The following is a 576,716-nucleotide window of genomic DNA, read 5'->3' on the forward strand; positions in this document are numbered from 1 at the left end:
CTTTCCTGGTTTCTTGGCATCTTTCTTAAACTGCGGGGCAGCACTTGAGATGATGCCTAATTAATGCTGAGTAGAGGAAAACTAGTATTTCATGTGATTTGGAAGCAATATCAGTGCAGCCCAGAGTACCAGCTACCTTTCTTGAGCCACATCACATCATTGACTCATATTTAGCTTGTGATCTACTACAATTCTGAGATCCTTCTTGTTTGTAGTATTGTTGAGCCAAGTATCCCCAATCTTGTAAATTTTTTCCTGTATGCAGAATTTTGCATGTTTCCTTGTAAATGTCACTGTGTTGTTTTCAGCTCACTGCTCCAACCTACCAAGATCACGTTGAATTTTGTTTCTAATTTCTGGGGCAGTAGCTGTCCAACCCAATTTTGTGTCATCTGCACATTTGAGAAGCATTCCCTGAACCTCTCATCCTAATCATTCCTAAAACATGCTGAAGAGCACTGGTCCCAGCACTGTACCCTATAGTACCCCTCTTGTTCCCTTTCTCCAGTTTCAGAAGGTACCACTGATAAGTGCTCTCTGAGTCTGATTCTGTAGCCAACTGTGGATCCACCTGATAGCTGTTCCATCTAACCCACTTTTTGCTAGTGCGACTGGCGCACCAAAGCCGAGATATATTATGTCCACAGCATTCCCACAGTCTACAAGGGAAGTTGCCAGATCAAAAAATGACCTCAGATTAGGCAAGCAGGCTGTTTTGGCTTCTGGGAGTCACTGCACTGCTTTCTTGATGCTTGCAAGGTGGCTGCATGATCATCAGCTCCAACATGTTCAGAGATTGAATGTTTTTTCCTTTTCCTTTCTTGAGAGAGGGATATTAGCCCTTCTCCGGTCATCTGGCACTTCTTCCATCCTCCATGATTTCTCAAAGATAATAGAGTTGTGAGAGTTCCACCATTTCCTTTATTCCTCTAGGATACAGTTCAGCAGGCCCTGCAGCTCTGAACTTGTGCAAAGTAATCAGGTATTCCTTGATCATTTGCCTGTCAAGCAAAATCTGAAATTCTGGCCCTTCAGCTTGTATTTCACCCTTGCCAGGTCATAGAGCCTCTTTGGAGAGACAACTGAGCCAAAGTAGGAATTTAGCACTTCTGCCATTTCTTGGCCATCTGTTATGATTTCGCCTTCCTCACTAAGTCATTGAACTATGATTTCTTTTCTCTATCTTTTACTGTACACATATCTGAAGAAGAATTTTTGTTTTAACATTTGTGATTAAGCATCCCTGCTTATTGGTATGGTTTTATTGTATGGTTCTGTTTCTGATGGCTGACCTTCTGATGGCTGACCTTTTTGCTATGGACAGATAAATAAGCATGATACATTTCTAATATTCTTTTCAAACTTGAAATTCATTAGATTGCACTGTGTGCATTTGCTTCTAACGAGATTAGACTTACAGATTAGCTGGGCTGGCCATGATTGTTAAAAGACCAACAAACCAGAGTGTGTCCCACCTGTTGATCTTTTATTGATCATTATCAGTATGGGGGGAAAAAACCGTTCCTATTCCCATGTCAATCCTAACTTAGCAAACAGAAATATCTACCCTGCAAATAATCTAAAAAGGTCAAATACACCTGAGATTCAAACAACAGCTACTCTTCATTGTTAAAAAGTATCTGTATACAAGAAATAATGACATGATAGCCTGAGATGGTCAACTAGTTCCAAAATCCTTGAGACTGAGTAAATTAACAGAGAATTCCAAGAGAGAAAGATTGCCAGGGAGGGGGAGCATCTAGAGTCATGGCTTTTCTCTAAATAAGACGTTACACTGCTTTGCTTCACAGTGGCTTCTCCTATTTTCATGGAGGGAAAAAGAACATTATTTTTCACTAGGCTATTTTTCTCCCCTGGAGTTTTTTCTCTCTCTGCCTTTCTGTATGTTTCTATAAGTTCCATTGTACAACACAAGGTGGTACAAAGCAGAATTTAGACTTTACACAAGGTGTCAGTAGCAAAGAATGGCATCATCCAAGAAAAGATCGCATTAACTTCACCCTACAAGGAGCTGCAAAAGTGACTGGAAAACACCAGAAATACCTCATGTAGAAAAGCCCCCAAACGCTGCAGTTTAAAGGAGCTGTAAGTTGAGTTTAAGTTGCTGGGCTTGAGTATTGCTTCCTGCATAAGGCAAATGCCAAGAACATGTGTGTGCGTGTGGCATTACCAGCTAAGCCGACTTTGTGTCTAGGCACCCCTGCTTACTGATCCTGCAAGGTGTTCTCCAGTTGTGTACTGGCAACATCGAGTAATGCCACCTGAGCTGCCATTCCTTCGCACACCTTCTCCATTGCGTTATGTCATCAGACAAAGTTTTGCTTGCAGTTAGCCAGTTCAGACAGAAGAAACATTGCCTCATGACTGGACTCAGAACAGCCTCGGCACGATGAAGCTTGGCTGCACTATTCGCAGGCCAGCTTCCCATCAAAGCTAGACAGGGCGATGGCAAAGGCCTGCACAGCACACAGTGGATAGTTGTAGTCCATGGTAAAAGCGTCATCAGCCACACGGCCAAATTGCAACACGATGTAGTCAACTGCAAGAAAAGAGGTAAGGCACCATCAGATGAGCCAAGATCGGGCCCTGCCACAATGCCAAGGGAATAAAACTGGTAATGACAGCTTTTGGTCCTCCACGTTTTTCAGGGAAGGACTGAGCAAACAGTGATGGAGGAAGAGTGCAAACTGGTGATGGTGCCAAAGAGGGACTCTGCACAGGAGCTTCACCATGTGCTTGCCTTAAGGTGCAATCCTATGGCCTCGCAACATTGTCAGGGTGTGGGGATAGGATGATTTGGAGGCCCAGCTCCAAGGTCCTGTGACCTCAGAGCTGGGGCTTTGTGCCCTGGGGCCCCCACCCTCCCTCGCAGTCTGCACAGGAAGAATCTTGCCAGCTGTCTCTCTGAGGTCACAAATCAACCTTGGGGAAGAAGAAAAGCCACATGCTAGAGAGGGAGGGGGGAGCAGGCTGGGGCCAAAGGCTCTGACTGTTTTGAAATCGCACTCCAGCCTCCTTCCCTCCCCTTCCATGCCACTTCCCCTCAACAGCTGACAGTGGCTGTCTAGATAAACTGCAGGGTGTGGGATGCGGCAGGCACAAAAATCAACACCATGTCTCATGCTGGGTATTGGATGCATGTAAGATTCTGATTCTGGAGGCTTGCGTGCATTGAGGGCTGGGCAGAAGGACTGTACCCTGTGTGATTTAGTTTCCTTCAGGAAACACCCTTCCCCCTCCTGCCCAGGTATACTGACAGGGATACAGACTGTGCTACCAACACTAATGCTTATAAGGCACTGCTTATCAGATGACTGCAAGGCAGCCATGGGTCCCGTGTGGATATTTCTTTCTATTACACATTTCTCTAATGCTCTGCAGCCTCCCAAGTTGCCTGTGCTTTCTGGTCTGAAGAAGCCCTGTGGGAGACATGACCCAAGAGGTCTCCCCCTGGGCCTTAATTGAAATGTGGGTGGTCTGAGCTGGCTAGGCACCACTGGAACGAGACATGCACACTGCTCCACACCTCCCCAGTAAGGGAACTACGTGAAACCCAAACACAATCCAGGATTATTCCTCCAAAATAGTCTACTTTTCTCAACATCTTTTTGGAGGCAATTTCTTTATCCAACTGAATGAAAACGGTTGGAAAATATTCACTGCAACACTGGTTTAGAGTAATTGTTCTAACTGTGCTGTCATCCCCAGTGCATTTCTGTCTTCCTTAATTTTAAAAGCATGCTCTTATAAGATCTTTCTCGGATGCACTGCCACTCCAGAACAGAACCCGAATGTTCTTAAGATGTCACCCCCAGAGGTGAGCTTCCAGGCAAAGTCTGGTGGGAGCGGGTTTATTATCCAGAGTGCACCTTTTCTTTCAGTGCCGAGGCGGTGTGGCTCACACACCTCTGAACAAGGCTGTTCCACTCAGGACACTTCTCGTTAAATGCAAAACAAGAGAGCATGACGGGACAGAGAAGATCACAGCCGAGTTCAGGAGTTGACCAGCCACCTGCCAGGCAACAGATAACCGTTCTTTCAACAGAGCTACCAAGTAAGTACATTTCTTTTCCCAGCTGGGTAGGCAGAGCAGGGGGATCAATATGTTCCGCCTCCCCAGGAGACTTGCCCCCTGGCCAGAATTCCTCCCCAAGACATCTGCGGCATTCTAGTGGTCTTTCTGACTCAGTGCTTCAGTCGTGACTCCCTTTGTTACCAGTGAGGGTAACAAGAAATCTGTAAAAATAACTGGGGCCCTGAGCAGGTTCGTTCTGTCCTGTAATCCTACACCCCAGACAGTAACATCCCTGATTGGGCTGGACAGGTGACAAGCGGAGAAGCCGCTCACTCTGCAGAGTGGCTTGGCTGCTTCTCTGTCCTGCTGCTCCGATGCGAATTCCGTAGAGGGCCCACGGCCCCAACAGTCTCATCGCTCTGGAGAGGAAGGGAGTGCCCAAGTTAGACTGTTTTGTCCTCAGTGTGTATCAGAACTGCCAGTTCAAGCAAGAAACAGGACGTGCCCAAAGCACCATCGAGAGGCTTCTGACCAGATCCTCACAGCCCGACAGCACATACAGATTCCTAAAGAGGGTGGGTCCCCCTTGCACAAGTGGCTGCGTTCGATACATCGTTTGAGACGTGCAGGTGACATGACCCATATATAGGCTGGGTGGGAGTGGAGTCCTTTGACATGTGGCCTCCACCTGTCTTGCGGTCCCAACCTGCATTGGCCAGAGCGCCTGCTACTTGCATGGGGTTCCGCTGGTGCTAATGGGAGCATTCCCCCCTCCCCAGTGCAAACAGCTGGTGTAGGTCGTTTGAGCTAGACTGAGACCTCAGTAGAGGGGAGAGGGTTAAAAAGACCCTCCCACCTCTGCCAGGGTCCCAAGCTAGTTCAGACACCTGGCTATTTGCTCTTTAAAATATTTTAAAATGTTTAGTGAATGACATCTCTTCTAGTCTGGCTCTGTGACTTTATTTTAGTTTACTTCTTTGTGGTTAGTAAGAACATCTAATTCTTTCCCATGTTACTTTTTTGGTGGCTAAACAATGCCTAAACAAGCTTCAACTTTGATCTCTGCATTCAAGGAATGAATCAGACAGAACTAGAGATGGTTCATTTAGCTCCTTGTCACCTAAGGATGAGTGATCATGTAGTCCAGCCTTCCCCAGCTTGGTGCCTGCCAGTTGTACTGCTCTAGAGTTCCCAGCCAGTGTGGCCAAGGGTTGGAGAAGGCTGAGAAAAACAATAGCAGGGCTACTAATTTTTGGCGGGTGTTCGCAGTTCTGTAGAGAAATCTGTGAGGAGTAGGAGTGTCTCAGGTCAGCCAGACGTGGTTATGTGGCTGGAAATCTTACTTTGTGCAATCAGGAATTATGCTAACTCAGAATCAGAACCAGTGATGAAACCATCTGAATCCTGATTCCATAATCAAATATAGCTATGGGCATGTGGGTCTCAAAGGACAGCATTCTCACAGCTTGCACCTCACTGGTGCCTCTTAACCAAAGGGATACTCAGAGCACTTCTCTTGAACTGGAGACCACATATAGGCTGGGGGATTAAGTCCCCAGATGGGACCTCAGAATGTATGAGTGCCTCATAAAGTTATGCCCCAAGTGGTGAAGCAGATCCAGGAGGGCTTCCAATCTCAAAAAAACAAGCCACCAAAGTCTAGTTTACCTTTTGGGGAATGCACAGTGCCTAGCAAACAGTCCAAATTTTTATTCTACTCTCATGCTCCCTCTAGTGGAGCATCGATGCATGCCTGTTTGGCGGTCTGTCCTGACCCTGTGGTAGAACTCAGTATGTTCCCTTGCAGCAATGACAATTTTTCAGATTTCACAAAGATTTGTCTAACTGGAAAGTTAAGTGGCCTGGTTATGTGAAAACTGGGTGTGCTACCCAATATGAAACCTCTGCTTCAGAAGCAAGCAGCTCACTTCCCTAGAGTTGTTTTGGCATTTGTAAACACACCCACACCCATCACCAGAAGGCTGGCCCCATTTTTCTTCAGCACTTTGTTGTTGTTGGTCGCAAAGTCGTGTCCAACCCATTGCGACCCCATGGACAACATTCCTCCAGGCCCTCCTGTCCTCCACCATCCCTCTGAGCCCACTCAAGCTCACACCAACTGCCTCAGTGACTCCATCCAGCCACCTCATCCTCTGCCATCCCCTTCTTCTTTTGCCGTCAATTGTTCCCAGCATCAGGCTCTTCTCCAGGGAGTCCTTCCTTCTCATTAGGTGGCCAAAGTATTTGAGCTTCATCTTCAGGATCTGGCCTTCCAAAGAGCAGTCAGGGCTGATCTCCTCTAGGACTGACTGGCTTGATCTCCTTGCATCACATGCACCACTTGGGCAGGCGGGCGGGGGGGGGGGGGGGCTTCTCTGCAATCTCTGCTGTCTTTGTTGAAGCCAGCCTACCTCAGCCATGCACTTGGTGGCCTGATTGCCATTCGAAAGCAATTCCACAGAGGCAACTAAATGTGCTGCTTATGCAAAAGTGCAGCCAATGCAGAGATTTCTGTCACTGTATTTGGAAAACCCTCTTTTTCTTCTGAAAAGCTGTGTTCACGAGGTTGCAGCTCCAAGTGGCTCCCATGCCAGAGGCTGCACATTAGATCAAGTGGTTGCCTGAGCACCCTCTTATATAAGCGGACCTGCACGTATTCAGCCACACAGAAGACCTTTTAGGAGCCGTTGTGTGGATCAGCCCTCATGCAGCAGAGACATTGGAGCAGCTGAACCAACAGCATCTGTTTACCCAGCCTCCTCATGTGTTTGCTGTCCCTGATTCTGGTCAGTTTTCTAATTACAGTCGGTGAGGAACCGACATCCCAAGCAATCTATGTAGCAAAGCAGAGATGCGAAAGATAAATAAGCCCCAGCACAGCCCATATAATAACATTGCCCCTGTACCTATTCTATCAGCACCCTTTCTCTTCAGGATACAGGGGAACCCATCTTACACCTTCAGTCTTTAAAGTGTCAGTTCAGTTTACACCAATCCTCCAAATGTGTATTCCAGGCACCTCAAAAACAAGATTGCAGCTTCTGACACAGGGCCAATAGTGGTGGTGGATGTTCCACCACCGAGGCAGAGAATGGCTAAACTGCACACCTCGTGCATCCCATTTCCAAGCCTGCCTGCTCCTGGTCCTTGGGAAACTATTTAAATATTTTAAGCTATGTGCTTAATTACTTATGCACAACTATTGACACATGTACCTTGGGCCCTTGCTGCCCAGGGATGGAAAGTGGAGCAGATGTACAAGGGAGGAAACGGAACCTCAGCACAGAAACAAAATAGCTATCTGTGAAGCCATTGTTTGTTCCCTCAAAGGTAGATGCCTCTTCTCCTGGGACAAGCTTTGTTCAACGTGGAAGGCCAACCATATATACTACATTACCCAGACTGGCCCTTCTGGTAAATCTGTCAGCTGTGTGGATGGGCAGAAGACCGTTTCCAGTAGCAGTGCAGACATTAAGCAGGTCTGCATCCAGAGTAAGGAAGAAAATTAAATCTGCAGCACAAAAACGGAAGAGTTTCTAAAGGCTGCAATTCATCTGCTTTTTGTGGTCTGAGAGGATGGCTATTGCATACCTGAGGACCGGATGGGAAAAAATAGTATGTTTGGCCCTTCTGAGCCAGCTCATTCATGCATGCAGACAAAGCTGCCATCAGAAGTAACACAATTCAATGGGCACCCAAGAGCGACATAGAAATCCAGCTTCTCATGCAACTTGTTTGGCTTCTGTTTGTCCTCTGAGACTCTCTGTTTGTGAAGGGATGTCCTTTCCCAAGCCTGCACCTATTTGTTCCACCCAGAGTAGCAACAACTCTTGACCAGTCCTGTTTGACCACCTAAATTAGAGCCATTTGTAAGTAGCTCAAGGAAGTCTTCCCTCTCACAAGGTGAAAGGGCCAGTGGGACTTACGGTCATTGCTGTGCACAATCTGAAAGTTCTTGACAGAGGCATGAGTTACTCTGCCATGGAAGTTCAGCACGTATGACTGGGTCTCATCATTCCATACTGGGGCTTTATTATGCAGCTCAATTAAGTTGTCCATGAACTTATTCTGCCACCTAATGAGCAGCCCATCGTTATCCTGGAAAGAAACGAGAAAAGCACTAGAGCAAGTCATTAAAAATGCACCCCACTACCCTTGCTAACATTTCCCTGCCTAGAAGTAGATACCTCAAGGAATCACACATATGCACATAGCTGAAGCTGGTGCAACTCAGGACCATCCCTTCCTGATGTTATTTCCCCATCTACATCAACTGTGGGCAGCATCTTCATTAATACTGTGAGGTATTTGGGGGGCTGTGAAAGGATATGGGCCCCTGGCCCATATCCCCAGAATCTCCATCAATTCCTTTTGCTGCGAAATTTGTTAGGAAGGAATTAAGCCTAGGAGTCTAGGAAGGTGTCTTTTGCAGAGCCACATCTTTGGTCCCTCAGGCCCAGCACTCCATGCTGAGGGGCAGTACTTCCCCTGCAGATTTCAAGGAGATTTCCTTCCTGGTGCCACTTGGAGATGCCAAGAATTGATCATGGGGTGTCTGGATGGGAAGCTAGCACCTTGTAATGGAGACATGGCCCCTCTGGCAATGTACTGCTCTATTCCCTCCTTTCTCCAGGCAACTCCGGAGAAGGTTCTTACTCTGTCTTTAGTAAACCCATAGAGAGATGGCAAAGCAGGTTGCTGAGCCTATTTTCATGAGGCAGCGCCAGAGCCTCACACTGGCCCCGTGGCAGAGATTCTTGTGTCTTGTGTGATGGTCTTGTTGCTGACTTACGTTTCGGGGTCGAATTGGCACCCTCTCGTCGTCAGAGTTCATTCCAGGTATGACCACTGTCATTTTTCGAGGTCCCTTGAATCCTAATACATTTGTTTCCTAAAACAGAAACCCAGAAGCCTCATAACTGAGTTATCATTATGTATTATCCCCCCAAAGACGAGGGGTTCATTTATATTCCCACAACATGAGGGTATCATGCCCTTGTCATTATATACTCAGGGTGGTTTACAGATTCTCTGGATGATTTCATGACCTTCCAATTTCACCTTCTAGGTGATGTCATGACCCTCCAGCAGTAAAGTCTAACCAGCACATTTGATAAATATTTTTAGAGCAGGGAAAATGTTATTTGATTTTGAAAGAAAGTGCGATTTCCTCCGGTGTATTTGTGCTGTTCTGCTGTACCACAGTGCTGCCTAAAGCTTATGTAGCAAAAAGGCAGCAAAGGAACTGCTCCTTGTGCAGAGATCAGATCTCAGTGCTGTGATGAAACCAAAAACAGATACAAGCCTTTTGTAGCAAAGCTCTTCAGCTTAAAGTATTTATTCTGTTAGTCTCAAGCTTGGGCTGTACCTGCACCACAGCTTGCCTTCGAGGTTTCTGTAATGTTAGAAGGGCTCGACTCACCGCTCATATCACTTTTTTGTTGATCTGGAAAGCCTGTTTGCCAGAGATCAGCAAACTTCAGACTGTTTTTTTAAATGAGAGCTTCAAGGTCAACAAGTTGGAGCCAGGTGTAAAATAATGGCTCAGGAGGATGGACATACACCTAGAATCACCCCCTCAGTTCAGCCCAGGATTTATTTCCAGGGTCAGAATTTGGTGCACGGTCCTTTTCCCAAACACCTGAACTCTATTTCAGGTCATCCCTCATTTTTTTTCCAGTCTCCTAATTTATGAGGGGGAGCACTTGTTGCCACTAAAGGATTGGGGACCAGAAACTCCTTTTGATCTCTGTGAATCTTCAAGAGGTTTATAAGGAGAGCCTGGTTATCTTCAGCCTTTAGCAAGAGCATGGAACTTCAGCCCCGGCATCCAAAGCTGGCTCTCGTGGGTTCACCCCTTTCCCCAGACCACCAGTGGGCTCACTCTTTTTTAATCCACTCTGAAAGACTGAAACACTCCTAAGGCTTCATTACTGGCAAGAGGAACTTTAAGCTAACATATGCTGAGTTTGGAGTATTTGGGCCTTTGGCTCTACCCACATCATGGAGATGGAATTTGGCCTTTGGGAGGAAAGAACAGTCTTCCCCAGCCTGGTGCCTTCAGCTCCCATCAGCCCCACCCAGGAGGCTCCTGGCCACCACTTGTGGATATTGGGAGCTGTAATCCAAATAATTTAGAGGGCACCAGATTGGGAATGCCCGGCTTACGGAAGGAAGCAGTCACTGAACTGGACATTGTGTTAAAGAGGTGTTGTCAAAGATGCATGCAATCTCTTTCTGACATCACAAAGAGAGAAGATCCTGATGAGGAGCAAAGTCTGCACAAAGGGATAAAGTGAGGCTTGCAGCAACTTGAAGCATTGCCTTGTCTGTTGATAGAGTATCATGCCCCCATTCCAGATGGCTTGGACTACAACTCCCATTATTTCCAGCCAGCACAAACCCTTAAAATTCCCTTCTTGCAGATACCCACAAGCATGAAAGCCCAACATGTTCCAGCCACTGCAAATGGCTGTGCAGAAGGGCCAAAGGGAAGGAGTGCACCAGCTGGATACTTACATAAATGACAGCTGCAAGCTCCTGGCGCACGTTTGACCAATCGGCATTTGCTCTGTCAGGATTTACGCCATTATCAAACACTGAAAACCGAGTGCCCATCAAATTGGACCTGAAAGAAACAGCAGAAATCAGGCTGGAGAGATGCGAGTTAGGAGAGAGCTCTTTGCCACCCTTCTATCATAATAGCCACCATGCCTTGGACTTATTATTTCTTTCATTATTATACTGCCCAATAACCAGAAAGGCTCTCAGGGTGTTTACAAAGTTAAAACATACAAACAAAAACAATAGCAATAAACGACAGTAATAACAGGAAACCCAAGACAACTAATCAAATTGGCACATAGGTCCAGCAGCAGCATCTAATAAAACCATATTAAAAGTACAATTTTAACTATTAAAATGTTTGGAGAATAAAAGGGTTTTCACCTGACATCAAAAGGAGAAAAGAGTAGGCAAGAGGCATACCCCTCTGGAGAACTTATTCCAATGATGGGGTGCTATAAGCAAGCACGCCCTTCTCCTGGTCATCATCCCCCTTCCTTCCCGGGGTGGAGGTAGCTCCTTGAGAAGGACCCCAAAGGCCTGGGTAGGTACATATCAGATAAGGCATCCCTTCAGATCACCTGCCCCCAAGCCATGCAGGGCTTTAAATGTTAGTACAGGCACTTTGAATTGGGCCCCGACTTCAACTGGCAACCAGGGCAGCTGAAAGAGGGCCAGCATGATATGATCTCACCGGCCACTCCCCATTAACAGCCATGCACTTGCCTTGTTATGAGTGTGTGTGATTTAGTGAGGAAATATGTCAGGGTGCAATGGGACAAGTTCATCGATCAGGGCCTCTTCAGTATTTCCAGATGCTCAGGCCTGTGACACAGAGACCAAGCTTTCTTCTTCCTTGGCTAGAACCAGCTAAGCCACTTTTTCCTCAGGGATAATTCCCTCTCCTATCTGATAACAAGAAGTTGATCTCCATAAAGCCTTCTCCAACCTTGCGTCCTTCAGGTTTCTTGCACGACAAGTTCCACATCCAAATACAAGGTTAGAGACCTTAGAATTTATAGCCTGATACATCTGGAGGACACTTGGTTGTGGAAGTCATGATTCTTGCTTGGGGTGCAAGAAATCCAGGGTTCAGTTCCCAGACAAATCACCCTGCTGGAGGAAATGTGGGCACACATTAAGGGAGGGATTATAATTCAGTGGCAAAGCATGCTTTGCGTTTGAGGGGTCCCTGGTTCATTCGATCCCTGGCATCTCCTGGTAGAGCTGGCAACAGCTGAAATTCTGGAGAGCCACTTCCGGTCAACATAGCAATCCTACACATAACAGGCTCCGAGTCCTTATATAATCCAGTCTGTTATGGGTGGTAGAAGTGCTTTTATCCTTTGCCTTCCATTGTGGTCCCAATCTGGATCAGGGTGGTGGCGGCAGAGTGACTTTTTGTACTACCAAAAAAGAATCTAGTCATTTTGCTGGCTCCTTTGGGGCAAGGCAAATGGAAAGCATACAGAGCAAATCTGGATCAGGGCTGTAGTTGGAGGCAAAAATGTTAAAGCCACATTCCAGGGTCGTTAAGCCAGATTGGCCAACGGTAAATTGCTGCTTTTCCACGCTGGCTGTCTCTTTGCACCCAGCATGGAAGTTAAAGAAGGTGAGGTGATGCTAAGGAAGAGAGGAGCCAGATGGGAAGCCTCAGACCCAGCCAGAAGGTGGGAGGTTCTGGGTGGGTAGTCAATACTCTGAGCTGGATGGGCCAGTAGCTGGATTTCAGTATGAGGCAGCTTCCTCTACTCTGATTCCACCCATCCGAAAGTCTTGATTCTCTATAGGATCAGATGGACCAATCATGTTACAGTGAAAGGGAAAGAAGCACCCAGATCTAATTTCAATTTGTGATTCCAGCTAATGGAATATTTTGTGCAATAGTTTATGTGCATACACTGAATTTTATGGAAGATCCAAAAGTCATTGTCTTCCTCTGGTAAAACTTCTGAGTTTTCCCCTGCATTCTTCTTCTTTTTTTCTTACTGCAGAAAATCCATCGGGGAAAAAGACAGAATAAGCTGCAAAATGCCTCTGATTGGTAGTCCTAAGAACAGGAAGCATTTTCTGTCCCAGCCTTCCCCAACCTGCTATCATCCCACTCGGTGCCAAATTTGTCATATTTTTGGTATCAGGTCAAGAGAGCCCTTTTTGCAGAAGACTTTAAAGACCTCTCTGGTTTTTAGCCAGGTGCCTTTTATTCTTGGCCAGGTCTTCTTAATTATTACTTTTTAAAATATCCTTATGCTATTTTAAATCGTTAACTCTTGTTAGCTGTTTTTAGCTATTGTCTTTTACTTTTATACTTTTTGTAAACCACCCAGAGAGCTTTGGCTATGGGCAATATAAAAATGTGGTGGTGGTGGTGGTGGTGGTGGTGGTGGTGGTGGTGGTGGTGGTGGTGGTGGTGAAGAAGAAGAAGAAGAAGAAGAAGAAGAAGAAGAAGAAGAAGAAGAAGAATCTGTTGTTCTACCATAGTGTCAAACCAGCATGCCCCACATAGTATGATGGTTTTGCTTCCTCAAAGGATCCCACATTTTTTGTCATTGGCAGACCTAACCTCAGCTTTCCAATGAAGTTCTCTCCACCACGGGACAGGTCAGTAGGATCAATAGAAATTAGGTAATTAGAGGTCTTGCTCTTCTTGCGCTTACGACCAGCCAGTAGAAAAACCTGTGAGAGAACATGAGAAGAGCCATCCTGAAGCAGGCCAGTGTCCACCTAGTCTAACGTTCTGTACACACAGCTGCTCACAGGATCCTTTCGGCAATTCAGGTGTTGGAGACTGCAGCAACCCTTTTAACTCGCAGCTGATTGTACGCACACGCACACACACACTCAATATGTAGACTGATTACCATATTCAAAAAATCTCATTGCAGTTTATATTACAAAAATTAAAACACAAATTTAAGATACTCAAATGATCTAACTGTAATGTATACATACATCCACAGGTACCAGACTTGGCCACAACTCCCTTACACATACCCACTTGGGATGATAGGAGTTACACTTAAACACTTCCGGGAAACACTTTCCCCATGTTTAAACACTTTAAACACTTTCCCCATGGGGAAAGTGCCCATAAACTAAACTCTTTAGGTGCTGCTGAAGCATTAATTTCTACAGCTGCATGCCCCAAAGCCCGAGTCTTCTCCCTGATCTTTGCTAACTCAACGTTTTTCATTGAACTCCCAGTTTTACCTGGATGCTCAAGATACCAGAACCACCTGATGCCATGCCTAATCAAAGATGATTATAGTTAGGTATCTTAGGGATTGCAGAGAGATTTTCATGCTTCCTTTAATTGGTTAGATGACCTCTTGAGATATTCAGATAAAATCCTCTCCCAGAAGCACCAGCTTGCATTTCTAAAGAAGCTGCCATTGGTATCAGTGGAGACTTCCAAGGAAACTGAAAGATTTTTTGTTGGGACCATGGTAGAGAGAGAATTAAAATATGGTTCTGATGCTGCTTAGGCTCTCCACCTGCCCCCCCCCCCCCCCCCCCCCCCCGTGCACAGCTATTTACAAAACAAAAACAAAATATGAACTACATTCATGCAATCAATGTCAGGTGCAGGCCTTAAAATTAGGCAGGAAGTCCCACTGAGTTCAATAGGACCTACTCCTAAAATATGTTTATAAGACTGCAGTCTCAGAACCAAACTGTAAGTGATTTAACTACATGTCCTTCTTTCTTTTTTCACAAAAGGCAAGGGCTCCCCTTCAGCTACTCACCTTTTTGTCATTATCAAGGTGAAGGTAGTAGGTAGGGTAGAGGCCCCGATCCATCCCCTTCTTATCTCGAGTCACCCGGCACTTGATGGTCACTCCTTGAGGTGCAGGCCGCAGCACAAAATCCTCCAGGTTGTCCACCTCAATGACTGGGGAAGGAGGCCTTTCTTCCTTCTACACTCCGGCACCGAAAGAGAAGAGAGGTTGGTTTAGTGAGCACGCCGCTCCAGGCATTTCAGCTTGGCCATCCCATGTGGGCCAGTCTGTCATCAGGCTAAGCTGTCCTGGAGAATAAGCCACCAGGGGACTTGTTTCCTTACCAACGAATGTCCCTCCCAACTGAGCAGCAGGCTCACGGCAGCTTGGCATGGCTTCCTTCTCCCTCAGTCTTCCAGCCTGCCAATGTCCAGTGTCCTTTGAAGGGCTTCTGCATCCTTTCCCCTGTGCTGAGAGACTAACCTCCTGGCTACCCTTCCTAGTCTTACTGCCACACCCCTTTCCAGGGGCAGCAGATCTCACTGGCAAGGGAGAAGGCAGTCTGGAGGCCGGAGTGGCACGGACCTTTACACAGTTCTAGGCAGGTGGCTCTGAGCTATGAGTATAGCTATGAGGCTGGGCTTGGACATCATGCCAAGCTACCCCAACAGTCCTCCGACAAGCCACGCGTTTCCAGGGTGGCTCGTGCATGTTTAACAAATCAATGCTGACTTGTCGTGCTGGGTTTGCCTGTCACAATAAGCTTTGCCAGCACCAGCAAGACTCTCAGCCCAACTTGGCTTGTCACACAAATCCAGTGATTGTATTTCATTGGCTTCATGTGTGTGACCTGGATCCCTTGGGTGTTTCATTTATTACATTTCAGTACCACTCAATAGAGAATTTTCTCTTTGCAGTTTACAGAGATAAAACGCTTCAAAAATACAGTACTACGGACAATATAAAAACAATCTAGCCTGACAAGTATAATCAAGTCACATTCAAACGATATTCTGTGGCTCAATTAAGGAACTACCATATGCTGCCAAGTACCTTGGAGTAGAGGAAAATCTTAACCTGGCACTGAAAAAAATAACAATATTCATATTTTATAGTGTGCTTATCATATTCTATGGATTTTGTAAACTACCTGGATAGTCTTTCCTGTTGGGCAATATCGAAATACAATTAATAGTAGTAATACTGGCTCCATAATAGGAGGAACTGTCATCAAGGAAGGCCCTCTTTCTGGTTGCCACCCACCGAGCCTCCTTCATCCCACCTTGCACTGCAGCGGGTTTTATGCTCTCTAAGTTCTGGTTCCATGCAATTCCATGGTGTGCCCCTCTGGAATCTCTGATGTGCAGGGGGCCCTGGAGGAACATGGAGACAAAGTGCCAGGTCACATGGGATAGGAGGCTGGCCTCCATACGAATTCTCAGCTCAGCTCTCTGACCTCCAGGAACAGAGTGCTGAACATCAGGGGAGCTTGTAAAAAAAGCCAGGTGGCTGTAAAGGTAAATATGAACGCTATCTAGGTGTTTGCTTTCATTCTACTGTCTATTCTGAAAGCTGGTCCTATCTAAAGAAAAGTGAGTAGTCTGGGCAAACAGGCCCTGTAAGATTGTTGTGTGTTGTTTCTTTCTGCTTTTTGTTATGGTGCACAGAGGTGGCTGGTGTCATTAACATGCCATCTTCTTCCTAAGGTGCCTGTAATTGTTTGGTGCAGGGATGGGTTTGCTAAAGAAGCAGCTCTTAATTCTTCTGATTTTCTTATATCACGAAACAGACTTTGGAATTCCCCTCTGCCCTTTGAACATTCCCAGCTGGTTACCTTCTTGGACTTCTTTGCTTTTCCTTTCCTGTTGGTGTTCTTCTGAGCTGCTTCTAGGGACTCTTCCTCACTTTCATTTTTAGCGGCCTTGAGGAGAGCTGCAGACACAATAACTCAGTGACAGCCTGACAAGTATAGAAACCTACACCCAGGTTTCCTGACTGGCCTTTATCAAAGCAAAGTAGTACAATCTGAATAGATTCCAATGAACCCCTCCCTTTTGTTCTTATCCACTCTTCTCAGAAAAGCTAGAATTACAAGTATGATCTGGATGAGAGTATTTCATTTTATAGATTTCTAGCCCCCTTTACAGGGGAAAACCCCATATAAAGCTGCATCGATTACAACAAACTTCAACTTACAGATTAATTAATTAAAATAAGAAATTAAAATGATATACTGTATATTAATCAGTAAAATAAAATAAATAAATGTCAGATAACATCTCAGAAGCATAGAACATTAGAATGGAACAGGGTTCCTGACTGGAATAAATGAAACTTTAAGATTCTTCTAACAACCAGAAAAAAAGAACCCATATGCTCTTCCTGGGGCCAGCACAAAACGGCCCCTGCACTCTTATACTGCTCACTGTGTGTGCGCGTGCGTGCGGAGCGGGAGCGAAGCTGGGGGACATGTGCCCATATTCATACGGGGTGTGGTTTTGGTTTGGTGATCTAATGTGGTGATGGGGAGAGAGCCCCCGGATGGCTGCTGGAGAACAAGAAGTGGGCACTGTTCTTGCTTCCATGTAATATGAAACAACCTTTAAAACAAAAAGTTGCCCATTGCTAACAAGGCAAGTCCCAAACTGGAGGATTCAATGGAGAGGGATTTTGGAAAAAGAGGGATTTCAATAGGAAGGGCTTATTATCAGAGAGGAGGTCCTATGAAATATGCGATTCTAATTTTTTAAAAAGACGTTGATGAACATATGCCTGCATCCATAAGGGTTTGAAAATTAATTCCATTTGGTGAACTGATGCAGGGTTGGGGGAGTTTTCCTCAATAGTCAGCAACCCTAATGGACCAGTTGGAAAAAGGGTGCTTACTTAAAGACTGCGAGAATGAAGAATTCTGCCACCAAGTTGTCTGTGTATGTGTTGGGGAAACAAACCATGACGAACAGCCTGATTGTCTGTTGGGAGTACCATGGGTGGTCCAGCAAACAGCTAGCCCATGGTGGCTCATTCACAGAATGGCTTTGTGCAACGTGGAAACCCAACAACAGTGTCACAAGCCACAATGGGAACGGATGCAAAGAGCAGGTGGTTGGTCTCAGCCCTTGAAACAGCTTGCCTTTATTTTCAGGCTGTAAAAGCTGAGAAGGAACAGATGGTGCACTGGCTATATCCATTTCTGACTCAATTGAAATTATGGCATGTTTTTATCTGCAAAATGTAATACAATGGCAAATTACTCTCAGTTCGACCAACTGACTTTAAGGGTTCAACCAACTGACTTACTGGTCTTGCACTAAGTGGGTTCAGGAGAGCACAGGATTGTGTCCATAATCACTTAAAGCACAGCACCACCATAACTATTTGTATAAAATTGAGTTCGCTTCTGATCACCTGCCTTTTCTGAGAGGCTATTTGAGGGAAGTCCTTGGTTGCAGTGTCCTGGACTTTAACCCTGAAGTCCAGCCCTCACTGCACCACTATTTGGCAAGATGCATTTGGTGCTCCCTCCGTGTGTGTTAGTGTGTACATGCACACACAAATATGCAGAATCAGAACTTAGTAAGAAAACACTTTATAGATGCCTAAATACTGGGACATCAGGCATAAAATGAAATGAAAATGTATAAGAAGTATAAGAATCCAGGCCAGTCTTAAAGCTCTGCATACATTACCACTTTTCCATTAACATGATCTCACAAAGCAAGATAGCAAAGCATAATACGCCAAGGCACGGCAGGAACCAGCTCTACCAAGGGTGAGGCAAGAAACTGGAATGCATTGGAGCTAACAGGAAGTTAGCTGAGGTGATGCAGTAAAGCAGGACATGGCAGGTTAAGGCAAGAACCAAATGCAGCAAGGATCAGGCAAGGTGCAGGAGCCAAGCTGCACCACCAGCGGGGGAAGACCTATACGGCTTCCTCTTATGTTGCTCTTCCCTCAGGTCTCCCAGCTGGCACCCAGCTGGAGGTGGAAAGCTCCAGCAAGGCCTGGGACTGAACCTGAACACAGTGAGTGGTTGTTATGGTACTGGCCATCAGACAGAGCTCTTGAACAACTCAGATCCTGACAAGATGACTGCAAAGTTGATATGTGAGTTGTTCCCAGCAAGAACCGGTAAGATGTAGCAGTTAGAGTGTTGGACTGGAACTCGGGAGATTTTTGTTCAGGTCCCCACTCCTCCACGAAGCTCCCTGGATGGCTTTGGGCCACTCGTGGATGCTCTGCCTAATTCACCTCACGGGGTTGTTTTGACAACATACAGAAGAGGAAAGCCTTGTACGTCACGTTGGGTTCCGTGCAAGGAGAAACGAGGGTTATACACGTGATGTAACAATAAATCACAGTCCTGACCACAGAGAGCTGTAAAATTAAAATTAGCCCCTTGAATTCAGTCCAGCTATGAACTGCCAACTAGTGCAGATGTAACTGTCTGCTGAGTCAAACCTTTCAAAAATGAGACAGTTTCTGACATTTCTGGACTGACTACAATGATTGCATGAATCAGGGCTTCCCTATCTAAGGCAGTCATTGTGCCTTCATAACTGAGGATGCTTCACAAGATGTTGTGAAGATCACAAGATGTTACCCCAAGGTTTTTGCATATTTTCTGAGGTGCAATTAAAGGGCTAGCATACTACAAAACTCTACCAAATGGCCATGTATTTTAGTAATTCTGCTATTCTGCAGCACCATCTTGTGGTTATGTAAGGAAATATATAGACAGCCAGAGAAAGAACCCCTGCAGCAGTGGTGCATCTAAGAGTTCATCTTCCTTCTGCAAAGAATGGAGAAGCAGGAGCCTCAGTTAACTCCTTCAGATGATCATGGTCTCAAAGGCTGATATCATGCATACCTTTCTTTTTAGTTTTCTTCTCCTTAAGAACTTGTCCTGAAGCCTGAAACATTGCAGCTGCACTCTTCTTTGGATCAGTTTTGGTTGGCTTGGTGCTAGAGTCAGAGTCTTCTTCTGCCTCACTATTTTTGAGATCTATAGTTTTATGCAGAAGGGAATCAGTTAGGTTGCATTCTTCGAAATATTTAGCAATATCCCAGTGGAAATTTCCAACTTTACCACAAACCTTCTGCAGGCGTTAATTTGCAGAACAGTAGAACGGTTTGGCCAATGCAAGATCAAAACATTGGAAGCAACATTGCAAGATCAAAACATAACGCCACTCTTTAATTCCTGGTAACAGTAAAGTGGGGGAGGGGGATAAACCTTTCCCCAGTCCAGGTTGCATCACCCCCTGGTGGCTTTCCTGAGTGGGTACCGAGGAGCAGAGATCTAATTTAGCCCTGAGTGGTTCAAATCACCATAGAATAATACCAACAGGTAATGGAAGACTGAGGCTGGTGAAGGCTTCACCTTTCTTTTTCACTTTTCTGTCTTTCTTGTCCCCATTCACTTGGAACACAGAGGCTGGATCTTTCTTCAATGTCTTTGTGGTTCTTGCCTTGATGTCAGGCTCAGGTTTTTCTCCTGTCCAAGGAGAAAGAATTTGAGTTTTACTAGGATGGGGTTGTGCTTGGAGGAGAGAGTGAGTGAAAAGAGGGTGAAGAGAAAAACAACAGTCCAAAGGAATGAAGGCAGGGATGGGTCAGATGAGGAAAAGATAAGCGTGATTATTCAGCTTCAAGGAGTGAGAAGTAGAAAAAGAGATTAAAAAATGAACTAGTTGTTAAGGGATTTGCAGGTGACCTCAAGGGTCTAATATTGCCTTTGATATCCACAAAGTCATCTCTTTGTCTTACTAGCATCTCTGCTCAGATTTTTCCTAGTCACCCATGATGGGCTGTTGTATGAAACCTGCTGACAAAAACAGCTGCAGTCTTTTCTCTAAGTGCATGAGTGATGAAACGGAGAAAAATGAAGGCTAGAGGAAGGGGTGGTGTGGTGACTGCAAAGTACACGGCCTGTCCCCTCTGTTCACATCATATGAGAGGAATGGGGCTTACTGCCAGGTTAGCAGGTACAGACAAATGAATATCGCACCTAAAAAAAAAAAGAGTGTCTATTTTCATGTTACTGGTTGATGGTGCAGAAGTTTATTTTTGGCAGCAGTCTATTTCAGTTTCTGCTCTACTTCTAGTATTTTATAAGATTTTCTAGGATTTGGTATTTTATATGCAGGATGTGGCAATTGTGTTTTAAAAATCTATCATTGCAATGTATTTCATTATCAATATGTCAGGAGGACTAATAAAGCATCCAGTTGAACCACTGCCTCTGCTATGAAGGCCAGGCTGTGTCTGTTTCAGCTCCAGGCAGGACTTTGACCTCTTCTTCCTACATACACAAATGTCTATTTCTATGGCAAAGCAGGGCATCCCCTTTTATGATCCCCCAATGAAAAACCACTGGATTGTATCCAGCTGTGTCTTTGTACTAACAGAAAACATTTTCACTCAAGCATGACAGAGCACCTGCCAAAAGCTGCTCCTGAAAGTCAGGGATCCCTTCAGAAGAGTATGGGATGCGACAAAGACAACTCCAGTAGTTAAGAAGGATTGGTAATATTCAAGTGACCCACCCTGGTTGAGCAGAGGGGCCTTTCGGATAGAGCAAAGTCATCAATGGACTGGATGCTACTTGGAAAATCCAAGCAAATTGTTCAGGATCACAGAAGAAATCTATCACTTATAAAAAGATTTTGATTCATAATAATGCTATAATTATTAATTTTGCCTGGTGAACCATAAGGAGATCATTAGCACTTTAGGTCACAAGGCGGTAGGGAACTTTCCTTCCTAGCCGTCCAAGCAATGAAATAACCCATCAAGGCTCTCTGGGCAGGGGAATACAAGGCATATACAAAACTCACCAAGTTTCTGCTTTGAGGACAGGGGTGCAAGGGAGAGGGAAGGCTGTATTGCAGCTGTGCAGAAGGGCAGGACAGAGAACCTACTGTATGTTTTCCCACCCTCCTAGTTTGTGAGCATCTTCACAGAATGAATGTATTTCATGCCTGGATGGGAAATCAGTTCTGTAGAAGTCATAGGCTTTTATTATGCCTCATTCAAGGAATTTTCTGGGTGCTCCAGATGGCATCCTTTCCCTTTCTTAACTCTCACATGTTTTCTTCCAGCTTTTTCCTTGCCACAGAAATCCAGTAAGGCAGACAAAAAGGAATAGCTGCCCAATGCCATCTGACTGGCAGTGCTTGAGGGCCTCTACTGGAACACCCCTACTGCATAAAAATAATGTTCTACCAGCCCAGCTTTTAAAAACATACTGCATTAAGGTAGGCCTGATCCAATGGAAAACAGAAACAGAAATGAGTAATGAAATGAAAAGAGTCCATCACATAATAGTCAGGAGCTGTCAAGTACCTGATCATAATATTCGCCAACAGGCCTTTCCTTCAAGACATAGACATACCACCAATGCCATGATTGCCCCCAATGTTTTCTGGGAACTGTAGTTTTGATGAGGGTGGTGAGAATTTTTAAGAATTCCTAACACTGCTCACCCCTGAATTACAGTTGCTGCTGATCCCTTGGGAGATGAATTGAGTGTAAAATAAATATATCTGTGTTACAGGGTGATCTTTTGACATTCAAGTCACTGTACCTTTACTTCTGGGCTTTCTTTCCTTAATTTCATTGGACGGAATGTCTTTGTGGATCTTCCTTTTTGGCTTTTTTGGTGGATCTTCGCTTTCTACCTCTTCCTCTTCCTCCTCTTCCTCTTCCTCATCATAATCTTCTTCAGAGTCCTCTAGAGGTTTGAGGTTTTAGGACAAAAAGGGGTAGAGAAAGGGAAGGAATAAAAACCGGGGAGGCAAGACACTGCCTCCTGGTGTGTGTGTGTGTGTGTGTGTGTGTGTGCGCGCGTTTTAGAGGTAAGGACTTCCCTGTTGAATAGCCAGTCACTGTTATGAAAACAGCTATTAAGGACTTGTTCACAGTGTTGTGAACTGTGCGCTTACTGCACTTCTTTCATTTGCATGATTTTCCCAAATGAAGTGACTTGCTTGCAGGCTTTGGCAGTTTCATCAAGATGTGGGAGGAAACTGGCAAGGCTCTTTAAAAAGAGCCCATTCAAATGTGTTTATTACACATTTGAAAAAATGCACAGTCTTCAAATTAAGCCTTTGATTGCTATGTCTGTCATAGGGATTATTAACTCTACAGGTAGAGAAAATAAGAGCACACATTAATATGAAATGTTGGCTGCTTGGAACTGGAAGGGATACAAAACTATGCATTAAGGGTACATCATTTACACATCATTTGGGAGCCCATAAGAGCTTCTGGAGGCCAAGAAGAACCAAGACCCTCTGACCATGATGTTCAAATTACAACAGCTGAGCTTTCCTGCCCTGTGGTGCCCCACTGAAATTGCAACTGGTCCTTAGAGGGGGAAAGGAGTCATATGGGGGGCTAGAAAAGGAAGGAGGCTGGGCTTGTGAAGTTGTGCTAATTAGTGGCCCAGACTCCCCCTCCCCTCCCCCTTTGCAGACCCTAAATCTAGACAGCTGGAAATGGTCATCCAGATATATTATAGGCCATGGGCAGTAGTGCCTTCAGAAATCACCACATGATACCATATACTGGAATACTCATAAGCCTTCGGCTTTTGAGATTTATGAGCATCTGTTGCAGGGATGACATGACTGTACCCTAAGAGGCAACCAACTCTGCTAGTTCATAACAGTAGAGTCAGTAGAAGTATGAACTGAGCTACACAACTCAGTTTAAAAGCATAGCAAATAGTAACATATTACTATAAACTAAATTACAGGGAAGAAATGCATTTGCATTTCAGGAAGGTGCAGAGTGCTTCCTTTTCCATTAATGCTGATTTCTACAAGTTTCGTTCGTTTTGATTTCCATTCATTTGCATTGCATTTGTTCATTGTTTCATTCATTTCCTAAGTGAAGTTCTACCTTCAAGATCCTGGGATCTCGGAGCTGCCCGACCCCTTTGCAGCCAGCATGGAAACAACCGTGCCAGCTACCTCCCCTGAAGCTGCAAATGGACATCGGAGGGGGGAAAGGGTGACACTGTGGGGAAAGCAGGGAGGAGTCTAGGGCTGAGGACTTATGTTGATCACTCAGTCCCAGCAGCCTTCTCTTCCCCTCCTGGGCACTTCATCTTGACAGCCTCTTTGGAGGCATAGGATGCATGTAAGTCTCCAGAGTCAGAGGCTGGTGTGCACCAAGGTGGCAAGATTGTGCCCTTGAGGTGCGATCCCACGCGTGCTTAGACAGACCCCCCTCTCACACACACTTACAGTGGGGGCATACTGTCTTTCCATGCATAGCTCTGTGCCCTTAGACACACGTCTTTCTGCTCTGGCAAACATGTGACCCAACGGCCTCCATTCTCAGTCCCATCCCTCTGCTCTTTAAAGAAGACCACAGACAATCGTGGAGACTGGGAGCAGGAACAAGGAGCAGCCCCGAACACTGTTCCTGCTTGAACTGCAGCTTCATGTTATGGTCAGTCCTGGCTGGAGCATGGAGGGAGGGGCTGGTCATGTCCTACCTTGCTTCTTTTTTGTTGTCTTCATCATGTTGACATGGGAAGAGGGGAGTTCCTTCTTCTTTCTGGGATCTTTAACGAATTTGGCACATGAATCCTTCTCACTCTCTTCTTCAGGCTTCCCCTCTTTCTTCTTTCTCACTTTTCTGATAGCAGCTTATGGCAAGAAGTGCCAAAATTAGGTTGGACAAGGAAGGGGGAGAGCTGGGATACACCTATAGCGACAGACAGGCAGACAGTGGGAGGTGCCATGTTCACCATCCTAGCATTAAAATGTGAACCTGCACATTTTAAGAGGCTCAAGGCATGCACGGGGTGGCTTCGGGAGCAGGGTCCAAGAGATGGATCTGTGCCTCTGTGTGGACAGAAGGGGTTGCCTCGTGCTTCTCTTGGTTTGAGAAGGAATATCAGGAAACACTGGCTCTGTGTAACCAGAAGGTGAGCACACAGCAGCCAGTGGCTGTGCAGGGCTTTGTGCAGCAAGTCTGGTCTGCTTGAGGTGTGTCTGCCCTCCTTCACCGGAGTGCTGTAAGAGCAGCAGCTTACAGGCTCTGTGCAAGGGCCAAGCTAGATGTGACAGAAGCATGGCCTAACTTGGCTCATGGGGGCACCAGAGGGGGCATTTGAAGCCCTGGAGTTGAAGTGGGAAGGAGGAGGGTACTGAACCCATCCTCGATCTCCTCCTTGCAACTGCTTCTCTCTAGTTGTTTTCCAGCTGGTGGGATTTACTCAGCAGAAAAACAAAGCATCTGGGAATAAGTGCAACTACCTTGGCAGGGAGCTCCTCTTTCTCACCCATCCAGTTTACACTTTTAATCAGCCCCTTCCCAATGTATAGAAAATCAGTAGTGACTCAGTTCTGGCATGTCGGGCTGCCACATCGAATTTGGCCCAGATTTTCACACACAACGTTTGTGTGTTCTTTTCATTAAATCTGTGTACAAGAGGACTATGAAGCTCACTCATGTGCAAAATCCACAATGGCACGACCACCACATGATGGAAGCGAGGGTTCTTCAAAAAAGGAGGTAAGAAATCAATATGTCGTCAGGAAATGTCAAAAAGTAAGACTGCACACAGTGTACTTAGGGACCAGATCCACTCATTCTGTCATGCCTTCCTATTTATGTACTAAGTTTGTACCCTGCCTTTTGGCCTGGCAGGCCCCATGGCAGCTTGAGTCAAAATATAGTCAGATGAGCTCTGATGCAGTCACTGTCAAAAGCAATTCGAACTTCAGTGATCCAGCAGCTAAACATGCTTGTCTTTCCAAGCTGTCCAGAGAGGAAAGTGATTGGACGGGCTAGAAATGTTCCAAACACCTTGCTGAAGATGCATGTTTGCACCAAAGAAAACTGGGGGCAACAGCCAAAGCAGGGAGGCTACTTGGGGTGACAGCCTCTTTCCTCATCCCACCTATGCAAACTGCAGGCACCCTGAGACTTCTGCTGAGAGCTTTGCCTGGATGCTGGCTCTGGCAGGTGGGGACAAGAGAAAGACCTGCGTGGATCCTGCTCATGGACCAGCATCTGAGGTTATGCTTCCATAATCTGGCTCAGCACTGGACTGCTGCACAGGAAGGAGGATGCAGTCCTACGGGAAGGCACCTGGGAAGGAAGCGGCATGTGTCATCAGTAGACACATGCTTTGCCTGGATCAGCTTTCATCCCTAGCATCAGAGCCAGCACCAAAGCTAGGCATCCCGGCAGGGGTCCACTGACCAGAAGCGCCTGGAGTTGCTCCACCTCTGCACCTCACTGCTGCTGTACCTGCTCCTCGCTGTGATCCAGGCAATGGTGCTGGTGGATGGAAGAGGAGCAGATGCCGCTGCCTGCTCACTCCCTGGCTCTCTGCCTGCCGAGTAAGCAAGTGGGAGCAGGGATGAGAAAGCAGAAGAGGCACAAAGGCAGCTGGGAACAATGACAGTGAGAAGGTGGGCTCAGAAAGGGAGGGGGGCATCGCAAGCTGCCTTATATCAAGGCAGAGCACTGTTCCATCCAGCCTTGTGTTGCCAATGCTGACTGGCAGCCCTGGCTCGCTGGCATTTCAGGATGGGTTCTTTCCTAGCCATGCCAGGAGATGTCAGAGGGCAAGCAGCTGCCCTCTCACACGAAGCTATGTCTCCTCTCTCATCGGGGCTTGCGGAGGCTGCCTGGATGAGGAGCCTGCAAAAACCTGCAGCCAGCAGTGCCTGAAGACCCCTCCCTGGTACGTGCAATCCAGTTTCTCAAGCCAGACGATCTGCACGGGGCCTTGGAGAGTTACTGCCTGCCTGTGCGGATAATGCAGTGGCCACCAGTCCTCTGATGTAATCTGAGCCAGCTTCATATGTATGACCATCCCAGGAGCACTGTGTCCCTTACCTTGCGGGGGCACACTGGGGTCCCCTGCGGGGCCTGAGTCCTCTGGCTTCTTCACTCTGGATTTCTTGGGCTTCGCTTCCACCGTAGCCTCTGGCCGTTTCTTCTTTGGCTTCTGCTCCCACAGGTGTGCCTGCATGAGGGAACATGGGCAGAGAGAAGGGAATGTAGTATCGCTCTCCTGAAACGGTCCCCAGGTGCAGTGACCAGGTATTTCCATATCGGCTAAGGGCAGCCAGCTGTTTGGCTGGCATAGTTGCTCATGGCCACCTATTGGGAACCCTTTGATCACACAATAGATGTAATCCTTGCCCTGAAGGGAACTGGGTGCTCTGTATTAGTAACATTGCAGTTCCTTTTTGTTGGGAAGAGACCCTCATATAGATAGCAAGGGAGAGATCCTGGTGAGAGGTGAAGGTGTTCAAAGGGGTCCGTTCCCTTCCACTGGCCACAGCGCGCTCTGGAGGATGCACCAGGGGTGGGGTGGGGATTACTCTTACATTATCAAAATTGGGAGGGACCTCTGCATTGGAACACATGTTCTGCATGCAGAAGGCCCTCTGTGCAATCGCTGCCATCTCTAATTTAAAGGTCCAGGTAGCAGCTGGTGGGGAAGACTTGTTCTTCAGAACCTGGGCAGCTGCTTCTGACAGAGGCAGAGTTAGGGGGCTGTCCCCTGGGTCTGTAGCCCCAACTCCTTGGGAGACAATCTGTCCCCCCACCCCACTGTCCATGGGCACTGACTGAAATAAAGGTACAGAGGCTCCTGTGTTGTATCTGATCCCCCTGGTTTCGTTGGCTTTTGGCCCACGTGTGCCTCCCCTCCTGCTGCCTCCCTCCTTTGAATCTTTTGGCTGAGTTTTTCCCCCCTGAAGTCAAGTTCTCTCCTCTCCCCCTTTCCTACATCTCTTTATTAACAAATAACGGTGTCTTCAGGGGAGAGGCTCTTTTAAACACACAGGCTTGAGAACATTTGTAAATCAGCACAAGCAAATGTGTGCATTTTGTTTGGTCCCACAGGCCTGAGCTGTGGATCTAGCAGTGCCCCTAGCTTCCAGTTGGAGCTGGACATGTTGGTCTAGATGAGAAAATGGCCTGGCCTGTTTTTAGTTAGTTTCCTAACTTGCTAACAGAATAGGGAGAGCATTAGAGTGCAGGGTTAATAAACAAATACTCCAATCTGCATCCCAATTTACTGAAGTCTCTTACGGTAAAATGTGGATATGGTTAAGAAAAAAGAAGAGGAGGGAAGGGCAGAGCCCATGTATTCTCATTCCTCTTCTTTGCCCTGCCATCAGGGTGCTGCTCAGGGGTCTGGAAGTTGTGCATCAAAGCAACTTGATGGCAAGGTGTTAGGTAGAGTAAGGGTGGGAAAACTCTTAGCATCTGGGTGACCCAAATGACTAACAGCCATTTAGAAGCTTATCAGAAGCCAGGGAAAGCTTAGGCTGGACAAGATCTCCAGCGATTACAAGATCATCGCAAGATGTAGCCCATAATACCTCCCTTTCTGCCACAGGGATAATTTGTTCACCCTCCAATCTTCTTGCCTTGCCTTGCCTGATTTCACTGATTTTCTATAAAAATTCCAGTTCTATAGAAAACATTAATCACAAAGCTAAATAAACAAAATGGCACAACTGTTCAGTTGTTTCTCAGCGCCGAATTTTCAGGTTTTGAGGTTTGTTTTTGCATTTTTGACATCCATTTGTGAGAACTTGCATCCTGGTGTTTGTGTGTGCGCACGCGGGGACACGGATGCACACACCACCCCCCTCTTATGCAACTCATGCTGGGCGCCACCAAAACCAACAGAATGAGATGTTAGACACATCCGAGCAAAGAAAAATAGAAGCACAGAAGCTACTCTTTTGTGTTTGCAAAGTGTGAAGAGATTTACTAACTCAGGCCTTTTCACAACTTGAGCAACATAGGAAGAATAGACGAGGCAGGTCAGGAGGCCCTGGTAGCACCAGGATCGGAACTGGGTGTGTCCCAAAAGAAGGAAACAGACCCATGTTGCCAATCTGCAGCATCAATCCTCTACAGTCAACCCCCTGAATCAGCCCTCTCTGAAATGATGGGATTGGTGGCTTCCGGTTTTTAAAATATTAGGGTATAAACGACAACCATGTTATCACGGGTTTCTTTAAAACCACCCGGGCTAGAAATTTAAAGACAGATGCAATAGAAAATAAAAACGGTGATTGCTTCTCTTTCATGTAAATATCAAATTAAAATGTGGGTGTGCCACCCCAGTGTTGCGGGACATTTATTTCCTGGAAAAAAAAAAAAACACCCAAGGCTGAAGAAAACATGATAAAACCCAATTGTTACTAAGCAGTGATGAATAGGGCAGGATCAACCACACCCACCTTGCATGAGCCTTGGATTATTTTAGGCTGCACCACAAGTAACACCACTAGATGGCTCAGCAATGCTTAAGAAGAAACTAAATTATCCTGTTTACGCAGTGGTATCGTGAATAAACTGAATCAGCTGGAGCTTTATCATAGACAGACTGATGGATCTGCATTGCCTCCTAAACATATTGCATAACATACATACAATTATGTTGGGATGGCTGCGTGGAGAAACTCCTGCAGCAGCTGCTACTCTTTCCAATGGACTCTGTGGTAGTACCATGGAAACCAAGATGACAGGTTTGGACAACCAGAGAAACGATGGTGAAATGTGAACACCATGGAACAGACCATTGTTTCTTATTATGGTTCCTAAAAATCAAGTTCCTAAAAATTATGCTAAAATACTGAAGCAGGTTGGCACAAACAGGCCCTCCTGCACAAGAAACTACCGTGGCTTGTTGTGTCATGTGAACCCATCCATTTTCAAGTCCAAGTGATGAGAATCACAATAAACTTGCATTAGTTTCTTGAATGTAAACACTGAAAAGGACATAGGAATGTTACTAGAGAAAGAAGCTGCACTTCAATGTATTTCACAAGGTAAATATATCTAATATTTACTGACACAAAAGTACTATCTTAAGACTGCTAGGATGCAGCCCTGTGTGACTGCCTGTAACCTTCCAAATGCGGAAAGTTGTGGGCATTCAACTGAATGAAGAAGGACCATGGGGGCGGGGGCTGCCTCCAAGACTCCCATTGCTCTCAAAAACATTTAGATCATGAATTTCAGTCACCTAAATGTTTTGCCCCTTCTCACAAGAAGGAGGTGCTGTGGCACCACTTGAACTTGTCAAAACCTCATCTTTCTCCCCTCCACCTTTCAGAAGGTCCCCAAAACACATATTATGAAGATGGTCTTCCTTCTTTGGGGCCTCAGACAACACTAAAAGAGCTGTGCCAGCTGAGGGTGGAGGAAAGGGCCTTTGAAAGTGGAGCACCTGCTGTGACTGCAGAAGGCTTCTCCAAGGTTTTGGTAGGGATGCTGCTTTTTCTACAGTGTCTGCAGGCCATACAGTTGTGCCCATATTGGATGTGGGAGCTTTAACTTCTTGTTGGTAATTTAAGTCTATTTCTACACCATCAAATATGCCTTGTTGAACTTAATTCACAGTGTTCATTACCTCATTATTAGGGACACTTAAAACCCCCCAACAGTTTAAGATCATTTGGGAGAGAAAATTCCAGTGTGTGCTGTTAGCTTGAGGGACCAGTTAAAGCTTACCAGTTCTTGAAAAAAAAGTCACAGAAATAATCTGAATGACTTACCAGTCAGAAGCCGCATTGACAGCAAACAGGGAAACAAATGACAAGACATTTAATGGTCATCGAGGAAGTACAGTGACCAAACAACAAGCAGGGGAACGGTACTTAGTAGCTCATCCTTGATTTCCATGAGAGACTCTGGGCTTCTCTGTGTGAGACATTTCCCTCTGTGCTTTATCTAGGCTGCTTCTAATATTTCCTTTGTGGAAGGAAAGATGTCCTTTTTTGGACGCGAGATTACTTTGGAGGGCGGGTTCCCTGCTGCCTTGGTAAATGCTCCATTACACAACGCAAGGTTGCACTGTGAGATACATCAGAATTTAGACTTTACATAAGGCTTCCATAAGAAATGATGGTGCCATCCAGGAAAATAATTTATTACTCTCTCCTTAAAAAAACAAGCTGCAGGAATGGCTGGACAACATGCTAGAGGTTCTGGAAGGAGGCTGCCATTGTGTAAAGAACCCAGACAATTCCATGTGCAAGAGATCACACACTAACAATAAATGGCATATGTAACAAAACTCTCAAAGCCTTGTACACACCATTGCTCTTTAAAATCATAACGGGAGGACGTCATTCTTCCTCGGCACAGTGATCTAGAGTCAGTCCTGGTTCACTGACACCAGTTGCCTCACTCTTTTGGTTTGGTTTGTGGTCACTGCATTTCAATGGCATATACACGAAAGAGGGGTAGGAATTGTTGTCTGAGAAAAGTTTGTCCATCTACTTTCTTTTTTTCTTTGAGGTACAATATGCATGTCTTTTCTGGAAAAGAGAGCTATATATGCAACTTCAGAAAAAATAAATGCAAGAGAAGTAATTAAGGCTGGCTGGCTGGCTGGAGCAAGCCGCAAGTTGTGGAGCTTGCTCTGTCTAAACAGGATTGCCCCATAAATAGTTAAAAATGGGGGGGGGGAGTGTTATGGGAGGACAATTTGCAGGAGGGAGGGAGGGGAGAGGAAACTCCTATTATCATCTTTTTAAAGGAATACATGACTGCCCACGTGGTACAGTGATGTGTTCCCTCAGTCCACTTTGGGAGCCAGTCTACTTTTCCTTTCTATGTTGGGGACCATATTTCTCTGCCCAAACTGGCCCACCATATCTCATTATTAAAACAGTTGGGCAACTAAAAGCTTTACTACACAAGGCACTTATTGGGTGCATTTGTGATTTCTTACTTGGGATCATTTACAGGTCATTTAGAGGACAGTAAAGCTTTGCTTCTGTTTAAGAATACTTCCCTGATTTTTTAAAAGAGTGATGAAAATGAGGTATATTTTCCACACAAGGATTTTCTGCATAAGGCTGTAAATATGCTGCACCTACACGTTGGCCACAGAATTGGGACCCAAGCATTGCACAAGGAGTACTTCCTTTCCTGCTTTTTCATGACATAACCTCTAGGTGGCACTAGGGAGAATAGCACAAATACAGAAGAGGAAAGCATGGTTTCATTCACTTCCACAGTTAAATGCTGTGCTGAAAATGCTAATTAGACACAGAGATACAACTGAAGAATCAGGATATCATCAAAAAAGCCATAAATTAGTGGGGAATAACAAGCCCACAACAAATGTCTTCTGTAGAGAAACAACACTGTGGCAAAATAAGAGATTTTCCTGCTTGTATATTATGTGTTATTCTATTAAAGCACAGCATCACCTAAAGGCTGTATGTTAGAGAAGCAGGAAAGGAAAAGCTCTTTGTACAAGACTTGGATCTCTGAGACAAAACCACAAGTAGAAACAGCGATAACAGTTTCATGAAGAAAAGTTTGAGTCCCATGGGCATTTACATTATACAGAACAGCATGAGCATTACATTAAAATGGAAAGGGGAAGACTATATGGAAGGAGGAATGCATTTTGGCAGCAAAATGCGTGTGTCTTGTTTGCCTGTAGTTTATGGGATATGAGATGAGGTTTTAAATTAATAGCAGCTCCAGGGTCATTCTTTTTAAATATGAGAAGACCGAAAGTGTTGAGATGTACAAGCTTTTAGATTAGGGGTAGGAAATTTGGTCCCTGCTAGAAGTGCTGAATTGCAACTTTATTAGAGCTCAGCAGCACGGCAAACAGTAACGGATTATACGAGTTGCAGTTAAAACATCTGGAGGGAATCAACTTGCCTGCCCCTGATTTAGATGACATGAAGGAAGATGGTGGGAGACATAGTTCTCCACCCATCCAACTAATACCATGCCTTTATTGTACAACTGAAATGGCATTAGACCTCAGTTTATGCATGCAAGCACTCATATATCCACCCATGTCTAAACCTCAGCGTCACAAACAATAGACTGCCATTACAGAAGCATTAAAGTTCACTCTCACATCCACTCACGGACATCATAAAGGAGACCCGGATAAATGGGATGTGAACCTACAGAGCACCAATAGGATGTAAATAGATTTAAGGAATGTTGTGAGCCTAGAAGGTACTCAAAAATAGCCTGCAAGATTGAGGTCATTCAGAGCTACTGCGCTGAGGAAGCAGATGGATCAAGATTAGGTGTCTTGCATCTAATCCCATTCTTCAAAAGCTATAGATAATAGCAATCAAATACAGGTCATGTGGCTTGGAAAGAAAAGGTTGAAGAAACCGGCACTAGTGTATACCTTGCAATTTAGGGTTATAACTAACACCTGCAGTTGTCTCAGGATGGGTTACTGGATTAATTAGGTCAGATTAGCATATTCAGTCCTACTGTGAAACCAAGAGATTGAGCATAGTTTATGATCTAATCTGGCACATCGTTTTTATAGTTGAATTAGTGACTAGGTTCAGATAACCCTGTAACTTACACTCAAGGGTTGAATCTAAGGTGAGTGTGGATTGTTGTTGAAATGTGGGTTATGGTACTGTGTGAACGCAGGCACGATGAACCATGGTGAGATTTTGTCCAACTTCTTTACTGAATAGGCTCAGGAACCTCCTCTTTACTATTATGTGGCAGCTCCCTTTTCTCCATGCTATTTTGTTATCACTTGCTCAAAAAAAGAGTCGCATCCATCTGGTTCTGTCCAGCTTGCAGTGGTGCAAAGGCATGGCTACAGGAAATTATTCTGGGCCAGTTCCAAGGCAGGATTAGCAGACAGTGCTAATCAAAGAGCAGCAAGCAGGGAGTGGGTGCATAGACCTCCATCCAGTACTCTAGAACTGCAGGATTTTCAGCCTGAATCTCCAGAGACCCACCAGAGCAAAGCTGCAGGTCATATCCATGCTGCCTTGTTTTACTCACAAAGAAGCCCTCATACCTCAAGCGGACACTTCAACCAGATGAATCTGAACCTTTAGGTGATGCACTCCTGCGCATAGGACATTGCTTGGCATCTCCCCATGAGTGGGGGCTAAGTATGCCCTGAGGGGATGGGGGGCAGCAGTGTCTCCCAAGGGCCTCCATTCCCCATGATCTGCCCCATGTTCCTCAGAACCTGCAGCTGCTCTGAGATGCTCCAGGTGGGGGCAGGCAGGAGCAATCCTCCAGAGGGGACATGGCAAGTTATGGGCAGATCTCCCACATTCTCTCTGGCTACTACTACTACTACTACTACTACTACTATTATTATTATTATTATTATTATTATTATTATTATTATTACATTTCTATGCCGCCCCTTGCCGAAGCCTCGGGGTGGCTTACAACACAATAAAATACATTGAAATACAATAGAACATAATAAATTACCACTAAATACAAAAATACAAAAAATACACTGAGATACAAACATAATAATATAAAATTAAAATTAACAGTATAAAATAAGTAAATAAAGAATATAGGAGGAGAAAAGAGAAGGAAGAAGAAGTTGCCCTGGCCAGATCATATATTTTAACAATTAAAATGATGTTTAAATAAAAAGGTCTTTACCTGGCACCGAAAAACCAGTAACGACGGTGCCAGGCGGACCTCTTTGGGGAGTGAATTCCATAGGTTGGGCGCCACCGCAGAGAAAGCCCTCCTCCGGGTACTTACTCTCCTAATTTCTTTCATGGAGGGTTCCCGGAGAAGGGACTCTCCCGCAGATCTCAAAGGGCGGTCGGGCATATACTAACATTTGACACTGCGCTAGCAGAAGCCCCTTTGACTAGCCAGGCAGGAGACAGACACATTTACAGGAATACTTGCATCTTAGTGTGGAAATCAGGAAAAGGAGTTGGATGGGAAAGCTTTTCCTACCTGCTTGTTAATTCTTTGCTGCTGAGGGCTTGAAGGTTCCTTATCGACGCTAATGAAATGGGGAACAAGAAGGGGACACAAGGCGTGAGGCAGGCATGAAAAAGTTGACGGTATAAACATATTTATGGAAAACTCCCCATCTGCTGTTATTTACATGGGCCCTGCACACAAACAGTCATTGCGCTCAGAAGTTGTTTGTGATCCGTTTTCAAGCCAGCAGGTGGCACACAGCCATGTTGTGGATAGTCGTCATCCATGTTACGAGCACGAGAACATGCAAAGGGCCCTGCTCCATCGAATCCAGCAGTCAAGTTCATACAGTGACCAACCAGCTGGTCACGGAAACCCCACACTTGGGAGATTGAGTGCCACAGCATCCTCCTACCCAACTTCCCCAGCAAGGTTACACTACCTCTGATAACAGAGGTAGCATTTGGTTAGAGCACTAGAACTACTAATAGCCTTTTCCTCCATGAATTTGTCCAATGCTCTTTTAAAGCCGCCCACATGAGTGACCAACTTGTGGATTCCATAGTTAAACCATATGCTATTTTTTGGCTATGATAATCTGTTTCTGAGAACTGGGTACATAAGGCTTATCATACCATCAATACGAATAATCATTCCTTGTCCCACCAGTCATTTATTTGTACCATGTTGGGCATTAAATGATTAGTTTAGATTAAATAGTCAGAGTTGAAGAGCAGGGCAATCCCTCGGACTGTAGCACAGAAGAGGGAATTTCAGCAGGTGCACCGCCATGAAGAAAGACAGCAGTGCTGGAGTCATATCCTCTTAGATTACTTCAACACCCTCTATGTGGGGATATATTGGGGAAACTTTAGCCACATTCCCCCCACCCCCTTGGTGTTTATCTTTTTGGAGCATGTCATTCCAGTTTTGTTTAATCTGTGCTGGTTTCCAGTTCATTTCCAGGCCCAAATCAAGTGCTGCTTGTTGCCTACAAAGCCCTCAATTTTTTGGGACCAGGATATTTCAAGGATTCTCTCCTCTTACATGAACCTGCCTACCCACAGTGTTCCGCATCAGAGGTTTCGCTTCGCATGCCATCACCAGGTGAGGTGAAGTTAGGTAGGATGCAAGACAGGGCTTTGTTGTCTGTGGGGCTTCTTTCCAAGCCCTTTCCAGTTGACTATCTCATTATGGCTTTTGTACTTAAAACCCTTTTATTTTACCAGACTATAACACTTTCAAATTCTTGACTGTGAAATGGACTGCTTTTGGAAGTTGGGTATATGTGGCTGCATGAATGCTTTGCTCTGTTCCCATGTTCTCTGTATTGAGTTTCTATGATGCATTTTGATAAAGTAAGGACACGGTCCTTTTGCCCTGCCTTTGATGCATGGAAGCCTCTAAAGTCAGGGGGCTGCATATATCCTGTGCTCCAAAGAAGTGCAGTGGTGAGTATCTCTGCTGTCTCCAGGCTCTGCGCACTGATGTTTAACTAGATGCCCATTGTCGGCTTTTTAGGCAAAGCACTGGGGAGGGGCTTGGAAGGAAGCATGGAGGCTGGCAGGAAGCCGTGTGGTCCCTCAGCCCCAGACTCTTCCCCTCCCTACCCCTGGCTTGCCCCCTTTCTCCCCTCCAGGATGTGGTTGCCTCTTCAGCCGGTGTGGTTCTCTTCACTCTGGCTGTGAGTGAGACAGGTTGAGGGGCTGGTCCTTGGCCTCCCAGTTCTGAGATCACAGGATCTCAGTGCTGGGATCCCATATGGCACTTCAGCTAGTCATAGGGTTGTACCCTGAGTCTCCTTGGGGATCATTAACTAAATGAACACATGGAAATAAATTAAACATTCGTACTGGAGACTGCTGCACATGAAGGGGAGGTGAGCTGCACCTCCATGAGGAAACCTTCAGGCACAGTGGCCAGAACCCGTTGGATTCAAGGGGCTCCTCCTCCTCCTCCTTTGCGGGGGGGGGGTGTGGATTTTGTCAAGCTTTCCCCCAGCAGTCCATGGTGAAAAAAGGGTGACAGACACATCCCTGACTCTACCAAACAACATGCCCGGTTTTCACCAGAAGTTCTAAGGGCTAACTACCTGGACTGCATGCAGCAGGACTATTCAGTCCAAAGCATAGGATAGCAGCGTGGTTTTTCAGGGAGGAATCAGTAGTATGAAATTCTCTTGATGCATACTGATCAAGCAGAATGAAAGGGGAGGCAGCGCTGTGGTGCAGGCAGGATTCAGTGTGAAGATAACCACAGGCTTATTTTAATATTCCCAATACATCCCAAGCCTAAGAGATGGGCACATTTTCAGACACAGAGGCTTAAAGATTTTCATCAGAAGAGAGACTGATGGGGCCCTTCTGTGGGACTGCTAGGGAGCCATCCAACTCCCAGTGACCCACAGAACCAAAGTGCCTTTTGGTTCCCAGTGAAGGTGCCTAGTTCCTCTTAGTCCAGCAGTCTCCTCCTTCAAGAGTAGCTCCCCTCTTTGTACTTAGCAGCTCTTGCTGAAGGATCCTTAAGAACCCCTGCCATGGTGAGGGGGCAATGCCAGGGCCACAGAGCTGACGCCAGCGGCTGGCATCGTCAGACAGCCACCCTGGCCCTCTCTCTCGAGCCTTGCAGCCTCCTGAGCCAGCTCTTCCGTGCTGCCATTGCCTGTTTACCTGTCCTCTCCTTGCATGCAAGCAGCGACAAGAGATAAGGTTGAACATGATCCCCCGCCTGCCTTAGGCTCTCCCTCTGGCTGGTTGTGGGGTTGGGCCCAGAGAAAGGGGGCATGCAGGTGTAGCAGGGTAAAGTAGGAAATGAAACCACCCAGCGATGGGGCCCATGGAGGGCAACTGGTCCGAAGCTCCCTTGTCCTGGCAAAAAGCCCCCTACAGTTGGCACTGAAGTATCTGATAAAACTCTTGCTTCCAATCCAGGTTACCAGGGGCCACTTGAGTGGTGCAGCCAGGTAATTTTAGGCCCTGAAATTAATGGCTCTTCATTAATTCTGCTGCTCATTAGGTGGCCATGTGACGGGCATGGCCACCAACATTTCTCTTCTCCCCACATTTTGGATATATTTGAGGAGCGAAATATAAAATATCTGTAAAAAAAATAAACATTTTAAGTGCCACTGTTTTTAACTCGCTTAAGTCAGAGCACTATCAAGGCTCCAGAAAGAAAGTGGAGTTTGCATCTGCCACTCTCATGCTCTACATATTTATGCAGGAATTAGCACTAATGTAGATTTAAAGTAAATATAGTCAAATGAACCTCTGTGCAAGTTATGTACATGCCTAGCTGGACACCCTTTAGAAATCAGGAGAAAGGCCCGTGAGGCAAGCAGCCTCAGCCCTGCTGGGCAGCCTGGGGTGCTCGGTGGAGGGGGCACAGGCTGGTGCCGGGCTGCTCTCCCGGTGCCCGGCACCTGCTGCTCTCCACCATGTGCTGAACTGTGGGGCCCTGGACCTTTGACCCAGCGCCAGCCCCGGCTGCACAACTGCCCAGGGACGGTCCGTCATTCGGGAACAGGCTTTGCACTCACCCATCTGATGTCCACACTTCACGGAGGATGTCTGACTGAAGGGGCATTGCAGGCAGCCAGGCTCTCTAATCCAGAGGAAATGAGGGGCTGGTTTACAATTGGAGAAAAAAGTCTCCTTTCTCACAGATACCTGGAAAAAATACTCCTTCCTTCTTTTCTTCCTGGCACCAGTTATATGGAGAAATCCACACAACAAAGATGGTAAGATTCCAGTCCTGAGCACATGAAGTGCCAAACCACAGTGAATCTACACTGTGGGACTGTCAGGTGTTCTTCTTTGGCTTTTTCATCACTTTGTCCTCACAAGATGGTTCTGGAACCTCATTTTGATGATCTTCACTGGGGGCTCAGAACAAGCCCTTGATTCAGGTACAACTGAAAATGGCAACAGCAGCCTAGGAACTCAGCATGATCTTCTTTGGAGTTGGCAGTGCCTCTAAGAAGCAGATGAAGAGAGAGAGGGTGGTAGAAACCTGGGGAGGTGATTACTTTTTTATTTCTTCAAACTAGCTAATAGGATTTCAGGGGCTGATGGACTGTCAGGGAGCTTGCTGGGAGATTCTGAAGAATGGGACATCTGTCAGTATAATTCATTTGAACAGGGCCAAGCGAAGATTATTACAGCTATGCGTCACCGGTACAAATGTGTGACACACAGAGAGCCTGGCTGGGCCATTGCACATGGTGCCCCCATGATGTGCTTAGCTCAGGGGGAGCTTTCTCTCACATCTCTTTGCATCAAGATGCAAATGAGACCAGAGTCTCTTGGGAAGAGGAAAGAAAGCCCAGGAGACATTTCTACAATATCCAACCTCAGGAAAGCAACAGAACTACCCCGTTGGGTAAAAGTCAAATGAGGAAGCATGTAAACACCCTCGGAGGTAATTGTGTACGAATGACAGTATGATTGAGATTCATTTAGCTCCCTTGAGGCTCCTTTTATATCAGTGGCAAAATTCATCCAAATGTTATAGCGCTGACCTGGAATAAATAAAGCCAGTTGACTCATGCTCAGAGATCACAATCCAGCCATTACATGCACAACACCATATGTGGATAGACTTGCCAGCATTCCTGCTATTACACTGGGCCATCAGCAAGCCCGCTTTTTTGGTCAAGTAACCACAAATGGAGTCTAGAAAGCTGATAAAGTCCAGATTCTTTTTAGCTGCACCAGTGAGCAGCAGAATTGGCATTAGCTCTAGGAATAACCTACTTGGCTCCATGCCTGACCTATTCATTCCCCTGTCCAGCCTCCACTTTCTGACTCACTATCCTAACCTCACCCTTGATTTAATAGTTTTGGTCTTGGCTTCATCTTCCCAGCACCATCCAGAGTATTTTTGAAACAGAAATTGGCTAGCATTGGTTTCGGAGAAGGATCATTGGTGCAGTCTCCTCAATTGTCAACCCTGGCCGTGCGGTATTTGTGGGGTGCCCTGCTCATTCTGTCCAACCCCGCCCTCCAAGTCTTGCCCCAAAGTCCTTTCTTCACGGGGCCACTAGGAAGGAGGGCATCTTTCAGGCCGAAATGTGTGCCGTCACCCAGTGTCGTGGCCAGAAATTTGGGATGGTTGTGGACTGAGCAGCAGGGCAAAGCAACTTCTGGACTAAGCAAGTCAAGCAGTAGCCTCTTCTGCACTAGCGACAAGGTCTAGAGGTGAGGTGGCCGGCAATGAGAGGCCTTGCGCTTATGAGCAGAGTGATGTGCATTTTGCAGCTCCAACTGCAGCAGCAGCAGATTATAATTCTATTTGCAGATGATCATGGAAGAGCAGTGTTTCAGTGGTGTTAATGGTCCTCAGGACAGAAGGACCTTTTGTTTATCTCAGCATGGCTAAAGGCAGAATTGTTTGCAGTGTGCTGCAACTGAAAAGGAAAGCTGCCTGCCAGATGCCGGAGTAGCCTTCACCAACTGAAGGAGGTAAAAAGGGCATCTGCATGGTGTAGGGCCTTCTCTGTGGTGGTGCCCAGATTATGGAATGCACTCCCTGGAGCGGTTTGCCCAGTGCTAAGCTTATACTCTTTTTGGTGCCAGGTCAAAATGTTTTTATTTAATTGCTATTTTAAAAATTAGTATTTTTATGTAACAGTTGCTTTTTACTTAATTTATTTCCATTGGTTATATGGTATTTATTGTTATAGATTGTTTTTAGTGTATTTTGATTTTAAGGATTGTAAGCCGTCCTGAGACGCCATGTATAAGGGACAGCATATAAAAGTTTTAAATAAATAAATAAGCTGGCCATGCCGACTGGGCATGCTGGGATCTGCCATGTGACCCATCTGGAGTTCTCTGGCTGGGGAAGGCTGCACTAGAGCCTATTCCAAATCTGCAGGCACCTCAATACTTGTGAGCTTGTGCCTAATTCAGCCAAGTACTTCTATGGACCTGGCTGCACCTGTAGCCATGGTGAGGAGATTAGGGGAGCTATTCTGAGCCCTTGGAGGAGCTGTGCCCAGCCTCTCCAGCGAGAGCTTTCAGCCCTGATCACCTTAGGAAAGAGACAGTCAGATCACCAAGGGCTACAGCTATGCAGCTTTCTTGGCCTATTAACTCCATCCTGACCTGCTTGTCTGGAACAGTGCTAGGCAATGTGGTACAACAGACTATATACAAACTTGAAATCTTTTCCCAGTTTTGAGGATAATGGTTAGAGCTGAAATACTCTAACCGTTAGCTGAAATACTCTAACCATTAGCTGAAATATGTGTTCACAAAAACTAGCATGCATCAAATGTGTCATTCTGGCCTACTGCCCAAGTTCTGAACAGGAAATACAGAATTCAAAACTACTATCATTCACCACATTTGTCATTCTGGCCTACTGCCTAAATTCTGAACAAGAAATAGAGAATTCAAAATTCAATATTCATATTTTGCATGTAAAATATGTATCTCAAGGCTCAAAGGCATTCTACTTGGCCTTTTGTTATTTTGAAGTTGGCAAGGACTGTGTATGAAATCTCATAAACTGTCAAATTACCACTGCACATTATTTATCAAATGCTGTCAAGCTATTTTCAAAACCACTTTGATTCGCTTCAGCTAGTCCAAACTATAACCCCAAAGTGGGGCTTTGCTCGTGTTACCAATCAGCAGGTCCAACCATGAGGCTAGCTCAGCTAGCTAGTTTTGAGTGCCATGAAAGGGCAGTACATTCTTAGCTAATTTATTATTGTTGTAGTTTTTCTCCCAGGGAGAGGCACATATGGGATTTTCTGTTAAGTGGGAGAACAACCGTGTCCAGCCTTGAGTAATATACACCTTGACTGAGAGAGGACTGAGGAGGAACCAACAGCAGCCGATAGCGATTGTGCCTCAGGCAGCCAGATATCTTGGACTGGGTGTGGGACGTGTGTCACTCTGTCAAAGGAAGAACAGAGTGCTGGAAATCGAGCTATAGGAAATGGGGATTTGTTTACTTTTCTTCATTTATGCAAATCCTAGATAACTTAGTCCAGTGCATATGGTGAACATTGCCTTGCCTTTCCCACATGTGAGACAGTCAAGTGCTTGATCCTGAAGTGTTTGTTATATTCCAGTTAGAGAACGTGTTTATATCACAGTTTTAAAGCGATTCACAGAGCAATCTTAGAGAGAAAAAACTCTGCCACTGGCCCCAGTCAGGACTAATATCAGGAATTGTAGGATTTCTTTTGTCTAAACATGGATAGAATGTAATCCTATGTGTGGCTACTCAGAAGTAAAACTCACTTAATTCAGTTGGATTTCTTCCCCAGTAAGCAGGCATGGATTGTGGCTTTAATAGCAATTGCTTTTCTCAGGATAATCCTGGGTATGTAGCTGGTGGAAGTGTAAAAATGATGGCACCATCTTTCGCAACACAGTTCCCAGGTTCTCTGAAGCAAGGCTTGGCAGGAAAACTGGCACTGAACAGAAAGAAGTGGTGCAGAAATACCCCCCCCCCTTTTTTTTTCATTCTTGCAGGGAAGTGTTTTAAAATAGAGCAGAAAAGGAACAGGTAACATGCGGAAAGCTTTCCCCACAGGCTGTTATGCAGGGTGTTTTTCAGTGCTAAAAGAGGATTGTCTTACCCTTTTTATGACACCTGCCCCTTTGCTAATATTTTTAAAGAGAGAGGGATCACAGTTTTTTAGGGCGCTTCATGTGGGGAGGGAGGCCCATTATGGCCCCCTCCCACCCTTACTCAATCAGTGAAGTTTTGAGAAGGTAAAATGCTAGACAAAAACACATTCATTCAAGTGGAATATTAGCTCAGGCTAAAATAAAGGGACATAAGCCATTGGAAGGCACCTGCATAATGCTTCAGTCTCAGAAGTGTGGGTGACTATAGCTCAAAAATGACAAGGAAGGACACAGAGCGATTAAACTCATGCAGCATTAAGCTCCTAAATACTCACTAGTTTAGCAGAGCAAAATTGCGTCAGGGCTTGAATACAAAACTGACAAAAAGCAAAACGACCACCACAACACGGGATCAGCTCTCTAGGCTTCTGTACACAAGGGGTTTAACCCACTACTTTACTGAGGTTGCTTCTTTATTTTTCCTTGCAAGAGGAAAAATGTGTCCTTTACATGCTTTCCCCCACAAGGGACACCAGAAGGCAGCTCTGTGGTATCCCTGCAGTATAGTGGATTTGGGGCAATACACAAGGGTTTGTCCTGCTTTGTCACAATTCAGAATCTAATACTAGACTTGCCTCGATCTAAGGGCTTCTCTGTACAAAATATTTATTGTACATTTGTGATCCCTCACTCATGAAAGTTTGTGCAACCTTTTCATGACATTGTTGTCCTCCAGACCTTTGCCATGTTTTCCAGCCTTTTTCACAGGTTTTTTCAGAAGGAAAATCACTAAAAGCCTTCTGTGTGCAGCGAACCCACCATAGTGGGCTATACCACAGGTGCCACCTTGTGGTAGGTTAATAAAACAAAATAAAAAGCAGAGAAAACTCCCTGAATGCCCCCCCCCCCCGTGTAAATTCCCTTTGTTCCTTCTACAGTGACACTGCAACAGAAGAAGAAACCTCAAGTAAAGCTACTGGGCTAAACCACTCATGTAAAAAGCCCTAACCTGTGAAAATGGCTGGAAAACACAGCAGAGGCTCTGGAGGATGTCGAAGCTGCAAAAGGGCTTTTGCAAGGGTGGCATCACGAATGCACAATAAATGTAGAGAATCCCTCTGATTCACAGGGGGGTTTTTTTGCCTCCACTACCACCTGAATCTTGCTGAAGTATTGTTGCAATGGTGTCTAACTCCACTTAGGCTCAAGAAACATATTTAGGACTTAATAAAAAATGTTGCATATGTAATTTCCCCAAACAAATATTTGTTATATTTTTGAGGCATGCTCTAAAATTAAAATAAGCTGGATCACACTTATTAAAGAAATAGAAAATACAACAGAATATGCATTACAAGTCAGTCCTTTCATGTTACTTTAAGATGTTGAAATGATGGTACATTTATTAAAACCAGCTTGCTTGGCTATTTTAAATGCAAAAAAAAAAAACATTAAAAAAACCCTCCTGTTGATGGAATGGTATCTGGCAAGGGTTTGGGCTATAATTTAGATCATCAAGCCAATTCATAGAATAAGAGAAGTCATCCCAGAGGATAGTCCTTTTATTGCAGTATGGAGTTTATTATGTTTGGAATCACGAAGTACATGATATAGCACAACTATACTAGCAATGTTTAAAAAAAAACCCTCAACATGCTAAAGTGAATAATTGTGCTTGAGTGTAATTAATGAGGGAATGGGAATGGCAACAGATTGTCAGGTGGTGTCACGCAGATGTGCAGGATGCGTTCCAATGGAGCAAAGCTCAGGGAACCAAGATTCAAGGTGGATGCCAGGAAGTACTTCCTGACGGTTAGGAGCCCTAGGGCATGGAATGGGCTTCCACAGGAGTTGGTTGAAGCCCCAACGTTGAGGGAGTTCAAGGATAAGCTGGACATGCACATGGTAGGCATGTCATGAGCGGAGCTGGCTGGAGCTGGAGATCAGACTACATGGCTGGGGAGGCCCCTTTGGACTCACGCTGTTTCTATGTATATTTGTGTAGTATTTCTCTCTCTCTCTCTCTCTCTCTCTCTCTCTCTCTCTCTCTCTCTCTCTCATTCACTCTTGTCAGGAGGAATCAGGTGTGAGAATTTGATTGTGAGTAGGGGGCTTGTCTCTGCCCCATCTTCTGGTCCCTTGGAAAAACAGCCTCCCACACCCAACCTGCTCTTCACTCTGATGGCAGCTTCACTTCTAGGGCAAATTACAGCTACTGTGCATGCACAAATGTGATCTTCTATGCGAGAACTCTGTGCATGTGGAGGGGGTTTTAAAATTCCCTCTCTACACGCTCTGATCCTGCTTATATACCGAATAGATTTCTTTCTTTCTTTCTTTCTTTTTTTAAGTGTGATATGCAGTCTTGTAATGCTCCCATTCCCGTCCCCCACCCATCTGCCCTCTCATCTTACAAGGATTGGGCAGGGTGTGCCACTTCTCTAAGCTTGGATGGCTTTTGAGTTCATATACAGGAATTCTACTATCTCCAAAACATTTATTCCCAATGAGGAACCATTAACAGACCATTCTCAGTCATTAACCAGGAAGGTATTTGGTAAAGCATTCTGGCTCTAACAAAGAAATCTGCATCAGATTGGCCACCCTAGGAACATTCTCCAGTACCTATCTACTGATTATTTCTACAAATAAACCCTTGCAATTCACTTAGTTTACCTGGCAGCCATGTGTACCATGGTAAATTAAGGCTGATAAAAATGGAAGATTATATTTTCTGATTCAGACAGAAACAGATACTGTGTTATTGCGGTTGTTATAACTGGACTGAGAGGAAATTTAACTCATTCTGGATGTCTACACTGTATATTTTGATCTATATTTAAACACTCCCTCCATCTTAGGACAACTGTATTCCATTTATAGACTAAATTAACCTGATCTTTGTACAACCTTCGAATCTTACCAGAATCTTTCAGTGGAGGAAAAAACAGGATTCACTTTGCAAAATCTGGAAGAACTTTAGTAGTCTATTCAAAATCACATCTAAAAAAAAGAATTATTCTGGCCTTATGAAAAAAGCAAATCAGACAAAATTGGCACAACTCTACAAAAACTAGGTGCCGCCGCCAGACAAGACCTTTATCATACATCTCCCTGCCATGTCCACACAATTTTATAAGGGGTGTGAATTGCATCACCATCCACTCGAATTCACCCATATTTTCCTATGGCTGCTTCTGCCATTTTGCTCACTGCAGAAAATCTGTTAAGGCAGAAAAAATGAAGTAACTGCACAAAGCTTTCCAATTGTCTAATTCTAACTGGACAAAGCATTATGGCTCCTCCATCTGAAAACACCCCAAATCACTTTGAAAACACTGGAATGGGACTTAGCTGGTGACTAATTCTAGCTGGACTGTAGACATCAGGTTGTAGAAATATGAGATGTTCAGACTTTGAATACTTTTCTGGTCAACGAGTCCTGGTGGGAAAATAGATCTCATGTATGTGTTGGGGAGGCAATTAATGCACATTCTTGAAAAGTCTCAGGATGTAGTAAATCACACCTATTAGTGATAACCCATGATGTCTGTTATATCTCACATTTTTAATGCAAGATGGAGTCCGTGACTGTTGTCAAAGCAAGGGGATAAGTGTGTGTTAATTAGTGCCTCCGTGATCTTTGCAATTTGCATGCATAATAATAGGATTGGCGGCTCTTTCTCTCTCTGTATAACCAAGGAATGCTATATGCGCACAGGGTTTTTCTTTCTGGGGCAGAGCTACTGGTTGCTTTCAGGAGACACCCTGTCACTTCCAGCGCTCTCTCCTGCAACTGCTGATGTGCAGGCCTTATTAAACCTACCTACCTGGCTGAACCTAAACACAGGGTGAAGTTATTTTTTCCTTCACAGTGTCAACATTTAGGCCTTTCCAGATCATTGCTTTTAACCACAGAATGTACAGCCACTACCCAGCTGTGGCAGGGCTGTAATATACCTTGCCTCAAAATAGCCCGCTTTAATGTCAAGAGTCAAATACATGCCTACATATGTGGTGGAGCAATACAGAATTTCAGCTTTTTGTAGGAGCAGTGATTCGTGATTAAACCAATCTCTGAGAACATCGTATTTCAAACTCACTGACTCTAAATCAGTTCTTGGGAGTTGCTAACCATTTGTATAGTAAGGAGTTCATTACTGATTTACTTGTGAATGCTGCCAGGTTTGCAAGAGTTAGATATTGGAAGGGCTTTAGTTTTTAGGCATTATTGTACAATGAGAAATGGCTTTAAGGAGGAAAAAAAATCTCATGAAAAGGTGACAAGAGGACAAAGTAAATATGTTTCCTTTCATGTGATCTGGTATTATGTTATTGTTTATATAAACAGGATGGAGAATTTGTATATCCTCTCACAATATGAAATATTCTGGGTACTATAAATAATTCTGAAAAGAAAACTGATGTATGATAAGTCTTGGTTAAGTAATTTTGAATGAAAGTAAGACATTTATAATCTTGTGCTTATTGCTTACCTAAGTTATTTTATTATTAAATTTATAATCAATATAACACTGATGAAATATTACATTTGTTGACATAATGCACTTATTTTTGTTCATTCCTCTTATTGTCTAGTATAATCAATTATTATTAAAATAGCATTTGTAACTTGCGGACAAATGGCAATGTCCACTTAAAAACCACATCTTTATACTTGGTCTTTATACTCCCCCCCCCCTTAATCTTTATTCATTACAGTCTGAGCACTATCTTGATGTACCATTAAAAGAGACTGATTTTTTGTAGCACTGGAGGAAAAAATGCAAATACCCTCAGTTCTTCCTTGAAGCTCTGGCTTCCCCATTCTACAGCCTTTTCCTTAACAATCTTTCAAAAGATTTTGGAGCACCTGGAGAACAATTTTATGGCCTCTAGTCAATACCTGATGGGTCATAGGATGCTGCAGATCTCCTGCAAAATAGGAGAGTTCAAATCTTGCAGGAAGAGATCTGTGGTTCTCCACTGCGCCCCACCATCAACCAGTGCATCATCCACATCCAACCTTGTCACATATAAACGGCAGAAAACACACAATTTGCTGTGGAACATGTTTACCACAATTTTGAATATGGAATTTTCAGTTTGCTTGACCAGACATTGCTTTGTGATGTGCAAACCTGAATACTATGGTTTAATCATGTGTTCAACAACCCAACATCAACCTAACAAATAAATTTGGACATCAGGGAGCAACCTTTGATTGGGCCAGTTGGAAATTTCTTATTTAAAAAGATAGTGTCATGTGCACAGTATGTTACCTACCAAATTGTGGGTTAATTAAACCATACTTGCCACCACTATATGCAAACTGGGTCAATGGCTTCCACTCCCAGACATTATCACAACCACAGGATAGAAGAAAATGGGTGAGTTGGGGAAAGGCCAGTGGAGAGGGAGGGGAGAATCCATGGATCTGCCACATAAAAGACCTCTCAGTTCCCACTTCAGCAAAGTGAGAGAGAGCATATGAGGAGAAAAGCTAGAAAACCGCTCTGCCATTTCTCCTGCCCTGCCAGACTCCTACTGGTAAGGTTTAGGGTGGATAGAGAGCTCTTTTAGGAAAGACTTCTATCTGATAAGAATCCATTCCACAGAAGTGTCTTCTTCCTCTCCTGCACATAGGGACTCTGAAATTAAGATTCTTCTATATCGTGTTCCTGCTTTTTATAGTAGTGCAATGACATTGAAAACCTGTGAGGAAGACATTCTTAAAGCAGTCTTATATCAATTGGATATAATGCAGGAGACAACATCCATGAAGACAGTGTAATGAGGAAAAGGGATATTAGGGTTGTGCTTTCAAGAGCTGAGTGGATAAGCTCTTGGTAAGAAGAACTATTTCATAGATTTGCAGTATGAATTCCTTTAATTCATTTTCTATTCCGTGTACAACAGATTCTGGCAGTTTCCAATGTACTGCTGAGGAAATCTAGGAAAAACTCACAGACTTGATTGATACAATCATTTTTCTTTCACTAGTCTAATGCGGTGGAAAGACCTCAAGACAAATTCACATATACACAAACCCCTCACCTGTTACATGTTGTTACACAGGATTGAAAACACAGAACCATTTTTAAATCAATGATTCCAGTCAATGCAGACTTGTTAATGGCATCATGTGACTGGAACTGCAAAGGTCAACTTGATGAGTGAAAGAAACCCACTTCAAATGAAAAAATAATTCCATGGACCAATATTTCTCTTCCTTCTTCCTCAGCATCAGCTGTTAAGACTAACACCAAGAAGTAAGAGTATTGATTCCATTGTGGAATTTATGGAAACTCTGCCCATGATGTTTGGTTCATAACTACCCATTCATACCTGTATATTAGTCCTGGATTTTGCAAGAATATAGGTGCCTCAGGAATCTCCATTTTTACTTGCAACACCAAGTGTAGTCACCTGTCATTTTCACACAAAACTGGCCTAAACTGAAAATGCAGGGCAGCTTTTACCCATCTCCAATGATTCTTTCATGTTCATTTCTGCAATCTGCAGTATGTTCTCCCCCTCCCCCAACCTCATGTGCTATTATAAATCAGAGAAATCAAAGAACACAATTTTAAAGCATACTTACTTCTAGGTAAGCATGCATATTATCATGCTGTACATGTACACTTATAGAGGTAATATATTTATGTTACAGTCACTGCTTGTTAGAAGGGAAATATCGAAAAAAGACAGTCCATGACATACTGCAGGGGAAAAAGTCAGATTTTATTTTTGTTTCATGTTTTAACACAAGTAGGGGTTAAAACAGTTCCCTCAACACCAATAAGTGCTCTAAGTCATTGTCACAGGTGTTTGGAGAATGTTTCGCCATTCAAGGGTTATAGATCATTAGAACACCCTTGAAATAATCTTCCGCAGCACCACACCAGCAGTGTAACATCTTAAGTAGCATCAAGCTAGCCTGTCTACTCAATGTTTCCATTCAATTAAAACCGCTCTCATTTTCTGAAGAAGTTTACTTTCTGCTCAGTGCAGTCATGTCATACTAGAGCTGTATCATTCCTTTGTGCTATGTTTCAATAGGAGGTACTGCTTTAGTTGCCAGGCTGCTCTTTGCCACTTAAAATTCTGGTGGGGCAGGGCGACACAGTTCCTTTACACAGCAAGACCCTAGCTCTGGACGCAAAATAATAGAACTGGTAATAACGACTTAAGAAATTCAGCTTCTGCTGTACATCGCCTACATCCACACATTCATTCTGGCTGGTGTTCAATCAGAAAAGATTGTTTTCAACTCTTTTTGACTTTGTAAAATAGAAATATGTAAAGATGGCTAAAAGTAAGAACCAGGTAGGGTCCCCCCCCCCCCCCCCCCCGCATGACTTCCAGTTTCTGGCTATTCTACAATGTGTTTGCAGCTGGGCATGATTTCAAAGATCAGATTCCAAAGATTGCTTGAAGCATATATAAGGAAAGGAGCTTCACAGAGTGAAGGCAGATGTGGTATTCAAAGAACAGCTGTAACGGGTTCTTCATTGGGAGCGAGTGCCCAGTTTTCTAAAGCACACATGTCATCATTTCTCCTCACTTTATCAAAATGCAAACATTTAATGAGATGCAGCATTGTTCTGGGAATTGGTGTGCATGTCTATGTGCATGTGCTTGCATGCACATGGACAATGCTACTGCCATGAGGCGGTCAGCATGGCCTGTAGCTGACTTCTGCTTGCTTCAAATCAAACAACACTGCAGACTTACAGAATATGCTTTAGAGATTGATCCAGAAGTAAAAATGTATGTGTACTGCATATAGTGAAAGTACTATATCCTCACTGCCTTCCTCCTTTAAAAGGTTATGTGCCTTCACTTTCAAAATGCGCAATTTCACCTTTCCACAGACTGAAGGCTCCAGCTATGCTTTTTTATTTCATTACTGAAAGGAGGAAAGGGGTATCACCTGCAGCTTTAGACATGCTTTGCCTCCAGCAGCATGGAAGAGAGAGCGTTTCAATGCCTGCCTGAGTAGCAATACCTCAGAGCCAATCAGGTGAAAAATAAATAGGCTCAGAAAAACCTGCCATTTTAGGAAAATTTTGAATGAAGAGGTGGGGCTTTGGTGGGATTGTGAATGGACAGCCACCTTTTAACCATCATTTAGGCTTCTGTAGCATGAGCAGCAGGAGCTGAGAACATTTCAGAATAATATCCCACCTCATCTCCCTTAAGCATTGAGCTAGGCTAAAAGCAGCTCCTAAGAAAATATTTGGTAGCATTGCCCTTGCATCACTGGAACAAGTCTCTTCCCTTCCTACAACCAGCACCACAGAGAAGCATGGTGCAGCATCTCCAGCCATGAGGTAGACAGCCTGCCCTATTTTCTTCTTCCATTAATGGTCATAAAATGCCTCAGTCCCTTCTCCCTTTCAAGGCTACATTACACTATTTTTCCCTGACAGGGAGATAAGCATGCGGGCTACAAAAAGTGCATGAAAAGGTAGCACATTAACAGCTACATTTCTGTAGCTGTTGAAAACTACTGTGTCCCATTGAAGAAATGCCCACTGAGTTCCTTTGTGGCCTTAGAAAATTTAAAGTGAGGTAAATCATTAGTAGTACTAAACATCATGTCGGGATGCTGCCACAAATCCAGATATCCTGGCTTACCACTAGATATGGGAGCAACAAAAAGCAACATAACATAACACATACATTTTAAAGACCAGCTTTGAATTTTGCTGTTTGTCTGTTCATATGGGGCAAGTAACAATTGTTCCTGCAACAACACCATGCACATAACTTTCGAAGTGATGTGCTATACTTAGCTCAGAGTGCTATGTGGGTCGGTTGTGTAGCCCTCCTTCTTAATACTAAAGAGTTGACAGTCCTTTAAAACTGAGGAGAGAGAGTACATCAGTATCACAGCTCTTTGTGCAATGGAAGAGCTATATTATAGAGGTTGCCCATGAGTGACTCCATCTATCCCCTGCACCCATTTCTCTTCAGCTCCTGTTGCTGGTGTTGTGAGCACAGGAGAGGATAGGCACCCGTCCTGATTTCAAATGACTGCTTTATGTGTTTGCTCCAACCCTCACATTAAACCTGTATTGGGAAAATGTAAGCATTGTTGTACAAACTGCGTTTTTACATCTTTCAGAGTGCTGTTGCTCACTGAGCATTAATGTCTAGCTATTATATGCTGGTGAAAAATCCTCCAATGAACAACTGTTCTGGGAATGGGCATCACAGTTCTCTTCTACAGAGCAGGCTCTGCCCAAACACAAGAAACTCTCCATGTGAGCATTGCAGCAGATACAGAATCTTCAAGTGGGGAGTGCATCAAGGCTATATATGCAAGGCAAAGCTAAATTCTGAACAGTCTTCAGTTCATAAAATATGAACATTGTCTTGATGAATTAAATGAAAATAAATTTATTCATCCCAGCATTCTGTTTCCCAACAGATGACCAGGTAGATGCTTCAAAGGAGTAACTCAAAAGTAGGGCATGGTGGCAATGTCTTTTCTCTGTCATTTCTCCCAAGGGCCTGGGGACAACGCATCAAAGGTGTTGGACATCAATGGTCCATATAGTTACTCTAGCTAATAGACCTATCTGCCATGATTCCATTTTTAAAACCCTCCTGTCTATTGACATGGTTTTCCCCATTCCAAATATTTGAGATATGGAAATACAGAAAGTAGCCAAGAGAGTAAGTCTGTCCCTTGCAACTCTCCTTGTGTCGTGGGACTTCTCCTAACAGCCTGCCTCTATGCTACACATTCCAATTACCAACCAAGAACAAGGAGAGTGATTGCCATTTCTAGGCATCTGTCTTATTTAATTTTTCTACAGAGGAAAGAATTTCAAATGATTGATCTGTAATACTCCTTTCATTAATTGAAAAGACAGCTTTTCTGCTCTTTCAGGTACTGAGTTCTTAAGGCACCTAGCAGATATTCTAGCTAAAAAATAGACCCTGCATGAAATGCAAAATCTTGGCTCGCTGAGAGGTAATATGAAGCAAAGTACATCAAATAGCATGCTGATCCATTCAATAATGGGATATTGTTGTGGGCCAGTCTTATTCTGGTGAAGGCACCATAGATTTGAATTTCTTATAATCCATGAATAGTAGGAAAGGCACCCCATCCAGGCACAATCTGCAAGAGCTAGGAAGGGAGCAAACTAAGTAAAAAAGGCAGTGTTGCATCAACAAAGTTTTGGCACATTGAGAAGACAGTTCAGCATGTGGTCTGCTGCTGATTCTGCTTCTCTGTTCTCAACTGGCACTCAATCAAGCTTTTTGTCAATTGGATGCAGCACCTCCTGGGTAGTATTTAATAATTAGCACCTACCAGAATGAAGCATTCAGCAGTCAATGACAGAGGAATGTGTGATCCTTTCTTTTTGAGAAATTGAGATTTACCACTTCCATGCTTGAGTTACATGTCAAAGAGGGGTCAAGAGGTTGAGTGTCAATATTTCATTTTACTCTTACAAGAGTATCCTTAAATGAAGTTTAATCCAGGTACCATAACATTGTGTTAGCACAAACACTTTGGGACAATTGTAACACAAGTTCTGATTATCATGAAACAGTTTCAGAGAAGGGACATCTAACTTAAAACAGGTGGGTAATAACCTGTGAACCACCGCAGCCCCTGTGGTCTCTGCCAATGTTGCTGTGCCAGTGAAATTCAGTGACGGAAAGTAAGGTAGTCTGGGGTTGGATTTCAATGGCTAACTGCTATGGAAAGCTGAAACAGACAAATGGAGCCTGAAAACAAGACAAATGTGTCCATTTTACCTTCTATTTGCCCCTGAAACACTGAGGACAAACACAAACACATTGTTTGTTTTTGCCTCTGCACTGCTACATTTGGCGGCACAGTAGGAGTGTGGGCCATGGGGCTGCATGAGAAAATTACCTCCCTCAAAGTTGCCCACCCCTGGAATTGGACATCAAATAGCTATATTCAAGAATAAAATATAAGCCAGTTATTACTGAGGTAGATGTAGTTACCTTGATATTTGAAGAGACATACAGCCAAAAACAGGCTACAGACCTATAAGATTTCAAAACAGGAAGTTGCTTAAACAGCCACCTGTAGAGGTAAATTTCCAAACCACAGCAACCGAACAACACTAAACTGTCAGACACCCTTCTATGGATGTTCTATCATTACTTAACAACTTGATGGAAAATTAAAGTAACTGAGCAATGATATGGGTAGAAAAAGACCAATTAGTTGAGTCATGACAAGGATTGCTTGATGAAAATATGGAATGCTCACCGCATCACAGAAATATAAGATGTCAGATTAATTGAGATAATAGTTATGTTGAGTACTGGCATAGATGAGCAGGCTAAATGGCTTTGTCCCAAACATAATTTTCAGGAGAGCAGAAAATTCAAAATGCATTTTAGAACTAACTGGTTACCTACAAGACTTGGAACGTATTTTGGATACCACATACTCTCTGAAGTACAGCAACAGAACAACATACACTACTGCTCTCCCACGGGGGAGAGACCTTCATACTCCAAAGCTTTGCCTACCTCAGATGAAATTGATTGCAGTTAACACCCAGTGTATAGTCATGATGAAATTGAAACCCTAGCTAGCATTACAACCATTGTCATTGGAAAAATCATACTGAGAGACTTCTGACAATCCCGTGTCTTAACAAGATTAACATAAAATGATATTCATTTACAAGATGCACAATGTGACATTCACATTCTTTCAAACAAATAAGAAGGCTGAATAAATATACAGAAAATATTAGTGCTTCTGCTGAATTCTACTTTCAATTGCTGTCAGGGTTCTAATATTGCAATATGAGGTATGCCATCCTTTTGCCATCTGTGAAAGATGGAACTCAAGGACCCATGTCACCTTCCCTATAGTTTATTTTGGGTGAGTTTAACATTTTATGCTGTTAGTAATTTGAAGAGCAAAATGAAAATAATGACTTACATAGCGTATCTCAATGTCTTGCCATTATGTCAATTAGGCTCATGAAAGTAATATTTAAGTCTCTGAATTGGTATGAAGTACAGCACAGTTGGCTATGTAGCAGAATGAGAATTCTGTCATATGATCAAATTGGTGTTCAGTGCTTGTGTAGCATAATTTTATTAATTTCATACAACCCTGAACAGCTTTCTGGATATAAGAAAAGTGCTCAACTGTTTCTTTGTATAAAAAAATGTACAACAGTCTGAAGACCGGGTTTGAACTTCAATCATCCTGAAAGTGAACAGAATAACTAGTGAGGAACTACAACTCGTCCTTTAAAAGTAGAACCCCATAATCAAAATATCTTTTTACAGCTACTTATTTTTTAGTCAAATAACTGTTTTGGGATATCTCCATGTTATCAGGACAAATGGAGCAATACCGTACCTGAGCTTTGGCTTGAATTCATTATGAATAAACTTTTAGCTCTTCTCTGCTTGTTTTGATCAAACATAGCCAAAAAGAGGAGTAGGAAGGGGACACAAAGAGAAAGAACTTCCTTTCAAGCAAAAAAGCATTTTAACAGGGAAGAAAACCAACAGGATAAGAGCATAGTTATTTGTTAATTCTTCATAGAAAATCAGAGTAAAAAATTAAGATCGTTTAATAATATAGCAGTGATGCCCATCGGAAATACAGGAAAGCAAAATGCCCTAGGCTCTAATGGAACTAAAGCTGTATCTGTACAAATGTATTTGTGTTCTTTCATAGGTCAAGAAACATACCGACCTGAACCCAGAGAAAATTAATCACATACATCTGCCTAAAATCAGTGGGACATGTTTGTTGCAACTTCAATGTGATACAAATAGAACTATCCTGTGCTACACAATATATTTCAGTGATGTTATAGGGTTTGAGATATAAAGTAGATTGGCATAACATCTGCAGTGAAAGTCCAATGTTTTTAAACATCTTTAAAACAAATGTTAAAGGCCCCTTTTCTTTATTAAAGGGGATAAAAACAAGTTGGCCATGAAGGCAGCAGTTTTCTGGCAGGGGGAGATCCATAAAGAATTTGAGTTAGTAATCCTATAATGAACTAGAACACTTAAAACCAAGCTAAAACATAGTTTCTTAAAGTGTTTTTAATGTGGTGGTAAAATTCAAAATTGCATAATTAATAATGTCCTGGTTACTCCCTGTACTATAATTTCAGGAAAGATATCTATAAAGTATTTAGAAAGGACTAAGTGCATAATCCAAGTCCATCACTGACTCTGCTTATCTCAACTTAGCAAGAAAAATATATAAAAGCAATCAGGCTTCTGTACGTGAGGGTACGCATGCCCTCACCCAGAAGATGTTTAGCAGGGTGGTGAGAAGAGGAGGGCATCCACCTCAGCCCTAGTGCTCCTTCCTCCTTCCTGCAATGACTTATCAGTGCTATTAGGTGGCGATAATGCTTTTTGGCCACTGGAGGTGGGGAAGATGCTCATGCACAGACAGAAGCTGCTGCGCACACTTCCGCTGTGTTCAGTCATCACTGAGTCAGGGGTCTTCCCAGCAAGCAAGCAGTTATAAATAGTAATGTGATTTAGATAACTCAGCTCCCCGAGAAACCAGTTTGTGCTACAGAGACCTATCAGAAATACAGGAGTCTTGCTTAGAGTACACAAAACTGCTTTCCACTTAGTTCTAGTAGTGCTAGAATAATGTTTTGAGTTGGTAGCACTTAGGTCTTTTTTGTTTTTTTTAAAGACAGACGACATATACCCATGTGGTGCTACTACAGTACAACCAAATGCAATGCCAAAATTATACAGCTGACAGCTTCTATAATCTAATTCATTTTATAAACTGTGGTCACTGCCTTTGCAGCAGATACAAACTGAAATGAGTTCTATTTGAGCCATCTGGGTAAAAATCTTCTAGGGTCAAGAACCATTATGTATGTTTTTAAACCATTTGCTCCACTTGGAGTGGTCCCTTACTGCCCTCTATTCATGTTTCACTGCTGAGCAGGCTCATAAGCAGTGACAATCAAAGATTTGGGAGTTTCCAGTGAAGCTGCTGGATAGGCTTTTTTGCTTCCACAATAATGCCTAGGGTAACAAGCTTTACAATAAACACTGTTGAAATCTGAGTTCCTCAGAAACCTGTTTGAGTGAAGGCTGAATTCAGAGGGATTGTTTTTCTGCTACACAGTCATACATGTTCCTCTAATTCTTTGTCTTCAGTCACTGTCTTCTTAAGCTCACTTTCAGAAGATGACTTTTCTTCCTTCTCTCCTGTGATTTTATTGGCCTCCTCCTGTAATGTAGTAGCACAAACAGCCTGTGAGGATTCTCACATATTTAAAACTAACAAGGATAATGCAAAGGAAATAGAATAAATTCTATTCTAGAGTTGCTAGAAGTACATGAGACTCAATATGGGAAATGGAAGTTACCTGTGACTATAGGTCACACAAACTTTCTGCATGACTATAGAAAAGTCCTGGAAAGATATGCCTCTGTATGCTCTCCCATTATATACAAGGTGTGTCCAGAAAGTAATGAGAATGAAGTTCCTGTGCTCGAGAAGACATCTGTGAAGGGAGATTCTGGCCAAGGTCACGTGGGGTGGGGTGCCAGGTATACGTTAGAACTCTGATCAGTTGCATTCCATCCCTGCCAGAGTCGAGACATTCTTGGTTGTGACACCCTGTTCAAGTGCCTCATATTAAGAAAAATGGAAGTGAGTTTGGAACAGCAATAAAATTTTGTGTGAAGTTGGATAAAAGTGCATCAGAAACTTTGGAAATGGAACGCTTATGTCCATATATGCCGTCCCGCCCCTTGAGATCGGCAGCAGATGCCCTTCTCCGGGAACCCTCTGTGAATGATATTAGGAGGGTGAGTACCCAGAGGAGGGCTTTCTCTGCGGTGGCGCCCCATCTATGGAATGCGCTCCCCAGAGAGGTCCGCCTGGCGCTGTCGCTATTTGTTTTTTGGCGCCAGGCTAAGACCTTTTTATTTAAAACTTATTTTAATTGTTAATTTATTGTATTTATAGGATTTAAAAATGTTTAAGCTGAGATGTCACCAGGGTTTTTAATTTAATTGTATAATTGTTATATTTATATGTTTTATTTATGTTGTGAGCCACCCCGAGGCTTTGTTGCGATGGGGGCAGCATAGAAGTGTTTTAAATAAATAAATAAATGGTGAGGAAATCTTCTGGAGAAGCTGCGCTATCATCTGCACAAGTGTACCGATGGCACAAGGCCTTCAAGGAAGGACGAGAAGGTGTTGAAGACAAACAATGATCAGAATGCTCCCTTCGTCAAAAAAAGAACAGAATATGGATGCAGTGAGGTCAGTTCACGATGATGCACTGAGTCACAGTGCTTTGACTGTCAGAGAGATTTTGGCTGAAAAACACATCTCAGTGCTTCCCCATCCACCCTACAGCCCTGACTTGGCTCCTTGTGACTTTTTCATACTCCCAAAGATAAAGAATGGTTTGAAAGGGCACCATTTTGGTAGTAAGAAATAACGTCCAAAGAGTCACTATGCAAGCTCTGAATTCCATCCCACTTGAAGACTTCCAGGGATGCTATGAAGAATGGAAAAATTGCTGGGGGTGTTGTGTACACTCACAAGGTACAATACTTTGAAGGAGATGATATTCAATTGTAAAATTTTTCTCATTACTTTCTGGACACACCTCATATAGTTTCATTTTGAGTATATGAGGTATTTTGAAAAGATGGAAGTAACAACTGTACCCACAACATTCATTAATTGCTTTTTACAAAACACTTTATTTCAAGCCATTTCTTAAATAGATAATACGTTTTAGTAACATCATACCATAAACTTAAAAATAGTTAAGGGTGCTTCTAGATGAGGCTGCTATTATGCTACTACACTGCCTAATTTATGTGACTTGGCAAAGTACTCAGATAATCCTCTCATGTTTTCCAACAGCTTCTTCTATCTCTCATCAGAAAAAAGGAGAAAGAGATGAAATATCTAACCAATGTCTTTAGATCAGCAGGGCTAGAACACTGATGTTGAACTTCTAAGTGCAAAGGCAAAATTCCACTCTGGAGAAGCTCTATTTCACTGGTGGGGTAAATGCAAAGGAGTAAGGACAGAGTATCAAAAATACCAGCTTTAGGAGAGGTATTTTGATCTTTTAGAATGGGCAAGGAATCTGCACAAAAACAAGGAAATTACCAATTGCTCTTTGGCTGAAGGAAAGGAATGACACCAACGAATTAGTATGGCTTTCTGGGGAACCTCAGAGGGCTAATTTTGTCTCCTGGGTTTGAGGTCCTGCAACTCTTTACTAGAAGCCCACCATCCGGAAGTGCTTATGCCACAAAATAAGCACATCTAGATTGTGACTGTGATACAGACTGTTATGGGATCTATAACAATATAAGTACACAAATAATTTCCCCTAGCTATTCATGATTATGGGAAACCCCCATCTCTCTGCCTAGCCCAGGTATACAGTTGTTAAAATGCCCTTCAGTACCCATGAAACCAGGGGTAAATCATTCAAATGTGTGTTTGAAATGGGCTTTAATGTGACCTAAACTTGCGTAACAGGTTATGAGTACAGATACATTCTGCTCCAAAATTTATATTTATTATATAGAAGAATTATTTATTATATAGAAGAATTCCCCTCCATACTAAAATCAAAACAAAAGAAAGCATTGTTGGATGATGGAAGCTATGTCTCTGAAGCGGTGAGCTACCTCCTCTCCATATTACTAAAGGGTTAGGCCAGACCAAGGAGAATCTTCAGAAACCACCACTGCTGCCCAAGGAAAGAAACAATAATGCCTTTTTAATTTGTCTAATTTCATACAGACCCCCTCAACTTTGACAATGGTTGTAAGGCCACAGTGGTATAGTGCAAACCTTTGCATCTCTCTCTGCAAATTTCTTGAACATGTTGGCATATATCTTTCGGTCACGCTCATTGTGCTCCTTTGTTTTCTTCTGACATACAGTAATTTGTGACTTGGCTGCCTTGTTTTGTGGATTCACTTCTAGCACTCTCTGAAAGTCGCTTTTTGCCAGTTCAAATTCATTCATGAGTAGCCGCGCTTCACCTCTTCTGTACAAGCCCTTTTCATTGGACTGGTCCAGCGCTAATGCCTGCAAACACACATATCCGCATTTAACTTAATGTGGATGGTTTCACATAGTGTGAGAAAAGTGTGGGAAAACCTGACTCATGAAGGGCATGTGGGTCACAAATGATATTTTCAGGGAAGGAAAACAGATGTTTGGTGTGGAATACCTGTGCTGTGTACCATTTTTTGTTGTAGTTTAAATTAAGAATAAACAAAATAATTAAGAGTTATCAGTTGTGCGGGGATTATTGTGTAGATGACAGAAAATGGAATTAAAAGTAGAACTCAGAAATTCGCAAGAAAGTCTAAGGTTGAACGTTCATTTAAGGAAAATAAAAGAGTCACAGACTTTTACTTTCATGCTTCCTGATTCTCTCAAATGTATACCAAAAGTTTTTAAATGCTCAACAATTAGTTTGTGTGTCACAGCACAGATGCGGTAAACAATCAATCCAATCTCTCCATCAAAATGCAGTCCATATAATATACTCTTATTTAAATTTGCATCTCATTTCAACAATTGGTTGGATCTAAAGATTATGCTTCTGCACATATATCAGTGTTACCCTACTACCACCTGCCATCCTTGAAGTACCATGAAAAGATTTTTTCAGAGGGTGAGAGACTTCTAATGTTGCATGCAATGGGGCAGGAAGAGTATTTTCACACAGGAATACTTGACTGTCTATCCAATATATCAAAATAGCCTATATAGTGTAATTGGCAACTGAATATAATAATGAGAAATTTAATCCCATTGTGATATATCTTTATCAGATGCTGCTAAAAAGCCATGGTTACATAGATTAACAGTGCAAACTTATGCACTGTTTAGAAGTATGCCCCACTGAGTTCAATACAGCTGAAATGACTGTGTTCTGAAATAAGATCTTCAATATTATTGAATCAAACAAAGCATTTAAAATCCAATAGCTTAAATATGTATCTTTTTCAAACACCTGGCACTAGTTTCCAAAAAGCATTTGGCATGAAAACTAGCTGGAAATTTTATGTTGTAGAGGACAAGTCATATATTGCTACAAACAGAACATTCCAGAAAGAGTAATAGGATAAAGTGACTAAATGCAAGCAGACATTATGTTTAAACCTTCCAAACAGAGGCCCAAAAGAAAACTTACAGGCAATCTTTAGATAATGACTCACCAACCTCAGATATTTATAGTTTTATCCATAAGCTCATGTCTTACTTTTTGCATATTTAGCTTACTAATATAAACCCACATCCTCATTTTTAACACTCATTTTAAACCCAGAAATTCTTCCTGGGTTTCATTAAGAAATCTGTATTTTGAACATGATAGAAGCCACATTCTATTCAAATGCAGAATGCAGACCACTATATCATAATAGATCCCTTTATGATTAACTGATGAAAAACAATGGACAATGCATACAAATAAACTCTGCTGTAAGATCATGACATCATGATTTAAAAAATAAAAGAATTATGTAACCAGCATTAAAAATGAAAAGCCTCAATTCATGTCACCCACAGGATTTTATCCTGAAATGTCCTTTTCATATACATTCAAAGACAATGAGTATGAAAAAAAATTGTAAAGAATTTGTTCATATTAACAGAAACAAATGGCATATCTGTAATCATACTGAACAGTTTGCACATGTTTATAAAAAGGAATGCATAATGCTTCCACCCACAGAATATCATATGCAGCAGAATCATGTGCATGTAGCCATAGCCTCTGGTTTGCATGACATGCTAGGCCATGGGGAGGAAGTGACTTAGCAAGTTGTCTGAACTCCCTCAACACACCCTTCCCAAGGAGTAGTTGTATAAGCTACCCTGTGGTGGGGCATACAAACAGTGTGCAGCAAGTTGCACCTGCTTTTTGGGGTTTATTTATGTAGTTAAAACTTTTGTATGCCATCACCACATGCCTCGGCAACTCAGGTTGGCACAGAGGAGGAGGGAGCTTCAGCTGGATGGCTGGTTGAAGGCCCCTCCTTTTCTGTGCTAGCCAGAATGACAGGTAGGGTGCAGCAAAGGAAAATAAAAGTCTGCTTGAGTTCCTTACCCCTTTGCCACATCCCTGCCTACTATTTGGGATGGGCAGGGAAGGGGCGGAAGCATCAGCAGCTGGCTGGAGCGCACTCCTCTTTGCTGTCTGCCCCAAATGGCAGGTGGAACCAGCAGAAAATAGGAGCTGCCTGTGTGCTGCCATTCCATTCCCAGTGCAACGGAGAAGGGTGACGGGGCAAGCCACTTGAAAGTGTACTTCCTGTCGAAGAATAGACTTCCTATCTCATGGCTGGTGCTCACCTGAAGGAGGCCATGCACAGTAAGGGGAAGAGGTTTACCTCTAGTTTCCCTGGAAGGATGTGGGGAAAGTGACCCCTGCCTTTCCACATTTAGAAGCTGTAACCCCTGCTTCTCATGGTGTCTCTTGAGATGCTGACAGGAGGAATGAGAGTGAAGTGGGGGAGAGGCATTGCCTTAGGATGCCGCTGTGCCCAATTGTTAATCTTACAGTCCTGGGGTTCCCTGACAACTTTAAGCTCAGGGTGACTATTATCCAAACCCACCCTTTGCTGCAGAAGGTAAACCGGGCAGAGCTGTCCTCCTTTTGTAATGTTTACATGGACATGTACAGGAGCCAGGATGTTTAATAAAAAAAGAATCCTGAAATTCATTTTCATTCCTCTCAGTGTAAACAGTCAAGGGGCTAAACTGCAATAAAGACATCTAATGGATTTGTTGAACTCGGGTAACTGTCTACCCTTGGTTTCCAAAATGCCACAGAACTGTTTGCTTTCCATGTGTAATTAAAAGCCCTAAAAAGTAAGATTCATTTCTGAATGTGTTAGTAGTTTAAGGCTTTTTGAACCTTTTCTATTTTTTTTATATCTGTTTCTTCTATGTTAAAGAATGGGAGTCAAAACACTGTTAGAAACAGAAGGAAACAGAACAGGATAGGCCCATCACCCACCATCAATGGCCTCCCCAACTCCACACGGTCAGTTTCTTTACCTTATTGCAATACTCAATAACTTTAGTATACTCCCGCAATTTCAAGTAGCACATGGCGAGGTTGAGGAAAGCTGCCAACAACAAGGCTTCTGAAGCTTTAGATTCCCTTTCTGATAAGCCATATTCCATTTCTAACCAGGATACAATCTTCCCATACTGAATCACTGCCTGCAGATACTTGCCTTCCTAAGAACAGGGTAAAGAAGGACAGGCTATAAGTGCTATTTTTCAAAGTGCAACATATTTGCTACTGAAACATGTTAAAATTCAACAGCATGAGAAGAATGAGGAACAGGAGGAGTTTCAAATGGGTCAGACAATATCAATAGGAGCTGCACATGTGGAGGTCAGGACATGAAGAAAGTCAAATACTAGAAAAAAGCAGTGTTAATGCTTTAGTTTACCACATTCTGTCAGGCCACAACCTGCCTGGAAAAAGCCATTCAGAAACCCTCCAAACCAATCACCTCAACTCCATCTCTGATGAGCCAAATTAAACAGAAAGGCAAGGCAGAAAGGGGGAAATTTAGGACATTAAAGAAGCATATGCCTCTGCACAGATCACCTCCTGTAATTAAAACACAGGCCTCTTATGAGAAAGAAAGCTCATTTTTTATGTTACTATCTCTAGATATGCTGACACAGACCTTGAAGTATATAGTCCCTTTCTCTTTGACAATGGCTGCCTGTTCCAGTTTCTCTTTGGTGTCCATCTCCCAGGATTCTTTGGCCTGTAAGTGAAGATCGATAGCAATAAGTAGGTACTACAGGGAGGAACAAACAATCACTGTAGTTCTTCTAGAAATTACACCCCAAAATATAGTAAAATTTATACAATTTCATTTTCAAATTAGACATTATTTCAACATATTCTTTATCATGTCAATGGACAGTGCTTTTTTTACTCTAACAGAGAGATGAGCAGTTAACATGCAACAGGGAACACTTTACTCTAGCAAAATGCCCTGGCTTTGCACAGACTGGAATAGCCCTTTGGTACAGCAAAGTTTTCAGGTGGATTTACACCTGAAAGTTGGACACATTATGCCCACACTGTCTGCTGTGGACACTGCTCTTACCATGGTACTCCACTACATCCCCTATGGGAAGGGTTTGTCTACTCTATTGCCTTGAGGGGGCCTGCCCCACAGCAAGGGGGAGGGGAGATAGATAACCCTCTGCCTCCATTTCCTAATCAACCCTGTTTTAAGATGGGATAGATGGAAAAGCTAAGTGCTGGTTAGGGAAGTCTGCTACTAGTGGTTACTTATTTTATTTAATTTACTTATTTGATTTATAACACTGCATTCAATAGTCCCAACCAGGACTCTCTGGGGGGTGTATATCCATCAATCATGTAATATAAAATTATACAATAAACAGTAATTAAATATATATTTTTAAAAATTTTAAAAACAGAAGCTAATACCAATAAACTTCCACATTAGTATTTTACAAAAAATTAACCTCAGAGTAGTGGTTGACTCAGCAAAAGAGTTTCATTCAAACAATCCACAACATTTAAAATTATTATAATACTATTTAATTATTAAACTATCTAGAAAATAGAGCTGTTTTGCCTGGTATTGAAATGACTGTAAGGAAGGTACCAGGCAAGCTTCTCCAAAGTTCCAAAGATAGGGCACAGCCCTTGAGAAGGCCCTTCTTTTATTTGCCATCCTTTTCGTCTCCTTTGGGTTGAACTGGCTGAAGGTGTTACTTCAGGCTTCAGCCACGTAGATACATTTGAGACTTCTCTACATGAGCCAGTTATTGTGCACTTGTAATCCTTCACTTACAGAAGTTTGCAGGACTTTTCTGGGTATCATCATTCTCCAATGCCTCTCCCAAGTTTTTGTGCCACTTTCGTAGGTTTTTTTTAAGAGTGAGAACTCTAAAAATACACCAGAGGTCTAGTGTATTCTTGCACTTCTGCTCTATAATGGAGTGCACAGGAACATATAAGAAAGGCATTGATGAAATCTCCTGTATTAAAAACCTTGTGTGAAGGATGCTGTGTCCCCCCTGAAGAAAGTAGAAGCAGCAGCCTTGGTAAAACACAAGGTTATATTCCTCATACACAAAAGCCCCAATTTAGTTAAAATTAGTCAATACATATTAAAAACAAAATAACTTTGAAGTGCACACCTTTGGATCCCCTTACTAGGCATGCCAAATTTCAGGTGTCTAGGCATCATGTTGCTAATCGACAGGTAAGTCACAAATAATATTTTATTGCTAGAGATAAAAAGTACACCATTAAGCTACATATGGCTTTAGAAATTAAGTCAGAGTAAAATTTTGTGTAAACAAAGGACTAAGGCTCTGAAATTGTATTCTAGAGCCCTAACCTGTCAAGCTGGTTACAGTTCTGCTTAAAATCTTGCTATAAAAACAGTCCCAGAGAAGTATGAGGAAAAGTGATAAAAGTAAGTCTCTACAAATCCCTGTGGGGTTAGAAAGGCAGAAAACATTCGGTGAAACCTATCACTCAAGCTTTCTTCATGCAAACATTCCCCAATATCAACTAGCAGCACAGTTCCACCTTATGTACATCTTGTTCCTTCACTGTACCCTATGGAGATGGGTACATTCTCCAGCACCCTGAAGAGGGCACAGCCTGTTCAGCAATTCTGCCCTGCCCTTCTTTCAGCACTGTTTGGCAGAACATGAGTTTTTTTGTCTGCAGCCCAGGGCAAAAAACAAAACAAAACAAAACAAAAAACAAAAGGAACAAGTCTAGAACAAGTCTTGGACTGAACCCAAACAATAAAACAAACTCACATACAAGAACACCGAGATCTTAGTTGACGTATCTACTTTACTAAGCTGTGTCATAAAATATTGGAGGGAGGTGGGAAGGCACAGCAAAGGCACATCCTAAATATTTGCAGAAGAGATTCTGTGGCTAAATGCCAAACGTGTGGGAGTCTGTTTACTATTTCAAGAAATTCCATTCTCACCTTTTCAAAGCTTTTCAGTGTAATTTCATATACAAGTTCAGCATTTGGCCCTATGCCAAATATACGCTTCCCTGCTTTACCAAACCCATACCTGAAACAAAACATGGAAACAAAATGCTAGGAGGAATGGCATAGGATGAGGCACATCTGAATATTTATACACATGTGGAGCTAACTAGCTACACATCAAGCCCTAGAAACAAAGCAGGTATCACCTAGGAAACCAGTGGCTAAGTAAGACTTAGTCACTAAGTCTGGTAAAACACAGATTTTGTATTTATCATTATACCCGTTGTATTTTGCTTGAAGGTGATCATTCATTGTGTATCCTACTGAGTTTTAACATTTCCTTTGATGATCATGCATTTAATTTTTATTTGGAATCTCTGATAATTACACTAGATGTATAAATAGAAAATTATGATATTTAAAATCATTCCCTAAATTATTTATCCTCACTCCCCTTCTCCTCTGTGGGGGTGGGGAGGGTCCAAGCTTCTTACTGTGCTCCGATATGCAGGATACAATGTTCTCCTCTTTGCATCTTCTCTAGAGCTTTGTCAATTCCAATTGGTATGTCATGGTCTTCTCCTTCTCCAACAGTGAATGCTACATCTCTGCAATCAAACATTCGGCCATCACAGAATCCTTTTAGGTGGACTATATGGGGGAGAGACAAATTATAGACTACCAGACACTACTTGCTGAAAGCATATGATATATTAAATAACTGCATGACCAAAATGAATTTTTGTTCGCTTTCTTAAACCATAATGATAGCTCCAAAAGCCACATTGGGCACACTTGCATGTCATGACAACCAACCCTGACAATAAGCCACATTAGACTGATTCTTGAGTAAACAGCCTACGATGAGGCTCACAGACATTCATACTCACCCTGGGTTGTTGGCCCTTTACCTCCCGCTTGGTTCTCCTGCAGGTATCCTAGCAGACTCAGAACAGGAAGAACTTATCTTCTCACCATCTGATTTTGGTTTGCTGTTGCTTTATTCCTTTCTTCCTTCTTTTGAGATTACAAAAACTGGCTTGACAGCTGGCCTTCCATGATTCCTATTTTGACAGCTACTGTGAGCCCCTTTAAAGTACTTAAGCAACATCTTGGAGGGGCTGTCAGAACACTCTAAAAGGTGCAAAACTGTGCACAATTTTTAAAAATAAACCATATTGACAGAACTCAGATGGTTTGTAGTTGTGTGAATATGGGAATATGAAGCATTAGCTGGGACAATATCTAGTGGGGGAGCCTATTGCTAAGGTACAACATGAATCAGCTGTGGATATTGCCCAAAAGAGGTTCCATAAGTGCCACCCTTTCACATTTTGAGGAAAATTGAGGTTTGACAGCCTTGCCTGCTCCCTGTAAAAGTTTGGATCCTCTTCAAAAGACAATGCGGGGGGGGGGTGTTAACTAGGACATTTAGAAAAGAAGCATGCACTTTTGCACTTTTAGAGTCTTGGGGGAAAAGTGTGCTTAACCTGAAGGACTATTAGAATGAAAAAACCAAGTACCTTGCTGAAAAGGAGAATAAAATCATACTACTCTCTTTTCATTAGCATATATTACTTGTGCCTTTATTTTCTCTTGAAAGCTTGTATTCTGAGAGCCTCTTTTGGAAAACATCCAGAGTTAGTATCTGTTATACTTTAGCATTGCCCCAGCCAAGGTTCCAAGTTCCCACAGTTGTGCAAGTGCGGCTAAATAAATACTACTACTACAAACCTACTTGCACAATATTTTTTGTGAAAAAAAGCAAAAGAGAAGAAAGGTTCTGCCACTTGGGTACTTTGAAGGGTCTCTCTGTGGCTGTCAAAATGTGGATTGTGAAGGCTGGATATTATGTTGGCTTTTCTGATCTCTAAAAAAAACAAAAACAAACAAACAAAAAAAAAACGAAGGGAAAAAACTGTGATGAGCCAAAGTCAGCTTTCTGCCAAATTGGATAGGACAGCAAGCCAGTGACAACCACCTTTAAGCATCAGTTCAGCACTTGGTGGAAGGAGCTGGCCCTGCCTGGGTTAGATTTGCCTGGGCACACTTGATTTGAGAAGCAAGGGTTTCTGCCAAGTGAGGAAACAACTGATCCGAGGCCCACAATGGAGTTAAGTCACTGGCGTTCAGACAGCATGTGTACAACAACGCCAAGAACAAGTCAGGATGACTTACTGCCCTCAAACGAGTCACTCTGTGGGTATTGGTCTGGTGGCCTGATGAACTTGGACAATGGGGGTCGAGTTCTTGCCTATTTTTTTCTAAGAATTTCCTTACTCACTCAATAACTGGGTGACTTTGGGCCAACCACAGACTCTCAGCCCAACCTACCTGACAGGGTTGTTGTGAGGATAAGATTAAGAGGATGAGAAGGATTATGTAAGCCACCTTGAGTTCCTTGGAAGGGAAAAAGGTAGGATGTAAAATTAATAAATTAATTAAAAGGTTTTCTGAAGTTTCCTCTGGGTAATGCACAGAGACCACAAAGGAAAAGAAACTAGTTAAGTTATGGTCTAAACTGTTTTTTTCTGTTTTCTCAGTCACTATTTGGACATAGCAGCTCTTAGTATTGGGAGGCAGGATACTGAGGCAGGAGTGAATCTATAAATGATCATTCTGCACCAAAGCTAGGATCCAGAGTTTCAACAGTCACTGGCATCATGCCCAAGAACACAATGCTATACAAGGGCACTTCAATGGCACTGGCAGGACTAAGATTTTCTCTGGGCCCCTATGTGGAGTCAATGGGTGCTTAACAAAGGAACTAGAAAAATGATTTGCTCAGACAGAAGAAATCAGCCAACTTTACCTTCCTTGTCATGCAAAGATGACACAATAAATATTGCAAAAAGAGTCGTTGCTTGCACCACAATAATCAGTGTAGAATAATACTATCAATTTGTAAGTCTGTTCCCATTTGTAACCAGGCCAGATTGTGTTGGGAAGGCAAATGGTAAGATTGTATTTCTGAATGGAAGGTTACACAGATTAACAAATTTATGTTGAAATTTTGACTGAATGTCTGCCAGCAACATCACTGCTTGGAGTTGAGAGAAAATGCATGCAGAAACAAGGGCTGCACAGAATAGCAGTCTGTTCCTACCATAGTTAATCATCTCTCTCTGGGAGAAGGGTAAGGTAAAACGTAATAGCTAGGTCTGCTTCTCTTCTAAGCAGCTCTGAGGAAACTGGACATTGTGTCTTGACACAGTACCTTGTAATTTTAACATAAGTTACTGTGAAGTGCCCACATATTGTTAAAACCGTGCCTGCTAGCAACGGCTATGGGTGTTTTCTTTACAGGTAGCATGTGATATTTCATGCTAGAACACTATTTAAAAAAATTATCCACCATGAATACCATCTCAGATATAAAACTGAGTTAAAGGACATACAACAAAGAGTCTTGTGAGACCTTAAAGACTAACACATTGTGTGTAAGGCATATGTTTTAATCATCAAAGTTCATCAGATGCACAAAGTGTTATCTTCAATTGTCAAGGATATAGTCTGAGGGGGGCAACAAGTGGGATCGGGGGAGGAATACAGACCGTGATGTGTAGCTATACTGCCAAATTAATGCATCATATATCTGGTAGGCATATGCCATCCCAAATCTATAAATTTTTAGGGTACTACAGAATTCTGAGGCTTTTGTTCCAACAGATTAACAAGGCCACCTTTCTGGAAATTGTTGAAAGTCCTATTATATACTAAGCAAGATCCAATGGGAATTCTAGTAAACAGCTGCTCCTAGGCTTTGTGTTCTGGTTTCTTAAGGTAAAAAATAGTTTCAACATCATCTTGCTTCTCCTCCCAAAAGCCCAACCTAAAAAACATTGCATTGTGATTCAATAAGAAAATGTTTGTGAAACTGTATAGCTTGCCTAAGGCTATTTAATTGTCTTGCATGAAATACATGGTCACTAAGGCTTTTAGAGTTTGTGACCAAGGGAAAAGGCAAATCCTTCCAACTCACATTCTTCTCTGTTAAGCTACATTAGTTCTCAGCTTCCTTTCTTCAGTCTTACTTTTGTCAGGATTTTGATAGACTGGAAAAGGAGAGAAGAGATACAGGAATACTCAATTCCAGTGGTAAAGGAACATGTCCTCTAGGAAGCCGGAGCCAGAGCCAGAGCCTCAGCCTTCAACTGACCTGCTGGAAAAGACCTGGCACTTGCTACTGTCCACCCTGGCAAAATGAATTTATCTGTGGCTGAAAAAGATCTGAAAACAGCAATACTGCTAGTGTCTATTTGTAGAATGGTGAAATAGTTCAACAACTATTCTCTTGTTCAACAAGAGACTGATGACTCCTGCAGTTTGCATAGCCACTAAAATGATGCGATATGGAAAACACCAATTATAGATAGGAACAAGAGTTCCAATACTACTTCTTCCATACTTGTTCAGTTAATGTATTGTGGTAGTCTAGTCATACTGTATCTGAACTAAGTGGCTGCATGTTCTCCATTTCAAAAACCCCTAATGCTTTCCAAACAGCCGGTGGTTCCAACCAATTGAAACGGTGGTTGGCTCCATTTCTGGACTATGTCCTATACACATTTAATGTCTCAAAATGGACACACCATCTCAACAAAAATGAACTAGTATCCTACTTTCCAGCCAGTATAGATTATATTTTTATTCTTTTCTCCTTTCAAGGAACTCAAGGCGGCATATGTTATTATTTTATACTGGATGGAGATATGTAAGAAAGAACAGGATGCCCCCTGGAGATTGGAGATACACCTCTACTATAATGAAAAGGAAATCATGTCAGCAGGAATACATAATTACATTCATGGAGCTTTTCAATTTGGGTTGAAAACCTGAATGAATCAGTTTTGGAATACCCTAATATGCAGGTGAGCTAGATGGATGACTGACATCATGGCTGCCATCAGACCAAGTAACCTCTTGATCTGCAAAACAGTGGTTTCTGTCTAATGTGTCACTACTCCTGCAAGGTATGACAATCCTGAGGGAGAAATGCCTGACTCTAGTCAGACTCTAGAAGTGCTCCAATAAACTTGACTCTGGTGTCAACTGGGGCTTCTCTGCATTGATGCATAGCCCCAAAGTAGGAGACAGGTAGTAGACATGGCACTTATAGATCCAAAGAATGACCATCTGTATGAGAAACTTAGCTTCTACAACAACTGTACTTTCTCAGTGCCCCCGCCCCCCCGCCCGGACACACACCCTCAGCAAACTTGCAACAATTATAAGAATCATAGTGAAAATGACAGGTGGAAAAGAACAAGATGAAAGTGAAAAATTAAAAAAACTAAATTCAATTTGTCCTCCTTTCATTTTCTGAGGAGGAAGTAAAAGGATGGTGGAAATTTCCTACAGTGGTTGATTTGAACTGCAGAAATAGATGACAACCTGGTAGAGACTGTGATAGTGTGTATGTGGGGGTCTCCTTTAGTTACAGAAGCTTTCCACATGTGCACAGGCCATGTGTGTGATGCACAGACACCATGAAGAGGAACAAATACTCATAGTCACTTCAGTCGTTCTTTATCCATGGGGTAGGGGAGCTGAAGCATGGTGGCATGACTTGCTTTTCTACCATGGGTGGATGGGTGCTAACGTGGATGTCACTGCTAGCCAAGTCCCTGACTGAGGAGTGTGGTGGAGTTTCCACAGATGCAGAAGACACTGATGCCTTTTCATTATTTTTGGTTCCATGACTGATGCCCACAGAAATCAATTGAGAAATCTGGATAATATAGTATAGCTGTAATGGGGTGAAAATGTTTCTTCCAGAGTAAAAGTAGACGCAAAAGGCAGAAATTTTTGTCTTTGGCGTTCCCTGTGAAAAAGTGAAGTCCCTCCTCCAGATAATGATTTACTTCAATATATTCTTATCTGTATTCTGCCAATCCTGTTATGTCCTTAGCAGGCAATTTTGAAAGGTTAAATGCCCTCTCTCTTTTTAATTTTCTATGTTTTTGTATACCCTGGGAGTTTGATATGTATTTAGTAGTGTGATGAGGACAAACCACTATTTGGGGAGATTTTTTTTCCAGGGTGTGGCCCATGGTAGGGGCAGCTGAGAGAATAGTCTCCAGCCCTGGCATGGTTGTTCAGCCCTGTTCTACATAAATTGTGCAAATATAACGTAAGAAAAAACTCCACAATTTGATTATCAACATTGACTTAAGTACGATCTAAAAAGATTGCTTGGACAGAATTACAGTTGGATTACAGAATAAGAAACCCCAGCCAGACTAGGGAACATCACTTCAGCTGCGGAGTTTACTTATTGTTCTTTCAGTGCCTAGAGCAATTTTGTTTTGAAGAGCACAGAACACTGTGTTCTGAATGTGGCTGGCACATGAACTCTGTGCACTGACAGCAATTTGTACTCTGATTAAAACAGCAGAGGGGCTGTAACACAACTTGGAATGCAAATATTCAACTGCAGCCTGCATTTCAGGAAGCAGAGATGTGAATTATGCCCTGTCATTCAAGCTAATCACACTGTCTACAAAAATCCATCCCGTAGACTTTAGTTCTGTTATGTGTATATTTTCTTTCATTCTAATTATAGCACTCATGTCAGGAGTCTTTGTATTAGCTTCCAAGGTAAAACCGGGTTTTAACAGAACTCAGGAGAAACATTATCAGTTAAATCATGGTTACTGGGGTTTTGCCACTTGCCTGGCTTCAACTACTCTTCCAATTTTCTGCCACCTACTCTATTCATGCTAAATCTGTGCATTACAATGCATTGTAACTGACAAGGAATCTGAAATGGGGCATTCAAGAAAGCCTTTAACTCTTGAAATAAGGGACTGTGGTAGAAGGTATATATTCAGAGCATTTCATTCCATGACACCTGCTTTTGATTTCAGGAACCTTATCTCATTTATTGACAACACTCAAACAAACTGGGGGAAAGAAGGTGAGAAATTTGTTTTAAGTGTCATTTAAAATGCCCAGTTTCTCTGCGGCTGCAGCTTTTCTACAGATTTTTCTCCCATGATTCTCACTAAGCAGCAGTTCTGTGGAATTATATCCAACAACTGAAACAACATTTTTGTTAGTATAGAAGTTATTTCTGTGATTAAAATTACAAGATACTGATGATATTGGTAAAATCAATGAAGCGGTATACAACACCTAGGCCTTAGCCTAATTTCATGCTGTCTTTGGGCTAATTTCAAAAGCCTTCTGCAAATGATTAGTTTAGACTTTTGGCAAGAGTGATCAGTCCCTCACCCAGCAGCCCACTGAATAGTGAGGAAGTGGGAATGGCACAAAGAGAGAGAGAGGAGGGAGAGAAGGGATGGCCTTGCCTAACTTTGGCTACAGCACTGTCTACCACCAGCATGCAGTTCCTGACAGATTATCCCTAAGGGAATATGGCACTTGACAGAAAAAAAGATTCCTTATCTATGACCTAATCCAAAAAGTTAAAGCTCTGGTCCTATGCAGACTTACTGTAAGTAAATCTCATCTAACTCAAAGGAATTTGAGTAAACACACAAAGAATCATGCAAAAAGCCTTTCCCCCCATGTCAGTGCATAATTCCCAAATAAGTTGTTACATAATATACAATGCTTTATTAGCTTATAAAGTGTAACTTGTTTAGAAAAAGTGATTGAAAGTTAGGAAGGAAATGTTGATTTATCTGTCTTATGTGCGAGTTGTGGGCTGGTACATAAAAACCAAGGGGAAAAGAGAATCCTTGGAAGCCTCCAGCTTGCTAGAAAGAAATGTCCTCTAGAAGACTTCACCAAGTTCCAATACCATACCTCCAGCTTCCTTTATGGACATATTTTTACAACTGAAAACCCACTGACTTCAGTAACTATTTCCTGTAAACATCTGTCATTTATCCAATGGAAATTATCAGTGATCTAATGAGGCAGACAGTCATATTCTTAAAAGACAGACTGAAAGGCATCATAAAACTGATTCTATGCTACCTGGCTTAAGTCGCCTATAAACATGTCTCCCACTGTACATCTTATATAATCAGTCAAGGAGGAAAACTTATCCAGTACATTCAGATTGCATTCATATCACAAAAAAGACCTTAAAAGGCAGGTTGATGGTTGTGTTGCCCTTTGCAGCAATACTACACTTGTGTTTGGGATAATATATATCACACATTAAGACAGATAAGAAATAATACGATATAATTGCAAGCCATGATGTTCTTTTTTCCTAGTGCTCTACAGACTGCTTCAGAATTTAGGGCTGGTAAACACTGAGGCCAAAACCACAGGGACTGTTACAACAGAACATAGGGGATTTTGACTCAGAACTCAACTGAGGTGACATACCAGCAAACCTCTGTCTTATTAGCCAGTTGCTCTCACTCCATAATATTTTCCATTAAACTCCAGTAGCTCTAATACTTGTACAGTTTGATTTACCAAAAACAACTCCTCAAATGTGTGTATTCAGAACAGAAGGTAAGAATTAAATAGCTGAAAAGACTGTCTTGCTATGAACTCTTAAACAAACCAGCACTCCCTTCAAGTCCAGTGAGAATTGATCCTCTCAAAGATAGTTCTCAGTGTTTCCCTCCACATGTCCAGTGCAAATGAAACATCACATATATCTTGGTAGAGCACACTTTTATCCAGTATTGCAATAATATGGCTTCTGGGAAACTATCAAGTGGGTTAATCTTGACACTCAAGTCCCCTGACAGATAGGGTATTTGAAAATGCTGAAAATATAAGGGTTACTTTGTAAACTATATCAAAACTTTAAGAAAGGCCATGCTCATATCCAGATCAAGCATTTTCTGCACTCAGTGTCCTAGCTATGACGGAAGAAACATGTAATACAGAAGAGAAACAAAACAAAATCTTAGGAAAGAAGAGGCTATTTTAAGCTTCTAGAAACAAAGATGGATACAAAAAGCCAGGTTTTCAATGAACTTGAAATGCTTGGTACAGAGAAAGGGAAAAGGGTGGAAAAGAGAAGAGAAATAGGTTGACTTGGGAAACTTATCTGCAGGAAGGAATCTAAACACATGATAGCATGAGCAAAAACTGATGTTTGTTTAAATCTGGTTCAGTGTGATGATTAAGAGACCAAACTATAAATCAAGGAGTTGTTGGTTTAAGTCTCACCTTCACCATGAAATTTTGAGATGGATTCAGGCAAAATACTCTCCCTCAACCTCAGCATTCCACATCCATATAAGGAAAAGTAACCCTAACTTTTAACTTACAGCATTGTTGTAAGGATTACTACTAAATAATGCATGTGAAGTGATTTGAACATTAGAACATGCCTATTCATTATGAGTATTATCAAAAATAATGATGGGCTAAGTTTTAGAGATGGAATTTGCCAAAGCAACTAATGGCTTTTACTATGGCATTTTAGATTTTTGACGTCATTTGTAACCACAGCAATAGAAATTTGCAAATAGAAAAAAGAACTATTTTGCAATACTGAATTTAGCTCTCCTAATATAACCTTTCCTAATCATCCTTAGAAGGAAAAACCTTGTAAAAACATAGACAAAGTATTATAGTAGCTATCCCTATGTCTTAGACTGGACTTCCTGGTTACTTAATGGATTTTCTCCTGTAACATAGCAGAAGAGAAAGTTGCACATAAAAGATGGAGAAAACAAAGGCAGTCATAGTTATTTGGCCATCTTTATGCCCACCATTCCCTCAATAAGTAGAAGGAAAACCTGAAGTTCATGCTTTTTCAAACTCAAATACTCTTATGTAGGGAAATGTGAATTGTTTGGATTTTTTTAAAAAAAGTCTAAAGTGTAATCCTTCTTCCCAATGTTGCTAGTACTAAACAGAGATGAATGAAGTCCAAGCTATTATTCCCTGCATTTGGCTGATTAAGGGAAGGCCTCCTGTATTTTAATCTTCACATTTCACATAGGGGTTGAGATTAATAAAGAGCAGTTTATAACAACTCCAATAAAGAGCTATCAACTTTGTGGGTAACATATGAGATTACAGATATAGGGTGCCTCTGTAGTCCTAGGGAATGCACACAGAATCAAGATGCAGACTGACAAGCAAAATTATATGCTAGAGTATTTTATAGGGATTTGCAGTTATTTCAAGCATATGCATTTTGCAGATAGTGCCAATGAGTTCAAATCATCACACATACATATGCTGAGAAAATGGATAGCGGAGCAAAATCCCCCTTCCCAGCACAGAGAACATATTTCAAGTTGCAGCAGAGATCCATCTAGTTATGCTGTACCCTCTATTTACTCTAACTCCAAAGCCAGTACTAAATTGAACACAGACATATTGTGCTTTCTTCGCTCTTAACAGTATAAAATAGAGATCCCATATTAAAAGAGAAACCAGGATGTGCCAAGACCTGATAGTGAACACAGAGAGCAAAAATCTTGCAGAATTCAAATGCTCCAAACCTCATTCACCAGTAGTCAGCATTTATACTGCAGTCCCACAACCAAACCAGCACTCACTTTGTACAGCTGCTCCTTCATTGGGGTTGGAGTATCCTTCACCCTTCTGTTTAATTCTGCGGATAATGCCTCCATTCTCAAATAAATCCTCCCCTTTGAAATCAAGCAGCTCGATCTGAATGAATTAATGAATAAATAAATTGACCAAAATTCAAAGGAGTAATAAAATCACCTGGGTAGGAATAATTTAATTGCCCTATTTTGAACAAACAGAATATTGTCAAAAGATACAAGCAGTAGATCTAAGGGCTTATTCACATGATCACTCTTCAAATCAGCTGCTTTTGCTCATCTGCTCATGACAAAAGTGCTGTATGTGTTATTTACTTCAACAGTAGTATCTACTCATAGTTAATAATTTAGACAGATTTGCCATAAGCAAAGAAATAAGTGCCAGCTGCAAGCAGAGTGCGCAGGGAACAAGTCCCTCCCCGCTGTTATAGTCAAAATATGCACTATCTATGAAAAGTATGACAAATGAGAAAGATTAGTAATTTTGTGAAGTCCTATAAAATACAGCATATATGTATAGCATATACATATAGCATATGTAACTTATTATCTGTATCAGATCCAATTTGAGAAACACATGAATTATAGAATATGGAAATATTTCCCCAGATTTAGAATAAAATTAGTATACTCCCTTGCATATTATTAAGATGTCAGTATAGCGCTGTGTCTTTTGGTTTACATATATCTTGATGACTCTGTGGTGAACAATGGTTTCCCTAAGCAGCAGACTTATGAATAAACCACTCTCTCTTGCAAGGTCAGCTTTATTATGAGGCAACATGAGTCACAGGATCAGGTGGCAGTTTCTGGGGACAGTCCTGGGGTATCCGTTCTACACTTCTGCCTCCTGCCTTTTAATGAGCTGCTCATCTGCTTAGCACTTCAAAGAAATCTATCATGGGAATGACCACTCAGTCAGACAACTGCAGCAGTGGCCAGGTGGTTCTATTGAATGCATCTCGGTGTACTACATCCAAATCAAGAGAATCGGCCACCTGCCACAACTACTGCCACCTAGCAATACATCCACAATTTCTGGTCCTTCCCTTCTCTTGCTCACCAAGACCTCTGTGGAGAGGAAGGTACATTTTAGGCCCAGGAACATGAAGAACATGAAGCGTATGGTTTTCTCCCCCCGCCCCCGCCATTTTTTTACAATACATTTCTATGCAAGTTGAGTATATGCCTGTTGTGTGACAGGTTTTTGAAACTCATGTTTTACATACCCCTCTACCTTCCTTGGCATTATTTTGCAATGGTCTTTGAGGGGTTTTTAATATGAAGTATTTACTTCTGTGCTCATCACTCCCTACCACAGGCTCTTTACATAATGGGTGCGTAACACTCAAATTATACTGTGTGATTACAGAGCAGTGTAGTTTCTTACCTTGGGTCCTAGGTTTAGACATTTGCATGGTTTCCATGCATGCATGGTCTCCACGCTTCTCCATCTGTCCTAATGGCAGCTGGCATTGCATCTGCCCCAGCAGCTGAAAATCAATCCCAGTATGCATTGTTCCTCCCTCTCCCTCACTGGTCCAAGAACTCCCCTGGGTGTGGCCTCAGCCAGTTGCTCCTGGGCTTTTTGGGGGGCTGGTCAGGAGAAACAACTGCTTACTCACTAGAGTAGCACTGCTGGTCTAAAGTAACACCAGAGAACACTCCTGTGACTGCCATGCTCTGTGCCAACATGCAAGCACACCCACCATACCCTCCCTCCTTCCTGCCCTTCCTTTGCTATAGCTGTGTCCATGTCAACCAGCGTGCAGGACTTGCACATGCTGGCAAGGGCTGCCTCCCCACTGCAGCCAAGCACATGGAGGGCATCAGCATGGGTACCATGCCAGGGATGGAGGTGGCATGTCTTGCTGGGAAATCTGCCCAAGGGACCACATGTGTACCTGTGACTGGGAAAGTTTACTGGATGGATGTTGGGAATGTGTTTGTCCTGTAGCTATGGCAGGGGGTAGGGGGTGGTGGGGCTTGTTGACAGTTCTGAGGAATGTCAAGGAAAAACAGAGCAGAGGTCCTGAAATAGAGTGGAAGACATGGGCTTTTCAGCATAGGTTTGTGCAAAGCCTGTGTGCTCCTCTTATATAGGGTAACTTTCACAAGTGCTGCTCAAGTAAATTGCAGTGACCTGACATCAGTGCCAAGCATGGCTTCAAGGTTACTACTGCTGGAGGTAATGTGGCATGACGCCTTATTGCCACTGAGATTCCAAAACTTCAGGCAAGCGTCAGGAAGGTAGCACACAGGCAGAAAAGAAATGGAAGATGGAGTGGCCCATCACAGAACAGCTGCAGCTACTTCAGCAGTTACTAAGCTGACCTGGATAGTACAGAATGAAGGCTGAACTCTACTGCAGTTGTGGTTTCTCTTGATGCAAAACTCACTAAAAGAAATATGAAAGCCATGTGGAGATATTGACACTGGGTTCGGATATGCCAACAAGCCATAGTGAGGCATGGAAACCAAGCAACAAACCATTGTTTCCCTCTGTGGTTCCACAGAGAGCACTCATATCATGCTTTACCACTCTTGGTGGGTTCATTCGTAATGACAAGCCATGCCATGGTAGTTGCAACCATGGCTTGTTGTTACATGTGAATCCACGCAATGTCATGAGCCTTCTATTGATAAACAACTCTTCTGGCAAGAAAAGGGAAAATAAGTTCTTATTTCTGATGGCAAAAGAAAACAGTTTCCACTTGCATGTTTGTACTACTGCATCACTTAGCAGTATGCACCAGAATATTATGAAAGAAAAATGCTCCTTGCTCAATCTAAATTCTGTGACGAAACCAAAAGCAGGTGTAGCAGTTTAACAATATTGTGTAGAAAAGCCCATCAACTACATTGGTTCCTAATATTTCTGCTTGAATTTTACAATATTTTTCTTGTCCCTTTTCTGCTCTTCATAGTTGGCACACATCCCTTCATGTCAAGTGCCTTACCACCTAACCCCAGGACCCTTTGCCACTGCTGCTTGTACTAGATAATCTAATTAGATTCCTTCTCCCTCCCCACCCCTTTTTACTGTGTGTCATGCTTTCTGATTCTACCTTTCAGAATATGGACTGTCTTACTACTGATGTTTCTAAGTCACCTGTGTGAACTTTTAGTGATTAAAAATGGGATTAACATGCTTTACATTTACACAGGCAAAGCCTCCACGGGCCCTCCCTCCCTCGCCTCTCCATACTGGTGACAGCTGTGTAGGGAGGGGTGGGCGGGAGCTGATTGTGTGTGTGTGGGGGGGGGGGGTGCAGCAGAGCCCTCTTTTTGCTGGCGGTGGCCAGGACCAGCGGTCAAAGGGCAACAGCCAAAGGTCTGTGCCACTTGGGGCCATTCAGGGCTTGGCTGGGCCAGGGGTTCTGGTCAAAATTTTATTTTACTTTATGTAATTTCTCTTCTTCTTCTTCTTTCCCATTTCTTTGCGACTGTGTTTCTTAGTTTTAATTTGGGATGGATGTACCTAGGGAGTGCGCGGGCGCCACCACTGGAGTGGTGATGGGCAGGGGAAGATATGGCGTCGGGGGTCTAATAGGCCAGCCTAGGAGAAGGAGGGACCGATGTTTGATATCTGTTTCCTCTTCTGGTTATTCCCTCAACTGGAAGGTTCCTGGCAGTAATATCAACTGGTCCTTGGGTCTGACAGTGCTGCTATTGAACGCCAGGTCAATCCAAACAAAACATGACCTAATCGTGGATGAGGGGGCCAACATGGCATGTATTACTGAGAACTGGGTAGGAGAAGGGGGAGGTGTCTCCCTCACTCAACTATGCCCACTCAGATATCTGATGTAACACCGGCCACACCCAGAGGGTTCAACCAATCTGCCCTGGTTTACTGAGCCTCAATCTCCCTCACAGGGCTTACAGTTCCTTCGAGACCAGTTCTAGAGTGTTTGTACCTGGTGTTGGTAAGACAGATTAGGGACTCTGTTGGTATACCGTGCACCTTCCTGCCCAGCAGACTCCCTGCCTGAGCTGATGGAAAATGTCTCGGACCTGGTGTTGAGGACTCAGCTTCAATGCTGAGAAAGTTCTGCCTGGGGCGGTGCAGGACTTCATGACTTCCATGGCAGCTATGGGGGTGTCTCAATATGTCACTGGCCCAAGCCATGAAAGAGGTCACATGCTAGACCTGGTTTTCTCAACAGGGCGGGAAGAGGGTGATCAGGAAGTGAGGAATCTGACCTTAACTCCTTTGTCATGGTCAGACCACTTCCTTGTGAGGTTTGAGCTCGGGGCTGATCTCTCTCTCTCTCTCTCTGGAAGGGTATGCATCCCATTAAGATGGTCCGCCCCTGGAGTCTTATGGATCCAGATGGATTCCTGAGGGCTCTGGGGGATTTTCCAGTGGATAAAGCTGGTGCTCCTGTTGATGCCCTGGTTGATTTGTGGAATGGGGAAATGACCAGGGCAATTGACATGATTGCTCCTAAGTATCCTCTCCCACCTAGCAGAGACCACTCAGCAACATGGTATATGCCTGAGTTGCAGGTGATGAGGCAGGCTGGAAGACAATGAGAGTGCAGGTGTAGGGTCTCAGGACGAATCTGACCAAACACACTTACGTGCTCATTATTGAGCCTATGCTGTGGTGGTGAGGGTGGCGAAGAGGCAATTCTTCACAGTGCAATGAAGGAGAGGAGGGTTATGTAAAGAGACTTGCAATCTTTGCAGGAAAAAGAATGATGTTCATGACATTATTTATGAAAGAGAAACAGTTCCTCTCATCCCACAAAAATATGCACGTATTTGTGAAGTTTTAAATAATCAAAATGAATAGCCTCCAGCACCTGCATTTCATACTGCCAAGCCCACAGTGCCATCCAGCGGAGCTTTTCTGAGTGGTGCATGTCCTGATACACTCTGGACAAGAAAAAGATGAGGTGACACCATTGGCAGCCTGCTCTGACGACTTTGCCCAGCACAAGGAAAAAATCGCTCAGATTTGCCACAAACTGGACTCCACAGTTGATATGACTCCAGAACGGAAAGTATCCAGAGTGCCATCTGGTCCATCATTATTGGATGAGTTTCAGTTGTTGTGGCCTGATGATGTGGACAAGGTGCTTGGGATGGTATGACCTACCATCTGTTTGCTTGACCCTTGCCCTTCTTGGCTACTTATGAAAGCCAGTCATAGAATTGGTTCCTGGATCCAGGAGGTTAACAACTCCTCATTGAGAGAGGGCCAGGGCCCTGTCCCTTTAAAGGAGGCAGTGATCCAACCTGTCCTGAAAAAGGTATCCCTGGACTCAGAGGTGGCTGCCAATTATAGACCGGTGGCCAACATCCCATTTTTGGGCAAGGTGTTGGAGTGAGTGGTGGCAGGACAACTCCAAGCACTCTTGGATGAAATAGATTATCTGGACCTATTTCAGTCTGGCTTCAGACCCGGTTATGGTACTGAATCTGCCTTGGTCACCCTGTATGATGATCTGTACAGGGAGAGGGACAGGGAGAGTGCGTCCATGTTGGTTCTCCTGGACCTCTCAGTGGCTTTCGATACCATTGAACATGGTATCCTTCTGGATAGGCTGGACGGGTCAGGAGTAGGAGGCTCTGCATGCTGGTGGTTCCACTCCTACCTGGCCAGTCGATTCCAGAAGGTGCTGGGGAACTATAGCTCTACACCATGGCAGCTTTGCCATGGGGTACCACAGGGCTCTATTTTGTCCCCCATGCTCTTTAACATCTACTTGAAACTGCTGGGAGAGGTCATCAGTAGCTTTGGGCTGCGGAACCATCAGTACGCTGATGAGACCCAGCTCTACCTCTCATTTACATTTACTCCAGGTGAGGCAGTGACTGTCCTAAACCGGTGCCTGGCCAAGGTAATGGGCTGGATGAGGGCCAATAAACTGAGCCTCAATCCAGATAAGATGGAAGTCCTGTTGGTGGGCAGTTTGGGTTTTCAGGTAAGTGATTTTGATCCTGTCCTGGACGGGGTAGCACTCCCTCTGAAGGACAGGGTCTACAGCTTAGGAGTGCTCCTTGACCCAGAGTTGTCACTGGAGACCCAGGTGGCGGCTGTGGCAAGGAGCGCTTTCCTCCAGCTTTGGCTGGTCCATCAGCTGTGTCCTTACCTGGATGAGCACTGCCTAGCAATGGTGATACATGCCCTGGCAACTTCCCTGTTGGATTATTGTAATGCGCTCTACATGGGGCTGCCCTTGAAAACGGTCCGGATACTTCAATTGGTACAAAATAGAGCTGCCAGGTTGCTGATGGGGACTGGCTGTTATTCTCAATTCATACCGCCAAGCCCACTTATTTTATCTTTTTAATTTATATTTGTAATCACTCTCCAATGGGCCTGCCCCATGTTGTAAAATGTATAAATAGGGTTTCCCCCCTCAGCAAAGTCTCTGCTCCATTAAAACTGAACAGCAAAACTATTGCTATGAGAATAGGGCTAGTTCAAGGGTAGCACAAAGATATTGCAATGTGCCTTTACAATAAAATCACATCTGCAGTATTAACTTCATAGTGCATGCGAAAGAAAGACAGACAGACAAAAAGACTGATTATAAATTAATTGAAACAGCATGGGGTGGTTTTGAATGGGAAATGGTGCAGGGACAAAGGTACTTTTTTTTCCATGATCACCATATGGTTCATCAAAATGCTTCCAAACAGCTTTCTTGCCCATGAGGTCCCCATACCTTGACTGGAGAAATATGGACTAAACACGTTAAGTGTACCTTCTCCATTGCTTCTGTCCCTCTGAATGCTGTTTTTCTTACAGAGACAAAGATAGCTTGGTATTGAGATTTCTTTATATGATGTTGAGGTGCTATTGCACATGATATGTACTTGGCCAATTTGTCTGCACTCTTACCACCTATTCTGATTCTGAAGTGGCAAGAAGAAAGAGGAAAAATTATAAGGTACTTAGTATTTAACTTATTACACGATCAGCTGTATCAACTGTGATAATACAGTTCATCTCTTGGGATGGTGTGAAAGAAGACAACTAAATTTAAGTCCACCCTCAACTGGCTAATTAGCACTATCAAAATTGACATTTCCCTCCTTTAAAAACGCAGATACAGTAATAGTAGCAAAACTGATATTAGCTAAAGAGTGACGATATTTACTTTGCCAGGCCAGCAGTCAAAGTGTACCTCATCTGCATTTTAGCCTTTATAGCATGATTCTCACAACAGTGTAAATATCTATGTAATACAGGGCCTTCCCAAACATTGTATTGTTTAAAGAATAGGGCCTTGATTGTTTCTAGTCTTCTACACTTTTGCTCATACAGTATTGTGTCGCTAATCATGGCTGTTACTGGCAAATTATGCTAACTAGCAGATCAACCTACTCAAACAGCCATAATAATACATGAATTGGGAGTACAATTTAGGCCAGCCCATCAGATGTCTCCTCCTTGCACTGCTACTTTGTCATAGTTTTTACAGATGCTAGGGTCATCTAAGGAATTTTGTCAGTGACAGTTAATGTTGTGTATTTGAACAGAAGATTATGCATTCACATCAAGGCAGGAAGCTCATTATATTTCCTCCTGTGAAAGGAGCATACTTTTATTTGCTACCCTTCTAGTAATTCTGTATTTTTTTTAATTCTTCATTTATCTTTTTTTTTTTGTAACTCACTCATTGGCTAATGTCTAATGCTACTAAACAAAGGTTTGAAAGCTGACAATGGATCACATTTCAATTCTATCTTTAGCAATATATCCTATTCCATATGATTTATCCATTTTGGCTGCAAGTATTGTGATTTCAATGATATATCATATTCTTCAAGAAAGTAAAAGGGAATTGCAAACATCCTGTATCTATGTAGCCACTTGGCATGAATAAATTACCCTTATCCATTAGTCTACAGACCAGTGAAAGGAGGAAGAGCTTCTTATTTCTCATTTTTTTCATTTGCTTCATTTCCAAGTATTCTGCTATGCATGCCTATATGCTTACTTTTTCTCTGACATTGCTCAGGTTGACAGAATGGAGAAAAAGAACATAAGAAGAGTCATGATGGGTGAGGCCAAGGGTCCACCTAGTTCATAATTCTATTCACACACTGGCCAACCCAGAAGCTGGCTGTCGATGCAATTGCTCTCCTGTAGCCATTAGAACTAGTAGCCATCGATAGTCTTATTCTCCATGAATTTGTCCAATCCCCTTTTAAAGCTGACCAAATGTGTGGTCATCACTACATCTTCTGGAAGTGAATTCCTTAATTTAACTATGCACTCTGTGAAGAACTACTTTTTATTAGTCATGAACCTCCCACTAATCAGTTTCAAGGGAGAGATACCAGATTCTAGAATGAGAGAACAAGAAAACTGTTTTCTCATCCAGTTCCTCCATCCCACACATAAATTTCATAGAAGCATGGAATAGTAGAGTTCGAAGGGGCCAGAGGGCCACCAGGTTCAAGCCCTACTTTGTACACATCCATATTTTCCCCCTTGCTCATCCTTTTTGTAAGCTAATCAATCCCTCTGCTGAAACCTCTCCTCTTAGAGGAATTGCTCCAACCGCTTGAACATTTCAGTTGCCCTTTCTAAGGGTAGTAACTTGGCATTTTCTTGTGTTCAACTATCCATGAACACAAGAATCCTTTTTTGGTCAGTCACTGCTAGCTCAGATCCCATTAGCCTATACTTGAAGGTGGGAGACCAACATGCATCACTTTACATTACTTGCACAAAACTGCATTTACCATTTTGATGTCTATTGTCCTAGTTTGAGGAGATATTTTTGAAGCGCCTCACAATCCCTTTTAATTTTAACCACTCCACCCTAAATAGTTTATTGTCATAAGCAAACCTGGCTACTACACTGCTCACTCTTAATTCCAGATTATTTTTGAATAAGTTAAGAACAATACAGACTCTTACACAGGATGCAGTTTCAGGGACATATACTGCCTGATACTGACTTTATTTATCTTTATTTCCAAGGTAATTGCATGAGTGATAAAGAATATATTAATCATACATGTCATTGTTTTATTCAATTCTTGTGGAGTATAAAAACCAAAGAAGATGAACCAAGGTTCTCAGATGATAAGCCTTCAAACTTGGAGGCTCCTGCAAGCATCCAATGAAGAGTGAAAGGAGTAACAGATGTGCTCTTTGCCCTGCACCTCCTCCTGCGCTGAATTTTTGCTAGGTGGCAGTTTTTGGCTGTCTAGTGATGCCACTTCAGAGAGGAAGAGAAAAGAAGCTAGAGCACCATCAGAATGCCTTTATCCTGGTTGTCCCAGTACCCTCCACTCCCGGCATATAAACCACTTTTGACCTCTCTCCAAGGTTGCTTTTCCAGCCTTTGAGAGAACCCAATGAAGCCCTTTCCAAACTGCCTGTGAGGTAGAGGGGGATCATAGCTCTGACTTCCAGTTCTGAGGTCAGAACACTGTCTCCAACTTTGGGGCTGCATATCCAAACCATCTTATGGCTGCCATTCAATGAGTATGGGCCACCAGATGTTTTCCTCTCCTTCTATATCATTTTTCCCACCATCTGCCTAAAATCAGTTTTCAATCATTATGTTCATAATGTAAGCTAAGAGGCCTCATCTAGTCTCTTTTCCAATAAGCTTCTACTGTCAGCCAAGTATGTTTTTATTTGGCTTTTGACTATTATAGCCATTGCAAATATGTTATAATTTGTTCAACTTGCTGCTGTTATTGATTTCACTGGTTTCTTATGGCTTACTGTTACATTGTATTTTACTCTGTGTTTTCTATTTGGTGGAAAGATAGAATACACATTTAACAAATAAAATATATAAAAATATGCTTACCTCAAAAAAGAGTGTTGCATTTGAGGGGATCTTTGGGACACTGCCAGCAGAACCATATGCATATTCTGGTTTACATAGCAAATGGCAGATCTCCCCTTTTTTCATGGTGGCAACTCCAATATCCCATGCTTTGATGACCTGACCTAAAAGAAATTTCAGTTAAACAGATCTGCTCAATAAGCTTACCTAAGCAAGATAGAATGACAGCACTATTTACCTTTTTCAAAACATAAATTAATACCTCACAGTAACTGAGTTATGTGTACTGTAATGCTCAAACAATCAAAAAGTTATGCAAAAACCATCTTTCAAAACTGTATATTTGAACTCCTTCTATAACAGATAATTTTTCAAGTAGACTGTGGATTATACTTGCTGTCCCCATTATATGAAAGGTCTATTCTAATCAGCTCCAGTCAACATATTCAGTGGTTAGGGACTGTGGGAATTGTAGTATAATATATAAGCAGGGCATACAATTGTCTACCCCAATCTACAGAAGGGCTTGATTATGTGTACAAGATGCAGAGAATTTTGGCCTTGCAAGCTCCTGTTGCATGCATGAAGAAAGGAGATGGGTTTTGATCATGCTTGGTACAAACCAACTTTTGCCTAAATACAAATGGGACAACTCAGTGGAAAGCACACATTTCTGCACATTTTCAGGGTTGCATAAAGAAGTGCAAACTCCTCACTGAGCTAGGTCTTGCTGACAACAGAAAGGGACGATTGCACTGGCAGCACTGGAAACCTCCCTGTGTTTTACGCAATCAATCAATTTCTTAATAAATCATATTTGCTTTCAGATAGAAGGCTTCTAGCAGTTCCAATCAAAAGGCATTGTATAACTATTCCATTTTTCCTCCTTAATGGATTTTTGGGAAAGAAAAAGGACAGAAGTGAGGCAGAGATAGAATGTGGAAAGAAGAAAAAAGAATGGGAAATTACTGAAGGGTTGTATGTTGAAGAAAATGCTACCTGAATATCCTGTGAAATAGCATGAATGAGGCAGGGCAAACTGAAGATAAAAGCTTTGTTTGGAATCATCCTTGAATATCAAACAAAACTCCTTCATGGAATTCTAATCTAAACCAAGGTTTAGCATTATGCCAAACCAGGCCAATTTGTGATGTCCATCATTTAAGAACTGCAGCAAGCACATGGACAGGATAAAGCAAAGTTTCCAAAAGGAAGCAGCAAGGAATGAGTACATATTAGTTGTACACATAGCGGTCCAAAAAAGGAGAGTATACTGTTCAAAAGGGGCAGTATATGGAGCTGTAGCAATTCACTTAGAATGAAAATCCATCTATTCCCATGGGCTTGCCAAGTATAACAACACTTTGCAATCAAAAGCACAGACAAATAAAGAAACACCATACTTTTTCCAACCACTATACACTTGTCAAACAGCAAAGACCTGAGTGCAGCTGGCAGGCACTTAGGTTCAGTCTTCACATACCTGTTGAAGCATGGTTCTCCATAGCTGAGACACAGCTACAGAAATGCCTCTTGATGTCACCCTTTACAACTGAGGAGTAGGACACACTATCAGGATGCTACTCTAAGGATGGCATCCTCAGTGATTGGGTAAGCTGAATGCCATCAGTAACAAATATTTTAATTCCTTCCAATTTTCAGAAACTGTCAGTCACTATTCTCATTCTTGTTTGAATTCAAGTAAAGAAGAACAAAAACCCTCTAGATTCTATAAGCCAAAGTAATAATTGGGCAAAGAGTTGTGCAAATTATCAAAGATAGTTTAAAAATGCCATAATAAATCTGTTAGTGAAAACTGTTTGTTACTTTTGGTGCTAGAGACTAAAACAATGAATGTCCAACCTAGTTATCATCAATGAAAATGAATTCAGAATTACTTTTGTCATAGTATCTTTTGGCAATAGTTCTTTTCTCAGAGGGAGTTTAATAGAAATCCTTAAAACAATTGTGCTCCTATTAATATTGACTTCATTCTACTACACTCTGATTAATCAGAAGGAGAAATAGATGGATTTCAATTATATTAAAGCAACTGTGTCCTAAGAACACTGAAAGGAAACTCAAGGTTAGCATCTTACCAGCAATCACAGGCCTGAGTTATCCTATTGTTATAATTCAGTGAGTATTTAACTACATGCCTTTTTGTTTTCTCCATTTCCTTTTGCTAACCAGATTCTGAATGATATGGATTAACCACAGGAGGTCTAAAGGTGCCTTCTCTAGTATCAGAGAAAAGACTCTTGCCTGAGACTTTGAAAAGTTGCTGCCATTCAGATAGGATAAGATTGGGCCAAGTGGGCCAAAGAACTGATTCATATAAAGCAGCTTAATATGTTCATGGAGGTTTCTGACTCTGAGAAGATGGCTTGGCCTATGAATGTTTCTTTCTTTGCAGCTCTGCAATTCTGCTTAGCAGCTCTGAAATTCCAGAAATTTTACCTCACAAGATAACTGAGAGCTCACTCTGTCCAGGTATATAATTGGTCACTGCTCTATAAGCTCCAGTGAAAACAAAATAGCTAATACCAACATACTTTTGCATAGAGACAGAATATATGAAAAACAACCTTAAATAATGCATCTATTCCTTGATAGTATTATTTCAGACTGTAGGCTTGGGGGATGGAAAAGAAAGGAGATACATACATCTATGTTCTCCAGTAACAGAATAGCCTATATAAAATCAGCATGTCAGGACAGAACATTTGAGCTTCCACCTGCATGCACCAACAAATACAGCACATGAGACCACTAATCATGAAAGCTTTGTTCAATGCTGCAGTCAATTCCAGGTTAGCATAACAAAGAGGTATAAACATGGAAGAAGACAACAACCAGACAGTGGATGAAGCCAGACTCTCCCATGTGATCACTACCTTCCTCAGTGTTTACAAATCACACTGAACAAAGCCAAAATGTGTCAGTTTTCATAATCAATAGGAAGTTTAATTTGTGTCTGAAAAAAGGAGGAAGTGAACATGCACATTTAGAATAAGAGAATAGTCACACAACTCCTTTTCAGAGTGCACTGGTTTGTATAGGAACATTAAAGGACATGTTTTCCAGGGACATATCTCGTTTACTTATTTTATTATTAAAATACTAATGTAACAACACATCCCATTTTACCAAAAGTCATGGAAGGAAGATCTACACTAAAAATCTAGACTGGCATAGTATGGCTTTCTTCAAGGAACCATGAGACTTGTAACTTTGTGAAGGTGCTTAAATCCTCCTTTTGAAGATCCCTAGCTTCCTGACAGAAGAATAACTCCCAGGGTGGTTAAAAAGCTTAAGAGTTAAGCCAGTTTCAGTTTGCACTGTTTGAAGATCAGTGTCTTCAACAAGGCTAGCAACATCATGTCAAGCTAGGACTTGGTGTTTCATAACAGAAGTGTGAGACAAGGAAACAAAAAGACTGAGTTGCACAGCAGTGACAGAACCAGACACTTGCCAATTCCCAGCCTTTCCTCTGTTTGCTCTTACACAAGTCTTTTTGAAAACAGGATAATACATACACAAACTGTCATTTAATTGGCAAGAACCCCCTAAGGCTTTCTTTACCTTTCTTCACCTTTTCCACTCTTTACCTTTGCCCAGGCTGAAGATAAATGGCTCATTCCTGTCACGGCTGGAATCAAACTTTTTTCCATTGGCCAGCTTTCCTTTGTAGTGGACATAAACTTTGTCTCCAATCATAGGAGATTCATCCTTATTCCCTGTCCTCTTCACAATCTAAAATGAGGATATGAAAAGTGAAGTTCATAGGAGTTTATGTGCATCACCTGACCAATTCCAAGGGGTCTTTCTCATTATTTAAGTAAATGATTTAGTAAACTCAATCTTTGGATTTAGGTAGAGATTATTACAAGGTTACAAGAGATGAACTGCAATGAAGTAGATCTCAGAAAAATATGCTGCTTCCTTTGGTTCTGAGAGAAGCTTTGACGATCCTTCACTATTTGACCCTCCCCTTTCTTCTACTTCTTATGGAGGACTCTTATATGTTCTTTTCATCTTATTATTCCCTTTTTGCCTGCCACAAGGCTTTGGAATGTGTCAAGCAAGCTACACATCCCAGAAAATCAAATATCAAAGAAAATCACAGTAATTTGAATAATTTGAGGTTTCTTACCTGTAACTATTGTTCTTCATGTAGTCATCTGTGCGTACATACATAAGGGCTCTGTGCCTGCTGTCTGGAAGATTTCTAAGCTAGGGAGGGAGGGGCTCCTGCCAGAACGAGTCTTGCCTGGAAATCCTCCTGACATCAGGCCCCATGCAGCCACACAGCCCATATGTAAGACCACAAAGAAGATCTGATAGGGCACCTCCTATACCTTCCCCAAAGTATTGCAAAATAGTAGCACAGATCACATTACTCAGAATGACTTTGGTTATGTTACACAGACCTTTGCATAGCAGACTGAGAACCCCTGCCTTACTTTAAAGGAAATTGCTATAAATGTAAGGAACTGCTGTTTTATTTATTATTTTATTTATTTAGCAGACTTATATGCCGCCCCATTCGCCAAAGCCTCACCAGGTATGTTTCACCAGGTATGTTTCAAATTTGTAAAGCTGGAGAAGGAACATCTAGATTAATGTCTCCCACAGCCTTACCTTCAGAACGCCTCTATCTTTGTTTGGTGTGATATCCTCGCCTTGTTCAACAAGAGTTGCTGTCTGGACCTCTCCTTCCTTCTTTGTAGCTTCATCAGTTGTCATGGTCTCATTTCACAGGCACAGCTTTTGTAAACAAACCTATAGATATAAACAGTGCATGAAGAATGCTAACTTGTCCTACAGGGTTCAAAACACTCTGAAAGACAGTTTTTTTTATGTAAGTATGATGTCTCAACAGGATTGACTGTACCTGTATGAAAGGGATAATAAAAGCATAGCAGCAATAGGGTACCAATGCAGCCAAGGAGTGTGGCATCTCAAAGATACTGTAAAGGGTTGCATGCTAGCAGTGGGCTGGCCACTTCCTCTTTGTAACCTACTTTTTTCTTTTCTCTCCTCAGGATCCAGGCAGGAATTTACTTTGAAAGCATGGATCTGGCATGTCTGCATGTTCAGAAACTCTGTTCTCCCTGCTGTAGTGGGAAGAGGGCTGGGACACTGACTTGAGATTTGGCCAAGGGCTGCATGCAGTCATTGGCTCATGGGCTCTGCAGTCCAGCTTTACTGTTATTCAAACATAATAATTCAAAACTAAATTAATACACACCAAAGAAGATGAGAGTGCAGTACAGTATCACATATTTCATTAATTTAATTTTGTACATGGAGTCAAGAAAACAGTTAAAACAATGTCAATTATTGCAAAAGGACAGAAAATAGAAGATCTATGAACTTGCTTCTCTTTGTTAAACATTAAACATTTGTATTATTATTAAATGACTTTTACAATGTATCTTCAAATATGGGAAATATACTACCTAACTTAAAGTGAGTTTTTCTTAACCATAAATGAAATGCCACACAGAAAATAAATTACCCATTCATTTTAACAGCAGTAATACTTTGGAACTGGACTTACTGATCAGCAGAAATTCTACCAACCTAGTTTTCTTACTTCTGTCACCCCCACTCCTAATTTTAGTATAAATACCTAAAATGTAGCATTTATATTCTCCAACTCACATGTACAGTAAAAGAGTGCATGCCTCAAGGAACCCTAGACTGGCTGCAGTTCCCTGTGAAAGGAGTGGTGGTGAGGGGCAGGCAAAAGGTAGATTGGGATCTACTGGTACTTCTATAAGTGATTTGCAGAAGATGATTAACAGCTTGTGATCTCCCCAGAGTTTAACAGCAGCAAATAAAATAAAAATCATCTATCATGCCTGAATTTCCGTTAACTCTTTCTCCCTCAGCCTCAGTATTCCTCACTTGTAATATTTGCAGGAATATTTGCTTTGACCAGGTCTTGGTGAAACTCTGCTACCTAGGTTTTGGTGTAGTGCCAGAATCCTTGAAATCTAGAATTGTAATTATAAGGCAGGTGGGGAAATGATGCAATAAGTATAGAAGCTGGATGAATACAGGTATCCTGGATACCTCAGTGGATGTGACAGAAGCTTTAGTGAGCTTACATGGAGAAGTGACACACTTTCAGAAAGACTGTGGAACACTGTCTTTTATGTTTTTAAAAAGTGTTTCCTAGCAATGCATGATCAAGAACTGCATGGCACAGAATCACAAAGTAACAACACTTTACACAGAGCAGGCATTCAAATAATTATTACTCTGAAAATTCCCACAGCCTTTAAAACTAATGTAGCCAGCAAGGGGAAAAACAGTAATTGAAAAAGCAATGTACACAACCATAGAGAAAGGGTATTTAAATGTTTAATGGACACCACACAAAAATTATGTAAGCAAATGTACTTTACAGAGGTCTGTTGGTTAGTTGGCACTGTGGCATTTTTTAAGCAATGGAACTTGAAAAAGAATGAAATAGTTTTTATCTATCTTTTAGTGAGTGAGATGTGTTATAGAATGCTTCCCATTTATATCGGGGATCAGCAACCTATGGTCATTCAGATGGTGTTGGACTATAATTCCCATCAGCCCTAGCCAGAATGACCAATGATTAGGAATGATGTGAGTTGCAATCATATAACGTTTAGAAGTATATGCCTATTTATACACAAGTTGGAAAGAATCAGAAATGTTTTATATCTAAAACCCTTTATTGGGATCTGAAACTGACACAACTTCTGCTTATAACAAACAGCACAAGTCAGCCTGCAGGACCAGAAAAAGACCTATAGGTACTTAGGATTAGAACATGCAGTGCATTGGAAAGCCCTGCGAGTCTTAATAGAAGGGTTTTTTGCACTACTCAACTTAGTCACAGCATCATAGGCTTTTGTAGTGGCTGCATTATGTTTTTGATCTTGTTTCTAATCTTGCTCTGACTTCTGCCTGCTCCTGACTCTGTTCTTGCTTCTGGTATGACCTCCCTTTGCCAGGTACCCCCTGCATTCTACTAAGATCTCCATCCACCTCCATGTTCTCTGGTCCTGGTGTTCCAGTTGTAGAAATGTGCCACCTATATCCCAGACTTAACAGCCTTTAAGAATTAAAAACTTCAGATTAATGTTGCAAAAACATATTTCCCCATGGTAAAACTCAATGCAGCAGGTCTGTTTTAAATCTACTTTCCATAAATGACACTGAAATACATTCACAGACACTACATATATTTGGATTGACACATGGGAAAATGTGTTAAGTGTTAGGCTTGCTGTGTTTAGTGCAACATTTGGAATGACTTCTCTTCCCACGACCTGGCACCTGCAAATTTTAAGGGGAACGGGATAAATTATAGGGACTAGAAGATCCTACATACCAATGCAGCACAGTACCATTCACTGGTACTATCTCAATGCAGAATGGGGATATGTACACAAGAGTCTTAAACAAGGTAAGAATTCTCCTCTTAAAGTATTATCCAAACATGTCCCTCTTTTTTCCTCATTGTTCAATGTCTTATTTCTGATCATTCAGCTATTTATGGCTAGATGTTTCAACATTCACTGAATAAAAACATATTGTCTTTCCTCCAGAACAGGGTTAACAAATGGCCATTTCTGATATTACTGAACTTTGACTATATGAAGACTTTTCCTGCCCTGTTCCTTCATCTGTACCATCTTTTTATAATAAGTGATCTTGAATGTTCCAGGAAATGTAGTATGGGTATGACAGGATGAGATAATCTATGTATTTACTGAATGGAGCTGGTCTTTGACCGTAATAAAGTTTTTATCTATCTATCTATCTATCCAGGATGAGAGAAGGAAAAGTGATTCCTTTATCTTCTTTCTCAGCTTCAGGATTGTTAAAAACAAACAGGAAGAACCTCAGGGTTGCAAGTTAGCAACCCTAGTGGCAGTAACAAGTTGCATGGAACAGATATCATCAGTCCAACTGGCTGACTGGCAAGGCCCGAGTTTTGTCAGGTAGACCTGTTACATCACTAATGTTTAGATTGCACTAATGGCTTTTAGCCTATTGTTCTCTCTACCCTCACCAATTTGTTAAGGAAATTGCTTCCTGTTGGTTAACTACAAACAAAGCTATTAGAATTATCTTCATGTAGCCAGAGAACTCCATATTTATAGAGCTGTTATGTATACAGAAAATAAAGTTGTTATGTACTAATTTGTTTTACTATTCTTCACTGCGACAGATGATCTGAAAACTTTACCAGTGTGTATATTGTAAACCCATCCTGAAAACCTTTGTCAAATCTTTGGCCTAAACATCTGGAGGCTATTCCCCATATAAAACATAGCTATAAACAACATTAAATGAGACTGAAATAAGAGACTCACTTAACTGAACTGTACAAAAAGGAAGTGTGGAAAAATTAAAAGTTGCCCTACTCTAGAAAGCAACATTTGCCAGTGTTTGAACAAAGTACTATGTCTGATCATTAACCAGAAAGAAACACTAATGCTTAGGTACAGCATGTACTGTCTACAGTTCACATTTTAAATCCAGCAAAAGAAAAGTGCATTCACAAATTGCTAAAGAACAGAATTCGACCATTTTTATTTGTGCATGTTTATTGTTTCACAAATACAACATAGCACATTGTCACAAGTAGCTGAAAATATTGTTTCATACTTTTATCCCCCAGATTTTGCAAGACTGCTAATCAATGCACTCTAGCAAACAAAGCAACCATCTGTGCTAATGTGCTCACAATTCACAATACGCATGCACCACTAAACAAAATTTTATAGTTTATTAGATTGTGTTTCTTCCAGAACAAACCTCCCTGAGTGATATGTCTGCAAAAGAAAGCCTCAGATGCAGAATTTCATCTACCCAATATTATTGTATTTACTTCAGTACTATAAACCAAGTATGATTAAAGATCAACACGTAGTGCTTGCCAAATATTAATATGATCCCATAACCCACCTAGAGATTGGCCCCAGTATCAAAAGTCTTCTAGAAATCACTCTGAGTGCTCCTGCAATCTGAAGTATGGGAGGATGTCATAAGATCCTAGCATATTCTTGCTGGGGACAAACCATTATTCAAAGCCCTCCCCAGGGTTGCCCTAGCAAACAGCTTTATTTCAAAGTGCATTTTTATCAATTTTTTAAAGCCGGAGTTTGTCTTCTTAATTCTGTTGTTCTTATGCTGAATATTTTAGGGCTTTATAAAAGTTTCTGCATAAAAGTTTTCAGTTTTTGAAAATCCATTATTCCATAGAATTAATTTATAACACAAGACAAGTCCAACTGGGCATAGACACCTATATTAATCACAATGCAGATCTAAAAATAAAACTTTTTCAGGTGGCTATCATGAAGCATGTGTATTTATGTATATCATCCATACCTCAAAAATGCTACAATTAATGCTAACAATTTTTCTTAAAAACTAAATAACATAGGGAAAATATGCTATTGAGGAGTTGTCATGTTTTGAAATATCTGAATTATTTCAGTTAAATAACTGCTAAATAAAACTTGTAATATGCCTATTTCATTGATCCCCTCTCAAATAGTTCACTTCAACTACCCTGTTATTAGAAAAACCTTTTACAATTTATATAGCACATAAAATTAATTTTGTATACTTTTTAGTTTTATATAATACATGTGTCAAAGAAATAATGTCACAATCAGATCTCTACTGATTTAGGGAAGTGGGTATATTCTGGAAAAAATATGTAATGCCGCTGAAAGTTAGATGTAGCAGTACATTGTATCGGAGTAATGTAGGGCACATTCCCATCAAGGTTGTTTCTGATGACAGAAAACAAGAATCCCTATCATGTTGTAGAAAACTATGATAGAAGTTCTTATTTCAGCTGTTCTGCTTTGCCTTTAGAGATCCACAAGTATTGCATTCTTATTCATGACTACTCAGAAGCAAGTTCCATCAGTTCCAGGGGTCTTACTCAGAGAAGCATGTCCATGGAATTACAGCCTTCATATCCTAAGACTACAAGAGCTCTGATAAACCTGTCACAAAAGCTGCAATGCAATGTTTAAAGCCCTGATCCAAGTCTAGTCTCATGTAACAACTAGTGGGCCTTGATGGTTATGCACATTCCATTTAGATGAACACCATAATGCACATTTGGTTGCAATCTTCACCAACACTTGCCTACAGAAACAAGTCTGCTTCCATACCTGGAGCAGCTATGTGTATTAAATCCAGAGAAATGTGCCATTTTCAATATTTATTTTGTTAATAAAACTGTCACCACTGGAAGTTTCAGAATTAAAATGATTTATCATCATTAATTTGTTGTCTAGCCATTTTCCACTTTCATATATCCCCCATGCAAAAACATTCATACTAAATATATAGGTAATTAGCACAAATCTATTGTACTGCATAAATTGGAAATTTAATCAAAAACTGTTGTCTGGCATTTGTAAATGAAAATATAATAAAATAGTAGGTTGTAATTTATTCAAAAATAACAGATGACTGAAGTTGATATTAAAATATTCTAATATAATTGCTGCAACTTTTGAAAGATTGTTTGAAACTGCATGGGAATTTCTTCATCATACACTTTAAAAAAAGCAAAGTTGAGTACAAAATATTTTTCTCCCAATATGTGATTTTAAACAAAAACTTAAATAGTTGGAAATTTTTGGAAAGTAACACCCAAACATACCTCCTAACATTCTTTTTAGAAGATTTTTTGCTCTGCAATCCAAAGGTATATTTAATTTAATACCAGAGCATTTAATATGAAGTAATTGAAAAAAGAAATATTCTATTAAACTTCAAAACATACAACAAAATGGTTTTGTACAGTTCTAGGAGATACTATTATGAAAAGGAATTGTACTAATTTGTATAATTTTATTACTTGTTTAAGCACAAACTGAAACTACCAAACAATCTAACTGGGAATTATGGAAATAGCCTAGTGCTGAAAGACGTACTCTATGCATGTCTATTTTATCACATGCCCTGTAGGATTATTTTTTTCTTAAAAATCTGCAGCCATGCCATGTCTCAAGTCTACTTTTGGAAGTTACTAATGCAATTCAGCAGGTGGCATAATTGACTGCTGTCTCAGATACACTTCACAGAAAAAACTGGTTTTTTGTTTTTTGTTTTGGCACGCCAGCTATACATACAGGACAATAATGCAAAATTAAGTTTTATGGCCCCTCTAAACACATATGTTCCTACTTGATGTTCAGAAAACACTCAACACTGTAAAGGTATGAAATATTTTTATTTTATTGCTTTGTTTTAAGTAAACAAAGGTAAGTTTTCACTCCCCTTTTGCTGTAACGTGCCTAAATGAGTCAGTGCAACCCACCTACTCCGGAACTCACACACTGTAAGTAATGGAATGGAACACACCGATGTGCAATCCCAGTGCCAAATGATCTTTGATTAAATACACCTGGAAGGGCCAGAGATTGTTGGAGAACATAAATAAACAGCATTATGAAAACAAAGAAACTATCAAACAACACTGGAACTAAGTTGTGCAGAAACACTAATCAGGTTTCAGTTATTAAAAAGAAATCCCATAGTATGGTATGACCAGCTTCCAGAACATTGTTAAATCCATTATTACAAAATGAAAATATGGATCAACTGTGCCCTGCTTAAAGAAGGCTGTCCACCAAAATTCAGTGACTGGATATGGACAGCATTAGTCAGAGAAGCAACTAAAAGTCAAATGGCAGCTCTGAAGCTCAGATGGAAGAAACTGTCCATGGGACAACTATTACCTGGATGTTGTACAAAGCTTGGTTTCATGGAAGAATGGTGAGAAGAAAGCCATAGCTGAAACAAACTCATATCAAAGTCCACTTGGAGTTTGCAAAAAGGCATGTGGGAGACACAGCAAAAACGTGAAAAAAAGTTATCTGATCTGATGAGATCAAAATGGGTTTTCTTTTGCCCTCACTGGAAAATGCTTATGTGGCACAAAGGCAACAATGCTCATTGGCCTGAGAACACCATCCCTTTGATGAGGAATGGTGGTGGAAGCATCACATTGTGGGGATGCTTTTCCTCAGCAGAGCCTGGGAAGGTGGTCAGGATTGAGGACAAGACAGACAGAGCCAAATACAGGGTGAGGAAAACCTGTTTAAGTCTGCAACGGACCTGGGACTAGGGTAAAGGTTCACCTTCAAGCAGGACAATAGCTGTAAACACAAAGCCCAAGTAACACTGGAATGGTTTAAAAACAAACAACAGCAACAACTTTCTTGGAATGACCCAGTTGATGCACAGACCTCAATCTGATTGAGAATCTGTGGCAAAACTTGAAAGTTGCTATTCACCAGTATTTTCAGTCCAACCTGACAGAGCTAGAAAAGTTCTGTCAGGAAGAATGGAAAACTATTGCAGGTTCCAGATGCACAAACCTGAAAGAAACTTACCCAAGACAACTTGCAGTTGTAATTGCCTCCAAAGATACCTCTACCAAGTACTGAGTCAGGGGAGCTTATGTAACTAACCAGTGCCTGTTTGGTTTTTGTTAAGTTTTGTGCCACAAAAAAATATTGTGCTCCTTCACAGTGTTGAATATTTTATGGACATCACATAGTAACAATACCAATTATATACATTTCAATTCCAAGTTGTAACACAATAATATCTTGAAAAGTCAAAGGAAGGGTGTGTGTAAATACTTCTACACACTCTAACATTCATTTGATCTGACATAGGCACTTGGCATTGCATTATATCTTAAACTTATCACATATTGGAACATGCATTACATTAAATAATATTATACTTTACATCGCTGCCACTAAAATGGAGATTTCTGAGCCTGCCTAGCTGTGCTGGTGGGAAAAGAAAAAAATCTTTATTACCACATTAGTTATTTTGATACCTGACTCACTACCAAAAAAGGCACATTATGTTCTTCCTGGAACTTACTCAAAATTAGAAATGCACTCACACATCTCCAGACTTCAGCCCTGGGCATGTATTGCCCCAACTATTTCTTTTCTGGCCTTAAATGTTTAATATTTTAAATTCTTTAACTCAACTGTGGTTAATAACAATTGTAGTTGCAGTTCAACAAAAAGTTAAAATATTATTTATGTTTAAACATATTGTTCAGTCTTTCCTAGATCCAGGTTTATATTGTTTTAGGATCAAAATATACATAAGATGTATCCATATAATTTGCAGACACACTACTTTTCTAGTTCAGGTATTATTCAAAATTTTGGGGAACAGGATTACCCTGAAAACTCTCAATTAAATACAGCTTTTTAAAAGGTCAAGATTTGCATCTGCTTTGCTAAAACCTGGCCACTAAAAAGCACAATGTGAATCAAAGAAAAGTTTATTGTTTGTAAATTAAAAGTGGTGGTGGTGATGGCGAGGCGGGGGTGGGGGGGGACCAACACAGTTCAACAGGAATAAACATACTCAGTGATCCCCAGGAGTCACTGAATGGAGAATGTAAGTTAGAAAAAAACAAAAGAAGGGAGAGCAAAGGGGAAGGAGTAAATTCCTTGATGAGCTCTTCTTATAGCTTTTTAATTGATTTTATTTTTTGCATATGGGACTTGCACAGGTGTGCACTGGTCAGCTTCTGAACATAGAATTGAAATATTAAAACTCAGTTATTGCAGTTTTACCTAAATGAGGGACATCATTGGTTCTCCACATTCATGGGGGTTAGGGGCATAGGGTTAGGGTTTGACAATAATCTGAGTGGGATGGTGTAAATTTGTGATCTGCAACATCAAAGGGTTGGACCCAATGTCTTCTTGGCCCCTTCCAACCCTAATATTCTATGATCTATGTCATTGTAATGTTATTGTAATACCGTGGAAAGATAGTAACTATCTTCTGCAAGGTCAATATGGTAAATCTCATGTTTCTGTTAGGATTTAATTCTCTAGAAGATGGCTTCCCAACCCAGTGGTGGCTCTATTAAGAGGTCTTTCTGGGTGCTGATGTGCCATTGCTATGTTTTCACCTTTCTATTCACCTTAAAAAATTAGGGATTTTAAAAATTCTTTGCAGTTGATGGAAACTGCTTTGTGCCAGGACAAGGAAGTCCTGGTCCATTATGGTAGTATCACTATCAAAATTGTGCATGCACACACTAATGCACACATACAGTTTATTTGCTCACAGGGAAAGATTTTTGTAGTCATTTATGGAGAATATTATTTTCAAAAATAGAGTCAGACTTAGGCCTGAGCTAGCCAATCATGGTAGACTCTCTTTCCCAAAAAGGGGGTTGTTATGGATAAGGTTGAGGCACCCAGTAGACAGATCATATGCAACAATTTTTATTCATTATATTGTTGGTTGATTTGCAGTATGTAGTTTTTGAGCTTGGTCAACCTGACACTACTTGGAGGTTGAACAACAGATGCATGCTGAAGGACAGAGCATCAGCAGCTCCATCATCATTATTTATTTCATTTCTGTACCATCCTGTAAAGGGATAGCCTGTGGATGTACACAGAACATGCCATGCTTTCTCCTGAGTGATAAAATCCTCCTTATTTCTTACATAAAATGCACATATTAGTTTGCACTGTGCTGTTTCTGGGTGGGCCAGCTCTGGTGGATACTTTATGATGGGTCTACAAAGGCATGATTTTTGGATGCTTTCAGGAACGTTCCTGTGTTCCAAGGTTGCTTTTCTGTGTGGCTCTAAAAATATCATTTATTATTTTAATCAAATCATTACTATTACTATGAATATCAATTAGTATGGATTTGGATTCTTCCTTTCTACTCACCACCTTAGAGTCACTTCATTCTCTGTGGAAAGGCAGTTGTTACTGCAACAAGAGAATGTAGGTCAAAAAAATTATGGCTATGTGATTTCTACACCCCCTTTGAATGTTTCATGCCTCAGTTTTCTCTTTTGTGTTATCAGTTGTCAAACGTTGAGCGTTCAGTAAGACTGGCCACTGACCTTCACTGTCACAACACTGTTGGACTAGCTGACATCTGGAATGTTCTGTGGGTGCTCTCTCAAAATGGCTGCAAGGGGGGTAGTTAGAGGACTGCCCATTCACAAAATGGCTTTCCTACTGGGAATGGCCATTTCCAAAGGCAACTGGTTAGGCTAAAAAACAAGCAACATAACCAAGTATCTAAGTACAAGACAGAGAAGAAGTCTGAACTCCAAAACATAAAAATACTTTTCTGAACCTACAATTTTCTCCTCCAACACTTATTTCACAGAAGGAAAACTGCTAAGGCTCAGAGACAATTAACCAGCTGAAGAAACTAATTACAAAGAGAAGCAAATACTACCCTCCAAATACAAAAATCACACTATTTGCTCACAGAGAGCACAACATGTTCACAGCCAGCCAGTGTAGTATAGTGGTTAAGCGTGTGGGACTGGGACTCAGGCAACCTGGGTGACTTTGGGCCAGTCCCACACTCTCAGACCAACCTACCTCACAGGGTTGTTGTTGTGGGGATAAGACCAAAAGCAGGAGGAGAATGATGTAAGCCAATCTAAGTTCATAAGAAAATCAGGTTTTAAATCAAATAAAAAAAACCAAAGTAACCATGATGGTTTTTCACATAGCCAGGGTCTATGCATACCACACTAAAACATGCTAACAAGTAAGTTAACATATAGCATACCTAACCTTCCCCACACAACACAGGCAAAATGTTTACACAGTACAGAAAAATGTATAGAAAAAAACCTTTCTCTGCCATCCCTTTTAGTCCCACTGGTAAGATGGGGCACCACAAGGGAGGCCCTAGCCCTAGAAGGTCAGTAATGAACTAAAAATGACTGTAAATGTACATTGCAATATTTTGTTCACTCAGTTTAGTTATACCTACCTACTCAACAATATTTTAATCCATCAAAAAGGACATTAGCTTTTTAAAAAAATTCAGATGCTATGAAAGATATGCTTATACTATTTTTAAATAGCTGCAAGGGTTTGGATCAACTCAACTCAATTATCTAGTAGTGGAATTTCCCTTCATACAGTTTCTCTTTCACAATATATTACTATTTATTATACAAAAATGTCATTGCAGCATCTTATTGTTTGTACCTGGTATCTTGTAACTGGTAATTATTTGCAGATGTCTTCAGTATCATAGATATAAATCCGACTAAAACAAGAACATGTAAGCTAAGTCACAACTAGTTGTTGGACATATTAGACAGTTGGCCTCCAATCTAATGAAAAATGTAGAGTAGGGTTAGGGAAGTAAGGCTGCAATCCTTTGGACAATTACCTGGGAGTAAGTTGCATTGAATTTAATAGACATGTGTAAGAATGTACTGTAAAGGTACAGATTAACATTGTTGTTTCTTAAAATTTGATTCAAAAGATTCCCATGTCTTAACAGATTTTTGAAACTGACATATGACTCATAAATGAAATTTGTTTCTGACGAATGCAAAGAAACACCTACATTTACCACCATAAGGTTATCAAATCCTGTTAATATCAAGATATTTGCAGCAGTTTCTTCTACAACTCTAACCATAACCCTTAAAATGAGCCACAATGAAAGTTCTAAATAAAGCCATCTGCATTTTAGAAAATGCATAAGGTAAAATGTGAAAGTCTCAGACTCCAATCATAACTTCTCTTAAATTAGCATGGATATAACTTAAATGTAGCCTCAGCACAGAAGTCTTATGATTACATCTGGAACACTAGCAGTTTCTGCCTTTGAATGGTTTATAACCATGAAGCAGTTAGCTTTCTTGATGATGGCCACATCATGAAAGTTAATGGCATGATAAAATTCTAACTATACCAAAGACCAGCATACTTCTGGTTTAGTCTAGTTCATTCCTATGGGAAATAATGGAATTTAAAACAGAACTCTGATGAAAGAAAGGAAGCATCATATTCCTTCCACCTATCTCCACTCTTTTTGAAGGGCCATTCTGCCATAAATGAGAAGATAATTTTTAAAACAGTTTTAAAACTATTCCAGGGATGGGAGCTCAGCGCTGAGTAGAAGCAGAGGAGTATAGTGATCTACGGTCTTAACTAGCCAAGCCAAAACATGTAGTCCAGGGTCCTGCCTCTTCCCCCATGCTTAACATTATCTGCTTTTGCATAATACCCTCCTCATTTCCAAAGCTGGAGTTTGGAAAGAGGAAAGGAATCATTTCTGTTATTACACGGTGCTTTGGGGATTCCCAGCACCACCAGGGCCCATCCTCCCCTTCTAACTTGATACTAGAAGGTGAGCTGTGACATCCAAGCACGGCACAATCATATCATGCAGTCAATCCCATTCCACAGTCCCCAAATGGAGGTATGCATGTATTCTCATATTCAGAAACACTTGTCAGGGAGAGAGGGATTGTGGACTCCACCAAAATGTTTGACTATCTCTTACAAGAGTATTTATCCACTACTGAGAACTACTTTCAACAACTACTTTCAATTTCTCTTTCTGTACTGTTTGAAGGAATGTTGTCCATGGGGTCGCGATGGGTCGGACACGACTTCGCAACTAACAACAACAACTGTTTAAAGAACTAGAAAAATCTTCAGGACCAAATGTCACAGCCTCTATGACACTGCAGAACAGAGAGGTAGTTGGATGTGTATGTGTGTGTACCTCAGACAGCATTGCAATGCCTTTGCCAATTCCGAAGAATGATAATCTGTACACAACCAGAAAATATAAAATTAGTAGTTTATCTGCAAATTAGTAGAGTTTATCTGCTCTTATAGGCTTAACCAACAATGAAACTAGCAGCACCTAACAATCACAAAATATTCTTATCTTTTAGTGAACTGCAGAACAAGACCTTTCATGTAGCCAATAGTTTGAAACTCAGCACTTGGGTATTACAGAATCTTTAGACACAAAACAGCAGAAATAATTCTTAGTCTTGATACCAGATACAGCAGAGAATCTATTGTCATCTTGTTACATTATATTTATATCCCACTTTTTTCCTTTTGTAAGGAATTCAAGGTGGCTTACATAATCCTTCACTGCAATTTCTCTTTATAACAACAACCTTGTGGTGCAGGTTAAGGATTAACACAGAGAGAGAGAGGGAGGGAAGGGGGAGGGGAGGGTATATTTGCATCTAAAGATCCTTTTACTGTGAAGGAAGGACAAGCTATCCCTCATTCAGTTTCTTCCTGGAGCATTCCTCTGATGCTATTTGTAGTTGTGAAGATTTACCAGCATTGAGTAGATCCACTGAAAGAAAGGGCTTCTATCCAATGACTGAAGCAGACAGGCAAAGTCATTCCCAATCAGCAAATCTACTGCAGGTGATTAAGTGTGAAGCCTCTAACGGGAACCACTCCTAAGATGCTGAACAACTGGTTGGAAGGTCCTCCAGCCTGCTAGTTTAAGTAGCATATTGGAGTTTTCAAAATGACAGGCTGAATTCAGACTCTGTAGCTAGTGGACCTACACCTAAGGAAGTGGGTCATGTTTCCTCAGACAGGGCTCACATGGAACAAGGTAGGCAAACAAGTCCTTTATTAAAGAATTTAACATTTCCTGCAATAAAACCCAAAAGAGAAGCAGTATGTTTCAACTTGCCCTTGGACTGCTTTCCTCAGGATGGAAGCACTTGCGGTTTCCAGCTGCCAAGATATTAAGCAAAAACTACTACAGATTGGATTTGTAAAAATAGGGGTCTGATTTGTGACTTTAGAATGGTCACAAATAGCCTTGGAAAACCACAAGGACATGAGCCATAGAAAATACTTTAATACATTCTGTATTAAATATAAATTCAGTTGCACTAGTGTAATTTATTGTCTTAGCAGCAGCAGCAGCAGCATATAAAATATATATTTTTCCAAGTAGTTACTCTAGGGCTAGTAAAAAAGAAAAAAGAAAAAAAACCAGCACACAAAAAGAGGTACAATGAACCTGAACACTTTCAGAAATCAGTCTTAAATCTAAAGATTTTAAACTCTTGCACATCTTCAAAAGATATTATATAACAAATAGTTTTAGCCACAGATGTAATTGAAATGCTAGAAATACAAACGTATTTCTTATTGACGACTTGCATATTTGGGAATGACTGCTGGCACAAGGCAAGACAGGAACCAAAAGAAGATAAATACCTTTCTCTTTAAGCAGTCTTTAGCATCACTCTTGAATGATTTCACAAGAATAACTAGGTATTATTTATTATGAAGTGGCACAGATATGGCAAACCAAAGTTCACCAAAGAACCTTTGTTCTATGACACTAAGTAGTCTTTTACAAATTATATAAACAGAATATATGTTATGTTAACCTTTATTTGATCTAAAACTTCTAGTCAAAACTGCACTATAAGAAATTCCAACTAAATCAACTATATATTGCTTCTTGCTCACCTTCTGCTTGCCAGAAATGTGATGAAGATAATGTGCTTCTTTCCTGTTGTGCAAGTTATACTTTCAAATTATTTACTTTTCATTGCAAAAAATGTTTAAAGTATATGTCCTTTCCTTCTTTTTAAGGCATCATATTTCCTAAGGAAAGAATACGAAAATAATACACTAGCTAATATCAAATCTACTTGACTAATATTAAATGACCAACTACAATCTACTGAACAGAAATCTCAGTTGTAATATGGCTGAATTAACACCTTTGCTGCATGTTCTCTTTCCTCTGAAAAAAATAAAGACTTTTACTAAAATTGAGTGTATGGTCCAAAATGAAACTGTACTTTGAGATGGCTACATCCTTCAAACATTATGTTCAATCATTGGCACTATAACTTTTTAGAACAAGGTTAAGTAACGTAAGACTTTCTTGCCACTATTTTTTCCTGTTTAACCATCAAGCTTAATGAGATTCAGCAACAATTTGGAATTTTAAATTGTCATAGCTCCCCCAAGTGGTGGTACTAATTGTTCAAAAACTTCTGGAAATCAATGCTATATGATGCTTTAAAAAGACAATGCTGATTCCTAAGTTTGAACCAACATTTCTCACCATTAATGAAATATTACAGATTATGAATTAATTCTTCCTATAAGTATTATACTGGCATGGTGGTGATGGAGATTCATAGGGAATAAATTCACTGAGCTGTATTTAGTGCTGCCTGTGTGCCAACAGTCAAAACTGCACTATACTGCCAGCACAACACTACACTGCTAAAACAATCAGAAATGAGCCAAAACATTGTTTCTGGAATGCAACAAGTCAGCGAAGCTCGCAGAAGGCAGCTCCATTGACCTGCCCAGTTGTGCCATTGGTAGATCCTGCTGATACAAACACAATTAGTGGAAGAATAGGGAATATTGTTATGACCCCAAAAATGGATTTGATGATGAACTGAAAACATTCCTGTAGTAATATGCCACACATGAATTACATTTATTATTTTGTAAATTTATAGTTTTATTCTGATTTAATTTTTCTGTTCTATTGCTTATATGTTTTTAACTTTGTAAACCAAGTTATAAAGCCGTCTGGCTGTTCAACAGTATAAAAATGAAATCAATTAATAAACAAACTTGGATATTTTATGGCTACAAGTTTAGGCAAACTTCCTCAGAGAAAATTTTATCGACGTCCAAGTAAATATTTGATTTATATCCCCCCCTCTCTCTTTTAAAGAATTCAAAGTAGCTTGCTTTATTCTCCTCCTGCTGCTTTCAGTCTTATCCCCACAACAACAACCTCATAAAGTAGTTAGGCTGAGAATCTGTGTCTGGCCCAAAGTCACCCAGTTGGCTCCCTGGCTGAGTGGATACTAGAACCTAGATCACCTCTCCCAGACCTGCACTCTTAACTGCTACACCACATTGGTTCTCAAGAAGCAGGACGTAGACTTTTCCCCTCCAATTCATAATAAACTCCATTTTAAACTAACATCAGATTGAAATATTTCAAGTTGAAATCAAATCATTATTATCTCTTCCTCCCACAACCATCAGCACCAAATTGCATTTCTGAGGTTAAACTATGCATATTTGCTCTGTAGAAAGCCCTGCCGTTTTGATGCTTCCTTCCAGGTAAGTGAGAACAGATTTGCAATCACAGCAGGGAAAGAAATAGTAAAAATGGAGAATCTGTTTTCTTCCATTGTGAAGAACACTGAGATGTCTAAGCTATTGGATTAATTTGATGAACTAATCAGTTAATGTAATATACAGTATTCCTGTACTTTCCTCACAATGCAGAAAATATGTGCAACAAAACTTGGATGTGCAAGGTAATTTACTTGCTGAGCAAATCACTGGAACTTTCTACTAACAAGATTGGTAGCTACCTAGTAGAACACTGTATTCCCATCAAATGCTTCTCTTTGGTTGATAGGAATGTATAAATATGCATAATCTGAAAACTAAGCAAATTGTAGAACTAAAGTTAGAGGATATGAAAAGGGAATGAGATCACTAGTGACGCACATTTTCTGATAGTTTTCAAACAGGAAAATAGTTTATATTTTCCTATGTAAATTAGTCTACTTTGCATAATTTGCAAAAGGTAAATAATTAGTATTATCTAAAAAAATTGTAAACCTTGTCTACAGAGGCTCAAGTTCAGCCATCACAGTGTATATGACCGAGACAAATGAAATCATAAGTGGGTTTCTAAACAAATACAAATGAGTTGCTCAATTTCTAATGTAATCAGTTTTCATTGGAAATTTTTTGGGAACCCTAGTACATGATCTAACAATTTTTATTTTACCAGTACTTCGTAAGCAAAAAGTACCCTATGTTAATTTTTGTCCCAATAAAGCACAATAATTTGATCTGAAATATCTGAGGAGACAATGTAATATAAACTTTATATTAGATAGAACTTTTCTTGGACTACTTGTCTAAGTTTAAAGACAATAGTATGTATTCCCTCACATTGCTTAAATTTTAAAACTGAAAAAGTATTGAAAATTGTTGACACACAGATGGATCCAAACTATAGACCTTGGGCAGTCTGAAGGGTCACAGGATAGTTTGGATCCTCATATCTGAGGCTGGAGGTTTCAATTTCTTGCTTTTGGGAAACAGAACTCTGTCCCCTCAACTCCCGTGCTCCCTCATGGCTGAGATGAAAAGAGATACGAGGAGTGACACAAAAATAACCGGATCAATAATTTAAAAAATTATTGATGAATTACAGCATTCTGGACATTGTCACCTTCTATATACTCCCCTTCCTGATCTCTACACCGCTCCATATGTATTTTCCATTGATTGAAACAGTACTGAAAGTCTTCTTGTCACTCATACTAGTTTCTTTTCACACTGAAATGTATTTCTCACATATTCTCTCACATACTTGTTAGGAATAACCACCCGAAAAACACCAATTATAACTATGAAACTGCCACGCTCCTCTAATATTGTATTTGCAATTGATATTAATTCATTGTTACTGTTCAGCTACAACATGGAGAATTTTCCATGCAAAATTAAGTACAAAATTTTTTTGCCCCACATTACTGGAGATTATCTAGGAAGGCTGACTGTGTATGTTTACTTAAAAGCCAGTCCCAATGTTATCAATGAAAATAAAAATAAAATGAATAGTTAGGATCTAAAAAGTCATACGATCTCTACAAAACAGTCAGAGTGAGCAGCACAACGGGCTGCCTGTAGAAGAAAGCAGACATTTCACCATCTACACTTGTCCAAGATTTGTATGGATGGATGGCATATTTTCTCCATACTGTCTTCCATAGGATCCTTGTATATGTTGTGTGTATGTGCACACATATTTTATATATAGTTAATTTTTAGCTACCCTGCTAATTCAGATAGACACATTATAAGCATAAGGTGATTTGTTTAATTTAGGAAGCATTGCTATAAATGAAAACTATATAGTTAAAATGTATAATGTTGGGCAGTAAGTTCTAAATTAATATGTGTCAATGATGTTAATCAAACAATTAGTATGCACTATCCTGTAGGAAGTATTAAATGTGAAATTGGACTGAAATGTCTTTTCTCATTATGATTAAATCAATCTATCCTGGGAAAAACAGATGAAGAGTTTTAACCTGGTGCTTCAATCCTGTGGCCTTTATATTGTTGTAAATTCCATTCCTAATAGTGGTCCAAGTTGTTTACCTCTGTACTTTTTCTCAGAAATTAATAATTGTGTTTCACACTATGGAAAATGGTGAAGTTCTGCACTTAGGAACACCACTTGCTCAAATACAATGCAGCATAGTAGAATGGGAGGATCTCTAGCAGTACTAAGAGTTTATACAAATCAGCCTCTAAGCTTTTGCCTCTTACTGACTCACACAAGACTTATGCAACCCTGTCATTAAAACCACTTTGTTACACAGAATAAGGCTGATATTCATGGGCACTACCATTTGAATTATGACTGTTCTTCTATTAACTTCATTTTCAGGGATTTTTATAGAAACAGCAGAGCTGAAAGAAGAAGTGAAGAAGAGGTGCCACTTAGGAATGTGTGTGCTTTCCTTCACTTCCTTAAGTTGAAAGTTATTTTTTAAACCATTCTATGTATAATAACAGTTTGCCTTCTACTTGTGATATCCAAATTATTAATGAAAGGAAAAAATTCTCATTTTTACAGAAGGGAAATTTGAGATAGAACTGATCGCTTCCAGAGGTATTCAGTGAATCAATGGCAAACAAATATCTCTTTCGCATGTTCACTGTTGTCATTTCATGTAGTCTAGATTAAAATATTGATTCAAATGTATCTACTATCCTATCCAGAAAGCTTTGGACAGGTAACTATATGAGATGCAGACATCCCATTAAACTAAGTGAAGTATTAGTTAAAAAACAATTCTAAAACCTCAAGCTTCTACCAATTTAACCCCTGCCTCCAAATGTCAGCCCAAATGCATTTCTAAAAGGAAGAAACTACAGAGGTATGTGGCAGCAATTGACCCTAACCCTTTCTGTACAATGTCTTTCCATCTGGAGAATTTTCAGCCTTTCCTGGGTGGGGCTGCACTCCCCCTAAAGGACAAGGTTTGCAGCCTTGGAGTGCTGCTTGATCCTGAGTTGTAACTTGTTGCTCAGGTGGACTCAGAGCCAGGAGCGCTTTTTACTAGCTTCCACTGTTCTATCAGCTGCATCCCTACTTGGATGAATGGAGCCTTCCTATGGTTATCCATATTCTGGTAACCTCACACCTGGATTATTGCAATGTGCTCTATGTGGGGCTGCCTTTGAAAACAGTCCAGACATTGCAACTTGGCAGAAGATGTGCCACCCAATTTTGGACAAGGACTGGCACTCATGAATATATCATGCTAGTCTTGCGCAGGCTACACTGGCTGCCAGTTGCTGTCCGGGCACAATTCAAAATGCTTACAATCATATAAAAAACCCTAAATAGCTTGGGGCCAAGTTATCTGAGGGAACACCTATCACCATAATTACCAACCTGATCATTGCAATCATCATCTGAGGCCCTCTTTTGTATTCCTCCCCCTAATGAAGTAAAGGGGGAGATGGCAAGAAAAGGGGCCTTTTCCATAATAAAGGCACCTCAACTGTAGAATTTACTCCTACTCAAAATCGACTTGTGTCTTCTCTTTATCCTTTTAGTTGCCTGGTAAAAAACATTTTTGTTCTGCAACTATTTTGATGGGTGACTTGTTTGGTTTTAATAGAGTTAGTGCTTTTCATTGTCATTTGCTGCTGCTATACCATGATTTTAGTGTGAGACATTTTGCATTGTTAAATTATATTGATTTTATTCTATTTTCCTTAAGGTAGCTTTAACTGGTTCAGTTTATTGAATATTAATTTTATATCCCCCATCTTATTTTACCTTATTTTATTCTTAGCTTCTTATTTGTCTTACTGTTATCTTATTACTGATTTTTAATGTTATTGTTGGTTTTACTCGAATTGATACATTGTTATGCTGTTTTAATTATGGTGTAAACATTGTGAGCTGCCCAGACAGCCTTATGGCTAATGGGGCAGCATACAAATCAAATAAATAAAATAGCACTACATATAAATGGTACTGTTGAAACAGTAGGTCTAAATCAGTCTAAAAGGGCAGAGAAAGTAAGCTCACAAAGCAATCCTAAACAGATTACTCAGAAGTAAGGCCAACTTACTTTAGTCTTCCCCAACTTGGTGCTGTTCAGATGTGCTGGATCCCATAAGAAAGTAACTGCATTTAACATATTGATAAATATTATAAAATACAGGCAGTCCTCGATGTATGAATGTCTGAATCACTTATGAATGAACTGCCTTAAAGCCCATTAATTTTAAAAAATACTGCAGAAAATTGTCATCACCAAAGGGATAGTTAACAAAAAGGGAGAGAGGGAAGTCCTCCAAAGCATAAACACAGAAAGAGGAAGGGGAGAAAGGGAGACCTCCAAAGCATACTTTCCTGCTGCGCCTATCCAGAGAGGAAAATCTCTCTAGCATTCCTTTGCTGCAAAGAAGAGGTGCTGAGTTTGGGTGGATGGATGGCTAGAGATATTTGCAGTAATTCCATTTTCACAGAGGTTCTGCACCCCTAGCCCCAGCAATTGTGGGTGGCTGACTGATTCAACTTACATAACTGATACATGGCCCAACATACATTCAAATTTTACTTAAAGATGAATTTCTGGTTTTATTTATGTATTTATTTGTATCCTGACACTGTAAATATCTCAGGAATAGAACCTGTTCATAACCTGGGGTCTGCCTGTAGTAGTAACAGATAAGTCTATTAACACTACAGCATATGACTGCCTGAACATTGTGACTAGAATTGTTACCTCCTGTTAACAAAATATGTTGCTTTCACTTATTATCCTCAAAAGGCTAAAAAAGCTGTGTTTGTTTTTGCTGCAACAGGAGTCCTATGGTATCCTGAAAACTGACAAATGTATTGTGGCATGAGCCTTCAGAGGGAAAAATGCATGAAGTACAACCGCATTGCATGAAGTAGGCTCTGGTCCACAAAAGAGCCAGTGTGCTGTAGTGGTTAAGAGCATGGAACTGGGACTCAGACGATCTGGGTTCTAGTCCCCACTCAGCCATGGAACCAATTGGGTGACTTTGGGCCAGTCACAGACTCTCAGCCCAACCTACCTCACAGGGGAGGAGGAGAATGATGTAAGCTGCCTTGAGCCCTTTGTAGGAAAAAGGCAGGATATAAATTGGAAAATAAATAAATGAATAAAAGAGCTTATATTTAGGAGCTAAATACAGACTGTTTTAAAGGCGCAATCAGTTGTGATCCCTGTAAGTCCCTCAACTTTGAGTCTTATGAGCATCCTATACAGAAAGGGGCAATGGAAATGATCTTAGCAATACATTTTCCTCTAGATCTGCTTTTTCACCAGTCTAGCTGGAACATGTTGGGAGGGGGAGGGAAGGAAGGAGACTGATGCAGCTATAGGATACCATTCCGGTTTCCTCCTCTCCTCTGAAATATCCCCTTTTCCCTCTCTCCAAAGTTGTTTTCCTGGTAGCTGGCAGGATTCTTTCCACACCAGCTATGAGTAGACAGGAGGGGGCATGGGGTGGAGAATGCGGCCGGGGGGTGGGGGTGGGAACAGGGCTCTAATTTCCAGCTTCAAGGTCACAGCACCATTTCCAACCTTGGATCTTGAAATCTGAACTATCCTATGGCCCCTGTCTAGGGGCCACAGGATTGTTCCCTTAGTTGTTCAGATATTATAAAAAATTAGCATGAAAATTCATGGATCATAGCCTGATTCATTTGATCCTATAAATGGAACTGGAGGCTTTGAGGCTGAAAAAACAGTTACAAGCAAATCTGCAGCAAGTATTCCCATCTCTTAAAGCAACAGTTAAAAACCAGAGTCTTTATAATGTGCATGTAAGCCATAGTATAGTTGTAATTCTTCAAGTTATCACAGAATTCTTACTAACAGTAGTGTTCCATGGCTTACACTGATTCCATTACTGAGATCCAAGTTCTAGTTATATTTATGTTGAGAACATTCATATCTATGTAAATGCAAATGATTTCAATTAAATATATTTGTGCATAACTGAGGAAGATTCTCTGAGAAGAGGGTACCAGACATTGCACAGAGGTGAAGGAAAGAAGCAAAGGAAGAAAATGGTGACTGGGGAGAAATGCTGCAAATAGTTCTAGGCTCAACCAGATAGACTTACAGGAAGAAGGTAAGGCTAGACCATTGCAAGGAGAATGCATGGCTACTTGAAAGAAGACACTTATAAAGGTGACATGACAGAGCTTCCAGGTTCACCTCAGAGAGAAGTTAAAACTCACTATCCAAACAAGATGTCAGTATGTTATGTTACATAACAGCATAACACAGTGTCATATTTCCAATTCAAAATAAGTCTACTTAAGGTTGCTGCCAGTCAGCATAAACTTATGGACCTCCTTTATCCACACCACAAACAAAAATGTAATTGTCTCTGAGTATGTACTACTTAGGAAGAGCATCATTGAGTTGCATTGGTTTCCCCTTCATTCTAGTTGAGATGACAACAGACTAGGGTCCTCCCTACTAGTGCTGCCAAGATGGTTGTGGATAAGACCATCTTGCATGTATCTTAGGTTACTTAAGTACACGGTCAGTTCTATAACCTTTTGTGTCTATGGGGACTCAGATTCTGCCATTACAGGGAATATGACTGAGACAAATTAAATGGGCTGCTAAACAAAAAACAAAACAAATAAGTTGTTCAATGTTTCATGCGATTCCAGAATCAGAAAGCAGCACCTGTTGAAGTTTCACAAAAATGTTTAAAGGGCAATTGCAAGAAAAAGTATTTCCATTCCAAAAAAGGCACTTAAATTGATTTTTGGAATTCTCTCTTGCTGAAAGTTGCAATGTCAATTGTTTAAAAGAGAGGAACACACTTTAGCAGTAGATATAAATAACTCAAAGTATCTATCCTTGCAACATAAATTTCTCCTAATCTTTTAGGGCCAAGAATACCCTTGACTACACAACCATATATAATACTAGTTCTTCTACAGTTCTTTTTATCTTGTAAGGCACCCTCAAAAAAGGGGCACTTCACAACATAAAAATTGCAGGATGGAAGAATGCCTAGTCCTCACAAATTGATTTCCACTCCAAATGTCTTACGACTTATCTGCTTTAACCCTTCCTCTGCTTCTGGACACTTTTTTATAGTCTAGAGATTAGTGAAAAATGCCCTTACATAAAATAGTACTCTCTGAAGATAGTTTACATCCCTGTAAAATCTGTAGCAAAACTCTATTTTGATACATTAAATAGATCTAAAATATATCCTTCTAATCCTGCATTTTGTACTACCTTCCTGAAGGATGCACATTTGATTACTATCAGAGAAAGGTTGCAGAACAAGGTGACGGGCTTTTTCTAACTTAATACAGCTATTATGTTAAAGTTGTACATTTAATTCCATCTTCCAAAAATAAAAAGTTTGTCACAGGACATAAAATGACAGAGCAGACAGAATGAGCTCAATTCAGTAGCATGGTAAGGATTTACAATGCATATTAGAGCAGTCTTGCTTAATTTTGCCCTTTGGAAGGATTTCTGAAAAGATGCTTCAAAGAAGGATTCATCTAGGTGTAGGTTAAAATATTATATATTACATTAAATGTTTCAGTTTTACTTTTGATTATACCTATAATACATGGTTTTATACTCTATCTACCAAATGAAGGGGTGCAGTGGGAAGAGAGAACCTAGCTGGTGAATCTTAATTTAGGCACTGTTTTATTTGTAGCCAATATAATCCACAGGTTTATTTGCACATTTCTGACAAATTTCACTGAGAGTTTTTCCCTTCTAATTACTGAGAGTAGCTTTAGAAGGTTAGTGTGCTGTCCTCCCATCTCCTCTACTACTATGTTTTCTTCTTGCTAGTAATTCCAATGATGCTTGTGCAGGAAAACTTTCCAGTGGATTAAGAGTTTCCTCTTTTTAGGCATTAGGACATTTCTAGGGAAGGTTCCAATGATTGTTTTGGCAGAGTATATAATGTTGGGAAACTGCTGGTTTCTCTCTCTTTCTTTTGGAGATAGGAAACACCTCCATGATATACTTTCTGCAGACCAAGGGACTATGAGGAAGATGTGTTTTGCTTTGCGCTCCTTAGAAGAAAACCTGGGATTTAAATGTAAGAAAAAATGCATTCCCTCCCACTTTTGAGAGAAATTTATATGAACCTGCAAAGTAAAATGAGACCAAATTTAAACATTCCTTTGTAAATGCCCTATAAATGTTAGGAATATATTGTTAACTGTTTGGAGGAATGATAACTGTACTTTGCAAAAATATTTGTCAACTTTTCATTCTCAACCTTCAAAACAAAAAGAGACCAGTGTTTAAACCAAGTTACAACTCAAAAAAGATCAAAGTCAGAAGTATTATATGACAACATACCTACTAAAAAATATGAAACTAGAAAACATGTTGAGACAGCAGTTATGTCTGAGAATTCTTAAATAAATCACTTTAGCAAAGGGTGGTTTTGAATGAAAAATGAAATGCTCTTTCACTTTCTCAAGAAAGCTTTTCCTCAAATCTTTATTTAACCAGGTCTGCTGTTTGGGGTCCACATAAGCCCTCTTCCAAGTCTCTGATAGTATGAAAAAAAAAAGGAAGTAACGTAAGAGTTTCAATTCTCCCCCTCATCTATCTCCACCTCCTCCTTACATAATGAAGATGGAGACATTAAGTGGGCAGGGGGGGGGGGGGGGTTAATAACAACATTACTACTCTTTCTCCGTAATTCTGTGCAATTACAGCTACTGAGCCAGCCACGTTTATAAAACTGTAAACATACACAGAGCGCCCTGGCTGGAAATACAAGGTGTGTCAATATCTTAAAAAGTCGTGATTGCTTGATGGTACTGAGAGAGACCAGGGTCTTCAGTCTCGCCTTCCCCGCCCCAAATTACACATACACAGGATTTGTAATACTTGTTATGCTACGCCGGATGTCTAAATAGCCATGCCACCCCCGCCGTTTTCTTTTACTAAGAATTAGATAGATGCTCCATTCAGAAGTCTCTGAGGACAACGGCTGAACGTGGGGGGGGGGGTGCGTATGTGTGCGTGCGTGTGTCTGTGCGCGCGCGTGTGCGAGCGCGCGTACGCTGGTGGGGGGGGGGATAAGCAAGGGCGGCATTCTGAGGCGAGGGAGCGGCTGTTGTCATGGGGGTGAGAAGCCAGGCACGCAACGGTTGTAAGTCAGTAACTGAGCTTCCCAGAACATTTCCCCTCAGGAAGGAGGACGAGAGGGGCCTCTCCTAAGGGGAGGAGAAGATAAAGGGGCCATGAGGGAGGCTGAAGAAAGCAGAGCAAGGCGCGGTTGGCGGTCCCCGTCTGAGGAAGGAAAAAGCGCGCCTTTCTCCCTCGCGCTCTATCCCTCTGTTTACAAAGCCAGGAAGCACCCAACCCGCAAGCCAATGCCGGGTACCTGCCCTTGCCGCCACGAACGTCCACCTCTGCAGCTGCCGCCGCGTTACCCAACCGGGAATGACACGAGCTACCGGCGTTGGCCGCGAGTCCCCTTGGCGAAGCTCCTCCTCCCGATGCCTACTGGTCCTGGTGCTCGCCTGTCTGTAGCAGCGGTACCCATGGCGCCTTCCGATTGGCCGCTTATCTCCTCCTGTGCGTAAATAACTCCGCCCCTTCCATCAGCAATCAACTGCCCGAGGGTAGTCCGAAGTCTCGAGCTCCCTCCCTGTCTCTCTGCGCGGAAATACAGGGCTGATAGCTGAAGTAACGCAGAGCAAAATTCCACGGGCTGTTTTTCTTCCCAATGCATCCCAGATCTCTTCGGTTCCTCCGGCGCTAGCCCACTCCAAAGACTCAGAGCAATACTCAGGGATGCCCCGGAGCGGATCGCATCTGTGATTCAGTAATCTGCCAACCGCTGTACTCGTAGCAAAGGGACTCTCTCGCCTCACGTAACCTATGTGGGTTTAGAAGAACCCACATTTTCTTTTTTGGAATATATTTTTGTTGATCCTCTCTGACCCCCACCCCCAAATGGGGAGGAGCATGCAGGCTAATTAAGCAAACTCACCTGATCAATCCATTCAAGCGATCTTGGGCTATCATTTTATGAAGGCAGGCAAAAGGCAGAATTACATGCGACAGGCTTGAGTAACAAGCAAACTGCTACCAAAGATGATCGCTGCCTGTGTAATAACCACCTTCAAATGATCAGTTCAAGTAGAACTTTGTCAAGCAAAGTTCGACTATCAAAACCTTCGGAATGGTAGAAGAGGAAGGGGGAGCAATTTTCGACTTTTCCTGCCTCGAATGTATAAATTACGCTGCAAGAATTTGAAACATAATGTTTCCTCTTTTTTCTTTTCTTTTTGGCATTCTTTTGAAGTATCAGCATCGATATGCCATCATATACTAACAGCTTGCTAGTTGCTTTTTTCTCCTGCGTAAATTCTTCTTGGCTGACAATCAGATAAACAGGATCAATTTGACGAACATGGGCAAGTGTAGCAAACGCTGTAGTTGAAAATCCGACCACGAACCGATCGCTGCGGGACTCGGCGCTGGCTAATGTGGCTATTTGATTCCAAAGAGCGTGTGCGCGCGGGTCTCCCTCTACTCTCCATCTTCAGGGTCGCCGCCGCCGCCGCCGCGCACTTGGCACGGACACCCTCTGGTGGGTGGGTTCTTCTAGACCAGTTGCTGCGAGTGGATTACAGAGAGTGAGAGTGTGCGTGTGTTTTTGTTTTTCCGAGAACTTCCTCCCAAATGTTACGAAACCTCGGCCCTTTTCTCCGGGCCAAAATTCTTTAGCAGGGACACCACTTCAAGCGCTCAGTTTCTCCAGCCTGCCTGAATGTTTACGAGCAGCTTCTAAAAACAGGAGAGGTCACCGGGAGCAGCTCGTTTTCTCTCCTGAAAACGAGGCTCCGGTGAGGCCAAGGCGTGGACCACGCGGTGACCTCGCAGGCAGACAGAAGACGAGTGTCCTGCCATGGCAGCGGCGAGTGAGCCGTCGGTGGAAGCTGGGGAGGAGGTACTGATGACCGCCGGGAAAGCTGCTCTTGCAGACCTCCCCTGACCCCCAGTTTGACCCACCTATGTAGGGTACTAAAGATGAAAATATGTCCCCCCACCACAAACTATGCCATTAAGCCCGTGTGTATCTACCTCCCTTGGCCCCTCATCACCCAAACCCCCTGTCCTTAATTCACCCGTGTGTGTGTGTGCGCGCGCGCGCGCGCAAGTGTGTGCGTGTGTGCGTGCGCGCGCGCATGCCTGTGTGGTTAGTTACATTTCCGCATCTGGTATGTCACTTAACAGAAAATAACAAGGGGGTTAAATGCTAACTGAACACTTATTTTCCTTGGTTTTTGTGGGCTTAATATTAGACTGGCAGAATTATCTGAAAGCATAATTCTTTCCTAGTTTGTCTCCTCAGTGCATGTGAGGTATATGTGTGTCAAGGAAACATGCTGGGAAAGATTGTGTGTTCAGAGGTTCAGTTATCCCTAGAAGAATCACCTCTCGCGAATCCAGAGGTATTTGCTTCAAATGAGAAGTTGCATACAACTATCTCTCGTAACTAATGAATATTTGAGGTGATGGGAATAACTTCCTTGACTTTGTTCTGTAAAAAAATCTTTGTGGATTAATTGAAGACTTGACATTCAGTTGATTAAACCTGCATATAATTCTATGTTAGATGCTATATGCATAGGTTACAGTTAACCTTCCCAACCTGATCCTGTCCAGATGTTTTGAACTAGAGTTCCATGCTGCTTAGGGTTGATGGGATCTGCAATTCACTGCAGCTCCCATCATCCCTGACCATTATGCTTGCAAAAGGCAGCTCCTTAGAGGTATTCCCTCCTAAGAAGAAATGGAAAAGTCTGCCTCTTCTTGGGAATGGGCAGTTTAGAAGCCCCCATAAAAAGAATGCTCTGTTTAATAAGGCACCTACCAGCTGCTTTTTTGTCAGATCTTTAATAATCATCCTTACAAAAATGCAGGTGACATTTTTAATCAAACTTTTTTTTACAAATTGCTCCCAATGGTTCAGTACTGTTCAGTTAATAAGTAATTAATGAAAAACTTGTTACTGATTAATCAAACTGCTTAGGCACCTAAGCATGCAGCCTTTTTTCAAATAATATGTTCTATTGACTATTAATGAGCAACTGGAATGGGTCCAGGCTTACTTGTACTTAGAGCAGACTCAGTGATCAATGGAACTTAAGTTAGTTGTGACTTTAAGTATGTGACTCATGCTCCAGGCATGAGTATGTCTGGCCAGAACCCACTGCATTTCTTTTTCCAACTCCCCACACCCCAATATCTCCCCCAAAAATAAAATAAATAAACTCTGTGTGGATCTGCTTAAACAACATTCCAAGCACTCAGTGTGGGTACAGGTGAATTCCACATGCTGTCATGTCCTTGTATCACTAGATTCAGGTAACTATTTTTGCTTGCAACCAGGTGCCTAAATATAAAAGAAAGCAGACTATGTCCAGGACTGTGTGGTTGCCATGTGATGTCACCATTGTGCTACACAAACAAAACATTTGATACATCTTCTAGAATCCCATGTAACTTTGTTTTCTCCTTTCAGAAAACAAATTTCTACCCCTGACACAACAGAGCTAAATTCCGAAAGGATGCTGGCAATGCCCTCTGAACCTTGAAAAGCACAGCTGGTAATGGAGCTGGGGGAGAAGCAGGGTGCTCCTCAGGATGCCTGCAGGGCTGGGCAAGCTTTCAGTTCTATGCATAGCTTTTTGCCCCATAGTGATGACTAACAGAAACAGGACAGATCGACCTTCCCAACATTTCACAGCTCTTACCTACCCTGTTGCTTTGGATAAACCCCTTTTTACTCCACCATTCTGTTTTAAAGTAAAGCCACATTCTGCACTGAAAATGGAGGGATATTGCAGCCATTATCAATGCGCATTAAGTGTATTTGCATAGGCCAGTTTAGTTTACATAATATATTCCAACCTCTTCCAACCTGGTAGCTTCCAGATGCATTAGACTACAGTTCCTAGCATCCCCCAAAGAAAGGAAATAATGGGACAGAAACTACAGGATAATGTACCTCTTCTTTCCCCAACCAACTACTCAGTGCAGTGGTGGAAAGATGCTCCCCACATCTCCCTGAGAGAAGGACAAGGGGAAAAACAACCTCCTCCCACCTGCCCTCCAAGCCTTTTCCTTCCCAAGTCCTGTGCATGGCTTGGGAAGGAAGAGATGTAACAGGCAGGTGGCAAGGAAAGGGGCAGGGGTGCCAAATCATTCTGCCTTCCTTGGGAGGAAGACAAGCACAAAGGTTTGTTCTCAGCTGCCACTGCCTTCGGCAAAAAGACTACAGCAGAAGAGGGTGTACTCCAACCCGATCACCCCACCATGTTTTGCCTTCCCATGCCCCGAATGGGGCTTAAGTGAATGGCATGCAGTGCATCCTGTTGGCTTCACTCCGTGTTCCTGCTGATCCTGGCATTGGAGAACTGATTGCTTGCAAGGGAAGCTGCTGAGAGCCACACAAAGTACTGCTTGGGCACTTTGCCGGCTGTCACCATCTAGGGCATCTTGGCCATGGTGGGAGCTCTTTCTTGCCACTATGGCCAAGGGGCTTCATATCCTTTCAGCTCGACCATGGCCTAGTGGGTCACCTGACTCTGGGTGGTAGACTAGCCCGTGGTGAGTTTCCTAACCCTAATAACAGGACATGGCTACACCAAGTGGCCTGGCAGTAGGGGGGCTTCAGATGGCATGGTAAACCACACTCCTCTGCCCCCTAGTGGCTTTGTGTGTTGTGCGAATGCAGTCCGTGCATCTATACTTGAGAATTTAGGAAGCTGTTTTGTACCAGGTCTCATACTATTGGTTAAAGTAGCCTAGTACTGGTGGGTAAGCCACTGATGGTGGCTTTCCAGGCCCTCTCGCAGAAGGACTTCCCAGCCCCAGCTGAAGATGCTAGGGATTTAACCTATATGCTCTGCACATAGAGGGTATGCCGCAGCACTTATAGCCCTTCTGCAGACCCTTCTTCCTATTTATTGCTTCAACTGAGGGGTGGTATAGAAATGAAATAATAATAATGTTGCAGCAAGAATATTCAGAGACTGAACACTGTTTAAATTCAAAAAGAACCCCTGAAATTCTAAAGATAAATAAGACAAACCATACCAATAAGTGGTGTGTGTATGTGAAGTTAACGAACATTGACAGCATGACACAGCATTTCCAGCACAACTTGAGAAAGCTGCCCTTTTCTGATGTACTCCTAAGGGAGTCCTGTCCAGCAAACATATTGCCAAAGGGTATGAAGGTAGCACTACAATGAAGAGCATCAGGTCTGAATTTGTAGAGGCCTTTGAATCCTGATCCTTCTCACTCCCATGTAACTCCTGTGGGGAGCCTTATGTTCTCCTGTTAACCTTCTGCTGCATGTGTGGACACCTGGACCAGAAACAGATGTCCACGACATCCTCTTCATGTGTTCCATGAGCATGCTCATTGACGGTGACATCAGGGCACCTCTCAAGAAGACCCCCACTCTAACGATGCCCACAAGAACTTTTTTTTTTAGTTTTCCCTGGAAGGAAAAATGCCCTAAGTATGGGGAAGTAGACGTCATCAGGGCTTAGATGCTGGTGGTGAGCAGCCCAGACTGAACCCCTTTCCTTGCCCTACACTCCCTTCCCAAGCCTGACTCAGGCCTTGGGGAGGGGCATGTGGCAGACACCAGCTTGCTCCCCTGTCTCTGCCTGGCGTGGTCCCCATGAGCACCAGATTAAGCAGGGGTGGGGGACTGTAGGCAGGCTTAGCATGTTCAGCTTGGCCTCCTCCCAGGAAGATGCACTGAACCCCCCACCCCCTCTTACTTTCCCAGAGCAAAGGTAAGGAAGTGGATGTCAACTGCCCAAAGTGCTCATTTTGGGCAGCTTCCATCAAGATCTCTTCAGAGCTCCCACAGAGGAGCACTGAGGAGGAGGTGCCTTAAGCCCCCTACTGTGTTTGATCGTTAGTCAGACACCAAATAGATCTTCAGGCAACTTTAAGTTCAGGGTGGCATATAACTAACCTGGCCTTAAAGTATCATCAGAAGGCTCCTGGGCTTTAGGCAAGTTAGTCTCTCTCCCAAACAATAATGGTCTCTCTCCTAGGATGCTTCTGATCAGGAATGAGTTTCAAAATCCTTTGAAAATTATAACAGGCTGACAGAAGAATAGTTTGCTGGATCAGGCCAAAGATTCATCTAGTTTAATATTCTGTTTCCTACAGAGGCCAGCTGTATGCCTCTGGGAAGTCCTCAAGGCTAATCAGACGCATGTTTAATATCATAGCATTCAGAAACTTAGACTACATTGTACAGATCATTTAGTCTTGTGTTTGTCCGCTGTAGCCATTGATAAGAATGTGCATCAGATTTAAATAAGTCTTAAATGCCAAGATGAACTGGATAAATTTGGACAGATTCAAGATTCAACCAAAGTGAATCAAGAGTCCTCTGAATTACTTCAAAGCTACTCTGTAGCTTCACAAACCTGCATGGGCAATTTTAAGGGACACATGGACACAGTGTGTGTGCAAAACTGAATAAAAGTTTACTCCCCTCCCAGCAAAGTGTTCTAAGTACAGAAAGCAGCAAGGTGGGGAAAGGAGAGGAGAGGAGAGGTGCAATTTGGGGACTGCCAGCTCTAACTTCTTATCAAGGTATAAGTTCACATGTAATCTCCTTTTTGCTTCCAGTTGTGGTGCTCATGGGTTGAATGTAGAAGGAACTTATCCGAGGCTGCTCCTGTATTTTCACCCCGTTGTGTGATCCCGTTGTGTCTGTGGCGGCAGCTGCTCTCAGAACTTCCAGGAACAGCTTTCCTTGAGAGTCAGTGCTAAGAGATGCTCTTCCTGCTGCTCTCTGTTCAATGGATGGCCAGTGCTGACCTCAGTTCCTCAGGCAGATACAGGGACATCACTAAGCTGCCACAACCTGAGACCTCACTGCATGTTCTCTTTGGCTGCTCATGTAGGGAAGGCAGAGCACTATTTTTGCTAAAGGAGGTGCCTTCCAGTGACATATTGGGGGTACACATGAGCTCTGGGAAGCCTGGGGACATAGCTGGAGGGGGAGGTGGTGCTGGTCGTGCTGCTGGTGCTGTGCCTCTTCTACCACTTAATGCAAAGCTTTGGGTCAGAGCAGGACATTCCCTCTCCCCCTGTATGGAGGCAGGGCACAGCCAAGCGGCAAACAGCTGCTATGGCCTTGAGTGCAGCCCCCTATCCCTGTTGCTGCCACCATACTGCTGAAATTGATTGGTGGAATGGCAGACAAATCAGTGGTTTTGGCCTAAATGGTGGAAAACTGAAACAAAGGCTGAAATAATGGCAAATGCGGCTAGTTACAAGCCAATTGTGGCCCTTTTCCGTTTCTGAAGACATTTGCCACCCGATTTCAGTGCCAAGCACAATTTTTTCTGCCACTGTGGGTGGTATGGTGGCAAAGGGGCAGCCTCCAGGGGAATCTGGAAAGGGCTTCCCATGATGAGGCAGGATGAATTGTTGTAGCGTCCCTGTTGTACTCCCCTCCCATGCTCGGCGGGCTGCAATTTCCTTCTCCCCCTCCAGGCGGTGCTCTGGAGAGCCCCAAGGATCCTATTCTCCCATTGTGGCAATGAAGAGGCAGAAGGACATACAATGAAGAAAGTCGAATGGGTGGCTGGGGTGAAATATAATAAAGCAAAGGGATGGGGGCACAAGGCTGCATCAGGAAGAAGGGGCATGATCCAGTGGCAGCTGCAGCATGTGTTTTCTTCCATTTCAGCCGGTATGAAAACTTGCATGGGGTTGATCCCAGGGACTGCCTGTAGTTGCCCACCCTTTGTCAAGGAGGAGTGGGTGTCCAAAGGGGTTTACAAGTAAATAGGATTTTATCATTTGCACCGATCACAACTCTTAATTCTCTCTGTGTGTGTGTTTGTGTGTGTGTGACACACACCCAAAGCAAAGAACACAGTAGGATGCACACAATGGGGCAGGAAGGGAATTCAGTGTAAACCCACCCAAAAATTTAAAGTCTCCCCTTGCTCTTCACAATGTATTCAAGCTCTACATTGTCCACTTCTGTTTATTTTTGTGATAAAGTGTCATCCATCCACTCAATCAAGGATGAAGCACTTAAAGTGTTATGACTTTTATCACTCAGTGATGTCCATTTGAGAAAAACCTAAAAATCCATTAGCATAGTTTTTTATTCATATATCCCTATCCTTACAGGGTATTTACTTGGGGGCACCTCTATGCATGCACATTTCACACAATACCATAGGGCAAGGGTGGGGGGAGAATCTTTTTTTTTAGTTCCCTTGCTTTAGTCAGTTTAAAGTCACCTTGGATAAAAACCCCTTGCTGCTACTCAAAATTTGACATATTACATCTCCTCAGTTCCATCTTCAGATTTCATCTAATTCTGTCATCATGTGAAGAAAGCAGATAAGGGGAAATTTTCTCTCTCTTTCATAATACTAGAACTTGGGGTCCTTCAAAGAAACTAAATGATGGGAAATTCAGGATAGGTAAAAGCACTTCTTCACATAGCACAGAAATTGGGATATTTGCTACTACAGGGTACCAATGTGCATGGCTTTCAAAGGGGATGAGGAAGATCAAAGAGCAAACTCTTGGAAGATAAGGTCATCAGTGGTCCTTGGTTACGGTGGCCATAGATTATTTCTGACATCAGGGAAAGCAGCTGCTGAGGACTGCAAGCATGAAGGTGCTGTTCTTGCACTACCTTTGGGCTTCCCAAAGGCACCTGTCTGGCCACTGTGTGAACAGAGTGTTGAACAACATGCGACTTCTGGTCTGATCAAGCATAGCTCTCCCTATGTTCTTATACAAGAAATAATAATGTTATCACCAATTCCCTTTGAAAACAATACAATTTAATGTCTACTTGCATCAGAATCTGGCATTTGGCAGGCAGCACCTCCCTAAAGGAGATGCAATGCTTATAAAGGTCATCCAAGTCTGTCAAAAAGCAAAAACACTACAGCACATTGTTAATTTGCAGTTGATAGTTAACTGGGAATCATAAAGCCTCAGCTTAAGGAAGTTGAATCAGGTGACCCCTGAAGCATCTCAAGCCATGATTAGCCCATTTCACAAATCTGGGCCCAATCCAAATCTTACGGTCTATCCATGAACTACAAATGGTCCACATTTTCTGGTGCTCCCTGAGACTACATTATAAATAAGAGGGTGGGGGAAGCAATTATTTATTTATTATATTTATCTCCCATGTTTTCCCTTGCAAGGAACTCAAGGTGGCTTACAGAATTTTCCTCCTCTTCTCAGTCTTATCCTCACAACAAGAGGTTGTTGTCTGTGACTGGCCCAAAACCACCCATTTGGCTCCATGGCTGAGTGGGGAATAGAACCCCGATCTTCTGAGTCCCAGTCCCACACTCATAACCACAACATCACTCTGACTTTTCCCTTGAACAAGCAGTACTGCATGATAACGCCTTCAGTCCTCTGATATTAATCAGCCAAAAATGGGGTCTCAGTTTGTTTCAACCAAGAAATGTTTGAGTGGGGCTGATCAAGCAACAATAACCTGGTAATCATCAGCACCGTTTCACTGAGCAGTTGGTAGGAGGGCAACATCAGAGTGCAGAGAAACTGAATTTGATTAATAAGACTTCAGATTAGAGATGTTGTGTTAGGGAAATGCGGTGGTCTACAAAGAGCACACAAACCAGAATAGTGATCTGTAGTAAAACAAGATGACAAATTATTGATTCAGTCCATCCCTCACAGAAAACCTTTGTGGCTTTTTATGAGGAAATAACCAGGAAACTGACTTTGTTCCAACAGAACAATGGCCTTTAAAACTCAGATGAATAAAATGCACCTACCCTAACCACTTCAGTCTCCTACCTTTTATCTAACTTACTGCTTTCTCTATATGTTCCAGAGGAGCATCCCAGTTCCCATGGCAATCCATAGTAACAGGAAACAATTACAGGAAACTTAGAAAAGGCCAATCAGTTAGGGAGGGGGTACCAGAGGTCACACATCCGGTACAGCAAGAACGTCCCTGCTGGGGCCTCCTTCCTCTGTCTTCTTTCAACTGTAAATGTATAGAACTCTCTAGCTCCTTTCCCTAGTGAATAATTACTTCAGAGATGCAGGCTTTATATAGTGTCAATTGTCTCACCGAGGAGAAGTCACAGTACTGTGGCATCCCTAATATAGACATTCCAATACTTTACTTTCTTTGAACTGTTGTTATTTCAGTTATTGTGCATCATTTTTATTTAATAGTGTTAACTTGATGGGGAAGGGTGAGTTTAAAGTTTCAGCATATAAGTCCATTGCATATACATAATATATATACATATATATAATTTATATATATTTAAATTGCCCTGTTTGAATATTCTGTTAACGTCTGCCCCCAGGCTCTAAATCATTCCATGAGCAACACCCAGTCTTATTCCTTGGGTCACTCTCCCTGACCTGTCCAGCATTTCCTCCTCCTCCAATTCTTTCCCATATCAGCCACCACTTCTATGAGAGGGAGTGTGTGTGAGAGAGAGAATGGCAGGGAGGTGCATAAATGATCTCAGAAGCCGAGCCACAAAATATAGCAGCCAGAGCAGTACTGCATCTTTTGTGAAGATGCTCTTGCTACCAGCTTTGATGTTGAGGCTTCAGGCTTGAGTGTGAGACTACCCATCTGCTAGCTGTTCTCCCTCCCTCTTTATTTCTCCTTGTGACAGTGGAAACAGATGAGAAATCCTGTACCCAACACTGCAAAACGGTGATTGCATGTGCAAGCTCAGCCATGGAAAGTGGTGGCTAGAGACAAGTAGAATCTTTTGGAAAGATGCTGTAGCTGCATCACTTTGCAAAGAGGCTTCCAAGCTCATGCAGGCACCTGCCAATATCCCATTTTTCTCTGTCGATATCTTGAAGGCAGAGGTGGTCACTGAATTAAGTTAGAGGAGGATATGCAGCTTAGTAGCAGAACACCTACTTTGCCTGCATCAAGTCCCATGTTCAATCTTCAGCTAAGAGATTCCCGGTAGGACAAAGAGACTTCTGCCTGTCAACTATACTGAACAAGGTGGATTGATGGTCCGATGTAGTTTAAGCCAAATTCCTGTTTTCCTAAACTGTTTGTATGTAGGGTTGGTGGAGAAAAAGGAAGAGATAGGAATGGATCTATGTGGGACTGGATGGTGTGAGTTCATTATGTTTTGTTGTGGCTGGAAGGAAATCACCTTAATTTTTAATGCTTTCATGATTCTATAACTGGTCTAAAAGGAATTCTGCACTGTCTATTTTTTCATTGTACATTCCAGTAAAGACTGTGCTTATAGCTCATGCAGCCTACACAAGACCACAACCTGCACCAACTTGCACTCTGCCATTGGGTTTTTTAATCCTTAAATTAGTACCTCTCAAAATGGACACTGATTGCCCCATGATGTTTTGTACCACTAATTGAAGTTGTTTGTAGAAACCTTTCTGAAAGCTTTTCATCTTGTTGGGGTGGAAGTTGAAAAGAGTGAGGTCAGAGAGGAACAAATGCAGAAAGTACAGACAGAGTTAATTACCTTATTAACACTGTTCTTTCACAAAACAGTTATTTGGTGGTTCAAAATGATCGTTGCATTGCTGATCTGATTCCTCTGTCTAGCACACTATGTACCATGGATGCACACACAAGGGGCGGACAACTTGTTTCCCTCTCGATTTTTGGCCTACAACTTCCATCAGACCTAACCAACAGAGCCAGTGATGAAGGATAACGGGAGTTGTAAACCAATAATATCTGAGGGGCTGTAAGTTGCTCACCCTTGGTATATATGTATAAATGAGCTTGACACTTTACATATCTGATGAAGAGAGCTGTAATCCACAAAAGCTTAAGCTAGCATTTCCCAAACTGGTGTTGTCCAGATGTTTTAGATGACAACTCCTAGCATTCCTGACCATTAGCTATGCTGACTAGGGCAATTGAGAGCTGAACTCCAAAGCATCTTGAGGACACTAGGTTGGGGCATGCTGTAATACATTTATTTATTATCAATTCTTATTTATTTATCTTTAAGGTGACACAAGATGCTTTGCTGCTTTTGCTACAATAAACTAATACAGAGACTCTTCTGGAAATTAAAAAAAAAAAACAAAGCACCTACTCATACCCCTAAAATGCACATCCCTGTAATCATACGTGTAAGAAATGCATATCGAATAGTAGTTGTAATGCTGGTACTGTGAAGCACTATTGCCAATCAAGGCTTTCCTTCTCTTCTCCCATACCTCTTTTCAATCCTTTATCTTTCCTCTCTCATTCCAGTCTTGTCTGTCTAGCATAGAGCATACAATATACACCTTCTGGCAGAAGCCATTGCATTTCTTTGTTTTGTATAGTGCCTCACCTATCATTGGCACTAAATAAATGTTTCTTAGTTGGAGTATGTACTGTAAGCAGGATACAATATGCAAAGCTCATGAAGCACGTGACACAGATTCCACAAAGATACAATGCATAAGAAACGAAATGTTACGGGTGGCGGTAGAAGTACCCAGGTGCCTACGAGTTTATGATTAAAGATGATTGGTGGTGGTAACTGCGGAAGAAGATCGGGACTTCAGTATTTATTTTTGAATCCTCTTTGTGTGTCTGTGTGCAAAGCTAGATGCTTTCATTATCCAGACAAAGAGTCAGCAGGCAGAGCACCCACACAAGCATGAAATGAGCTCTCAAAAACGATGTTTGCTTTTCTCTTTAAAAGACCTCCATGTGTTATGAAATTCTGTTTTAAGCTGGCCTTGGCAAACTAGACGGCTTGGCTGTTTTTTAAAAAGACAACCGCATACACATTTCATTCTTCTCACCCAAACACCTATTTTAAGGTGCTGGTCTGAAGTGAAATCAAAGGAACAAAACAAAAACAAACAAACAAGTTAAAATAACAGTGGAACTGACACAAATGGACAAAAGCCAGGAAATTATCCACTGAGATAGGCACACTTTTCTGCACTCCCCCTGTTGTGCTTGACTGTTGCAGCAGTGAATAGGTTATGTAAGATCACCCTGCTCTGACATCTTAATAATGCCTATGCTAAAGCAATTGTTGAGCACTGATCGAAATACATGCCTCGGGATTGTTGTCATCTCCCCACTTCCTGCTGAACAGGGAGCAGATGAAAGCGTGGAGCAACCACTGCTTCCACTCTTGTCTAGGTGTACATTGGGGTAGGCTCTCCTCCCAGCCTCTCTGCCAGAACAGTTTATCCCCTCTCCCCTCCCACCTCTGGTTTTGGGTGTGCCTTAATTCAGAGTGCCTGACAATCTTTCAGCATTCAACTCTCTGTATTCCATGCCGAGTGCTCACATTTTCTGTGAATCTAGAGTCCGCTTGGGGCCTGGCAGGACTTTCTAGCAGATCAAGAGAGCAGCAGCTGCAAGCACAATCCTATACTGACAGAATCCTATATGTTCAGACAGAAATAAGTTCTACAGCTCCCAGCATGTCTTGTTCTAGGATTTATTTCTATTTAGATATGAACAGGATTGCATTGTTAATCACCCTAACAGTGCTGGAGTTAATGATGCTGCAGTCAACATAATGAAAGGGGATTAACATGGCTATGGGGAGACAGAATACCCTTGGTTGGGGTAGGGAGCAATTTGCCATGTTTGCTGTTATGAGGAGAAAATGGAGAAAAGAAACTTGTAAGCCTCCTTGAGTTCCTTGCAAGAGGAGGAAAGGTGGGGTATAAATGTAATGTAATCCTAATAATGGGTACAAGTTTACAGATCGAGATGATCAACCCAGCTGCTTGCATTTTGAGGACTTCCTTTGGGGTGTGGCTATGGGGACCATCACGACGGGTGCTTGCACTACAACCGTAGCCGCCTCCTCACCATTTGTGAGCCATTTCTCCCCTCTACCTTCCCTGTCAGCTCTCAAACAACTACAAGCTGTGTCTGCAACATGTTCAACCATTGAAGTGACCCCTCTGTGGATTCTATTTTATTGCTAGAATCAATGAAAAGGTAAGGAAAAAAATGAGCCCACCTCTAAGAGGGTAAACCAAGCATAGTTTGATGCACAGACAGGTTAGGGAGCTTAGGAAATTAACTGCGGTATCCAGAGATTGACTCCTGAGCAGTGTCCTCTCCAGATTTTGGAGGGCCCTGGGGCAAGGCATCCTCATCAGGCTCCCTTCTCCCATGCATCTACCTTCTTGTTACCGTTGTCACCAGCTGCTATTGCTTCTTATCTTTTTTCTCATTGTGGTCATCACTAACGTGTCTGACAGGAACAGAGCCAGTGAGCATGTGGGGAATGGCATCTATGTATTCTCTTTGCAATCACGACTGTTGTCTGGGTCAGAACAAGTGGCAGAAGAACAAGCAGGTTGTACTGGTCAAGGGGAGGATCAAGGCCAGGGAAGCTTGTCCGTGGGTCTCTACTAGGGCATGGGCTCTTGGCAGGTGCCTAGTCATGCCTTCCCTTTGACGCTGCCCTTGCACAAAGCAAGACTGGGCTCAGCCAGGAAAAGAGATGGGGAGGTATACCAACTGACTGTCATTTTGTCTGCAGATGGCAGAAATGAATGGGTGGTACTTAATGGTCAATGGGAAATCATAATCATCTGGCTTAGGAGGGAGACAAATTAGAGTTGGAAGGTGCAATTGTCAAAAGGAAGACTGAATGAGAAGCAAAGTAACTGGGGTCATCAGTTTGTCCCGGGTCAGCAAATATATCCATCGTCTAAAATGGAGGTTGCACTTATATACACATGGCTATTGAAAGCAAGTATACATATGGTGATTTTAGTCATGAAAGCTTTTCCAGACTTGCCTGTGAAGACCTTTGGTAAAAACTGATGTTATATTATCTACCTTTCAGTATTCAGGTACCAAGGCTGAAATGAGTGCTCATGTTACCATGGTTATTTCATGACTGTGTTGCTCCAGAACACTTAGAGATGATTCAAATGCTTAGGAAAGGCACGTCGTACAGTTCTCCTGGGACTGTACCATCTCGGAATGCTCATGGAGATGGCATGTTTGCAACTGGTGTTGTGCCCCTGCCTTAGAAATCTCCCTAAAATTGCAAAGCCAGTGTCCTCCTCTTTCCCAAGATGTGCTAGCACTGTCTTGCAAGGAAATTTTGACATCGGGATGTACTGAAAATGTTCGGATCTGCTCATAGGGCACACCTGCACTGTGGTTTTGAAAGAGTGAGATAAGCATTGCTGTCTTGTAGTTAATGGGTGTGATGTGATCCCAGCTCATAGCTGTTCATCACCAGTCCTGTGGATGACTCTTCTTGAGTTTTAATTTTTGAATTTTTAAAAGCACACACACACACATTAAGAAATCTCTGTCTAGAGTATCTTAAAACAAACAACCAATGAGCTTCGTTAGGGTTTCTCAAGGCTTGCCACATTTTGCAGCGGTTTAGCACTTCAGGGAAGAGTGCAAGAGAGAAAAGCAGTTTTTCCACCACAAGCTCTCATGGTTGTAAGGACTGTCTTTTCGTTGTTTGGGAAGGAAGGAGCACAAGGAAATTACTGAAGACCCCTACACCCACTAATATTTTTATTAGTGCCATAAAAGAGTGTGCAAACCTTTGAGTTCTACACAACTTTTCATCAGGTTAGTTTAAGAGTTTTGGAGAACTCAAAAGCAAAACAGCCTTTTGTGGCATTGGTTGATCTTGATAAAAGTACTTCCTAACTGTGAGTTTTTGGATTCCCTGCCCCTCACCCCCAATAGACCTTGGTGATGGTGGTTGTTTATAAAGAAGGGAGGAGCCATCAATTAGAGGACCGTGCTTTGTCCATTTTGTTCTGGCTTGGTTGACTTTTGCAACATGATATAAACTTGTTGGTGTTCTTTAAAAGGAAAATGAAACATATTGTTACTTATCCAGGGTGACTTGGACAAATTCAGTCCTCTTGTTGTACATTCTCAAACTTACTTGCTTTCACAGCAACAACCAGCCTACCTTTGTATTCTTGAGGAATAGGGTATTAGAGAGAAATTAAAGTGGCGGACTGATAATTCTAGTAATGGAACACTCACTCTTACAGGGTATGGTGTCAGAGAGAAATTCTGTGCATGTGTAAACATGATGTTCCTTGTTCCCTGAAAATCATGCCCACTGATCTAGAATTCATATGGCGAGGTGGGGATCCAGACCCTTTTTTAGTGAAAGCTGTTGATTCAGTGGATCAGTTCCTATCATCTTCCTTTACTTTTTAGAGCTGTGGATATAGATTCATAATTCTGAAGAAACAAGTTCCCAAACCTGGTTTCATCCCCCTACCTCAGCTTTCCCCAGTCTAGTGTCCACTAGATTTTTTTGAACTACAATCCCCATTGGCCATGCTGGCGGAGACTGGTGGGTGCTGTTGTCCAAAACATTGGGAGAGCACCAGGTCGGGGAAAGTTGTCATACTTCTTACTGAGTTGTAGGTTCCTTTCTGGCTGACATCCCTGCCTCAGTACCTGTACTCCACCGTAAACACCAAAAGGAGGAAGGGGGATGAATATGGATGAAGAGAGACAAGGAACCAGGAGCGAATGTACTCTGCCATGCCAAAGTGCTCTCTAGAAACTTGCTCCAGGCATCCTCAAAAAAGTATAGGGATGCTGAGCTGCATTTCTGGCTAGTGTCCCCACAAGTCTATTATGTATCTCTATAGCTTAGAATGGGACACACCAATTAATCCACTCATAGGTGGAAAAAGCAGGTTTGGACAGGGGAGATGTGAATAATAGCCTGGATGATGCCTTATAAAGCATGTCTCTACTTCACATTCAATGAATGCCAAGCTTGTTATGTGGTCAAAGTTCCCTGCCTTGAAATGAATATATAAAAAGTTTATGGCCCTCTAAAAGTAGAGGTCTGATGATTGTTTGGGGGAAGCCATAACTGACAAACCCATTTCAAAGCTTTAAGTTTGCAAGCCTTTGTAGGGACGATATTCCAAGAGTTTGAGGGGGTATTGTAAAGTTGTTGTTTGAGAGAAACATGCTAATCCTGCCCCTTGCTTCTTCCCAGCAGTAGTCTCCTAGTCTCCAGTCAAGCTGGTTTTGCTGCTTTCTATAGCACTTCAGACTGTACCTGGAAAGAACCAGAAGTAGTTTTCCAGCAACATAAGTGCTACTGTTGGAACAGACTTGTATACATTTTAATGTGAGTATCAGTGCCCATGACATACGGCACAATACTAAGGCTAAGGTTACACTCACAGAGATGTCTGTGCAAAGTGAAGCTTGGGTTCCAGCGTTACCCTGCAACATGTCAACCACATCATTCAAGTGTCTCCATCCGCATCCAACTCTGCCCAGAGAATCGCAGCAGTGTGGTGCAGCTAAGGAAGGCAGGGATACAAGGCTGAAAAAGAGGCGTTAACATATCAGTCAGAATTCCACTCCATCCAAGCTTAGCTGCAATTGTCAGAGTAGCTGGGCTGTGTACAAAGAGAATGGGTTTTTTCAGCAACGATGTATTTCGCCCCTGTTGTAAGGCATGGTTTTAGAGATTTATTTGTTAGAGACCTTCCCCACAACTCCTTATTTGGACCTTGCTTATCTCATTCAAATTTCCAAAGATCTGAAATCTTTATTGTCTTTGAGATCCTTATACCAGGGAATATGGAACTATGGGACAACTTGGTCTTGAATGGGTAAGACCCAATAGCTTTATAAAAGATGCACTCCAGGTAGAGACGGAAACTGCTAAATGTGATTTGTTGATTAGCACCAGCAGCTGCCTGCTTTTGGGGCCTCTCCTTGGGGACAAAACTCAAGACTGTCCTGATGAGTGTGCACGTCAAAGTTTACTGCGACTCCACTGTTATATCGGCCATGCTGATGAAATGGATCTTCCATAGGGTCTCCATGTATTACTCGAAGTTCTGTCAGCATGCGGTCTTTTATTTGAAGGCATCCTCTGTTTGAAGCATTGCCTGGTCCAAGCCGAGTTTAAAGGTAAACAGCCATAAGAAGAGAGAGTAGCAAGGGCCTCTGCATTGCCCATTAACAGCACCTGGACAACAGGTGACAGGCAGACAGTCACCTGAGTCACTAAGGTGAGATGCGTGGCATCTGCATATAAATCACAGCACTTATTTCTAAATTCATACCCATTCACATTTGATGTGCACCATTTCCATGTGACAGGGGTCTCTCCATATGAAAACATAACTAATTATACCCCAGGTCTGCTCAGCTATTATCAGTCCTACCATTCCCAATTTGCCTTATTTCTCTGGTGGTCAGAAGTACCTTTGAGCTAACCTAACCCTAATTTAGAACCCTGACCCTAATCTATGACAAGGGTAGGGAACATCTTTCAGTCTAAGGGCCAAACTCATTTCCAGAGAAACCCTCAGGAACATGTTCAAATGGTGTGTTGGGACAAGGACAAAGGGGATGCAGCTCCAAACTCAATGATGACGATGACACCAGCATACTTAGCTTAAAGCTCATTGATAGTCTCAGGAAAGGAATTTCAGTGGTGGTCAGGAGAAAGAAGATGCATAGAGACCCCATGATGGCCATACATGTGCGCATGATGTCGAGCAAATCCATCACCTTCTTCCCAAACTAACTCCTTCCTGCAAGTTCTAACTGCCCGGTCCAAGGAGTAGTTTGGCTGCGCTCTCTCCTGCTCCCGTCCCTGATTCTACCTTGGAACAGGGGCCTCTCTCTTGACAGACAGTTCCTCAGGCCCAGCTGCCAAGCCCGCCAGCATTCTCTATTACGCACATAAATTAGCATATGCAAATTTTATACAAATCGGCCCCCTCCTTTGACCTATTTTTTGGGTGATCGGATTTTTCTCTTGTTCTGTGTGCCAATGCTTAGGAGGCCATTCAGAGGCAATATGCTTCTGAATACAAGATGCAGGGGACAAGCAAGAAGGGAACGCTCTTGCCCCACTGCCCCATCATGCTTTGCTGGGATGCTTCCCAGAGGCATTTGGCTGGCCACTGATAGAAAGAGAGTGCTGCTAAATGGAGACCAGTGACTTTCCCAAGATCACAGACTGTGTGCAAATCAGAGCAATGGCCCGAAGCCCAAGTATTAGCCCCCTCCCAGTTATTTCCCTTTCCCAAAAGTAGCAGTCCCAGATTAATATTTCCTGCAGTGCCACGGTGTGCCATGCTCTGAACATTTTCTCCTCTCCCCCCACCCCATTGACTTCCCCTGTTTGCAGAGATGGAAGCGAAAACAACTTCAGGCAGCCTCACAAAGGAATGTTGCTCACATGACTTCTTCACACAATGCAATAATTAACTGACGGATTCACTGCCAAAAGGTGTGGTGATGGCCACTAACTTATGTGCCTCTTACAAATGGATTAGGCTTGAACATGGATGAGAAGAGGTAGCGTAACTGCAGTGATATGTGATGCCTCAGGGAATGCTCTGCATTTGAGAGCAAACTGTCAGGCCACCAACCTGCCTACAGTGTGTTTGGGCATCTCCGGGGCTCCAGAAAAGCCCAGAGAGGCTGTTGCTGGCACCACTTTAAAACAACAACACTATTTTAAAGCTCCTTACCGAATGGAGAATTCTATGGTAGGCACCTTCTCTTTTCTCCAAGTGAATCTGGGTCTGTTACCTTAGTGTTCCTTTGCAATGCTATGTCAAGGCCCAGAGAGGTTCTGCCAGAAGCATTGGGAGATAAAGGGGCTCTATCCTCCAGGCCCACGCGGTGATGTGCCCAACATAACACTTTGGCTTGCATTCTGGTGTGGGTGGCAGGGAGGGGGCAGACATGATCGTGTTGACTGCCTCTGTAGCCAGCCACCCAGCATGTCTGAGCACTGGGATGGGGGAAGGTGGCTTGTATAGGCAGTGGTCCTCCTCCCAACCTTACCTAAAGCTGGGACTGCTGCTGAGTGGAGAAGTGCCGACTCCGGTATCTTGAGCAACTTCCCTCTCTTTTCCCTCAAATATTTCTGTAAGAGGCTCAGTGGGCTGCATCACAAAATCAAAAGGGATGCTACCTAGTGAGAAGGGAACCCCAAGCACATTTGAGGACAGTGGCCATGAGCCTTTAAACTAGATTTTTCCCAAAAGCATAGCCATTGATGTTGGAGATTTGGTAAGCTCATGAGAGTGCTTTGTGGGTGTGTGCAGAGGACACCTGGAGTTGCAACTCCAGGGTCCAGCCATGACCCAGAGATGGATGCAGAACCTGAGTGACCAATGGTACTGTTGACAGAGGATTTGCTGGTCCTGCATGCCAGTCGTGAACCAGAGAGCCCCAACACCAAGGTACTGGAGACCCTTAGGCCGAAACCAGAAAAGATATGCTGAAAAAATATCAGCAGGTTCATCCTCAGGGTCTCCACAGTCCACGGAATGGACACACCAAGGCAAGCAGCAGGCATGGCATGAGCTTTTGTAACGACAAAAGAGTGCTTAGCTGCAGGCCACAGGTCTGCCTCTTTAAAGCCTTCCAGTTTTCAAGAAAGGGGTGGAGCAAGGCTGGCTGAGACCTCATCTCAGTCCAGGGCACACTTTTAAGAAGGCCCTGGACTTGTTCCTCCTGATTCCATCCTGCCTCTTGTTCTGGCCCAGACAACATTGGTGGCGAGGATGAGAAACAGTAGGTCCAGTCCATGCTTTCTGAGCAAGAAGTTAGTAGCAGTGGTGAGAAAGAAGACAGGGAACAAGAATGGCAGTGAGAAGGTAGAATCACTGAGTGGGGGCACTTAGGTGGCTTTTCTGGGCCCTCAGAAGCCCAAGTGCCACTGGAACAGAGCCAGAGCAGGTTGGATGTCAAAACAGGATAGTCTATATTATGATCCCAGACCTTGTTGGAACAAGTTTCGCATGAGGGGTTTCCTTTGCTTTGCCAGGCACTGTGAGCCAGAACAAGATACCTTGCCCAGGATACCTGCATCCCCACCAGATGCCAAGCTTGCAAACATCAGGGTATGTTAATTACCTTCATTCCCAGCTTGTGAGCTTCCAGAGGCATTCAGCTGGTTGCTGTAGCAAAAGTATGCTGGAATACATAGACCTTGGTCTGACCCAGCTGGCATCTTCTGAGATTCTGCTGAATGGAACAACGAGACCCTGAATTGCCACATCTAAAAACGACATCTTCGTTTACTGTCTTTATAGAATCATTTCCCTCATAGCTTCCACTCCTTTTATTTGCCCCACAGTTCACCTTCTACATCTTCCTTCTTCCACATGAGCCTGTCCATGCATTGAGAAACACATCTGAGGTTCTTCTGTAGTTGTCATGAGACAAAGATGGGTAAAGAGAGCAGAATGAGCAGTCCTTTTCCGTCATGACACCCTGAATGTTGAACTCTGTAGGTCTCTCAGCAGATGCTTGCTTTGATAAGAGTTATATGTCTGGCTAAGACTTTGCATAGACTTTGAGCTGCTGTTTTATAGAATTAGTGTTTTTCTACTGATCTTGTTTGCATTGTAATATCTTTGTCACTCTTACTGTATTTATCTTTTAATGCATAAACTGCTTTGGACACTTTGATTTAAAAGTAGAATAGCTTTTAATTAATTAATCAATTAATTAACAACAATTCTTCATCTCTAAATTCATTTTCTTTCAGTGAATGGTACATTTGTGCATTCTGTTTGCAGTCATCACAAAAAAGTAAAACAATGACTCCCTTTTCCTCACCCAAATCAGTCACACAAACTCTCCTTCAGTCATGACTAGGCTTGCAAATTAGTTTGTCAGGGAGAGAGGGGATCCATCCTCATACAGAGCCCCATAGCCAGAGAGTCAATGCTGGGAAAGGCATTATGTTTCCCATTACAGAAAAATGGTTACTCATCTCTCCTCCAAAGAGCCTGACTGGACTCTGACAAGACATGCAGCTTAAACAAGGGTGGGAGCTTTCAGTCGCTTTATCTGCATCTGCCCGGATCCATGAACCAATCTGTTTCTGCCCCCAATCCCTCCTTGGCTCATGCACCCTTGCTGAGCTCTAGCACTGTCTGTGGGCAAGGACAGCATGAACTCCATGTACACTATTTGAGTCCCAGCCCAGCACCTTGGCAGAATTCAGAGTCTTTAACACATCTTGAGATTCTTAGCTACTAATTTCAGGGGTAAACCTCCCAGGGCAAACAACCCCAGTGAAAATCAGTGTGCATTTCTGATCTGTGTTTGGTTTTTGGCCCTTAAAATGGAATTTGGATGTGTGCAGAGTGCATGTTCTTCCACACTTATGCACCATGATCCAATTATGTAAATTGATACGCTTCTATATATCTACAGGGCTTCTGAGCATGTGACATTTGCTGAATAGAACCACAGGCATAAACTGGATACACTTTCAGATATGGATTAGAATGTGCATTTGGGGTGGGGGAGTGGTTAAGAGTGCTGGCCTGGAACTAGTTCCCATTCAGTCCTGAAACTTAGTGTGCCAGTCACAAGGTTGTTGCTGTTGTGAGGATAAAATGGAGATGAGGAGAACCTGGGAAGCTGCACTGGGTCCCTTGCAAGAGGAAGGAAGATGGGGTGTAAATATAATAATGTTGTCTGTCCTTGACTTTGATGGAGTTTCTTTAAGTGAGCCTTACTTAAGTCTTGCTGATGTCCAGAGCTGGGTTGGGGCTCATTAACTTACTTGTTTCTGAGCACAATTCAAAATGCCACTTTTTATCTTTAAAGACCTGTATGATCGTATCCAGTGTATTTATTTTAAGGACTAGCCTATCCATGCTTGTTGAGGTGATCCAATGAGACCTTGTTCCTTGTCCCACCTCCATCAGGGATGCGACCAGCAGTGACTCAGGGCAAAGCTTTTCAGTTTTGGTACCCAATCTGCAGAACTCCTTCCTCTGGGAGTTTGCACAGCCACATTGTAAGCTTTTGTAGAGCCATAAAAATTCTTTTAATCTGCCAGGCTTTTTATCATGAGTAATTTTGCACTCCTGGCTCTGTGTTTTTATCTGAACTGCTCTGCTGTTTCTCATGTTTTATTCATATTTGGAGTGTTTTACAGTGATATTTTATTGTTGTTTTTGGATTTGATTCCTTTTTATTCTGTTAACTGCTTTGAAAGTCTGTAGCGCAAAAAGCTGCCTATAAACAAACATCCCTGCACATGTCTGAGGATAAAGCTGCAATCCTGTACCTATTTCCCCTGGAATAAGTCCTACTGAATTCAGTGGGATCTATTTTTGAGTGTAGGATTGCACTGTGAGTGTAAGTGTGTAAGTTTCAGGATGACTCAAATGATCACAGAAGTGTTTTCTCACTGCAGATCACTGGGGGTTGATTTGTATAATTACTCTTGGCAGCACAGCTTGTCCTGCCATGTCAATCCAGCCAGGATAGCTTGTTGCTGTGGTAAACTGAAGCTCAGTCCAGACAAGACGGAGGTCCTGTTGGTCGGTGGATCGAGCTTCGGTGAGGGTGAATTGAACCTAGTCCTGAACGGGGTTGCACTCCCTCTTAGGGACAAGGTCCGCAGCTTGGGAGTGCTCCTCGACCCAGAGCTTTCACTGGAAGTTCAGGTGACAGCGGTGGTGAGGAGCGCTTTCTTTCAGCTTCGGCTGATCCATCAGCTGCGCCCCTACCTGGAGTATGACTGCCTGGCGACAGTGACACACACGTTGGCTTCCCGACTTGACTTCTGTAACACGCTCTACATGGGGCTACCCTTGAAGACGGTCCGGATACTTCAATTGGTTCAGAATAGAGCTGCCAGGCTGTTGACGGGGACTGGGCGTTATGCTCACATGACTCCAGTCCTCCGTCAGCTTCACTGGCTTCCCATTGAAGTCCGGGCCCAATTCAAGGTGTTGGTGATCACATATAACGGCTTGGGTCCTGGCTACCTGAAGAAGCGCTTATGTCCATATATGCCCGCCTGCCCCCTGAGATCAGCGGGAGAGGCCCTTCTCCGGGAACCTTCCATGAAGAAAATTAGAAGGATAGGTACTCGGAGGAGGGCTTTCTCTGCGGTGGCACCCAATCTATGGAATGCGCTCCCCAGAGAGGTCCACCTGGTGCCGTCATTATTTGTTTTTCGGCGCCAGGCAAAGACCTTTTTATTCAAGCGTCATTTTAATTGTTAATGTTATTTTTATTTTAAAGTTTTTTGGCCAGGGCGACTTATTTTATACAGTTACGTGTATTTTATATTGTTATTTATGTATTTTAATTTATTTATTTGTAAGCTGCCCCGAGGCTTCGGCGAATGGGGCGGCCTAGAAATTTTCTAAATAAATAAATAAATAAATAAAATAAAATAAACAAGCCACCCAGAGCTCTACAAAAACCCATGCATTGCCCTTCCTCTCCACCATCACACCTGCTTTTTGTTCACCTACCTTTTGCTCTGCCCCTGCAAAGGTGGGGCTTTTGCTCCCCTGCAGCAGAGGATGCCACTACCTACCTGCTTGTTGACTGCTTGCCGGTTAAGCAAGCTAATGGTAGCAATTATTTTAAGGAGGATGAGAAGCAATAGCAGCTAGGAAGGCAATGTTGGTGGGGAGCCGGATGCAAGGAAAGGGCCCATGGAGAATATCTTGCCAATGTCTTTTAAAAACTTGAGCTACTGGATACAGCTGGAGAGCATGGCCCACACTCAGTGATAATGCTGGCAAAGAGTTCTCCCTTGAAATCTTCTCTATTTCAACACAAGAAATGCCTCAGGTAGTTCATACATGGACATTTAAATTAGAGCATGTCAGCATAAATGAATCAATATATTTTAGGGTCTGCGGTATAAGTGAGTTGGCGTTCTTAATTGCTTCCACAAGAGAAAGTCCACCAAACTGTTTTGAGCTGCAAATGATATAAAAAACATTAAAATCACATTGCTGTTTTTAAACAGGCAGAGAGGATGTCTCTTGCATGGTCTGGAGTAACTCTTGCCTCATTCAAGTGCAGCAATGTTATTTTTTTTTCTCTCCCTGTACATTTTTCTAAAAATATTTGTTCTGAGGCTGGTATCTCAGTGTGCCAGATTTTAACCCAAAAGCGGGGAGGGGTGGTGGCAGGGGGTGGGGGTAGAAGAGAGTATGTTTTAGTTTGCGCAAGAACCCTTTATGTTTTGGAAGTTTACAATGGGGAGTGGCTTATACACACTGAATTGTGTAGTGGAGCTGCCCTCCGCTGCTAAATGGAACCTAGGCCTAAATACGTCAGTGGGTACAGGCAGTTTACTGCTAGCTGGGGCCTCTGAATTACACAATAGCCTGCCTAGCTCTTAGCACATTCTGTACCAGTGGCGAGCATTGGGTGCAGCTGCTCCAGATGACAATTTAAGTGCTACAATAGATAGGCCTAATTTTTTCCCTTGGATACCCATCTCTGCATTAGGGGTCTTCACAGTCTTAACCATAATGCTGGCCCATCTCTAGCACTTAGATTGTACCACTGTCAATAAAACCGGGACAGGATGTACTGACGCAGAGGATTAACGGAACAAACCCGAGCAAATTGCAGCTGCCTGAGCTTTGCATTCTTTCTCCCAGTTCAGGCTGCTCTAAAGGAGTGAGGAGGACTCACAGGCAGCATTTCACCTCCCCAGTGAGTGGGCTGCATTTATAATGAAAGATGTTTTTATCTGTGCAGCATAGCCTTCCAAAAGGAAACTTGAGTGATGAGTGTGTTCCTGCTCCCCGATCCCAAATATTTACCGATGATGACAATGAAAAGAATACTTTATGCTCTGCTGCTCAAACTGAATGTCTATGGGAAGTCTGTGTCATTGTAGGTCTTGTGCTCCTGATGAACAATTCACTTTTTACACTCCTGTAAATGGACTTAGCATTTGCCTCAACAGGATTAAGGGAGAAGCAGCAGTTGTTACAAAACCACAGAACTGATAACATGTCCTCATTTCTGCATCACTGTTCTGGTCATCCTAGTGGTAACATTTCAAATATAAAAATGATAACAAAAACAGGCATATATAAGGGAGGAAATGCAATTAAACTTTGTTATCCAAATGTTGCACGGACTCCTTATCTCAGCCTTGAATGTCTCCTGATAAATTCCACAGTTTTTGTTTGGAGCTATACGTGCTGTTTTCCAGTTCTGAGCCACTCTTTCTTCCCTCCTTCACACACACACACACACACACAGAGTATGGAAAATCCATATTCTACACTGACTGTGAATTTTATATACATCAGTGATGCTTGCATAGTATCAGACGATTTTTGTCTGTTTAGTTTCAATGGAATCTTTGTGTTTTTCACCTTTGCGTTGCTGTGGTTTCTAAGATCACAGAACCACCAATGATTCACGCAAACATTGTTATGCAACTTGGCCTTTCCTTCCTGAAAAATAGTTATTGACCAGCATTTGAACCACTAACACAGCCTTTCCCAAACTTGTGTTCCCTGCTATTGTTTGTCTGCAAAGCCCATTACCCTCAGCCAGCATGGCCAGTGGAAAGGAATGATGGGTGTGGCAGTCCAACAACATCTGGGGACACAAGGTTGGGAAAAGCTATGCCACAAACAGGAGTTTCTGGTAAGAAATGATGCTTGCTCCCATCTGTTGAGGATGCTTTTGTTTGGGTTTTGTCCTTGAAATAGTATACTGTGGCCCTTTGGGATGGTGCCCACTCATCTTTCCTTCTGCAGTGTTTTGAACTGACAGATATTTCTCCACAGGACTATGAATCCACTGTCTGTTTTTGGTTTTGTTGCAAAATTGAGATCCACACAGTACAGTGTGTTTCCTTCCTGCTTTTCTGCTATATATCCTCTAGATGGCGCTGTGGTCTAGTGGAAAAGCACAATTACACAAGTGGAAAAAGCATTTATAATTACACTGGAGTGCGGTAATACCACATTTTTTCCTACTCTATAAACCGGGGAAGTTTGGGGAAGTTTAAATCCTCACACCCATGAGCTTGGGTCCCAATTGCCCCTGCCTCAAACTGCTATTTGCAGAGTTTAAGAAGAGTTTAATGACTTCATGCTTTTGTCCAGTTTTTCAATAAGAAGATAATTTCTTTTTCTTTCCTATTAAGTATTCATATGCTTCCCTCTCAAGTCTGAACTATGTAAGCCCAGCAAGTAATTCCCTTACAGAATCCCCAGTGTTTTCATTGTAGGCCCTAAAAGTAATCTGCTGGTTCAGTCATATCCATCTCAGTGCTGCTTATGATACGACCCATATCAGCCATAACAGCCAGCATAGTGAAGTGCTCAGAATGCTGTCCTGGGACCTGGAGGACCTGGGTTCAAGCTCCCACTTGGGTATAAATCTCACTGGGTGACTTTGGGCCGGCCACTGTATCTCAACCTAACCTACCTTCACAACAAGAGTGTTGTTGTGAAGAGAAAATAGAGAGGAGAAGGAGGCCTGTGTAAGCCAGCCTGGGTTCCTTGCGAGAGTGGGGAAGAAAGGTGGAATATAAATGTCATGTAATGATAATAATGGGAACATAAGGAGAGCTGTGCTGGATCAGACCAAGGGTTCAGCTAGTCCAGCATTGTGCTCACACAGTAGTCAACCAGCTGCCCATGGGAAACTCACAAGAAGGACTTGAAGGCAACCTGAGCCTCCCTCCCATGATCCCCAGCAATGGCGGTACATAGGCAGCATATAGCTAAGCAGCACCTTTCATCTCTAAGTGTGTCCAATTCCCTTTTATAGCTCCCCAAATTGTTGGCCATCATGACATGTTCTGGAAGGGAATTCCACAGTTTAACGATGCTTTGTGTAAGGAAGTACTTGCTTTTATCCATTCTCAATCTCACACCAAGTAGCCATCTGGGATGATCCCCAGCTTCTATATTATGACAGAGGGAGAAAAATGTGCATAACTTCATACGCCTCTGCCATAGCTCCCCTTTTTGCCTTTTTTCTAAGCAAAACAGTCCCAGACATTGAAATAGAAACTGCATAATTGTGGAGGAACTATGCCTCTGAGAACATGAAGCTTACAAGACCACTAGATTTTAAACCCTTCTATTATGGACATTGTAATCCAAAAGATCTAGAGGGCACTGGCTTGTCTACCCTTGGCTAAGCCATAAATAGTTTGCTTGTTTCTTTTTGCATTACCCAATCTGGTGTTCTCCAGATATTTTAGACTCTCAGTCCTGACCATTGGCCATGCTGACAGGGACCAGTTGGACAATCTAGAGATCATCACATCCCTGAAGAAGGCATTTGCCCTCCAGCTGTATGACTCTTACTTCTCATTGTGTTCCGAGTAGGAGGTAGTGTGTTCAGAGGAAAAGGGGCCAGCATCTAGAATCCCCTGATCAAAACAGGAAGTACATGCTGATGTGAACTACTTCAACATTATTTTCCCCCAGCACATTGGCATGAAAGGCAAATCTCCTCCCCAGGCCTAAACTGACTTTAAACTATCATTCTCGGAGCCTTTAGATGGAAGGCTTTGGTGCAGCTGTTCCACCTTTTTCTCCTTAATGGACTTTTTTTGCAGTAAGGAAAAGATGTAATGCAGGAAGCTGCCTTATCTTGAATCAGACCATGGATCATCAAGCCCTGCATTGTCACCACTCTCTGGCAGGGTTTCAGCCATGGGTTTTTCCACCCATGAATTATACCTGAAATCTGCATGCTCTATCACAGAACTGCAGACCTTCTCCATAAAGGTGGGAAAGCACAGGAGAGTAACACATGTGAGGTAATGTTGTCTGGACACCCTTCACACGTCCATGAATGAGGCAGGGTGCTGGTGCCATACAAGCTTTGTCCAGGAGCACCCTCAGGAACCCTGAGAATTGTAGTTCTGTGTGGTGGGAACACAGATTGGTCTGTCCAGGAATCCTCAGCACCCTCACCAACAACAATCCATAGAATTCTTTCCTAGAAGCTATAGGAACTAAACTGGTATAATACCAATGTTTTTGTCTTGCAAAAATACCTGAATACTGATGTTAGGACAAGAGGAACACATTATATATAATAGCTATGCAAATGTTTGTTTCATGCCCAGCACAAAAGCCATTGAGCTAGTCTATGCAGTGGCTTCCCAATGCCTGCATCAGAGCGACTTATCATTTAAAGACTCCTTTTCATTTGGGGATTATTTTATATTCAGTGTTCTGTTTGCACTGACAACAGTTCTGCAAGGTAGCTATGTATCATTTCCAGATTACATGTGGGGTGGGGGGAATTGAAAGTGAAAAACAGCAGTTTTTCCAAGGCACTCCATGTCTGTGTCTTCAGACCCTCAGACCACTGTACCATATTTTACAACACCTTAGTCCTAGAGCAGTCTCTTGGAAGTTGATCCTGTCGGGTCATTCGCCCTCTGCCCTCTTCACTGAGAGCAATCAGAGGCATCCTTCAAGGTGTTTTCCATGCCTGGTATCCTTGCCTTTAATGAGGAAATGAAGCACAAAGCCTTGGTTTGCCAAGGTCCCTTTGAGCCTGGGGCCCACTCTTCCTATGGTTACTGCCCTCAGGGTAGCATGTCTTCCCTCCCCAGCCCAGATACCAACACCAGAAGAATTTCCCCTCTAGTTTATATTGCCCTTCACAAATCTAAATGAACAGAAGGTTTGTACACTGGAGAGAAAAACAGGCTGCTGTTGCTCGGTCTGGTCTTCTGCTCCTTAAATGATATGAATGGCTTTTAAAGGCCGGGTCATCCCTCTCACAGATAGAGGCAAGCCGGCAGACATATATAACTGACAGCAGGATGTAACTGAGCCTGAAGCAGGGAAGTATAAATAAAGTCCAGCTTCTGAGTCCTGGACCAAAGCCACTTGTAACACAAAGTACATTCCGGCCTGAGTGTAACAAACCGTACCCATCTCCTCCCAGGCTGCGACTTGGGGATTGAGAGTGGGGACCTGTGGGGGAAGGCTTCCTGCTGATGAGGTTACAGGATGCCGAGTAAGACAGTGCCTGGCACTGTACCGGTAGAGATGGGAGCAGTGGAATGCAGCAAGCTGGTTTGCTATTGTAAACTCTTACCAAATGTTGGATTCCTTTGTCCAGGACAAATCCCTTTTTTGTAAGATGCTCTGTTCAGTGGATCTCAGACCTTGGAAAAGTGAAAGACCTCACCCTCTCCCTCCCATAGTTTCTTTCTTTTTTGTTAGGGTTTCCCCACCATTAGATACGATGAGTCAGTCACTTTGGGGGCAGATATAGGGTGGTGGGGAGGAAATGCGGCTGAGGTGCTGGGGCACAGAGTTGTATATGCCACACAACCTGCCGGTGCTCCCTAACCTTGTCTGCAGCCTCCAAGTGCAATGGAATGTGCTGTCCCGTTGTCATTGTTCAAGCCAATTACCAGTCCGGCCAGCTTCTCTTCCTGGAATTGTCCTTTGCCTCAGGCAGCAGCATATCTTGGGCCAGCCCTGCATCTTCTTTTGCTGCTATGATCCCCACTCACGCAGCCCAGTCCAGGGATAAGCAACCTGGTGTTTTGGACCTTCAGCTGTTTTGGACCACAGGTCTCGTAATTCCTGACCATGAATCACTCTGGCTGCAGCTGATGGGTGCCCAGTTGCCTACCACTGGCGGCTTGGGGCATGGCTTCTAGATGTCTCCTGGCTCCTAGTGTTGGACCCAAAATGCAGTGACTGATCTGAGCTATTGGTTTGAGCTGCAACTGAGGTTTTCAGTAACAAGATGCTGTTACCTGTATTGCTTTTGGAATCTCATGTTAATGTCACTGCATAAGAGTCGTGTTAGTGCAACACGAAACATCCATCTGCTTCTTCCTTAGGAGATGCAAATATAGGAGCTGGTACCTTGTTTCTGGTGTTAACACATATTGTGGTTAAACTCTGTTCCTATAAACATTTGGAAAGCAATGGAACTCAAAAGTTCTTCAGATTTTCCCAGTTTTGAGGAAGCTACTTATCCTTGAACAATTCTTGTGCAGCTAGGATTACCCTGAGAAGCGCCGTAATGTGGATGGGCCCCAGCTGAACCTCGTTGAATGGGCCTTTCCTCGCTGAATGGGCCTCTCCTCACTGAATGGGCCTCTCTCTCTCTCTCTCTCTCTCTCTCTCTCTCTCTCTCTCTCTCTCACACACACACACACACACACACACACACACACCTCCTTTGCATGGAGCTGATTCAGTGGAAAAATATGTACAATCACCCTTTGCATATGTGGTTGGGTTAAACATTCTCCCAGCCATGAGGAGTCTGCTCATGAATAAGTGTGGCTAGCAGAACATCTAAAGAGTGCCTAATTATATTTGTAATATTAACCACAGACAAAGACTAAATAAGTTCAAATATGGATGACTAGCACTTTCCTTTCAAGAACTGGAGGCAGTATGAATGGACTCCCAGAGTCTCTTGCCTGTAAATGTCCCAATGTAGACCTCAAATGACCTTGATCACATACATCATCATCTGTAAAATGGGTCTTTTGTGCATTTAGGCTGTCTTCTCCCAAAGTGGCACACTGTTTGCTCTTGAATGGGAGGCTGAGAGATGTTGGCAGCTGCTTGGTCTTCCTATAGAATCCTAAACCATCCTGACTGTAATGGATGGCATAGGTAGTGATAAGAGATAGGCAAATGTAGCGCTAATCATGACCGCACAAACTGAATGCACTTCAAGGCATGTTAATCAGCCTTGGTAACACAGAGAGAGGAGGAGAGGTGCATTTCTAAAGGGCTGACCCTTTGAAGTGAGGCTTAGCCAAAAATGATTGGAAATTGTGGAATTAGGTATGAATCCATATAAGCTCTTGAGGGCAAGGACAAACTTGCAGTGTCATAGTCAACACTCAGAAAAAATCATGCGCTGCTTTCACAGAAAACCTCTATTTGGACTTTCCGAGTGGAGTATTTATATGGTTTGTGCACTGGACAACACAACATGCATGGCGACTGCATTTGTACATCCCACTGACCTGGATTCAATGGGCATATAGTGTCTCTCCTAGCATAGTTTTTGCATATTTAGGCAATGCAGTGGAGACAACGTGGTATATAGCCAGAGATTTCAGATAGGCCAAGAACAGAGTGAACCCACTCTTGTTTTTGCAAGGAATAAATGTGCGTGTCTATTTGTGTGCTTGCACACATGAGTGTGCATGTGTGCAATGGAAGGAAAAGCAACAGCAGAAAAAAACTTTATTCAGGGCTCTTAGAAACCAACACCAATTCTCAGTGTCAGTGTGCAATGAACATGCATCTCCCAACTCTCGTAACTGACAGTTATGTAGTCAGGCATGTCCTCTATGTTCATGTTGTTCAACTTGTTTGCTTCATTAGTTTTGCAAGGTGATGGTGACAATTAACAAGCAGAAATAACACCCAGGCAGCAACATGGAGATGCCCTGAGTTAATCTCTTAGGCAACTGGACGTTTGTTTCCTGGAGTGATCCCTGAGCTGCCCCATCTTTATGGGAGAGCTTGCTTCCTCCGGGCATGAAAACCCCAGCTCCTCCCCCCCCCCCCGCCCTGCCACCTACCCTGTGCTCTCACCTCTGTGAAGCTGAGGAAGGGGGTGGGGAGGGGAGGATTTCTGAGCTGCAAACCAGCCCTCAGTGCAAGCTGAGAACACAAACAAGAGTGAGAAGCTGATGTGAGCTGGGCTACGTGCCAACGAGGCAGAGCTGGAACACAATGTACAGAGCGCGAGGCAGCAAAGGGAACAGCCTGACTCAGCAGCCGGGGAAGTGGGTGTGCTGTGTCGCTAGATAAACCACTCCTGCGGGCTTGTGGTCAGCAGCATCAGTTCTCCTGACACACAAGCTCCAGGCTTCTGTGACGGCAGGGCATAAAGAGAGACATTCATGAGTCCAGCTGTCCGTACGTCTCTGCCGTCTGGCCTGCAGTCTCCGAGCGCCATAGTGAGCACACAAGATACATTTCTTTGACTAGGTGTCTGCCTGGAGACCAGCGCTTCGGGCATCTCACTTTACCCATCTCTAAAATGGGGATCAGATGTAGAATGGGCATGCAGGAAAGCAGCAGAAGGCTGCTTAGGCAAGCCTGTTTGAAATTCATGAATGGGACAAATATGAACCAGTGAATACTCTAGCAGTAGGATCAAATCTCCTCATTTCCACTTCTTGGGCATTCAGAAATAACACAGAGTAGTTCATTAAAGGTCACTCTTCCTGATGTGAAGTTATGACTAATCCTTCACTGTTACAGTTAGGGATGGGCTACATTCTTGCAATTTATGTCCTTGAATGTAATCTTTCTTTTCTAAACCAGCCTAAAGCCATCAGAGCCAAATCCGTACCCTATCTACCTCCACCTTGGGTGTTCCAGAGCAAGGGCAGGCAGATCTACAATGTGTGCGTGTGTTTACCAGGCTTCCAAGGTCCTCCAGTTGGAACCAGGTGCAAAATAGTGACATATGGGCTAGAGTCAATACCCTACTGCACCCCATGAGCCATACACTGGGAGATGCTTGCATATACCTGTACAAATCTCCATATGAGTCACCACAGACCAATTCATAATGATACTTACAGGTGAGGTTCACTGAAAAATAAGCAAATAGTAAAAATCACCATGGCAATGAATGGCTCGTTTTTTTTACCAGCAGTTTTGCTTGTATATAATGGTTTGCTTTTTTATCAGTTGTATTGCTGAGAGACCTATCGGATGACATTGGACCTTCTGCCCACAACTGTCCCAAAGCAACCAGAGGGATTGGAACTGCATAGACACACCAGGCAATTAAGAGTGGTGCTGCCCTCAGGCAGATTCACTCAACCTGGTGCCTTCCAGATGTTTAGATTTTGAACCAGCATGGCACACATCTGGAGGGCACCAGATTGGGGAAGGCTACTCCAGGGAAATGTTTCAGGTCAGGATTTCAGTGTTCTTCCTTACTTGTAGGAGAATGTGTGAGTTTCTGTCAGACTGAAGTCACTGGAACAAACTGTTGGCCAATCTCATCTCCTCCCAGATTACTTTTAACTCAGATTTAAAATTGGCTGCTTAGCTACAACATGCCACAGGAGTGCTAAAATTCAGGTGCTCACTCCTTGATTGGGCATGGGTTCAAACACTTAGTAAATATGACCTCTGTACACATTTGTAGCTCCAGGGAGGCTCAATCACTCAAATATTGCCCGCAGACATTCATGAACCAAGCACTTTAAAAAGAGAGAGAGAGAGAGAATTATTTTGGCAAATTGCATACACACAGAACAACTCCTGCAACAGTTCTCGCACACTAAGTATGTCAAGGCTCTTGGACGAGGCTCTCTTCAGCATGCAAGAGCTTATCTGTGTCCTTGGCATACCTCCTAGAAGACAAACTGAGCACACAGGAACAATGGACAGTTGAAATGGTGGCACAGCCAAGGTTCATAAGCATCTCAAACTACGAAAGCCAACATGGGCAACTTTGGGTGTAAGAAATTCTGCCAACAGGGCTGCCAATTTGCACAGCAGCCTAGCAGACACCATGAATTGTTACTGGTACTTCAGTTTAAATTTGGGGTGTTTGCAGGTTTGGAGTGATGAACAAATTTGAACTATGCCTTGCAACGAAATTTTGGTGTTGTAGAAATGTAAAATCTCAGGTGAAAATGACAAAATCTGGAACTGAAATGCCCTTTTTACCCAGTTAGAAAAGCTCAGCAGAAAAGCTGTCCATTTCTCCTAATTTATATCATTTTCTGCCCTTCTGATCATTTGTCTTTTATAACAGCAGTAGTCTTTTTTTTCTGTTGATCACTTGAAAATTGTTAAGGGAACGTAGCTCTCAACAGACCACTTCAGGTTTAATCCTAGACATGTTTAGACCTTTTTCTCTCTAAGCATTCCCTTAAAAAAACTTTTTGGGTTCTACAAATAAAAGCACATACTTTTCTGGTTTATTTTTATTGCAAAAAGAAGGAAACTGTAATGAATATCTTAAATACATATCTCACATTTGAATGAGAATTGATTTTCCTTCTTCAGCTCCCACATTGTCATCAAAACCAGTGAGATATTATGCAAATCATAGGTCCTGGGCCCTAGACCAGGGTCTTGGTAGCCTGTTCAGTTATCCATGGTAGCCTGGAACTGGCTCAGTCTCCATCAACAGAAAAAAAATTTATCATGTGCATGGTCAAGTACACATGAACCTTTCTGCAGACCACCTGAATGAGGTTCACTCTGTAGAACACACTCTGGGAAGCTCTGTTCTACAGGAAATCTGTATTTGCTAGCTAGTGCTGCAACAAAGCTGTACATTTCAGTATGTGGTTAATACATTTTTGTTCATATCAGGTGATTCCAAACAACTTATCAGCAGTGTTCCTATATTGCAAAAGTCTGTTTTCTCTGCTATGTGTGGCTTTAACCATGAAGAATCCTGCTTACAGGTTTTTAAGGGCTTAAACTTCACTTTTTCACCATGAACTTCCATAAACATGGTATGTGAGTACAAAAGGATTCTCCTCAGATAAACATGGTGTTCTCAATGACAAAGGTCACACGGGAACAACGCAGCTCGGGAGTGACATTACCCAGGCCTTAATCACGTAAACGGTAACAGATATGCAGTTGCCCTGAGAAAGGTGAGAGATCTGTGGTACAGTTTATAGTGTATCAGCTGGTGAAGAAATTTCTGAGCAAATGAGAACAAGGAAGCCATGTGCTAGAGGGACAAAAAGTGAAAAAAGAAAGAAGATGGGAGAACTAAACAATGAGGTGATGAAGGACAGGATTTGGAAGGTAGGCTGAGCAAAGAGCACAATGAGACATTATGGGGAGGCAGCAAACGGAAAGGCAAGAGGTGTGGCATGAAGGGCGAGAGCTCGCTGGAGGACGATTCAGCTCACCAGAACAGGTCAGATGAAGAAACAACAAAGGCTTGACAGGAGGGAGGAAAGCAAACGAGCATTCAAGGGTAGGAAAGGAAAGGATTAGGCTTGAGCACTTTTGTCTAATCTGGGGCCCTGAAGGTGTGTTGCACTAAAACTTCCATCATCCCAAGCTAGCCTCGCTGGAGATTATGGGTGTTCCAGTGCAAGACATCTGGAGGGTGCCAGACTGGGGAAGGTTTAGCTAGAGGGTAAGAGTGAATAGATCCAGCTCCATTTTTTTCTTTCTGCCAGCCTCTTGAGAAATTGACATACAGCTGTGGATGTCTTTTCCCCACATGCAGATGCACTGGGGAGATATGCTTTGCTCGTGGGATTTCTGTCTGATGTTAAAGTCATAGGAACCCTGGAGGAAAGGTGGTGGTGGTGGTGGAGGAGGAGGCGGGTTCTAAGTTTCAGTGATGTCTTACAGAGAACCATGTAGAAATAATACAATGGACAAGTCTGTGCAGATGAAAAGGACGCTGAGCATGTGCACATTTTCCTTACCCCAAGCACTCGTTACAAGAGGATTTATTTATAAGATTTATACTCACAGTTCCTCCTGATTCAAGAGCATTTCTATTATTCAGAAGGTCTGGGGAAAAACAAGGAATAGAATGCCCAAGACTTGAGAGCTTCATATGTGCTAAAACAATGCAAAGCGCCATGCCATTTTGTTGCCATCCATAAAAGAATGTGGCTCGCAGAAAAAGCAGATGCAATTAAACCCATTGTACTGCTAGGTAAGTGGAATGGGGAGGATCTCTACTAAAATCACTCTTAGATCAAAAGCAGTATTGGAAAGGGAAGCTACGTAGCTACGTAGCGCCTCTTCCCTGACAACCAGCCTTCCACAACCTGGTGCCCTGCATCTCTTTTGGGTTACATCATCCAAACAAGATGCAGCTGATGGGAGCTGTAGTCCAAACTTGCCACAGAACCACAATGCTGCTGGACCCCCCTGGTTTGGATATGAGGGTTCTGGTTTCCTTTTCATGCATTGCAGGGGCCTGAAATATATGTCAAATATTTGTCAAATATCTGTGAAAGCAGATTCATCCAAAGGCAGCAGGACCCCTTTCCTTTCACATCCACATCCACATCCACAAGATAATATATTTCCTTCCTCTTCCTCAAGGCTAAGCAGTGGTGCTTCATGTTCTAGCACTCTGTCCACAGGAATGTAGCAGGAATAGGGAATGATTCTCTGCTGCAGAGCTTCAGGAATTGCTGGCAGCCTTCTGTCTGTACAAATCACCAGATTTCAAGGTGGGGGAAGTAGCTGCCCATAGGGAACTTCACACTTAGCCATCCTTCTCAAGATGTTGTTCACAAGATCTGTGATCCTTGCAAAGTTTGGGCACAGGATCATTTGGGAGGAATGGGAAGTTTGTTCCTGCTTATGCCCATGGCAAAGTTCTCATTGACTTTGGCAAGCTGGATCAGGCCCCTGCAAGGAACGTCTCAGGCTCTGTTTGTTTATAGTTTATTCCAGGTCACATTAGCCTGCTGTTCTGCAAAACCCTCTAATTATTCCTGATACTCTAGGCTAGCTCTGCTAACAGTTTAGCTTCCGGTCTGCTGTGAAGGTTGAGAAATGTATACAGAAGTTATAAATAGACAGCTGAGTGTTCTCTCATGCCATTCTCTCTCCCACTGATGATATATACCAACACTAAGCATCATTTACCTCCTTCCAAAATGTTTCCATCTACTTACCAAAATGACCAACAAATCCCTGACCTGTATGACCCAGGACCTTTCTCATATCTTTCCAGGATATTTATACCTATTTTCAACCCTGCAACATCCAACTACACTATTTATTAGTGCTATTTATATTTTTTAAATCACATCCTCTATCTAACAGGGGACTGGGGTGATCTGCCATGAAAATAATATGAAAACCTTTCATAAAACAAAGACACACCAGAGCAAAAACCATACCATACTATGAAATTTGAAAGAGGTCTTAAAATGAAAATGGAAGAGCAACATAAAATTTGACAAAGTGTTAAAAGCCAGACAAGAAAGAAAGGGAAGTTCTTTATTGCCCATGTAAAGCAAAACAAAGAAGGAACCGATCTTACCTATTTTGAGAAAATAGTTGGAGTGCTACTGCTGAAAACACCCAGTCTTGAGTACACGTCCAGCTATACTCTCTAGGTGGTACAGCAGTGATGGTTGTTAAGTTACGTATGGGCAGGTTCGCACTGATTCTCCGAGGGTTTGTGTGGAAACAACATTGCCCTTGAAAGAGAGGGTGCTTAGCATCAATTCTAGCTCCTTCCACTCTGAGCATAAAGATCAGTGAGATAGATTGTCTGGTCATTTCTAAATAGTTTTTGCTCTGTTTTGCAGCTCTGGTGTATTATCCTAGGAGGACATAGGGCCAGGTTCAGCAAGTAGAGATGACTGCATGAATCCATCATGTGTCGAATGATAGTCTAAATAGATGAAAGCATCATCAGTTCACATGTTGAATAATGAGTGTGTTTTCACTATGCTCAAGCTGCAGGTGCGAACATAAATCCCCCTTAGCATAGGCAAGATCTGAGCAGAGAGTGAGGGAGCAAGCACACCTCTCTAGACATCCACCCCCTCTCCATTCCTGCAATCCTAAACATGCCTTCTTGAAAGTTAAGTCCATCACAGTCAACATGGGATTGCTTCAGAGGGGTGAAAAAAACGCTTGTGCCAAGATGAAATACTTGAAATACTTTCTCCCCTTTTTATGTTTCCTTTCTGCCTTCTCTCCAGTTTTCTACTTTTGGGTACTGAGGTTTAGACATATTAAGGTGGTCTGATTTCCCAAAGTGCTGCTGGTTTGCTCCATGAATATGGGACCAGCTGCTGGGCAGAGGCCCAGCAATTCATTTCCTAGAGCTGCCTTCCTCAGGCTTGAGCCCTCTGTAACTTTTGGACCACAGCTCCCAGAATTCCTGACCTTGGGGGCGAGGGCTAATGGGGAGTGAATTCCAAAACATCTTTTAAGGGCCCTAGGCTGGGGAAGGCTATTCCAGGATTTAGGGGGCGGAAGCGGCAACACAACATTCCAAAGTCTCCTTCAAAATGAAGTCAGCTTGGCCAGATGGCTCTGCTTATCTTCGTGCACTATCGGCGGATCTACGTCATCCTCTCCGTAACCTTGTTATCCAGGAAGAGCCAACCTGCGGAGTAAAGCCAGGGTCAGAAGGAGGGACCGAAGGGGAAGAAGCAGCCCCCACCGCTGCCAGACAACCGGTTCACTCTCTCTGCTGACATTTCAGTCTCTGTACTGAAAATGTCAGAGGGGGAAAAAAAGAAGAGGGGGAAGTCACGCTCTGCCTCTAAGCCACCTAAAAAACCACATGCGGGCGGCTGTCCAGGTACCTCTCCTGCCAGCCAGACCTCCTCAGGAAACCCCCTCATAAAAGTCGGCCAAGCTGCTCGTATATGATGAGGGGCTGGCAAGTTTGCACAGAGCTGTGCAGGAGTCGCAGCAGAGCGGGGGTTAAAAAGGTGAAGGCCGCAAGCCTGGGAGTGAGGAACAGAGAGACAGGGTGTGTGTGTGTGTGTGTGTGTGTGTGGAGGGAACAGAACATCCTGTACCCTTGAGCATTAAAAAAGCCCTGTAAAGGAGGAGGGGAAGGAAGACGGGAGCTGCCTTTGGGGAGTAGCTGCGCAGAAGGAGTGGGAGAACTTACTGTGTGTGTGTTGTTTCCTTGAGAGCCTGATCGCTGTGGGGCAGCAGGCACATTGCAAACAGCATGTGGATCCAGCCTCCACTGTTGTCCACCCTCAGGTTGCAGCTAGAGAGTGGCCAAGGGTTGTGGGAATGGATGGAGAGCGCAAAGCGCTATTGCTTAGGGCTGTTCCCCAATTTGACGCAATCAGTGTACATTTGACTGAACAATCATTTTGAAAAATGTGGTTTGATAGATGGTGTATCAAGCCCCTCACCCCCCACCCCCAACCTGATGGCCCTCCACATATGTTGGGCTGCAGCTCTCATCATTCCCAGCCAATGTGGTTGGGAAAACCAAATATATGTATATGAAGAGGCATTTCGTCCCTTCTATCTGCAATTTTTGCAATACTTACATAAAAAGTAAGTGTAAAGAAACAAAAGAGAATATGGCTTGCCCAATTAAGCAGGGATGCTGTTTTAGTCACATAAAAAAATCTTTAAGTAAAATCAACTAGCAAATTAATTAATTGAAGGTTATATTCCTACTATTAATAATTTCACATGGTTAAAAATAGTAAGCAAGAGCCCAAGAACTTTGCATCTTATTCTCAGGGGTGCCATCAGAACTAGACATGGGGGCAGAAGTTCAGGAACACCACTCAAGTGACCGATTAGGAGGACCCCTAATACAGCAGGGCTCTCTTTCCAGTGAAATGATTGATCATGCATCTAAAGAGTACCCCCTCCTTAGTAAAAGCATGAAGTCCACAGTCTGAAGTGACCTAACTGCACCATCATTTATACAGCACTCTGTATTCATAAGCACAATTTCACAGGGATGCTATTTCCAGCAGTCACCCAGTGCCAGCTGCGTGAGTCCTTTGAAACCCAGTGGGGAAATCCTTAAAAATGCAATTTAGAGCAGGAAGGGTGTATTCTGCCAAGCACACTTATTAAGCCAAGAGAACACACAAACACAAATCCTTACATGCACGCACACATGTGTGTGCACATATATACACACACAGGACAATGAGAACTTTAGCAATGGCAGGATTAAGAACTGGACATAAATTAAAAGAATATCACAATTCCATTGAACAATTGATATAAAGCAATAACTGATTTACAGATGTTACAAAGAACAATAAAATGCTTGAAAGAGAGTTCTGCAAATGGATGCTGAAAAATTAACATGTGGATTTGGCAAGCTATAATTACACGCAAGCAAAATTTTATGGGCATGGGATATTTTCCCCCCAGTATCATGTTCTGGATCAGGAAGGGTCAAGGATGCATGAGTCATAGAGTTGTATTTGCATCACACTTCTTAGCTCTAATACTATGTCATTTTATTCAGCAGTAAGTTTTAGGGTGAATGAGCAATAACTCCAAAAGGCCACTTCACAGGTTAACATTTTGGTTACGGAAGGCACTTTAGTACTGGAAAACTGTGAGAACAAATGCTGCTTGTCAGTTTTCCTAAACAGTGAGGATGAATTGTCATGTAAGTTATTTTCGTCATGGGAATGGCCTGTCAAGTCACTTCAATGACTAAATATACCGGGTTTCTTCTTCTTTGTAACAAATAGTTGCCTCTGAGGGTGATACACACGCCTTTCTTGCCAATAGTGTCAAGCTACAGTTCTCAGTGAGGTTAGAAGGCTGGCATCTTAAAACCTGTCTTAAGATGTCAGCAAAGAATATCTGTAAATGGTTAAATACCTGTCATTTTTAAGAAAGGTTTTTGGAAAAACTTTGTAAGTTAAAAGCCTAAATGATTATGTCTTGATAATGAAATACTCATTTTAGTCTATGAATGGGAACGACAGCAAAATGTCACAACTTGAAATGTTGCGGTTCAAGATTTCAGCTGTTCCACACCATTTGTCCTCTACCCCATTTTTCTAATGTTTTTTCGCTGTCAGTGTTCTGTAGCCACTGAGCATGTCCATTCTTCACAGGGGTGATTTTGGGAATCCCCTCATCTTTAGGGTTTTTTCTCCTCAACAATTCTTTGTACTTCTGCAAACCTTGGGATTCCCCTGGGTCTGTTGCTACCTCCCTCTTGTACATGGGTGATGCTGATTGGCTACATAAGCATATGTATAATTCTTATGTTATTTTACTATCTTTTGGCTAACATTTGGTTTTGTTGAAAGCCATGCAGCTTTGAAGATAAGCACCAGCATGTTCAATTGTGCTCAGCAGTGAATATCCAGTGTTGCTCCTTTGGAACTGATGCAATATGGGTCCACCTAGGCAAAATAGTGAGAATTCTACAGCCACATTCTGTATTAGTGGGAGCTTTCAAGTGGCTTTCAAGAGTAGCTCCGTGTTTAACGTGTTATAATAATCCAACCAAGAGGTTACCAGAGCGTAGCTCACTGTATGCAAGCAATTCATATGTAGGAAAATCTGGAACTGATGAACTAACTGAAATTGGTAAAAGGTTATCTGAGTCACTAAAGTCGCTTGGGCCTCAACTAGCAATGTCAGATCTAAAAGCACCTTAAGTTGTGTACCTGCTCCTTCAGGAAGAACACAGTCCCACCCAGAACACCAGCTTTCTAAACCTAGGAACCACCTCCAAACTGTGTCCAAATTCTGTGGTAGTTTTGGCCTTCATCCAGTCTATTACTGAGTCTAGACAATAGTTTGGCATCCCTCTTGTTAGGCATTATACCGGAAAATATTAGCAAACAAGAAATGTATTTGATGCTACATTTAATCACAGCGGCGAGGATTGTGCTTGCTCAATACTGGAAGAGTGAGAAATTACCCACTGAGGAACTGATTTTAAAAAAGATTCAGGACTGTGCAGAAATGGACAGATTGACTCTATTACTGAAGGAGAAAGAAGATACTGACTTCTATCAAACTTGGGACCATTTTTATGATTGGCTGGAGAAACGGGACTTGGCTTAGATTTAAAGATGTTTTTAAATTTTTATAAATTGATTTGAATTTGATTATAGAATGTTAAAAAGATACATTATAAGGGGCTGTCCCAGTATGTCCGATGTATTTGATGATTGATGTTTTTAGTTTAAAATTTTTAATAAAAATCTTTATTAAACAAAATAGTTTGGCACCCCGCAACCTCATCTGACACTCATAATGGATGACACCTTGCTCCAAATCCCTGGATGATCTCACTCAACAGCTTCATGCAGGTGTCAGAGTAAGCAAGGAGTAAGTTGGAATCTTACTCAGGTGTCTTATGCTGCATCAGACCCTTGGTCTAGGTAGCCCATTATGGTCAACACTGACCGCCAGGGTTTGAGGCAGGATCTTTTCCCAGCCCTTCCTGGAGATGCTGGGGATTGAACTCAGACCCTTCTGCAAGCAAAGCAGGTGCTGTACCACTGAATCACAACCCACCTCCAATCTTATGGGACTATGTAGCTTGAAGCCATAAAGTCAACCAGACTTCCTCCAGTGCTACTTCTGAAATGGACTCTGCAGGTAGGATTGGAAGTGCTATGTTACCGTGATCCTCAGTTCCAACCCCAACTAACAAGATACCATAGTCAAGAAATTGGAGGAGAATCAAGGGTGTTGTGCTCCTCCTGTGTCTCTTCTCCCTGTCAAATCCTGGCCGAAACCCAGACTGAAACAGATCTATACAAGCTGTTAATAGCACTTTGAATTGGACCACTGACACTTTCTTGAACAAAAACAGATATGGTATTGGGTATGGTTGCTACAATCTTCCTGGTTCAGTGAGGAATATTGTATATTACAGCAGAGGTGGGAAGAAGCTATATTTCTAGATATTCTGGGTGGACTCCCATAAGCCTCTGCCGGCATGGGTCAATGGTCAGGAATTCTGGGTACTGAAGTCCAAAACATCTGGTGTTTTACTTATCCCTGTACTACATCTAAAAGCAGCTAAATGCTTGAGGAATCACTGTGCAGAGATACTCAGGAAAAGTAACCATGGCAGGCCTGGGATTTGACAAGTGACCTTTGGTAGCCATTCTCTCTCTCTCTGGCAGATTAGAAGGATTCAAGCATCTAGAAGTGCTGCTGTGCTTTCTCCAGAAATGCAGAGGGCCCCTGTTCATCTCATGGGTTTTGCTGCCCTCTTCTGGGGCATGCCAGATGTTTTCAAGGCACCCATTAACTTGACTAATTTCTACTCTTTGCTTTGAGAACATCCTGAGCAGTTCCCACTACCTGCAAACGAATATACTCCCTTTAGAAAGCTATCCCCAACATACTTGCTAGAAAGGAAGCTCCAAGATCAAACTCAGTCACTGTAAAACTGAAAACTTCAAGATTACAAGAACAATTTTACAAACCTGTGCAAAATAAATGGTCTTTGCCAAGTGCTGAAAAGAACCAGACAAAACCTTTCTGGAAAGACTGTTTTATAATTTGTGTGCCACTACCAGAAAGCTGTGGTGCAGTTATGTAATTTTAGGTCCTGGGCTTAATAATAGTCTTTTATGCCCCATCTCTAAACAGCCATGTGTTTTACTGCAATTACAAAGCTCACAACAAACGTTTCTCTCCCTCGCTTCTCCCACTAAGTACTTCTACATTCCTGATATGCTAGAGGGGTCAGAGATGGTTTATCCTCCCTGATAAAAAAGAAATACTCTGAACATGTGCAATGTCATATTTAAGCTTACCTTAAATCATCACACTACCGGAATAGAGTTTGAGTCTGCTACCTTAATAATATATTTATGCAGGAAGAAGCCCTGCTTGGTTGTAGAGAAAGGATAAGGATTTATATTTTTAAATAAGGAAATGAGCATTTGTGCATCTTTTCCACATCCTTGGCTGGTGCAGGATTGAGGATCAAGCAACTTCCCTATGATGAAAGGCTACAATAGCTGGGATTGTTTAGCTTAGAAATGAGGCAAGTAAGGAGTGACATGATAGAGATGTACAGAATTATGTACAGTGGAGTATATATAGATATGAATAAATAATTCTCATGCAGCTAAGGGTCCCAGTGTGGGAGTGCACCTTTTATGTTTAATATTAAATTAATTAATTATTAATGGCTTTGATTGATTATATGATTTGATTTATTTGTAAAGGGTTTTTTTTCCTTTTCAGATTCCTTGTTCTTATTGATGTACTTTCGCATTGTATTGTAATTAAGTTAGTTAATACAACGTCTTAAAAAAAAGAACTGTGCACAGTATAGACAAAGTGGCTAGGATGACATCCCATTAACTGAGTCATCCTGTTAAGATGATACATGGGAGGTTTAGGACAGATAAAAGCAAGCACTTCCCCTCAAAGCACAGATTTCAACTATGGGATTCACTACTGCAAGATGTAGTGTTGGCCCCAGGTTTGGCTTGGAGGAGAAGGCCATTAATGGATGCTAGTCCTGATGGCTCTGTGCTGCCTCCAGAATCGGAGGTGGCACGTCTATATACACCAGTTGGTGGGGAACATGGGTGGGAGGTTGGTGTTGCACTAATATGCTGTTTGTGGGCTTCACATGAGCGGCTACCTGGCAACTGTATTAACTGAATGCTGGACCGAATGGAGGGACGGCAGAGGGTGAGGTGGCTAGATGGAGTCACTGAAGCAGTCGGTCTGAGCTTAAGTGGACTCCAGGGGATGGTGGAGGACAGGAAGGCCTGGAAGAATGTTGTCCATGGGGTGGCGATGGGTCAGACACGACTTCACAACTAGCAACAACAACAAGGACCAAATGGAACCTTGGTCTAATCCAGCCGGGTTCATTTATACTTAAGGATGAGAATGGCCAAGGAATTCAGAGGAAGCATCTGGCGGGAGACCATAATCACTGAGACCCACAACTTGCGAGATCTATCATTGCCTCACTCAGCCTGTTCATGAACTGGTCCTGCCCTCCCTCTCCTTGTACTTAGAGGTCAGGTCTGATTCCTCACGGGGGTTTCTAGTCTTGGAGGTATTCCACAGAGGAAGCTGTACCCATCGGATCAACAGCTGGGAATGCTCTGCTAAAGAATCTTGGAACACCTCTGGGTATTTTTCACATTATGCTTACATTCGTACAGAGGAGCCTAAAAGGGACCCTCTCTTTCCCACTTGTATCCCACTTTCTTGTCTTTTTTGGCAAAGGAAGGTCTTCACATTGGAACTCAGGAAGATGCCCAACACTAAGGTCCTATTTGCCTCCCTAGCCCATTCTTGCCAGTTTTGATTGTCAGAGACTTGCCAGAATCCCAGGCAGACAGGAATCTTCCATACCACTTGCTGCCTTGCACTTTTAAGTGGAGATGGTGGGACTGATCCTGTCATTATGCAACACACACCCTCTGTTACTGGGCTAAGATCCATCCTGGTATCTTACTTCTCAAGATAACGCTGAGCCCTAATCTGTCCAGACCTCATGATGATGTGCCACAACTGTCATGATGGGCTCAGGTGACATCACAAACCATGCAGTCAGCAATATAGTGTTTCAGAAAGGTGGCCTGTGGCCAGAGCTCAACCAGATTGCTTGAGAGCTCCCGACAAGGTGATGAAATACAGCGAGTTGATAACTAGGAAAAATGTGGCGAATGGAGTTATAGGAGCTTCAGCCATCTATCTGGTGTCCAAGGCTCTCCTAGCAATGCTCCAAAGTCCCCCCTTCAACCTGGAGTCAAGTGAGTCATGTGGGATACAAGGAGACAGTGGAACATTCTCACTAGTACCGTGTGTTATTGTCATTCCAAAGGGCCATGACAAAGAAACACAGCAATGATGCTCGTGTCCACTCCCTGTTCCTATTTCTGCTTTGTCATCAGCTTATCCACTGAATTGCTGTGTGGTTAATGATGACATCCTCTTGTCTTTCTGTGGTTCTTCCCCACACTGGGTACTTTTTGTCTATGTTCCCGTAAACTCACCCTGGTTAGGTCCTAATTTTGGTTCAGTTTAGCGTGCTATTGCTAAGGCAATTGCTCTCTTCTGTCTGTATGAAGCACTTTTGCCTCCCCTGAACCAAGAATAAGGGGGATGGAATGAAAGGAAAAGGGGAGCTGGAGAGCCCAGAAGAGGTTGGGTTGCTCAAAATACACTTTCTTAGGCTTGAGGGCATCACTGGGTGAAAAACAGCAATGGGATTTTGGCAGGCAACCAGGCCAAGTGGGATTGTTTTAGATGGGAAGAAGAAACACTTTTCTTCCTTCTTTATAGAGGTTTTCTCCTCTGTTCCCCTGCCAAATAACTAATAGTTACTACTACTTAGGATAAAACTTCGGATATACCCTAATCTGACCCACTGCTTGGAGAGTTATGTAATCTTACTGACAAGGACACGTCCCTTCACCTAAGGCTTTGGGAAGAATGAAAGTAAAGGGCTTTGGATTTACTTGCCCCAAACCCAAACACACAGAAATTAACAAAAAACTGTACAAATGGTCAAAACAAAACAACCCGTCAGTGGAATATTCTTGAAGAATGAACTCTTACTTTTATGGGGAATCTGATTTAGTAAAAGGCCTTTAACAGAGAATAGTTGTTGTTTGGTCCAGTCATGCAATAGACTATTTCTGACGTCAGTGGTTTAACGAGCACATCAGAATATTGCCACATGACTGAACTGACTCTGCTGAGAATTCTTAAAATATATCCCAGTTTGAGCTTATTCCAAACAAGGAGCTGGAGCTGTTGACTATGTATAGGAAAGAAAGAGAGGGGAAATCCTGTTCTGGTGTGCTGGCACATGCCAGCTTACCAGATGAGTGAAGGGACACTGTTGAGCTACATAGAATATATCAGGCTTGCCGAAGAGTTGAGGGCGAGAAGGGAATGCTGAAATACTTCAGGCTTGTGATGCTATTAAAATGCTGTAAACAGTCTCCACCCTCGGCACACATTTTAAAGATTGATGCTTGCTTGCACAGCAGTCATGTTAGGATGGACCAGTTCCCAGAGGTGTGGCCATATTTGTCTGTTGTAGCAAAAACAAGAAAGAGTTTTGTGGCAGCACAACTGTATTATGACTTGAATGGATGAGATGTTACCCGAGTTGGCAGATATATGTAGCACACGCAACACTGAAGGCGCACACCTGCACACCTTGGAGGTTTCAACTCAGAACTTCTGCTTGGGGGATCCCCCAGGACCATTTTTCAGGGGACCTGCTATGCTCTAACAACATATCTGTCCTACACTTGCCACTTGCAATGTGGCTACCCTTCTGCATGTCCATTTCCTGCTTCTCTGTGTTGTTGTTTAATTTCTCTGCTACCCAATAGCCAAAACTCTCTGGGTGGTTCACCACAATTAAGCACAGTGTGCTCTGTGCAATTTACATGAGTGGCCCAGTGGTATCAGCATGGGGAAGCCTTGTGGCACAGTCATGCCATCTTTTAGGAGAGTCTAAAATGCCCCTTCACAGGAATTTCTATAGCTTCTATTGGGCTGATGTGGTAGGACAGGAAAGCTTGGTGAAAAGATGTCAGTATGTATAATCCAGGTCCTTTGAACTTACCTAGGTTTGGCAGGTACTTCACTTCTGATTGTTTCCTTCTAGGACATTCCATTGAGTATTATCCAATTCCATCTGTAAGGGCAAAAGTTCCTGGTGAACTCAGGCGACTCCTGCTGTCCCTCACTCCAAGCCTAGATGCCAACTCCAAGAGAACAGTACTTAATACCATCACACAATGTATCCATCTGAAGGAAGAAGAGGTGAGGGTCCTTAGAGTGCAAACTGGAAAATTAGGCCTGATAAAACAGAGCACAGCCTAGGAACTCAGATATGGAAGTTCTCCTCTAGCTTGCCCATGTTCCACTTGAGATCAGAGGGACTTAGTCTCCAGGACCTTGACACCTGTTCTGGAAAAGGGTGTGTATGAGAAGGAGTTCACAAAGAGAAGCCAAACTGGAATGGATTTCAGATGCCACTTGACACTGAAAAAAAACCAGGCAGGTGTTTCAGCAGAAATGGAAAGGTCCATGTGGCACAGGTTTCAAGGCTGGGAATATAAAGCTAAATGGAATATTCTGGGAGAACTGGGCTCACACAGGATTTGGGGATAGGTCAGAGTGAACTTTTTAGGCAGCTTCAATGCTCCATTGTAGCATTCAGTTTGATCCAGGCTTTTCCATATGGTGAGGGCCCATGTTTAAGATTAGTCAAGTAGAAAACATTTGTTTCAAACAGACAGACAGACAGACAGGCCAAGTTAGCCTTGTAAGTGCAAATTCTCCTTCCCCACTGCTGACTGTGGAACATTAAAAAGCAGCCCAGGCTTCTGGCACTCTTTATCCACCTTCCTTAGCCAGCAGTGGAAGTCCCAGCATGTGTGACATTCTGAATTGCGACAGCTGTTGTGGAACTAGGATGCACAATCCTCTATGCTTGCTTTCCACTTATGAGTACAGGGATGACTTGTAGGGGATCTAGACTAGGTTGAGCTCACCAGCTTTTCACACTGGCACCGCCTTGCTATTGTCCTAACAGAGATGGTGCTTCCCGATGCAGCTTTCCCATCTCTCTTTCTCAGCAAGGAACACTTAAGCCTGTCCCTGCTTCACGTTGCCTTCTGTGGTGGCTTTTCACCTTGCTCAGCTTCAAAGACATATTTGCCAATGGATTAGTTAACAAGAGTGTAGCTTGTCAAGATAGCAGCATCCACTTACGAGTTAGAGTAAGAGTTAGAGTCCATGGATGCTTTTTATAATGAAATTCCCTAGCCTTATTTGTGGAATTTTATTGGGTGATGAGTGGATTTCTGGATCATGCCTTTTCCTGTTTTTAAACCTTCCATGTCCACTGCCTTTGTCTTAAGTCACACCCTCCCCCCAACCCAGCCATTAAGGCACAAAAGATAGAATAGCCTCACAAAAGCCTTCAATGGGAGCACTGAGACCTGTCTAGCCAGAATATCCTGAGTGCTAGCAAAGTAAGTTATCCTTCCATTTTCTCCTTATATCTTAAGACTCTGTAGTATGTGTTAGAGTAGAAGGTTAAAGGGGGAAGTATGGCCTTCCAGAAGTTGCTGGACTGCAGTTCCCATCCACCCTATAGCCAATGGTCAGGGATGATGGGGGTTGCCATTCAGTTAAAATCTGGAGGATCACACCTTCCCCTTTCCTGTGTGACAGACCATTGTTGATAAAGGTCTGATCTATGCCTGATATTTGATAAACAGAAATATGCAGTCACTGGAATTTTATTCATTCATTCATTTAGGACATTTTTATATCATTCCTATTTAGTCAATGACTAAAGGATGGTCATCTCAGGATGGTCACCTGTAGCACAAAAATATCCATGGAAAAGCAGGCTGTAACAGGATAGGATAGGATAAGGAAGGGCAGGGCAGGGCAGGGCAGGGCAGGGCAGGGCAGGGCAGGGCAGAGTCACACAATCTGAAATCCCATTTACAATCTAATTGCCATCCAGTGTCCATGGAGGCAACTTGGTGCCCTCCAAATGTTTTGAACAGGTTGCCTTCCCCTGAGCATGACTTGTCAGTTCTGTAGTTCAGTATCATGCACTTGAGGAAAGGGTTGTGCAGGTGTTATGTGAGTATGCAATCCATTCTGTGTTCCAGTTTAGTTCATTTCAGTTTTAGTTCTCCAGATTTGATTACCTCTTCCTTCCTTCCTTCCTTCCTTCCTTCCTTCCTTCCTTCCTTCCTTCCAGGCAAATGCTTGTACTCATGATGATATAAAATTGGTGGCATCATTCCTGGATGATGAAGATAAAGTCACCCAGACTGAGGCACTAAATGCCCTCAAAGCCTTCACTGCCATTTGGAGATTTAAAATCAAAATCCAGGTAACAACTTACAGGAGTTGCATATAAGACCCGGTCCTGACTTGCATTAAGTTCTACCAGTGGCTCTATTACATGAAAAGATTTCATGTAGCATTTATTCAATTGAAGAAAAAAGGGCTTTTAAGAATCTCAACAGTTGCCCCATGCCATCCACAGGTCTTTCTGCCTCATCATACTTTTAATTTTAACATGATCTGATAACTGCAGATGATTGTACACCAGTCTGTTGCTGCCTTTAGGTTGCAATGCTATGCAGGATTAAACAGAAACGAGGTGTGCAACACCAGTCAGTCGTATGTGTTATTTTTAGTAAATTTGTTATTGTACTTTTCCTGTTGTGTTCCTTTTGTAAGTCATACAAGGTATTTATGTTGGTGGGTGCGGCTTAAAAAATAATAAGGATAAGTAAGCCTGGGAGCAACAAGATTCTATGTCCCACCTCCATGTGGTAACTTGAGGTGACCAGGGGAGGTAGGATGGTATAGGGGAAGGACTAAGCTCTTGTTCCCAGCTGTGTGTTCCCATTCCATTTTCCCCCACCAGTGACTTTTAAAATAACATTAAAATCTCCAGAAATTTCTCACAGATCACCTTTGTCATCCCTTCTGCCATTATTTTTCATATTTGCATTGAAAAATGCAATTTATTTTTGGATAACAATCTTTATCTATCTGAAATGGCCATCTTCTTAAATGGTGAAAGAAGACAGTTCATGTCTGACAATCACTTGAATGCAGTGCTTAATTTGCAAATACTGATAAAATGGTAACTGGTAAATTTGTTTTATCTTAGTTCAGACAACATGATAACTGACACCCAACATTTGGGTGTACGTTATTGTTGAACCTTGGGTTGTTGTTGAAACATGAGTTACCGAGGTAAGAAACAATGGGGAACAGACTATGGTTCACAACCCAGCAACAAACCATGGGTTCTCTTCATGTGTTGTTCATGGTTAACAAGCCATGGTTTGCTAGTGAAGCTGAGTTCAGACACACTATAACCTTCATTTCAACCTCAACTCATGGTTCAATGACAACCCACACTCAACTCTTACACAACCCCTGGATAAGTCATATTGTCTGAATTTAGTCACTGAGCATATGGCATAACTCCCCAAGGAACAAAATCCCTTATCTAGAGATATCACCATTAAACCAGTTCGAAAAATCACTTTCCCTTTTATTTTATTAGCTTTTTATTAGATTTATATCCCACTTTTTCATTTTTTTAAGAACTCAAACTGGCTTATACCATCTTCAGTCTCCTGCTCTCAATCTTATCCCCAAAACAACCTTTATGCTATCATTCAGATCTGCAGATGCAATCGGGAAGTGGCTCATCTGGAAGTGGATTGTTCCAGCACCTACAGCACAAAGTCTTTATATCCCCTAAACCAGCATGTTGAATGTGCTGAGAGCTCATTGGTGGAACAAAGCATGTGATGCTTATGCTCTCAGATGCTGCCATGACAGCGGGTAGCCAGGTCTCAGGCTCATTTTATTTTTTGTGCTTTTGTTGTTTTGCATTGTTTTTTACTGGACCAGAGGTCCTCTAGCCAGAGTCAGCAGGACACAGATACTTTAAGGGGCTCTGCCCCTGGGAATTTTTAAATTTTGGAATGGTCGACTCTAATATGAATTACCTACAGACCTGCCAGTAGAACTGGTTCACTCTTCTGTCCATCTCTGCTCTATTGCTTCAAAGCAGAATGCAAGGAAAGGTGCAGGGGCTGATTCCTGGTCTAGTTATCCCCCTAATCTTTTGCTCAGAGTCTTCTCCTAATGGTCAGGATGAGAAAAATCATTGCATTACACAAACAAACATTTGCTTTGTTTCCCTGTGCAGGAATACGTCCCTAAGATTGTTGAGCTGGTGACCAGCAACTGGGATGCCAACATGCAGGTTGCTGGCTTGAGGCTGCTGAACGGGTTGCATATCCCAGATCAAACTCACCCCCTGCTGAAAAGGGTGCTATTGAATTTCATGGACATTCTGTTCATGGCAAACACCTTGGCCAAGGTACAGAATCATCCAGGCAGGCAGTTCCTCCTTATCTGCAGCATTGCCTGGGCAAGCCTGGAGGAGCACAGAAGTGCACCCACCTGCCGCAGGTCCTACAAACAGACACGCATAGCAGATGTTTGTTTTCCCTGCAAAGGTGCATCCCTATTTAGACAGAATGAAACCCGGCAATTCCTGGCCTTTCAGACCTGCGACAAGACGGAGTGCTGCTGTTCCCGGTCCCCCACCACGTTGCATTCTGCCTTGCCAACCCGACTGATGTTCCCCCCTCCCCAGTAGGCAATCAGCCGTTATGGTCATGCAACACACTCAGTTGTCACTGAGTAGAGGTGGTTGCTTCTCCTGGCCCCACCCCTCTGTACGTGCACCTCTGCAACCCTCGGGGCTTCCCTGGGGCTGCTGGGGCCTCCCTTCTGCAGGCTGCTGGTGGTGTTTGGCTACACAGGCAAAGATCCCCACACAGGACCATCTGGAGATGGCCTGGGGTACCAGGCAAGGCCATGCCTTTCTCCTCCAATGCACAAAGGCCAACTGGCAAGTGAGCCCTACTGTGATACGGAACATGGGACAGCATCACCCACCACACCTGTATGCAGCAGACTATTCTGAGGGGTGCAGGACCCACAACTGTGGTCTCCAATCCTTTCTTCCTCCCAGCATTTGCCAGGAGAGGCAACTGCCTCACTCTGCCCAATGGTAGCTCCGGCCTGGCCCCCACAGCCTGACCATCGGAAATGGAGAGACCAATTGGCACCTGCACTTCGGAGCACACCTGTCCCCTGTCCAGGACTCTCCATTGCATTTTTCTGGCCTGGTTTTCCATTTCTCCTGCCAGCATTCCATTCTATGCCTATGGAACATGGACATTCTTCTCAGGGCGCTCTGCAAGCACACACTTGTGTGTTTGGGTAGCAGGCTTCCCCATGTTTCCAGCCCAGTAGAACACTCACTGTTCTGTGGCCACTGAGCACCTCACTTACCCCAGGCTGCTTGATTTTTGGTTTCCCCTTTCAGGTTGTTCCTCCTAACATTCCTCCTCCTTCTCCTCCTCTGCAAACTTTTCCCCACCCTCCACCCTGCTGATACCAACCTATTGATTGTGGGCTGGACCATTTTAGCTTCAGAACCCCCATCTTGCACACTGGACATGGAGGGAACAATTATTCGAATGCATACAGCATCCTTCCATTACATTATCAGGACACCTTTGGACAGCTGCTGCCAGTCCATTGAGAACTTGGGTCAAAAAAGAGAAATCACTACACTCTCCCTGGGGTGCGTATTACCTGAACCTACCATGGAGGACTGACTCTCTGCAAGCTAATGAGGAAAATATCACTTTCTGCTCTGGAGTTGCGCTTCAAAGTCATGCTCAAAGCACCAAGCCCACTGGAGCATATGCAACCTGATGGTTTTCTTCTAGAAGCTGAAAGAACTAGTTCACCTCCCGAAAAGAAATCCTCACACTTCTCACTGTTTCTCATCTGTTTGCTGAAGGTGTCATTTGCCTTTGTGCGAACATACCTTGAGGTTTGGTTTCACAGCCAAGGGTTCTAGTGCAGTCCACCCCAAGCTGGGGCCCTCAGACTGTGTTGGAGGACAACTTCTACCATTCCTAATCAGCAGAGGACATTGACTTCTCTATTCTAGACTCTTCTCTAGAATATAGCTTCTGATGGCAAAGCTGGCTGGGGATAATGGGAGCCACGTCAAACACATGGGAAGGACCCTTGCTGGGGAAGGGTGGCCCAGTGCCTGCCTTTCTGTCCTTGATTGAGACCCATATTCTTCTCTGTTTGTCCAGGTGCAGGTACTCAAGTTCCTCACCACAATTGCCCAGAAGGAGGACCTGCTGTACGACCTCATGAATTGCCGGGTATGAGGCATCCTTACACCAGCGCAGGGGGACAAGGAACCTCAGAGAGATTGCCTTGGAAAGTGTGGCACTATAGTCAGCGTGCTGTAGTGGTTAGAAGGCTGGACCATGGAGACCGGGGTTCAAGTCCCCACTTGACCATGATGCTCAGTGGGTGACTTTGGGCCAGTCACTGACTCTCTGCCTCACAGGCTTGTTGTGAGGATAAAATGGTGAGGAAGAGGATCATGTGAGCTGTCTTGGACTCCTTGGAGGAAAAATCAAGACATATATATCAGAAATGGATGGATGGATATATAGATGGATGGATATATAGATGGATGGATGGATGGATGGATATATAGATGGATGGATATATAGATGGATGGATATTTAGATGGATGGATGGATATATAGATGGATGGATATATAGATGGATGGATGGATGGATGGATGGATGGATGGATGGATGGATGGATATATAGATGGATGGATGGATATATAGATGGATGGATGGATATATAGATGGATGGATGGATGGATGGATGGATGGATGGATATATAGATGGATGGATGGATGTTCAGGAGCTGGCTCGTTGTGAGGATAAAATGGAGAGGAAGAGGATCATGTGAGCTGCCTTGGACTCCTTGGAGGAAAAATCAAGACATACATATCAGAAATAGATGGATGGATGGATGGATGGATGGATGTGCTCTAGCTACAGGGATTGACTAAAACTCAGGTAGGGGCATACATGTTCAGGAGCTGCAGCTCTGAAGGAAATGCTGCCTAAGCTGAATCGGATAAGACATCCCAAGGTGCTGCAAAAGAGCCAGGATCTCTTCCTTGGAGGGCAAACAGATCAGTAAGCCTCTGCACACCAGTTGCCAGGGACATGGGTGGAGGCTGCTGGGGCACGCATGTCTTGCTGGTGGGTGCATGTTATGTAGCTCAGTGCCTTCCTTTGACCTCTTCTTTGGTTCTGGTTGGGAGTAAGTGTTTGGGAGCAATGCGTAAGTGTTTGGGAGTAATGGCTAAGGCAGTCACGAAATGCTTGCCTGCACAATCAGACGCCTGCAGATGGAGAGTGGGTACAGGGAAGGACAAAGAGCCCCTGACTAAAGCCATCCATGGTATTTCTCCCCTAGGCACCCCCTCAGTTCCTGAGCTTCATCCAACCTTCCCTCCCTACGAACCTGCTTTATGAGATGCTAGTCTTTGTGGAGCGGCTCAACGAAGGCCGCCTGTCTCCGCAGTACCAGTCTGCCCAGTGGCAGTACGAGGATCAGTCCATTCACGAAATGCTTTTTGGGAACAACTCGCGCCTGTCCAACTGCTTGCTTGCTCTCATCACCCACCCAGAAGAAGAGATCCAAGTGCAGGCCTGCAAGGTCATACTCAGCCTCCGGCTTGACAAGGATGAGAACAGGGTGATTGGTGGACTCCCCTTCAGAGCCAATCTCAGTGCCTACCCCCTGGAATCAACGAGAATTAGCCAAGTCTCAAACAGCACCCTTAGCAACCACCCATTCATTCCCAACACCCTCTCCACTGACTCCACAGATGTCTCTGACACCAGCCATGACGGCAATGGTCGCAGCTTCCACCCCCTCCAAGGCACCGATGCGACCGGCCCCAGCTTCCGTCCCCTCCAAGGCACCGATGAGACCAGCCAAAGCTTCCACCCCCTTGAGAGAGCTGACCACAGCTTCCACCCCCTTGAGAACATCAGGGCCAACAGTGGCAGCCGTGTCCTGGATGACGCCAGGGGCGGCTTTCTACCTCTTCAAGCTGGTTGCCCAGATGATGGTGACAACAACACTTAAGAGGACAGTTTATAGATGAAAAAGAGACTAATAAATGAGTTGGAGAAGAGAAGACAAAGCACTGGTGTGTCTCCATGTCAGCAACATGTCTGATTTCATCTGACCATGGAAGTGTATGAGTCTTGGCTTCTATATGAGAAGAGCACTTATTTTAAAAAATGTACAGATTTGGTTTCCCAATGCACTCTTTCCATCCAGTTACAATATTGCAACTTAACACACACAGAATATAGCGAAGTTTGGAAAACTACCTGGCCAAAGCCTATTGAAAAAAATTGATAACACATCCAACTGGATGGAATTCACTCTCCCCTCCTGTAGTTTGCTTGTTCTCATCACCATGATAGCCCAAATGTATTGACTTTATTTATTACATTTCCATACCACACATTAGCTGAAGCTCTCTTCTTTTTCCATTGCATCAGTGATGCTATGCATGTTGTTCACTAGGCTTTTGCTAAGAGGATCCTTGCAGCTATTATCATTTGTTCCATCTTGCCCATGCACTCTTTGCTGCATATTCTTAGTTGGCTGGCTGGGGCATGCTGGCAGTTGTAGGACTCCCTCTACCTACATCCCCATCTAAACCTGCTACCCTAAGTATATGTGGACTTGCACACACAATAGTCTCTGAAGGGGTAGCTATGCTGTAATTTCTTTAGCTTTAAGTTAGAAACAAGTACATCAAGGCTAGCAGAATATCTATCTATCTATTTATTTATTTAGAGAACTTCTATGTCGCCGCATTCGCAGAAGCCTCGAGGCGGCTCGCAATCATAAATAAACACAATATAAACAGTATAATTTAAGTTGCCCTGGCCAAAGAATAAAATAAATAAATAGTATTAACAGTTGAAATGACATTTGAATAAAAAGATCTTCGCCTGGCGCCGAAAAACAAATAACGATGGCGCCAGGTGGACCTCTCTGGGGAGCGCATTCCATAGACTGGGCGCCACCTCAGAGAAAGCCCTCCTCCGAGTACCTACCCTCCTAATTTCTTTCACGGAGGGTTCCCGGAGAAGGGCCTCTCCCGCAGATCTCAAGGGGCGGGCGGGCATATATGGACGTAAGCGTTCCTTCAGCGATATGAACACTTACCTGCTGTGGTTTATGAGGATTGTGTGTATGAACATCGCAACTTATATCTGCATGGTTCCCATTAGATTAGCATTCCTTCAGGCACCATGTGGGAGGACAAGGGACAGTCATGTGCAATACCTGGAGATTGTGAGCTGAGTGAGCCCATGTAATCTCTCAAAGAAACTCCCTACAGATGTGTTCTGAGTCCTTCTCAGGCCACGGGTTCTTCAATTCAATGGCTGCTGTGGCAGTTCCTCCTTTTTGCTGTACGGAGGATTCATCCTAGGTCTGCTAGCACTCAGAACTTCTCTCCCCTAAAATTAAGTGGGTTTCAGTGGAATTCTCTGTTGTGTAACTGCATAACTCCAGCTCTTATAGTTGCAGATGTGCTTAACTATGGCTAGGAATTATGGGACTCAAAATTCAACATGTGTGGAGGTTTGGGAGTGCTGCTATAGAGCATCAATGCTAATCAATTAATTTACATTGCATGCATCATTCTGCACACTGACAGGAAAGGTGGAATTGTACAGGAAAAGCTCAGAGTTGCCAACTGAATGAATACAATGACTGGGAAATCAGCTAATTTTGGGATATGATCCAGAGTTTCTTGGACTATAACACCCATCAGCATGGACAATGGACAAGGATGATGGGAGTTGTAATTCAACAATTTCTGGAAATCCCCAAGTTCCAGATCCCTGGGGTAGTCTTTCACACTGGCTCTCAAAGAACTCCTGGAATAAATTTATTGGACCCAAATACTATAGCAACTGGCCATGAGCCAAATTCCTTGCCTTTCCTTACCTTCTTCTCCCTGCATGCAAGATACTCAAGGCAGCTGAATCTCCCTTAAAACTGTGAAAGCTATTATATACTTTTGTCTTCATTGTTATGTTTTTTTATTGTAATGACTGCCCAGAAAGCATTATGCTAGTGGGGCAGCTTTATACAAATTAATTAAATGTTACAGTCCATGTGTGATGAAAAGAAGCAATTATTTTTTCTGTGGGTAAAGGAGGAAGGCCATGTGAACAAGGGGAAGAAGTTCTCTCGGTGTATAATTCTCCTAAGTCCTCCTTATATGTTGAACTATTTTTGGTATGTTCTCAGAATTCGCTGGACCTAGTCAGGAATCACCCTGATCCCTTGCCCTGCCCTGGTGCCATTGAGATATTTTGGACTACAACTCTCAGCATTCCTGGTGGAGCTGCTGAGAGTGGTAGTTCAAAACATCTGGCAAACACCAGATCAGGAGAAACTGTGTCCGAGCTGTGTGTTTCTGATGTCTCTGGGCAGAACATGAAGGGAAATAGCTTGACCTGCTAAACGACCTTATATTTCGTAAGACAGCTGTGCCATTGGTCTGTCTGGCAATGCTGTCCCTAGTTTACCTGAAGATGGTGAAATGCATTACTCCCGAGACTTGTTTGGGATGAACTGAGTTCAACTCTCTGCTTCCCAACCCAAGTCAAGAAGTTCCTGGATGAATCTGTAGTTGTATCTGCCTCCCCCTGCCACCAGCTCTGCTCTTTGGGAGGTCCTGACCTGACCTGCCATGCTGAACTGAACAAGAGAGAAGACCATATCAGATACCATGAAGGGCTCCAACAGTGTGTTCAAATGCTTCAGTGGGCATATGAATGTGGAAGGGCACATGGATTCGTAGCCACACTGAGTGCAGGGAGCAAAGGCAGGCAAAACATGGGAGAAGCCAGGATCTGAGGCTGGGATCGGAGTCAGGGAGAGTGGCATAGTGTGAATCTGAAGTGCGAATGCTCATCATGCAGGTCACGACCTGAAGTAGAGGCCACGATGCAGATGCTTTTGTTGAGATGTACAAACCAGGGGCAGGCAACCTTTCTGAATCCACCCACACTTTTGCTATTTGTTTCTGGGATTTCCTCTCCTCTTTCTTCCTCTTTTGTTCCCCGTCCTAGATTTTCTCCCCACTGTCAGCTGCCCACTTGCGCTCCACATTTCTGTTATCCCCACAAACAAACTAATCTAAGCCGTTTCAGCTTCACCTTCTGTTCGGCTCCAGATATTTCACCAAACGGTGTCTGCATTAATTAAAATTGAAGAGTCTTGATCAGACAAAGTGTGTGCCTAGCCCAGCCATGAAACCAACAAGCAGGACATGAGCGCCATAGGACCCTCCTCCCCATGTTCCTCAGGATTCGAGAACATAGGCATACTGCCTCTGATCCTCAGGTAGCTTATAGTCATGAGCTCCAGTAGCCACTGATAATCTTCCGATTCTCTCATTAAGAAATTGGAAAATTTTCTGCAAAATTCAATTATTTCATTTAATCTGATACCATTACATTTTACTTCACTTTCTGAAGCTTTTTTTTCATATTTTTTGCTGTTCCCTCTCTCTTCTTACAACACACTCCTACACAGAAATGACTCTCTTGGAAGTCAATGGGACCAGTTCTGAGGAAAGTTGTGACAGAAGACATTGGGTAGTATCCAAGACTGTCCTATCCCGAATGCTAAGTACCTTGTTGGTTTACACCAGTGCTGTGACAGCCCTGGGTTATTGCCCCTAGGCTGCACTCCTATACACAATTATCTGGGAGTAAGTCTCACTGACCTTGATTAAGCATACTTCCAAATAGACAGCATAGGATTGCAGCCTTTAACTCACTTTCTCTGCCCTGCTATATTACTTGAACCTTCACTGCCTCTCATTCTGATCATATGATTTCTCTTTGCTCTTCCCTTCACTGCTTTCCTTTTCCCAAATGCTCTTCTGAATGATAGTATCTGCTTTATAATATTTATAGTGACAAGACAAAGAATAGCGTGGCCATTAGAACCTTCAGATACCAAGATCCTACTGAATCACAGAAAACACCATTTACCTTCTGGGAACATTCCTGGTCCTTAGCTGCCTTAGCTGCACAACGAGCCAGATTTACTCCATTGACTCTCTGGAAGCATTTACTGCTGCACTGGGTACTATGCAGACACAGCTTCCCATTATTCTAGAAGGAAAACAGGGTTGCATCACATGCAAGATACCAGATAGAACTTCATGTCCTTTGCCCCTCTTACTTTCAAGCTGATGTACATGATCTTGCTTTTAGATGAGAACAATGCCAGAGGTGATGTTAAGTTTCAGGATACATTTGTCCTTCATGCAAATGTCCCCTATTGCTATCAGAGCTTTTCACCTTCTAGCTTAGTCCACCATTGGAAGATGAGCTAATTCTGTGAGTTAAGTAATGATTATTACATCTGTAGGAAAACTAAAGCTGAAGGTAACTTCTGGTTTTATGCACTTTGATCTGAATGGTCTTACAGGGACATAGTACTAAAGAAGCCCATGTGAATAACTTCAGGAGTGAAGCATACAGTTAACATTTCTCTTCACTCCAGCCTGCTTATTCCATATTTTACAGTGCTTCTATATTCCTGATCCATGAGACAAAAGAGTTTGCCAACTCTGATTTAACACAAGATAAACCATTCCAAGTCTGTGCAAATTCACTTGTTAAGCTTATTCTACTCAACACCACAGAAATAAAATGGAATTTGCTCTCGCTGCTCTGATGTGAAATAAATGTGATTGGGAATGAGCATAATTTTGTTATACAAATGGGCAGTGTATTTTTAATGCAAAAGCTAGTAATGAGGACCTGTAATCTTGTATGAGTCTGGTCAGATAGCTCCCAACCAGAAAATATTTTTGAAAGCAAGAAGAACGTATGCTGCAGTGAGCAATGCCAGTTCAGTGTTCAGGCCCAGGGGCTGATGCCAGTCCTGCCTGGTTGGTCACTCCCCAGCCCCACTGGACTGTGGGAACCTGGATGTGAGCCTAGGGGCCCGAGCACAGGTGTTTGGGCACTCGGTCTCTAAAAGATTCACCATGACTGGGTTAGGGTTAGAAAAACGAGGTGTCCTGGCATGGTTTTGATGGTTGGAATGTGTTTAGTACGGGCAGAAATGATGAGCTGTGCAGAAAAAGCTACTCAAGGAAGGCCTTTTCAAAATCCCCCCCCCTTCAATGGAACTTTACCCCTACATTAGGGTTAGGGGTGTGCACCAGGGTAGGGTCAGGGCAGTGGTGGCAAACCTATGGCACACATTCCACATTGGGCACACAGAGTCCTCGCTAACAGCATGCAAGCCAAGTCACCCCGGCATCGCCCCAGCAGCCGAGCATCAAATAACAGCGCACATAGGGGCCATGCGCATGCTCAGAAAGGAGTAGAGGCGCCAGGTGATGTCATGAGCCATGACTCATTAGCTGCAACTTGTCTGAGCTTTTGTATGGCCAGACAGTGCGCTGCCAAGCAGAGAGAGAGAGAGAGAGAGAGAGAGAGAGAGAGAGAGAGAGAGAGAGAGGGATTTGCTTGGTCTGGCTGTGAGTTGTTTTTTCTAAATCAAAACCTCAGTTTTCAATTTTTATTGCAGTGTTGGCACTTTGTGATAAATATGAGGTTTTGGTTGCAGTTTGGGCACTTGATCTCTAAAAGGTTCACCATCACTGGTCTAATCTAGTGGTAGGCATGTCATGAGCAGAGCCGGCAGGAAGCAGGGGTCAGACTAGATGGCCCAGAAAGCCCCTTTTGACTTGCTGTCTCTATGTGTGACTGTGTCAGGAGAGGGGTGCCAGCTAAAGCTGTCTCTTCCTTGATTTTCCAGGCAGAGCAGCACAAGAAGGACGGTGCATTCACCAGGCCTTTATTGCCTCTTTACACTTTCCCCAGCTCTCTTCCCGAAGCGCCTTGGCCTGACCTGCTCTGGCTCCCTTCCCTCCTGTCGCTATGGCAACGAACGGCTTTGCCCCAGTCAGAACGCTCCCCAGTCTCTGCTCTTCGTTTGCCCTGGCCCGCCTGCCAGCTACCGCCTCGCCCGCTCTCCTCCAACCACTCGTGTGTTTTGGCTTTCTTTCCTCTCTTCCGTCTCTCTCAGTCGCTCACCCTCTCTCTCTCCTCCTCCCTGTCTCCTTTCTCTGCACCCTCCTCCTGCACCACTCCACCCAACCCAGCTGTTCCTGCCTCCGTCAGCAATCCTGTACAGATGAGCACTCACACACGTCTCCTGGCGGTTGTCTCCTCTAGAGTTGCTCTCCCCACAAAGATTCCCAGCCTTGCCCTGTTGTCTTGAGCCCTGCTCTGTGGAAGGCCCCAAGAAAAGGCGTGAGCCCCTCTGCCTCCTCACTCTATGATTCCGTGTTTCTATCGCTCTATGTTTCTAAGTTTCTGTGTTTCTAATGTAAGTTCCCTACAGACCTGCCAGTAGAACTGGTTCAATCTTCTGTCCTTCTCTGCTTTATTGCTTCAGAGCAGAATGCAAGGAAAGGTGCAGGGGCTGATTCCTGGTCTAGTTATCCCCCTAATCTTTTGCTCAGAGTCTTCTCCTGATGGTCAGGATGTGAAAAATCATTGCATTACACAAACAAACTTTTGTCCTATTGAACTTCATGGACATTCTGTTCGTGGCAAACACCTTGGCCAAGGTACAGAATCATCCAGGCAGGCAGTTCCTCCTTATCTGCAGCATTGCCTGGGCAAGCCTGGAGGAGCACAGAAGTGCACCCACCTGCCGCAGGTCCTACAAACAGACACGCATAGCAGATGTTTGTTTTCCCTGCAAAGGTGCATCCCTATTTAGACAGAATGAAACCCGGCAATTCCTGGCCTTTCAGACCTGCGACAAGACGGAGTGCTGCTGTTCCCGGTCCCCCACCACGTTGCATTCTGCCTCGCCAACCTGACTGATGTTCCCCCCTCCCCAGTAGGCAATCAGCCGTTATGGTCATGCAACACACTCAGTTGTCACTGAGTAGAGGTGGTTGCTTCTCCTGGCCCCACCCCTCTGTACGTGCACCTCTGCAACCCTCGGGGCTTCCCTGGGGCTGCTGGGGCCTCCCTTCTGCAGGCTGCTGGTGGTGTTTGGCTACACAGGCAAAGATCCCCACACAGGACCATCTGGAGATGGCCTGGGGTACCAGGCAAGGCCATGCCTTTCTCCTCCAGTGCACAAAGGCCAACTGGCAAGTGAGCCCTACTGTGATATGGAACATTAAAGAGCTTACTCCCTTCTAGGTAAACCTAGAACTGGTGTGTTGCTTTCAAAAAAAAAAAAAAAAAAAAATCCTTGATCCCACAGCTGGGGCACTACACAGGGGTTTATTTGGAAGCATTTGCCATTTGCAAAAATGAACATGAAGAGAGATGCTGGTGACATTTTTGCAAGGATAATATGGATTGTTGCAATAGAAGGGATAACTACTACTGGAAGGAGAAACAAGGAATGTGTATGCCTTTAATACTTTTCCTAAATGATTTTTGGTTATTTCGCTTGATCCTTGCAGATGCCGAAGTCGGTGTTGGTGATAATCCCGCCGATTGTCAATTTGGCCTTGCAAGTTAATCCATTCTCACAGGGACACTTGTAATAAATTCCATAAAGGTGCTGGAAGAGATGGAGAGAGAGTATGAATACACTCCATGATCAGAAGAATTGGTAACTGTGCAGATTTACCTCTATTCTGCCACCCTAACCAGGCTTCAGTATAAGCAGCCTGCACCCCTCTATTTTCTTTTTACTATACTTAATATCAACCACATCATATTTTAACAGATGAAGCCACCTCAGCTCTCTATTCTTCTCTCCATGCTTTCCTTTTGCCAAATGCTCTTCTGAATCACAGTATTTGTAAAAGCAGGGCAAAGCATATGATGAACCATCACAACCATCAGATACCAAGATGCTAGTAAACCATAGAAAACGCCATTGACCTTCCGGGAACACTCCTGGTTCTCAGCCGCTTTGTCTGCGCAACGACCCAGACTTAGTCCATCGACTCGGTGGCAGCACCTGCTTTTGCACTGGATACTCTGCCCACACAGCTCTCCATTTTTCTAGAAGGAAAACAGGATCACATCACATGCAAGCTACCAGATAGAACTCCATATCCTGTGTTCCTCTCTTGTTCAGGCTGAGGTACATGATCTTGTTCTTGTTGTTGTTGTTAGTTGCGAAGTCGTGTCCGACCCATTGCGACCCCATGGACAACACTCCTCCAGGCCCTCCTGTCCTCCACCATCCCCCGGAGTCCACTCAAGCTCACACCAACTGCTTCAGTGACTCCATCCAGCCACCTCATCCTCTGCTGTCCCCTTCTTCTTTTGCCATCTTTTGTTCCCAGCATTAGGCTCTTCTGCAGGGAGTCCTTCCTTCTCATTAGGTGGTCAAAGTATATATGGTAACAATGCCAGAGGTGATGTTCAGTTTTGGGATACACTGACCAGTCATGCAATTGCCCTCTGTTGATATCACCTCCATGCTCAGTGCAGTATTAGAAGAGGAGCTATTTCATCCTCATATTTCTGTGAATCATGTTACAATTATTACATCTATATGAAAAATAAGACAGAAGGTAACTTCTGGCTTTATGCACACTGGGGCTCCCAGTGGTACAGCTCGGTCATGTAAGAACCTAGACTTAATGGTCTTATAGGGTAGCAGTACCAAAAAGCCCATATGAATAATTGTGAAGCATGCAATTAACATTTCACTTTTCCTCCCTCTACCCTGAATGTTCCACATTTTACAGTGCTTTTATATTCCTGATACATGAGAGACAAACAAGTTTGCCTGCTCTGATTTAACACCAAGGAAACCATCCCAAGCCTGCGTAATTTCATGTGTTAAGCTCATTCAGGGGACCACAAATTTGCTCTTGCAGCTCTGATGCAAAACAAATGTACTTGGGAATGAGCGCAATTTTGTTATAGAAAGGGTAATGTATTTTTAACATAAGAATAATAAATGAGGACCTGAAGTGAGCAATGCCCATCTGGACAAAGGACTGTTGCCAGTCCTGTTTGTGGCTGCTTCCACACTGCCTGGTTGGTCACCCCTCAGCCCCACTGGACTGTGGGAACCTGGATGTGAGCCTAGGGGCCCGAGCACAGGTGGCTCCCCTCCGCTTCCCCATCGGCATGAATAAGCTGCCCTTGGCCAACCCCTGCACATGGGACTCAGGTCCCGGCTGCCCTGCAGTACAAGCCATCTTTCCTCAAGCCATCCCTGGCTGCTGTTTCCTCCTGAGCGACCCTCTCATGTGATCCACCCCCAGCAGAGAGCCCTTTGTCTCGGGATGTTCCAGTTTCTCTGCAAAAGGGGGAGCCACTCTGCAGAGGGGTCGCCAGCCCCGTTTCACCCCGTGCAACTCATTTTGCCCAGACCCAGCGTGAACTGAAGGTCCTCTCATAAAAGCCAAGCTGCCTCTTATGCCAACTCCATAGCTGACCTGAAAGTGTAATTTGCCCCAGTATAACTACATATGATATGATACAAATGCAGATTGGCTTACACTGGGAGAAGAAGGGAGTGAAGGATTACAGTTCCCTCCGCTCATTTGCCCTTAAACATGTGTGGAGCAAAGAATGAAAGAGCCGCATGTATCAGGGCGTACAAGCTGCAGGCCCTCAATCATTCATTGACCAGACATATAGAATATCATCTGAGTCCCTTAACGCCGTGTGGTCTTACCCTGCTGTGACCTTCGGCACACGTGGTATGCTGTCCCCAGCTGGAAAACTCTGATTGCCCACAGACCTTGGATTCAGTCACGCAGGCAAAGCTCGTTGCTCCCCTTCCCCCAGCAGGGCAGTTGTATGGCTCTCTTTGCTCGGGTTGTTCACCCTTAGCTCCTAGCCAACCTAGCAGTTTGAAAGCATGTAATGCAAGTAGTTAAATAGGTACCACCTTGGCGGGAAGGTAGCAGCAATCTTTCATGCTGGCCACATGACCACAGGAACATCTTCGGACGGCATTGGCTCACGGCCACAGAAACAGCGATGAGCACTGCCCCCTGAGAGGCATTGGCTAATAATCCTCTGGAACTCCTTCACCTTTGCCTTTTGCCTTCTTAGGAGAATTCCTGCTATGAAATCTCACCCATGCAGTTTGCGCAGGTTTCCTCTGTGCGAGGACAGTGCCCTCTCTATCTGTGCTGTCCCTAGAAAGCTTATGAATACACTACCTGGCTCCCCTTACCAGATTGAAGAAGAGGCCTTCTGTCAAGGCGAGTGTGAGCAGCAGCAAAACCCAAGTTCTTCCCATTGCTTATTAGGAACCACTGGTTGATGTGGAGCTCTTAGCAGGGGAATCCAGAACCTGCTGGTAGTGCTGCAGGCTTATATAACATGGCACAAATATCACATGCATCCTGCCTTCCAATCAAATTCAGGTACATGTCCTTCTATTGGCAATAGACTACCAGGACAGACTTTTAGCACAATGTTAGAAATGATGGAGACTTTGCACACTGATTTGGGAGTGGGTCCCCATCTAACTCAATGGAAAATGTGCAAGAGTGAACAGGTGCAAGATCAGAGCGTAAGGTCCACACCTCATGACAAAATCAGTGGGAAAGGTCAGAAGATTTAGCAAAGTGGACATGGGTTAAGCATAGCATGCAATATTTCTATAGTGGCTTCTCAGCACCATGCAAAGCAACTGGAGACAAACTCACCTGGATAGGAGACTGAGGGCATTCCAAAGTCTTGCTTGTTCTGACACAAAAACCATCAGGGAAGAAGAACTGCTGATGTGAAAATTCCTGATAACCTCAATAACCCTGGGCTTCCTGGGCCCCTGAATTCAGCAGCATTTTAAGCTGCATTTCCTTTGAAGGGAATATAATCCAGAGATTGAAACAGCAGAGATGCACCAAGTGCCGTATACAATGCACTCTCCAGGGACTACGCACACTTCAAGAGCAAGGTACGCATGGCGCGCCCACAACAATGCAGAACATAGATCTACACTCACTTGATCATTGTGAGCGTGGGTTGATATGTGCCTTCTGATTTGGTTGAATCTGGAATTTATAGACATTCCATTTAAGAGCTAACTTCCCCACAGTAATGACCTGAGATGGCAACTTCTTGCAAGCTCGAGAAAATGTCCCTTCAGTTGTCAAAGAACTCTTTGTGTATCCCATTGGGTCATATCTGGCCAGAGATAGGTACCTGTACACAGGTAAGAATGTCCCTTGTCATGAGTCACCTTATTCTGTATGCACATTAGTGCATCTGTCTAGGGAGGATGCTCATTTGCTGTGGCTTGATCTGGCAGAGACATATAAAGTCCTCAGGCATCCCATATATTTCCATAGTATTACTTTCAACCTGCTGTTCTCTTTTGTGTATATTCTCTGTGTGTGTGTGCGGGGTGGGGGGGAGCAAGGGGAGAGGTGCCATGGCTCCCTTTGTATTGTCAGGATCTTGTATTGAGGAGAGCAGAAGCTTATGTACTGCAAGAGAAAGCATTTCAAAGAGAATGAAGGCACTCTCTCCTTAGAACCCACGGAAGGCCTAGGCCACTGTTGGAAAAGATGATTTGGCTCTGTGTGCAAGCAGCAGGAAAGGCTCGTGCTTGCAGAAACTTTCCCCATTGCTACGTTCATGGTGCTTCCCTCTGTATTGTCCAGTAGGGCCATCAAAGTAATGAAAAATAGGCTTCTCACAGTAACAAGTGGGAAAGTTTTGCTCTCCTCAAAACTGTTATTCAGCAGCCGAGATATGACACTACCTTGAGCCAATAACATGTGCAGCCAGTTGGAACTTTCTCAGGGTACAAGTGTCTCTGTCACACAGCAGACAGTTTGGTTTGCAAGGCCAGACTTGGATAGCCTGCAGGATAATTTCTTGCATACTTACAGTCAGGCACAGCCCTCCTATGAGGCAGTGTGATGCCCTGTTCAGGGAACAGACCAGGTGTTGCAATCGATTGCGTGCTCAGAAGGGCCCCTGAAGTCCCTGCTGACCATGACCTTAGCCCTCCTTTTTTGCTGTGGGAAATTTCCCAGTGGCAGAGCTGAAATCAAGCTGGACTCCTTGTGGGAGGAATCCTCCCCATCTCTGGCTCTGAGAGTCTGAGAGATTGGAGAGCCATGTCAGCCACACAAAGCAGCCAAAACATCTCTCGAGGGAGACTGCCTGCCTGAAATCTCATGCAGGGAATGCCCAGAGAAAGCGGGTGGGGGAGGGGGAGGGAGTGGCCTCTCCACAGAGCCCACTTGGTCTGCTGCTCGAGGAGAGTTCCCAAGAGAGAGACTGGGCAAGCAGCTGCTCTGGAGAGGCATCCAGGTCCAGACACCACACGCTGAGGAACCTTTCCACAAAGCATGGGGTTACACGTGAAGACTGTGCAGGCAGTCTCTGGGCCACCTTGCAGTGCAGCCCCCCTGAAAGCACAGCATTTGGGCCTGGGTTTCTCTCCAGAGAGGCCACCTGCCTGATCTCTCATTCTGGGATGGGCAAGGGGCACGGCTGTGGTTCTTATCCCCCCGCCTAGCCAGGTGGACATCTTGCACTGTCCATGCTTCCAGCAATGCAGTCAGTTTCAGATTCATCCCTCTCTATCAAGAGGGCCAAATTTCAGCCTCTGGCCAAATCCAGCCTTCCTGGGTGCCAAGGCCAGCCCTACAAACCCCACAAGGCCAGCCAAACCCTACGACCTCCTTCCCTTGATCCACCTTCCCCAATTGCCAATTATTCCCTGACTTTTGTGCTATTTTCTGCATTCTAAAAGGGGAATTTCTGTCTAAGGTGCCCAGAAGGAAGGATCGGCCCCTAGTCAGTTTAAAAAGGATTTTGAAAGAGCAAGAGGCACAGATTCCATCTTACCTGTCTGAGGTCCCATAAGGCAGGATTACATTTCATTCGTGTCAACCATTACTTTTTGTGGAGCATTAGCATTTTAGCATGTGTGAGCAGGGTTGTGGATCACCAGTGTCCTGATGCTGCATGGAAAATTACTCTGTTGGAAAAGGCATCTATCACCTGGAACCCTATACAGGTAAGCGTTGTTCATGCGGTTTCAATATGAGCATCACTTTTCAACAAGGCCCCAGAAAACTGGCCATGTAAGCTGCCACTGGGATGCAATGAAAACCCACGTTTAATTCTCTCTGTGTTCCAGGAAGTATATGCATACATCCTGGAACATAAGTGGCTCTTATGGCTCCTTTATTTCCCTGGGCTCCAGAGCTGGCTATGCTCAGCTGCTCCTGTGTATATTTTCTTGGGCTGCTTGAGCTCCTGTGTGCCTGCACTGTATACAGATAAGATGTCTCTGGAGCAAGTCAAGAGAGGGAGGGGTTGGCGAGGCTGGCACTGGGACCTGATTTTGCTGGGTTTCTCCTCCAGCAAGGGGGGCATCTACCATCAATTTCCCTTTGGGAAGGATGTCAGGACAGAGGAGAAGGCCAGTGAGGGTCACACAGCTTTTGCCCATCTTCCAACTGCTCTTACTTTTCTCACACCTGGGCCATTTACCACTGCACCTTATAATCATAGAAGAGGATACCTGGTCTGTCTGGTAGCATAATGCTAAGACCATGAAACCTGCACGCATACTAAGAGGCCCAAAGGAATGTGCACCTCAGGATTATTTTGTTGTTTAATCCTCACTGCAAATAATTAAGTGCTGCCGTGTGGTTAAAGTTGGCAGGAACATCTTCAGCCGCTGGGGCAGTCTTCCCTAACCGCTGCATAGATTTGCTGTTGATTCAGTTCAAAGTCAGAGAAGATGGATAGTCCAAGAGACAGCATTTGATAGCATCCCTCTCCTACTCACTTTGGGACTGCCTTCCCCATAGGGGAATGTAGTGTAGAGACCCTCCCTTGAGGTGCACCATGGATGGGAGTGCCAGCCTACTCTCAGACAGGGTGGGAACAATCCATCCAATTTGGAAAGCCATACTTCATTACAGTTTATTTTCACTCCTGTTTAGTGCTAAGCTGTTGGTTTATGTTAGTTTATTTCTACTGTTTCTTTGCTGTTCTATGAACTGATATTTCTGTGATGCATTTATCCATCAGCCTTATGACTGTTTGCAATGGTTTCAGTTGTAAGTTTTGGAATACTGCTATATTTACTGGTTTCACCAGGTATATTCAGTGTTTTTTTTTTTTTGTCATAGAACGCACTGGAACGGAGTTCTGGCACCTTTTTTCAACAGATTTTCCAAGTTTTAAAAGTAACTTTTGAAAATTTGATGTTTGGTCCATGTGGATTTGAATCACCCTGTTGAGCGTAGCAGGTCAGCAGCAAAATCATTAAAATGGTGCATGTGGGCTGCTTGTGTGTCGAATTCGATGCATGCGTACTTTGTCCGCGCTGGTTGTGATGGCGCTGCTCGGCTTGTGGCTGGTCGAGTGGTCGTGTGCTGAGTGCTTACTGAGGGCAGCGACTGTTATGTTTCATTACACAACTGACGTGTGTGGGTGTGAGTACAGTGATTGACTACGTGTGAAAGGTAAATACTTCCATGAGTTCCAGTACCTTTTTTCTTACAAAAAAAGCACTGGATATATTGCAAATTATATTTGCAGCTATTCATCTGGTATTTTGTGAGCTGCTTTGGGCACTGTGGAAAAGCAACATACATATAAATAAATGTTCGTTGTTTTGCTTTGCATATTTGTAATGGCCTATGGCTAAATACAGTAAACTTACTACTACTATAAATAAATGTTGATGATGCTGATGAAAGTTTTGCTATCTCAAACTAAGGGCTATTCCAGCTTGTGTGAAACTAGATGCATTCTTTACAAATATATATATATGTGTGTGTGTGTGTGTGTGTGTGTGTGTGTGTGTGATGAAAATGCCTGGATGCTGCTTGGACCTGTGCTATTTGTATTACGAACACCTGAGGCTACCTATCCTGAGTTAGACCTTTGGTCCATCTGCCCCAGTACAGTTTATTCCTCTGGTTGGCAGCATTGCCTCAAGATTTCAAGCAAGTTTCTTGCCTGGCTCTGCTGACTGAAATGCTCTCCTCAACTGGACACGGCATGGACAACCAACAGGTGAAGCATCTACTCTATCACTAAGCTACCTCTCTCTTCCAAACAAACCTGAATGGTCAGGCTGGCTATTGGATCTAAGTTTCCTTAAAGAGATGCCGAGGCATGTGGTGATGGCATACAAAAGTTTTCAATAAATAAATAAATAAAGTGGAAAAGCCCTAGGAATACTGTTCTATGCAAACTACATACTTAATTCTGCATGTCACCATAAGAACATAAGAAGAGCCATGACGGATCGGAGCAAGACTCTGTTCATATAGTGACCAATCAGCTACCCCCAGGTTCCCACAAGCAGGACTTCCCCACCCATGTTTCCCAGCAATTGCTGTTCAGGGGCCTACCATCTCTGATCTGGTGGCAGCATACAGCTGTCAAGACAAGCATCTGGTGTATAGTCATCAGAACTAGCTGCCTCTAATAGCCACTTTGCTGTAAAAACATACTTTCTGGATGTATAGAAAAAGAAAGTCTATTTGGTATAATAACTGGTGCCACATTAGGAAATGAATAAAATTCTCCTTGAACAACCAATACCCAGGAGGTACGCTGCTAGCTCCATTTTCCAGAAAACGGTGATCTCACTGTTAGTGTTTAACTAGCAAGGTTAATATAATCTTCAATATAAGTTTATTTCTGGGGGGAGGGAGAGGTGGAAAGAGTTATTATTTCTAAATCAGTCCACCTGTTCCTAAGTTTACCCCTTGCCTGCAAATAATCAGGAATCTCAGGGAAGTTGCCAAACAGCTGAGGAATTTCCCAGTTCACTCAGAGATTAATGCAGGGAAAATGCTTTGAACTACATGCTCTTTATCAGCAAACTTTCCACTACCTTCAGGAATGCAGTGAGTTTCCCTCTGCGCAAAGGGCCTGAACACAAATCTATATATCTGTAAGGTTGCGCACGGCCAACGTTTCCCTTTTCTTCATCCCAGCAACAGTAGGGGCAGCAGCAAACTGACTTTCCTCTAACCATCCCATGACCCACCAAGCCTAATCTGGTCATCTGCAGATCTCTCTTTCCTTATGCTGTCTTGGGACTCTGAACATGTATTTATTTATTTAAAATATTTATACCCCACCTATTATGCAAAAGCCTCTCAAAATGACCTCATCATATAGACAATATGACCTCGCCATCAAGTTGGTGATTCCAACCCCCTTTATTCTCCCTCCATCTGCTTTTCATAACATCTTGTCTGATGGAGCAGTCTGGAGCTCTTGAAAGCTTAAACATTTTGGTGAGCTACTGGTTGGCCCTGTAAAGGTGATATATAGATTTTAAGTACATGCACAGAAAGGCATTGTCCTAGAGAAGATGAATTTCAGCTGACAGGTTTGAAGCATTTGGATGATAAGGTGGATGCCTTGCTTTGATGAACTGCCTTCTGTTATGTATCCAATGGTTAAAGCCTTTCTATTTTCTCACCATTTAATTGTTGAATATGTTATCTGGTTTTATATTGCCTTTTAAGACTGTTATTGCTACATGTGGATTAGTTGTTTAATTTATTGGTAATTATTATTCTGTATTGTTTTGTTTATTGTACATGCCTGTTGAATTTTATTGTTGTATGGATGCTTTAAGACAGGTGTGCTTGTTTTAAATTTGTTTTTAAATTGAACGTTATACTGTATACTGTTTTAATAGGATCTTGCAAACCATCCTGAGAGTACTGTGCTAATTGAAAATTATATAAATGCCTAAATAAACAAATCCTTTACTCAGCTTCCTGGAAGTAAACTCTACTGAAATCAGCAGGACCTGCTTTTGCGTAGACATGTATAGGACTGCACTATTTGTGGCTCAAAGGCATACTTACACAGGAGTAGATCTCATGGTGCTATGCAACTTGCTGTCCAGCAGGTGTGTCGAAGACTGAAGCCTATCAGTGTGGCTGGAACAATTCCTGGGTTAAATTTCACCGCAGCCACAAAGCAACAGGAGGCAAGCCCAGAGGCTGCCCCCACCCAGGCCCCATTACACTGTGGAGCTAGCATGACTGGCATGCCATATGGCATCACTGCACAGGCTGCCAAAATGATCATATTGGCAGTGCTTTGAACATGTAAAAGACACTACATAAACGCTAGACTTTAATCACCAAAGTCAACAGAAGAAACGCCCGGAGCATTATTGATCATGCATATATGGGGGTGAACAGTGGTGAGGTGGTGTCAGAGCTCACAGACTCATCTATGCCCCCCCCCCCCCGTGTCTTTGCTGCTGCTGAGCACACCTGCAGCCCTCATGGTAGCTGGGGGAGTGGGAACAGGGCTGCAGGGGTGGATTTTCCCTTCAGCCGTATATCTTTGCAGGCTGTCCCTGTTACCATGCAAAAAATTTTGGAGTGGCTTGGTCTCAGGTGGGAAAATAGGGTCCATTAAAGACCTGCTCCTGGCAGATATTACAACTGCTAGAACTTCTTTATTAATTTTAAGATAAAAGCAATACTAGCACTAAAACTGTTTGCCAACCCGAATAAAAACAAAATACTCTGAGCATGTGCAGATCCATATTTTGAGCTCAGATCAAAGCGCCGTCATGCTATAGGAATCACACGGAGAATCCTCATCTGCCCTCATCATTTGCCATTCTCTGGGTGCTCATTGGGGCGGGGGGGGGGAATGACCCTGGGGCTCCTGGACTGTGGTCCAGGATCCTGCCATAGGTAGGTGTGCACCATTAGCTACCACGATGAGCACCAGTGCTTTGAGCTTCACTATTACATCTCTGGGATCGTGAATCTGCTCCTTGCTATCTTCTGCGGGATCAACCCCCCCCCCGCCCCCGCCACCTTTATTTCAATGCTCCCGCTCCCACCGCGGTTTCACGAGTCCGGGAACTTCTTATTTTCCAAGCCAGACGGAGCTAAAAGCTTCATTCGATGGCAGATAACCAGACCAGCCGTGCACCGTCCGGCCAGGAGAAGTCTTTCTGGCCCGTCCTCTAATGCCCCCAAGCCGCGGAAACGCAGCCTGGCTGCCTTCCCGCAGCGCTTCTCGCCGCCTGCTTTTTTTGCCCGCCGCTCTCCGTGGTGCTGAAGCGGATCGCGGAGGCGCAGACGCGGGCAGCGGCTCTCTTCCTCTAATCGCGCCGGGAGCAGCAGGGGCTTGGCCTTGGGCAGGGGAAGAGGCGGCCGCCGCTTCGGATGCGCCAAGTCTTGGGAGAGGAGGAGGAGCCACGGGCGAGCCCCCTCCCCGCACCGCGGGCTCCGGCAGCCTAGCAATGAGCCTACCGGAGTGCAAAAGAACAGCACAGGGGAGCATCCGGGGAGAGTGGCGCACGAAGCCAGGGCAAGGCCTCCGAAGCGGGCGCTGCTTTCCAGAGCCCCGCTCTAGCAGCCACAACTGGGAAGCGAAGTCTGCGGCCTCATTTCCACGCAGTCGAAGATCCCTGGCCACCTGCTGCTCCCCCTGGTCACACGTCCTGGAGCAGCCTTCTATCTGAAACTTAGGTCCTAGGGACTGCTTTGAGCCACCGTCCTTTCCGCCTCCTTCCTGGAAGAGACAAGCCACTCACAGCATCACCATGGCAAAAATGTTGCCAGCGCAAGAGGCAGCAAAAATCTACCACACCAACTACGTGAGGAATGCCCGGGCCATGGGAGTCCTGTGGGCCCTGTTCACTCTCTGCTTTGCTGTGATCTTGATGGTGACTTTTATTCAGCCCTACTGGATTGGCGACAGTATTGACACACCCCAGGCAGGTTACTTTGGCCTTTACTCTTACTGCATCGGCAATGCCCTTACAGGAGAACTCATTTGCAAGGGCAGCCCCCTGGACTTTGGTACAATCCCCTCAAGTGCCTTCAAAACAGCCATGTTTTTTGTGGGCATCTCTACCTTCCTCATCATCGGCTGCATCCTCTGCTTTAGCCTCTTCTTCTTCTGCAATGCAGCCACTGTCTACAAGGTTTGCGCTTGGATGCAGCTGGCAGCATGTGAGTTGGGCTCAGGGACCTGGGGAGAGGTTGAGGGACCCCCTCTAAGTCTTGAACACCCATGTGCTAATAGCCACAGGCCCAAGGATGTTGTTCTGTCATGTAAAAGCTGCCCATGTAAAGAGAATATAATTCTGATCAGTTGCTATTTCAATCCAAACTGTATTGGCCTCAACAAAGCCAACTTTTGAATCGTTGAGCTTTCTCCATTGAGATGCCCATTAAACAATGCTAGAGCAAAAGTGCTCTAGGCATGTAACAATGTGATGGTGATGATAATTAATTTTATTTCTATACTGCCTAATAGCTGAAACTCTCAGGGCAGTTTATGCCAATGCATTGAATACAGTAAAAATACAATATAAAATACAAATTACAGTAAGACATCATAAAATCATACTACAAAATTTGAAGCTCAGATTTAAAAGCAAATTTAAACAATCAATAGCACGAACTAGGCCATAAGACCTGTTAGCTGATATAATGCTCTGATATATTATTCCAGCTGATTAAATGCACACAGTATCCATAATTGTGGGGTTGCCACTGAGAATGCCCTCCTCCTAGTTGTCACCAAGCGAGCCTCCCTGGGAGGTGGCAGTCAGAGGTATGTTCCAGACCTTGAGCAAAGTGCCTGGGTAGATTGTGGCTGGGGAGGCATTCCATCAACTCTTGCAGACTCAAACTGTGTAAGGTTGCAGCTTATCAAATCTTCTTGACCAGAGTAGGACACATGTGTTTGCAAATGCACATTTGTACAGTACATTTTTACATGCAATTCCTTAGGGTGGTACCCCATGTTGAAAATTCAGCTACAATATCCGTCCCAAAAGATGCTTTGAATTCCTCTAACTTATCAATACACCTGCAAGCAGCTTAAAGATTTTGATGACCATGCTGGGTTACACTGGACTATACAGTAAGATCACCCAGACAGGCTAGGATGGGCTCACGCAACCTGGTATCCTCCAGATGTGCTAGACTACAACTCCCATCATCTCCAACCAGCATGACCAAGGGCCATGAAGAAGGCTTAATGAGAAAAAAAATGGGAGTGGGGTGAAGCTGGGATTTTTTAACTGGAAGGATAATTCAGACCATACAAGCAGATGAGTTTATGACAAGAACAAATATATAGAAAAGACCAAGAACAGTAATCACGAAGAACACCTGCAGGGATAGGCAGAGACACACAATTACATTACCCAGAAGCCACAGAAGTACTTACTGATGCAAATGCACTTTTCAGTCATAAATTTTGTGTGCTTCTCCACCTACTCATCCTCAGGAAGGTAGTGATATATGCAAAGAGAGATCAACCACCACTTGATGAAATACATCTCGATTTCCCATCTTTCTCAAAAGCACATTGAATTAAGGCATGTGCTGGGTAACAACTTTCTACCTTGCCTTGGATATCCTATCTAACCTGGTGTTCAAGTGATTAATAAGGGGTGATCATCAGTAATGGCAGGGTCTGTGGTAAAGTAACAGATGCTGGGCAATTTTTACATGCACAGACAGTTCCAGCAATTCCACAGCAAGAAGATGCTGAACTCCAAGAGAGGGAAACTAAAAACCCTCTGAAATATTCATGCCAATGAGAAAGGTGACAGTCTTGTTACATGATCTACAGAGCTCTGCTTCAGCAGACAGAAATACACTGGGCCAAAGACAGCCGCAACAGAAAATCAAGCTAGCAACCACTCAACCGGATGAGGTCTGGCATTTAAAATAAGCAAGAGGAAGCTGCTGCTGCTGCAGTGTAAGGAAAGCTCTAATTCCTCTTGGGCCCAAAGCATTAACAGCTTAAGGATAAGAAGCTTGAAAATAGCCCCAAATAACTTGCATTGCCTGAAGCCACAAATGAAGCAAGAAGGTAAAGGTATGGATGATGCTCTCTGTTTGTAGGACTGTGTGCTTTGCAACTTTTCATGCAAGTACAGAACAGCCACACAACTGGCAGTCATCCATGGTGTTGTGTGGAGCTGTAACATGCAGTAAGATAGTACAAGCATTTTTTTATTAGCAGAAATGGTGCCAGCATCTACCAGTTCCCCTCACTCCTAGACTTCCCTGTTTCTTCTGGCTTTAGCTGTAATTTTCAAAGCAGCAGCCAGGAAATGAATTTCTCTGGATAGTGTCATGAAGAGCATCTGCCCTTCAAAGTTGCCACTTCATCACTGATATGGAATTCAGCAAGCCTGCAAACCTTGCAGTGTTAATTCACATGTTTTTCCAGCTCATATAAGCATCCTGGAGGAGAAATGTTATCAATGGCTATCAATGTCCAGATGACTATATGCTGCCTCTGGTATCAGAAGCAGTATGCCTATTGACACCAGTTGTTGGAAAATTGGAAGTTGCACTTTGTCCTGCTTGCGGCCTTCCACAGGCAGATGGCTGGCTACTGTGAGAAGAGAATCCTGGACCAGATGGACCCTCGGTCTGAGCTAGTGTGTCCCTTCTTACATACTTATGGTTCAGAATGGGAAATGTTTGGCGAAATGTCTGGAGCCGAACAGCAGAATTTTAAGCAATCAACAAGTTTTGATCTCTTTCTTCTTTGAACAGCAGCCACTCTCCCTGCAGTGCCTTATCACATCAGATACTTTTGAAACTCACATCAATCTGTTTCAAAAGCAGTGTGTCAGATGCCCAAGGCTCCCCTGAGCAAATGGAAGTAAAAGTTAGCTATACAGTTCTTAGCTGTAAGTTCTAAGAGCAAAATCAAGGGGGTGCTATATCACTATAAGCTAAATGGATAGAACTCGCATATGTAAAGGATCTTAACATTCTCTTTTGCTCTTTTTTTTTTTAATCAGAAATTTAAAACACGTTTTCTCTCACTCTCCACTCTCCATTTTCTCTCCTTCCCGAAGATTAGAAGGGACTAGTTGCAGAGCTCTCTGCCTTTGCTGTGCAAGACAGACAGTAATGAAATATGGATTACACTGTAACTGGATCCATACGATTACAGGGGAAGGAAACCACATTGGCTTCTTTTCGTGGTTCCCTGCATGCCAGTCTTCTGTTGCATAATTTTCCCAATTAGCCTCAGGGCTTACTGTGTCATCCACAACTAGGTGAGGTACACAGCAATGGGTGGCTCTGAGATCACCCCAGTAACTCTGCGACAAGCGGTGGGTTCTCAGGCGAAACTGAAGCCGCCCCTGCTGTGTGCCATGCTGAGTCTGAATGGTACAGGAAGCCACAAGCGGTGAGGGTAATTAGGCAAATCTTGCAGCCCATGCCTGGCTTGCAGGGAGCAGAGAAAAGAAGCAACTGATCCTGTGAATGCTGCTCCCTCCCTCACAGTGTTTCTCTTCAGCCAGTTTGCCTCTTTAAAGAAACAAAGGGTTTATCTCATTAAGGTAAAGGGGTTTAGATATGGCTGGGAGGTTACCTTTCCTTACTTACGCTTCTAGACAAGATAAGGGTGTTCCAGATTGCAGGTGAATGGGATCCAAAATAGTTCCTCACATCTAATCAGTAGGACCTAACTATGCAAGCAACAATATCAACAGCTGATCTTCAAGATTTCCTCACTTTAAGCTCTTGTTTCATATATATTTAGAGGGTAATATAGATTAGGGGGTTGCAAAAGGTAAATTGATAGTTTTTGGGTGTGATTGGCAATAAAACTGCAAAGATTGCTGACTTTTTATTATTAAAGGAACAACTGCAGCAGCATCAATAGGAACAAAAAATGGAAAGACTGCCCTGGACTATCACTGTTGTTGGTAACAGAGATCAATTGTGTCTGCAAGAGATCAAAAGAAGGTAGAAAAGGGTCAGCATGAAAATGAGCTGGAGAGGACTGTCATTTGATGCACCCATCTGTACATAGTACATCCAAGCAGCATAACGGTCACCATATTTAGGGCATCTGGTGCTGAAGAAAACATCCATTTTGGAGAGTTTTTTACTTTCCCCACCCGTTTCCAGCAGTGGGACATGCTTGTGGAGCCAGGGAGGTCTAGGCTAAACTAGTAATGCTGCCATTTCATCATTAGTCAGCTCACAGGGAATTGAGCTGCAAATAAGAATTCACTATCACAGCTTCCCACAAGAAATATCCATGCGTAGCAAGCCTGGATCAAAGTTTGGATTTCTGAGATATAAACAGATTCTTCCCACTCTAGATGTTTGTGATCCAACCTCTAGACCCATCAGAAGCTTATCTGAGAGCGTCTCCTGAGTTGCTTTCCTCATAGCCACCACTGCCACCACACTCTGGCTTTGCTAGGAGGGGACTCTGCAGAGGCCATCTTTATACCGGGGATTGGCAAGGGCAAGAAAACAGCCCATGCAAGTAAACATCATCACGCAGGCAGGCCATGGGAAAACAACCAGTCAGAAAGGGGGCATAATGTACTGTGTTCATGACACCATGCCACATGACAGCTCCCATGATGCAACTTAGTATCGTGTCCATGGAAAAAAATTGTATAAAAGGGAACTTGACTGAGCTCACATGGACAAATTCATCATTTTTAAAGTAAATAACAAATTTAGTTAAGTTCAGCCACCACTAACGCTAGCACAGAAGCAGAAATTTGACAACAGAAGCGTTTTAAAGATTCCCTTTAGGACAAAGTTAAATTGGCCAAGCCCTATATAAATGTACCACGTTCCATGATTGGCAGCGCCCCTGAATGTCTTATGGTGAGTCACATTGAGCTCTTTGCTCAGTGAATGCCCAGACAGATGCTCCAGCCTCACCACAGGCTAGGAGACTTGTACATTTCACACTGCTCTACAGTTCTGTTTCAGACAATTTATGAATGCTACAAACGCATGTCGTTTCTATTACCACTGTTAAGTGGCATAGCTTCTCCCCAGTAATCCTGCAGACTGGTGTTAGATGAGGTTAGTGTTAGTCCTGAAAGAGATCCTTTCCTGCAGAACTGCAAAGGCCAGGACTCTCTCAGGAGTGGAAGCTAACAACAGCTTCCCCTAACCTGGTGCCTTCCTGATGTGTTGGACTGCAACTCCCACAATTCTCAGCTGGTTTAGGATGGGAATTGTGGTCCAACACATTGACAAGGCAGGACTATCACATCAGGTTAGCTACACTGTATCTGTGGTATAGAAGTATTCTAATTCAGTTAATAAAGGTGCAATATAGCTAGTGAGACAATTTAAATCTGGGGACTTTCTCCTTAGAAAGTTTGAAATGCCATGTTTTAAAAATATGCATATGGGCATGAGTTACTGTGCTGGGTTGAAGGCTTATTAAGCTAATCTCTATGTCCATGCAGTGCTCTTGGCAACAGGTAGATATTGTTGCAACACACTCCACTCTTACTCCAGAAATTGTCACTAGGATGCTGCTGCAGCGTTGCGGAAGGACTGGACCATGCCACCCAGCTCCTGGTTGCAAATGCATCCCTAGGTACAGTTGAAATCCATCCCACAGACCCTTTTCTAATGCGGAAAACAGCCTCCAAGTTTAACCAGGGCGAGCCATGTTCTCAGCTGTGTAAATAAAACTGTAGGGGATGATACAAGCAGTCCCAAGGGAAACCATTTTGTGGGCAAGACCTTGTTGCATATTCTGAACAGTGCTGAAAGGTGGTGCCAAGGAAACAAAGTAAGAAATGCCATAGATCCACATCTAGCAACAAAGAAGACCCAAACAGTAAGGCTTACTTATTCTCAATGGATGCTACAAGCATGGCCATTTAAGGGATTAGGCGAAATGCATGCATGCATGCTTAGGGAAGCAGTTATTATAATACAAAGCACATGCCATATATATCATAGAGTGGAAGAGCATTCTTCCTAGTCCTAGATACTGAACATGGGGTTGGGTTATGCTTACTCAAACCAGCAGTGAAGAAAAGACCTAGCATTGAAAACTGGCTTTTAGGACTAGGACCTTGGTCCTCAAATCAAGACATCATCGCCTTAGTTCCACAGTCTGCCTGGTGCCTGGGGGTGCTTGGTCCTAGAGAGGCACACTGCCTCACTCTGGAATACCCTGGTGAGGTCCCACAGCTGCTCAGGCTAGTAGTCACATAGAGAGTCCAACTCTGCAATCTTACCTGGGAAAAAATCCTATTGAACTCGATAGGGCTTACTTTTGATAGGGCTGCATTAGCATTGTACTGTAAGTGAACAAGAATTAATTACATTTGCAAACCTTTCACTGAACTGACATCTGCTCTGGGAAAAGCAGCCATGTAGGGGTTAGATGGAGCTTTTTGAAATTGTAATGGAACATCTTCCTCTTCAGGTGCAGGTTTGTCAATAGGTTGCCTGCTCTACCCAGATGGTTGGGACTCTCCTGAGGTGAAACGCATGTGTGGAGAGAAAACTGACAAATACACCCTGGGAGTGTGCACCGTGCGCTGGGCGTACATCCTTTGCATCATTGGGATCCTTGATGCCCTCATCCTTTCCTTCTTGGCATTTGTGCTTGGCAATCGGCAAGACAATCTCCTTCCATCAGACTTCCAAGTGGAAAATAAAGGTATGCTTACTTTTCTCAGGGCAGGCAAATGACAGGTTTCCCCACCAGTCTCAGGTATCCTAGTAATAGGCAGCATACACTAAGAACAGCCAGGACTATGGAATGGTTTTGCAAGCACAGTGCATAGCATTGAAGCTAAAATCAGCATTCATATGCTATACACTCTGGCTGTCCCCTCAGCTTATTAGAATTACAGCTCAAGCAAGATTCCAAACTTCTTTGAAAGCTTTAGAGTCTTATATAAAGTCTTATTTTTATAACCCACATGTCTTCCATGATGAAACTCAAGGCAGACTTGAGACCTGATTTCTGCATCACTATGTGAATATTTTTGTCTTGCAGAAGAAGGGAATGAATGAAGACAAAGACTGAAGCCATCTCAAGAATAACTGCTTCTGAAAGCCTTTGGCTGAACTGGGTGTACATGCTTGAACTTTTCAACTGGACTCAAGAAGGCTGCCCCCCCCCCCTCTCTCTCTCTCTCTCTCTCACACACACACACACACACACACACACACACACGGAAAGGAACAATAGTGTCATTGATTTTGACACTAATTATCAGTCAGCAGACTATGCTGTGACACAAGGGCAAGGAACCACAAAAAGCTCAGACTGCATTGGTAAAACTGACTTCCTTCCATGGGACTTCAGACTGTAAAAACCAGGTTCAGTGAAAGCACTTGCCAGGGCCTACTGCCAACATCTGCTCCATCTTCCTTTTAAATTTTAATATCTCACACAACTCCCCAGATGCTTCATGGCATGGTGAGAAGCTTCCACTCCCAGATAAGCCCATTACGATGGTGCTTGTTGAGAAGGGCTCACCAGAAGGCAGTTTGTTTGGCACCAAGTGAAGCCCTGGTCCTTCAACTTTTTGAAGAACTATCATAAAGCACATTTTCTTTGGAAATCATAGATCAAGTCTGGGGAGCCTGTAGCCCTCCAGATGTCATTGGATCCTAATTCTCATTAGTCCTAGTTACCCTGTTAGACGGGGCTAGTGGTGTGGAGAGGAGGGTCACAGAGTCCCCAGCCTTACCTTAGATATTATATGCAAAAATCGACATTCCAATGAGTTTTTCAAATGATCCATTCAAACAAGACTGGAAAGCAGGCTAACAAGGTACCAAATAGTCCATGGAAAGTTCTCTCCTCCCTCTTTCTGTATTCATATTGGTATTTTTTAACATAAAAAGACCCTGATGAATAGGACTTTTGCATCCTGTACATTAACCCAGAAAGAAGTATTTAGTTCCCAATCATTTTAAAGCATCCCTTGAGGAGCATATTTCTGAAATATACTTCTCTGAGCAAGGGTTTTCTATCCTGAACTACAAGCTATCTTTGAAGTACCTTTTAGGTTAGATTTTCATGCATCATGACCATGGAATATGAGTTTTGTCCTTTTATTGGAGTCATATGTTGTTTCCCACAAAACAGAGATTAAAGAATTTATTGCAAAAATGAGCCACTCAAAAATGCACAGCTATGTTGGTACCCAAGAACAATGGCTCCGTAGCCAAGCCCCCAACCTTAACTACAAAGTTAGCCTTTTTCCTCTCCTGCCTTTACCCAGTTTTCTTGCAATGATCCTGACTGCTAGATCTAACCACTAATTTTTTCCAGTAAAAGACACACCAAGATAGTGCAGAGCTAAACTAAACTGCCAGTTTTATAAAGGATAATTTACATAGATTATGGTAGTAAAATGACTGATTAATGATGCATTCTGATGTATGCTTTTAATGTCAATGTACCAGCCTAACAGTAAAATCACCATTTGCTGAACTTAGTTACGGGCAACATGTAGTGTTTTCGTTTCTTTCTATCTAGTTATGGAATTGCATCACTTAATTACCACTCCCTTCCCACAATTCAAATCATATCAGTAGTGTTTGTATTTAATTCGAGCTTCTTACTGACACACAGTTTGTTCAGGTAAGAGGTTCTACCATACAAAATTCTAGATGAATACAGACAGCATATCAAAAGTACCTGGGGATTATTTAATAATCTGTTTATTGTGCTGCATTTACAAAGAAAAAAAAAGACAATGCACCCAATAGAAAGAATAAAAATGTATTTTTTCCTTCAGGTTTTAGGCCAACAAAACAAGTACAAATAGGTCCGTGAGCACTTTATGGCAATTTGGAAGTTGAGTGAACCCACTGAGAGCCACAAAATATATAGGTAATTCTGACAAACTACCTCTTGTATTACCCCAGATCTTCTCTTTTAGTGCAAAAGAGGTGGCAGTCTTCGATTCTGGAGGAAACCTAGATTAGAACCAAGAGATGCAGTCCCCATACCTGTGAACATTTTGTTGCTTTCGGGTAGTCAGGATGTTGATGCAAACTAGGTTGCATTGACAATGGAAATTCAATTCTCCCTGCCAGCAAGTTTTCACAGTATTCAAAGAGAAAGTATTATTATACATTCGAGTCCCATCTTAAATCTTTTTATAGACAGGCGCGGAAGTGCTTTTGGGAGGTGAAGATGACACTCCAAATAACAGGAATATCATTAAAACTTTTGGAACTTTTTCCTTTACATCTTTAAGGTTGTGCATAGAGAACCTTACTTACGATCTCCTAAATGGACATGCAGCACAGAGTTTGCTAAAGCCCCAAGACAGGCATCACATGACATCATGGCCAACTTGGAAAGCAAAGGGGATATGATGGCTACACTAACATTTTTTAAAGAAACAAAAATTAAACTGCACCAGATTGTTTTCTTTTTTTGGTGAAAGGCAGGAGTGTTTTAAGATTATAATAATAAACAGAGATTTCTCACACAGAGAAAACACCTGAGAAGAGTGTCTCACTCTGGCAGCTTTTGTATTCAATTGTCCCACACAATGCCTACAGGCTTGAGTTGCTTCAGGAGTTTCCAGCCTTGGAAAATTTTGTAACCTCAAAGGCCTATTTGGTCCATGGTCGGGACAGGCTGTTGGAAATCCCAATGCCTGCAAACCTACCATTAGAGGAGGATGTTTCTGGGGAAGACTAACAAGTATTACATATGTGACAAAATAAAGACACTTACAATAGTCAGTCACAACTGACCCCCCCCCCCCCTCCTAGGAGCTGAACACCTTACACTGCATTCTGTTAAGCAACCATGTTTTCAACTATTCTGAAAAACAGAAACGGACACTTCACCTCTAGGGGGAGGAGGGAATTGGACTATTTTCCACTAGATTATTTGTCCTGATGGTAATACATTACGAAAGAACAATTTCTATTCAGAAAGGTAAATCTTGGAGTCCAGCACCTTGGACAAATTTACATGGAAGATACATTCATCAACCTTTGGAAATGTGGTGGTTCAAAGACTGAGCACATGGTATGGCTGGAAAGATGCCCACTAACACCATCTTTCCTTACTGTAAAAGAATGATATAAATTGTATATCTAGGCTGATAACTAACTGACCCCTACTAAAATGACACTGTCACACAAGGCCAACATAATGGCATAAGGCAGACCAACATGATCTGCCACATGATCAGCCTGCCACATGCTTGGTAATCCTGCTCTTTTTGCAGAATGCACAGCTGGCATGCCACATCCTGCCTGGGGAGGCATGTTGGGCAGGTCTGGCACAGAACAGAAGCAACCTGGCTTCCTTTCTGCAGCCAGCAAATGCATAGACTGTACTGTAGGGACTGTTACCTTCACCAATTCCTGCTTGCTTTCATTTCCCTTGTGAAACTTACTCAAGTTCACGTGTTCTGCCTTTTGAGAGCAGCTGATTTCACTGAATTCGGAAAATCACCTGAACACTGAGGGAACAAGTGGTGCTAAAATATATATTTCATATAAGTTGTTTCGAAAGATTCAATGGCTAAAACTAGGAAAAAATATGTCTGAAAAGAAGAACAAAAACGTTACCGAAGCAGCAGAGCAGACACCAAAGGAATGAGTCAAGTAGAGTTGAGTGCTCCACATGGAGCTACCACCTTGGTGCCATCTGCCATTTCTCCTCTTACTGTCAGCAACTGGATGTGCACTAAGAATATGACTCCTGGAGTCAGTGAGCTAAGGAGGGATTCACAGCTCTTCACATCCCCCTTGGGATGACTGCAATATAGTTAAGGGAGTGTGTCCCAATGGAGATTTCCCCATACTTTCAGGGGAAGGTACTTGAGTAAGGAAGTGGGTTGGGGGATAATTTCACATTCCCATAAAAACTCTTTGGCAAACTCCAATCACAGCAAAACATATTGGACGCCCACTGGCTGACAATAGTCCCTACTGAGTCAAGTACACAAACTCACATGAACAGTTAGATTTATCTAAAATCTCAAAAGCCCTCAAGAAGCTTCACTCTGAAATTTAAGAAGGGAAAAACTGACCCAGGGAAGGGGGGAGCTGGGACATCTAGGTATGTGTATATATATTATGTTGTAAACTCAACTACAAGGTCATGGTGTCAGATTTCAGCTTCTAGGAGTTGAGCCAGGGGTGCCTGAGACACTGTGCTGCTGTAGCTCTCTTCTCGGGATTCAGCTCCAACATAGGTAGCAAGAAGTCTGTGAATGCAGCTGCCTCATCTTGGGCCCATTCGTATTTCTCCACCAAAACTTCAAAAAGGCCCCATGGCTTCAGTTTGGTGATGTGCTTCAGATCACCTGTGGACAATGAAAGGAAGATTAACATGATGGCATTAACACAAACAGGGAAGGGATGCAGGGAAGGAATTGCCTCCTTCTGTTTAGCTGACAGGAACAGCTCCGTTACTGGAATGACACCACTGGATTCAATCTGATAATGAGGAATCCTGCCCTCATCCACAATCCCTCACACTGCTCCAATGACAACTCTGTCATTAAAAGACTAAACAAAAAACATGAGTAAAAATTAGGACAGGATCAAAATTGGACTGAAAAAAAAGAGTAAAAACTATTCCAATTGTCCCTATGCTAGGATATCTCTGATTCTTTCCTCTTACCTTTTTTGGTGAAAAACTCCTTAGAGTATTTTCCAGCCACAATGAGCTTGCGAGGTATTTTCCCAAGGAGTTCGATAATCAATGCAATGTGGTCTGTGTTCCCAGGAGAAAATGAACAAAAAGAACAATGAACAAATTAACCCAAACTGCCCTTTTGTGATCTCGGTTCAGACACTCGGGTCTTCTGAAATGCCTTCTCTATCAAACCAATGCCTCAAAAAAGATCTCTCCATTCAGTGCTGCTGGAAGTTCCTAATATCAATTCTCTGGAGCCTGCTAATATGCTATGTTGCTGGGTTTACCTGTGGTCTGAATCCAGGGAACTTCAGAACAGGTTGTTCCTGGCCCCTGGATTTTTTATTCAGTGTTTTGTTCTTTTATGAGAGGTTGTTTAGTCTGCAGATTGCCCTGATTATCTTTTTAACCTATAAAGCCTGGTACAGCTTATGACCACGATACCTGTCAGAGAGCCTCCCGCAGCTGCAACCTACTCCGACACTACACTCAACACCCAGGCGTTCCTTTGAATGCCCACTCCAAGGGAAGTGTGAATGGTGGCACCAATGGGGAGGGCTTTCTCAGCAGTGCCACCCCCCATCTATGGAAGAACCTCCCTCTTGCAGCCCAGCTGGCACAAAATCTGTCATCTTTATGGCACCAGGTTAAGATGGCTCTCTTTTCTGAGGCTTTTAAAGGTTTACTCAGCCACCCAGGGGCTTGAAGGGGATTTACCAGGTGTTTCGCAGAGTCACTCTTTTGTCATTCCTTGTATTGTGTGTTTTTATCATGTTTTTAGCTGTTTTAAACCTTTTAATTTTTCTGATTTTTCTGAAATTTTTATTGTATTTTTATCATTTATTTTTATGAACTGGGTTAAATAGAGCTTTGGCTATGGTGCAGTATAGAAATGAATAATAAATAAATAACAATAATGCTCTGTTTTTAATAAGAAGGAAACACATACAGCATTATTCCCAATGTAAAGAATTACGTCTACCAGAATGCATTCACCCAATGCACTTGTGCAGAAGGTTGCTGTTATATTTTGCCTCTGTAGCAAAGCTTGAGCTTTGACATACTAAAAGGTGTGATTTAGAACCCCATGATTTATCTCTGTACTTCCTACCATGCATAATTAACAGCAAACTATTCAAAGTTATGTGCAAAATATGGCCACAGAGTGCTGCTTAAACCCACGGAAACAAATGAGTTTACGTATATTTATCTTTGCGTTGAAATGTGGGCTGTGGTGTTCCACAAAGATTAATGTTGAACTAGGGGTGGATAAATCTATATTCAGTCCATATCACCTTTGCATGTTTTTACCCATAATTCTGCCCCATATTAATCTGCTTTTAAAAAAACCCACTTCTCAGCACGTGTATTTAAAGCATACATGGATATACTTAAGCGATCCAGAATTCTCTAATACCATTAGCAGAAGTGTGCAATCTGGTCTTTGAAGCCCAATTTTTTTAACCTGCTTCAGTGATCCCCAAATAAACTTAGGAAAACCCAGGAGATAAAATTCAGTTACTTAACTCTGTTTTAACTCCCTCTGCATTCTCATACCCTTTAATTTGTAGTAGTTTAGAAGAATCTGTTGCTAGTTCTCACCTTCATCCCGTGAGTAGTCTTCACCAGAGTGAGGTTCAAACAGATAGTCACCTGTAGCTAGCTCAAAGGCCTGAACAAGAAAACAACAGACAACTTATGGGCATTTCATTTGAGAACAGTCAGAAAATGTTACAACTGCAATCCTAATTGTATATTATCCTGTAAGGTAAGGCTTCCGAAGCTTGGTGTTCTTCTCATGCTGTTTAGGAATGACAGGAGTTGTGGTCCCACACATCTGAAGGTTCTCTCGGTCAAGCAGATCTGACTCAAAGCAGTGTCTATATCCAGAAACCATACTTACCCCAAACACAGAAACTGAATATAGACATGACTGGTTGAACTTCGGACCTGAAAGGTACTTCAGGCATTGAGTCTAAAACAAGTGGGACTTACCACATATTCTTGTCTTTGTTACCATGCTGCCATTTTTAAAAAGCTCATCATTTCCATTAAGTGGAAAGCTTTATTTAAACTATTTTCCCATTTAAAACAAGTTTTAGAGTACAAGTATACCTTTCATTGTACAGAAATGAAATTAAGAATAACAACATCAGATTTCAAGGCAGTGCAGAACAAGTCCATCATACTCAAAAACAGCAAAATAGCCAATAAAATATTAAAACAGACTGAGACTTACTCACTTAAGGGCGCAATTCCCTGGCAGCTAGACAGCTATAGGAACATTTGGAACCCCAGCTCAAAAGTTGGAAAAGCACTCTGAGTTTGGAGCTGGTCCCCCAAATTCAGAGTGCCCTCCCATTGGGAGCAATACTTTCCATGTTACTCCGAAAGCTCACAGGTCTCAGTTGCAACTCTGGAGCTGGGGCTGAGATGCAGTGGAGGGAAGGCAAGGAACAAGGCTCTGCCAGGAACGATGAATCCTGATGGTGACTCAGCCCCTCCTCCTCACAAACAGGGGAAAAGCACTTAGCCAAAGCTGCTCTTGCTGTCCATTGGAAGCTTGTAATCCTCCAGGTTTGGAGAGTTACAGGTAGTCCCACCAGATGACACCCTAAATCAGTTCACTATGATTTAACAAAATATGGTGCAGGTCAGCAATTCCTACAGAATTCTAAAATCAACATCTGAAAGAATATGATTGAACTTACCATGCAGGCTGTGCTCCAAATATCAGCTGGGGTGCTATACCCTGCTCCAATCAGTACTTCCAAGGATCGGTACTGTCTTGTCTGGATGTCCTCAGTGAAGTGTTTATGCTGCAGAAAAAAAGTGATATTGTGTTGCTACCAAAGACAGATATGCACATGAATGCAACTTCCCGAGTCTTAAGAAACATTAAGATTTATGCTCTTAAAGCCTGACAGCTTCAAGAATACACCCTCAAATGGCCCTCATTTGTTTAATTTGGAACCCAATATTATCGTAACAGGGATGTGGTCTGGCAGGTGTCTTTGAAGAGAGAAGTGTTGGCACCACATCAGAGAAAACCCTGTTCTGCATATAAACACAATCTTGTGCCTCAGGGGAAAAACACTGTGTTCAATGGCATTAGCAGACACCCACATTACTATCAAGGAAACTAGGGATGGAGGCCAGGACCTGCAAGAGTAAACAGCTCTCAGTTATTTGCCATCCTTTAATTTCACTTAATCCACCCTCTTCCATAATCATTTCCCCTTCTATTTTATTAGAGTTCTAACTAGGATGCTGTCCATCACCCAACTGACACCAAACATCAATACATTTCAAGTTACAACCCTTCCCCTCACATTCTATTTTTTTCACCAGCAAAGTTTGGAGTTCATTTCTAAAAAATGAATCACATGAGAAGAAACTTGAAGCAACCTTGTCCCTTCACTCTAAAGCAGGATCATTACAAGAAGGCTACAATCTGCATTTACAGTTCAGCTGTAAGGTTATTATTGTCTGATGGTAGTTGAGTGAAGCAGCTTGAGGGTCATAAACACACCCTGACACCTGAATAGCCAGTCTTAGAGACTGAAGCTGCAAAGTACAGCAGCGAAAGAATGAGTCCAGAAGTGGATGAGAATAAACAGTTTACAAAGTGAAGACTAAAAGTGAGCTAGAAAGCTGTTCTTTCTTCCCTGATGACCCCAAGAAAATCAAGCCTTCTATGAAGAAACCTGAGTGGAACTTCTTAGAACAAGCTGAGTTGAAAGCTGGAGATCAGAAAAATGCACAGTTTAGGTGATCACCATTCTAAATTGCTTGAAAATGAAGTTCCAGTGAGCTCTGGACTTCTGTGTCCCTACTCCTAAACACTAATGTTGGAACAGGCTGAAATCATCTATCCTAAAATTAGAACTGTCTGGATAATAACAGAAAATCCATATTTTCTGGGGTCAGATTCTTTCCCAAATGAGTGTCATATTAATTTTAACAATTAAACAAATATGAAGCAGTAGACTTGAGGCACGCTTCTGAAACATTTTTAATATGATGAAGAATCAATGCACCTCTCATGAAAATAGCACATATCCATCAATATGTGTATTTGCGAGAATGCAATACTGCAGACAAAACTCTGTCCCTTCTCCAAATTGATGGAGTTCCATTTCTGAAACTGGACTAAGCTTCAGAAGCACCTGGAAGCAGCAACACAATGCACTGCTTTCTAAGTGCCTCTGAAGCCAGGCGTGAGCATGAGGAGGAGCTCCTGCCATTATTCCATGCTATGTTTAAATGATCAAAGGTATGATTGCTGGCATTCATATGACTCTTGGTAAACTGGCATTTGTAGAACCCTGTTTTCAGGCTTAAAAGAGCATATATTCACTGGTGCTAACTACAAAAATTAGCATCTTTTGTCATGGGATGGAAACTTACCACCCAGCATGCATTTCCTAAATCAGCAATCTTCACTTTGAGCTTTTCAGCATTCACAGGCTCAAGAGGATTAAGGAGGAAATTTCCAGCAGCAGATTTTCCTAGATACAACATAAATAACAGTTAACTTCATATGGGCAATGCCATCCTGTGTCACACAAATTCTGAAAGCACAATTTGTCATAAGAACACTAGACAAACCTTGACTGGTGTTCCAGCAGTAAATTTACAGTAATGAAGTGGCTCAGGTGCCACAATAAACCATGATTCACACATTCCCCTTCCCCTCTGGTGTGGTCATAAGGAGATCAGAAGCTTTGACTTGCATTTTTTATTAGCTGCAGCTTGCTAGTTGTGTCTGAACCTAATAAACTGTGGATAACCACTGCTTGAAGCAAGCTATCTTCAAACCATGGCTTATTAAACTGGCTTGACTCCAAGAGCTGGGTAGCCTTAGGATACAATCTAACAACCTGCCATTTCCCTTATATGGGGAAAATACAACCTGTCTGGTAAGATGTTTGTAAGATTATGCCAATCATGTGTGTGAGCCCAATAAAAAAGCCTACATATTAACATGAGTACTCTGATATACTCTATAGAACAACTTTTCAGAACAGTATGATTTTTTCTTACATTAACCCACATGCAGTACCTTTATTGTTCTCAGAGGGCCCATTATTTTCATTTTCATCTTCTGAAGGTATTTCTGCCCTGATGCTCTCTTGTAAGTTGCTGATCTGTTGCTCACTGAAATACTGTTCCTCACTTGAAGTTCCCTGGCATACCATTGAATCCAGAACCTCCGAAAGCAAGGGAACACAGGAGTCTGATATTGCTTCTTTTATCTTGTTCTCTGAGCCACCATTACTTTGGCTGTAAGCACAGCTCCCATCCTCTTCCTGTTCCTGAGAAGGACCACTGCAATCGTTGGCATTATGAAGGTCATCTTCAAGTCTCACTGACACTTGGCTCATGGAATCAGTGAAATTAGCCATTTGTACCATTCCATTGCAATTGATTTCTGTTATGCATTTCTCAACCCCCTCCATTAAGATAGTTTGCTCTGATACAAGAGAAATGTCATCTAGACAAAAAAGGGACAAGAAGTCAGAAAGTCTGTGGGACAAGAATAATAATTCAATGTGTTTTATTGTGTGGCGATTACATGCAACAGTGTACCAGTAAAAAAATTACTTAATACCTTAAGTGCTCTGAACATCGGCAAACAATTGTCTAAGCTTAGATGTCCATTGTATCTTATTTTATTGATTTATTATATTTATATCCCACCCCTTTCTTTTTAAAGAACTTAAAGTGGCTTACATAATTCTCCTCCCATTCTCAATCCTTTCCTTACAACAGCCCTGTGAAGTAGGCTGGGCTAAGTGTCTGTGAATGGCCCAAGATCACCCAGTTAGTTCCATGGCTGAGTGGGGACTAGAACCCAGATCTCCCAAGTCTCAGTGCTACACTCTTGACCACTACACTAGTTCTCAGATCTTATGGGAAAATGCTGAGCTAGAGATTAGCAAACTCTTATAGTAACTTATTTAATAAATATCCTACCTTTCTAGCCAAAAAAGCTCTTAAGGTGGCTTGTACACAACATACTCATCCAGGTTTAAGGAAGTTTATCAGTGCTGATTTTAACACTTCCTTGGCTTGAAATGGTAGTATTACCAAGTACATCCAATGCATGTATTTTTTTGGAGATCAATACCTGTCTTTTCTGGTAGCCCTTCATTTGGGGGGCTTTCTTTTAAGAGCAGCTCAAGTGGTCTTGGAACCTCTTGTTGCTCTTCAGGCTGTGGTTCTGGAGGGCTCGCTTCCTTCTCCATCTCCTCAATTTCCTGTATTCGTTTCTCCAGTAGCTCTGCTTGCCGTTTCTGTTTCTTTTTCAATTTCTTTTTCTTATTTTTTGACATTTTGTCAGCCTGCAGGATGAATGCAAATAAGCTGACCCTCAGGCATCCATTGCCTCCTGCATTTACAAATAGTCTAGCAGACACTGTTTCAGAATTTATGAAAGAGCGTTTAAATAAGAGGAAGGAAAGACCTCACCAATCATAAAGATCCAGATGCCAAGTACACACTAGGTAACATTACATTGTGCCAAAGCTAATATAAAGCAATGTTTACATAATGTAAAAATGCATTTTCCTGGGCAGTGAGAATATGTGGTTATCTGAGGCAAAATTGTTTTTTCCTCATGATGCTCGTCATGTTGTGCACTACTGCAATAGCATCAGTGCTAATGTCAGTGGACATATATATGATTGTAGTGCAAGCTCTACTGTGTTCAATGTGGCTTACTCCCAAGTAAGTGGATATAGCATTGCAGCCTTATCCAAGTCTTTCAAAGAGGTTTCAAATCCTCTTGTAATTCTGATGATATTCATAGGGTCTATTAACTGTACAATATAGAAGATTGCCAAATGAAGGCTTTCCAGGGAGACATCTGTCCACCAGATACAAACTCATGCCATCTTCTCAGGTGTTTCATGGTAGAAAGACAGTCAATGGTACAAATTGTTACCAGTGTTTATTTACTCCTTTGTGAATTGCCAATCCTCATTAATAACTGATCATATTTATAATTCACAGATTAAAATAAGAACCTTCAGGCACTGCAGACCAGTACATAAGCATCTATTCTGTTCATGTGAATGGTCCAGAGTATCTCCAAGTCTGTGTTGCACATGATGAAATGTAACAAATGAAACTGCAGTGATTGGGAAAAAAAGTCTGACTGCTCTCAGTTTTACTAAGGCAAAGTAATGCTGCCTATTATCAGCATGGGAAAAAATGAGGTACATATAGCAGCATGCTAAAATTTTAACTCTTGGAACAATGGAGGCTACAAATCTTGATATGCTATTATGTCTTTGGGTGGGAACTTTCCTGCATTATTGGAGCTGCTCTGTAACACAAAGATTGTTCTTGTTCAGCTGTTCAGCCATATCCGACTATAAGTGATCCTATGGGCCAAATCTCGCCATACTTTCCAATCCCATGCCACCTCTTTCAGCTGAACTATGCTCTGGGCTGCATCCTCAGCACAAAAGGTTATGAATATTAAATGCAACATTTAACTCATTTCTAAAAGTAAACTCACACTTACTGGTTTGGGCTGTGGTGCAGTACTGACTGTGAAGAAAGAGAGAAACACAATTAGTATGCTGGCCCTCTAGGTTGCAACAATGATACAGAAGTAGTATACTACTCACATTCTTCTACAGGCAGCAGCACACTACTGCTATTATATGCCTGCACTAAGGAAAAGGAAAAAGAAACCTCTCAACAAGACATCACCAGTTTTCAGTCCATTACAAGGTGGTTATTTATATATTTAAATTCTATGCTATCGAATAGCCAAGGCTGTCTGGGCAGTTTGTAGCAAAAGGTTTAGTTATATATCTAAACACTTCCTGGACATTATAGATGGTGTTCAACACAAAATGTTACTTATGTAAGCAGAAAGAATTCAGTGCACATTTTTATACAGAATGACAATTAGGTCATCTATCCTAAGGGTAGGTAGCTGTTTCCAAAACAAGGGGCATAATTATGTGCAGGAAAGGTGAAGTAGCACCAAGACTGCTAGTGCTTCTATTTAAAGAAAATTTGAGGTTAGTATTTCAGGACTGTGAATTGTTATCCTCAGGCAACAATCTCTCAGTGGGCTGGCTGATCAAACTGTGAAGTGTGCAGGTGGCCATTTGGAAGATTCAGCACCCAACTATGGTTTGTCATATCATGTGCACCTGGGCAGTAGGAGTTGTATGAGGGTTAAACAACTTTTGCATAATCCAACAATGAAACATCTGCAGCCTGGGTTTACATGACAAGCCATGGCTGGGTACTGAATATTCAAATCATGCCTAGTATATGCTTGCACAGCCCACAGCCCACTGTAGTTTAAATAAGCCTCTATAACTTAAAATATGCCAGCTATTCAAGGCTGATAGCCACAGTGGGGGTGTCTTGATTGTGCAAACTAGGTTTCTATGTAGGCAAGGGATTTTGGGTGGCACTGGTTATGCCGCTTGTTTGTCCTCATGAGTGGCCACTATTCATTCCTAGTGATTTCTGAACATCTCTGCACATGCCAAAAAAAGAAAAGAAAGAAAGAAAAAAAGACCACACCATTTCTACAGCAATCCCAGGATGAAATACAGACAAGGAAAGAGTGTGTGTAGTCCACTTCAAGACTATTCAATTTCTGATTAATCCACTGAACATGATTAATTGGATTAATCAATGAATCCATTGATCAATGAATCCACTGATCCACTGAATCCAGTTGGCAGCCCACAAAATAATTTTCTCTGGTCCCTTGTAGCTTTCTCACAATTAAGGGAACAAAAAGGTTGTCAATAGCTGAGGAGTCTAATCACATAGGAGGTATCACGTTATACAGCAAAGTATATTTTTGGTCCCTGGATTCCAGTTTCTAAACCAAGCTGCCCTCCAAGAATATAGGCACAATGTGACATTAAAGGTTTGCTTCTGCAGGGTAACTGGTTCTTTTAGCATATACATGTACCACCCTGGTTGGTCACTGGTTTTCATGTAACCATGATACTGCACAGCATTTTTTTTGAATGGGATGTCTCACAAATGCTATTCCAAACGGGGTACAAAAGGCCACTACCACTAAGCAAGGCTCTTTCAAACCTTGGAAGCTAAGTCTTAAATACAAGAACAGTCAGCCCTTTTTCATGGCACATGAGCAGCATAACTCAGGATTCAGTTTAATTATCTACATTCCTACTCTTTATGATTACCAGAAGAGTATAAAAAACCATGACAGCTGAACCATTAAACTGCTAAGGGAATGTGTGTTACATACGTCCTAGACAGGTCTACAGTAGACATGACTTCAGGGATTCACCAGAAAGATATAGTTAGAACAGAGAAACTGTCTTGTAGCCCAAGAGCTACCTTTATTTGAAAACAGGGAGCTCTGTGGTTGGCTGCTTTGAATGGAAATGTCCCATATTGTTGATTAAAGCTAGCTGACCTTCAGCAGCAAATGTCTACAAATTATCTCTTTTGCTGGGCTTCTAATTTTTAGACAAAAATTTGAATGTTTAACTCTTTTTGCTGCTGTGTGTTTTGGGGAACAAATATTTTGCCAGATGTTTGACAGAAACCAAGGGTAACTTCAGATAATGCTTTTCATTCAGTGTGTGAAATGAAAACAGAATTTTGCAAATGGAAGCTTTCATTAGGCTCTTAACCTGAAAAGAGCCAGGTGTGACTTGGCTGAGTCAGATGACTTGAGTTGGCAATTGTGATAGGGGATAGAAAGAAAGAGGGCAGTGAATACCAAAGGTGGATCACTTCATTTCCATCTGTTGCTACAAAGCACTAATGGCTACTAATGAGTGTTGATACTGGCAGTACTCTCTTCATGGCAGTTACTTTAAACTAGATCCAGCAGCCAAGAATCAAATCCTAGAATTGTTTATCCTAGTAAATGCGTCTATCACAGGAATTGCTCTCAGTGGTGATACTGGGCAAACACTCAAGTCTTAACTGAAGTTACTACAATCATATTTGCACGTATGGAGATCTGAGGGAAGAAATAAAATGTGCAGAGAGGCTAGTCTATACATGATGGAATTCAGCATACATGGACTATGATGATGGTAATAGCACTTGTTTGACCTTATATCAGATTTGCCTTACATGATAGCAAATAATACAATAGTAAAATCACTTAATAGGGTATATAACAATCACATGTAGGAAATAATATTTAAACTCTCTGGAGATTTCAAATGATTTATTTATTTGGAAAACTTCTATGCCACCCCATTCGCAAAAGCCTTGGGGCGGCTTCCAATACAAATAAATACTATACAATTACATTAAACATCTGGAGACATCCCGGGAAGCTGACGAAGGACTGGGGTTATATGAGAACAACGCCCAGTCCCTGTCAGCAACCTGGCAGCTCTGTTTTGCACCAATTGAAGTATCCGGACCGTCTTCAAGGGCAGCCCCACGTAGAGCGTGTTACAGAAATGGGAAGTTACCAATGCATGTGTCACTGTCCCCAGGCAATCGTTCTCCAGATAGGGACGCAGCTGATGGATCAGCCAAAGCTGAAAGAAAGCGCTCCTCGCCACCACTGTCACCTGAGCTTCCAGTGAAAGCTCTGGGTCGAGGAGCACTCCCAAGCTGCGGACCTTGTCCCTAAGAGGAAGTGCAACCCCATTCAGGACAAGGTCCAGGTCCTCCACCCCGAAGTCCGAGCAGCCTACCAACAGGACCTCCGTCTTGTCTGGATTGAGCTTCAGTTTATTGGCCCTCATCCAGCCCATTACCTCGGCCAGGCACCGGTTAAGTACAGCCACTGCCTCACCTGAATTGGTAGAAAACGAGAGGTAGAGCTGGGTATCATCTGTGTACTGATGATTCCGCAGCCCACACCTCCTGATGACCTCTCCCAGCGGTTTCATGTAGATGTTGAATAGCAAGGGGGATAAAATGGATCCCTGCGGAACTCCATGGCATAGCTGCCATGGCGCAGAGCCATAGACCCCCAGCACTACCTTCTGGAATTGGCCATTGAGATAGGAGCAGAACCACTGCAAAGCAGTGCCTCCAACTCCCAATCCCGCTAGCCTATCCAGAAGGATACCATGGTTGATGGTATTGAAAGCCTCTGAGAGGTCCAGGAGGACCAACAGGGACGCACTCCCCCTATCTCTCTCCCTGCACAGGCCATTATACAGGGCGACCAAGGCAGATTCAGTACCATACCCAGGTCTGAAGCCAGACTGAAATGGGTCCAGATAATCAGTTTCATCCAAGAGTGCTTGGAGTTGTCCCGCCACCACCCGCTCTAACACCTTGCCCAAGAACAGGATGTTGGCCACCGGTCTGTAATTGGTGGCCATCTCTAGATCCAGGGATGCCTTCTTTAGGAATGGCCGGACTACTGCCTCCTTCAAAGGGGCAGGTATCCGGCCGTCCCTCAGAGAGACGTTGACAACCTCCAGGATCCAGGCCCCTATCCCGTGCTTGGCTTTGTTAAGTAGCCAAGATGGGCAAGGGTCCAATAAGCAGGTGGTGGGACGTACTTGTCCAAGCACCTTGTCCACATCATCAGGCCGCAACAACTGAAACTCATCCATCAATTTTGGACCAGACGGCAACATTGGCCCAGAAGGCTCTGAGTCACTAGTGGAGTCCAGCTCGTGACGAATCTGAGCAATTTTCTCCTTAAAATGCTTGGCAAAGTTGTCACGGTGGGGTAGCACAAGGTCTTTTTTGGGGCCAGCATGTACCAGTCCTTGTACCACCCGAAAGAGCTCTGCCAGACGGCATTGTGCGGAGGCAATGGAAGCAGAGAAGAATTTCTTTTTTGCCGCCCTCACCACCACAGCATAGGCTCGATAATGAGCTCTCACTGTGTACACACACACACACACAATATATAAGGTTCATCCTAGATAGGGAGTAGATAATTTCATGCCTGTGGGCACCAGTGTATCATTTGGACACCTTTCCTAGTGGCTGCTGAGTTGCTCTAACCGTTCCACTTTTTTAACATAAGAAATGTTTTTACCCAGTTAGGATTGCTTCAAAGTAAGGAGAGAGCTTCTATCTACTGCCATTTTCATTTCCACAAATCTCTCTTGAGCCACAGGGATATTCTTAGGAAATGAAGATGGCAGGCAGCTGCAGGCCAATACATTCTTCTGCAGCACACCCAGCCAACTTGGGAGTCAGGGAAGCCAGTGGAGGCTGGCAAGGAGCCAGCTGGAGAGCAGTTTGGAGTGTTGGGGAGGGTTATATGCTTGTACATTTGAATGGATGGGGGCTGCATGTGTAAGAAAGAGAGAGGAAGAAATGGTTTAGAGGGATTTTGGAGAGAACCTGAAAGAGTGGGTGTGTTTTCTCATGTGCTTCAAGAAGGGATGTATGTATGTGTGTTCAGGTGTTTAAGCATGATGAATACATGGATGCTTGCACTTGTGTGAACTAGAGTTGCAATGAACCCTATTAGAATCCATCCCTCCAAGCGTTCACAGGCTTCCTCTTATGCTTTGGCTGGTCTTCCAAAGTGAGCCAAGCCGAGAGGAAGTTTGTGAATGCTCATGGACCACTGGCTGTTCAACTGACAACCTCCTTCTGCCATTAGCTGCAGCAATCCAAAAGGTGCTGCAGCTGGCATGGAAAAGGGATGCTGTTTGTGCATTGGTCACAGGAGACTTCTCTCCCGGCAAGCCCCTTATGATCAGCCTTCTTCAACATCAGTTGCCATGCTCAAATGGTGGCTACTCCTGGCGTGCAAGAGGGGCTCTGCTTGCACAGTGCATGGAACTCAATTCCCAGCAAGTGCTCCACAAATGCTGGGTATGCTTGCAGGAACTTGGGACTCTGGGCTATTGCAAGTCCAGGAAGCAAGCCCAGCCAAGCCCACCTCCCTTCAACTGTGAACAGTCAGCAGAAAGGCTACCAAACACCTTCCCTTTGTTTCCCTCCAACCATGTCTGTGAACAGATGAAGGGAGGGGGGGGTGCATGAGAGTGAGTGAGAAAGAGCAAGCACAAGTAAGCGCATAAATATACAAGCATTAAGGCAAGGTGAGAGTATTTGTGGATTGTGATCCAAAGAAAGAGATGCAGGAAATGAGTAGGCTGCTGGGGAGGGACATCCATCTTCTCTGAAACTGGGTTCTGTTAGCAATGAAAGCTGTGAGATCAAAGGGGTTGTTCACTGTTTGGGGGCTCAGATTCTGCCTTTTGGTCAAATTACTAGACCTTTGTGACTAGCCTAACTTTCCACATTATACATCCTGTAGTATGTTCAGTACAGTTTCTCAACTTGTCAAATGCGCCCATAGGATCAAAAAGGGCTACTTATGTTGTTGTACATGCACTTAATTATAGAGACTTCCTACAACATAGTTCATAGGAAATCTTTCCTGCAAATGCATAAAAGCTATAGCAAGCTGTTTTTCCACCACTTACTTAAACTATATAAGATCAGAAACAATATTTTGGAACTACAAAACACAACAGTTTATACTCTGTTCATAAGCTTCTTGCAGACTCGTACAGCTATCCAACTGTTGTCCAATTAAAGTATTAAAAATGAATGTATTACATATTAACAATGCTTGCAGTACTATAGCTACTTTATGCCTATTAATACCTTATCTACCTCCTTCAGAATGAGCTAATCTGTACATATAAAAAGTACCTGCAGAGCCAGAGGGAGGGGGGGCTCCAGATCTTTGCCACTCTGTTGCTTCTGCAGCCAGTCTGCGGATGTACTGGTCATTCACACACAGCAGAATGTTTTCTGGTTTAATATCAGTATGGATGATTCGACACTTAGCATGCAAATACTCCAGCCCTTGCAAAACCTGTGGAATGAATACAAGACAATGAAAAATTATATTTAGGAGACATAACACATTGATGGAGCAACTTGAAAGTATACCGAAAAGAGCCAGAATCCAGTAGTTAAGTGTATGATATGACCAAAGCCTTGCTGAAATATAGAGAGATTCTGGATTCATTTATAAAGTGATCAATAAGAAACTATAGTAAAATGGGCCTTCTTCTTGAGATCGTCAATCTACTATTACTTGAACAAGAATTTCTGTTCAATTTAGTATTCTTCTTTCTGCTTTGTCTGAGCTCCCCCATCCTCCCCAGATTTAACTGTGTAATGTGGCAGGGGGAGGGAGGAAAAAGAGACATCCATCCATCTTCCACAGTCAGCAGAAAGGCTACCAAACACTTTCCCTTTGTTTCCCTCCAACCACGTCTGTGTCTCATTGCCTCTAAGCCTAAATTAAAAACAGAAACAAAATAACATGTACTCCACAAAACATACATGAACCTGTATCAAAATAAATGCAATAGTCATGGAGCCGAATGAGGCACACATGTACAGCCTTTTTCTATCACAGAATCTTCTTAGAATTTTGCACTCTTGAGGCAAACCTATCTCATCTTTCTTAATGGCTCTGTTTCACTTTTAAAGCAATCAGAACAGTGTCGTTGTCTTTGCTTTTGGATGAAATAACAACTTGGAAACTAAAAGGCAGCAATAAAACTCTTGAATTGCCCACCACTTCACATCAATTGCTTACTATTCTTAAACACTGTGTACAGAGGGCTTAATGTTCCTTCTGAGGATCCTAGAGCAAATGGACAATGGGATTTTCACCAAGGCAAGGTCACAGTGCAATTTAGAACTGTTCTGTCAACAGCAACTGTCAAGATAGAGCACAAAGCATTTCCAGCTGCATGACTGAGCACCACACGTATTCTACCGTATATGCGTCACCAAAGCATAAAGCTGAACTCTAGCCTACTGTAAAGAACCTCTTTACACTTCAAGCAAATTTTAGCAAAATAGTTATAACTTAGGTAGAACATGCCTGGTGAATAATTTTTTTTACACATAGTAGTGGAAGCCCTTGATAATTTGATTTGATGATCCATTTCAGAAGGTGGTGCCCTAAAACTTCAAAAACCATACAAATATCTGTAGTTGAGTCAAGGTTGAATTTGCTGGGATAGCATCTGCCATTAATAAAAATATAGCCACTCTCAAATATTCATGATTACTTACTATATGTTCCTTTGCCCCCTAAACTTTCTGTACGTCATTTTTTACAGTAACTGTAGAAAAGCCATTCTGTGATAGAACCACATTAGGAAATATGGCTTGTGTTACTGTAATCATTAATAGACCTACACACTTTCTCCAGTAAGCTCGATGTACACAGACATATCAGCCCCCCTTTAAAAGCTTCCTCTCCACTTCTAGAAATTCCTCAACCATTCACAGTTAGGAGGGAGGGAGGGAGGGAGAGAATGTGCAGTTAAAGATCAGTGTTATGTATTGGTTTGTTTTAAAGACTGTGACTTTTAACTAGCATCTGTAGGCAGACCAGGATGAGCTTGCTAAATAGCTGCCAACAAGTCTGATAATAAGCCTTAAAGTCCCAATTAGAGCGTCACGTTTTTATTATATGTTGAGAATTGACAGATAATTTGCATTATTTGCTGCCATTACATCAACAGCTCTGCAAGATTTTTCACTGAAATCTATGCCCTTGTGGCCTGTTCTATGAAAAGGATACGGGAACCATTTACTCCTGAGATTTTGAAGTCATCTAATAGCTGAACCACCCTTTCTCTGTTTGGATCGTTTGGGTCAGTGTTGCGGACCTGTAGAGAGAAAAAGCAATAACAGCATCACCAGAAGAAATTATTTAATGAAGATCCAGTCCCCTCTTCAGGTTTCTGAGATGCTCTCCAGATTCTTATTCTACTTACTTCATTTTAGGAAATTGAAGAATCAAACATTTCTGACTGTTTTGGATACATGGGTTCATACGTCCACAGATTCCTGCTTCCTATGTAACCCTGCTTTAAATCCCAACTGAAAAACCTGTTTTAAATTTACTCCCACATTAAAGAAATGCTGTCTCAGAAGTTGTACTTAAGGCTGATCTATCACATGAGCCCATCTTTCCCTCTCAGCTTCTCCATAAAAATCTCCGAAAACATATGGCTGGATACATGAAAGTAAGGGTACCAACTACACTAACATGTTGACAGGATATCCAAGTAATGACAAGAGGACGAATACCTGATTTGAGATTACCTGAACCACTCTCCTAGATTATAATTGCTATGTTCTATCATCTTTTCAAATGTCACAGGAATCAAAGTGAAACGTACCCTTTACAGATTAATGAAAAACAATAAAATGCTTTATTTCTGCATCTACACAGTGTTGTCCTTCTCATCTATCAAGAAAAAACAAACCTGTCAGAATGATGTGATATTAATGTTCTCAAAGCATATACAATTTAAAGTTTTCTGTGGTGGTGCCCCAGCTATGGAACCTGCTCCCCAGAGAGGTGCACCTCACATCAATGTTTGATTCCTTTCAGTACCAAGCCAAAACCATTTTATTCACCCAGTATTTTAATGAATGAATGTATGGAATGGTCTATTTTGTGCATTTTGGTGCATTTTTATGTACTGAAAATTATGTTTTATTTAAATGTTGGGTTTTTTTGTCTTTCAGTAAGAAGTCTAGAGATCCATCTCAGATATAAGATGGGATAAAAATGTTTTAAATAAATAAATGATGCACTTGAAAAATTGTGGATACTCACTGATTTTAGCAGTTTGATTTCATCCAATGCTGTTTCTGTATAATGTTCAGCACTCTTTACAACTTTCATTGCCACAAATCTCTTCCCCCTAAAAGCACACAAGGTTTAGTATAGCACTGTTTTCGGGGATCAGCCAAAAATAAACAGATTAAGACCTGAATGCTCAGAATCATTTCCTCTGAAAAACTGTAAAAATAGTTTGATCTTGAACAATTAGAAAACGTCAGCTAAATAGAAGAAATAATATGCAATGGTGGATCACATCACTGCACAGCTTGAGCATAGCACTGTTACGATTCTATTTATAAAATAGGTTAGATGAATGCTCTAAATTTGAAAACTGGTAGGAACTTGATAAGGAAAAATCTCAAACTGGTTTATAAGAGTGTTGAGCAACTAGCAGAAATTTCATTCAAAAAGCGAAGACTTACTGGATGTCCCAAGACAACCACACCGTGGAAAAGTGTCCCCATCCCAACTTCCGGATCACATGGTATCTTCCATTGAACAGATCTCCTATTTTTACAAGATGATAGCCCCCTAGAGAATGTAAAGACAGTTAAGAGGTCAAGAAAACACAGAGATGTTGTCAGTTTTTAATGGCAAACAAAACACTGTTTGACAGTACATGGCTGCTAAGAAAGGCCTGTCCTTTACTCATTTTGGTAATTAATCCTATGCAAATAAACCCCAACAGCTTACTAAACACTGAATGTAGTCCCAGTACATAGTGGATGAAGCATTTGTTTCTCCACTCTCTGGAGAGCTAATAGCCCTACAATGTGCAATGTACAATATTCCGCTCTCAGACCAACATGACTATCTGCAGGAGGAAATGTCCAACTGGTTGATTTTCCTACTAAAAGTACCCTAAAGGTATAATCATTGGTATGTTTAGACAGAAAAAAGCCCTACTTCTTCCAGCTGACTGGGGATGATGGGAGCTAAGGGATTTTTTAATTGTCTAAACATGCATAGACTTTGCCCTAAATGAAATTACATACCACTCTCCACAAAACTTTCCAACTGCCAGGTTAGCTAAGTAATGCTGGAGACAATGGTTTGGAGAAAGAGACAGACAATGGATCTGCTTATTATTAAATAACCCAAGAATTGGAGGGATGCATGTCACACACAAGCTACTTCCTGTCTGCATTAACAACTCTCAAATGCTGCCCTTGAGGGTTGTTTTTGTGACATACAGACAAAAAAAGTGCAGCTGGGGTTGTTCATGGCTTAATTCATGTGATGCTTATCTTCAGCAATGTGGAATTAAAAACAATGACACAAAGATAAGCATCTCTGTCAGGCATTTTTGCTCAATTTCCACATCCCATGTGTACTGTAATTGCCACCACCAAAATGATCTGCAAGGGGAATATAAACAGTGGGGAAACAATTCACACATCATAACCAACACTTAAAGTCATATGAGAGCTACTTCACGTAAAAAAGAGCCTTCTCACCTAGCATGGACCATATATACCCTCCTATGAGGGCTTCAGCCATTCACATTATAGGTAATGCCAGAATTGGACATGAGAGGCAGTTAAACAAGCATGTGTCTCATACTGCTGTCTCCATTTTGAAAATCTGCCACTATATACAGGTTATTCTGCTCTGTACAATGAGAAGGTAACTAGTATTTACTCTCACTGGAAAATGGTTCAGACCTCCTTGATTCAAGGAAACATCTGTAACATGTTCTTCCTACAAAATGTGCAACTTTAGAGCAACCAACACATAGGGCACAATATGTATATTATTCATACAGGCAGTAGATTACCACTATAGGAGGGGGAGAACCTGTGGTCATCCAAATGATGCCAGACTTCAATGCCCATCAACACTGCCACCAGAGCCATTGGTCAGAGAAGATATGCATTTTACTCAAATAATGTGTAGAGAGTTCCTGCTCCTGCATTAGTAACTATTCCTGCAACAGCTGGCTCCAGATCTCTTGCCAACTGCACAGGGTAAGGAGGGCAGATCAGCAGCTAAAGGAAAGGTAATCAATGAGTGATGTTAGGCAATTTGCCACAATTTAAATAGTAGGGGTTGAAGATAAGGACAAAAGTCAAGTCAGGAAAATGGCTTGCTATTTTACTTCCCCCACCAAAAGGAATCCCATATGCCAACTCTTATGGGGAGTGGTAGGCCTTGTACCTTGTAGCAGCACTTGTAGTCTCCTAAGCCAGGTGAAGGAAGCCTCACTGCCCTACTCAGGTGCACAGGCTGGGGGCTTCCCACCTCTTCCCTAAGCTATATGCCTCTTTGATTACCTCAACTCAAACACCTTTAGAAGTGCCCCAAAACAACTACTTCTATATTAAAAAAGGGGGGGAGAGATCATTTGATTGGCTCCGTGCTCAACCAATGAGAATGAGGCAATCAGTTTTAGGACTATGTGTTGGCAACCCTGTAACACTTGCTGTTCAACAAACTATGGGTCAACCTTTACCCTACAAATGAATTCAACAGATTCCCTGATTTTGTGAAAAAATATCCACCCAAATACACTGTAATTACTTTGAGCACTAATCAGAATTACTTTTCAAAATTCAGTCTTCCTTCTGACAGTTCACCTTCAGATTCAAAAGGACTAAGAGAGCCTGCTTTCTATGCAATACTTCTTCTGACCTCCTTATCGAGACACTGCACCACTATGACTCATAAGAACACCATGTCCTTTTAGGTCATCCAGTTGTTCATGTTACACCTACATAAGCTTCACTGCAGGGCTGCATTGTTAGCAGTTATTTCCATCTAGTTTTCAGAAGGAAAGGAATCTTTCAGAGCAAGTCTGTGAGCTCCAAGACAGCACCAGAGAATCCACAGGTTTCCCAATTCTGCTGTCAGAGACAGAACTCTTAGAACTACAAAAGAATTGGGAGGAATGTAATGAAGTTACAATGAAAGCTATCCTGACACCTCTCCAGTCTTCACCATCCCCCCTTTGAGGCACTTCAAATATACAGGAAAATAAACCTGTCTAGCAGAAATGCAGGGCAGGAGGACAGAGAAGTGGAGATTACCTCTGCCACTTTTTCCATTCCACATTAGATATTCATCAGCCTCCAAGTTCAAGGGTTTACAGCTACCACCATAGGATTGTGCTCTTACACTCCCTCAAAGTATATTTTTGCTTCTAGTCTTTAGCAATTACTGATTCAGATGAGGTGCACTAAGTGACAATACAAAACAAGGAAGCAATATCTTACTTTAAAAATACACATATGCTGAATGCATTTCTATTGAGCCTGTTTAGCTTTTCATTTATTTCTGGATCACTACACTAGATTGGACTATGGAAGAACTAAAAGCCACCCTTGTTTTTGAACACTCATTCATGGTTGCCATGGGTGACAAGCCATTTCAACCAGGCAAATTGGGTTGCAGGAGGAAGCGCTCCAACAGCCTATAGAAACACAGTGGGTTGGCAGGGGAGGCTGAGAGATGCATTCAACTGCTACATCTTCTGTGCGGGACGTGCAGGTGGTTAAGTCTCTTCCTGTGCACTCATGACAGCACCCAGGTGGGCTGGTAGTAAAGGGCTGCTGGGCCTCTTCTGCCAGCATGCTGCATTTCTAGCCTGGAATTCTTTTAATTAACCTTTTTACTCATGACTGAAGTTGGGTTGAAGTGCTCCATCTGTTCTCCACCAGATCCTCATGAATAAAAATCAGCTAATAAATACCTTTTGCAGCAACAGTGCTCTTGGGAGGCTAATTTACTAGGCTGCAATCAAGTACACTGCAGATGGCTTCACTTCACTAGCACAATGGACAGTCTCTCCCAACATTTTCTATCTTTGAGCAAACCAGAGCATGCAAATTGGGACTGGTCTCACCACTGTGGGTTCCCTCCAACTGGACTGAGTTCACTCCTACTTGCCACAAATTCGATCTCTGCGTGGGGCTAATCCAATCCTAATATTTCAAACAGCCTTTTTTATGGGGTGACAAGGCTTTGGGACTCCCACCACACTGCAGGTAGTGTCTCTAGCAGATTTTAATTTAGGGCATTAAATTACTGTATTTTTCGCTCTATAAGACGCACTTTTCCCCCCCTCAAAAGTAAGGGGAAATGTCTGTGCGTCTTAGAGAGCGAATGTGTGTGTGCCCGACGCCCGGGACGCTGCCGGCCACCTGCACCATGTGGCACCACCTGGCCGGCACACGCTCGGCACGCCCTGCTCCACCGCCCCCCCCTCCGGCGCAGGTGAGAGCTGTGCCGCTCACTCACGGGGAGCGGTGCAGAGGAGGAGGAGCCGTGGGCTTTAACCCGCCAGCCGCACGGAGAGACCGACTGCTCACCACCACTGCCCGGTAAGACCTGCTGCTGCCGCGCTGCCCGGAAGACCACCATCGGCATGCTGCCAGCCCAGCTGCACCACACCTGGCCGGCACGCGCTCAGCGTGCCCTGCTCCGCCCCCCTCCTCCGCGCAGGTGAGAGCTGTTCATCACAGGTCGGTGTGTGTTTTCAAATGGCAACCCGTCTTTTAATGCCCATGGGGAAGTGATGGGGAATGTGCCTGTGATTATCAGGAAGCTTTCCATGGATCTCTCCTCTAAAAACTAGGTGCGTCTAATGGTCAGGTGCGTCTTATAGAGCGAAAAATATGGTAAGCACATTTTAATTTAGGGCATTAAATTAGCATACTCCCTTATTTTGGCTTTAGCTTGCCATGTTTGTAGCTATATATTTGAGTGTTATGCCCTGGACCAATTTTCCTCCTTATTTTTTAAAAAAATTCTGATGTTAATTCTGCTATTTTGATATTGCCTTTGCAGTTAAAAGCATGAACACATTTAAAATAAAAATAAATGTTAATACCTAAAATAACACACTTATTTTTCCGTTACTAACACATTTGATTTGTTTTACAAACAAAAACCTAGTCCATTGAATGACTGAGTTTATTATAAAACAACATTAGGTCTATTAATCCATGAAATAATCTGTATAAATGAGATATCATGTCCATGAACAAAGCAAATTCACTATTTGGCCTATACACAAAGGATTTCAAGCATCCTTAGCTACTGGTCTAAAATTAAAGCAAAGAAGTTGCAAAACGATGACCTCCCACCTTTGCAATAATCATTGGGATCTTCTTGCTCATCATCATCTGATCCCAGGATTTCCTCTTCTTGCTCAGGAATATCATTCTCCGAATGGGTGGCAGGGCCTCGATGCTGAGTTTCAGGCCTGAGGGACATGATACATTTATAAGCCATAAGCTTGACTTCATCTGAGCACTCAACAACGGAGGAAGAAAGGCTAACACAAAGATTAAGGTTCCATTTGAGGATGGATAATAACAGGCTTTTAAAAGTTCCTTTTTTCCCTTTTAGGTTACATTCCAAGAAAATTGTTCCTGAAAACTGAGCAAACTTTGGAGGCCACCTCTGCTGCAGCACATGGACTGACACAGGTCAGCACCATGATTAGAAACAAGTGGTGATGGCTCACAGAACTCTTCTAATAAAACCATCTGTTGGTGGGTTTAATGTGGATGAAAAAATCTGGATTTCAGAATTCTTTTCTAGAGATAGCCCTTTAGAGTAGCTTCACGTCCTTTATCATCTTATGGAAGATAACCACATACTTTTCAACCTTGCAAAAAACTCAGTGGACTTCCAGACAGGAGAACCCCATCTTTGAAAGTTCTTCAACATAATAATGTAATAAAGGTGAATGAAAAAACCCACTTTTGACTAGGGAAAAACAATTGTGTACATCATGCTTCGACTGTTATAGCGACTCAATTCATATTGTAAATTTTCTATAATGACCAAAAAAAAAAACAAGCTAATTTTATTAACCGCTTGGAATTACTGAAGGTTTTTTCCTTTTACAATGTAACTACATAATAATTGTCTAAAACAACAAATAGTCATCATTTACACATCTAGAACCTGGTGAAAACATTTTGAAGTGAAATCTCCTCTCAGCATATCATGTAGATTCACTTTAATTTCCTACATATTTCTTTGGCAAAAATTACAAGTCAAATTTGCATAGAAAGCCTAATTCAAACATAACACACATAGGGATAACATAAACCTGACTGTAAAGTGGTGTAGTTTAATATGAGCGTTGACAGCTCCAGGCGATGAAAAAAATAGAATGCTAATCAATAAATTCTGAACTTGGAGAAAAAATGAATATGGACAAAATCAATATGATCCATCTGAAAGCCACACCCATCTCAGCAAAGCTATTTTTGTTAATTACATCATACATGCCAGAACAATCGTTAAGCCATATTATTATTTTTTATTTATTTAGGATTATATAGTACTTTAATTAGGCTACACTTTAAGGAACACAAGAACAATGAATTAGATTTAGTTGGGTCTTGGTGTAATAAGCCAATCAAAGATGCTGTATGAAATGCAACAAATATTCTGTAATTACTCATCTCACGAGAAGCACAATTTTCTTGCACCAAGGAAGTTACTAGAAATCCTTCATAAAGCTTTTGAGAACTGCTGTGAACCTCTAAAGGAAGTCAAAATGCCATATCACACAGACTAAAGACTTTAACATTTTTGCAATTAAGTATTTCAAATCCTTACATTTTTAAAACAAGTGATTTCTCAGTCAGTAAAATACACTAACACTGCAAAGACATGATTGCATTTCAAAGACAATACTGTCACTACTACAGTTTGGAAAGTATGAGTACTTTTACTATTTAATCCTTAAATATACTCAGTCCAATCTCCACAATTGCTTCTGCCCCACCCCTTCTAAAATGTGCTCCAAATCTTTATAGTTGCAGGCCAGAACAGTAAAATATGCATATACTGTACAAATACTTTGGAACCAAAAAGTGGATTCCTATAAAGAAAATCAATGATCTATTCTAGTAAATTGGTTAATCAGAACACAGAAAACCATAGAAGCATCTTCCCATCTATTTCTGCCTTTCAAAAAATTCATAAGCCACCTCACAAGAAGGGACAAAAGGCTGAGATACTTTCCAATGAATAAAACTGCTTCATGGCTAGGAACACATCAAATTTTAAAAGAAGCTGTGAAAGCATCTGTTGTAGTATACAAGAACATTTTGCAGCCATCCACTCTAATAAGCACTGAAAACTTCTGAATATCTACTTGCTTTTGCAGCTTAGCTTCAATGGATTCATTCTCAAGCTAACTGTCTGATAAAGATTATGAGCCAAGAGCTGGGGGAATAACAATTGAGTTAGTATTCTAAGGAAGATTTATGTGCTTTCAAAAGTCCTTGCTGAGGTAATCAACCCTTTTTCTAATATAACTGCAAGGAAAGAAAGGAATGCATACCTGCATGAAGCACGGACTCCCATTGATAAAGGTATCTCTGAAGATGGACTAACAGTTTTCGAAAGAGCCATCAAAAATCAAATGGCTCACTGGTCCAGGTAATGGAGTGCATGAATTGCAAGCAGGGTGCTGGCTGTTCCTAAACACAGCAAAGCTCTTGTGCAGAAGCAAGAGAAAAGGAATCTGCCTCCACCACCTAGCTGCAGATGCACAGCACTGCATTGCAGGTAAATGGCTTGCAGCATCACTGGAGAGGGTTGATCTCAGCTGATTTGCTTCCTGCAAAATTTAGCCACATTCCAGAATGACCAGAGATTTTCTATAGTCCTGTGATGCTTACCACCTTTTAAAGTCTTGCCAGAGGCACACCTCTGCCCTTTAGTTTTTCATTCCCTAAACTAAGAACTCACCGCATTTCCTGTTCAATAAATCACTTCCTTAAACTGGATGGCGGGGTGGGGGAGGGGGAACCACCATCACAGTAACTGCTTTTAATTATAGGAGCTCTACGGCCAGTGTATGAACACGTTTTCAAAATACCAAACTCATTGGTGCCAGAAACTCATTTTAGATGTCCATGACTCTTCTAACTCTTCCTAAAACAATTATATAAAATAGAGAAAGAACATGTTTCATAAAATCTTTATCCCACAAATTTTCACTAAGAGAGAAACAAGCTGGACAAATAAGTGCTCTTATGCTATAATGTTGTACTTCTGTTAAATATTTACCCTTTTGAATCAAATGTAAGAAGCAATGGAGACCTGAAAAGGCACGGAAAAGTATTATAAGAAGCAAGATGAAATTGAAATGTACGCTCTGGATAATTTGTGGTCAGCAGCTCCTCTTGCAAACCAACTCAAGTTCCAACCTGCACATCTTATTCATGAAAGAGGTACTCACTCGCTCTGTGATATCTGAACAGCCCATGGTAGACTGTTGCCTTCTCCTCTGGCAGATTTACTCTGAAGGAGAACTGAACCTCTTGTCTGCAAGTTAACCTGCCCTGTTTCAGTTGGAGCTTACACCTTCACACAGCTACCTGCAATTCCTCCTCTCAAACAGATCTGCTTGCAAGGAAAAATTGCAACCCTCTGCATAACACAAGAGACTTAATCTTTTTTCCCATGGATCTACGTACTATTAAATACCATATGCACACCTACAAGTGATTTCTATGCTGCTCTGGGTTCATACGGAATGCATGCAAGTGAAAGGCAGCATAAATACTCAACCTGGAATAAGGGAGACAAACTGGCAGTAGGGCAACATGAAATCTAACAGAAAGTATCAATGACCTGGGGGCAGATAATGTATGCATTCTGAAAGACAGACCTCACAAGGTTGGATTTTGTTTTGTCTTCCATGTTTGCATTAAAAATATTTGCCAAGAAAAAGAAAAGGCTTACTTTGTGTAAAGACAAGTTAGTAGCAAAGTGCAAGGTGGAAACACACTTTGGTTTGACATATTTGCACAACTGCAGCATTCAGCCACTGAGTACAATTACATCGAGAAGAAGAAAAAGTATTATTTTTAGGACCCCCCTTTTGTATCCCTATGATTGAAAGAGGGCTAGCAGTTTTAGAGAGGCGGGCAAGAATGGAATATATTTAAAATACTTGGGAATCAGCCCTTGCAACAAGCAGTATGCATAATAAGAGATTATACAACATGCTAAATTTTTCTCTACTTCTTTCATTACAGCAGCTTGGACTGTTGAACAAATTGCCCTTTTATGGCACATTTCCAAAATGATGGTCTTCTTTACGGATCTTTGAATGTTACTGGAATGGGATGAGATGCAAACAAGCCTTTGGAGTACTCAGGTCCTATTTCCATGGCAAATATAGTCAGTTTTCTTTAAGTCCAAAATTGTTCTTCATTACCTTGAAGAATGACTTGCCAAACCCAGAAAGTAGACCCAACTGCTATTCTACCTTAGTAATATTGTGCATCTGCTATTTTGTATTTTGATCTAGTTCACATGTAATAACTCACTATGGGTTGTGAGAGTGAAAGTTTTGTCTCCCGATCACTCATTTGCTGCTTTGTTTCTGGATTAGAAACACTCTAGAAACTGGGATGTGTGCCATGATATACAATTGTTGAGGGAGAAACAACTCAAGAGTTTAAGCCAGAATTCCAGATTTGCATATCAGAGAGCACAGTTCAACAACTGGGCATTCCTGATGTGTGCCGCTCCAACAATGCCAGTGGGTTGTCATTACTTTTGAACCTTGTCTCAGCAATGGCCTGCAATGCTATCAATTTGTTGTATTAATACAATTAGGAGTTAGGGCTTGGAAAAAAAAAGATAACTGACAAATTTTGCATAAGCTTTTCCCTGTAAAATTCTATGTCAGAAAGTTCCACTTCAAAAGCTTTTTGTTCTGCAGTTTTAGCATGATGCAAATCCACATTAGCATATGCATTTCATTGCCACCAATCTAATACACACACAAAAGTTTTCCCATTTAGTGTACAGAAGGTGCAGATACATGTCATATAAGCAACAGACCTTAACATAGGCCACCTAGAATTCTGCTTCTAGTTACTCATTTGTAAGTAAAGACATGAAGGCCCAAAAAATGCAGAAAAAGAGAGGAAAATGTAGTTTTTTCCCAGAATTGTTCCCATTTTTGTTTTTCTTTTTTTGCTCAAGTCTTCACATTGTAAGTCCCACTCAAATGAATTGTGCTCACTAGTGCATAACAGCTGGCAGAATTGCACCCTCAGCTGTTTGAACTAGTATGTTAGATTAATCAGCCCACAAGGTATTACATCATGCTGCCGTGCAATAAATGTGCTTACTCCTTTATGCCCTATGTTTGTTAGAGCAGAGACTGCATATCCTATGAAGAAAAATTAGTTAAGCACTTATTCCTAAAATCTGCAAATACATAAAACTCTTGCTGCTTCTCTCACAAACCTAGGAATAAGAATTTCCTGTTTTGTTAAAAGAAAAAAAGAAAACATGCCAGCTAGTCACTAGCTTTGAAACTATAAAAGTATATGAATTTATTAAGAAACAACCTCAGCATTATTTATTTTTTCAGTTGTACTCTGCTTACCTGGAGTTAGTATACCAGATTACTTTGTGCATTACTTCTGCAGGCATTCATTCTCATGATAAATACCAACAGATTATTTTAACAATTACGTTAAAAATCACTACACTTCCATTCTTTTGTAGCCATTAACAGTCTTGCACAAAAAAATCTTTCAAGGGAGAGTTTTAAAAAGCAATCTATTTGTAGTTTCTAATCTTACTGAATGACATTTACATGCTTCACAAAAAAGATCCCCCCACACAATCTTTTAGTATTCAAAGAGTACTGTCTTATGTACTATATTCATGTACTGTCCGATGTATTGTTGAATACAAAGGACATTGGGGTTTAAAGGGTTCTGTCATATGCACATCTGGCTGTGTGAATAAAAAGACAATAGAAAATGGAAGCTAGGAGAGTGCTGATAACGGCAGAAGAAAAGAGCAAAGGACTGACATATATGGATAGAGCTGTATGTGGCTATTACAGAAACAATGTTTGCAGCAGTTATCTTCTGACATGCCTCACAGATGCATTTACTCAAAAGGTAAATAGCACTGGTAACTTTTATAGCCACTGTACTGTAACAAATGCCATGTGCACTGTTTATAGCATTTTTATGTATGCCAAAGCCACAATCTCCTACGTTTCTTAGTAGTCCATTACAGCCACAAACTTCCCGGATCCAGGAAGCAATTTCCATATAGAACTTAATGGCTCATCAAAGAAAGGTCATTGAGGGATAATACTGCACAGCAGCAAGAATCTAGACATCTTCCTCAATTCAGTCAGCAATAACATGTTGAGCCCTGGATCAGTATTTACATCTTCTCAATGTCCTGCCCCATAACCCACCAAAGCGTAGCTCAAGGTTAGATGATGATGACAACTTGGCTTGTGGCCAACTGCTTATACTTTACAGCCCTTCTACCACTGGAAAACTTTGTCAAATGCTCAGGCTCTTCTACAGCTTTGAAGGATCGGGACTTTGGGAAGAACTGTGCGCTTAGAAAGATAATTATACCTCTATATCTATCTTTCTTCTCATAACTATAAAAGGTAGGGCCTAGGTTGAAGACACTGAGGGAAGAACGAAAGTGTATCTTTGCAGTAACAAAAGTACATAGACGCAGTAGGGCACAGGAAAGAGAGTAGTTGCTTGCTTTCCCAATTCTGAAACTGGTGGAGGGTTCTTTCATAGACAAGGGCAGTAATATTCAAAGTAACTTTGCTTAGTACTGCATAGAAGGCAGCAATGGTAAACCATTTCTGCATCTTTTCTACCTTGAAAACCCTATGACTTTGTCTAAATGCAAATTCATATTTAAAACAACAAGAATAAATTTTAAAATCCAGCACCTGGAAAAATCACATGTCTATATTTAAAATTCAGGGAGTGCTGCATTGTCAAAGTTGTGTGCTAGTCATAATAACAAGGTGGAAAATGGAAGGAATCCTTCCTATGGGTGGTTGCTAAAACAGTTTAAGGGTGCAATATTATTGTGATGCCTGTAAGTCCCTGAACTCAGAGAAATGGCAGGGGCATTCTTCACTATCAGTTCTCCTACCTTGCATTTTCTGCTAAACAGGCTCACCTATCTCAGAGAGGCAAAGAAGGATGCTGGAGGGTTGCAGGATACCTCATATCCTGGTATCTCCAGTCCCCTCCCCTACCTGTCTCCCAAAGTGCTGCCCTTCTCCAAAGTTGTTTTCCTGATCTAGGAGGGCGGCTGGTACAGTTCTTTCGATGCTAGCTGCAAGGGGATGGAATTCTGATCCAGGCTGTGAGGTCAAAACACCAATTCTAAGTCTCAGATCTGGGAATCTTAAGTATCCAATGGCCCCTCAGATGTTGCCTATGAGCCATAAGATTGTTGCTTATGTAACTTCTTCTCCTCAGCTTGAGTGGGGTGTTCCCCAATAATTTGACAAGATAACTGTACAAAATAAAGAACACACTCCTATTATTATTTATTTTCTAAATTTTACCTCCAAGCATTCACACCTAAACTACTTACGTATTATTCTAAACTTGTCTACTATTTTTCAAGCATTCTGGATCTAAGATATCTATATGTTTATTATCAACCAAAGGATCATTATTGAGAACAATTACCTGAAAATCCACAGCTAGATAGAAAATACAAACCCAAATGTAAACCTTAAATCTTCTATACAGTGTTCTTCAATGCTGTATCTATATGCATAAAGTTAAACTGTGCATATTTGTTTCAATCACTGTATATTACATCAGTTTAAAAGGCATGCATACAATACAAAACTAATAATTAGTCTATCCAACAAAAGTTATGTATTATTTCAGGTTCCCAGGCAATGAAGATGAAACTTTACAAAAGAGCTGTCTAAAATGCTGCTAAGAGTTTTGTGGCACCTAAAGACTAACAGTTTTAATCTGCCATAAACAGTTTGTGACAACTGTCTAGTTCATCAGATACATGAAGTTGTGACCTTAAACTGGCAGATCAGGATAACTCTGTCATCAGAGGCAGCTGAAATGCAAAAGTACAGACAGTGATCATTACTTTATCCGTTGCCATTCACAAAATATTACTAGATGGTGATATAGATACGATTGCAATGTGTGAGCCAGTAACTTACAGAAGTTAATTAAAAAACACACATATTGTCTTCATTAAAAGCATAAAATAAAATTGAATCTCTTGATGAAATGCACTTCACCAATTTCATAGTGATATCTTGTCTCTGAAATGTCTTTGTTCAAGAATGTTTAACACATCATACTTATGCAGTGGCCAGTGCCCACAAAAGTTTATGCCAGAATAACACCGATAGTCTTTAAGGTGTTATGTATGAAACAGACTAGCATGGCTAGTTCTCTGAAAATTCTATTCTATACAATACATACAGAACCATGTTTGATTGTGCTTATGTTATGTTATTTATTAATAAGAGAATAACTGTCATGTCGGGAAGAGAAATATGATAGATTCTTAACTCTGTCACTTAATGAAGTCTACAAGCTTCCTCAAACCAGTTCAGGTAATTATGGTGGTCTGTCCATAACACCAGTTTATCCTGACATGAAATGAGAGTGGTCATTCATACTTACTTTCTCTGGGCCTTTTCCTTCTTGGCTTTGGTCCTTTTCTTCCGGGCTTGCAGTGCTAGAACTGGAACAAAATAAGGGAGCAGCAGAGAGAAGAGTCAGGAAGCTTTTGTTTTGTTCATTGTTAGCATCTTCAACCCTTCTAGGCTTACTCTGGTTTAAGATTAACCCTATCTTTCCACAGCAGTAGCATTAACCCGTCTTACTCCATTAGAAAGACACACATTCACACAAACCTATTTTACCCTCATTAAATAATGTTACTGGAGGTCGGCTATTATGTCACCCACTTTATCTCATGCACACAACGAGGCGGGGGAGCTATACATTTTCAGGATGCCTGAAAAACAGGCAGTTATGTTCGGTAAGAACTCGAGGAAAAGCCATACAGGATACGAGAAAGACAACAGAAGCGCGATCGTGTGAAATGGGGGCAACGTTGGGGATTTGAAACGCCAACCCCGAAAGGCCCAGGGATGAACCCTGACTGGGAGAGCAGGGGGATCGATAAGAGCGGGAGACGACGACAAGATCGAGGCTGAGCGGGATGGTCAGCGAGGCCGAGCACACTTACCTTTCCGCTCCATGGCGGCCAGAGACGGCTGCCCCCCGGAGCCCCCGCGCGTGCGCTCTAAAGATGCTCCTTGCGCCTGCGCCGGGTGCGGGCGAGCCGGTCGGCGCGTGCGTATGGCCGGTATCTTCGCGCGCCGTTGCGCGCGCCACCAAATCTCCTCCACGCTGCTGCTGTCACTTCCTTCTGAGCTGGGGCTGCTCAGGAAAGCCACTCCTCCTGGATCATCTGAGCGCGTGCGGCACCTCCCCCTGTTCTTCACGAGAGGCAGGTGCTGGAGCCGCGCGTTGGGCCCCTCGCCGGCCTCCCCCTGCCCCATGTGCGGAGCGCATGTGCCTTCGTCTGCGCTCCACTGCTCTCTCTCTCACGGCTTTGCCAGATTTAGTAGCACCGGGAAGTTGGGGCTACGTAAAGCCTCGCGCAAGGCATATATTAACGATGTGGTGTCGCTGGAGGTGGGATTGTGACGTGCCCGCCATCCGTTCTGGCTGTGGACGAGTTGTCAAGCCACACACAACCTGGCATGACAGGAAGGATGCATTTTTGGCACTCTCAAGCGCGAGATTATGTTTTGTTATGTGTCTTTTGCACCAGTAGATGGTGTGGTAGCTCACAGCAGTTAAAATTACCGCAGGATTGGAAATTCTTTTTTCTTTTAAACATACGAATGAAGTTGAGACCATAGCGATAATGGTTTGCATGCACACTTTCCGCTGTGTTTCCGTTCATATTTTTTTTTAAGTTCATTCGATAGTTTTGAGTCCACTTAAATGCTAAGTTTCAGATTGGAATTTTATGAATGGCAACTCCATTTAATGGCTATATAGCGTAAGTTCTTATAGGTTGTTTCAGTGTATTGCAACCTATATGATTTAGGTGTATATGCACAGAACTTGAAAATGAGCAGAACCTCGCATTTGGATGCTACTAGTTCAACCCACCCAAGCAGCGGGATAGACATAGGTGCAAATGAACAAGATACCAATCTCAACGTGCATATGTGCGGCTTATGTTGATCTCAGCCTTACCCCTGTACAAGGAATTGAAACAGTCTAGTTATGCTCATGTACCTGTGCATGCAGACGGTAAAAAGATGTTTTATGGTTGGGGAGGGTGGACAATCCTGTTGTATGGTAGAGTATCAAATCGTTTCGAATACAAAGGTGGTTGTTGTTAGTCGCGAAGTCGTGTCCGACCCATCGTGACCCCATGGACAACATTCCTCCAGGCCTTCCTGTCCTCCACCATCCCCCAGAGTCCACTCAAGCTCACGTCCTTCAGTGACTCCACCTTACCACCTCATTCTCTGTCATCCCCTTCTTTTGCCGTCAATTGTTCCCAGCATTAAACTCTTCTCCAGTGAGTCCATCTTTCTCAAATACAAAGGTAAGCAGCAGCAATTACAGCTAATTTATAGTGGTTCAGCACTAGCAAGAACAATATTTTGGGAAAAAAATCAGTTCACAGACTCCACGCGATTAGATGCATAGATTAGTTCTGCCTAATTATTGATCTGATAAGTTGCGGTGAAAAACAGCATGTTGAAATTATTATTGTTATTTCAATGGATCCACGCGTGGAGACTGCACTTGAAATAACCTGAGAGTGTAAACCCTGGGATTTATTTGCGAGTAGATGCGTGCGGACCCGAGCTGCCTCAGCCGCTACGCCAAGGAGGCAACGCCGCCTTGGCGTCAAGCTCTACCTTCCCTCCTCACTTTCTTCTCGCCTCTTTCCGTTTCTCGCGAGACATTCCTATTGCGGGCTGCGTTCTTCAGAGGGGCGCTAGAGCGAGGTTCCATATTGGGACATTGCCTCCAGCTTTTCCGTACCGCTGCTCTCGCGAGACATCCGCGATCGGCTGGCCGGAAATCTAGGAAGAGGTCGGGAGAAGTCAGACGGTAGCGAGTCCTCGTCATTGCTTAACTATTCGCTTTCCCTCAGTACCAGCTCCGGCTCCCCAGAGGACCCCTCGCCTCACCTGTTGGTCCGCTCCGCGAGGGACTGTGCAGGAGGCCGAGCGAGCGCCTGCAGGGCTCCCGCCGACCCGCAGCGCCCTCAACTCCGCTCGGCCAGGGGCAGCAGGCACTTGGGCCAGGCGCGGTCACTTACTGAAGCGGCCGCTGGGCGCGAGGGACCTCTCCATCCTCCGCCCTCCGGGCAGGAAACCCCCATTCTTTGCAGGGGGAGGAGCCAACGGTTCTGCCTGAGGGTCTCCCCCTCCCGGCTGCGCTGGGTGGGGCGGGCTCAGGGTCGCGATGACCCAGGAGCGGCCCACGTTCTATCGGCAAGAGCTGAACAAGACGGTCTGGGAGGTACCGGAGCGCTACCAGAACCTCTCGCCGGTGGGCTCTGGCGCTTACGGCTCTGTCTGGTGAGTTGCTGCCGCTCGAGGCCGGTGGGGGGCGGGGAGGTTTGGAAAAACTTCGCCGTCCGTTGTGTGTGTGTGTGTGTGCACTCCGCATTCAGTGATTTCCTCTTCTCTCTGGTCCACACTTGTGCAGGGATCTAGGCAGAGCAAGCTTCATGTTCTCCCAAGGCCTGTCACTCCCTGCAGCTGGCGAGCATTCCTAAAACCGGCGTCAGAATGTGTTGCTGTCCCCGTCCTGCCCAAATGAAACCTATTAGATTTTGGCGTTTCAAGCCATCGCGTCTAGGTTGCGGGTGTTGGCGGGAGCGTCGCTTATCCATTGCCTTGAAGCTTGGGCTGTGTAGATTTTACTGATGCACGTTAGGCACGATCGCAGTGTGTACTGAGGTATCTCGATCTTTTCCCCTCCTGTAGTTGTCTTCTGCTGTCTTTCGCTTCTCTCTAATATGTGCACAGCGCTGTACCTTGCTCTGAGCTCCTAACTGGCTAGATCCTGGTAAAAAAGAGTTGCTTGATTTCCCTATTTCAATGTCACTTGAGAACTTCACATCAGACTACTTAAGGAGACTTGATATTGAGGAAACACTCTTGAGTGGTTTGATAAATTTAGGGTCTTGCTAGCCAAAAGTTGTTCCGTCAGAGTAATACAGCATTCTCTTATTGCATCATCTGACTGATACTGATAAAGCAATATTACCATAGCTAGCACAATGGAAAGGATTGACGGTAGCATGAATTATTATACCTTTATCTCATCTTTCCTCAGAGAAATTCAGAATGATATACATAGATTATTTTCCTTCTTTTCATCCTGACAACGACTCGGTTAGGTGGGTTAGCTTGAGAGTGACTGGCCCAGGATTGCTCAATTGAGCATTATTAAACCTGGCACTCCAAGACTAACATGTTACCTATTATTACCACAGTAACCTTGATGGGAATGGGGCAAGATAGTCTTCCTTGAGACTGAGGAAGTTATGTACTACAGAGGTTGAGTGTTCAGCTGCTGAAGAAAGAATAATCGCTTGAGAGGCATAGCATAGATTAGGAGAGGAACTAGTGATGTCACTCATATGTGCTAGATATTACCACATTTTGTCCAGCAAAAGATGCATTACACTTTTGCTTCCTGGAGGGGAAAATAATAGAAGCTTCAAGAACCCCCATTTAAAGGAATGTTACTGTGTCTACAGACTACCCTATGTGCAGAAATGGCACCACTATTTCATTCGTATGATGTAGTAATGATGTGATACAATATGGAAAATAAATAAAGCAATCATTACATAAGGAACAAATCTTCAGCTGAGAGCATACTAGTGTTATTCAGTAAGCACAGTATGTCTGCATCTAAAAGCACTGCTGTCACATACAGGGTGGAGTTGGAAGATATTCTTGTGGGCTGTCAGAATAATCTTGGGGTCCTTCTAGAAGCTATGACTTGTGGAAAGCTGCACCCAACACTGAACCATCCAGGTGACATCACCCTTTGCAAATTATTTCAGTGTATAGGAAATGGAGCATTTTTTAAAAACCCATGTTGCAGGTAAATTGATTCTCAAGTAATTCCCACATTACTTGTGGGGAAAGATCATCAGAAAACAGTTTATTGGAATTTAAAGAGGATTCAGGATAAATATATGTGCATGTTAATGGTGGCATGTAAAATTTGACTAAACTAATTACCATTTGAATTCAGTCTACTATAGCACTTTGTTTTAAATGTTTCACATACAAGTCCCTTTAAAAGTAACCCAACATTGTATGATATTTTCATTACACATTCATGGTGGTCAAATTTATTTGGCAACAAAATATATTCTGTATATGTTTATACATTTGCCCCATCTTTTTGTGTTTTCTTAATGGAGACCATTTAAAGGCTATGCAAGAGCTACATGCACATATTGCCAGTTTTATATTGAAAATAAAGGTTCAGATTTTGTACTTCCATTTATTTTTCTATGGCTGTATAATTCAATGTTTTAAAGTTTATATATTAACACAATTCAGGACACACCCTTATGGGGATATGTATATCCTTTCCAGCATGGAGGTTTACAGTTATTCTGTGCAGAGCAGGAGGAGTGAAGATGTGTATGTTGCCTTTGCAGTATTCCTGTCCTGCAAAACAGCTAGACTTTGTCTAACTGCAGCTTTGGGAGTGCAAGGGGAGGAGGCTGAAATGCCACCAGGTTACCTCATATCGTGGCAACACCAATCTTCTATCCCCGCTCTGCAACTCTTGGAACCCCTTTTCTGAGATAATTTTTGTGCTCCTGGGGAAGTGGTTGGCATGGTTCTTTCTGCATTGGCTGCAGGGCAGAGGAGGGGGATCTGACTGTAGTTGCAGCCCTGACTCCAAGAAGATTCTGTGGTCCTCTAGATGTTGTCTAGGGATCCATAGGATTGTGCTGTTCCTACTTTAAGCAAGACCGTCAGGGTTCTTGTTATGCAGGGTTTTTTTCCTAGAAAAAATATCTAAACTATGTTGTCTCAATTCTGGTTTCTAAATTTTTTAATGCAGTATTTTATTTGTTTCATAGCAAGCCTCCCTGTACCATACAGGACTGTTTCAGGATGAAAGAAGCTTCCCTTTCCCACTTTCTAGAACTTCCTCAAGGTTTTACATTGGCAGCCATCACAAACTTTGATCTCTCTAGTGTTATATAGTACAGGAAGGGAAAGCCTTGGGTTTATTGAACAAAAAAAGTCCTTTTCTCACATCATACTCTTTCTTAAACCTCGCTGTGTGGGTCTTAAACTGGGCTTAAGGCTCCCAATTCAAGCTGTGGGGAACCTTTTTGATCCCCTGATCTAGATTGACCCAAGGATCCATCTAGTGGCTGGATGACAGGAGTAGAACCTCCCAATTAGGACTTCAAGCTGCTTTCCCTCCCTGACCCCCATTTTAGTTTTCTCCATTCTGAGAAAATCTCAGAGTAAAGAACAAGACTCTGCTAAGTTGCGTCTCTGCTTTACATGATGCTCATGGTTGTGAGTAAGAAAGCACACAAACATAGATCCCTGCTTGGTTGGTGCTAACAGTGAGTATTTCCCTTTTGAATGGTGCACAAAGGGGAAGCCCTGCCATTAGCAAGAATGCTTAGTGAAGAGGGGACAAAGTTTGGGAGGGAACCTTCAGGAACCAGATTAAGCCCTTGGGCACAGATATTTCTCGTGGCTACCCTAGGAGCTGGTGATTTGTGGCACTACTTTGTTGGAGGTCCCAGTCGTTTTTTCTAGTACCTAGATTGGTGATGTGAGTTATTGATAGCACTCTTCCTCCCTGTGAGTACCATATACCTATGTGCAGGAAATCATACCAGCTGGATGGATTTCTGTCACCAACTTTTAAAAAATTAAATTGGGTTCTCCTTTTGCAGATATTTCCCTTAAAAATAGGTAATACCAATACTGTTCAGTTATTTATAGTTGACAGAGGAGTAGAACCACAGAGGAGTAGAACAATTGTAGAAAATGTTACAGGATGCACTGCTCATTTAACAGATTTTATATTGCTTTGCGGGAGTAACTGGAAATCAATCCCATGCATATAAGAACAGCCTATGGGTTAAACACACCAGTGTGCTCTTAGGGACAAGTAGGAAAGAGCAGCCACTTCTGCTTTTAATCAGCAACCTATGCTCAGTTTATTATTAGTTTATTGAGGGTGATGTGCAAACCTGGACTGATGAATTATTTAGGAGCTAAACAACTTGGCAGTTAACCCTACAACAAAACATAAAACCAATTGGCACGCGAGGGAGCTGGAGAGATTTCATGGTATGAGATCACCCAGAACATGTGGATAATCTTGGTATCTTTTTAAGGAATCAGATGCTCGATCTCAATGCCCATGATAATTTGCCAGTTCCTGGCACCCAGTTTCAAGCTCTTAATAAATGAAATCCAATATTTTTGTCCTATATTTATTCTTGACCTCAAAATGTGGATATTAATTTTAAATAATAGTATGCTTTATTCAGTGTATCTGGAATGAGATCTGTGATTTGTTATATAAGAACATAAAAGCATAAGAAAAGCCATGCTAGATCAAACCAATGATCAAGTTCAACACCCTGTTCACACAGTGGCAATCCAGTTGTACACAGCATCCCTCAATCAGGATGGGTACAAGACCTGCATCTGCCCAGGTTCCTCAGCAGCTGTTGTATGCAAGAATGCCACCTCTGGTAAAGGAGGTAGCACAAAGCAAGGCTAGTAGCCACTGATCACCTCCTCCTCCATTAATTTGTCTAAGACCCTAACCTATTTAAAGCCAATCAAATTAGTGGCCATCATCATTTCTTGTAGCAGAGAATTCCATAGTTTAATTATATGTTGTGTGACAAACTTTCTTTTATTTGTGCTAAGCTTCCCACCAACCCATATCATGTGATGACTCCAACTTCTATTGCTATGGGAGATGAAGAAAACTCTCTCCCTCCCCACTTTTTCCACACCATACATAATTTTAAACACCTCTATGATATCCCCCCTTTACTCAACTTTTTAAAGTTAAACAGTCCCAGTTGCTGTAAGTGCTTTTACTTTTGTTTAGGGTATCAGTGCTTTGACATATGTTAAGCAAAGTTTATAGTCACACTACTGTCCTAAACATGCCTACTCAGGCATAAACCACATTGACAATATGGCAACCTGTCATGAGAAACTAGCTGTGGTGCATTTTGTGTAGTCCAAGTCTAGACTGCTTCCTGAAGTGTGGCTTAAATTTCAGCAACAAACAACTCTAATAACCCATGGTTTGTGCTAGGGGTTGTTTGATCCAGAATGACTTGTGCTGTCTAAACCCAGGAGAGCAATTTCATGAGTTATGGAGATCAGCTAACTGGCTGCCTGGAAAAGCAGCAAAAACCCCTGCTGCTCTTAGAGATCTCACTTTTGTGTAAGTTTGCACTTACAGCTGTCCAACATGTGTCAAGTCTTGATCACTTTAATTGCATGTTTCAGGTGTCAAGGGAATGGGGAAGAGGAATAGGTAACATATGTGGAATGTGACAAGAGCAGACTAAAAGGTAAAGGTTTCCCCTTGACGTTACATCCAGTCATGCCTGACTCTAGGAGGTGGTGCTCATCTCCGTTTCCTAGCCGAGGGAGCCAACGTTTGTCCGCAGACAGTCTCCGTGGTCATGTGGCCGGCATGACTAAACACCGAGGTGCACGGAATGCTGTTACCTGCCCACCTAAGTGGTACCTTTTTATCTACTTGCATTTGCATGCTTTCGAACCGCAAGGTTGGCAAGAGCTGGGACAGAGCAACGGGAACTCACCCCGTTGTGCAGATTTGAACCCGTGACCTTTCGATCAACCAGCCCAGCAGCACAGTGGTTTAAACCACTGCGCCACCTGCAGTTCCAAGAGCAGACTGCATCTAGGCTAATTTGTGCGCAGTTATTAGGGGCCAGTTGCTGAGTTTTCACTTGAAAAACACTGGTAAAAGTACAAGAAGTGGCAAAAGAAGATTCAGCAAAGGAGCCAGGATACCTTCCACTTAACAATGTAATCGTATTTATTTTATGTGTTGGACTGACACTTCTCAGTATTTTCCACCATTAGAACTCTTCCTCCAATCTCCAAGTAGTCCAGAACAGGGAGATAATGTTCCCCTCAACTTTTTGTGGCTCTTTTTTCTCAGAGCATTCACTGCAGCAATTACTGCAGACACTGGCATAATGGCTGGAGAACCATGGAGATGGATTCACCAATCTCCTGTTGAGCCCACATTGGATTGTTCCATGAATAACCCTCACTGTTTTGCCTATTCACAGGGTTGCTTATTGAGCTATGCAAATAGGACCAATTGGGTGGTTTTTATACAAATCTAATAAGTAACTAAACAATCCATTTTCAGTTGAGAGTGTGTAGCCTTAAATTCAGAATGGAATTTGAGGAATTAGGCAGTTATTTAAAAAGCTCTTACTATAGCTGAAATGGAAACCTTAAAAATCTTATTCTTAGCAAAACCCAAATGTTATCCAACCTTTTTATTGATCTCTCTAATTTCTGAGATCTCACTAGGTGTTACCTAATGCATTTGAAAGTATGTTTGCAAAGTGGTAATAACTAGAACTTTCAAGAATTTAGATTCTGAGGATACTACTTCTTGCACCCAGTATCACATTTTGTGGCTACATGTTCTAATTACACATCTTATTTATTATTTATTAATTTGCAGCATTTTTACCCATTCTTTAGCTAAGAAAGTCTCCTGGAGTAGATTATAAATGTTGGCAATAAATTAGCCCTGCCCTCTGGTTTACAAATTGAAAAGACAACATAAAAGGAAATGAGATTAGAAAGGAGGGATTAGAAAAGACAACAGTCAGGCACTGGATCTTAGTTTCAAAGTTCTTAGAGGGTGTTCTTGCTTACAAAGAAGCAAGTTGCCATTATGCCATTATGTTTACCTGGTGGATTGCATGTTTTCAGTGGCCTTTGGTTCTCATACTGATAAATGAGGCCAGATTCTGCAGTTGCAGTTCCTGTTTGCAAGGTGGGTGAAGCAGGCTTCTTCTAGATGCTCCCATTCTGGTTGATTTATGAATCCAGCTTGGGTTCTGCCTTGCCATGATATTGCTTCTTGGAGACAGGGGGCATAGCCCTTAATTCTCTGACTAATGGATGAGGTCAGAGTCTTGAGTCGCAGACTAACATTTTCTTAATGTAGTGAACTTTGAGAATAGTTTTGGAGCATATAATTATTCACTTCTTAAGCAACCAACATTTATTAAGCATTGTACACTCATTTAAAATAAGTTCCTATCTATTACGTTTATTCCCAGGGAAGTCTATGTGAAATGTTAGTCATAGATAACTTGAGTCCTGTTGAGTATTCAGTGTGATCAAAGTGTGGCTCATTTGCTCAGGATTCAATCTGAAGTAATTAGGAAAGCTTTGGTCATCACTCAGGATAGAGCACATATTTTGCATGTAGAAGGTCTGAGTTCAATCCTTGGCCTTCCCAGACAAGGCAGAAAAAACTCCTGCCTGAAACCTGGAAAGCAACTGCCAGTCCATGTTGACAATAGATTAGCATAATAACTTTTTGAGTTCCTGGACTGAACTGAAGGATTAACTGTTCTAGCGTGCTGAGCTGCAAGTACTATGCTTGAACAAGTCACATACATGTGCTAGCCTCTGGAGTTAAGTGTCTGGCTTGCTTCCTTGTGACTTGTATAAAACACTAGTGGGTTTGCACATGTCTTAACCAATATCAGGGTTTAAGCCTTTCCAGGCCTTTTCCACTGCATTATGCTCTCTGGGATTGCGTTATAGATTGAACAGTGAAGAATAATTGAAACTGTAGAAACAGAATGAAAATGTTTCAGGCTAGTCTGCAAAAGACAGACTTAATGTTCTAGAGTAAATTGCACTAAAAGGCATAATTGAACTAAATATTAGATCAATTCCTTTGTGCCACTTCTGAGTGATCACTCTAAAGGGCATGCTCTATTTTTTGTTCATCAGTCTTGTTCTGCTTACTTTTAAAAGCTTTAAGAGACATCTGGAGCTTTAGTAGCTACAGCCAGCCCATTTTCTGTACCTTTGTTATCCTTTAGGTTTAAAGAAATACATTACCATTATTTGAGAAACCAGGGCTATGAAATTCATATGTAGTTATAGAATTCATAAGTAGTTGTACTTTGTAGAAACAGTTTGGATGTTGTACTGGAGAAATCAACAGCTTAGATTTTTCTTTCAATGTTTTTGTTCTGGAAGACAGGCTATGTACATATAAAATATGCATAAAGAAGGATGGAATAAAATTTAGCCTGAACTTTGCAGAATTTGGGAGAAGGTGGAAAGTAAGTCTCTCCCTTCAGTTTTATGTTAAAACATATGGTTGGAAGGTTTTGTTGGGTAGAACCAAGTTAAATGGTTCTGGGTAGGATTATTTTTGGTAGGATGCTATTCTGAGTAGGATTATTTTTGGTAGAAATCAAACAGAAGGCCAGGTTGTTCCACTAAATGTGCCTATACAACATAGCTCAGGTTAAATTAAAATAGTTTATTGCGTTCACATTTTTATCCAAATGTAAATATTTCTATTCAAACATAGTCAATTATTTTTGACTGGCGTGTTAGGAGTGTGGCAATTATATCTATATTCCCTTCAGAATGGAGGGATTGTGGCTTGCCATTCTTGGTAACTTAGGGCTCAATTCAATACATGTTTAGATAGGAAAAAAGACCTACAGCTCCCAGAATGCTCCAACCATGTCTCATTTTGTTTAAATGTGCATAAAATCACACCCTTAGTAATTATAGCAAAAAATTGGCCTGTGTTTTAACAATTATGCAGTACTTGCAATGAAGTATGAAAGGAAAATGAACATATTGCTCTATATTTTCCATCATGTGTTAGCCTTTTTTCTTATCCTTATTCTAATTTTAAATAATTTAGTTTTCTTTTAGTTATAATGTTTTTGCTAGGCAGAGCTTGATTCAGATGTTTAAAAAATGAAAGCATAAGTGTAATTTGGTTTGCTGCTAATTGTTTCCCCCCGATTCTTGCAACACAGGATTCAGGTGAGGCAGAGTACCAGCATGGGAATGTTTACTGGCCAAAATAAAAATGGATTTCATTTTTTTAAAACAATGCTTTCAAGAAAATATATCAGCTCTAAGTCTCTGAAAAGCAGGTATCTAGATAACTCCTTGTAAGCCATTCAGGCCTAGAGAATCTAAAAGAATTTGGAGTCTTATTTTCACAAATGGCTTCCTGTGAGACATGTGTGGGTACATGGTTTTATCTGAATACAATGTGAGATTGCTTCTGAAATGTTGCAATATATGAACATTGAAGTTGAATACTCAAGGAAGTTACAGGGAGTCATTGTTGTATCTCTTGACATGAGTCAGTAAATGATTGCAAAATTTGTCATTTTTTTTACAATTAAAGCCTAATTTCCAAATCCATCCATGTACTATTAGGACAGTTCTTATGATTCAGTTTACTCTACTTTCTGGAGTGAATTCTGTCACCCTTGTTTTCTAACAGCCTGACATAAACCTTTTTATTGGACACAAATTTAACGTTACAGTTTCCCAATGAAACAAAATATCTGTTAAGTATTTTCACAGAAAAATTATGTTTCAGATTTGATATCTATTAATACTGATTTTAAAACCATTTTTATAGCTCTGCCGTTGATGTTAAAACTGGGCTGCGAGTGGCTGTGAAGAAATTGTCCAGACCATTTCAGTCTATCATTCATGCGAAAAGGACCTACCGTGAACTTCGTCTGCTTAAACATATGAAACATGAAAATGTAAGTTCCAGTAGAAACCTAGAAGTATGCATTTTGTTTTCTAGATTAGGATTGTTAGGAGAGGTTAGGTTAGAATTCACCTAATCTTAGGTTAGGAGTGATCCCTGGCTTGTTAACACTTGATGCATTTAGAGTTGTGAAGGGGCATTCAAGTTTTTATTGACGAGAAGAGGTATTAAAGAGGGAGCAAATTATTCTGAAATTAATCCCCAATGCCTAAATAATAGTTAAATGCTAGGGAAATTCAACATCTGTACCAGCCCCAACAGTACTGTTCGTCACATACCAGTTCCAGCTATAAACTATTTCAGGGGTTTCTGATTATACTGTAGTTATTAAGTCCTGTGCAATTTATATGTTATATCTGATTTCCTTACCAATAAAACTCTCTGGTTTTAAAATGGTTCAAGGTGCAATCCTGTGCATGTTTAGATAGAAAAATATCCTGCAGGTCCCTTATTGAAGAATACTGGGAGGTGAAGGACTTAGTTCTGGTTGTATATGTGTAGGATTGCACCCTTAATGTAGGGTTATGTTCAGTTAGTAGTTTCTAATTGCTGTTTTGGGACATGTCTTAAATGTCTTCTGATTTCTGGATTTTGTCACAGAACCTATTCACTGAAGGCAGACTCAAGTCATGACGAAATAATGGGTTTGTTAATACCACAATTTTCAACTGTTGGAACAGTTGCAAAATACTTCCCAGAGTACTTCTGGAACACTACAACAGGGATGTTGCAAAAACATTTCTTCCTGCTATGTTCCTGTGAAGAAGCTTTCAGTGCTAATATCTTTCAGTGGTTGCTCCTGTCAAAGTAGGAAGGCATACATTAACCAGAATATTTCATTTTTACAGTTGCCCTAATCCCAATACACTCTGTGATGGCCAAATAAATAACTGCAACAAGATAGCTGTTGTTGAGATCTGAACAGGGCTGTGGAATTGGTACATAAAACCTTCAAATCTTTTATTTATGTATCAGTATAGGAAATAAATAAACTAATTATATATTTCCTATATTGATTGAAAGCATTCAACCTATAAGGCATTTAATCACTTTTAGAACCCTGACCTGTTAAAATATATCCTGAAAATATAACCTGAAAAAATAGGTTATTCAAATTATTCTCTGTAAAATAGAAAATTTTAACTTATTATTTATATTACAATTTAAATTTATTAGGAGTAGGGGTTAGAACATTTTTTTCAACTCCAACTCTGTGTCTAGTAACCCAAGAATTGTTTCTAACCCCATAACTCCAACTCCATAGTTCTGGATCTTAAGTAAAAAATTTGTAGAATTGTGTTCTCTGTGCTGAACATATTTCTTCAGGCAAGCTAAGAAATATCAGAGGGGTGAAAAGAACAAAGTTGCTGACTTATGAAACTGTCTCCTAATTTCCCTGTATAAAATAAGGCCAATTGTGCAGATATGACTGTGTGTGTAGACTGTCACCTGTTTGAGTCGTAACACTTGCTATTCTACGTCTTGTTTCTAAATCATATACTCTCTCTCAACATTACCAGGTTGCGTTATTATGCAGATAGTGGTAAAAGTACTGAATTTATTGAAACCTGGCGGTTGTTAACTGATCTCTGGGGTAGAAAAGACCATTGAACAATATTCTTGCTTTTGGCAAGAAGTTCACTTAGTTCAAATATCTTTTCCCATATGATTATGCTAGTTTATTCAGGTCTGATGAAGCCCCTGCTTCATGTCCCACCACAGACACTGGTAGGACTGGTGCTTCTGTGGGCAGGGTTGTAATTCTACCCTGAGAGATTTGGCTGATCTCCTCTCTGCTGCTGTTAGAATACCAGGTAAAAACTGTGTGTGTTCCAGTGTACTTTTGCAGTGGGGATACTAAGGTTATGCTCACCCTCTTCTTATGTTTTATGCTTTTTATAATTTACTGCATTGCAACTTTTTCAATTTTTATCTTCTATTTTATTCTTGTTTTAACTCTTGACTATTGCACGGCCTGAGGGCTTTCAGTGGTGGTGTGAAGGAATGCCTGTATTTGTGATTCTGTAATATGTATGTTGTGTAGCCTCCACAAAGTTACAACATAATCTGCATAGGCCAGAGGTCTTGACTGATTTCTGTCAAAGACTTATATAGGTGTTACTGAATGTCATGCTGAGGAGGGAGGGAGGGACAGTCGCTTAATATCTTAAGATAGGGTCCAGACAGGTAAATTCAATTTTGGTTGGCTGGGGATTCTACCTAGGTAGAAAAAACATTTGGGAGATAAAGTGCAGTCCTAGGCATATTTAGAGAAAACATGCTCATGCACTTCCCAGCAGCACTGACTAGGGAATGCTGGGAATTGTAGGACATTTTCTATCTAAACATGCCTGGGATTCTTCCTTAAGGTATGACTGCTGACAGTGGAGGACTAGTCAGAATTCATGGTGTGTGTGTGGGGGGGGGGGGGGGGGAGAGGGAGAAGATCTTGAATTATGTCAAGAAGCTACCCTCAAATCTTGCAATAGGTTGGGCATATGGAGAATGCAAAGAAACAGCACATTGGAGAGAAGCCCTGCTTGTACCTGTGATCACAAGAACCATGCACAAAGGCCCCTTTAGTTTTTGAGCCTTATGTGAAATTTGCCTATATATTGGGGTAGCCAGACTTGCTCAGTGGAAGACCCGTATCCAGTAAATGTCAGATGTTTGAGAGCTGCAAATAGGTGCCCATGGGTGGCGGCACCACACAGCGAGTGGCAAGTGGTGAGCAGTGAGCCTCCGTATAAACTCAGAGTGCCTTGTGTGACTCCTAAGCCTCAGTTTGGCTACCCACAATACATATCTATCTGCACCCATGCAGATTATCTTTAGATGCAGGTGATAAAGCAGTATATTTATTTTAAAAAGAAAAATGAGATTGTCAAGAATCTAAATTCATTTTTAGAGTACAGGAAGAGGAAATGACCTGTCTTCCAACAAACTGCAAGCCATGTTGTAACCCTTGGAATGATTGTATAGGGTGGATTTGCAAAAGCTAATGTATTGGCTTCATTTGTTTTCCATGTTTTGTGCAAAATGGTTGCTCTGTTGGAACTACAAAATCCATTTACTGAACTATGCTTTTAGGTATAGGTAAGAAAACTGAAGTGGTGTGGAAAGATCAGTTATATATCAAAGCAGAAATTTCATTTGGGCTTCAGGTATATAGGAACTGATACCACAATATGACATTTGTAAAATAAAGATTATTCTTACATTTAAAATAATTCCATATATTAATACATTCACCTTTGGAATAGGTAATATGATTAGCACCAACCAAGAAATCTGAATGATGAATTTAGTGTATTTGTTTATTTGTCAGATGGGGTATTGTGTTCCCCAGATCATATTTTTCTTTGCATTATTTTAAATGTAAGGGAATAGACTGTTCTGAACTGTTAAAATATGCTGGTGAGGTAGAAAATAGCTGTATTAGCATGTTTACGTTAAAAGCAAAATAAAAATCACCTTCTGTTCCTGTCTTCTGTAATTTTACTGTGTTCTATGTAAAGCCCTTAGAAAGAAATAGATGGCTATATTGCCTGTAATTCAAAACCAAACTTTGTAGTTTCTGGTGCCAGATTACCTGCTATATACAAATGTAGAGTGGCATCCTGGCAACCCTTTTTTTGACAGGAAAATCCATTTTACAAGGGGATGATTTGGATCAAAGGAGTGAAAGGGAAATGCTTTTTAACAATTTCTTGTTCCAATCTAAATCATTCTTTCATCTCCCTTCTGCCACCCCATTCCCTTGGCAGGATTTCAGTGGGCATTTACAAAGGTAGAAGGTATTATATTTATTCTAAAGATGATAATGTTGCACATCAGTAGAAATCCCCAGGACAGTTACATGAATAGGATACTTCTTTCAGTGTGTGTGTGTGTGTGTGTGTGTGTGTGTGTGTGTGTGTGTGTGTGTGAGAGAGAGAGAGAGAGAGAGAGAGAGAGAGAGAGAGAGAGAGAGAGAGACAGAGAGACAGACATGGAGACGGAGACAGACAGAATAAAAAGAACACAAATTGAACCTGTCATGTAAAAAGAGAAACAGAGAGGGAGAGTAGAAATATAATCAGGGTAGACTTGAGCTATTGTATGTAACTCACTTGAGCAACCTCATCATTATTTATTTCTGCAATCCCTTCTGTGTAATAAGAAGCCTAGTTATACAGGCTTCAGCATTCTGACTTGAACAAAGGCTTAAATGTGCAGCTATTTTTACTGCAAATCCTGGTACAGCTTCTGAATAGCAAGCAGCAGTTTGAAGATACATGTTATTTTTCTTGCCCAAATATGGGACATTTAATGGATGTATTAAAGAATAAAGGCATTTCTTGATGTGCTTGGTCTGAATTATACTTGCTTGCTTCTGAAACATAGCCAAGTGCAAATGCACTGTGCAAACCTGGCTTTGAGTCTGTGAAAGTACTGTTTGGCATATCATGGAAAGTAATGAAGTCACGTATTTTCAAATGTTAGAAGATTTGTTGTTTTTTGTAGAAATGGTTAATCTTTATGACTAGAGTGGTTTAAAGCCACCATGGTGGCAGTACTATAAATTACATAAATTTAATTTACAAATCATATGTATAAAAGCTCATTTAATCAAGAAAGGCTGAGGATGCCTTATTTTTCCCACTGAATTCAGTTTTTTCCCTGTTTGGGCTGTTGTAAATTTCTAAACTTCAATATAACACCTATACTGCATTTTATGCATGATTAATAATTTAGATACCACACTAAACCATAAGTTAGTGTGTAGAGAACAAATCACAGTAGACTCAGGCTTGCAAAATGCATGCTCCAACATGGTTATGAGGAGGACTTTAGAAGCTATCAGATCTGTTTTGTGGTAGCTTCAATTTTCCATGTCATCTGAACCAAACAGACTGTGCATCACCTTAACCATTGTTGTTTCTAGACCAGGTTATTCTTTTGCAATATAGTCCTGCTTCATTTACAAATTTTTATGGAGGATACCAGATTTGTCTTCCATTTTAGCCCTTCTATGTTTTCATATGGGTTCTTTCATTTTTTCCACTATCACAGAAAATCCATTAAGCAGGGAGAGGCAGAACAGCTTCACAGTGTCTTTTGACTAGTATTGCTGCATGCTGCCCATCAGAAAACTTCCTGTGGTTAATGGCAGGAAGACAACTGCAACCATTTTTTAAAAAAATGCCTTGATTTTACTAATCACACATAAGATTAACTAATTTAACGTTCAGTCAAACACTATGCAGCAGTTAATCTAAAACAGAAGTAGAAACTTCTGATCTCCTCAGGGCTGTACTGGAGGAGGAAAAAGCGAGAGGAACATGCAAGCCTCAGGCTTGGACAGCCTTATCCTTGTGCTCATTCAAGGCTGGGGAACTTCTAATCCTCCAGTGTTACTGTACTGCAGCTTCCAGCATCCCTGACTGATGGCCATGCTGGCTAGCAGTGGGTTGCCCATATGTGGTATACATTTATGTTTGGAGGAAGGCAGATTTATATATATAATGTGCATTTCCTTATGTGTACTTTTTCTCTCCCAACACAGGTTATTGGTCTTCTAGATGTGTTTACACCTGCAAAATCGTTAGAAGAATTCAATGATGTGTATGTAACACTTCTAAACTGAATTGCAAATACTTGGGCAATTGCCAAAGTAATCCAAAAGTTGTGGCTTTGATATTGTAACATTTGTTACTCAGTGCACATTCCTTTATATGATGATGATGATGATACAGATGGAATAAACTGAAAATCTTCAGTTTAAAGAGAGCTTTAAATTACCGTTGGCCAATAAGATTGTGTATATGAAGGAACAAGTATGTTAAGTGTTATTGCACAAAGCAATTATTTTTGTTGCACAACCTTTTGCTCATCAGTACAGGAAGGTAGCTAAGGACTGTTGCCCATACTGTAGTTTATCTATGCAGGAATGGGGGAAAGTAATACAAGTGGTCATATATAAAAATTATGTGAATACCTATTTTGCCACAGCTACATGCTAAGAAACTACATGATAAGCTATGTAAGATGCAGCTCTGTGATAAGAAGAAGCAGTTGAATGCTGGTACCCAGCTGTTGTCCCTGGTCTTAATAGTATTTTGAGACAGCTTTACAGAACAAATCTATCTGATAGAAGATTCTAAATAGCTTTTGAGGATATTTATATGCAGTAATAATTTGAAAATTCTGAAATGCAACTATCAGCTCTTCTGATCAGGAATCCTTAGTAAGGTTCTCCTCTGCATGCCATCACAACATTGTTTCATCCTTTTGCACTTTGCTGGACTTTGTGCCTGTTAGTGTACAGCTTATCCCAGGGCACACAGCAAAGCTTAAGTTTCCAAGTTTAGATGGTTACAGTTTTGACAAAAATGTGCACTGTCCAAAGTTGTTAAAATAATTCTTGCTTCTGCTACTGGAATGATGGTGGACTTCCTCTAGAAATTTCCTTGTTTGAATCACTTCTGTATCCATTTCTGATGCTGCAGTTGAGTTTGAGTGGTACTACGCACAGGACTGCAGTGCTTATTGTAACATACAGTATTCCATGATTAAGTGCATTGAATTACCTGTGTAAACTTAAAGCTGTCAAATACTTTTAGTTGCAGTTGACTATCTTTACTTTATGAGAAACTTCTGCAGGTTCAGTGAGTTCAAAGCAGAAATGCTAACACATTGTTTTGAAAAGAGTTCATATGTTGCAGCAAAATACACACACATACACACACGAAATCCAGACTGAGCAAGGTTCTTGAATAGACTGGAAGGGCCTATGAGCAAAGAGGGGAATAATCCTAAAATTCTATCAATCACATGAATGTCTTCAGTTACTTGGAATTACTGTGGACTGGTTTCTTCAATCATTAAATTGTAGCAAAGGAGACTCGTGGATACTTGCTGTTGTATTATGATACCTTAAATAGTTGTGTTTAAAACCAGTTGGACTTCTTTGGGATAGTTTCAAAGAACATGTTGAGACAGGCTTCCTATCTTAAGACTAGGTGGAAGAATTTTGTTAACAGATATGTAAGAACACCTTATACTGCATATATCCTATTTACTCCTTATCTACTTTCTTTCTTTTGTGGAGAAGTGGAAAGACTGAATCAATGCAGAGATCAGTATAATTGATTTTATAATTGTTGAAGTGGGGTTGCTAATTGGATGACTTTGGGCCACTCACAAACTCTCAGCCCAATCTACCTCACAGGACTGTTGTTGTGAGGATAAGATTGAGAGGAGGAGGAGAATTATGTAAGCTGCCTTGAGTTCCTTGAAAGAAAAAAAGGTGGGATATAAATATAATAATTTTTAAAGCTCTCAGGGATTCATAACTAGAAAGATGTAGGGTTCTTACTGTGTTTTCCTTAAGAGCTGGTCTGTGCATGACCTTGGCATATGGGTAGGGTGGAGTGCATGTGAATTTCTATGCAAATAGACTCCAGTGCAAGTTCCCATACCATAGCAGTGTTCTCCTCTGTGAAAAAGTGACAGATGAAATTGGTATAGTTTCTTAAATAGAGTGGATCAGATGCAGGTTAAAAGTATGTGGGATAAGTTAGTCATTACTCATTCAACTATCGTAGTCTGCAGTCCTGTACACATTTACCTTGGAGTAATACCTATTAAAGTTACTGAAGTTTACAACTGAGAAAAAGTGTACAATTGCATTGTATTGTACATCTGAATCCAACCCAGTATGCCACTCATTAGGTGCTAATAGTTTTAGTGGTTCTGATAATTGTTCTTTATCTCCCTGGAATGTTTTTATTTAACTATCTCATGTAAAGGTAACACTTTTGCTTAACTTTTGTTTTCTAGCTACCTTGTAACCCATCTAATGGGAGCAGATCTCAACAATATTGTGAAATGTCAGAAGCTCACAGATGACCATGTACAATTTCTTATCTATCAAATTCTTCGTGGTTTGAAGGTATTCACATCAGTCCTGTTGCTTTAGTAGCACATCTATATCTTGAGAACTTATATTCTTATGATTGCACCAACACATGCTTGCTGTTCTGAATTGGTTAGATGGATCCCTAGTACATTGGACATAAATGACAAATCACCCTTTAGAGAACTGAGAGTGAAATGAAAAGGCCAGCACTTTCCTTTTCCCTTGAATCAGATTAGACTTATCTGTTCTACTCTTTTATTTATTTATTGAGCAAAACTAATGTTCTCTGTATGGGGGAGATTTGTGTATTTTGTGTTGCTTTGTTATGAGATGTGTAAAGCATATGTGTTGATTAGATGGGGACGAACTGCAAAAATCTTCATGAAGAGGAAGGAAGGGGACATTACAAGGCAAGATCATGCTGCTGATTGCACTGCAGAAGCAGCTAATCTTTGTATTCATTTCTGTGCCTTTCTGCAGACTTCTATATAGGAAAATGGAGAATGCTTCATGAGATATATAGAGATAGCTGGGGAGGCTGCTTCTGCAGTGGCCGTCTGCACCATGATTTCTTGCCCCTTTTCTCCATTTCTAGCCTGAAATATGTTTTATGATTGGTTAGAATCACCCATGTGACCTGTCCAGAAAGCATTGCCCTCACTCTAACTTAGTTATATTTGCCTTCAGTGATACCATCTCACGCACAAATGATCCCTCTCAGTCACAGGTTAGTCTAGCAAAAAGCATTGGGGGTGGGGGTGGGGGTGGGGGTGGGGGGGATGGTGCCGCAGAAGACCAGAGAAGCAGCGGCCAAAAAACAGCCAAAAAATATTTGTGGGGAACCATACTGGCTTCTTGAAAATTTCAAGTAGTCCTGCTAGAAATCAGGTTCAAAATTATTTTTTAAAGCAAAGGTATCTCTAGAAGATCTAGATGTAGTTTTAAATGCCATCATGTAACTTGCAATGAGTTTATAATCAGATGCCTAGGCACTTCACTGGTAGACAGTTTGACAGTGTACACTCAAAATGCAAAAGCACTTTTCAAGATAACAAAGAGGGACCGAATCTAATAATTTTAAAATATGCCTCTTGCTTTTCATGCATATATTATATATTCCACATTTCAATTAGAAATTGCTTTTTTACCTGTAAAGCGGGAAACTGAAAGCAAGCCTGTAGTTCCCTCAAACATCATTACAATATCTGAGAATACTAAATTATCAAAATGGAGCAAAAAAGATGTAGATTTTCTTAATAAAGAAATAGTAAATAGTGCACTGAACCTAATTGTCACAATATTTTTTATCCTGCAGTATATCCATTCTGCTGACATTATACACAGAGTGAGTATTCTTATTACAGTGAAAGAAGTATCTCTGGAACATTGGATTTTTATAGAGTAAACATTGGATTGTTATAGAGTAAACATTGGATTGTTATAGAGTAAAAAAGCTGCAGAAATTTTATGGAATAAAATTGCTACAAAATGCAGTTAATGCTGAAGGAAAGAATACAGGCTTGGGTTCATTGTCTTTTTCAAACATGTATCCTCCTCACATGGCATATTTTGGTGGGATAATTTTTGATGCTTGTTGCTTATACGTAGACTTGGCATGGGTTGCTGAAGAACTCAGCAACATTATAATCAGATTGTATATAGCAACTGGGGATTGATTTTAGAAGCTGAGGGATAGATCAGATGTTGTTAGTGCTAAATTTCAGAATACAGACAACTTGGTTACTTTTGTAATGTTGACATTGGCACCTCTCTCTCTCTTTCTCTCTCTCAGGATTTAAAACCTAGTAACCTAGCTGTAAATGAGGACTGTGAGCTGAAGGTAAATTGGGATTAGTATTCACACATGGTTTATAGGTTAATCTAGTGGTCATTCCTATTCATGTAGGTTAAGACATTAAATATATCGCCAGAAAAATGCAGGCAATTATATAAGCAAGTTTGTTTGTTTTGTCTTGGTCAGATATTTTCTGATTGGATTGGTTTCTGTTTAACTGTTGTCACAAAAGGTATTTGGTAAAGTTCCAATTTATTCTTTTCCAGTTTCCCTTTATGTGAAAATCTTGACTGTGATGTTAGTGGGTAAAATCTAGTTAGCTCATTCTGCTGATAGAACTGCTGTCAACACGGAGGGAGGTGATTTCCTCTCACCCTGCAACCCACCCTTACTATCTGCTCCTCAGGGAATGGGGATCTTCTGGAACAGATTCTGGGAGGTTGTAGAGCCCTGCAGGGAGGAGTAAAGAAGTTAGTCTCAGTAGCTCAAGTGGAAGCACGTCGATTTCCCCACTGATCTTGGTTGTAATTGGAAACTGCAGTTAGAAAATGACAGATGTTTCACAAATCTTTGGTAAATTTAGACTTGCAAAACCTATGTTTTATCAAATCAGTTTCTGGAAGAATTCAATAATCTTTCTTCTTGTTCAGTCTCAGATCTTCCACAGTTGTATTTCATCAGATATGTGAAGCCCAGCGTTGCTCTCCTTCTTTGTTGATGAACTGATTGTATCAGTTTATGGCTGTTCTTATTCTGCAGATTCTGGATTTTGGGTTGGCGCGCCACACAGATGATGAGATGACAGGTTACGTAGCAACCAGGTGGTACAGAGCTCCTGAGATCATGCTGAACTGGATGCATTACAATCAAACAGGTGCAGCATCTCATTAGTCTAGTAAGGATTAACAAACAGCACTTAACCATAGAATAGAATATGCAACAAGGGATTTGTCCAACCCTGCCCTAATACATGTTATAGTCAGTAGTGTCTCTATTTGTTAAACTAATCTGAAGTTCTTTTTTTGCTAAAGTACAAATACCTGATTTTTCATGTTCCCATACTAAATGTTACCCATTGTATCGAGTAGTTTTTAACAGTTAGAATAAAGCTGTCTAACTAAAAGGAGTTATTGGCTTCTGACTTACTCTCCTTTTTCCTCAGTTGATATTTGGTCAGTGGGATGCATTATGGCTGAACTATTGACTGGAAGAACACTTTTCCCTGGTACGGACCGTATCCTTTGACAACATTTAAAAATAAACTGAAACATTCATTTCACTTCTTGGAAATAAAAGGCAATTACAGTTCTTCATATCCTATGAGATTTGTTTTCCGGTGCCAGCAAACCAGGTGACCTATCAAACTTTTTTCAGTTTTGCAAGTGTGGCTATATGAGGACACAAACTGCATAATTTTGGGAGCCCCAAAGTAATAGAGGTCTAATAAATAATAACAAGGGGATAATAACACATAAATGGTAGACCTATTAATCAGTTTTAATTTAATTCTTAAACATGACTTTTCCTCCTTTCTGAATATATATCTACAGATACTGAATGCCAGTTGCCATTGGTCCGTTAGGAATATTGAAAATGCTTTGCATGATATGAAGTCATTATTTTAGTCTGCTCACATAATTGGGAGAGGAATTTAGTATCAAATCCAAGAATTCCTTCAAGGATTAAAACTTTTGAAGATACTACTGCAACCCTTTGATCAGGATTTCTTAGCATAGAGATTGCTATGATATACTGTTGTGTTGTGTTCATGCACATACTATCTGTTGGAAAGGAGCTGTTTAAGTCTTATATTGAACATTGCACTTGGATTATAATCCTGAAACAATAAAATACACATACAGATTTCTATTGAGATAAAAATGTACTTTTGTGTTAAGACTTCCATTTTCAAAATATTACATATCTCTTGAAAATGAAAGCCATGTCTTCTGGAGCTGCTTTTACAACCTTACATACTTGAGGTTAGTTCTTGTGTAAACCTCCTCCACTCCATTAATTTTGGCATTCAGTCTCTAACTTACTCTTATCCTATGATTGATTATACCTTTAATTTTTGAAAGAACAAAGTGCGCAGAAGGCATTATGCTATTTTTATGTGAATGATTTTATTATGTTCTTCAAAAACTTTCCAGAGTAATTAAGGCAAGTTTTGTTAAAACAATAATATAATAAATGTATGGCCTACATCCTTGATTTTGTCTTACTTTATTGTCCTATCTCTTGCCTTCATTCCCTCCTGTTAACTTTATCTTCTCCTTTTTCAATATCCTTGCAGTTGTCTTTCTTCTTTTCAATTTGAGGTATGTGAACAAACACTTCTCTTGCTATATAAAGCAAAATAGTCACACCACAAATATGAACTGGATGTTACCATCATTTTTACTATGACCTATTTTTCAATTACATGTATCAACTTCTCTTTTGTATGTTTTTGGTAAGAGTGAGTTTGCTTTCTGCAAATATTCTAGGCTTCATGTGTGATGGTCATTTAAGGCAAAAGCAGGGAATTACATCAGTTCTTTAGGCTGCATGCTCTTTATTGGAATCATGAGAAATTGCAGTCAAATGGTAGTATCCAGTGTTAGTTCTATTTATAGTAAACCCATTGAAATGAATGGGACTTAAGTTAGACTAACATTGGATACAACCCAAAGAATGATAAAGCACATCCTAGAGGAATACTATGAATACACAGAGATGTAAACCATCAGTACCAGGAACTGGGAAAGCAAATCTCAAAGCTCAGCTCTTGGAATCCAATTTGCAGAGGTAGTTGATCCACTGTGGTTTTACATTCATGTAAAAAGCTAACTTCTGTAGCTGGATAATGTTTCAGAAACTTAGGACATTTTGGTGGACAAAGTATGGATAAGACAGAAGATAGAAACTAATGGGTAAACTTCAACTTTCTCTTCTTTCACCCTGACCCAAATTTGTGTTAACTGTTCTTTTTAAACTGTCAGTTAGTGGCTATGGAATAGGGACATGGGTTAACTTTGGACAAGGTTAATACCTCAAGAAACTGGTGTAACTAATTGAACCGTGGTGTATAATTACTGTCACAAACTTATTCTATGCTAGTGAAGAATGCTCACTGCTGGTTGTGGCGGCAGTCTTGACTCTATTCTGCATGTTAATATTGAATGTGATTCTCTTAAGTCCTTGGATGTGATTCTCTTCTGACATCTGCATGCTTTTTGCTTTGCTTTGCTTTGCTTTGCTTTGCTTTGCTTTGCTTTGCACACACTTTCCCTTCAACTTTCTTTTGTTCTGTGTTTGCAAAAAACTTGTTTGTGCCTGTTCACAGAATATCTAACTGTTCCTTATTGATCCAGTTAGAAGTCTGTTAGTATTAACAGGTGTAATGTTAATGAGAGCTGGGGTGGTGTAGTGGTAAGGAGCACAGGACAGAACTCTAATGAATGAAAATAAATAACGTTAGGCGCATCAACTTAACTATAACTATCAACTTAGTTATAGCTTATGTACAGATTTACTTAATTGTGTTGGTCAGCTGCTGACATATGGAGAGTTCTATTATACGGGCAGTTATGGACGAGTTACATTCCTGAGAAAAATGGAAATTTAGCTTTAAGATGAATTTTTATGTAAGTTGGATCATGTATTGTCTGCCTGCCACATTTGCTGGGGTTAGGGGTGCAGGACTCCTGTGAAAGTATTAAAACCACGATTATTTCCACTGTGAACTCTTTTGGCTGTTGGCAGAGCAGTGGAGGAGCAGAGGCTGGGAGAGCGTGCAGGGGTGGCCAGAGAACTGGCAAAGGCAAGGTAGGAGCTGGACAGAGAAGTGGAGGTGGGGGGGAACAGGAGCAGCGGAGAGGAAGGGAGGTGGGGCCAGTGAGGCACAGGAGGAAGCAATGGGGTAGGGCCTGCAGCCTCTGAGGCTTATAAAGCCACACAGTCACTGCAAGCTCTTTTGGCTCTTTGCAGAGCAGCAGAGGCTAATCCCACCCAAACTCACCAGTGCATCCTCCTTGCAAGCAAGGAAATGCTGGAGAGATTTCCCTCTTCAGATAGGTGATGTAGGAAGACCTGCTTTGGAGACCTTCCTCTCTCCCCTTTCACTTCTTTCCTCTATGTGGTTGTACTTTGGAGACCCTGCCTTGCTCCTCTTTTGCTTCCTCTCTGTGGTGATGATGATTTCCTGCAGTGATTTTTAAAAAGTTAATAGGCTTTATGGCAGTTTATAAGTACGGGTTGTTCTTAGCTTGGATTTTTGTTACCTGGGGACTGCCTGTATAGCATATTTTACTTTTTTTTCCTTTAGAAAATGGCTTCTAGAGCTAGTAGAGTGAAGTGACTAGTGTTCCTACATCCATCTACACAGAAAACACAAATCTGAAAATGAAATCTGGCTTTCAACAGTGGATATTTTGTCACTACTTTCAAATATGGCTCAACTTTCAAATAGTGTCAGCTAGAAAAAGACTGTTGTAGCATTACCTCTAGCCAAAACAAGATGAAATTTTCTGAACAGTGTGACTTTTCTAACTTTTTTTGAATAAATTATTATTCACATTTAGTGAGATACAAATTCATAGTTTCAGTTATGTGAATATTTTAACTGACTGCAAATACAAATGTATTTCTTATGGCTTAAGACTGCAACAGTTGCATTGGAATTGACACCTTTATTTTAAGGATGAGCCTGCATAGACGACAGATCTTTGTAGAAGATATTAGTTTGAATTGAGTCTGAGGTTCAGTGGTTTTATCAGTTTACTAAGAGATGTGGAGGGGCTAGTATGTTTAGGATGGAAATAATGATAGGTATAGAACTTGGAACCCACTTTTCACCAAGGCAATTTCAAGGTAGTTTCAAATTTAAGAGATTAGGTTTTAATCTTCAAAAGCTAGAATAATCCCACTTTGAAATAACTTTAGAGTCTCCTGTTCGCTCATGAGCTTTCTTATGTACTACACTATGGGAGGAATAGCTCATGCTCTCAACCCAGAGGCCACAGTGGAAAGCTCTAGGAAGGCTCCCAATTAATTTGTGGCTCAGCTGAGATTTGGATTTTCTGGATCACACTTTTACCCTCTATGCTATACCAACTCTGTTGTCTACAAATCTACATGGTAAGGCACAAGAAGCAGGTTCCACAATTTTAAATGTACTGTAAGTACAAATCAAGTACATATAATGGTTTAAATTTTGTGTAATTGCCCTCCAAATATTATGGGAAGGCCCCAGATGACCTCCACAGAGTGTGTCTAATGTAATTTTAATATAGGTCACTAAATTTTTTTATTGGGTGGATTGAAAATAAATATTCTGTTATTGCATTGCTTGCCCAAGCTATAATTTCTGGCAGCAACTGAAGAAGAAGAAATAGGTTGTAACCTAGAAAGCTTAATGCTGTGTCAAAATTAGTTTCAAAGGTGCTTCACAATTTAGGCACTAATAGTTACGCAACAGTAATTCTTATTGTCAGTAGCACCTGTGCATGGCAGTCTGTACCATACTGCTTCTGTTACTAAATCTTGACCTTACTAATGAATGGGAGTATGTTGATTTAACCACTACAGAACCCTAATTATGCAGATCACATACCATTGCATTCTGATTGCAAAATGTACTCAATGGTCCAAATTGCGATGGTGGCTTGGAATGGGGGTGGGTGAGTGAACTAGATTAGCAAGGCTGGCATTAGTTAGTACTAGAATCTGGGTTATAGAGCTGAGTGGAACAAAACCAAAAATAAAAGTGTGTTGACTGTAGAGCTGCCACCTTTGCTGCTCTTTGAATTCTTTAGGCAGAAGCTTAACTTCATTTTTCTCACTTGAGGATATTGATGACAAAGCCACAATTCATGATATTCTGAAGAAGCAGCTGGATTCTATAGAGCAGTCAGTCTGCTCAGAAGTATATTTTGCTTCTTCTCTTCCATAATCAGAGAAACTGCAATGGGTGGAAGAGGAGCTACAGTCTTGGGTCAGTTTGCCCTTATGATATTCAACGGTTCATGTGAGCATTTATCTCCAGAGGTTAGTCCCTGCAGTAATGTGTACATTTTTCCATTTGTTGAACAAATTTGGGTATAGGATTTTCAGGAGGTATATATGGGATACATGTTCTATACATAAGAGATTTGCTATCTTGCTTAAAATGCTTTGGTTAACATTTTCCCCTTTAATTTTATTGGGCTGCTGCTGTTTTTCTTTCTTTTCTATTCTTTTTTGTCATTTTATTTGTCCCAGCATTTTCCTTTATGGTCCATCGTTAGATATTGATCAGTTGAAGCTCATTTTGAGACTCGTTGGAACCCCAGGGGCTGAGCTTTTGAAGAAAATCTCTTCAGAGTCTGTGAGTTTGAAACTTGATTGTAATGCCTGGCCTCTTAAGATTTTATGTTTTAGCTTTTTTGCTTTGCTACCTTAGAAACTGCCTCTCTCTCTTTTCTGGTTAGTTTCTCTTCTTTCTTTGACTTATTTCCTTAGGTACAGTGAAGTTTTCCTTCTCTTCCTCTACACTGTTCTCCATGTAAATGGCTCCTCCTATTTCTTGTTGTTTTCTCTCTGTAGGCTATACTAAACTTAGTTAAACATTGAGCCTTCTTTATTACATGCTGTTACTATGTACTGTAATATATATGCTATTAAGAATCCCATGTGTCCACTATCCTGATAAGATAGTGCATTCTCTAGACCTGGGTTGTTAGAACTTTTACTACATGTTCTTCCAGATCTAGCAATTCAAGGAATTAACAGGGAAAAATATTCTGTTTAGGAACTCTGAATCATTATCAGAGAAACATAGTAAATTCCAGTAATTACTAGTGGCTCCATTTTTACTTTGGAGCATTAAACCCACCTTGTGCTATAAAGGCCAAGTCATAAAGGTATGACCTTGAAAACAACAATGCAGCTATTTTTCCCATCATTAGGGGAAATTACATTGGGATAGTGAGAGCTTAAATATTTTATCTTTCTGCATGGATGGATTTTTGTATAAGTGCTTTGGATAGGAATTCATATAGAATAGATCCACAACAAAATGGCTGGCTTGCATTGAATATGCTATAGAGACTAAAAGATGTTCAGAAGTAAGAGGGGAAGTGAGCTTCAGAAATTGACATATTGCGTTTAGTGCCAAAGTCTATTTTTTATCACTACATGGAATGCTGAGTGCAAAACCTGCATTTCTTGTGCCCTATTGCTTGAAACCTTCCCCTGAACTAGTTCACATTTCTGGTACTGGAACCAGATTGGTAAAGTAGTGGTGTAAAAAGTGGTGTGTTGGGAAGTTAAAGTAAGGAAGGAGATGGATTCTACTCATATTACCTTCTCATCATGCTCCATTTTGACCACACACACGCACCTTCATAGCCAAACTAGCTAGTGCATATAAACAAAACAAATGTAATCGCATCTAGTTTGTTCCTTAGTATTTTTTCTGAAATTAATATGATGAAAGTTGAAAACTACCAAGATGACTCTTGGATAATCAGGTGAAAAAGGACAGTGACATCAACATGAATAAAACTCTGGGTTCAGTGGAATGCTGAGCTTAGATGGAGGAAGCAGGTGAGAAGGACAATCTTGCTCAGTCTTATAGATGTACTAGAGATAAAATGAAAACAAAAACATGACAATCTCAGGATATGCAATCTGGGAGTAGTAGAACCTACTTCTTAAGGGTGAAGGAGAAAACTGACACCTGAGGATGAGCCTGCATTCACAATTGGGTGACATTTATTTTATTTACTACTATAATGTCTTCAGTGTATATCTTGATTTATTAAGAAACAGATAAATACCAATTCCAAAAGGCATGTGCTTGGAAGGACTATTTTCCATTTATGTTTGTGTCTGTCGTATAAAGAACCTAAAACACTTGCCTATCCTTGATATCCCTTTAAATCAGGTTCCTCTTCTCAGGTAATGGGGTTTCTGATGGCTCTATTTGATCATAACTTTTTGCCTTGCGATAACAATTCTTACATGTGTGTATTGAACCTTGTTGTGTTAGTAGCCAGTTTCAGCCAGATCTCAACTGAAAGTAGAACACCGAATAGTGAAGAAAGTAGAATTAAATGACAGTGCACAGTGAGATACAGCAGCATCTTCATATAAAAATAGCAATGGTGACAAAGATTTTGCTTATATCAGATGGCAGTTTTGAATACTTCTGATGTAAAATAGTGGTCATATGTGATCTTGACATGATATATAAAGCAAAAAGCATTTGAACTAATAGTAAAAAGTTTTAAAAAAATGAAGTAAATGGATGATTACCAGGAGGTAAGTTAATGTATGAAACAATAGTACTGAAGAAGAAAGTTCAAAGATATGCAGTGATTTAAAATGGTTTCTTCTCAGTTTATGTATCTTTCAGAGACTGGGCAGATAGCTTTTATATTTCCATGCCTGCTGTATTCCACCCTGACTCCTTGTGTGGGGTGAGCCTGCTCCTCGTACCTGTTCTGTGGTCTTAGAGGGACAATAAGTAGTATTTCCAGCCCTGACTAGAGCAAAAGATACATTGCTTTCTTTCCCCCACTCCTTTTTGCTAGGTGGGGGTTATAGCCATGAGACACTAGGTCAGCTTTTAGTCTTGACAGACCCACTACTCTTGCCTTACTCTGCTAGTATGCAGTTTAGGATAATGCCTTACCTTGGGTTATGAGTTTTCCCAGGATCAACTGAATAGCTGTCCAGAAAAGGTTCCAGCCAGTAATGCCTCCAGCCAGTAATGCTTTTATTTCCATACTCTTTACATGAATGTGAGCATATAAGGGCCTGGAAGTCCACCTCCAATTGTTTTGACACTTTAGAATCTAAGGAAAGGGCAAGTCTTCACCACACTGTGACAAGATACCTAACCTAAGAATATTGTTGGCTCATTGCTTCCCTTGTGATCTGTGGTTTGATACAAGAATCCTAGAGGACAGCTATAGAGGGCATCGATTAATCTGAGACACAGAACCATCACAATATGGTTTTTAAGTCAATACAGAGTAGGTTTCTGCTTAGAAAGAGCAAGGATTTATTATGTGTCTGCCAAAAGAATCATAAAATGGTAGAGTTGGAAGGGGACAGAAGGCCATTGGGTCCAGCCACCTGCTCAGTGCAGGACACCAAGTTAAACCATCCCTATAAGATGACTGTCCAGGTGCATCCTAAATGCCTCTAGTATAGGAGAACCCACCACCACCCTAGGTTATTGGTTCCATTGGCATACTACTCTAACAGTCCAGAAAATTTTCCTGATATCTAGCTGGAATCTGGCTTTCTGTAACTTGAGCCCATTATTCTGTGTCCTGCACTCCAAGATGATCAAGAAGAGATCCTATCCTTCCTCTTTGTGACAGCCTTTCAAGTACTTGTAGAGTGTTGTCAAATCTCCCCTCAGTCTTCTCTTCTTGAGGCTAAATATGCCCAGTTCTTTCAATCTCTCCTCATAGGGCTCTGCTTCCAGTTCCTGGATCGTCCTTGTTGTCCTCCTCTGAACCCTTTACAGCTCGTTTGTATCTTTCTTAAACTGGCTTGCCCACAACAGAACATAGTATTTTAAATAGAAAAAGAAAAGGGCTAGGGTATTTTGTTTGTTTTAAGGAAAACAGGTTGTGATAGCCTATTATGATAGAAAAGTTGATTTCCTTAAAAGGAGCTTAGTTTGGTTCTGAGCACACAGCTGTCCTCTTCCCTGTCCTGAAAGAAAAAAATCTTACATTCAAGTGCTGTATCAATAAATTTGCTAAATAGAACTAAACTGTATGCCATGCACTGTATTTGTGTGCATATCCTTGCTTTGCTTTAGTTGCCATTCAGTATGCTTTCTTTTGTTCACTGACAAGCTAAAGTTTTTGTGCGGTGCCAATAGATTACTAATGTGGCATGTTGGTCTCCTGCCATTCACAGCTACTAAAGGAAGAGTCTTTTAGATGGTGCATTACCTTTTGCAGCAAAAGAGAGACAGGAGAGCAGAAAGGAGGATATAATATCTCTACAGCAGTCATCAGTTGACTAACTGCTTCACTGAAAAGAACTCTTGATTTTAAGTTTAAATGAGCCAATGCCCAGTTTAAGGCAGCTCTTGAGTATTAGTGGTGAGCTGGCATCTGGCTTTTCTGCAGGATTTTTAACTGTGATTTCTAATTTCAAGATGCTTTACTTTCTAGTTCACACTGCTTGCTTAAAGATTATGTGACACACAGAGTGGTTAATTCCTGTCTAGATGCCTCGAATGCAATTGTCTTGAATGTATGTTCATTGTTGTTGAAATATTAACAAAGCCCTTGACTAGGCACCTAAGATATTAACCAGCTTCAGCAGATCATGCGTCTGACGGGAACACCCCCTGCATATCTTATTAACAGGATGCCCAGCCACGAGGTGAGATCTGTCAGGGTGTGAATAGTGGTCTGCAATTCAAAACATGACTTTAATTATTATGGGGTTTTACCCCACATTTCAGGGCATAGTCCTGCCAAGGTAACTTAACAAAATTAAAACCACATGGAATAAATGGATTATAATACTCCACCTAAAAATAGCAGTGGTTTGAAACCCCCAACAAGCCACATTTCAGTGAAAGGCAAACTTAAACAAAATGTCTTCAGAATACAAGTGAGGCCATATAACATCTCTAAAAAGTTTGTGGGGCCACAACCAAAAGCCTTTTCTCTCTGGTATCCACCAACCTGATAGACTTTACCTTTAGCTATGGATGCATATGGTCATAATTTGGTCCCAAAGGGTTTAGGCTTTAATGATTAAAATCAGCACTTTAATTTGAGCCCAGACATGAATAAGCAATGAGTACATTTGGTATAGTATCAGTGCAATTTATTTAAAACTTTTCTATACCCTCCCATCACAGACATCTCTGGACGGTTTACAACAATAAGCTCAGAACACCTGACTTTCATGAGTATTCTAGCAGCTGCACATTTATACCAGTCTAATTTTGTAATCAGTCTTCAAAGACAACTCTGTGTAGAAGGAATTATAGCAGTATAATCTGAACACACCTGGAACATGTGTGACAGAGACAAAGTTTTCTTTCTTCAGATAAGGCAGAAGCCTGAGGGGTAAAAGACATGCTTTTACTAAGGATCACTGTTTTCTTGGTGCAATTACACAGCCTTAGCTTGTTCTGCAAGCACTATTTTCATGGCATTTTATTACTTACTGCAAAAAAAGATTGAAAAATAACCAGACCTGAATGGTTGCAATCCCCCTTTAAGCATGTTCCGTAGGTAACATATCTATTAGGTTAGTGTTGAAGTACATAAAGGCCTCTGGGTGCCACTGCTGTCCTATAGAAACTTATTTTGGATTGCAGTTCACTTCACCATATAACGGGGAATGCTCTTCCAAGCGTATACAACTCAAAAGGCTCAGATTCTAGCACTTGTTATTAGTAGCCGAAGGGGTCAGTATGTGAATGGGAAGGACTAAGATAAATGTTTATTAAGGAACTAAGATGAGCAAAAAAAATAGGCAGGTGCTTATGGTGATTAGGAGGTACAAGTTAATAGCATGTTTTATTTATCTTCAGGCAAGAAACTACATACAGTCCTTGTCTTACATGCCGAAGATGAATTTTGAAAATGTATTTATTGGTGCCAATCCACTGGGTAAGCCTTGTATCAGTTTGATTACACTGGGGGATATAAAATGCACACACTAAAATGGTGAACGCTTTGGGGTGTAGTTTAGTAGGTTAGTAATTTAAAGTAGAGCTCTTGACACAGAAGGTGATGCCAGTAAGTCAGTTTCTTTGAAATAGTTAAAACATCCAGAGTACCAAAATATATCTTTCAGATTATTTTGAATTTCTGGATTGACTTCCTTATTAAAACAGAACTCTGAAATTCTGATAACTCATTTTTACATTTTGTTTTCTTGAACTAGCTTTCAGTTGAGTTAATTTACTCTTAATCTTTTAAGAGTTACTTTTGCATCTTTTAACAAGCCTTGTTTCATGGGGAAAATTTGGCTAAAAGAAGCAAAGCAAATTGTTTATTCAATAGTGCTTGTAGAAAGAGCAGTTCAAAGCTACAGACATTTGCAGGCCTTTCCTAGAAGCTAGAATGGAGTCTTATGGACACATTTTAAACTAATATTGTTCCTTCCCAATTACAGCTCAGAAGCTCAGATACAGTCACTGGATAAATGTAATGTCCCCTAGACTGCTTGTACTAGATTTGATGCCCTAGACCTTTAGGTAGGGCTATTAAGAACAGCTGTATATTAACACCCCACCCCCACCCCCTGCTTTTTCCCCTCTGGCTCTCCTGAAGCTGTAGACTTGCTGGAAAAGATGCTAGTGCTGGACACAGACAAACGAATCACTGCTGCAGAAGCTTTGGCACACGCCTATTTTGCTCAGTATCATGATCCAGATGATGAGCCAGTGGCTGATCCCTATGATCAGTCCTTTGAAAGCAGAGAACTTGATATTGAAGAATGGAAAAGTAAGTTTTTGGGAGATTGATTTTGGTGGGTGCCATTCGCCAACATTATTCTTATGGCTCATGAGAGTACAAAAATAGACGGGTGATAATATCAAATGCAATTCTGTGGCAGCATCCCTTCTGAATAGCGGGAGCATGTTGGGTGGCAGGGTGGGGGAGCACAATAGCACTGCTCCAACGGTGCATTAGCAAAAGAATAGCTCGCTTTGAACTCTTAGCCCTGTACTTTGAGATTTTGCATATTTCCATGTGCTGCATTGGAAAAGCACTACGAATGGACAGCCATTTTCACATTCCTTACCTTTAAAAAAGGCAGAGCTGGGAGCTTGCTCCAGAAACTAAGGTTGGCATAATGTTGTGGGGTAGTTCATATTTGGCCGATGTCACAGTCTCATTGGAGTGAGGACAGAAATTGTGTTTGTATTTGCTTTGAAGAAATGAATACTTTCCCTGCTTTCCTGAGCCCCACAGCGGTTGCTGAAATGGGGAGGTGTAGCTTATGATGGGTGAGATTTTTCTCAGTTTCTCTTCAGTTTCTGTTCAGCCTTGTATCAGGTTGCTACTCACACAGGCAATGTTATCTGAATTAAATGTATTCATTCACCCTCATTGCAGCCGATTATAGACCGTGGATACCGCATCAGGTATTCTACTGCCTTGCTAGAATTTTAGGGAAAAAGTCATCAGCATGCTAAGAAAGTACCCTACTGATTCCCACATGCCCTTCTCAGTGAGTTGCCTAAATGTTAAACAATGTGGAGGAAGAGAATAATTTTGTTTAACCCCACAGGATAAATAATAGGGTGGAACCAAAATCCCTCTTGTCCTCTCCTCCATGTTCACACACATACCCACAAATACAGCCTTCTGGTGCTGACCTATCAGGTAGCGCTGTTGGTTTAACTCCCAACTTTGACAGGAAGTTTAGAAGGATACCATGGTTTGATAGTATTGAAAGCTCTGAAGAGGTCCAGAGTGGGTCCATCCTGCTATTCATCTCAATGAAAGAGAGCAGGGCACCATTCCAAAACCAGGTAGATCAGTCGGAGCCTAGCTAGATCAATATGAACCCAGGCATCTGCCTGATGATATGAGGGCAAAACTATTTAAGAGGCTTGAGGTGGGGTTGCCAGGTCTGATCCCAGTATGCTTACCAGTTGGCTTTTAGCTGGGAGAGGATGGACCAGAGCTTGCCCCCTCTACAGTTTTGCCCTTCAGGATGAATGCCTGAATGGGGTACTTGGAAACATTGTGTAGACCCAAGAGAACCTGCAACTGACCATCTTCCACATGCTTTGCCACCATGTTCTGAACACTAAATTGGAACCTGACCGAAATGGATCTAAAGTGTAAATCTGGAAGCACTATTCTAATTAACAGATGTAGATAACTGGGGACAGAAATAAATGTGTTGTGGGGGAGAGATGAAATACTTACCCACTAAAACTCTCTGTCTCTTTCTTCCTCCATTAGGCCTGACCTATGATGAAGTAGTTAGCTTTGTTCCACCACCACTCGACCAAGAGGAGATGGAATCCTGAGAATCTGTTTTTCTTTGTCCCATATCACTGTGAGGGGAAGGCCTTTTCATAGGGATTCTCCATGAATCATTCAAGTGCCTCTTGCCGTGAAGATTCTCCTTGGTGGAGGGGTTTGTGTGTGTTTTGTGTGTATTGAATGAGGGGGGTGAATTTGGAGGAAAGTATTTATACAGTAACTGTATAAATAATGTTGCATGTTCTCTTGTATTTTTGTATACAACCTGGGACATGCTTCTGCAGACCTGTTTGATTGCTTTTTAGCCTTTACAGTTTATAACCAGCTTTCACTGCTCTGGGTCAAGGCAGACATTATGCAGGGAAGCTGAGATTTCAAATTCTCAGTAGCAATTCTTGCCATTAAATGGCTCTCCTACTAAGAAAATACTTAAGATAATGGAAGCTGAATTATTACTTGAACTGTGCCCTCTGATTTCCAGGATGAGAGGGTAAGGGATGTCTTTCCATTCCATACCATGCAGGTTTACATCCAAAGCCTCTTCCCAGTCTTCTGTGCAGCAGGAAAGATGGGCCTATGAATGGCTGGCTTATCTTTTGGGAGGTTTTTTTCTGAACAGTATAACAAAATTAAAAGTTTGTGCCTTAAATGACAGAGGGAAAATACAAGTCTGGGCTTACTGTTCTCAGCAGGGTAGGGAGCTTCTGAGTTTGCTGCTTTCCAGGTTGGAGGTTCGAAGGTAGCCATGTATGACTGTCTGCTATGGCCAGGATACAAATCTTCCAGAAAATACGGAGTATCCCTCATGAATCGAATTTGATCATTTCTCTCTCCCTGCCCAATACTGAGATGTTTCAGCAGTAGCTCTTTCATGCTGCCTGTTCAGTTTGTGAATCTTCTTAAGATGGAGTGTGGGGTTTTGCATGTTGTAACTGTATGTGCATGTAGGGTTTGTTGTGTTATCTTGGAGGAGGCACTGGTCTGGTAAATCAGCCAAAATTACTGTATTTAGCTCCATAGTCAGAGCCATAAAGAGTTGCAACATCCATCTATTTTTGTTCAACTATTGTTGACATTCTGGGCACTTTTTACATGAAAGGGGTTAATAAACATGCACCTTTTCTGGATCTTCCTTTGGTGGCTTAAAAATGAATTCATTTTATCGGTTTGTGTGTCCCTAAACACAGTCTGTTTATTGTATTCATATATTATAGAAATCAAGTAACACTGAAATTGCTCTGTTTAGGAACTGGGCGGTGGGGCGGGGGCATCAGTTCAAGTATTCTGTGTTCATCAGGTATACTGGGTATCTGAGATCCTATTTTTAAAGTATTTTCTGAAATTTATATAATGCAGGTATCATGCATGGATTGTATGCCTGTCTAAAAGAGTGAAGCGTTGCAGTATTTTTGTTTTTCCAATGGAGCTGGGATTTTTGTGTATTTATCCCTTTTGTACAGAGAAACCATAAAAAAATTAAAATGGCATGTGGATATGAAGCCATCAGATACTTCCTTTCTAGTGATCTCCCTTCAGGTCATATCCTCTGTAGAGATGTTTGGGCTTGAGGTCCAGAGAGCAGTGCTCTTTTATGCTACTTGTTCAGAGGCCTTCTTAAGACCAAACAAAGTTAGCTCCCTCTGCTGGACCTGCAGTCTGGGTCTGGGTATTCATATGGAAATGTAGATATATTCTGTAAAACATACAGGAAAATTATTTTTATCTGTCATTTTATGTGTAGATGCTACCATGTGACTTTCATGCAGAAATACTACAAGAAGAACTTTAAAACATGTAGGTATATTTGTCAATGGGAATATCTCAAAGCCAAGATTCTGTGTGGGAGCCCCTGTGGAGTGCACTCCTTGTCGCTAATGTGGTGCTGTTCTACTGCTTGAACTCTGGACTGAAAGTACACACTTTAAAAAGAGATTCTGCAATTTTGTTTGTATCCAGGAACTTTGCTCTAACTGGTTATGCCATATAGGATATCACACAATGCCACTGGTTTTAAAATAAACTTATTTTTCAGACGTAATGGACTGTTGGTGGTTATAAATCAATGTCTCCTTGTAATTAAATTGACCCTTTCATTTTCTTGATGTTGTACAGTTCATTCATAGCACTCCATGTACTAAACAAAAGCATTTTCATAACAGGCAACTGCATTTTAGTGAATTGTGCTGCCTTTAAAATACTTGTCTCTGTCTCCCCCAACCATCCATCCATTATTGTGAATAAAAACTCCAACTAAGCCTGTTCAAGTTGTAACCAGATAATAACAATGATTTCTTTATCACTTTACTACGGGATGTTACTGTACAACCTGAAGCCCTAAGCCATCCTGTGAGTGGGGGTGAGATACATTTTCAGGAACCTCTGTATCCACCTGAGCTTTGTTGACTGTGAAAATGAACTTCATAAACAAGCCTTAAGAAAATGGGATGGGTTTGAACATGTCCTCAACTGCTATACTACAAGAAGTTGTATGACAACACTATAGGTCATTCTTAATCCTTACTAGCATGTATTAATTGTGCACAGATGTAATTCAAACAAAGCCCTACATTTCTCTATCATTAATGATAGTTTATTTAGGTTGAGTTTTCTTGAGTCTACAGGCACGTGGATTGTAAGCAAATATAAAATTATTTTAGATTTACCGTACAAAAATGTAAAGAGCAAGCTAATCTGAAAGCTTCACACTTAAACTTTAATTGATATAAAAAGATTGCCTGTAGTGTTTGAACTGATGAACTCTTCTCCAAAAAAGTGGGTGTGGGGGAGCATCTGTTTGGAAAAAGGTATGAGTAGAGGGAAAGAGAGAGATGAAATAGCACCTGTCTGGATTTTGCTTGCTAATCTGCATGAAACCTAGACAGCTGCAATATTCAGAATTAGACTAAGACAAAAAAAATTGTAATTCTGGGGTGGGGTGAATAACAGTGGAAAAGGGAAGAGGCAGAGTTTGGAAGCTGGGAGTTGACAAAAATGTTCAGAGTTCTGAAGGAATTCCTTTCTAAAATGGCTCTGTTGTGCTTATGTTCTGAAGAAACTACTATTTTATCTGTAGGAGATCAGCAGAGGAAGGGTTACTTTCATACAGAAGTTTGCAAATCACCTGGGAGACTTCTACAAGAAGTCTATCAGTGGATTCTTCTTCAAAATCAGTTTACCTGAGACTTCATTTTTATGTGGAAAGAATAATAAAAACTTAAGATATTTTATTAAGCATATCTTGACTGCAAGTACCGAGCTTGCAGTATTGGCATCCTACCTTTCTTTAGGAAACATAAAGCAACTTCGGTTTTCTACTGGTCTCCCATAAAGGTACACACCAAATTTACACTTGTTTAAGCTTGGAAAGAATCCATCTATGATGAACCTTTAAACCATTATGTTAAAAGGTATTTTAATAATTTCACAAATCTAAGGAGCTGGAGTTTAATTTCCATAGTGCTAATTTAAGAACATCTTGAGCACTTGGGGATTTTATACTTTTTCTTAAAGATATTTGAAGACCTAATCACCCCCACACTGCCAAATATTTGATGGTGTAAATTTACCTTTCATCGTATGCCTTGTTTGAAATATCCAAAGCATATCCCCCCACACAATTGTATAAACAGTCTCTGCCAGGAAAAAAAATACTGAAAAAATAGGCAATGTTACCCCACTTTTACAGAAGGTTGTTGTATAAAGCATAGGAAATTATCTTGCGAGAAAAGAAATAAAGCCACAATCTCTGATAGTGCATGTATGAATATTTTATGAAAGCTGCATAACTTGATAAAATAAGCCACCTTTAAATGTTTTGCAGCAATTGTTCAGTGCTGGATTTGTTTGAATCCCTAAATATTTTCCTTTCCTTGCTGGAGACTTTAGACTATCATAAAAACTATGTGGAGTGTGGCTATTGGCTATGTAAAATATCTGTGGGCTTTTCTTAATTTCCATAATCACTGAAGTTCAATGATAAGTATGAAAGTAGCACTTCTACTTTACAATAATCATAGGGACTGTAACACCAGTGTATACATTTATTTTATTTATTTATTTAGACAGCTTATATGCCACCCCCTTCGCATAACTCTCGGGGCGGCTTACAATCATTAAAATCCTGCATATAAATACCAAAAAAATACATAGAATAAATACATAAAATAGTGGAAACAGCCTGGTCAGTTTAAAATCACTAAATAAACCTTAACAATTAAAATAGCATTTAAATAAAAAGGTCTTGGCCTGGTGCTGAAAAACAAATAACGGCACCAGGCGGACCTCTCTGGGGAGTGCATTCCATAGATTGGGTGCCACCGCAGAGAAAGCCCTCCGAGTACTCACCCTCCTAATATCCTTCATGGAGGGTTCCCAGAGAAGGGCCTCTGAACCGCTGATCTCAAGGGGCGGGAGGGCATATATGGACGCAGGCGCTCCTTCAGGTAACCAGGACCTAAGCCGTTCAGGGCTTTGTAGGTGATAACCAGCACCTTGAATTGGGCCCGGACTTCAATGGGAAACCAGTGAAGCTGACGAAGGACTGGGGCTATATGAGAACAACGCAAAGTCCCCGTCAGCAGCCTGGCAGCTCTGTTTTGCACCAATTGAAGTATCCGAACCGTCTTCAAGGGCAGCCCCACGTAGAGCGTGTTACAGAAGTCTAATCGGGAAGTGACCAATGCGTGTGTCACTGTTGCCAGGCAGTCGTTCTCCAGGTAGGGATGCAGCTGATGGATCAGCCAAAGCTGAAGGAACACGCTCCTCGCCACCACTGTCACTTGAGCTTCCAACGATAGCTCTGGGTCAAGGAGCACTCCCAAGCTGTGGACCCTGTCCTTAAGAGGGAGTGCAACCCCATTCAGGACAAGGTCCAGGTCCCCCATCTCAAAGCCCGAGCTGCCTACCAACAGGACCTCCATCTTGTCTGGATTGAGCTTCAGTTTATTGGCCCTCATCCAGCCCATTACCTCGGCCAGGCACCAGTTCAGTACAGCCACTGCCTCACCTGGATTGGTTGAGAAAGAAAGGTAGAGCTGGGAATCAGCGTATTGATGATTCCGCAGCCCACACCTCCTGATGACCTCTCCCAGCAGTTTCATGTAGATGTTAAATAGCAAGGGGGATAAAATGGATCCCTGTGGAACTCCATGACATAGCTGCCATGGCGCAGAGCCATAGTCCCCCAGTACCACCTTCTGGAGTCGGCCATTGAGATAGGAGTGGAACCACTGCAGAGCAGTGCCCCCAACCCCTAATCCTGCTAGTCTATCCAGAAGGATACCATGGTCGATGGTATCGAAAGCGGCTGAGAGATCCAGGAGAACCAACAGGGACCATGGTCGATGGTATCGAAAGCGGCTGAGAGATCCAGGAGAACCAACAGGGACGCACTCCCCCTGTCTTTCTCCCTGCACAGGCCATTGTACAGGGCGACCAAGGCAGGTTCAGTACCATACCCGGGTCTGAAGCCAGACTGAAATGGGTCCAGATAATCAGTTTCATCCAAGAGTGCTTGGAGTTGTCCCGCCACCACCCGCTCCAACACCTTGCCCAGAAATGGGATGTTGGCCGCTGGTCTATAATTGGTGGCCATCTCTGGATCCAGGGAAGCCTTCTTTAGGACAGGCCAGACTACCGCCTCCTTTAAAGGGGCAGGTACCTGGCCATCCCTCAGAGAGGCATTGACAACATCCAGGATCCAGGTCCCTATCCCGTCCTTGGCTTTCTTGAGTAGCCAAGATGGGCAAGGGTCCAGTAAGCAGGTGGTGGAACGTACTTGTCCAAGCACCTTGTCCACATCATCAGGCCACAATAACTGAAATTCATCCATCAATTGTGGACCAGACGGCAACATTGGCTCCTACCCTGAAGGCTCGAGTCACTAGTGGAGTCCAGCTCGTGACGAATCTGAGCGATTTTCTCCTTAAAGTGCTGGGCAAAGTTGTCACAGCGGGCCATTGAGGGTGGTACCAGATCTTTCTTAGGGCCTGGGTGAACCAGCCCTTGTACCACCCGAAAAAGCTCTGCCGGACAGCATTGTGAGGAGGCAATGGACGCGGAGAAAAAGTTCTTTTTTGCCGCCCTCACTGCCACAGCATAGGCCAGATAATGGGCTCTTGTGTTCGGTCAGATTCATCCCGTGATTTCCTCTACCTATACTCTAGCCATCTCACAACCCGCTTCATCGCCTGTAAGTCAGGTGTGTACCAAGGGGATGAACAGGCTCTGCCCGGCGAGAGGACGCTTAGGAGCAATCGTGTCAATAACCCTGGTCATTTCTCCATTCCACAGTTCGACCAGAGCTTCGACAGGAGCACCAGCCTTGTCAACTGGAAATTCCCCCAGGGCCTTCAGGAAACCATCCGGATCCATCCAGCTCCGGGGGCGGACCAGCACAATTGGGTCCGCACCCTTACAGAGGGAAAGGCCGCCATCGAGCTCAAACCTCATGAGGAAGTGATCTGACCATGACAGGGGAGTCAGATATAAATTCCTCACCCTCAGATCACCGTCTTCCTGCCCCGTCAAGAAAACCAGGTCCAGAGTGTGTCCACGTTCATGGGTCGGGCCAGTGACATGCTGAGACAGCCCCATGGCTGTCATGGAGGCCATGAAGTCCTGAGCCGCCCCGGTCAAAACCGTCTCGACATGGAGATTGAAGTCTCCCAGGACCAACATCCTGGGGGTCCTCAACACCAGGTCTGAGACGATCTCCATCAGCTCAGGCAGGGAGTCTGTTGGGCACAAGGGTGCACGGTACACCAACAGAATCCCCAATCTGTCTCAATCGTCCAACACCAAGTAGAGGCACTCTAGACCCGGCCTCGAGAGAACAGGAAGCCCCATGAGGGAGATGGAAGCTTGGTAAACATGCACACAAATCCTGAAAAAAATTATTAGATCAGATTTTTAAAGAATACCTAACACATGCCCAGAAAGAGCCCAATATTTAAGGGCAGAATGAGATTTTCTGTCATCTTGGCGTAATATATACATGTTCTCTGCAACAGAACTCTTCACTCTAACAGTCTTCTAAAACATGTTTATGTTAAGTTATGCTAAGTTTAGCATGAGATGTGCCCTCTGCAAAGAACTAGATGTCTTCCTCGGAGATGAAAACAAGCAATCCCTAACACACTTGTGTCTGCAAGCCTATTAGCTGCAGGCACACATTTTTCACTTCTAACCTCTGACCATCAGAGAACATGTTAATTGATCCACCTAATTGCAAACTCCTGCAATCAGCATGTGCTGATGTAATCAAGAGAATGGCAATGACCTGTGGCAATTCAAGTAATTACCCAGTAATGGAAGACAACCTGGAGACAACAGGTCAATCAGGTGGTTGCCTGCTCTGAGACTGGCTATCATTCATTCAACTGAAATGTGTGGTTTGCCTTAGCCCTTGTCCTGCAAGGGAATTCCTTCTGTTAAAACTGGAGCTGCAATCCTCAATCTACCCACCCGAAGGCTGTTCAAGTAGAGCTGTGGGCTTGCTTCAGGATTGCTGGAATAGAAGGTGGCACTAGTGTGTTTGATTTGTCTAGGGCAGGGGTTCCCAACCTGGGGTGTCTGCACTCCCAAGGGATGCAAGATAGCATTTTGGGGGGCGACAAAGAGGAAGGCTGAAGTTTTCTGCCAAAATTATCCCAAGAATAAAATTATTTAATAATATTTTTTTGCATTTGCATTTCTCTTTTGTCAGTCAAAACATAATCTAGGAATCACCTGAATCCACAGGCAGACTTGCTGCTCACAATCATCAAGAAAGTTCCATGTTTTGACAATCAAAAATGGGATGCTGGAACAAAGAAGACATTGAATTTTATGTTCACAATTGGGAATGATTTTACTGTTTACAATTTTTTCTAATTGCTCAATTGATATTTGAATTTTATGCACTGAGTTGAACAAACTGAACTCAAAAATACTTTCACTTGCAGGACTATGTGTCGTTCAGTCTGTTGTTCAAAAATTAGAACTGTGACTTCATCTTCAAATGTGATTACTTTAGTAGGGGGTACAAACATAAACATTCTCTAGGGGTGCAGGGCATAGAAAAGGTTGGGAACCACTGGTCAAGAGTAACTGTTCAAAAGACATGTCTTTTGGACTACCAATGCCCTGAAGAATCTACCAGCAAGGCCAAAGATCAGAATTGCCAGGAGCTGAAGTGGAACACATCTGAAAGCTTACTTTCTGCTCTCATCTATAATAGGCTGTTAGCTATATCTAGTTATTAGATAGCTATACCTAGCTTAATTTGTGCTATAGGCTGATGATTTACTACCTGGGAACTAAACAGCTGTATTGCTTAACTTGGTTTTTGGTTTTTCTCATTGTTTGCACTTTCTCGTTCTGTCTAAAGATGAGTTCTATAACTTGAAAGAGGCAAACTCATCAGTACTAAGAATGTAAGAGCTTAGCTGAATTACAGCAAAGATTCACATCATCCAGCATTCCATGTCGCACAGCAATATCTCTCGGCATCCCACACGACAGGGCATAGACCTGTTGCATTGTTGCTCTCTAACAAAGGGAGAAGACCCCCAATGTAATGGATTATATGTAATGGTGGTGTGATGCTGGCACAAAGTTTCCACTGCTTACAGAAATGGTCTTCTTGTGCATTGTCAAATACAATAGTTCAATTCTGCTTGTACAAGCCCTTTCACATTTTACAAGCCATGCTACAAATTGTTGCACAGGCCATCACAGCAGTTACTGCACAAGTTCCTGAAGTGGTTTTCCAAGCTATTGCCCAAGAGATTGTACAAACATTCCTCAAGTCCTTGTATAACCCATCATGACATCATTAGATTAGGTGTTTCTAGCATTAGTTCTTTGCAATTTTGCAACTAGCAAATCACTGGATGAAACTCATTATTACCACCAAATCTACAACCTCCCATATATGCCTATGGTTCTAAATGGTCCATTGAAACGACTCTAAAAAGAATTTATGTGGTTATTTATGGAATCTTTTAATCATTACAACTATCCTCCTTAATGTCCCCCCCAAAATTATTGTTTTCTTCTGAAAGATCCCTCTCAGCAAAGCCAGACCAGCTGTAATCTAATGAACACAACGCATGGTCCAGTCCAAAGGAAGCATTTGAAGCCCCATTGATCTTAACCTGAGAAATCTAAGCAAATACTTAATGGATATCCTCTGTATGTCTACGCAGAAGTAAGTCCTGTTCTTTTTCAATGGGCCTTTCTCTCAGGTCTATTTGTATAGGATTGCAACCTGAAAGTAATTATTTGCCCAAAATCCCAGGAGTATTTGGTTCAGACACACTAACATGTCATCCGCCATACACTGTTCTTTTTCTGTTTAAAAACAACTGAAATAGAGTTCTGTGTAACCTGAAAATTCCCATGAATGCATATGTAAAGTATTCTAATATAAAAGTGGTATATTTTAAATAAAAGTTAACCTTATCTGTGATATGAAGGTGGTAGTGCAATTGATAAAAATATCTACTCCCTTGAGTTTTTTCCCACTGTTTCATCCATCTTGTTTTCTTTCCACAAAGAAATTCATTCAGAAGGTAAAGTTAGAACAGCAGCAAGATCTCTCTTGACTGCTGGTGACAGGAGCCCTCTGCACAAAAGCTTCAAAGATAATGTATGTGGAATGCTTTGAACTTTACAAAAGTAGTATATAATTGCTAAATATGTTTCCTTACATAGAGCATCAACTGAAATAGCCAGGGTAGATCTAAAAAGCCCCATAGGAAAGTAACAGATACCTGGTGGATACCCTGAATGTCCCTTTCTTACTGTTGGATCTATATTATACTTAAAGCCAATACTTTCCACACCGGTCTGTGCAATACAATCGTCCTAAATGTCCCTCCCATTCCCTTACCTATTGAAGGGAGATGTGGCATCAACAAATGCAATTGTGATGTTCTGAGGCAGGTGTGGGAAATCCCAGTGTGACACCTGTGGTCACATTGGGGAGTCTGAGAAATTGTCCTGGGCACAACCATAAATGTCTGTCATGGGAAGTCACAAGGGCCAAATAACCTGCCCAGAAGCATTATTAATAGTCCATACCATGGCAGGAGCCAGAGCCTCCCACTTTGTTCTGAAGCAATCTCAGCAGTCAATAAGAAAATATTTTTTAAAAAAATTGGGAGGACCCAGGTGTCTCAATGGGCCCCATCAAGATATGGTCTGATTTAGTTTTTATTCCGGCTGCAAAAAGCATATTCAGTGTGAGTTACCCAATACAAAAATCTATAATCAATATACAGAAATGTATAAATATATTGGAAAACCCCCAAACATACCACAATCAGCATAATACAAATAAACATTTAGCTGTGTTAAGAGTTGCCCAAGGAAGAAATGGAGCCTATGCTGCATGCCTTCTCTTCCTGTGGCAAGCTTGGAACTGGTGATTCAAAGGGAGCTGGCTGCAGCAGGAAATTTGAATCAGCCAGGAAATACTTGCTTCTGTTACAGGTGGCTACCTTTGACACGGAAAAGGTGGGGCCATTGCAACTACCTGGCAAAGGAGTGTCTAATATGAAACCTGATGCTTTCTTCCTGGCTGATGTGTGGGCAGAGGGAGGAGGGACCTGTGTCATTGAGCATAACGTAGCTGAGAAGTAAATCCATCGCTAATGACTTTCCTAAAGGAGACTGAGGCGAAAATACGTATCTGACTTGGCCTTGAACTTCTCCAGAACTGCATGCACTGGAGAGTTCAGCTCCAGACATGCAGGAGATGAGCCTCAACAGGAGAAAGGGTTTCTGCAGGCATGAAGTCAACAAAACAGTATGGGAGCTTCCTAAGCAGTATACTTCAATTACCCCCATAGGATCTGGGGCCTACGGCTCTGTAAGGTGAGTTGTTTTATAAATCTCAGGGCTCTTGACCAATTGAACTAGAGTTGGTGGGATCTGGGATACTCAGTCTTTGGGAGGAGTCATAGGAAACTGTTTAATTTTTGGAAAGAGATTTGCATTTTGGAAAAAGTTTTGCTTCCTTGCAGCCACGATCTGTGACGCCATTCTAGGAATCAAGTGATTCATTTTCATAAGCTAGCCATGTGGGGACGCCTCCCTTTTTTCCACTGGTCCATTTTCTGTGAGATCCTTTGTGCCTGATTTCAGCTCTTCGGTGCTTTGGGTTATAAATAGAGTATCTGGTATCTGAAGACTAACAAATGGACTTTGGCATAAGCTTTTGTGGACACTGGCCACTTCATCAGACAGTGATCACAAAAGTTTATGTCAAAATAAATATGTTTGCCTTCCAAGTACCACAAGACAGTTTGCTGGGGGTTTTTTCTGCTGCAAACGAACATGGAGATCTCTCCAGAACTGATTTATAAACAAACTGGGTAAACCAGGACAACTTCTGCTTATTTGTTTCCAAATAGGTAGAAGACAATTCAAATATTGCTGGTAATGACAGATATTTAGACAGGCAGCATCTTCTCCAAGAGGGATGAGCAATTCTGTTCTCAATGCCATGGATTAAGAATCAACTCTCACAGGATGCTGGCATTTCGAGATGATTCCACTCACTAGATCCTCAAGCGGAACATAAGTAACAGCTTGTAGCCAATGAAGATCTGCATAAAGGCAGCCGCTTCCCCCTTTACATTTTTTGAAGGTGGGCCCATAAGATGCTTGAATGCTCTTTAAAAATGTACGTCACCAAAAGTTTACTTTAGTCTTGTAAATAAGCTCACAGAATTTAACAGCCTATAGTTCATTTTACTATTTCTATCATTTATCATGTTTTAATTAATTTCTATTCCATCCAAAAGCCCAGACTCTCTAAGTAGTTTACAGCAATTCATAGAAGACAATAAAATATAATAAAATGCAGATGCAGCAAAACTGTCATAAACATTCCACTACAGAACTTTGAAAACTGCATTTTAAACAATCTAAACAACTAAAAAACTAGACATGTTAAAGTAGCTGAAATAAGACTCTTGCTTCATTTGCCCCAAAAGCCATTAAGTGCCTTGGCATACAGAGCATTAACCAGGCACTGAAAGATAGCAGAGTCGGTGCCAAGCTGGCTTCTGAGGGAATAGATTGTTCCAGAATCAGAGGGACACTACTGAGAAGGCCCTTTTCCTTGTTGCCACCAACAGGAGGTGGCACTCAGAGGAAGGCCTCAGATGCTGAGCATAGTGTCCTCTTAGATTTAGGTCAGGAGAACTCCAACAAATATCGTGGTCCCAACCAGCGTGAGGATTCATCAAGTTAAAACAAGGACCTTGATTCAGACTTGGAAACGTGCAGGCAGCCAAGGCAAGAGGGCTAGAACTGGTGTTATAGGTTCTGATAGTCTTGTTCCAGTTATTAGTTTGGCTGCCACATTTTGCATCCTCTGAAACGTCTTCAAGGGCAGCCCCACATAGAGTGCATTGCAGTAATCTAACCTGGAGATTACCTGATGCAGATTACTGAAATCAGACCACGCTTGTCCAGATAGGGGTGTAGCTGATAGAAGACTCTCTATGTCATTGCACCCACCAGAGTCTCAAGGTCCAAGATGGCTCCAGGAAGCCTCCAGAGCTATGAACCTGCTCTTTCAGGGGGAATGCAAGCCCATCTAAAACAGACTAAATGTACTCCATCCAGTCAGAAGAAACTCCCACTGAATTAGGTTTCAGTTTATTCAGCTGTTGTTGTAACCAGGTTCTATCCACCACTTCACTTTCTGGAGATGAAAAGGAGAAATAGAGCTGTGTGTCATCAGTGTACTAAAGGCAGTACACTCCAAAACTCTGGTTGACTCCACTCAACAGTTTCACATAGATGTTACATAGTATGGGAGACAAAACTGACCCTGGGAAACTCCCTGGGAAACTCCAATACTCCAGTCAGTATTCCTCAAGCACCTGCTTCTGGAGTTGGTCTTCCAAACAGGTGTGGAAACACTGCAATGCAGTGCTCCTGCTCCTGCTCCCAGCTCAGCCAGCCACCCCAGAAGTATACTATGGTAAATGGTATCAAAAGCTGCTGAGAGGTGTAGAGGTATCAATGGGATCATATTCCCCATCTCTTTCCTGAGATAAGTCCTCACAGAATGTGACTAAAGCTGTTTTCATGCCAACATCTCTCCTAAACCCTGGCTGAAGTGAATACAAGAGTGCCTGGAACTTGTTGGTCACTACACACTCAAGGACCTTTCCCAGGAAAGGACCCTTTGCTGCCAATGTAATGTCATTAAGATCTTCCAGGTCCTGACAGGGATTTTTCAGGAGCAGCTCCACCACTGCTTCTTTTGGGTGGCATGGGACCACTCCCTCTTGCAAGGAGGCATTCATCATGTCCCTGGCTCAGCTGGCTGTTCTGCCTTGCTAGTTTTTATAAGCCAACAGCAGCATGGATCCAGTACAGCAACAGTTGGGCAAACCTGCCCAAGCACCTTGTCAACATCCTTGGCCTGCACCACTAAAACTCATGCAAAACATCTTGATCAGACTGTCCTCTGGGTACATCATGTACTCTTATAACAGTGGGATCTAAGTCCTGGTGGATGCAAGAAGTTAGTAGCCTGTGATAGTTGTGGAGGAAAGGGCTTTGCTGCTTCTTTGGTTAGCATTAAAACCAAGCAGGCCACTGAAGGATGGACCCTCCCTTCTCCATCAGCCTGCTCACTTTTTGACTGTGATTTCAACACTCTTCCTAAAATTGTTGGTTGTCTGTGACTACCAGGCAAGTGGTTAGATAAAAGCCTGGTCTAGTTTGCATTTAGGGAGCTAGAATTCTCTGTGGCTTCCTGACACATATACTTCCCATGACTAAAAGAGATTGCCATTTGGCCCATATTCCATGAAATAATGAGGAAAGCCATCATGCCTTTTCAAGTGAGCTTTCTTTTCTGTTGCTAAAGAATTGTCGAACCTGAGCAAGGCAGCAGAGTTTGCAGTACGGTGGGATTGTGTCCCTGAGCAGTGGCCTGTTGTTGCTCTTGAATAATGAAAGAGAGTTACAAAGCTGTCTGTTTCTTCCAGCGACAGCTCAGATTTATATTGTTATGGACTCATTGGATTAATGGGGAAATGGGGGGGGGGGATTTTAGTGGGGAAAGATGTTTAGAATTTCTACACAAAGATGTTTAGAATTTTACAACAGCCTTGCTGTGTCAGATCAGTGGCCCATTTATCCCAGTGGGCTGCCTCTGGCATTCTTGAGGGACTTGTCTGCATGCTTTAGGGCAGGAGTGAACAGAAATTAGATCTCCACATTTTTGGACTTCAACTCCCAGCATTCCTGACCATTGTCCATGCTGACAGGAGCTTCTGAAAGTCTGGAGCATTTGGAGAGCTACTTTCTTTTCTCTCCTGTTGTAGGATTTCTGTAGCAGCTGATGACAACTGAACACTCAACTTTACCATCTCTGTTCATCTCTGGTCAGTGGATTTGGAGTGTGGTGGAGTTGGCAACAATGCAGCAATGCCTGTCTATCATTATTTATATGCCCCTCCTCCAGGTGTGAGGTGTGGAGCACTTGCCTCCCTCCAGCCAAAAAATGCTGTATGGCGGGTGGATAAGATTCACACATATGGTCTTTGGCAAGCCAGGGTTAAGCTGGATCCAGCTTCTTAAAGGAAGGTGACAGCTGCTGCGAAAGCAAGGCACAGGGATCTGGTAAGGCACAGGAACTATCAGCCCTTCTTCTGCTCAAGTATTAAAGGTGCAGAAGTCTTCTGTTCTCTTTGGCATGTGGCCACGATAGTTGGGTCAGCAAGAGATGCTGCACCAGCAATTGTGGCTGCCATTGAAGCAGCCATCCACTCAGGGGCCAGCATTGATCAGTAAAAGTCGTCCAGAAGAGCACAACTTCTTGCTGCTTGGCTGCTTCCAAACCTCACAGATCCCAGTGAAGATTGTGACAGGCTGAACAATTCAGGGGATGCTGCTATCCCGTGGATATACAGCAGATTGAGTTTGTTCTTGCTGGGTTGTGCTGGCTTCTGCATCAGCTATAACCAAGGGTGGATTCAGACATCCAGCCTTTTGCATGCTGATAGCAATTGACACATGGCAGCCTGGTTATTTAAGACAATGGTCAAGTATTGGCATGCTCTGAGCAATGTGGAATGTTCTGCAGTACAGTCCAAACCTGCAGGGCTTCCTTGAGCTGAGTACTCAGGAAAGCACAGAATGCAGCAACGCAACTTGCTTAGGGGCAATCCTCTGTGTGGATAGTCATCAAGAGTAAAAGGAAAAGAGTGATTACAATTAGATCCTTCACTGAGCTTGAAGTTATAAACATGGGGATTTCTGAGAGTGGAATGGATGAGTCCCAGATAACCCTGCCAGGGATCAATTCTTCCTCTGTCGGAATGAAGTTATAGAGAGCTGCTCTTTCTAAGCACTGTGTAAGCATCCTTTCCTAACAAGTTATATGGACACATTTCTATAATATTGTAAGCCTGAAAGGCAGGTTCAAAATCTGTTGAATAAATAAATCCAGCCATGGTTCTGGGTGGGAGGCCATTTAGGACACGTAGATTCTAACAGAACCACTTCTTTCAGCAATTGAGCATTATGTACTAAATGTTTTGTTGAGAGTCAGTAATGAAAGCTAACAGCATTACAGCACCATTTGGCTATGGGATGGTATAAAAATGTAATAAATAAATAAATGAGATCAGGACCGTGTGAATCAGACCAGGTGCACATCTTGGCCAGCATCTTGTTTCTCTCAGTGGACAACTGGATGTCTTTAGGAAGCCCACAAGAAGGACATGAAGGCATAGCACTCTCTCCCCCATGTTCCCCAGTGACTGCTATTGAGGGCCTTTTCAAGTGTGGCACATGAAGAAGCACAATTGGCTCCTCACATTTATGGTAGTTGAAATACTCTGGAATAGCTGCTACATTTCTTTTGGCATACTCCTTTTGATGATTTTAATGGCTGTTCCATGTGCTACATTTTTGTTTAAACCTCATTTTATTTATTCAGTTAGTTCAATGTCTATCTTGCCTTTCTTTTGACCCAGATCAAAGGTGGCTAGCAACAGAACCTATAAGAAAGAGACTATAACAAAAGAAACAGAACATCTGAAACAGAGCTAACACTTCAAACAAATCCAAAACACAGACAGTTGTGTGCATAAAATGCGTGTATAAAATGTGCCACTTTCAGAGAGGTGACTGTGTTGCTCTGCTGTAGTGAAAAGGAAAAGACTCTCATAGCACCGTATAGGCTAGATTTATGGTAGCCTGAGCTTTTCATGAATTCAAGGGCACTTCATCCAGTGCATAAAGGTTTATCCTCAAATGGTGTTCAGGACAGAAGTAACAGGTGACATAACACATTATTCTGAGCTTCCTTGTAGTGGGAAGAGAACCACTGCCTATTAAAACCTAAGCAAATACAATCACATGTGCAGACAAGTTTTGCAGTAGCAATTTTCCTGCATCCTCCCTTTGAAGACATCTGGGGACAATGGGGTCTTTCAGATTGGTCACAGAGTATCCTGAGAGGAAGAAACATTCTTCTGGATTCTGAATGTTGCCATTTTTGATACTAGATTGATCTTGCTTAAGACTTTTGCAAAGAACCACTTTTGCAAAGAACCAGATGTCTTCAGATGTGTTGGACACCATCTTACAGCATCTCCAGTTATAGTCAACAACACATCTGGAGGTCTCCAGGTTTGGGAAGGCTGACACCGAGTCTTCCCTGTGTGTCCTATGATTTGCCATGTAACATGTGAAGAGCACCGAAATTTCTATATAGCTTCTAGTCTGTATGGAAATTAATGGGAACAGTGTCCAAATGTTGCAGTCATGGAAATGAGGCTGCACTCCTAAATACTACATTCCTAAAGCAGGGCTGGGCAACTTGTGACCCCCCCAGAGATTTTGGCCCAAGGTTGTGATCCTTCCAAACTTCCATCAACCTTCACTGTTGGCCATATGGAAGTTGTGGCCACAATATTGGGAGGACCAGAAGTTGCTTTTCCTTGTTCTAAAGAGAACATGTCATTGAGCACAGATGCACTTCCAAGTAAAATGTGCTCAGGAGTTCACTGCTCATCAACTTCCAACTTCTGCATGGTTCCCCCCACCCCTCTTTTTTGCCACAGCTCAGCAATAGATAAAAAAACAGGCGAGAAGGTGGCTATCAAGAAGCTCTGCCGCCCTTTTCAGTCTGAGATCTTTGCCAAGAGAGCATATCGAGAACTCACACTGCTGAAGCACATGCAGCATGAGAATGTGAGTAACAACTCCTTTTGTTTGTCTGTACACAGACAGTTGTCTGTTTTTTTACCTCTTCATCTAGATGGGACAAAGAGCTGAAGTTTAGTCTTGAAATTTGCATTTTCATCCAGGTTTAGCAGTCAAAGCAAAACCGATCTTGAGTACTTAATCTCTGAATGTGCATGTCCAAAAAATTTTCTCTGTTCTAGTAGCAATTTATATCACGTGACTGAACCATCCCAGCAGGTATTCATAGATCTCATTAAATCATCAAGATCTCATTGAAAACTGGGAAGGATCACCATATGGAGTTCAATCAATGCGCCAACTCACCAGCCATTAGTACTTGCAAAGATGGAACATGACTAACTAGGCATGTACTAATACTAATACTAGATCCGGCACAGATCTTTCTATACCTGACCCTACAATATTATTTATTTATTTGAAGTATATCCCACTTTTTTCCTTACAAACTCAAAGCAGCTTACATCATCCTGCTCCTGTTCTCAGTCTTATCCCCTTAACAACAACTGTATGAGGTAAGTGGGGCTGAGAGGCTGTTACTGACTCAAAGTGACTCATTGTCTCCTTGGCCAAGCAGGGACTAGAACCCAGGCTGCCTGAGTCCCAGGCCAATGCGCTTAACCACTACACCACACTGGCTCAATATCCTTTTGACTAGAGGGAGCCATCCCCACCCACATGCTGCAGATGAAGACAACTACATTTTTTATTTTTTCCAATTTTAACACCAAGGATCACTGCCCATCCTTTTTCTGCATTCTGTTAATATCTTGAACTGCTGAAAGTCTACTAATTTATGTATTTGTTGGATTTGTATCCCACTGCATTAGCCAACAAGGCTCCCTGAGTGCTTTGTCTAAGAGAGTCCATACTCCAGGAGCTGCTTCTTTTGCTTCTCCCCACAGACCTGATGGACTTGTTTTTTTCTTACACAACATGGTAAAAAGGAGGAGCATAGCAAATCCCAGTGGTCAGTGGTCTGCTCCCGATCTGCAGGGTTGGAGCACTGCGACATCCCACTTCTGGGATGCGCATGGATCAGAGATGGAAATTTGCTTCCTTTCTGATTCCAGCCCTCCAATGGAGATAATCCATTCTTTGTGCGTTCAGCTATGCAGCGGCATTCTAATATTGTAATAACTCCTGCTTTCTTGGCTGAAGGAAAATTTCAGTTGTGTGGTTGCATATGCTCTGATAATTTTTGCAAATTTAGCAAAGCTGTTTTACCAGAACCAAAGAGGAAACTTTCTCTCATATTCCTGAACTTAGTCCCTTGATTGTTATGAGCTCAGGACAGAGCTCAAAGTCTGGCTTTTCTTTTCCCACATCCTGTTGCTTGGAAAGACATTAAGGAGCCATTAAAACATGGCTTAACCCATTGTGCTTTTGATGGGAATAGGAAGCATCCAGACAATGGACTAAACTTGGTGCTTGAGCAGTCCTCATGGTTCTGGCTCAGTCCATTTTGTTCTTCCCTAGACTTTACTGATTAAAGAAGGCATGGGAAGAGCAAAGTCAGTTTGGGACTTGGCCAATAGCTGGACCCTTACAAGAAGGTTTGTGATGGCAAGATGGGGCAGTGCTTCTTCCTGGAGTTCATTATTATCCTCCACTCTGGATTCACATCTTTTCTAGGTCATTGGATTACTTGATGTATTCACTTCAGCTACAACCTTTGATGGATTCCAGGACTTGTAAGTTTGCATTTAATTCTTTGCAAGTATTTTAGAGCTGTACTGTAGGTTTTGTTTCTTAAGAAGTTGCCATGTGGCAGTCGCACCAACTTGATCTGTTACTCAAGTTCTAGTAAAATCAGCTGAATTCATTCTAAAGTGAGTGGGTGTCTGTCATTGCTGTACAGATGCTGGGGGCCTGCAACTGTGCCTTGCAAAAGAGAACTTGGTTGGTAGAATTTATTTATTTATTTGAAACATTTATATCCTGTCCAACACTTGTCCAGCTCTCAGCAAAATTTAGCATCATTATAATCTGGAGTTCAATTTGGTCTTTAGAGATACAAGTCTTCTCAGTGGTGGTCCACACCCGCTGAAATTTCTCCTGAGAGAGCTATGCTTGGTTTCTGGCTGTTTTTGAGATGCTTTTAAAAAACATATCTGTTCTCCTTGACTTTTAACTGAAAACCTTTACGCTTTATGCTGCTGATAGATGTTTTGAAATGGTATATTAGTGAACCTTTTTTATATTAAGTGGCTAATATTTAAAAGGGTTGTATGAAAGTATCTATATTCTACTTGCTATTCAACATCTACATGAAACCGCTGGGAGAGGTCATCAGGAGGTGTGGGCTGAGGAATCATCAGTACGCTGATGATACCCAGCTCTACCTCTCGTTTTCCACCAGTCCAGGTGAGGCAGTGGCTGTGCTGAACCGGTGTCTGGCTGAGGTAATGGGCTGGATGAGGGCCAATAAACTGAAGCTCAATCCAGACAAGACGGAGGTCCTGTTGGTGGGTGGTTCAGGCCTCGGGATGGGGGACTTGGGCCTTGTCCTAAATGGGGTTGCACTCCCTCTGAGGGACAGGGTTCACAGCTTAGGAGTGCTCCTCCACCCTGAGCTGTCTTTAGAAGCTTAGGTGATGGCGGTGGTAAGGAGCGCTTTCCTTCAGCTTCGGCTGATCCAATGGACAGGCAGGGCACATTTCCCAGCTATAAGAATACATATCATCATCGATCATAGATGCAAGGGCTTTCCTGCATGAGACATACAACCCAGTGCTTGACTAAGGCTGTTGCTTCTGCTTTCTCCAGTGGAGGATTAGAGCATCTTTCACACAAGAACCCCCTTATCCTACCTTTTCCTCTCTTCCTTTCTGTGCACTCCTATATGTGCTAGGCTTCTGCAATGAACAATCACCACATCTAGAGATGTGTGAGGAATCTGCAGTGGGGTCAAAAGCTGATGGACGTTCACGATTGGCCTCCCACCCTATTTCCAGCTCATTAACCCTGTGCTGGCTCCAGCTTGCTGTGGTGCAGATGAAGTCGGCCCACGGACTTCCATCACTAAGGCAGACCAAAGTTCATCCCTTTCAACGCCACATAACTGTATGACTTACTTTATTTGCACGGCTTATACAGGCTGCAGGATTCTTTTTTCTGGACACATCATTTTATTAGTTTGTTCTTGTTTTTACTGTGTAAAGTATACATAGCCCTAGTATTCAGCCCGGCATAAGAAATAAGTACAAATCAAATGTGTCTTAGTTTCCAGCTGCCTTATTTCTTAGTTCCTTGTGCAGAATGGTAAACAGTATAATGAATCACTGAAACACAGAGGTCGTATTTAGAGGAAATGGACCATAAAAGCCAATACTCTGATTCCCAAACAAATCAAACTGGAGAATGCATTCATTAATTAGATTTTAGACCTGTTTTAGGGTGGTTGTTGAGTTGTATGAATCCAATCAGTAACCCAGTTCAGACACCACCACAGCCCTCTATGAATGATTGGAGAGTAGGTTTCTCCCACCTGTTCTACCTGGCACCTGTCTCCAGAGCAGAGGAGAAGCAGCAGTGGTCTGTCACAGTTCTGCTGATCTGGACCAGATGGTGATGTGGTCCATCACTCATACCAGTGAACCCGCAGAAGATGGGTGGTGAGCTTGAGAAGACCTTTCTTCTCCATCTGTCTCAGGTGAGGGAGGAGAGTCACCCCTTGTAGACTTGGACTCAGGGGGCCCTCTTTGCAGACCCTACTGATCCATCACTGCCTGGCTTTCTTGAAGAAGAGGAAGAGGGTGAAGACCCTGAAGGAGAGGATGAACCAGAGGAAGAGCAGCCCGAACAACCAGCTGGCAACCATAGAGCTCACCCATCTGAGGGAAGAGATACTGGAGGAAGAGCTGCCACCATCCGACGCGCAAAGGGCAACATGCCTCTGAAACAAGCATAAACCAAGCAGGTGCAGTTTACAAGGTCACTGCCAGTGAAGCATCAGGGAAGAACTCTTAAGTGAACATCTTGTCTTTATCTGGTTCATCCAGAGCCCAGTTAACTGCATCTGCTTTTCAGGTGAATTGCTGCATGAAGTCATAGCAGCCTAAGTCCTATCTAAGGAACACACTGGTGCCACGGAGAAGTGCATGAATGCCATTCAAATGTTGGCAGTAGCCTTGCACACATCTGGGCAAGGCCAGCAAGCACAGGTCCCATAGCGGCTGCATCCCTAGGGTGCACTGCAAGCAGTTTTCCATCCCTCTTCCCCTCTGTGATGGCACCGTTGTATGTATGGCACCTCAACTGCCTCAGTCCCTTGGCCTGCCTCCACCTCCATATGCACCTTGTCAACTGGCATTCCCTGAGTGGCCTACAGCAGATCTTTTGGTCATACCACCCCCTGACCTAGAGATGATGGATCAACCAGTTGCACCACTGCTTGAGTGGGAGGAAAAGCAGAACAACCAGTTCAAAGACAAATTCGGAGCAGTGAGTGCTAACCATCTTCTTCCATGCGGGCAAGCAAACATGGAAGGGAAACAGCACTGGGAAAACCTGGAGGTGCTCTGCAGCTTTTGCTCCTGTGTGTTAACCTACCCTCTATCTACTCTTTCCCCTTGCTATATGCTTTGCTGCTCTCTTCCTGTCCTGTCCATCTTGTAGTAAAATTTTAAAAAATTGTAATGAGAAGAGTAACCTGGTGTGCTTTCTAGGACACTTGGAGCCCACAATTTGCAGTGATATTGTGTGGTCAGACTAGGAATTTCATTAGAGAGAAGGGGTTAGTCAGAATGCTTTCATTTCCTTTATAGAACCACAGATGCCTGTAATGACAGGGGACATGTTATTGCCTACTTAAAGCATAGGATCACAATTAAAGCATAGAATCTATCCCACTAGGCAAAAAGGTGTGTTCCCACCATGGGTGTTAGCAGTGGGATGCTGTTTATTGCATTTTTTTTGGAGGGGGGGGGCATTGAATATTGTTCACCACATACTCAAAAGTATTTTTCTGTTTCTTCTGACTTTATTTCTCTCTTTTCTCACCATTTCCTCGCTTTGTTGTCCAATTTATTAGCACGTTCCTAATTTGTCTACCTCAGAGGTGTTCCCTGTACTCTGCAGGTAACACCAGCAAAACAAAGGACCTGGTGCATGAACCAAGATCTGCTTCCTGCCCTTTGTAGGCTGTGCAGGTTGGAAAGAGCTTTTTTTCCAATTGCAACAAATGCCCTTGGCTAAAGCTTTTGGAACTCAAGTGTTTTCTTCTGCCCATCCCCATGGCTTAATGTATATTTTAAAGCCTGCTAAGATGTTTCTGTAGCAATACCTTCATCAGTAACAACTGCTTCCTCTCTCTCCTGACAGTAACTAGGCTTTCACCCCAGCCTGCATCCTTTGCACAATTCTGACTCCATCCCAACTTCAGCTTCTGTCTCCACTGCTAAAACATCGCTATGCTTGACTGCTGGCATTCCTCTGTACTTTGAAAAGGGCTGGGAAATGAGTCACATAGCTACCTACATCTTATTCCAAAACTCAGGGAATTGTCTTACTACCTTTTAGCTACCTTGTGATGCCATACATGCGAACAGACCTACAAAAGATCATGGGACATCAGTTCAGTGAGGAAAAGGTCCAGTACCTAATCTACCAGGTGCTGAAAGGCCTGAAGGTAAGCTTTGCTGGCTGCAGATACTCAGAGTGGGCCTCTCCCTCACCATCATGGTAGCTAAGCGCTGCTGCCTTTCCTTTTCTTTCTCGTCGTTGTCAGTGCTCGCTTGAGAACCACTGGGAAGGTAGGCAGTGGCAGCTACTGCTCCTCATTCTGGAATGAGAGATAAGTGAGCAAGCAGGTTGTAATGGGGAAGAGGAGGACCAAGTCCAGGGAGCTGTTAGCAGGGGGCTCTGCTGGGCTGTGGGCCCTCAAGTGCCCAATCACTTCTTCCCTCAGGCCGCAGGCCTTGTTCCTGTGTGCAAAGTAAATTTGCCTATCATTGAAAAACCTATAGTAGGGATTTGCAGAACTGATTTTTCCCCCAGGTCTTTCTGTAGTAGCAGGATGTTTCTGGGTGCAGGCAACATAACCACACAAGGGGTGAGCATGGGTGGTCACTGAACTGTGTGTTGTTGAAATGTGGGCTGTCATGAATCCAGACAAGTTAATAAGCCATAGCAAACAGCCCACAATTCATGACCCAGTGAGAACTCATGAGTTGTCTTTATGGTTTGTTGATGATGAACCTTATTAGTGCAGCTGGATTCAGACCACCCACTTTTCCACAACTGATACTTGGCCCTTGCTTGTGCATTATTTTGCCTGAGCCCAATCAATGACGAATGTTGCTTGCAAGGTTCCGTCTTTATAAAAATAGCAGCGTTTTTGCTTGCCTGTTGTTTTTCAGACTCCCATGTTCCTTCAATTCAGCCTCCCCCAGCCTAGTGCCTTCTGATGTTTTGGGCTACAGTTCCCAGTATTAGCCAGATCAGCTGGAGCAAACAGGAGGTGAAGTCTAAAATGTCTGGAAGGCAACTTTAGCCCACAGCTTAGCAACTGAAATAAGTTGTGTGTGTGTTTTCGGATGAGATGGTTTGTTTCCACTCTGTAACTCTCTTGAGTACAAAAGTGTGTTCACTGTGTAACTCTCTTGGGTCAAAAAGAGGCTTTCTGAAAGTTCAGCATCTCTCTGATCAGTTCTGTAGCTCACCTTTTCTTTTCAGTAGAAATTACACAAAGTCTTTCACTTTTCACACTGTAGGCCATTCAATCCCCATACAAATTGTAAAGGAATAGCAAGGTACTCCACAGAAACACCCTGACCACCTATGAGTTGAAATTGTGCACACATATTCAAACTGAATTTCTTTTTCTGTTGTAGTATATTCATTCTGCTGGAATCATTCACAGGGTAAGTGCCACTTCATTCTGCTTTTTTCCGCCACAATCTTATGCATGCTTAGACAGGAAAAAAAAAGACCTGCAAGGCTCAGCATGTATCCTTAATATTTCTTATCTAGATGCACACAACCTGTTCATGCATGCTCCCCCTTCCCAAACTAGTGCCTTCCAAATGTATTGGATTATAATTCCCCAGGTTCTTCTGGCAGTGATATGATCCTCCAGTTTTGTTTCTGTTTCTTCAGAGCACTTTCCTGTTTTTTTTTCAGGGGAGGGAAAATGGAGTGTTATTTCTGAATGTGAAAGTAATTTCTTTTCCTACTTGTGTAATTACAATATCCTGCTATGGCACTGTGCCATCTACAGGCTATGCAGGTGATAGCCTTGAGAAAGCAGGGAAGGAAAGCTTTGCGTAGAGCTCAAACAAGAATTCTGTGACAAAACTGATAGTAGATACAGCAATTAACAGTCTGATGTGGAAAAGTTCAGAAGTATGGGAGTTCAAGTCTCTGGAAACACCACTTTGTTTCAGAAGCCTTTCTCCCCTAGCACTGAATTATGGGATCATTCTTTAGCGGGGATAGGCACCCTTCAGATGGTTCTAACTACAACTCCCATCACCCCCAGCCACAGTCGGGTTTGCCTGGATGATGGGACTTGCATTGTGGAGGGCACTGGGTCATCTACCCCTCTTTTTTAGTTACTGAACCTTAGCACAAAAACTTATCCTCAGACATGACGGGTTAGGGAGATTAACCCCCGTAGTAACTAAGGAAAGAACTACACAAAATGAAATAAATACTGTGTTTCCCTCACAACATTAATGCAGAGATTAAGGGAAAACATTTAATAAATCCTGGCAGGGCAGGAATCATTAGTCCTTCCTTTGCCCATTGATTCGTCCCTACAAATTATGTCAACCAGCTAGCCAACAATCGGCCGGCATAGGGCATCCCACAGGGCTTCCTTTCCAGGTGTTTGGCAAGATAACTTGCAGCTCTGCTCACTAAAGGGAGGAGAGCATTAGTGTCACCCAAGACTATTTGCTGCCTGAAGTGGCATGCAAACGGGATCCCATCCTGTGCTGTGTCTTGGACAAGTAAGACCGCACCATTCCTGCCTTCGTATCTCTTCCCCGCTTCCCTCTTTATGGTGCCACCCAGAGCAGGTGGCTTCAGCATGTGGTGTGGCCGGGCCAGCCATGAGACAAGCACTCTGCCCTCCCTCGGGCCTGCTTCACAGGGCCAGCACCTCATCCGTTCCCGAGTTGAGCACAAAGCTGTGATACTGCCTGGCTTGTCTCTGAGGCAGCTGAAGAATCATTTTGAAACTGCCTGAGGAAAACATATCACATGTCACCCAGGAAGACATCACTGCGTGAGCCTCTTGCACACCCCGAGGGCCAGCTTTTGGCTTTGAAATATGCTATAAAGGGAACATTCCACAACTGAGAGAAAAAGCAATCAAAAAAGCAGGCAGGGAGCGAGTTTGTTCTGTCACTTTCAATCCAGTAAAAGACCCGACTGGCTGTAAGTACAAAATATAAATATTCTAAATCAGCAACTGACTCCTGTGTGCCTGATCCAGGGAGCACTTAAATGAGGACATTTATAGGAAAGAGTGGACGGAAAAGGTTTAGATCCTGAAGAAGAGTGATGGCTAATTTGGGGGTATTAATGGAGTCATCTGTTTTTTCCAGAGCATTTGTTACATCCTATTTTAGAAACATAGAAACAGAGTGAGTCAGAGGGGCCTCCCGGGCTATCTAGTCTGACCCCTGGCTCCAGCCAGCTCCGCTCATGACATGCCCACGACATTTTGCTATGGATGGGGTGGTAGCTGTCTGGGGAGGGGGGTTTCTTCCCCCTGCCATTGACATTAGTGAGAGGGCACTGAAGCGGACCATTCTGGGGCCTCTTGGAGGAATCCATGTCTGCTGCTGGGACACTTGGTATTTCTGCCTCACCACTGACAAGGCCACACCGATAGAACATCTGCATCGGGGATGTTGAACCGCTTTCAGCCTGAGAGCTGAATTCTGTTTCAGAGAACTTCTTGGGGGAAGTCTTGGGGGTGGGGCCAAAGGGAAAGGGGGCGGGTCAAAATGACCCCCATACTAGCTTAGCTTAAGGTTCTTACTGCCAGCCACCGAGCCTTAGCAGAAGCATTTCAACCTTGCAGAATGGGCAAAAAACTGCACCAAAGCTGGGAAACAGCCAAGTTATCAGTGGCTGGGTGAAAGTGGGAGAGGAAGAGGAACCCAGAAGACAGGATTGGGGCCCTCTGTTGTAGTGGAGGCTAGGCTGCCATGTCAGCGGGACAATGTATCCACGCTGGGTCCCAACTATCAAGCTATGCATAGTGCTGAACCCTATACCCTAATAGGTTCAGCACCATAGATACACTAGATCCTGTCAAGTTCAGACTGAAACTTAGGGTGGAGACACTGCCCCTTTGCCATTGAAGCCACCAGCTCTTGCTGCCAAGCGGGCTGAATTTGGCCCTGGCCCTGAGGTCTTGCACCCCTGAGCTATGCCAACAGAACTCTTAGTATTTACATATTGATTTGTTTCATTTCTGTTTTCCCTTTTCTCCAAGAAGACCAAGGTAGTGCACGTGATTCCCCCCACCCCTTCATTTGTTATCCTCACAATAACCCTGTGCAGTAGGTTAGGCTGAGAGTCCATGACTGGGGCAAAGTCACCCAGTGAGCTTCATGGCCAAGTAGGGACTAGAACTCCTGGGTCCCAGTCCAGCACTCTTACTATTACACCACGATCGCTTGCCAAACATACCAAGGGATTTCTGGCAGCATGAATGTTGTCCCACTGGCAGGCTTCCTTCTCCATTGTTGAAGTCACATCCTAGGGTACTTATCCTTCTACTACCAATAGGATTGTCCCCCTAAATTGTTATTTTTTTACCATCTCTCCCCATTGTGTGTCCTGAAATATGACCTACTGATTTTAATTATGTCCAGCTAAGTGGACATGGGGTCCACTTAGGGTTGTGACATAAGTACAGCTAGCCCAACTGAGACAAAAAATGCGATAGAAAGGGTTGAGTTGTAGATGTATTTATGTTATTTTCTTCCTGATCTTGTAGGATCTGAAGCCTGGCAATTTAGCAGTGAATGAAGATTGTGAACTAAAGGTATAAATGCTTTTATTAGTAAGAAACATGTAGTAACAGATTGAACTGCTACTCTGACTGTGCCATTTTGAACCAGCACTGCTGTACCCAAATCCTATCTGTTTACTTGAAAATAAATCTTACTGATTTCAGTGGGTTGCATCTAAACTTACTCAGACTTTGGGTAAAGAATGAGGTTTAATCTGGACATAACTAAGAAAAGTATCATTGATTTCAGTGAGTCTTCTCTAAGTCTGATTAAATCTGAGTTCCACCTCATGGGATGTATTGAGAAGGATACATAAAATTGCTTCCTAATCATTTGCCAAGCCATCAACATTTGTTACTGAATTTGAAAATGAGGTTCAGAAAACAAATTTAGATAAACAGTAAGGGATTTTCTACCCATTATCAGTTTCAGAGTCGTATTATGGCATTCTAAATTAGGACTTTTTGTTGGGAGAAAGACCCATGTGAATAAATGATAATTTATTATCATTCAAGAAGCACTAGATTGGTACGTACTCAGGCAGGTGGCATTCCAGTTGTGAACGCTTTCCTGAGCAAGCTGATAGTTGCTTCTTCACCATCCTCATCCTCATGTTTTTGATTGGCAAAAAAGGACTGTTTCATTCTACCCAGCTTTTCAAGGTGCTTGATGTTTTATCTTGCTCTCTGACTTTAATTATAATTGCAAATAATTGTATAGTATTTATGGTTGCTCTCTTTTGTTTATTGTTATTAATGGTATTTGTATTGTATACGAGTGCCTTTGAGGCAGCAGCTGTGATCCATCAAGGCAAAATATAAAACAAATGGAAGATAACAGGAACTGGCTATGGTTTCTCCCCTTCACTTGTATCAGCTAAGTTGAAAAATTATTTGGAATATGGCAACTGGAAAAGCAGCCTTTGAGTTTTGCCTAAACAAGACTGCTATTGCGCTGATACAATGGAAGTGGATTGACACTGTTTCTGTAAACGTCTCTTTGTTGTGGTTTCATTGCATCAACGTTAAAAGCCAGTTCAAAAACACTTTCAGTCCTTGATGTGTTATTTATAGAGAAGCAATTTCCTATCAGCAACGTTTCATCATGTCTCGTCTGCTGTGTTAGGTGATGTGACAGAGAGTTCAGGTGATACAGAATATTCCTGGGAATAGAACAGCTCTTCACTTTTGCAGGGAGAAGGGCATGTGCTGTGGATCCCTCCTCACTGTTGGTCACCTTTTTCATTCTGTAGATCTTGGACTTTGGCTTGGCAAGGCATGCAGACACCGAGATGACAGGCTATGTGGTGACTCGCTGGTACAGGGCACCCGAAGTGATACTGAACTGGATGCATTACAACCAGACGGGTGTGTGAAATAATTTCCTGGTCCAGTTGTGTGGGGAATTCTTCCCATTAGGAGGGGATTACTGGCCACAAGCACATGTTTCTACAGTTCTTGTCTTTCTGCAGTAAAAAGTAATCCTGGGTTAAATAAGTGCAATTTATTTGTCTTTCACTGCCTTTGATTCAGACAGACACCTGTTCAAAACAGGGAAGCATTTGATAGTGCAGCCTTTCACTGCTTTGGGTCCCCCAAATGTGTCAGGAGGATGCTGGGAGTTATGGTCCACCTTATCTGGAGAACCAGGTTGGGGAAGGCTGTAGTATTACATCCTTGTGTGCACTCATTCAGAAGTGAGACCCACTTTGTTCAGTGGTGCTTATACTCACATGATTGTGCATTAGGGATGAATGAGCACACCAGTCTGAGCCTGTTTCCCACAGCTGCTGCCATCACTCTTGTGAGAAGGATCTGTTGCATTAAAAAGGTGCTATTTGATGTTTCTCTCACACTATTATCTCTGTTAAGAGAGAGGAAATCAACATATTCAGCAAGCCAACCTTCCTGACTTGATGCCCTGCAGAGCTTGCTGGATTACAACCCCCATCAGCCCCTGCCAGTGCCTTGAAGTGATGGGAGTTCTAATTCAAAACATCTGGAGGGCACTAGGGTGGGGAAGGCTGGTTTAAGCAACCAAGATATAGATGCAAATATGAATTAAAGCTTCCTTAGTCCACCACCTCTCTTCCCATTCCAGTGACTTCCAGAGTAATAAAAGGAAAAGGGAAAACATAATTCTAAAGATAATGAAATAACTCTTTAACTTGCACACCAGATAGAGGTGAGCAAGATAGGGCAAGTGCTCTCTGTCAGCTTCCAGAATACATTCTTTCTCATGTATCTCTCTCATCTCTCCATCAGTGGACATCTGGTCTGTTGGCTGTATCATGGCAGAAATGTTGACCGGGAAGACTCTGTTTAAAGGTAAAGACTGTATCCTTCTCAAAGGGCTTGCCTCTAGGACAAAAAAATAGTTGCATTAGTGAAGAGAGTGCTTGAAACTGATGCTTTTCATGTTTAAACTAAAAATATAAAGAACGTGGAGGGTGGAAATACTTGTGGGAAGAGGTATAAGCAGCTCTTCCATGTGACCCAAATCCCTTAGGAACTGCCTGTAAACACACGTGTGTGTGTCTCACTTCTAGTCATGTTTGCCTCCTTTTAGCTGACACTAAGCCCCTTTTTCATACCTTAGCTATTTCTCTCACCGCACTGTCCCATCTCCCACAATTTGAAGCCAGATATACTTCATGGATGGTCCCTCAGGCATGCTAGAATCAGTGTTTACTTTTTGTTGGCGAACATCTGGTGTGTATACATACACATAGACAGTCTAGCTAGGAAGAATTGTAGGTGATAACAAAAACCAGCATTATTGTGGCTACATGTTACCTGCTGTCAGAATATATATGGGGATTTTGCTTGGCTACAGGGTGAATCGTGAGCATTTCTATACTGTTTTTCTTGAAGTGTTTTCTCATGGATTGTTCTCATCCCATACACTGGGATGTTGAATCTTTCCTGTCCCCCAAGGCAGACCAAAAAGATATGAAACAGAAAAACCTATAAATCAACACATAGAAATTTTACAGTCACTAACACTGGTTTCAAAGTTTGGCCCCATGTTGATAACCTTTAACTCAGTGTGCCAGATCTAGATCAACTGACTCAGATCTTACGAGTGACAGGCAACCCGGGAGAAGAGTTTGTGCAGAAGCTGGAAGACAAAGCGGTAAGAGAAATGCAAGACATGGATAGAAATGGACTTTTAAAAGCTTTTTTTTTTACAACTATTATTTATTTATTTAAAAATTTCTACATCATCTATTATTTTCACAGAAAGTCTCAAGACAGTTTACAATCATAAAATATTTAATGTTTCTCCCACTTTCTAATAAATTATATTGATTTTTTTGTGCTACATTTCCATTCCATCATTTTTCTAATGTAAAGTGACATGCCCCTTAGGACAGCAAGAATCCCCCTGAAACCAATGAGGATCTTGTTGTAAAGGGGATGTAAATCTTACCACCCTCTTTTTGCAAGCAAAGATCATTTATGTCTTGCCTTTGCACAGTAGTGAAACCAAACTGAAGGGGTGTGTAAGATTATCTGGAACTTCTCTGTGCCAATGTTCAGGTTGGTACCTGCTACATTCTAGCAGCAGGTACTTCCCAGTACTTTTCCAGATGAGGCTGCACACTTTGGACCGCTGTAAGTATGCACACATGTGAGCATGAACACACACAAAATTGGCTTGCAAGTATAAACAGTCCCTCCAAGGTGCCCCTTGGGCATTTTGGAAAGGCTAGCAGTGGCTGTCAAAAGGGGATGGCAAAAGCCCGCTTTCAAGCCAGACTTTGCGATTGCCCGTCAAAACAGCCCCCAAGAGAGAACAAGCTATAATGAGCTTGTGATCATTGTGGGGAGGGCATTAAATTGCCACTTGGGCACTTGTGGTTCAGCTAACATTGGCAGGTGCCTGTGCAAGCTGGACAAAAGGAGCAAGGGTTATTTTGCTACTCTTCCCCAGGGGCTTGGTAGCCAATTCCTGGTACCCAGGATGGGGCTGGTAGCCCAAGTTAGGATGACATGACAGCCTGTTGTGAATACTGCAAGCAGTTCAACAATCAATGGATTGTTAAAATGGCTTGTTGCCCTCAAAGAAGTCATACTGCAGGAATTGATCCTGGCTTGCATGGCACAGCACTCCATTGTGACTTGTCACCAATGGTAGGTTGTTGTGTCTTATGAACCTAGTCAGTGTGGGCTGGTCATGGAGCAACCCACATTATGCCTGAGAGTGATTGGTGAGTATGAACTTCATGGCAGAACCCATCTTGTCTCCTTTCCACACCAGTTACTACCCATCTGCATCCACTGACAAAGTTTTTTTTCCCCTGTAACCTCCAAAAAGTGCAATCAAGATCCTATTTTTTCCCTGGCCCCTGAAAATTGTATAACTGTGTTCATCTTTAAAAACAAAACAAAGCAGTTTTTGGGCTTCTTTGAACACTCTTTTGGCTGTCCAGTATGCATAGATTTTCTGGCCAATTTCCTTGTACATTTCAGCTGGAAGGATGAAGGGGAACATATATGGTGAGACTGCATATAAACTGACTTGTTTACAGCTGCCAGGAAGCAACTGTCAAGTAGTCAATTGAAAAGCACTGGCAAAGTGGGAAAGAAGGTACACCGAAAGGCAGGGAGATATTAGTAGTCCTCTGGATTTTAAGTGTTGAACTGACACATTTCAGTGACCTCCACTTTTCCAATAGTTTCCTGAGTTTCCAGTTACTCCAGAAATCAGGGGAATATTAATCCCCCCCATTTTTTATAGTTCCTTTTCAGAGCACTTATCACTTCAGTTTAAAAAAATCAAATCAAAAGCTTTCCCTCTGAATTGCCTCTTGGGTATTTGTGGAGGGGACGACCCTGATCCGAGTCCATGATGCATTGGGGTCCCATTCTTGCCAAGCAGCTCACTAACTGATCCTCACAAGCCACCCTGGCATTGCTGTCTTGGGTTCACCCATCATGGATGTGACAACCCCAAGACTAAACCTTGGATTGTTGTTACCAATAGATAAGCTTCCCTGTGGGAAGCAGGCTAGATTTGGATGACATAACAGTCCATCATGTCTAATTACCTTTGAGGGGTTGTCATGTTGTGTGAACCCAGTCATAGGATGAGAAGAGGGTAAAGAGGGGAAGTCTGACCTGCCAGTTCCCCACCCTCCACCAGAACACACATAGGCAAGGAGGAAGGCTGTATGCCACTAGTTTGCTGCATAATCCAGCAAACTGCACCCTCCCTGATTAGCAGCACAGGAATGTTCTTCCCCATGTTGTAGACAGGCTTGCAAAGGGACTTAACAGGAGTGCCAGTGCAAAGGCTGAAGTACATCGGGATATGTTTTAACTGGCTGTTCAAAGATGGGATCAGAAGGTCAAAAGACTAAGGATGTAGTATAGCTTTTTGAAGCCTCGGTGAAATGTAAATATTGAAACAGTGATTGGCATCTGGGGATTTGATGGCTGCATGATTTGGGGTGCTTCCAGATGGGGGGCACTTAGCTGTACCAGTCAGAAAGATTTCTGCAGCTGCTCTTGCTTTCCCTCCTTCACTTTTTTTGTGGTAAGAAAAATGATGATAGATATGGTAGGAAAACATGCAAGTTAGAAAAGGAAGATAAGATCATTTGAAAACCCCCACCTCACCCCATCCCCCAAAAATCTGTGAATGAAGCAGGGAAATTGTCCAATGAAAGACTCACCTGAAAGCACCCATTCTATAGTATTTTAGACATGTGACAATTCAGCATTTAAATTTAACTAACAGCACAATCCTATATTACTTCTGCTTACTTAGAAGTCCCGTTCACGCAATCGCTGTGGTAAACCATGGCGTGGGTTGCGGCATGTGCTTGCAACCATTTTGAAAATTTAGTTCCTAGTAGGGGTTGCCCTGGTTTCTTATGTCATCTAAACGTGGGCAACAGGGATTGCTCAAAAGTGAAACAACACTCAAATAAGCAATGGTCTGTGTCTGAACTGTGTTTTTTGCCCTCCTTTCTCACCGAGCTCCTCCAACTTGCCTAAAATTGGTTGAGGGCCTCAGGTTACCTCCCTCTGAAATATAACAAGAGGCAGGTATAAATAGCATGGTGGTGAATTTCTAATACTCAAAGGAGGTTAATATGAGAGGTAAAATGTTGGTTGCATGTGTGAGATTTTGGTTGATCAACAGTGTACACACTGCTTAATATCATCCCTCACCTTTTTCCAGCTGCAGAATCTCTTCATGCCTGTATGAAAGTCTTGTTTCTTTTAGGCTAAAAGCTACATACAATCACTCCCCAAGATTCCCAAAATGGATTTGTCTCTGCTTTTCCGCAAAGCCAGTCCTCTGGGTAAGTTTTATTTCACTTTACTCCTTTGTAAGACATCTTCCCCCCACCCTGCAGGAGTCATGCAGGTCACCTTGCATGATAGGTTAAGAAGTTTAAACCCTTTTAAAAGTTTGGTGTAACACTTCAAAAATAAGAGCTCTTTCTATGGAGCAGAATATCTGACATTTTCTATACGGCTTTGTGTTAGGCGCTGGGATACTTTCATCTGTGAGAGCTGGCTACTGAAATATCTGAGCATTACAAGGCCAATATGTGACATGCTTTTGTCCAATTTCTCCCCCACACCACATAGGCTGCCTAAGAGAATAAGCACAACATCTGTAGCATGTAAAAAGGACAAGGACTGAGAAGGAAACTGTCTTGACAGATTGGTTAATTTCTAGGTTTCCTGTCTTCCTGTTTTTCAAGCCTAGTGTAATTTAGCTTGCTTAATTTGCCAGGAGAAATTTTAAAGCATGAAATAACTACTTGCTCTTATAATCTGAATCTGTTGAATATTTAAGTTAAATCTCTCACAAAGAAATTAACTAGGAGCTGCTTTAAAAAGGAATTGATGTATTTCTGACACTCCCAAAATTTGCATACGATCACACTGAGAAACTTAGCAAATGAACAACAGGTCACTGTTTTGGGGTGATTTCACATGAGGTATTTATTGTGTAAGCACCCTGGTTTGCCACCCATGTTGTCCATACAATGTTGTCAACAGTTTGTAAGCAGCCCACTTTTGTCTGGTGCTCATCCTGTCCTTTTTCTTAATAGAAACATCGAGGGGTTTTTTTAAGGCATCCTACAAAAAGTGCCCTTATGTTACACAGAAGTCCTGTAGTAGTACTGCTGCTTCTTGAGATGTGGTACTACTGTGAGATGGTCTCCTACGTTTCTTGAGGTGCATTTCACAACATCTCTTCCTCTTACTCTGCATCTGAGCACAAGCCACTGCATTTCCGGCATCAGTGGAGCCACAGTCAGTTTTACTTTTGCTGAGGCAACATCTGATGAAGGATTTGTGCAGATTGGCTATAATGGAAGAAGCGTTTCTTGAAAAAAGCAGGAAAGACTAGATTTGTTTATTCTCTCTCTCTCTCTCTCTCTCTCTCTCTCTCTCTCTCTCTCTCTCTCTCTCTCTCTGTGTGTGTGTGTGTGTGTGTGTGTGTGCGCGCGCGCGCGTGCATATGCATGTGTGCACCCAGGGAGGTGCGGGAATATAGGACAAGCTGAGGAATAATGATGGTAACATCGAGTCCTTTGAATATTATGCAAAGGAAATGGCTGTCTGTGGCAGAACCACACAGCACTCAAGGACTGCTCCAAATTCTTCAAGTCCATCAGCAATAATTTTAGCTGTGGTGGCAGCAGTTGCAGTCAACTGACAAGTATTGCTTTTCTTTGTGGGAGGAAGACTAGACTTTCCAACTTATCCAGAAGTGCTTCCTCCCATCTCCGTTCAAGGCATAAATAATAGGGAACGTTAGCTTAGATTCTCCTGAGCTATACTTACAGTCCTTACAGACCTGGGGACTAGAATGATCACTGTTCCTTATGGGTGATATTTTGGGCAGGGTGTGTGGCTTGCAGTCAAAGGGTGAGCATTGCTCCCCCTTTAGGGAGGAAGTTTGGACATCTCAACTTGCACAAGAGCTGTGTATACCTCCCCCCCCCCGCCACATGTATATTGTTTTGTAAACATAGTCACATGCGACTTTTGATGTTTGCTTACATCTGCTACACACATCGCTACATGTAGGCTGTAGACCATGCCATGTGTTGCATTAAGAAGTCGTTTGAAAACACCACCCTGCCTCTCCATGGACGTTCTTGGTGAAGGAAGGGACGGGGTGCACCACATGTGGTGGAGTGGGCAGCTGACATCTGGCAACATTCTGGCATGCTCCCGACCATCAATCGGGGAAACATGGTAGCAATGCGCAGCAAGGGGGAGGAACAACGCAAGGATTGTGCTGTAGTCAACCTGTCACAATTCCGTGTTTGGATCAGTTACTCCTTCTCAGCCTAAGGAGGAGAGGAGGAAGATTATGCAAGCCACGTTGTATTCCTTGCAGGAAAAAAGGCAAGCTATAAATGTAATGATAAACTATTGCAATGAATGACCTCATCTGGAAGCACCTATAATCAATAGCAATTCTAGTGGTGGCAATTTTTGAGCTATCACTTTCAGAAATTGCAGCTGATTATTTGCAATCTGCTGGTTCACAAATTTCATTTCTCAGTCTGAGTATCTGCGATTCCTTAGAATTGTTCACACAGGGAAAAATGTGAACTACCGTAAGTTGGTTTTACTTCTGCTTTACTTCATTTTAGAACAAATTTTTGAATTTGATGTAATGGTTATATTAGAGTGAACTTCCTCCAACCTGGTGCTTCCAAATATGTTAAATACCCCAGTTAGCAGGACTGCATGCCATTACAAAGAAAAGGGGCATTTTGAAACATTAAAAAGTATTGGGATCACATTCCACCTTTTCATATATTTGCTCTGAAGGGCTGATAAGCAACCCTGCTCATCCTTAGCAGGCCTATGGATGAAGTGCAAGTCTTATCATTCTGGGGATTTTTTTGGTGGGGGAGTTGAGCCCAAAATCCTTAATAATGTTCTAAATGTAAAAATGATCAAGAGGGAAAAATCAATATCGTTTCATCTCTGAAGCTAAGAATGTCTGAGACTGTACAACAGCTGGATTGAATTTTTATTGAAGGATAATGTGTTGAGCTCCTTTCATGGTAATGGGATACAAATATAATAAAGAAAACCATTTGGGATTTATTAGATGAGGTGCCGCAGCTGGACATGGGAAGGTGCCTCATTTATTTAGATAGTTTCATTATTAAGCCATTATTCTTCCAGAGTCACCCTTGCGGCAAGTGTTTCTGCCTTGTTTAACTAGTGATGCTCACTTCCTTTCTTGCAGCAGTGGACTTGCTTGACAAAATGTTGCAGCTGGATGTGGGAAAGCGTCTTACAGCCACCCAAGCTCTGGCCCATGCATACTTTGACCCTTTCAGAGATGTTGAGGAAGAGACAGAGGCACAGCAGTCCTATGATGATTCCATTGAGGGTGAAAAACTTTCCATCAATGAATGGAGAAGTAAGTTGGCTATGCCTAAAGATTTGCCTCCTACAACCGTTGGATAATGAGCTCAACCAGGAAAGCAGAAAGCATCTCAGGGTATAGAAGCATCTTCCCATCAGATACAAGCCAGAGTTGCAATCATAAGTGCAAGGCAGATGAGGTCCAAAATGCATGATAAGGAAAGACAAGGAAGTATTCCAAGCAATTACAATTGTCTCAACAAAGATTCTTTAGCTTGAACACTGCCTTAAATACAAGGGAGGGGTTTGCTAAAGCTTCCCCTTCTGCCACTTTCTAACAGGGAAATCTGACCTGTAAACAATCACGTTGTCTCAGGGGACTTCATATTCTGGCTGACCCTGAACTCTGGTGCTCAGTAGTCTTCTTCCTATATTGTTCACACACTCCCTGGCTGTAAGGCAGAGCCCTCCTTCAAGGCTGCCTCTTGCAGCTGTGACTGTGGGGTGTCATCCCCCAGTTGGGCTGCAATCAGATGGGAAACTAGACCAAGGTGGCTCCTGGGTCCCAAGCTTCCCACAATTGGACTCCAAGGTTCCCAGTTATCCTGCTCGAACTCTAGATCAGATACTGGCTGTAAAGCCATAAAGCCCACAGTGGAGAGAAGACAATTTTCTACCTGACTTTAGGCTCCTACAGGTGGATGAGCTACATGGCCTGGCCACACCCACTTGGCATGATCTGTAGACCAGCTATGGGCAATCTGCATCCCCCCACTTCCCCCAATGTGCAGACGGTGAGCTTTCTGCTGGCTGTCGGGGACCAGATTCCCCTTTCACTGTTGCTGTGAACTACAGAGGAACAGTAATCTTGACTAGTAGCACTGACGGTAAGAGAGGGGCCTTAACCTCATCTCCCCCCAGTGATCCTGATGCAGAGATCACCATTCCCTCACTGCTAAGAGGAGCAGGGAAACAGCAGTTTTGATCAAGCTTGCCAAGGAAGGGTGAAGTCCAAGCCTCTCTTCATTCAGTGATTCCCATTCTGATGTATTAGGAGGCCCAGTCAATACCAGTCCCAGCCAGTCAGGCAGCCCCCGAATGAAAAAAGTTTGTCCACCCCTGCTATAGACAGAGGAGTACATGTGAACTGGTTGGCTGGATACTTCTCAGGATCACAAAGAAGAGTAGAACAGTAAGAGCAAGTGTGTGGATTTAGCCGGTCTGGCAGGTAAACAGAAGTTTCAAGTTTAAAGTCATTTAGTTTCAGGCCTTTTCTTTGCACCTTTCTAATAAATTTAGCCAATCGGCTTTAGTCTATGCCCATGTTTGTTAGCTGTGTGAACCAGTGGGTGAACCCCCTCCCACATATCTAGATGGGCATGCTAACATGGGGCTCAGCAAACCTGAAATGCAAGGTGTTTAACTGAAACAAATGCTGACTTAAATTGTTGCACAACGGTAGACCAAACATCTTTCCTCCAATCCCTTATGCTACCACCGGCTCCCAAGTTTCAGAATACAACTTCCCCCTGCTTCTACTGCCTTTCTCAAAGCACTCATTATCCATTCTTATTCTCCCTCCTCCATCATCTCTAGCTGTGTCGGAGATGAAAATTGCCCTGATTCATAGAGTTTATAGGATTTCAGATGGCATCATCTTCCATTTTTAACCCTCCTGTATTTTCCAGCCATGTCTTCCATATTTTTTTCTTACCAGAAAACAAGAAACAATTAAGGAGGGAAAGGCAGGATAACTGCTCAATGCCTTTGGATTGACAGCACAGAGAGTTGTCTGGAAGGACCCCATATTCTTGGCACCAACTGCACTTTCTTTCTTTTTTTCAATCTGTTAATAAACATTTCAGATTTATTAGAACATTGGAAGGCATCCTGTTAGCTTGCAGCTCAGTGTGTTTGGTGTGCTAAATAGGCTTGACTCTCTTAGGGAAGGTACCTAAATGGTGTAGGTTGACGGCCCCACCCTACTGCCCTGACACCCCACCCCCATGCAGGGCTGCTGATCTGGGTCATTCTGTGCCAGCTGCAAGGAAGCGTGGTCTTCAGCATCCAAGCACCAAGGCCGGAAGGTCTCAGTGCTGCAGCTCTTGAAGATCCTGTGGACCACTAGGTGAAATTCCAAGGCCCAAGGGTTGCACCTTAGTGACTTTACAATAAGAATGCCAACTTTCTCAAATATTTGCAGTCCTAAATCAAATGTTTCCCTTGTATTTAAAGAAGCAGAATATTTAATTCCGTATTCCCAAAATGCTGACATCCCTCAGGATATTTCAGATTGTCCCACAACAGGGACTTGCATCAGTCTGAGTTTTCATTGTAGTCATATCCCCATTCAGAAGATCTGTGTAGTCTGAACATGCATGCACTCATATCTTTTTCTTCTCTTTCAAGGGCATGTTTACAATGAAATACTGTCCTTCAGCCCAATTGCACGAAAAGACTCCAAGAGGAGAAGTGGTATGACATTGTAAGCGCTGGCATGCCTGACACTGGGCTGTCTTTCCCATGATACAACGTAGATCAGCATTTTGACCCCAACCAAGAGTAAATATTCATCAGCAGGAAAAAGTCTGCATATGTAGAACATAAGGACTAAATGTATAATGGGAGTGCAGTCTTAATCTGAAGGCAAGAATTGCACAAGCAACATCTTTCTCTGCCAAAAATGAAGATGCTTCTTATTAAAAGTACTTTGTGATATATTGTAACCTCCACATTTTTTTATATTTTTGTAATTTTGTGTTTTGTAACTGGTTTGCTGATTGGTTGAAAAAGCTACAGTGTTACCAGAATTCTTTTTGTTATAGTTCGTGGAGTCCTTTCTCTGCCTGAATTAGGAACTTTGCATCCTCAAGTGAATAAGGCTGGCCGCATTTAAAGGAATAAAATAAACACTGGTGTAAGAAAGTACAATTAGAAAACCACAAGGATTATGGACAAAGTCTTACAGACTTGAAAGTAAATTAGTGCCCCTCTATTCTTATTTGTCTGACATTAGGCCTTACTCTGAAAGGGAAATGCCTACATGATTAAAGCAATGATAAACATATGAACTGGTTTTTCAGACAATTCAAGACATCTTTGAGTTAAGGTCACTCAAAATTATTCTATGTACAACCACTGGATGATTAAGGAGGAAAAATAGACCACAGAGCTGATTTTCCCTCTCCACCCATGCCGGATGCAACCCACCAAATTAGCAGAATTGCCATCACTAGGTGCAGGGGGTTCTGACTGCTGAACCCAGTGAGACTGGGCAGTTTATGAACCACTCTGAAACCCTAGAACAAGCCATTGGTTTCAGGGTGACTTATAAACCACTTTGGCCACCCACCATTGTCAGGTTCAGACATCACAAACTACATCCAGTGAGGGTAATCATGCTAATTAGGTAGCTTGCAACTGTCACGCTTAAGGAGAGAAAATAAATTACCATGGCTTATTTTTCCTCTGCGAGTCTGTGAACTTGGCCATTCAATCACTGAGCTACTTAGCACTTCACATTAAGCCACAGTGACTTAGTAGCATGTGCAAGCAGCTATTTTGCATGTTCAAACCATAGCAATGGCTTGCCATGTTGTGCAAATCTGGTGACGGTGGACTATTGGTGTGGTTAATAATTTACCCACAATCCACAGGTTGTGTATTTAGTTATTTGCAACATTGGCAACCCAAGCATACTGCATTGCTGGTGTGGGTAACCAATTGCAACTTGAATATGCAGAAGTCCACTGGCATGTACCACAAGCCACCATAACTTAAACAAGCCACGGTGGGCTGCAGCATGTGAATGGGGTTACATGGTTTAAGCAGGTTCGGCCCAAGAAATTTTGCTACCTGAGGCAAAGCAGTGCATGATCACTGCTCCCCACTCCTAATCAAAGTATCCAAAGCCACCTAGTTCTTTTGGCACATGAAGCAGAACATTCCATAGCCATTCTCCCACCTCTGACAACAGATGTACAACGACAAACTAATTTGCTGCTGTTTGATGCCCAAAATCTACTGCTTGACCTGACTAAAGATAGGCAGCCCTTTCTGCCTAAAGATAGGGCTGGTCCTAGAATCAAGGGGAAAAGTGAACCTCCAAAGTCTGTTGTCAATAATGTTAACACTGCAAGTTTGAGTAGCACTTAAATATTAACAAACATCTCAACAGACTGCAACTGCAACATATAAAGTGTGGTGCAAATGGATGTAGATACTGGTGTGGGAGGCAAAGATGATAAAATAGAAACATTAAGAGCAATCTGTATATACACTGCCAAGCTCCTCTTTGCACTGAAGCAAGAGCCCCTGAAACATGAGAATCAAATATCAATGCCCACGGGCAAAAAAAAATGCCTTAGCATGTGGACTAGAATTACGAGGACAAACTGAGAAAGAGCTGATGGAATAGCAGTCTTTTACAGGTACTCACAGGAAAAACTTGGCAATTACACAAACTATTTAAAATGATAGTAGGGGAGCATGTGATGGAATGAGGTATAATCCATAAAGTATGTCCCATTTTAAAGACACTTTTAACACCTATTCCTGTGTCACAATTTGTCCCTTCCCTTGACTCCTTTTAAGCCTGTGAAATACTTGCATTTCATTTTCCATGTTACAATCACATCGATGCTTTTAAAGGAAAAGAAAATAAACAACTGCCTGCAGCCACCATAACACCCATTAATAACTTGCAGAACAGAACGGGCTGCCTTACAGCTCCCCCCACCGCCCCATCCCACAAGGAGTGCCTTGACAGAGTCATCGAGCTGCAGCAACCGTGTGGATTGCCTTACATCTCCGCTACCCCAGCGATGGCCCCTGGACTCAAGCATTGAATTGCAACCATCTTCAGGCTCCTAAACTGGCCAAGTGACCCTTGGAATATCACAACAAACTATGTGTTGGCAGGGTCCCCCAGCCCCATTTGTGCCAGATAGGCTTCTGTCAGCAGGGAAACATTAGGAATGGACATGCTGCGCTGCTCCAGCGGCCTTGTGCTAAAGCACACTCTGACAACAGAGGCCCAGATATTAAGACCTAGCAGTTAATGTATTAAATCCAATCTCATTTGCTGTTCACAAAACACCAGTCATAAATAATTGACATGTGTGACCTGCAGAAGCTTTCTAAAAAGTCAGACTGTAGCAGAGTAAGGAAATGTCTCAATGGCAAACAATGATGTTTATTTTGAAAAGTCACCAGTTTCTTTGCAGACCTCTTGTGAAACTATGTACTCTACATGGCTACTTGTTCCACTATTGCTGCCTTTAGGTCCCTAAACATTATTAAATATGTGCCTTCCTTTCCCATAGTTCAATGCACTTTTATTTCTTATATTTGTTTCATAGGAATTAGCAGGTACAAATGTTGACTTTCCTCTCGTTTACACAGAAATACTGTGCAATTCATGCAAATTCTCATTTACATTTCACAAGCACAGGCCTGCTCTCAGTACATATTAAATGCAATGACAATAATGAGATAAATTCCTGGAAAAAATGGGATAGTCACTTTGCTCATGGCAGGCTCAGACAAATATTTAGAAGCTTGTTTTTAAAAACTGTCTTGGGGCACACTCATTCTGAATCTGCACTTTCTAATATGAGTGGGTTCATCATGCACCCAGATTATGGGTATGCTTGTAAGTAGCCAAACTTGTATGAAGGGCTAGCATGTCCAAGATTAAAGTACATGACAAACTGTATTCAACAAAACATTCCTGTTCAGATATAACGGTCTTGGTCTAGTACCTGATTTTGATGGGCTGTATAAATAAAAATGTTTTTTTCTTGGTGCCTGGTGATCTTCTTTGGGGAACAAACTGAAAACTGCTGTGATACTGCCAAAAGAACCTTCTCCCTGGTTGCTCCTTGTCTCACCTTACCCAAAGGGCTTTGGCAGATGATCTTAAAGTATAGGCAGGCATTTATTGCTCGAGTGATTTTAAAGGTGAGTGCCAGCACCTTGAAAATGAGCTCAGAACTCAACATAATGACACTTAATTCTTAATTTGTTGGACAGAGAACAAATCTTTTGCCTGAACATGACCTCCTTATCCCTTCCTTCACAAGCCTGTCTTTGAAGATACCTGGGTTGTTAAAACTAGTACCTCAACCACCTAGCCACACCATTGGGAATTTCTGCGAATTTTAAATTGCTTCTACATGCTTTTGTCTTGAGGCTGTCTACTCACCCTCTTTTGTGCTTCCTACAATTAACTTCCCCCCACAGCTATTATCTTGGCAGTGACTAGTGCTGCACTCTTCTATTAAAAGGAAGCATTACTTGATCTGGCTAGTGTTAACAAACTGCCAAGAAAAAAATCGTATTACAGCTGCCCTTGGGAAAGTGTCTTCATTTTGGAATTCTTGATAGTCACAAGAATAGCAAATTCTTCTATTAGTATATAAGATGTGGACTGCTCTATTCGCATAACACTGCTGCACTGATAGATTTCTAGCTTCTTTTTCAGAAGACACTTTGATAGAAGTCTGTTCTGCATAGAGGATTAACAGATGCAACATGGAGAACTAACTGGATTTAATTTGGAAACAATATACTGAGTATACATGTGCTGGCCATGTTTGTGTACTCTGAAGTGCTTGCCTTTAAAAGGGTCATGATAACTCAGTCTCAACTTCCCCATACTTCCTCAGTGTCCAAACCTGTATAATACAAGATGTTAGTACTGTTCCAACAATAACTTTTCTACATAAACCTGATACTTTGCAAGAAGATGAGCAGATGAATTTTAAGAATATTCTGAAACAGTTAGTGTGTTAAGTCTCTTTATTATATGATCCTACCAGCTTGTTAGGAGTACCAAGAAATTTTGGTTACCCTATCTCTAAATACCCCAAAATATACAATGGTAAGTTATAACATTTTTTACTGTGGTCAGAGTCTGTATCAACACCCAGGATGGCTGGTACAATTGTTAGAGAGATAGATTGTTAGAGAAGTAGAGCCTATTAAATGCACCAAAGTGCCCTTTAGTACCACTACCTATTTCTCTCATAATCTCTGGAAGGAAGCTAACCCTCTCTGTTGGTGCAGGGTGACTTTCAAACACATTGCCCATAGCTATTTCTGAAAAACTGCCAACACAGTAAGTGGTATGCCTATTGTCACTTCCACAAACCCCAAAATTACCCATTTTAATCTGATCCTATTCATAGCATGAAAGTGCCACATATCAGATCACTCTCACGCAAAGGAAATATCCCTTTCATATGCCTCTCAGGTAGTAAATAGTATTACTAAGTCTTCCCTCTTATCACCTCTTCTGAAATAAAGGGCCAACTACAACAGGGCAATTCTGCTTTCTTCAGAATCTACTCACTCTTTGTAATTAGGTTATTTGAAGGAATACAGAAGATTTCATAGTCATAACATACTTAGTTGGAGTTATCACATATGGGACAAACATATATATAGTCACACAAAGCTGTTCTTAGTACAGTGCTTTGGTACAAATGAAAAATGAGAAACTACCTGGAAAAGATATAATATGGCATGACTTTGCATCAAACACAGCTCATACTGGCCCAACTTTTTGTGTGTAACTTACCTAACCCATATTGGTAAGACTGTGGCAGCACACCATCTGTGTGAATTATTTGTCTACAGCAAGTATAACCATTGCCAAAGGAAGATAAAGCTTTCTTCTACATGCAATATGTGAAGTCAGCCCTCCTTTTCAGCAGCTGTGATAGAAAACCTTCATACTGTACCACCTGCACAGGAATACTTATGGGTGCTTGTTCCATCACAGGTCTTCCTCTGAACTGGCTCCATCAAGACACAGGTATGCCAACTCCTCTACTATTTATAAGGAGGCAGCCTGGGTTAGGGCTGCTTTACATTACATAGCAATGACTCTCCTGTCTGTGCTAACACCACATTTTGTGTATCACCAGGGGATACACAAAATACTTGCCCTTTGCTGGCCATAACTACCTAATGAATATGCCATAAGCAAATTACACATGTGTTCAGGCAGAACATGTGACAATCTTCATGAGATTCACATACATTTGCTGTACAGTAAAGACTTAGTGTAGGACTCTGATCATGGAAACAAGTTCTGTGGTTGCTACAAGATGATCCCCAAGAACCCAATGGTTTAAGACAACAAATCTTTCCCTACCTCCCCAGCATTCAGATAAGCTCCCCTGGGAACCAGCTCAGGGTTCCCCCACACCTAATGCAACACAGTGCATCCGAGGGAATCAGTCCCAAAGGTCTGCCCGCTACAGTGCGGTGCTCATTAACTTATTTCGGCGGCAGCGTCCCCCCCACGCCAACCGCTGCCCCCGGGCCTCCAAGATTCGTGTCCAGGGAGGAAAGGCAAGGGGGGGCGGTCCCTGTCCGGGGGGGAAGAGAGAGAGCGGAGCGCGGTAGCAGCCCCCTCCCTCGCCGCCTCTTTCCCTCCCCCCCCCTTCCCTCTCTCTCGCTCTCTCTCCATCGTTTGGCCGGGCTGCGCTCCTGCCGCCGCCGCCTCCATCTTGCCTCCCTTCGCTCCCTCCCCCACCCCGCAACAGGAGCCGGAGCCGCGGCGGAGGCGCTGAAGCGAGCGGCAACGGGGCCGAGGAGGCTGGGAGCCGTGGGCATGAGGGGGCGGCGCTGAGAAGACACGGGCTGAGCCGACATCTTGCACCCCTCCCCCCTCGCCGACGCTGCGAGCCCGTCTGCCCCGCGGAAGACCCGGTGCCGTCGCCAAGGAAGACGAGAAAGCGGCCCAGGCAAGTAGAGCCGGGACTCCCCCACGCACCGGCAACCTCGTTCCTTTCCCCCTTCCCTCAGTCCTGCTCCCAGGGTCGCGGGAAGGTGACCGAGCTGAGCGGGAAGGGGGTGGCAGGGCTACAGAGGCCTAGCGCCCTCCGAGCTGCGGGGAGGGGCTCCCTCCAAGGCGCCTTATACCGGGGTTGAGAAGGGAAATAGTGAGTGAGAACACGGGGGGGACAGGGAAACCGATCCCCGCCATCTTGTTCGCCCTCAAAACCGGGACACCATTCACCACGCCCACCTTCCCCTTCCCCATTGGTGTAGTCGAGGATACGTCGCGCCCGCCCGCGCGCTGGTTGCGGCTATTGACGGAGGGGGAGGACGATGGACAGCGGTGGCGCCCAATGAGAGCTTGGCTACGACTGTTTCCTTTACCTGCCCTGTAATTAGTCGAGGGATTTCCCCCTCAGAGGGGCTTGTAGATGTTGGCAAATTGATACTCAGCCCCTCTTCCCCACCCAGTCTTCCCTTTGCTTTGGATGGAGCCGGGGTCGCTCACATCTGGTAGTTCAAGGGTGTTGCACGCTCTATCACGTGAAAAGGCCTGAGTTGTGGCACAGACCAGTCCAATCCCCTGGGGAAAGGTTTCTCTTGTGAGGCCTGATAGGTTTCTGCTTCTCCGTCTGTACTGCAGGCTTGATACCTACTAGTGCATGTGCATTCGGGCCTCCCTGGAAAAGCCTTTAGTAGCACCCCAAAGGCCTCGCTGTTCTCAGAGTACAGTTTTTAGAGATACTTTAGTATTGGCAGGTTTATAGCTAGAATAAGATGTTGTCCATAAAGTGGCACACAAACACACACTGATGTCAGCTTGGTGGCAGGGAATCATCTCTCTGTTGAGTCTGTAGCTGAGTTCTCTGTTGTGACTTCTGTGGCACCCTTTATGGTAGATTCTTGAGTGGCATCTGCTGTAAGTGCATTCGAGATACAAACATGCACACAGAACTAAGAGAGTCTAGTATGGTCTAAATGTTGCTTTATTGTATTGACTCCATAAAGTCCATAGAATGGGAGCGAATAAGTTATTCCATGGGCAAGTCCAGAGGCACAGTAACTCATGCATTGGGGGTCACTTTCTTCTCAGGACATGGTTTGGTCATAATTTTCATTGCTTGCGAACTGCTGCTAGAGTTGGATATATAGAAAAGAAGTGGTTGGAGCTGAATACACAAAGAACACCCCACATGTGTCTATACTTACAGCATTTGATTTTTTTTAAAAATATGTTGCTTTAGAACTGTTCATTTTGCATTCATTCAATAGACATTACAAATTCACAGACTGGCCTATATGGCTGGTTAGTTCCAGTTGGTATATACAACTCACTGCTACTTCCTTGTCTCTTCTGGCCCCCTTAGGGCTGCCAGATCACAATGCTACTGTAAGGGTAGAAGCCCCACCTGGCAGAATTTCCCTGTGAGGGTCTCTTAAGTATCCTCTCTGAGCAGACTTTGCTTCAGTTCTCCATCTTATCATTTGTGCTTTTATTCAAATCTCATTCTCCTCCTTCCTTAAATCCCTCTTTCTATTGTCTGTCTTGTTCTTTGGATTTTTTTTACCTTCCAATCAACCTGTATGGAGCTTTGATTTCAGCCAAACTGACAACTTTGCATTCCTTCACAGAATTGGACAGCAAAGTGTTTAGCTCTCTGGCATCTAAACATTCTGACCTGATTCAAATTATCAGAACAAACTACCAAGTGATTTGTTGGGAGCTGCTTTGCATACCAAGTGTGAACTGCACAATTGCCACCTGGCTGTGGCCTATCATGTAACCCAAACCCAGGAGGCACGGCTAGTTGAATGGTTAACAACTCTTGAATCACCCATGTACTGTTGCAGGGTTATTTGAGGGTTGTTTAACCTTTCCAACAAGCCATACTTGGCTGATGTAATAAGCCACGGCCTGGAGGTGATTATGCAAATTTTGTCTGGCACATGTTGTGGCTTGTTTTGATCATGAAAACTGGCCCTTTGAGTCTCATACCGGTTCAGCCAGTGTCAAAGGCTTCTGTGCCAGAATCATAATCTGGATTACTCTGTGAGAAACTTTTGGATCTCATTATGTAGCATGTGGCACAGAGCATAGGCATAATTTTGTATATAAGGTGCATACTTTGTTTTTAATTCAATAGATGCATGATAGAAATATTGTTTAGAGGCATATGGAAAGAATGGGATAAAAGGTGTTATAATAAGAGAAAACAGTCTAGACAAAAGCTTCAACAGGGAGTTGTCATATATTGTTCTTTGGTAACATGCTGAGTTGGTGGAAACAGGGTGACAGAGCTGAAGCAGTTTGACCTGATGATAATTTGCAAATGTTGGAAGTAGTCAAGGGCCAAAATCTTGGAAGGGAGGACAGGGAAGGCCATTTAAGGAAGGTAGAAAGTTTGGTAGTACTGTGTGTACACACTGAAGGAAAGCTACTGTAGTATCGGAGCAGAAGGTATACTCAATCCTCAAATATTCTTTGCAATAATATAACAATGAAAGAAGCATGGTCTTATGTCACAGGAGTGGGAGGCCAGAAGCAAGGAATTAAATTGTGTTTGTGATCTGTGAGTAATCTGTATAGTTAACATTTTCTAATAGGTGCTGAATTAGCATGCTGTTAGGATGCTTTGAGTATGAAAAAGCAAGGAAATGCAACTGAGAGCAATGCCTATCTTATGTAGCCAGCTGGCAGCGTTCATGATTATTACAAAAGAAAACCAAAAAAGTGTGGAGGGGCTAATAGGCAAACCAGGGATTGCTAGCTTTTGTATTCTTTGGGAAGAGGCAATTTTCTTTCAGAACTGGAATTGTATTTTGCACGAAAGTATTCCTTTGCTAGTAGTTAAGCACTATGGTAAGGTGAGAAATCATTAAAGCATTCCTGGAGCATTACTTACAGAATCCAACTGGAAATGTATCATTAATGTGTGAAATAGTTTTTATTCATGGTCTCTGTGCATCAGATCTTTGAAAATGATTTTTTCTTTCACAAGTGGAATTTGGTTGTTATGTCCCCTTAAGTTGTCACTATCTTATTGAGACCCTGTGAATGAAAGCCCTCAAATGTTCTATCCGTGACAGCCCTGCTCAACACATGTAAATTCAAGGCTGTGGCTACTTCTATGGATCTCATACTAGGTCTTCCTTTTCTTCTGGCTTCAACTTTCCCTAGCGTGCTTGTCTTCTCCACTGAGTCTTGTTCTTTTCTTTTTAATGTTTAAATTATACTTATAATACTGCCTTGTTTTCCTTTCAATGAACCAAGGAAGCTTACATAACTCTCCTCCTCTCAATCTTATCCCCACAACAAGAACCTTGTGAGGTAGGTTGGGCTAAGAGTCTTGACTGGCCCAGAGTCACCCAGTTAGATCCAGGGCTCACTGGGGACTGGAAGCCAGATCTTTTGAGTTCCAATCCTGCAGTCTTAATCACTGTGCCCAAAGTATGACAGCCTCTATTTTGTAATTTTCATATCTATGGAAAGTTCTGACTTGATTTAATCTAGGACCCACTTATTCATATTTCTGACAGTCCAGAGTATTCACAAAGCTCTCTTCCAGCCCCAACTTTTGAACGCATTATTTTTCTTCCTGTCAGCTTTCTTCACTGTTCAAATTTGGCAGGGTTCCTAGAGGCCTGATAAAACAATTTTATGGACCTTGTTTGAGCTACACATTACTTGTTAGCTATCCTGCCACCCTTCATTAAAAGGGCATCACTTCTAAAGTTCACAAAAGTTTTAAACAAGTCCTATTTTATCAATGTATTTTTCAAATCTTTTATATTCAGCCAGTGCATATTCAAGAGCTAGTATAGTGTAGTGGTTAGAGCAGCCTTTCTTACCCAGGGTTCTCTGAACCCTAGGATTCTGCAAAAGTTTGCCAGGGATTCTGCGAGAGGTCATGGGTGTGTGTTTGTATAAAATAAACATTGTGTTTTCACATTCACATGCGTGTGTGTTGTAATATAAAATCATACAAGACTTATTGCTTGAGGAGCCATTCTGATTGCCCTAGTTGCTAGGAGGAGGGAGGGGGCCCAGAGAGTCCTTGGGAAGGGATCAGGGTGGGAAGCATCTGCTTGAGTTGGTGCCTGACATGAAACAACCAGCAGTGGTTCTTATTTCACCTCCTTTCATCACACCCTCCCATGCTTTACAGACAGGTGTTGGCCACTCAGGGGAAGGTGTGAGAAACAGGCCCCAGCTGGTGAACAGTGCAGGGGGAAGAGGTGATCTATCTCTGAGGTGTGGTGCTGGGACAAAGCAAAGGAGGAGGTTGCTCACTTCCCATGTGGCTGGTGAACTCTTTCTACAGGCAGTCCAGGCTGGGCTAGAGGAATCTTTCCCCTCTTAATCTGCAAAACAGTTCTTATGGGAAAGGTGGTAGGTGGTAAGGCACATTAATAAATAAATAATAAGAATAATAATATCTATAACATTAAATTTGGTGATACTTCTGAGTACATGTGAACAGGTGAACTGAGAGGTTCATAGACTTGGGAAGATGTTGCAAAATCCCCCTTCCCTTACTTGATGCCCAAAGTTTGACTCAGATTTAAGTATATGTGTAGCAAAAAACAAGCACAGGTTTCGCATTAAAGAAACACATCATTCTTCATTTTAGTTTCCAAAATAACACTGTTTTGGCAGTATTTTTGTTCATGTTGATTTGATTTATCTTATGGTTTTCAATAACCATCCTGTTCAACATTGCTAATAAATTTGTAAATATTGTAAATCGCACTGATTAAAATCAATTTAAATTAAATCCAGGGCCTACCTTTATGACAATTTTTATGCAGGGGTTCCCTGAGAGATGAAAAATATTTCAAGGGTTCCTTCAAGGTAAAAAAAAAAGTTGATAAAGTCTGGGTTAGAGTGGGATCTGGGAGATAAAGATCACAGCCATATCTCAGCCATAAAACTCAATGGGTAACTTTGAGTCACTCCCTCTCAGCCTAACCTACTTCACAGGATTGTTGTGAGCATAAGACTGAAAGGCAGAAGTTTATATAAACTACCTTGAAGGAAAAAAGGAAGGAAATAAAGAAAATAAATAAAGAATATTTGTATTTTCTCAATTTTATATTTTCCCTTCATTGTTGTTAGAATTGTACATGCTTCTTGTCCTGTGCCTTTAAAAGTAGCCTGACTTGCAGAACATAAGCCAGTGAGGCTTTTCCAATCACTTTATTTCCCTGCCAGGCAAAGCTTTACCTTCTAAATTCTGTATACCAATCTGCTATATGCTACAGCAGTAAACCTGGTGAAAAAAAGTAAACTCTCTTACTTTGGTGAACTCATAATTCATTTTCCTATATTAATGTTGTAAGTTCAGAGTTAGGGCTCCCTTGGCCATTGAGAGAGGTCAGAAACAGAGCAGGTAAATCTCATTCAGTTCAATAGTGCTTACTCTAGTTAAGTGGGTATAGAATTACAGGCTTGGGGCCCAGTCCGATGACCTCAACGCTCCAGACACATTAGCCTCTGAATACAAAAAAGTGTGTGTGGGGTGGTACTGGTTTTGCCAACCCATGGCTCATACCCTGCATTTCATCTAGCTAGTTCTCTAGATGAGGTGGAGGGGGAATGAAGGAGGCTGGGCGCTGTTCGGGTATGGTGTAAGCTGTTGATCCTAGCCCCCGCACCCTGCCCAAACATGCCCCTTTAGCTCTCTCCAAGGCTGATTTCCAACCTCAGAGAGGCAGTTGGTATTGTACCCTACAAACATTCCCTAATTCTGTAGTTTGCAAAATTGTTTATCTCCTCTCCCAAACATGGGAAATTTCCAAAGGCATCTCTGCAGGGTTTTGTTTCCTTTAGATAAAAGAGTACTAAAGAACACAGCCCATGTGTCATTGTAAAATATGTTCATTTAGAAATATACTGGTGGAACATTAGACTCCCAAGGGCGAGACGCTGTACTTAAGATACGCCAACTGGGAACTATAGGATATGCCATGAAGCTTTGCTGTGTTGGTATGAACTCAAATGAGCTTCTGCCAGTGGAAGTACATGGTCTCAATTACACATTCACATATTTATACTGCTGAAGTGGCCAAATTAGGACAAAGATGAGGAATAGAAATAGACAAAATCCTATAATGGTGTTTCCAGCTAAATGTGGAAGTTAGTCCTTTAGCATCATTCAAGGGCTCTAGCATGGAATCAACCCTGAAGGGGAATGTGTTTATGACCAAGATTATCTTTTCCTTTGTACTTCTCTCACCTTCATTTCTCCCTTTCCTCTATCATCCTTTTCTGTATCTCCTTGCCTCTCAAGAAAGTCCTTTCAGAATTAGCTTTTGGAAAGAAAACTTCCACAGGATATTTCCCATATTCTTATCCACTCACAAAGACAACTCTCACAGTCCTTGACAGGACTGTATTTAAATAAAATTTACACACCCTGTGTAAAAGAAATATTTGCACCTGCAGTTTAACCTTACCTTTGGATAAACAGGAAATTGAGTTTCTTAAAACACACACATGCTTAAAAAGAAAAGATGAGGAATATGCTTCAGTCAGTACACTAAGCAAGCCATGCTGCAGTGCAGTGACCAGCCTGGAGTTCCAGCCATGGGCCATCCTCACAGTCGCTGCTGTTGAAGGTGGTGCAGTGCAATCCCCCACCAGCTAGCGAGATTCCGTCATCACAGCTGGGCATCCAACAGCTGCGCTCTGAAAGGCAGAAAGGATGTGCAAAGTAGCCAGTCCCAATGCTGCTGATAGCAACTCAACAGTTGTTGGGCAGATTTGGACAGTGACAAATGCAGACTGGAGCAGCTGCAGCGGCTGTGACTGCTCCTGCCATAGAAGTCCATGGTAAAAGCATGCAAACCACAAGCAAGTGTGGTTTATGGGTTCAAACGGGAAAACAAGCCACAGTGAAGCATGGAAACCTTACAACGAGCTAATATTTCTCCATGTAGTTCCACGGAGACCAAACTTGCTATGCTTCATCATGGGTGCTGAGTTCAGACATAATGACAAACTACGGCACTGTGGTTTTCCCTGTGGCTTGGCATTACATGGGAACCTGCTCAGGGACTCACTCATTCACTATGTGATCTCCATCTTGAGACTTAGTGTAAGTGCAGTTCTCCTACTCCCAGCTTTTTTTACTATTTAGTTTGATAAAGAATTCTGAAGAATATGAAAGTGTACATTCAGTTTTGTAGCATTTTCTTACCCAACTCTGTAGATTTTTTTTTCCTAATGGACAAAGTCCTTTGGTTTTTAAATGCACCATTATCTCTTTACAATACCAAAAGTCTAGCAAAATAGACAACCCTGATTTTAGGTTATCATTTTGATCATTTTGTTAAAGATTAAAAGCATGGAATCTTCAGAAATAAATTGAAATGTTCCCACTTTGTTGAGCATGCACTCTTAAGGACTAACACAGCCAATATATACACTACAGCATTGTGCCAAGGGGACGGAACCAATTTGCAACATAGGCTATTATTTATTTCAGGGCTATGTGAAAATACTTCTCCAGCCCTGATTTTTATAAATTTACTTAAAAGATTTGTAGGCCACCTTTCAGGTTACCTATCAGGGTAGTGTAAGAAAATAACACAGCAATATTAAATTACATTATCATTAAAACAAAGTAGAACACAAACATAGAAGAAACTCAGCAAAGTGGATAGACCCAATCTTCAAGTTCACATTCCATGCTGGAAGGGATGGGTAAATAGAATTGTCCTTGCTTGAGAAAACAAAACAATTGAAGGCTTTCCAGCAAGGAGGTGCTGCAACTTAATAGGCCCTATTTCCACTTAGCACTCAACAGACTATAGCAACCACATTTGGTATGTTAAGTTGGATGTAGGGCTGATCACTAGGAAACACATCTACCTAAGCACACAACTCTTTGGGCATGCTAAAATTAGTACATTAACAACTTTTTTTAACTGCCAGATCTAAATAATGTATGAAAAGCGTGTCTAATTATGTTGCCATGCTATAAAATATTTACACATGGCAATAACAATAGTTTCCAAGTAAAAGCTTTGAATGTGTTTAAATATAACCATTAGGTCACATTAAGGGAGCAATCGTAGGCACCTCTGGGAGGCTGCTTGGGGCCTGTAAGGGGATGCAGCAAATATTCCTCTCTGCCTGCGAGGGTCTTTCCTGGATGGTGGCAGCAAGCAAATCTTTTTTTCCTTGCGTGTCTCCAAGAACTGTGGTCTGCACAGGGAGTTACAGGGGCAAAAATGGTCCCTGGGGCTCTTGAAGTTGCCACCCCTGGTGGTAGATGGTAAAAAGGAATGTGTCAAGGGAGGTCCTTAGATATTCTGTATGAAAAGCCCCCCTATTCCCTCGGTAGGCCCTTCATGCCTGTGTACTTATTTTCTCTCCCATAAAGACCAATGGGAAACATTTACATAACAGAAACTAGCTTAGCAAAGAGGGAAAAGGAATAAAGCTGCTTTCCCACTTCTGTCCTGACCAACAAAAACTTGATAGGGTTTAGGATGTGATCATTCCTCTGCATGGACTCTCTCCCCAGGAGATTGCTTTTGAAGGCTGCTATCAGGTGGCCCAGTGGTTTAAACTGCTGTGCTGGTTGATCGAAAGGTCGCCGGTTCGAATCTGCACAACGGGCTGAGCTCCCGTACTCTGTCCCAGCTCCTGCCAACCTTGCAGTTCGAAAGCATGCAAATGCAAGTAGATAAAAAGGTACCACTTTGGTGGAAAGGTAACAGTGTTCTGTGCACTTCAGTGTTTAGTCATGCCGTGCTGGCTCCCTTGGCCAGGAAACGGAGATGAGCGCCGTCCCCTAGAGTCAGGCATGACTGGACTTTAATGTCAAGGGGAAACCTTAACGTTTTACCTTTTTATCCTGTATCTATTTACCTGGTAGTAAACTGAGTTTCATTTACATCTGAGTAGATATGTATAGGATACTGTAACACTTATAGGTTCTATGGGGCTATTTGTTTACTTAATGATCTATTAATGAACATTGCAAACACATTTTCACAGAATGAATCTCTTCTTATTCACAATTATATAACAGATAACGTGAGCAAGTCTAACAATAAAATGTGACAACTTGTGCACCCAAGTCTTTGGCAATAGCACTAATACAGAAATTGCTTGTAGAATTGCAAAGTTCAAGTGTCCTTTTAAATTCAAATTTGGACAAGAAAATCCAAGATATCCTCCTCAACTGGTCTGAATATTGATAACATAGAAGAATCAGCTCCACATGCAGAATCTTCAAAAACATAGACCAAGTAGGCAAGGGCCTTAGCAGTCCTTAAGTGGCAACAGCAGCTCCTGCCCCTTCAGCTTTCCCACTCTTCGATTCAAATCTTATTCGCTGCCCTGCTCCTAATCCCACCTCTTGGGACTGAACCAATATTTCATAGGGGTTACAGTAGCATAGCAAATGTGTATTAATTTTTCCCTGCTTGGTTCAAATACATATAGCTCTTGGGAAAATGTCTGAAATATTGCAGCATCATGTAAAGTGAGCAAATGGAAGTTGAATGTGTTAAATTGTATCTCAGTTGTTTTAGGATAGCAGGAAATTTTATAATTCTTTTTTCAGGATAACCTATCACTGTTTACTGCAAATTTTAACTTCTAGCTGTTGAAAGGCCACAGGATTAAGGGTAATTATTCAAATTTGATACCACCAATGCCTGCAAAATGCTTAATGCTGAAGTGCTTGGAAAGAACCAGGTGGCTATAGGCACTTTCAAGCGATGTCTTTCCAGGTACTTTCTGTACAGAACATTTTGCAGTTTTAGTCAGGGTACACCGTTACTTTTTAAAGATACACAACGCTGCAAATTTTATAGGTACTCTGATAGTCTAGTTCTGTCCATGTTTGCCTGGAAGGCAGTCTTATGGAGTTCAGAAGAATTTATTTCCAGGTAAGAGGACCTACAGTTCCAGAATTACAATTATTAATAATAATTTTATTGCTAAAAACCTCATTAAGATGTGGGTGATTAGATTTTATATAACCATTTGGATAGTTGGATAACAGATGTTGTTAAAATGTTTAAATTGTTTAGAAGACAGCATAATAGTTTTATTATTCATAATAATGTTATTATGTTTAGGTGCTAGATGCTTCATAGAGCAGGGAGAAAAACAAATTTCTAGGTGTCAGCATCAGTATTTTGGTAGCTGGGCAATTAGGTTCTCCCCCCCCCCCCCATTTTACTATTTTGCAGCAGTCTTTAAGCAATTTAATGCAAAGTTGCCTTACTGACTTAAATTACATTACTCCAGAGCAAGTAGTTTGAGAATGGTATGTGCTCTTTAGAGCAAGCTAAAGGTTCATACTATAACCACAACTGAATTGTAGCTACCACCATTAGAATGTGTGCTTAATTTAACAGAGCATGTATTAGCCCTTCCTTTCCTGCATTTAGCCTTTAAAAAAGCCTTTGTTGGCACTAATGGAAGCTTTTTAACAGGCACAATGCTTTTAGGTGGCAGAGAAGATTAGAGAAAATGCCTTATCTCCAGTCATTGATCATCAGAGACAAAATCTCTGGGCCTGGAGAAAGAAGATGGAAGGGGCTGAATCGGGAACCACTGGGAACATTCCCAACACCCAGGCGACATCCAGCTGGCAAGCTAGAAGTTCCCCATTAGGTGCACCATTAGGAGCTGCATATCAGGTGAAAATCCCTATTTGTAGGAATGAGGTGACTGCTAAATTTCTCTCTGTTAAACAGAGTTAAATAGAAAGCTTTTGCAAGGGAAAAAGTTTGCAACACCTGTTTGGCACTTGCATTTTACAGAGTCTAGTTATCTGAATATTTTTTAACTTAGTGCAATTTTGAATCCACGTGGTTCGTTTGCTGTGGATGGTGCTATTTGCATGCAATACATACTATGGGTTAGCATTGTGTAGATGAACTGCAGGGAGCCTAAGATTTCTCCCTACCCCCAGTAACTGCAGGAAGAAAGTTTTTGCTTCCACTGTAGGGTAATTGCAATTTATCAAGACATACAAAACTGGACGAGCTGATTTAGTGTGGTGCAAATAAGCCACAATGAGCCTCTGGTCTGTGTGTTTCCTTCTCTGTGGCTAAGAGACAGAATTCAATTTTTGCTTCCACCATTAGTTAACCACAGCTAGTTATTGCTAACTATGAGTAATTTAAGCAAGCCAGCTTCAGGAATCATGGTTAAACTTAACCATAGTTAGTATTAATGAGTTTGTTATTCCAAACAGCATGGCACACTGCAGTTAATGAAGTGAACAGTTCCTGGCAAGTGTCCCAGAGATGAGAGGATGGCTTGGAAAACTCTTTTCAAAGTCAAAGACAGTGTAATGCACTGATCTTGGAGGGGAGTGTAGGATATTGAACCCTCATACCTTGCAATCAGTGAGGAAAACCATAGCTTATATTGATGTCCATATGGGGCCACTGTTGTTAATCTATGATTAGTTGAAATAAACCAACTTTTAACTATGGTTTCAGAAACTGCCTTGTTTCTAAAAGAATAACTGGTAAAAATGTACCACAGTTTAGGGTTTAGATATAACAATAACTTTAGTTAATCTCAAATGAAAGTGAAAGCTTCTCATGTCCAGTTTGCTAGAGGAGACTGGGAAGAGAGGAAGACCATACAAACTTGAGGCTTGCATTGGTTCATCCTCTTAACACTAAAGCCTGATTTAGTATTATATGCAAACACAGCCATAAAGTCAGTCCTGGAATAGGACTACTTTATATTCAGAGCTAATTAATTGCTATTTTAGGTCTGACTGGCTATTTTTCTTCAATGAAAAGGTGTTTGCAGAATTAAACTGATCTGAGATTTGCAAATGGGCCAAACCTCATGTTTTGCAATGTACTCCATATTTGCAAGAGATGAGAAGCACTGCATTATACCTCAGTGACATATGGATCTTATGTATTATTTATTTGAGCCATTTGTAAGTTGTATTTTCTGCCAAAACAACCCTCAGAAGTTGTGCTAGTAAGCTGCTACTTTGAAACTTCACACCCAGCCTGCAACCAAAGATAACCATTGGGCCATTTTTATCTTTTTAGTCAACACTCAAGAGACAGTGCGATGTTTAGTTCCAGCTTCAGTTAACCTTATCGCATTAGTTTGTGTTTTTCCTACTAGGTCTTTTTTTCAGGACTTTTCAAACAACTGTCTTCCTCCTGTCCATTTCTTCCTTTTAAAAAACTTGCTTGGGTTGTTACTCCTCTAGTCATTCTGTTTCTAGCTTTCCTATAAGCGGATCATGCAATTTTTGTTTCTTTTTTCTGTAATCACCACATGTTTTTAAACATTTGAGAAGAACAGGAGCAAAAACAATTTCTGAGTTCAAATTCAGGATTTCTTAATGTTATGGGCTATCCAGAGATTAATTGTTTTTAGGATGCAACCCTGTACCTTCTTACTTGGGAGTAACCCCCCACATGCAATACATGAGTTTTTTCCAACATGTATTGGATACATGTATTGGATTATGTTGTTAGTTGGTTAATTATCTGTGTTTTAACTGAGTTACCAATTTAGTTTAGATATATTTCAATATTAATAAATTAATATCGCCAAAACTTCAGGATAGGTATCTTCTTGGGCATCAGAGGAAGTAGGAACTGCTGCATTTTAAAATGCTATCTACAACTCACTGAGAGAAACCAACTTTATTTTTTTTTAATTCCCACAAGCAAATATGCCTCCAAAGGAACAAAACATTGCTTTTGACTCTAAGCAATATCAGTTAAATTCAGTTCAGTCAGTCAGTCAGTCAATCAATTCAATTAATCTGCGCTGCTTGTATTTGTAGATGCTGCTGTTTAAACCACTTTTCTGTTGGACTATTCTATAGGTTTTCTGAGTTGCTGCTATGAGGAAGCCTCGAAGGAGGTCCCGGCAGACCCTTGAGGGGAGACGTTCTCCTTCGCCATACAGCCTGAAATGCTCACCCACACGGGAGACACTGACATATGCCCAGGCTCAGCGAATAGTGGAAGTTGATATTGAAGGTCGTCTTCATCGCATCAGCATTTATGATCCTCTGAAGATCATCACAGAGGATGAATTGACTGCCCAGGACATCACAGAATGCAACAGCAACAAAGAAAACAGTGAACTGCCACTGTTTCCGTCAAAATCCAAGAAGACTCAGTGCAAAGGCAAAAAAAGGGAGGCATGCACAAAACATGCTGCTGGGACATCTTTCCATCTACCACAGCCCAGCTTCCGCATGATTGACTCCTTCAGCCAGCCAGATGCTCCTTCCTTGCCTCCAGCGTACTATCAGTATGTTGAGAAACCACCTGAGGATGTTGATGCTGACGTGGAGTATGATATGGATGAGGAGGATTTGGCCTGGCTGGACATGATCAATGAGAAGCGGAAGAATGATGGCTATGGGTCCATTTCTGCCGAGACTTTTGAACTGCTGGTGGATCGGTTGGAGAAGGAGTCCTACTTGGAGAGCCGTAACAATGGGACCCAGCAAACTTTGATAGATGAGGATGCCGTTTGCTGTGTTTGTATGGATGACGAATGCCATAACAGCAATGTTATTTTGTTTTGTGATATTTGCAACTTGGCTGTGCACCAGGAGTGCTACGGTGTGCCCTACATCCCTGAGGGACAGTGGCTTTGTCGCTGCTGCCTGCAATCCCCTTCCCGCCCAGTCGATTGTGTTTTGTGCCCAAACAAAGGTGGAGCCTTCAAACAGACCAGTGATGGTCACTGGGCCCATGTTGTTTGTGCCATCTGGATCCCGGAAGTCTGTTTTGCAAACACTGTGTTTCTGGAACCGATTGAGGGAATAGAAAATATCCCACCAGCTCGGTGGAAATTAACTTGTTACATTTGCAAGCAAAAGGGCATGGGAGCAGCCATTCAGTGTCACAAGGTGAACTGCTACACTGCTTTCCATGTGACCTGTGCCCAGAGAGCTGGCTTCTTCATGAAGATTGAGCCCATGCGGGAGACCAGCCTCAATGGCACCACCTTTACTGTGCGCAAAACTGCTTACTGCGAGGCACATTCCCCTCCTGGCAGCGTGAAGAAAGGATGTATAGCTACTGTTCATGAAGGGGAGGAGGACATTGCAAAGAATGAGAAGGTGGACGAGGACACTCCTCAGAACAAGAACAAAGTGAAATTGAAGCAGAAGGGAAAGAAGGATGCCTGTGCTTCTACACCTCTACTGATGGTCACACAGATTCCTTCTTATCGGTAAGTGGTGCAAATGGTCATAACTCTTCTGCTAAACCAGTTCAAAATTTCTCTTCAGTTTTTTGTTTACATGGCATTTTTTTCTGCTACATGGTCACCACAGCAAATGTTGAACACATTGCCAGAACATCGAATGAGTGTATTTATATAGTATATTCTTCTTTGATGGATACAGTTGTAGCTACTCTCTCCTGACAGGCAAGTAACATTTGCTGTACTTAAAGAATTCAAATATATAAATGAATGAAACAAGTAGCTTTATGCACAAGAATCTGTCGCATGCAAGCCTTTTGAATCAAGTTAGAAAATAGAGAGAAATCATTTTAGATGGCAAGCTTCTTTGGAAACAAGGATACCTCGCAAGTTATGGGCTGAGTATAGGTTCATCCCAGTTACGTCAGTGGGATTTAGATAGCCTCGTTATGTTTAGGACTGCAGTCTTAAACTACAGCTCAGTTCATTGCCTCATGCTCATATTAACAATAAACTGAAATGGTGGCATAAAAGTTACTGAAATACAAAGTTGCTTGTGTTAAACTCCTGGAGTAATTTGGCCCATTTGAGCTCAGCTGCTGGCTGGATGTTGCCCCTTTTATAGTTGCTGCTATTTGGAGCTGTAGAGCTGTTTGTAATGGAATCAGTTTCACGACCGAAAAGCCTGTGATGAACTTGCAATACCTGTACAGTTCTCACTAGTATCCACATTACATTACAAAATTAGGCATTCCATTGATGCTCTTGTTTTCCCTAGGCTAAATAAAATCTGCAGTGGACTCTCCTTCCAGAGAAAGAATCAGTTTATGCAGAGGCTGCACAACTACTGGCTCTTAAAGCGTCAGTCAAGAAATGGTGTCCCACTAATACGGCGGCTGCACTCTCACTTACAGTCCCAAAGAAATGCCGAACAGGTATGGCATTTTGCTGCATCCTGAAATAGTGTGTGAGAGAACTTGTGCCAGCTAAAGGATTGCTAATTTGGGTGGGTAGATACTTTTTAGAAATTGCAGTGAAAAATGGAGATGGGACTTCTACAACCTCTATTAGTGGAGTCTCCCATTGTACATAGCTCTAGTAAAAATCATGTATTTTATTTTGTTATGAAATATGGAGATAAACAAAGCCAGTGTAGACTTCTGCCTCTGTCATAGGGCAGCGTTTGTTTTCTTTGAATTTTATTTTCATTTTGACTATGAATCATTGGATTCTGTCCATTTGGTTTTTCTTTCCTGTGTAGCACTTTACAGTTGTTGTTACTTTAGAAAAAATAAAATACATTATCTCCACTTGCAGAAAGAGCAGGATGAAAAGACCACTGCAGTGAAAGAAGAACTGAAGTACTGGCAAAAACTGAGGCATGACTTAGAAAGGGCACGGTTGCTCATTGAATTAATTCGTAAGCGAGAGAAACTCAAACGTGAGCAGGTCGGTAGAGGCATGTCTTGGTGGTCTATTAACAGTATTTCTTGAGCCCAGATGTGATATTTCAGTTTGCTACGGGATGGTTTCATGCAGACATTCAGCTGTTTACATGGCAAATGAGAGGCAGACACGATTTAATGCCACTGAGTAGCACTGCTAAAGGTGGCCAGAAAGCAGTGAGTTACTGCCACATTGCTCCAAAAAACTGTATAATCTTAAGCATGTTTATTTAGAATCAAGCCTATTTGTATTCAGTGGGCTTTTATCACAGGATTTGTGCACAGGATTTCAGACAACAAATTCTGAAATGGGTCAAATACAAAATTGTATTAGATGAACTCTGTTTTAAATAATCACACAGACACATTGCCACAACAACAACAAAACCCCACATATCTGACTTAGGTCAGAATCAGTTCAGGGTGGTATACAATCAATAAGATGCAGGGCAGATAAGAGCAATTCTTCACACAGCACACCATTAAACTGTGGGATTCACTTCTACCACTTGTAATGAGGACCACTGATTGGGATGATTTTAAAAGGACAAATCGAAGGCTAAGAGTCCAGATGGCCATGTGCTACCTGTATTATCAGAGGCCCTGTGCCTATGTATGCCACTTCCTGGGGAATAGGGACGTTGCACACTTGCTCTGCTTGTAGACTGCCCATGAGCAGCTGTGTGGACAGAATGCTGGACCAGATGAATGCTGGACTAGATGATCCAGCATAGCCCTTCTTGTGTTCTTACGAGAGATGGGTGATTGTAGCCAGATTGTCTCTTCCCAGGAGGAGGCATAGTAAATGCCTAACAGTTGGTGAAACCCGCTATATGGTATGACCACTTCTTTGACATGTAGGGTGAATAGTGCATCTCTCAGCTTGCCAAACAGTGAACCCGATCCTATTCAGGAGAAGTGCATTCTTGAAGAGAATAGGTTGAGCACTTTTCCCAGTCTTGTTTTCTGGACTTTTCTTATGACTACCTTGCTTTTAATGAAAATATTATATTAAATATAAAGCATGCCTTTTGTAAACAGCCTTCTTATTGTATATTATTCTGTATTAATGCCATATGGTCAAATATGTTTAAAATAAAGTTTGTGTGTGTCTGTGTGAAAACAATAGTAGGTCCTGAGAAACTAACAGCACAGAAAAGTGCCAGAAATGCCACATGGAAAATATTGATTGCAGAACTTACTAATAAAATATTTGTTACTGCTAGGGGTTATTAATTATCATAGCTATACACATCAATGTGCTGGCAGCCTGTCCTCTTTTCAGGGCTGATCCAAGATTCTCTGTTACTTGAGGCAGAACTGCAAATGGTACCTGCCCTCACCTCTCCATGTCAAGGTTCAAAGGGCCCAAGGCTGGCCCATTTATTTTGACACCCAAGGCAGAAAATGCCACAAGCATGTCTTCAGCTGCCTGACACTAAAGCTGCACTGAAAGTAATTTGCTGCCCTTTTGTGACACCCAAATTCAAGTGCCTGAAGTGGCTGCCTCACTCTGCCTAATGGCAATGTCTGTTGTGGTATTAATTATTATTATTGCCACTGCTACATTACATTTATAGTCTGCCTTTGTTTCTCTTGCAAGGAGATCAAGGTGCATTACAAAGTTCTAATCATCTTGCCCTCTCCTAGCTCACAACTCTGCAAGGAAGGTCGGGCTGAGAGTGACAGATCCAAAGTCACCCTGTGAGGTTCCTGGCTCTGTGGGAACTAGAATCTTGGTCTCTTGAGTACCAGTACAACACTTTAACTGCTAAGCCAGGATGGTTTTTCTGCATATCCAGTTATTTTTAAACACTTAGCTGCTTGGATTCAACAAAGCTGACCTTTGTAACCTCTGGAACTCGCATGGGTTGCTTACAGGAAATGCCATTTTATACTTGTTTATACCTTAAGTGACTTTTGACTTGTCCAAACAATATAAAGTAAGCTGCATATGACTGTTTCTACCCCTCACCCTCCATGCACACAACTGGGTGCAGACATGGGAGGCTGTCTTAGTGTTTGTAACATCTTTCATAAAGGGCAAGAAAATGCCGTCTTGAAATATCTACGCCTGTGAGGGATATAGGGAACTTTGCAAAGCTGTGAACCTGCCAGAGAGCTTTGGCTATTGGGTAGTATAGATATGTAATAAGCAAATAAATAAGCTTCATGCATTGTTGTCTGATGGAAAAAGCAATTGTCCAGATTTCCTTTGGAACTAGCTTGCACACCATATTTACAGGGTCCTAAGAATGATGAGTGGACCAGTTGGTAAAAATTGTTTTATCAATCTGTATTGGATGAGCTCCACTGGAAGAATGGTGAGGAGATTGTTAAGTTGAACAGGTAGTGCAGTAAATTTTCCCTAAGTCTAAAAGCCAGGATAGTTTTTTGAAGCCATGCCAAGCTCTTATGGTCTTCCAGTTGTTAGGAAGAGCACCATAGGTAATTGCCTTTGGCGCTGCTTTTGCCAAATATATTCCTTAGGTAATAGCTGCTTTTGTGCTGAGAACCAAACCTGTTTACTTTCCTGAAGCAACTTTGTCCCTCCCCAAGAAGGGGTGTTAGAGCTTGTGTGTACTGACAGTTACTGGAACAAGGGGAGAGAGGAACTTTATACAATCCCTGACAAGAGTTCACAGCTTGAGGGGAGGAACTGATATATCATTTGTCCAGGTGACTTTGGAGGCCCATGGAGCATCCCCTGGCCTATTCAGAGAACCAATATGGTCACAGATAAAGGGAATGCAAACTTTTCTTTGCTTGTATATTTTCTGCATCCATGTTTCCTCATTATATTCTGTACACTGTATATCATCTTTAACGCAGTTTTGTTTTTGAGTATCCTCAGATCTGAAAGTGAAGTGCCTAGGCAGGCCCAGGCCTGGGGATTTTCTTTGTCTTTGATATTTCTGGGTGGTATTGTTTTTCTGATTGTCAGGTAAAGGTTCAGCAAGCTGCTATGGAGTTACAGCTCACGCCTTTCAATGTGCTGCTGCGCACAACACTGGATTTACTGCAGGAAAAGGATCCAGCCCAGATCTTTGCAGAGCCTGTAAATTTGAGTGAGGCAAGTACCTGGAAGTATTGTTTGAGATGTATGCCTACATAATGCTATCGCTGGCAAAAGTAAGGCCCTACTAGACTGCTCGTGTCCCATTTGTTCTGTTGTTGCATAAACTAAGGAATTTCTCAAAGGTGCCTAGGCAAAGACTTCCCTAATGAGGGCACTGTTTTGAGGACAGTAACTACTGCATGTCAGCAAGCTGATTTTATTTGCCAGAGCAGAATGGGTTATGACTGAACTGGCTGGTATTACTGAGCATTTGTGTTCTTCCTCAGTGCCAGTGAGAGGACACTTAGAGTTCTTGTGATGGGTATGCCCTGGTTGGCTAGTAAATGATTTTTGTAATTGTACAGGTTTTATATGTTTAGGTTCCAGATTACCTGGAATTCATTTCCAAGCCAATGGATTTTTCTACTATGAGGCAGAAGCTGGAATCCCACCAGTACCGAACACTGGATGAGTTTGAGGAGGATTTTAACCTTATTCTTACCAACTGCATGAGGTATAATTCTAAAGACACCATTTTCCATCGGGCAGCTGTCCGGCTCAGAGACCTTGGAGGGGCAATATTGCGCCATGCACGGCGGCAAGCTGAGAATATTGGTTTTGATCCCCAAGTAGGGATTCATTTGCCTGAATCACCAAAGACAGAAGACTTTTATCGTTTTTCTTGGGAGGATGGTGAGTTTTCGTTGGGATTTTTTTTAATAATAGCATGACACTTAAGATAAAAACTCCATTAAGTGTAATAAATGAGAGTCATTCAAGAAACCAGTTTGGTGACTTCCCTCACAGCAATATTTATTTTGCTACTCCTAATCCAGACCTTAATTTCCAGCTGATCCTATGGAATATGTTTTCTCATTCTCCCTCTCTCTCTCTCTTTCATTGACCCAGTTCCCATGCAATTCAAGAGTCATTTAACTCCAAAATTGCCAAAATCTAACAGAACTGATCCATTGCTTCTGGTTTGTTTAACCCCTAAACAAACCAATATGTCCAGGTATAGACCTTCAAATGGGACAATCATAGATCGTTAACTGAAAATGGAAGAGATGTACATATGGAGGCAGTGCATTCACTCCTGCTTATCCGTGATAACTCATGGGTTAAATAATCCATTAGTTACTGCTACATGCACACTTGCCCATTGGCTCTGTGACGCATATCATATACCTTTGTGGAATCTCAAACATTCGTACTTGCTGTTTATGGTATAAAGTTCAGAAGTAGCTTTTGTAAGAACTGTGCATAGGTGTGATGTTGACAGCCTGAATTGCTGAGGAGTTGAGATAACTTTTTAGTTGGCGGAAAATGTCTGTCACTGGCTGCTCAAACCACTCCTTTTTGCATTGCAGTTGATAATATTCTCCTTCCCGAGAACCGGGCTCACCTCTCCTTGGAGGTACAACTGAAAGAGCTACTGGAAAAGCTAGATATGGTGAGCACCATGAGGTCGAGTGGTGCCCGAACCCGCCGCATCCGCCTCCTGAGACGTGAAATCAATTCTATCCGGCAAAAGCTGGCCCAGCAACAGAACAAAACCATGCCAAATGGAGATCCAGCTCCATGGGAAGAGGGACTGGAAAAAATGCTAGAAGGAGAACGGGATGAAAATGGTGAGAAAGGTGAGCAGTTTCACCAGATCTCCAAGGGAAAAAGTGGAAAAGGAGATCTCCTGTAACTATTTGGGTCAATGACACCTATGACCCGAATCTTTGCATGTAGATGCTATAGCACTCTGTTAGGAAGAAGTTGCTAGGAAATCAATGCTGCTTTTAACAGCACAATGAGAAATAAAGCAAAGAGTATCAGAAACATTCTTGATATTCTTAGCCCTTTACCAAAAGTTACATTTTTGCAACAGGAGCTGGAAAATTTGGGAGAAAGCAGTAGATGATCATCAGGTTTGGCAGTCGTGAATCTTAAAGCTGCTGCTCAGAAAGCTTTCATGGTGATATCTCAGGGGCATCACTAGAGTATGCTGGGCTAGAACTTTCCCTTCAAATATGTTTGAAGATCTTATTCTAGTTTCTAGAGGTCTACACCATGACACCTAGATTGGAAGCACTAATTGGAAATCCCATCAGAAAAAAATAAAATCTGAAAAGGCTGTCACTCTCATGTTCCTCAAATATTGGTCTGCTGTTGGGTACATACTTGCAACAATGGGCTGTGAATGTTATTAGCGTGAGGTTCTGAAGGAACTGTAACTGGTCACTCTGAAGGTTACTGATACTGAATAGATAAAGGCAAGGAAAGGGTTGAGCTGGGTTGTGATCAGCTGTAAATCGAAGATAGCACACAGAGAGGTTCTTAGCTTTTTTTCAGCAGGTCTGTTTCCTTATAGTTTTTTCTAAATAAAATAACAGCATCTGGCAGTATCTGAGTAGTTTTTTGATTGTGTCCTAAAAACAATATGAGAAAACAGAGTCCTTGGGTTTTGGCACCCTATTAAGATGTGAAGTGCAGTACATAGAGGGGAAAAACGGAAACAATCAGAGTCCGCCCTCTAATAATAGGTTGGGCCAGTCCATGCTTTACCTAGAATGTCATTCTTATAACAGTAACAGTTATTGAACATAATTTGCCTTCTCTTCCTGCTGAAAAACTCACAGAAATAAGCTAGGTAAATACTATGTAAAAAAGCACAAATCAAGTGGTCCAGCTGCCTATCATATTGTCAGAGGCACTGTCCACAGGCCTGACAATGCTGTTGACTGCTGCACTGTCCAAAACATGCTGTCTTTTTACAGGCAGTTTTGTTCTAGACTTTAGTGTCTTCATAAAGCTTGTACCTGTAGCCACAGATCAGTGGCCTTCTTGGATTGTGCAAACACAGTGTCACAGCACTCTGTGACAAATGCAAAGTTGGAATAATAGTGGCCCCTTGGGTTAGATGGCTGGTGGCACAAAAGTGCCTTTTTTAAGTTGGTCATTATATTTTTAAAAAGCATTTCCCTGTGTTGTAAAAGTAAGGAAATCCTTTCAGAATATTTTCAGTCATAAACATTGTTTTCTGACATGAAGAAAATGCTTGCTTGCAGATTCTCAAGAATTGAAATGGGACTACGAAAGCAATCTGACATAATTAGGGTAGGCCATATAAAATCTTTCTATAACCATGAAAAAAAGATGCTTTGATAATGAAAACACCAGCAAGCAGTAAATTAATCAAAACTGAAGTTTTAAAAAAACTGGTATTATGTATCTTAAACTGGCATTAATGTAAAGTATTAAGAAGTATTAGGTAACATCAGATATGCAACATCTGTAGGTCCCTCTGAAAGATAAAATTGTTAAAAATAACAGCAAGCTGGGTGTATAAAGCTAAATTCTTAATATATGTGGTTGGAAGCAAGATCTACCTCTATCAAGCCAATGCATTTTTAACTGAGATGCAAGTAATTTATGAGAGAAAATTGTTTACACAAACATAGTTTGAGATCTACACAAACAACATTCTAATAGGATAGAAATGACAATTTAAAATATGAAGCTTTGCATAATCACTTCCAGTTCAAATGAATATGTGACTTAATAAATTTACGATGCTCATAAAATAGTCCCCTCTCTCAAAAGGCCATTTGTGTGCTGGTCATTTATAGGGATGTATACTTCCCAGTACAAACAGAAAAGGAATAAAACCAAATTAACAAGTGGTATGTGAATCACAGAACACCATCATTACTTCCCCCAAATACATTAGTTATATGAGTGAGTGCAATATGAATTTGACAGTGAAGGTTCAGTCACATTCATTTTACTAGGTAAACCCTCAAGTCTATTTTGCATGTGAATATACTGCTCTCAAAAATAAGTCTTCATATTTTCAGGAGTAATTTTGTTAGGGAAGTTAAAGAAATGCCAGGTGCATTTTAAAAGATGTTATCAACCACTCCTAGAGGGAAAGGATCTAAAGACCAATTCACGTGACATTTTTGTCTGTGGTGATGTTGCAAGCTTATATTGGCAGTTTGTGTTGTGATCAGTAGATGCAGCAAAGCATCATTGTGCACATGATATCTTACATCTGCCTACAGCTGATCTAAGTGAGCTTGGTTTCAGTGTGTCCTAGTATTCCACCTCCACATTATTCCAGTGAATGAAGCGAAAGCCCTTGTGTTCATCAAAGCTCATTGCAAATTGCATCACTTTCACATCCATTGTCTGATTCTTAAGAAAAATCTCCAGCAGACCAGGCAGTGTAGCACACTGCTCTGTCCATCCCAGGGAGGATACAGTTCCTGAGAGGGGAGGATCAAGGAGTCCAGCCCTATCTAGGGAAGCCGGAGCAATTACCCTATTTCCCAACCATGTATTCAGGTGGTCACGACTGCTTAACCAGCTCCTCTACTGGTTGCTTCCTTCCATCATTCCTTCCTACCTTTCTTCCTTTCCAGTAACTTCTGTTTTACCACAGCATTTTCCCAGCTCAGAACAGCAATAACAGGCACCGCTGCCAAACTATTATAATAAGTTCTATCCTGACTTCATTCTCCTTTCAGTGCCACAGTGACAGCAGAGCAGCAGATGCTTTCTGGAGCAGCAAGTTCTTTCCACAGTGGGTGGCAGTAATCCCATTTATACCCCACATTTTTTTCCTACCAGAAACCCAAGGTGGCTTACATAATTGTCTTGCTCTTCTTTTCATCCTCACAACAACCCTGTGAGGTGGCTTCAGCTGAGAATCAGTGACTGGTCCAAGGTCACCCAGTGAGCATCATGGCCAAGCAGGTACTAGGGCCTAGGTCTCCTGAGTCTGTCTAACAGTTGCTCTGTTGAGTATGAGAAAAGCCATGCTGGCTCCAACCAAAGGTCCATCTAGTCCAGCACTCCGTACATACAGTGGCAAAACAGCCTCCCACTGTATGCAAGTATCAGGCTGGGTAAGAGGAAGAAAAGGGAAAGAGCTTGCTTAAGCGGCTATGTGTGAGAAAAGTGATAAGTTGGAACAACAAGTAATGGTCCTTCAACCTGCTGCTTCTGAGAATCATCCTGTGAACTGATGGGAGATGTTGAAAGTTAAAAAAGAGATGCTTGAGGTCCTTTCATTTGTCTTTGTCTCTGATAGTTTGGTGCATAGATTGCTAAATTTATATTTAATTCCCCTTCCCCAGTGGCACTGGCATCTTAAAAAACAACTCTTTAAAAATGCAGATTGAGATTCGTAACATTTTTTTTGCACATCTCATCATTTCAGGCTTCTAGAGCTCTCTAAAATGAGGCAATACATATCAAATTCAGTTGTTAATATATTGTTGTTCAGTTGTCTTATAGCAGTGCGAAGTGCAAGCCAGCTGCTCAGTGACTGCTATAAGGGCCAGTTTAAAATGAGGTCATTTTTCACCAGTTGAGAGACCTCTTGACTTTGCTAAATGTCTTTCAACAGTCCTAATTGACTACAGGTACTTGAAGGAGTCATTAGGGAGCACTTTAAAAAGCCACGTGGTATGTACAGGTGTTTAAACTATTCTGAACAATTATCCAACATAAGAATATCATTATCTCCATGTGATGTTTCAGAACTTGCTTCAAAGTGAGGAAATGACCCCACTGGGTTGTTTTAGCCAACCCATAATTTCTGGTTTAAAATATACCCCACTCTTGTTTCATATCTGTACTAAATAGGGCAATATGACTTGGTGTACTTTGCATTTGGACACTGCTCTCTTATGACTTTGTTAAAAGATTCCTGAATGATGACATTCCTTCTTCAGGAATTATGATCAACTATATGCTGCCATGTTTCCCTGCAATGCTATTTAGGTGGTTTAGGGAATAACTTGTTTTTTGGGGGACTGCCCAAACACTGCACAGATAGAAATAATGGAGGACAATAAGTAGTAGAATCTTAAAAGAGGGAAAATGTAAATTAATTCCTGATCTCATTCCATCAGAAACTGGAATGAAATGCTCAGACAAGTTATTGTTAGTGAGGAAGGAACTTGTTAGTGTGAAGAAACTTGAATTTGGGTTTGTTTTTGGAAGAACATTCTTGGGGTCTTTGGTGACCTTAGCACAAGGTTTGGCAGATTCTTTAAAAACAAAAGAACACATAAACATCTGTTTCTAATTGAGCTGCAGCATGACCTTGGCCTTTTAATGCATTTTTTTTTACATTTGAAATTCTTTGTTTACTCTTTGGTCCTCCCTTGAATCTCCTGCCCCTTTAATGCCATACAGAGATATAGCAGGGTTAAAGTACCTGAAAGGTATGAAGGTCAAAAAAAGTGAACTAAGAACTATGGAGAAATAAGTCTTATGCACCCTAGTCTTCAGCATGTTTACTTGGAAGAAGATCCCACTGAACTGAGTGGAAAGTATGCTGAAGTAAATATGCACAGGTCTGCCTATCTCAAGTAACATAATTGGTTAAATTACTGGTATGTTTGCTTGTTCCTCAGCAGAGTGACACAGTTATGATCCCACATACCCCATACACATTCTGACTGGGTTTGCATGATCCACAGTGGCGGCTTCTTCCTGCCCTACATGTGTTGGTTGTGCACCAACTCATTACTATCATTACCTGCTCCAGGCACGGGTTGACATATCGTCCAAACCCAGCAAGGCTGAGCTAACCTAGAGCCCTAGAGCAAGCTGTGGGTGCCAGGTTACTTTGGCAACCACTCTTGCTGCTCATCTAACTGAGTTCAGATGGTATGGCAACCTGCACCCAATGCAGGAAATTATAGAAATGAGGCAATGCACAACAGACATGTGTGGAATGGGTGAAAGGAGCCTTTTGGCCTCTTTTCCTTCCCTGATCTTGTGGACCTAGCCTCTGAATGCCTTCCTTAAGGGTATGCAAGAAAAAGTAGTTAGTTCACTGACTTTTGTCCATAGAAAAGCACAGAAAGCTGTGATCCTTACTTTGGGGCAATACATTCTAAAATGTTCAAGCAGATTCTTTTTCTCTTTAGCAGATGACACCAAGCCCCCACTTCCCCCCACCCTGGAGCCCACAGGACCTGCACCCTCCCTATCGGAGCTGGACTCTCTGCAGGACCCTCCAACTCTCAAACCCATTAGCGAAAGCAAGTCCTTGAACAGACTACATAAACGGCTGAAGTCCGAGGGTGAGCGCTTTGATAAGAAGACGCTGCAGAGGGAGAGCCACGCCTTCCAGCGCTTGCTCAGCGACAGCGGCCTGAACGGATTGGCCCTTCAGGTCACGGGCACATCTGCCAGCCCCCCGTTTAGTGGAGTGGGCAGGCGGACATCTGTCCTTTTTAAAAAAGCCAAGAACGGGGTGAAACTGCAAAGAGGTCTGGACTGCCCCCTTGAGAATGGAGAGGACCACAGCCAGAGTGGGCAGCTCTCCCCCTCCAGCATAGAGGGTGAGCGGCCATCCCGGAAACGGCCACAGAGTGGGAGCTGCAGCGAGAGCGATGGCGAGAAATCCCCCAGGCAGGCAGGAGTGACAGGTGACTCCCCGAGCTTTCATTCCTCTGCTGTCTTGGAAGGTCAGAGATTCCCAGGGTAGGGGTGTCTTCCAGTTGTACTGCTTGCCTGTTGTTAGGAAGCCTCCACATCTCCACAGCATCAAACATTGCCCTGTGCTGCTGTGGGAAGGGCGTTCTCAGAAAATGCAACACCAGCACCTAGTGCCTGTGTTCAGAAGGATGAGGGGAAACTGAGGGCTCAGAAGATGATCTTGTCGGTTACAAAAAGTCAGATTTATTGGCCTTTAAATCTGTAACTAATGTGGGACATTTCTTCCTTGCAGCTGTTAGGCTTTTTAAGAAGGGGTGTAATATTTGATTGTTTAAGGTGCAGTGGGGAGAATATTTTCTTTTTCTTTACCCAGCAAAATGATGCATTGCTTCTTCAGTCTTCAGCTGAATCCTATACAAAATACCTTTCACATTTTTGTTGCCATGACTAAAGGTGTGTGTGTGTGTGTGTGTGTGTGTGTGTGTGTGAGAGAGAGAGAGAGAGAGAGAGAGAGAGAGAGAGAGAGAGAGAGAGAGAGAATGAGAGAGAGATTAAGATTTTATTCACAGCTCTTTTACATAGAACCAACCCTGGCACTACTGAGGGTTTTTTCTTTGTTCGTGCTTGTTTTTAGTGAAGTGATACAGTTTTTTGCTTGATTTCATATGTTTATGCACCAGGATATAACAAACCAGTATGCAGGGAGATAATATTGGTTTCATAGGGGTGTGGAGGATCTGGAAAAAAGCATAAAGTGCTCGGAGGACTTAATCTATTTGCAAGGTTTTGGGTTCCAAACAGAAGCAACATATTGACCTCAGTGTGTTCCTGAACTCCGGGCCATTGCACACACGATTGTAGATTATTACTGTATGCTTAGTGACTCTCAGATGAATAGGTGACTGAACTGTACTGAAAAACATAGTATTTAAAGTGATGATGAAAGATTTGCCAATGGTGTTCAAGCTGTGTTGGCTTATTCACACACACAAGTCACCATTTGATGCTGCAGCCATCAAGTGATAAACACAAACCTATGATTCAGCCCAAATGCACCATTTAAGGAGGCATGGCAAAAAGCAAGCTGGAGGCAGTAAAGGAAACATGTTGCTTTTTGCTTTTGTCCTCATTCCTGCATCCTTCTTTCAAAATAAGTTACTAGACCATTTGTTTTCTCAGTCCTTAAAAGAGATTCTAATTGGCATTTGGTAGCTTTTGAATCACATTTTAAAACAATCTGGCATGATTCTGTTTCATGATTAATTCTGGAAAATGGGCCAAATGGATAACCCTTTCTTATATTCATGCTCAAAGAAGCACTTTGCAGAGTGACCCTATCAATACCAAAGAAACACAGAAGATCAAGGGACTATGTGAATGGAATAAATGTCCAATAGCATGCAGTACCATCTTGAATAACTCTTGGGGGTACCTTTGTAGTACATTTTAAGGAGCAGGGATTGGGCTTAACCTGGTAGTTGAAGGCTCCCATAACCTTAGGTGTATATGTTGGTTTGCACAGCTCTGTTTTATGGTTAGTGTGGGGGATGGGGTGTGTGCTTTATACCAGTGCATACTCATATCTTTAATCTATCCCAAAGATGGATACTGGGTCTCAGCATTTTAAAACTAAATGCATGAATTGCAGAAGAGAACCATTAAAGCAATGAGACACAAATCCCAGTGAAAACCACCACACAGACATTAGCACTTCTGGAAGATCCAATGGTAAAATTCCATAACTATATGGATCACCACCAATAACAAGTTTTCTTGTTCTTCATGTTGTATAAACCTTGCAGAAAGGAGAGAACTTCTTAATTTGTTATTCAGATTGTGATGGGATATAAGAAAAAGGTTGACTCTTTGATATACAGAGCCTCAATTTTCTAGGGTGTTATAGGTCAAATGTACCTCCTTCTAAATCCTATAGAGAACAATATAAATTGTAGCATTTGAGTGTAATGTGTCTGTAGTGACCAAGCAGTACAATAGCATTAAGGCCTGGGTTTGACCTGACAATACCTGGTTTCCTATTGAGGGAAATGCTTTCAAGGTTGCCTGTGGAGGTCAGTTGTCCGACTAGTTGCCCGACTAGTTCCCCTCTCCACCATGTTCTGTGGAGTGCAGCAGGTTGGTGTCAATGTCACATCATTTGTGCGATGTCTGTTGCACTGGTCATAAGCACCTTGTGAGGCTGATGGTGTATCCTAGGTTGGTTAGTGATGCTTGTACAATGTTATTTGACAACTCCGTGGCTCACTGGTCTGTGCTATGGAATGGGTAAAAAGAAGAATGTGGAACTGACACAGAGAAAATTGATTTCCAAAGGTTTACAATATTCTACTAAAAGGATTAGATTCCGCCCCCCCAGCTCCCATCTCCCTTTGTTTTTTTATCAATTTGCTTTGATTATTTTACAATGAACTTGAGGAACTTTTCTGCTCTTCTTATAATGATGACATAGTAAATACTTCCCAAGAAATAGAATGAAAGTTTAATTGGCAGAATCAGTTGAAATTAGATCAAAGAGAGTAAATCACTACATGATAGCGCAAGATGTAACCTGCTGGATTAGACCAAAGGCCTATCTAGGCCACTGTTCTGTACACACAGTGGTTAACAGGATGCCTACAGGAAGCCTACACCCAGAAAGGAGTGAAACAGCATGCTTCTGCTTATATTACCCACCATCTAGTATTGGGTGGAGTACTGCTTCAGATTCTGGAGTTAGAATATAGCCATTCGGAGCCCTTAATAAGCCTTATCTCCCATTAATTTATCTGATTCCCTTGTACTGTTGTCCAAGTTATGTCCATCCCTGCATCTTGTCTACTAAATTCCATAGTTCAACTGTGCATTCTGTGAATAAATACTCACTCCCCTTTGTCTGCGCTGAATCTCCATTCAGCCTCATCAGATGTTCTCATTGGAGGATCCAAGTATTATGAGAGAGTGAGAAAAGCTACTTCCTCTCCAATTGTTCCTAAAAACATAAGAAAAGCTGTGCAAGTTGAGACCAAGGTCCATCTAGTCCAGCATTCTGTTCACATAGTGGCCAACCAGCTACCCACAGGAGACACATTAACAGGACATGATCACAACAGCACTTTCCTGCCCCTGGTCCTCAGGAAGTGGTGTTACAAGGCATGCTGCCTCTGATCCTGGAGACAGGATAAAGTATTCTGGAGATAGCATATCCATGGCATGTGGAATTGCATAAATATCTTTCATATCCTACCTTATTCACCCATGTTCTAAGTCAGAACACAGGGACCTCCCTTTATAGGGAAGTTGCTCCAGGCTCCTGATACTTTAGTTGTCCTTTTTTGCACCTTCTCTAGCTCTGCAGTACTTATAGAAACTTCTAGACCAGAAGTATGCAGAATATTCCAAATGTGGTCATACCACACACATACTCTCTCCCTCTCTCTCTCCAATTTGGGCAGTTTTATTTTGTTGCCTTTTCTAATTGTCTAATTATACAAAAATGTTTTTTTTCCACTGCTGTTGCATATTATCTGGTGCAGCCCCAAGTTTCCTTTCTTGGTCATTCATTACCAGCTCAGAACCCATCAGTTTATATGTGATATTTGTTTTTTTAAAATCCTAGTGTGTATAACTGAACACTTATTTAGACTGAATTGGAGCCACTTATTCAAACTTAGACTAGACCTATTGAAATTGACAGGACCTAAAGTTGTCATGATTAACTTGATATTGTTGATTTCACCAGATCTATTAAGTATGATTAAGTCTGGATCCAACCAATTTCTTGTCCATTCCTCCATTTTGGAGAGATCCTTTTGGAGTTCTTCACAACCCTTTTGTGTTTCTAACCACTCTGGTGTTGTCAGCTAAGATCAACACCTCACCACTAGCTCCAGGTCAGTTATAAACAAGTTAACAATCCCAATGCAAATCCTTCAGGGAGCTCATTTCTTTTATTCCGCCATTGTGAAATGGCCTGATCAGTCCTATTGTTTCCTTCCTTAACTGGGAAAAGGACTGTTCTCATAACCAATTCATTGAAACAGCAAAAAAGCAAAGATGTGCCTGCATCTGTTTCATGTCTTAACATTTGTGTTTTCATCTTACTATTCTGTGATAGTCTGATATTATTTCCAGGCAGTCCCCAAGTTATGAACATCTGAGTTATGAACAAGCTGTACTTATGAACTGCCATAAAGCCCATTCATTTTTTTAAAAAATGACTGCAGAAAATTGTCATCATCATAAAGAGGGGGGGAGTGAGGGAGGGCCTTTAAAGCATCATCATAGAGAGAGAAAACGTGAAAGGGTAGAGGGGTATGCCTTCAAAGCAGGCCTTCCCGCCCTGCCCTTCCCGCCGTCTGGCGTTTCCTTGCTGCACTGAGGAGGCCCTGGTGTGTTTGCTTGGGAGGGTAGAAATAGTTGCAGTCTTTCTACTTTAACTGGGGTCCTGTGCCCCTAACCTCCACAAATGTGGAGGACTGACTATAAGTCAAATTTGTATGCAAGTCGGATCATGTAAAGACAAATTTTCATTTTCTAAGGAGTGGAACTCATTTGTATCCTGGGGGCTGCCTATATATGTATATGTACTTTCCCCTCTTGGAACTGAAGGGTTCTCCTTGATTTATTTATTTGAAGCCAAGTATCATGAAATATATGTTTAATTGCTGAAAACCTATAGTTGACAGAAATTAAGAGGAAAGCAGGAAAAAGGTGATACCACTGCTATATGGGTGCATAAAGAAACAGAGAAGTAGACCCGTTCTCTGTGAGTGAGCAAACTTATGGGGATTAGGGAAGGGCAGAAACAAACATGCATACATCCCTAAAAAGAAAGTAATGAGGTATCTAGAGAATTGCTGCACAAGTGGATACGAGCATGACTAACATATAAAATGAACATTAAAAACTGTGGGGGAGATAGTGATTAGTTCAGGAATAACTAGACAGTGGATAAGATGAGGGACATAAAAATGTTAAGTTGACCATAAGGGCACTGCTTGAAAAATTGGTATTCATTCATATCCTAATAATCGGGAGCGGTCTGAGTTCTAGTCCCTACTCAGCCATGTTGCTCACGCGGTGACTTTGTGCCAGTCACAAACTCTCAGCCTCACAGCACTGTTGTTGTGAGGATAAAAATGGAATGGAGGAGAACTATGTTAGCTGCCTTGGATTCCTCAGAAGAGGAAAAAGGGTGGGCTATAAAAGGATTGTAATAATAATAGTAGTAATCAGGAACATGACTGAAGACATAAACTATGCTTCTTATTCAAAATGACCTAATTTCCACAATCATAGGGTGGTAGTTCATTAACCACCTCCCACATCCCAGTCTCATGCCAAGGAGGGATTAGCATAACTATCCTTGGCAGCATGGCCCCAGACCTGGTGAGGGTGGGCTGCTGCCACGGTTAACATGTTAATCTAATCACAAACTACTGAGACAAACCCACAAGCTCAGTCTTCTTTCTTATCCATAATCCTGATCAGACAGCTACTGATAGGCAAATTCAATTCCAGGCCAGATCTGAATTTTATTCGCTGTTAACAGGTTGCTTGTGATGGCCTGTTGCATTACAGATCACTGTAAACCATATTATGTTAGCCTTGCAAGTCACATGCTTTGATTTGCCTCCTCCTCTTTTTGTTTATCTCCAGCATAACAGCTAATTTTGGAAAAATTTGGTGAAGTTGACTATAAAAAGTGCTTACTCTAGAATTAAGAGTATGATTTTGAAGACTAATAGACACACATGCAGTTCATGTCTGGCATAGGTAGCTTATCCCATGCTGTTTCCTAGTTGTTCTCAGTGCAACTGAAAGTGCTTGTTGAATCAGCCATGTCATCTACCTGCCACGTGCACTTTTTTAAGGCCCACAGTGTCTGCTTTTTTGAGTTATCAACTTTGTCCCACTTCCATACTTATGGTATAATGCACAGAGGGGAATCTAACAGCATAAAGAGCTGGGAATGTTCTTGAATTTGTTTTTATATTTAGAAAATGATGTTGCTGTCTTTAGAGAGTAACTGACCCTGTTCACATGATCATCACAGCTCACCATGGGTTGTTTAAGCCATGGTAGGCTGCAGTGGACAAGGAACGGGATTTGCATATCCAATGTCTGGCTCTGGCTTGTTGTGTCATATGAACCAGGGGGGCACTTAACAACAGATGACACAAGCATTGTTTAATTCTCATAAAAATCATAGTCCCTGGGTTTGCATGCTATGATAAGATGCAGCTGTGTGTTGAATATTCAAAACAGCCACATGCTGGAGCCCACCAAGGAACACAACTGGCTTTATACATTTGTTTTGATTGAGTTCCATTAAAGATTGCCATTTAGAGTATCAATTTAGAAGTAACTGGGGTGTTTCTGTGATTAGTTTTTGATCTGATCTTCAAAACACATATCCATAATGCTTTTTCAGTTTAATACAAAGGCAGTAAGTTGTTTTGAAAGGAGGAGAAAAATAGATTTTGCGTACTAAGAATAACTAAATGTTTTAACTGTGTAACGTTTCGAAGAGGAATCTAGGATTCTGATCATGAGACTGTCCCTTAGTGATGATTCTCCATGAATGTTCAATATGTATACAGTATGTTCAGAGGAACACTGTCATAAGTGATAAATGTTACATTTGAAACAGTACTGAGAGTCAAAACTTCATACATTTGTTCAGAGACCTGCTGTGCATAAATTAATATGTGGGGGGTTTGCATATATTTTACTTCCCTCTCTCAACATTATTTCATTCAGTAAATGTGTTAACTGTGTAGAGCTATGAAAAGCTTTACAAATTAAATGCAATTGTATCCTCAGTGAGACTGGGGGACTCACTGGTACAGACCAGACAGACTTAAGAGACAATAAAGGCAATTAAGAGAGTTAAAAGGTTTCAGTAGGGAATATCAGTTGTCACAGAACCATGGGTTCTTATGTTGTTTGAACCCAATCACGTGACCAAACCATGGCTGATTAACCAGTAACAACCCATAAAGAGAACCATGGTTGTTGCATTGCAAACTATGGTTGGTATTAGTTAACCAATCATGGCATGTTAGCATGGCTGGGTTCAGGCGGCACAGTAACTGACCTTTCAGCAACAACCCATGGTTCAATAACATACTCATCCTTCAAGTATGGGTTATTATGAGACATACTCAGGTGTGGGTTATTATGTTGTCTGAGTCCAGCCATAGTAAGCTGTGCTATGCATGCAGATAGGCTAACTTGGTGCTATGCATGCAGATAGCTTGGTGCTATCGTGGCACTGGAAGTCCCTACAACTTCCTAGAATCTTCCTAGAGGTGCCAGAACAGCTGGATTCCAGTGGAGAAGCTCATATCCTGAGTCAGATATGGTTTTCAGAATGTGGGGTGGAGGTTTACAGTTATCCAGCAGGAAAATGCACCTTGCTAAACATTTTCCAAAGCTGCACTCAGTTCTGAAATATTTTGCTAAGCAAAACATTATTTGCCTAGAGTGAGTTTGGGGCTTTTTAAAAAGCGGGTTCTGCAATATTTGACCAGTGGGCTTGAAGGAATTACCAGGTACTGGAGGGAAAAGAAATGAATAAGGAATATTTCTTTCTTAATGAGTAGTAGCTGCTAAGGCCTATTGTATGGAAATGGTGGTATCAGAGGAAGAGAGCATCTGTTGAACTAGTTCTTTGAACATAGCAGTTGCAAGATAAATCGTGACCATGTCTGTGCTCAGACAGTGGAGAAGAGAATTTCATACATTCTCTTAAATGTGGTCTTTTAACAAAACAAAGCAAAGCAAAACAAAAAGCAAAACATTAAGAAAACAGCATGGTTAGTTACATTGTAGAAATGTGGTCTACTGTCTGTTATCTTTTGTAAGATATCTAAAGCTTTTGTTTAAGAGCAATGTGTACAGCTAGACTCATTCTTACGTGCATTCTTCTCAGCAGCAGTGACCAATGGCTACAGGAAGCATATGGAAAGCGGTTCTGACTCAGAGTGCAGTACTGGCCTTGGTAGTGGTCTCACATTTGACATCTGCAGGTAAACTCCCTTTTGGAAGACCTTGCCCAGAATACCCACTTCCCCCTGCTACTTTCTAGTCTTTTCTTTCAGTGTGTACTTTGAGATGTCACTTGCATCAATCACAGTGGCCATAAATAGAGTAGGGTTGCAGCTGTCACAAGCCAGCTTTCTCCCCTTTACACTTGCAAACAGAAATCATTCTTTGGCAAAAGTTCTTTATTCTCCAATGCACATCCATTAAGCACAACCAACAAAGAATAAGGCTCTGAGCATGCACAGAGCAGTTCATTGAACCCAATTAACAGCATTCTACTACTTCTTAACTACTTCCCAGCATTCCCTTGAGGACCCCTGGGCCCTTCCCTCGCTGGCGTACTTTTGGAAATGGGTAAGCTTCTTCTCTCTCTAGTTGGTCGGCCCATCTCTCCCGACATTGCATCTTGAGGTCAGGAGTCATACCAGGCATGCTTTGCTGGCTGCAGGAGTTCTTCTCCCTTGCCTTCTCCCTGCAGTTGTAAATCCTGCCTATTCCCAGCATCTGCCTGAACACTTGGGGCGGGTGCCCTTGAAATAAGCCCTTCCACTTGTTTCATTGCAACATCTGAGAATTCTGGTTCCCAGAACCCCTTGTCTCCTGAGGAATCTGTATCAGCCTAACCTTGGAGCACGTGCCAAGAATTGCTATCCCTTTCATTCCTGACAGCAGTGGCTGGGGTTGCTGCCGCCTCTGCTGCCTCCTCCTCCTCCGCCTCCTCCTCCTCCATCAGTGTCAAGGTTTACAAGTTTGAGAATTATTTATCCCACCTATGTATTCTGGACAGTATGCATTATTCTAGATAGTATATTGGTGCTGATTATATTCTAACCGTGTGTCATATTTTTTCTGTATCTTCCATAATTTTGTATTTTGTTATTAGTACTACTTCGGGTAAACTACTTGCTGTTTCCAACACAGATCCATGGGTGGCTATAGAAGTCTTCCACAACCTCTGGTGGCCTCCAGATGTTGTGGACTTCAACTATCATTGGACCTGGAATGCTGGGAGTTGTAGTCCAAAACATTGGAAGGTGCCAATTTGGGAAAGTCTATGCAAAGGGGTAAAGTGTAGATCCGAATTCCACATTAAAAAAGCCCCAATTCCTAGCCCTTAGTTATAACAAGGCCCTACCATTAGGCAGTACAAGTGAGTATCACTGCCCTGTCCCTTCTAGCTGAACATTGGGCCCATGGAGAGCCAGCATTACTGCTGCACTGGCTCACTGGTGCCCCATCTTGCACATCATAGTGGTAAATTGTGGGTTAAATGATATTTATGTGCACAGATATGTACTGCCTGCAAGCTGCTCTCCTTTTCTGTAAACAACCTCCAGTCAACGCAATTGGAATTTTTGAGTGTCATGTGTGAACCTGAATTGCTAAACAATCCAGTGTTCACACATCACCCTCAAAACAAACGAGTGGTTAACTAGTTGTTTGTTGCTGCATTAACCAGTGGATTGTTTGCTCCTCAAAAACTCTTTTCAGTTTACACATAATGCTGACAACCTCTGATTATCTCACTGAATGTATGTTGTTTATGGAAAATGGAAGTGGCTCATACATGGCACACATACTTGTAGCTCATGAGTTAATTAAAAATCATCATCGTCCCATCTATTCCCAGTGACTGAGGCTGAAGGCAGGCTTCAACATTAAAATTCATACAATTAAAGCATTAAAATGCACAAGTTAAAATGTAATTAAGTCAATTAGATATTAAAATAGAATGGATACCCAGATTAAAAACAGTAACCAACAATATAAAGAATAAGACTAATTCAGCACAAATATACAGGCCATTCCCAAATGCCTGCTTGAACAAAATACTTCTTGCTTGCTTTTGGATACCTAGCAGGGAAGATGCCAACCAAGCTTCCCTAGAAAGGGAATTCCAGACCTTTGGGGCAGCCACTGAGAAGGTCCTCTCCTGTATTCCTGCCAAGCGTACCTTGCGAGGATGGTGTGACCAAGAGAAGGGACTCTACAGAAGATTTAGAGCTGAGGCAGGCTTATTATACGGGAGAATACAGTCTTTCAGATAGCCTGGATGCAAGCTGTCGGGGGCTTTATCGGTCATCACCAGCACTTTGAAGTGTGACCAGAAACTGACTGGGAGCCAGTGAAGCTGTTTCAAGAGAGGAGTTGTGCGCTCTCTGTAGCCAGTCCCAGTCAGCAATCTGGCAGCAGCTCTCTGAAGCAGCTGAAGTGTCCAAGCACTCTTCAGAGGAAACCCCACATTAGAGCACATTACAGTAATCCAGACAGGATGTGGCTAAGGCTTGTGTCTTCACGGCCAAATCAGACAGCTTAGGAAATGGGTGCAGCTGGAACAAATGCACTCCTGGCCACAACCGAGACCTGGGCATCAGTCCTGCTACAAAACTGTGTCTTAAGGGGGAGTGCAGCCCCATCCAGCACAGGCTAAATCCCTATTCACTGGTCCGCCTTCCAGCTGACCAGGAGCACCTCTTCCTTTCTGGACTAAACTTCAATTGCTTTGCCCTTGTCCATTCCACTGCTGCTGACAAACACTGATTTAGGACTGATACAGCTTCCTTGGGATGAGATGGAAAGGAGAAACAGAGTTGGGTGTCATCAGCATACTGGTGACACCGAAGCATAGTATGTGTGAACCGTTTCCCCCAAAATGCACTTGAGTTAACTTGATTTCCAACTCCTCCTCTGTATCTGATCCAAGTCCTAAAAATACCAAGGCAGCCTCATAAGGCTACCCATGACATACAGCAATTATTTCACAAGAGGTCATGCATGTTTTCCTTTGTGTGGCTTTAATTACTGGTCTGTCTACCCACATCTTGCAAAGCCTGGTGGTTTGCCAAAAGGAAACAGCTGAAGTCATTTATCAGGCCCAAAGGACTTACTGTCACAGTGGTGCAGTAACCAACCCAAAATGCCTCCCTTGTGTTTTTGCTTTATATCCTCCTTCACTTCATGGCACAACTTGAAGTAAACTCAAACTAAGCATTGTTTTGTCACTTACTCTTTATGTATATTTTTTCACAGTGGTTTGGCTCCACACAAACGTAGCCGAGGGAAACCTGCCCTGGCTCGGGTTCCTTTCCTGGATGGTGTGAATGGAGACTTGGAATATAGCAGCTCAGGTGAGAGGACAGGGCGCAGGATCCTGAAGCACAGTGCACAGCTGAAGTATGGACTACCAAGTCATGGAGTTGGTCCTTGTTGGTTGTGTCAAGGGAGGCTAAGGCTACAATCCTATATCCACTTTCTGGAAGGAAATGATTTTGAACTCGAGGGATCTTATTTCTGAAAAAAATATATATAGCAGCACTGTGGGACTGAAGTCCTTTGCACATTTCTGTAAGGGTGTCTGAACAGTGCAACTTGGTTTTGAGCAATCATGCATAAGATCATTTGGTAAATATATAATTTGTTGATATCAATCTATGGCTTGTCGCTTTTATGGCTTAGTGAATGGTGGAGTCTGTTCCATCATACAGCTGTTGGCAAGATAGGTTTTGGCAAATTATATATTATTATTTTGATTATTATTACTACATATTGATAATTTCATTTTAATAAATGAATTTCTTTTTTCTCTAGATATAGAGAAAAGCTTAAACATTGGTTGTCGGTATCTAGAGAAATTTCAGAGTGGGGCTACTCAGGGCTCTTAACCTGGAGCTTCAGTACCTTGAATATTTGCATATTCTTATAAATACTGTATTTTGCACATTTAGTCAGTACCAGTGAAAAACTCCTGCCGTCCGACCTGGGAAAGCATCTGTGCCAGTGCCTTTCCCTGGAATTGCTCCTCCCCTCCTCCGTCTCTTGCCTGCCTCCTCTCTCTTGCCCTTCCTGCTTACTGCATCACCATCGTGGCCACCCACTCTGCAGGCTGAACAAGCTCCCTGAAGAGCCATATTGGCTAGAAAAGGGGCTGGCACAGCTCTTCAGAGAGGCAGCCACGGTTAAATGCCTGGCTCTGAAAGGTCTTGGTAGAGTGAGGCATTGTGGGGTGGGTTGTCCCTGGAGATCACCTGTCTTTTGGACCTGCACACTCACTCTGAGAGAATCCACAGAGTGGGCAACAGGATTGGAGTGGGTATGTATTCAAAATTAAATTGCAGAATTTATGCTGGATACAAAATGCCTTTCTCTACTGCAGAGCTGGGATTTTCTCCTGCATGTCTTTCTGTCTTTGTGGCAGCCATTGTGATCAATAGCGCTGAAATACAGACTTTACTTATATGTAAAGATCAATACAGGCTTTACTTATATGTTTCTACCATGGATCTTGGTTTAGGGAGGAAACCTGTACTAAAGATCTGCTGGCTGAAGACCCATAGGATTCAGCAGAAACCCTGCTATGACAGTGGAATGTCAGATTTGCTGCCATCATAACACCTCCAGTCTATGGACATATGCCTGTTGAAAGCAAACCTTCCCACCAGCTCCAGACTAGGCACAATGAATATTACTCAGCTCCTTCAATGGGAGGGTGAAGAAAATAGCTGCCCTCTCAGTGACAATAGCTGCCCTGCCCAGAGCACCATGGCAGAGCTTAAAACACGGTGAACTCAGCACTCAGTCACAGCAAATTGCTGCATAGTACCCAGGCTCCCCACAGGGAGACCATAGCCCTGATGAATGACATGACATGGGGCTCTATCTTCCCAGGCCCATGTTGGGGGCACTTAGAGCTGCAAGGGGGAACTTTGGAGGGAGGAGCTTTAGAAAGGGCATTTTGCACAAAACAGCCTGGCTCCGGAACGCACCAGGGAGCTTAACGCCATTGCTTAAGCTTTTCTGCCTTGCACCCTAACAGGTGCTTGCCTTCGGGACAGCAGCAACTTTCAGTTGGAAGTGTCACCCAGCTGGAGTGTGAAGACAGAGCGCTGTTTTGCTTACTGCAGCTTTTTTAACTGGCATGTCTGGCCTATTATTTTAGCTACAATTCATATGCTATGTCAGATACAGGATACGTTTTCTCAGTTTCATAGTCATAACACTAACCTTCACCCATAGATCTGCAGCTACTTTCAAGGACAGAAATCCATGCGGTTGACAGGGGAAAATCTAATTCAGTTCTTACTGTGACTTCTTAGGTAGAAACTTGCTGATGCAGTTTGAGGAGCACACTGAACTAGAACCTCTGGAGCTTGTGTGGGCAAAGTGCCGTGGCTACCCTTCTTACCCAGCACTGGTATGTATGCCTGTTTCATAACTGGCTTTCCTTCCATGGTGGACATCTTAATACCTTAGTGTCTGGTGCTAAGTGCACAATGAAGCTCATTGGAGAAAGAAGAGGTTTGCTGGAAGAATCGTGCAAAACACTGATGTTTTCATTCAGAGTATTGCTTAGGGTGCTTCCAGGCAGGGCTTTTATTGTGCCATCGCTCTGTCTCATTCATGGAATTTCATTTGGTTTCTAGATGTCATCATCTTCCACTTAAACCTGCTGTGTTTTCCCACCTTCCCTCTTTTTTATTGCCACAGAGAATGTATTCATGGGAAAAAGAATAGCTGCACAATGCCTTCCAGTTGGGTGAGGAGCCCTCCATCTGCAAGCACTTTTATTATCTGGAATGACAATGTGTTTGTTGTGGTTACAGAATAGGAATAGGAAACATACACATTTTGTAATAAATGTGTGACTTAAAAATTGCAAGATTCTGAATTGTCAGGGCTGATCACTGAAAGCAAGGGATATGAATGCAAAGGTTAACTGTTGGTTCTTCCATATAAACCGCTCCTATTACTAATAATCAAAAGACATTATGCAGCTATTGCTCCTTAATGGATGTTTTTGTGGAAAGAGAAAGTCGCAGTAGGAGGATAACATAGAAAGTTTACAAGCTGAAGATGACATTTGGACCTTCTGGAAATACGGTGAATGAGGTTGAGAGATTGCTTGATAAAAGGCTTGTTTGGAAGCATCCTTTGTGTGAACTAATTAATGTCTTTATTTTCCTCTTTTGATATAAAAGCGGCAGACCTGGCCATTAGGATGCCTATGCAGGTACCCTCAGTCATATTTTAAAGCATTTTCTGAATAAAACTTGCATTAATCATTAAATATGCCAATAAAATATTACATTGAACTTGTGATGTATCATGATGATATGTAGTGACTTGCAGAAGTATTCACCACTGCTCACTTTTATAATTATTTATTTATTCATATTTATATCCCGTCCTATGCAAATGTCTCAGGACTGTGCAATACTTGATTGTACTACAACCTGGAACTGAAATAGATTTCATTGACATGGATGTATGCGAGGTATTCTGCAAGCGAAAGTGCAAACTCTTTTTGTCTGGGTTCACACAGCATGCTAAGGTATTGGGGGATGGCTTAGCATGTTATGTGAACTATTTCCTTGGGGTAGGTTATAAACCACCTCAAGTGCCCACGGCTTCTCCGTGGGTTTAGAAAGCCCTCTGTGGCTTAGAGTGTTGTCCAACCCTGGAGAACACATTAGGCCATGATCAAGCCCAAAATTAGAAGGGTCTCATGGGCAGAAAAAGTTGCATTCTAACCAAGCAACCCTAGCTGGTGACAACCAGCAGAGTGCCCACTTCCATGCATCCTGCTGATGCTGGCAGGAGAACAGGAGTGCTCACAGGCAGTTCCATTTTGCCTCTGGCATTGGCAGGAACAGTGGAAGAGCCTGCTGTTTGGTCTTCCTTCCTCACAAGCAAATGAGGCCAAGTGACTGGGTCCTATCTACTGCAGCAGTGGGGAACCAACTGTTCTACTCATCTTTTTTCCGAGGAAGGCAGGCGGAGTGCCTCCGCAGCCCCTGACTTATTTCCCCGCTTCCGTGCTGGGAAAAGAGAGGAGCAGGGAGGAAGGCAGTCACAGCTGGCTCTGCCAGGGGAGGCATCAGCTCCCTAGCACTCTCCTGCTCCCTGGTGGCACTTGTGCTCCCTAGAACATTGTCTCTGCTGGGCGAGGAATGGACAGAACTGGCATTTGCCTTCGAAGGCAGGTCCCTTGCTGCCTGCTGCATGTGCCGCCTCCTTGGGAAGGAGAAAGCAGGCAAGCTGGGTGTAGAGAAACCGGAGATGTGGAAGCACTTCCTGTCTGACTGTCACTCTGGCCAGCTCCATCCTACTTCCCTCCCATCTCCCTTGCCTGTCCTTTCCTAGGAAGAGATGCACAGGACAGGTGGCAGTACTGTTGCTGGAGCCTGTCCTGTACCAAAGTCCAGGTTGGGACACTGGGTCACCCTTCCTTCAGTTCTTACCCCCCCCCCTCCAGTTTCCCTGCCAGCATTGCCAGGACCACGGGGTGGGATGGGGTGGGGGTAACAGCAGCTAGAATTGTCTGCTTTTGACTGCTCTTGTCCTGTTCCCCTCAGTGGCCTAGTGCAGTGTTTCTGACTGGGAACAAGGGAAAGTGGGGTAGTGGTAGTTGAGGACCCTCGCCATGCTTGATTGTTAAACTCTACGCCCACCCCTCACACCCCTGGTGCTAGTTTAAGCCCAGGTTAGCTACATGGCCATCCTGGCTTAACATTTCATCCTAACCTGCCCATTGTGGCACTTTTTAAGTAAGTAAAAAAGCATTTTGGCACTTGTTGATTGCTAAAGTACTTGGTGGAAACTTGACTAGAGAGCATGAAACAAACATCTTCTGGACAAAAGTCTTCCTATTGCTGTCATTGCTGCTACTGCAGTGTAAGGAGAGCTGTGGGAACTACATCTCTTCCATTTTAAACACTGTTATGTGTATGACTTCTCAAACTCTGCAAGCTTTTCCTGTCCCTGCCTCCTCTAGTAAGAAATAGCTTGGATTAAGTATACTGCATTGAATTGTACAGTACTATATAGAACCATGTACTACACAAAAGATCTGAATGGATGACAGCACAGGGTTAAACTGCATTTATGCTTAAACTTGATGGAAGCTAGACTGAAGAGAAGGAAGAGAGACAACACAAACACACTGAACATCAAACCGGTGTTTTAAAAGTAATTGAGATTTATAAATACCTCCTACCAACAATTTCAATAACAGCCTTCCTTGGGGCATTGAAAATGGGTAACATATCTATACCAAAATGCTCATTAAAGACCCTGCATCAGACCAGGGGGAAGTTCTGATCAGAAAGCCAAACAACTCTGTCCTAGACCCTGTGCTGTTCAACATGCTTATAAATAATTTGGACAAAGCCCGGTTGGGGATGCTTATCGAATTTTCAGATGGCACAAAGCTGGAAGGGGTAGCAAGCATCACAGGAAACACAGTCAGAATTCAAAATGATCTTGAGAGCCTGCTATGTAGAGTCAAAATCAGAAGATTTAATTCAACAAAGATAAACCTAAGTCTTGTGTTTAAGTACAGAGAATCAAAGGCACATGTATATTATGGGGAAAATAACATATGAATAAAAGTAAAATCCAACCAAGGCAGCTTACAAGAAAGATTAAAAAATACATGAATAAAAACATTAAACACAATATGAACAATAACTTGTAAGGATCCTTTGAACAGGGCACAGTGGATGATGGAAATCCTTGGGAGAGAAGAAAGGGACAGCCCAGCTAGAGCAGGGGTTTGAGGTGATGGTTGCTTCCCTGCCTTATGGGATACTTTCCACTTTCCCATTTCATGCTGATAAGGAAGGTTTCTGGTTCTTTATGTTAGCCATCTTCAAGTGCTTTGGTGGAAATGAATAAACAAACAAATGAGAATATGTAGTAATCAACTGTTATCCATCATCATGTTTAGAGGTATAATCATGGAAGAAAAAACAGAAATCAAATGTAAAATAACTAGAGACATGCTATCTCAGCACTAAAAGAACTGCTTTCCTATTAAGCAAAAGTAACCAGAAGCAAGTATTTTGATGTAGTTTAGTCCTGTGCACGACTATGTAAAAGTAGCCCCAACCGAGTTCAGGGATACCTACCTGCAGGTAAATCTGTGTAGGGTTGCTAAATCTAAAAGCTAAAACAAAATCTAAGTAGAAAAAAACATTCAGAAATTAAAGTTCGAAGTAGCTAACTGTAAGATCTGAATGCAACATGAGATGTGAAACTCACAAAGTATGACAAGCATAAAAATATTAATATCTCATTGTAAGCAGTCCATTTGTTCTTTACAGTAGTCATGCTGAAGAGTTAAGGAGCCCATATAGCCACTAACATAAGGGGAAAGAATTGTGTGAACACATATTTATGCAGCAGAAAACACAAGTAAAAATCCCCAACTATGGAAAGAAAAGAAGGGGGTTAGCAAATCCTGCCCCCCCCACACACATATAGATACCCAAATATTGTAATTTCTAGACTCTAATTATGATCCAGCTATGGCTGTGATAAAGGCCTTGAATCCAAAGGTCTGTAGCTGAATACAACTAGTGCAAGATCTATCAAACTCAATGGTGGATCAGCAAGGATGGATTAGTGTCATTTGAATAACAATGTTCTGAAACACTTTGAAGGCCCAGTCCTATACAAGTTTAGACTGAAGAAAGACCTATAACTCCACTTAGGCCTCAGCAAGCCTTTTTCGGTCTAAACATGCGTTGGACCACACCCTGTGTTGACAACAGTGACACACAGGTCTTTCTCATTTATGCCCACAAGTGGGAATCTGTCAGTACTGAGCCATAAAGAAAAGTTTACCATGTGTTTTCTAGGCTGTAACTTGTTGATAACTTTAGCAAAGGGGTAGAGTGCAGTGTGAGGAGAAGTTCTACAGTGAATCTCTCTCGCTTGCTGTTAAAGGGTTTTCATCTTCCTCATGTGTTACTTTAAATTAGTACCCTGGACAAACAGAAATGCAGAGTACACATGAGCTGTGATGTCTTTATAGTTGTTCAAAGCTTTTTCTGAAGCATTTTGCTGCAAAGGCTTCCATTCATCTTATCACTGCTGGGCTCTGCCCTACTGTACATATTAGATAATTAGTCATATTGTGCTACCCCTACTAACTCTTTCTTCTTCACGGTTCCCTTGACTACACACTAGATCTGGTCTAAATGCTCAGATGGTTGTGAAACTTGTTTGGTTAATTGCATTTTAACTCAATTCCCATCCTACCATCATGCATTAGATGCCTTCCCACCTTCTCTCCAGTGTCCTCAGGCACTACCAAAGGACTGTATCTTTGGACTGAATTTCCGAGGTCTGCAATGAGCCTCTGGAGTTTTACCTATCCATTTTGTGTTTTCAGATAATTGATCCTGAAATGCCACGGGAGGGCCTCCTGCACAATGGAGTCCCAATCCCTGTCCCTCCGCTGGAGGTTTTGAAGTTAGGGGAGCAGAAACAAGCAGAGACTGGAGAAAAGCTTTTCCTTGTCCTTTTCTTTGACAACAAGAGGACGTGGTAAGTAAATACCAAGGGCTAAAGAAAGTAACCTTTTTGTATCAGGGTGTTACTCGAATGCATTTACAGCTAAATATTTAAGCACTCAGGAGATTTCAGGAGAATACCAGAGTATGTGACTACATGATAGGCTTACAGTTCTTCTTTCTTCCAATGAATGATGAAAAGGCCTTCTGTTTGTTTCAGAACCAAGCAAAGCCAATACACAACTTCCCTCTGCTGGAGAGGGTGCATCTTGCAATACTATTCATCAAACGTACTGATGTTTCTTGGAGAGTTTTCTGCCCAGTCAAAATGAATAACAACAACTATTTCTATAAATTTGGAAACTGGGCAGATCCATGCAGTTTGAGAGAGAACTACCACTCAAGGCCACCAGAAATATATTTTCTTGCATTCTTTATACTCTTCATAAATAACTTTTGTCTGTATATGTGCCTTTGAACTGCAGGCAGTGGCTTCCACGGGAAAAAGTTCTTCCCCTTGGAGTAGATGACACAGTGGATAAATTAAAGATGATGGAGGGACGGAAAACCAGCATTCGCAAGTCTGTCCAGGTTGCGTATGACCGGGCCATGATCCATATGAGTCGCGTTCGGGGAGACCATCCTTTTGTCACACCAAATTACCTGTAGAGACTGAAGCTGGAGTCTACTCTGCCCTTTCTGCTATTCCTGGAGAGAATGTCTTCATCTAAAGGCACAAAAGGTCTTGGGGTGCACTAATTAGTGGGAGAGTTGCCCTTTGCACAGAAGCAGGTGAAGGTGGTTGTGCTCGTAGCAGAGAAGCACTGTTTCTTTCCGTTGGGAACGCTCCTGTAAAATACCTGATATGTGCCAAAATGCCTGTCTGGGTTCCTTCTGAATATGTCCACTGAAGATCCAGCAGAAGTAGTAATGAAATGCTTTGACTGATAAGATGATGCCAGGAGCCACTGCACTGCAATGCTGTGGCCTTGGCAGAAGCTTAGGCCTCAGAAACAGAGCTGCTTGCTGATTGGACTGGAAACCTCGCAAGTCGGTCATATTTTCAGTATTCAACTAGTCCTGAAGAATTCTCTGGAGCCTGCCTCAGTCTCCTCCTGATGACTCTTGTGTGCCAAATTTACAGTAGTATTCACCATCGCTTTTCATGTTATTTTTAAAAACACTCATTTGCCCCTACTACCTTTATAAGATTTACAGCCTAGTTTAGAAATTTCATACCTAGGTTTATATAAGTTTTAATGTTAGATCGTACTGGCAAAAAAGATCGAGATGATATTTTGGTGAGTCTTCCCCTTTCCCCTCATGCACACTTACATGCTCAAAGCTTTAAATATGAAGAAGAAATTACTTGTGGAACATTTTGTGTGATTACATTTATGATGTTGTTTTTGCATTTCAGTGTCAAGTTAATACATTGTTGAAACAGAAACAAAACAGTATTCTTAAAATTCGTTAGAAACCACCTAACCCGCTGGGCATTAGATACTGGGGTTTATTAGGGCATGGGGAAAGCACCACCTTTTGTGGTTTGGAGAACATTTGGCCCATTACCCCAGTTCAGGGGGAGTGTGTAACTGAATTATGGCTGAGTAGCTGCTGCCTCGTTTGACTGCTGGAAGCTGAAGCAGCCTATAGAGGGGATACCCTGTGTGTAGAAACCTGCTTCCATGTGCACTCCGCCTCCACCTAGAGGGGGGCTATTGTGCGGCTCAGTGCAGGTGGCGCACTGTGCTCTCCAGCTTTATCTGCTTGCTTAGAGTGCCATATCTCCGTTGAAATATGTGGCTTTGGATCAGGGCATCCATGTGAAACCACAGTTCCTCTTTCTCCTGGAAAATTGCTCTGTTTTGTTTGGGGTTGAGTCAAAATGTTGTCTTGTCTTCATGCTCCCCACACCACGTTGCACTTTCATTCTTTGCTTTCCCAGAAATATTTTGCCATTTGTGTTTGTGTTCCGTAAGCTTCTGTTATTGGGATCTGTTAAAAATAGAGCACAACTCCTTAGGGAATCCAATTTTTTAAAACTTGCATGTATTGGGAAAGCAGGGAGAGCTGAAGTTTGCAAGTTGATAAATCAAAATTCAGATCAGAAATATTTTATCTACATTTTGATGTCTTTTCTTTTTAAGTGTTATAAACCAAAGGAGCAGAGCAAGATTGTAGTTTGAAAAGATTGCCCTTTTTCTCTTTTAAACTCATTTTTATTATTTTATTTTTTCATACTAAAGAGATTGTGGAACAAAATGTTAATGGGGAAAAATCACTGCCATTTCTATGTGGTTTACTGTTTTGAAAAGTACCACATCTTATATATTGGGACATAAAACCACACTTTATGGGAAATATCTGTAACATATAAAGATGATGAAGAGGAATCTTTTTTTAAATAGTCAATAATGCCTGAAGAGTGTGGCTATGGAAGGAACATGTGTACATAGTTGTAAAATAGTATTCTAAATTATTCAGGCCAATTGTTACCATTCTTAAGTCCTCAGTTGTGTTGCTGGGTCTTTTGTATGCACACAGTGTAATTAATTTAAAGCAACATACACTTTTCCCAGAGTGTAGCTCAGCTGTGGACTTGTGACCTATGTATAACTGTTTTAAGATCTTGCATTTTACTTTTTTCATTTTTTAAAAATTACATTTTAACGATTTGAATGGGCTAATATTCTGCTGTTGCTATGGGACCTAAACGTGACCTGTCAGTCTGCTGTAAAGCACAGATGGCTCTATTTATTGTAGAAAGTGAGTATATTTGCTTTCTAGAACTGTTTATATCAGATGGTATAAGAGGTAATAAAAATCTATGCTTGTAAAGAAAAAAAATGCTAATTTTACCTACTATAATCTGACTGTCTGAAACTATATTTTCTCTCTGAGAAATAAATGTTCTAATGTAAAATGTTGATTGAATTTCCTTAATCTGAGGAGAGCTTCTGGTTGACCCTTGGACTCTGAAATGTAACCATTTGCCAACTTTCGTAAGTCCCAAAGTATTTCACCTTGGAATTTCTTTTTCCTCATTATATTTGAATTTCATCTGTGGCAGAATGTTGAGAAATTGAAAGTTATAGGTAGCTGGGCATCTCGAAACTATATGGGGAGATGGGGAGTTTAAATCTGTGAAGGCATTTTATGCCAAGGAAAATGGATGTAATAGGAGCATTTGGCCTGTGATGTTATGCACATGGGATCCCCCCCCCTTCCCAAATTGACACCAATTAATGTTTGAAAGGATGGACTTTCAGACTACTCTGAAAGTTCAAGCTTATGGATAAGTACCCTTCATTTCAAATGTAATGCTACTCACAACATGTCTTTCTTCAGCTATAGTATATCCACAATTCCTTGAAATTTGGCTATTTCTTATTTTACTTTACAGTATTTATATATCATTTCCTATTTAAAAATCCCAGAACTATTTACAATAATTCACAAACCAGTACTTCATTATAAAAGCACAGCATCATTTAGGCAAGTTAATGGTTGGGTGAAATGAGGATAAACAAGTACACTTTTAGTAATTGTTGAAAGCACATTGGCATGAAGGGGTTAAGCCAGCTTAGGTCAGAGAAGACACACATGGCCCTATCAAAGACCTTCCAGCCATTCTTCCCCACCACTGTGAGAAGGCAGCTGGGTGCGCATAAGCCCATTGTAGAAGCTGTCTGCCTCTGTCCCTGACCCACATCTTAGCAGGACAGGCAGAAGACTAACACTGTGGTTCCAGCTTAGATCCTGGCAGCTATTACTAAGGTAGGATAAAGAACCTGACAGAGATGTGAAGGCCCAGAAAGCCCCCAAAATAGGGGAAACATTTCTAAAGCCTTTTTTAATATTTTCCTGAAAAATGGGGGAAATAGGTTATGGAATATTTTCTTTGGGAATGATGAATATTTTCGTTCAGACAAGATAGGCATATATTTACTCTCCAAAAACGTTTTCTGAAGACGTATGTAATGCTTATGGAAGGCTATGTACATTCTTAGATCCTTGCCATTCTTATGCATGGAGGATAAATAAATCCTAGCTTGCAAGCTGAGACTTTAAAAGTCTGCCTCTAGGGGGCACTGCCATGGCCACAAGAGAAGGAAAAAGGTTTCTGTTTCTTCTTACTTGTGGGCTTCCTCTTGTAGGAATAGTTGGTGAATCTTTTACTGCCTTCTCAACTAAGTATAAAAAGTTTGGTAGAAGTGAGCTGAAAAAGAAGAATATTCAGAAAATTGAATAATATTTGAGCTATATTTGTTTATTTTCATAAACCTGACATAAACCATAATTTAATTTCTTCCGATGCTTTGTTGCATCCCTCCACCATAAATTAGCAAGCAAGTCACTAAATAATGTTCTCCTCTTCTCAGCACTTTTTTGGAGAAATGTTTGCAAATTTCTGAACTTGCAATCATGTTTGTAATCATGTATTTAAAACACACACACACATGCTTTGATTTTTTAAAAATACATGTTCATGGTTCAGTTAATGTGAGGGATGGTATGAGTCCTTTCGAAAAAAGATAGAGAAACACACTTCTCCTGTTAAAAATATGCACTCTTCCTTTTCAAACAAATCCAAACAGAAGTCAAAAAGGAAAGTGAGTCAAAACAAGCTTCAGAGGATTTAGGTGAGCTTGAAAATAGCTGCTTCTGCCTTCCTTCCCAATTAGTGCATCCTGAAGTTTAAGTGCAAAGCAAAGTACATCTGACAAGCCCAGTGTCTTCCAAACCCTGGTGTCAAGTAGTTTACTGGTACAGAGTGATTAAAGGACTGTTGAGCCTGTCTTTCAGAACACTATGGTTGTTGCTTGTTTTAATTTTCTGCTACCAAGTAATATGGAAACTCCTGAGAAAAGCCTGGGTCTAGGACAGCTAGTAACCCGGTAAAGATCAATCAAAACCATTAGTTTCTTTTGATGATCCTGGTTTAAATAATTTAATTCTCTCTTAAGTTCTACAAGGGGTTAATGCATAGGTTCAGCCATGGAGTCACAGAAGAAGCTGCTGAAGGTGGGGTCAGAGGGGTGGATGCCAGCAATCTTCCCCTCATTCAACTGGAGTTTCAGGATGACCCTGCAGGCCTGGATCTGCACGCCTTCCTCAGGATGAATGATGAGGGAGAGAAGACTGTCAGCTAGGCGGGAATCCTCTCCAAAGACGACTTCATGGAGAGAAGACTCATTGTACTGCCAATGCACTGACTGGTAGTGGGGTGTCAGGCGACCCTCACAAAGCCGTTCCATGAACAGCAGCAGCTCAAAGAGGAGGTTCCCAGGTTGGGAAGGCTGGAAGAGGTTGAGGAATTCAGGGTGTACCTTCAAAGACAAACAGGGAAGTTTGAGTCTTGAAAAAGAAGATGGTACATTTGGCTTAGACATGAGTGCCCCACCCTTGTGACTGATTGACTTCGGACGACACATTTTTTTGCAGCGGGAAGGAGCTATGCTTGCGTCTGTTCATTGACTGCAGTGGACTGTGAAGTCTAGTCTTGCCCTCTGCTCATGTCTCTTGCTCCTCTCATAGGTTTCCCAATGCTCAGGGGAGGCTGATGACTCTTTGTCAGGGGACTCCTCATCCACTGCAGCTTTTCATGGTGGTGAGCCTATTTTGGGGATAGAGATTAGCACCACGGATAGCTCCTACAGAACTCAAAGCTGCAGTAGAAGAGGAACCTTGCTGACGTATGAGTCACCAGCTTCTACGGATGGAGAAATGTCTTACCTGGCAGTTCATGATGCCAAATAACAGGTCTTCCTTCTGGGCCAGCATGCTGAGATATTTTAGAACCTGTACCTGGACAAAAACCAAATACAGTCTATCAGCACTGCAGGTAGGGTATCTCTGTGTGTGTGTTGGCCTCCACACGGTGCTTTAATAAAAGGTAGGCATCTGAGCCTGGGGAAGGACTTGAACTTTAGTACCTGGGCCAAGGTGTTTCCCATCTGCAGGATTTCCATTAAAGGAGGCACACATTTTTTCAGCAATGCGTGTGTGTGATCTGGCAGTGGCAGCCCATTCAGTAACCTGAGTCCGGCAATGTGCACATCGTTGTCCCATATGTTGCTAATTATTTCAAGAACTTTAGGGATAAACTCCTGCAAAAAAGCAAAACAGCTTTTTATAGCTGTAAACCAAAGGCTGGAATATTATGGATTTCCTATGAACAACAATGGACTGAATGGTAGTTCGACTTGTGTACTTTTTGGCTTCATAACCTTCCAGCTTCCAGGTTCTATGAACCTTGATTTTCCTCCTGCTGCTTATTTTTAAATGGTTTACAAGGCAAAATTATCATATCAGTTTAGAATGGTAAATGATTTCTTATTTTTTCATACAAACCATGAATTCTGACATATACCCAGAAGGCACATTTGAAGCTCCATCCTATGCTTCTTTAGACAGCAAAGCTTGTTGGGAGGTGTAGTTTCTTTTTCTGCCAAAACTTGCATAGGCTTGTACCTTTAATGAATCTTGAATTCTGGACATGCTAGGAAAAAATATACTAAACAAAAGTTGTTCCACACATGTTAAATCTCAAATCTTAAAAAATTTAGAGCAAACCAAAAACAGAAAGCCCAAGTTGTCTTGCAGTGATTGTACTACACAATATTTATTTCATTTTTATACTGCCCAATGACCATGGCTCTCCAGGTAGTTAACATAAGTTAAAATTAAACAGAAGTTTAAAACACACAAATTTAAAATAAAAAAGTTAATTGCAATTGCTTTTGTTCAGCACAGAAGCATAGTAGCTTCTACACGTTAATTATAATTTGTTATAATTATATCATTAAAATTATACTGTGGATAATGATCTACAGGCTGTAGAGTGTGAAACCATAGTGTAGCCCAGTGACCCCACTAGAGTTTCAAAGATAATATGCCTTCTCCATGACCCCTGGCCAATTACTTTTTGAAGCCTGCGCTCCTTTGGTGAGAAGGTAGCTTTTATCCAAGTGTCTGTCGTCAGTCTTGTAAGAAATCACTGGGTTCTGCTTCTTGTCTCCATCAAAGAAAGCCCTCTGAATCCCGCTGCTATGTCCTTACATGGGAGCGTTTGTGTTCTGAGTTCTGGCAACTCTCACAAACTGAACCCTCCCACACGTACAAAGAAAGTGGAGCATTTGCTTGTAAGTCCTGAAGGGTCATCACTGATCACACCCCCTGGGCAGAGCTTTCATAGCACTCCCCATCTGAGTCTCACAGCTTTTCCATGGAGCCAATTCATAGGTCCCACTGCAAGCCATCAAAGTATGAAACAAGAACATGTAGGTCATTTTGAACTTGCTGCATGGAGCTTGACAAAGAAGCTCAACATCTAGTTCAGATGAGGGAAACCTCCAGTGTGTGGACCTCATCTGGCCAATGGAGGTTCCCCATCCAGTCTGCAAAGCCTTCCTGGCTTCCTCAGCCCCACCCTCAGAAGAAATCTCCAACATTATATCCAAGTACAGAATGCAAATAACAGCATGGGATGTGGGTAGATAGGAGATCCCCACCTGAAAGCATCCAGGAAGGCTCTGTGGGCTGGACAGTTAACTTCCACAGGCCAGGTTAGGGCCCTGTGATGAACGTTCCCCTCCTCTGTCCTAGACATTGTGCTTTTGAGTCAGGATGCATACCCTGGACAAAGCTTTCCACTCTGGTCAAAGCTGCTGAAATTGAGTCATCAGCTAGAGAAGCACTCCAATGTGAAAAATGAAGCCACATGAAACTTGGCAAATATAATTATAGGATTTATTTGGGCCTGAGACCAGAGCTGAATAGAATCTCTCACCTGAATTTTAATTCTAAACTTCCAGATGCCAGTGAAGGCCTTGAGGGCATGTAGTGTCTGAATCTTAATGCCCATGTCTGGATCATCCAGGAATGAAGCCACCAGTTTGATGTCCTCGTAGGTACATGCAGATGCCTGGAAATACAGAGCACATGACATTAGGGTATGAAAATGGTGTAGCAATAAATGTTAAAGCACGGGCACTCGTCCTGACAGTCCACTTTGCTGCACCCACAGGGGAAGGCCAACAGTGCTGACAGCTGCATTTATCCATATCATCAAGTCAGTTTTAGTCTGTCTTCATCAGGAGCTAAGCTTTTGTGAATTTAATGTGTGTTAATTGCCCATTCAAGAGCAAGCCACCAAGACTACTTTGCATTCCAACAGGGTTAACATACGACAACAAATTGTTGCTTGGAAAATCCATGGTGTCCTCCCACACAATCTGTGAATTATGGTTTAGCACAGAGGGAACAAGGATGAGATCATTCCTGCAAATAAAGCGTCTCAAGGCTTTCTCCCTGTGAGTCCTGGCCCTTTACACCACTGCATGTTTATTAGGGTCGGTGGTGGCGGGGGACTATGAACCATGAGGCAGCAAAAAATAAAAATTATAAATTATAAAAATAATTTACTTTTGAATAACTCTTTGTGATCTTTCAGATCTACATTCAGCCCATTGTTTTCACTGTACAGGGTTTTAAATTCTGTTTTTAAGAGTACTTATTCCCCACCTTCCTTGCTTCCAACTCAACACATCCAAGGGACCTCAGATAAGAAAATGGAAAAGATGATTGCAGACATAAAGTGCAAGCAAAGAAGTTGCAGATAAAGTTCCCCCTGCTCCACCTGTCCACACACCCAGAAGGGGAAGAATTCTAGCAAGAAGAAGAGAGATAGCAACATTTTAAGAATCATGGCAACAGCTAGCCAGCACACACTCATGCGCAGGGCTGGCCTTTGAAGATGGTCTGGGCCAGGGGTCGGCAACCTTTAACACTCAAAGAGCCATTTGGACCCGTTTCCCACACAAAAGAAAACACTGGGAGCCGCAAAACCCTTTTGACATCTAAAGTGAAGATAACACTGCATATATCGTTTTTTACCTTAATGCTATGTATATCTTCATTATGATTTAGCTGCTGCTCTTGTTCAGTCAATAAACACTGTTATTTTTAATCTTACATTATAAACTAGTAGGACTCCTTTCATATATTTTGAATAGGAGAACAGCTTCCTAAACAGCAAACCCCTTAAGTTCATCAGCAGTAAAAGCGAATGAATCTACCCATGTATCATTAAACATTTGGTTTTCTTCAGAAACTTTTCTTTGATTTATCCATGATTGGCCTACTGGGGGAAGTCACGGATATAGGTGTGTTTAATGACTGATTAGCAGATAAACAGTCAAGTGATGTGAACTGTGACAGGTCCCAAGCTCAGCTTTTATCATTCAGAGGAAGGAGATTACATTTGGACAAAGAGAATCTTTTCAGCAGCGTTTCGTGTAACATGAGAGCCTGCAGGAAGCATGTTCCACTCTTTCCCTGCACAATAGCAGAGGAATGTAGCAATTTACTTAACCAGCTAGCTCTGGAGTTCCTGAGTGGATGCCTCATCATCACCTATTGGTATTTCGTAACTAGGCGCCATGGCAGATTGGCGGCTGTGCCGGCGCGTATTTTGAGCGACGGAGCCGCAGCAGAGGGATGCAAGAGCCACGTGTGGCTCCGGAGCCGCAGGTTGCCGACCCCTGGTCTGGACTCTCCAGTTAATTCAAAACAGAGGAGTGTGGTTGCTAACAAGGACTGGCCCTAGAGAACATATCGCGCTGGTCCTCCGCAGAGGTTGCCTGGGCTCAATTCAAAGTGCTCATGCTAACATATAAAGCCTTAAACAGCTTGGGAGTGGGATACTTAAAGGAACGCCTGTCTCCATACATCTATCCCTACCAGGCCACTCACGTCCTTGCTCTGCCCTTGTGCATTCTTCTAGTTCCTGATCTCAGCCTGTACCATGGCTATCACTCAGACTTTCCATTAAACCTGCCTTTGGACTCTGTCTTAAGTTCTGTTGCCCTGGCCCTGGGGCCTCTGTTGCTCATCTTGTCTCTGGCTGCCCACAACCTCACAGTGGACCTGGACAACATGGAGCTAATTATGCAGGCAGACAAGGACGTGGAGCTTGATTTAAAGCCCCAGATGGGCAAAATGGTAGAGTTGCTGGACTTTCCTCCTCCGGTCTACCCCTCCTACCTCAGGATTGTGGAGCCTGGCTTGGGGACAGGAATAACCTGGAGGGAGAGTGATGAGCAGCAGGCCAAGAGTCTCGTCTACCCTTTGCATGCTCCTCCTGTAGCTTAAATTGTATTCCACATGCCCATTCGGCACAGTTGGGACTAGACCCATATTGAAAGGTCAGGTTGTTCCTGCAAAGTGAGATGGAAATACCTAACCAAATGTGGATTTTGGGACTTTCAGAAAGTATACAGTAATGTAGGCAGGCACCTTGCTGGAGTTAAGCAAGTCTGGGCCTGGTCAATGGCAGTCTGGAAACTGCTTAGGAAAGAACCGTATTTGGGCCACATGTTGCTGCATGGATGGAAGGTAATATAATGAAATTACACTCCACCTCCTTTTGATTAAGGTGATCTGGGTTCTAGTCCCCAGTCAGCCATGGAGTCATCTGGGAGACTTTGGGCCAGTTGCAGACTCTCAGCCCAACTAACCTCACAGGGCTGTTGTGGGGATAAAATTGAGAGCAGCAGGAGAAGAATGATGTAAACTGCTTTGAATGCTTTAAAAAGAAAAAAAATGCGGGCTATAAATCTAATAAATAAATAATTCTCCTAGGGGTCGATCTTCTACCAGTATACTGTATGTCTTGCAATTCTGGACTCTCACCTCTGCATCCAGTAGATAAACACACCGCGTGATGCTGTGGAGTACCATATTCTTGCAGTAGTCATCTAATCTTGGACTTAGGGTGGCCAGGAGTCCCTTGAGTTCTCCAGAGTCCATTACAGGTTTATTATGCTGGGACTGGGAAAGTCCTAAAAAAATAACAGGAAAGAAAGGAGGGCAGCTCCAAGACTAGCAGGAAGGCAGAAGTGGTCATGCCTTAAAACTATGGTGAATCGAGTATGTGCCAAACGGAATCAAAATGCCAAGAGGCCATCTTCTGCTGGTGTGTCTTCAAACAGCATATTTTTGATGCATCTCCAATTTCTACAAAGTCTTCATTGTTCACATTCAGTGTCTTAGAAGGTGGTCTCTGCCAGATACTTGGAGGTATCTGAAACTGAAGCAAACTGCTTCATCCCAAAGAGATGGATAAGAACATGCACAGCTGTGGCATTAGAAGACAATGCAGACCCTGAAGGAAACCGCTCAGCTAGCCAAGGAACATAGCAGAGACTGGATGCATTCTATGGGTCAGTGATGCCAAGGAAGCACAAGGATATCCTTTCGTGGCAAACTTTCAGGATGAGGACAGAGAAAACCCCTCACCCAAACTGGGTGAAGGAACAGTGTAGCCCTTCATGACTGAGCTTTATCAATGCATCCAAGCCCGAGTTATGGCAGATTAATGCCAGGTGGCACCATGAAATAAGGCAAACGACCTGCAATTTGACAAAGGCACACACTATTCCCACATATCTATTTAGAGAAGACTTTTGGACACTGGGTGACTTCCAGATACTTTGGACCAGAACCCTCAGGATTCCTGCTTTTTAGCCAGGACTCTGACTAGGGCTGGTGGGAGTTGTGATCCAAACACTTGGAAAGCATCAGCTTGGGAAAGACTGGCTAGAAGCATATCTAAAAGGACACTCCCTTCCCTTGTCTTGATTGCTGGGGGTTCACCAGGGCCACATGGAAACTGAAATGTGGTCTGAATATCTTGACGCATAGTGACGGACACTTCTAAAATGCAATAAAAAGCTATGGGGATGCTTCAGCATCTCCCTGAATCCCATCTACTCACTGGTTACTAAGGGGACGGGCTCTGGGTTGTAAGGCGGGCACTTGATCCCTGCCATGATGGTTTTGGCCACCAGGAAGATGGCTCCAGCTCCTGTAGCTGCACACACTACGTTTTTAGTTGTTACCAGCTCTGAATACTTCATTTCCTCGCCTTGGACTTCCAGAAACCCAGTGTGCATATTGGGTGCTGACTTGGCACAAGCCTTCCAGTGGAAGCTCTAAACTGCTCACCACACGGTTTGTGATGTCACCAAGTTCCATCAGTACATCTATGACTCATTATCGCAGTAGCTGCAGAAGACAAGACAAAGGCAAGTCAGCACCCTTAGGCTTACTGCTGGGATCAACACAACAAATCAATCTGTTGTTTTCATGTGTAAAATAGAGACAGAGCTTTCTGATGTAAGGACAAGGGTTGTGAAAGCACACCAGGGGACACACAAATGCAATGGCAGGCTACCTTAGTACTATTTCCCCTGCTAAGTTTAGTCCCTAACATCTTTGCAACAGGGTTAGAATAATATACATATTATCATGCATGGCATAATAATACATATATTCCACTGATTCGCAGTTGGTGTGAATAGTTAGCTTTTTTCTTTTTTAAAATAAAAACATGTTTCCACATGACAATCTAAAGTGAGCAGGAAAGTGAAAACGGGGCTTGAATTGCTTATCACTGAAAGATACAGAACAAAGTACCTCAAAGGCAAGATGGTCCACAGCAGAGAAATGAGAAGCCTCACCTAGTTCTGACCTCAGGATCCTGCAAGGACAAGGCATGTGCTTAACTCCGAGCCCAGCACTGTTCTGAGGGTAAACCTTTATTGTTCCTTGCTACCAATGTGGGATGTGGTGGCACAGTGAGTTAAACTGCTGAGCTGCTAGGCTGGTTGACTGAAAGGTTGACAGTTTGAATCTGCACATGGGGTAAGCTCCTGTGCAAGGCAACCTTGCAGTTCGAAAGCATACAAATGCAAGTAGATAAAAAAGGTACCACTTCGGTAACAGCGTTCCGTGCACTTCGGTGTTTAGTCATGCCGGCCGCATGATATGTATTTTGTATTTTATTTGATGTTGTAAGCCGCCCCGAGGCCTCGGCAAGGGGTGGCATAGAAATGTTTTAATAAATAAAAAAATAAAATGACCACGGAGACTGTCTGCGGACAAACGCTGGCTCCCTCGGCTAGGAAACGGAGAGGAGCACCGCCCCCTAGAGTCAGGCATGACTGGACTTTAATGTCATGGGAAAACCTTTACCTTTACCTTACCAATGAATGGGAAAAATAATGGGCTTTGTCTCCCTGTGGGGACTGGAAATTCTTGGGATAAGGTGTTTGAAACCCCTTAGACCACAGATGTTTGGTGGATGAGCTCAGAGGGAAGAAATAGCTTGCACTGGGCTCATTTCCCACCTTTGTTTTGCTCAGGAAATGGTTGGCTTTCCTTGTGGTTTAGTACTAATTGCATCTCTGATATGGGCCATCAACATAAGCAGACTGCCTTGTCTATCCAGCATTTATTTACCACCATGAAAACTTACTGGATGTGGCTACAAGCCTCATAACTCCCTTCACTTGGGAAACTCCTGTGGTTGCAGTCCATTAGAAGGAAAACAACCACTACAAAAATATACTGTGACAAATTATAGGGCTATTCTTTGCCTAATTTGTAGGTGCAAAATGGGAAAAATAATGTGCAACATCATGATAAGCATGATTTTCTGCATTGTACTTGCTGTTAAGATGCATGCTCTGATTTACATGGATTTATTATGCATATGTTGCATACAAGTAACTAAGCACACATATGAGGGGTTTGTTGGCTTTGAATTCTGGGCATGTAGGAAAACATCTTATCCTTAATGTTGAGGGAGTCAGAACCCAAAGGCAAGGTTCTTGGAAAGCTAAAGGAGAGTTAAAATGAATAAGAATCACACATCCAGGGAATTTAGAATCATATCTCCAACAGACATTAAGAAGGTTAAAAGACAAGCAGTTAAAAATCAGCAGCCAGGCAAGGCACAGCAGGATACACAGAAAACCATGTGCACTTCATGTGTCCTCAAAGTGTGGGCCTTTAAAGAGCAATGAGTGACAACATCAGCGAAAACTAGCCTTTGAAGGTGAAGGCAGATGCAGGCGCCAAAGGAGTGCATGCGGCTGCCCTTGCACATGTACAGCTGATCAGGGAGAAAAGCGGTCAGACGTTTGCCTCATGGCAAGGTCCACAATTTGCACATGTTAACATGGAGGGGTAAAGGATACGGGACACAAATTCAACTTAAGTCTTACTTAAAGCCATGGAAATAACCAGGACTTAAGTTAGGCACTTCCATGGGTTCAGCACTTGTTTGATTTTACACAAAGGGGTGTTTTCAGTAGTCACATATGCAGTTTCCTGAGGTTTGTGTCAGACCTGTGTTGTTCTAATGCAGGTTGTTTTGCCTTTCTCTATGGTTACAAGGCAGCCGTTTTTTCCTCCCTTCCAGATGCAGGCTTCCTTTTCCTAAAACAGCAGAATTTTGGGTATCTTTGTATGCGTATGGAAGATCCACTACATGAAGCCTTGAAGTCAGTAGATACTTCAAGTGGGTGGGTTGTCATGACATGTGAATGCACTGAATGGACTTAACCCAGATTGACCATTGTGTGAACAGAAGGACTCCTCCTTACAAGAGGAACTTCAGTTCTTCCCAACATTTTGCTATTTCTTGTAATGAAACTGTTATTTTTCTGTTTTGATCTCACGGTCCAAATGCTCTGGAGTCTTGTATTACACCTTTCCTCCTGTCTGTTCACAGGGCAGATCAAACTTTGTCCATCTTCCTAGCTTTCTTCATGATCAGTAGTTCATTGATCATGAAGAAAGTGTTTGGGACCTGATTTTGCTTTTAGTGACGCAACTTAGCTGAATTAGGTTGGCCATTTGTTCTGCATTGCAGAGTGTAGTCCTATGTTGGGAAGATCTTTATTTGAAGGGCTGTCACATTCAGTTGTGTTTTAAAGATAAAGAAGCCAATGCAGGGAGAGCAGCAGGCCCTTCCAGTGGCCTGTCAAGAGGTAGCAACTGGTAGTCTGGCAAAACGTATTGTGTTGTTAATGAATTTGAAGTAATTCTTCCTAAAGGTGCACGCATAGATATAAATTGGCATATACAAATGTCATCCAAATCAGTGCTATCTTTTGTCTTCTTTTTTGGTGGTATGTTTTGCACTAGTGGCTGTGTGCATGCATGACAAGTGGATGCATATTTTGAAAAGCTACAGAATCTAGGGAGCAGCAAGTTGTGGGTAGACCCCCATGATCATCCTTTGTCGCACAAATTAATGGCCTTACACCTTTCCAGGGATGCAGAGCAAAGAGAGAATATCTAGGTGAAAGTAGAGCTCAGTTACATCTTAACAATAGCTTCAAAAACCAAACAAAAAGAAAACCTCACCACCATCTACTCCGCTGGATTCCCAGACCAGCCATTCGGAAATTCGGCCAAATTTCTAAGGAAGCTGGGGTGGTGGTAAGAATGCTCTCCTGTTTGCCAAAACAGTGTGTGAGCGGATGCGTGGTTAGTAGCCACAAGAGGGCACTCTCGCGCAAAGTTACGCTTTACAATAGGCTAATGGAGGAGCCCGTTCGGTATAGCGGGCTGTTTAGGGTTTTACGAACACTTCCTTGAATTGTTTCTGAAAGAATATAAGAAATAATGCAGACATCGCAACATTGGGATAACATGCCCCTAGCAGTGCTTTTTTGCAGGCCATCTGGCTTTCTGGCATAGCAGGTGGAAGGTGCAAAACACTCATATAGCCTTGGCTGAAGCTATGTCTTCTGTAAAATTATGTTTTAAAATTAAATACCTCCACATGGCTTTTATTTGTGAGTAGATCTCCACTTGGTGGCTGGTGCAATGTGCATATGTTTCTATTCATACAGCATTCATCACACTTGCATACATTCTACTACAGAGAAAGCCACCACACTCATATAAAGCCATAGGCATTTGTGAACCAGATGCTCAAGTGCACCCCCTTTCCGCTACACAATTGTAAAAACAGCATTAGCTCAAGCGCACCATTGCAGTTTCATGGGCATATGTGATTTTGGGCTGCACTGATGACAATTACACCTGGCACAAAGGTTGCAAGGAAGGCTCGGCTGTGCTTTCAAAGTGTACAATAACAAATCACACATGCATGCAGGATGGGCAGTGGCAAAACACACCCACTGCATATTTGAAGAATGTTTTAAAAATGCATTAAAATTGTCTTAGTACTGAGCCACAATAAAGCTTGTGACGCAGACAAGCTCTAGAGCAGAAGTGACATGGAAAATATGTTGTATTCATATAGGGAAATGTAAAATACTGCTGCTGAATCCAACCCCCAGGCAACGCCCCATCATTTAACATGCAGGAAAAGCAGCCGGTATTTCCCCACCGCTGACTTCTGAGACGCATCATGTGTGCTGGCATCTGGAGCGCTCTGCTGTGCTGTGAGAGGGCCTGAGGTGCGCCATGCTAAGGGAAGCCAGCGTGACCGGAGAATCAATCATACAGGTGCAATCTGATGCTATGAACTTACAGTGGGCCTTGCTAGCCATCTAGTTCAGGAAGCACAGGGTGCATCTAGGGAAGCGGATTGCGTATTGTTAGACTGCAGCTCCCATCAGCCTCAACTGTTAGCCGTGCTGGCTGGGGTGGATCAGTGCTGTAGTCCAAACGCACCTCTGAGTGGCTCCAGGTTTCCAGCCCCCAGTCTAATCTAACTCCCTGCTCCATGTAACAGTTCCAGAGCTAGCTAGACTCAAGCATGGCTATGCTGCTGTGGACACTGAGTAGCCCTTAGAACAAGCTCTGGCTTCTTTGAAATATCCTCCTTTTTTGTTATCTGCTACTGCAACCACTTCTCGGCCCCTCTCATTAGAGTGCAACAACAAGCAATCCTCTCTTAAGTCCTCGCAGCTGTCAGCCTGATACTCAGAAAGGTATACACCTGAATTGCGGGCGATGAAGCAGGTTGGGAGACGGCTAGAGCGTAGGTGGAGGAGAACACGGAATGAATCTGACCGAACACACTTGAGAGCCCATTATTGGGCCTATGCTCTGGCGGTGAGGGCAGCGAAAAAGAGTTTCTTTTCCGTTTCCATTGCCTCCTCAAAATGCCGTCCAGCGGAGCTTTTTCGAGTGGTGCAAGGCCTGGTTTGTCCAGGTCCTAAGAAAGATCTGGTTCCACCCTCGAAGGCCCGCTGTGACGACTTTGCCAAGCATTTCAGGGAGAAAATCGCTCAGATTCGTCACGAGCTAGACTCTAATAGTGACTCAGAGGTTTCTGGGGAGACACCAATGCTGCCATCTGGTCCAAAATTAATGGATGAATTTCAGTTATTGTGGCCTGATGATGTGGACAAGGTGCTTGGACGAGTACGTCCCACCTCTTGCCTATTGGACCCTTGCCCGTCTTGGTTAATAAATAATTCCAAGCATGGGATTGGGATCTGGATCTTGGAAGTGGTTAACGCCTCTCTGAGGGAGAGTCGGGTACCTGCCCCTTTAAAGGAGGCGGTAGTCCGACTGGTCCTGAAGAAAGCATCACTGGATCCAGAGATGGCCACTAATTATAGACCAGTGGCCAACATCCCGTTTCTGGGCAAGGTGTTGGAGTGGGTGGTGGCGGGACAACTCCAAGCTCTCTTGGATGAAACTGATTACCTGGACCCATTTCAGTCCGGCTTCAGACCCGGGTATGGTACTGAATCTGCCTTGGTTGCCCTGTACGATGACCTGTGTAGGGAGAGAGACGGGGGAGTGCGTCCCTGTTGGTTCTCCTGGACCTCTCAGCGGCTTTCAATACCATCGACCATGGTATCTTTCTGGATAGGCTAGCGGGATTGGGGGTTGGGGGCACTGCTCTGCAGTGGTTCCACTCCTATCTCAATGACCGATTCCAGAAGGTGGTGCTGGGGGACTATGGCTCTGCGCCATGGCAGCTATGCCATGGAGTACCGCAGGGGTCCATTTTGTCCCCTTTGCTGTTTAACATCTACATGAACCCGCTGGGAGAGGTCATCAGGAGGTGTGGGCTGTGGAATCATCAGTACGCTGATGATACCCAGCTCTACTTCTCATTTTCCTCCAATCCAGGTGAGGCAGTGGCTGTGCTGAACCGGTGCCTGGCCGAGGTAATGGGCTGGATGAGGGCCAATAAACTGAAGCTCAATCCAGACAAGACGGAGGTCCTGTTGGTTGGTGGATCGGGCTTCGGAGAGGGAGAATTGAACCTAGTCCTGAATGGGGTTGCACTCCCTCTTAGGGACAAGTCCGCAGCTTGGGAGTGCTCCTCGACCCAGAGCTTTCATTGGAAGCTCAGGTGACAGCAGTGGCAAGGAGTGTTTTCCTTCAGCTTCGGCTGATCCATCAGCTGCGCCCCTACCTGGAGTACAACTGCCTGGTGACAGTGACACATGCGTTGGTGACTTCCCTCCTTGACTTTTGTAATGCGCTCTACGTGGGGCTACCCTTGAAGACGGTCCGGATACTTCAATTGGTTCAAAATAGAGCTGCCAGGCTGCTGACGGGGACTGGGCGTTATGTTCACATGACTCCAGTTCCCATTGAAGTCCGGGCCCAATTCAAGGTGTTGGTGATGACCTATAAAGCCCTAAACGGCTTGGGTCCTGGCTACCTGAAGGAGCGCTTACATCCATATACGCCCGCCCGCCCCCTGAGATCTGTGGGAGAGGCCCTTCTCCGGGAACCCTCCGTGAAGGAAATTAGGAGGGTAGTTACTCGGAGGAGGGCTTTCTCTGCGATGGCGCCCAATCTATGGAATGCACTCCCCAGAGAGGTCCGCCTGGCGCCGTCGTTATTTGTTTTTTGGTGCCAGGCAAAGACCTTTTTATTCAAATGTCATTTTAATTGCTAATAGTATTTGCTTATTTTATTCTTTGGCCAGGGCGACTTATTTTATATTGTTAATTCATTTTATATTTTTAGTGTGTTATATTTTAATTGATGTTTTGTGAGCCTCCCTGAGGCTTCGGAGAATGGGGCGGCATAGAAATTTTCTAAATAAATAAATAAATAAAATAAAATAAAATAAAATAAAATAAAATAAAATAAAATAATTTCTGGTAATCTGCCTTCCTTGATGGCCCTTCTGCTGCTGCATCTCTAGATCCACAACTCAAGTTGTGGATCAAAAGTACCTTGTGATTAGCTTCCTCTTCTTCCTACGGACTTGACCCTTTCGGATGGGACCACTTCTCATTTAAAGCATCTGCAGGTGGTTTTGGCTCAGCATGCAGATTTGCCCACTGCAGGAATCGATTTGCAGGAATCGATTCATCTTTCACTGATGGGGAAACTCATTGTAGAAAGGATCTATTGCGCCTTCATTTTGCTTTTGGAAGGGAGGGGAAATGATGCAGTGTGGCGGGAAGCTCCTCTGCGTGTGGAGTGCCAGTTGATTAATGCCAGCCCTGGAGTGCCAGTTGTCTTCCAGCACAGAAAAGCATTTCCCCAAGCACAGTCCTGTCAGTTCAAAAGCACCTTATTTCTGGAATAATAATAAAAACAGATCTAAACATACCAGAACTGCAAAGAGAAGCCATTTGCTCTCCCTGCCAGAGCTGAGCTGAGCTGAGCTGCTGCAGGACACTGAATGTGATCAGACATCATAGACCAGCAGGCATGAAGTGGGCGATAGGACACTTTACAACATGTCTGCTTGCATACACGTTGAAATGTTAACTGCTCGGCTCTAATGGGAGGATGTTATTTGTCTGACTGTGGGTTTTGGTTGCCAACGGTTTCATTCTCATGCACTTCGAATGGTCTGGGCAATAGCTCTGTCTGCATGGGCACTTGGGAGAAGCCAAAATAATCCTATACCAACTTGACCTAAATTCAGCACCCAGAAAAGTGGGATTCTACAAAAATGTATATATTATGCATGTTTGTCTATATTTCCTGTTTTTTATTTTTGCTGCTAATAATCACGGTGGGCAGAGGGGTAGATTCAAAGCAATTGATTGAATCCTCACTCTCTCTCCAATGGAAATCTTCTTTTAGACCCTTCTGTGGCTTCTAATATTTTATCAGACATTGACTAATACATGCAAGTTCTTTCTTTGCATCCTAAGGGCTAGAAACATTCTTTTCTCCCCTCTGCCCCCTTTAGTTTTGTTTTGTATTTTAAAAAACAAAGAAATGAAACTTAAGATTTGGGGCATAATGAATTCCAGAATGAAGATCAATTCCTGTGGGATAACCAATTCTCTTGCAGTGCTGAGCTCTGTGTGTCCCTTTTTCATTGCTCAGGAGGTTGTCGTCAGTTTCTGCATTATGTGCTATGATCCTGGAATACACACAGCCATGAGGGTACCTGAAAGTTCAACAGCCAAACAAAAGCAGTGCTACCTATAATCAGTTAATTTGATGAGGAGCCCTGGAAAAGCACTTAGAGAAAGCATTGCTTGGCATCCTGATCACCTGGAGACTATGCTGTCTCCTCAATGCTTTTGTAAGCAATAGCAACAGTGAAATCCATAGGGAGGACACAGCAAAAGGAACAGCCCTCAAACTGAATGTTGTACCAGGCCTGTGTAAGAGTTTTGGGGGTGAGAATCTTTATAGGTTTTGCTCATCTTAGACATTAGAGGGTTCTTAATTATGGGAGCTGCAATATATTTAAATACTTTGTAGAAGCATCATGGAAAATATTCAGAATACATGGTGAAAGAGGTATATAACACATGTACATAACAAATGTAAACCACAGGGTGCGGTGTGGGGGGAGAGAGAGAGTGAGAGAGAGAGAGATTGATTACTGGTCCATCTAGGAGACTGTAGGGAAGCTAAAGCTGGGACTTACTGGACTTTATTTACCTGTGATCCCCAGACCAGTTGTCTGCTTTTGATTTTTTTTAACGATGAAGTAAACTGGTGGAAGCTAAAGCACCACCCTCAAAACTGAGAAACCTCATTTGAATTCTTCTGCTTTTATCTCTCCTTTGCTCTTTGGGCAGCTGGCTCTGTCTGTGACAGCACCATTGGCATTCCTCTTTGAGATGATACAGGTGCCCCCTCGCCCCCCCCCCCCACACTAGATTCATGGCATCCACTGACACTGTTGAGAATTTGCTTGGCCACTCTGGGCCCCTTGACATCCAGCCTCACTGTGTTCCCACCTGGACAGCTAAATTGGTAAGCTTCATGATGCATGTCGGTAAGATATCTTTGGAGGAAAGCAACCATTAATTTCTGGTCTCATTCAAAACTTTCATTTTGCTTTAATTACATCTTACAACTTGTTCTGTGCTGTCAAGAGTCTCATAATACACTTATCAGACTTCCTCTGTCATTTTCTCCAGACTTCCTGTCAGAGGCAAATGATGCTATAAATGCAAGATACAAACTGACCAATACCCAGAAGGTGGTGAAAGTTGGTGAAGAAACAATTTTGAGTTTTTCTTATGTGTTGCTTCAGTCCTTGGACTGTTTTTTCTTGCAATTCAAGCAGAACTAATGGCTGCCTCACACAAGATGAATTTCATTTTCATGGCATGTGCATTGTGGTCTGACAAGCACACACAAGAAGCGTAGCAAATATAAGACCATTGCACCAACCTTCCATGCAAGCAATGTGATGCTCTAAGTGTTGCAGTAAAGAATATTACCCAATACAGAGCAAAAAATGCCTGACATTCGAGCTGGATTCTGAAAAGAAAAAGGCACCTAAGATCATATTCCAAATATACATTGGCTACTAAAGGACACCAAAGAATTTCAGAAGAGGATCAGTCTCTGCTTTATAGACTACTGTAAAGCCTTTGACTGCATGGTTCATAAGAAGCTGTGGATGGTTCCAGAAGAAAAGGGTGTGTCTCAGTAGTTGATTGTCCTGATGCATAACACAAAGCTACCATTAGGAGAGAATATGAAGAACAGAATGGTTTCCTATAGGCAAAACCATCAGAGAGAGGTGTATTTTATCTCTCTAGCTGTTCAATCTGTATGCAGAGGATATAAGGAAAACTGAATTGTGATCAGAGGAAGGAAGAGGGAAAATTAGAAGGCAGATCAATAATGTAAGATATGATCAAACTTAGGATCAAATTTCTTAATTTCATTTATATCTTGTTTTTCAAACAACACCAATAACACAATTGTGAAAGATTTTGCATATGTTGGTTCAATCAGCCAAGGGAGACTGCAGCCAACAAATTTGAAGAAGATTGAGACTTGGAAGGGCAACAAGGAAGGAGCTAGATGCAATTGTCAAATGTTAAGACATTTCACTGGAGACCAAGGCCAATAACATCCATGCTATTGTATTCCCAGTAGCAATGCATGGGTGTGAAAGCTGGACAGTGAAGCAAGCAGGCAGGAGGAAAATTAGGTGTTCAAAACATAGTGCTGGAGGAGAGCTTTGTGAATATCTAGACAAACAGAAAGATGAACAAGTGTATTCTAGCTTAAATCAAACCAGAACATTCCTTGGAAGCAACAATGATGCAACTGAAGCTTTTGGACTTCAAGCACATCATGTGAAGGCAGGACTCCGTGGAGAAGACAAGAGTGTTAGGGAAAGTTGAAGGCAGAAGAGGAAGATCCACTATAAGATGGCTCAATTCCACAAAGGAAGCCACAGACTTGAGTTGACAAGAGAAGGGCAAGGCTGTGAAGGATAGGACATTTGGAAGGCATTCATTCATAAGATTGTCAGAGCTGGAGATGACTTGATGGCATGTAGCAACACTAAAATCCACTACTCAATCCACTACATTATGATGTATCTGTTTCTCCATATGGAATCCTTGAGACTTCCTGCTATAATTTCATACAGCGATATGAAGATGGGAATGCTGATTGTACCTGATGGTACCCATGCAAGTTGCGGGGAGTTTCTTATGAAGAAGCAGAAGTGATATTTGTGTAGGAATTTATTTTGGCTGAAATAGTTCTGAACTCCCTTCAGGTGCTAATGTCAAATATGGTTGGATTAAGTTGGCAAATGAAATGAGGTGTCTTTTACGCAGCACTTAGAGTCGATATAAATACCTCTAGTATCTCTGTCCCATTGTAAAGCAACAAATAGAAAACATTAATTAATATACTGCCCAACTGGTTGATGCCTTCGGGGTAGTTTCTAATCATTAAAAGCACAGCACAGCATCAAAACAATGGACCGTATCCAACTGTGATGTTCCACCTGTATAAATAACATTCCCTTAACAGAAACTTGACTCTGAGTTAACTGCAAGAGGGGAATCCAACTCAAGTTAAGTATGGGCAAGTGCCATTGCACAATGGACAGTTTCCAGAGCTCCACTAGGGCTGGCTGAAATTGCCGAATGACACTGTTGGATACTGCCCAATCTATTCAATTAAATTAGAAAGATATTAAAATGTTAAAAAGTCATCTTAATAACCAGAATATCAGATTAAAAATAAAATGCCTGCCAGAAAGTTCTAAATGGCATCGAAACAAATGCATAGAATAGAAAAGTGTGTATCTTGTTTAATTTGAAGCAGAAAATAGATGGTTTGGAATCCATGCACTTTGTGAAACTGATTCTGAAACTCTGAGGTCAGAAAGGACTGCTGAGCTAATGCCACTCTGCTCTTCGCCACTCAGAGCACCCAGTGGTTTTCAAGCCCATCTTTTTAAGCCACTTCCCCCTAGAGAAGCTTTTCTAGAACCACAGGACTGACTCATGTCAATGATAATGATATACTCAGAAGTGGCTATATAGCCTGAGAGCCAATTACAAAAATGCATATAAAACTAGGACCTTACAGCAGTGAATCTAATTGTCCATAGACTCGTATATGTGTGCCTAATTAACATTACATAAATAAATCAACAGTGTATAATTATACAGTGAATCAGCTTTTATTTTAGCAGGCACCACAGCTATCTATACTGTTGTGCCTTCTGTTATGTAGGGAAGCCTCAGTTCTCCGAATTTATGGAGAGGAAAACAGAATCACAACCACCCTGTGCCTGCTGATCCCCACTTCCTGCCCCTCTGTCCATTTGACATCTTGTTTCATCTGAAAGAGCCAAGACATTCGCAGACTAGGCTCCGTAGGAGCGGCTGGGGACATTTTAATAAGCAAGACTAGTGAACAGAACAAATGAACACGTTCCTCTTGTGACAATCATTATGGTGTTTTCCAGCCTCTTCAATTTGAAGATGTCTATCTGCCTCTCTCCCACACATGCGCCCAGACCTTGCTTCAGATCACATGTATTGATTTTGTAGGAGAACCTATTATAGATTTCTGGACAATTTTTTGGTTCTACACAATGAGTGACTATTAATAGAGACAATTAAATGGGCCTATGTGCCAGATGCACATGCCTAATGTCTGTTTAGCTTTAAAATTAAAAGTGATAACCTAGCCTATGTTGACATAATATTGCTGTAGTTATAAGTTCTTCAGGAGAAGTCCTTTTCTTGGTCCCACTTCCATGAGAAGCACATTTGGTGGGGATGCAAGAAAGGACTTTTCAGTGGCTATTCCCACAGTCTGGAACTCTCTGCCAAAGGAGGCTAGGTTGGTGCCTTTTCATTGTCCTTCTACCGGTAGGCAATTCATTTTTATTTGGTCAGATCCTTGACATATAAGGTGGCATCTTTCCAAAGGGTGTTTCAAGAGGTAGGGTGTTATTTATATTTTTATTGTTGTGTCTTTGTATTTTAATTGATTTGTTTTATGTTATATTTTATCAATATTTTATTTTCAATCTACATGTTATTCACCTCAAGCAGCATTTTGGGGTAGGTAAAAAGGCAGGGTAAATAATTAAATGAAAATTTTAGGACATGTCCTTTAATACTTCTGCAGTTTTATCTTGAAAATTTATCAAAGTGCTGACCTTTTCATCTTTCTAGTAATTACCTCCTTCTCCTACAAACTGATCTAAAAGAGACAGCACCTGTCCTTTCCAGGGCCAGGTTCAAGCCAAAGCATCTCTGCATAACATATGCATCTTAAAAATGCAAATAGCAGCCTTGTGCCAGGACAAACAGGCTGATATTTCTTGGGATTGCAGTTGCTGAATAGTGGGAACTTTTGCTTCTTGGTATAGTCTTAATAAAAAGCATAGTTTAGGGACCCTTTACACTAGAGGATTGATATTAGAAAGTACATACACATTTAATGGAGGGTGGCCTTGGGTCCTACATCTTAGAGGCCCATTCTCTGTTAGAAATTGTAGTCCAAATCCTGTTACCGTCAGAAGAGATGGGGGTAGCAAGATCCTTAAAGTTACCCATCCACTGTTTGCGGCACCTGCACAGCCAACTTAGCGGGTCATCTGATACCCAGCTTCTCCACCATGGTAAATTGTACTCCTAATTACCTTATAGTAATTATTTCTGAAACTGCAGTTTTACTTTCAAGTTAGCACACACACTCTATGCAAATAGGTGCCATTTTTTTTCTTTGCTCTTGGGTGATGCATAAACAGCCACCCTAATTTAAACGTCATCTCTAGTTTGGCTGTCGACTGTGGCATTTTGTGAAAATCCTCCCCCCCACCCCCCAAGAATAGGAAGCAAAATTAAAAGAAGATGATGGAGAAGAGATCCTCATGTGCAGCTTTTAGGGACCCAGCAGGCGGCAGTACTGGAAAACTCCAAGCGAGGGAGCCCTGCTTAAGGCCTTTTGGCTGCTTTTCTAAAGGCTCAAGCAGCCCGGGAAGCTGCGAAGATCAAATGAGGAAAGTGGTGAGAGAAAAGGCATCCCCTCCACAAGCCCTTTACAGCAGGGGAAACACTGTGAGGCATGTCTCCAAATTTCTCATTCTCCCTGCGAAAGAGGCAGAAAAGCAACAGCCTCTTCCGCAGGGAAATGAAGGAGCTGCAAGAGAGCAGGGATGGCTTAGCCACAGCTCTAAAATAAAAGGCTCTTGCTCTTTCGCGCACACAGCTGGTGTGTGTCAGTGTATGCCAGCTCGCAAAAAGGAGCCCATCCTCTGCTGACTGACTCCACAGATGAGAGAGAACCTTGCCCCTGGCTTCCACCCGGCCACGTATCCAGGCAAAGAGGAGAAGCGCAGCGGATCCTTCTCCGTCTCCACATCCGCAGATCACTCATTGCTATTCCTGTGGCACCAGGCCCATAGGAATGCTTGCCTTCCTTTGTCACACAGCAGTGATTTAATAGCCATGCATTATTCCAGCTTTTCTTACCTGAAGGCCCCTGTTGAACATCAGTCTTGTGGAATTCCACAATACGGTCCCCACCAGCCATGGTCCACTGGGACAGATTGACCTCAGGATCATCTGCCTGTAATGCAATAAGAGAGCAAATTGTGGAGCGAGCTTTTTACATACGGATGGATAGCAGGTGTCAAAACCTAATGGTGCTTGCTGCTGAGCAATGGATTAATTCCCTCTTCCTAAGGACGTGCCACTATGATGGCTAGCTGCTATCTCAGGCCCTCTCCATCACCAGATGACCTCTCTGTGCAGTTGCCAGGCCGAACTGCTGGAGCAGTTCCCAAGTCGAGGAAGCCTGCCTTTAAAACCCTGTGGGTCCAGTGGTGTGTGTGTCTGTTGTTTTCATCACATTATTAGAAGCAGAATAGAAATTTCCAAGGGACAGAGTTAGGAGAAGGGTTTTCCCGGGGAAAGTGGTCAGCTTTTCCAGTAATTGGGCTTCAGTGAGCAGGAACATTTGTGTCAAGATTAATGCCGGTTCAAAGAGACTGAGAGCAAGGGAGTACAAGCGAGCAATACACAGTCCTGTGTTCGGCGTTTCAGCAAAAGAATGGTCTCCAGGGGTCCAGTCTGCTGTCTCTCTGCTGATCCACAGCTTGTTTGTGCAGGATACCACAGAGGAATCGATCTTGCTAGGTCAATGATTTTACTATCGATAGGGGTCAGCAGGGGAATCTTTAACACATGTGGTTTGCCTTATTGTGGTTCACCCATATCGTGTGGCAAATCTATATATTCCTTCAGAGTTCAGTATTGAACTTGCATTCTCTCCTCTGGATAGGAACAAATGGCTGTTTTCTCCTTTTGCTTTCTGTTTTAAATATGCAGTATTTGCCACGCTTACAATTTGGTTGCTCAAGTTGATGTTTGCTGGGAAATGGACAAGAACAGTGGCTTTCTGTGATGTGGCTGCAAAAAAGGAATTGCTATTTTGGGCTGTACTAATAGAAGTATCACTTCCAAATCATATGAAGTACTAGCTCTCCTTTACTCAGCACTGGTTAGGCCTCATCTGGGGTATTAAATTCCTCAAGAAAGATGCAGACAAGTTGGAAAGGGTTCAGAGGGTGCCAAGTATGATCTGAGGAGTGGAAACAAAAGCTTTATGAGGAAAGATGGAAAGAATTAGGCATGTTTAGTCACCAGAAGAGCAGACTGAGATAGGATAGCCTTCTTCGAGTACTTGAAAGGTTGTCACAGAGGAAGGCCAGGCACTTGGGAGGCAGCAGCGGATGTGGAAACCCTGCTCTTTTGAAGTTTGAGGTATGAACTCTGAACAGTGAGATAAGCACAGAATGGAGAGGAATGCAAGTTTGAATGGACTGTTGGAGCTGGAGAAGATGGAATAGAGAGAAAGGGGAGAAACGTTTGGAGAAAAAGAGGAGGCAGCAGCAACAGAGCAGTGGCATAGTGAGGAATTTTAAGTGAGGTGCTCATAATGATGGACTCCAGAGCAACACCTTGTTCCAAAATTCTAGCAACTGTGTTGATCCACATCAATAAATCCATTTTAGAAGTTCACATCTCCCATAGAGCAGGTCTTTTGCAGAGCAAAAGAGTTTTAATTGACCGTTCAGTATCAAGCCACCCAGAAATTTTGTGCAGTCCAGCAGGGAACAATACATTCCAGCTGGAAAATTCATTTTGCCCAGCTATGGCAGCTCAGCTCTGAGAGAGCAGGAAGTCTGACACAAGTGGCAAAAGACATCAGCATCCCTACTAAAAAGTGCTGGTACCCTGTTCTTGTGAGCCCCGGCTCCACTACACCGTAGTAACAGAGTGAAGGAGGGCAGCTGCGGAGGAGCTTGAAGCAAGGTAGAGGATTAGCAAAGAAGAGAAAGTGGTAGATAGAGCTGCCCTCTGTCCCAGAGGCTGTGTGAACCTTCACAAAGGGAACTGGGGACTGGCAGCAACAGACTGGAAGACCTGCGCGAAGCAACTGCTGCCAGTCTAACCACAGTGCACTGTGCTTTATAACAGTGGTTTATAGATCCAGGGGTTTAGATTTGATTCACATAGTCCTTATTGTTATTTCATTAATACTGTAAAGAGATTGCTAAACATTTAATTGCTTGCCCCTGGAGTGATTGCATTCTGCTCCTCCTCGTTCTGATTTCAGAAACCGGAGACACTACAGATGTCTAAATGAGAATCTGGAGCTGGTGATGAGCTAACCGAGTAGGAACAAATGGAAGGTTCACCTCGGCAAGGCAAGCACTGTGGACCGAGGCCCCGCTCAGATGCTCTGATCCGGGGGATACACAATTGGTGAGAGGAGGAAGCACACTAGCGCTGCCCCTCCATTGTCAACTCCATCGCCTTGAACTCACAGAGGACAACTTTCTGCAAAGGAGAGCCTCCTGCATCTTCAGATGCTCCCTGTGTGGCTGAAAGCCCTGGACTGGCAGCTTCCTGAACCATCTGGGGAAACCCCAAAGATGCAAGAGGCTCTCCTCTTCAGAAAGTTGCCCTCCCAGGGTTCAGGGCAACAGTAGTGGTGACAATGCGATCCCTCTCCTTGCATGTTCAGCACGCTTAGAAGCAGAATGCCTGAACAGGGCTTACGAGTGTCCGTATCTCTGTGTGTGCAACCTGTGTTGGGCAGCAAAGCACGTTATCTGTCATGATGATCTGCAGGAGAGCTGCCTTTGAAAAGGGTCCAGAAACTTCAACTGCTTCAGAATATGGCTACTGTTTCCATTTCAACTGGAGCAGTTTAAGTAGGGCTTACAATTCCAATTTTACAATTCACTAGCTTTCAAATAGTTTCTGGGCCCATCATAAAGTACTGGTATTGATCCTGAAAATCCTAAGCCCTTTATAGTCTTTCTTCTATGGAGGTTCTGCTCTGTGGTCCCACTTCATTTGAAGCACAGGGGGTGGTGATCCAGGATCAGACCCTGTGCTGACAGTAATGGGTCAGATACCAATACAGGATGAAAGTTTGCTGTAGCCTTTATTAAACATGATATGATCTGGAATTGTCACCAATTATTTATTTGTTGCTCATTCTCCAGCTGGAGAGAACAATGAAAGCTGATGGACAAAAAGACCCAATCGCTTCACTTTGCAGCTGGGGAACTGGCCTCATTGTACGTGTCACACCGTAAGGCTCATGCCTCGAGCCTTATATAGGCTCATCCATCAAATCATGACTCGTAATGTGATACAACAAAAATCTTGTCCATATTGAAATATGGGGAAATCTCATCCTGCCAGTTCCTGGGATGGCCAAGATTGCCCGGCCTTTGTGACACAAGGCCCTTGGACTCGTTGAGAGCCAGTGCCACCGCTTGGACTCACTGTGATCTTCGCTCCTCTGCTGATGGTGCCCCCACTGATGGACAAGTGGGGCCTTGTCCGTAGTAGCTTCAAAATTATGGAACTCTGTTCTAACAATGTCTTCTTCCCTGATGACCTTTTGATGACCCTTTCCTAGAGCAGCTTTGGGATATTCTGAATGCTCTTCTAGGACAACTGCATGCTGATTATTTTTGGATCTAATATCCTACACATTCCTGCATCCTATAGACTTAGCTCTGAGTGAAAGTGAAGAGACATTAGAATACAGTTATAACTGTAGACACCTGAGTGGATGTTGGAGAGGAAAATGCAGCTATTGATTGTCACTCAAAGTAATGCTGATGTTTCTCTCTTTGCTGTGCTTGGTTGGGAATCCAGGTTATGCCGCCTGGTGGATTTCCTGGTGGATGTCACTACTACAGTTTGTCCCAGCCTTTTTCAACCAGTACTCACCAAATATTGTTGGACTATGGTTCCCATCAATCTTAGTCAGCATGGCCAATCCCCAGGGATGGTGGAAATTGTAGTCAGGCTCAGAGGAGGGCAACACGGGTGATCCAGGGACTGGAAACAATACCCTATAAGAAGAGATTGAGAGAATGGGGCATGTTTAGCCTTGGGAAGACTAAGGGGAGATATGATAGTACTTTTCTAGTACTTGAAAAGCTGTCACATAGAGGAAGGCCAGAATCTCTTCTTGATCATCTCCGAGTACAGGACATGGAATAATCCTGGCTTAAGTTACAGGAAGCCAGATATCAGCTAGACATCAGGAAGAACTTACTTTGATTTGAATTTGAATTTGAACCAATTTTGAATTTGAACCAATTACACCTAGGGAGGTCAAGCGCCCTCCCAACTAGAGGCAGAGAGATCATTTAAATTGGAGTCCTGCATTAAGCCAGAGGTTGGACCTTATGTCCTTCTTGGCTTTTTCCAACTCTACTCTTTTATGATTGTGATCATTGTCCAACAACATCTGGGGCCCCAAGGCTGGAAAAGGTTGCTTTATCCAATTTCAGGTTGGAGGGCAGCAGCAGTAGCAGGAATTTTGGAAAAATCAATGAAAGGATGGGAATCTTTTACATGAAATGAAAGCATTCACTCACAAATTGCAATGCCCACCCAGCCACGCAGGGTTCCAGCTCAATCCCACCTGAGATGCTTTATCTTTAAAATGGGTGCTACAAAGCAATGTGTATCATGCTTATTATCTATCTTCCAGTACCACCAGCCCCGTGGCAGTGCCTACTAGCAAAACAAACCATTAGTGAGCTCCTAGATGAAGCATCCTTTCCAAACTCCTTGCAAGGCCTTCAGTAGCGCTCCACTGTTGGCTGGGACTAACGTCTCCTTTGTGGAATTAGGCTGCATTGCCTTGTTCACAAATGCCAACTCACAGGGGAAGAGCCAAAATGCAACTGTGTGAAACACATGCACTGAAAAAGGATGACCCCCAACATGTGCTGGGATTTTAAAGCACGAGGCTTGCGCTCAGACAATAAAAGCCCAAAATACAGATAGAGAAAGGGAAGGACAACCCCTGGAGAGCCTACCCAATTCCCCCTTTGGATCTCTTGGTTTGATGGTGGTGTGGTCCGGGGGAATTTGAAGGTCCTAAAACTGAGTTCTGCTATGATCATTACCTGGGTGACTGACTCTGGCAGAACAATGTAAGTACATTTGTAACTTTGCAAGATTTAGAATGATTGTCTAGGTCATGCTTCGGTGCACTGTTGCACTGGAATTTAAGTACCATGGTTGCTGAAGTAAAATTAGCATAGGAGACTCCATGGCAACAATGTAGGCTTCTCCCACATAACTTTAGTCCTTTGCCACCCACCAAAACCTGTCTCCACTGTTAGTAAATGCTGCAATACAACTAACAGTAAACCAGTTTTTCAAAGTACAGAATGCAGTATCTTTGTCTCAGAGCATTATTTGTACATGCTTGGGCTTGGAGACCCTGTGATAGAACGCTGATCATCCGTGCCCTCTCCAAACCTTACCGGGAAAAGTTGCTGGGAGAGGTAGATTAGAAATAATTTGGCTAAGACCCAAGTGAATCTTTTCAGCTTCTTATTGTACACTGTTCAGAGAGTCTAGGGCTGGTTGGATGGTATATGAAAGCTTTTAATAAACAAAATAGGCACAGCAGAAAATATCCCTCTTGAGTCTATGGGAGCAATTCTAGGCATGTCTGGACAGAAAAAGGCCCTACACTTTCCAGCCTGTCTGAACTGTTCCCCTAGAGTTTCAGGGCTTTTTCCTGCCTTCATGTGCACAGGATTAGGATTAGACCCTAAACCTGTTGTAATGTTGCCACTTCTGACAATGGAGACATTTCTTACAATTCTCCCCAGAACAAAAAGCCTTCTTAAGGAACACCCTGATGCTGGGATGCGTACTAACTCTCCCTCCGCTATGGCTTGCTGTAGAATGAGATGTGTTTGTTTGGAGTGGAGCGATTCCCATCGGTGGTGGCAAGTGTGTAGGGTCAGGCCGGCTCCCCATCTGAGAATTTCCCTGTGGGACACACTTCTCTGCTGCCTCGCACAGAGGGAGCCCTCGTCCCCCCTGCTGTCTGTGCCTCTGCAATCGTTTCGGCAGGCCCAGAGTAAATAGTTATTTTATAATCTTATGTTTCTATCAGTCAACTAATGGGCTCACTCAAACACCAGTGCTGCAGGAGTTCTGTGCCATTAAGCTGTATAATGCCATATTTCTCAGCTGACAGTGCTGTGCTCTCATCAGCATTGCTTACAGTGGCAGAATTGTAATCAAGGCAGGTAGGGAGAAGGAAAGGCAGACGTCTTTGCCGAGCAGCGGGATGTGAAGGGCAGGCGGGAGGCATTCAGAACGCAGCCTGGGGCACTGCTGGACCAGCAGCTTCCATCCCAGGAGCATCATGGAGGGGAGAGTCAAGCTGGCCAGCCGCTTGAGCTCCCAGATGCTCAGGCCCCACGGCATCCCATCGTGGCCTTCATTTCTTGCAAAAAAGGAACATCTTCTGCCCCAACTGCTTCATCATTATGAGATTGAACGTGCCAGGGTGGACTTGCCCTGGAAAGCGTCTTATAAAATTGAACAAACAGCAAAAAGAGAATGGTGATCCACCCCCTTGGTTGGTGGTTTCTTCCCTCCATGCAACATGATGGCTGCACAGGAATGAGCATAGTGTTTTCATGCCCTGGGGAGAAATGTCCTTCTTCACATGCACAGTGGGTGCTGGGTCTCCCCATCCAAGTGGCTTACCTGCCCTTCCACCTGCTCCTGTACTGCAGCCTTCCCCAAGCAGGGGTCCTCCAGATGTGTTGCACTACAACTTCTTGGAGATGATGGGAGCTCCATTTCAACACATCTGGAGGACCCCAGTTTGGGCAAGGCTCCTGTAGCTTCTCAAGACATAACAAAGCCCTCCTAAACCTAGATGTAGACAACTTTCTCCTCCCTTCACCTGCACCATCACCACTGGAAGGTAAAGGGGTGAGTAGTGTTCCAAGGAAGCTTCCTTTCCTTTAGGGCACACCTTCCAAATTTGTTGGCCTATTACTTGGATGGGAGTTGTACACTGAGACATCTGGAAGGTGCCAGGTTGGGTAAGGATGCCCTGAAGGACTGGAGACTTCCTTGTTTTAGATAAGAGTGATGAAAGTTTCTTGCTGGACCATGGAAGCAGAATGAGAGTGCTGCTGGAAAGAGTATATACAGGAGAGAGGAATGACACCATTTTCCAGTGCAGCAGGAGAACTCTCACTGAGGGATATCATGCCTAAGTGGAGAATTTCAGCTGTTCTACTTGATTATCATATGAAAGTTATGCAATCAGCATCCATTACTGCACACACACACACACACACACACGAAGAGGAGCTGCAGAGCAACTGCTAACAGAACCAAGCAAATCAGTTCAAAGCAAAACGGAGGAGCCCCAAGCAACCTGATCACTACCAGCAGACTTATTTTGGGCTGACAGTGCTTTTGAGGCACCAGCCAATACTGATTCCAGTTTGTGAGCCATTTAGGAGAGCAGAAACACATGGAGCAGTGATAAGAATAAGGGCGTCTCTGTAGAAAGGCCACTCTGCTTCCCTGGCCATTGCTTGGCAGCAGGTTCTGGGGCTAAGTCCCGGTAAGTTCAAACAAACACGGCAATTGGGTCGTGTGCACCATCTGTCTGCAGAGTACATTGTGGTTCTCCTTTTATGTTCAGTTACTCTGCTTAGAGACTGACTGCCTGATAAACGTCTCCATTCAGATCCAAGCCAAACAGGCTGTGTTCCTGGTAGGGTGGACTCTGACAGCCTTTCAAATAGTTGACCATCCCCTGTAAAACAGGCCACCCTTCCTCCCACACAGTTCTAACCATAAGCCTTTCCTGGACCAGTTGCATATTCTATGTGAATGTCAACATGGTAGGGAATGTGGAAGGAGATCTTATAAAATGAGCATGCATTCTAACCAAACTAGGTTTTACATTTGTTCATTAGGCTTTTTTGTTAAATTGAGAATGTCCTTAGAATGTAGCTGCCCAGGAGCTTCCCACGTTAAACAGTCATTCTATTAGCAAAAAGCCAGACGTGTGGGAGGAGAATGAAGAATCTCATGACAAAAGCAAAACTCCATGCTCTGCTGGTGCTGGTGCTGTTCTCGCCCTTCTTGTATAGATGTCTGGGGAGAAGCTAGACACAGTGTTAAGTGTGCATTTGCGCGGAATGGGCACTGGGTTTTGTTTGCTTGCTTTTATAGCAACCAGGATCCACTGGGGAGCTGTGGATGGCAGCAGGCACAGAGGAATAACTAGCCAGGCTTGCTGAGCCTGGTATGCTTCAGATGTGTTAGACCACAGCTTCCATCATGCCCAGTGGGCATGGGTGCTCTTTCTAGCTGTCAGGACCCTTGGAGAAAGCACAGTGGTGCCCTTGGCACCCGCCTCGATGCTGCTGTCGCCCTTGCTCGCTTGGCAGGAGGGCTGTTTTTAATCTGGGCTTTGACTAGGCAGCTGCCTTCAGAACAGAGGACTGTCCTCTGTGAGGGAGGACACATAGCCACCCCAGTATGTGTAGTGCACAAGACACCCATCAGGGCCCTTTCAAACCTGCCTTGCAGATGTGCTTTGAGGGTCTTAGGGTTTTGATTCTACCTCCTCTAATTAGGGGATTGGTTAAGAATCAGCCGTACGAACGAGATCCTGGCCCGGCCCTGTTGCTGGTGCTTGAAGCCTGCAGCATCATTGTCACAGACTTGTCCTGTGCCATGTTCTTTTTTCAGAGCTACAATGACCCTCTGGTAGTTCCAGAATGAGATGCTGCTTTAAGCACATGAGCCCCTGAACATGATTTGGAGGAGAGAAGCCATTGGCAACTGTGAAAAGCAGTTGAGAGTGAATCAAACAGCAATTTTCATGTCTGCTGCTCAATGGTGCAAGGTGGTGGGACACATCCTTAGAAGTAGGATCCAATTATCCCCGAGGAAGGGGAGGAGGATGGAGGCTGCTTCTGATGAGAAAGGCCATGCTATTTGCTGGCGCTCAACATCCCTTCCTTGCTGTGCTCACTGCTTCCCAGCTCATCCGTCATACAGCAACGACAGTCAGCGTGTGACTAATTTACTCGTAGCTCACTTTAATAAATCATCGGGAAAGCACTGGCTCAGCCACCAATGAAAAATTACTTAATTTTAATTAAGACTGCACAATTAATTTGCAGGATTTCTGCCAGGAGCTGGGGGTCACTCCATTCTAAAGCCAGTGCAATTGGCTTGTGGTGCAGATGGTAATAGAAATCCTGGCAGTTTGGCTGGAATGCGTGTGGGATGAGGGGTGAGGGATAGGCCAGGAAGCGTGCATCACTCACAGGCAACCTGCCCAGCTGAAGGAAACTGCACGACCTACAGGCTGCAGGCAGAAACTATGCAATGTGCAAATACATAGGTAGAGGCTACATGCAACACACATGGGATGGTATCCAAAGAACCACTTTAGGCATACCTAACGGTTCTGGAGGATTTAGTCATTCTTCTCAAAAGCTGAATTTCCCACTGGAAATTGCACTTGAGAGGCCCCACCATTTCAAAAGCAATTTGAGATACCCCATGAGAAGTTCCATTCAGGGAATACAAGGAGAAACCCTCAGGGCAGAGGCTCTGACTATGGCTCATAGTGATGGTGAGAGTGCATGCACAGACTGAGCTTAAGAACGCATGAAGAGCCTTGCTGGATCTCACCAATGGTCCATTTGGTCCAGCATCCTGCTTCCCATGGCAGCCAGCAGATGAGGTGCCCATGGTAAGCCCACAGATAGGACAGGACGACCATAGTAGGTGCAGGGATTCCATAACACCTATTTAGCAGGGGTTATTGCCTCTGAATTTGGAACCTGCTATCATTCTTCAGTCCTTTGTGAATTAGTCTAATTCTTCTTTAAAGCCCCCTAAGTTCATGGTCATCTCATATCTTACGTTGGCAAATTCCATTGTTTAACTGTGAGGTGTGTAAAGAACTATTTACTTTTGTCTGTGCTGAATTTCCCTCCAGTCAGCCTTATGGCGTGATCCCACATTCTAGTATTCAGAGAGAAAGAGAGAGAGAAAGGCCTCTCTCTAGTCACTTCCTTCACACCATGCATGCTCTGCAAATCCTTCTCCCTCCATTCGGGTTGCTTTTTCCCCCGAAACCAAGTTCTTTCCATGTGGTTCTGCCTCCAAATCCTATAATCCTTGGCCCTTGATCATGCTGCCTGGGGCTTATGGGAGGAGTAGTCCAGAATACCCGTGGAATACCATAAAGCATACTCCTCTTGTAACATGAAAAGCTGTACATGCAGCAGCCTTCTCTCATTGTGGAGGTGCTCCAGGACTGGTTGTTGAGAAAAGGGTTGGCAACAGGATTTGGAATCAGAGGGCCATTCTTGCTGGAGTTGCCACTGAAACCCCTTCTCATGCTGGCATGCAAGGAGGGCAGTCTGAGCTCCATTTGTAAAACCTGAACTTTTTCTGTTGAATGAATAGAGGGAGGAAACCCACTGCCTCTGATAAGTGTAAGCCCTCCCAAGCCCACTCTAGTGTCAATTCCACTTCTTTCATTGCAATAACTTAGTATCAAGGATTACTTCAGATTAACAGCTGCAGGATCATTTCAGAGATGCCTCCTTGGTGTGATTGGCAGCCTGTCCTGTTTGTTACCCCCATGAAGTCAACCTTGTGTTCTCCCTTTCCCTTTGCTGATGGCCACTCATATTTATGGACAGCTCATCAGCCTGGACCACATTTGAAATCAGTGGTGGACTGATAAATTTTGAAGTGTGTGCGTTCATCATGACAGTCCTCACTGCCCTACTGCCAAGGAAAGTCAAAACTACAGAGCAGAGTATTGATATATGTGTGAGTGAGCAAGCCAGGGACATGTCTTATGTAGGTCTTTATAACCCATTCAAATCCAAGCCATCCCAACAATATCACTACAGGTATAGCTCATGCCAATAGATTGTTTGTGGGAATGCATTTTCTCCCAAGTACTGTGAGGACAGAACAGGGAAACCTGAAGAGAGGAGGAAAGATTAAACTTTCAGCACTGATTTATTGATTTGTACATGCTAGGAGAGTTGTGTGCTCTCAGAGGTGGTACGACTACCTTTCAAATTACTACTCCCTTCTTGCAGTCTAAAGTGGTACAGTCCAGACTGTCACTACCATTTTAAGGGCTTCTCTAGATGAAGTGTTTATGGTATACTTGTGCTCTCCCACTCACAGAAGTCTGTGGCTCTGTTACATTGTGTTGTCATCTTCCAGAATCTCTCCCATGTTTTCCACATATTTCATAATTTTTTTAAGAGGAAAGACAATCTGGTATTTCCTATCAGGTAGAAAGTGCTACAAAATGGCTATATATTTCTCACAATTGTGCCGTACCGTATTGTAACCTTGTGATTGTTTAGTAGAACATATAGGATTGTGGGGAGGGGGGACCCCAAGGGGGAAAAACCCCACATGTGAAGGGAACACACTCTTCCTCTCACAGCAAAGACAAGGGAAGATGAAGCTTTAGTAAGGTGGTGGGTTAAATGTCTCATGCAGAGAAGCCTTGAGTAATGCTGGCTTGTTCTGCAGTCCATACTGACCTGGGTTTCTGAAAACCCGTATGAGAGGAAAAACTCTGTTTGCCCTATAGCCAGGAGCTAGAGGTGTTCTCTCTCCACATGTGTATAGTTGCCATAGAGAAAGTTTTAAGGCACATCATATGATTGGCAGATTACCCTCCGCCTCCAATAGATACCTGAATGAGTCTTTTGCTGCTCTAGCAAGTTCCAAGCACAACTTCTTAATACTCAGTGACAGTGCAAGCAGGACACACTGAGGCTTTACCTAAAATGTGCTACCTTGTCTATTGTTTCCAGACACACCAATTTGCTCCTGTGGTGAGCTCTGACAATGTGATTACTCTCCTGGGTTCCAAGACTACCTTAAGGCACAGCTGAAAGCAGATCACACATCAAGGCTGCAATTGCGACGGCCACTGTCATATAAAATGATGAGATAAATACACGGAGAGAGAGGCCTATCGGGAGCCACAAGCTGACAATCAAAAGTGCGACTCTCTTCTGAGACAGTATGCTTCTGGCTGCCAGATGGCATGGCTTAGCAACAGGGGGTGGGCACTGCCACTGGACTGCATTTTCTCTGGGCTTCTGCTGGCCACCACTGATGGCCTGTCTTGGGGCTGGTTCCTTTTTAACTGCTTCATCAGTGATCCGGATTCAGGGCTACCTAGTGAGCTGGCCAAATTTGCTGATGCCCGTAACTATTCAGGGTGGGTGCAACAAACGAAAAATATATTGCCGAGCTCCCCTCGAACTGGGAGGGATGGGTATTGCGATGGTAAATGTAGTTTAAAGTAAGCAAGCAAAATGCACAGCTGGGGCAAAACATCCAGACTTCACAGATGTGCTAATAGGGTCTGAGTGAGAGGTCATTGGCAGGGAAAAGGATCTTGGAATGGTGGTGAATAGCTCACCAAAAATATTGTCCAGAGACAGGGGACTATAGAAACAGAAAGTCTATGTTGGCGATCATCCAGCAAGGAATGAAAAATGAAGCTGTGAATCTTGTAGTGCCGTTACGCAAGGCCATGCACAGCTGCACTTGGAATGCAGTGCACAGTTCCGGTTACACCTCGAAAAGGATATTGTGGAGCAGGAAGAGTGCGGAAGAGAGCAATAAAATGGTTGTGGGCCTGAAGCGACTCTCCATTGAGGAAAGGTTACAATGACTGGGGCTTTTAGAGCTTAGAACAAAAGCAAGCAAGAGGTTAAGTTATAGATGGACATAAAATTATGCATAGTGTGGAAAAAATGGAAAGGCAGGCATTTTTATTCTCTCTCATATCACTTAATACTGGGGTCATCCAGCGAAGCTGAACAGTGGGGATTCAGGCAAGAGGAAAGACATTCTTTCTTCGCAGAGCACATAGTCAGACTATGAAATTTGATGCCGCAGTGGCTATTGACCCAAGGAGCTTTAAAAGGCAATTAGATAAATTCATGCAGCATGAGGTTATTAACAGCTTCCAGTCATGATAGCTATATATTACTTCATTATCACAGAAGTACCTCCCAATATGGGTTCCTTGGGGACTGAAGTGGGAGGCTGTTATCGAAGTTGCATCCTGGTTGTGGGGTACCCATAAGCCTCCAGCTGGTCTCTGTGGGAACAAATCCTGGACTAGATGGGCCTTTGATCTGGTTCAGCACTGCTCTTGAGGTCTTATGACAGCTTGCAGAGACAGATGGCTACTGTATGAACTATGGTATGACCAGTCTAGTATGTTTCAGCTCAGAAACTACTAATATATCATCAGTTCTACTGACATGAATGAGACCATCAAGAAGTAAATGGATTTAGGATTGCAGAGTGTGGTCAATGTAGGAAAGGGGAAGGATGTAGCAAAGGAAGGGGAAACTCTTTCAAACATGTGATTGCCTTTTTCTTTAGTGTTACCAGGAGTTTGATGGATGATGCTACACTGTGAAATGGCCTGTAATTACTCAGTGGGACAGTGCAGATTCATCAAGCGGTAATCAATATTCACAGCATCCAATCAGATGAAAGTCTTGGGTCCTGCTCTCCTGGCATACAGACACTCTCACTTGATGGATAGACACTGTTTATCTGACAAGACACAGTAATGCAATCCACACCCACACACCCTTCCAACTATGTGCACATACAGATATGCTAATCGAGCCACTAGAAACACAGGAGCTTGTCAGACTACCTGGCCCAGTATTCTTGGCATGGAGTGGCAGCCCCTCTCCAGGGTTCGGGCTTGGGTTTTCCCAGTCCCACCTGAGAAACTGGGGCCTGAACCTGGGCTATTCTGCTCGCAAGTCATGTCCCCCATCACCGATCTAGAGTTGTCCTTTTATCAATATCCACAAAGTTGCAACTGCATAGAAGAGAATGTGCATGGATACATAAAAGTGAAGGCACCATCACTTCCACATACCATGAGAGTTAAGGCTTTTTAACATAAACATTCCTATACTTTTGATGGGAACGTAATATTGAACCCAGCAGCTACTGGATATTGGCCCTGATACTGCTAGTAACAGGCAACACAATTCTTCTCTGACGTGGCCTGGCCATTTGGCTCCCATTTATTTCTTTATTTATGGACCTTAGATGCGGAGTACTCCTTTTCAGTGTCATTCTAGTGCTAGCCCTTCACTGCAGCTCTTCAAACAGACCACACTTCCAAACATGAAGAATCGCACCCTTTGCATCTGAAGGAAGCATGCCCACCATTCCAGTCCCAGGCAGGAGGAAAGAGTTTCCCTAGCTATTTAGGAAGGAATGATCCTTGCCAATTTCATTGTGTATTTCTTGTCAGTGAAAGAAGGAAAACAATGCTGCTTGAATGATGGTGCGGCAAAGGGATGGTTCTAAGAATGCTCCTGCTGAGAAGCAAACCTTACCTTCTTTTTGAGTAAACACGGCCAGGATCAGATTGTGAGTTCAGTTTCAGAAAAGGTCCCTGCATTTGCAGTGGCTCACTGGGGCAATTCCTCCCCCTCCCTATGCTGCCCCCAAGGGTAATTCTAGCAAGTTGTTGATGAGTTTTGCTGGTTGCTTCTGTCCCTTTCACTTAATTGTGAGACTCAGAGATTGCAGCTGCAAGTGCCTTTGAGAGGCCAACACACTTCAGCCACTAAGGTGTATTCACTGAACACTCGTATTGCCTTTTTGCCTGTTCAAACAATGGGCCTTCTTCCTCTGTTCTCCCCGCCCCCTTTTTTACATTGTATGCCCTTGGAATAGGGGTCCGCCATCCCTGTTCTTCATAAAGCACCACCTGTATGGTTGCTCTAGTCATCATGATTGCTACGATCATTGTTATTATTGAAAAAGCAGGGAAGCAGAAATCACATTGCAAAGCAACATGCAGAAGAGAGAAGTTCACAGCACCTGTCCTGCACTGGGTGGGCGTCTGTTCCCCTCCAGTCCTCCCCTGACCCCAAGGATGCTTTTACTTAACAACCTAGTTTCCAGAATTTTTTAAGCATCCATTGATGAGGTTTCTCCTCTTCAGTTTTGCTCCATTGAAGGTAATGAAAGGGATCTCTTAGCAGAACTTTTTGGAATTTCTAATGGGGAAAAGCTCACTTCAAGCTCAGGAACCTCTTCCTCCTGTGAGGCACCAAGCACCCCAGTACATAGAGAATGGGAAGAAAGAGCTCCTTGCCTTCGTGAGTGCAAGGATCTTGCAAGCATGACTTTCACGTGTTCCACCAGGGCCAAAGCCCCTGATGAAATCAGACTAAATGGGAGCATTGATTTAATGCTAAGGAGGTGTTGTCAAGTAATTAAGACTCTACATTTACAGCAGCAGTATTGAGAAAAGGATGAGAAGTTCCTGAACGTGAATACACTTCTTTTGTCATTGTGCAAATTGGGATGGATTTCTAGATTTTTTTAAATCAGCCATTTTGCTCTGTTTGCAAATTGGAATTAACTAAACTGGCATATGCTAAGCCAGAGCAGAAAACAAAGGCATTTTCATACAACAGAAGAAAGGCGGTTGTTTGTAGCCTATTCTCTGTTATTGAACTTCCCATGGAATACAGTAATAACTGAAAATTTATAACACTTACCATACAGGCACACATCTGAAGTTATGTGTGCAGTGGGCAGCAGTAATTCACAGAGAGTTGTGATGGCAAGTTTGCATATTAATGCAACTGGGATTTCTATGTTATTTGCACATGTTTTTGTTTGCTCTATATGTGCCGTTATGCAGGTAATTACAGTTACTGCTCTGGGGCTCTTCCATCCTTCTGAATGCCTGTTACAGAAGCTGGGTAGAATCCAGAGCCTTTGTTCTGCTCTCACAAGGATACTGCTGATAAAATGGGACCTCTGCATCTTCTCCTTCCCTCTACCAGGCCCCCTAAATCTCCTCCAGAGGGGTCCTAAGCCTCCCAGGACAGAGCCGGTGGGTGCCCGGGTCACTGCAGCCAGCAGGAGAGGATTCGATAGTTCCATCCTGCCAGTGGTATCCTTGTCTTGGCAGAATGAGGATTCTCAATCCAAACTTCTGGGAAGGGCAGGGCCATTTGGAGATAATTATGCAGATTATAAATGACCACCTCGGCGGGCCGTGCAGATTGATAGATTGCTTCCCAGGTGGTGCTGCCTAGGAGTTGGCAAGCAGCTTCACCTGGAGATTCATTTAGGGGAGCTGTTTCAACCGTGCTGGGGAAAGGCTTTGTTAAGTGACTGGCACTGAGTCTGGGCCCGCCGACTTGCTTAATATTGTCTTCTCTATGTAGAGAAGGTATGATACAGGGAAGAAAAATGTGAAAGAAATTAAAGGGAAAACCCCAGAGAAAAGAATGTGAGCTTATTATTCATGCACTGACATTAAGGATGGTGCCTGCCCAAATGAAGTGCACCAGAGTGCCAAGCTGTCTAAACTAATGTGGCCAATTATGCATAGTCCAAAAAGAGAACAATAGGAGCATAGATTTACATAACATTTGCATATGCTAATTTAGACATAGAGATGAAACTCGAGAAAGAATGACTGTAAGTGAAACAAAGCTAGAATGGATTTCATCTTAGCAGAGAAGGCTGTGGGCAGTGCCCTGCTCTGGCTGCTGCCCAGGAACTTCTGACCCGGCCTTCTCCAGGGCCCCAGGGCCCTCCTTTCTTAAGGCTCATCTTTCAGTCTGGAATGGATGGCTCCTCAAACAGGATGGCTCCTCCTTCAAACAAATAACAGCCTTCTCTAGAGTAGGACCTGTGGACACCCTAATCTGAACACAGTGCACTCTTGGTCTGGGAACTTCTCTCCTCTGATACAGGATGGCTATGGGAAGGGAAAGGCATTCTGCACAGGCTGCAAAATGTATCTCATTACTCACCTTATTCCAAGCTTAAGCTCCAGGCTCTGACTCAAATCCAGCATGGCACCTGGCCTGTTCTAAACTATTCACATTTTATTTTAGGATCCCGAAGTGTGGCATCCTACGGATGTTTACTGGAAAGGCCCACTGGGTTCTGGAGGGTCTACTTCCTAATGCAGGTGTGGTGAAGCTCAGAACTGGGAGCCAAATACAGCCTTCTCACTGCAGCCTCCAATGAGCCCTTTTCTTCTCCTGGCCCACCCATTGACCCCACCGCCAGTGATTTGATTGTCACTTGACTTTTCTGCACCCCCTCCCCCCAAAAAGGTTGAAATGCCTCTCACTGGTGGGGAACTTTAAGCTGCCCCTTGATATTTTGGTCCCACCCAGAACTGGCCTAAAATGTGTTGTGACTGAGTTGAAGCACAAAGTGTCCTCCGGCTGTGCAGATACACTTAGTTCTATGGACGGAAGTCGATCTTGCTTCCACACTCGCTGACTCTACTGCACCTGAGGGCAGCAAGAGCGTTTATGGGCACAGGGCGAGTTCTGTGGCACATATGCAGCTCTGCCCCCCCTCCCACAAGAGGCCACTTTCTCCTGCTCTCCTGGAAGCAGCGGCTTCACTCTGTCTAACGACAAGGCCGGCCCTGGCTGCCCCTTTGCCTTTGGCCCTGCCTGCAAATGTAAGACAGCCCCCGAGAACTTCTGCAGAACTGAATTCAGACTTCAAGCTGAAGGTGGTTCCCCGGCTCCAGTGCGTGTGCTTTGGGCTGCTTAACTCAATGCTAGCATTGGATACCTGTTCAAAGCAAGACTACCTTTCGTTGTGCCATATAGTAATGATACTAGTCTTTGACAGTAGATATTCCCCTTATGCACCCGCTGTGGTACTTGTCATAAAAGCCATATGAAAACAAAAGAGGGTTTAGCTGATTAATACACTGCCTTTTAACTAATCAATTAAATTTAAATGAATTTTCCTGTCACCAGAACCTTTTGGGATAGTGAAAGAAAGGCTACGATAATGTAACCATTTCATGAAGAGAAGCTACAACTCATGGTTAGAAGGATAGTCCCTCTTATTAGAATGCCTTTTTAATTTCCTGTGGCAGTGAGACAATACCACTGCCAAACCAACAGGGTCCCAGCATAGCAACTAGTCTCTCCTTAAACTTGCAGCTTCGCTGATTAAAATTTGCTGTCACCAATGAGTCAATAAAAATTTTGGCTCCTCAATATGTCACAAAGCAGAAGAGAAGATATTCTCAGGTGCCTGAAAGCACTCTTTATTATGCCTGACACATTTCAAAAGGGACTTTGGAGCATTTTAAAACAGAGGAAGCTTTGGAACGATTCTTTGTGGCATATTTCAAGGGTTAAGTGGAGCCTGAGGCAGGAATAACTTTTCCAAAATGCATTGGGTACAATGAAGAGTTTTGGGGATGGGGCACCTGAGAATATTTTCTCTTTTGTTCTTGGACAGATAAGTGCCTTCCCCACATGGCATTTCCTTGATCCTTAACATAGCAATCAAATCAAATCAAATCAAATCAAATCAAATCAAATCAATTCAAATCTTACAGCCAGGTTTCTTCTACATGGCCACCTTTTCCATGGAGGACATTGCATGAGACCACCACCCCTGCCACATCACAACTATCCCAAGGCATTTGTTTGGCAGAGGCCCAGGTACACAACTGGGAGTTAAATCTTTCTTTAATACTAGCAGAGGGACAGTATCCTCCCCATGAGGGCAGCAGGCTAGCAGGCCACATGGTATACACAATTCAGCCCTCTAAGAGAAGGGACTTTCTGGGCAACTCGGGTGCAATGGCCAGAGTTGCTAACTGCTGCTACTCCCAGTATCTGCCACTGGGAGCAGCTGCCTCACTTTGCCTAATGTAGGACTGGTCCTGTCCCACAGGTACCCTTTCCCCTTTGATACACCTGCCCATTTTCTGATGTTTACACACAATGAAGTGCACGCTTTGCCACACAATCGATGACAGCAAATGCACCTCAACTGCTTTTAGTGGGTGGCGGAAGGGTTTGGAGGCTGGCTCAGCATGCTGGAGAGGGGGCATCAGGAGCAGCGTAGGGTTGAGGGAGGAAATCGTGATGTTCCGCACTGGCTCTCAAGCCTATCAGCAGCACCAGCTGGAGTTCTGCTCAGGTGTTAGCCCAGGCAGGTGGAAGATGATTCTCATTTTACAGAATCATCAATCTTCTTTTGGCAGCCTTGCTAAGGAATTGGACTCAGGTGAGGAATGACCTCAGTGCTCCTCTTTACTGGCAGAAGGGTGTCTGTCCCCAAAACTTCTGCTCCCTCCACACAAAAAGACATGCCAGAAGGAGAGGGCGACTTGTGGTCTGCCAAGATATCCTTTGCACAAAGCTGGGTTATTGGAATGATGCTAACAGTGATGACTAGTTCCCAATTCTTCTAATTTGGAAGAGTTTGAAGGGAAATTCAGTCAGTAAACTGAGTCAGAAGCTATCATTTGTATGCCTCTACATCAGAAACTGCTCTGAATTACCCAATATCCTATATCTCTGTGAGTGGGAGTCTTTCCCCTTCAAGACAATCATTCTCTTCCATAAAGACCATAATATTTGTGCATTGTGCATTCATCTGTAATGACAGTTAAGCACAAAACCAACAAAATAGAAATGCACTAGGGGCCACACAAAATGAGAAAAGTGATTGTCAGAGGGACCAAAGGTACCAACAGTGTGGTTGCTTGTAACCCTCCAGACTGGGAGAATTACAGGTATCCAATAGAAGGTGGAAGAAGCATGGAAATGAGAATTGTCTGGCTGATCCTCCTGCTCCCCAGCACTTAGATTACTAATGTTGGCCATCTCAGTGCTCTGAGGTGACTTGCAAGGAGAGGAGACACCACTCGAATTCCTCACAGTATGCAAAAGAATCCAGCCGGTTCCATTCATCCAAGGGATCCCCATTTATACCTTCAGTCAGTCACTGGGGTAAAAGTGGAGATTCCTCTCCTAGGAGTAGCACCAGGCATCCCAGACGAGAGAGAGAGGGGGGTCAGAACACTGAAAGGAACATCTTCAGGCTGGATTTGGCCTACAGGCAGAGACTCTGCATCCCAACTATAATGACTCTTCCGATGATCTCTAACCTTTTACTCGGGGGTGCCAGTTTGGTAGTGTGGAGGTTAGAGTGTTGAACAAACCCAAGTCCAGACTCCTGTTCAGTGCACACCTCACTAAATGGCCCCGGACTGTGCTCAGTCTCTCAGCCTTATCTATCTAGCAGGGTGTTGTGAGGACAAATGGTAAGAGAGGAACTGCAGATGAGCTACCAGGAGCTCCTTGGAGGAATGTTGGGCAACTCATGCAATCAGTCAATAAAGGGCTTCCATCCTTCAGCTCAGCAGAATGATAACTGCGACTGCTACAGAACAGCATGGCAGTTCTGCTGAATCAGCTGCCCCCATGCTGAGTGTGGTAATGCGCTCTGTACACATAGGAGCTGTTGCACCTGTGAAGGAGCTTTCATTACAGCCCTGAGTGAACAAGAGTAACTAGTAGCCTTGTTCTCAAATTTTACTGAAAATGCAGGTGCTTGTTTGTAGTATGAAGGCAAAGGGAATTCTCAAGCACAGAAAACAGAACGGTGCAAGTAAGGTTTTGCTTTTGATTCATAGTTACTTTTACTCATTTCTCTTCCTGAGGATCTCATTTGTTTCTGGACCCAGGCAAGGAGGTCTCGATGAGCCTCCTTCCCAGTGAGTCCCCCTCCTCTCCGCCGCTGTCACCAGCTGCTCTTCCTCCCTGTTCCCACTTGCTTGCTCTTCAGGCAGAGAGCCGGCATGCAAGCTAGCAGTGGGAGCAGCGAGGAGCCACTCCAGGGAGTTTGTCAGCAGGTGCCTGCTGGGGTGTGGGCCTTGGTGGGTGCCCAACCCTGCTTACCCTGGACACAGGGTACAAATTCATTTATAAGTGTTCCAGTAATCCACCCTGTCCCTCCCAGGTAACAGACACTGTACACAAAAACTAGCAGTTCAGGGAGAAGGGAGACTGGGAAAACTGCTCTCCAGTGTTGGATGGAGATGCAGTCAACCCTGAGATCCTCCAGTGGCTGTGAACGCACAATGTAATAGACTCATTTCATGAAATAGTGGCCTGCTACTTCCTATTACAGCTGTGTGGGCTAGTTTTAAGGAATGAAGCAGAAGCCAAAATGAGAGGCAAGCTATTGGAAGAGTGTCCTCGTTATTTGTTCCCTCATTCCATGGCATAAAGCAGAGGACTTCCTTTTGATGGTGAGGTCAGTTTGCAGCAGCTGGCACAGAGTTGGCATTGCAAGACCTTCAAGAGAAATTTTGGGCTACTTCTTGCCTGCTGCCACCATACTGCTGTTTGTCTGCTTCTGGTCCATCTCCCCTTCAGTTTGCTTTCCAAGAAGTGATGCAGCTTGGGAGGGACCTTGGGGCCCAAGTCCAGTGAACCCCACACAGTCCCCCCTACTCCCAGATCCAAGGAGTAGTCAGGATGGAAGCTGTGGTGAGTCAGCGAGGCCATGGTGAACCCAGAATCAGCCCCTGAGCTGCTGGGGCCCATTGGGCATAGCACTGGTTGCTATAGCTTCCTTCCTTCCTCTATTTCCTAGATGGGGGCCAGCCAAGGATGCATGTGGTCACTGATGTTCTTTTTATTAATTATGCTTTTATGGGGGGGGAGGTTCTCTAACAAAATACTACCTCTTCCCAAATGAATCTCCTTAGCACATCTGGGCAGTAAAAGCAAACTCCATATTATTCTTGTAATAGGGGGGTTATGATTTGAGTGAATTTTACATGAGCAATTGCACTTCTTTTATTTCAGGGCAGATCATTTCATTTAAAAAACCCTGCTTAGGCCAGTATATCAGTACTGTAGAAGTTATGTTAAACCATGGGATGGTGACAATTGGGTGAGAAAAGGTATAGTACTTGTTTGCTTCACAACTGAAGCAAGATCAGTGGGCATCTAAAGTTGGGGGTGGGAGCATAACAGCCTTAAGTCCTAAAATTATCAAATTGTACGCTGTTTTCTGCTGAAGCTGACCTCACTGGCTACAGGCCAAAATGATGATGGGCTTTATTCATCCTGCACCAGTTTCTTCTCTGACTATGGAAGGCCTACAGCTTGAAGCCACAACTTGCCTCCAACAATGGTAACAAAAACACAGAAGGGATTATGCAGAGAGAAAATGCCCTTCAAGGTTAGTTTGCTTCTCATTTCTGTTCGCTGAGATGAGAAACCTGGGGAAAGTTTGAGAAATCTAAAATAAGTTTCCAGGGCATTACAGTCCCTTATTACGGCTGTTTGTTTCTGAGACCAGAGGGATTATCTGAGTCAGTGAACTGAGAAATTCTATCATTCTTGCAAAAATGGGCTGAAACAGAGGCTGTCTGAGGCACAAGGGAGCAATTAGAGTGACCTTGAAGGCCCAGAAGCACAGCTTGGCAGCAGGAGGGACACCTCAATTAGGGTCTCTGTGTGTGGCTGGAGGATGGGGTGCAAAGGCACAAGATGACCAGAAAAAGCTTCTGGCTTAAGGGCCAGAGTTAGAAAGCTAAAGCTCCATGGAATCTCCCCCATTCCTCTGCAAAACAAATGAAAGGCTGTAAACTGGAATCTTGTCTTGCTATGGATCTCCATCATATTTGTTGATTTTTGTGTGTGTGCTGCTCATGGGAAGACAAATGACAGCATTTTGGGAAAGATAGATCATGGTTCTAATACCACAGATGTTAAGGAACACACTGATCTCCACCCTTCACTCCAAGCTACATGCCTTTTCAGTCTAATTTTTAAGGATTTGTTTCATTACTTTTTAACATTGCTTGGACTACTGAATGTTCCTGCTGAGTGTCACTATAGGTTGGGTTGAGAGTCTGTGACTGGCCCAAAGTCACCCAGTTGGTTCCATGACTGAGCAGGGACTAGAACCCCCTCAGGAACACTGCCTGAGGCCCAGTCCCATGCTCTGTAGTAAACTGGTTCTCTTCATATCTTCCATCTAGCTCATCCTTCCTCAACCAAGAACTGGTCTGATATTTTGGACTTCAACTCCTAGCAGCCTCAGTCAGCACAATCCATTAATCAATAGACAGGAATGCTGAGAGCCATGCTGCAAAAATGTTTGGAGAGCTACCAGGTTAGGTAAGATGTTCTAGCTCTTCAGCAAGAACAAAAGGGGCAAACACACTGCCAAAGCAACCTGTTCCTTGTGCAACGATTGTGTACATGGTCAGTTCATGATCCTTTCCCCTTTTTGACTTGATGGAAATGTTGGCCATCAGGGGAGGAGTTTGGGGCAGAAGTCTAGGTCCTCACTTGGCAGAATGAGTATGGGACAGAGAGGGGATGACTCAAAATGAAGCATGATTGAAGCAAATGAGCCCTCTGTCTAAAGAGGGGTGGTGATGGGTTTAAGACCACTAAGTTCCAAGTCTAAAATTACCTAACCACATAACTGTCTCTGAAGGAGGTTGGAACACGGACAGTACTGGTCAATGATATCAGCCCATCTAACTTCTCAGTGGGTGTAGCGAAGCTCTTTAGAGGTAGCAGTTTCAATTGCTAGACCCCTGATTTTATTGGCAGCCTCTCCAATATTTCACAGACAAAACGACAGATATTGTTTTAATATCCCAATGTTGTAGCAAATAAGACTACCCCAGCTCTCCCTTCCCCTGTATTTCAGGGACTCCAAATCATTTTGGACCTGTGGGGGCACTTGGAAATTTGAGAGATTGCTGTGGTCAACACCACAAAATGACTCCTGTGAAGGATTGCAGTCTAAGATTGCCATCAAATACATGGTTAGCTGAAGCAGTGGAAATCACTTCTAAATAGGCACCTGCATAGGTGTTTCTCTCATCCTGTCCACACACACACCCTTCTCCAGCCACAAAAGAAAGGAACATTTTTTCTCCTTCACCCCCAGGGTCAGCCACTCTGTTCCCCACCATAGTGAGACAAAGAGGTGAGAAGGAAAGGTAAAGGAAGATGAGGGGTATGGGAGGAAGAGGGAAATGTTGAGAGAAAGAGCAAGATTAGAAGCTAGGAAGGGTGAAAAACAGCAAGGCAAGGAGCTGGGAGAGAAACAATGAGGTCAGGAGGCTGTGACTGGGGAGCAGCGAGGGATTGGGGCGGGGGCAGAGAGACAGAGAATGAAGAGGAAGGGTCTGTGTGGGTGGAAGAAAATTGGGAAAGGCCAGGAAGCAACCCTTCTCTTTCTGCCCATCAAATAGGAGCAACAAGAACTTGGTTACTTGACCCTTTTTCGAGCTTTTTACTGAAAACAATATTTTGAAAGAGGCACGGAGTGAAGTTTTGTGGGCACTGTGCTGGGGATCCCTGCACTGTTCCACAGCTGCTATGCATTGCGCCGTGGACCATCGTTCACATTACCTCGCATGCATGTGTGCTGGAGAAAAGAGGCATCCATTCCTTGTGAGAAGATTCAACTTCTAGAGACCAGGTGGAGTGACCAAACAGGAACAAGGGTTTCCTCAGGAGAGGACCTGAAGACTGGGGTGTCCCCCATGGTAACTTTGCAGTGGTAAGTTTGACTCCTTCTCCCAGAGCTTGAAGGAGGATTCATCAGTGACCCTGGAACTCCTTTTGTGCACGAGAAAGATGGCGAGGCTCCCTGGGCTGGCTTCTTGCTGTTACTTGAGAATCAGGTCATGTTGCTTAGATCTGGCTGCACTCCAGGAGGCAATAAGTACAAGAGAAGGGAGAGCAAGTGGCTGAGGGGCCTGTTAATTTAAAGGGTACAAAGTGGATAACTAGCTTTGACAAGGTGAGATCTGTTCACCTTGTCCGTACCGTTGCCAGCTGAGGAGTAATATGAATTCTGGGTACATGGCCGGCCAGGCAGAAGGGAGGCAGGGGGGATGCTTTTTTTCTGTGAATGGCACACGACAGTCCAATGCCAAGCGCACGCATTAGGACAGAGGCAGGCCACATGCAGTCCACATGCTGATTGTCCCCAGGGTCTTTTCTTCAGCACCCACTAACCACCCCACCCCCAATCCCTGGTGAATTTGCCTCTGTGACAGTGGCACAAAAGCAGTGCATTTGCTCAAAAGCAAGGGTTGGATCTACAACCTGCCTCATGCACAGAGAAGGCCTCTACGTATGGAAGGCCTCCCTGGCCAGTTTTTGGGGCTCACCTTTTGCCATGTGCTCACAGTATTTAGTAGGGGCTCCTGATTCTCATTTCCAGGGGGCTGAGGGTGCCATGGGAAGTAGGGGGTGGGCATGTCCATTTCTGCAAGCACAGCAGATCCAGCATCAATCTGGATCCAATCTAAGTTATGCCTTATGGGCCAGGTACCATGTGTGAAAGGATAGTCATGTGTCAGAATCCTGGAATCTCAATTTAGGAAGAGGGAATAAAACTCGGGTTCATGGGAAAGACCAAGCGTCCAGACCATCTGAGGCTTTATTGTTTTACCCCCAAAGTTCCCGCGGTACACTCACGGTAATGCAGGCTGCATTACTGGGCAGGCAGAGATGAACTCTTCTGCAAAGCTTCAATATCATTACAGGGCATTTATAGGTACACAGGTACAGGGCAATTGATGACAGAATGCAGATTACAATAAGATTCTGAGGCCACCATATACAGAACAGATAAAGAAATGTCAGTCAATCACACTGTAACAATGAGATTGCAATATTTATAATTGTCTGTATTGACACTTTAGTTGAGTAACTTGATCCCATCTCCAGGTCTGCTCAGACATGCAAATTCAAGCTACTAGAAACTATTCATGATAAGCTCAGACCCTTATCTCTACTCTAAACATTCTGCATGATCAGGGCACATGAAGCCCTCTGGGCTATCAAAAGATTATTGTAAACTGAATTCCAACAATGACTATTTACAATGTATATTTGGGCTAAAATGGCCTGTTCTACTGTAGCCTACAGCTAACGGTGAGAGAAAGGAGTAGGGGAATGCCATTTTAAACAGTGACAGCTTGGTTTTGAGAAGAAAGACAGGATTTGATCCCAGAATGCAAAGGCACACAGGAGTAATGCTTTGCAGACAGAATTTATCCAAATTTTCCCAACACATGCTCCTGGAAACTTCCCAGGAGCACAAGTTGGCTTGAGAACAAGGGGTGTGTTCCTCATGTGCCTGGAACCATCACTGCTTTCTTGTACTGCTGCCTTGCTGAGGAATTACAGCTGCAAGTTCAAGGATGGAGCCAGGTAGCAGGGATGGTTGCCCTGGAAGTTGCCCATCCCTCCAATAGGCAGTAACCACCAGCTTCTGTCATGCATCTGGTTTACTCCATCTATAAAGCTTTTCTGGGTGGAAAATGATCTAACTTCCAAGTGGGCTTGCTAACAAGAATCCCTTTCTTGTAATTCTTTCCCTACAATGACAAATGGGAAGCCTTTATTAGCTGTGCCAGAGAGTGGAGGAAGATCATCCCACTTTCCCACAACCCTTCTCATTCTGTTAAAAATTTCTTCAAAAAGAAAATCAGAGAAGAAAATTTCAGAGAAATTCTCCTGGGTTGAGTCCAAAGTTAGGTTTCCTCTGCTGACCTTGCCTGGGAGGTAGCTGGCCATCCTACTTTTCTTTGCATGCTCTTTCTGGTGGCCTGCAAGTCTCCTTACCTTCTTGCACTTCTTTTATAGCCCATGGGAACCCATTCTGAGGTAATTCTTCTCATAGGCTTTTTCCGGTCAGGTTGTGATGGCAGCTGTTTCTGTTTATTTTTGTGTTGTTTGTTGTTTTGTTTGGTTTGTTTTATTTTTTCTGTTTTGCTTGTTTTGGTTTTGTTTAGTGTGTTTTGTTGTTTTCTTGATTGTGCTGAGAACTTTTCTGCCTCCCCACTGCTCCCCACAGGTAAACTTAGAAATGTCACAACATAGGTTAAAAAGCATCTTGAAAGGGAAGTCTCTTTTATGGGAAAGAAAGCTTTCAGACAAATGGAAAACTTTGCCACAATGCTAGGTCCACCTCTTCTTTGAAGCTAGGCACCACACTAACACCCTCACATCTACATTAATGAGAGATGCAAAATAAGGGCCAGTCCAATGGCATTTGCAGTGGCAGCTCCCCCCGCCCCATCCCACAAAGAAAGAACAATGCTGTGTTTCATACCCTCCACTGAAGAGACCACGACTCTTACCTGTGAGAAAGTGATGAGAATTTCCCTTCCTTCTCCTCTTGTTCCCCTAATTTCTCTCCCCACAAATAGAGAACTTCAAGAGGCTATCTGTGCACAGCTCTGTTTATTTGTATATTTTCCAAATGGTTGCAGCTTCTACTAAAATGCTAGCTATCCAAAGGTTCATTGCTTTGATTGATAAAATCACCAGTCCATGATATTTCCATACAATGTCTCCCATCTTGTTATTGATTTAGGGTAGAAAACCTATTCCGGCATATGTAGCATGCATAGATTTATTGCTTAGTGACTTGCAGGACACAGAAAACAGTGATGCAAGGAGTACCCTATTTCCCTGCTCCCATCTCAGAATGGTCTGCTTTATTCTATGAGATATGTTTGGTTAATAATTATCCTGTCGAAAAGGTGCAAAATGCAATGCTGACATGGGATCTACAGCAAATTAAGATAGTGGAGAGCTGGATAACTAAGATTCAAAGACATAAGAAGTTACCCAAAAGTGGATAGACAGCACATAGAAGAGGACAGATGAATGGCTTGTGCCCTGCTCAGCTCCTTACAATGCAAGCGCGCACACAGAGTTCATTACAATGGAGGAGTCAATTAATCAGGTCAAGAGAGAAGCTTAGATTTTCCCAGCAAGGCAGGATTTTCCAGAGATAAGTCAGGGACCTAGCCAAGGTCAAGCACAGATAGTAGACTACTCTGATCAGTATCCAAATGCAGCATCAGATAGAAATCCAAGTTCAGTAACACAGCATGAGTAAAGGCCAAGCTTTAAGAAGCCAATATAAAAAATTAAATGCTGATTTCAGCAAAGTCCAACCAGCAAATGCAGGTTTATATTCCCAGCGCCTGTGAGCCCCACCCGTAGCTCTTCTGTTGTATATTACACTCTTCACTCCAGATATTGTCTTTCTTGCGGTTCGCTACGTCATCATAATGGAGTCTTACTGATCTGCATCTTAAGGTGACAGTGCTTGCTGAGATTGGGTGCATACCCAGTTTCTGAACGGGAACTCCTCTTTTCTTTCAGGGGAAGATCTTGGTCCTTTCCCTGGAGCCCCAAGCATCTCATGTGTCCTGACAGAGGTGGATCCATGGCTTCAACTATCCCAGGCACCTCTAAGTCCTTAGAAGAGGGCGAGAAGGGTCATGACAGCAGTCTATAGAGTAGAAATAGGGGAGCAGGTGGCTGAAGCACGGCTTGAGGAATCAGATTAGATCCTTCGCACACCTCCAAGAGTGTCCTCACTCTGCACAGGAACCCCACAAGGCTGGAAATATCCAAAAACTTGTTTTAGCATATCTGCACCACCTCTTGTGGGTTCAAGAGATGACCTTGTCAAAGCATGCAGCCCTGGATAGATATAGAGGGTGCTCCAGACAGAGAGCTGTTATTGGCACCGTTCATAAATTTTTTTGGGAAGAAGAAGTGATGAAAAAGGGGTGAGGGCCAAACATTTAAGAATTTGGCTGTGTTCAAACAACATGACAACTAACCCTGCATGTTTACCATGTTTAGCTTTTTTTTTTTTTTAAACATGATCCACCTGAAAGATGCTCAGGTGATTTCTATGCTATTGTGGTTTCCATGTACCCCATCAGCCACTGTGCCTGTAATTCAGTCCCAGTGTGCATCACCCCCACCTGTTGCATGCCTCTTCCTCATTGGTCCACACATAGAGGCAGATGGCTGGAGCAGCTCTTGCAGCTGCCACTCTTTCCAGGGGTCTCTGTGGTAGTTACACTCCAGAACTGTGGAGACCATGATCCACGGTGGTATGGGAAAACCATCGAACAAACTGTTGTTTCTTACCAAAGTTTCTAAATTAGCATGGTGAAATTCCACAACTGGGTTCAGATAACATGATAGACCAACAAAAACACCATAGCTTGTGTTGTCTGAACTCAGCCACTGTCATTTGGAGCCCCTGCAAAATTCCATCAATCAGTCAACACAATAAAAAGCCTCACCTGGAAGCACTTAAAAAATCTTATGGCTGATCTGGGTTGATTATGAGCATTCCATACAAACACCTATTTTATTCCAATGCTTTCTGCATTACTTGTACCCCTTCCCAGGAATTAATGTTGCAGCCAAATACAGAAGTGTATTTAGGGAGAAGCTACTTTTTCTCTGAAGGCTTGCACATTTGTGCATGCTTCATGCACAGTGCGATGTTAGTCTATATATTTCTTATTTAGTTGGCTGAAGCCAACAATAATTCTACAGATGGCCTGAAAGCAGCTCCTTAATAAAAGGACAGAGAGCAGCTGTCATTCTGCTGTACCGGCACCTGTCAGATACAATGATTATCTATCATTAGGAGCGGCTGAAATAAAAGGACTGTGATAGAACGTGATAAAATGGGAAATGTCTTGGTTCTGCCTGGAATTTATATGGTTTAAAGAGGGCATTAGCATGAGACATCATTCTGTTCTAGTGGCATTACCTCTTAATACATCCCTAATACTCATTATAGCATATAGCTCCCACTTCATTCCACGCAGCCAGCCAGAAATGTCCTCCAATCAGTCAGCTGTCACTATTCATAGATCAAGATTCATGATCATAACAGATTCGGCACTGCCCAGTGTGGCAGGCTGCCTCAGAGCAGGGCTGCCCTCCGTCATGTGCAGCGACCTCTAGCATGGCATGAAGAAACTGCAGCAAATGACTTCAGGAGGAGAGGTGGTGGGTGGTGGGAGGCAGCTATACCTGTGCTGTCCACTTGTAAAACTGCTTCTCTGTCATGCTTCCCTGCAAGGAGTCCTGCATTCAGTCTAGTGAAGGTGCTAAGATTTCCCTACCAGTGAAGATCTCCACAGTCCTTCCAGCATGGCCCTTTCCAAAAGCCCTGTGACACCTGTTTTTGCACCCTGGGCATGCATCAACTTTAGGGAGAGCTCTGTAACGGGGGAATGTGCCAGTAAGAGCTGGCTGCAAAACTAGGAAGGGCTCAAGGCTGAACACAGATGATCACCACCCCACAAAGCTTCCCTGGATTTCAAGGAGGAGGGCTTTAGGCATGGACCGCTTATTACAGAAGCCAAGAGGCCAGGATTCCTCCTTCTGAAAACTCCCCTTCCTCCTTCTTGTACAAGTCTCTAAACAGACAACGTGATGTGAAAGCTGCTTTCAAGTTCCCCTACGCCACCCCCACCAATACACTGGTGCCTAGGAACAGCTAGTGCTGTGAAGTTAAATTTTAGTACATGCACAATCAAAAGAAAGAGCTTTAAGTTGTTCACAATTTTCTAGTGACAGTCTGCACACCAGTTCCATTTTACATGTGTCTGTTGTGAATCCTGAGGAATGCTGCCCATGGCTAATTATGCTACTGTGTGTGCTGTGATAATTCTATTAGACCTGCTTGTCTTTAAAGAAAAAACAAAACTAAATCTAGAAGTGAGTGCCTGAGTTACATCGAATGCAAATATTAAAATACATTTATTTGAACACTTATGTCCTCTGCCTTCCTGTGCTAAAATCAAGCTCCCGAGGGTGACAAATAAGAATATTACATTATCAGGCTGATGTTATACCAGCAGAAAATTGATTCATGTTTTATGGGTCATTCATATTTGCATGTGTCCCCCAGAGAACATAATAGATTATGAATGAAAATACACTGAAACATACATGGAATGCATTAAAATAGAACCTTCAGTGTAAACTTTGTAGTTGTTATGTGGCATCAACCCATCATCAACTTACGATGGCCCCATGAACGAAATCCCTTCAGAATGCCCTATCCATGCCAGCCTTGCTCATCTCCTGCAAATTCAAGGCTGTGGCTTCTTTTATGAAGTCGGTCCATCTCATATTTGGTCTCCCTCTTCCTGTTCTGCCTTCAATTTTCCCCATCGCAACGCCTTCCCCACAGAGTCCATGATGTGCCCAAAGAATGTCAGCCCCAGTTTTTGTTATTTTCACTTCTAGGGGAAGTTCTTCCTTGATCCGGCCTAGGGCCCACTTGTTTGTCTTTCTGTCAATCCAGGGTATTTGCAAAGCAATCCTTCAGTACCTCCGAATGCCTGAATTTTCTTCCTATTCAGCTTTCAGATCCACACATAGTGATTGGGAATACAATAGTGTAGATGATCTTGACCTTGGTTTCCAGCCAAACTTCCTTAAGCCTAATGGTCTTTTCTAGTTTCTTCATTGCTCCCCTTCCAAGTCTCAGTCTTTCAAATTTCAAATTTATTGGCTGCAGTATCCATTTGAATTGAGGACTGAGTCACGGTGTGCAAAATCTTTCTCAATTTCAATTTCTTCATTGCTGACAGTAAAGATCTGTAATTCTTGATTTTTATTTTCTTAATGTTCAGGCACAGTCTTGCTTTTATACCTCCTTCTTTCACTTTTTTTCAAGAGTTGTTTCAATGCATTGCCACTTTCTGTCAGTAATGTGGTATTATCTACATATCTTAAATTATTGCCATGTCTTCTGCCAATTCTCACTCCTTTTGCTGATGCTAATCCAGCTTTCCTTATGATATGTTCTGTGTATAGAATGAGCAACTAGGGTGATAAAATACACCTTTGTCTGATAGTTTTGCCCATAGGAGACCATTCCATTTCCCCATATTCTGTCCTCACAGTAGCTTCTTGTCCACAACAGATTATGCATCAGGACAGGAAAGTGCTGTGATACTTTCATTTCTCTTAAGACCATCCATAGCTTCTGATGATCTGCACAGTCAAAGGCTTTTGTTGTAGCCTACAACACATAGACTGATCCGCTTGTGAAATTATTTGGGGTGCTCCAGTAGCCAATGTAAATTTGCGATAAGATCTCTAGTAACCCTTCCTTTTCAGAATCCAGTTTGAATGTCAGGCATTTCACACTCCATTTAGTGTAGTATACTTTGTTCAACAACTAGAGCATCACTTTGCTTGCAAGGGAAATTAGTGTAATGGTTCTGTGGTTGCTACACTCTTTTCATATTGAATGTTTCCCATCTGGGGGCCATTGTTTTGTTTTCCATTTTTGTTGGCATGTTCTTGTTAGGACTGAGACTGATTCATTCTCTGCAGTTTGAAATAGTTCTGTTGTGGTCCTAGCTCTGCCCAGTGCTTTATTCCAATCAAGTGCTTTCAGAACAGCTTTCACTCCACTTTCTAATCTTCCTCAGAAGATTCCTCTTTGAAGGAGTCTGTCATCCTTTCATCTGTTCTGTATAATTCTTCCATATATTTTCCACCTTCTCTTTATTTTATGTTTAAACTTTCAGTAAATTTGCTGCTCAAACATGGTAAAGTAAGAATTGGCTCTGAAACTTTTCTTTTAGGACAAAGGAGCAAAAAGTTTCAGCCATGAGCTATCACCCAAAAATGTGACCAAACAAGGGCTTGGTTTTGCATAAAGTGGATACATGCCCTTCTTTTATACTTATAGCCACAAATCCAGAAAGATGTGTGGTAATCTAAATAGAAGTGAAATGTATTTCCCCATAGTGGAGAAGACAGCACACCAGGTCCATTGCTGTCCAAGGGTTAATTTTGATTGGCAACTTCTAGGCCCTTGTTGTTCTTTCTTCTTGGGGTTCTTTATCCTTAAACCAGACATAGATCAGATAGCCTCTCAGGTACAAGACAATTACAAATAGAGGATTTCCTCTGTAAAGTAGGATACAAGGCCATCCTAGCTTAGTTGCAAATAATCAGCCACTGCTCAGAAAAATGACATTGCATGGATTCCTGGAGATAAAACTGCAGCAAGTAACAAAGTTTTCTGTGCTTGGAACCATTCAGGCCTCAAAGGGCTGTATAGCCAAACTGTTAAAACAATTTGTATTATGTTCCATCAGTGGCAATGATTCTCTCTCTCTCTCTCTCTCTCTCTCTCTCTCTCTCTCTCTCTCTCTCTCTCTTTCTTTCTTTTGAATCCAGAGACAATAAGTGCGCTTGTGGGTAAGAATGAATGAGCCTTATTAGCAGACTATAGAAAAGCTTGGAAAGTCTGTAAAAATCTATAAACATTTATAGAAATAAATATTAGCAGACTTTACAGTATAAAGGCAAGACAAGTAGAGAGTAAAATTTTATTTATTTATTTATTTATTTATTAAAACATTTCTCTGCCGCCCCTTGCCGAAGCCTCGGGGTGGCTTACAACACAATAAAATACAATAAAATACAAAAATAACAATATAAAATTGACAATATAAAATAAATAACAATGTAAAAGAAGTCACCCTGGCCAGATAAATAAGCAAATATTGTTAACAATTAAAATGACGTTTAAATAAAAAGGTCTTCACCTGGCGCCAAAAAACAAATAACGACAATGCTTATACCCCATCCTTGGGGTCTCCTCAGAAAATGATAGCTGAGAGCACCTTCTGCAGCTAGGTCTGTATCTAGGTTCTGCTCTTGGAAAGATTGCCAAAACTTATATAGAGTTTTGGTGTTTACCATATTACATCTGCTCCCATTAAACTAAAGTATTACGTTTTGCACATATCTAACTGGGAAAGAATCCAAAAGGATAACTGCAAACGTGTCTTGGATGTTCCCATATCAAGTAGTTGGTCTTGGTCAGGCCCATCTGGTAGTGAAGAGGACTTTCAAGCTGACCAAGGTGTAGCACAGAGCCATCTGGCTTCCAGGCTGTATCTAGTTCAGACTCACCCAAGCAATGGGAACCATTATCTAAGCAATTGAAGTATGGCCAGCAGGTAGTTGAGTGACCTTCCCAGTCTTTAGTTGACATTTAGTTTACATTTAAGACGATTCAAAACCCAAAACTAATTAACAAGCTTCTGGAAACTCTCAGCCTCATTAGTACTAATCACCAGGCAGTGCAAAACAGCAATGGATGGAATCCCAGGCCCCAGTGGAGAAGAAATGGAGGCTCAGAATGGCAATCTCGAGAAGGCCCAGACATGAGAACTGAATGGTCACACACCACTGTCTCCTTGTGAGCACAGTGTCTTCTGGCTTTTCCCACTGCATATTACTATGTATTTATTAAATGTATATTCATTCTGCCTTTCCATTAAAATGCTTGAGGCAGCACACAAGATAAATAAAACAATGACTGAATGCAATAAGTTGAATACAATAAAACAGTGGATAAACACAGATTGTAATCAAAAAGTCAGAGATTAAAATACAACACACACACACAATTCATAATGTAAAGACAACAGCGAGATAAAGAAGTCAAGAGGCTGACAGGCTACATCCACTGCCACCCCCCTGGGGGGGTACAGGTGGGGGAAGGAATGATATTTGTCCAGCGTGTTTATGGTTTGATTATAAAACCTGCATGGCACCACATTAAACCGAAAAGTTCTGCTCTCTTTTGTAGTGTAGTCTTTCTACAGCCTCTCTCTAGTTTTGTCTTAGGCCTACAACTCCTAGCACGCTCCAGCCAGCACGGCATCTAGATGGGATTATGGCAGTGCATTCTACATGGGGCTACCTTCAAAGAATCTTTGGAAATTAGCATTGATCCAAAGTGTGGCAGCAAAAAATGCCATTGGGAACTCATTTATGGGATCATATTTCACGCTTGTCCTGCAAGGGCTGCACTGTTTACCAATTTGTTTGTGAGCACAATTCAAAGGCTTAGTGAGGGCTTCTAAATCCCCTCAGTGACGTTGATTCAGGACACAAGTCCTCCATCCAGTGGGCTGATTCCCTAAGATCTGATGGAGGGACCCATTTGTGTCCCATCTACAGTGGAGACTTGGCTTCTCTGGGTCTGGACCAAAATTGTGGAATTCTTTGTCTCTCTTCATGGTGCTTTGTTGTTTGGCCCAAACTTTTTGTTCAGGCAAGATTTTGTTTTACTGGGTAGTTCTGTTTTTATGCCTCCATTCTATTTGCCGTACTGTGTTTATAGTCTTGCATTGAGGAGCAGAGTCTACCGCAGCTGTTTTTCATTGTTGTTAGCTGCTTGTGTGGTGTGTAAGCATCAAGAGGGGGATATACATATTTAATATAACTAAGTCGTTCTTCCTACAAGAAACAGTGAAGCAGTTCTGCAGTGGTGGCAGCAGAAAAATGCAGCCAAGAGTGTCATTGAAGGGGCAATAGAAATTGCAGCGGGCTTGAGCTTTGCTGGGCATGATAGAAAACTGAAGGAGATGGCAGCATGATGCAATGGGGCCATTGCACTTGTGCAAGTGATGCGGCAGCAGGGTAAGTGGCCCCCAGTGCAATGTCAGGACCATAAAAGTGGGGTGACAGGCTTTCAGGGAAATCCATCACACTAGCATTATGCTATTAGCATTGCAGTAGGGGGCACTTACACTAGCATGAGATCAGGTGGGTAAGTGGGGTGGCCCCATCGGGCAAAACCCTGCCTATTTCACATTAACCCTACTCTTCTGGACAGAGAGGGAGGCGAACCCCTCAGCTACGCCTGGCTCCACCTATGCACAGCAAATCCTACATATTAATGACTAATTAATATGTCATGCAGGCACCCTGGGCTCCTGGGCAACTTCTGTCTCTAAGTAGGAGCTCACAGAGATGCCTTTGAAAGCCGCAGTTGGTAGAGTAGACCCTTTTTGCAGAGAAGCAGGATACAGTCATATTTTGCAGTCTTTCTTCAAGGGCTATGTCTTTTTTGAGAAAGGGAGAGAGAGAGAGACAGACGGACTGTCCATGAATACAAAGCATGTTTGATGAATGCACAAACTATGTATTGATGCAGAAAGTCTCAATGAATTGCAAAAAGGTTTCCACTCCTTTCAGAGCAAGCTCACTCAGTCGTTGGCATGCTCTTCCAATCATTTTTCCAAACTCTTGTTCAGAAGTTTGAAGGCTGCATAAAGGAGGAAGAGTTAAATGGCAGCAGTCAGGAAGGGTGACAAGAAAGGCTGCTAAAGAAAGAGTACAATCTCCTTAGACATTCTCTTAGGCCGTTCCTATTAATTTCAAGAGGCATGTGCAGAACTTCTCAGTTCCTTACAGAGCCATATCAAGCTTTTCTTTAAAGGGCGGGGGGGGGGGGTCTGTTTCATCTCCTGAATCTTCATTTGGCTTCATTACATCATTAGGCAGAGCACTACATGAATTTTTTGCTTTCCTGCTTTTCTGTACTTTCTACTGCATAACCTCTAGGTGGCACTGTGGTATTCTAGAATAGCACAGCTACACTGGTGGGGAGGCGTGGGGCTTTCTTTTGCAACAATTACTTGATATTACTTGCTCCAGCCGCCTTGCAGAATTGTTAAAAAAAAAAAAAAAACAGAAGTGAAACAGGGGGAGTAACATTGTCTAAAGCACCCAATAAAAAAACAAGGAATAATGAGTGTACAATGAAAGCATAATCTAGAAAAGCTTTCAACATCCTGTAAGACAAGGACTTTTCCTTCTCTAAAGAGCTCAGAAACCAGGAAGGGATCCCACTGAACACAGCAGTGCTTACCTCTGAGTGTATGACCTGGCTGTACAGCTGATATCCTTTTACTGATGCTTATTTTTTCCTTTATTTGACATTTCACAAGGCCAAAATAGGAGCACACTGAAATTGTACAAAAGCTGTTTTTTTCTTTGTTGTTTTAGCAGCTGAAATCCTTTTACCTATGCTTAATTTTTCCTTTATTTGACATCTCACATGGTCGGAATAGGAGCACACTAAAATTGTACAAAAGGTGCTTTTTTCTTTGTTGTTTTAGCAGCTGAAGTCCTTTTACTGATGCTTAATTTTTCCTTTATTTGACATTTCACACGACTGAAACTGGAGCACACTGAAATTGTACAAAAGCTGCCTTTTCCTTGTTGTTTCAGGAGACAGGGGAGTGAAACTGATAGACACTTGTCAATTTCAACTGCCTCCTTCTCCATTGTCTTTGAAGAAACAGCCTTAGGAAGCAATAAATCTAAAGAGCCACTTCAGATGCTGAGATAAGTGAGCAGGTTGAAAATGTAGCCCGATTCAGCAGTTGGTTAGCCTGCTAGGATCAGGACCAGGGGAAAAAAAGGTAGGAGTTTGAAACTGACCAGAAAAATCAAGCAGGCCACTTTCCTACCTGGGTTATGAAAATAAGCAGAAAACTCAAGAGCGCTTGAAATGGACAAGAAAAAGCCATCCCTGGAGATTCCTAGTTAGATTGTGGAAAAGATCAAAATACATCAAGATTTACAGGACATTTTAACCATGTTTACCAGGTAATAAAGGTACAGACCACTTAGCCGGGCTGCAGGTTCACTCTCACTTGTTTAAATTTCACACAGCCATACAGCAGGTGCAGAAAAGCAGAGAGAGCAATACTGCGCATCTGACTATGCCATGCTCACTGTCTGGGTAGAACACGGGGAGATGAACCACCAACAAATACTAGCCCTGCTGAAATGTGGAGGGTCAATGTGGACTCCACATTCAGGTGACATCAGAAAGGGCTGCTTGCCAGTCCTGCCAGGCCGTCTCCTGGTAGCACCAGAGTGTTGTATGAGATGAGTGGCAGTGAAAATCTTGTTCTCTCTTGAAATTCCTTTTGGGGTGTCTTGAAGGTTGTTTCACAGCTTAAGGGTTTAAATTTGCCTGTTTACTTTGTAACTGATCAGAAAAGAAATGAAATTGTCATGCTAATATATTTTAATTGACCCATTAGAATTGCTAAATAAAATAAATTTTCACAGGCAGATGCGTCCAGCGAAGCGTGAACTTTCATTTCTCATTCTTGGTTAGCACAAAGCAAATTATTATTTCTTGTGCCTTCCAATAAGATCTAAATTACAATTCATTGTCTGACATCCAGTCCTCCCCCACCCACACACATATACACACATGCGTATTTTTCTTATCTAAGTTGCATGCACATGGGTGGGCTGGTGGATTCAGAGCAGCCTTTATTGCAGGGGTGGAAAAGCTGTAGCCCTCCAGATGTTTTTGGATAACTCCCTTTATTCTTGATGATTGGCCATGCGGCTGGGGAATGGGGTCAAAGAACATCTGGAAGGGCATGGCTTCTTGTTGAGCTTTCTTTTGGAGGACCAAGCACTAGAAACTTAACATAAATGCATAGGAAGACCCCTGCTTGTTCATCTAACCCACTCTCTGGGTTCCCATGTGGTCAATCAGATATCTGTATGGGTCATGACCCATAGGGCAAACCCTCCTGTACTTGTAAGTGAAAGGTCAGAGGTCACTCCGCAAGATGAAGACTGGTTTCTGGGATTACTCTATAAAGGAGTGGGCAAGGACACTGCTCTCCTTGGAGCAGGCATGGAGAACTTCAGTGCGTGGGCTAGTTCTGCTTTGGTGGCTCTCAGAGGCTGCATTCCGGTAGTGGGTGGAGCTGAAGGCAAAAGGGACAGGAAGTAAATGGCAAAACATGAGCATATTTTAGCTTAAAGCTCTTACTGTCGGTGACTAAGCCTTCAACCTCCTATGAGGAGGGAAAAAACATCCAAAAGACAGGAAATAACTGAACAATTCACAGTTGCGGGGGAAAGGATGGGACCAGGCAAGGAAAAGGAGGCAGCCATCTGGGTAATCCCAGAGGGTCAGATTAGAGGGTCTCCAAACCTGCTTTGGAGGAAAGGTAGGAAATAAATATGGCTAAAACAACCAGAAAAAATAATAAGAACAGCAGACCCCAGAAGGATCCCAGAAGCCACTTGCCACCAGCTCCATGGCCTGAGGAGTTGAGTGCTGCCCTACTCTTAAGGCTCAGTTTCAAAACACGGGGCAATGCCGAGAGTCCCGGCCTACCAGACCTTGGATTAATTTCAAAGCATGAGCATAAGTATATGTCTAAGTATACCTGTGCATGCTCACAGCCATGCCAAGCTATAATTGCAGTGCATATAGAGCATGGCTTTTGTCAGGGTTGCCAGTAACTTTACTGGAAGGACAAATGTTCACCTCCTAGAATTCGATAGAGTGAGGACGTCATGATGCTCTCAACATTTGAACAGGTGGCCTATGGTTGCTACTCTTGAATGGATGCACACATCCATGGATATGTGGTCAGCCTTTGTTGAAGCTTATGTATAGTGGATATATTCTAATCTATGCAGATGTATATTTGTTTGTTGTGACTTGCTGTCAAGTCATCTCCAACTTATGGCAACCCTATGTAAGAATGCCCTCCAGAAAGCCCTCTCCTTGACAGCCCTGCTCAGCTCTTGTAAACATAGATTTGCTTAGTTTCCTCTCTTATGGTTTTATTTATATGATGTAAATAAATGGTTTGAGGCTGTAGAAGGAAGGGTTGAACCTCCTGTCTTCATGCATGGTGATTTATTTATCTAGCCATCTATATAATCTGCCTGTTTGCTGCCTGTCTTATTGGGATAGCCCTGGACAAAAAGGGAAGGTTCTGTCTGCAGCTGCAATCCTGGGGAGAATCCTGCTATGGATGTTGTCGCTCTTTGAGCCAATGGGAGCTTTTTCTCTTTGTAATGCTAGGCTAAACATGGGGAGTTTGGATTTTTGTTAGGCTTGTAGCTGGGAAGAGAAGGTAGAATTTCCCCATCATATAGAGTGATACAGTAGTGGCACTGGAGGGGACCAATATGGCCATTGGGTTCAAACCCTGCTCCATGCAAGATTCCCGGTTAAAACATCCCTAAGGGATGGCCTTCCAGCTGCCTCTTGAGTGCCAGCAGTGTGGCATTGCTCATGGCCTCCCTGGGTAATTGGTTCCATTGCTGTGTTGCTCTAACAGCCAGGGAAGGTTTTCCTGACATTCAGCCAGAATGTCGCTTCCTGTAACTTGAGCTTGGGAAAATGAAGAAGAGATCTTGACCCTCTTGTGTGGGACTCGCTTTCAAGAACTTGAAAAGTTCTGAGATCAGCCCCCAGTCATCTCTTCTCCAGGCTAAGCATGCTCAGTTCTTCTAGAGGCTCCTCAAAGGGCTTTATTTCCAGTCCCCTAATCATCTTTGATGTCTTTATCCGAACCTTTTCCAGTTTACCGAGCCGTTTTTAAACTGTGATGCTCAGAACTGGACACAGTACTCCAGATGAGGCATAACCCATGCTGAGTAGAGGGGAACTAGCACTTCCTGTGCTGTGGTCTCATGAATCATCTCTATCTCCCCACACCTACTATGATTTTTTAGAAAACCAAGATATGGTTGCTAACCACAGTATTAAAACAATGCCCTGTTTGTGCCGATCTGCTGTTTTGTGGTGGAACCTAGGGTTGTGCAGCTCTCATTAAATCTGTTCTGTTTGTGTTTTTTAGATTGTCAGGGGCCTTTCATTCTATCATGCACTCACTGATGGAAACTAATATTTTGTATGCAAATATAATACATTTGCAAATGCAATTAGCATTAATTTGTGCTTGCGAATGAACAAAATTGTGCAATCCCCTCCAAAAGTAAAGGAAAATGTGTGCAAGTCTGTGTGACTCAAAAAAAAAAAAAAAAAAGTTCAGAATCTACAATGTGGACCGAAACTCAAAATCGTGTGAATCAGTTGCAGTTTTTTTTTTGATCCCTACTGGAACCTTGAATGAATGTTGGTCAGCCTTTCTTGGAGCTGCCTCTGGTTTTGCTTCCATGCTGAACCCTTGTTTTGCTTTCCTGGTTTTCTGTCAACTCTGCCAGGAACTGGAGAGATGCCTTCGCTGTTGCATAGAGAGTATCAGTTTTCAAGGACTTTATTTATAATACTTTAATGCTGACCTTTAATCTGAAAGGCTCCCAAGGTGGATCGCATAGACAAGGAATAAGGCAGTCTGGGCTGGCAGGCTCACCATTGAAAAGGCATGGCACAAATGTAAAATGGATTGGGACCAAGATCGGGAGCAGGCTAAGTGGGCGCTCATCATAGAGATGGCTCCTCATTGCTGCTGCCAAAGTGCCTCCCCAGCTTGACCACCTCACCTGCCAACTTGCCAGTAGATGCCACGGGCAGGAGCAGAGTGGGGCCAGCCGTGGGGGTGAGAGGAGGAAGCAGGCAGCACTGTGACGGGGATAAGGATGGCCCCTCATGTCCCACCCTGCTCTTGGCAGCAGCTGGCCCCATGTGACCCACTGACACCAGGCCAAGCCGGGGGGGGGGGCGGCGGGGAGCACATTTACTTCATTTTGACTTGGTAACCCCCCCACCCCACCCCTGAGCCAAAACTCTTTGGGCAGTTTACCTTAAATCCTGCAACCCTTACATCATCATCATCATCAGCAGCAGCAGCAGCAGCATCTATTAGTATTACTATTATTATGTTATAGCTATATCCCCCCTTTTTCCCCTTGCAAGGAACCCAAGACAGCTTACTAGGTTCTCCTCTCCATTTCATCCTTGCAACAACAACCCTGTGAGGCTGGAAGGCTGTGACTGGCCCAAAGTGGGCTTCATGGCTGAGTGGGTCTCGAACCCCCATTTCCTGATGCCCTGGCCAGTGCTCTTAACTGCCGTCCCACACCAGCTCTCATAATGGTGCCATCTTAGAAATGCCATAGTGCTTGTAATAAACCATGTACTTACATATAACATATAAACCGGCAACATGCACGTGACACTAGCAATCAGCCTCATATGCTGCCAGATGCCTGAGAGAAGGGGAAGATCTAAACTTGGCGTTGAAAATGCCGGAGCCAGGCAGGCCTCACGAGGGATATGATTCCATACCTGGGAGGCCACCACCGAGAAGGCTGTTTCTGCTGTTGCCGCCTTCCAAGGCTCTGACACCCAGAGGAGGGCTTTAGGTGCTGAACATGCAGGTTGCGAGTAGGTTCCTTGTGGGAGCTGAGTGGGTCTGACCAGACCAGTGGAGACCAAAGAGGAAGATCATGGTGGTGGCAATACGGATGAGCGTTTGGAAGGCACTAGAACCTTAACCGTAAAGGTCAGCAGATCATGTGCATGGCGGAAGGGCTGCTGCTTCCTCTCCCCCCAATGCCCTTGGCACTGACAGGTGGTACCAGGGAAAAGGGCGATCCCAGGTGGAGCTCAAGTCAGGCACAAGGCTAGGATGCCTGGCTGTTGGTTTTGCTCTGTCTGGAGCAGTCAAGGAGAAAAAAAACTTGCACAACAGTGTTATTCTTGTAGAAGTGCACGTTGTTGAAATATATTCGTTCACTGACCCCATGACTGACCCCATGCACACGATTTTCTAGTGTTTACGGCAATATGACATCTGTGAGAAATCTTTTCATGGTGCATCAAACTTGGATAGGCAATACGAGGTACGATAAGAGTGGCTTAGGTTATAGGGCTACTGTAAAGGTGACTGAACTGTGAAAGGTTCTGCACTTCTTAAATACAGTAAGTAAATTCTAAATTATTTCAAATGTATGCTATTCTCTTTAATATTCCTTACAGATGCCCCCGCGCTAATCACTCTGGAGGTGAACAGGGCAACCAACAAACAAGCAAGCTGCATATTCGAGGGAACCCCGCAGCAGGCAGAAGTACATTGCCTCAAAACAAAAGCGAACTCTGACTTCCCAGGGAGTGCAAACTTTCCCAGAAAAGGAGGCAAAGAGGACTGCATGGGTGCTGCTCTCATCCTGATGAGGAATTGGGCTGTATGAGCGCAGACTCAGTTTGCTGCACTCCGTTATCCCTGCTCTGCACCAAGGACGAGACATCTGCTGCAGCCCCGCCCCACCAACCAGAACTAGTGGCTGCCATCAGCTCTGGCCCCTCCAAGCATCAGAGGAGGAAGAGGAGGAGAGAGATGGCGCTCTTAAGCTGCTCAGGCTGTGTCAGTGGATGGGAGTCCTGGCCATGCCTGGCCAGTGGGCTAGCAAGCAGAAACACGTCTCTTCTAGCAAGTAGAGCAGTAGGAGCGTATGGGGCAGCTTGGCTTTAGTAACACGTTTTGGCTATTTCCCAGCAGGCAGAGCAGAGCAAATCTTGGAAGGCAGTGGGGGAGGCTGTTCCCTGGGTCTGGAGACCCACCGCAACATCCCATGTGGGCCCTGCCTGTAGCATTTATCGGCAAAGCTTCCTTCAGTCATCGACCTGACTGGGTGGTCTTGCACTGGTCAATCTCTCTCAGCCCATCCTACCTCATGAGGTTCTTCTGAAGATAAAATGGGGACAAGACTTTGAAGCGTGTGCACTGGTCCTTGGAGGAAGGATGGGATAAAATTGTCATATGTCATTTACAAACAAAAGCACCCCCTTCCTTTAGATGAAATCTGTTTGCAGAAACATGTCTAAGCCTTTGAGCGTGCAAAAATAACTTACACTGCAGGGAAGAGAAATAAACCATCTAGACCATGTGATTACTTGCTCTTAGATTTGGAATACATCTTTAGTTGTGGTTTCCTTACTGCTCATCATTCCTTGAGGCAGCCCATAAGCTCCCCACCCACTCCAAATGCAAGCAGCACAAGGGGGAATCTCCTTGTTACGTCTGAGCAGAGATCGGAGACAACATGGGGATTCTTCTCCCCAGGACTGGAGCTTGGGGAGGGCTGGCAAAGTGGTCCAGAGACCAGACTGGGCAACCACAGGCCAGGTCGGGCTAAATCAGGCGTGCAGGCCAGAGGTTGCCATCTGCTGTCATGGGGTTTACCAGCCACATCTGCTGAACACCCGGTGTAAAGGCCTTGCCCAGGAAGCATGGCTCCCTTCCATGTGATGGACTGCTGCTGTGGCATTGCTCGCGTCCAACTGCACTGCGTGTGGCATTGTTGTCCTGTCAATCCTGCCACCAAGAAGCCGACAGCTGAGCGACTGGGCAGGCTGACATGGGGAGGCATTAAGTACGTTGCCAGCAAATAGCTGGCATTGGCAAGGAGTGACAGATCCACATTCCCCATCAGCCTGTGCCCAGAAGACCGGCTATGCCAAAGCACAGTAGCAGCAGTGCCAACAAGACCAGAGGTAGGACAAGCAAACTGGAACTTTTCCAACAATCAGGGGCAACAGAGACTGTGTGTTGCAGAGCTGAAGTCTCCAGATGCTAAGGAAGCATCTTCAGCATCTTAGTAAGGAATTAACTGCTTCAGCACTGCAAGAGATGAGGGATCCCACCACAGAGTGACAGAAAAAGTGAAAAAGGCAAGCCCAAAAGAAATGCTTCATGTATAAAGTCATGTATTGACTTCTCCCCACCCACCAAAAATCAAACTTCTAACCATCGTTGACTGTCCAGCAATGGAACGGAAACAGCTTGCAGGACACATTTCTGCAAGCTCCCCAGACCTGCTTTGGATGTTTTGAGGGGCTTTCCAGAGAGGATCTGAACCTGTGTGAGGGGCCTACAGGTAGAAGTGCAAGGAGAAGTCCCACCTGTGTGATCTTGGGTTTAACCTCTTTCCCTTTCACATGGACAGACTTGCCTTTATTTGGCCGAGCGCCTCTCCTGAGATCCTGTCTATACTCGAGCAAGGGCTGCCTACCCCAACCTAGTTGCTTCCAGATATGCCAGACATGTCTAGCACACCTGGAGAACACTGGGTTAGGGAAGGCGGCCCTACAGACAGGTTTGCAAAAGAGCTATTCTATTTGACGTAGATCCTCTGAGAATGAATGTTCATGTCAAACTCGAAGCATGCTGCTGGATTCTTTCATGAAAATCATTTTTTTGGGGACATAGGGTTGTGCCTGTTGTTGGTCAACTTAAGTGATAGTTTGTTTCAAGAACTGCAGACATTGACAATGGTTTCACCTTCCTGGTTTCACTGTGCAATTTATACATTCACTTTATTGGATCCTTCACCTGTCGCTCCCTCTGCAGAGTATGTTTTGGATTTAAATTCTGTCCCCTTTTGTCACTAACCCACAGAAAAAAGTCATGCTAGAACTACAGTTACACAAATTTGAATTTTTCAAAACCTGACATCAAGGCTGGTTGGGTGACAGGCTCCCTGGCTTGGCAGATGATCACAGAATTTTTATCCATCCACTTACTGTGCATTTATCTGGAAGGAAATAAAGTACAACTTTATTCTGAGATGCTGGATAATTGATTGAATGTCAGCAGTTGGTCTCACATTTTGAGTTTTGCCCCAGAAGAGCCCTGTGACTGCTAGATATCTTTTCTGCAGAAAATGGAAACTTCTGTTCTTAACCATCATATATTTTATGGCTATGTAAAGGCTTCTTGGCTAGGATCTCATGTGTCCAGAGTGCAAGCAGCATCTCTGTGCAGCTTAAATGGATTCTTTAAGAGGGCCTTACAAAGAACGTCTTCAAATCCTGCTACAATAATGAGAGAGACTGCTCTATGTGGAACTCCAATCAATGCTAATTAGGCTGAGACATGAATTAGTGCCTTGGAGACTTGGTCTCTCTGCATACTCTGATTGCATGGAGGTGAGAGAAGTAGAATAGGCAAGCATTTTAACTATTGCTGGCTTGATGCATACATATGCACTTCCTTGGATGTTTGCCCAGATTAAGAAAAAAGTGTGGTTGTTTTCACTTGTATCACTGATAGAGGAAGGCTGCTTGTAACCTTGTTATTGAGCTGCTTTCTCCAATCCATGAGATGTTAAAGTTTTCTGGTATTTATGCAAGACCTTTCTTTGAACAAAGTATCATCTACTATAACTTGAGGGAGCAGTGAGCATTGTATTTTGCACAGCAGGTAAGGAGAGGAAGATCTTGAGCCTGGAGCATAGAGAATAAGACACAGAACTCCAACTGAGCTTTGCCACATCATCATGGGTGACCAGTGCGCAGATTGCAGGATACCTCCATAAATGTTAGATGTTTCAAAGAGTTTGCAGGAGGGTTGATGACTTGGGTAGTCCCCTTCAGTTTAACTGCTCTCTGAAGTATTAAATGCATTGATGTGTGCGTGCAGGTCTGTATTTGGAAACTAGAAGTGAAACAACTAGTGCTGAGTAACAATAGGACAATACCTTTATTAAGTCTCAGTTGTGTTGTTTTATTTAGTTAGCAAAGATGTATTGTCCTACTGTTGGTTTTGGACATGTTTCATTTACTTAGACCACCACGGCTGCTGGAAACATGTTTCAGTTATTGCAGAGCTGAAAACAAGGCTTTTGATTTTGAATGTAGAGTACGTGGCTGTCAAGGACGGCCAGCGTCTACTTTGGCACGCATTGACTGAGGGAGAAGTTCATTCATAAACTCCAGAACAACCAGTATTGAATAATCAAAGTTGCTGTTCTGCACCATGGCAAGCCATATTGACACACTGACAATACTAGTGTTAGAAATTAGATTGGAATGAACCTTGACAATCTGTCTTTGTAAACAGTGAATGTGAGGATGTCTCCATGAAGTCATATAAATATAAGTGAATACCAAAGGTAATACTAAGTTTATAAATATTGTCTTTACTGGCTGAACATCACACTATCTATTCCAGTACAAGCTGAAATTAATCCCATTCATGTCATTTGCACCAGAACCTTTGTCCAATCTCTACAAGTGGTCCACATTTGTATATTTTGTGCTATATATTAATGTTGTGCATATTTGGCATTATAAACAGCCAAACCTACTCCTCAGAATCCCTGGATTGACTGCAAAATCCCTGCATATAGACAGAGAGCACAAATCCATCTTCACAGAGACAAACAAGCAAGAAGAGAAATGTTTAAGCAGTGTTACAGCCTGATGGATCCTGGTGCAAAGGAAAGTTTCTATTATGACTTTTTTCCTAATAAGCTAATCATGGATTCTTTACAAAGACTGTAAACAACATTATGCTTCTATTTTTTTGCCTGGCAAATAAAGAATCCTTTGTCTGCTTTCTAGGGTACTCAGAGGTGGAAGGCGGAATACTTTGCAAGCAGGAGCAAAGAGGAAGTGCTGGAATAGCCATCCCAACCTAGGTGTTTCTAGATGCTGAAATCCAAAATAATTGTAGGGAGCTTCATTGGGGGAGGCTACACTAGGGAAGGAAATCACCAGAAGCATGCCATGTGTGAATCCTTCTGATTCTGAGCACTCCATCCCCAAGTGCATCTGGGAAGTGGGTTACCTCCCTCCATCCTCCAAATTTTGCGAATGCCTGTGTGACAGAGCATCCAAGCATTCTCATCCTTTGTAGACATAAAAGGAGACATTCCCCCTTCAGCATCCCTCTACATCAGCCTTCCCCATCTGGTGACCTTGGAGGCGTTCGGACCACAGCTCTCAGAATTCCCATCCAGCAGGTCTATTGACTGGGAATGCTGGGTGTTGCAGTGCAAATGTGTCTGGAAGGAACAAGGCTGGGGAAGGCTGCTCTACATAGAGTGGCTTCCTGAAGGGAAGGGCTTCTTGGATCTCCTGTGATTCAGAATCCTGGGAAATCAGTGTTCTCAATCCTGTGGAAAGCCTCCATAGGGACAGAAGGTTCGCCTCTTCAGAAAGTCATCCTCGGAGTCCAAGGCCATGAATGCAATGATGGTGACGAGCACTTCGCTAGCACTCGCCCCCTCCTCTCCTATTTACTGTACCCAAACTGAGAACACAGGATCAGGGCTACAGTAATTACCAGGGGCGGGTGGTGGTGGTCCCGTGCTTAGCATCCAAACAAGAGCAGTCTGTTGCCTGTGTTTTATATCCAAATCCCTCCTTAGATGCTTCTAATCAATCCCTATAGGAATGCGTCTAGAGTATAACATTGCTGCATTCCATGTCATGTTTGTGTCTGTGTTCAAGAACAAATGGTTGCACGTTTCCTATACATATGGGAGTCCTCTTCCAGAAACCACATTCTCTACTTGTATAGTTGTTCTTGATAAATATGGAAAATTCACAACTACACCCATACATCTCCCACTATATGGATGTTATGTGTGGTTGTTATCACTGAGCATACATAAAACATGCTACTGTAAAAATAGGAAGGGGCAGGGCCCTCCTTTTTAACTAATAAAGTTAGAATTTTATTTCCTTACATTTTTTGACATCACAAATTTTGGAAATTTATTACAGTGAAAAAGGCCCTTGAAATAAAAGAGTCCAACTCACAATGAAACAAAAACGAGATGCTGGGATGAGATCGGACTCCAAGACCTTTTACATTTAGGGGCTAACCTTTCTAGAGCATTAATTCTCAAATCATTGGTCAGTGGATCATGGGAGGCTTTTAATGTTTTGTTTCTTTTATCATGCTCCCAGTGATGGGGACAACACAACACAAGAAGTTAAAGAAGTTTCATTCCTTGGTCAGGGGAAGAAGCTGAAATTAACAGGGCAGATTGTAGACAAAAACAAAAAACCATCAAAAGTGTCTCCTTGAATGCATAGCGGAGCATCATTATTATCATCCTGGATTCCGCTCTTCTTGATACCTGCAAGCCAGGAAGGAATAGGACCAATCCCCAGGCTGGTTGCTGCTTGTCAAAATGGCAGGTTAGGGTAGAATGGGATTGGTGTAGATGGCACAGTCCAGACTAGCAATTAGCACCCAAGATTCTGTTTTAATCAGTACCTTCTGTTTGTGGTTTCTTCTCTTCTACTTCCAGGTCAGCACTACAGCTCTAAATCATAATGTGGGAGAAACTGCTACCTCAGTGTAGCTTTAGTTCCTACATAACAAAGCTTGAAGGGATAACCATTTCAGTTCAAGGTGCAATTTCAAAGATGCATCCATCTCACAGGTTTTCCACTGTGCCCTGCAAAAACAACCACTTCAGAAATTTACAAGGCAGTCTAAGCTGACAGGTTTGGACCGAGGGGCAAATTGGATGGGCATTTATGTTACTAAAGCCAGATGTGAAGACTCAGTCCCAAGAAGAGCTTCTTGAGTTAGAATACACTGATGATGGCATGTAACTAATCGTATTAAATCAATTCTGCTCAGATTCTGAGCTTGCCCCTGATTACTGGTGAATGAGGATTATTCCATCAAATTGGGCAGGTGCTCTGAATAAATTGACATAAATAAGAAGTTGTAAACACAAATGGAAGAGAAGCTAGTTAAATACAGGTTTTGTCCAAGTTATTCATCCTGCCATATCACAAGGATCTTTTACTGGAGGGAGTTCCAAGCCTTTGATGCAGTTTTTCTTTGTATACAGAGCAGACGACGGGCCTGGAGAGGCAGCAATGATGTGTTCCTTTATTATCTTCTCGCCTCCTTTGGACTGGGGGGGAGGAGATGAGTGAAAGGAAGAGGCACAGGAAAAAGAACATTTTCTTAACAGCAACTGGAGAACATCCCAGACTCTTAGCAACTGCCTCAGTCTGTCACAACCATATGTCTCGGGGAGGCAGTCATCCCGCAAATCTAAGAGGCCTGTCGAAATCTTGGGTACCGAGTGGCAAATCTTCCACTGTCATGGGGTGGTGGGGGAATCTACAGAGAACTCTATTTCAGATTAAAAACCTACAAAGTAAGCCAGAAATAGATATATTTGCTTTGGGGAGAAAAAGGAAAGGAAACCTCACTCGTATAAGCCCAATATGCTGTTCCAGTGATCTTTGCGCCTCATGTACGGGCAGTAAGAGGGGCTGCAGAGAGGTCGGGCCCTGATTCATGGGGGCAACTGTGTACTGAAAAAGTAGCTTGCCCCTTTCCCCCATGATGAGGTGACCCCCGAACTGTGGCATCCATGCACAGGAAGTCCAGAAGCTGCTCTTCCAGGCAGGTGCACGACTGCTGTCAGGAGACCTGGGGGAAGAAACCATAAAGAGAATCGATGAGACTAAGCACAGGAAAGGGGTCAGACTACCTCCATAGGGTTTGCACTGGCTGGCAGCAGCTTGGCAGGGTTTCAGGCAAGGGTCTGACAGAACAGGACACTTATGTAGGCATCTCCTGAACAGAGCAGTGAGGTAAAGAAGAGGGACTCTCAGTGAAGTACCTGAGAACCTGCCCCATCTCCTGTTCCCCCATTACAAAAGGATCTGCATGGCAAGAACTGCAACACTGAGAAGGAACTATGGCACCCACAGAAAAATCTGGGGCCTTAAGAATGCTTTTCAAATGGAAAGGGATTTTTTTTAATCACACTAACTTATGAAGGCACCGGGTTGGATCCAGACTTGGTTATACTTAGAGAACACACTGAAATCCATGGGAGATCAGTTAGTCAGGACTAACATAAGCCTCACCGATTTCAGTGGAATGTTGTTAAACTTGACCAGGACGGGATTCAACTCTGCTGATTTTCAACACTTCCAGAGAAGCAGTCCATACCCTGAGCCCAGGGTAGCAGTTTCTCTGAGCTCATGCATTGGTTTGGTAGGGGAGGAATCATCCTGCCAATAAGGGAGGCGCAGAAGAGGAGCTGCTGTTGTCTAAAGGAATGACAATGGCACTAAATCTCCACTGCAAGCAGCAGCTCTTCAGTGGATCCTGCTTGGCTCCCGCTACTGTCGTTCTCTGCTGTTTCGGAAAGTGCTCTTAGGAACCACAGGAAGCTGACCATTATGCGGAACAAGTCCGCCCGAAGGCTGGCCCTTCCCACCATGCCTCCACACACACACACACACAGCATCTCTCCATGTCCATGGTGGATGTTTTGCAAACCATTCAGCCTCACAAGGGCCTAACACAGATATCACTTCTGAGAGGTAGCTGGCAGCTATGTCTGCCTTTCATGTTTACTCTGGAGGAGACCTCCCCATCTAAATTCAGGGCCTTGTATGGAGAGTGCGGAACCATCCAGCCCCTGATAGCAGCTCAGTTCAGAGCATGCCTAAGGCATCTGGAATTTCCAGTGCAACCTCTGGATCTTTCATGCTTTATGGGTCACTATTCTGAAATAGAAATTGCTGGCATGGGGAGGAAAGGACTGATTCACATGAGCTTCTTGGAGCTCTCTCTGGTCTTCGAAGGGGAAGAATGATACCCCCTAGTGCACAGTTGTTGTTGTTGTTGTTGTTATTATTATTATTATTATAACATTTCTATGCCAGGGTGATTTACAGGGAGAGGATATCAAAATCCACAATGTAAATGTAATTCTGAATGTAAATCCCACATGTCACATGTCCAGTGATGTCTCATCCCCCCCTCCACTCTCGCCCAGTTCACCACTGATGCACCAAGTCTGGTAGGGCATCTTCAGATGTAAGGCATGTGAGTATAGCTGTGTGACACCAATTTAAAGAATCATCCCCTTTATACACCTCTGGGATTTAGTTTCTTAACATCCCTGTGTATACAGCAGAGGTGGGCACTCCAGATGTTCTTGAATTACAGTCCCGGACATGCTTCACCTGTGCTGACTAGGGCTGAAGTGACTTGCAGTCTAACAACAGCTGGAGGGCTAGATGTTCCTCAGACCTGATACACAGGATGAAAGGTGGGGGATGCAAGAATGTTCACTCCTTCGACCTGCCTGTAATCTATTTGCAGTTATCCTATTAAGTCCTACCAATATGCTCAATGCTGGCAGGTGATGGATCGTAACAGCTTTAAGTACATTCGTTCCGGATCTTATTTCCTAATCTCCCTCTCAGCATTTTCCTTTGGGTTAGAAGAATCTGGGAGCTTTGGAAGGGGAGGGAGTGTACTCCCTCCACATAGGGTGAATAAAGGAAAAAAGAATCCACTTATTCAAAAATTTTGCAGAGTTCAGTACAAAACTGATTAATGTTTTTGGTATAGGAATTAGCACTTCTATATATACTGTCACAACAGAAACCTCAATTCCCCTTTGTTGGATGCTTCCAGTTTGACTTGAAAATGTTGACATCCTTCCCTGTTTAATGCTACTGAATTTTTCAAGTAATCATGTGCTAGTTTTTAGAGCATTTTGACTAATGCAAGTGATGGAGTCCAAGCTCTGTACAACTCTTATAGTAGGGGTTATGGGAATTCACTGCTGGCACCTCAAAACTGTGGCAAGAGGCCATAGCCAAGTGGGTCAGAGTTAATAGTGGAAGTCTTTCTTTGCAGGGCTCTGTCTCCTTTGTACATAAATGATTCAGCAGCAAAAATGTGCAAACTCCACATTGTCAACCAGTTTGTATGAATATTTAATAATGCAAAATAGAGCTGGGGCAATCGGACAGGATTTGCCAAATCTGCGATCATGTTTGATAAATATGGATGAGTCTCTTCTCTCCCTCTCTCCACCATTTCCTGTCCCCAAAGCCCGAGGTGGATTTATCCTCCCTTAACAGTCGAACAATTACATGCAAAGGAGTCTCAATACATAGAAGAGACAGTGATGCCGGGAAGAAAAGATTTAGATTTTTTAGGCACTGGAGAACTTTTCTGGGGCTGACCAAGCCTGTGCAAAAGATGCAGGCTCCACCGGAACTGCAATGGAACCAGACTGCTAATATTTTCACATCAAAACATTTACAGAGCAGCTTTCAAGCTGATTTCTGGGAGAAAGCTGATAGCAGCTGGGGAGCATCCAGTCCGAGATGTGACTCTACTCTTAAGGATGGCAGTGTCCATGTTGCAAGTGATGAAAACGGGGACAGGGGAGTTCCTGGCAATGAGCAAACAGATATCAAATGACAGCCATTTGATGAGACCAGAGAGTTATAGAATAAATTTCCCATGAAAAGGACAGTTGGAAAAGGACAAAATGTATAGATATTTTGCACTGGTGTTTTCATGAGACTGCACTACAAGCTACCAGAACAAGACGGGGAATTGTATTGCTTGCTGCTAAAAGAGAACACAGAAATAGTAGACATTTCAGAAACCAGGAGGGGCAAAGCAAATCAGTGAGACAAAGTTATCCTTGGTTATGGAAAGGTGAGGGAGGGCTGCCTTGGGAATGATGTCGTTCTATATGATAAACAAACCATTCATCCCAAAAGCACAGAAATCATAATGGATGGGAATGGGTGGTTTGCATTTAATGTTATACATGGGTGGATGGAAATATTGCTTTGCATCCAGTGTTACATTAGAGGGGAAAAGAACAAGAAGTGGAATTATTGCAGTTGTGCAACCACCAGTGAAATACTTGGCTGGTGCAAGCAACACCTACCCTAATGAACTTGCACTAAGCCTTGTGTAGTAACTAGTGTGAATATATGCCAAAGGGATGTGAAACAACGGTGTGGTGCTGTATGCTTGCTTTTAATTACTTGTATGATGCCCTGTCCCACAGCTAGTGGAATGGCTTGTGCAGAAGGCCTTTAAAAACAGAAAAAGAAACAACCAAAGAAGGGGGAGTGGAAGCAGGAATCAATGGGAGAAATAGCAGTTGAGCACATTTTGGCTTAGCTTCAATAGGTTATTGGTTATTCCAAAGGCTGACTGGAGATGGGGCTTCAAGGTAATAAGGAACATGCTCTTAGGGAGCTCCTCTTTAAAAAACTGAAAACATATAACTAAAGCCTAGCCTGCTTAATGGAAATTTAGAAGGCAGCCTGTAGGACACAATTTCAAAGAGAGATCCCAGTAGGGGAGAGCTGAGGATTCCAGGCCTGTCACCCTGATATCTGTCCCGAGCATTTTGAGAAAAGCATAATCAAAACTAGAATTCCTGCACAGAAGGACAAGCCTTGCTGAGGGAGCAGCATGGAAGTGTAAAGGAAAGCTGTGCCTTAGCAGTCTTCTTGAGTGTTGCGAAAGTATCAATTAGCACAGACAACGGTCCTGAAAACGTATGAGTGGACTTCCAAAAAGACTTTGACAACGTCCCTGGCTGCTGTCTGCTGCCCAAGGGTCTTGAGTAAACTCGGCAATCATGGAACAAGACAAGCAATCCTCTAATGGATTAATAGCTAGTTAATGAGCAGGAGGCAGATGGTAGGAGTGAACAAACGAACCAGCAAAGAGACCTAGGAGCTGAAAACAAATGCAAGAAGCTGTAGCTAAGGATTATCTGGAAAAGAAGTGCAACCCTGTATGAAAATAATAAACATAGATCAGTAGTGCAACCACATTTGGCCTATAGGACACATTCTAGGTCATCCCATTTGGAAAAGGATATTGTCTTGCTGGGAAAGGTGAATCAACAGGTAATTAACATTATGAATTGATTTGCATACTTTTCCTTTATTTATTTCTAGATGTTAATTTTTAAAAGAACAAGGGGGGTGACAAATCTGTTTGCATTGCATTTTCATGTGAACTTATTGAAATTGTACTTCCAAATCTACACAATAACCAAAACACAGTTATTACATTTAGAGTCACACATTTCTGAATGTGATGATGTAGTCTGCAAATTTTAAAAATGTATACAAAACTGTGTACAATGGCGGGGGGGGGGGGGAATATGCACACAAATGTATTTATTAGGGAAACATGACCCTCAAATGCATCAAATTATGGAAGGCCATTTGCAAATATGTTTGTTTGGGAAATGGTAAACAAAACACTTTATCCTAGTATATACAAAGTGCGTATTAGGAGAAAGGTACACTATGTGATTTTTCATGCAAGCTTTTAAAAAATCTGAGAGCTGATCCAGGAATGGGATGGAGCAAACTTTAATGCTGGGAAAATAAGAAACTGAGCAGAATCAGAACTGGCAGGATTGCCCATCCCTAAGAGCAAGGGAAGACTTGAGACTTATAATAGCATGCATGAGGTGGACAGACAGACAGACAACAGAAAGTGTTTCCACACTCCACGCTTGACTTATGGGTGGCCACTGGCTGAGATGGCTGTAAAAGGAAATCAGAAAAGTCTGCACAAGAGAAGTCCATTGGTCATGTCAGATCAGTGCAATTTCTAGGTTTCGAGGCATCTAGCAACAGGGATTTCAATTTGCTGAGTGCCAGTCCTCATATAGTCAACATGGTGCCATCAATGTACAAGAAAGGACTCCTGGAGACTTGGAGGGAACTACCTGAATCTTTGAATACCAGTTGGTGGCAGTGTTTGCATGTGTGTGAGGAAAGAAAGGGTAGCACTGTTGCCCTTCATGACTCATTTAGGGGTTTCCCGAAAGCATTTGACCAGCCTGTTGCAGACAGAATGCTTGCCTAAATGGACCCCTAGTCTTCCTCAGTAAATCCTTTCTGTCAGCCCCTAACTGAAGTCTCCTGGAGCAGTACAGAAGGACGTGTTCAGCTGCCATATCTGCCAGGATTCAATGTCACACGGCAAGGCCAAGAGACAATCATAGCCTGTGTGCCACCCAACCTTAAAAGGGTTTCCCAATGTCCCTCCCAGCCACAAGTTCCCCAACAGGCAGGAACTCTACTGGTTCACTGCCCTCAATTACTGGATCACCTGGCTGGCAAAAACCGCGCTCATTTAAAACCCACGTGTGCTTAAAATTGCTAGAAATCTATGAAGCCTAAGTGGACATTTCGTGGAAGTTCAAACTTCTAGGTCAGCAGCTAAATCTTAATGAAAGCACCCCTCAAACAAGATTGCCAGGCCTAGAGCATCTAACTTCCCGGGGCAGAACATCATGTTTGCCAGGACATCATGTTTGTCGCACAGCTGCCAGTGAAAAAAGCAGCCTTGCTTGGATTCTCTCTGCCAGAACACTTAGGGTTCATGTCAAGTATTTCCCCATCCCTGCCAGGGTATCAAACGGCATGATATGCAGGAGGGGAATGCAGAACAACTCAGATTGTGATGTCACCACGGCCCCATTCCCCTCCTCCATATCATGGTATTTGGTATGCTGGCAGGGGTGGAGAAATACTCAACAAGAGCCTTTCTTCTGCAGGCAGAAAGAATGGCATTTTGCACCTGCCAAAGCTCTTCCCCCTTTGCAACTCTTAGGCATGGCATGGCATGCCTGACACAGGGCTGCTGCTGAGAACAGTACCCCTCTCTTGATGTTATTTTCCCCAGTGTCATCTCTACTGGCAGCCCTGTGCCAAGCATGATGCTGTTCTGGCCTAAGAACTGCACAGAAGGAACTTCAGCAGGTGCAAAAGGCCAGAGAGGGGGAAACATCTGCACATGTGGAATTTTCTTCAGTACATCTCTGACTGGCGCAGGAGCCTGTCTTGGAAGCTGGTCTAGGCAGCCCGACAAATGCCCAGAGCACCACATGTGCAGGAGGCAAACCGGCTTGGCCTGACAGTGGCCATCTGTGCTCTTCTTTGGGGAGCATCACTCACTCTCCTCTAATTCTTCGAGTCTCTGGCATTCATAGAATATATCCCAGTGCCCTTCCGAAGCTCCAGCCAGCAACCTCCAGCTTCCCATTCATTGTTATTCACTTGCTGCGCCGACTGCAGCACGGACTCCCAGGCCTCACACACCGAGTAGCCTGGCAGCTGCTCCTGGATCAGAGTGATCACTGGCGGGGGGGGGGGGGGGGCGAGTTGCTACAGGAGCTGTTCGGCTTGGACGCCTCCTGAATAAGAAGCGAACCGGCATCTCCTCCCCCTCCTTCTTTTGGTCTTTGGTGTGCTCCGGAGTCCTCCGTTCCCTTCCCACCTCGGCTGGACCACAGCCAAGAAGACTTGTTATAAACCCAGCAGGGAGGAGCCGAGGGAGCGAAGAGGCCCTGGCTGCAGGGCCTCACATGCCAGAGGTCACTTGCAAGCCAGAACTGGAGACATCACCGTTTTTTAACAGGCCAAAGCAATTCCTTGGATCCAGGCTCTGAATGGTGGAAAACAAAAGTCCAGCTCTGCCTGCTGCACAGTGTCAGCAAATGCAGAACTGAGCTACAGCACTAAGCCCGTCTTCCCAAACAACACTCAAAAGGCGGGAGATGAATTGGAACCTGCACTCCTTACATCTTACTAACAGGGCATCCTCAGATGTCCCGTGAGCCCACATGACAGCTACTTAAAAGTTTCCTCTCTCATGGGGAGCATAGAAATGAGGTTATCCATATACTCTGTAGTCAAAGCCACAGCATGATCATCTCTCCCCTTTCCCAGATTTCTGAGCATTTGAGGAAGGGATGTAACTCTGTGTGCCTCCATGTTATTTCCCCCCATTCAACTCTAATTGCCGGCAATGCTTCCAGTTGGACAAAACAAGAGCCATCTCCTGTGAAATGCCCCACAGAGAAACGGCTTGCTCAAAACTAGCTGTGATCTTGAGTAAGAAGCTGGAGAAGGTTTATCTTCAGGCAAGGTACCTTTTCCTCCCAAAGGGCTGCATTTTCTCAGGGGAAATCTGTCAGGGCTCACATGCCAGATATGGGAAGGCCTAAGCCACTCCATGATGTCTGTTTCTTTCTCACACACACTTCCCTTCAACCCAGCCATACAGTCCATCGCTTCCTCTGTTCTTTACTCTGGTGCCTTCCTCCTTTCTACCCTCAACAGCTAGGCTTAAAAAACACCCTTTCCAAATCTTTATATTGATCTAATGTGACATACTGAAAATGGGCCACATCTGCCTTGCCAAATTTTTGCTTTGAGACTAACGTACCCCTGAAGGTGGCTGTAAAGGTAACATGTACTCCTTATCTTGTGCAATTTTATTTTATGCTATAGCTTGAAATTTTGTTCTCTGAACCAACCTTCAGGTATCAGGTGGTATAGAAATGTATCCAATCAATTAAATAAAAATAACAATAGCTTAACCTGGGGCAGTTGTTGCCTTTACAGTCCGCCCCTTCCTGCAACAGCAGCACATGAGAAGGAGGCTGAGGGAGGGAGCAGTGGAGCAGCCCCTTCGAGCACAGATGCTGTCTTCAGCTCAAAGCTTGCCAAGCAGAATGGAGGGAAAATAACTGGCATTTTCCTCCAGGATAAAGAAAGCACCAGAACCTGTCCCAGATGCCACCATCACTGTTTGCACTGAACAAGACAGGCATCTGCAACAACACACAATTATTTGTGCCAGAGCTGCACCACACTCCACCCTGAACTGCCCCCTGCAGAGCCAAGGACACTTAGCCACGCTCTTCTGTTGCAAGGATTGCTTTCAGAAGCAGGCCTTGCAAGCTCTTTCTTCCCAGGTCTTATTATTCCCCCTCTGTGCCACGAAGCTTGTGTAAAGCCCACCCAAATCCACCTCTACCTGTCTGGGTAGCTCAGAGATGTGCTTGCGGTGAACTTCGAGACATAAATTGCCTACTGTGGGTCCCTGCAAGTGAGTTATATTAATAGCTTGCAAAACCTTATGCCTGGCCCATGCGCAAACTCTATTAGCTAGGCTGATTCCCCTCAGGCGGCAGCAGGCAATGCTTTCCTGTGCTTGCAGGATAAACTGGAAGAAATAACTGCATCGCAATTTCGACTAAAGTTCATCACAGGTTTGAGTCTCCTTTATTTCCCAGTAATTCCCCCTGCTCTTTCAACTTTGATGGAGCATGAAGTGACCCTTAAGTGCTTTGGATGCTGGATACACTCTGAGCTTTTCAAAAACATCAGCCTCCAATCCTACCTTTGTGCACATTGTTCTCAACACAAGCACCCTGGACATTAAAATATTGGGCCTGGGAGGTGAGGGAGAAACCAGAGCCCACCTAGGGTTGGGGTTCGCTGTTGCTGACCACTCGCTGTGCCTTCTAATTTGGCGTAGGACATGGAACCTAAGTCTACAATCACATACATCGGGGGTGCACAGACAGACTTTTAGGAGCTGCTTCATGTTTTGCTAGGAGCCTGTGATCCATCAGTCAGATCCATGGTTCAGGCAAGGGGACTTGCACCAAGAATTTGGGAACAAGTTGCCTCTGAACACATGCTCAGTACAGGCATTTGTGATCAGCACCACAGCCAACCTGGCAAGCACTTCCATACAAAATCCCCTCTGGATTTCAGACAAGGTTCTTTCTTCGTGAACTAATTTAAGGGAGATGGGGGGAGAGTTTTTTAGCTTGTGGCATTGTTAGACAATTGGGAGTTGGAAATCTTTGCTCATGAATTGCACGTTGCTCAGGGATCTGCAGAGAGCCTATCTTCCTCCTGGTTACTCTTGCTATGCACGTGTACCTAGGAAGGAATCCTATTGAACTGAATGGGACTTACTTCTGAGCAGAGCCATAAAGGACTGCAGGGTAAAACTCCCTTGTTGGAGTTCGCAGATATCTGCTTCCATCCATGTACAGGCTGTCCTTTCCTGCCCAATAAATTGTTTATATGAAGGCCACAGAGACAAGATTCCTGGGAAGGCATAAGCTGTAGTACCTCCCTCCTTTTTAAAAGGTATTTATTTATTTAAAGATTTATAACCTGACCCAAGCAGAGCCAACAAAACATCTTCCCAGCAGATGGTGCACAGAACTGGTATGTGTTGAAAACATAATCGCTGCACACAGAAGCACATGCTGCTCTGACTTCAAGAAAGGATACCTGGGAATACCATGCCCATCACAGAATTAGAGAGTCGGCAGCTTCAGACAAATGGCTCTTCCTGCTGACACGAAGCCATTTATAAACACAGCCTTGCTGGGGAACTACCACAGGTGATGTGTGAAAGGTTTCACAGTATGGGAACATCCTATGGAAATTCCTCATGCGACATCAGAAATAAGCTACAAGTAGCGGCACATCTTCCCTTTGTCTGCTCTTCAGAATAGCGGGGAGAAAGGCGTGGGAAAGGATGCAACTGCGGGATTACCTTTCAGACGTGATGAGGTAGCAGTGACCACTGCAATACCCCTCTCGCTTTGCCAGTTGTTGCAGGAAATGACTGGCTTCTTTTGATGAAAAGCTAACTAAACTGAAGGGCATCGGTAGCTGAGGCTGCAATTCTCTGTACACTTTCTTAGGAGAAAGTCTCTCTGAAATCTGTGGAAACAGTGTCTGAGGAAACAAGACTCCAAACAGTACTACCCAGATACCATTCCTGCTGGCTACACACACACCCGCATGGCACATGCACACTGAATCTCTCAAACTGGTTTGCTAGGCATATTCTCAAATGCATTTTGCAGAGTTTGGCTAGGAAAGGAGATATTATAGTGGGCGAGGGTGGCCTTCCAGGTCTTTTGGCTCACAAGTCCCAGCATCCTTCATCCCAGCTAGGTCTTATAGGAGTTGTGGGCCAACACATTCAGAAAGCCACAAGTTGCCCACTCCTGCAAAAGAACAACAGTAAGAAAGGTATTTCAGTGAAGATGGACCATATTGCAATAGGAAGGTTGTTGTTTTGCATCACTCAGTCCGAAGCCCAGTCTGATAAGCATCTGGGTTAGGGAAGGTTTCTCCATGAAACACTGGAAGGCCCCAGCCAGTGAGAACCCACAGCTCAGTGGCACTGCACATCCTTGACCTGCAGAAGGCCCCAGGATGGGTCAAATGCCTGTCACCTGCAATTCAAGGGGATCTTAAATACCAGGCCTAAGGCCACCTCCCTCGGAGGCTTGAACAGCTGCTTCCAATCCAAGCAAAGCAGCCTTCCCCCACCTAGTGCCTTCCCTATATGCTGGACTGCAACTCCCATCATTCCCAGTGAATAAGCAGAGCTCTAGTCTTGCACATCTGGAGGGTACCCAGGCAGGGGAAAGTTGGCACAGGCATGACAGGGCTACACAAACCGATGCCCTCACTTGCTTTAAGGCAGCTTCACACGTTCTGAGACTTCGGAACAACATGGGGCTAGATGAACATGTGCGCTGGCTCAAGTGGATCTCAAGTGGATCTCACATAGTTTTACTCAGGCTAACAGCACAGTGGAGGTGTTAGAGGAAGTCCTGGCTGCTATTTCCCCAGTGTTAACAACAGGCTGGCTGTTTATCTGAGGGCCAAGGAAAACTAATTCTACAGCAAGCTGAAGCCTGGGACAGATGTGATTGGAGTAGCCCTTTCCCAGACTCCATTCCCTCTCCCCTCCGCCCAGTTCCTCTTCAAGCTGTCGATGAGCAAAATTCCCAGCATCCCACAACTGCCATCCCATGCCCCTCTCCTCCAAGCATCGTTCACTCCAGTGTCATCTAACAGGTGCAGGAACTGGAACAAAGGTTGTACAGAACAGGTACAGTCCTCTCTTCCAGTCACTGCTCGCCACTTCCCCTCACCTCTGAGCTCAGCAGGCGTTTGCCACATTTGCAACCCTTGCAATGTTTGGAGGCGTAAGATTCTCAGAAAGCTGGACTCGGTCGAGGTTCTGCATTAACAATACATTTGGAGAACTATCTTATGCGGAAAAGAAAAAGAGTTGTAGGACAGAAAAAAAAGTCCTACAACTCCCAACCTTCACTAGGCAGCATGGTAAGCTGGACACTGTAGGATACTTTTCTGTCTAGGCATGCAGAGGATTGTCCTCTTCAGTGCTAAGTTTCATCAGGTGTTTACACGGAATACAAACAGATATTGCATATCGACTTTCCTCGCAGCTGGTGCATCCAAAATTGCTTTAGGGAAAAGACTCGCTATGGCACCGATGGTAAAGTGGGTGATGACCCCAGAAAATCTTTCCTTATTCCCCCAAAAGGAACACCATTTGCCATCCCCCACTGGCCACATTACAGCCTACAGCTCTCCTCCTCCCCTCAACTCAGCACGCTTGTTCCCAAGGAGCAAGTTGTCACTTGGCCCCCTTCCACCTCAGCTTGACTGGCTGAAAGAACCAGGACAGTTTACTTACCGTGACCGTCTTTATTCGTCCCAGTTGCCTAGTGCAGCTCCAGCCTGAACGATTTATTAACAACGTGCAGAGTTCCCCATCATCACAGGGCTCCATCCCGCACCACTGCTTGTTGACAATGATCTGGGCTGCCAGACGCAGCCGTGGACATGAAGGAGGAAGGGAATCGTTGGGGGAGAGAAGCAAAACACACAAAGAGGGGGAGACAAAAATTAGGTGCATATGTAACGAAGAATACTCAAATAAAGCACCAGACACAAAGGAGCCTTCCCAGGCAGGTGCCCTCCAGATGCATTTGACTACAGATTCCATCATTCCCAGCCATGGCTGGGAAGATGGGAGTTGCAGCTGAATACTTCTGTAGGCCTGGCACAAGATCTTTCCAGGTGTTCATTTTATAGAGCAATAGAAGTAAATGGAGCCACAGCTCCATCCCTCCCTTCACTGCTGTTAGAAACCATGATACTAGGCTAAACTTAGTACAGGATGAAGATTGCAATCATATGCATAGTTACATGGAGTAAACCCCATGGAAGAGAGTGGGTTTCTCATATTTACTTCTGAGTAAATATGCACTGGATTGCACTGTAAAAGTATTTCTTTCATCACTGAGAAAATCTGTTCGAAAAGGAAGGGTAAGTGCACCAAGATGCAACGGAAGCAGGGGCCGAGGGGAAGAGTGGAAGTAAAAGCAGAAAGAAGGAAATGAAAAGTGCGTGCATCAAACCTATTCGGCTTTATGCTGTAGTTGCAACACCTCCAAATATCAGATTGCAGCCACCTGCAGGCCCAGAATAGCCTCACGCCACAGATACCAAACATCCACCCACAGCAGAGGACGCATACCCCCCCAACCCACGTAGCAACACAGGTAGCATGTCACTGTTGCGCCAGCTCTGCATAGCAGAGAGCAACACAAGATAACACATGCTGGCACGTCGATGCCCCAGGGAAGCTTCTCACAAGCCTGAAGGCCTCAGAGAACATTCAGTGCATTTTGCATTCAGTTTTTTTTTCTTTCTCTGTGTTTTCCCCCCTTTAAATTCAATGACTCCCCAAATGAGATTGAGCGAAGTAGCTCTGGCTCCACAAAAGTCATGCAGCCAAGAAGCTGAGGGTCAGGTTAGCACAGTGTTCAAATGCCACAGCCTGAGATTGTTTCCCAGCAGTTTTCTTTCTTCATCTAGGAGAGGTGACAGGTATTGCTGGCAATATTTGCCAGGTTTCTCTTAGTGGTGGCAAAGTGGTTCTAACCACTCTGGCTAAGACAAGTGAGGAGCAGACCAGCTCAATAGCTCCTGATTTGCTCTCTTTTGCTTCTGTTTGCTGCAAAATGTTTTGCAACTAGAATTCAGTCACAATAAAACTTCCGTATGTCTTGACTAGGCCCAAGGGCAGGGTGCCAAATCCTTGGAATAAGGACAGTGGCTATATGCTTCACTGCTTGTGTACTGGTCAAGCAGCCCTATTTTTTGCAAACTCTTTGGTTTCCCTTCCCTCATATGGTTCTGCTCTTTCTGTTAAGCTCTGACCTGTTCATTCCTAGACTGCGGAAAACATTAAAAGCTGCTTGGTGAGCTGCCTGCTTTCCTCGGATCATAGATAGCCCAGGAGAAACTCAACTGGTTTGTTGGCCTGACTTGCAAAATACAAATTCTAAAGCTATGTGAGTAACATGTAGCTTCAGAGGGGGGAAATCAGCAATCTCTGCCATTGCGGAGGCTGTGATGTGCATTGGTAGGAACCCCAGGAAACCTCAGCACTCTGCTGAACTTTGAGGCTATTTTGTTCCTTGCTGGGTCCGATCTTTGGCACAAGAGAGAAGGAAACTTGGTCTCTTACCATCTACACAGGCAGGCTTTGCTTTAGTTGTCCCCGCGACTTGGCCCCTTCTACAGGCACACCGTGCCGTCTGCCTGGCAATCATCCTCTTGGGATGGCTCATATCTCTGTCCAGTGCTGTGATTTCACAGGTACCCACTTCCAGTTCTTTTCCTGCAGTAAGACATTGGGACACATGACAGGCTGAATCTCAGCAGAACAGGACGAGTTTGTGGCCTGTTCACCAATACAAGGAGCTAGAAGAGAGGCCTCTTACATTAAAAATGCTGCCTCAGGTGGTGGTGGCCCAGAGGTCCTGCACTAGTAGGGAGAGATGCCCCTGCAGAACCACCAAATATGTTGCCTGCTTTCTGATTTGGTTTCTGGGAGACCAGGACATAGGCAAGCAAGCTCACAAAAGGCATCCTGAAAAACCAAACAAGCTTCACTCATGCATCTTTCATTAAATGATGGCAAAGTAAAATGCATGGGCATGGCACTATAACTTCATTTATTCAATTTATATGCCACCTCACTAGCCATAAGCTCTCTGGATAGCTTACAGAATAAAGCCAACCACTCCCCATAAAATAGTTGGGTGTGCTCCCTATGATAATTTTTGTACTAACAACAACAACAAATAAACCCAACTCTAGAGACCAGCTGGGAGGATAAAAAGGAAGCTGGGTCTATCTATCTATCTATCTATCTATCTATCTATCTATTTATTTATTTATAAAATTTGTATGCCGTCCAATTACTAATGTCTCTGGACGGCTAGCAGCATAAATAAATTGATGACCATTCTGGCTGCAAATTAATAAAATACAATAATTAAATTCAATACTAAAACATATTAAAATATTGATTGAATAAAAAGGTCTTAACCTGGTGCTGAAAAACATATAATGACGGCGCCAGGCAGACCTCTCTGGGGAGCGCATTCCATAGTCGGGGCGCCACCGCAGAGAAGGCCCTCCTCCAGGTACTCTGTCTCCTAACATCTTTCACAGAGGGTTCCCGGAGGAGGGCCTCTGCTGCCGATCTCAGGGGGCAGGAGGGCAAATAGGTCTGGCTGGCTGGCTACCCACCCCTCTGTTGATAGAAGGTTTCAGTATAGTATAATAAGATAGCTAAGTGTGGCAATGTCCAAAGCCATCCGACCCCATTGTCAACCACACACTTAAGCTTTGTGATACGTCACTAACTGGACCCCTTTCTTCTCTACCGCTAGTCCCACGGGGACAGATTGTTGAGGAGCTACTAGTTCCAAACTACTGCATCATATACAACTTCAGGGCTGCACTGGGGGCTGCCCCTCTGCCCCCCACTGCCACACCACCCATTTGCCAACAAAATTCCGGAGGAGCAAAATCACGTTCCTGGAAGGCTTCTGGGAGCCTGCTGAACAAAGGACACTGTCCTGGCATGCCTTGTTTTATTTATTTTTTAAATGACACTCTTTTAGTCATTGCCATGGAACATTTGGTAGCTGGGTGTGTGCCTGCAAAAAAGGCCAGGGGGTCCACATGCAGCCCACATGCTGCCCACCCCAAAATACAATAAGTGCGACATGGCAAACATCTACCTTGTTAATGCCATGCTGATCCAAGGCCCTGCTCGGGGAAGGGCTGGATTCTTTCTGTAAACGTTGTAAAGCACTGGGGTTCTCAGACTAGAGCCTGCAGCCATTCATTTGATGGCCCCACCCCCAGCCACCATAAGCACCCCTCAGTATGACTACCTCACACATGGTGCTTGCAGGTGGAGGTCTCCCAGCACTACCCATCAAAAGTACTTCAACTTGCCCCCTTAACAGGTTCCCTGTGGTAAGAAAGAAGAGAAAATAAGCCCTGGGAAAGGAGCGGAGGCCCTGGATGGAAGGAGGCATCAGCTGGAAGATGCTCCCCCTGCCCAGATACAGTTCTGTGAATGTGGCAGAACGGCTGCATGCTAAAAGGGTTGTCTAGAAGCACCTGCCGATTCACCACTTGTGCAACAGACTTGGAAGACCCTTTCCATGAAACTTGCTTGTCCTCGCCGCTTATCCACCTGGGCCTGTCGAGTGGAGGGCGAACGGGTGTGCACGGATTCTTTGGCTTCCCTCTCCCGCTGCACTCTCGGTCCTGCCATCAGCTGTTATCCAGAGAAAAGCACAGGGAGCTCCCAAGGAAGACTGGATTGATTCCCAGCTGGACAAGGACCGTCCATCCAGCTGGGCTGCTAATCTGCCTCTGCTTATTTCTTCTTTTCCCTGAATTTGCTTTAATTCTTTGCTTTGTCTGGCTGTCCTACTGTGGCATATAAAATATTCTGGATACAGATCCCCCCTTTAAAATAATAATAATATGGTCCCTTTAAATACGTTTATCCATTTCCCTGCTTCCTCTATTAGATGGGTAACAACAGTTTCTCATTTCCTCACATCTTCTCCAATGGCATTCATGTGATGAAACCATACAAAATCACTGGGATTTATACAGACACATGCGGCAGCCTTTTCATATTTATTTGGTCTGTAATATATACATTCAATCTCCAGTGCTCTCTCTCTGCAGGAGAAAGTTATTTGTTATCTGAATAAGTAGATGTGAGAAGCTAAGACGTTTCTATTAGAACTGCATTTGCTGGGTATGATTTACCTCGCTGCCTGCTCTTTTGTAACTTTTCATGCTTGTGGAGACTGGGGACCTGATCCTTTGTGATTGTTCAGTGCCACAGATGCCATGTGCGCATACACTCATCATAACTTAGCTTGACAAATTTGCATGCTGGCATTGGTGTTCTCTAGCATCACTAGAGATGTGTGAATGTTGTTCAACCCATTCCAGCTGGGTTTCATGCATTGCTAATGTCTTTCATTCCATCAGCCACTTATTAATGGAATCTTTTTTTAAACCAGAATTTTATTCTGCTTGCACATTTGTGCTAGTGCTCATTGTTCTAATGTAAAAGAGCATAAAATCCTCTCCCATCCCAAAGTGAAAAGCAGTTTGCAAGTCCACAGAACCTCTACAACTCAGAAAAAGCTGGTCCACTGCAGAATCTGCAGCTCAGATCCAAAGAAACTGGAACTCATCTGAATCCCTGTTGAATTTTTCAGACATCCCTTTCAATTTACTCATGTGGGGAGGTTTCTGTGACCCAACATGGCCAAGAGAAACGACCAGCCACAGGCGATTTGCTCCCTGAGGCAAAGAATAAGATGACCCTTCTCTGTTCCACACACAGGAAGCGTGGCCACATGACAACTGAACCTTGCCTCAACATGCCCAGTGGGCCAGCAGACTTGCGTGAGACAGCAGGCTAGCCTAGGGGACTCAGACTCAGCAGACGACGTGGCACTCGCGGCTCTGCTGCAAGCCCCTGCTGCCCGAGGCGGCCCGGTCACCTGCAGGGAGGCCGTTTCACACAGCGGCTGCACGCGGGCCACGAGCACTGAGATCATCCCTGCTGCGGCCATGGCCTGGTCATTGCAGCAAACCCGGGCACAGGCCCCAGCATGGTTAGAGTGGCTCACGACTCTCACACTCAGCAAGGTGAGTGCAGGAGACCCTGGCATAGCCACAGCAACCAGGACTGCCCGTGAATGACAAAGTTGTTGCTCTCAGAAGCAGCAGATGCGATGGGCAAGCAAGAGTGTCTGGATGGGGCTGCTTTTACATGTGACTGCTCTCTGTGGGTCAGAGTTGTGGGCCATAATGTAACTCAGCCTTCCTCAACCTAATGCCCCCCAACCGAATGTCCTTTCCTGAATCTGTAGTGTGTTGGATTACAATGACCATTGACCATGCTGGCTTGGGCTGATTAAAGCTGAAGTCCGAAACATCTGGAAGGCACAAGGTTGGTGCCTCGGTACTGAACTGTTCCTATCCCCAGGGCCTTACAGTTTTTCTCATGATGTGTCCTGGAGCAGTCTGGAAACGGCTGGTGTAGTCTGCATCATGTCGTCCCCAGTAAATGGTTGCTTTCTTAATGATGGTAGTTCTCCAGAAGAGGTTGAGGGAAAATGCCACACAGAACAAGGACGGACTAGTTTACGGTTTAGATACCATCATCACTGGACTTGCTTCAGTGGCTAACTTGCCAGCGTTCCTACAATGTCCATGTGGACATTGCAAGGAACAGTGCTGCACTCAAGAATGGTGCTTGAAGTGGTAAGCAGGACCATTGTCCTGGGAGCAAATTTACATGTGATTCAGCATCCCAAGGTCTAGACGTGACCTGCAGACAGGTAGCTGAACCTTGCCTGTTCAAGCAGCTCATTTGTCCCTGCTGTGTATTACAACCAGGCTAAAGATCAGTGCAGAAACCAGCCAGAGATGGGGAAAAATCAAAATGAAAAACTGAAACATCAGTCTGAGATATATTGATTTGAAAGAAAAGTGGGAAACACTTCAGCTACTTTAACTGTCTGAACAAAGAGGTGATTAAAACACATTAAGGGATAGCTGCCATGTTCTGTGATCTCAAAAATATGCCCTTAAGTATAGAAAGGCAATTATATTCTATGTCACTGATTGCAGGAGTAGAAACAGATGATACCATTTATTTCAGGCTTAGTCTTTCTGGAATAAAAATGGTTGGTCTTCCAACACCTTGTTTGGTGTTTTCCTAGTTTTCTGATTTTCCTAGTTTCCTAGTTACACTAAGTGCTGAATGAATGCACTTAACATGATAGTTTCTCCCACCCGCTTCTGTCCCAAATCTCAGTAGAAACCAATACTAGGTGATTATCTGTACCTACCAGGACTCATCCATTGCATTCCACTCTACATTATTCCTTGTCTTCAGATGCAATCAGGGGACCCAAAGGCTCTCAAAATGATCAAGAGCAACATTCTGTCCAAAGGCAAGGCAAGGTTTGAGGCATCATCCATCAGCCATGCTACACACAAGCCCACCAAAAGATGGGCAGAAGACAGATCAGGATATCGTGGGATGATTTGTAGTGAATTGGCAAAGGTTTATGGCTTCCAGTTGTTTAACAATAGCAACAAAGTAAAAGATGCCACACTCCTATTAGAATTTCTGATCTGTTCTATCTCAGGCGGAGTCATGTGCCTATATGAAGTCATCCTGATGGATACTTCATGGAGTGGTGTAGGTCTCCCCAGGCCTCCATGTTCAGGCAGGTCCACCTCCCGAGTCCCTGGCTCTGGCTGATGGACACCTCAGGGAGTGTTCTTGTAACAAAACAGAAAAACAGATCCCACAAAACTGACATTTGCTCACAAAATGCTTCATGGAAGCACAACTTGGATAGCGCCAACCATAATTTGGTATTAATTTGGGATAGGGGTTCAGGGCCAGAAGGTGCCTGGATCCCATGTCATACTAGCTACGAGTCATTAACAGCCACAATCCTAGACATGTCTACTCAAATCTCTCACTGAGTTCAATGAGGCTCATTCCCAGGTAAGTAAACATGGAATTGCATTCTGTGTGGACCCTGGGGGAATTGTCTCTCAGTGTCAGTCTTGCGTTTGCAGTATGGAGGTAACAACACTGGCCTACTTTATAAAGGAAAGGAAGGCGGGAAATTAGGGGGCAAGCACTCCTTTAGCTCCATCCTCTTTCTGCTTTGTAATAGCCTTCTCTCGTGTGTGTTTTATTAAGTGCCATCTCTGTCTGTTGACATTCTCTACCTATTAGCAAAATCAACAGTTAGCACTTTTATATCTTTTTGCAGCTGCAGAATTTGCCATTTATATGGACTGCATTCCCTCTCCACCCTGCTGTCTAGGCATTTTGGACTACAACTCCCAGCATTCCTGATCACTGATTCTGTTGGCTGGAGCTGATGGGAACTGAAGTCTAAAACATTTGGAGGGCACCAAGTTAGGAAAAGCTGATATCGTCTTAATTAGCCCTCACACACCTTCTCTGAAGCAGGCATAAGGCATAACTTCCTTGGGAAAGAATGGCAAGCCAAAATATGCAAATTTAGCCTTGAGTTTACTGATTTATTGGAATCACCCCTATACAGACAGATGATCATACAGAAGGTCCAGCAGCACACGGGGGCACCCTTTCTGGATTCGCTCAAAGAACGAGGCTTTCAGCAGAAGCTTTATTTCATTTATTTTCATATTGAATTAACACAAAGCCCCTCTATAGTCTGTCATGTGTGACAATTCCACACTGGAATGTTCTGCTTTGGGTACACTGCTTTGCAAATGTCATTCTCACTGGATAGTAAATGAATCTGAAGTCAAGGTGCATCTTACTATGAAGGGCTACTGAAGCAGAGCTAAGCTTTTCTATAGCACATCTGACAAATGTCAGTCTCCAACTCTAGGGTTCTTTGGAAGTGGAGGTGCTCCAGATTTTAAGCCTCTTCAAAACTCCCCCACAGCATATTTTATTCAAGGCTGGAATGTATTGTATGGAAATGAACAGTCATTGCCTCGTTGATCAGAGAGAAAGGGAGGCACAAAAAGGATCAGATCGAGTTTCTACTGCACCAAAAAGTTATTTTTCAGGAGCAGGCATATTTTGAAGCTGAACAGAATTCCTGCAGAAGAGTTGCAGCGATAGCCTGCTGGAGTGTTGAGGCAGATGGTCCAGGGGCATCTTAATGGCTAAACCAGTTTGTATTTGATCAAATCTAAAAGGCTAAACAAAAAGAACTAGTTAGTCATGAAGATGCCGCACATTCTGTCTTTTTACAACACCATATTGCCCTGAGATCTGCGTTACTCAAAAGACTGTCTATAAGCAGGTGTTTTCCTTGCCCTAAAGGTGCAGCAATGGACTGTGAACAATTCCTGCCTCATCTGCTCCTGAACTGCTCAGTGAGCTCTTCTGGACAGCACACAACTGTCATCCCAACCCGCAACACACCTGGAATTCTCACTGCAAATGTGGCAGTTTCTTGACGCTTTCATGCTGGACGCAGCACTGAACCCATTACTCCTGGCTGCCAGGCTACAGCTGCATCCTCTGAATTATTGCATAAATGTTTAGCCACAGTTGCTAATTGTGACATTATTTATGGATCCTCATGGATCTGCAAGTGCCCCTCACATCCTCGTTTGCAAGAGGCCCTGCCTGGGGAGCTCTGCGTGGAACATTTACGCTGACGGTGCTTTTTATGCTTCTGGGTGAGTAACCATCAGCACAAGATTTCATCTGCAGTTGCTGGGTTTGCAGAGGGGTTGCACTGTGTGAGCTGGGGGTGGGGGGAGGAAGCAGGGTGCAACCCAGGGTGACACATCAGTTATTTAACAAGGCTTGTTCCTGCTACCTTAATAGATGGGATTTTCCTGGTTATTATGAAAACAGAATAAAGACAGATGGACAGACATGAGGGTCCTCTGACAGACTGATGTCTGCCACTCCAAAAACTAGGACTCCTGGAAGCCAGCATCTGAAAGTGAGACTTTGAGTCAATGGAACTGAACCAAAGTAAAACCGGCAGACCACACTTATTCATCATGGGGCCAGAAATGTGCGGCAAGGGGTCTTTTGCCTAGAAGTGCACAATCCTTTTTACTCCATTGTGAGGCGGGGCAGCCGAAACAGTTGTCCTGAATCTCATACTGAATTTTATAACCTGACTGTCCGCAGGCCTTTACACTTCTGTAAAGAAAATCAAACCAATTGGGTTGGGAACTCCAAGAGGTGAGATACATTCTTGTTTTTATAACCTAGCCCCACAGGCCTAACTGGTAGGAGGCAATGCTTTCTTTAGGAAAGAAAGCACTCTTTTGAGGTATCAGAACCACCAGTGAGCTTTCGGTCTTCCAGGTAGCCCCAGACTTATCCCAGAGCCTACCCCGCGTCGTCTATTCTAGCCTTCCCTACAGGTGTTTTGTACTTACAACTTCCCATGTTCTTACCACTGGCTGGCACTGGCAAGAGCTGAACTCCAAAACACCCGGAGAACACCAATTTGGGCTCCCTGGGAACTCAGGCAGAAGCATTTTCCATGGCCTACTTCTTGAGCCTATCCCATGGTTTGACCCTATGAGCAGATATAGATGGTGTGAGGTCAACATCTTATTCACCAGCATTTGTCCCGAGATCACTGATTCTTACACTGTGGCTTTACATTGCACATAGACGTGTCTCTCTCTCTTTTGGCGAAGGCATAAGACAGGATACAGGCTAAGCTTGCGGATGTGTGGAGTAGCGGGTGGGGATCCAGCGAGAGAAATGGAGTCTTGAAAATGGGCAACTCCCCAAGACAAAACTAGTGTTGGAAAGCCCTCCACATTACAATATGGAGAAGGGGGGCTTACCTGGTCCTAATCTCCATATTGCATGGAGAAGCATGTCCACCTCCCATTGCATGATGGCCTGGGCAAATTTGTAAGATGTCGTCCAGTGGAACAGCTGGGCTCAGACACAGTCAATTCTCCAACTCAAGACATAAACATGGACACACCACTTTTCATTCACACCCAGCGCTATTTAAAATAAAAAGGTCCCCATTCAACCACTGGTGACCCCCCCGAGAGGATTAATCTTTCCTTCTTTGTGTGGAGACTCCTCCAGTAAAATTCACCTTGCAGGCACTAAGACTGCATTCCCCACCTTTCTGGTGGGCTGCCATTCCCATTGCCTCCTTCCAGAGTGGCCAGTAACTGAAAATGATGGAAACTGTGCTCTCAAACATCTGGAATGCCCCTGTTTGAGAGAGGACTTCATTGGAGAAGAGGGCAATTTGGCTCTGTAAAATCACACCACCTGTTAGAAACAGTTTCTGAAGGAATTCTACTTGTCTTCTACAGCAATATATAAATGTGATTGTCTAGCAGGGAATGAATAACACAGAAGCCAAGTTCTGCCTACTTCAAAGAAGATGCGAAGGAAAAGGGCTTTGGTGCAGGGAGAAGATAAATTCACAGGACAACTCTACACCTGCCTCTTCAGATATAAGTCTCACGGAGTTCAACACGACTCTCTCCAAGCACTTTCTCCAACCAGATGATTTGCAAATGTTTTGGACTACAGTTTCCATCTTTCCCAGCCAGCATGGCCACTGGCCCTCCTTTCAGGTGCCTTGTGTTCTCTCCTTTTTGCGAAAATTTCCCTTCTTTGTTCTTTTGTGTTGGATTGTTGAAGGTAGGTGGTTCTTCCTGGCAGGAACATTCATCCTCCAACCTGGTCATGGGTCATCAGAAGCTTTCTCAGATATAGAAAATGTTTTGTTTGTTTGTTAATGACAAAATATATGTTTCCTAAACCTCCTGCCAGGTGGGCTGTCACATGCAGGCTGAAGCTCACATAATTCTGTACTGAATTAGAGCTTTAAAATGTCCCATCTTCCTCTTTGGTAAATCCTGCTACCTGTGCGAAAAACCTGTAGGGAATGAAATGGTGTCCTATGCCTTTGAAATTTAAATCCTGAAAATGACCCTGAGAAGCCAGTGAAAGAAGGTCTGGGATTGGCTGAAAGTGATGTCACCAGTCACCCCCCCACACACACTTTTCCTGTATTTCATAAAAGGGGAAATTGGCTCCCTTTCAATCAAAAGATGCAAAAACAAACTTTGACTGGACCAGAATGTCACTAACCAAACGTATCCATGCTGTTTGCTAGGGCAGAAGCCATCTTTCCTCAGCCTAGTCTTTATTCTGTTTTAACTTGGTGCTGGTGGTAGCGACGGTGGCAGCAGGTTGGAAGACTCTAAGCCCTCTGCAAAAGCCCTGCTATTGCTATGCCAAAGTGTTACTTGCATTAACATGCTTTGGTTTTCTGTGTCTCTACATCCCTTAGTCAAAATATGTAGTTTTGCTTAATGTATCCAGGCATTTTGCCAGAGAGATTCTAAATACACCCTTATCACTGGTGCTTTTATACATCATATACATCAGGGGAGTAGGATAGCCTTGGACCACAAGGTGCAAAGAGTGAGAAAGAGACCCCTGAATTTATCTCTCTTTGAACCCAGGATCTGGGACCAAAGGCAGGGGTTGGGGGCTCAGGTCAGGGCTTCATGAAAAGGTCAATTTGAATGTGTTGGCTCACAGTGCATCGCCTTGGAGGTGAGTTTGTTAACAGGCCAGTTTCTGCAAGAGCACAAAGCAGATGCATGAATCTACTTACCTTCCTTGGGAGGATGAGAGTACAGCAGCCAGAAGAAGAGGAGGCAACAAAGTATAGCGCTTATTCCTGTGGACAGCTCTCTCCATCCGGCCAGCATCCTTATAGAGGTTTTTCCCAGAAGGACCACCCGCTGGGGCCACAGAGGGTGGGAGCCCCCACACCAAAATGTCCAGACTTTCTCTAGATCCGGCTACCAGGGGGGCGTCTGCCCGGCACAGGGGGGTTCCAGCTGTGGCACAGCTGCATTCCTGGGCAGAGGAGCAGAGCTGTAGGCGGCAGCATTAGGCCTTTCGGGTGGGGAGGGGTGTGCTGCTGCCACTTCACCGAGGCCCCAGTCTGGTCCTTCTCCAATCGCACCCCTCAGTGTCCAGGGTTCCCAGGAAGTCTTCTGTCTCACAGCATCCAGGCTTGGGAGAGGCGCCGTCCTCCTTACATGCTGCTGCTATCCCAAACTCCACCGCTCTCCCGAGAAGAGCAATGGGGAAGAGGGTGTCGCGCCACGACCCGATTTCCACCAGTTAATCGCTCGAAAAGTATCCCCGGGGTTGCAGCTCGGATGGGGGGTGGACTCCGCCCCTTCCTTTCGGTGCCAGGACAAGTCCCGTCCGTGCGCGATTCGGCGCTTGACTTCGTCCCGGCCTTGCCGCGCTCCCGGCGATTTAGCAGGCGGAGGTGCCGCTGCGGCGGTTACACTTCCTCCTCGCGCTTTGATGCAGTTTGCCAGGCAAAATCCTCGCCGCGACGATCCGTCCTCCAACAGCCCACCCAACTGCACGGCTCCTCGCCGCTGCCGCTGCCCAGTGCCCGGGCCTGCCCAGGGCGCCAGCAGAAGGATTCATCCTGGGCTGCACGAAGCGTTGGAGGATGGAGGCGAGAGGGGGCGAGGCGGGGAGGGCGACGGGGCTGCACGGAGCGCTCCCGGGCGCCGGGTGCGTCGCGTCTCCTCCGTGTGTGTGTGTGCGTGCGTGTGTGCGCGCGCGCCCGCCCACCCGCCCGCCCGCCGATGTGCGGGGAGGGACTGTGACTACCTGTGGCAGGCGCTTGCCAAGGCTCCGACAGGCTTCCAGCCGCCACACAGCAGCAGGATCCGCCCGGGGTGCGGGGGAGGAATCTTCGATCCAATTGCTCAGGAGCCAATGCGGGACTTGTGTTTATCAAAATATCTGCGCGTGAATGTAAAATCTGGAGAGCGCGAGACCCCACGCCTGCTCTGGCTCACACACGCCCTTTCCACGAGCCGCACAGAGCTCCCCGCCGGGACTTCCCGGCCCTCCGCAGCGGGAGAAGGTCGCACGTTCCCTGCATCGGAGGGGGGCCGGCCCCAGAGAGAGCCCCAAGGCCGCCGCCGCCGCTACTGCAGCCGCCGCCGCCGCCGCGTCCTCCTCGCGCGTGGTCTCCGGGCTGCGGAAGAAGCAGGAAAGGAGGACGGAGCGACCGAAGAGGAAGCGCCGCTGGACTCCCCGGCCAAGGCACCGTGGAGGGCGCCTCTCCAGCGCGGTGCCTCCCCGACCCGCGGCCGTGGCAGCTTGTCCCCGAGCGGGCGTGCAGCGCACGCGTCCTTCCCCTGGTCGCGCAGAGGAAAGAACCGGGGAAAGTTTCTCTCTTCCTTTTCCGCGATCGGCTCCCTTCCACCGCTGGGCGCCCCAAAGCAGCAGCGCCTGCCCGCCGCCCGCCCAGACGGAGACCACCCGCTCGGAATTCTCCTTGGCGGAGTGTCTCCCTCCGCTTAACCCCTTCCGCGCTGCACGGCCAGGAGCTGCTGCCTGCCCACCTCCTGATCAGCTCAGAGCTGCCTGCCTCTCTGCCTGCTGCCGCATTCCCTCGCGTGGCCGATTCGCTCTCGCTTGCTCTCTCTCTCTCTCCTGCCGGGCGCGGGATGCGCGCTCTTCTCTCCTCCTCCTCCTCCTCCTCCGCCCCCCTTAGCAAAGGTGAGAGCCGCAGGGCATGGGTGGGCCCATCAGGCGATGCCGCATTCCGGGCTTCTTCGCCCAGCCAGTCCCGGCCACGGAGAAGCTGGACGGAGCGAGCAAGCAACTCGCTTCGCGGTGCTGGCTGAGGTCAGGCGCCGCTTTTCCCGGCTGATTGGCTTGCTCGCGTGCGGCTCAGCCAGGCGAAAGTGCTGCGGAGATGCCCCGCAGCACAGCCACGGGAAGACCCCGCCTCGTGTTGTGGGGCAGCGGTGGCGAGCGGCCTCCGACGCGAAGAAGCCTGGCACGGAGGCAAGAAGCGGGGTCTGAGCGAGCGGTCGTGGGCTGCTGGTGCTGCCGCGCCGGGTGGAAATCCGTCTGGAGCGCCTGCTCCGAGGGCGCCGCTGTGGAGCTGGGAGGTGGAGCTGGCGAGGTCCGATCCATGGATTCTGTCCCCTCCCCCTGAGGAGCATGGCTTGGCAGCCTTTGGAGACGATCCAGCTCACTTCCCAGAATGCTGTCGGGATGCCGTCCACCCCTCCCCTCCTCCAGATCTGCCAGACTGCGACTCCCATCATCCCCAGGCAGCATACCCAAGTGCCACTCTGGGTGGACAGGGTGGGAGTGGTCTTCTGAAGGGCACCTGGTTGGTGAAGGCTGCTGGAGCCGAATGCATTCTTGAGGCATCCTGTGAGAACTGGTGGAGCCCTCGCTGTTGGCAGCAAGCGGAACAGTCAGGGCTTTCTAGCGGTCCCAGTTGCAGGCAGAGCCACCCTGCTCCGATCTGCTGTTCCACTCATTCCCTGGCCAGCTCTGCGGCAGGGCCCTGCTTCCCCTTTGGGCTTGCTTCCGTCGTTTGGACTGAGCCTGATGCGGATGGATACTGTCCGCGTGACCCATTTTGCCAGGGCTGTAGAGCATTCTGACTAGCCAATGTTGGAAAAGGAACGCCAGAGTCAATGGACCTGTGGCCTGATCCAACAAGGTAGTTTTGGAGTGACTGAGAGCGCACACACTTTCGTGATCTGCGGGTCCTGATCATCTAGGCTCATGTCTTGAAGAGAAGGGCCAATTGTTGTCCATGAGGAATCATGGGTTCAGCCTGTTCAAGGTGGGGCATCATTCTTCCCACAAGAACTAGCTCCCAGCTTGGGGTTCCTCCTGCATACGTCACCAGAGTGGCCTTGGTGGCACCAAGTGCTCTTTACCAGCTTTTACTGGTTTGCCAATTACAGTTATTCCTGGGCATGGATAATGCAGACATGGTGAACCATGATCTGGTGACCTGCTTGGAATAGGGCACTGCTTTATATATGGAGATGCCCCTGAATACAACTTGGAAGCTTCAGCTAGTGCAAAATAATCTATTGGATGAAGGAGGTTACATTTTTAAAGATATCTTGACAAAAATTACTTGACTGTACACATACAACGCTGAAGATGCATATTACAAATTGGCGTCTCTCTGCGATGTGGGCACATAACTTGGTTTTAGTTCCCTTCCCATAATTGGCATGGCACAGGCTGCCTACCCCCTGCTTTAGCCACTGCATCACACACTGGCTAGGCTTTCTTTCTCACTTAGATGATGTTCTCAGGATGCTGATTTCCTTTGGCCAGCAGCACTCATTTTTGTGCAGTTTAATGGTGGTGGCATCATGGAAGAAGACACACCACCCAGTCCATTACTTCCAGTCATCACTGCCAAAGAACACTGCCCATGGGGGCTCCACATCCCCCTACATACATGCCCACACCTCCACCAGCTCTTTCCAATTCAGTGCTGTTCTTGGGTGGAAAGGCTCTCTTCCAGAGTAGAATTAGTTCCCTTCATTCAAATGCAGGAAAAGGGGCCCCTCCCTCCCCATTGGTGGCTTCTGCTGTAATGAAAAGCCTGGGCGTTCTCTCTCAGCCCTCTCCTTTGATTTGGGGGAAATCAATACAAGTGTTCCACCACAGCAGTGCCTGTGACTGGTTTGTTAACTATGAGGGACACTGAATGAATAGCACTTGGGTGGGTAATTTACCATCAGATCTGTGGGGATAAAGGGAAACCAATATAAATAGCCAGTAATAAAACTGTTTACTGACACTGGGCGTTCTTTAAATGAGATTTGTATGCAGGGGAGTACACCTCGGATAAGCTCTCCAGCTTACAATTATTGAGTGTCTTGTCCAGTGGAGCCGGGGCTATTATTAGCACTAGAAAGCCGTGAGACTCTGTCTTCATAAAGCACCTGATCATATTAATAAGGAAGGCAACCATATCAGAGCTGAAAAGGAGCTGGAGCACAAGTCAGCATTATTAGTCCTGCTTAAAGAGTAATGGGTGAACGCTGTCAGGGCAGGCATTCTTTCGGAGGGGCGATGCACCAAGATCCATTTGCCTGCGATCGATTTTTCATCAGGAGCTAAGGAAGCCAGAACTTGGTGGGACCGGGCCCAAAATGCAGGCACTGTGCGCATGTTGCAGGGGGACATGTTGTTTGAGCCACGTAGTACACAGATACATATACCAAGAACAGTCTAAATAAATAAACAAACCTTTGTGCTTATTATGTATTTATTTATTTAAAGCATTTTTACCCTGTCCTTTGCAGGGGTCTCAGGACAGTAATACAAAGAAACAAAAAGGCAGCATACAGTAAGACATACACCTGAAAAAAACCAATATTAAAATCTTAATCAAAGCTTAGAATGCTGGGGAAATAAAACGGTTCTGACCTGGTGCCAAAATGAATGTAGCATCAGTGCCAGGCACACCTCTCTGAGGAACAGGTTCCAAAGCTGGGGTCCCACCACAGAAAAGGCCCTTCTCCAGGTAGCCACTCTTCTGATCGCCTTCAAAGAGGGCTCCTAAAGAACAACCTCCAACCCAGGTCTTAGGGGGCAGGCTGGCGTATAAGGAAGGATACACTCCTTCCGATAGCTAGCCCTAAGCCTAAATGCTTGGTGTCGATGCGTTGTTGCGCCCTTTTGGAAAATGCCCTTTCTTCTTTTATTTGGTGCCATGCTGGGTGCAAAGTATTCCTTTTCATGCTCAAACAAGATGCTCAGCCAAAGAAATGTAGCATTCATGCACTGGCACCTGTTTCCATCCCAGACAAGCCAGCTGGTCCACAATAAGGCAAGGTTCATACAAGATTGGTGGTAGAGCCTCAAGTTGTTTTGGGGCACAGCTCCCACAACCCCCGATTGTTGACCAGGCTGGCTAGGGTTGATGGGAGTTGTCCAAACATTTGGAGGGCATTACGTTGTCTACCCCGTACAAATGGGTTGGCCAACATTCAACATTATGTGGTTCATCATAAAAATTCGATCCTGTACCACTAAAACTATGTGGAGAACCTGTTAATGCCAGAAAAGTTGGCAAAGGCGTCTCAGACTGACAAAACTATATTATCCGATAGGATGCTGTGTAAATAAAAGAAAGGCCCCCACCACCAAGCTGTTCCTCGTCCTTTTCTGAAGTTATTTTGCTTCTGATGGAAGTTGTCAAATCCTGACCTTTCAGCTTAAGGATAGAAAAGAGACTGCTGTCTGTCCACCCCCAGGGAGGATTCGGGTAGCGAGGTGTCTGATAAAGTGCTTACCAGGCTAGTGAAAGTTACTAATGAGATCCTAATTAAAGTCAATTGGGAGACATTAAAAGTGGGAAAAATTAGGGCAGCAGCGGCACCAAGGAAAATAAACCATTTTCAAGGAACTAGTGGAGGAGAGATCAAAGAAAGGAAGAGAAATGATAACTCTTAATAGCCTTTTGAGCTGCTTTTCTCAAAGGGATCTTGTTTCCAGCCACTCTACCCCTCCTCCCAGGAACAACGAGGTAGCCTAAACTTGGGCTTCTCTAGTACAGAAAGATTTAACTTCATAGACCAGTTACTAAAGGCATCTCCAGCGACATGGCAAAACCTAAGGAAACTTGAAGGAAAACTCTTTCCTGAACCTTGACCTTAATACAGAAAGCTTTTCTGATTTATAGTTCAGTAGAAAACCACAAAGAACTCAGATAATGGGGTGCTAGGTTTCAGACCAACGTTTGTGGAGGAGACAGAACATGTCTGAACTTCACAGGGCTCAGTCTTCACATAGAAACGAAAAGCAGACTCTCATCTTCGTCAAGCAGCAGCAGAAGGACCAGCTCCTTAGCCAGAAATGTGAGCAAGCTTAAGGACATACCAAAAACAACCATGATAGATTGCTAAAGAACTGCCAGAACCTCAGACAGGTAATCTAATATATATAAAGTTGGTCACTTTGTATTAAATATGAATCAAATGAAAATTAAATTTCTAAATATAAAAAATGTGTCTCACGTTTGACTGAGGCCAGCTCCTTTGTGTCAATTGTGTCAGAACAGGAGAAAGCAGGAGCTGAGTTACTGCTTACTGAGCAAGGGGGTGTTGGGATGCTACCTTCTGACCTCCCCCCCGTTTCTCAACAGTTAAAGAGACCAGAACTGTATGGCTTTGTTGTAGTGAAAGCTGAGTCTCCAGGGAAGGGTCCTGAGATGGGGGCAAAGGAGGCTGCTCTGTACTGTGCACAGCACTGGTCCACCTGGCTCACTTCTGCATGCTGGTCCACCTGGCTCACTTCTGCATGCTGGTCCACCTGGCTCACTTCTGCACACTGTCTGGAGCAGCTGTTCAGAACTTCAGGGAGGAGCCTCTCCTGGTCCTCCTAAAAGATGCTGGGGACTCAGCCTGGGGTCTCCTCCTCCACTGAGCTCCCACCTTCTCCCAAGCACCACCACTGGGGCAGGGAGGTACCTTCCCTGCATTGACGGCCTTGAGAAGCTGTGGAAGAGAAAGTCAGAAAAGAAAATACATGATATGAAGTAGAAACTTTGAGAGGGATGGATGGAGAGGCTGCATAAGAATAGCCAGCTTAGCAATGCTTCCCATTGGGCACCTGTACTCCTTTCCTCTGCTATTGCCTTTTCAGCAGTGCGTACTAAACCATGTGGCTTATCATATGCATCCGTGGAGGTGGACTGGTGTCACAGGAATGGGTCCACGTTACTCCCCTTACAATAAGGCACACATTTTCTGATGGCTTGTTCAGAAACAAACGCCACCCTTCCACTCCATGCCTCTGCTTCTGACATTTCTGTGGATTTTAAATTTCAATCCCATACTTCACTTTGTGAATCATTTTGCATTTTGACTCCAGACTGCTGGTGCTTCTTTTCAGGCTCCCTTTCCCAAAACAGGTGTGAACTCATACAGAAGGGATATCACTGTTTTTCCTCTGAGTGAGTTCAATCAAATGCATGGGAAGCTGCCTGAAGAGGAAGAACAGGTAGGCCAAAGAGTGCTCAGGGAAGGACTGTATGGACTGAGAAACACCGGCCCCGAAAGGGCAGCCCTACAACAAGCTTCCCTGTATCCTCCATTGTGTGTTCCCAACCTCCAACACATCATTAGCTGCTGCTGATAGAGATGACGAAGAAAGAATTAGAATAACATCAGGATGCTGGGGAAGTGGGGTGCTATGGGCTGGGGAAACTTAGTGCAGGGCTGTCATGCTTAACAGCAGCCCCTGTGCTGCATTCAGGCACAGTGAGTTAACTGCACTGTTCCCTTAGCTGTGCGGCACAGCCTCGTTCTCCCTCAGGCTTTCCACGGAATGCATGGGGAACACGTGGCCCTCCAGATGTTCTTGGCCTGCAGTTCCCATCACCAGTCACCATTGGCTATGGTGTCTTGGGCTGATGGGAACTGCAGTCCAGCAACAGCCGGAGGGCCACATGCTTCCCATCTCTGCCCTGTCTTAAACTAAAAGGCCTGCTGGAGACCTGTGTCTATAACTCAGGTGGGCATTGGATATGTAGATCAACACATTAATCAGTGCAGCAGTAAGTTCAATGGACAACATAGCCCTGTGCTTCTTCTTAAATTTCCACACTTAAGATCATACTTTTAAAGGGTTGATCTTATAGATCCAGAGTGCTGAATCACTCAGTCTGAGGGCTGCATTCCAATTTGGAGAAACTCTTGGGTTGCGTTTTAATGGTGGGCAGAAACAAGGGCCAGCATACCAAAATATCAGCATTAAAGCTCTTACCACCAGCAACTCCGCCTCAATGAAGGCATTTCCATCTTGAAGGGAAAACTGTGCAAAAGCAGGGAATCCACCAAACAAGCAGTGGTTGGGGAAAGTGGGTGCGACCTGAAGAAGAGTTGTGACCATTGGGGAAACCCTACAGGACAAGATTCAGAGCCCAGGTCCCCAAGGATTGAGGTTCTGCACCCCCATCCTACACAACAGCAGCTGAGCCAAATCCCTCCCATGAAGACAGAGAAAGAAACCCTGCAGATTTTAAATAGACATTTGCAGTTAAATGGGAGGATGGTCTAATAAGGAAGCATGAATGCTGAGCAAAGCTGAATTATACTAGTCTGCAGTGCAGACGTGTCCACTGGAATCCCAGAGTAGTAGCAGCTGCTTAATGGAACAAGCAAACAAATGTCCTGGGCAGCCTTCAGAACTATAACCAGGCCAGGATTTGGGCTGGGCGATGAGGGGGCAGTGTCTCCCTAGAAGGGCTTTTTCTTTTTCCTTTTTTCCAACTATCACTTGTGCCTTCCCCTCTTTGCTTACAGAGAGGGGGTGACTGTCCTCCTCACCCCTGGATCCAGAGCTGTGCGTAAGGTTGTTGTTGTTGTTTAAAAAATTAGCCTCTATTACTTTATTGTGCAAAGCATGCTTGGGTGTGAAGTGGTGACCTTTGTAATCAATTGCAGGTCTCCAACCTCTCTTAAAAGGGAAATTTTACTCCACTGGGATGTTAAATAACTCTGTGTTGCCATCTAAGGAAGTAAAAATGTTAAAAAGAGATAAATTATACAAACTACCAGGATCCATCTGGGGATGATTTTATGTTACTTTCTCAGCTAATGAGTGTTTTAATGTAGCGGTTCCTAACCTTCTCATAAAGAGCACCTCTCATACAGTGGAGTGTACTTGCTTGAAGAAGAGGCAGACTTCAGAAGCAAAAGATCAACGGGGCTTGTATGGGTGCCAAGCTCTGCAGAGGTGGCAAGCAATCCCCAATAGCTGTGGGGAGGACAGACTCCTGCAAGGCCCTTATCACTGGGCAGACACTCAGGGCCCTTTCGGGGCGATCCAAAGGGCTTATCCACTTGATCCTGAAGTCCCACCACAAGCACCTTTGTCCTTTGTACAGTCCCCCTGCAGGTTACTCATAGGATTTTGTCCAAACCCCACAGGACGCAGAAATAGGAACTGGCTTGCTCTGAAGCTCTGTCAATTTAAATTTCCTACTAACAATATTTAGAAGTCAGTTTGCCAGGGCCTTTCCTTTGTTCTTGCATTCTATCTTTTGTCCTTGCTCCATGCTCCCTGCCCTCCACCCCAGTCTGCTCTTTCTTCACAGGAGCACTGTGCAAGCTGAAAAAGAGGTGAGCCCCACCTTTATGTACGTACACACACACACACACACACACACACAAGCACTGAGACAGGTTTAAATAACAATTCCTAACCCCCCCCCCCAAATGTTTCAGTGAGGCTTGCTGGGTCTAGTAAATATTTTAAAAGCTTGCTGAGAAGCCATGTTGAAATGGATACGGATAATCCACAAGGTCCAGAAATTCAAGGAACTGAGCTGCTGCCTTGTTCAAATAAGCAACTTGACCCCAAGTGACTGGTAGTTATCTAATATGGTGAGACCTCCTGAGGAATTCTTCGAAAATGGTTTTGCCACAAGCCCCTTTGCCCTGCTTGATGCGACACCATCTTCTCCAACTGGAACCCCACTTGGCCAGAGCACTTCTGGAAGACTTGGCAAGTGGGGCCTGGAGCTAAATGTTGCAATACAGAGGGATTCTGTTTAGGATTCCAGCCAGCCATGCTCTGTGCAGAAACCTTTGTTCCGTCTACTCCCCCAACCCCATCAGGCAGCCAGCTTCCTGTGGCCACTGAACATGTTCAGTTCTCCTTGGACTGTCTTGGGGCTCATCCCCTCTGGTGTTTCAGGTCAATCCGCAGGCTGCAATGGTGAAGAAGAGGAGCAATTCCTGGGACATCCTGTCAGTGTACTCCTGATGGGATGTGGGTGCCAGAAGGTGCCCAACCAGGCTTACCCTGGACTCTGGCCTTCTATGTGCTGATTAGGAACATCAAGGGCTGAGGATGCAGGTGATCGACTTCACCCTCCCAAGCATTCTGTCCACACACTGAAGCTGCACAAATTGAAAGGTATCTAAAGCATGACAAACAGCTTCCAAAGGCACATGCATTGGCTCAGCCATCTGGGTAGAGCCAAAGTCCAAATGGATGCAAGCAACATTATTGACAAAGCCTCTTTCAAATCTGACACAGCAAAGAGGCCACCGAGGCCTCTTCCATTCCTCCCCAAGGGCCAAGATGTAAGAAGCCCTTCACCACTGTCAACAGCTCTGCAGTTTATGATTTGCATCTGGAAAAGTGGGAACTGCAACTCAAGGTTGCAGTGCAGAATATTCAGAGGACAATGATATGTGCAGCATGTGGATGGTCCCAAGTTCAGTCCCCAGCATCTCCAGCATTTCCAGCATCTTAGGGTGGGTAAAACTCCTGCTGAAACCCTGGAGAGCTGTAGCCAGTTCATGTTGACAATCGTGGGACCAATGCTCTGACTCAGCCTAAGGCAACTTCCTACGTTACTGTCCTAAAATTATAGCTGTAAGGCTCTTCCCTGACTTCTGCAGCAGATCCTGGAGCAAATCTAAAACCTCCTCTCAATTGCAATGTAACAACTCCGCTAGGCTAACAATGAGAGATTCAGTATGATTTACCCTGCTCGGCCCACACAGCTTAAATGAAACATTTCTCATCACATCTAGAAATAGAAAACCTGCTGAGGTTTGTTTGTTTGCTTTTGCTTCTGCTTTTGTTAGGGCTATGATTTTATACCATTATACTGTCTGTCACATTATGGGCATATGTCTGCCCTCCGTGCTTCCGTGACCACTCTGCGGAACAGAATTGTGGGTTCAGGCCGGGAGAGCAGGGGTGCCACGCACCTGCACTGAAATGTGAGTGCATGCACACATACCTATTCTCACATAACACACCAATTCATGTAATGCTCTGGCCACTCTCTAACACACTCACAGCATCCTGAAAATGCGACACTCACCAAACACCAAGAGGGGTTCAAAAATTCCACTAGCAGCACTGACTGCTTTTTCAAAGGCTGAGTTTGTGTGAGGGGATTTTTCTGAGTGGGGAGGGGGTCACAGCTCTTGCAAAGGGAAAGATTAGATTTCTTTTCCCCAGTGGTGCCCCCAAATGCTCAGCAACAAAGTGCTCAGGCTTTTAAAAACACACAATTCCATGTAGTGGCCTTTAAAAGACCTCATTGCATGGGGGTGATTTGAGGTGGCCACTGCTCTGGGAGAAGTATCGTGTACAGAGCACAGTCTCCCAGCATTTGGAAGAAAGAGGTGTTCAGACAAGTGGAATGAGGGTCAAGCTTCCACTCGTGATTGCTAACAAAGTAGGCATCTCTCTCCTTTGTCAGCCTGTATTACAGCCTGAAATGCAGCTTTCTTCAGTTGCTGTTGTGAAGTTGATAAAACTGTGAGCTGGGAACTGGAAAGTCCCTGACTCATTACTTGAACCACACATTCTTGAGTGACAGGTCCGTGCTTTTAAACAAGCCTATCCCTAAAGAAACTTAAAGCACTTGTAGCAAATACACACACATGCACACAAATGTACACACATAACATCAAGTGCAGGAAACCATCATCAGAAAATACCAACTTTTTTTTTTAAACTGACCTCCCTCAAGCTGACTGCAGCTCATAAATCCCTTGAAACCAAAGCGGAGACACAGAAAAAAGGCAGGCGCAGAGAAAAGACAACAGCCATAAGAGAAGCTTTTTAGCCTTAGGATTTAGTGAAATGCTAGGAGGCTTTAGGGAAGCTGAGGTGCTGTGGACTCAGCAGCTCATCTGCAATAGGAAAGTAATCATTCTGGCCTAATTTACAACATGGCCTTACTTGCATGGGAAGCACTTCACACACCTGAAAAAGCACCGTATACATTGCTGTCAGGGTTTGTGGCTGTCAAGGAATCAAGACAGACCTGTGCATGCTCCTGATGCAATGCACATTTGCACAATATCCCTGCTTGCATCTTTGACTCCATGGAAAAGTAACATGAATGAAATACTTGTGCGCTAGCATCTCTAAATGTAACTCGGCTCCCTAACCCATGAGAAAGCCAGTGTGCGATAGGTTATGAAAATGCGTCAGGCCTCATATTGGACTTCGCTTGGTGGCTGCCTCAGCTCTTCATTTGCAAAATGGTGATGTTGCGAAGTACCTGATGGAATCGTTGTGAAGATGAATGAGAAACTGTTAGCAGAACACAAGGGATTGCATTACAAATGATTAAGCAGCAACTACCGGTAAGGTCATGTGCACTAGCTCCCTCTGCTGTGGATAACTGGAACTGCTTAGCTGAGCAATCTAGGAAAGGCTGTTTCTACCCCATTGCCAACCTTAGCAGCCTTTTTTTTATTCTTTCATTTATATCCCAGCTTCTTGCCTCTTTACAAGGAACCCAAGGCAATTTACACAGTTATCCTCCCCTCCATTTTATCCTCACAACAATCCTGCTAGGTAGGTTAGGCTGAGAGTCTGTGACTGGCCCAAAGTCAGTCCATGAGCTTTGTTGTTGAGTGAGGACCTCAACACTTTACAAACTTTACAAAACACTTCAAAAGTATACAGGGTGGGTGGAGTGTTTACCTTATCTCCCAGCGAAAAACCCAAAGCAAAGCAAAACAAAAAGCCTCTCACATTTTGTGCTGAATGGTAAAATGGAAACTCTGCTAGGGTCCTCTGCACTAAGAGGACCTGGGAGACCTGACTTTCGCTGAAAGACCCCCTCCGTGGCCACTTCCCTCCAGGAGTCTACCTCCTCACTGCCGTGGAGTGGAGAAGTGGAAAAAATGGATCTGCACATCATCATCATCATCATCATCGAATCAGAGTTGGAAGGACCCTAGAAGGCCAGCAAATCCAGCTCCCTGCTCCCTGCACGTTAAAGTACCCTTGATGGGAGGCTGTCCAACTGCCTTTTGAATGACTCTAGTGTGGGAGAGCCCACCGCCTCCCTAGGTAATTCGTTCCATTGCCATACTGCTCTGACAGTCAGGAAACATCTTCTGATGTCTAGCCGTAATCTGGCTTCCTGTAGTAGTAGTAATAATAATAATAATAATAATAATAATAATAATAATAATAATAATAATACAGACAAGGTTAGCTAAAAGCTGAAGTTTAAAGGATTCCAGTCAAGCTGTGATTTTCCAAAACAGAAAAGGGGTTGCTTAGGGAAGAGGGTTTGCGCAAGGTCCAGCAGAATTTTGTGCTGACAGTAGCACTGATTCTACATGAGATGCCAGAACCTTGGCTACAGTAAAAGGCCTGCATTGTCAGAGTGGGGATGGGGCAGGCCATTTAGCCCTTCCACCAGCTCCTCTGTTTCATAACTCCATTATCTGGATGATCTCTGGTACAGCCAGTCCTGTTTCAGACTGAGGGTGTCAGAACTGGAAGCTGCAGGATAGCCAATTAGCCTATTACAGCCAAAACAAAGAGGAGCTTTATGGAACTTTAAAACATAAAATGTGACATGAAGTTTTGTCATGTGTGTGATCGTGTGTGAGAGAGAGAGTGGAAGGGAAGAAGTTGCAAGTAACTGGCTATGAAATGCAAAAGACAGCAATAGCTTTGCCATATTTCTATGCAGAGTCACATGAACAAAGCTGCCCCCTCAGGGGCTTTGTATTGTCTGAACTGAAGGAGGCTCCCTTCATTTTCAGCAGACAAGAGCAACATAAAGAAGCAAAAAGCTGCGTGAAGAAGAGAGAGAAGAATGCTGGGCCAGATGTGTTGAAAGCACCTTTTGATATCTAGCTGTCTGCTCCTATATCTGCACTGGGTCATGGCTCATTTAATCTTAGGAACATTGTAGCACCCTTGCGTGAGAATTTAAGTGCAGGAAGGTTGAGTTGTCTCCACACATCTACAAGTCCTCTGCATTCATTTTCTACAGGCAGATGTACTGATAATGCTGGAGAAACCCAAAGACATTTTCTTCCTTTCAGATCTTGCTAATACATTAATTGCTTTCTTAAGGCTGGCACTTTCCCAGTACAATTAAGATTCTAATAGATCAACAATTACAGTCATGCACTACGGGGAAGGATTAAATTGATCCCTGTTAACCTCAAGGCACCAAACTGCATCAAGTTCTAACATTTCTGCTGCTTCGCTGTTAACAGCATGAAAAAGACTCTGATTGAAAATGCCTTTGTAGTGGGCAGCGACTGAGGATGGAGCTCGGCTATTTCAGTTATTCCCATCCATCCTGCAGAGTGCTGAATGTCTCTGATTCTCAGAGTTAAGAACTGTGGAATTTCATCAGTACTCTCTAGGTTCACGCTTTGCAGATAGACATGAGTGAGACCGACTTGATTTGAACTTCCTTAGCTGAGGACTCGGATGCAGGACTGCATTAGCTATTATTCTAGCTAATCTGCAGAGCAGACTTCAGACATGACTATATCTACATTTCTACACTCAGAGCAGGATGGCTGCACTATGTTTCTATTCTGCTCTTGGCTAAAATGAATTTAAAATGAATTTATCATGGCATACATTTTTCCCCAGAGAGGTCCGCCTGGTGCCATCCTTATTTGTTTTTCAGCGCCAGGCCAAGACCTTTTTATTTAAATGCTATTTTAACTGTTAATGGTTTATTTGTTGGTTTAAATTGACCAGGCTGGATCTACTATTTTATTTTATTTTATTTTTTTATTTTATTTTATTTTATTTTATTTTTTGTATTTTATTTATTTGATGAATTTTTTGTATTTTATATGGGATTTTAATGATTGTAAGCTGCCCCGAGGCTCATGTGATGGGACGGCATATAAGTTGTTTAAATAAATAAATAAATGGACTAGAGTCCATTTGAGCAGATGTCTATGATGAAATCAACTTGGATTGACAAAAGTTTATGCCATTTTGCACCTGTCATTTATTCATTATTTATTCTAGTTATGTATCAGTTTCTTTTCAGAACCAACCCCTCACAAAGCAACGCATAGATACAACAGACAGAGTATGTAAGCATATAGTTGACACAGCTAATTAGATGTGTGAAAAAATTCTTTTCACACTGCACAGTTCCTTTAACAAAATGCATTAGTGAAATATGTTTTTAGATATTTTGGACTGACAGAACTGAAAAGGCATGATGAATATTAGCTGGAAGAGAGTGCTAAAATTGCGGGCCACACTGAGATGGTCCTCGCTTGAATATTCAACTATCTAGCCACTTTCACTGACAGACCCTTTAGCAGAACTTCTAGAGTAGATCGTAGATTGTAGCCAGGGTGCCATGGCTACAGGTGGTCCTCAAAGTAACCCAGCCCCAAACTGTTTAGGACCTTGAAAGCTCATACCAACACTTCGAAATGATCTAGGAAGTGCAACTGGCACAAAGTTAATGTTATACATTCAGACTTTCTGGTACCAATTAGCATCTGAGCAGTCCTACTGTGCACTAATGGAAATTTCTCAGCCATTTTCAGAGGTCACCCCATGAAAAGCACACTGCAGTGGTCCATCTTGGAGATAACTGGAGGCCAGGTCCTGCTACTCCAGATAAGGTCATAGCTGGTGCTATAGGTCTGATTTAGCAGAAACTAACACCATTAAGAGTGTCTTCCCCATAGGCCTCCAAAATCCTGCAGCCAGCACTGGCTACCACCTGTGCTTATCCAGAAAATGACCAGCCCAAGATCACCTGCAATCCATGCACCTGGTCTTTTCAGGACAATGGAACCCATCCAGAACTGGATTAACACCTCTGTCCACATCAACAGATCTCCCAACTTACCAGACCTCTTTCTTACTAGTTTTGGCTTGTCCTCCTTCATCCATCCCAAACCTGTATCCAAGCCTCTGCGCAAGAGGTTCCACAGACTCTCTGGGAGCTGTAGATCAAAAGGAGAGATGAATTTACATGTCAGCAGTGTCAGTCTTTTTCATGAGGTGCAGTGTCAGACCTCTCAAAAGCCAGGCAAAACCATTGCCTCCATCAGTAGAGTGGGGTGGGCAGATGGTCCCACTTCTCCACTCCTGCAGAAAAGGGAAAATAGCCTAGCTGCTGTGGCATAATTTAGGAGCAATTGGCATTTGGCCAATCACATGCTTCTGATTTTCTCCTCCAGCCTTCAGCACATACCAGCATCTTTCAGTAGCTGGATGCACTTTATTGTGTTAGGCTGTTCAAAATTAAAAAGAAGAAGGGAGTTGTTGCTATCAAAATGCATTTTTTCTTTTAATCTTTTCATTTGAAACACAGCAACAGTGGCAATCACAGAAAAAAGAAAGCCGAACAAGGAAGGGATCATATTATAAAACATATCAATATACAGTAATTAGTAACATCAGTCTTAATGGGGAAGGAGAACAAACACTAAGAGGAGAAGCAATTATTAAATACTTTCATTTCAGATATTAACATTGATCTATGTTTCTAAAGGGTGTCTATATGACTTTGATGGTTGTAGGACATATGATCAAATGTAGCAAGACCAGTAAGAAATTCAGTCTGTTAAATGATAGATGGTGGGAGTTTTTCCCTTTCAAGCTTGGAGTATAAGTCTCTTTGCAACACTTTTGCTGTCCATCTGTTAATCTCTGCATCATGGGGAAGCTGTTTAAAAGTGCATGGGCATCTGTTATTCTCACAGATTTTTCAAGAAGAAAATTAATGAGCAATAGCTGCGACAGGACCTTCCCACATCATATGCCTCAATGAGGCATTGTCCTCATTAAATTGTCAGTGTCTAGCAATACCAAACTTGTATTTGTATTATGACACAAATTGTATTACACTGGATTACAGATTGGTTAATAGATCCTAATTCCTCCACTTCATTTCTTGAGAAAGATATGATGAGCACCATTACACACAGCTATATGGGCCAATAGTACTAATAGAACAGAGCAGGCTAAAAACCATTTTTAATATGTAATTGCTTATGAATAAGGGATTGCTATACAAGGTAATTAAGTTGAAATTTATTTCCATTGAAGTTTGTGTTAGAAGATTTAGAAATGAATATAAATAATGGTTGTGAAATCTGGAAATATAATAATTTGAAGATGTTATATACCAGAATAGCATCATGCCTACTCTGAGATGGAGACGCATGGACAAGGAACTCCTCCATGAATTTAAGATTGCCAAGTCAGATCCTTATTATGGGAACACCTTAAAGATAATCAAGAGAGTTAGCAGAATTTGAGAAATTTATAATAAAAATGAAGGAACATCAATTGTGAGAGACAGTTTGGTGTGGGGATTCAAATATTGGACTGGGGACCTGGGAAGTCCGGGGTTGATTCCTGCTTGGCCATGAAGCTCCCAGGGTGACTTTGACCAACCCATCTTACAGGGTTGTTGTTGTGAGGATAAGATTGAGAGCAGTAGGAGGAGGAGGATGTAAGCTGCTTTGAGTTTATTAAAAATGAAAAAGGTGGGATATAAATCTTATAAATAAATAAACAAATGATTAATAGGAAAAAGTGAGATATAAACGCAGTGTAATAGCATAAAACATATAGTTCGATATGATGCTGAGCCTGAATAAGTTGACTATTTTAAAATCAAATTAGCCCGATATATAAGGGGGCAGGGGAATATCCCTATGGAAATCTGTGAAATAGGGCTCATAAATTTTCTTCATGGAAGCAAGAAAGTGGTTAAAAAGCAATGGCAAGATAGTATATACCAGCGGTAATAAGCTAAGCAATAATTATTCATCCACTTGTTTGGAATGTCAGGAAAAGATAGGATATTTCTACAATAAATCATGGATATACCCAGCAAAGAAATATTGAGAAAATATGGTTTTGGGTGCAACCCTATGCAAGTTTAGGCAGAAAAAAATCCTACAATTCCCAGAGTGCCCCAGCTGAGGCATGGTAGATATTGATAGACTTTTTCGCATCTGAACATGCAAAGAATTAAATAATAAGAAAAATTTTAGGATAGGAAAACCTGTTTGAATTGTTGTTAAAGATACAGAGGTTTTTGTTTATCAAGAACATAAAGGATGAGCTTCCTATATGGGCACAACAGCAAGAGTTATTTTTGCCCCCCAAATGGATATCATTAATCATACCTACAAGTGAATTGACCAAAAAAAAAGGTAGAAATTTGTTCTTATGGCTCACTTTATATGAGAACAAAAGAAAAACACACACATACAAAACCACACAAAAACTAACAAGAATCTGTGATCATGCCCTTCAGCTTTACCAACTGCCTTCACTATTGAGCAAAATAATATATCTGGTTTTTCATCTATCACCTTGAAAAACAGGCCTAATCATTCCCAACAGCAGCATAATTTAATGTTCTTTTGATAACTGTCAATCTGTTATATGACCTTTGATGTCTGTTTTGCAGCCCTGTCAAGTTTATGTCTGCTTCAGGTCCACTTATCGACTGACCCTTCTTAAGCCACTGGCCTCAGCTAAATTGAGGTCACTATAGTAGCTTAATTATCCAGAAGATTCTCAATGTACAGAGTGTTCACAATTCTCTCCTTCTCCAACTTGATGCCCTCAAGAAGTCTCGGACCAAAATTCCCAGGCTGACCCAGAATGACCATGGTGTTTCATGGTGATGGGAGTTGTGATCCTAGATATCTAGAAGGGAGCAGATTGGAACACGGTCCTAAATAGTTCACCCTACATGACAGAAGGTTTTTAGCCCTGGCTGCAGCTCCTTTCACCCTCAGAGGTAGAATACTAGACCAGATGGAATCCTGGTCTGCTTTGGAAAGGTAGTCTTAGGTTCTTAAATGAAAAAATGCGAATAGCCTGCATAGCATGGAGAAAATTAGATCTCAGCTTTCCAAAGGGCGTCGATTTTTCAGGAGACCATTGTGTGGACAAAGGCCGTAGAGCAAGGTAGGCATTAAGGCACCCCTGACATCTTTCTTGGTATGTTACCCTCCCCACTAGTTTAATTGATACGTTTTCTTTTGTGCAGCTGGGATCGCTGTGAAATAGGTTTTGGCTGGCACTGAAAGCTCTGTTTCCAATGAGTTGCTCCATATCATGGACTCGGGCCTTGTATTCAATCTTCTGGGCAGCTCCCTTGTCCTCTCATAGCAGCTGTTTTGCTGTGCTGTCCAGCAGACTTTCTCAGATTGCCAGATGTGGCCACAGCACTGGCCCTGTAGGCACAGAAAAGAAGAAAGCAAAGCACTGCAGAAAGGAAAGCAAAAATGACCAGAGGAACCTGGGGCTTGAGCTGCGACAGAGCCGTGGCACAGTTTGTGAATTTCGCCCATTAACGTCCCAAAGCTTTTTCCATGTGACTGCACGGGAAATCACTGATACCATGGAGGGCCCTCGCTGAGGGTGATTGAGCTGACTCTGCTGGCAAGTGATGGAAACAAAAGGAAAGGGCAGTTGGAAAGAACCAGGCGCCTCACCTGGAAAGCATGTAGTGGCTCTGGATGCCTTGAAGTGAACCTGTATCCTCTTCAGCACCTTTTGAAAGACACAAATGAGTTGCTGGAGGTTATGAACTCTCTGTAATCCCAGGAATTGTGAGAGGGGATAATGCTGTTTTCTTGGCAGCCCTCTGGGCTAAGTAAGTATTCAACAGTGAAATGAAAGGATGAGAAAATGCTCAGATGCCAGCACATACCATTTAAATCAAACTCCTACAGCCTGGCACTTTCTAGGACAATGTGTGACAATGCAGCCTGCACCATCCCCAGCCAGCATGCTGGGAGTGATGGGAGTTGTAGTCAGACATTTCCGGCGGGCACCTTAATCCTGACTTTACTCAGTTCATTGAAAGGCACTGGAATAACAATCTTTAGCTCATTTACTACGAACTGTGGGTAATTACAGACGATCACTTTGTCCAGGGAAAACGCACTGGTGCTGGTAGTGGATATGGTGGCCACGTGGGGCATGATTCTCAGTCGCATCCACCTAGGCAGTGGAGACAGTTTTGTCATCCAAACAAAAAGCATATAACATACATAACGATACAACCATAACAATACAACAGGTATTTTCTTGTATTGCAATTGTAATTGATATATTCTGTTTTTTGTTTGATATAAAATCCATATCAATTGTAAGCATGCATTGTCCTGAAGTTAGTTTATATACTAGTCCTTGATTTTTTTCCAATCCTCCCACACACCCCAAACAGTACTAATTTCCATCTCCTCAGTCTGATTATGGTAAATTTACACATTAGCATCACCTTCTATACTCTGCTAAGACTTTTTTAATTGGTGTCTTCTTATTATGCTTCCTAGTTTTAGCTATTAGCATTTCAGCAGTTAATAATAAAGTGTCAACCAATTTGTTGCATTTCTACTTGCACAATTTCTTAGGTCATTAAATAACATCACCTGTAGACTAAATCTAAGTATTTGTATTTGCACTTAAATCTAAGTACCTGTATTTTCTTGGCTTTTAAGGCATTCTACCAAAAGCTTTGTATATCTTTCTGTGACTATTGTTTGCATATATACCTGAAAAATGAATATGGACGATTTCAACTATATATTTCCTTATTTTTGTTAATGCAGAGCACCATTAAAGTAGAATAAACATTTTATATATAGCAGAGCACATCACACAAAATGTCTCCACAGTTCCATACATATCTTCTTGGAGACTATTACCATTAAAACAGGATAAATTTTTGAAATACCTCCTTTTTGCTGAAAACGAGCCATTTTTTATTATCCTCATTACCACCCTGTTTTGTGCTTTTGTTTTGCGATCAGATTCTTTACCTGCAAATAGTGAAGCAACCAGGCTGCTGTTATTAACTGAATAGGCACAGCAGGAAGGTTTGAAGCAATGAGCTTCAGTCTTGCGCCTCTCCTACAAACATCCAAGTCTCTTCCGATGTCTTGGCTTCCACATGCATTCTCTCCACTGTCTCATGTACTGTGCGAGTCCACAAACATTTTTCTCTCTGACGCAGTCAGCAAATGGCATGACCCCACCCCTCTGTCACCCGAAGTCAAGGTGCATCGTACAGAAGGCCAGCCAAGTTATTTTGACACCTGGAGTAAGAATGTTCACAAGTAACTCCCTTCCTTCCTGGCAGTATAACATTATCAAAATAGCTAAGAATTTGTTGCCCTTTCATGCCTCCCAAAATCAGCTGCCCGAGGCAACGTCCTCATTCTGCCTCACAGCAGGGCTGGCCTGATTTTAACCAGCATTACTCCACTGTCTGAAACATCAGTGCAGCTCCTGGTCCTTCACAGCCTGGATGTAATGCCAGGCACACAAATCTTGGCTCATGGAGCTGATGATCAGTTATCTCTGCAGGTACTTCGCAACCATACTCATAACACAAGTATAGATGCTGTCCATAGGGACAGACTTGATCTATTTCTGTGCTTTAAAGTATAGTGTACTGCCCCTGTTATGTTTTCCAGTTTTGTTAATCTTGTTTCTGAGATACCTCCCCGAGCTTTCTGGTGGTTTGAGAGAGGGTTCCTTGCCAGAATTGCAACCTTTGTACTCCAAATGTATGAACAGAAACACATTCTTCTCCAAACATCCTGCCCTCTAGTGAATATGGAATATTTCAGAGGTGTGCCTTGACAGCCCTCAGAAGGTAGAGACCATTTATTTATTTATTTCCATTTCTACACTGTCCCATAACCCAAAGGTTCTCTAGGCTTACAAATGCTAAAACAGATTTTTAAAAAATCCTTAAAATTCTCCATCATGAAAAGGGATCCTGCCAACCAGCTTTTTGTGTTGCTGCAAAGAGGCAGCTGCTTAACTGTGATACTCAACGCATGCCATAAAAATCCTTTGCAGCTTTATTAATGACAGTCTGCACAGGAGGAAGATCTCCCAAGAAGTAGGAAATACATTTCAGAAAGTACCTGCCCCAGACATGGCTGCACATTGCAACATTTAGGGTCTGCCCTCAAGAAATACGGACATTTATGAACACCTACTCAACTTTTCTCAAAACAGCTCCAGTTCTGCCAAGGGCCTTTCAAAAATACTCGAAAGCAAAGATAGTACTAACCGCTCCTTTATTAGGCAGACTAGAAGAGCCCAGAACGGTTGGCTGCTGAGCACAGGACGCTACTTATCTTTCCGCAAACCGTGGCTCCCTCTAGTCCAGTATTGCTGACATTCTCCAGGGCTTCAGGCAGGTTAATTTTTTAGCCTCTACTGAGGGTTGAACCTAGCAGATGGAATAATGGGTGCAAATTTCAAGAAACCAGATTCCAGCTGAATGCCAGAAAAAAATTCTTGACTGTAAGAGAAATATGACAGTGGAAAAACTGCTGGGGAGGTGATGCTCTCTGCCCTGGAAGTGTTCAAGACACAGCTGGACCGCTGTCAGCTGTTAGGGATGCTTTACCTTGGAGCCCTGCATTGAGCAAGGGCCTGATCCGACGGCCCTAGTGGCCCCTTCCAATTCTACCATTCTCTGATTCTGTGACAAAGCGCTGCCCTACCACTGCTGGCAAGTGACGGAAGCAAAGAGAAAGGGGATCTCCGAATTGCAGTGCCAGAGATATTCTTACCAGAGTTTGGACACCTGCTCAGCTGGGGAAAGGGAGCAGAGGTGCATGCGTGAGACTGACAAACAGAAGTTTGCAATTTTGGAGAGACAGACAAAATGGTTTGTGAGCAGAGAGTTAATCAGTTAACTTCGTGGTCACAAGCTCACTCTTTCCATGGACCAGATGTTGGTAGCAAACTTACTGCCTTTAAGATTCTCTTTACCTTCACTTATGCTGTGCTTGCTTATAAAGCAAACTGCAAAAAGTCACAAATCACCTGTGCTCACTTCCAGAGAAATCAAACCCAAATATTGCTTCCCTGGGACATCTCAGCACTCAAGGAAATGGAAAGTATGTAGCAATATAGTTCATGGCTTGCTGTTTGAGTTTAGGTCAGCCTTTCCCTAGCCAGGCTGGCTGGAAGTTGCTGAGAATAGTAGTCCAAAACAACTGGAACACACTAGGTTGGTGAAGGCTGAGCTTAAGCAATGAGTGCTTAATCTGTCAGTTCCTCTAAAGCTACTGCCTGTAATTCACAGGAAATAGCTCCAATATCTCCAAAATTAATGAAAAATCACCAGCAAACAACTGGGACCAGCTGTTACCACCGATCAGATCATCTCTGATCCCCAGCTGCTCTCAATCCCTGGCCAAGTATCCTAGTCTGGATTCTTGTACGGGGCTTCTCTGTAGTCCTCGCATTTTCTTAGTGGAGCACTGCTTAGGTTGAGAGACTTTGTCTGCAACGGGCCTTCAAACCAGCTTTAGCATGACCAGGAATGTGCGTCATCCTTTGGACTCCTCTCCCCTCTCACCCAAAAAATGCACGGCCTGAAAACTGGGTAAATGATTTATTAAGGATCCTTACAAGAATGGAGGAAGTGATTCAGTTTTAAAGCACAAAATTGCAGGTGGGCTTATGGTTGCAGTTCATCAGCAAATGGAAAAGAAACAGAAAGCACAGAACTGCTATGTGCTGCCCCGCATTAAGGTACCAACTGATTCTGTGGAAACAAGCAAACCCCATGGGGCGATTTCCTCTGGTGCCTGTGTCAGGCCCTCCTTTGCCTTCAGGAAGACCTGCTACCAAGCAAACGGCCTTGAACTCCCTCTCTCTGGAGACTGTACCTGTTCTGTTCTCCCCACTTCTGGGGTGGAGATTGCAGAAGGCCTCGGAAGAGGTGGAAGAGTCTCACTGACTCTTCTCATTATCTGCCATTCCCAACTGGGAAAGGCATTCTCTCCATTATCCCCCATTCTTTGGGCTTCAGGATGATTGACCAGTTAATGGGTTTGAGAGCTCTCTTATTCTGTGTGTGTGAGGCAGCGGTACTTAAGCCTGAGATGATCTCAGCCAAAGCATTTGCACTTCAGTGCCAGCATCTGTGGCATTTAGCAGAGGTAGGCAATTGACTGTAAAATGGGCGTTTCTTCCTCTTGGACCTTGGTAAGATGGAATCAATACGGCCTGGCTGAGTGGGCCACTCCAAGTTGAACATAACAGTCCTCAGAAATCTTTCACCTTAATTCCAGAGTATGGTATGGGATATATCATCCTCCAGAATGGTGGGGTTTTGTTTTGTTTTTGTTTTTTTGGTTACATGCTATGAGCTACTGATATTATTATCCATATTGTCTTATCATCCAGCATCCAGCTATACTACAAGATAATTACAGGAAGTTTTGTTTTGTTTTAAAGTGCATAAATAAAAGCAGATGTCTTCCTGGAAAGAATGCACTTTCTGTCCCTTGAAGTACATCTGTAAATCAAGCCAGAAGATAAAGGACAGTACACACAGGAAGGCATATACCAAATGCAGAGTACTTTGGAAAATTGGATGGCCAGTTGTGATTAGAACCCCTTCTCTGCCTTCAGGTTTATAATTCAACCTGGCACGCTGGAGGCACAAAGGAGAACAAAGGAACAGAACGCTCAGCAGCTGTGTGGTCCCTGCAGCCCTCATCCTCCGCACACAGAACAAGGGTGCGGGTTGCTTTGATCCCCAGGCAAGAAAAGCCCAGCCAGTGGAGCTGGAGGCTCTGGGACAGATCTGAGAGCTGCACCTTGCTCCAGCATTCTAGCAGACGAAACAAATTAAGTGACTATAGTTAAGGTGGGTGGACATTTATTAACCAATGACCTTAAAAGCAGAGTGCTTCATATCTTGAGAAGCACACAAGAAGGAGAAAATGGATATAAAAATAGATAGGAACCACAGATTTTCCAAAGAAACTTGGGAGAAAATAGAAAGTCTTGTTCTGTTCTGCTTAGGGTTTAGTTTTGCTTTGTTTTCCACCCTGATATTGGAGTAGCAGTCAGATGCACAAATTGTGAGGAGCAGACCAGTTCTCAGAAAAAGAGGTTGGATTACATCCTGGATTGCTTTTCATCAAATCCTTGCTCTTCTTTGTCATCAGCATCTTGTTGGCAAATCTATACACTCAAATTGACTTGCAAGAGTCAATTTACATTTTAAAAATAATATAATAATGTATTATATTATCTAAAACATTTTAAGAATAATATAATAATTGCAAAGGCAACAAAATACAACCCTAAGCGTATTGGATCCAGGTATAGTTATTCTTAGCATAGACACAATGAAGCAATGGAACCTGAGTTAGTTTTGACTTGAACCTCATTGTTTTCACTGGGTCTAAATATTACTGAATCTGGATCTAACATAATACTGCATTCCTAAAGCAGTATCATATGGCAACAAACCATGGTGAACAATAGTACTACACTTAAATGTTAGGCTGATACTTAAAAAAGCTAAACTATATCAGACAAAAGCTTCCTGGACAAGCCAGAAGACTGTTGGTTCTTGCTTCTTTTGGCCAAACACTTAAAATGCATCATGTTGAAGATCAGTGGACCTCACTGGTGAAGGTATCTCGCAAGTTGGTGCCATTACTAAAAAGGCTCTGCTCCCAGTGGGTTCCTGTCAAACATCATTTTGTTAGTGACACTTTGAGCAAGGTTTCCATTGTGGAACCGGACATGCAGGAGGGCAGATAAGAAATCTGGTGATCCTGAAAGTCTCAGACTACTTACTTCTTTAAAGCACTTCTTTAAAAGTGCTTTCTCCCAAACAAGCCTGCCCAGCTTTTAAGGTCTTCAGAAGTGCCCTGCCTACTTCAGAGCCTCATTTGGTGAAGAATTGAAAAAAAGCCTTTTTGGTGGGGCTGGTGACATGCTCCGGAATCTCCTGCAGAGGGAGACCAGGTTAGCTCCCCTTCTGTTGTCCTTCTAAAGGTAAAGGTAAAGGGTTCCCCATGGCATTAAAGTCCAGTCATGCCTGACTTTTGGGGGTGGTGCTCATCTCCATTTCCTAGCCGAGGGAGCCAGCGTTTGTCTGCAGACAGTCTCCGTGGTCATGTGGCTGGCATGACTAAACACCGAAGTGCACGGAACGCTGTTACCTTCCCAGAGAAGTAGTACCTTTTTATTTACTTGTATTTTTATGCTTGCGAACTGCAAGCTTGGCAGGAGCTGGGACGGAGTACGTGAGCTCACCACACCTGCGAATTCGAACTGTTGACCTTTCGATCAACCAGCCCAGAGGCTCAGCAGTTTAGCCCACTGCACCACCGCATCCCTTATCCTACCAGCAAAGACATTTTTGTATATTCAGGTCTTTGCTATGTAAGCTGGCCTGACCCTGAAGGGGTTTCACTGTTAGGTGCTGTCCATTTTATTTTCATGTCTCTAATTGTGCTTTTAATTAATTTGCTTTGCTTTATGTTTTAATTTTGATTTCATTTTAATTGGCATTTGATTTTTGTTAGCCAACTTGAGCACCATTTTTGGCAGAAAAGGAGATATGCACCCAAGAAATAAATACAAGAATAAATTTAAGGGTCAAAGTCAGCTCCTTACATTGAACCTGGAAACAGGCAGCCCATGCTGATTAAACAAGTTCTAAGTAAAACGCCCCAAATTGCCTAGCACCAACCAGTCAATAAAATAGCAATTATGGTGCTTTGCATTACCTGAAATTTTGCAATGACAGTGATATCTGGTACTACCTGAAGTTTCTGGATCCTTTTAAGGGCAGCCCCACACACAGCATGTTGCAACAGTCATCTCACCTGAACAGGTTGGCACTGTGCAGAGGTACATCTTGTGGACCGGACATGTTGGGTAGCACCATAAAGATGGAGAGATGAAGGCCCATCTCCCACTGGGGAAAGCCACCAGGGAATCTGCCATGCCATTCCATCTCTCATGCTCTGCCAGCATGGGGAGGTTTACTTTCCCCCAGATTCAAGAATCTCAGTATTGCATCCTGAATGTGTTAAATAGCAAACCCAGGATATTGCTATGCATTTCACACTTCTCCAGGTGGTGCAAGCCATCTACTCTGGCCATATGTAGATAACCAGTAATGTTAATTCCCTAAACAACAAAGGATGCATATGCCCGCCCTGGCAGCACAGCTTTGCCAGCAATCATAGCAATATAAATATACCCAAACTGATATAATAGCAATTAAGAAGTCAAGTATTGCCAACCATACATTTTTTAAAACACATCATTTTACGGCTCCTAATTTATCTCTCAGTTTATGTCACAACCATCTTTCCCTGAAACAGTAAAGTGCTGCAAATTTGCAAGTGATGCTATAACCCTTGAGAAAAATAATTCTGAAGGCTTTTGAATACGTCCATATGGATATAGCCATGGAATAATGCAATGGTTGCACTAATCACAATGCAAACATCATCTCGCGAATTACTGTCAGCTTTGCAACTCCATCTGACATGTGAAGACTGTGGCTGGATCTTCAGCAGGGAGAGGAGAACAGAGGGAAGGCTTTTGTTCGGCTCCTTTGCTCCAGGCACTTTTTCTAAAACGGGATGTGGAGCACAGGCAGGAAGAGGGCATGAGGGCCAGTTTCTCCACTGGCCATTGCATGATGCTGGTAGAAGCAGCGCTCTTCCCTTTAAATCCAAAGGTTGCATCGTGTGCCTTTGTTAGACTAAAGGAGTGGCCCTCTGCCTTCCCTGCCTCCTCCTCCGAGCTTCCCTAGCATTCCAAAGGGGGAACTGCAGTCTGATGCTCTGTCAGCAATTTTGAAATGCTAATGGGATATGCTGTTTGCCAAGCAGAGCATTAGGAAATGTCTCCATAGGGGATATTATTTTCTGGCCCGTTTCATTCAGACACAGACACTGTTGTGCATTTTGTGATGGGAAACTTCAGCCCTGTCATACTAAGGAACAAGCTCTGGCTGAGCCCCTGTGGATTAACAGGTAGATCTCTGACCAACAATGTCAGTGCACAGCAACTTACACTAATGCATTGTCTTGCCCTCAGTTGTAATTAGGGCCAACACAAATCCAGACGGCTTTTGTCTCTGCCCAAAATCAACTGCGGGATGGCTGCTGCCACAATCACATTTACCCCAGACGGCCGTGACCAGCCACCCACCCACAGTCGATCCTTGGCAGGGGCTATGGCTCAGCGGCAGAGTGCCTGCTTGGAGTGCAAAAGGCCCCAGGTTCAATTCCTGACATCTCCAGCTGCGGCAGGAAAAATCCCTGCCTGAAATCGGGGAGGGCTGCTGACAGTCAGTGTCAATAATACAGGGCGAGATTGACCAATGGCCTGACTTAGTGTGAGATAAATTCCTATGTTCCCACGTGCTGGTATGAGCGAGGCATCAGTCTGGTTCGCATGATCCCTTCAGCCTTCCATGGCTTATGGTGGTTTGCGGCACACACCAGCAGTCACTGTGAATATACATGCCACAGTGTGTGGTCACTGCATTTTCATTTACTTATTATATGTACATTTATTATTTTATTTATTTATTAAACTTGTATGCCACACTAATAGTCCCATGTAACTATAGGTGTACAAATCAAATATATATAATATTAACATACCATCTTTATATCCCACCTTTCTCCCATGGTGGAACTCTAGTTGGCGACATGCAGTTCCCAGGTGGTCTCCCCTCCAGGCTCAGGCCAGCCCCACACCTGCTTGGCTTCAACAGGCTGAATGCCTTATGTGCAGTCCACCATTCCCAACCCCCAAATCTCCCATGGGCTGTTAGTAATCTGTTAGCCACAGCAACAAGCTGCCCTCACCTGGTTTGGATGCCATGAGCAACTGCTGCGATTGCTCGCCACAGCTTGAATTTTCACAGGGCCTCCAGCATGTGCCATAGCCCACCACTGCTTAAGCCACAATGGGCTGCAAAGATCATGTGAACCAGTGCTCCTCCAAAAGGGCATATATGCCCAGGCAGACCCTACACCAGCCATCAATCTTGTTTGCCATTTTAGTCAGAATGCCATGTTAGGTTTATTCTCATATGAGCCAGATATTTTTATATTTTTTGGATCTCCCTCTGCTTTCCCTAAGTAAACTTTTCCCTATTTAAGTACGGTATATTACATTTTGCCGTGAAGATACAGTAACACCCATCTAAACCCATACAAGCATCCTCTTTGGTTTCAAACCTTTTCATCGCTTAATCTGAAATATGGAATGGGCTGGGAGATAGGAAATGCCCTGCACGGAATTTGAAAGGGGATAACTAGATCTCACCAGCCCCAGGTGCTGTTATTTGTCGTTAGACATTGGGAATTGAATCTGTGCTAAAAGGGTGTCTCTTGCAGAATTAAATGTCCGCATGAAACCTTGTTAGTCTGTTCTGATGTTTTGAAAGTTACCTCAGGATGCCTCAGTCCATGCAGCTTTTGGACAATATCCAGTGTTCTGTGAGCAGACTTCCACTGACCCTCCAAAGCAGATTCGAGTGTGTGGGGAGGGAAAGCGGCAGGGGAGAGAGGATGTCTGCTCTGTGGTGGATGGACACCACCCAATATAATCTGTTGTACCAGGCAGACTAAGTGTTCTTCTGAGCGAAAGGCAGGGGTTAGGCCCCTGAGTTTCCCTAGTTAGCCAGTCTGGAACAGCTAAGTCTGGCCGCACACAACAAAAGGGAGCTGGGACAAAGGCTTTTTGAAATGGCCCAAGGACTCAGGGAGAGTGGAAGAGGTGGGCATAAGCAAAGGATAAAAGCTAGAATGCTGGAAGCACCGTGGGGAGAAAAGGTAGGTAAAGAGGTTTAGGAGAAAGCAAACTTCAAAGGATTAAGACCAGAAGGTACAAAAAGGATAGTAAGGCTAGAAAGGCTGCTGCTGGCTTACTAGGACAATAAACTGAAGCAGATGAGCGGGTGCTTGGAGCAGCAGGAGGCAACAGTGAAGAGACAGATACAAAAGGAAGCGAACATTAAAAGTCTTGTTAGCAGCTTTCCCCAGCAAACTCAGTAATGAAACTTCCCGACCCTCCAGCAACATACTGATGGCTTGCTTTGCAGTGTAGGCGATCATAGCGACCCTGCCCACATTCACTCATCTCACCCCATTGGCTTTCAGTCTGGTCCTGTCTGCTGTATCCACTTACCTTGCTCAGTGACCCCCCCCCCCGTCTTAGTTCTGCAACTACCTCTAGTACCCACAGATACTTCTCCTTGTCTTGTAGCTATTTTTGGCACTGCTCCAGCCTAGCTATATTGCCTTATCTCGTGAACATTTGCATAGTAACCAAAACGTGGTTCTGATGGCGCAACAATAGACTCTAATAATCCTATGAAGTAACAAGAATCAATAACGTTTGTTACATCTATGTTGTCAAGTTGTTCTTTTCAGAAGCAAGCAGCAGGAAATGAAATGTTCCCCTTGATGGAGGGAAGGCTCCCTTGCGGCATTTCTATACCAAAGAGTAGAACTAAGATCATATCTTTTTGTAGAAACCCAATGTCTGCTAACTTTATTTTATCCATCTCAAAACAGAAAAATAATTAGAAATTACAGATTTACAATGCTGCGGTGTAACATTGCTGCCACAAACAAATAGTTGTAATTTTAAAAGAATCTTATTGTATAGTAATAGCAGCTCATAAAACGCTATATGCGATTATCAGTGGTGGTGCTGGATGCTTAACAAAAGCAAAGTGCTTTTGTTCAGACTGCTTTGAAACAGAGAAGATTACCATTCCTTGGGTTTCTCCCAGTTTTTGATTACACTGAGCTGCTATTTAGGAAACATCCACCAGCCATTCCAGGTCATTTCCAGCAATTTGGCTGTCAAGGTACAGCAAGGACAGACTGGCAAGTCTAACTTGTGCAAGTTGTTGGTGAGATTTGATCCCCTTGTTTGGAGAAAACGGAAGCCCTAACTTAGGGGTAAAAAGAACTGTGCCTTGTAGTACATACATGACTAATCTGTTATGGAATAAGCTTTTTAATCTAAAGCCCACTTTATCAGATGCTAATATTGCATCCTTAACCATGCCTATTCTCCATGATGGGGTGATCCAGACATTTCCAGATCAAATCATATGCATTTTTAATCAGAAGTAGGTCCTATTGAGTTGAATGGAGCTAGCTTCCAGGTAAGTTGGTAAAGACTCACAACCTTAAAACTGGAGAAAAGCAGGGAATAAAAATAAACTAGTGTTCAGGAAGGCATTTATACATAAGGGATTTATTGCATGCTCAGTATTCCCTATTCATGAATAGGGGTGTACCAAAACAGGGAAACTCAGCTTGTTTGCACTCACTGGATTTCCTGCCCTGCTTCGGACCCTGTGGTTGGAAGTGGGCCACAATAAGTGGGTTTGGTTTTGCTTTTTTTTTTTTTAACCTTTTTTTTTGCTTTCCCCCCTTTTTCGCCTTTTGCAGACTTCCATCTGTATGGCAGATCATGATTTATGTGCATTTGCAAACCATCAGTAGAATTGTCATAAACCTACACCAGGAAAGCATATGATTTTAACATGAATAGTGTTATTTTTCAAGAGCTGAGGATGGTTGTTAGGACAGGACATTTTGGAGGGCTGCCATAATTTGGAGATGACTTGATGGCACATAACAACAGCATAGTGGTATTTGCATATTTTTCATGTGTTGTTGGCACAAAACCCAGTCATTTTTCATGGATTTTATGACAACCAAAACTCTGATTTGATGAGATTTATGCCTATATGGTTAAGCCATGGTTTTTGGGTTCCAGTTTTGCACAATAGGACATTGAAAAAAATACATGAGCTTAATTTTGGTTCTGCAAATCTCAGCAAAGCATATGTTTTTGGATGCCATTTTGAGTAAAAATGGTTGGTGTTGTGCAAAATGCCCTCCCCACACACAAATGGAGCTCAGATCTATTTCCACAAATAATGCTAGATGGCTTCCCTGGTGTCCGTATGCAAAATTTCTGCTGGTAGATTTAAAAAATAGTGCAAATTGTGGTTGGCTTAGAGCCAGAAGTCTGTTAGCTGATTTGCAGCACTGAGTCAGTACCAGCACATAGGTGGCACACTGGAAAAACTGATGAATTTCCACCTCCAAACAAATTCCTCACACAATCTCTGTTCACAATTATTTATGGATTCTTTAGATGATGATGTAGCATGCCAGTTTTGCTTCAGTTTTTAAACAGAACTTTTCTAATTGTTTTTTGAGCTGGGAAAATGCAGCACTATTTATGGAAGCAAAAGAGAATGATTTTTCTGTTTGTGGAATTGCACTATTTCACTGCACCACAGTGCCATCTAGAGGTTATGTATCAGAAAAGGACATGCTTTTTGTGTACTGCTTGCGGGCCAGTTCTGCAATGAAACTGAACGTAGATATTGTAGATTAACAGCCTCATATTTAAAAGCTGTAAGTGATGGTGAGAAAGGGAAAGTCAAGTGGAGACAGATCTTTTGGTATTAAGAGTCACTTTTTTAAAAAGTCCACCTTGAAAGATGAACTTTGCAGTTGAAAAGTGCTGATCCAGGCAGGCCTCTGTTTTCCATTAATGGATGAAGGCAATGATTGACTGGCTGACTGTCTTGCACTCCCACCTACCTGGAGCAGCTGTTTGACTTCTGTGCTTATCCTGTCTATGAGTGGCTTCGTTTATGTAAAAGTTTGTATTCATCTCTTATTCTTTGGCTAGATCTCCTCACTGTTCTTTTGGATGAGCTAACACCTTCCTGTTCCAGCAAGTTTGCTTTCTGTGTAAATGCATACACAGAACAATGGTTTCACTCCCCCCACCCCCACCCCCCCAGTCCCGCATCTCTCTCAGGTGCTTGTTTAATGATAGGTGAATCTGGGAGGATGGGCTTCTACTTTAGAGTTGACCTTTTCCATTGCTGTAAGAGATGCTTGGACAAGAGTGGCAACGCTGGAGGCATTCACATCTCTCAACTCACTGAAGCATCAGTTATTGTCAGGAATAAATCAACACTGCAAAGACCTGTTCAGCATGAAGAGCAGTTTCCACAGACTCACCTAATGTCATTCTCCCATAGCTAGCTGCCTTCACTGCCTAAGGGCATTTTCAGGGCATTTATTTATCTATTTATTGGAACAGCACAGTAAATGCACCCTTGTCACTTAGTAGCTTGCTGTCTTTCAGCCCTCTCTCTCCCAACCCTCAACCAGCTCTTGTATCTATTATGGGGAAACTACATTTTTCTAGGTCTCAACCATAATATATTGCCAATGGGAAATTGCTATTCTCCCTCCTGAATGTATCAATTACAGTATAATGAATGATACATGAAATGTACAGGTGTTATGGGTGGGAGTGATACCTTTCCTCCTGATGGACCCCTTTTTTACAAGGAAACCTCCCCCCCCCAAAAAAAAGATCAGAGAGAGAGAGAGAGAGAGAGAGAGAGAGAGAGAGAGAGAGAGAGAATTGCACCAGAGAAAGAATTCCAAATATAATTTTAAAAGTCAGTCTAATGTAGCTAGTTAGATGTTACCTGCTGACTTGAGCAGAGTCTTGGGTTCTCAAGCATATGCAATGTTCATTGCTCAGAAAATGATCAGAGAAAGAGAGAGATGGTGCATGCATATGTCTTGGCCTCCCATTATATGGCTTAGGGAAAGTTCCCAGGGACTGAAAGAACAATTAGTTTCATGGGAATCCAACTTTAGTAAAAGCAGAGACTGCTAGTTGGAAGCAGTCATACACACCCTTTCTGATGTCAGAAGTCCAATCAGTACAACCTGTGTCTACACCACCGTCTTAATTACTTTAAATATGCATCTTAAAAGGCACTGCTGGTTTGAAGCAATAAATCTTTTTCTGAGGAATGTAGAATTTTGAATGCATATTGACAACAAGAATTTGAGCTAAGCCTTTTGGGTGGGATAAAAAGGTATTTAATAAATAAATAAATAAATAAATAAATAAATATCCCGGGGTTATGATGCCGATTATCAGATGCCCCTGGGGGCACTGTTCAGCTGTATCAGAATATAGGGGCTTGGCACATCCATATAACTATACTTATGGTGTACTTTATACCATACCCAGATCATAGGGATGCATTTAATGAGACCCTTGTGCATAAAGACCATCAGCCACTTTCACACGTTGAATACATTTGAGCCCAGTGGGTACTTTAAAACAATATTTTGCCCTTGTTTTCACTGCTGTTACAGTGTCCCATGTTTTCTTTTTGGAATCTCATCACACATTCTCAGTCCCATTGTAAATGGATGGAGAAAAATATTTTTAGTGTTGACTTTTATTCTAAGCAGTGAGGGGGCATTCCTGCCTGATTTCGCTTTCCTCTCTGCCATTTGCTAAGGCACCTGGGGGACAGGGGAGTCCTCTAGGGACTGAGATTTCATCCTCAGGGCAGGGTAGGCAGAATGCAACAACTCACCTCTGCTGACCGTCAGAAACTACTGCAAGAGGGGAGAAAGAGCTGCTGAAAACCCTGAGTGCTTCCCATATTCTAAATGTCCCCAAATTGTTGTAACTTGACTCCAAGGGCTGTATGGTTGTGACTGTGAATTAGAGAACCTCCTGCCTGCCTACCAGGCGGGTCCACAGCAGTCCTGAAGCTGTCACATGCAAAGCCCTTTGGCACCACCCTTTGGCTGCTGCAGTAGCCAAGTCTTCGCTCCCTGAAGTGGCCACTGCTGGAGATGGCCTTACCTCTGGAGCACATTGCTGCCGCCTCTCCAGCCAGAGGCAGGTGGCCACTTCACAGGGCAGGGCAGGGCAGGGCAGGGCAGGGCATGCTTGTTTTAAATAACTTTTTTTTTAATCAAGAGGAGCAGAGAGCCTGGTGGGTGCCCTGGAGGAGTCCATGGGCTCTACATTGGAGACCCCAAGACTAGAGGCAACCAGGCTAGGGAAGATTCCCTCAGAGCTTGGCTATGTGGAGGGAAGGGAAGAGAATCCAGGTACTGTCCAACCTTCTTCCCTGCTGCATTTCTCATCCTTGTCCTAACTTTCCTTCTAATGCCTCTCTCTATTTGAGTACGAATGCTCCTTTGCTGTACAGCCGGAGCATGGGGCATTTGTGGGTACCTATGAAAACAAAATAAAGGGCACCCTAACAGGACTCACCTTTCCATCTGTAACCAAACCCTGCAATTTTACCATGTTCACATTTGTTTCCACTGTTTTAATTCTTTGCATGCTGTCATCTCCAGCACTGCAGCATCATTTTTTTTCACTGATTTAAAAATAAGGAAGGGGATCATATCCATTTTGAACTTCCCTGATTTCCTTAGTAAACACTGGATGACAACACTCCCTCCAGAGAATGTGAGGTGGGTGAAACCACATGGCTGTCCCACTGAGGGAAGGAGCCGGTGTTTTTTTGCCCTGGGGAAGGCACCTTCTCTGGGCCCCTCCCTTAGTGCATTTCCTTCCTCACTGCCATTGTGACTAGGTGCTCTTGCTCCTCTTCCTCTTCCTCATTATAGCCACCATGTGCTGGCAGGCAGGGTGGCAAGGAGCAACTGGAGAGGGCCACCTGTAGCTCCTCCTTCTCATTACCACCACTGCCTGGGTCAGACCAAGCGTGACCAAGCGGGGTGCAAGGGGGAAGAGGAGGGGCAGTTCCAGGAGGCTCTTGTCAGGGTGCCATCTGCTGGAGTGTGTGTTCAATCAGGCTGAAGACCTCCCCAGCAAGGCATCCTCACCCCTTCCATCCACATCCCATCTTGTGCAGATGGAGATAGCTGTGCCTGAAAGACCTGGGTTGTGAGGAAAGATCATTCAAAGAAAAAGTAATGGCTGAAGCTCTTTTTGCATACTTGCATGGACAAGTAAATAATGAAGCAGATGTAGTGACATATTGCCAAGAACAAGCTTTCAGTGAGCCCAAAGCAATCCAAGAGAGGGTTGGGAAAGTAAGGGAGCTTGGCTCAGAAAGATCTCATTGACTTGTTGCTTAGTAAGCAGGATACCTGACTCATTGCAAACTAGCCTCTTGCCTTCTTTTTGAAACCTGGCCAGAGATAACATGCCCGTAATATGGAGGTCTTTTAATTCTATCCTCCAGAGCACATTATAGATAATGATCCATTTAGAGCAAAGAGGTCAACCTCATTACCTCCTGTTAACAGATCAGGTCCTATCTGGGACATAGACAAAGTAAGTCTTTAGCACCTATTAACCCTGTGGCACAACTTTTCCAAGTTTCTCCTAACATTATCAGATATTAGATGTAAGATTCAACATACATTCAAAGCATAAGAACAACAGAAGAGACCCAGTGGATGAGGCCAAAGCCTTATCTTGTCCTGCATTCTGTATTCACACTGGCCAATCAGATGCCCCCTGGAAGTTGATGACCAGGATGCTTCTCCTCACTATGTTACCCAGCATGCTGCCTCCAGTGATGCTGTTCTTACATGCTGCCTAGTCATCCTCAATTTATGGCAACCCTGTGGAGGATGCCCTCCAGAGAGTCCCATCCTTGACAGCCCTGCTCAGCTTTTATCAACTCAAAGCTGTGGCTTCCTATATTGACTCAATCCACCTCTTCTTCTGCCTTGGACTTTCCCGAGCATTACTGTCTTCTCCAGTTAATCTTGCCTTCTCATAGCGTACTTGAAACTAAACACCTTCAGTTGTCTCATTTTTGCTTCTAGGACAAATTCTGGCTTGATTTGATCTAGGACCTACTTATTTGTCTTTCTGTCAGTCCAGAAAGCTCTCCTCCAGTACCAGGTTCCAAATACATCCATTTTTTCCCTGTCATCTTCCTCCGTTTTCCAGCTTTCACAACTATACAGAGCAACTGGAAATACTGTAGTGGGGATTATCTTGGCATTGGAGTTCCCAGTGAAACATCCTTACACTTGATGATCTTTTCTAGTTCCTTCATTGTTCCTTTGAAGTCTTCCTTCTAAATTTTTGACTGCAGCCTGCCTTTGAATAAATGATTGGGCCAAGAGATGCATAATCTTTCAGAATTTCAATTTCTTGAGATTGGCAATAAGGTCCCATAACCCTTCTGTTGTAATGATTTTTGTTTCCTTAATGTTCAGCTACAGTCCCTCACCCGCACTTTCTTCTTTCACTTTTATCAGGCGTCATTTCCGTGCATTGCTACTTTCTGCCATTAATATGACATCATCTCTATATCTTAAATTATTGATCTGTCTTCTGCCAATTTTCACTCCTGCTTCTCTAATCCTAATCCATCTTTCCTTATGATATAGTCTGCAGACAGATTGAACAGATAGGGAGATAAAATGCACCCTTGTCTAATGTCTTTGCCTATAGGAATCCATTCTATTTCTCTGCAGGGTCATTGACTCTGCAAGTCAAAGGCTTTGCTATCGTCTATAAAGGATAGACTGATCTTCTTCTGAAATTCATTAATGTGCTCCAGTAGCAAATGTATATTTACAATAAGATATCGAATGCCTCCTCCCTTCTGGAATTCAGCTTGAAAGTCAGGCATTCCTTGCTCCATATAGGGTACCGTACTTCGTTGCAACACTTTGAACATCACTTTTCCTGCATGGGGGACCAGTGCAATTTCCTATAGTTGCTGCAGTCTTTTGCCTCTTTTTCCATTGAATGCTTCCATTCTGTGGGCCACTGCGTCATTTTCCATATTTGTTGTCTTATTCTCATTATGGTTTGGACTGATTCAGTGTCTTCAAGTTGAAATAGTTCTATTGATGTTCCCAGTGCTTTGTGGCTTTCAAGTGTTTTCACAGCAGCTTTCACGTCCCTTTCTAATATTTCAGGTTCTTCCTGATAAGATTCCTATCCAAAGGGTTATATCATTGTTTTATCTTTTCTGTAGGGTTCTGTTTACAGTCTTCCTCTCTTTAATTTGTACTGATTGGATGATTTATTCTGCTGTTGCTCTTTCACTATTTCTTAATTTAGGTTTGAATTTCCCTTGAATTTCTTGGATCTTCTGGAAGAAGTCTCTTGGTTTTCCTTTTTTGTTGTTCTCTTCCATTTCCTTGCACTGGCCATTTGTCCTTGTCCTTGCTCTCCACCAGTAGCTGGATGAGTGCCTCTCATCTTCTGGCACTTAGCTCTTGTTTCATTTTCGATGGTTTCATCATAGGTACCAAATATTCATTAGTAGTTTGCCACTGGGTTCTTCTGTGCAGTATTAACAAGAGTTAACTTGAGCATGACTGATGTGGTCTGGGAAAGATCCCCTGCCAGTGTCACCTTCAACTATTGCTGCTTCCCAGCAGCTGCTCTTCAGGAGTTTCCTTGCCTTCATCATCATCATTAAAGATATCACTTCTCTTCTGCTGATGCAACTGTTACCTCAGAAGAGTGTGGATGCATTTTAGTCTGGTGTCTCTGCCTTGACCGTTCCACCTTGCTGCTAGCAGATCAGTCTAGTGAGAGAGTCTGACTTCACGGCAGCTTTTGCTGTCAGCTTCTCTGACACTGTCCAACACTTCACCACATTAAGATGCACATTCAAGAGGAGCCTGCCTCCAATACGAGAGGCATATATAGTCATCATGACTTGTAGCCACTGCTAAGCTCTTCATCTAAAAATTTGTTCAATCCTGCTTAACAACAAACCTGATCAGGGAGGGCAATTGTTTTGACCACTTGTGGCTTTTCTTTGCTATGTATCCATGGTATGGACTTGCTGGGGAAACAAAACTAAAAGATCACCAGGATGCTTCACTGAGGAGAAAGTCTGTATATGCGATTGTCACACGCAGAAAATGGACAGTCAGGCTCCTCATCCGTTGCAGCTATCCGTGGTGCTGTAAGGTAGTGAACCTATTTGGGCAGGCTGCCTGGCGGGCAGAATTCAGCACCATGGATAGCTCCTAGCAGGTTTAAACGCGAGTTGCAAGGGAGGATTATCTCCAAAAAACAGCAGTAGCTAGTTTCCCCTGGGCACCCCTTGGTTGTTGTTTGAAGGGGAAGTCCGTACCCTGTTGCTTGACCCCAGCAGTTCTTGATTAACCAACCAATGGATTGTTGCGGCTTGTGAACTGGGTCACAGATCTGAACTTGCCCTGCCTCTCTCTACTGGGGAAGGGGAATGAATACGAGTCATCCTTGCCCACCAACTATGTCTTCTTGGAATTCATTAGCTCCCAAGGTGACACATCTTTTGCCAGGTTTTAGGATGCCGTGTTTCAGAGTAACCCACACTGAGCATTCTAGAATCAAGAAACATCCAAGATCATTCTAGAATCCCTAAGGATTTAGAGAGGATCCTTAGGGACCATCTAACACCCTCAACTATAACCCTTACTTTTATTTAACCATTTTGTGCACTATAGGATAAGCTTGGTCTAACACTTATATTTTTAATGCATGCCTACTGAGTGTGCAGATTTATTTAATCCTTGAACTATCTTTGTAGCCCCAGCTGTGTTTAAGCATCACAACATGTAGGTGCAGAAGGCTGCTATTATGCATATGAAAATCAAATCTATCATCTCAGCTCTTTTATACCTTAACTACCAATAGTACTATTAAGGAGTCTGATTGGCTTGTTCTTTGCAAATGAGCAGTCAAGGACTTGACAAATAATGTCAATATGCCTTAATTACTGTGAATGGTGCTCTGAGTGAGCAATTCATTTGTAAAGGTGGAGCACAAGACTAGTACCATGTAGACTAGTGGTGTGCCATGTGTGGGTGAAACAGCAGTTTAGAGTTTGATGGCAGGAACCTGAAAGTTCCCAGCTGGAATTAACTGAAATGGAGTATTGCCTAGATAGTGGGAATTCCTGTATGCTTCCTGTGGAAGCTCCCTTCTAAAGAAATAGCAATTTGCCTCCACTGTGCTTTTCTTTCTATTCCTATATAAAGCAAATAGTACAAAGACGCCAGATGTCTCCAGTGTTCTTTCACCCGAAGGAAACTAAGTGATATCTACCTGCAAAGAGGGGAGCACAGAACAGTATCATTAACTGTAAATTAGAAGAATAAATATTCTGAAATACCTCTGATGAAAATGACCAGAACAGGATCCAGCTGAGAAGTAATGTTCAAAATTTATTGATTGATTGATTGATGAGTGATAGATGCAAAACCAGTAAAACCACAAATGAGATGCACCCTTATTTATCAGGATACCAGAAAGGCAAAGAGATTAGCTCTCTTGCTCTCCAGCCAGAGGGTAAGAAATCTAGGCTGGTCATTCTCAGAAACTCCCCACCTCCACCATGGACCAATTAAAAGTTGCTGCCAGGCTCAGTGGGGAGCTACAGAATACACTGTTTGTGCTCAGCAGGAGTGGGGATATTTCTACAAATCAAAACACTTGCATAACTTATGTTTTACTAAATGTTCACTTATCTTTCAACCTTTCTACAGATGTCTACAATGGAGCTTGTAGAGCACCACTCAAGAACCTCGGATCCTTGTCTGCAATGAGGATGGAGGTGCTCTCTGTGTTCAAAGTTCCCTTTCATGCATTCAGGAGCAGGTCCCAAGCAGAGTGTTTCCTCTCCAAGGCAGCCACGCTAACTCTTAGGGAGTGTCAGAATTAGTTAAGCTTTCTTCATAGTGTAGGAAAACAAACAAGCCTGTTTCCATGACAACTCAGGCAAGGATTGCTTCAAATGACAACAAAACAAGATAAAAGTGCTACCAGAGGAGAATGGAAATATCTGAGAAAGGAAGTGTGAGGGGGAGTGAAGTAACACACACACAAACTCAGATGGGGGTCCTCCTAGCTGGCACAGGGGATGAGCGGGGGATACTGCCAGCTAAGAGTGACTGCTCTTTATGGCACTTTCAGTTCTGGGTCACAAAGGCCTGCAATTCACTCATCTCCTTGTACTGTGAGTTGAAGATTAAAAACTACAGCTCCTATTTCGGCAACATTTCTCCTGAGAAACTGCTTGAAGCCAGGTTGGCACCTGAATGAGATATGAGCCCTTTTGTAAATCTGGCCCACTACATGTAATGTTCACAGGTGTATTTCTTCCTGTGGTGGATCTTGGACTCAAGCTGCTTATTGACCCGCATTTCCCAAGCTGGTACCCTCTAGACGTGTTGGACTCCATCCCCCATAATTCTCAGCCAATATGGCTATTGATCAAATGGGATTATCGGAGTCGCAGTCCAACAATCTTCATTGGGAATGTTGGTGGAGGAAGGAGGAGGAGATGCTTTAATCTCAATGCCCCCAAAAATTCTGATGCAGCCAAGGTAACTCATTGCATGCTACTAATAATGGGAGAAGCAGCAGTCATAATCGGTATCTTGGGTCAGGGTGATTTAACATCATCCTTCCCCTGCATCCTTCCCCTGCAAAAGCCAAGATCATAGTTTTTGTACTGCTTTTTGGCTGTATCAGGACTGTTGCGGGAAAGAGCACCCCCCCTCCCGTGTGTGTGTGTGTGTGAGAGAGAGAGAGAGAGAGAGAGAGAGAGAGAGGGAGAGAGGGAGAGAGAGAGAGAGAGATTGAAAATTAATGGAAGTGAGATGGGTGACTGTTTTAATCACTTTCTCAATGATCACCAACATGGCCAATTTGCATCCTTCACAACAGTTGCATACTGGGTCAATGTTTTCACTGAATGTGATATTGTGACCCCAAGATCCCTTTCTAGTCAGACTGCAACTCAGATTTCATCAGCATAACTGTAAATTTAGGATGGTTTGCTCCAATGTGTACAACTTTGCACTTCCTTATAGTGAAATACATCTGTCATTTTAATGTCTATTGCCCCATTTGAAAGTAATCCACTTGGAACTTCTTTTATTTTAAGTAGCCTAATTAAGCTGGTGCTATCAGCCAATGTGGCCACCTCGCTGCTCACCAATATCTCTTGATCATTATGAGCAAGAGCTTTTTAACATGAGCCATTTGTTATGTATTCATCATTCCCTATGCACAATTGTTTACAGGTTCTTTAGATGATACCACAACCCTCCAGTTTCACTTCTTTCTGTAAACAGCACTTTCCACAAGAATTTTTTAGAGTCTGCAAAATGAGGAATTATTTCCAATGGAGAAAGAAAATGTTATTTCCTCTTGTGCATTTTCACGATTCTGTTATGTCACAGTGCTCCTTAGAGGTTATGCAATAGAAGAGGAAAGGATATGTGCCCCATATAACGCTCAGGTGTCTATTCTACAATGACACCGAAAGCTCCACGTTAAAAAGCATCAATCTCAATGGAGATGCTTGGGGGCTTCCATGGATTGCGTCCTCCATTACAAAACCTGGCCCACTTATTCCTAGTCTGCCTTCTGTTCTTTTAACCAGTTACCAATTCATAAGAGGACTTCTCTTATCCCATGGATAGTAACTTTGCTCAGGAGCTGAAAGGTTTATTAGAACTTAGAAGCCTTTTTGGTAGTCCAAAGAAAGCATGTCTATCAGATCACCCCTATCCACTTGCTTGCTGATACTCTTGAAAAACCCTAGAAGATTAATGAGGCAGCACTGACCTTTGAACAAGTCTTCTGATCACAGACGACATCAGGATCCAGTGGATACTCCCTGATGGCAGGAAGGACAAGGAGGTGAATTTCACAAATTCCTCCTTCTTCCTGCAGCTCATGAATCTCATGCTGCTTTGAAAACTCTGGGGAACCTTTTAAGCAATTGTTCAGGAAACCAAGGGGCTTGCAGTAGGAAGGAGAAATTGCCACGAATGGTTCTCTTCCCCCTTCTTCCAGTACATGCAGAACTCTGGCAAGCACTGCTCTGGATCCAACCCACAAGCGACCATAGCCCTGATTGTGTGCTTTGCATTCACAGAGAAAGGGAACGGCATTGCAGGGCCCATCCCTGATGTCCCATATGCCACTAGCCCTGCCTGCAAGGTGCTGAAAAGATCTGTTTCCAGGCACACAGGACCAATATGTTGTAATGTATAAATTTGCATATGCTTATTTACATGTGCTCTAAAGTCTTTCTGTGTACGCTGCTGAAGCTCCCTTTCTCTCAAGGACAACCTTATTGGTAAAAGGGGGTGTATGGACAGTGGAAAGGAGGGCATTTGATTTTGGGGGGAACTCTTGTAGAAGACTCAGAGGGGGCCCAATGCTTTTATTTTAACAGGGTGGCAGGGCAAATGGAGTCCCAGTGATTCAGAGCTAACACCATTTGTGCCCGAACTCCTCAGGGTAGATGCAGTGTCTGCAAAGATGCATCTCAGCACAGACCCTTTTGCAGGCATCCTACTGAGCATACCTATACTGGGGGGTCAGGGGCAGCAAGGTATGTGTGGAGGGGCCAACAGCATGTCCCAGCTCCCCTCCACATATTCAGCATCTGTGCTTGGAAGCTCCAAATGTAGCTGATGTGAAGCTGCAGTACCTGTGTTCAACACTTGCTTAGTGACTGATTAAGGGTTTTGTTGTTGAGTTGCAAAGGAAAAGGTGTGTGAAAGAGAGTTTGGTTAAGGGGAGCACTGGCAATCTTCTGCAAGAGAAAATAGCAGGCTGAGAGAAGCATACTTTCCCTTAGGGCACACGCACATCTTGTTTCTTCTGCTCTTGTCTCTGGCCAAGCATATTATGCACAGTGGCTGGGTTCAGTTGATCTGTGTGATTACCTTTGCAGCACATGGCTTCCTATGTCATCTAAACCCAGCAAGGTATGCAGTAGGTGGTGGCTTTGAAATCACTCCAAACCCCTACAATAAACTGTGGCTTCTGTGGAGAGGGTTCAAAGCTACCCTCTCCACAGTCCTCACCAGATTCCGATGACACAGGAAGCCACAAATCTTGTGGGTAAGGTGATTGTGTGGTACATAACCAGTGATCATCCAAACCTGGCTACCCTCTCTCATGCACACACAGGGAGGGTTCACAGAATCACAGAGAGAAAATAAGAAATGGAGGCTTGTTTTCCTTCCCTGTGCCTCCTGATCACAAGCTGCCTGGTTAGTGTAATTAAGCACGGTTTCAGGGTGGTTTTTAAGCCATTCCAGTCACACACCCTTGTTGGTTCTGGATGCCACAGCCCATACCCAGCAAAGTAATAGTGCTATTTAGGCAGGTTGTGACTGGCATGCTCCTGGGATGGGTGTGAATAAGCCACCATGGCTTATTTTCCCTCAATGATCATGTGAACCTGATCACACAGAGTAGTTGCATTGTTTAGACTCTACTGAAAGAATGACAAGAAGTTACTGAGGTTCAACAGGTAGTGCAGTGAGCATTCCAAGTGTCCAAAAGCAAAAATACTTTCTTGAAGTCATGCCAAGGCCTTTAGTGCGTTAGGAAGAGCATTACAGATTGGTGCTCTGAAATTGCACTCTCTAGTAATGCTGACGATAAAACATGTCTCTGCAATGGGAACAACACAGTTTACCTTACTGAAACAGCTTCCTTCCCGGGAATAGGGAGGGAACCTGGGTGCAGAGGGACTCTGCAACAGTGGGAAAGGGGAAACATATAAAACCCATGGCAAGAGGCATTGTCTTTTGTTTTTAGCCTGGAAGAATTGACACATCACTTGCCCATGAACTTCTGGAGGCACAAGGAGAAACCCTTGACCTATTTGGGAAAACTGTGGGCCACAAGAAGGGAAGTGTAAGCTTTCTTTTGCTTGTCTATTAATAATCTGCTTCTATATGTCATCAATGCATTCAATAAACTGTGAATCAGCTTTAACACAGGTGGATGTGTGTCTACCTAACGATCTTTGAACCTAAAGTATGGTGCCTTGGTTGGCCCAGGCCCATGTGGTCAGAACAGAGGTGTAGTGGTAAATTATGTCACAGCCTCAGGAAAATTCAAAGTTCAAGCAGCGATTTGTATTAAGAAGCAAACTCTAGGCATTTTCCTCTCCACTAGAAGCAGGTCTTTTGTAAAACAATTGGGTCTTGTTCGCCCTTTCAAACCAAGGCACCCCAAAATACATGACATTATCACAGGGAGCAATCTAGGAAAAATCATTCCCAGCCCGCTCAGCAATTGCCGTTAGGGTTGCAACTAAGCTCAGAGGGAACAGGGATGCCTGAGGTGTGGGGGAGTTCCTGCTAATCCAAAAGCGATGCTGAAGCATAAATTTGGCAGGCAGGTTTCATGGACTTGGGAAAGAACATGAGGCGGGATATACTAATACAGGCTAATGCTAATAGGGTAGACTAATAACATCTTAGAAAATGTTAACACAGGATTGGAAATCTACCCCTCCTCTCATTAACAAGAAGCAGCCTCCAGTCTGTGGGTTCTCTGCTGTGGCCGCACAGTCCAGCTCTGTGCTGTTACACTAATTTGTGCTGAACAGACACTTAATCCACAGTGTTGCTATGAGCCTAACACAGCCTGACTCTGATGCAGTGACTGTAAAACACATGTTGGCAGAGCTCCCAGGCTGGAGTGCTATTCCCCGCTTGACGGGGTCGGACTCTGTGCAGAGGGGCGGACCAGGGGATTAATAGGTGTGAACAGTTCTTTTCTCAGCTTGTCTCTTTCAAGAATAATTGACTTGACTTAGCTCCTCACACATGAAAAACCCCCTCCCTGCTTCGTAGCATCTCCGGCACCACTTAACACAGTTGGGCAAGCAACCTGACCTTCCTGCCCAGGAGGCCTGGGCGGCTTGTTTTTGCCCTGAAGAAACTGCATAATGGAAAGATCTAGCCAGCCCCAGTGTTCCCATGGTTACCTCACTGGCCTTGCACACACAACCCTTCATTAACTTTTTAAAGAACCCTCCAATCTGGATAAAGTCCAGAGGGACTGCAGCATCCAGAGTGGTAGGACAGATGCTTTGCACACACAAGGTTTCGGGTTCAGTCCTTGCAGTCTCCACGTACAGCTGGAAAATGTCTCTGCAACCCTGAAGAGCCACTGTCAATCAATGCCCACAATACTGGACTAGGTGACCAGTGCTCTTGATTCAGGACTGCTCCACACGAGGCATTTAACCCCATGCTTTACCAAGGCATCTTCTTCCATTTCCTTTATGGAAAGACTGCCCTTTCACATGCACTTTTTCCTGGCGGTTTCTGTCCACTTTCCTTAACATCCTTTCATGAGGAGGCACTGTGGTAGAGAGTAGAATTTTGGTAGCAAATGATCCAGGAAAATAGTGCATTAACCTTGCTCTTAAAAACACCACAGCAATAAATGACCGAGAAGCTCTGGGAGGCTGTTGTGCAAAGGACCTGCAGACGTCTGTGAATGGATGATGAGCAAACAATGAATGCCTTGTGTAGACATGCCAAAGTGTCAGGCAGTTTCCCCCATTGCTAATATTACCTAACATGGGTATGGAATATGGGAGTGGTGTTTTTTTTAACTATTAGTATTATGTGGATGGAATTGTTAACTTGCACACTGTTTTACAATCTTGATCTTGTTCAGCTTCACAACAACCCTGTAGGGTAGATTGTGATCATTCCCATTTTACACAAAGGCAAATCAGGGCACCAGATGGTGATAAAAGAAGAAGATAAAATGGGAAAATAGTGGAGGTCAGTTTTGAAATCTGGGGTCTCAGGTTTCAGTGGAACTGTCTATCCAGGTCACCGCACAGGAAAACCCTTGTGTCATCATTAAAAGCCCAAAAAGGCTTGGGGTTTGCAGTTTAGCCTGGGAGCAACAGAGGGCACACACACAGGGAACAGACTTACTCATCGAAGCATTATGGATTGTAAAACTAATCCTCAGTTGTTAGCCACCCTGGTCTCCTTGCCAGGAAGGATGGGATATAAATTAATAAAATAAAACACTGAGCTTCCCGATACGAGCTTTTCTACACAAGGCATTTGGTCTGCATTCCTTTTTCCCTAGTCATGGTTGTTTACAGGTTCTTTCGACAGTGTCATGACCCATCAGTTTTGCTTCTGCTTGTAAAGCGAACTTGCTGCCAGTTCTTTTAGACAGGAAAAATGTGCATTTACTTCTGAATATGAAAGAATGCACCTTTTATTCTTGCATACTTGTGCTATCCACAGTGCCACCTAGAGGATGTGTGGCACAAAAGCAGGAACGGAAATGCTCCTCATGAAGTGTTTGGATTTCAGTTCTGTGACAAAACTCCTATTGGTTGTGCCCTCAGTGATCAGACGCTTCCAGTGGGACAGTGACCAATCATCCAATGCAGGGTAGGAGGAAGAGCAGAGGCGATCTTTTCCTCCCCTTCCAATCGTCTATTAAGTACACTTCTAGGAGTGGTGCTGGTGGGGAGGCAGCTGAACGAGGCTCAAGGAAACTTGTGCTCCGCCTTCTGCTCTCTTCCCTCCCTGCCCACCAGAATGCCCGTTGCCCACCTTCTTGGAGGTCACTCTTCTGCCTCCAGAGGACGGCCGGTGCAGTCCCTTCTGCATCGGTCATGAGGAGGCAGGAGTGGAGGTCAGTTCTCTGACTCCCCTTTCCTCAACCTTGGAACGGGGGATTTTGCCCAGGGACCATAGGATTGCTTTCACAGTGAATTAACAGCCTCGTTCTAAAAAGCCCCAGAAGGCTTTAAAACACTGTAAGCAAGTAATACATTGTCAGAAAGACAGGGAGTGAAAGTGATGCTCCTATGACCATCCACACACCATTTTTAAATGCTTTCCTTAACATGCTGGAACAAATGGCACATGAAGCAGCTTATGGCAGTGGTTGGACATGCTGAAGCCTCGTGGCCAGTATCCAAGGAGTGTGAGGGTGGGCCCGTATGACTGGAGCTCATCGAATATACTCACACCCCGCTCCCCTCACACACACAGCATGCTATTTTGGAGTGAGATCAGGGCATCTCAGCCAACTCAGTCACATCACAATGACCTTCATGAGGGTCCAAGGCATTTACATCCCTTGATGAAAACACCAGGTAGACACCAGCATCCTGGGCAAGTGCAGGAATGGGAAAGGATGACATTTGGAAATCCACCCATCAGGATCTGACCTTTAATACAGAGCAATGCTGACATTTTTGTCATGTCAGAAGATATCAAGCCTGCTTGACTAAGTGCAGACAGGAAAGACACAGGCTGAAATGGCAAAAAATGATGCTGTACGAATGGAGAATGAAACATTGGACACCGGCACCCTCCAGAGTGGAATTCACTTGGCAACTGAAAAGATAAGCGCTGACTTACACAGCAGGCATTTTCAGTGCAATAACGACATCTGTTGTCATGTAACTGGGCCCCGATTCTGACAGCCCAACCTTTTTAAAACAAGCCTGGAAACTAGTTTGACACATAATGAACAGGGTTAGCCTGGGTTACTTTGTACTTATCTCTTTACGATTCAGTCTGGACAACATTCTGTTGGCTGTCTAGTTTCACCCCGGAGTGCTTGTTTCTCTTGTGACAACGCCTGGGTAGATATCCAGGGTTGCTAAGGCTGATAGCAGTTTCTCTCAGGGTTCCCTTCCTATGCATCATGTGGAATCCCAACACTAAAATACTTCTGTACAGGAACCAGCATTCCACTGGCATGCAGATTGTGATGTGTTAGAATTGCACATGTGTCGTTGGCTTTTAAAGTTCTATGTATTAATTATGTCAAGCTATTTCAAAAAGAGGATGAACAACACTAGAAAATGGCATGGGAAACATTTAGGAAAGGGAGGCAGGGAAAGAAAAGGGGAACAATGAGAGTTCTGGCATAAGAACACAGAAACCACAGCCTCTGAACCCTCAGCTCACATTGTAAGGATTACTTGTGTTCATTGGATGATTTAGCCCAAAGAGGGTGCACTTCCTGTCATGTTTGACAGTTGCCAAAAGCACTCCCTCCCATGATTTTAGGGAATCACAGCTAAGGAACCCATGCAAACTCTTCTGAATGAGCGCAATCAGTAATCTGATTGGCTGGCATCACTCATGTAACCAGTCTAGGAAGCATCGTTCTTACTCTCAGTGATCCTACATGGGAACATCTGGTTGGCTGCATAGCACCATAACAGTTTCTATGTGATACTTGACTGTGTGGAATTATAAAAATACAGGATTGAGAGGAAATTTCTTCTGTTGTTTATCACCTTTAATTGAAGATAAGAGTATATTTAAATGGCACAAGTCTCTTCTCCCTGTCCTGGGTGTTAGCCATGCCTTCCAACATCAGTCTGCTCTGAAAAAGAAAAAAAAAAAAGGAGTTGGGGAGCCAACTCCCTTTCTGGGACTCTTACTGCTCTTGCTACTTTCTTTAAGGGTTGAGCAGCATCTACGCCTGGTTCTGACAAGCACTTTTAGTCTGGCTCAGTAGTGAGACAGAGCAGCAGAACCCTGAGCAATTGGGAACCAAGTCCCATCACAGGACACAGATGTAATCTCTCTTTGAATGAGCTGGCCGGCCATATAGGTTGTCCTAGGAGACAATCCCGTGCATGCTTAGATGGAAAAAGGGTCCTACAACTCCAGCCTATCCATTTCTCCTATGTTCAAAACTCATTCCTGAGTGTATGGGGGATGTTGGGCTAGTCACCCTTAGATGAACTCAGCAGAGGATGCTTCCAGATGAGCAATTTATTGTGTGATTGCCCTGCCACTCATGGAATTTTATTTGGGGACGGGAGAGGCAAACGGTGCTGCATAGAATTTGTAACCCTTCCGGTTTTTCTTGTTGCTTCTTACATTTCTTCTTTTTCTTTTTCAAACTACTTGCTGTGGAGGAAAGACAGACTATCTGCATAATGCCTTTAATTGGTAGTGCTTGGAGCACTCCATCTGGAAGCCTCCAGACTTGCTGCACACATAAAGGAACAGCAGGGGATGCCACCCTGTACACTGCCATGAGCTTCTTGGGAAAGGGTAACCAATGGAACCTGTAATAAGAAGTTGCAAATGGAGTGGGGAAGTCAGACAAATCTGGATTTCAGTGAATTTGACCTGTGGATTTTGCCAGGTCAGATTTTTCCAAATTACAGATTCCTCAGACTTGTGTGAGCACCTTACCCTGCTTCAAGGGTGGGCCAGCCCTGGTGGAACAAAAGTTGATTCAAGAACAGATTGAACAAGATCCCTGGTGTGTAGTTTGGTTCAAGGTGCCAGCCAACCAGCCAGCCACACGCTCTTCCTTTCCCACTCCCAGTTTTCCATATCCTCTTCAACAGTCAGTCAGCATTCCATAGCCACTGAGCATGCTATGTCTCTGCATGGATCTTCTGAAGGCTTTCTGTTCCCTTAGAGCTTGGGGCATACATGCAAATCTTGGGCTTCCTCCAATGCTACTAGTACCTCCATTTTCTGAATGGATGGTTATGTTTTGGCTACATAAAAACATAAGACACTGAAAGAATGGGTTTGTTGTTAGCATATACAATTTTTAAAAATTCCTGTTTCTTAAACCCAGGACTAACCTGTCTTCTAAAGTCTGCCTTCTCTCGGACAGAGACCAGACTATTACTTGGCAGCAAATAAGAGACTTTTTTCCTGCACAAAGTTGATTACAGAGATTTAAAATAAGGTTAAGAGCATGGCTACATAACAACTTCCATTAGAGTGGAATGATGTCTCTACTTGGAATAAATTATCTATATTTATCTGAGGCAGAATAAATATCTGCTTCCTTTGCTGCCTTATTTTTTCATTGCAGTAAATGGCTTTTTACTAAAACATAGCATTTTATCATGTTTTATACCTTGCCTTACATGGGTTTTTTTCTATGGCAATGAATGGCTGGACAAATTTAAGGAGATTGCAATACGATCTCCATTGTTGGCTATGATGTATATGTTGACAATCCTTGAAGAAGCAATGAGGAGGGGCTAATTCATTTAGCGGGATAATCTTCTGACTCTGTAGCCAACTAGAGTTTTTCTTTGCCTTGGCAGTAAGCAGGATGATGGCCAATTCATAACATTGGCATACTGAGTTTTTTGTGTTGAAAGGATTCGTGAAGAATTTGGCACACATGAAGTGTCAGTGTGATCCTTCATATCCAGGCCTGATTTACATAGGAATCTGAAGGCCTGGCTACACGTTACATGCCTCAATTACATTTTTTAAAAAGAAGCTGCTTTGGGAGAAGATAAATCAGATAGAAGTGGGAAATGGAGGCATAAATTTTTTATCCACCTTCCATTCTGAATTGTTCGCCTGTGTGTTTGAGCAGATCCCTTTCTGACATACTAGTTTTCTATGCATACTTTTCCATGCAGGAGAATTCTATCGTGTGAACCTACCTGCAGTCAGAAGCGGCACAGTCTTGACTCAGGTTTACCAACTTCTTTGCAATTTGTGAGAAGTAGGCCTGTGAATATATTTGAAGAGAGCAGCCAGCAGAATTGCTAGTGGTTACAGTTACCTGGAGCATTTCCACAAAGTGCAACATTGGTCAGAGGCTCCTGTGTGACCCAGGGCCTATTAACATGCAAATGAATATATTATGCAACTAAGTAAGTGCAATACGATTTGCATCTTCCCAAGTTTCTTCTTCAGGTAAAATCTGAATATCCTGTAAGGTGGAAATTGTTCTGCTGTTTGCAATACTTCTTTTTTGTGGTGGTGGTAGAAATAATGTGAGATTGCTTGCTGCAGGCAAATGTAAATTAAATTTTGAGCTAAGCATACATGTCTGTACTGAAGCAGTTTCTACATGCTTAGAGCCGTTCGATGTGCATACATCAAGCAGTTCACATGAATTAGCCCCAGACTAGCTTGCATTACATAGGAGATGTTGAGGAAGCCCTTCGGGAAATGTCCTTCTCATTCCTGCATATACCAGATGAGGATAGGAGATAAATTTGGTCCTAGACAATAGAGAGGTGTGCACCTGTCGCGCCTATGCTCTTCTCAAACCTGCTACATTCCCATCTCCTCTTTATCCTGGAATTGCCAATATGACAACCAATGTTATTTGCTTTGACGGCTCCTCCTACTAACACTTAACACCCTTCTTTGCTCTGTAGTAACTCTGCTTAAATTGCCACATTACCTTAGCTTCGATTTTCATTCTCTCCAATACAATTAAGACTGCATTGTGTTCTGTGTCTAAAGTATCCCATTCACTCCTTCACATCCTTCCAGCATTTTAAGCAGGCCCTGCATGCTTCATCCCTTCTTTACCTATTGCACTTAGCACAGGACTTGGGAGTTGACTCATTGGCCCTGAAGAAACCCTTGGAGGCTCCCCAGGTCAGGATCCCTACACCTCTGCATTAAAGGTAGACCAGTCCCCTGTTGACCATGCCCACTTATCTGTTGCCCATGCCCGTACTGACCTGATGGGCACTAGATGCACCCTCTACGAAGGAATGCCCCATGTGCCTACCTTGTGGTGCACAGGGACCTGTCCCATACGCACCAAACCCATGCTGACAGATGTGGTTGGTGATGGGGAGTATGGGTGCCAGGCAAGATCCTGCTCACTCTCGCAAGGAAAGTTCTGAACCCCTGTTCACAATTCAGTGAGCAAGCTTTCAGATTACACAGTCTACATTTCTAGGCTGTGGAACATTGAAAAGATGTTTCTGAAGGGATGTGTGGAACACTGCGCTGATCCCCACAAGAAAAGACATATTTGTAGCAGGCAGGCAGGCAGGCAGGCAGGCAGGCAGGCAGGCAGGAAAGGCAGTAAGGTATTTTATACATTAACTGGTGTAAGAGCAACTCAGGGGTAAGGAGTAACTGGTGAGCCTTGCTTTTACAGACATGGCCATCACTGCAGCTTGCAGGAGGGGGGCAATTACTGGGAGGCAACACAATTCGAGAACAAAGACAAAGGCATAAGGATGCAGCAGATATCAAAGGAAAGAGATGTGCTGAAACTGTGCCAGCAGGGTCAAGCTCATCCTCAGGAGCTGCCCCCTGCAGTGAGCAAGCTGTTTTGCAGGTGAAAATGGAGCCAGGTGCTGTAAGCACGGTAAAGCAACTAAGCCTGAAGGATGCAGCCAGGTATAAACAAAGGCAGCACAATGGAGGCTCCCAAACAGAGATAGTTGCAAACAGGACTGCAGAAACCCGTCATTTCAGAGAGGAGTCTGATTTCTTCTGTGGGGGTATTAATTAGATAATTCCAGAGCGAAGCAGACCATTAGCAATCAATTACAACAAAGCACTGGCAATAAATGCAGATAATTAGGCTCCCAAAAAGTAATTACGTTTGTTCCACTCCAGTGAACTTTTTATTTTAATAGTAATTAACTTAGGGTGGGGGAGAGAAAGTTTGAGTGACCTGCTGTGCCCAGCCCAGTCTGCATGAAAAATGGAAGAGTGTCCAATTCCAGCTGTGAGCTCCTCTCAATAGATTCAAAACTACATTTTGGGCACTAGAAACAACAATAATTAATGGGAATAAATCAGAAGAACTTACCGTGGCATAACAGTGACCTCATTGTTTCAAATGTTCGATCACGTTCATTTGCCTTGGTTAGGTGAATCATACTTTCTCCCAGCTCTGGCCATGAAGAACAATTATGGAAAGCGGATAAGACCAATGAGATCCATGGCCATATGAACCATTTCAAGCTGCAATGGCTACCATTAAGAAGCAAGCTCTCAATGGATTGACACTGGTGACACTGTTGAATGCCACTGTAGCTAACAGAGCAATCAGTGCCCCCAAAACTTCCTTTAATGAAAACAGGTTTATGGTGTATTAATTTCTCTGGCCTGCCTGAGCAGCCACTTGACCTTCTGGTGTTGAATGTTACTGAAATGAGTCTTGAGTCCAGGGTTGGTTGACAAGACCAAGCAGACTGGCTCAAGCAAGTATGAGATTGTGCTCTTTGAAAGCCCCAGGTAGTAGGAACCATATATCCACATAGCCACCCCAATGGTATGACCTATGCTGGCCTATACGAAGACAAAAGCTGGGAAGAGAAAACAGACTTCCTTTGGATCCCTAAAAGAAATCTTGTTATCCAAATCATTCTGGCAAACCATTGGAGAGGAAAGGGAGCTGACAATCTATTCTCCTTCCCCCATTCTCTACTCACAAGGCCACAGAATTTTCACTTCCATTACATTAATGAAACCCCATTCTAGTTCCATGTTTGAGGTAATGATCCCAGATTTCACCCAAGCATTCATTCTAAAAGACAGTGGATCTATCCACTTGACCAGCACTGATTGGAAATTTCCAGTTCAAGAATAGATCTGGGACTTAAATGAAACTTCTCAAAAGAAATCATTGGAATTAAAAGCCACTTTACAGTAGAATCCAGTACAACATGAGATAGAAGCAGGAAAGAGAGGAATATTTCTAAAAACGCCTGTTGGTTACTCGCAACCCACCAATAATTAAAGTTCACAAACACAGGGTGGTTTTTCTTTTTTAATTAGTCATGTTAAACTAATGACCACCAGGTCGCTGTCTCAGAGGAAACAACAAAAGGCACACACACAAAAGAAAATCAAGTCAGAATGCCTGAGAAAACAATTCCAGGTTAGGAAAGCAACTCGAGAGACACTGCTTGGCATTTGAATGGCGGCAAGGCCCTCGCCTTCTCATGCCTCCCATGTCCCCTGGTGTCATCACGGAAAGAAAAGCCAGTGAATTGCTTTCCATCTTAAGCCCCAAGAGAGAGAACAAAACAGGGTGGGTTTGAAGCCTGATGACATGAGCAGAAGTCAACCCAGCACCAAGCTGAGGAGCTCAGTCCAGGGGAACAAATCTGACCTGACAGGTCACGGCTTGGCACTAATGAGACTGCGCCTGCTGGCTGGAATAAACTGTTAAATTAAAAACACATTCTCCTTTGTTCACTGAAAATCACCTTGAAGAATAGTGGGGAAAAGAGGGAGGGGCATGGGCAGAAGGTGCTGTCTCCTATCTTGCCACAACAGTTCAGCTCCTTGAAAAGAGAAGCCCATTTGTGGCCTCCCCACTGTCTGAATGGAAGATTGCAGATTTCAGTTAGGGCTGGGAGGAGGAATGTCAGGAAAGAGAGGTCAGGATCCATTTGCTGTCTGAAGTCCAGCAACCTACAGGAGTGGTCTCAACCATAGCTGCACTTTTTGAAGAGGACAAGCAAGGGCACTGAGAGGGTTTCGGCAAGGGCACGCTCTAGCACTGACGGGGAGGTCAGACAACCTTCAGGTCAAGTCCCGGCAAGTCCAAGGTGCCTGTTGCAGTAGCAAATGCCCACTTCCTCAATCTTTCCCACTTCTTCAGCACCAGAGGCCACGCAACGCTGTTTCGCTTTGGAGTCAAGTTTTTCCTGATAGAAATGAAATGTGCACGCCTGGAGCTGGGGCTGAGTGGGCAGCTGGAGGGCAGGGAAACGTGCTAGTGCAGGTATTCTGACAGCTCCAAAACCCTGACAACCAGGGGATTGGGAGGCCCACTGTTATTTGTAACCTAGGCCACCTGTACAAGCTTGGGGCGCATATTATAAATATAAAATCATATCTGCTACAAACAGAAGACTTATATTGTACATCTTTTACCCATATACACAAGAACACAATATACACATAATGCCTTGGAGGAGTGCCATTGTCGCAGAAAGGAAATTTTTAGAAGCACAGCTCCCCCACCCTCCATTTCAATGCACACAGCAGGTCAATCGATCAGTCAGTCAGTCAGTCAGTCAGTCAGTCAGTCAATCACAGGAGGAGTTCTGTCTTGTTCAATTGCGTCATTCCAAACTGTGCGCGGACAAGACAGCCTTCTGAACACATGTACACCAACCTACGCAGAGAGACATGCTGCACGAGAGGTGTGTGTGCACATGCATGTGTGTAAGTGGAGAGTATGTGTCCCGTCTGAACCTCTGAAATGCTGCACTTCTTCAGACGCATGGAGTGAAGCTAAGCCCTGAGAGCTTCTTTTGTCCAACAGCACTGCCATTCCCTGGGCAGGACTCTTTGTAAGGCATCTTCATTGGGGAAGTTTGATTGAACAGCATCTGAAGAAAAACAAACAACACGGGCCCAGCTGGGGAGTGCGCGAGTGTGTCCGTGCTTAGACGGGTTAACAAGAGGCTGCAAGGCATAGATGACCCAGGCTGGAGCTTGGAGGGCATTCAGAGACTCAGTTTATTCTTATAGCTCCCACCCGGGCTCAGGCCACCATCACAGCATGGGATACTAATGGTTTGAGTGGCACATCCACACACGGAGTGGCAGGCAGGCACACGCAAAAATTAAGACAGAAGTCCAACGTGAGCTTTTTACATCAAGGAGTGGCTCCTGGTCAGGGTGTCCAAGGACTTGGGTGATGAAATGCCACAGTGATTGGGGTTGGGCCAGCATGATGGGTAGCCGAGGCAGAACCGTGGTACTTATCGGCGGTAGTGATTGGGGGCATCTGCAAACATGTACTTGAGTCTGTAGGCTTCGGCAAGGAGGAGTCCAATCTCTTCGTTGCCCCAGTGTATCGTGGGCAGGTTTTGTAGCAACATTAGAAGGCCCTGAAATGAAAAAAGGAACTTGGTACAGAAATGGAAGCAAGATGTGCTCTCATCCATGCTGTGTTATTTCAAGAAGGTATGAATCATCACTAACAGATAACTGATACCTACCTTTTCAGGGGAAAGGGACCCTGATAACAGGGTAATGTATTTCACAACTGGGATCAAAACCCTGAACACAGAATATGCAACTCCTCTCCTAACAGTGAAATACTAAGGTTAGCAGATCCCAGAGGCAGGTAAACGGATCCTCAGCACTTATGCATGATAACTGTCTAGCTCCCTGGGTCATTTCATGTCATGTCAGAGATATCAGTTTGCGGCCTCTTATCTTACTGTAGATGAGCCTTTCCCAACCTGAGGCCCTCTAGATGTATTGGACTGTAACACCCAGCATTCCTGAAACAGCATGTACAAAGCATAAAGCAGGTTTTAACAAACTTTTTTCAGCCAGGCAGCCATACTAGGGGACTGGGAGATAGAGTATAATACATTTGGAAGGTATAGGGGAAAGCTGCCGTATATAAATAAATGCCTCAAGTGGGATAATCGTGCTTCGTCCTTTCTTCCATGTTGCTGCCTTCTGAAGATTTACCTGGAAGTCCTCTTCATCCAAGATCTCTTTCCGCCACTTAATCAAGAATGCAGCACAGACATATAAATGGAAGTGAGAGAATCCCTCTGGCTCAGACTGAAAAACAAAATCCACAACACTTAGGGTTAGAAATAATGAATTAGCATGCCTTATCTCTTCCACATTTTTACGGGGTTGTGCGTAGGTGTGACTGAGCTCTTTTACATCTACACATGAGCATGCTGGCACATAAAAGAGAGCATGTGAAATCCCAACAGCAGAGCAGTTGTCTGGTCAGCGCCAGTAATGCACAGACAATAAGCATTCGTATCAGGGCAGGCTTCCTGGAAGGCTTCCAACAGCAGGTTTAAGTGCACACACCCACCTACCTGGTATGTGTCCCAAAGGCGAATGGTGCAGCGAAGAGGAAGCTCTCTCATCAGTAAATTGTTCATCCAGCGAAAGGCAAACTGCAGGTATTCCACTTCATACTTCCTAAAGTGATTGTGTACCTGCTCTGAAACAGCACATTCCATTTACACAGCTGAACACAATGCCCCCGCTGTCAGTCCTCATAAGCGTATCTCTGAAGCAGCACCGCCATCCACTCATATTCTAGTCATCTGCAGCTTCGTTCAGTCTGAGCCCCTCCCACAAAAGTAACCCCTGTCAAATACCTCCCACGGGCACAGTTGAGATACCTCCTGCAGGCAGTTTAAACCCTTCAGCCTTTTCCTGCTGAATCATATGCCCGCTTGCATGCCTGTCAGCTAACGGCTTTTCACCACTCCTTTCCCTAGCAGTATCCCATCTCCGACATTCTTTAATGTCATCTACACGACAGATTCAGCATCCTGGTCTGCCTACCAGTAAGCGCAGCTACCTGGCCAAAGAAGTTTCTAGAACCCTGCTTTTTGCCTCACCTTAGCTCTGTACAGTCCAGTTCCATCATCTTTCCCTCAATGTGTATCCCCAGCTGTGGATGTGAACAAGATGTGGCACATTCAAATTCTCCTTCTGTCACTTGAAGCTTACCTACCATCAATACGACTGACGAGCTCCTCCAGTGCTTTCACTTTCTTTTGGATTCCTGGCTGTGCAAATGTGTAGTTGTCCTACAGCACAAATACATTGAGAGTTTTAAGGAGAAGCAGGTCCAGCAAACATATCCACATTTGCTTTCAGTTAGCTCAGAATTGTCCTTTCTGGAAACGACTCCCCAGGGTTTCAAGCAGATCTTCTCACAAACTGCCAGAGATGGAACCAGGGATCTTATACGTACAACATATTCTGTCCCAAAGCTATGGCCCTGGGTTGGCGTAAGGTGGTGGTGGGCACTGGATGGATGAGATCATTTGTGGAGCTTTCACTAGCAGTGGCTAGCAGAGAAGGAAGGCAAGAGTTTGAGGTAGCACTCCCTAAAATAATGTAAGTTCAAATCCAAATGCAGAGTCAAGTAGTCTAGCGCATTCCCATCAAAGGTTTATAATTCCAGATGTTCAGAGAAGTGTGTTTCTCATTCCCAAGAGGTCCCTCAACATCCAACCGTCAGGCACTGAGAAAAATATTTACTGGAAGGATGACTCTTTGCTTCTCCTATTTTAACATGGACCCTGTATGTTCCATCCAGCAGTGGCCACATTCAGAAACCAATACACTGAGAAAAATGACCTGCCTCATATGACAAGGCACAGTTCATAATGGAACAGCTGCAGGCACCACTGTGCCCCTTGGAGGTTGACATGCTGGGTGAACCCAGCAAGCATGGGTTATGTGAGGTTTAAGCAACTGGCAATTAGCTATGTTCTGTTCTAAAGTTATGCAAGGGTTAACCCTCATGAAAAACATACTTGCCAGGTTCACACAACACAGCAACCACTGAGCAAGGGTTGGATATGCAAACTGGCACCAGCATGCATCTTGCACATGCCCCAGGCTCACTTGTATCATGTGAACCATATAAATATGTAGTATATTGGATGAATATAGCTTTTGCAGAGCACAAACAAATACTGAATATAAAACTGGATGCACAATTCAGTTTCCTGAAAATCCCAGCTATTGTGTTTGTTTTAAATAAAGTTTCTAGCCCTCATGGCTCTGAAGGCATGTTTATGTGGGCCAGAGAAGGCCAGCAGCCAGAGAAGACCATAGGAAAAACCATTAACTTTTCCAGGAAATGCAAGGTAGGGTTTTAGTATCCTGTATAACTCTTTCTTGTCATGGCTTTCCTCCCCAGGAGCAAGCGTCTTTTAATTTCTTGGCTGCAGTCCCCATCTGCGGTGATCTTGGAGCCCAGGAAAATAAAATCTGTCACTACCTTCATTCAAATCTAGATAGCATACTAAAAAGCAGAGACATCACCCTGCCAACAAAAGTGCGTATAGTCAAGGCTATGGTTTTCCCAGTTGCAATGTATGGCTGTGAAAGCTGGACCATAAGGAAGGCTGAGCGCCGAAGGATTTGAATTGTGGTGCTGGCGGAGACTCCTGCGAGTCCCTTGGACAGCAAGGCGATCAAACTGGTCAGTCCTAGAGGAGATCAACCCTGACTGCTCTTTAGAAGGCCAGATCCTGAAGATGAAACTCAAATACTTTGGCCACCTAATGAGAAGGAAGGACTCCCTGGAGAAGAGCCTAATGCTGGGAACAATAGATGGCAAAAGGAGGAGGGGGATGGCAGAGAATGAGGTGGTTAGATGGAGTCACTGAAGCAGTTGGTGTGAGCTTGAGTGGACTCCAGGGGATGGTGGAAGACAGGAAGGCCTGGCGGAATGTGGTCCATGGGGTCGCGATGGGTCAGACACGACTTCGTGACTAACAACAACAACAACAACATAACTCTTTCTCTTTCCCAACAACTAATTAAACCAGAACAAATGACAGAAATGTGGAGAACAAGAAAACTTATGCAGATGTCCTGAATTGGCAGAATTCATTTATGTGGGAGAACTGGGGAGGGGGGGAGGTTGGTGAAGAAGTCAGATTGCCCGGAGGTAGCATTTTAAGTGTGTGTGGGTGTGCTTTTTAAGTAGGGAATATGCACAGTATTATATATCAGAGCATTCAAGGGAAATGGCCAAATTGGGTGAGGAAGCAAAGTGAGCACAGCACCTTTTGAAAAGATCCTTTAGATGCCCCTGAAATTCTAACAAAAGGAAATATAATTGGGAAGGGAAGGGCTTAAGTTATCTAAGGAGAGGGGAGACAAGGACGTAGCTCCTACCTGTATCCCATCCAGCAGTTTGCTCATGCACCAAAAGCTGTCTGCTTCAATGCTCCTCAGCACATCCTGAGACAGGTTTGTTACATCAAAGTTCTCCACGTCCTCTTCTGAAAAACAAAGGGCAACAGATATCCAAGAGAGTGAAAGAATTAGGGATATGCCCCTTTCATCTGCCTTCACAAATTATTAAGTGTCTTTCTCAAGCATACAGAACATTCAGGTTAGATAGCTCTTCTCCATCTGCCTTTCTGGGAATCTGTTCTTCTCTCTTGGCAGTGCATGGTAGTTGCTGCAAGCATTCATCATGGTTATCTGTAAGTCCACACACACTTAGGAAAAATAATTCATTTCCACTCCGGAAACCTAATCCAGTGGCTGGGAAATCACAAGTTTCATGGCTTGTTTCCTTATACTAGGACATTTCTGGCCCTTACGATGACAAAGATAGGCTTTAAAGTGCCAGGTCAAGCCTCAGATGCCAGAGAAGATGATGAGTGGGATTGCTATTGTTCAGGGCTGGAGTGCTATATGGAACCATGGCTTGTATTCTTTGAGCAGATAAAATTCTAGGCATTTTGCCATTTTTCTTTTTTCTTGTTATGTTCTGACTGAATTGTTTCTTCTTCGCTTCTCTCCTCTACCCCTCACTCCCTTGCCCCCTCTCTCCGTCTCTGTTTAGGCAATATTATGGTTAATTAATGGTTTTTCTGGTCCTAATAATCAGAAATACCATTAATTAATGCTATTTTTGGTATTACTAAGTGATAATATTGATGAGTAAGAGGCTGAATGAGTTGTGATGCTGTATTTCTGGGGACCAATTTTTATTTATGTTACTTAAGATTTGTTTTATTGATTTTGCCTGTTCCCCCTTTCAGACAGGTTTCATTTACTAACTTTTCCTTTTACATTGTAAGGTTTTAGATTTTCTTTTCATTTTAAGGCTGCAGGGCACAGTGATGACATTACAAAACATATTATTTCTATAATCTATACTTTCAGTAATTTTGAAACAGGTATTTTTCTAGAAAGAACAAGATTTGTATGAGTACAATGGCAAATAACATATTCCTAATAATTCCATGTTTAAAGTCATTTCCTGGAATGTCAAAGAGCTGCAGAATCCAATTAAACAGAAGGATGTACTTTCTCAGTTAAAGTAATTTGGGACTTATGTGGCTTTCCTGCAGCAACTGCACCTGATGACTGCAGACACATATCAGTTGATGAGTGACTAGATAGGAGAGGTTTTTGCAGCAGATACTTCAACCAGATTTAGGGAGGTAGCAATCTTAGTTCATAAAATATTTTTGTTTTCCGTTCAAGAAACCCTTATTAATCCTGAAGTTGGGTTTTGATTCTGGCTGGAAAAAACAATGAGCTAATAATGTTTCAGATTAATGTATATGGGACTAATAATGACTCTTTGGCCATGCTTCGTAAGTGTTTCATCAACTCTTTGATACTGAGTATCATTATGATATAGGGTGTTAATATCTTGTATTTCTTCTTGGATAGGACTACACCCGCCCTTAAAAAGAATTGTGAAATTCAGGCAATATGACAGAATTTGGCCTAACCAACACATGGAGAATATTGTATCTATACATTTATATTGTCTGTGCACCATAATTGCTTTTGTTTGGATTATTTTTTTTGGTTTCCACATCCTTGTTATGTCAAATCAGAGACTGAAACATTGATAACATCAAACCATGTTCCAGTCTGTTTGGAGTTGTGACTTAGAAACAGCTACAGGCATACTAACCTTTAGCACTTTATGGAAGGGGGGCAGGGTTAATCGTCTTTTAAAAGTAAGATTCCTGATGAGTTACAGGAATATTTTGAAAATAATCATAGTATAACCAACTCATGTTCTACTGAATGGGAAGCTTGCAAAGCTTTAATTTGGGGTCAGATTATTGCCTATATTTCTCATAAAAGGAATTTTAAAAGAAGTGACAAATAGATCTAAATTACAGGTTGGAAACGCCTCTAAGTTAGTTCGCCATCTTCAAATCCACAACTTTATCAGAAGGTGCTAAATATGAGTTGGATTTTTTTTCTCAGCAGCAAGAATTTGTACTAAGTTGTTTAAGACAGACATATTAGGAGAATGGTGAATGGCCCAGTAAAACACTGGGAAATTGCCTTAGACAACAAAAAATCAAACCATCTCCATTATTAAAGATGCCAGTGGCATGATACTTATCTATTCTAAAGATATAAATCTTCATTTTTAAAAATGTTATTCAGAGTTGTACAATAGTGACTGTGAAATAAATCATATCAATTTTTTTCTTTAGCATAATTTCCCTGCCCAGGTATGCCTCAAACACAGTTTTCAGTGGTACATTTGCTGATTGCTGAAATTACCAAAGCAATAACTATTAAGAAAACAGGGAAAGCACCTGCTCTAGATGGATTGCCAATTAAGTGGTATAAATCATTTTCAAGTTTTCTAGTTCCTCAACTTCATCACTTATAGAACTCTATTTGTAAATCTTCTACTACATCAATACTCAACGACGCTAGTATCACAGTAATTCCTAAATCAGATAAAGACCATATCCTATGTGCTAATTATCAACCTATGTCATTGATTTTAATATTGATATTAAAATATTAAATTCAATTTTAACTGACCAACTACAAGAAGTTATTACAAGGTTAGTATAACTAGACCGAGTTGGGTTCATTAAAACAGGGAAAGGGCTGATAATCTTAGACTGGTTGTTGGTAAGACTGCATTAATTAAGAAGAGAACTGATAAAGTTTATATTATCTCTTTGGATACATATAAGGCTCCTGATAAAAAATTATTGGAAATTTATCTTTGCCACAGTGAGAAATTTTGTTTTTTCTCCAGTATTTCAGAAATGGTTTGTTGTTTTTAAATAAAAATCTTTGAGACAGAGTTGGGACCAACTGAATCTTGTCTGCATACTGTTTTCTTGAAAGAGGTACTAGATAGGGTTGTCCTCTTTTCCCATTGATATTTCATCTATGTTTGGAAACCCTGGTGTTATTTCACCAGACAAAACACTAATGCATTAGAAAATAAACTTATTCTTTAAGCTGATGACCTTTTATTGTTTTGGAACTTTACTTATCAGTTCCAGATGATAATCTTGACACAGATGATTAATGATTTTGGACACTTGTCTGGTTATTCTATTAAATGGTCAGACTGAACTTATGTCTATGAGAGATAATACACCCCGTACTGTGTTACTAATTGGCAATTCAGTCTCTTTGTTGAATTTATCACTTATCTGGGAGTCCTTGTCCCAAGAAACATATCACAAATGATGAAGTTAAATTTTAGTAAGTGGATTAATGAGATCTCAAGAGACAGTGACAGATGGGCATCTATAAAGTTAAGTTTATGTGGTAGGGTAAATACATTTAAAATTTACGTAGTATCTCCAATTGTCTGTTTTACACGCCATCCCTTTATTTATACCTGACAAGTATTTCCTGAAATTCAGTGCATTGTTTCATATATTTTATGGGGCGCTGCTCCACCACTAATATTCTTGAAAAGGATGCAACTTCTGATCAAAGAGGATGGATTTGGCCTCACTAATCTTTCTTTGGGCTTATTTGATGAACTGTACTTTTTTCACTTAAATTAGATTTTCTCCTTTGTCTTTTTTGAAATTGTCATTTCTGGAACATCTCCCTAGGTAGATGAATTGAGTGCTTGTCATACCCAAGTAGATTAAGTGTTCTCTCCAGCTGAGGCAACAAGAGGTGTGGCATTTACTCTGATGGCAATTACAAACATTTGTTTGCAAAATTAACTTTATGAGGAAATCTGAATTTAAAAATAGACAAGAAAATGTTTGGTGGATCTGGATGAACAGGATGATTTTTACATTGGTTCAGCTTGTCAGCACTAATGATACTTTTTTGCTCTTCTCTGATTCACAGACTAAATATAAATTGTCAGCTATGGCTGCACGGAACCATTTATACCATTTATACAAATATACAATTGAACCATTTGTTAGAATCTAGTTTTGGTCCTGCTGCATTTACAGCTTCAGAACTGCCTTTGTTATTGGAATTATTAACTGAGGCTGAAAAATTACATCAGCCTACAATTTATGTTTATAAATATTTAATATCAGTGAATAAATATGATCCATGGGGTCTCAAGCAAGACTGGGATAATGAATTGGAACACCCTGTATTGCCTAACAAATGGAATGCATCATTATTATGTATTTCACAAGGGATTATGGATCTCAGGCTATGGTTAATTCAACAGAAATTGATGTTTTGAGTATATTGGCTGCTACAATTTCTCTTTAATAAAGGTTTAATTAAATTGGCCAGTTGTTGGAGGTGTAATGCTGTTAGTGCTTTTCTTTTGCATATGTTTTCACAATGTCCAATCAGCTTCCTTGTGGGGGAGGTAACATAGCTTCCATACAGCCTGAAGTGCTTGATTCTGCCTAATCCTGGAAGCTAGGCAGGGCTGAAATTTGGATGGGTAACTTTATTTTCTTAATCCCCCAGAGAGCTCTGGCTATGAGCAGTATAGAAATGTAATGACTAATAATACTAATAATCCAGAAAAATTTTGGAATTGAAAGTTCTTTAATACTGAAGGATTCACATGTTCTTTTGGATTCTCTCCGATTCCAGCTCTTGGAATCTAAGGCAAGGTCAACATAAATGGATTTTCCTTGCCCTCTTGACAGTTAAAAGGCTAATATTACAGCACTTGTAGGATAAAGTAATAAGAGGGGAGGATTTAATGAAACTTTTGATTTTTGAATAGATGGATAAACATATGGATATTTGGGGTTCCTTTGTTGAAGGAATTTCACAATAATTTTTAATGACAGCATGTTCTGTTATATACTAACATATAAGGATATACAATATAAACAAAACCAATGCTATATAATCTTTTTCTTTTCTTAAATATTGTTCAAATATTGCTTTTTTGGTCTTTTCTTTTCCTTTCCTTTTTTAAGGGAGCAGTTGTATTGCACCATAAAAATAAATAGTAATTTAAAAAGACCTAGTCCTACCCCTTATATACCAGAGGCTGAATACATTATGTAAAAAAGCATATATAGGCAAATTTGCATGATTATATAAGCAGCAGAATGAAGCTCTTATTATTATGGGATACTGAACAGAGGAGGTATATTTAGCAGAGAATACACACAGGCCTCTTTCTCTGGCCAAGGTTGCAAAGGCACACGATATGGACTCCACATGTATTTTGTACTGCTCCTGAAGGAATTTAGCCTGGATCCTGAGCATAAAAACAAGTACAGGCCATCAATAAAATTCTCCTTCAGGGCATGATGTTCAAGCAATTGGTGTTCAAGCAATTGTCTGCCATCAGTGGCTCCACTCACTGATGGCGGCTGGAAGACAGCTCATCAAATAAGCTGGGGAACAGGCCCTTTAGCTTCAAGAATAAAACCCTACATTGCTCTTGCAGGCAGGGGAGAAAAGCACATGGAAGGTGAACAGAAGCAGAACATGGAAGGAAAAAGGAAAAAGACACATCATAGCAGAAGACAGGAGACTGCTAGAGGAAACAGAGGCCAAGTCCAGTGGCTCTCCCCAGGCATTTGGAAGAAGCAAAGCAGTCTTTTACCTGCAGGGGAAAGGCAATGAAAGCATAAGATGTGTTTTCATTCTGCACTCTGTTTTGGTGCATTTTCCTGGCAGGCACCCAGCCTTTTTGTAACTATCCCTCTTTTTCTCTCCTGATTTTGTGTTAATGCAAAAGCACCTCTGTAGAAATGGCCATCACTGCCTATACATGGTTGACCCTCACAACTCTGCAGTGCAGTTAAAAGGTTCTGGGTTGTCTTTTGTTTAGGGCATGTCTCTCTGTGAAGTACTCCCAAAGGAAGCCTTTGTAACACACCCTGTAACAGCACTACAGAATTAATAGTGCTGAAACCCCATGGACCATGGTAACAAAAAATCTGAAATTCTACTCCATCCCTGCTAAATACATAGGGTGTCTGCTTCCCCTTCTGCCCAGTGAAACCTATCATGAAATGTGATAAAATGTTCAGGTCATACAACCAGATGTTTTTAAACAGCATAAATTCCAAGCCACTCCTCTTATGATTTACATAAGAAACTTAAGATCTCGTCACTCAAGAGCAGGGGTCGGCAACCTTTAACACTCAACGAGTCATTTGGACCCGTTTCCCGCACAAAAGAAAACACCGGAAGTCGCAAAACCCTTTTGACATCTAAAATGAAGATAACACTGCATATATCATTTTTTACCTTAATGCTATGTATAGCTTCATTATGATTTAGCTGCAGCTCTTGTTCAGTCACTAAAAACTGTTATTTTTAATCTTACATTATAAACTAGTAGGACTCCTTTCATATATTTTGAATAGGAGAACAGCTTCCTGAAGAGTCAGTCAGTGCTAAAGGGCTGCATGCATTAAACAGCAAACCCTGTAAGTTCGTCAGCAGTAAAAGCAAATGAACCTACCCATGTATCACTAAACGTTTGGTTTTCTTCAGAAACTTTTCTTTGATTTATCCATGGGTGGCCTACAGGGGCAGGGGAGGGGGGGAGCTCAGTAAATCGGCTCATGTAGATCAGATCCGCTCTGTGTGAGGAGATATAGGTGTGTTTAGTGACTGATTAGCAGATAAACAGTCAAGTGCTGTGAATTGTGACGGGTCCCAAGTGCAGCTTTTAACATTCAGATGAAGGAGATTACATTGGGACAAAGAAAATCCTTTCAGCAGTGTTTCGGTAACATGAGAGTCTGCAGGAAGCTTGTTTAGCAGAGGAATGTAGCGATTTACTTAACTAGCTAGCGCTGCCTTCCTGAGTGGGCTGCCTTCCTGAGTGGAGCTTCGAGCAGATCAGCGCCTGTGCCGGCGCGTGTTTTGAGCAACGGAGCTGGAGCAGAGGGGTTCAAGAGCCACGTGCGGCTCCGAAGCCGCAGGTTGCCGACCCTTGCTCAAGAGCATAGGAAAAAGGGAAAGTGCCTCATGCTGAATCAGACCATGGGTCCATCTAGCCCAGTATTCTCCACAGTGAATGGCAGTGGCTTTCCCTGCTGGGTTTCTGGAAGGCTTCTTTCCCAGCCCTGGAGATGCTGAAGTGGGGACTGAACCTGAGCCCTCTGCATGCAAAGGATGCATTCTAGCACTGAGCTATGGCCCCTCTGTGCAAGCCTCCCTTGGCTTCTCTGGTGTTGGGATGCAACAGAGAAGTTCATTAAAAGCAGCAAAGGAATACACATCTGACCACTCTTCTGCCTCTCTCAGTGGTGGCTACCTGGTTAATGAATATAAGAGAGTATCCCTACTAAGAAATGTTTTGACTGGCAGCATTGAATGGCTATGTTTCCCTCATGCTTCATTTACACAGCCAAGGGAAAACCATTCACATTTCCCAGAGTATTAAGAGATACTGCCGAGCAAATAGACTTGTTTTTGGGTTCAAGAGATTGAGAGCTCTGAGCCCAGGAAGAATTTCTGCTTTGCAATACAGACAGGCAGGCACCAAACTCTGCAATCTGAATTCAGGGAAGGACTGGCCAAAATCTACTTTGAACTCTACTTCCTTCCATCCAAATCTGCTGCCCCTTGGGAGCCTGTTAGTCTCAAACAGTTTTAACCTTCCTTTCAAAACCAAAATCCTCAAAGGAGGATTTACATTCATTGATCCCTTTAAATAAGACACCCTACTCTGTATTCTTGGTTATCCTCCAACCTAAAGACTGCTGCATTTTAATCTGGAATGTCTGCTTGGATGAAAGGTTTTAAGAATGCATGTTTCAGTGGCTAAAATACAGAGTTGCAATATGTTATCAAATGCGTGTGAATGCATCAGATTCAAAAGCTCATAATCTGTGTATAAAGCTCAAAGTGTAAATTAGGGGAGTGCTCCATGACAGTGTCTTCCAATGTTTTAGTTTTACTTAAAAGCAGCCATGAAGAATCTTTGGATTTGATGGCAGCAGTGAGGCTAGAGGAAGGCTTTTCCCTCAGTAAGGCTTTCCTAGTATAGATCAGCCCCAGCCACTGTTTACCTTTTTTTTTTTGCGGTGGGTGGGGGGGATATAGATGCTTCTATTAGCTCCACCTCCTGCAGGCCTTAAAGCAGCTTGGTAGGGGAGGCTGGTAGCAGGAAAACAGCGCCAGAAGAAAGGGACAAACACCTTTTCCTCCAGCTGCCCTTCTCTATCAAATTTGGAAACCTCATGTTGTTTTTAGGAAAAAGTAAAAACTGTGGAAAATGCCATCATGGATCTCCTACATTACACATTGTTCGGCCTAAGCAAGAAGGCTAAACAAAGCACTTTGGGTCAGTTTGAACCACATTTGGCAGCACTCCTGCAACACAGGAAATGTGAGTTGACTGCTACCTGGATACATAGTGAAGTAACTGCACCATTTCTTCTCCACAATGGGTCAATTTCAGTCTATTTCACTCATTATCCCATCTGGGTTCTAGGAACAGACGTTCAACAGCCTCACTTAGAGTTGATTTACCATTTCCTTCTTTAAAATTTGAGTACCAAAAATTACTCCAATTTAAATCAGCAAAATATTCATACAAGAGAATCAACCATGACTTGATGACTGTGTTTCCACATGCAGAGTTTAGACCAACAATAAACACAGTAATCAGGGAATTATATTTGATCTAGCAGTAAAGCCTTGAGTGGTTGCTGCAAACCTCAGACTGCCACAAACCTAAACTAAAACAAGTATGGAATGGCTGCTGTGTGAGTATATGATTGAAAACAAAGCAAAATTAAGCAAAACAAAACGAAGCACTAATATATTGCCCTGTATTGATATGGGCCCAAGTGCAGACTTGGCTAATGACAAAGTCTGTGTATAAGCAAAAAGAACAGGTTTCAAGGGAAGTGTAGACTCTGTTTTAGGTCTTTAAGTGCACTTTAGGTCTTTAAGTGCACTTTAAGTTTCCAGCTATGTGTCAGGTGCCAGCCTCAGTGCAATTTAAAGTTCAGCATTTTATTTGGTTTTAAGGATGAGTAAGTCTAGAGAAGTGCACATTCAGCCAAGATCATAGAAATTCAGACCACTGGATTTCTACATCCTCTTCTGAATCCCTGCTCACTGTTTACTCTACTAATAATACTCTTTATTCCGATGGACTTACCAGACCTAGATTCCCACTCACTAGAGCTAGCTGCAGCTCAACTGTTGAGCAACACACAACCCTTGCTTCACACGAGCCCCCACTCCCCTTTAATTCACTACACCAGCAATTAGGAAGAGCTAGTCAGTAATATAAAAACAAGACATGCAAGTGAAGAAGCCAGCTCTATGAGTCCCAGCTCATGAAGCACTTCAACCCCACTGATAAACAGAAGTTTAAGCAAACTGCTGGCTTTAGCACCCATATGTGCTTAGCAAATAGGTGAAGAGGCCAGGGCAACTGACTCAGGTAGTCTGTAAGTTAACTTGCTGGATATACAAGCCCGATAATGAAAATATTTAAAAAGAAAGAACACCTTATGAAGATAGGGATGGTGAAACTATTCGGTATAGCACAGTGTCATGTGTATGTGTATTTGCCTACTGGCAAGCTTTCTTCACTCAACCCACGGTTATCCAATGAAACTGAATGGAGATTCAGAACAGACAAAAAGAAGCACATAATCTAACTATGGAATTCCCTACCACAAGATGAAATCATGGTGGTCCACTTGGACCAAGGAAGATTAGAAAAATTCATAGAGGATTCACCCATACGAGTCATGATAGCTGTAGATTACACCCAGCATCAGAAGCAACATGCTTATGTACACTAGTTGCTTGAGAACATCATTGGAAGAGGGCTGTTGTACTCAACTCCTGCTTGTGGGTTTCCAATACGTTAGCTGTTTGGCCACTGTGCAAACAGAATGCTGGATTAGACAGCTAATCCAGCAAGGCTCTTCTTATGTCTTAACATTCACCCATGTACATAAACAATGTGTGAGACGTTAGTTTCGTGTATGAAATTATTTCAAGCCATTTGAAATATCAATTTTCTGGTTTAACTGATCTGCATATCAAGCATGTTTTTGGCAGAAATGTACTGACTCTCCTGGCATGAATACACACACCTACACTCTATAATAATAATCTGAGGCCATCTTCCAAAGGAAGTTCAGAGGATGGCAACAATCAGGAGGGCCTTTCTAATGGTCTACATGCCCTCACACAGAGTTTGGAACACTCTCCCCAGTGAGGCTGAGCTGGTGCTAACACTGTCACCAGTGCTAAGTTAACACTTTCCAAATATTCCTCTACTTCAGCTTTGGTTATTGAACAGTATAGAAATAAATAATCAAAATGATGATGATACTCTCAGACAATTGCTGTTAACTGGTTTGGATTAAAGTTTTAATCTAGCAACAAAAGGCAGTATATGATAATTGATCCTCAGATATTTAATGTTGAGTGTATACAATTGTTTTATATTTTTGTATGTAAATAGCTTTAAGTCACTATATTGTATATTTAGGGTTTTAATCTATGTAAATCACCAAGAGAGCTTTAACTATTGGGCAGTATAGAAATAGAATGAATGAATGAATGAATGAATGAATGAGTGACTGAGTGACTGATTTTCTAGGTGGATTTATGAGATGGAGTAAGAATTGCTGAGGATCTTTGTTATCGAGCTTCCATTGCAGATAAATTATTTTTTTCCAGTGACATGAACTTGAGGGGGTTCCCCCCCCCAAAATATGCCTTTCTTCCTGCAGCCAACATAGCCAATAAACCTGCAACTGCTTATTGGATTATGTGGTTGGATATGGCAGCCTTGGACACTGGAATAGCAAGATGCAAAAGAGAACAGGGCTGCTGCACCATTAATAGAGAAATTCAGCAGCCAAAGCTGAGATCCTCTTCTGTACAGCAGTCAAGTTACATCAGAGCATAACTGTGTAAATATGTATATGCCACAGACAACATAAGCTCGTTTTTCTCCAGGTGAAACTTGGGTGTTTTGGGTATCTGAATTGAAAACAAGCACAAGATGTGGATTTACCATCAGTGAGGCCATTAGGGTCAATTCCCACGACTTAAATGGAACAGTGAGTGAAAGTGGGCTGAAGCAACTATGCTATCAGCAACTATGCTAACAAAGAAGCAACTACATTATCAGTTCCAGATGTAATATGTAACAAGCCCCTGTGCCACTGAACTGGGCCTTGCCAGCTCTCTGGAACTATAAGTATTAGCCTGCTACATTGGAGGGCTGCAAGCATTTCCCTTTACCCTCCCAGGGATACCTCTTCCAAACACTAACATTCCAACTTAGGAGGAAAGATATCACACAGCCCAGCAGGAAGGCTCCAATGCTGTGTCAGCCCAGCAGCAAGCAGCCTATGAGGAGCATTAGGGTAATGGAGATGGCAGCAGGGGACTAACAGGCAATGACAGCCAGGGAAGAAGAGATGGGGATATTTCCAGGCAGCCACCCCGGGTCCTTGAAATACATATTGTCATCAACACTAATTGCAATTCCACAGACTCACAAAAGCAGAACAACTCATAAACCACTTCTTGCCCATCACAGGTTTGAAAGTTAAATCCAGCTCTAGGCACTTAGCACCTGCAGCAATGATGAACTGTCTGCCCATAAAGAGACCCCCTCAGCTCCACCCCCATTTTACTCAAACCGGAAAGGAAAGCACTATTCAGTGCAATGAGCATAAGGTATCAAGCAAAAACTCATGGAAACAGCTTTTTTAAGAGAGATACTACTGTTTGTTGTCCAGTTTTTTCAGCTCTATTTAATTCAAATCCCAGCAGGGGAAAAGGACCCTCTACACAGACTCTAAACTCAAAAAGCAAGTGGCTATGGCCTTATGTGAGCAGGGGAAAGGGTTCATTAAATTACAACAGTCCACCAGTTCAGCTACCTTTTAACATTATCAGAACTCAATATAGGTGCCTTTTTTAGAAATTGAAAAGTAGGCAATAAAGTATATTGTAATATAACTGAGCAAACAAAAGTTGCCAATCATTGTTAGAAGGAAAGTCCATTTTTAATATTTCCTTTTTTGCCATCTATTACAGTTAACACACCAGAACCAAAGTAGTCTTGCAAAATTAAAAAGTATGCCCTTTGCTTTCAGGTCCATGGATTAAAATCTGTATTGATCGATAAAGGCAGTCTGAACAACCAATAAAAGTTTTGAAGGATAAGTGTAATAACGAAATTCTGCAATCCTAATTTATGTCCTATGAAAGGGCAAAGAATTGGATCGAACACTTGGCTCCCAACAGCAGAATGGAAACTGCTGATGGAATAGATTTCCCTTTCCCCCTGAAGCCCCCATGCACACCCTAAGTCTGCTCTGGAGGTTGAGGAGCAGATTTGGGGGACAGGAGGGAGGCTGCAGGGAGGGGGAGAACAAGTTAATTTCCACTCATATGGAAATGGATTTTGTCACTACTAGTCTTACAAAAGTGTTTTGCAATTAGTTAGAGCTGAAGACTTTAGATATGTAACAGGGGAAATATCCAAAAATATGTAGGAAGCCCATCTTGTTCTTTTGGAAATACTGGAAGGTGTGATAAAGCCTAGCACAGTGATCCTGGGCTAGAAGTTATGGAGATCTGGCCTTCCCCACTGGATGGCCTGGTAATGATTTCAAGCAGCTCACATGTCCCTCTGTATCCCATTCTTAGCCTGCATTTTATGATCCTCCAGACCTTGTTGGACCAAGATGCACATCAGCCCTAACCAACACTGCCCATGGTGAGGGATGATGGGAGTGGCAGTTCAACATCATTTCAACTCTGACCTACATACTTACAGTCCATTTCCCCCCAGGTTACTCGGCTATATGTGCAAAGCAGAGACAGCTATCACAGAGAATGAGAGTTTAAAAAAGATAAAGTGATTCCTTTTTTATTCAACCCATATCTCTTGAGGAAATCTTTCATAAGCTTTCCAGTTACACATTTTTCTGTAATTTTAAAGCTTGTAAACCTTCACCAATGCCATTTGCTCAATAAACTTCCTTTTGCATGTGCGTAGGAGAGAAAGGAAACAAAGCATTCAGTCAAGGCAACCACTTGCACTTCTGTCATTCAAGTGTTCACCGAACTACATGTTACGTTAATGCAGCCTTCTCCAACCTGCTGGGTTACAAGATGTATCAGAATACAGCTTTTATCGTTTCCCAGCCTGAATTACCATATTTTTCGCTCTATAAGACACTTTTTCCCTCCTCAAAAGTAAGGGGAAATGTCTGTGCGTCTTATAGAGCGAATGTGTGTGCGCCCGACGCCTGGGACACTGCCGGCCGCCTGCACCACATGGCACCACCTGGCCGGCAGACGCTCGGCACGCCCTGCTCCACCCCCGCCCCCGGTGCAGGTGAGAGCTGTGCCGCTCAGGGGGAGAGGAGCCACGGGCTTTAACCCGCCGGCAGCACGGAGAGCACGGAGGGACAGACTGCTCACCCCCACCGCCCAGGAAGACCTGCCGCTGCCGCCCGGAAGACCATCGCAGGCACACTGCCGGCCACCTGCACCACGTGGCACCACCTGGCCGGCACGTGCTCGGCACACCCTGCTCCGCCCCCCCCCGGTACAGGTGAGAGCTGTGCCGCTCAGGGGGAGAGGTGCAGAGGAAGAGGAGCCATGGGCTTTAACCCGCCGGCAGCACGGAGAGCACGGAGAGACAGACTGCTCACCCCCACTGCCCGGGAACTGCTCACCCCCACCACCTGGGAAGACCTGCCGCCGCCGCTGCGCCACCTGGAAGACCACCGCCTGCACGCTGCCAGCCCCAAGTGGCACCACCTGGCCGGCACGCACTTGGTGCGCCCTGCTCCGCCCCCCTCCTCCGGCGCAGGTGAGAGCTGTTAATCACAGGTCGGTGTGTGTTTTCACATGGCAACCCATCTTTTAATGAAGCCCATGGGCAAGTGATGGGGAATGTGCCTGTGATTATCAGGAAGCTTTCCATGGATCAGTTATCTGTTAGTTGATCAGACACTTTTTTTTAGGATCAGTGGCTATTTGAACAGCATTACCTTCGTGTATGAAGTTTATTCTTCAAAGGCTACTTAGTCCGCTGTGTGTTTGATTTACTGTACAATATCTCATTTTTTGTCAGAAGTTTTTTTCTATTATTTACTAGTAGGGCAGCGTGGACATTACCGGCTTTTTTAGATTTGTTATTGAATTGTCTGCAGCAGATCTTGTATAACTGGTGTAGACCGTGGATTCCTTCAATAATTCCACTACTAAGAAATTGATGTCAGTGATTGTGAGCAACAGAGCTTCATAAATTCTGACTCTAGTGATGATGAGTTCTATGGGTTCAACAAAAACTAGAACAGTACTCAAACTTTTAAGTTTCTCTTTTGTTAATGACAGTGATGATGGTTCTTAATGCCACTGTTGACTGCTGTTCACTTTACAAGGTTGAAATACGGTATTACTGTATTCTGTTATAGTTTATTAAATAGTTTAGTAAACCATTTGATTTGGAATCTTTTTTTTCTTGTTTTCCTCCTCTAAAAACTAGGTGCGTCTTATGGTCAGGTGCGTCTTATAGAGCAAAAAATACGGTAAGTCAAGCCTGCCACTTTGCCAAGCTCTTTCCTAAGGCAACAAATAACAAACACAAGGCAGTCCTGAAGATACCTAGATCCAAAACCATTTAAAGCCCCAAGTGGCTTGGGATCCAGGCACCTTAAAGACCACCTCCTTCTGTATGTGTCCTTATGGATGCTCCATTCAATACCTGAGGCCTTGCTCTGGGTGGTGCTTTCATGTAATTATGTGTATATACAGAATACAACTATAAGGCAACTATAAATAAAGGTTAATATATTGCATATGCTGGCTTTAGAACTCAAACAATATTTGAAGCAGAAGCAGATGGTGAAATTTTTAATATACTTTCATTCCAAATGCAAGTGGGTAAGACCATCTGATTCTTTTTTTTTAAAATTTCTTCACACTTTTAACTTTCCTGGAAACAAGAATTTTGAAAAGAAATACAATCCAGCAATATGAGCACTGGCTCAAATGGCCAATGCTGTTAAGCAGGAACGTGGTTGCCCTAGATCGTGTGGCACTCTTCATGAACTGAGCCCACATACTGCACAAGCAACACCCCTCTTCTGTGTCGAGTATTGGCGCTGCTGCCACCAGCTGTGCCAGGTATGGAAGAAGTATGGTTGCTAGGAATGGCACTCGGCATGACTGCTTGCAGCACCCCTCTTCTGCGTCCTGCAGCTACTCTTTGGCCAGCTGCATCTGACAGGGAAGGTTGCCAGTCACGCACCTGGGAGTGCGCAAGCATTCTTGGACTTCCTTTTGGCTTGGCTCACTTTGCAGGACTAGGCTGAGTCTGTGCAGGCTAGAGGGATGGATTCCAAAAGGGTTTGTCCTGACCCTAGAAAGAGCCCCTAAATAAGTCTTCTCAGGGTATCTGTGGAATGCCGGAAAGAAATGTGCTGAAGGTTATTGTACCAGTACTTGAGAATAAAAAATAGACATTATGCTTTTCCTTATTACACAAACTTTTGTTGGTTAGATAGCATGCAAACTTATGGAAGGATTCTACAGTCATGCCTTAAGGCAGCATCTTAATATGCAACTGAAGGTTCTATTTTCCCATTCTAACTTGCTTGTACTGTGCATTTGCTGTTTTAAAATATAGTGACCCTTTTCTCATATAATGGCAAACCATACTGTAGTGCACTGTGAGCCCTGACTTATATATACCCCTCCCCCTATGGTCTAGCCATAAGGAGATTAGAGGCATCCACTTTTAAACTGAATGAAGTCCCACATTTTGTTTGAAGTCAGAGGAGTTCTAATTATACCACTGTCCAATTTACAAAGCAGGATTATAAATCATGTTTTTGTCTTGCAATTTAAGCTAGAAGCAGAAAAACCTTTTGTCCCCCAACAGCTGCATGTGTTAGTGGACCAGTCAGAGGCATGGTTAGATTGCTCCATTTTCAGCCACATATGGTGTTCATTATCCATGAACAAGCACACATACATATGACCTTCCCTCCAACTCACTGTCTGACCCAAAGACAGACAAACACATTAAAGGCCCTCATACCTCCTCATCCCCACTGGAGATCTTTGAAAAGACAAGTGATAAGCCCCCCATCTTTTGCTGCTCTAGCCCACATTCTTCAGAGTGGAACCAGAGAATGGTGGACTAGAGTGACAAAGGAGTCCATTTGAAGGATCTTGACAGTGAGGTAGGGAGGGGGATGCAGAAGCAACAAATACATTGGGAAGCTGCAGGTTGTGCACTGAGCTCCCAAGTTTGGATGGTGTAGGGAATGCTAGTTAAGAGCAAGAGTTTCTAATTTCTTCTTTGTAGCATCACCAAATGAGAGGGAAAGTACATGAGCCTGAAATTTGTTGCTGCTCATGCATACTGCACTAATGATTTTGCATTATGTGCAACACTAATTAGTGCAATCTCCCTCCCTCCTCAAGTGTAAGACTACTGCTTCTTTCAAGTGCAGAGTTGTTTGCAACAGGTTGCAAATTAAATCCAGCTCCACTACCTCCAAAAGGGAGGCAGGCTTCAGTTTACCAATCAACTTAAATCCATTTGGGTGAGCAGTGATCAAACCAGTAATTTCATTCAAATCAGGAAATTCTGGTTACCAGCTTCAGAGCAAGCCATGTTCTGATGTTGGTTTGTGATGTTTGCTTGTTCTGATGCTAGTAACCATAGCTTCCCAATTTGGATAAAATGGACAATTATGGTTAGAGACTTGCTGGGTGGACTGCTATGTGCCACAGAGTAGATGCATATGTGGGCAAAGGGCATACTTTGCCCACATATTTGGCTTAAAGCCCAAAATATGATCATCTGAATATGGCCAGTATCTTTGATGAAATACAATCTTATTCTGTGGAATGATCCATCAAACCAAATCACCCAAGTCTGGAATCACATTTTCCAGCTGTTCAGAATTCAACTTCATAAGTTCCTTCCATTTCTGTGGTGCAATAACTTCTTAAGATGGAGTACTGGTCAAAAGTGTGGCTTGTCAATTCAGTCACAAGAGCAACCACAGTTAGTGAAAAATAAAGTCAAAACCTGATTTGATATCCTGATTAAGCAGCCCCTCGCAAGTCATGGTTTCTCAGTTGAAGGATGCTCAGATATCTTTCATTGGCCAGGGGAACAAGAACAGCAGGAAGGCCCACCTGTCCAGAACTGGTGCCTGAATTCCCTCCTCATTCCCCTCTCCTTTCGTGTAGTGTCTTTTAGAGGCAGGTCTGTCTTACTTTTTTATTTCATGACAGTGCTTGAAAAATCACAGGCACTTTAGAATGACAGATAAATAATAAACATACTATGGTGCGCTGTCTGAATTCAATAATAGTGATGTTTATGGAAGGGAGGCAAATGCTGCAGTTTATCTGGCTCAGGTCCATCCAATGTCCTCTCCTCCCCCCGCCCCACTTCCCCAAAAGGAGGCCATCAGTGCAAACAGCACAATCAGCACTCAAAACCTGAGCCAGGACTCCTGGCAAAAAAGAGCTTTGGAAAATTCTCACACACATATTACTCAACACAAACATCTGTTTTGTAAGAACCTTAGACAGGTTCCACATAAAGGGGATATTCAACATATGGCTCCGACAGGAACTGAAAGGCAGCCAACAGATTTGCAGCATCCACTCGAGGCTGGCATAAAGAAGAGTCTAACGTGGATATGATTGACACTACAGCATAAAGTACTTTGGAGCTAGGTTAGGAGAGAATTAATATGTGCAACTGTGGCTCACTATGCATATGGCTCTGAGCAGAGCAAAGGTCTTTGGGCTGCAATTCAACCCACAAGCTGGGAAACAGCACCAGTAACCAGCAAATAGAGTTAATTCACACTAGACATGAAACCTAGCTCAAGGCCTGCCTGCAGGCTGTTTAAAACATGAAGAACACCAGCAAATAAAAGATGTTCTTTTTCTTACCTTGCTGGAACATTTCTACTACCCATTTATGCCAGCCTTTTCCAACCTGGTCACTCCAGGCATTTTGACCTACAGACCCCAGCATTCCTGAACTGGACGGCTAGGAGTTAACATCCAAGACATCTGAAGAGTACCAGGTTGGATAAGGCTGAAGCATGCCAAGATAGTAAACAATTTTTAAAAGGTACTATTTTAAAGGCATCAACTTAGTTGGCTTCCTTTACATGTGCTGAAGTAAAACTGGACAACCATAGCAGAAGAGAACCTGCCATACAAGTATTAATACCTAGTATGTACAGTTCCAACAGATAGTATAAATCTGAGGCCCCAGATGAAGTGCTTGTGGATGCCTGCCCTGGCATCCACTGTGGTCTTCTGCCTACACTGATTTTTTACTGAAATTGAGGAGGAGCTGGGGAGAAGAGCATGCATTTATGCTGTCCTTTGCTTGTATGTCTGTGTGAGAGAGGGAACCAATGGTTAACTAGGGCAAGAGAAAGATAATGATAGTGAATGGGAAGGAGAAATGGGAGAAATAAAGATTTTCCTTTTTGTGAAATAAATTTCTGTCAGTTTAAAGTACTGGTTGTGTGTGTTGGGGTTAGATCCCACTCCTACTTTGTACTTAAGTTCTGGTATAAATTACTTGTCTTTAAGTAGCTTATGTTAAATGGGTGTTGGGTGATGAGTTGTGGCCCACCAAATGAGCCCTTTTGTTCTGGCACCCACGAGACTTGCCCAGAATTCCAAACGTGCCTATTGGTCCAAAAAGAGTGGGGACTCCTGGTGCATCTCACTGCTGCCACCAACCCAACACATACACAAGCAAATGAGCAAGAGAAAAGACAACATTTTCTGGAGCTTTTAATTGCCAATTGTAACTTGGGAGTCCAGTTTCTAAATATACAAGCAATTTGGTAGCTAGAGCACTGAAAGACAGACAACAGGTCAGAAAAACCCAGTAAGGAAGTAACTTTCAGTGACTGCAGTTTCCTCCAAGTGCCCAAAAAGGAAATTAACACAGGTTTTCCTATTTATATAGCTTTTATTGTACAAAGTATTTTATGTTTCTTCTCCATATACAGTCACATGTGCAGTCAAATCAACATCTCTAATGCTGATGGGGGCAGAGATATCCCAGAGGGGTTGCTACTGGGCAACAGCAGTAATTGAAGACAACACAGGCAAAGGATCTTTTTCCAGACAACAGCAGTAATGCTCAAGCTAACTTGGGTTAATATTGCACAGAAGAAGGCAATGGCAAACCACTTCTGGATTTTTCTTAACTTGAAAACCCTACAATGAAACAATTCAAAATGAAACCAGTGATCATGATATACTTGAATGCTGGACTGAAAGCAATAGAATAAGATTCAATAGGGACAAATGTCAAATCCTCCACCTAGGAAAAAGAAACCAAATGCATTGATACAAGATGGGGAATACATGGCTCAACAGAACCGAAAAAGACCTTGAAGTTATTATGGACAACAGGCTAAATATGAGCCAACAATGCGATGCAGCTGCAAAAAGGGCAAATGCTATTTTGGAATGCATTAACAGAAGTATTACTTCCAAATCACAATATGTAGTAGTTCCCCTATACTCCTCACTAGTCAGACCCCATCTGGAATACTGTGCCCAGTTATGGACACCAAGATTTAAGAAAGATGCAGAAAAATTAGGAAGGGTCTAGAGGAAGGCAACAAAAATGATCCAGGGTTTGGAAACACTGTCCTATAAGGAGAGACTGAAAGAACTGGGCATGTTCAGCCTTGAGAAGAGAAAACTGAGGGGGGACATGATATCACTCTATAAGTACCTCAAAGGCTATCACAAACAGGAGGGTCAAGATTTCTATTCACTGATAACAGAGTGTAGGACACAGAATAATCAAGTTGTGACAACCCAAATTCAGGCTAGGTATCAGGAAAAGTGTCCTCACTGTCAGAACAATATGACAGCGGAACCAGTTACCTAGAGAGGTTGTGGGCTCTCCTACACTACAGACAATCAAGGCAAAACTGGACCATCAACTGAGTGGGATGGTGTAAACTCGTGTCCAGTGACAGCAGGGGGTTGGACCTGATGGCCTTCATGGCTCCTTCCAACTCTATGATTCTGTGAAAGAAAATACAGCACTAGAAGATAAGACCCGTTGACCAGCTACTGGGGGAAGAGCAAAGGACAAGGACAAATAGCACAGCCTGTAATGATGCAACTAGATCAAAGCCGAAAGGAAGTCTAGTGGCTGACATGCACACAGGAGAAAGGAAAGTCTGATGCTGCACTGCACATACAGTTGGAACATGAACACGAGAAGTACAAAACAAGACAAAACTGAACACTATAAAGCAAGAAACAAGACAGTTAAATATTGTAGTACTTGGTGTGGGAGAACTAATGTGGACTGGAACAGGACGTTTTGACTCAAACACACAAAAAGTGTTTTACCCTGAAAATGACAAATTCAGAAAATATGGAGTTAGCTCTAATACTGAAACAAATTGTAGGAGAGGCACTAAGGAGCTACAATGCAAAATATGACCAAATAGAATCAGTCAGAATTAGTGGAAAACCTATCAAGAAAACCATCATTCAAGTCTATGTTACAACAACAGATGCTGAAGAAGAAGAAATGGAAAACTTTTATGCAGGATTCTAAGAGCAAATTGATAATGCATCAAAACAAGTCATGCTAATACCAATAAGTGATTAGAACACAAGGTAGGGGGGGAAAGCAGAATCTAAAGCTGGAAGAAAATTCGGCCTAAGGCACAGAAATTAAGGAGGAAAATTATTCACAGATTCTGTGAAGCCAACCATCCACTTATTGCAAATACATTGTTCAGTCAACCAATCAGATGACTGTGCAGACATCGTCAGATGGCCAATACAGAAATTAAATGGACTACATAATTTTATTTATTTATTTATTTTTCGATTTATATCCTGCCTTTTTCCTGCAAAGGGCTCAAGGCAGCTTACATCATTCTCTTCCTCCATCTTATCCCCACAACAACAACCCCCCAAGGGGCGGCATAGAAATGTTATAATAATAATAACAACAACAACAACAACAACAACAACAACCCTGTGAGGAAGGTTGGGCTGAGAGTCTGTGACTGGCCCAAAGTCACCCAGTTGGCTCCATGGCTGAGCGGGGACTAGAACCAGATCATCTGAGTCCCAGTCCCATGCTCTTAACCACTACACCACACTGGCTCTCCATAATTGAAGATGGAGAAGCTGTTTCTCATTGCCAAAACAAGACCACAGATTGTGGTAGTGACCATCAACTTTTAATATAAAAAATCAGTGTAAAGCTGAAAAAGATCATTAAGGGAAGCACAGTTTCAAAGTACAACTTCAATAAAATTTCTGAGAAATTTAAAGGCCACATAAAGAATAGAGTTGCATGATGACACCAGAGACATTATTAGGGAAGAATGAAAAACACAATTACAGTAGCAGAAAAAAAGAAAGAAAAAAGAAAAAAAAAGGGGGGGAGGGAACACACACAATTGCTAAGAGATGAAAAAGCAAAAGTGACAGAAATAAGGACAGAATTATGAATGCAACTTTTCAGTGACTATCATGCAGAGTCAAAAAGAACTATTACAATAGCCAGTGAAAAGACAAAGAAGAGAAGAACAAAAGAGAAAAAAACAAGAGACTTCTTCCAGAAGATTCAAGAAATCAAAAGGAAATTGAAACCTAGGCTAGGAATTCTGAAAGGCCAGGAGGGAACATACTATCTGACCAGGAGAAAATAAAGAAGAGGTGGAAACAATATATGGAAGAACTACACAGAAGAGGTAAAAAGATTAAAGACTCCTTCAAAGAGGAATCCTATGAGGAAGAGCTGCAATATTATAAAGTGAAGTAAAAGCTGTCCTGAAAGCACTTGGAAGGAACAAAGCACTGGGAGTAGGTAGGGTACCAATAGAAGTATTCCACCTGCAAATACTGAATCAGTTGAAATCCAAATAAAAATATGCCAACAAATAAGGAAAACAAAACAATGGCCCACAAACTGAAAACATTCAGTATACATTCCAGTCCCCAAGAAAGGAGGTACGAAGAGTGCAGGAACTATACACCAAACTTCCCATACAAGCAAAGTGATGGTCAAGGTATCACAACAAAGGGTTTTAACCTACGGGAGCAAGAAATGCCTAACTTTTCAGAACCTGGATTCTGAAAAGGAAGAGGCACTTGAGATTGTATCACAAATATATGTTAGTTACTGGAGTGCACCAAGGAATTTCAGAAGATCAGTCTATGTAAAGCCTTTGACTATGTGGATCATGAAAAGATATCGATGGTTCTGAAAGAAATTAGTGTACCTCAGCACTTGATTATCCTGATGTGTAACCTTTATCATGGACAAGAACCTAGTGTTAGGGCAAAACAGGAAAAATAGCATGGTTTCCTTTTGGCAAAGACATTGGACAAGGGTATATTTTTGCTCCCTATCTGTTCAATTTGTATGTATGTCTAAACTAAACAGCTCCTGATGAAAGTGAAAGAAGAAAGAGCAAAGGCAGGACTGCAGCTGAATATTAAAAAACAAATTATCATGGCTACAGAAGAATTACACAACTTTACTAGCCTCAATGAAGAAACTGGAATTGTTAATTATTTTGCATACTTTGGCTCAGTCATCAGTTTAAAGAGAAACTGCAGCCTAGGAATTCAAAGATGATAGAGATTTGGAAGGATAGCAATGAAAGAACTAGAAAAGATTATTAAGTGTAAGGCTGTTTCACTGGAGAGTAAAGCCAAGATCAGCCATACTGATGTATTTCTAAACTCTCTGTATGTGTATGAAAGTTGAACAGTGAAGAAAGCTGACAGGAAGAAAATTGACACATTTGATACATGGTGCTGGAGTTAAGGTTCCCAAATACTCTGGACCAAAAGAAAGACAAAGAAGTGAGCCTTGGATCAAATCAAACCAGAACTTCTGCTAGAAGCCAAAATTACAAAACTGAGTTTCTCATGTTTTGAGCACATCATGAGAAGGCAAGAGTCACTGGAGAAGACAACACTAAGGAAAGTCAAAAGGGCACCAACTATGAGATAGATCAATTCTATTAAGGAATCCATGACATTGAGTTTACAACAGCTGAACAGGGTTGTCAAGGTCAGGACACTCATTCATACAGTCAACATAAGCCAGAGGCTACTCGACTGCACGTAACAGCGCCAGGTGCCTATAGTCTGCATCAAAACTCCTTCATGGAGACTGCCCTGGCACTTTGTTACCAGGATTTAAAATATCATTTCACGAGTTATTCCCAATCCTGCCCTCTAATAGCTCAAAAACCAAAACAAAAAACAAATTTCTGACCTTTTTGTTTCTATTTCTAGAAACCAGACAGTCAAATAGATGAAGTGTTGACTAAGTCACATTTTAATCCACTGATTCCCACTAAAGTATGCATATCCCAGCATATCGACCTTACTTTCACTGGGAGAAGGCATTTACGCCAGACACCATGTACTTTAAAGCATTAACATTATCTCTTAGAAGTGATCACTCAGCAAATCCCTTTATGACCTTTGGCAACTTGTACTATTTCCACCTGTGGAACACTAAACATCCACTGCAGCTGTAGCCCTGACAACTCCCATAAGCTGTTCTGTCAAATGACAGAAGTCGAAACAAGCAGCATTCAGCATCGTTCAGTTCAAACAACTGATCTGAGAGGGGAGCAGCAGCAGACACTTCCTATATTGCTCTGTCCCTGGCAAAGGCCCAGAAGTGCTCACAAAGACAGCTGGATTTGCGCAGGTCAACCATAAACATCTTGGCAAAAGACAACAACACAACAGAGGAGGAGGAAATGGTGAATGGGAGGCAGAGTCCAGTCCAGTTCATTGGACTGACATATCTCTGGGGATCCATTGGAGACATTTTCAGACAGATGAGAGCAGCTTCAAGCACTTGTCTATGGAAGTGACAGAAATAAAAGGTTCCCTATCAATCAACTGTGGGGCAGAGTGAACTCTTCTGTAATTTGTGCTTAGAGAAGATGACTGGACCATTTTTCCCTATATCCTTTTCAAGACAGGAAAGGCAGATGCAGGTAGTTCTCAGGGTAGAACAGCTCAACAAAAAAGTGGCATAGCACCTGATATCAAGAGGCGGTTTTACAAATACATTCCTCTGACATTTCTATAATCAGCCACAGGTTCCCTGAACGGTATGAACCCTTTGACTACTGTCCAGCTGTATGCACTTTTAACTCTTTGTATGGCTCCTGAATTATTGTCCAAAAAGGAAAGAAAAAGCAACTGATAACAAGACAAGTACAGAGCAAGAGACCTTTTTGTGAGAAGCTTCTCAATCAACCTCAAAAAACTACACTGATGACAACAACTGAGAATGCAATACTCACCCTTACCAGAGAGAGGTTAAAGACTGACCTTGCAGATTCATCACTGAGCAAGGATGCTTAGAGAAAGACCAGCAGATACAACATTAAGAGGTAGAAGTGTCAGCACAAATGCATGAGGAAGAGTTTATTTGAAGATAACTAAGTACTCCTACCTCCAAACAAAGCAGTCATTTCCCCACACAAAATGCTTCCCTAGGGAGCCCCTGCTGGCTGCTGACTCAGCCATCAACACTATAGGCTGTGCCATTAGGGGATGGATGCATACAGAAACAGCTCCAAGTACAGATAATGAGCAGCTATATAGGGAAGGCTGTAATGAGAAAGAGCAGGAAAAAAGTTGCTACTGTAACTCCGGGTCCTGAGGCTTCATATTAGGGAAGGGATACAAGCCATTTATAACCATCTGCATGGATGAAGCCATGCTCTGCCATGCCATTTAGGGAAAAGAGTGAGCAAGTTGAATGCTCCTTGACCAGAAAAGTAAAGATGCCTTTCCTAACATTTGTGGTGTTAGTATTAGAACTAGGAGTATCACCTATTGCTGTGTATACAATGCTAAGCATCCTTGGACAAGCCTGACATTGGCTGATAATCAAACTGGTTTCAGGATTTGCTATAGAATAGTCTTGGTTTCTTCAAAAGCCTGTCTCAAAAGAAGGTAGGGGAATGTGGCTCTAATAATTCTCAGCACCTTTTGATATAATCAACTATGACATTCTTCTTAATATGTTCTCTGGGCTTTTGAAAGGAGTTGCAAGCTGGATTCAGGCAATACAAGAAGCATGGTGGTTTTTAGCAATGTTGGTTTGTCATATTAACGAAACCCAGTCATGGTATTTTACATGGCATGTTCAGTCTTTACAAATCATGATAAGACACAACAATTTGTTTATGGCTCCCTTGTACCACCATGGCTAGTCATGTTGTCTAAACCCAAGATCATGGTTTACATGGTCCTGGATGCAATTAATGCAGAGTCCTTTGGAAAGAGTGGAAACTGCAGGAGCCACATTAGACATTCAACTTCTGTGTGTGGACCTATGAGGACAAAGGCAAGGAATGAGACTCTTTGGGATAGAATTTCAGGTACAGTGGCTGACGCAATACACGCTAACAGTGGGGAGACTGAGAATGATGGAAAACACGATAAAGTAGAAACCACCTGACTATCTGTCTGGTTGGTCATGGTAAAAAACTATGAACCATGGTAAGCAAACAGGGTTGCTTGTTGTGTTGTGTGAACATACCCAGTGTGTTCCAGTGGTTCTGTTCCTACTTGAACCCTACCTGACTCCACGTACACTTAGCAGACCACTGCTAGGCTCAGTGCCATTTGTGTTATGGGGTTCCACCCTGTCCACCCGCCCCCACCATGCGTTTCATCTTCTTTGTGAAAACTGCTGAATGAAAATCCTAGAATTGTCCACCTGTTTCAGGAGTGGTGACAAAAGAGCTCAGTTGGTGTCTGGGTTCAGTAATGAACTCAATTTTGATAAGACTGAGATATAATCTGTTGTATTTCAACTGCTCATGAAGGACTTTTCCTGAAGTATCAAACATAGTCTGGGAGTGCAAGTAGATTGCAGAGCTTTATCACTGGGGGTCTAAGTGGCATGGCGCACTTGAGGACAGCAGCGGTAGCCCTTTCAAGAAAGAAATAGCCTGGCTAGGATTACTGATACTCTGCTAACCTCCAAGTTTGGCTACTATAATGCACATGTGAGGGACTGTTATCTATAGTCTGCCTGGTAATGAATGTTAATCCAAAGTACAGCACCAGCCTGGTAAGAGGAACCTGTCACTGAAAGCCTGTGTCATCAGTGACAGGGCTCCAATGGCTCCCAGTCCATTTCTAAGAAGAAAAAAATAAAGAGCTGGTGCCAAACTGCAAACCTTACATGGTTAAACAGACATGTTTGTGCACAACACAATTTTTCTCTAGAGTTCAGCTGAATCTGAAATGAGGTAGGGAGGAACTGAGGAAGTCTTCTCAACTGTGGCACCCCTTTTATAGCACGCTTTCCACATGCTGGCTTTAATGTCTACTACTTGGTCTGTTCAGCATAAGGCAAAAACCTTTCAAAAGGCTAATGAAAAGAAATTCCTCACTGTGATGTTCCAGGAGGAGTTGGTGGATAATTTTTTTCATGAAGGGCCAGTCACTGACTCTCAGCCTAATCTGCTTCACATGATGGTTGTGGGGATAATGTGGAAAACCCAGTACACCATCCCCTTGGAGAACAAGACAGATTATAAATGGCACAAATATATAAACTGGTGCTTGATGACTACTGCTCTAGTATTATAAGCCAGCTGGAAAACTATCTGTATTGTGGGGTGAAATGTGTTCATAAAATAAAGTTCTAATGGAATTATTATCTTAAGTCCTGTCAATCAGAATTCCAAGATTACATTCTCCAAGATCAGGCCAAAGGCTTCTCTAGGCCAGCATCCTGCTTTCCTCCATGGTCAACCAGATACCTCTGGGAAGCCCACAAGCAGGATATGATGGAGACAATAGCCCTTACCTGTGGCAGTTACACCACAGCTGATATTTAGAGGCACACTGATATTCACAACTTGTAGACTCACTCATATTCCTCTAAGGTATTCACATACCTGGCAGATTGATATAAAATGAAATAAGAACACATCATGAAAACCTTAAGGCACTGGTATGTCCACAATTCCAAGATTAACTGGGACTCTGCGTATATGGCAAGTATACCAATATCTAGGGCACTTTCTTTGCTACCAACCACCAATACCTCAGATTCCTTTCCATCTTCTCCTCTGTTTATAGTTAGGAGAGAATCATATTCATGGTATCATGTCAAATAATCATTTGTTATAAATGATTATCAATCATTATATTCAGTGCTGCCTGACTGGGCTTTATCTGAACTCAAATCATTTGTACGACATATGCAAAATACATCATTTATTTGATTCACCATGAAATTGCAGAAAGTGATGGAACAACTAGTCTTTGATAGACACTAAAATGTAGTTTATGATGGCTACCAAGACAGGTCAAGGAGTAACGACACAAGCAAAAGAACAGTGAGTGACATGCATGGGTCAACTTGATAGGGACAGGAATATTGGTAGAGCTTGGCTTTACTGCTTCAATATTTCTTAGCCAGCTGATTTCTAGAGGTGTACAACCTAATTTGTCTTTCCTATCCTAAAGTTTAAAGCAGAATTCTCAAATTGTGCAGCCCAAACCACAGATGGCCACACAATGGCTGGATTCCAACAATAGGACAACATGGAAGTTTTCTACCACTGTTGGTGTCTTGTTTTGTCTGAACTCAGTCACGGTATTTCACTTTTGTAAGTTTGATTTTTAGAAACTGGTATAAGAAACAGTGGTTTGTCCCATGGCTTCTCTGTACCATTGATGGAGAAACCCTGTATCATGGTTTCCACATTCCTGGTATGCAACTACCACAGAGTCCTCTGGAAAAAGTAACAACTGGAGGAGGAGAAGTTATTCCAGTCATCCAAACTCTGTTTGTCGATCTATGAGAAAGAGGCAGTCAACACAGGTGGAGTGGCTGATGGGATATATGCCAATACTAGGGAGACCGAGTAGGGAGAATGGAAACCACACTGAAGCAGAAACCACTTGAGTGTATGGGCAGATTCACACATGAGACAAGCTATGATGGAAACCACTGTGGCATGGCTGGTTACATGTGAACCCAGCAAAGCATGGTATGAATGATCTCCATGGAATCACACAGAGAAACAATGATTTGTTATATAATTTCCAAGCATCACCCTGGCTTATCTGAACATCTGAACCCAGTTTCCATGATCCTGCAAGTGAGTTTCACAGCAATGGCAGCCATGGCTGTAGCAGCTGTTCCAGCCTGCATTCTCTACTATCCAGCTCTGTCTAGCAACTGCTGAGAGGGTTGCAGCAATGCTGTGATGGCTGTTCCACCCTCCCTTTTTTCTCTGTCTGAACACTGCCTTTTTAATGCCCACCTACAGTTATGGAATCTCAGTGGCAGTGGAGCATCACACCACACCGCTTCCAGCAGCACCAAGCCTGGAAAAGATCGTGCTTGGCACACCTACCTGGTTGCTGAAATTTACTTGAGTAGTTCTTTGAAATTATTGTGCCTTTGCTCTACTCTTAGTGCCTGTGTTCTTCTCTTGTAAAAGCTGCCCTACAAAAGAGGGGCATACAGGTTGTGCATAGTCATGGCCAACAGGGCACTTGCTCTGAAAAGCTCCACTCTGTCTTCTGCCCTCTGCTCTGCTCCTACCTTCATAACATTCCTCAGAACTGTCAAGCCCCACGCACTCTGTTTTTTCCTAATCCCACTCACAGCTGTGGGACAAGAACATTCCCACCAGCCAGCTGAGAAACTTTTGCAGGCAGATGCACACACTTGGTCCCTTGAGAAATTCTTCCCAGCAGGACATGCTGCCTCTGTCCATGGCACAGGCACCTGCGTTGATGCCCTCCATGTGCAAGGCTGCAGTGGGGAGGCAGCGTGTGAAAGTTCTGTGCATGGAAGAGTGTGGACACATTTGTTGTCCCAGGGGCCAGAGGTAGGAGTGTGGGTGGGTATGCTTGCACTGAGCAAGGTAGCACAGAGGAGTGCTACTCTAGTACTAGTCTAGAACAATAGAGTGACTAAGCAATGCCTAACCCAATGACTAAGCAGTTGCTTTTTCTAAGTAGCAAAATAAATAAGACAACAGTGACAAGATCAGCTGGCTGAGGTCACACCAAAGGCAGCATGTGGACCAATGAAGGAGTGGCAGGAGATGCAGGCTGAAGCAGTGCATCTTGGGATTGATTTTCAGTCACAGGGACTGATGGGATACCAGCTACCACTAGGAGGAAAAATGGAAAAGCATGGAAACCATGTGACAGTCTGAACCCAGGATCCAAGGTAAGTAACCATGTCACATGGTAACCACATGGCATTTAAACCATGGCATGGTTTAACATTGTATGTGAGTGTAGCCTCTGTTGGGAAGATGATGGTGAAAACCATGAACCATGAACCATGGTAACCATGCAGGGTTGCTTGTTGTTTTGACTGAATGCAGCCAATGCATTTCTACTATTTCTCTTCCTGGGTGTTGTCTACTTTACCTAAACTAAAAGTATGCCACATACTTAAATTCTATTCTCATTAGCATTATAAATTAAAAATGCAAACTTGTTCATTTTCAACTGCTGATGTGATACTCTTGTATCTTCTGCTGTACAGTGGGAAAGCTGGACTTGAAAGGTGGACTTAGCTTTACATTGCTTTTTGAAAGCTTTGCATAATGCACCCTGATTGTATGATGTCTGCATTCTTAACACATAATTTAAATCGTTTATTGGCAACCAAATGCAGTACAGAACTGTTAAGCATAGTATGCTACTAACAAAAGCCAATCTAGGAGAAGTGGAAACAGTTAAATATGCAGTCCTAGCTTTATACAACAGCCAACAGCCCACTATTTCTGGCATGATAAAATTAATCGATTATTGGTTTTTCAATAGCAAGGGTGAAGGGTACACTGCAGCCATCAAGCATTGCTTACCAACATATTCGGAGAGAAATACAACAAAGAATGGAGTGACCAGGTCATTAATCCCTTGCACGTAGCCACTGGCTGGGTGTCGGATGGCCCAGATAAACAGGATTCGCTCAAAGATCTAGGAAGGAAGAAGGAAAGCCATGTGCCAGAGTTAGTCATGCCCAGGGGAAGATAAGAGAAATAGAAAGTCTTACAAGCACAGGGGCAGAAAAGTGTGTGGTAAGGGTTAGAAATGTGCACAGGCAAAGGATACAACCAGGTTTGAGGATCTTAGCAACTCAGACACTCAGCATGAAGTAGCACCTTGAACAAGAACCAGGACAAGTTGCTGAGCATAGGAATGGAAAGTCAACATTATCAGAAGGGGCTCAAATTAAGGGACTTCAAGACATTATGCTCCAGCTGGAAAGGTCTGCCATGGGTTAACCCCAAATTGCATATGGAAGACTTTAGCATGCAGAAATCATAGATTTATTCACAGCATCCAACTAGAACAGCTTTTAACTAACAGATCTTGGAGGTTCTAGAGATATTAGCATGCTTGTCTTTTACAAGTTCAAGGGTACAGTTAAATGCACTCTAGGTTGGCCTCCCCATCACTCATCCACCATTTTCTAAGTGGAGTATACAACTTTGTCCTTACAGGGAGGCCACCAGACATTTTTATGCCGTCTACAACTTCCCCAATACTACCAAATTAAAGGGCAAAATCATGGTAGCAAAACTCATAGCCATTTTGCTGGAAAGCAAAACACGTGAAGCGTGTTTCTACTTCTAAACCTGGTGAGTGCATCCTGTCATCCTGTTTTTCAGCAAAATTGTTCGAAGGGTGGCCATTGCTTGTAGATTCAGCAGTGGAAGGCTGCAGCCCCTCAACCCATGGGAGCTGCCCACCAGTGATATACAGGGAGGGTCCATTGCTTAGCAACAGAGCACATGCTTTGCATGCAGAAGGTCCCAAGTTCAATGCCTAGAGCATCTTGCTAAAGGGATCGGATCACAGGTGATGAGAAAGAGAACCTGGAGAACTTCCACCAGTCAGAGCAGATGATGCTAGGCTAGAATGACTAATAATCAGCTCTAATGCAGCTTTTTAAGTTCAACATACTGCATCCTTCCCTGTCGTATTAAGAAAGGCTTACCAACTCATGACCATGTTTTACCTCACAGATTATCAAAAGCCACTCACCTTCTGTGCTGGTGTCTCCTATTTAGTTTTGGTGCACACTCTGAAGACCTTACACAAAATGCCCTGTCACTGCAGCTTCATGGTAAGGGAGTAACATATGAGCCACTGGGCCATGCTACTATTTGGTAGTATTGCACAAAGACATGGCAGGATAAAAAATGGAGTACATAAGTAATTCCTGAGAAATCAGCATTGCCTATAGGATCATACACTGCTTCCCCCATGAGGCTCTGGTGAGAAAGTAGCTCCTCACATATGAATGGAGGACTCTGACTCACAAGCTTGAAATGCTTTCAGATAGTACCAGGGATAAATATTATTTCCACAGCCAAGAGGACTAGAAACATGCCATGCTAGGTCGAAGAAAACTGAAATCCTCATGAACCCAAGCTACTTTGTTAAATTTTACACAAAATTCTACATGGCAATCACAACACATGAGCAGGCTTCGCTTGAGCACACAGTTGGGCTGTTTGCTGAACCTCTTTACATTTTCATTCTCAATGATTTAAATCTGCAGGCAGTGGCAAAATGTCAGATCCAAAGCCTTGTTATTTAACAAAAAGTGCCAGAGGGTACTGCTAGTTACAGGAAATTCACTGGACTGTTACCAAAAAGGCACCTACCCCCCATAACTTGATAAATTCCTTGACAAACTTGCCTTTAAGGAGCCTGCATGGGTTCATTTTACAGACTTACTGGTCAGCAATAGTGTTCAACACAATTGCAACAGATAGTTCTCGTTAATCAAACTCTGAACATGACAGTTCACTACCACCTACATTAACAGCAGAGGGCTCTTGCTCTTAAGTCGATCAGTGCATTAACCCAGAATCTATACGCTATTGTGTGCTACTAAAAGAAAGGGGGCATGCGCCAGCAAAAAACCTACATATTAGCAGTGACAATGGCCTTCAGAAGAGGCATAGACTTAGTGATTTCAAAGCCAATGCCACAGGGACTTTGTTAGGTATTTATTTATGGGACTCACTGTGGGCTTCGGTGCTCCAGAAACCAGAAGATCCAAATCTAACTTTCAGAGGTGTTAAGGCCTGTGGTTTTAGGCAGTCCTTGCATTCATTACTATAAATTCCAGCACCCAATCAACCTGTGACTCTTAGATACAGCAAATCCCACCTCCTTGCTATGCACAAGAATGCTAGAATGGATTAAATCCACTCAGAATTGATACCTGCAGATCACACAGGTTCAGTCAGTAAATATTCAGTAGGATTAGGCTGACTGAAGATTTTTGAGCTAACACACAAAAGTCAGCTTTTGGTGATTAACTCCTACAATACAGTCTGGCCCAGCCAGAGACTCTAATTTGTCCCTGGCAAAGCTGCAAAGGCACTGTGTAGCATTAGACAAGTCACATGTCTGTTGTGAAACTTTATCTACAACTCTACAACAAAACACACAGGGCTCCTTTGCCATGAGCAGAAAATGGCTCTTAGCCCAACAGGTCACTCGAGTCTGTTAAGAGCTCCTAGGAAACACTGAACCAGATGCTACAGCGTACAGAGCACAACTATATATCCCACATGAACCTGCTGAAGTATTAACATTATCCTCAGAAGGCCTATTCTGAATCCTCTGCCACCAGTGGTTGACTGGAAATGGGATCTTCTTGGCCATGATGACCCAACTTTTCCCTGAAGAAAGGCTCAAATTTTAGTGCCAGGAAAAGAACTTTTTATTTGCAAAGGCTAGTTCTATTAGTTTTTTTCTTTATTTTAATTCTAGAATATTACCTGTTTCACTATGAGTGTTTGCTTCTTTAAATATATTTTTATGTTCTTTATAACGTACTCTGGGAATAGCTTTGAACAGAAGACATTACATGTCCTAAATAGAGTAGAAAATTACAGTGTCAAAGTTTTAGACCCTTGCAACTAACTATAAATATATTTCTGCAATTGTACAATTGTGAATTCTAAGTGGAAAGGTCTAAGGCAGTAAGCTCTGATCCTTGCTGGCTGAGTTCACACAACTCGACAACCCACCCTCATAATAAGCCACGGTGGGCTGGTTGTTTTGTGAACTATCCACAATGAGACAAACAGATGATAGAGCTCATCATTTTCATCCCTCTCTCCCCCTCCATCTCCTTTCCTCCTCCAGACAATATCCCAGCAGGGAGTACAAGGAGGAATGTCTTCTCTCTGCCAGCCACAACAGTGAACTGATTTCACAGTGTGCCTGTAACCAAACGAGTTCAACTTCCAGCTTCGTATTCAACAATGTACAAGGGACTGTTCACTGCCCTTTCACAGCAGGCATCCCCCTGCACATTGCTCAAGCTGAGGCTGGGAACTGAACACACTGCACTTCAGGACAGCAGCCCTATTGGTCCTACAGAGACCAAGCATAATAATAAGAACCTGCTGCCCTGCAAAAAGTGATCACGCCTACCTCCTAATTCAATGGGAACAGGATGAGGGCATGCCCAATCTACTTGTTGGTACCACCTCATTCACAGAGTAAAGCTGCTAAGCAGATCACTGCCTCCTGCCTCCCGAAGTCAACTCTCAGGCAGGATGCAGGGTTGCCCAATCTGCCAGTAGTGCCATCCTGAAGACAGGGATCCTGCCTCCCGACCATCTTTGCCAGCAGCTTGAGAGCAGACCTCTTTAGCCACAGTGCTGTGCCCCATTTAAAGGAGGTGTGGGCCCTGGCCATCCTTGCCAACAGCTTGAGAGGTGCATTCTCAAGCTGCTGGCAAGGATGGCTGCTTTAAGTTGCTGCAGGCTTCCTGGGCACTTTGGAGGCTGCTGTCAGTGGGAGCTGCTTGTCAAGACATTTTCACAGCTCTCACCAAGTGGCCCATTAGCTGTTCAGGCTGTTCACATTCATGTATCTGGCTGTTCACTCATGGTGGATCATGTTGTTCAGGTTCAGATGGTACGACAACCCACCACAGGTGACAACCACATGCACCAGAGGTGATTTGTTTGGGAAAAAATAACCCACCTTTGACAAAGCATCCCCTATTCATATGACATGACAACTCACCCATGATAACAAATAGGGGTGGGGTGCTATGTCATTCAAACCAAGTCACTGTCTTAGCCTTTCATTTGTTGCAGATTCATAATGTCCAGATATTATACAGAAGAAGCTGGATTTTTATTAGACTAGCATTAGATATTACAAGGGATGCAGCAGAAAAGAGCATCCCTGCATCTCTTCTTCCTCTCTCCCTTGCAGCATCAACAAATACTAGAGATGGCATACCATCATGTTACAGGATTCTGTAACACCCCCCCAACACACACACACACACACAAGTAGCAAAACAGAACACATTAATATCCTGTCATACAGCTTGTATTACTGGACATTACAAAGATGAGGGAGAAAGACATAGGACTGTTGATTCCTAGCAGCAGCCACACATCTGGTATGAGTCTTACAGGAAAGGTGGACAGTTCATGACAATTATGACAGTGCTGGTACTAAAGCAAGGTACTGTGCATGCTCCAACAAAGTAATCCCAATGGCAGACAATGGATATGCGAGTTTAGCTTGGGCACATAATCTGCATTTTCAAGATAGAATTTGGAGCTGTGTGGCATGAAAAGAAGATAATCCAGCTCACTACATATAAATCAACAGTGATTTTCTAGTCTGTCAGCACAGCAGAAAGCAGCTGACCATGGAAGAACAATAATATGCTTGAAAGGACAAAAAAAATCCTCAGGAAGACATTCTCAGCCACTGACACCAGCTGGTGAGTTGCACTGCGGAAAGTCTAGAAAGAAAAGCCTCTTCTCACCTCCTGGACTAATGGCTGCTGGAACAGCGGGATGAGGGGGTTTGTCCGTGGAATGTCTATATGGATCTGAAAGGTAATTTTTTAAAAGACATCAGAACATTAAGGACTGTCACCCACATCTGCCCAACAGCAATCAAAGAGGGGAAATTTCCATGGCTGAGTCAAAATAGCACTAGGACTGAAGACAGAGACATGAGATTGACTTTCACCGCAGCCAACCCCACACCACGAACTGCTTGTGTCTCCCAGTGAAACAGAGTAAATGCTTCAATATGGAGACCTGCATAAACATGCTGGCCTACCAGCAATTGCCCCTCCTACAGAACTTGCATTTAGAGTGCAAAGGGGATCATACGGAGTAACTTCAGGGCAACTTCAAGTGTCTGGATCATTTTCAAAGTATTTTCCTTCCAGAATCATTCTCCAGGCTAGAGAGGTACTCCATCTCTAGCCTGGAGAATCCCAAAATACTCCAGGATGCTTCATGACTGAAACTGCAGGCAACAGGAAGGAGGTGGCTGGGTACCTGCCGGTATGTATCTTGGTGGTGCTCCTCATTTCTAGAGTCGTAATACTGCTCAATGAAACCAAAATACTCCTCCCGTTTGCGCTGCAAGGTCAGTTTCCTTCGCTCCATGTTGGCAGGGAGATAACCCTGTTGAAGAAGAGATGCCCGTCAAGACAAGGGTATTTTTTTCTCTTCTATGTTCAATGTGTATTTTGTCCTATCCCAACCTCTTTTCCATTCTGATCGTAAATTCAAATTTAGTACCAATATTCTTACTAGGGTTGTAGGGTTCAATATGAGAAAAGCTGGAGTCTCCTTAGAATTGCACAGAAGGCAAACATTCAGCAAATGAAATATATTCTATAAAAGAACTGCTGTTGTAGAAGTTGCATCTACCAAAATCCCCCCTCACAGTCACTTTTTAAAGGCATTAGAGTCTACCTTGCATTTAAACTGGCTGTTCCTAACAATCATGCAAAGATTTTCTATGGAAGAGACTTTCTGGTGCCCTGACACATGATTGCCATGTTATCTTTCACTTTCTGCAGAGGCAGCCTTTTGGAATACAGCTTCATGCTACTTTCCCCAAGTCCAATTAGCATTATGGCATAGGCTATTCTTATTTCTCAATCTTGGTTTTTAGAACTATGTGTTCTAAAAACTCTACCACTTTACAAGATTAGGAATGACCCTCTCCAGTCTGAGGAAGCTGGGTCAAAAAAGTCCTGATGAACCCAAGCAGAAGCACAGGTGATTGCCAGGTTTTCTAGAGTTTTGTTATGCCTTTTGTGTACTTTTTCATTATGCAGGATGCAGGATGAAATACATGCTTCCCCAGCTTGCAAGATGCAGCACTCACTGATAAAAGTCGCCACGTCACAGGACGGACCTCTCTGGGGACACCAGGCCAGCTGCATTTCCTCAGTTCATCTGTAAATGGACAGTGGTTAGTTTCTTCTCATACACAAGCGTGGGCAGCATTTCTGCACTAGGAAGCAATGCAACTCCTCTCTGCCTGGCAGGTTCCAGAATCTAAGCCTCCAACGCTCTAAGGTGTTCACTTGGAATATATAGGTTTTAATTGTTTTTGTAATTATTGGTGTCTAATTCCATTTTATTAACATTTTTGTGACAATGTTTTCAAGCTATGCTACAAGCAGCAGTGAGCACTGTGGAAGGTGCTTCAGAAATATTTTCAACAGATGTAGAGTTTTACCTCTTTTTTATTTGGACCAGCCCTCCCAAAATGATGGCTCTCCAGATGTGCTGGATCAGGATATTTAAAGAGCTCACCTGTCATGTTTATCTGCCTATTCATTTGCTGCACTCAGCAGGAGATATCCTCTTGGTGCTGCCAAGAATACCAGAGGTCCAGTTCATGATAGCTCAGAAAAGGGTCTTAAGTACCATAGTGGTCACTCCCTGGAACTCCCTACCAGTACTAGTGTTGACCCTTCTCAGCTTTTGGCACCTACTGACAAGGTACTTGTTCCAATAGGCATTCCTTAGTTTTGTCTTTGGTAATATATGTTATTATGAACATATACTGGATTGTTTTATATATAACTTAGAAATTTCTTTTAATGCAACATTTATTAGATTATTATTGTGATTATTATTATTATTCCAACCATCACAATGCTAGCTAGAAATGATAGGCATTATAGTTCAGCAACAGGAGCTGCAGTTCAACCCTTCTTGAGGGCACCAGGCTGGGGAAGGCTGACTTAGACACAGCCTACAGTATTTCAGAAGCTTTCTAAAATGTAACTTGGCTACCACATCCTTTCTAGTCTTCCAGTTCTATTTAACTAGAACTATTGCTAAGAGGAGAAAGGTAGCAAAAGGTGAGTTCACCTTTCTCTACTGGTATCTCCAGCACCCCCAGGACCTTGCTGTTATCCCACCCTTGGACTTACCTAAATCTGTGTTGTGGCTGGAGAGAAGCTGCCGGAATTTCTCCAAACGAGTTTTCTCACGTACTGTCATGGGAGGAGCCCCTGAAGCATTTTGGTCAGAGATGCGAGCAACAAGTGGAATGATGGGTCGGAGTGGGAGTGATTGTTGTTTGTGGAGGGGATTGCGCACACAGGAATCCTCTACAAGAGTTTAAAGAGGTCCATCAGGCCATGAACATACTGGGCAGCAGCAAGTACTGCCTAGAACTTCCAGAATCCACTGTCTTCTTCATGCATCCAGAATTCCCAATTCCTGGTAGGTTTCCATGCCTTTAACACACACGTGGCAGGGAAAGTTGCTACAGTTGTAAATTCTCTCTCCCACCACTGGATGATGGCAGAAGCTTCACCTGCTGAACTTTTTCCTGTAATTTTCCTGAATATAATTTCAAGACTGGACAACATAAACCTGAAATCTGCTCAGCCACTCCTGCTAGGCAAGTTATTATTCAACAGTTCTGCTTCAATTGCACATATACAGAACAATGGGGAATTCCTACATTCCCCATGCAGGAATTCCTCACAATTAATGCAGCATTTTAGGACCTCCAGAATGATCAAGGCAATGTTTTAGGACAGGTAAAAAGTGACACTGAAGAATTCTGTTCTTTTTTAACCACACAAATGAATGCTGTGGTGAAGAAACAATGTTCACAATAGGCACCATTCAGCAATTTATAAACTATGTTTGTTGACTGAAGCCAAGGTCATCTAGCCTGTCTTCCAGCACAAAAAATGGTCACTTGCTCTTCTTCCACCATCTCCTCTTGTCCAATCCCTCCACTTTGTCCCGTGCTCATCCTTCTCTTTCCTTTTCTTGTTCCTCTAGAATGCTGAGGAATAAACTCAACAGCATATGGGAGGAAGCAAGAAACCTCAAAGGCAATTTACAGTCTCAAATTCCTTTACACCTCAGCACCAAGTGGCCAGCTAATTTTCAAAGGAGAAATGGAAGTGAGACAAGGGCACTGATGCCATCTGGTGGCAGTGGCTCTGCAACAAGGAAGCCAATTTCCCAAAGACAGACACCAGAGTTTGCTCTAGTCACTCCACTAGCACTGTCATGAAGAGGACGGGTCTTTGTATTAGCTGAACTTTGAACTGTTCTTGCATGCCTGTTCAACAGTACCTGCTCAAGGCTTTCTGTCAGTGATGGGAAATCTGTGGGTCCTCCAGATGTTTTTGCACTAGAATTTTGATCATTCCTGACCACTAGCCTGGCTGGATGGGGCTGAAGGAAGGTGGAAACAAACAACATCTAGAAGACTACAGGTTCTGCACCCTCAGTCACTTTCCTGCCCACCAAGGCCACACATTGATCCAAAATCCCCCTACTCAGACTGGTAGATATACCAAAAGGCCTGTATTCAGAGAAAGCTTGGCCCATTATCCCAAAAGTGGTACCCAAGGACAGTGCTCAGTAATAACCTACAGATGATGCAACTGATTGGCAGGGTCAACAAGTTCCCATCCCATGGAAACATAGGAGGCAAAGGAATATGACTTATAAAGTACATCTAGTTAACTTCGAAACTGGGCCAAGAAAAGCCAAGTCCCACCTGCTGAAGTAGAAGAATGCTACTGTGTTAGATCTACATGCTTAGATCAAGCATTCACCTAGTATAGCACTCTGCTATGAACAATGTCCACAAATGAGAATTACACAAATCAAGAAAATTTGCATATATCCACATTAATTTATTCTGCTCATGCTGAACACAGATGAAAAGAAATACTAAACAAGACTAGTTTTGCTGTACTGGAAATAAATCTGCACTTCTCAGTTACAATCCAAGATGTTCTTGGGATGTTTCATTCTCACTTGACTCCAATGTCTACAGAACTGTAGAACCTCCACAGCTATGACAAAATTGCAAACCCTAAAAAGCCCAGAGAATATAAAGAGCAGGAAGGTCCTTACCATGTGCTCTGGACAGCTGGGCCTCACTATTGGACTTGATGACTTTACAGTTGGTTGGTGCTTCACTCAGGGCTGACTGAGGCCATTCAGGTTTCACACGCAGCCTGCTGTGGTTCTCCAGAACTTGTGCAGCTGTGGCTTTTGCCACCTTAGAGTTCAAAGTCTGGAAAGATGAAAAATCCTCATCTTCATCATCCCCAATGTCCCAGGCATCACTGGTATCGCGCGCAAACTCATGAAAACTGCTGGCCTTCTTATTCTTCATGGGCAGTGCATTAACCTTGGAACGTTCCTTGATGAAGCTAAAAAAGAAAAGATACCCAGTGTTATTACCATTCTCCACATTATCTACCTCCGCATCTAGACTTCCCATGCCTGTAGTCAAATTTGCTCCCATTTTTCATTTTCCCGTTGGATCAAATCCTCCCCCACCATTTCTCCATCCCACTGGAAAATCCCTTGTTCTCCGGTCAGGGTGAAGAAAAGGAATGCACAAAATCCTTCCATGAAATCCCCACAAAGTACAAAGTTCAAAGACTGAACATGAGCTTTACAGTCTTGGCAAATAACAGGCCAAGCACTTCTGCCAAATACCTCTTTGATGAAAAAAGTTTGCCAGTCAGGCATACTGTATGGAAAACAAAGCAAGGAAAGTGACTAGATTTGTCTTAAGTGAGCACATATTCAATCTTAAATTATGGTGCAAACATATATGCATGTGACCTCAAGAGAATATTCCTTTGCGATCAGGTCACTCATATACTTAGAAGAAAGACACCATCCAGCCTACTGGCAGCTACTTTTTAGGTCTAAAATATGCTATTACTATCCTTGACTAATAGTAACTGAGATGTAGATGTTGGTGTACAGGTCAGCCCAGTGTATGATCCTTCAAGGAGTGCAGAAAATAATTGCTCCACCCCAAGCCACCATTTTCTTGCTCCTGTTAGTGGACCTTGGCATTTTAGTAACAAACTAGATCCTACAAGCCAAAGTCTGCCCTTCCCTTGGCTAAAAGACCAAAGCAGGTTAGAAGCAGCCCAAAGGAATTTCTTTTTCAAACAATACAGGAAGAAAGCTACATTGACTTCAGTAACATATCAGAATCAACTGTTGTGCAGGACAGTATGTAGTTGCAGTGTTTATGTACAAACTTTCAGTAGGCCTGCCTTCAAAGCTGTTCCACTTAAAACAGTTAAGCACAATCAAATATCTAAAAATCAGAATTAACACAAAAAATAGTATCTAATGAAACAGCAGCAGCATTCAGTTCAAAAACAAACATCAGCCTCAGAACTGGGCAAAAGAAAGAGGCAAAAGAAACTGCTACTCTGTCCTCATAGAGGAGTGTATTCCACAGTTCAGGAGCCACTGTTGAATAAGCTCTGCTCATGACTGACAATAAACTACATGTCTAAAAAAGATGTCACCTACAGCAGATGGCAGATGAAGTCTCTCTCTACAGCTTCCAAAGTACACACTCATGTGTGAGAGAGCATTCCTTAAAATGTTAAGTTCAAATAAGGGCTCAGTCTAGCATATTCCCATCACAGGTTTAACAGTCAAGATAGTGGCTGTAGTTCTTACTACATGTCCTTCAATTTCCTCCTAGCTGATGCTGAGGTGCAGATTTCCAGGTTGCCTTATTTTTAAATGCATCCTCTGTATTTTGTCTGGTAGTGGCCATGTTCAGAGACAAAGTTACTAGGGTGAAGAAGCATCAATATGAAGAATTATAGCTACTACACCAGAAAATAAAATCAAAATGCAAGATCATTATATTATAGCTATTTGTTGATTTCCAATAACGGTTAAATGTAAGGTGCAAAGCTTTGGCTTTCCCTAATCAAGTTTTGGATCTGCACCTAGAACAAATTGGGCAGCCTCTGAATCAGTCTAAGCAGAACTAAGCTGTTCTTTCCAAAGTGGGGTCCGTGTACACCATAGCACACATGCCAGGGTAGTGCTCTGCAGCCTGACTATACAAATCTTAAAGCCTAGAAAAAATTATTACATGGGGCATTTGATAAATTAGTGAATTAAATAAGTCCGTGTCCTCCTGAGCCTCACCTTTTCCCTGAAGAAATTTCTTTCAGAGACTAGCACAGAACTTTGACTCCAAAACCCACTGAACTCTTGGCATGATGCCTCAGTGAAGGCAGCCACTGTGATGGAAATGCTTGCCCAGAGTGACTCAACAGTGAGGCCATCATCTCACTATAAGTCCTCCCACTAGTGACCAATCATTTTTGGTGAAAGCAGCAAAAGCAGATTAACCTCCAACTCGTGCCTGAAGGAAAAATTATAATTTTATACACATAAACCTTCCATGCCTTTTAACAGAAACATCTGCTGGAGCAATAATTCCAAGTTGTATTTTTAAAAGTACTTCCTTAGAATTCTAGTTCTTGCAAAACACAAGAACATTTGCAATTGTCTCCAAAGAATATATTTTATTCCTGCATATCAGGTTCTATGTTTTGAGCCAACATATTTACTTCCAGGAATCAGTACAAAGTACTGACCTCACTTTTTCGTGTTGCCTTACCTTCTGTGATCTCTAACTGAAACTTAGGTCTTAAATAATACTATTCCACAAGAGAGCTAAATAACTGGACAGAACCCAAAAGCCTTCCTTCTAAAGAGGCAAAAGAAGTCTACTTACTTTTTTGTAAGCCGGGGATCCAGTGGAGGGTGCTGAGCACCATAGACAGGTTGAATGCTGCAGAGGAAACAAAAGACTCAAGTGATTTGTGAGTAAATGCTCTAGTCTCAGGCATGAGTATATCAAGGACCACACACAAATCACTTCAATAGCCCCAAGTGTTCAAAATGACACAGAACTGAAGGGCAATTCTTCTTAGAAGAAAACAGACACTTCCTTTAGTGCCACTACACATGATTGATAGGCTACTGGAACAAGTATATAGAATCAAAGAGAATAGAACTAGGATCAACCTAGCAGAGAGCTTTTTCAGTCCAACTCATAATATTGGGCAAAGGGGATTTTGGAAAATACGTATGCAATATAGTTTTTCTTATCCAGTATATATATCTTGACAGAGAAGTGGTGGCCATCGTACACACCCATTTTTGTCCCAGTTGGTTCAAGTGGGAATATAAATCACTTAGAAAAACCTTTAGCGGGATTTCTATCAAGAGAAAAATAGTTTGTAGACACTATTTGAAATTATTGACTGGGTAGATAGAAATGCACTAGTGTGAACCAGTTTCTTAATGTAATTCACTCTTGCTTAAGTAACCACTTTTTTCTAAACAGTATTACTTGCTCACCTCTCCTTTGAATGACTAACAGCACAACCCTATTCATGTTTACGCATAAGTAAGTCCAACTAAACTCAGTGAGACCTACTGCCAGGTAAGTGTGTATAAACCCTACAGCCTAAACAAACTAGTTGGATTACTTTCACAACAGTGAAGTCAGTAAAAAAAAAAAAAGGTCTCTAATTAATCACCACCACATTATTGCACTACAGTGTTGAGCAAGTGACTTTCTCATTTTTAGTAGTAATAGCATTGTAGAGGAGCTCAATTATGGCCAAAATTATCTCCAAGCCTTTAGAGTTTTGCAAGTGAGTTAATGCTAATCCTCTGTTAGTGGCATTTATTATCAGTAGCATTTTTGCAGTCATAACAATGACCAGTTGCATTGACATGCCAATTAAGTAGCATGTCTATCATGTATAAAGGGTCAAAATTACAAGCTGTGACAGATGTACAGTACCAACAAGCACACCTGGCAACCAACTAACTCAGCTATCAGACCTAGGACAGGAATCTCCATGCATCAACACATTCAAACATTAACCCCTTACAGATTAATTTGTATTATCCTGACCATAGTGTGCCACAAACAGAACACAGGAGCACATAATGCAGAAACTGCCTAGACATTTCAAGGCACAGTTCAACAGCCTTACAGTGCAAACAAATGAGCCAAGCTATTCGCTGCAGGAAAAAGAATCCACAAAACTGACAATCATAGTCTTCCTTCATAAGCTAAGAAAACACATGGGAAAGATTTACCATTTTGATAAGCAGCTCTTTGAGAGTGTTCATTGCCCTCTGCCCCCAATCAAAGTATCTCCTCTGCTCTTCCTCCTCCCCTCCTTGCAGACTTAATAGAGGCAAGTCCATATGACTACATATATGCCAAATGCTTTTTCTTCCAAGCTAGGCTTATACTGCAAAAGGGATGAATGGGTCATCAGAAGCATTTGTCACATGCACAAACTTTTCTAGCACAGGTTTAACAGTAACCTACAAAATTCCAAAATGTGAACATAACGGACAATTCAGACAAGTCAGAGAGAAGCAGGAAGGTGCATAACAGTTCAAAACCTGCTCCAGTCAGACTCTTACAGGGCCACCTACCATTTTCTGCCCCATGGAAAGGAGTGTCACTTTGAAAACAATGTTTATTATGATTTATTTATTTATTCATCCATTGCTGGTGGTACTTGTTGCCCATTTTGGAAGAATTTGTATTCTGAAAGGCAGGATACAAATAACTGTAACAAATAACAACTTATTCACAACAGGCACAACACAATGTGGTTGTAGGGGAGAAAGTGATGTGCAGAGTAACCTTATGAATGGGCCCTAAAGACTGACCAGTCTAACTTCAAGTTATATGTGCTCCACAAAAGGAGTAAGTGAGAAAGATATATAGCAGCCTGTTGATAAGATGCACAAACATTACTTTCCTTCCATGGACCTGAAATGTCACTTCAGATTATTGACTAGCAGACAGTTTATGCCAAAAGTAGAAGTTCACTGCTCAGGCTGAAGTTCAGTTTGGCTCATTTGTTTTCCACAAACCGGTTTACCTGGTTGAGTCAGGCTTACTGTTTAAAATAACTATAAATGGAAGTAACATGTTGCTTTATACTGTGAAGCAGAAACATAGATGCAAACAGGATGTGGCACTGAGATAAGAAATCTTGTACGTATCTTGTACGTATACTTGAAAATAAGCTGTTAGTCCATTTATAGAAATGTTTATCTTTTTCTTCTTGAGAATACATTACATGAAATGCATCTGCACTTTTCTCACACATCTGAATTATCCCAGCAATTTGGGGCCATTTCAGAGCAGGAGAGTCAGACTGCCACAGAGGCAGAAACAGAATTAACTAGCCTGGCAGGATTTAAAGCCAGCTAAGCATTCCAGAGGCCTTGCAGTGGTGAACTGAATTGGAGACTGCAAGGTCAAGATGAGGTTAGAGGACAGGTCAAGAATGTAAAATCTATAAGAACTACACTATCTATAAGAACTATCCGACATGTGTGTCCAGCCAGAGAGATTGCTTCTTTGTCTTCCCTCATTTTGTTCAGGGAAACATACTTCTGATCGTGTCAACAGGGATTAATTATTCTACTTTATGCGGGTTAAAGAACAGTGTATGATTTCCCCACATTTTCAAGTGAATGGGTGAGGAGAGGTACAGAATCAGGTTTCTTAACTGTAAACCAAGGGAAAAAAGTTATTCCAAAATAGTGAATGTTAACGTATAAAAGTATAATCTTGCTCATGTGTCAATGTGAGAAGGCTCTCAGTTGAAAAGCGTTTCCAGAATCTAGACTCTTTCCAACAGTGGCCCAAAGAAACTCAGGAGCCCTTTTATATCGTTAAATACCCCGTCCTTTACTGGGCAGAAAGAAAAGAGGGAGACCAGATCCTGCTCTTTGCCGCCAGTAATTCAGAAATTGTAAACTCCCACTCCTTTAGCTCTTGAAGGGTCTGATGCCACAACTGAAGAAGGAATTCTCTAATGGAAAACTAGGGTATCTACTTCAGTGTTTACAAAACCAGCTTTGCCTCCTGAAGTTCATGTCACTTTTCCCTTTGTAAGGGCAAAATGCTATCAATTACCGATTTACAAGGGGCCTAACTACTTCAATTGTTATCACTTAAAAGCATGACTGATTCTCTTTGCTAAGTGGCCTTGTCGTTATAATCAGAGTGTTGAACAATACGCCTTGACATAATGAGCACATACGGGCTTACGCCGATTAACCTATGCAAATGAAGGAGGGACTTTTCTTCCTGGGCAAAGTAGCAGTTCTATGCACCTGTCCAGAGCTGCGCTACTTTGGCAGACTCTTCAACACAGGTGGCCCAGGAAGCAGACACAACGGTGGCATCGGCAGCTCTAGTACTGTCCCCCGCTGCCACCCCACGGTGGGCTTAGGAACAGGGAAGCCGAGCGAATAGCCGCCCCACCGCGGCTTCGCCCGCCCAAGCTATGCGCCCGTGTCGTCTCCCCGGGTAGCGAAAGACTTGAGAGTGCAGATGCTGCTGACTAACGGAGCTGGAGGCAGGAAAGGAATCGTGTCATAACCCCAACCCAAGAAGGTCCCATTCCAATCGTTCCCCGGACCTCCTCCTCCTCCTCCTCCTCCCTCTAAAAAGGCGATAATTGGGGCCGCTAAGCGGCTTCAAGATGGGAGCCGTACGGTTTCGCGCGCCCTCGGAAATGAATGGCGGCGGAAACAATTTGCTAAACCGGCATCACTAATAACCACCCGCGTCGGTGCAGAATGACTGACTAGCCGGCATCTGCACCGGGTCGGAGACCGATCCTCTCACCTGCCCGGCAGCTTCGCGCTCCGCTTCCAGAACTGCTTGCTACTTTCCGCAGCCATGGCTGGGACGAGAGGCCTACTTCCCCGCCAGCTCCGGGAAAGAAGGGACGAACTGGAGCGGTGGGGCCCAAAGCCTCCGGCCGAGGCCGCTTCACCTACTCCCTCGAGGGGCCCCGTTGCCAGTCCCCAGCGCCGCCATCTTGGATTCGGGTGGGCACGGCCCATCCATTGGTTGCCCAACCGAGAGTCTCCAGTCTGACCAATCCAGAGTCACATAGCTAAAGCAACGTGAAGCCCCGAAGGGGAGGGGGCAAAACGAAGACTCAGAAGCCGCGCAAAGCGCGAGAGGCGGGGCAATCCATCCATTGCTACAGAGGGGCGGGGCGGAGGGGAGGGGAGCAGAGGGGCGGGGAGGGAGCTAGGAGGGCACGTGTAATTCGTGGAAGGGGAAGCGGGAAGGCGGTTTAACTGTCAAAACTAGATACGCGAATAGAAGCGCGAATAGAAAGCTCCGATAAAAACCAACGGCCCTGGGGAAAGGATGATCCCATCGAAGAAGGTTCCCCCTGGAGTGACCGGCTGACCCAGAAAATAAGTGGCTCCTTCTTTGTCTGCACGATCGCTTTCCGATGTAGGCAGATTTGAAATTGGCTCTGCCCCTGGCACGAGGCGTGAAGTTAACAGCTAAAAGCGTTCTGCAAGGTAGCTTTGCAACAAATACGTGAGCCAATGTTGAATTTGCTCAGACAGGAAGGAGCGCCAACCACTTGGGCGTGGGTAGCCTAAATTTGACCAAGACGAAAGATTATGGTGGCGGAGCAGATAGCATTAGAAACACTAATAAGGGGCCAAGAAGGGCATCGGGTCCAAGCCCCTGCTGATGCAGGATGCCAAGTCACACTGTCTTACTCAGATGACTGTCCAGTTTCACCTTGAATGTCTCTAGTGTAAGAGAGCCCATGGTTTCACTGTCCTTTTGCTCTGACAGGAAGTTTTTCCTGCAGTCTAGCCTGAATCTGGAGCAGAAGTGGCTATGATTGTTTTGTGATTGCCTATGTGACACACAGTCCCAAAAGCCCTTCAAAACTCTTGGCTATGATGTTTCCCATTAGCTGAGTGTTGAGAGATGCCCATTAAGACAAGTGTTCTGCCCACCCCCATACACTTTGCGCCATCTCCTTCCCCAGTTGTTTTTTCTTGTGTTGCTATTACTTTGGTGTACAAGAAGAAAAGGAAGGCTTGTCTAACTGCCAGAATGAAGAACTGGAAGGCCACTGTGGAATCCCTCCCTGGATGTATACCCCAATATATGACATCAGTTTCAGCGACCCACCGCATAAGTTGCTATTTTGTGTGTCAGACCGTTCCAGGGCTTAAACGAACCCATTTTTTGCTGAATGTGGTGTTAGTTCTCAGTGCAGAAGTGGTGTTAGGGGAAGCCATGTGGGTCTGGAGCCCCAGATCTCTGCGAGACCATCTGCCCCACCATCCTGTTCTACAAGGGTACTTGCTGAAAGAAAGGCACTTGCTGGGGAAAAAAAGGACCCTAATAATCTCTGCTGCATCCAATTCCCCTGAATTTGCTGCTTTTTGCCCACATGTGCTGCCCTCCTGCTGGCCCACTCTGAATCTGCTTGAGGTCTGAAATCATATGTCCTCTCCTTTTTACAAATCGGTTCTTCTTATTGAGACAGAGTGCTTTAAAGACACATTCACAACCTGACTGTATAAATTAGTTTATACAAATCTGTGTTTTAAGTAGGCCTGAGCCCTGAATCTTTTGGGTACCTAGCACCACCCCTGCACAACAGCATGATCCTATTTACTCAGAAGTGGTCTGAAGAGAGTTTAATAGAACTTAACTCCATACTAAGGATGCAGTCTTATGCATGTTTAGGCAGAAAAATGCCTAGAATTGTGCCAGGGGTCATAGGATTTTTTTCTGTCTATACGTACAAAGATGAAGTGTTTTTCTACACCATGTCTTCTTTTTCTTGTTCTTGCACATTTGGGCATTTTTACCTACAAGTCTCACTTTTGGGAGTGAAAAATGTTCTTGGATGTTGAAAAAAGCTTCAGTGGGTTGTGTGCAATCACTTCCATAGTGGATCCTCGCTCTTCTTAACTAATAAATGCCTATTTAGCAGGAAAGAAGCAGCCTGCTAGGTCAGGGACATGATTAATGCCTCCATGGAAGAGAAAGTGTTCCCGTGCCATCTGAAAGAGGCAGTGGTGAGACTGCTCCAGAAGAAACCCTATGTAAACCCAGAAGAGCTTGGCCACTTTAGGCCAGAGGTGACGGTTTCTTTCTTGGACAAGGTCCTTGAGTGGGTGATGGCCAACCAGGTCCAGGCACTGTTGGATGAGCCAGATTATCAGGTTCCATTTCAGTCAGTGTTCAAGCCAGATTTTGTCATGGAAACAGCTTTGGTCATGCTGTATGATGATCTGTGTCAAGAAAGACTTGGGAGTGTGGCCCTGTTGATTCTCCGAGATCTCTCAGCAGTCATTGATCATGGTATTCTTTGGGTGCAACTGAGTTGGGATTTGAGGATACTGTATTGCAGTGATTCTGCTCCTATTTGTTTGGTGCTTGAGAGTTATTTCTTGGCCTTGACCCCATGGATTGTTCAGCAGGGTCAGTCTTGTTGTTGTTGGTCGCAAAGTCGTGTCCGACCCATCGCGACCCCATGGACAACAATCCTCCAGGCCTTCCTGTCCTCCACCATCCCCCGGAGTCCACTTAAGCTCATACCAACTGCTTCAGTGACTCCATCTAGCCACCTCATCCTCTGCCATCCCCTTCTTCTTTCGCCATCTATTGTTCCCAGCATTAGGCTCTTCTCCAGGGAGTCCTTCCTTCTCATTAGGTGGCCAAAGTATTTGAGTTTCATCTTCAGGATCTGGCCTTCTAAAGAGCAGTCAGGGTTGATCTCCTCTAGGACTGACTGGTTTGATCACCTTGCGGTCCAAGGGACTCGCAGGAGACCCCCCCCAGCACCACAATACAAAGGCCTCAATCCTTCGGCGCTCAGCCTTCCATATGGTCCAACTTCCACAGCCATACATTGCAACTGGGAAAACCATAGCCTTGACTATACACACTTTTGTTGGCAGGGTGATGTCTCTGGTCAGTCTTATCCTCTTGCTATTCAACACCTACATGAAACAATGGATGTTTGGAGAGTATTACCATTTGCATTACTAATGTTACACTGAATTTATAGCTCACTTTTTTTCTTCTGAGGAACCCAAGGTAGCTTACATAGCTCCATTGTATCCTCACAACAACAACCCTGTGAGGTAGGTTAGGCTGAGAGTATGTGACTTGCTAAAAGTTGTCCAGTGAGGTTTGTGGCTTAGTGAGAACTAGAACCTGGATCTCCCAGGTCTCCAGTCCAGTTCTCTAACCAGTACACTAGTTCTCCTTTTCATATCTATCAAGTTAGGTTATGGATGTGCTAAATCACTACCTGACAATGGACTGGATGGGGGCTAATAAAGGAAGCTCCTTCCCAACAACACTGAAAAGTTATTAGTGAGTGGTTCTTCTGTCTAGATGGAAGGTGGTCAATCTGATCTAGGTGAGTTTGCATTCCCACCTAGGCTCATACATGTAGTTCTATAGGAGCAGGCTTATAGCTGGGGGTCCTTTTGAAATCATCTTTATCACTTGAGGCTTAGGTGGCTTCAGTGCCAGAAAGTGTCTTCTACCAGACTGGCTGGTGGCTTAACTATACTCCCATCAGGACAAGGATAACCTGACTTCAGTAATCTATACCTTGGTAACCTCCAAATTGGGTAATTGCAATTCTAGCGATAATTGCAAGAGAGCTGCCCTTTGAGACTCTTGAAAAGCTGCAACTTTTGTAAAATGCAGCAGCAGGATTAATAATTAGAACTAGAAGGAACATTTAAGATCAATTCCAGCCTGCTTGTACTGGCCAACTGTATGCTTCTAAGCTCCATCCAAGGTGTAGCCTATAAGGGCCTACACTGCTTGGGACTGTAGTATTTGGAATGCCTCTCCTGACCTGAATCTACCTGGACACTCTGATTCATATTCAAGGAAGCCTCAGAGGGTGGCAGCAAGGGGAAAGACTTTCTCGGTGGTAGGCCCAGATTATAGAGTGAACTCCCTACCAGAGCCTGCCTGGCACCAACTTTGCCATCTTTCTGGCAACATATTAAGACTGTTCTCTACTCCCAGGGGTTTAATGGCATGCAATGAGCCATGTAAACTGTTTGAACCAGTCTGATTCTTTAACTGACACTGTTTTAGCTCTAAAAACAATCAAAATCTACCTCATTTGCTTATTTGCTTGGAGTAATGTAGCCTGCACACTGTATTGACTACACATCAGTTGTTATACTCATTTAAATTATGTATATGGAAATTTTATGCTGCATTTTATTGCTTCTCTATTGTAGGTTGTATTTTATTGTATTTCAGTTTCATATTTTGGGAATTGCCTTACATTGCCCAGAGAGTTTGGGCTATTGGTTGGTAGAGAACTAAAATAAGTAAACATTTTAAGTAATCCCATTTTACATCCTCAAGCAATTATGTTTAACATGCGATATTGTTCAATGGACAGAACTGAGAGTCACCACTAGAGGTCAATAGAATTCTGCCACAAAGGGATACCATGATACTATTACAGTTGTATTCTTTGTATAGTTCCCTTTTCTATAAACCAAACAGAATCTGGTGAAGACATCTAGATTTGTTTATTTTAGAAAAGTGACAGAAAATAAACCAGTTCACTTTTCCCAGTACTGAAAGCCCGTGCAAACTTCAAGGTATTAAAACTCACACTGATCTCCAAGAATCTCTCTCCATGTGTTTTTTACAGCTAAGGGGGAAACCACATCAGCTTCTCATTGTATGACTCATTTAAAACTTTGTAAGCTACAATGCAAGTTAAAAAGAGAATCCTGCTTCGCCTCATTTGAATGGAGTTTTTGTCACTGGCTGATAACATGTTGCTGAATAAGGATAGATTTAAATTGTGCATGGTTCAGAAAAACTTTTAAAGGCAGTTGGAAAGAAGTCCTACAACTTGCAGCTAGTTGCAGAATGCTGGGAATTGCAGGAGCTTTTGCTGTCTATGTGTACATAAGATGGCTTCCTAAAATGCTTCAGGTGCAGAAAGCATCATGATATTTGCACATGTATGTGCTATAACATGTTGGCAAACTGCTTAAAATCATCTATAATTCAACTCATATATGACTTCAGTGAGAGTTGACTCATCACACTTGCTCAGGGATCTCTTGTCAGACCTCTTTGTTTGCTTTCCACTATATAATAAAACTATTTTCATTTATAAAGTCTTATTTTAAATTGTCCTGCCTGTTCGTACTTCTAACACCATTCCTCTGATAGTGTTTATTGTGTTTGAAAGGGTTTTGAATGTTTCTAAGGGAGCAATACTAAGCTCTCTAAGAGAGTTCTTATATAAGACCCTCTAATCTATCTTCAGGGATGAAAAGAACAGGGAGCCTTTTTGTTCCTTTCTCAGGTGAGAACAAAATTCCCTTTATAGTAAAAAAATGGGGAGGGGTGCCCAAGATTGGTCTAAATGTCAGTGTTATTTCCATCGTCCTGTTGGGAGTGTGCTTGGGAGATGGATGGGTTTGGATCCTGTGAATCCACGACTGCTTCCTCCCTGCCCACTGGCACACCCCAACATGCCCCTTTCCCCATGCTGTGAGATGGCAGTGCTGGCCTCAGAGCAGAACCCACCATGGCAGTTTTCACAGTGTCTGGGAAAGTGATAATCCAGGACTGCTTGCTAGTAATTGATATGCCACTTTGGACTAAAGGAAAACGTATACACAGGCTAAGGTTGACAGTGTTAAAAACTTTTGGATGATAATGGACTTAAGTATGAATTATACTTTTTGTCCAAATCCTGCATGGCAAATTGGTGGAAAGGCATTAGTGCAACTTGATGGTACAAATCTGTACCATAATAGTTCTGAGGAAAACTATACATTCTTTACAGTGCAGCCTTATGTATAGTTACTCAGAAGTGATCTCTGCTGTGTTCATTGATGCTTATCCCCAGGTAAATATGCACAGGATTGCAGTATTGTTGGAAGCTGTTGGGTTATGTTTCAGTGAGAGGATACTCAGTAGATGCTTGTGCACTCTTTCCAGTACTTTAGGTTCCATCAAGTCAATGCTGAAAACACATTTTTACATTTCCCTATTGTTCACATGTCCAGGTGTGCATCAACAGCATTGCCCCATCTCATCTGCCAGTTCTATATGTTCTTTTCTTTTGAAACATGTTTAAGCATGTGTCTCAAAAGTTCTTCCTCAGATAGCTCTGGACACAATTTCTATATCCTGCACTACTAATTCTGTTTCCCTTATCTTTCAGGGTATTTTTGGAGAAGGCAAGATGATTTTTATGTGTGCAGGTGGCTTCTGTGGCATAGCACCAAAAGCAGGATCTGTTCTAGCTGGCGTTTATATGATCCTGATGACCAATATGTACCTTATCTTTGAGTATGGTCACCTGAACCGGTCCATAGCTATGTTACAGAGGGTGGATCCAGAGGTGATCACTGGCCTAGTGTGGATTATCCCGTATTGCTATTATATAGCAATTGCCCTGGCACTTGTAACTTATCCCATGTGTATCTACCTTCTGTATTCCATCCAGAAGCGAAATACAATAGGACTATTTATCTACGTTACCTGGATAATCTTCTATGATATCTCCTGCTGCGTCATCATAGTTCTAACTAGCAGGGCTGCAACGATGGCGCATTTTTCCATCAGTCCTTTGGAATGGTTTGGGCTGGCTACCAGGATCCCCACAGACTGCTTTTGGCTCAGCTACGTCATGACTTTTGCACTGATGATTATTGAAGGCAAAAGCACTGGGAGGATGTCACTGCGGATGAGGCGGGTGTCAAGACACGTGTCAGAACCTCCCAAGTTCCGGTTGGGCATCAATGCCAGGAGGGTCCAATGAAAAATGTAAGATTGCTTTTCAGTGCACGTATACATACCAGGCCTGCACAATTTATGACATGAAAACTGTTGTGAAAACTCAGTGGTGTTTCGTGCGGTTTAACTTGTTCTTATTTCACTACCTTATTAAATTGACCTGATGTTCTTATGAAATACACATTTCTTATCTGTTGTATGTGGGATTATTTTTTCCTAAGCCTTTGTTTTGTATTATTGAATGTGAGAAATATGACAGCAGACTATTGGAATAGGATGAGTGCTTAGGTTCTAGCCTATAATCACAATCATGTGCCTCTAGGATTATATATTGCAACAGAGAAAGTTATGTCCTCCACTAATGCATAAAACATTATTTTGTGTGTATGTGTGTGTGTGTGTGTGTGTGTATTACATAACATAATATATGTATGTACTGTATATACCAGTGCTTAAGATGCTCCTTGAAACCAGAAACAGGCAAAAATCTTATATGCAAGTTTTTCATCATATTATATTAATCATTTTAAAAGGCTAGCTAATAAAGACAATTGTTTTAGCTAATTTTTATTAATAATCATAAAACTTCGTACTGATGCCAGGGTGGCTCATCCTGCATTGCAAGTCTTGCACATGATGGCAGTGCCAATCCTGAGTCGAGCACCCATCCAACCTTAACTGCACCGTGTTAGGCTGGCAACTGCAGCAGTAGCTGGGGAGGGAGTGTTCCCCATGCCTGTCCGTGCAGAGACACAGCTCTGCCCACATGGGCTTCCTCCCTGTCACCCAGCCCCCACTTCCGTGATGTTCATGCCTGCCATTCCCCCCAACTGATTCCAGCCAGCCAGCCCCCTTGCGGGCCACTGTTGGCCTCCAAATCAGAGAGGTAATGTGACTGTTAGCTAGAATATGGTAACATAACAGCATGAGAGTCACGAAACTTCTGGCTGACTAATATCGGTATCTATTGGCATATAAGAGCTCCTTGAAACTGAAAATAGTGAAGCAAAACTTGGGGGTTGTCTTATACACCCAACATATGAAAAACACCAGAAAAACAGCCTAAAATATCAACCTCATCTTATATGCAAGTCACCTTATATGCCTGTATATACAGGACGCAAGTATGTATTACATAACATTATTATTTGTTGCTAAAGTTAAGGAAAAACTGGCTTGCTCTCTTTTTTAGGCCAGGAATCCAAATTTCCACTGTGTTACTGAATAACATGTTTGTAGGGACTGGGAATATGCTGGGGAAAAGCTATTTATAGGAGAGGAGTACTTAACCCATGTAACAATTCCCTGCCAGCTTTTATTTTCCTCCAGAAGGATCTCATACTTGGAAAAAAAAAAAAAACTTGGTGAGGGAGGGACCATCTACAGCATATGTAAACAACCCTGGAGCCCATGAGCCACTTGAAGATCTCCACTAGTCTCCATGTGACTTGTGAAGCTGGAGGAGCTACAGGCTTTGTTCCCCCCACAGGCAACTGATTAGTCATTAGTTGTAGGGAAAAGATCACTGTTCTGCCAAAAAAGTGTTCTCGGTAGGGATTGCTGTAGGACTTAGAGGGTTTCCTCCAAGCAGTTGAGACTGCTGTTCCCCCACCAATATTGCTGTTGGGGAAGTAATGATCTTGGTGGGCTTCGGTGGGGTGGGGGCGGAAGGGATTGCATTTCCCCACTCTCCAGCAATCTCTAGACTCCAGGGGTTGTATAGTGGGAAAGTGTAAGAGGAAGCACACTTACCACCCTATCCATCACTTCTTCCCTGCAAAACCTCATCTCACTCTGCACTCAAGTTGTTCATGAAATACAGGATTGAGAAGATTGTGTTCATATACATCTAGCCGATCTATTACTCCCTGATATTACCAATGCTTATAAGCATAGGCATTAATGTGCAGAATTCAGTTATGCTTTAGTGCCCAAGACAAAGCAAAAATGCTAGAATGTTTCTGTGTCCTGTTTTGGGATCAAAAGTCCACCAATACTGCCATGTGAATTTGTGCTCAGCTATTTTGCCTGATATGTTTGTTTTGAGTGCAGTGGTGTGTGCAAGTCTTTGACGAATTAGCTTTTAAATCTTTGATAGGTTCAACTGGCAATAAATACTTCTGTTTCACAGAGTCAGCAGGAAACATTTTCTTCTATGCAAAACATTTTTCCTCCAAGGGCCAATAGATAGAAAATATTCTACCCTTGTAGGCATAGAAGTGTGAGAACAAGGATGCTTTCACACGAAGTTGATATTCTGAGTTCCTCTGACCTAGGAGAGGCAGCTGACATAGTTCTTTCTGCATTGACTGCAGGGGGGCAACATAGATTCATAGGTCTGATTCTGGAACTCTGTTTCCAGTCTCAGATATGGGGATCAAAGTATCTTGTGCACTCCCAGGCAATGTCTAGTTATGAAAAACAGACCATAAAATGAGGCAATATTGTAAAATCATCCCTTCATCGCCTACATTTTACCTTGTATCTTTATTTACATCAAAGCAAGATTAAAATGCAGGCATCTGCTTTCGTCTAAAAGGCTGTTAATCTTTTAACTAATTCAAAACACTCATTTAATCCCTCACTACACACACACACTTTTTCCCCCTCTGTGTACCACCTGTGTTTGGCAGTTTAAAATGTATGCAGAGAAGAGCAAACAAGGCCTGGTTAGGAAGAAAAAGCTCCGGAGGAGTCCAAATGCCATGTATGTTGTTTGCTTTGTGGGAAAGTGCAATGGTGGTTTAAACCCTGGCTGTTTGCCTGCCTGCTTGTTTTCCCCATTTTCCTCTTTGCTGGCCATATTTGTAGTGAACGGATAGATATTGCAGAAGCACTGTAAATTTCCCACTCTCCCTGCAGGGAGGGATATGACCTTGTAAAAGGCTGTCCCTGAAATATCCTACAGCTGGAGGATGTGGGAAGTGCAAAATAACCCTCTACTGAAGATAGCTAAATGATGGCAGCAGTGAGACACCAGGTGACGCTCTTTGCATGTGCCTGCTGGAAAGCAGTCAGTAGGTGAGGTGGTGCTTTGAATGGCTTCTTTGGTGGGGAGAAATTGCAACATAAGAGGCAATTTTGATTAAGGAGCACCTGTGGCTCAGTGCTAGAGCACTTGTTTTGCATGCAGAAGGTTCTAGGTTCAATCCCCAGCATCTCTGGGTAGAACTGAAAAACATCTTGCTCAAACCATGGACAACGGTTGCCGGTCAGTGTCAACAACACAGGGCTAGCTGCAACAATGATCTGAGCAGCTTCCTATGTTCCTGTGTCCAAGAAAAATGCCACAGACTTGAACACTGCTTTTCTTGGAGCTGATTGGTCAGTTCAAATAATCAGGAATCCATTGTCACATTTCAAAATTAAAATAAACTGCTGGAATAGCTAATTATGAATCTGAGAAGCTGGACTGAAGCATTCGCAACTTTCTCAGCAAAAAAAACAGTTTTTCTATATTTGCTGTCTGGAGATGCCTATTATTATGAATGGTCCTGATAAAACCTCAACATTTGACTATATTGATGCATAACCTCTATTGTGGTTGAGAAGCAACTGTGAAGACAGACTAGAGATAAACAGAATGCTTTCTTTTAGGCAAAGGCATCAGACAAGGGTGTATTTTATCTATCTATTCAGTCTGTAGTACAGAGAACATAAGGAAAGCTGGATTTGGATTAGAGGCAGAAAGAGTGAAAATCACTGGAAGACTCAGTAATTTAAAATATGCAGATGATACCATTTTACTGGCAGAAAGCAGCTATGAACTACATTACTCCTGATGAAAGAAGAAAGTACAAAAGCAGCTGAATGTTAAGAAAATGAAAGAAAACAAAATCATGACTACAGAATTCCAGAACTTTACATCAACAATGAAGAAATTGAAATTGTGAAAGATTGTACATATCTTGGTTCAGTCATTAATTCAAGCAGTAATTGTAGCTAAGAATTTCAAAGAAGACTGAGACTTGGAAGGGCAGCAATGAAGGAACTAGAAAAGATAATTAAGTATAAGGATGTTTCTCTGGAGACCAAGGCCAAGATCATTCATCCTATCATATTCTCAATCACAACATATGGGTGTAAAGAGAAGAAAATTGACATGAAGAAAATTGATGTGATTAAAGTTGGCGGAGAGCTTTGTGCATACCCTGGATCGACAGAAAGATGAACACATGGGTCTTAGATCAAATCAAGCCAAGTCTTTCCCTAGAAGCAAACATGGAAAAAATGAGGCTGTTATGCTTCAGGCACATCATGAGAAGGCAGGACTGACTGGAGAAGACAATCATGCTGGGGAAAGTTGAAGGCAGAAGAAGAAAAGGAAGACCAAATGAGAGATGATTAATTCCATATAGGCGGCCACAGACATGAATTTAGAACAGCTAAGCAGGGAGGTCATGGATACATTTTGGAGGACTTTCTTTCTTGGGTTGCCATAAGTCAGAATTGACTTCATGGCACAGAACAACAGCAAAGCTGCGGTGTGAAACCTGGAGCCCTTCCAATACTGTTTGACTCCACCTCTTATCAGCCTGGATGCTATGCTAACTGTGGGAGATGGGGCTGGATTCCAGCAACATCTAGAGGGTTACTGGTTTCTTACCCTGCCGTATAGCACCCAGATGTCATTTTGCCTAGCCGTTATTCTCTTTTTGTGGGAGTATCGCACTACTCCAGTGCTAGGTGTGCTATATCCTGGACTAGGAAAAACGGGCTTCACATTTCTGCCAGCTCCCCTTCCTCTCCCCTTCTGTCCTGAGCAAGTAGAATTACAGTTGTGTTTGCTGAACTATAGTTGCACAGATTTTATAACTGCCTAAGAATAGTATTGACTTTTGTAGTAATTGAGCACAGTACTAGAACACTCACCCAGCCTTTTTGTCCTTTAAATTAGAAGAAATTTAACTTTTTTTTTTCAAAATGAGTATGTTTTGTGAAATGCCTATGCAACTGCCCTGTTATTTAAAGCCAGCATCGATCCATTCCACACTAAGAAAAAACATGAAAGCTAGTGCTCCACACTCATAATCCATTACTTGGAGGCAAGATGTTGCACTACAGTGAGCTGGTTCAGGTATGGTGTTGGGGATTCTGTGCAACCACCTCTGCTAGACAGGGAAACCTTGGTCACAGTGACACAGGTAACTTCAGCACTGGATTAATGCAATGTACCCTCTGAAGGGCTGCCCTTGAGGCTGGTCTGGAAAGGGCAGCTAGTGCACAATGCAAGAGCTCCATTGTTCTGAGGAGTTATTCACTACCAGGCCAAGTTTCAGGTCTGCATACTACAGCATAAAGCCCTAAACAGCTTGGGAACATGATGCCTGGTGGAGTTCCTTCTCCCTTACAAACCTGCCCTGATATTGAGGTCAAATGAGATACAACGGCTTGTCCCTGGTGGTTCCACTGGACAAGAACCTGCAGCATAGCAGGTCCATTTCTTCAGAACTCCCTGCTTCTGGTGGTCTGGAAGACACAAACTTCACATTGTTTCTGACACCTCCTGAAAACATCTCTTTCAGGAAGTTTGCCTGATTTTACCAGCTATGGTTTTATTGATACAACTCTATGGATGCTGTTCTTAACATATCCTATGTTCTTTATCTTTTATTTTTCACTGACCTGAAATCTCCATACTGGAATATGGAATGGTATATATCTCTTATAAATGAATAAGTATAGGACCAAAGGCAGTTTCTCATGATGTTCTCATGGTGAAAACCAGTGGAATAGGCACTGCTGGCAAATCAAACTTCCCCTCTCTCCTGCAGCCCCCATCCTACACCAAATCTGCTCCACAGTGGGATCTCTGGAGAAGATTTGTTGGAGTCACAGCAGGGCATGGAAAAGGAAGTATGGAAATGCTCATGCAGCAAGTACTTGCTTAATACTGGATTAAACCTTAAGTATCTTCTTTAAAGTTACTGGTTCTAGCAGAGGGAGACTGGAAGCTAGCCTTGGCTGGTATATTCCTTTTCTCACTGTACAGAGAAGACTCCAAGGGTCTGTACAAAAGTTGTCTGTTTTATCTTTCAGAGCAACAATCTGTCAGAGGACATCTGCCCTTAGCAAAAGGAAAGGAATGAGTGTGTTTGTCTCATATAGCACCTTAATGAACTTGTCAGGGCTGCTAAAAGCAGTGGGTATACAGCAACAAACACCGCCTCCATGCTGTTGATGCCTGCATTTCCTGTACATGCATGTCAACACAAGCTGCATTTATCTCACAGAGACAATGACATCCGGTGCTGCTTAGCGGGATACTTCTGGGTTCACATGAGGTGTCATAAGAGCTACTGCAGCAGCAACACTAAAGAACTGCTGAGAAACTACAACATTTTGTTGTTAAGTGTCATCAAGTATTTCTGGCTTCTGCCACAGCTGAGAAATCAGCCAGGAGCCTCCTCCTGTCTGCCCAGCAATGAGAAGCTCCACCTCTTAGCTGAATATCGATTATTTTCACCCTATCCAACCGACCCCCCCCCCCCCAGCAGAATGGGCAAACAAGCAATGCCCAAGATCATTGGGAATCTCCAAAACTGGCTCCCTGTTCAGTGTCTGTTCCATTCGACGTTGCCATCCCTGCTTGTTCTGCATGAATAAGAAGCATGTGCAAATTGAGCAGCAATCGAACAGGACATTTGTGCAAATTTCCTCTGTACGAAGCAGAACTGATACAGTTTTCTGAGAAAATTTGCACAAGTTGAACTGGCATTCAGGTATAAGATGGAAGTGGGCACACTTTCAGCAATGAGCAAGTATTTTTTGACAGACACACTGTCATGTTTGGAACTTTGAATGGGGCACCCTTACATGTTTTGTGAGCAAAAAATGAAAGGTTCATATGCCACTAAAGGTAATATCACACTCCAGCAAGAAGTAATCTTTTCAGTTTGTAGGGTGAGGCAATTTAGGAAGTATTGCTTCTGCCACCTCAGAATGAATCACTGGAGCTAATGTGAATCTGAATGGAATAAGGAACAGGAATTGCACATGAGGAACTAGCTAGAAACTGAATTCATTCTTATCCTGCACAACTACAAGAGTCATTGCTCCTGTTCTCAAGTGTGGCTCAGAGAAAAAATATTTTAAGAGGACACTTTCCTTCATCAGTCCTACAGCTTTCTTCAGAAAGGCTGCTGTAGGTTGTTATTCCAGGTTTTTCTTCTCTCCCTCTCCAGTAGATATAGCAACGAACTGCAGTAACTCCATTCCAAAGCACAAGGAAATATAATTTGGGGAGATATATGGGGAGAGACAGCCTGTTGCACATGCACAATTGTCATCTGAACCGTTGGTCAAATTGTTATACTAAATGCACAGAAGCTGCCAGCAAGAGAAGCTGTAGCTTATTTTTGTCTACCTTACACTCTAGTAGAATTTGTGTCCTGCTGTTCTCTGACCACTGCACTAGCAGGAAAGTTCAGTATGCTATGACGTGATAACACACATTATCACAGATTTGTAAATGGCCATCCGTATCAGACTGAGAATACAGTCCCATGCATCCTGAGGGCACTTGGTTAGGGGAGGCTGGCATAATCTTGAACATGGCCCACAGCCTTAATCAATGGGAAACAAAGTTACATCCCCTCAGAGCACTTCATTCTATCTTCCATCCTCCTATAGGCTCATCTGTTGAATGTTTGTGCATCCAGAATACAGGACCTGAGAAGGTGTAATTTCCAAAGCCCATTGGAAGCACAAACAGCAGGATGTCACTGTTTCTTTTATGAGATTCCACTCTAGAAATGTCCAATATTTACACAGTAAAGTGTGTGAGAGAAAGAGAAACAAGCCACAAAAGGAAGTTACTATCACTGGATCAGCTTTAGTGCAGCTGAACTTTCTGATCATATTTTGTCTCTGTGGGAAGGCTTTCTTAGAAGTAACAGTCACACAGTGTTTACTGGAATTAAGAGAGGCCAAACAAGTAATGCTGATTATACAGTCACATGTGCAATTTCCACTGAATGCAATTTATTTTCCAAACATCTATTATAGTTATATCCTAATCTGTTTTCCTGAAAGGAACCCAAGGAAGCTTATATAATCCTTCTCTCCATTTTTAGGTTATATATCCACTTGCAAAACCTTACCCTTACTAAAAGTTAGTTGCATTTCAGCAAGATCAAAGCATCGCCTTCTCACCCAAGTTGAATTGCACAAGTTTGGTTCCTGCTTATAAAAATGAGGGCAACTTCTCCATGG

General features: G+C 43.0%; 11 protein-coding genes across 25 annotated transcripts; 5 read left to right on the forward strand and 6 right to left on the reverse strand.

Moving 5' to 3' along the window:
- Window positions 1-1,465: 1,465 nt before the first annotated feature.
- Window positions 1,466-39,608, reverse strand: TULP1 (TUB like protein 1). Of its 7 annotated transcripts, XM_044443664.1 has the most exons (14): window positions 37,571-39,608; window positions 34,063-34,111; window positions 26,188-26,317; window positions 23,828-23,980; window positions 21,908-22,054; window positions 19,703-19,816; window positions 19,190-19,324; window positions 16,154-16,251; window positions 14,347-14,517; window positions 13,164-13,276; window positions 10,556-10,664; window positions 8,829-8,927; window positions 7,963-8,134; window positions 1,466-2,560 (listed from the first exon to the last, which is right to left on the reverse strand). In XM_044443664.1, exons 1-14 carry the CDS (start codon window positions 37,615-37,617, stop codon window positions 2,427-2,429), a joined length of 1,671 nt encoding a protein of 556 aa, XP_044299599.1. In that variant the 5' UTR covers window positions 37,618-39,608; the 3' UTR covers window positions 1,466-2,426. The 7 variants fall into 7 exon arrangements, with proteins under 7 accessions (XP_044299599.1, XP_044299580.1, XP_044299607.1 ...); XM_044443645.1 differs by lacking the exon at window positions 37,571-39,608 and having other exon boundaries at window positions 34,063-36,495; XM_044443672.1 differs by lacking the exons at window positions 34,063-34,111; window positions 37,571-39,608 and adding an exon at window positions 29,880-33,504 and having other exon boundaries at window positions 23,828-23,970.
- An 8,736-nt stretch (window positions 39,609-48,344) lies between these two features.
- On the reverse strand, window positions 48,345-115,763 carry FKBP5 (FKBP prolyl isomerase 5). Of its 2 annotated transcripts, XM_044443710.1 has the most exons (11): window positions 115,271-115,763; window positions 89,571-89,711; window positions 88,538-88,682; window positions 84,948-85,090; window positions 75,139-75,253; window positions 65,179-65,335; window positions 64,676-64,766; window positions 62,360-62,443; window positions 61,713-61,898; window positions 58,485-58,724; window positions 48,345-55,875 (listed from the first exon to the last, which is right to left on the reverse strand). In XM_044443710.1, the coding sequence occupies exons 2-11, from the start codon at window positions 89,673-89,675 to the stop codon at window positions 55,771-55,773; spliced, it is 1,371 nt and encodes a 456-aa protein (XP_044299645.1). In that variant the 5' UTR covers window positions 89,676-89,711; window positions 115,271-115,763; the 3' UTR covers window positions 48,345-55,770. The 2 variants fall into 2 exon arrangements, with proteins under 2 accessions (XP_044299645.1, XP_044299652.1); XM_044443717.1 differs by lacking the exons at window positions 89,571-89,711; window positions 115,271-115,763 and having other exon boundaries at window positions 88,522-88,676.
- LOC123024276 (armadillo repeat-containing protein 12-like) lies at window positions 115,128-170,723 on the forward strand. Its single transcript, XM_044431813.1, has 7 exons — window positions 115,128-115,468; window positions 160,723-160,913; window positions 162,761-162,918; window positions 164,882-165,016; window positions 166,865-167,038; window positions 168,846-168,917; window positions 170,046-170,723. The coding sequence occupies exons 1-7, from the start codon at window positions 115,128-115,130 to the stop codon at window positions 170,721-170,723; spliced, it is 1,749 nt and encodes a 582-aa protein (XP_044287748.1).
- An 18,462-nt stretch (window positions 170,724-189,185) lies between these two features.
- LHFPL5 (LHFPL tetraspan subfamily member 5) lies at window positions 189,186-196,107 on the forward strand. The gene is made up of 2 exons (XM_044431825.1): window positions 189,186-189,597; window positions 195,839-196,107. Exons 1-2 carry the CDS (start codon window positions 189,186-189,188, stop codon window positions 196,105-196,107), a joined length of 681 nt encoding a protein of 226 aa, XP_044287760.1.
- A 1,971-nt stretch (window positions 196,108-198,078) lies between these two features.
- On the reverse strand, window positions 198,079-231,990 carry SRPK1 (SRSF protein kinase 1). Its single transcript, XM_044443730.1, has 16 exons — window positions 231,660-231,990; window positions 231,089-231,149; window positions 222,725-222,843; window positions 218,063-218,171; window positions 217,632-217,719; window positions 216,585-216,672; window positions 215,877-215,983; window positions 214,685-214,850; window positions 208,584-208,609; window positions 207,183-207,396; window positions 206,115-206,546; window positions 205,460-205,560; window positions 203,761-203,868; window positions 202,652-202,721; window positions 201,035-201,127; window positions 198,079-200,714 (listed from the first exon to the last, which is right to left on the reverse strand). The coding sequence occupies exons 1-16, from the start codon at window positions 231,973-231,975 to the stop codon at window positions 200,530-200,532; spliced, it is 2,283 nt and encodes a 760-aa protein (XP_044299665.1). The 5' UTR covers window positions 231,976-231,990; the 3' UTR covers window positions 198,079-200,529.
- Window positions 231,991-233,455: 1,465 nt separating this feature from the next.
- On the forward strand, window positions 233,456-306,285 carry LOC123024287 (mitogen-activated protein kinase HOG1-like). The gene is made up of 25 exons (XM_044431838.1): window positions 233,456-234,030; window positions 243,194-243,323; window positions 248,880-248,938; window positions 251,156-251,267; window positions 252,550-252,579; window positions 253,027-253,074; window positions 253,789-253,903; window positions 254,192-254,263; window positions 263,330-263,409; window positions 264,578-264,656; window positions 265,323-265,496; window positions 266,970-267,032; window positions 276,452-276,547; window positions 277,694-277,853; window positions 284,081-284,210; window positions 285,858-285,916; window positions 289,746-289,854; window positions 291,059-291,088; window positions 294,184-294,231; window positions 295,452-295,566; window positions 296,464-296,535; window positions 297,255-297,334; window positions 300,437-300,515; window positions 303,446-303,622; window positions 305,977-306,285. The coding sequence occupies exons 1-25, from the start codon at window positions 233,915-233,917 to the stop codon at window positions 306,054-306,056; spliced, it is 2,313 nt and encodes a 770-aa protein (XP_044287773.1). The 5' UTR covers window positions 233,456-233,914; the 3' UTR covers window positions 306,057-306,285.
- Window positions 306,286-312,070: 5,785 nt separating this feature from the next.
- Window positions 312,071-359,764, forward strand: BRPF3 (bromodomain and PHD finger containing 3). 4 transcript variants are annotated; one of them, XM_044443743.1, is made up of 13 exons: window positions 312,071-312,323; window positions 325,203-326,569; window positions 327,321-327,477; window positions 327,860-327,991; window positions 330,932-331,060; window positions 331,426-331,738; window positions 332,416-332,685; window positions 337,984-338,487; window positions 346,431-346,527; window positions 349,574-349,671; window positions 351,637-351,734; window positions 356,718-356,872; window positions 357,324-359,764. In XM_044443743.1, exons 2-13 carry the CDS (start codon window positions 325,221-325,223, stop codon window positions 357,505-357,507), a joined length of 3,486 nt encoding a protein of 1,161 aa, XP_044299678.1. In that variant the 5' UTR covers window positions 312,071-312,323; window positions 325,203-325,220; the 3' UTR covers window positions 357,508-359,764. The 4 variants fall into 4 exon arrangements, with proteins under 4 accessions (XP_044299678.1, XP_044299687.1, XP_044299697.1 ...); XM_044443752.1 differs by having other exon boundaries at window positions 337,987-338,487; XM_044443762.1 differs by having other exon boundaries at window positions 312,072-312,323; window positions 337,987-338,487; window positions 346,434-346,527.
- Window positions 359,765-361,820: 2,056 nt separating this feature from the next.
- On the reverse strand, window positions 361,821-368,762 carry ARMC12 (armadillo repeat containing 12). The gene is made up of 6 exons (XM_044431851.1): window positions 368,621-368,762; window positions 367,537-367,685; window positions 364,634-364,768; window positions 362,778-362,951; window positions 362,578-362,649; window positions 361,821-362,171 (listed from the first exon to the last, which is right to left on the reverse strand). Exons 1-6 carry the CDS (start codon window positions 368,760-368,762, stop codon window positions 361,821-361,823), a joined length of 1,023 nt encoding a protein of 340 aa, XP_044287786.1.
- A 13,551-nt stretch (window positions 368,763-382,313) lies between these two features.
- On the reverse strand, window positions 382,314-455,885 carry LOC123024298 (chemokine-like protein TAFA-5). The gene is made up of 5 exons (XM_044431866.1): window positions 455,789-455,885; window positions 445,753-445,905; window positions 443,911-444,038; window positions 382,821-382,917; window positions 382,314-382,330 (listed from the first exon to the last, which is right to left on the reverse strand). Exons 1-5 carry the CDS (start codon window positions 455,883-455,885, stop codon window positions 382,314-382,316), a joined length of 492 nt encoding a protein of 163 aa, XP_044287801.1.
- Window positions 455,886-509,735: 53,850 nt separating this feature from the next.
- Window positions 509,736-561,758, reverse strand: TBC1D22B (TBC1 domain family member 22B). 5 transcript variants are annotated; one of them, XR_006416046.1, is made up of 14 exons: window positions 561,540-561,758; window positions 557,592-557,648; window positions 554,927-555,228; window positions 552,967-553,146; window positions 551,907-551,977; window positions 551,066-551,194; window positions 550,540-550,605; window positions 545,576-545,690; window positions 515,628-515,734; window positions 513,442-513,517; window positions 512,792-512,919; window positions 512,424-512,519; window positions 511,593-511,828; window positions 509,736-511,324 (listed from the first exon to the last, which is right to left on the reverse strand). XR_006416046.1 is itself a non-coding variant. In XM_044443796.1 (14 exons), exons 1-14 carry the CDS (start codon window positions 561,593-561,595, stop codon window positions 511,297-511,299), a joined length of 1,500 nt encoding a protein of 499 aa, XP_044299731.1. In that variant the 5' UTR covers window positions 561,596-561,758; the 3' UTR covers window positions 509,736-511,296. The 5 variants fall into 5 exon arrangements, 3 of the variants coding, with proteins under 3 accessions (XP_044299731.1, XP_044299718.1, XP_044299739.1); XM_044443796.1 differs by having other exon boundaries at window positions 511,740-511,828; XM_044443783.1 differs by having other exon boundaries at window positions 509,736-511,828.
- Window positions 561,759-563,710: 1,952 nt separating this feature from the next.
- TMEM217 (transmembrane protein 217) lies at window positions 563,711-568,527 on the forward strand. The gene is made up of 2 exons (XM_044431877.1): window positions 563,711-564,064; window positions 567,928-568,527. The coding sequence occupies exons 1-2, from the start codon at window positions 563,711-563,713 to the stop codon at window positions 568,525-568,527; spliced, it is 954 nt and encodes a 317-aa protein (XP_044287812.1).
- Window positions 568,528-576,716: the final 8,189 nt, after the last annotated feature.

The sequence above is a fragment of the Varanus komodoensis genome, unplaced genomic scaffold (genome assembly GCF_004798865.1).
Source record: "Varanus komodoensis strain SLA01 unplaced genomic scaffold, ASM479886v1 scaffold1, whole genome shotgun sequence".
NCBI lineage: Eukaryota > Metazoa > Chordata > Lepidosauria > Squamata > Varanidae > Varanus > Varanus komodoensis.

What these genes read in the sequence shown, in the direction of transcription:
- LOC123024287 (XM_044431838.1), top strand. Translation starts at nt 233,915, where the DNA reads ATGACCCAGGAGCGGCCCACGTTCTATCGGCAAGAGCTGAACAAGACG. An exon ending in GGCGCTTACGGCTCTGTCTG is followed by an intron (nt 234,031 to 243,193) that starts GTGAGTTGCTGC and finishes CCATTTTTATAG; the next exon opens with CTCTGCCGTTGATGTTAAAA. An exon ending in TCTGTTTAAAGGTAAAGACT is followed by an intron (nt 296,536 to 297,254) that starts GTATCCTTCTCA and finishes TCAGTGTGCCAG; the next exon opens with ATCTAGATCAACTGACTCAG.
- LHFPL5 (XM_044431825.1), top strand. Translation starts at nt 189,186, where the DNA reads ATGGCAAAAATGTTGCCAGCGCAAGAGGCAGCAAAAATCTACCACACC. An exon ending in TTGGATGCAGCTGGCAGCAT is followed by an intron (nt 189,598 to 195,838) that starts GTGAGTTGGGCT and finishes CTTCCTCTTCAG; the next exon opens with GTGCAGGTTTGTCAATAGGT.
- TBC1D22B (XM_044443783.1), bottom strand. Translation starts at nt 561,595, where the DNA reads ATGGCTGCGGAAAGTAGCAAGCAGTTCTGGAAGCGGAGCGCGAAGCTG. An exon ending in AGCGCGAAGCTGCCGGGCAG is followed by an intron (nt 557,649 to 561,539) that starts GTGAGAGGATCG and finishes TTTCCTCTGCAG; the next exon opens with CATTCAACCTGTCTATGGTG. An exon ending in CCAGCTGTCCAGAGCACATG is followed by an intron (nt 553,147 to 554,926) that starts GTAAGGACCTTC and finishes AAACTCTTGTAG; the next exon opens with AGGATTCCTGTGTGCGCAAT.
- LOC123024298 (XM_044431866.1), bottom strand. Translation starts at nt 455,885, where the DNA reads ATGCTGGCCGGATGGAGAGAGCTGTCCACAGGAATAAGCGCTATACTT. An exon ending in AAAGCCTGCCTGTGTAGATG is followed by an intron (nt 444,039 to 445,752) that starts GTAAGAGACCAA and finishes TGCGTCTGGCAG; the next exon opens with CCCAGATCATTGTCAACAAG. An exon ending in GACGAATAAAGACGGTCACG is followed by an intron (nt 382,918 to 443,910) that starts GTAAGTAAACTG and finishes ATTGCATTACAG; the next exon opens with GCAGATGATCCTGAGGTCAA.
- SRPK1 (XM_044443730.1), bottom strand. Translation starts at nt 231,975, where the DNA reads ATGGGGCAGGGGGAGGCCGGCGAGGGGCCCAACGCGCGGCTCCAGCAC. An exon ending in CCCTCCCTCTGGCTCTGCAG is followed by an intron (nt 208,610 to 214,684) that starts GTACTTTTTATA and finishes CTTTCTTCACAG; the next exon opens with TCAGTACTGCACCACAGCCC. An exon ending in TAGGAAATGCATGCTGGGTG is followed by an intron (nt 203,869 to 205,459) that starts GTAAGTTTCCAT and finishes TTTTTTCTGCAG; the next exon opens with CATAAACACTTCACTGAGGA.
- FKBP5 (XM_044443710.1), bottom strand. Translation starts at nt 89,675, where the DNA reads ATGACAACTGATGAAGCTACAAAGAAGGAAGGAGAGGTCCAGACAGCA. An exon ending in TGAAGGAGCAGCTGTACAAA is followed by an intron (nt 65,336 to 75,138) that starts GTGAGTGCTGGT and finishes TCCCCCATATAG; the next exon opens with TCCACCTAAAAGGATTCTGT. An exon ending in AAGGGACTATATACTTCAAG is followed by an intron (nt 61,899 to 62,359) that starts GTCTGTGTCAGC and finishes CCCTGTTCTTAG; the next exon opens with GAAGGCAAGTATCTGCAGGC.
- BRPF3 (XM_044443743.1), top strand. Translation starts at nt 325,221, where the DNA reads ATGAGGAAGCCTCGAAGGAGGTCCCGGCAGACCCTTGAGGGGAGACGT. An exon ending in CCCAAAGAAATGCCGAACAG is followed by an intron (nt 327,478 to 327,859) that starts GTATGGCATTTT and finishes CTCCACTTGCAG; the next exon opens with AAAGAGCAGGATGAAAAGAC. An exon ending in TCGTTTTTCTTGGGAGGATG is followed by an intron (nt 331,739 to 332,415) that starts GTGAGTTTTCGT and finishes TTTGCATTGCAG; the next exon opens with TTGATAATATTCTCCTTCCC.
- ARMC12 (XM_044431851.1), bottom strand. Translation starts at nt 368,762, where the DNA reads ATGAAGTATTCAGAGCTGGTAACAACTAAAAACGTAGTGTGTGCAGCT. An exon ending in GCCCGTCCCCTTAGTAACCA is followed by an intron (nt 367,686 to 368,620) that starts GTGAGTAGATGG and finishes TTATTTTTTTAG; the next exon opens with GACTTTCCCAGTCCCAGCAT. An exon ending in AGTTTAGAATTAAAATTCAG is followed by an intron (nt 362,952 to 364,633) that starts GTGAGAGATTCT and finishes GCTTTTTTGCAG; the next exon opens with GAGTTTATCCCTAAAGTTCT.
- TULP1 (XM_044443645.1), bottom strand. Translation starts at nt 34,182, where the DNA reads ATGTTTATACCGTCAACTTTTTCATGCCTGCCTCACGCCTTGTGTCCC. An exon ending in AAGCAAAGAAGTCCAAGAAG is followed by an intron (nt 14,518 to 16,153) that starts GTAACCAGCTGG and finishes GCCGGAGTGTAG; the next exon opens with AAGGAAGAAAGGCCTCCTTC. An exon ending in AACTTCATTGGAAAGCTGAG is followed by an intron (nt 10,665 to 13,163) that starts GTTAGGTCTGCC and finishes TGTTTCTTTCAG; the next exon opens with GTCCAATTTGATGGGCACTC.
- TMEM217 (XM_044431877.1), top strand. Translation starts at nt 563,711, where the DNA reads ATGATTAATGCCTCCATGGAAGAGAAAGTGTTCCCGTGCCATCTGAAA. An exon ending in TTGATCATGGTATTCTTTGG is followed by an intron (nt 564,065 to 567,927) that starts GTGCAACTGAGT and finishes CTTATCTTTCAG; the next exon opens with GGTATTTTTGGAGAAGGCAA.
- LOC123024276 (XM_044431813.1), top strand. Translation starts at nt 115,128, where the DNA reads ATGAGGGAGGCTGAAGAAAGCAGAGCAAGGCGCGGTTGGCGGTCCCCG. An exon ending in GATTTAAAATCAAAATCCAG is followed by an intron (nt 165,017 to 166,864) that starts GTAACAACTTAC and finishes TTCCCTGTGCAG; the next exon opens with GAATACGTCCCTAAGATTGT. An exon ending in TGGCAAACACCTTGGCCAAG is followed by an intron (nt 167,039 to 168,845) that starts GTACAGAATCAT and finishes CTGTTTGTCCAG; the next exon opens with GTGCAGGTACTCAAGTTCCT.